Source organism: Pelophylax lessonae (assembly GCF_965119305.1).
Source record: "Pelophylax lessonae genome assembly, chromosome: 2".
In the NCBI taxonomy this organism is placed as follows: domain Eukaryota; kingdom Metazoa; phylum Chordata; class Amphibia; order Anura; family Ranidae; genus Pelophylax; species Pelophylax lessonae.
The window spans coordinates 198950463-199527178 of NC_138769.1; the positions used below are offsets into that span (position 1 = coordinate 198950463).

At 43.4% G+C, this 576716-nt stretch overlaps 3 protein-coding genes across 6 annotated transcripts; 2 read left to right on the forward strand and 1 right to left on the reverse strand.

The window, feature by feature from the left end:
* The first annotated feature begins 47222 nt into the window (after positions 1-47222).
* On the forward strand, positions 47223-420575 carry SHROOM2 (shroom family member 2). Of its 4 annotated transcripts, XM_082245432.1 has the most exons (12): positions 47664-47798; positions 47857-48289; positions 183774-183919; positions 243572-243676; positions 248814-248945; positions 253257-255822; positions 288837-288940; positions 365674-366411; positions 374080-374622; positions 386691-386862; positions 409812-410084; positions 419764-420575. In XM_082245432.1, exons 2-12 carry the CDS (start codon positions 48074-48076, stop codon positions 420028-420030), a joined length of 5262 nt encoding a protein of 1753 aa, XP_082101558.1. In that variant the 5' UTR covers positions 47664-47798; positions 47857-48073; the 3' UTR covers positions 420031-420575. The 4 variants fall into 4 exon arrangements, with proteins under 4 accessions (XP_082101556.1, XP_082101558.1, XP_082101555.1 ...); XM_082245430.1 differs by lacking the exons at positions 47664-47798; positions 243572-243676 and adding an exon at positions 47223-47273 and having other exon boundaries at positions 47875-48289; XM_082245429.1 differs by lacking the exon at positions 243572-243676.
* A 57196-nt stretch (positions 420576-477771) lies between these two features.
* CLDN34 (claudin 34) lies at positions 477772-478583 on the forward strand (the record flags this gene model as incomplete). Its single annotated transcript, XM_082248003.1, has 1 exon — positions 477772-478583. The coding sequence occupies exon 1, from the start codon at positions 477777-477779 to the stop codon at positions 478581-478583; it is 807 nt and encodes a 268-aa protein (XP_082104129.1). The 5' UTR covers positions 477772-477776.
* Positions 478584-490575: 11992 nt separating this feature from the next.
* Positions 490576-491241, reverse strand: LOC309548470 (claudin-22-like). The gene has a single exon (XM_082248415.1). It carries the CDS (start codon positions 491186-491188, stop codon positions 490595-490597), a length of 594 nt encoding a protein of 197 aa, XP_082104541.1. The 5' UTR covers positions 491189-491241; the 3' UTR covers positions 490576-490594.
* Between the last annotated feature and the right edge of the window lie 85475 nt (positions 491242-576716).

Here is a 576716-nt window from a genome sequence, read left to right on the forward strand (position 1 = left end):
CACAAACACAGTGGTGGTGGTGGTGGTGGTGGTGGTGGTGGCAAAGAGCAGAAGAGGCTGCAAAGAAATGTAAAAAAAAAACACATAAGAAAACGCATATGGGTACAAATCACACGAGGCCCTCCAAACACTTACCTAATGGCACAAACACAGTGGTGGTGGTGGCAAAGAGCAGAAGAGGCTGCAAAGAAATGGAAAAAAAAAACACATAAGAAAACGCATAGGGGTACAAATCACACGAGGCCCTCCAAACACTTACCTAATGGCACAAACACAGTGGTGGAGGGGGGGTGGTGTAATCCTTTATAGGCAAAAGGAGGCTGCAAACATTAAACATACATGAGAAATCGCATGACCTACATACGTGCACATAATAAATTACAGTTATCAGGAAAGCAAAAATGGTGTCTTTGGAAGCTGGGAAGGTAAGGGGGCAGGTTTAGATGCCAAATCTAGACTGCACACCTTTAACAAACATGAGAAAACACATGTCCAAACCACATGCACATGGGGCCAACTGCCAATGATTAAAAGACACTTGAGGGGTTCCCAAGCTATTGTGGGTTGGAGGGGATTCACCATAGACAACTTAAGCACACCCAAGATAAGTACAAATTGTCTCCTTCCTTTTTTTTGGGAGAGAGAGATACAATTGTCTTACCTCCAGATAATGTAGGTTGTGGGTCACAGGGTCTTGCTAGCACATAAGAAACATCGATCTATAACATCCAGCAGCCATATTGGCCATGTGCTCCTTTTATAGCTGGCTCACAGGTGTGATAATTAGCGGCCGTTTCTATATATATCTGCGCATTCGCGAATTTGCGCGTTCAAAATGGAGGACGATATCCCAGACGCATTAGATGGTGCAATGCTGGCATTTATCGGTGCCTTGTTTGAGGAGGCCCTGGCACAGGAGGCAGCAGAAGGTGGGGAAGCTGCAGCAGCACCTCCAGCAGCAGCACCTCCAGTCCGTGTGCCCTTACCTCGCCAGCCACGCATTTTTGCTCCAAGGATCTATTTGGACAAGCTGCGGGATTCTGATGTCAGGAGGAAGTTCCGGCTCGAGCGAGGAACTATTCTACACCTCTACCAGCTCATAGCAGAGAAAATTGACCCGGACACACAGCGCGGCCATGCGGTGCCCGGCATGGCCAGATTGCTGGCCACTTTGTATATTTTAGGGCGTGGCAGCTTCCAAGCCACTTCGGGAAGTATCATGGGCATTAGCCAGCCCACAGTTTCAAGGGTGTTCATGTTGGTCATTAATGCCATAGTGGATATAGTGCCCAATTTTATCCACTGGCCACAGAATGAAAATGAGTGGAATGAAGTCAAGTTGGGTTTCTACCGGCGGGCACACATGCCGCAATTCCTAGGGGCAATCGATGGCACCCACATAGCCATTAGGCCCCCAAGGAGCCACGAAAGTGAATACCGGAACCGCAAGCAGTACCACTCCGTGAACGTCCAATTAGTGTGTGACGCCAAACAGCGCATCATGAGTGTCAACACTGGTCACCCAGGGTCGTGCCATGATTCCAGTATGTTAAGAACAAGTACTCTGTACGAGGTGTTTGAAAGTGGACAAATGCCCGAAGGGTGGCTTATTGGTAAAGTATTTTGTCTTAACAACATAAACTGTAAGATTACATAGACATAGGAATAAGCTACATCGGTGTACACCCTGATTTAAGCAAAGCCTACCTAAAATGGATGTGTTAGGAGTTGTCAGGCTGTTCACACACAACCAGATCAGCAGCTTAGCAGCTCACAAAAGAAAGATTTGCAAAGTTGTCTTTGAGTCCAATGAAGGTGGTTAACCAATGTGTAAATGGTGTCCTCTAGCCACCCAAAGAAAACCTACAAATGATTCCAATGGTATTGCCATATCCCCAAAGTACTTTGCATAAGTGAGTCAATATTGGTTTCCTCACTCTAGTTGCAGATATATTCCAGAAGTAAGACCTAGGCTAATGTAATAGGAACAAAATAGGGGCCAAGTTGGAACTTGCAAGAGAAACCCACCACTTTGTGTGTCCTTTTTCCCATTTGTATTAGTGATTTAGGCAGTTAGACAGAGTTGAGATGTTTCATATGATTTTTTGCAAACAGACGAGCAGGTTGTTTAGTAAAATGCCTAATTGTCTCCCATTTTGAGGAGTCATCTAAAGTCACATGATATGAATAACTAATGTATATTTTTCTTATTTTTCAGGGGATGCTGGTTACCCGCAGCTGACGTGGCTGATGGCTCCAATCAGGTACCCCCAGGGCCCAGCAGAGAGGAATTACAACAGGGCCTTGCGGAGAAGCCGGAGTATCATTGAGTTGACCATAGGTCTTCTCAAGTCCCGGTTTCTCTGCTTGGCCCGGCCTGGGGGTGAACTCCTGTACTCTCCTACAAAGGCTTCCAAGATCATCCTGGCGTGCTGCGTGTTGCACAACATGTGCGTTGCCCGGGATGATTCTTGGGAGCTGACGGAGGAGAGGGAGCCAGAGGTCCGTCAGCCGGCGGCCCCCAGGCGGCGGAGCACCGCTGCCGGTATGGCCACCCGGAATACCCTGGTTGCTAGCCACTTTACATGTAAGTACTGTAACCGGTCAAGATAGGGCATGTGTATTAATTAGCTAGTTAGCAGAGGTGCCACTCACAGGGAGACAGAGGGTGATTATCATCTGCCAATGACACTTGCCATTGTAGATAAAGTGTAGTCAACATTGGTAAAATTGTGTTACTTGAGCAAAAACATGCACCTCTAACCATAAACATGTTGGTATTGTGAATAGTGTAAAGGGCTGAGAAGAGCTGGCAGGTGTTTATTTGTGTCTATGCCACCTGTGTAGTTATTGATAACATGAACGGCTGCTTGGTATCTTATGGTGTTGTAATTTTCCAGAACATCAACATCTTGGAATCATGGCACGTACCATGGGAAGCCTGTGGTGATGGGCTGTCTGGCGTCACAGGTGTGTATTCAAATGTTTACATTAATGATTTCTGGTTTGTGTAAGTTGGCATAAAATGTGTTATTTCACTCGTGATGTCGAAATTAAATGAAGTTCAGAATGAAGCAAACAGGCATTAAGATGTGATTTTCATTATGAAATGTCTTATCCTTTGTTTTATTTTTCCAGGAGTGGTACTGCTTGCGGGTGTAGGTGGTAGAAACCCACCTTGATGGACTCCACTCATTTTCTTTTGTGGTCAGTGGATATTTGGTAAGGCACATGGCCAATGACCAACATGAACACCCTGGAACTTCGAAAGTGGCTTGGAAGCTGCCCAGCAACCTTGCCATGCCTGTCCCCTATGAGCTGGTAGAGGTGCAGAATGGATTCTGAACTCTGCCGGAAGTTGTGGAAGACATCAGAATCCCGTAGCCATGGAGCAAAGATCGTGGTCTGGCGCTGTAAAGGCACACGGACTGGAGAGTGACAATATTCTTTTGCTGCATCCCTCCTTCTGCTGTCATTCTCAAATAAATAAATACATTAGAATTGAACATGTGTTTTTTTGTTTTGTGTGGGTGCCTACAGACAAAAGGGCCATCCACACTGTAAGATTTAGAGAAGACTTTATCCTTCAGATTGACATTTTCTATGTAGTGCAAGGGCCTGCCTGATTGCATCCAAATTGAAAGTGTTGAGGTTTGAGCTTCTATTATATGGTTTGGTTAAGTCTACAGGAAAAAGTCTAGACAAATTGTTAGTGTATGGCCCATTAAGCTGCCAAGGCCGGAGTTTTGCACTTTGCATGCTGCTTGTACTGGTGATGTGAGGGGTTGTAATGTAGAGTAGGGATGTGACAGTGTTGTGTTGAGGTGTGAGGCAAATGTAGTGTTGGACTATGAGGGTCTGTGTTGTTGAAATATGGAGAGAGTCCAATATCAGACACCTATGTTTATTGGTCAAGAAATTGTAAGAACCATGGTAAATATGTAAAGAATTGCATCTCGATAAAACTAGGACCACACTCATAAAATCAAAATTGTGTTGTTTCCATTGATGTGCTTGAAATTTGGGTAGGACACCCCCCTCCCCCCCCAAATTCAAGATAGTTTAAAAAAACTGTTTAAAAAAATGAGAGTGAAAAGAGATCCCAAGTGTAGTGATGTGATTTGAACCCATGACGTTGTGAACTGCAGTGAAGTTGCAAAGCACTTAGCTATTGTGCAGAATAAAGCTGTATGGTGGAAAAAAAGGAGTGTGTTAAGGCTAAAAAGCACATATAGCTAAAGAACTAAACATTGTATGGAATGTGGGAAGAAGACCATGGTAAAATTGTGAGGTTTCATCTTGCCCTGAAGTAGGGTAGGGGTTTGGTCACTTGCCTTTGGTACTTTCCTTCATAAGATCGATTCGACACACAGACAAGATCAAAAAAACACTTAAAATGGTGTAAGCTTGCAAGCGCTTCTGAGTGTAACATTATTTAGCAATATATATGATGTAATCCGTTACATTTTAGCAATATAAACAAAAAAAGAAAATAAAAAAAGTAGGTGGAGATGGTAAGCCTCGAACCTACAGCAGAGGGAGATGAATTACAGACATGTGATGTGTGCACTAATCCACTAGCCCACATCACTATGTGAAACTGCTATAAGCACGAAGACATAAGTTTGCGAATTGGCGAAGCCGCGATCGTAAGTGAATCCCGCTGACGGCGGAATTCATTATTGCTGTTTTACTCGCCAATTCGCCGCAGCGCCAGTTAATTGATTTGAACGCGGCGAAACTGAAACACGTCATAGATGTTTGAAGCTGCAGTTTCTTTAAATCCGGCCCTTACTTCTGTATACTGTGTGAATGCCTAATGTACCTTCAGCCACAGAATACTACGTACTTAGCTGTCTGGTAAACCCATGTGGGCTAATGTTTGGGGCCTGGAATGGGCGACACTTAATTCTGTATCCTGTGAATGCCTAATGTACCTTCAGCCACAGAAAACTAGGTTCTTAGCTGTCAGGTAAACGCATGTGGGCTAATTTTTGGGGCCTGGAATGGCCGACACTTTCTTCTTTATCCTGTGAATGCCTAATTTTTCAGACTGGAAATGAAAAACAATGGGTCTGTAAAGGTTCCGCCAAGTTGTGGAATGGATGCGGACCCATTTTACAGATGTGTGAATGGACCCTATATGTATTAGACAATGTATTTACCGGCTGCTGTCAGTGCTGGCTGATTTATGAAAAAAATAAATATATATTATTGCTGTAAAAAAAAAAAAAAAAAATTTAGGGCAACTTTTTCAATTGCAATACTTCTGTTATGACATTGTCCATGTGCTGGGACTATTTGTGCACAGCTAGTACGTCTTTTGTGGCTGCAAATATGACCTAAAGGTTTTTAAAGTTCGCCTGCCTATAAAGTATATGGGGCCCGCCGCGAACTCGCAGTTCGCAGACTTTTGAGAAAATTAGCGGCTGGCGTTTGCGAATTGCTCCGGCCGATGTTCGTCCATCACTACCATAGATAATAAACAAAAGATAAAATGGAAATTTTTATTCAAAAATGTAGTTTTGAAAACAATAGTAACATACATATGCACATAAATGCTGCATAAAAAATTGAACAGTTGTACAAGCACGGTTACAGTTTTAACAATCCAGTGGCGGATTTTCAAACTTCCAGGTGTGTATACCTCGACATGTTTCGTGGTCAAACCACTTCTTCAGGAGGGTATTGTACACACTATGCTTATTCTAATAATAACAAACAATAAATTAATATTCACATAATATAGTACAGATTAGTATATATGCAGAGGGATGGGAGTGGCTATCTTACCCAATGTTCAAGGCTCAAGTGGATCACAAACACGTGGACCCGTGGAAGGTAGAAAGGGGGGGAATTAGAATAGGTAAGAACCAAGCACCAAATAGATAGCCTCGTGGTATCATGAAAATCCCAGGGTTGCAACAAGAATTTGTTCAAAAAGAAAGAAAAAACATACCAAAAATGCTGGTTTATATGTCATATAGTAAAAACAAATCGATAAATTCTCCACCAGGGCACATTCATAAGCAGGAACTTTGGCTGGGGCAGCTGGTGCAGATGGGCCACATATAAGAGAGGCTCAAAAAGAGGTTGCATAAAAGAAAGGAAAAGGAGGCGCAAACACCTAGTGCATTACCCGTGGTACTGTTAAAATAATTTAATAAAATGCTGAATGCATACTCACAAACATGAAGAATTAAAATCGTATTGCAAATTCCCGTCACCCATGTGTTGGACCATGTCCTGGAAATTGCGACCGCTAACGCGTTTCGGGAGTCAAGCTCCCTTCCTCAGAGCTGGTCGTGCCATAGCAGATTGAAGTTTATATAGAGAGTAGCTCAATGTTCCTCCACCTCTTCCCCTCCCTTGCCCCTCCCTCTCCCCGGAAGGAGGGGGCGGGACCATCCAGTGTCAACAAACCTGCTCTTAATGGGCCTATATGTCTTAGTCCTCATATCTATGTGGCTTCTAATATTACATTTCATGCAACACTTCAAGTGGAGACTGTCTTCAAAACCTATAGCCACAACCAGCAAACAACAAAACAAAGGGGTCCCCAAGGCTGGGAATGCGATCCAGGAACAGCATCTGGACAATATGCAGACAAATGTTCCATGCCATTATGAAATCCTGTGCACACTCCAGACATGCCACCTCCAATGCACAGATGGGACCTTGAGTGTATGTGTGACTTACCCCTCCCAGAACTCCTTTGTGATTGCTCGTGTTGCATGAAATGTAATATTAGAGGCCACATAGATATGAGGACTAAGACATATAGGCCCATTAAGAGCAGGTTTGTTGACACTGGATGGTCCCGCCCCCTCCTTCCGGGGGGAGGGAGGGGCAAGGGAGGGGAAGAGGTGGAGGAACATTGAGCTACTCTCTATATAAACTTCAATCTGCTATGGCACGACCAGCTATGAGGAAGGGAGCTTGACTCCCGAAACGCGTTAGCGGTCGCAATTTCCAGGACATGGTCCAACACATGGGTGACGGGAATTTGCAATACGATTTTAATTCTTCATGTTTGTGAGTATGCATTCAGCATTTTATTAAATTATTTTGACAGTACCACGGGTAATGCACTAGGTGTTTGCGCCTCCTTTTCCTTTCTTTTATGCATCCGTTTGGAGTTCCCTGCCTGAGGAGAGCAGCACACCAGTCTTCCCCTTCGGAGTGAGCGCTTGGCTGATATATATTCATTCAAAAAGAGGTTGGCTAGAGGCAGTCCTGGAAGGGTTCAGGACGTTTTAGATAATAATCTATTAAGATATGCAAAGAAAGTATAATGGAAATTTTTGTTATTGACCAGTTGGTTAAAATGATGCACCAAAGCAGAATAAAGAGAAGTTCTTACCCGCCAAGATTATGAATGACGTGAGCCGTTTGGAGATAAGAAGCAATACCAAGCGGCCTACGTCCTGACAACAAAGTTGGGGCACCCCAAAGCACCCTCCCCATTTTGAGGGTAAGCAGCCTAGTATGGTTCAGGAGGGGGGGGCCACTCGCTCGTCCCCCCCCCTATCCTGGGGCTGCCAGGCTGCATGTTCGGATAAGGGTCTGATATGGATTTTGGGGGGGACCCAACACCATTTTGTTTTCAAATTTTGGCATGACCCTACGTTGTTTCTTTTTCATTTTTTTTATCTGTATTGCCAGGAGCCAACAATACATTACAGCCGCGAGCAAGTTTAAATTACATTTTTTCCTTTAGAAATGTCAGTTTTGTTGCAACAGGCTACATACATCGTACTGATGCGCTACTTTACAGGTATTTTAAAGGGACCCCCAGGCATTATATTTAAATTAATTTTTCATTTTTATTGTTTCACCTTAAGCATTATTAAAATCACTGCTCCTGTGAAAATGATTGTTTTAAAACATTTTGTTTGCATTGATACATGTCCCTCAGTGCAGTACCTGGGTCCGCACACACTTTTTATGGCAATGACTTGCATATAAGCCTTTAAGATGAGGACTTTTGATTTTTCATATTTGCATCCCATAGCCTTTAATAGAGTTTGCATGTTTGCTAGAACTTTTCCTTGTTTGAGATGTTCTGGTGCAAACCGAACAGGGGGGTGTTTGGCCCATCACTAAACGTTGGTCTGTGACTGTTTTCAGTCACAGCGGGAGTCGGGCCAGGGGAGGAGCAGCGGCGATCGCCGCCGCTCTTCCCCGATCGTCGGGGAATCGAGTGAGGAGATCCGCCCGCCTGTGTAAACAGAGCGGGCAGATCTCCTAAGTGACAGACAGTGACAGATCGGAGTGTTCAGCATAGCTGAACATCCGATCTGTCCTTCTGTCACATAGTCACCTCCCCCCCCCCCCACACGTCAGTAAGCACCAGGCATACATTAACCCCTCCCTCTCCAATAAAATTAACCCCTTCACTGCCAGTGTCATTTTTACAGTAACAGTGCATATTTATAGCACTGATTACTGCAGTAATGTCACTGATACCCCCAAAAATGTCAGTCAAGGGTCCGATCTGTCCGCCGCAATGTCGCAGTCCCGCAAAAAAAATTGCAGATCGCCGCCATTACGCGTTAAAAAAAAAAAACACCAAAAATGACATAAATCTTTCCCTTAGTTAGTAAACGCAATAACTTTTGCGCAAACCAATCGAAATACGCTTATTGTGATTTTTTTACCAAACATAGGTAGCAGAAAACAAATTGGCCAAAAATTTTAAAAAAATTAGATTTTTACATTTTTGGGGGGGGGGGGGGATTTCATATAAAAAAATGTTAATAATATTGTTATTTTTTCAAAATAAACGCTATTTTTTTGTTTATAGCGCAAAAAGTAAAAAGCACACAGGTGATCAAATACCACCAAAAAAAAAGCTCTATTTGTGGGAAAAAAAGGACGTAAATTTTGTTTGGGTACGGCATCGCACATCCGCGCAATTGTCAGTTAAAGTCGCACAGCGCCGAATCGCAAAAAGTGGCCTGGACGTAAGACAGCAAAATCCTCCGGTGGTAAAGTGGTTAATTTCACTCAAAATATAGTTGGATGGAAAATGTATTTACAAAACTTTGGTCTATCCTTATCCAAGATCCACATCTGACATCATCCACCCCACAAGTACCTAAATTTGCTTACAGACACCTAACTTTAAATGTAAAATCGCCTCGAGCAAATTGCAATCCTCCACTAAATCCACTGATTTGAGACAACGTACCTTGATTTCACTGGTGGGTATGTTCTGGTGTAATAAATCTGTATGTCTAACTTGTGCACACATCCCCCATGGCAAAAAAATCATTATCATTTGCTGCTCAGTGATTGCAGTAGTCTAGTCTGCATCTCCCCAAGGTAATACTTAAAATCTGGCCTGGTAGTGTGCCCTGAGGATCGGAGTTGAGAAACACCGACTTACATGCATCCCTTTAGTAACTTCAGACCAGGCAAAGAGAAAGTTTTAAAAACCTTACTGAAATTTCAGTACATTACAACTTCAAAAAAAGTGGAGGCGGACAGGCATTCCTGCCACGGCCCAAGTGGCCTGACAGCAGCGCAGGGACGACAGGCGCTTGCCACCCGCTAAGTTCGGTGGCAGGATGCACACAGGAATCGGGACTAATGCTTGGTTGGGGCTGGGTTGCTGGGCAGGTGGGGCCCTCCAGGCAAGTGGGGCCCCCGGGCAAATGCCCAGTGTGCCCATTCGGTAAGATGGCCCTGCCTATACGGTTGATGTGACAGCAGGCTGGCTTGCTCTCCGAGGTGGAACTGCTCCCCCTTCTCTCTTCCCTGTAAGCAACTGGAGATTACATGGTGTGACTTGTCTGTGTCTTCTTTCCCATGCAGCAGACAGTATGGGCAGAGCACTCTCCCTTTTTATTATCAGCACAGAGGGAGAGTCAGAGCTCAGCAGAAAAGTGTGGGAAACCAGGTTAACTATTTCCCTCCTGGCTGGGGCGGCAGCTATCTCACTAACCAGCATTTCAACCTGCTAACACGCTGGCCATACATGGATTACAAATTGGCCAGTTCAGCAAGGATCAGATGAATTTAAACCTGTGGGTGGCCACTGCAGTTGAACAGAAGTCGATCTACCAATCAACTTCTGTTCAACCACCCTGTTGGATAAAAGCAACACTGCAGTGCTGCTGATCTGCGTAATCTGACAGCGGAGGACTTTCCCCTCTGTCAGAATACAATTACGCAGCAGGGAGGATTTGCCCATCCACCTCAGTTGTGTGGATGGCATAAGTAGTTCAGTTTTTTTTGTTCAGCCCAAAGGAAGCATTTATAACCAGCTTTACACAACTTTTCATACAGGCATATAGCTAGCTAAAAAAAGTTAGAAATCCCTTCTTTTATGTGCGCTGACAAAAGACCAGGCGCCAGGACACAATATCTAGTCGCCATGGTGACCTGGCACCTAGGATTTGTGGAGCCCTAGCCTGGAAAAGAAAATAGTGGTAGTTCCAATTATTTTATGTCACAAAATATTACCGCATAGGTTTCAATGGTAGTTCCAATTTTTTTATGTCACACGATATTACCGCAAAATGTCAGTAAAAAACACAATAAAGTTGATTTTAGGGGGCAGAAAAACACAAAATGTACCCAATTTTTGGTAAAATATAAAAGCCAAGGTTGTACCCAGTAAATAGATACCCAACATGTTAAACCTTAAATTTGCATGCTCTCGTGAAATGGTGAAAATTTTTAAAGTCCCCTATAGGTCACCAGTTTACGAACAAGATCTGCTAGAATTATTGGCCTCCAGCATGCGCAGCAATATGTAACATGTGTATCGACACAATCAAATTTCTTTGGGCTTAGCCCCCCCACCTCCCCCACACCAATGCATTTAAGTTTGTATGTGCATGTATGTGCTTGGGTGTAACTTGAATTTTTTTACACTTAAAAAAAAAATTCTACCTAACTTTTTTTTAGCACATAGGGGACAAAAGTGTTTTTTTTTTTTTGGTGGCAGGTTCTCTTTAATGAGACATCCAGGGTCTAAAAGACCCTGCATGTCTCCCCTGTTTTCCATTGAATGTAACACAATGCACATGGCACTGCATTGCATTCGTGTCTATGGGTGGCATGGTTCTCTGTTCTTAAAGCACGCTCCCAGCACCAAGCTATCAAAGGCAGCTCTCAGTCTGTACTAATGATCAGGAACTAATGGGTCCGGCTCCCAATCATGTAACCACTGTGACAGCTAATAACAGTGGTCACATGATTAGGCAGACCTTTCTACCCCCCCCCCCCCCCCCCCCGGCATAATAGCTCAGTTAAATTGACACCAGGGCAGACGGGAAGGAGTAAAGATGTAGTTGTTTATTGGGTTATCCTTAAATAAACACCACAAATGTTTATGCCATTAGCTTCACCTTGTGCATGTGTCCCTTATATATTGCTGTTGTTTATTGCTATGTCAGGCTTCTGTGTGCCATTTCATGAATAAGTAGCTGCAAGAAAAAGCTAGGACCCAAAATGAGGTTAAACAATGAGGCCTTGTGTTTTTAATTATTGTTGATCCTTTACAGGTTTGCATTTCAAGCACATGTACAAGACCAATAGGTAACAGCTGTGTTGTTTTTCCAAATGCAGTGGTTATTGCATTATGTCTATAACCTGTATTGAATCTGCGTAACACCAAATGTTGATACCGTTGAAGAGAGAGACTCAAAGAAAAGTGTCCTCCCCAACCTCACCAATACAGGGGCTGGTTATCCAGTTTAGCGCTGGAGGAACACCATTGGTTACCTATTGGTTTTGTTGGTTTGCTCTTAATTACTTGGTCAGCCTGAGCTTTATGGCTAGTCTATTGGAATTTTATGTTTACCTACTGTACGTTTTAGTTGTTTATTTGATTGCCATTAAAGCGGTAGTAAACCGCCACCTTTTTTTTTTTTTTTTTCAAACCTGCGAGGCATGATTATTATGTGCTGGTATGCATACTAACAATTATGTAAAACTTACCTTAAAATTAATCCCTCAAGCACCGCGTTGTCACTGCTGACAGGGATTCCATCTTCACCCGGTCTTCTTTCTGAGTTGGCGGGCTCCAGTCCTTTGATTGGACAAGCCGCAATGATGTAACTCCCACACACGTGCGTGGTAGCCGCTGTTCATGACATAGGACTCTGAAGGAACCATGCATGTTTAGGAGATATTTACTGTACCTATAGGTAAGCCTTATTATTGACTTGCCTATAGGTAAAAATCCACAAAGGGCCGTTACTCCCACTTTAAACATTACAGCCATTTATGCTTTTTAAAGTCAGCTTGGGTATGTATCTTCCCTTGCTGCAATATGATCATTTTGTAATTCTTGGGAAGACACCTAAGAACTACAACCAGATTAACCACTTGATGCCCACGCTATAGCGGAAAGACGGCTACAGTGCAGGCTTCAAATGCTGGGAGGGCCTACATGGACATCCTCCTGTTCTTGTGTTGCCTTTGGACTCGGCTGATCACAGAGCAGGATAAAGGGCCAATCACAGCAGGCCCTTTACCACGTAATCAGCTGTCAGCCAATGACAGCTGATCACGGAAGTAAACAGAAGCCGTTTTCAGGTGTTTTTTTTTCCTCACACTGTCAGAGGTACATCGGCCCCCTCAGTGCCCACCAGTGCTGCTAATCAGTGCCCTCCAGTGCTGCTAATCAATGTCCACCAGTGCCATCTATCAGCGCCCATCAGTACTACTAATCAGTGCCCACCAGTGCCACCTATCAGTGCCCATTAGTGCTGCAATTCAGTGCCCATCATTACCCCCTGATAAGTGCCAACCAGTGCCACCTATCATTGCCCACCAGTGCCGCCTATCAGTGCCCATCAGTGCCACCCATCAGTGCCCATCAGTGCCGCCTATTAGTACCATCTCACCATGCCGCTTATCAGTGCTCATCAGTGCTACCTATCAGTGCCCATTAGTGCCACCCATCAGTGCAGCCTTATCATTTCCTCCTGATCTGTGCCCACCAGTGCCACCTCATCAGTGCCCATCAGTGCCCATAAGTGCCATCGATCAGTGCCGCCTCATCAGTGCCCATCAGTTCAGCCTATCAGTGCCCACCAGTGCCACCTCATCAGTACCCATCAGTGAAGGAGAAAAATTACCTGTTTGCAAAATTTTATAACAAAATATTATTAACCTTTTTTTTTTTCGGTAGTTTTTGTTTGTTTAGCAAAAAATAAAAAACCCAGTGGTGATTAAATATCACTAAAAGAAAGCTCTATTTGTGTGAAAAAAAATGATAAAAATTTAATTTGGGTACAGTGTTGCATAATCGCGCAATTGTCATTCAAAGTGTGAGAGCACTGAAAGCTGAAATTGACCTGGTCAGGAAGCTGGTATAAGTGCTCAATAAGCAAGAGGTAATTAAAGTGGAGTTCCACCCATTTTTAATAACTTGGATTACATAGATGTATGTAATCCCCTTTAAAACTACTTTTACCAATGGAAACTTTTTTTTTTTTTTGCTAGTAAATACCTTATTTTCTTCTTTATTCATCCTCTCCTCACTTCCGGGTCTGGCCGCCGATCGGCGATTACGTCATTCGGCGATTCGCAGGGGGTGCTGCGATGTATCTCAATGCATGAAATCTTGCATTATTACACAGGAGTATTGAGCTGTACTGTTTGTATTGAGGCCGTGCTCTGCTGCGCCTCCGCCCCGCCTCCTCTCAGTGAGCTGTACTGTATGTATTGGATTGAGGCCGTGCTCTGCCCCGCCTCCGCCCCGCCTCCTCTCAGTGAGCTCAGTGAGGATATAATGCTTTCAGTCCTCGCTCACTGAGAGGAGGCGGGGCAGAGGCGAGGCAGAGCACGGCCTCAATACAAACAGTACAGCTCAATACTCCTGTGTAATAAAGCGAGATTTCATGCCATGAGATACATCCCAGCACCCCCTGTGAATCGCCGAATGACGTAATCGCCGATCGGCGGCCAGACCCGGAGGTGAGGAGAGAATGAATAAAGAAGAAAATAAGGTATTTACTAGAAAAAAAAAAAAAAGTTTCCATTGGTAAAAGTAGTTTTAAAGGGGATTACATACATCTAAAGTTACTAAAATGGGTGGAACTCCACTTTAAGTGCATCTGTTAGTATACAGTGCCTTGCGAAAGTATTCGGCCCCCTTGAACTTTTCGACCTTTTGCCACATTTCAGGCTTCAAACATAAAGATATAAAACTGTAATTTTTTGTGAAGAATCAACAAGTGGGACACAATCATGAAGTGGAACGAAATTTATTGGATATTTCAAACTTTTTTAACAAGTAAAAAACTGAAAAATTGGGCGTTTAAGTTAATACTTTGTAGCGCCACCTTTTGCTGCGATTACAGCTGTAAGTCGCTTGGGGAATGTCTCTATCAGTTTTGCACATCGAGAGACTGAAATTTTTGCCCATTCCTGCTTGCAAAACAGCTCGAGCTCAGTGAGGTTGGATGGAGAGCGTTTGTGAACAGCAGTTTTCAGTTCATTCCACAGATTCTCGATTGAATTCAGGTCTGGACTTTGACTTGGCCATTCTAACACCTGGATATGTTTATTTGTGAGCCATTCCATTGTAGATTTTGCTTTATGTTTTGGATCATTGTCTTGTTGGAAGACAAATCTCCGTCCCAGTCTCAGGTCTTTTGCAGACTCCATCAGGTTTTCTTCCAAAATGGTCCTGTATTTGGCTCCATGCATCTTCCCATCAATTTTAACCATCTTCCCTGTCCCTGTTGAAGAAAAGTAGGCCCAAACCATGATGCTGCCACCACCATGTTTGACAGTGGGGATGGTGTGTTCAGGGTGATGAGCTGTGTTGCTTTTACACCAAACATAACGTTTTGCATTGTTGCCAAAAAGTTTGATTTTGGTTTCATATGACCAGAGCACCTTCTTCCACATGTTTGGGTGTCTCCCAGGTGGCTTGTGGCAAACTTTAAACGACACTTTTTATGGATATCTTTAAGAAATGGCTTTCTTCTTTTGCCACTCTTCAATAAAGGCCAGATTTGTGCAGTATACGACTAATTGTTGTCCTATGGACAGAGTCTCCCACCTCAGCTGTAGATCTCTGCAATTCATCCAGAGTGATCATGGGCATCTTGGCTGCATCTCTGATCAGTCTTCTCCTTGTATGAGCTGAAAGTTTAGAGGGACGGCCAGGTCTTCGTAGATTTGCAGTGGTCTGATACTCCTTCCATTTCAATATTATCGCTTGCACAGTGCTCCTTGGGATGTTTAAAGCTTGGGAAATCTTTTTGTATCCAAATCCAGCTTTAAACTTCCCCACAACAGTATCTCGGACCTGCCTGGTGTGTTCCTTGTTCTTCATGATGTTCTCTGCGCTTTAAACGGACCTCTGAGACTATCACAGTGCAGGTGCATTTATACGGAGACTTGATTACACACAGGTGGATTCTATTTATCATCATTAGTCATTTAGGTCAACATTGGATCATTCAGAGATACTCACTGAACTTCTGGAGAGAGTTTGCTGCACTGAAAGTAAAGGGGCTGAATAATTTTGCACGCCCAATTTTTCAGTTTTTTATTTGTTAACAAAGTTTGAAATATCCAATAAATTTCGTTCCACTTCACGATTGTGTCCCACTTGTTGTTGATTCTTCACAAAAAATTACAGTTTTATATCCTTATGTTTGAAGCCTGAAATGTGGCAAAAGGTAGCAAAGTTCAAGGGGGCCGAATACTTTCGCAAGGCACTGTATATGTTTATAGACGGTGCAGATGACCCAGAATCAGCCCTATATAGGAGTGATATTAACAAGAATTCAGGAGAATCCACCACATATTTTGAGTTTGCAAACTAATGTGTCCATAATGAGTAGGGGGATATTTATCAAGAGATTACACAACAAGTTTACATAAAATTAATGCTGCGGTACAATAAGATATCAGGAATCTGTTGGACACTAACAGTTTTTCTAGAATATTAGTTACTAGAGTTGGGCGAGCAAAATTTCGGCCCGAACATTGCCTGTTCTCCCACTCAGCGAACACCTGAATTTGCAGGGCATTCTGCGGGTGTTTGCCTCGCACTGAGCACCGCACTGTGCATTTAAATGCCTAATCAGGATGCAGTGAGTAGCTGCTTGTTAAGGAGTGGGGCAGGAAAGCCACCCACCGTGTCCTTAACAACCAATGAGTCATCAGTCATCAGACAGCTGAATAAAAAAAAACATTGCTGGCAATAAAAAAGTGAAAAAAAATAGTGTGAGGGTGCTTCCCAATCCATCACAGCCCTTTTGGGTCTGGAATGGATTTTAAGGGACCCCCACAACAAAATAAAAAAATAAAATAAAAAAACGGCCCCCTATGGGGGACACAACCGACAACGGAAGCCCCATAGTAAGTCTATGGTTGACGTAATTTTTCATTCATTTCCCAGCTGTTGTCAGCTGTGTCCTCTTCAGAGCTTCCGCCGCTGGAGACCGGATCAGATCGGCTTAAAAAAAGTTATGTATACTGATTTCTTCTTTACAGGGCTAGATAGGTTAGTGTTAGATCGTGAATGTCTGTAGATGCAGAGATTTTATACTTTAATAGGGTTCACAATTCGGATCAGAACTTTTTCTCTGTTCAGGAGTTCTGGTGCGAACTGAACAGGGGGGTGTTCGGCCCATCTCTAATAGTTACTGTTCCTGCCACATTAGGCAAATGTTATGCCTGTGATTAGCCACTGAAGCTGCCAGTCAGGGCTGGTGCAAGGATTTTTGAACCCCTAGGCGAAACCTGATTTTGCCGCCCCCCCCAGCTCCACCCCTGACTCCACCCCCTTTGCCCTGCCCATGAGTGCGGTAAGATTATTGTGGAAGGATTCAAGAGTGCATTTCGTACATAGTGCAAGGCTCAGGGGTGCATTTTATACAGGGTACCAGGTTCAGAAATGCGTTGTACAGGGTGCAAGGTTCAGAAGTGCGTTTCGTACAGGGTACAAGGTTCAGGAGTGTGTTTCGTACAGGGTACAAGGTTCAGAAGTGCGTATGGTACAGGGTGCCAGGTTCAGAAGTGCATTGCACAGAGTGCAAGGTTCAGGAGTGCATTTCATACAGAGTGCAAGGTTCAGGAGTGCGTTGTGCAGGGTGCAAGGTTCAGGAGTGTGTTTCGTACAGAGTGCAAGGTTCAGAAGTGCGTTGTACAGAGTGCAGGTTCAGGAATGCATTGAGCAGAATGCAGGTTCAGGAATGCATTGTACAGAGTGCAGGTTCAGGAATGCATTGTACAGAGTGTAGAGTCAGGAATGCATTGTACAGAGTGTAGGGTCAGGAATGCATTGAACAGAGTGCAGGTTTAGGAATGCATTGTACAGAGTGTAGGGTCAGGAATGCATTGTACAGAGTGCAGGTTTAGGAATGTATTTTACAGAGTGCAAGGTTCAGGAATGCATGTACAGAGTGCCCTGTTCAGGAATTTGTTAAACTGCAAAGACACCAATGAATTAAACATAGCACACTTACATCCTAAAATCTTGATTAGCAGCATACAGGAGCCGAGGGAAGAATATAGGCATCAGATAGATAATAAATGAGAGCAGCCTATAGCAGGACATTCAGCAGTATAAAACTCTATCCAGCACAGCCAGGGATTGGTGGGCAAGCCAGCGGGGCGTACGGCCAATGAGAGTGAGTGTGAGTCCATGAGAGGAGCTGTCAAATTGAAGCTGTGATGTCGGGAAGGGTGTGGCCAAAGTGCGGGCTCCGGCACTTTGTCCCCTGCATAACAAAACAGTCAGCATTTATACACTGGTGGCGGGGAGGAAGGTGGCAGGGGGCAGGACCAACGTCTGCATGTGCACCCACAGCTCTATATAATCAACCTGAATTATACAGAGCTGTGGGTGCACATGCAGTAGTTGGTCCCTCCCCCTGCCACCTTCTTCCCCGCCCATCAATGTGTAAACGCTGGCTGTTTTCGCTACAGATGGAACAAAGGGGGGGAGCCCCACATATCGACCCCGCCCTTCCCCACATCAGAGTTTCAATTTGACAGCTCCACTCATGGACTCACACAGGCTCTCATTGCGGCTGTACGCCCTGCTGGCTTGGGACTGTTGGGACTCAAGGTATGCTACTCCACAACTTGTGGTCTCGTCACAACTCTCTGCGGCTGCCCTCCATACAGCAGTGCTGTGCCACCTGAGGCTTGCTGCAGCGCTCAGGCGGCACACAGCATGAAGAGTGCCGCCCCGGCCGGCGGTTGGTCCATTACTGATTCCGGGTGCAGGATGCCGGCGCCCCCTACTAAGTTGCGCCCTAGGCGGCTGCCTAGGTCACCTTACAGGTAGCGCTGCTTCTGGGTCCCCAAAACTTAAATTAATACTAAAGTCTTGTTTTATTGTTTTATTTTAGTAGTTAAAAATAGCAAACATGTTATACTTACCCGCCCTGTGCAGATCCACCTCTTCTCGGGTCCCTCTTTGGTGCTCCTGGCCGTTCCCTCCTATAGAGTGCCCCCACAGCAAGCAATATGCTATAGGGGCACCCGAGCCGAGTCACAGCTCCCTGTGTCCATTCAGACATCGAGCCGTACTCCTGCAACATTGCTGGATCTAGATGGGCCTCAGGTAAGTATTAGGAGGGCTGAGGGGGGCTGCTGCACACAGAAGGCTTTTTATCTTAATGCATAGAATACATTTAAAAAAAAACCTCTGCCTTTACAAGCACTTTAACTTTGTTCCGGTGGTGTAACATCCCTGAGGTCCCTTGCCATTGTCAGTACTCTCTCATTGTCTGTGTCTTCTGCAATAAATACATGTACTAGAAATAAGCTTAGTGTAGCACTGCCCTTTAGAGGGCTGCTGGATATAGTATCTTCTGCATTCCCTTGGGTTACCCGTAGCAACAGTCTATGGAAATGTATCACTTTAAATGCTTGACTCAGACAATGAACAGTCCAGGGGATGTTGTTTTGCAGTTTATTGTAGAACTGGGATAGGAAAAGGGATGAGTGGGATACTCCAACTGATAACTATTCACAATGTTGAGGACAACTGACTTAGGATGCGGCAAAGCCGCTGCTTCACCTTGCCACTGAAGTTAACATACTTTAGGTGTTTCTGCTTGAATTATCTCTTCAGGGTTCTAAACTTGGCAACCCCCTTTCTCTCTTACTGTGTGTGCTGACACCCGTCCACTGACTCTATTCACTGGATTGGTCCCCTTCCTGGGCAGACCCCCGGCAAGCTTTTCTGTACTCACGGACACTGTCACTCTGTCTTCAACTCCACCAGTCAGCTTTCCTGGACCTCCGGATTCAGCCCCACACTCCTGGCCCACAAGGCCAACCGCCTGTGACCACCATCCACAGCAACAGAAGAAGAGACAGCTGTCACCCTCCTTCCGGGACCTGGCTTCCTGCCCAAAGACCCTGAGCACATGTGTCCCTGGCTTTATATACCCTGCACCATAATGCACTAAGACAGCAGTCTGTGCAAATCTCTGGGGCAGTAACAAAGCTTGTGTGTCACTGGCTGGGTTTCCTCCACTGTCCAGTGTACCTCACTATTGGATACAGTGGGGACACTCCATCAGCCCAGATGACTCACACAGTGGACACATGCAACAGGCCCAACTAGAAATCCTGCTCCCTGATAAGCAGAAAGAGCAACTAGGTTTTGCCTGCTGTTCACCTGATAAGCAGGCAGAACACGATATACTCACTACCTAGCACCTATCTAGGAGGGTGCTACATCATCATAAATAATCTTTCCCCACAGGTTCACATTTCTGTGCATAGTTTACAATAATATATAATAAAGAGGACAGCCATAATAGTTATGCCTAGCTGATCTTTGTATCTGAAAGTCTCCCAGACAGGATCTGTCTGACAGAAATTACCTGCTGCCTCTGATAAAATAAAACAACCGTAATACTCCATACACAAAAAACATACATAATCAACATAAGCTAGGCTACACAGGAATGTTTTTTTTTTTTTTGCCAAGAATGATTTTTTATTCCATTAAATTATTAATTTAATTGGTAATGATGACATAAGCCCTAATGTTTCATGCGAAGTGGGAATTTTAATAAAGGGTACTTTTCAAAGAGAAACTGCCACCTTGGCCATTCCGTGCAAAGTAACAGTGTCTTTGTAGGACCCTCCCTCCCACAATCCCCTGATACCCACTGCACCACTGTTCCTCCATCACAGCCGGAATTGTTATCCCTAGTGGGACACCACTGGCATCCTGATGTAACTCAGTTGACTGCTAAACCAACTGTCATCTGGGGAGGTCCAATGCTCTCCCATACAATGGATGCGCCGGGTATTGTCACCAGCTGTGATGGAGGCAGGAATGGGGTGGGACTATAACTGGGTCACTGTCACTTTGACCTGAATGGGAAAGTTAATGACACCTCTTTAATGTTATTTCGGTAACAATATTAGATAAGGCATCACATTTACAATTCTTTATATTTCGAAAAAAAAACTTTTAACAGTATTAGCAGGGCAAGGCAGTGAGTTATTAGATTATTCAGATAGTTAAAAAGAAAAAAAGATTTATTTGTGCAGAGATTGATTTTAGGTTGCTAAGCAAAGATTATTTTTGACCAAAGTTTGCCATTCTCAGTAAGAAGATATCAATTAACTATTTAAAAGGTCAAAGTTTATTTACATGGAACCTAAAGGAATTTACAGAGAATATACAAAATACCATGGAATCCACCAGATGGAAGACATCTACCAATTCCTTATGCAAGCAGTGAAATTCATGGGAACATAAAGAAAATAAATTATATTGTATAAACTTCGATGACTTGAAATGATGGTTTGAGAATTTATCTTTTAACAAAAGAAACTTAGAACTAGACCTTAAAGACATTTTATTTCAGCTAATCTGTTTTATTTTTTGGACGTGTTGTGTAAAAGCTTATTTTGATTTTAACCACTTCCTGCAAATGGACATACTTGTACGTACTTGGGATTCAGTAGTTCCACCAAAGACATGGCTGCAGCTGCAATTATGACCCTGGTGTCATTTTAGAGCTGACAATGCTCTATAATGTAAAAGCTATACAGCCCTGGATCACTTTTAGATGTGGCAGAAGGTGGTTCCCCTCCTGGCACCTTCTCCCGTACCACCAGGGAGCCTGAGACTGAAAACGGTAGTCGGGGCAGCACACTATAGAGATGAAGGAGGAACTTTAATTCCACATTCATCTCTATAAAGTATAAAACTGGAAGCGACAAGGAGTTTGGCAATTACGGTTTTGTTTTGTTGTTTACAAGCCGTTATCGGCTTGTAAAGCATCTGATCAAACCTACCTCAGTTTGATCAGATGCTTTTGGGGGCAGAGGAGAAATCTCAGATCTCGTAGAAACCAGATCTCTCAGTTAGGAGTACCTGTCACTGCCCATGCTATCAAAAGGGATTTTGTTGATCCCCTGTGATAGCAATAAAGTTGATAAAAAGAAGATTAGAGACAATCGTCAACAAAATAATTTTAAATAAATTTAAAAGAAAAGATTCACATGAATTTTTTCCAACAAATTTGCATTTGCGATATCAAAAATTACATCAACCAACATTTTTTTTTGCTTTCAGATAATATATAATGTTGGGGGTTCTAAGTAATTATCTAATAACAAAAAAATGCAGATGTTTGTGAAAGGTGCCAGAATTGGCTTGGGCAGCAAGTGGTAAAATAATCTATTCACCAAGTTCCATGTTCCAATGCTGATCTGCCCACCTAGCTCATATTTGTGCATAACCTAGGCATTTCTGATAAACACTTTCCAAGGGGCTAAAAGTTAGAAGTCTCTCATCAACACAGAGATAGCTATAAGTTATAATCACTATTCTAGACTGTATTATATACTTCATGTACTTTTTGCAATGATGACCATCATTTTATTTACTGGCACAGCGTGCATTCAATGCATATAGTATCAGATACCACATTGATGTCACACTAATAGGTAGAATACCATTTTAAACATGCAAAGTAGATTGCCTATATTTAGAATAGGCAACAATTAGGCTGAGCTCCAGGCAAACAACTAAATATACATTTGAAAAATTGCATATTTGCATATTTGATTTTTCTTACCTGCCAGAAGATTTGTCAGTTGTTCAGCCAGCTATTGATCCAGCACCCCTGTAAGAAAACATAGTCCAGCTTGGAACCTCCACTGATATTAATCAGTACGTCTTGATCCATGACAAACTTATAGCCGATTGAAAGGGGAATAAATGAACATCAGCACACCAATGAGTCATCACTCAGTCAGCTCTTTCCACTTCAATCACATTCGCTATGTTAGAGCAAAAATACAATCTAACACAACAATCGGCTTTTACTGCCCTACATCCTATTGACCTTTGTACACTGCCTACATCCTTCTGACCTCTGGACACTGCTCTAATTCCTACTGACCTTTGGATACTGCTCTACTTCCTACTGAGCTCTGGACACTGCTCTACTTCCTACTGACCTCTGTATACTGCCCAACATCCTACTGACCTCTGGACACTGCTCTACTTCCTACTGACCTCTGGACACTGCTCTACTTCCTACTTACCTCTGTATACTGCCCCACATCCTACTGACCTCTGGACACTGCTCTACTTTCTACTGACCTCTGGATACTGCTCTACTTCCTACTTACCTCTGTATACTGCCCCACATCCTACTGACCTCTGGACACTGCTCTACTTCCTACTGACCTCTGGACACTGCTCTACTTCCTACTGACCTCTGGACACTGCTCTACTTCCTGATGACCTCTGGACACTGCTCTAATTCCTACTGACCTCTGGACACTGCTCTTATTCCTACTGACCTCTGGACACTGCTCTACTTCCTACTGACCTCTGTATACTGCCCACATCCTACTGACCTCTGGACACTGCTCTACTTCCTACTGAGCTCTGGACACTGCTCTACTTCCTACTGAGCTCTGGACACTGCTCTGCTTCCTACTGAGCTCTGGACACTGCTCTACTTCCTACTGAGCTCTGGACACTGCTCTGCTTCCTACTGAGCTCTGGACACTGCTCTACTTCCTACTGACCTCTGTATACTGCCCCACATCCTACTGACCTCTGGACACTGCTCTACTTCCTACTGGGCTCTGGACACTGCTCTACTTCCTACTGACCTCTGTATACTGCCCCACATCCTACTGACCTCTGGACACTGCTCTACTTCCTACTGACCTCTGGACACTGCTCTACTTCCTACTGACCTCTGTACACTGCTCTACATCCTACTGACCCCCGGCAGTGCCAATAAGCACTGTCCAGACAGAGGGTGAGAGGTCATGCAGCCTCATAGGGCAGTCAGAGGAGAATTAAAACTCCTCCTACAAGCTTTAACCACTGTTCAGCCGAACACTGATGTCACAAGACTGCTATATACTGTTGCTGAGAAAAGGTTTTTAGCAGTTTATATTTACTAAAATAATTGCATTTCCATGTTCTGCGTACTGTGGGAGATCAGCTATAGTGAATGCAGGGTCCTGGGATTAGTAACACATTAATGGGGGTTACTATGTCCATTTGGTTTTTGGCTGGGCTGTAATTAGCTCAGACTGTTTGTATAGCTTTTCACCTGGGTTTTCTCACTTTCATCAGTAGATGTCACTGGTATCACTGGTCATTGTAGGATATTTCACAAGCAAAACTAAGTTATGAATATTTATATATTGTTCAGCCAATCCAGTAGGAGGTTAATGCCACTATTTCATGCGGGGGGGGGGGGGGGGTTGTATAAATATTTGAGACAGGCCAATTGCTCTTTCTCTGGGCTCAGGCTGAGGCCAGAGAAGTTTCTGCTGGATGGAGTTCTGCTATTAGACCCAATAGCCTGATTTGGGGCCCAACATGTTCTGAAGTGGTCCTGAAGCTGTCCTGCCTGTGTAAAGGAGGAGACCCAGGGATGACTCCTGGCTGGAAAGAGCCAGGAAGAAGGCTGGTCTCTCAGAAGGCCCTGTTGACACACTTGGAGGACACACTGAGGTTTGAGATCCTGCTTACAGTGCTGCAGGGTGGGCTTCACCACCCGCAGACCGCTCACCTTACATTTACTGCAGACTTAGTACGTGATCTGACACTTCCGGGTGTGGGGCGCCGCTGGCAGACCGCTGTTCTGTCAGTGATGAACACAGGGATCTTGTGTTCCTGCTATTTAGTAACACAGATCTCTGTGTTCATCCAGTAAATACAATGCCCACACAGTTAGAAAGCATCCCCTAGGCACACATTTAACCCTTTGATCGCCCCTGGTGTTAGCCCCTTCCCTGCCAGTGTCATTAGTAATGTTAAGATATATGACATTTTGTTTATATGCCCTTATACAGCTTATCCATTGATCTACAGTCATGTGAATATGTTGTCTGTTTGTTAACCAGGAAGTGTTTAAATAAAGTTGCACTCACTAAGAAAAAAAAAAGAGAGAAGAGGCAGCAGTGACTGCAGTGTGTGTTCCTGAGGAAACTTAAGCATGGTGCCTGTGTGAGTCTTCCCTCCATCAAAGATCTGCTATAATCCGGTTATCCTATCTCTTAAGTAAAAAATGGCAACAGGTTATGGGCCCAGGAGAGAGTAAACAAGCCGATGGAACAGGCTGCTTTTCGATGGAGATGAGAAAAATTATGAGCTGTGGGAGACAAAATTCCTAGGCCATCTGCGCTTGATGAATCTTAAAGAAACAATCCTGCAAGAACCACCAGACGGAACAGACCCTGTGCAAGATAGGAATAAGAATGAGGAAGCTTATGCTGAGTTAATACAATTCCTGGATGATAAAAGTCTATCTCTTATAATGAGAGAAGCAACTGATAATGGAAGAAAAGCGCTGAAAATCCTGAGAGATCATTATGCTGGCCAAGGTTAGCCACGTATCATAAATTTATACACAGAACTAACATCTCTTCAGAAGTCTGAATGTGAAAGTGTCACAGACTATATCATACGCACAGAAACAGCGATTACAGCACTTAGAAATGCAGGAGAGACCCTCAGTGATGGACTATTAGTGGCTATGATTCTTAAAGGCCTGCCTGAATCATTCAAACCATTTGCAATCCACATAACACAAGGTAAAGAAGATATGACTTTTACTGACTTTAAAACCCAGTTAAGGATTTTTGAGGACACTGAAAAATATCACAGCAGCACAAGCACTGATAATGTAATGAAGATCAGCGCCCCTGTTGTACCAACAAGGGAGAAAGACATCATTGTCTGCTACAGTTGTCATCAGAAAGGTCACAAAGCTAATGCATGTCCATACAGAATGAATAAGAGGAAGACACAGTGGTGTAATTATTGTAAGAGCTCCACTCACAGTGAGACATTGTGCAGACGAAAAGCACGAGACAATGTAAAGCAGGTAGTGGATGATACAGAACAAACATTTGCTTTTAAAATAAGCGAAGACCAGTTAAACAATCCCAAAACAAAAAGCCTGATGGTAGATACAGGAGAAACATCGCATATTATCACAGACATCAAGAAATTTAAAAGATTTGACACCTCGTTTAAGCCAGAGAAACACTACATGGAGTTGGCAGATGGGAAAAGAACTTCCGGAGTAGCACTCAAGAGAGGCGACGCTGAGGTGTACCTAATGGACAGTAAGGGAAGACAAAGGAGGACACTGCTACAGAACGCATTGTTTATCCCCACATATCCACAAGACATTTTCTCTGTTGAAGCAGCAACAAGAAATGGGGCGTCTGTTGAATTCAGACAAGATGACAGTATTCTGATCCATAAGAATGGTACAAAATTTTTTATAAAGAAATACAACAGGCTTTACTATTTGAACACCTATAAGGAATGCGATGACAGTTGTTACGGTTGTTATGATCTTGAAACTACAGAATCTAGTAGATGGAATGAAGATCCAAGGTAAGGTTGATAAGTCCAACCTGAATTGTGAGATTTGTATCCAAGGGAAATTTGCTCAGAGTAGAAACAGGGAGCCTGACACCCGTGCAAAATGCCCACTTGAACTAGTACACACAGATTTAACAGGTCCTATAGAGCCAGTTCTAGCCACAGAGAAGTTTATCGCTGATACTGCCCCCTATGGGATCATCAAGAGAATGAGGTCAGACAATGGTACCGAATTCACATCGAATGCCTTCCAGTCACTACTCATAAAGAAGAGCATAAGACATGAGACTTCAGCACCTTATTCACCACATCAAAATGGAACAGCTGAAAGAAACTGGAGAACACTGATAGAGATGGCAAGATGTATGCTCATAGAGAGCAAAGTACCAAAAGAGTTATGGACATATGCAGTGATGACAGCAGCTATGATTCGAAATAGATGTTTTAACAATCGTTTGAAGCAAACGCAATACAACATACTGACAGGGAAGAAACCAGACTTTTCAAAAATGAAGATTTTTGGGTCAGAATGTTTTGCATACAAACACGATAAGAAAAAGCTGGATCCAAAATGCTCAAAAGGAATTTTTGTAGGATATGACAAAAATAGTCCCTCTTACCTAGTGTATTACCCTGAAACTGGAAAAGTTTTCAAGCACAGACTAGTAAAATTCATTGAAAAGGATGTAATCGAGAAACAAACTCAGACTGAGCTGTTGGACAATAATGATGATTTCTATGAGGAAAGGAGTGTAATTCCTGTATCAGATCCAATGACTAATGAGACCCCAGATTCTTTAGAGGAGATTGTAGAGGACAAAGATGAAGACCATGGTACAAGATACCCTACAAGAAATAGAAAAACTCCTCAGTATTTAAATGACTATGTACTAGAACCTGTTGGTGATGATCAGGTACTGATGAACATAGATTACTGCTATAGAGCACATGATGTACCTCAGACCTTCAGAGAAGCTATGGAAACACCCCAGTCACAAAGTTGGTTAAATGCAATGAAAGATGAGATGGAATCACTAAAGGAGAATGATACCTTCAAATTGACCACACTACCAGAAGGCAAACATTCAGTGGGGGGTAGATGGGTGTATGCAATAAAAAGCAATGCAAATGGAACTGAAACGTACAAAGCCAGATTTGTGGCAAAAGGCTATAATCAAGTAAAGGGAACCGACTACATGGAAACTTTTTCTCCAACTGCGAATTTTACTTAATTACGCATTTTGATGCAAATGGCAGCACAATATGATTTAATCTTGCATCAAATGGATGTGAAGACAGCTTACTTACATGCCCCAATTGATTGCGATATATATATAGACCAACCAGAAGTTTTTGAGATCAAAGATGACACAAATAAAAAGCTAGTTCTCAAACTAAAAAAGTCACTGTATGGTCTTAAGCAATCGGGAAGAAACTGGAACAAGATGCTACATGATTATTTATGTTCAAATGCATTTATACAAAATTCTGTAGACCATTGTGTTTATGTCAAACAGAACAGAGATGAACAAGCAATATTACTAATATGGGTGGATGATCTCATCATTGCTGCAAGCAATGAAAAACTACTCAATGATGTGAAGTCAACTATTTTTTGGGCATTGATTTTAGACAGACTAGTGAAACGGTGAAGATGAATCAGAAGAGATACATTTTGAAAATGATAGAAAGATTTGGTATGTCAGATTGTAAACCGAGACCTACTCCTTGTGAACAAAAATTAGATTTTGACGACAAAAGTGAACTTGCAGATGTAAAAAGCTATCGGGAGATAGTAGGCAGTTTGATTTATGTGGCTACGTGTACAAGACCGGATTTGAGTTGGACTATAAGCAAACTGTCACAACACTTTTCACAACCAAGTGTACAACACATGATCACGGCCAAACACGTACTGAGATATTTGAAAGGAACTGTCAATTTTGAACTATGCTACAGAAAATGTAAAGAGAAGTTAAAACTAGAGGCGTATAGTGATGCCAGTTGGGCCTCAGACCAGATTGATAGGAGAAGCACAACAGGATATTGTTTTAGCCTGACTGAAAATGGACCTCTGATTTCTTGGAAATCAAAGAAACAACCAACAATTGCACTATCTTCATGTGAAGCTGAATATATAGCATTAGCTGCAACCACGCAGGAGAGTCTATATCTTGCACAACTGCTGAGAGAATTGGACAGTGAATGTCAGTTTGAGCCAGTGAAGATTTTTGAAGACAATCAGAGTGCGATAGCTCTCGCAAAGAACCCAGTTTACCATCAAAGATGCAAACATATTGACATTAAATTCCATTTCCTTAGGTCTATTCTGAGTGAAGGCAAGATAGATCTTGAGTATTGTTCTACGGATAAAATGGTAGCTGATGTTATGACTAAACCAATAACAAAGTTTAAGCTTGATAGGTTTGTGAGTTATATTTTTGGAGTATAGAGAGTAAAATGATGTAACTGTACTAAACTATTTTTCATAAGCAGTATAAGAGCAAGTGGGGGTGTTAAGATATATGACATTTTGTTTATATGCCCTTATACAGCTTATCCATTGATCTACAGTCATATGAATATGTTGTCTGTTTGTTAACCAGGAAGTGTTTAAATAAAGTTGCACTCACTAAGAAAAAAAAAAGAGAAAAGAGGCAGCAGTGACTGCAGTGTGTGTTCCTGAGGAAACTAAAGCATGGTGCCTGTGTGAGTCTTTCCTCCATCAAAGATCTGCTATAATCCGGTTATCCTATCTCTTAAGTAAAAAATGGCAGCGAGTAATGCATATTTTTATTTATGTTTTTAAGGGCTGCCAACAGGAAGGCAAGGTGCTGCCAAAAGGAGAGTGGAGGAGGTAACAACATTTCCTATTTTACCCCTTGAAGTCTCAGCCTATGCGGGTGTAAATATCCTTGAGGAGATGTATCCATGCTTAATACTATTTTCCATCTGGTAAGAGGCTTGATTGATTACATGTTTCACCCATGTGCAGTGGAGCACCATATCACTGTCACTACATAGGAGGTCACTTGAGAGGAGCTATTTGCACTCGCCATATCTGTCTGGTAAGAGTATAACTTGGAAGGTGGTGGGATTTATGCACCAGTCACGTGGATAAATGGACTTTTATTTTTGAATTAATATCACGTTCATCCAAATATATGTAGAAGATTTGTATGCACCAGTCACGTGGATAAAAGACTTATATATTTTTGAATTTATATCACGTTCATCCACATTTATTTAGAAGATATATTGAATCATATGGACTTTGGGATTTATCACGTTGTACATTCACTTTGTACACACTTTATCACTTTGTTTGTTTCATAATTATCATGATTTTTAAGCCCCATGCACATTGGGCATTTTGAACTGTAAGAGGAGTGCACGGGTACGCTACCAGCCTGTCAAACTCTATGAGGGGCTGACAGCTTCTGTGGTTGGACAGGACTAGTGGTATGAACGTGCTTTTCCACTGCATGGAACTGAACGGTTCGGCTCGCTTTTGTGCTTTTCCACTGCATGGTACCACATGGTACGGTGTAGGAACGGTTCGGTACGGTACGGCGGCGCTTTTCCACTACATGAAACCGAACGGTACGGCTCTCTAAACAGTACCATAAACAGTACCACCTCAGTTGTGGTTCCAAGAGGGCCGTACCGGTACCATATCCCACAATCCTTTGCATGCAGCCTTGACTGTTGTCACTATTTGCCACTGATTGGTCAGAGAATCGTTGTTATCCCACCCACTTACTTTAGTACTACTTTAGTGGAAAAGCAAACCATACCAAACCGTGCCGAACTGTTCCAACACCGTACCATGCGGTACCATGCAGTGGAAAACCAAACCAGGCCAAGCAGGGCCAAGTGGAGCCGAGCCGGTACTTGCAGTGGAAAAGTGCCATTAAGGGTTCATGTACACTGGCAGCTCCTAACTGCGACCATGGAAGAAGCCAGTAAAAACGCAAACCACGTTTTTTACCACAATCTTTCCGTGATTTGCGTTTTACAATGGCTGGCGGTCAAAACGTTCCTATCCTCAACGCAATTCTTCTGCGTTCAGGTGAAGGAGGTATAACCTCAATGAAACGCCGGAGCTCCTAAACTCTGCTAAAACCTATGTGTACATGGACACCTAGGCTTTTATGATGGAGTTGAGTTTACGAGCTTTGTAAAAAAAAAACACCAAAAGCTCCTGAAAGTTTAGGAGCTGCTAGTGTACATGGAGCCTTGGGGCACAAATGCCCAGAATGAAACCGCCTAGTAAAATTTGGGGCCTAAATTGTGAGGCAAAATGACATTCAGATTGTTAATTCCCAACCCCTATCAAGCTGACAAGCATGATGGTTGCACAAATACAGTAATTGAAAAACAATTAGAAAAACCTGTGTACTTTTAGCACTGCTGCTAGCCATCATTCTGCAGTGATCTAGCAGCTAAATAAGGGAACAGAAGAGGGCAGTATTTCCTCTGTAAGGTATACATATAAAAATGAACCAAGCTGATCCTTTTTACAATCTATATTCTTAAACCAATAATGTGAGAATTATAGGGGCTACCATTGTTGACATACTGTACATCCAAGAATATCCGTCGCTGCTATTTGTCTGCTTTCAGTACTTTCTTAACTACTGGCCAGAAACAAGCACAGAGATTAGGAAGTGAGAGTGAGGTCAGAACTTCCGATCTTCCGTTTTGTACTTGGTCAGCAAATAAAAAATATTAAAGTGATGGTAAACAGAGAAGTGTTAATTACCATAATAAGTATGTTATTACTGCAGAACTCTTGTATGGTCACATGGCCTTCCCCTGTTCTTTGTCATCTACAGGGAAAGATCTCTGGAAGGGGTTTCTAGTACTCTGCTGATAAATGCTTTAATTAAAGTGGAGTTCCGGCCTATTTTGCAACTTTAGTGATTCCTGGAGTGCTCGTTATGCTGATCAACAATTGGGCATTTAAAATTTTTTTCGGGGATCCCTTACCTTATTTTCAGGGCATTTTTGATTGTACTTCCTCCTTCTCCACCCTCTGTGGCACGGCCACCGACATCACTTCCGCCTTTGCATTGCATCCTGGGAGCTGTTTGTCATCACTCCCAGGAGGCTGGAATCAGGAAGAACTCCCAGAACACTCCCTGGAATCAGGAAGAAGGACACAGCAGATTACACTGCGGCTTCAGATGCCCACATCCAAGATGGCCGCGCCCAGACAACGTTTTTAAAAGTAAGATTTTGACTAAAATCCAATATTGTACACCTTGTAAGTATGAGAATAGCGGTTTTGTAAAGGGCGATGGATTAGTATTATAGGGGTATTTTTAGTTAAAAAAGGTATTTGAGGCCGGAACTCCGCTTTTAACAGTGTGAGTCTGTGTCTAGCTAGCCCTGATTGGTGCTGTATCAGCCACATGGCTAAAAAAAATTCAGAAGAGCAATTCAAATTAGATTATAAATATCAAAAAACTGTTTTATGGCTCCCTCTATATCTTAATTGAACATCTAATGCGTATTTTTGTGCATGAATATGGTGAATACGGAGTCAGAGATGATTAACACCAGCTTTCATTTTCATCCAAGGCTCTTTTTTACTTTACGGTATTAGCAATTACATTTGGCATATTTAATACTGACTTTTTTGAAAACTAAGCATTTTGTGAGTTTCCTAGTGAATGTAACAAATCAGTATAGTATATCCTACCTGTTAGGCAATAGGAGGACACAGAGTAGGAGGGAGGGGCATGTAATTTACTACTGTGTATACACCCACATGTGTGACTCTATAGTTAAAGGTTGCGGGAATAAGAAAAAAAGAGGAAATGAAGAGCTTAGAAATGGAATCCGAAAGAGGATACCGGATGCATTGCTCCCAACTGTCCCTGATTTGGAGGTACTGTCCCTCATTCAGGACAAAGTCCCTCTATCCCTCTTTCCTTCTCATTTGGCACAAATTTTGGTCTGATCTAATTAGTTGTATGTAAAATGCTCTACATATCTATCCAACCTTTCATCCAATGTCTAAAATGCTGCATTTGTGAATACCAAAAGCCAATATAAAGGATTAATAGTGGTAAAAAAAGCACTTGTGGCTTTACCCAATCATTTTTTTTTTTGTACAATTCTCATTTAAAGTAGAAGTCCACCCTAACACTAAAATGTCTAAATCTAAGACTAACCTAGCTAGCCCTTTAAAGAAATCACTATACATACCTTTTTTGAACCCGCTCTGGTCCAGTCCCCCGCTGAGCTGTCAGTGGCGACTTCACTGTGGAGGCGAGTACAGAAGAGGCAGCCGACAACAGAAGCCCTTGAGTAACTCTATGGGTGATGTCACTTCCCATTCATTTCCCTGCCGTTGTCGGCTGTCTCTTCTGCAGAGCTTCCGCTGTTGGAGACCGGGCCAGAGCAGCTTCAAAAAATATATGGATACCATTTCCTCCTTTCAGGGCTAGATAGGTTAGTCTTAGATAGTGGATGCTTGTAGATTTAGAGATTTTAGTGTTAGCTTGAACTTCTACTTTAAGGGGGGTGTGGCAGGGGGTGTGTTTTATGCCCAGGCTCTTTTTTTCAGCGGGAACGCGGGGGAACGCAGTTCCGGCACCTCCAGAACTGAATGTATGTAATGGCAAGGGGTACTGGGGTGTGCTGGAGGGTCTATTGTTGCTGGGGAGGTCTTCTGTTGCTCATGGGGATTTATTGTTGCTGGGGTGGGTCTTCTGTTGCTGGTGGATCAGTTGTTGCTGGGAGCGATTTATTGTTGAGGGAGGGATCTTTGTTGCTGGCTGCTGGAGGGTCTATTGATGCTGGATACTGGGGAATCTAGAGTTGCTGGAGGGGATCTATTTGTTGCTGGAGGGGATCTATTTGCGCAGATGGTCTATTGTTGCTGGGGAAGTCTGTTGTTGCTGGTGGGGTATCATGTTGCAGGGAATCAATCATTGCTGGGGGGGAATCTACTGTTGATGGAGGGGTCTAATGCTGCTGGCTGCTGGAGAGTCTATTGATGCTTGATGTTGGAAGTCCATTGTTGCAGGGGTGGATCTATTGTCGCTGGGGTGTCCATTGTTTCTAGATCTATTATATTGCCTTTCTTATTATCGTTAATTCTCTAAAAGGGGTGGTACTGGGAGGTGGGTAGGAGGTGAAACCAAGGAACGGTGCTCGGGGGTGAGTAGGGGACGGAGTCAAGGGGTGACTCAGAAGGGAGGAGTTCTTGCACCTATTCTCTGAGAAAAAAGCCCTGTCTATGCCTACATACTTTTGCTAATGGGTGTCCCTCATTCCCATCTCAGAAATTTGGGAGGTATGCAGCTGGTCTACACAATCTCAGGCTCCATTGGAGACACAGAGAAGATGGGAGGGACAGCTAATGGCAGGATCAACCAGGTATATTTTACTCTACACAAAACAACTGTTCTTTTATATATAGCATTAATAAGGCTCCATTCAGACTACCGCGACTTGTCAGGCGACTTGTCAGCCTGACAAGTCGCGGTCCATTGACTGCTACAGGACCTGTTCTAATAGGAGCGACACAAGTCGCTCCGACTTAGAAAAAGGGTCCTGTACTACTTCGGGGTGGCCTCGGAGCGACTTGCATAGACATTCATTATACGAAGTCTGTGCAAGTCGCGCCGAAGTCGCGGTGCACGGGACTTCACAAGTCGCCCCCGAAGTAGTACAGAGTCGTGCCGCTTCAGTGTGAATGGGCTCTTAATGAGAGTTATTTATAGTCTGGGTTTAATGGCACTTTAAGGACCAGCATCACAGCCAGGCAACTAGCTTTATCAGAAGGAGGCCAGCATTAGAAAGGTACATGCTTCCTTCGCCTTAAGAGTTCTTTTCATATGAGTGGTTGGATCAGATCTGCATGTCAGTTTTTCAGGTGGATCTGAAAGCTTAATGTTAGTCTATGGGCAGAAAGATGTAAACAGACATGCATCCATTTACAGCCAATTAATTTAGAGTCCTTCTAGGTCTTGCTCACTTTTCTGTTTTTTTGTTTTTTTTTTGGACCAAACTGTGACAGATCAGAAGTACATTGCCTACCAATGGACCTTGCATGGTTCCATTTGTCTCTAATCAAAAGCTGAAGGAAAAAAACTGAAAAGACATAAATGTCACAGAAGGCCTCAGGGCCTGGCCAGTGCACCATGCATGGCCACTTATTTATTTATTTTCTCCCACGTTTGTCACCTTTCACTTATGTGTGTGTTTTTTTTCTCCCTAGGATGGAGGGTGTGAGTCATCGGGCTTGCCCTGAAGTCTAGAGGGAGGATGTGTGGCCTTCTGGTTCCTTCCTCCTCTGTCCCTGGGGGGGTCTCTCTTCGGGAGGGCCCTCGACCTAATATGTGGGTGCGGTTTCGGCTGCCCAGAAGAATGGAGTCTGCCAGGCCTTCTAGCTAGGCAGACCATTGGAAACCCTTTGTCCCTGTCAGGAGCCTTGCGCCCCGGGGGATCAGGGTGGAGGTCCTACCCCCTTCGGGGGGTGGACAAAGCACACCCCTAAGTGCGCTTTTTTGTGTGTGTTCACATGCACCTTTTTTGTGTTCACTTACCGGGTTTTTTCGTTGTAGTTTTTGCACCCCTGGGGATAAGAAAAAAATAAATAAAGAAGTGCAATCTGTTCTGTTCAGTAGGGTATATGTTCTGCTGATTGGAATGGAGGATGGCTACCTAAATGGACACTTTAAAGGGAAATAATGTTGTTTTTTTTTTTGCATGTATACATTAATATCTTAACATTGTGCCCTACAAATCTTGTTTCTATCTATGATTTGTAGTTAGTATACTGGGCAGGCACTTTGATCCTCTTATCTCACTGTCAATTGAAAACTGAGTCTGTACACTAATGATGCAGAGGTCAGCAGGAAGAACCATTTACAGCTGCAGGGGACCAAGAGATTGACACTCCCAGAAGCAGTAGTTCCTGCATAGCACACCAGCAGAGAATTTTCCATCATACGGACAACATTCAGGGGCAACGATGGCAAGTTTATGCTTCCTTTGTACAGGCATATCATTTATATGCGTTTTAAAACTCAAGGCAGGTATGCATTAACCCCTATCTCTAAGTCCCAGCCATGGCACAACTCTTACCCTAACCCTTAACATTAAAATACATGTTCATCTTATCAAGGTCTTTCTTGTGCTTAAATTTCAGCAGTGAAAACCACTGATCTGATCATATAACACAGTTCAAAGCCCACTAATACCATGCTAATGAAACCTATATAAAACATTTTCAAAAGCCACATGCAGCACAGGACCCATGCATTCAGATGGCTTTTCAGTTTTGACCTGTCATATAAAAAAATGCCAACAGATATGTCATGCTCGGGCCTACCTAAGCCGTGCATTTATTTGCTTTTAAGACAGGAGGACTATCATATTACAAAGCTGTTAGTAAATTTTGTTAACTTGACAAATCAAATGTCGAAAATGGAAAATTGTATACTCCCCTTTCTGTAATTTTTCTTTCCTGGTGCATGTTCATGGCAGTATACACTGGATTGTGGCTCTGCACCCTCAACCTGATAGAACTGTTTAAATATAAAGTTTTGCAGGATTTGGCCCACAGCATTCTCTGTAACTATCACCACAAGGGCAGGAACCGATATGCTACCAGGATAATGCACCAGGAAAGAAAATTACGGAAAGGTGAGTATACAATTTTCTATTTTCCTGTCGCATCATTGCAGCATATACTGGGAAATAACTCGTCAGACGGGAGGGTGCAACACAAAGAAAAGATTTTAATGATATGTATCAGGACAAGCCTGCACAAAAGATCTTCTGAACTCCACTGCGGTAAGTTGGGCCAGATCTACTTTACAGTAAGAGATGAAAAGTGTTCCGCGAGGACTAACTCACCGCCTCACAGATTGTCTCCAGAGGAACACAACAATACGCTGCCCAAGAGATAGCCACTGCCCTAGTTAAAAGTGCCCTTAAGCCCTCTGGAGCAGTGTTGCCAACCATCAGTATTTTTACTGGCAGCCATTAAAAAATGGGCACTTTTCTCCTGCCAGTAAATGCCAGTGAAAGGAAAAGGTTAAAAATATGGCTGTGACGTTCAGGTCGGAACATGCGCTGTTCTGGTCCAGAGCTGGCCGAGACCATCCAAGTGCCTGCTACAGTGTGTTCAGGCAGCTTCAGGAGGGAGGAAGGTGTGGCAGAGGCAGTCTCTGAGCATGTCATGTTGTGATGTCATGGGGCAAGGGAGCTGAGCTGAGTGGCTGGACCTGCGGGATGGGAGCAAGGAAAGAAGGGAGCTGTTTGGATAGAAGGGATCACCTGGTGTGGAGAGAGACTGTCACTGTAACTCAGGAAGGGACGTGTCATCATGATCTGTGCTCTTGCACACTGCTGTAGTCAATTTTATGTGTGTGCGCGTGCCTTCCAATTCTAATGGGATAGTAGTCAGGATCTTTTGATATTAACCCTTAAATTATATTAAAAACTTATATAACTACCTATATATATAAAAAAAGACAATGACCCAGAAAAAACTTGGCTTAAATTGGCCGCGGCCGAATATTACTGGTTAAAAAATTATCAATAAATAATAAATTCAAAATATTTTATTAAAAACATTACAGACAACCTAGCCATTAGAGCTCAGGCTGCATCAATAAATAAAACAACTTTTTCTTTCAAAAGACAACTCCCATACATTATAAAAACACACTAGTCCCCCTTTGCATAGTTGCAAAAGTGACCTTCCACATAACAAACAGCCGCGACATAAGGGGGGGGGGGGGGTGTTGGGAAACTCCAAGCTTGAAATGCTCTGAGGTGAATGAGCCCTTCAAGTAATGTAAGCTCCTTATATAACCGCCTGGAATGTTCTAGAAAATCCTAACATACCTTCCCACTTTTCCAGCTAAATGAACCTATCACCTGACAGGCTACATAACTCCACCCTTACTAAGCTATCTCCAGGCAGGTTCCCTGAGGTAAATTTTTATGTACCATTTACCCGCCTAATTTTGACTAAAATTTATTTTTTGACCTGCCACTTATCCCATGAGGAAAAGGGGGCATATAATATGCACCTTTTCCTTTCATTTCTTTCCCTCCTGTCCTGTCCCTAAGTTACTTACTTACTATATAGAAAATAAAATAATAATGCTTTTTGCATTAATATCTACCTTAAATCACATTGCTAATTGCATACTGTACTTGTTTATAGCCTAAATACTGAAATTTGCACCTAAAACTGTAGTTTTGTAACTTTTGTAAATGTCAGTAAAAACATTGCCCAGCCAGTAAATTTTGGGTGTAGTGTCAGTAAATTTCAATATGGTAGGTTGGCAACACTGATCTGGAGCGAGAAGCCTCTGCAGGAAGTAGGCTTTCCTAATGGTTTCTACTAGCCCGGAAGCTATACTATTAACTGGTGTCGCCTTTCCTTTCCTTAGATTGCATGGAATCACAAAAAAGTAATCTGCCTTTCTGACTGAGGCAGTTGCAAATAGGTAGGCTTTTAGAGTGAGGCCTACATCCTACGGATGAGGAGAGCCTGAGTCCTTAACCGGTTGCCGACCGCCGCACGACTATATACTGCGGCGGTCAGCCCCGGCCAGGCAAAGTGACATATATATATATACGTCACTTGCCTGTCACTTCCTTGTGAGCCAATAGCGGGCGAGCGCCCGCCCGCCGCGGCTCGTTCACAGGGAAGTCAGTGCGTGTGACCGGCGGACCCGATGTCTGCCGGTCACTCGCCGATCTTCGGTGCAGAGGGAGAAAGTCAGGCGGCTGATGTAAACAAGCCGTCTGTCATTCTCCCCTGTGTAGAAACAGTGATCATACGGTTCTACTATGTAGGACCGTTGATCACTGTTCCTACACTAGTAGCTACAGCCAATCACAGTAAAAAGCACGCCCCTAGGGACACACTTAACCCCTCCTTCCCCAATAAAGTTAACCCCTTCCCTGCCAGTGTCATTTTGCAGTAACAGTGCATATGTATAGCACTGATTACTGCAGTAATGTCACTGGTAAACCCAAAAGTGTCAAAAATGTCAGTCAAGGGTCCGATCTGTCCGCCGCAATGACGCAGTACCGCAAAAAAAAATTGCAGATCGCCGCCATTACGCGTTTAAAAAAAAACACTAAAAATGACAGAAATCTTTCCCTTAGTTAGTAAACGCAATAACTTTTGTGCAAACCAATCAAAATACGCTTTTTGCGATTTTTTTTTACCAAACATAGGTAGCAGAAAACAAATTGGCCAAAAATGTTAAAAAATTTTGATTTTTAAATTTTTTTGGGGGGGGAATTTCATATAAAAAAATGTGAAAAATATTGTTATTTTTGCAAAATTTACGCTCTTTTTTTGTTTATAGCGTAAAAAGTAAAAATCGCACAGGTGATCAAATACCACCAAAAAGAAAGCTCTGTTTGTGGGAAAAAAAGGACGTCAAATTCGTTTAGGTACAGCGTCGCACGACCGTGCAATTGTCAGTTAAAGTCACGCAGTAAAAAAAGTCAGGAAGGGGGTAAAATCTTCCGGGGTTTAAGTGGTTAAGGAATGATGGAAGTATTATTTCTTGATTGAAGTAAAAGGACTTGACAACTTTTGGGATGAATCATTCCAAAGATTTTAGGACCACTCTGTCTGGGTAAAACACTAGATGAGGCTCTTTAAACACCAGGGCTTGCATCTCTGACACTTTCTTGGCTGAAGTTATTACCACTAGGAATGAAGCTTTTAAGGTTAAGTTCCACGAAGACATTGACTCTAAAGAATGGAACAGAGGGTTTGAGAGGACTTCAAGCGTCACCACAAGGTCCTATTTAGGAAAAGTTGGCTTCCTAGGAGGCCTCAACTTTAGATATGTCTTTATGAACTGGTTGACCAGAGAATTGAAGGCCCATTTGACTCTCATCATGCCCGAGAGAGCTGAGATGTGAACCTTTACAACTAGGCCTACAGTATATCCAGACCTAACTGAAGAAACAGAAGGATTTGGGGAGACTCTGGAGATAACGGGTTCCAGAAATTTTCTTCATCGAGCTTGACCAATTTTGCCAGGACGTTTTGATAACAATTATTTTTTTGTAATTTCTTTATTTATTTGTAGAAAATACATGTTGCAGTAACATCATACAAGGTTACAGTAAGGCAACTGAAAAACATCTCAAGCAAGTAATAGTCATGTAACATGTGAGGGTAGGATAACGACAAGTCAACTGTCAACTGTTGCCTTATAGGAAACAACACAAATATAGTTGAAAAGAACCCATAACACATCTCGTATTCATAAACAAAATCGTTCTGAGACAGAATATTCTGGTATGGACGGGGTCGGGGTTGATGATTAATACAAATGATTCTGGCCAAAGTAAACTGTTTTGATTTAAAAGTAAGCTACAAGAAAATAAGGTCAAGCTAGCCGGGGTTGACAGGAAACTCCCGGTGGGCAGAAACTCTACAAAGTGTGAAGAGTGTGTAGGGATTGTTTTACAAGGGAATGGTCTAGTATAGGAGAAAAGTGTAGGGACGAAGTTAGAGAGGAATGAAAGCGAAAATGTAGAGAAAAACAAAGAAAAAAAAAACAATAGGGGGTTAAATAGAAATTTGGGATTAGGGAAAAGGGGCTTAGGGAAAGTGGGAAGAAAAAAGGGTGGCAAGAAGAAGGACAGAAGGAAAGGCAGTAAGAGGTGCGGCAGAGAAGGGTTCCCCCACCAGGGCCACCGCCCAAACCCCTCGAATGGCTTTGTGTCATGAGATCTTCCTGAGATAGGCATCCGTGAAAACAAAATGTTGCCAAGGCCTCCAAGTGTCAGGGAAGGACTCCCCTTGGTTGTAATGAGTGGCCATATGTTACTACTTCTGCTTCTGGCAAAAACAATTGGACAATGTCTTTTCAGGTTTTCCATGTGGGTTCACCACCCCAGAGAGTCCACCATCTCATTGGTGATGCAAATCTGATGCATGAAGGCTCCATCCCACTGCTTGAGGAATGAGATTTGGAATATATGAGTGTGCCATTGAGCCCACTAGACTATTAGGAATGTAGACATCAGAGAACCCAATATGCTCAGGCACCTACTGGCAGGCATCTTTCTCCCAGAGCAGACATCACTCTCCGTAATATTAACTCGGCTAACTTCCTGAGGGAGCTGCACCATATTGCCTTGCTTATCCAATAGCACTCTCAGAAAGACCATTTTCTGTGCCAGACACAGCTGGCTCTTCTTCCAAATGATCAATCAGCCAAAGCTTTGGAGGGTGAGCAATAGCAGTTCTCAATGCTGTATCATCACTTCTTGACTTTCTGCCAAGAGGAGAACATCATCCAGGTAACGTCCAGGCGAATGTTCTGGGGGAGGTGGATAGGCCGAAGGGAAGATTTCAGGACAGAAAGTGGGGGTAGTGGACCTCGAACCACCGTGAGTTTTGATAGGATGGATAGGAACATGTAAATAAGTGTTCAACAAGTCTACGGACAGCATCCACACACCCGAATTTACTGACAGAAGGATCAACTGTAAGCCTTTCCATCTTGGATGATTCAAAGTCTTTTCACCTGTTTAGCTTCTTCAGGTCTAGTATGGTCACAGGTCCCCACTACTGTTTTCTTTCTTACTAGGAATAGAGCCAAGTAAAAGCATTTTCCTCTCTGGGACTCCAGGACCTCTACAATAGCCTCTTTCCGGATAAAGTTTATCACATACTGGATTAGGAATCTCTGCCTGTCCCCAGGAGATGGGCACCTGGTAGTGAAAAAGTGACTGCTTTTGCACTGCCACTTGAACATCCAGAGATGGCCCATAGGTATGGTAGTCACCTCCCAGTTATTCAGTTCAGTCTCATCAGTGCCCGTAAGTGCAGCATATTAGTGTTCATTAGTGTAGCATATCAGGGCCCATCACTGCAGCATATCAGTACCCATCAGTGCCCATCTGTACCACCTTATCAGTGCCTCCTTGTCAGTGATCATCAGTGCAGCTTATCAGTACCAATCGGTGCTGCTTCATCAGTGCAGCCTATCAGTGCCCATCAGTGCAGCCTCATCAGCGCAGTACACGCACTACTACATGCAGTTCCGAGTGTGAATGGGCCCTGAATCGATTCATGCAACCATCAATATCCTCTCCCTAGACTGACAAAGCAGCTGTACAAAGATTTCTTAATTGCATCCATCTCTTATTCAGATCGATCGAAAATATGATCAAATTAATGAATGGTGATGAGCTCAGACATCTTTGGGCTACGATCTGAACCCACATGTGTGAGCCGCCATCTGTAAGGGCCAATAATTTGCTCACAAGGTGTTTCCCACCCATAGCTGCACATATTCAATGGTCATGTTAATAAGCAACTGAGGTTGGCAGTTATCCCTCAGCTGTATCTGCCCACACAGGTGACAGCTTTCTGCTGGACTCACATGTGGGTTCGGATCCAATGCCCAAGCTCATAACTAGTAGGCATGGGCTTTGGCATGTTCGGACACAAGGTTGAACTTGGCAGCGCTATCCTGCTGGGAAAATGTCAAAACCCACAGCCAATTTTTTTTTTTTTATTTGGTTGAGCACACAAGCAAATGTGACAGTTAAGGCCCGTACACACGTACCGATCGTCGGCCGAAAAGCTTCGGCCGACGACCGACCTGCCGATTGTAGGCTTGTTAGTATGATGCCTCCGACAGCCGTCAATGCACATTCTGCCGACAAGAATCTGTCATGCAAGCATTAAAATTTTTGTATGCCGACACCAGAGCGGCCGATTGTTCGCCAGTCAGTACAGAATTCGGCCGACAGACCGCAGATTTGCAAGACTGGGCATGCTCAGAAAAGAAAAAACACAGGGAAGTTAACCATTACATGACATCACTTCTGCAGTCGGCTGTAGTCGGCGGACAAAATTCTTGTGCTGTCTTTGCACTTTTCAACAGACACCGACAGCCCGGGGACAAAAGACGGCCGATCGTTCGCTGACAATCGGTACGTGTGTACGGGGCTTTAGAGTTACCGGTATGCCGGGAATTAAACTATTTTTTTAAACTATGGGTTTACTACCACTTTAAGAGCCCACTCACACTGGGGACTGCATGTGAATCGCACAGGAACACTGTGTGGTTCCTGTGCGATTCACATGCATCTCTGTGCAGCCCATTAATTTTGAATGCACCAACAGTTCAAACAAAAGGCAACCACCCCAACCTATAACTGGCCTTTGCAGCAAGGAGCACATGGAAGGGCGACGTATGTAAAAAAACAACAAATAAAAATTCCCAGCTCACTTACCAGCCAGCCTGTAAAAAACTAAATTGACCTTGTCTAACAGTTCACAGAACTGTTATGCTACATTCACACTTGTCATACGACTTTGGACACTAAAGTTGCATAACAAGTCGCATCCCATGTTTTTCAATGACAACCATTCAAATATATGCAATTTAAAGTCGCAACGACTTTATGAAGGGTCCAGCACTACTTTGGTCAGACTTTCATGTAACTTGAGTGCCATAGACTGCAATGTAAACCCTTAAAAGTCACATTAAAGCTGCACCTGAATGTTATACATGCAACTGTTGTCCATTATCATTGCTCAAAGCATCCCATCTAAAGTTGTGTCAAAGTTGCATCAAAGTTGCACTCCAAAGTCACAGGAGTGTAAATGGAGCCTTACACCCCATTCACACTTGTGCGACTTCTCATGCAACTTTGGACATTAAAGTCACATGACAAGTCATACCAAAATGTTTTCCAATGAGCACCATTAATATATCTGCGACTTAAAGTTGCAGTGAATTCAAAGTAGTTCATGCACTATTTTGATCCAACTTATATGCAACTTGAGGGCCATAGACTTCAATGTTAACCCTTTAAAAAGTGGATGAAAGTCGTACCTGAATATTTTACATGCAACAGTGGGTCCGACTTTGCAGAGGGACAAAAAGAAAAATACTGACTATGACCCGAAGAACACCATCTCTACAGTCAAGCATGGAGGTGGAAACATTATGCTTTGGGGGCTGTTTCTCTGCTAAAGGTACAGGCTGACTTTACCGCATTGAGGACCTTCTTCCCTCAGCCAGAACACTGAAGATGGGTCGTGGATGGGTCTTCCCGCATGAAAATGGCCCAAAACCTACCGCCAAGTCAACAAATGAGTGGCTCAAGAAGAAGGACATTAGGATCATTGAGTGGCCTAGCCAGTCTCCAGACCTAAATCCTATAGAAATTCTATGGAGGGAGCTGAAACTTCGAGTTGCCAAGCGACAGCCAAGAAACCTTCATTTTTAACTGTCAAAGTAGAAAAATATTGTTATTTTTTCAAAATTGTCGCTTTTTTTAATTAATATCGCAAAAAATTAAAATCGCACAGGTGATCAAATACCACCAAAAGAAAGCTCTGTTTGTGGGAAAAAAGGACGTAAATTTTGTTTGGGTATGGCATTGCATGACCGCGCAATTGTCAGTTAAAGTCGCACAGTGCCGAATCGCAAAAAGTGGCCTGGACGTAAGACAGCAAAATCCTCCGGTGGTAAAGTGGTTAAAGGGGAAGTCCACCCTAAAACTAAAATCTCTACATCTACAGACATCCACAATCTAAAGCCCCGTACACACGTACCGATCGTCGGCATACAAACGTTCGTCTTTTCTCCCCGGGATGTCGGTGTCTGTTGAAAAGTGCAAAGACTGCCCAAGAATTTTGTCCGCCGACTACAGCCGACTGCAGAAGTGATGTCATGTAATGGTTAACTTTCCCTGTGTTTTTTCTTTTCTGAGCATGCCCAGTCTTACAAATCTGCTGTCTGTCGGCAGAATTCTGTACTGACTGGCGAACAATCGTCCGTTCTGGTGTCGGCATACAAAAATTTTAATGTTTGCAAGAAAGACTCTTGTCCGCAGAATGTGCGCAGACAGCTGTCGGAGGCACCATACTAACAAGCGTACAATCGGCAGATCTTTCGTCCGCCGACGTTTGTATGCCGACGATCGGTACATGTGTACGGGCCTTTAGACTAACCTATCTAACCCTGTAAGATAGAGAGGGGAGAGAGGGGAATGTCTGGTGACGTAGGTCTACGTCGCCAGACGATAATGAACCACTTTGCCGCAGTACAGTCAACGTGACTGGTCGGCAAGTGGTTAAGGATTTAGAGAAGCTCTGTAAAGAAGAGTGGACCGAAATCCTTCCTGATATGGGTGCAAACCTGGTAACCAACTACAAGAAACCCCTTACCACTGTGCTTGCCAACAAGGGTTTCTCCACCAAGTACTAAGTCAAGTTTTGCTTGGGGATCAAATACTTATTTTACTCACTGAACTGCAACTCAGTTTATAACATTGGTATCATGTGTTTTTGTTTTTGGATTTTTGGTTGATATTCTGGCTCTATCATTTAAAATACACCTATGATAAAAATGATACACCCTTAATTTCTTTGTAAGTGGGAAAACATACAAAATCAACAATGGATCAAATAATTGTTTTCCCCACTGTACATGCAGTAGGGATGAGCTCAGACATATTTGGACACGAGTCTAAACCCACCTGAGCTATCCCGCCAAGGAGCTGTAACTGCAGACCACCAATTCTTATACAGGGGGTGTGGCTGTGGGAGGGGGAAGCCTTTGCTGTATGTGATTGGCTGTTAGCTTTGACAGCTTCCCAGGCAGGTTTGGTCTTGTGTCTGAACACCAACTTGCAGAGAACTACAACAACGTTATTTCCGATGACTGTACACCAGGAATAATTGGAGATTTCGACCACTTGGTGTTTTCACATAACACCGGCAGCCTTTACACTCCGGTAGATGCTATAATTAGTGCAGATTGTTAATCTGCCTGCTAGTAACCAAAAACATGGCCACCTCCACGGCGACAACTAGAGGGCGGACTAACAATCTCCACTAATTATAACATCCACCTGGAGTGTAAAGGCTGCTGGTGTTCTGTGAAAACACCAAGTGGTCCAATAATCTCCAAATATTCCTGGTTTACATTCACTGGAAATAACGTAGTTGGAGCTCTCTGCAAGTTGGAGTTCTCGGCAAGTTGGAGTTTTCGGCAGAACACCGGATCTCACCTCTGCTCATCACTATTTATGAAAAGATTATCTCAGCAGGGGTGGGCAAGAGGGACAGCTGCCTTGGCCACAGCTGAGCAAGGGAACAGAGAATGGACACAGGGTAGTAAACCCTTTCTAGAGCATGTATTAACAGTGGGGGAGGGGTGCAATTCTGTATGCTTGCCTTGGGCACTTGACGAACCTGTCCTGGTACCGGGTGTACCCAGCTAGAAGGTGTCTACAGATAACACAGTCCTGGGAGTACTGATGACCCTGGGCAGAGGAGATACTGTAGGAAGATGGCTGTTGAGGTGCTGCACGCAGGGCCAGGACAAGGGGTGGGCAGGAACTTCCTTGGCCACAGCTGAGTAAGGGAACAGAGAATGGACACAGGGTAGTAAACCCTTTCTAGAGTATGTATTAACAGTGGGGGAGGGGTGCAGTTCTGTATCCTTGCCCTGGGCGCTTGACAAACCTGTCCTGGTACTGGGTGTACCCAGCTAGAAGGTGTCCACAGATAACAAAGTCCTGGAAGTACTGATGACCCTGGGCAGAGGAGAGATTGTGGGAAGATGGCTGTTGAGGTGCTGCACGCAGGGTCGGGACAAGGGGTGGGCAGGAGGGACAGCTGCCCTGGCCACAGTTGAGCAATGGAACAAAGAATGGACACATGGTAGTAAACCCTTTCTAGAGCATGGATTAACAGTGGGGGAGGGGGCGCAGTTCTGTATCCTTGCCCTGGGCGCTTGATGAACCTGTCCTGGTACTGGGTGTACCCAGCTAGAAGGTGTCCACAGATAACACAGTCCTGGAAGTACTGATGACCCTGGGCAGAGGAGAGACTATAGGAAGATGGCTGTTGAGGTGCTTCAGGCCAGGACAAGGGGTGGGCAGGAGCGCCAGCTGCCCTGGCCACATCTGAGCAACGGAACAAAGAATGGACACAGGGTAGTAAACCATTTCTATAGCATATAGTAACAGTGGGGGAAGGGTGTGCAATTCTTGATCATTGCCCTTAGGCACTGGACAACCTTGTCCTGGTACTGCATTTCAGCATGGGGTAATACGATACGATCGATAATTTTCTGCCCTGGCTGATCGACTCCATTTGATTGTCTCGGATCGAAGTCGATTGGAAAGGAATTAAGGATTCATTCGATTTTAAGGATTAATAAAAAAAAGCACTATATTTGTGTTTGTCAGACTTTTGCTGAGCACTGTGATAGGTAAAGTTTGATGGAGAGTTGGTGATGAGTGATGTGGCAGCAGACAATGTAGAGTCCAGAGTGACAGAAGCATTCATTCTCTCTCTCCCAGGGATAATCAGGGAGTGATTGCTAAGCAGGATAGGGGGGAGGGAGGGAGACAAGCAGCAGGGAAGCTTCTCCTGCCAGCCCTTTATTATTAATGTCTGTCCACCCACAACAACAGATCCGATCTCCCATGATCCCGGGCTGACTGCACACAGAGAGCAGGATAGGAAGCAACAGGCTGCAGGAAGAGCCGAGTCCCCGGTGCCAGGCGGTCAGGTAGGGCGGGGAGGGGACAAATAAGGAAATTGTCAGCCGGGGATGCAGGGAAGGTGACGGAGTCCTGTGTGGAGCATAAACAAGGCGAGATCTGTCCTCTCCGGACAGGTGGCTCCATCCGAAGGGACTGAGAAGTGGGAGATCGGCCGGGAGGAGGAGGAGAAGGGGGCTGTGTGCACCGATCCCCGGACATGTGTCACCTGCTCTCCATGTTGGATCGCCAGGAGGGGCGGCCATGGCCATTGTACTTGGACAGATAGGACGGCCCTCCCTGGACTCCTGCAGCCGGAACTCTCCTCATTAGGGACTTATTACCTCCATTCATACCAAAAAAAGTTCCCTCTGCACAAGCCTAACCCTAATCTAATATCTTATGACCTCTGGATCTGATATCTTCACAAGTCTAGACCTGTTCAGAGGACTTTGCCGCCTATCCCTGATCGGAGGTCTTCACTGGATTACCCCTGATCGGAGGTCTTCACTGGATTACCCTTGATCGGAGGTCTTCACAAGATTACCCCTGGTCGGAGGTCTTCACAAGCTTGCCCCTGGTCGGAGGTCTTCACAAGCTTGCCCCTGGTCGGAGGTCTTCACAAGCTTGCCCCTGGTCGGAGGTCTTCACAAGCTTGCTCCTGGTCGGAGGTCTTCACAAGCTTGCCCCTGGTCGGAGGTCTTCACAAGCTTGCCCCTGATCGGAGGTCTTCACAAGCTTGCCCCTGGTCGGAGGTCTTCACAAGCTTGCCCCTGGTCGGAGGTCTTCACAAGCTTGCCCCTGGTCGGAGGTCTTCACAAGCTTGCCCCTGGTCGGAGGTCTTCACAAGCTTGCCCCTGGTCGGAGGTCTTCACAAGCTTGCCCCTGATCAGAGGTCTTCACAAGATTACCCCTGATCGGAGGTCTTCGCAGCCTACCCCTGATCGGAGGTCTTCGCAGCATACCCCTGATCGGAGGTCTTCACAAGATTACCCCTGATCGGAGGTCTTCGCAGCATACCCCTGATCGGAGGTCTTCACAAGATTACCCCTGATCGGAGGTCTTCGCAGCCTTCCCCTGATCGGAGGTCTTCGCAGCATACCCCTGATCGGAGGTCTTCACAAGATTACCCCTGATCGGAGTTCTTCGCAGCCTACCCCTGATCGGAGGTCCTTACCAAGTCTACCCCTGATCTTTACAGCCTAACCTTGATCTGAAGTCTTTACAAGTCTAACCCTAATCATATATATTCAAAAACCTGATCTGAGATATTTAAGAGAAACTACACCCAATTTGAAGTCTTGACAAGCCTACCCCTGATCTGAGGTGTCCACAAACCTACCTGTGATCTGAGGTCTTTACAAACTTACCCCTGAATTGATTTGTCCACAAGTCTGCCCCCGATCGGAGTTCTTCACCAGTCTGCCCCCGATCGGAGTTCTTCGCCAGTCTGCCCCCCGATCGGAGTTCTTCACCAGTCTGCCCCCCGATCGGAGGTCTCCACTTGCAATAGGCAAATGGTTTCTGCTGATTTTATGAGTTATGTACTATTAAGCTCAAGAGTTGCTTATTTGGTATATTCATTTTTATTTGGATTAGCAGCAGTAGGGGGCTCAGTACCTGGGATCAATGTGATGCGGCCTGGACTTTAGTACATCTATAGCACTAGAAGTATCAGGACATCACTGGCAGAGCATGGAGAACCTGGAGACCAGAGGGGGGAGAGAGGGCTTTGTACCTGATGACATGAGGACTCATCCAGGCTTAGTGGACCAAGGACATAACCTGATGATGGAGAGGAAACTAGTTGAGGGCTGCAAGTTTGTGGATGTGTTTCTTAATGGTGGTGCTCCCTGGGGATTTACTCTGAAAGGTGGAAGAGAACATGGGGAACTTCTAATCATCACAAAGGTAAGAATGAACTTGTGGGCACATTCAAGTGAAGTCATTTTTTTATCTGTGAAAAAATCTGTGTTGGCACATACAATGGTATACAGAAACATAAACTTGTGTCAGCTGAATCAGGTAAGGTCCCAACACATTAACAAGGCAAGTTGTATGTCTTTAGTGGGTTGGCAATGCAGCCCAATGTTGCCCTATGTAATAGCATACCAAAAATAGGAAAAAAGGGATTGAAAAAAAGTTTTGGAAATTCCACATAAATGCCCCTGTGAAGTTGGAGCTCCAGCTCAGAAAAATTTGGGTAGCATTGTTCTCTCCAAATTCTTCAACCTATAGGGCATTCATTTGAAATGGAAAACTTGTATTTACCACCTGAATCTTAACATCTGGATTGAACATGGGGCTATAGGTTACACAAACTTTAATATAGAATGAAAGGCAAAACCTTTTCACTTCGGATAGCTTAAGAGTGGGCGTTGGTTGGGTATAACCATGATCATATTTTTTCGTCCTCTGTGTCCTATTGGGGAGATTTCCCTTCACTTCCTGTCCCACTGCCATAATAGCAAGTGAGAGGAAATCCTTTTCAAAGTGAGGGAATCCCTGGTTGTCACTAGAAGTAGTGTCCCCATTGGAAGATTCCTCCTCTATTCTTGTTCTGGGGATTCTCTCTTACTTACACTGTCCATAATAATGGTTAATAGAACAAAAGGTGAAGGTGAATCTCCGTAATGGGGACACAGACAGCAATAAAAACCTGATATGCATTCTAATCAATCTCCAAGCTATCCAAAATTAAAAAAAAAGTTTTGCCTTTTAGTTATACTTTAAGGCTAGGTTTCCACTAGTGCGGCTACGAAGTCGTGCTACTTCTAGCACTACTTCGTAGCGAAAGTAAACTGCGGCTTCAGTGAGACTTGTCCCTCATATATAGAGGGATGTCGCACTGAAGACGGCTCAAAAGTAGTGCACGAACTACTTTTGAAGTCGCCGCAACTGAAGCCGCGGCAGTGGAAATGGGCCACATTGAAAACAATGGCTTTTGACTTGCTGTGCGACTTGACATGTGTCAAGTCGCACCGCAAGTCGCACTAGTGGAAACCGAGCCTAAGGCCTCATACACACTGGGCATTTTTGAAGCTACTTCTAGGGGCATCAAGGCGTTTTTTTTCTCTTGCCTGCTTGTTATCCTAAATGTCAATGCACACCTAGGCTTATAGCAGCATTTTCAGGCAGGAGAGTTTAGTTTAGTGGCCCAGTGCGTCCTAGAGCAGCGTAATTATGGCAGAAAAAACTATTGAAGCTGCTAAAGGCGCCTAAATCATAGACGTGTTTAGCGAATGAGTGTTATTTTATTTTAATGACCAGAATAAATTATTCTGGCCAATGAAATAAAATAATGCCCAAACGTCTGATGAGGGTAAACCCTTTTACAAGGATCAGACTTTTCCTTTGGCCAAAATGCTGCTGCCAGGAAAAGGATTCTGGGTAGTTAAAAAAAAAAAAAAAATGTGCATGAGGCCTAAAGCAGAAATCTACCCAAAATTATAAGCAGCGTTACTTTTAAGTTTAGCAAAAATGATCAATGAAACTTTTTGAACATAAACCAGTCGCAACAACCGGATTTCGTTCTGTTGCTGGGCATTGGTCATGTGATCTCTGACAAAAGAGGTACGTGGGGCAACCAACCAAGAGCTACGCCTGACTATCACTTTTTATAGGTCAAAACCCTACTACCAAGACGTTGGTGCTGGTTACTTGATCAGTTAGGATGCTTTTACATTTTCAGTACTTAATAAAATAGGTCTTTTTTTTTCCTACGGAGAACAACCTTTTCACTTCAGTTTTTTGTCAATCAGTCCTAGTGTTCTGTGATATTTCAGCAGACTGTCAATCGGAGTATGTGCGGTTTTATCTTACAACATTGTATACGCTTTGTGATGGTGTGGATAAGAAAATGCTGTTTCATGGATAATAATTTAATTCGCTACGAAGTACAAGCATGACTTGTTTTATGCATTGTTTGTTTGATTTGCATTTTGTTTATGATCTGTATTTATTTTAATTTTTTTTTATGTTTCACTTTGATGGATGCTACTTATACTGTTTATGCCATACCCTGGTCATTGTTCTAACCCCACATGAATAAGATGAGTAATTCTCATCCTGCCACCAGAACTGCTTGACAGCGCATATTCTCCATGTTATTTTATACTGATATTGACCGCTAAGCTTCTTTGGCTTGCGGGTTTGCAGAAGCTGGTTGGTGTACAGCGCTGAGAACCACTCATTGGGACCATACCGTCATTTTATAATAATTTTCGATTTTTTTTTTTATAGTACATTAGGCATCTCCGGGCCCAATCTTAAAATATATGGTGACTGCCATTTTTCCTGCACCCGATCAGTACCACTCAGTGCAAGGGCACATAGAATACAAGGGGAAATTTTAATAAAGCTGCTGCATAGTGGCTCGGCCGAAAACGGGTCATACAGTGCCTTGCCTTTTGCCACATTTCAGGCTTCAAACATAAAGATATAAAACTGTAATTTTTTTTGAAGAATCAACAAGTGGGACACAATCATGAAGTGGAACGAAATTTATTGGATATTTCAAACTTTTTTAACAAATAAAAAACTGAAAAATTGGGCGTGCAAAATTATTCAGCCCCCTTAAGTTAATACTTTGTAGCGCCACCTTTTGCTGCGATTACAGCTGTAAGTCGCTTGGGGTATGTCTCTATCAGTTTTGCACATCGAGAGACTGAAATTTTTGCCCATTCCTCCTTGCAAACCAGCTCGAGCTCAGTGAGGTTGGATGGAGAGCGTTTGTGAACAGCAGTTTTCAGTTCTTTTTACAGATTTTCGATTGGATTCAGGTCTGGACTTTGACTTGGCCATTCTAACACCTGGATATGTTTATTTGTAAACCATTCCACTGTAGATTTTGCTTTATGTTTTGGATCATTGTCTTGTTGGAAGACAAATCTCCGTCCCAGTCTCAGGTCTTTTGCAGACTCCATCAGGTTTTCTTCCAGAACAGTCCTGTATTTGGCTCCATCCATTTTACCATCAATTTTAACCATCTTCCCTGTACCTGCTGAACAAATGCAGGCCCAAACCATGATGCTGCCACCACCATGTTTGACAGTGGTGATGGTGTGTTCAGGGTTATGAGCTGTGTTGCTTTTACGCCAAACATAACGTTTTGCATTGTTGCCAAAAAGTTCGATTTTGGTTTCATCTGACCAGAGCACCTTCTTCCACATGTTTGGTGTGTCTCCCAGGTGGCTTGTGGCAAACTTTAAACAACACTTTTTATGGATATCTTTAAGAAATGGCTTTCTTCTTGCCACTCTTCCATAAAGGCCAGATTTGTGCAGTATACGACTGATTGTTGTCCTATGGACAGAGTCTCCCACCTCAGCTGTAGATCTCTGCAGTTCATCCAGAGTGATCATGGGCCTCTTGGCTGCATCTCTGATCAGTCTTTTCCTTGTATGAGCTGAAAGTTTAGAGGGACGGCCAGGTCTTCGTAGATTTGCAGTGGTCTGATACTCCTTCCATTCCAATATTATCGCTTGCACAGTGCTCCTTGGGAAGTTTAAAGCTTGGGAAATCTTTTTGTATCCAAATCCGGCTTTAAACTTCTCCACAACAGTATCTCGGACCTGCCTGGTGTGTTCCTTGTTCTTCATGATGCTCTCTGCGATTTAAACGCACCTCTGAGACTATCACAGTGCAGGTGCATTTATACGGAGACTTGATTACACACAGGTGGATTCTATTTATCATCATTAGTCATTTAGGTCAACATTGGATCATTCAGAGATCCTCACTGAACTTCTGGAGAGAGTTTGCTGCACTGAAAGTAAAGGGGCTGAATAATTTTGCATGCCCAATTTTTCAGTTTTTTATTTGTTAACAAAGTTTGAAGTATCCAATAAATTTCGTTCCACTTCATGATTGTGTCCCACTTGTTGTTGATTCTTCACAAAAAATTACAGTTTTATATCTGTATATTTGCCTGAAATATGGCAAAAGGTCGCAAATTTCAAGGGGGCCGAATACTTTCGCAAGGCACTGTATATGCCGAAAATGAATGGCCGCAGCAGCAGCTTTCACTTTGACTTATATGGTGTGTGACCGGCCGCGGCCAGCTCCCGAGACCCGCCGTTTGTACCTCCTCTCCCACCCTGTGCTAGGCTGGTTGCTAGAATTGCCAGCCGCCTGGCGTCTGGCAACCAGTGAAGTCACGGTCCCGAGAGGAAAGCGAGGCAGAGAAGAGGACCCAGCATGCAGAGCGTAGGAGGATCTACCTCGTCCTCCACGCATATTACTGACTCTCTGGCTCCACCCACCTCCTCCCTCCATCTTCTCCTGTATGGCTGCTGCGGATAGGAAGGACGGGAGCAGAGCCAAAGTCAACCTGCTATCTATGGGGAGCAGTGAGTGACAACATATTATGTGTTATGATGTGCATCGTTGTTTCCCTATAGTTAGCTAACCCCTGGCACTATACCTGTATAATACAGCTATGGGACAGGTATATAGTGCCTGGATCACCTATATACAGGCTGTAACTATTTTAAAATCATTTGGGGGGAAAAAGTCAGTTTCGGTTTTTGGCCAAGGGCATCCTGATTTTTCAGTTTCTGTTTCGGCCCAGAATTTTCATTTCAATGCATCCCTACTGCTGCGCCACTTTATTGGCCTTAATCCCTCTTGTTAACGTACTGCAAATTCATGAAGCATTTGCAACCCTTTTGGTTCTGACTGCACCAAATTCAGGTAGTTTTACAAAGCGCCACTTTTACATTGTGGCACAATGAATGTACCAAATTCAAAATAAAATACAGTTTGTAGTTAACGAAACTGGAGCTAAGACCAATTCTCTTTTGGCGTACAGATTTTGCTAAAGTGTCTCTTGTACATGGGCCAGGAGGATGCATCTTATAATCTAACTAAACTAATACTATAAATAAAAACCAACACTAATTAATGTTTTGGCATAAGTAAATGGCTGCGGCACTTTATTGGTTATAAATAAATTAAATAATTATTTATTCAAAATTCCATCAAATTTGATTTCAAATCCAACAAAATTATAAAACATACATCTGTATCGCTCAGTCCCAGAACTCGAGCGAAAATAAAACATATTTAAAACCACCAAAGTCCCCCCTTGATTCAAGGGTGACTCTACCACATAAAGTGCCAGCGACGGGTGGGGGGGAGGGGAGCTCGCCAGGCAGTCACTTCCCAACTGAGGGGCTTACCTCAGGGACCCCCTATATAAAGCCTTGGGTCAGAAGGTTCTAGAGGGGCGCGTGCTGCTGTGAAGCCCACCAAAACTGTGAGGGGCTACCTTATTACATTTAAAGGGCCAGTGTCCTATAAATTAAATACAATTCTGACACTATTTTTTTTTCTTTTAACATCCCCTGTCCCATGTGCGAGGGCACTTATACTTGTGCCCTCTTACCATTCTATAAGTGGCGCAGCATGCACCAAATTAACTACAGGTTCCAGACAGGTACATGAATTTGGAGCATACTGCAACACTTTTAGAATGCATAGGAGACTTTTTCACAAAATCTGTCTGCGTCAGTCTTCATGAATTCCAGGCACAGTTATTTATGTTACAGTGCTGGTGTGATGTGCATTGTGCTGTGGCAAAATGCGAACGTTCTGGTCACGGCAGTACATCGCACTGTACTGCTGTGCAGAGGCTTAAATGGAGTATATTTTTGTACACTCTCAATAAATTTTTTTTAAAAAAAAAAAGTCACACAACTCGGTAAAATGGACACAAGCCCTCATGCTAAAACAGAGCATTTTAGTGTGTGGGTAGTGTGAACAGGCCCTTTCTGTATAGGTCAAAACAGGTGTCCTATAATGGTATGCCTCCATGTTGCAGCATCTATGTGATGCTGCAGCTGTTTCTTGCCGGCTCTAAGACGAGAACTGAAAGGTCACATGACTGCTGACTGCCCAGTTCTCAGTCCGCTCTGAGGGCCGGTTCATACTTGAATCGCATAGAAATGCGTTTCTGTTCGATTCACTGCTGTGCAGTTTTCAGCCCACTGTCAGCTAAATGGATCACAGGAGTACAAAAATAAATGTACTCCTGTGACCCACAATAAAAGTATGGCCAAAAAAACTTTCTCATTGAAGCCTTGACCACCATTAGGGTCCTTAGACACGGGCAGGTGAGCCCTATTAACATGCATTTCTGGCATCTTACCTCCTGTGAGGGATCAACAATTGTTTTCTATACTTGTTTTATGCTTGTTGTAGACTGGGTCTTGTTGATACAGTGTGCATTCAAGGCTGCTCAACCACATGCCTCTCGAATTGGGATGAGTGGTAGTGTCCATGCAGCCACTGTCTCACCATAGATTTAAGTGGGCTACCTGGCGGCTCAATCGGCATATACATACAGTCCATTCAACGACTATGGGTCTCAGGGCCTGTGTGAATGAGACTAACTTTGACATAAAGTTTTTGAAAAAAACAAAAAGCAACACAAGGCACCACACCCCACTCCCCACTATCGGCACAGGATGGACACCAGCCTGTACACTAACATGAATCACTTTAGTGTGCAGGCCTGCGTGAAGGAGGGATATCGCCTCAGTGGGGATACAAACCGCAGTAAAAATGCGACATAGGTTCTAACCTTTCCAGACCTCCAGCCTCATCCAAAATGTCATAAATTTATTTTAGCTTCTATATTTTTCTGTAGAGTCGTTTGTTCTATGCGTGTTGGTGAGTTTTTGCATGTTGTATCATTGTTCTGTGCCATTGGTGTCCAGTGACAAAATTCGTTCATTTTTGTCAAAATTTTCCTCAGCTGCCTTTTTATGTTGACGAAAAGTACACCACATTTTTGTCCAATGATGAAAACTATAATGAAAATCAATTTTGTTTTCATTCACAAACAGAATTGTAAGGCAGGTACATTTTATCCTCATGAACGGCCGGTTTACATGGAGCTCTGTCTGCTTCTGCGCCCAGCAAGCAAATGACTCGAGTCTGTAGCAAGTTTTGCTTAGCAGACTGTGCAACCAGCATTACAGCCCTCCAAGTCCTCAGACGACTGTCCAGAGCAGCACTCTGCATTACAGGCCTCCCGATGAGAGTCCCACTCCCGATGACGACTGTTCAGAGCAGAGAGCACTGTGAGTGTGTACAATACAATTACAGGCCTCCCCTCAGACCACCGTCCATCTAGAGTACTGTGTACATTACAGACCTCCCCTCAGACCACCGTCCAGAGCACTGTGCAGCATTACAGGCCTCCTGAGACCATTGTCCAGAGCACTGTGTAGCATTATAGCTGCTGTCCAGAGCACTGTGCAGCATTACAAGCTTCCTCAGGCCGCTGTCCAGAGCACTGTGCAGCATTACAAGCTTCCTCAGACCGCTGTCCAGAGCACTGTGCAGCATTACAAGCTTCCTCCAGACCGCTGTCCAGAGCACTGTGCAGCATTACAGGCCTCCTCAAACCTCTGTCCAGAGCACTGTGCAGCATTACAGGCCTCCTCAGACCGCTGTCCAGAGCACTATGTGCAATGCATTACAGGCCTCCTCTTTAGACTATGTATGTCCAGAACACTGTGTGCATTACAGGCCTCCTCAGACCACCGTCCAGAGCACTGTGCAGCATTACAGGCCTCCTCAGACCGTCCAGAGTGGCTAAATCTGTATTTGAGTTTGTTCAAACCTTAATACCATAAATAATCACATATTATTTTTTATTTTTTTACTCCAGGAGTGTATAATGAGTTTGGAAATTCTATAGAAATGCTTAAAGCGGAATTCCAGGCACAGAAACATTTTTTTAATAAACATACCCCCGGGACAGTCAGGGCTAGTACATTCCACAATGGCTAGCCTCTGATCTGTCCCGGTTCGCACTTACCTGCAAGAAGAAATACTCACTTATAAAATTTCTTCCACAGCGTTGCCATCTCTCTTGTGGGCAGCTGAAGCCGGCGCGATCCTCTTCGGCGTCTTCTCCCGCTTCTTCTCACCTTGTAATTTTAGATAGAATATACTCACCTATTCTTCACTTCCTCCCTCAGCGCTGCGGCTCCGCCGTCACTTCCTGTCTTGCGATGATTCCTGGGAGCTGAACGTCATCGCTCCCAGGAATCAATGCGCCTGCACCGGCCCCTCTCGTCACTTCCGGTGCGGCGCCGCCCGGAAGTGACGAGCGGGGCCGGTGCCGTCGCATTGATTCCTGGGAGCGATGACATTCAGCTCCCAGGAATCATCGCAAGACAGGAAGTGACGGCGGAGCCGCAGCGCTGAGGGAGGAAGTGAAGAATAGGTGAGTATATTCTATCTAAAATTACAAGGTGAGTGTAAAAAAAAAAAAAAAAAACCTAACTATCCAATTCCTTTTCAGGTTAAGAAGACCAAGTGGACGGGCACAAAAAAAAAAGGTAGTTTTTGTGCCCGGAACTCCGCTTTAAATATTAAATTACAATTTACTAAACACGTTTGTTCGATTTTAGTTGACTAAAATTATTTTATTTGGGTAAAATGTACTGGAGATTTTAGTTGACTAAAACTATTACAGGTGAATAAAATAGGACTAAAACTAAAAACGTTTATTAGTCAAAAGTCTATAACTAAATCGAAAATTTGATGCCAAAATCAACACTGTTGGTGTCTTGGTCCAGATATTCACATTACAGATGCAGCAGTAACCTTTTTGATGTATGACATTATGTACGTAGTGCTTGTATTCAATGTCTTTAAAAGCCTGTTATTTGCTGAATTATTTAATTAAGCTTTCTCCTGTCTGATCTCCAGTCTTCACAATGAAGCCGGTCCCAGACATAATTATCACTTTCTAAAACATCTCTTCTTCAGCACTTTCCGAGCTTATATCCTCAAATAGGGGGGATCCTCTGATTTCTAGGACTTCAAAAGGATGTAATAGTTTTATAAGTGAAATATATGAAAGGAAATGAATGGTCGGGTGGATACAGGTATATGTAATTACCAGCTTGGGAGGCCTGCCAGCTCTACACCCTGCTTTTCCTGCATGTGACTGATGAGGAGTGTTACAATGTTGTGGGAGATACAATAAATTCTGCCCACACTCGGGGCATGCATAAAATGAGTCTATTTTAGGATATGGTACATAGCGCTTGTAGTTATTATATCTTGTATATCTCTAGTCATAAAACTGTCAGCAGATCTTATTGCTATGTGATTTTGCTGTAAAGTGATTGTGGCATAAGCATGCACAATTGGGCAGGCCAAGCAAGTATATTTATGCCTGTTGTACAGGGCAGGCCCAAGACATTGTGCTGCCTGAGTCCAAGAATTAAATGTTTTTTACCCCCCCCCCCCCAAAAAAAATCATGCCCACTAAAAGGCCCCTACATCCATTATTTTATGTAAATATAACATTTTGAAAATAATATATATACTGTTATTTTCTTCCAGTTCCATAGCTCACCACGGGACCGGTCCACTGTCTGTCCTCAGTCCTCCTGTCACCCACTGTCTGTCCTCAGTCCTCCTGTCACTCCTGTGTCTGCTGCGTCCACCTCCCTAGAAGATCAACCCTGCCCTGCGTGAGATAGAGTGCGCTGATGTCTGACGTCATTGCGCACACCACAATCACGTGAGGGATGTTCCCCGGAGGAGACGCTCCGCCTCCTCATACTCATCAGTTTGCACTACGGGTGACCGTATGGAATGGGGAAATATCGCTTGTAATGCGCTACAAACTGATGACACACAAAACTGCTGGAAAAAAAAATCTTGAGGGTCAATTTGCCGTCCCTCTCCAAGTTCTGCCTGGGTCCAATGGACCCAGCGGGACCCATAGTAGGGCCGGCTCTGCTTGTGTATATATGCTGGTATTGGCTTGGCACAAAAATTTATACTGCTCATGGTTGCTTGGGCTCTTAGATACATGTACCACTTGCGATTCTGTCACTGTTAGTTCATCTTTATGATAAAATTTACAGTGCAGCCAAAGGGTCCCAGTAGTTTACAAATCATGGTGCAGCGCGGAGAAATTCAGCTTCCTTACAAGCTGAGTACACAGTATGAGAAAAATTCCATATGAGGCACGATCGTTAAATTTTCATATATTAATTTAAACATCCAATTCAGACTTTCCAAGCGAAAATGTCCGAAAGGACCAACTCCAAAGTTTCTTTCATAAGAGAACAGAACAAACAGTTTTCATGTAATGTGTACTGTTTTCATAGGAGAATAATCAGGTATAAAAGACTGCGCATGATCAGAAACGATCAACCAAGAAAAAGCCTTTGTCATGCAAGAATTTTCGTACATTACTTCCATCTTCTTTTTCCACTTGCTGTGAAACCTTAAGGTAAAAATGGAGGATTGGCCGCCAGATTTATTTATTTTTTTCTTTTCTTTTAGTGCGTACTCACCTTTTACACCCAACCCTGGAACCACTTGCCACAAAATTGCGTACCTGTACGTCATTCTGCTTCAAGTGGTTCTACTGGGGTGATGCCTGCAGCTACCGACGGCCAGCTTTGTGGTAATTACAAGTGATGCAGCTAAGCAACTGCTGGGCTGTTATTACAAGCAGTGTAATAATCCCGCTGCTCTGCCCAGGGTCTCCCGTCCCACCTGGAGACCCAAGCAACCAGCCGCCACGTCCGCCGGCTGGCTGGAGACCCAAACACAGCCGGAATCTGCTTTGATCGGGTCTCCAATGTAGTAACCCAGAAGCAATGTCACGTTAATACAGAAGTTTTCCTGGAGTCTTAAAGGCGCCAGTTTTAAAAATGTGATAAGCGTTTTTTTTTAATACTTTCAAGTAGGGATAGACCGCTTATCGGTGGCCAATATGCACTTTCCCCGATGTATCGACCCTGGAACTGGCTGATATTGCCGATATTTTGTGACGTCATTCTGCCTTCTTAGGCCGCCTCCCTCGCCTTGGACAGCCTCGTCGGGACTAGTCTTGCGGGAGTGTATCACAGCCATACACCCACCCACAGCAGCCCGGTTCCAGCCAGCAACCCACATCCACAGGCACTGAACCAGCGAGCCAGCCAACCACCCACAGGCGCTGTACCAGCCAGCCAACCACCCACAGGCGCTGTACCAGCCAGCCAACCACCCACAGGCGCTGTACCGGCCAGCCAACCACCCACAGGCGCTGTACCAGCCAGCCAACCACCCACAGGCGCTGTACCAGCCAGCCAACCACCCACAGGCGCTGTACCAGCCAGCCAACCACCCACAGCCCCTGTACCAGCCAGCCACCCACAGCCCCTGTGCCAGCCAGCCACCCACCCACCACAGGGTTCCAGCCACCCACCCACCACAGGTTGCCAGCCACCCACCCATCACAGGGTGCCAGCCACCCACCACAGGGTGTCAGACAGCCACCCACAGGCCCTGTACCAGCCAGCCACAGGCCCTGTACCAGCCTGCTAGCCACCCACCACAGGGTGCCAGCCTGCTAGCCACCCACCACAGGGTGCCAGTCTGCTAGCCACCCACCACATCCACCCACCACATCAGTGGCGGCAGCACTCATGCAGCCCCAGACCATGACACACCCACCACCATGCTTGACTGTAGGCAAGACACACTTATCTTTATACTCCTCATCTGGTCAGGGCCGGTGCAAGGATTCTGCTGAGTGAGGGGGGGGGGGGCTGAGAGAGAGGGTGGCAGACAGAGGGTGGGGCTGAGAGAGAGAGAGGGGGGCTCAGAGAGAGGGTGGGGCTCAGAGAGAGGGTGGAGCTGAGAGAGAGGGTGGTGGACAGAGAGGGGGGAGGGCTGACAAAGAGTGTGGGGTTGAAAGAGAGGGTGGGGAGATGAGAGAGAGAGAGAGACCCCCTAGCCCTGCCCTATCCGCAGTTCTTCCTCTGCCCCCCATCCCAGTCTGTGTCTGCAGGTAGGTCTGTGTCAGTGTATGATGCCCAATACCTTCTCGATTTGGGAGGTGCTCTGCTGCTCCTTCCAGCAGCTCCCCGACAGCTTGTGCCTCCCACTCGTCCTCATCCTCCGGGCTTTACTGCTGATGCTGGAGCGGAGAGGAGGTTGGAGGTGACGGAGTCCAGGCTTTGGAACTCCGGGGATGCTTCTGCGCGCCTCTTCTGTGCTCCCAGCTGCCCTCCGGGTATTCCAAGGGGTAGTGGCCTCCTTCCTTCTGCGGGGCTGCACACTCATCATGTGGGGATAGATGCCCACACCCCCAGGATGCCGCCAACCACCTGACATTACAACCAGCTACTGCAGGCTTCAGACTGACTGGGATCGAGTCCGCACACTCGGGACTGTCACTGCCCTTCTGAATTATGCGCGCGGGTCCATAGTATACTCCCAGGTGACCCCCCGATGCTATACCACACCACTGCTGGAATCTGAATCCCCAGCGATTGGCTTGGGATATGGATTTTGCCGCCTCCCCCCCCACCCTGGCGCCCTAGGCAGCTGCCTGACTTGCCTATTGCTTGCGCCGACCCTGCATCTGGTTGCCGCCACACATGCTTGACACCATGGTGAACCAAATACATTTTATCTTGGTCTCATCCGACCACCGGACATGGTTCCAGGAATCCATGTCCTTAGTCTACTTTTCTTCAGCAAACTGTCTAAGGGCTTTCTTGTGAATCCTCTTTAGAAGAGGCTTCCTTCTGGGATGACAGCCACGCAAATCAATTTGATGCAGTGTGCTGCGTTTGTCTGAGCACTGACAGGCTGACCCCCCCCCCCCCCCCCCTTCAACCTCTGCAGCAATGCTGGCAGCACTCATACATCTATTTCCCAAAGACAACCTCTGGATATGACGCTGAGCACGTGCACTCCACTTCTTTGGTCGACCATGTCGAGGCCTGTTCTGAGTGGAACCTGTACTGTTAAACTGCTGTATGGTCTTGGCCACAGTACTGCAGCTCCGTTTCAGGGTCTTGACAATCTTCTTATAGTCTAGGCCATCTTTATGTAGAGCAAAAATTATTTTATCAGATCCTCAGAGTTCTTTGCCATGAGGTGTCATGTTGAACTTCCAGTGACAAGTATGAGAGAGTGAGAGCGATAACACCAAATTTAACACTCCTGCTCCCCATTCACATTGGAGACCTTGTAACACTAACGTTGGGGTGTGAAAATGGCTAATTGGGCCCAATTTGGACATTTTCACTTAGAGGTGTACTCACTTTTGTTGCCAGCGGTTTAGACATTAATGGCTGTGTGTTGAGTTATTTTTAGGTGACAGCAAATTTACACTGTTATACAAGCTGTACACTCACTACTTTACATTGTAGCAAAGTGTCACTGTGCGATCCGATCCTGATGCGGCTGAAAAAAAAGGGTCCTGTGCGTCTTTTGTGCGGGTGCAGTGCGAATTTCAGCCATACAAAGTGTATGGCTAAATTCGCATCCGCACAGGAGATCGCATGTAATGAAGGAGCAGTGCGCTCCGAATTACATGCGATCAGCTCACCCGCAGTAGTGTGAACCGCCACTTAGAGAAATGAATACTGTCCTGCAGATAGTGGTCACTATGACATGAATTTTAGAAAGCTTAATGGGAACTATAAAAACCAAAAGCCCCACACTGCAGAGGTTCTAACTTCACACGATTAAAAAATAAATAAATAAAATATATGGTCAGGTCGCTAAAATGAAAATGCTTTCAATGTCCGCTGCAGTTTTTGAGTATATTGTATTCTCTGGCTCCTGAGAGTACAAAGCAGCATGTGTCTTTCATTTGAAGCATGTTACCCCCATTTTGTTTTTTTTTTTGTTTTTTTTAATCTATGTGTGTTTGTGTTTCTCCATGTAAATGTTTCTCGTAGTATAGTCGTGTTTTTTTTTTTTTTTTTTCCATTTACCCCTTCAAATGACCAAAGCAAGGTTATTTCTTAAGCAGGGTATACATGCACATTTGTTTTTTTTTTTTTTTAATTTTTATTCAACCAGGAGGTTGAATGGAAATAAAAGGCCAATCCCCCCACATCCAGACAAGCAATGTGGATACAGGGATCTTCCCTGCCAGGCTCTTGTTTTTTGACAATGAGGGCTCCCAACACCCCCCCCCCCCCACCAGAATACACAGATCAGCTCTGCAGATATTACTACACAGAGAGGAATACACACCGTCCGCACGTGTACGGGGCTTTATTGGTATGTTGATGATGACTTTCACACCTTAAAGCGAAAATTTACTCCAAAATGTGAAGTCCTGCAGATTCGCTCTCTTCCACCAACCTGTACCTTAGTTACAGGTGTGTTTTTTTTTTTTTTTTTTTATTGGGGGGGGGGGGGTATTATTTTCTATTAGTACCCACTCCTACTTCCGAAATCCTCTCCTAGGCAAGAATGATGTCCCTTGCCGCCGCTCCCCCCCCCCCTCCACAGACTTCGGGACACGTCACACGTCCCAGAAGGCTGCAGGACACTTTACAAAAGTGCAATGCAAGCTTGTGCATGCGCAGTGGGGAGCTGGCTATGGTTTCTCTGGAAACGGCAGATCGCTCCTGTATCCAAGATAGCAATGTCAGGGATCCACAGCAGTAAGAAGAATGACTGCGCTGGACCGCAGGCACTGATAAGCATCTGGTTTTTAAGAGCCCATTCACACTAGCGCGACTTGTGAGGCAACTTGTGTTGCCCCAGGTAGCTTGACATAACAAAAGCAATGTTAATCAATCAGTGCCGTCTTAATTGGCACTACTGAAGTTGCTCCGACTTCAGAAAAGGGTCCTGTACTACTTTGAGGCGACCTGTGATCCGACTGTCCCATATACTTCAATGGGAGTCGCCTCCTTATCTTAATTGACACGACTTGTTTTCAGACTTTCCAGGAAGAAGAAAGAGATTAGCCAGGCATTCCCCACAGACAAAGTCGCCTGTCTCTTCAAAGTAGTGCACAAGTCTCTTCCAAGTCTCTTCCAAGTCTCTTCCAAGTCTCTTCCAAGTCTCTAAACAAGTCTCTTCCGAGTCTCTTCCGAGTCTCTTCCAAGTCTCTTCCGAGTCTCTTCCGAGTCTCTTCCAAGTCTCTTCCGAGTCTCTTCCAAGTCTCTTCCGAGTCTCTTCCAAGTCTCTTCCAAGTCTCTAAACAAGTCTCTTCAAGTCACGGGGCGACTTTCTGGTAGTGGTAGTGTGAACCAGCTCTAAAAGTCAGCAGCTACATTTATTTTAAGATAAATACATCTAAAAAAGCAAAAACAAAAAAATACTAAAGTTCCTCTTCAACCTTCTTTTTTCAGGCTGGGCAAAGCTCCTAAAATGTAGAATAATCTTGAAGTTGGTGCCATTCATGTTGTAGTATTTTTGCTTCGTTGTAGACTCAGTAGGCCCAGTGTTTGAGCTTAGACTATTATGGGAAATGAAGAGTGTTTTAGGCTGGTTACAGAGTGATATGACTATGCAGTCATTGCTTGTAATGATTACCTTTTTGATTATCTATAGCATTTATCACACATTTTTTTCATACATACAATAGTATTTAGTTCCCTTTTTTTGTGGAGAGAAGGAAGCATTCAGTGCTTGTGTGCTGCAATAACCTTTTACTGCTCCGAGGTCTTTGAAGCTTGGATGCAAAGGCCGAATTGTAAGTATAGCTAAGGCCAACGGATTACAGTTTATCAATTTATATGTTGTGGTTGCATTTGTTTTCTTTTTTCCCTTTATTTTTATCAGGTGATTCTGCCAGAAACCTACTTTTGAGCATTGTGATACTAGGACACAATCAGCCTATTGTACCACTAAAACATAAGCAGGACAGGCCACTAGAACCTCCCCCTGTTTACTTGTCTATATCATGGATGAGTGGCATCCTCTAGTCCTCAGAACAATGTTACCTAATAACAGCCTGCAGAGGAAGAGAGCACAGGATGTTATCAGCTGACACTCTGTCAATGATATGTTTATCTTATTTGCTCCCTTTTGGTTTGTTAAAGTCATTGGATTCCCTTTTTTATATAGGCTGACAAATGGACAATCATAAAAAAATAAAAATAAAAACACGATCTGTATGTTTTCCTTTTTTTTTCTACTGTAATTCTATCTGTCAATTACAATATTAAAGAGTGGCAAACTGCCATCTTCAGGCTGCAGGGGCACCTGTTAGCAAAGGCTTACCTTTTGTGACTGAACCTCCAGCCTACATACAATTAGGTTCCTGCTCGTTAGTGAGGGTCAAAGTTGTCAGTAGTATCAGGGGCTCACTGCTTGGAGGTTGCCAAGCTGTGCCCTTCTAATTATGAAACTTAGATTAATGTTCTTTTTGGTGTGAGGCATCATGCCAAGAAAATTGATCTACTTCTTGTAGACCGGAAGGGTTAATCAAATGAGTCAGAAATTGGGTTGTCATGCGTCAAGATGTTTTCCCTGGTGAGTTATTTGCCTGAGTATGGTCAACTTTAGAGGAACCCAATTAACTAGGATGAGTGAATGAGAAAGCTGCTTGTGTAAATCTCTTGGTGTATAGGCATGGGTTTGTGTCGATGCGTTTCCCCGGTATAGTTGTTGGAGTTGGAGCTCTCAAGTTTGCTGTGGGACGTTCATTTGTCGACCAGAATTTTTTGCACTGGAACTGGAAAGCGGTGAGTCATACAACCCCTTAGATTTACATAGTCACTTCATTAGCTTTGTTTACTGGATTTTGCTAAGTTGGTGAAAAAATTATATTGACTGAACAATATAATATAGGAGAAGTATAGCCAAAATAGGGGCCCTGCTCATGGGAGGTTACAATCTAAACGGTAATAACTGTGAGGGGAGTTTTCAGAGATCGCCTAAAGGTGGATAAAGTAGGTGATAGGTCGATTACATTTGGAGTAGGGAGTTCCTGAGGATGGCAGAGGCCATGGAAGAAGTCCTGGAGGCAAGCATGGGAGGAAGTGACAAAGGAGATGGAGAGCAGAGGGGATGGTTTGAATGGTATATTGAGATGAGGTTGTTGTAGCTCAGGGCAAAGTTGTGGATAGCTTAGCATTTGGAATTTTATTTCTTGGATGAGCGGAAGCCTCTAAAAGTGTTAGCAAAGGTAAACTGCAGGCACTGCACGGTTGGTAATGCCGATAAGCATGGTAACAGCATTTCTGATATACTGAAAGGTGGATAGCCTGTGTAAAGGTAGGCCAGTGAGGTGGGATGCTAGAGCGAATAAGTGAGTAAATTGGTAGCTTGGTGGTGTCCAATGGGCGTGTTTTGGATATTTTACAGAGGTGAAGATTGCAAGATTCGGATTAAACCTAGCACTCCGTGATGAGCAGTGGGACTGCGAGTTGTGCTATTTATCTTGATGGAAAAGTTAGGGGGAGGAAATAAACATAAAAAATATATGCTTTTATATCCTGCCTGTCTCTTATTGTCTGAAATTAGATAAAGTGCCAAAAGATGCAGATTACAAGCAAGTTTTTTTTTTTTTTTTTTTATTTATTTATTTTTTAAAATCATTTTGTATATGCCTCCTCCCTGAGGCCTGCTTTATACTTTTTTATGGGGGGTTGTCCTCAAATATTAATGCATGATCTGGTTACTGGAAATAACTCTTGTCACCCAGTGCTTAATTGCCTATGCCTCAGACAGTGGTTGAGGGGTGGGTTTGGAGGCCTCTCAAAGACCATAAAGACACCTCTTCTAATACGGTCGTTACCTCACAGCCCTAAGGAATGGATGGAAAAGTAGACCTTTGCAGAAAAATGGATGCAGATTGGCAACTGTTTGTGCTATATCATTCACCTCCGTTTGTCTCTCTTTCACACGGGCGGAATGATCGGGTCTGCCTGACAGTTTTTTAGGCGGACCCAATCAGACCATCCATTGCCCTGTATGGAGCGGCGGATGTCAATGGACATTTGTCCGTTGGCACCTGCCGACATCCTATCCAGTAAAAACTGACGGATGGGGGATCCCTTCCCTATCCATCTGGCAGGTCGGATGACAGTCAAATGGAAATGGACAGGCGGCCCATTTCCATCCAACCGCCCATAGAGTAAATCGGGCCGTGTCCGCTCTGACCTGTCATCCGCCTTCTCAGCTGGGATCAGCAGAGAGATTCCCAGCTGAGCAGGCAGATCCGCTAGCGGAGTCTGCCCTTCTGAAAGAGGCTTATGTTGGGTGGAAAGGGTTGCCTAAGTTTAGGTCCACTTTAATATTGAATAGTTTGGAAGATAAAATAATGGCTTCAAAATAAGGGTCTCATTCAGTGAATATTATTGTTTTGCACGTGATATTTCTGCACAAAACATCTATCAAATTTGGTAATTACAGTTAATGGCCAGATTGGGTTGCCTACAACCAAAATGTGTTGATGGGCTCAATGTGCTCATATATGGCCAGTTTAGATCTACAATATATGGCTAGTTTAACACCCCTATAAATATTCAGTATAGGTGTTCCAGTGAAGGGCATTAATAAAGCTACAGCATGCAAAGAGCAACAGTTTCGGAACGGTGTCCACATACTCAACCATATAGTATACATAGGAAGTAACTCATAGTATACTGGCCCATCTCTAGGTACTAGCAAAAGCTGATTTGCCTAATCAGTATTTTTAGATAAATACTGGGTAAACATTCAGAAGGTGATCACATACTAACTAGTGCTCTGGTGAGGAACAGACTAGCCAAAGAATAATTTTTCATACCAAGTAGCCAAAGAATAATTTTTCATAACAAGTAGATAGAGTAGCTAGAACAGCTCTATTGTCACAGCAGGAGGGGAAGCTGAAGGAAGAACTCCTTTTAGGAGTTGTTGATTGACCACATTGGTGGGACTGTTTGTCTTTCAAAATAAACCAAAGTGGAACAGTCTTGTATCCTCCGGTTTAAAATTGGTCTATTCTACGAATACAACTGTACAGGCAAGTTGCTTCAGCCTCATCCCTATTGATTTCTTTTTTCCTCTTGTCCAACAATCCAGCGCTGTGTAATTAGCAATGATGACAGGATTATTGCAGAACAATTGTCTAGTGGTCAGCATCAAAATGTTACCATGATGATTCACCAGCTTCACATAGGGTTTCAAAGTGGCACTGCTCCATGATTGACAGTACAGGTTGGTGCTGAACTGCTAATTCATAACTTTTAAAAGAAGTGTCTGTCACTTGGCCGAGTGATTGAGAGTAGAGGTCATCAAATGTCTAATGATAGCGTCCTCACGCTATTTTCCAAAGTTGTTGTGCATACAGCAGTGGGGTGTTGGAATAGACACTGAAAAATCCGGCATCCACTTCTAGAGGCTGTGATTCATGTCTGTTGCAGAAGATTAGTAAAGTGGTGACCAGAGGGATTTTGCTAATGGGGCAACTACCCTCTGTGAATGAACGTGTGTTTAAAAATTCACTAATCCTGCACACTCAAAACATAGCAGCATACCTCCCAACTTTCTGAGATGGGAATAAGGGGCACCTGTTAGCAAAACTATGTAGGCATAGGACATACCCCCTTAAAGAGGAAGTAACCCCCCCCCCAAAAAAAAAAAAAAAACCCTGTAAGACAAAGGCATAATGAGCTAGTAGTATATCGCATACTAGCTCACTATTAAATACCTTCGAACTAAGCCCGCTCTGTGACAGGACGGCCGACATGTTCGGCCATCCTGCTTCCTGGTTCGCGTCCTCCGGCCGTCTAACTGGCTGGAGGCGTGATTACATCACTCCCTCGCATGCGCGCGGGAGCCGCCATTCACGGCACTGGGCTCTGAAGGAATGGTGCGGGTGGCCGTTCCTTCAGCGCGCATACGCCAATGATGTCATCGGCTGCATTAAAAGTAAGAAGGGTATGTGCAAGAAAGTTGGGTTAACGGGAAGTGGGTTGGATGACACCCATTGCCAGCTTGAGGAGGATCAATGCTGGATTATGTTGTAGCCTGCAGAGGACCGTGCAAGTGAATTTTGCAGTAAAGCTGCTATATTTTTTTTTTATTTGTGATGGTGGACTTAAGTGGAACTTCACTCTCCCAAATCAACATTGATTATTTTTAATTCTCGTATTAGCATTAGTATATAGATTGAAAAGTACATCATATTCACTTGTTTTAAACTTAATTTTTACATTTTCTTTAGTTACTTCCTGGTTTCCTGCCTAGGCAAATGATGTTAAACATCCTAGGAGTTTTCTGTAGGTGAGGAGGGGCTTTCTCACCTAAGCACACCCCCTGTCTGCATGCCTGAGCTAATGGCAGATGGATTCCAGGAAGTAAATGCTATGTGAATCATCTGCCCTTACTCAAGGTGGCCACAGCCAAAGATGCTAGGGGGGGGGGGGTGTTTTATTTTTTCCAAAGTAATTTCTCAGCAAAATAAAGCATGGAGACATGGATAGATGGGTGAGTTCGCTTTGAATTGAAAAAAAAAAAAGAATTTTAATTTAATTTCCCCACTTTTTATGTTTGAAATGAACTATAGAGCTTTTCATTATACAGTTGGGAACTATGTAGCAGGCACCGCTGGGTGGCTTTATAACAGTCCCCCCCCCCCCCCCACCACCCGAAGCCCTCAGACTTGAAGGTGGTAAGGGGGGGACTGTTCTCCTTACCACCTGAAGCCTTCAGACTTGAAGGGGGTAAGGGGGGGGACTGTTCTCCTTACCACCTGAAGCCTTCAGACTTGAAGGTGGTAAGGGGGGGGGGGGACTGTTCTCCTTACCACCTGAAGCCTTCAGACTTGAAGGTGGTAAGGGGGGGGACTGTTCTCCTTACCACCTGAAGCCTTCAGACTTGAAGGTGGTAAGGGGGGGGGCACTGTTCTCCTTACCACCTGAAGCCTTCAGACTTGAAGGAGGTAAGGGGCACTGTTCTCCTTACCACCTGAAGCCTTCAGACTTGCAGGTGGTAAGGGGGACTTTTATCCTTTGGTGAAATGGTCACCGTGACCTCAATCGGTGCGTTTTAATTGCTGTACAATGTCAAAACATCGTAATTATGATGCTGACCGTACAGAATATATTTATGTTGTCATTAGTCTGGTGTCCTGAGACGTTACTGCCCTTTTCAACATATTTTTGCTTCACCACCTGGAGTGTAAACCACAGGCATGAATATTTCAGTCTTGCACCCAAGCAGCTGGGTCATGTATTGCATCTATCTAAACTCTTGAGCTCGTGTGGTTTGGAAGAATAAATAAGTAGACATGTTTTTTTTTAAACTGGCAGGAAGAGCCGATAAAGCACCACAACTATCTGCTCACAAAGCCAGTTTATGTGGTGGTTTGTCAGCCTTGAACTCTGTTAAAGTTCTTTTCACATATGTTGTTGACAATGCTGCCGGGGCAGAGGAACTGTGGAAAACTACCAGGCACTTTGCTCCATTGTTCCTGATTTGTTGCTGGGAAACTCAAGGATAAAGTACTGGAGAACTCCCTGATGTGAATCCTAATTGTGCTAATCAGCACTTCGTTACTCGCAAAGTGAGAGTTCAAATAAATATCCCTTAGGGGAAGGGGAACATAGACTTTTACATGCGACTTGCAAATGGCCTGCTTCTGTTTTTTATTATTCATGTTATTTTAGTTTTTTTACTTTACTATCAAGGGGGAATCCCATCTTCGTCCATGTTTTTTGCCTTTATTTTCTAACGTGTTGCCTTTGCATTTACTCAAGTTTTGTGGGGCCCACAGTCAAAAAAGAACATTTGCCCTAACTGGTAATTTACATTCAGTTCAGTGAATGTTTCTGTTTCTACAGGCTACCTATTGGCCAAGTCTGCTCATGATTAGTATTCATTTTCCAGACCTCTAGCTATTTTTTTTTTTTTTTTCCCCAGAGGCAGGGAACTTCTGCAGGGCACCTCCTTCTATAGGCACAAAGTTAATATTCTACAAACTTACTTAAACCACGTACCAAGTAAAAAAAAAAAAAAATCAGTACATCTTGGCAATACATGCATTTTTCACATATTTTATACTTTTGAAAATCATGCAAATACAGAAAAAGAAATAGTTAACATGCTGCTTTGGTAGCAGCCTCCACAGGGACACTCCAAATGGTAACTTCCAGGGGCAACGACTCCACCGTTACAGTCTGATCACCTCTCTCTTAGTTGCATATTAACGGTCACCTATCCAAGAAAGACAAAATATCTCCACACCATAAAACCACAGGACTAATTAATTTTTTTTTTAAATATAAATTCAGAACCCTTCCATTCATTTAATAGTAAAGCGCTTCTCAATACATCCAAAAGGTGAATAACATACGGTATGCAATGGCCCAGACAGGACTCGACCCGGCGTGTTTCGTCTGAATAGACAGTAGATGATGTCTAATATGTGTGTGTGTGTTTTTTAAGTGTAGAAAATTTTGGGCTGTTAGCATGTCATCCTAGCAATTGTGACATGAAAGGACAACTTGCAAGGTTCACTTAGAGACCCCTTACCTTCTATATCACATGTCTGTTGCAATTTTGGTGAAATCCAACCAGTGGCAGAATTGCCAGGAATGATATGAACCTTTTGATGACACTTTTGTCTTCAAAAGGTTGTGTGGGCTGAGAGAAATGCAAGAGCTGTCATCACTGATATCAAGAAAAGTGCAGTGGAATAATAAGTCAAAGTTACAAATTTAGTTATAAAAACTCTAAAAGTCAATACAGAAGGTCAATACAGAGAGTAACCGAAAAGTCCATCAGACACCAAGATATCCCTGTGACATGTATAATATTCAGATGCACCAAGGTGTATCCTCCCACCACTGGCAAACACTGTGGCCGCTCACCTCAAAGGATGACCTCCGAACAAACATGTTGGTCACAACACGCTTTTGCCTTTGAGGGGGTAAACTTAGATGCAGGTGTTGGACTTCTGCAGCATAAAGATTCCCAGGTGGCATATGCAGGGCAAAGAAGAGACTAATGTGCTCTCTGCTTTAAAAACTTTTTTTACTGAGAAGTCATAAAAACAATTACAAACTTAGCACTTGGCTGTTACTAAGCACAAAGCACTTGCTAAGCACAAACTGCTCTGACGAGCCAATCCGAACATAGCGGCGGGTGACATTACGATCATAGCTCCTCCTCCTGTATGTGTTATGCCCAATAAGGGGCCTTGTCAGTGGCGACCTCACTGACCTTACTCAATGGTCATCACTGACCTGCTTCTGAAAATTCTAGCTGCCTCCTCTGTTCTCTGTACTTGATCTGGGACGCGCATGCAGCAAATCCGACCCCAGATCTGCATACATCTTCCGCATCAATTGTTCAGAAGATAGTGTATGACTCAAATAGAAGGAATGATTAAAAAAAAAAGTGTGATGTGCACTGCATTCCATTCGGTGGTGCACAAGGGAGGCATGCATGACCCTGGATGGCTCATTAAAGAGAACCTGTCCCCCCCCCAAAAAAAAATCATCACATAGGGGACTTTGTCCCCTATGTGATGGGGTGAAAAAAAATGTAATTGCAAAAATAAAGTTACACCTAAGAAAAATCCCCCCAAATACGCAAGCACAATCATAAATGCAGGCGGTACACATACATATCGCTGCGCACGTCGGAATGAGAGCAATAATTCTAGCACCAGACCTCCTTCGTGACGCTTAACTGATGACCTTATAGGGGGCTTTTAAAGTGTTTCCTATGAAAAATATATGGTACTGACATTGGGTATCTATTTACTTGGTGCAACCTCTGCTTTTATATTTTATCAAAAAATTGGGTAATGTATTGCATTTTTGTCCCCCCTAAAATTAACTTTTACGTTTTTTTTTTTACTGAAACGTTGTGTTTCCAAGACCTTTTGCTGTAATATCATGTGACACAAAGAATTGGAACTACAGTACCACTATTTTATTCTCTTGGGTGTCTGCTTTTTAGAAAATATAGAATGCTTGGGGGTTTTATGTATTCTTCAGGCCTAAAATGATTTTTTAAACTTGTGCAAAAAAAGACTCTGGCTATGAAAGGGTTAAGGGACAAATCAATCTTCAGGAACATGTTACGTGTTCTACCCGTAACTGTATGGCTATTGCACCGCACAGAGATCGCATGTAATTTAGGAGCAGAGTGCGCTCCGAATTACATGCGATCTCTGTGATCGCACTAATGTGAACTGGTACTAACTGTTTTAGCTGGCTCCTAGATTCAAAGCACATTTGTCAAGCCCTGTGCTGCATTACACCTCCCTTAGAACAATGAAATGTTTAGGGCTGGGAAGGGAAAAACATCTTCTTCTAAAGTTTTGATTTGTATTTTAAATCCCACATAAATGTATGGAATTTTAAAAAGCTTAAAGTGGAAACTCTGCCCAAAAAGGGGAAGTTCCGCTTTAAAGACTCGCGACCCCCGCTCCGCTGGCACTTTAGAGGAGTGGGTAACCGATTTTGACAGGTTCAGTACCTGCTTCCAACTTCTGTTATCCTTCCTCCCTCCCTCCCCCTGCAGTCTTCTGGGACACTGACAGGTCTGCATCCACCACTCATGATGCGCAGCATGACTCACGCGTTGGCAGTTGGCACCCCGTAAGCTGTCACAGTTGGGTGCCCATATTGAAGATGCCGGCGCCGCCGAGGGGGGGGGACAGAGGATGAAGACGGCTGGGCTGAGTGCACTGCTGAATCCTGGGACAGGTGAGTGGCTGTTTTTTAAAAGTCTTTTATTTTTTTGACAGGTTACTGGAAGTCCTCTTTTAAAATGCCCTTTAGTCACATAGAACGAAACTGTGAACTTGAGGAATGAGAGAGCAGCAAAGCGTCTCAGACATTCCCTTTCACCTCCAGATCACATGAGCTCATAGTAGGCCCGTGTGTGTATATTTTATGCTTGCCCTTTGCAGAGGTTTTGTGTGTCAGTTTGGAGATAAAGCACGCTCTCGTCTCTGAATAGTTTCAGACACTTGATCCTTTTTTCCTAGAGGATCATCAAAGCATTACTCTAGATTTGCTTAGAAATCATTCTAACTTAGATATTGAATAATTTAACACACCGTAGTGTTATGAAACAGCTGCATAATCCTTATATTATTTAAACTGCTTTTACGAATAATAAAAAAAAAAAAAGATATGCCATCAAAAGTAAGGAGTTGTGCAAATTTACTTTTAATTGTTTTTAAAAACAAGTGCAGATGTGTTTATTGATGCTTTTATTACTTCCCCACACTTAAAAGGTAACTCCACTTTCGTGGGGAAAAAAGTACCAAATAAAGAAAAAAAAAAAAATTATAGCATATACAATGCCGACACAAATCCTATTGTAATTAAATGTTATTAAAAATTACTTTTCCTTTTCAATCTGCAGCTGTTGTCATTTTCTGAAAACACTGACATTAAGGCTGCATTCACACTTGAGCGTAGCGTTTTACCATGTTTTTTTTACCGCGATTTTTTCCCCCGATTTTCAGGCGTTTTTTTCAGGCATTTTCATTGACCTCTATCAAAAACGCTGGTAATCAGCCCAAAAAGAAGCTCATGTACTTTTTTCAGCTACAGGCGTTTTGCAAAACGCTCAGATGTGAACAGGGGCCATTTAAATGAATGGGGTTTTACTTGTTGGGCGTTTTGGAACGTTTTTTTTTTTTGAGCGTTTTTGGAGCTGAAGAACACTCAAAAACGCCCAGGTGTGAATGGAGCCTAATGGATGTGTGTTGTTATTTTGAGGGGACAGCAAATTTACACTGTTATACAAGCTGTACACTCACTACTTTACATTGTAGCAAAGTGTAATTTGTTCAGCGTTGTCACATGAAAAGATATAATAAAATATTTACAAGGGATGTGAGGGGTGCACTCACTTTTGTGAGATACTGTGTGTGTGTATGTATGTATGTATGTATGTATGTATGTATGTATGTATGTATGTATGTGTGTGTGTGTGTGTGTGTGTGTGTGTGTATATATGTGTGTGTGTGTGTGTGTGTGTATATATATATATATATATATATATATATATATATATATATATATATATATATATATATATATATATATATATATATATATATATATATATATATTATATATAATATATATATATATATGTATATATACAGTTCCTTGCGAAAGTATTCGGCCCCCTTGAACTTTGCGACCTTTTGCCACATTTCAGGCTTCAAACATAAAGATAGAAAACTGTAATTTTTTGTGAAGAATCAACAACAAGTGGGACACAATCATGAAGTGGAACGAAATTTATTGGATATTTCAAACTTTTTTAACAAATTAAAAACGGAAAAATTGGGCGTACAAAATTATTCAGCCCCTTAAGTTAATACTTTGTAGCGCCACCTTTTGCTGGGATTACAGCTGTAAGTCGCTTGGGGTATGTCTCTATCAGTTTTGCACATCGAGAGACTGACATTTTTGTTCATTCCTCCTTGCAAAACAGCTTGAGCTCAGTGAGGTTGGATGGAGAGTGTTTGTGAACAGCAGTTTTCAGTTCTTTCCACAGATTCTCGATTGGATTCAGGTCTGGACTTGGACTTGGTCATTCTAACACCAGGATATGTTTGTTTGTGAACCATTCCATTGTAGATTTTGCTTTATGTTTTGGATCATTGTCTTGTTGGAAGACAAATCTCCGTCCCAGTCTCAGGTCTTTTGCAGACTCCATCAGGTTTTCTTCCAGAATGGTCCTGTATTTGGCTCCATCCATCTTCCCATCAATTTTAACCATCTTCCCTGTCCCTGCTGAAGAAAAGCAGGGCCAAACCATGTTTGACAGTGGGGATGGTGTGTTCAGGGTGATGAGCTGTGTTGCTTTTACGCCAAACATAACGTTTTGCATTGTTTCCAAAAAGTTTGATTTTGGTTTCATCTGACCAGAGCACCTTCTTCCACATGTTTGGTGTGTCTCCCAGGTGGCTTGTGGCAAACTTTAAACGACACTTTTTATGGATATCTTTAAGAAATGGCTTTCTTCTTGCCACACTTCCATAAAGGCCAGATTTGTGCAGTATACGACTGATTGTTGTCCTATGGACAGAGTCTCCCACCTCAGCTGTAGATCTCTGCAGTTCATCCAGAGTGATCATGGGCTTTTTGGCTGCATCTCTGATCAGTCTTCTCCTTGTATGAGCTGAAAGTTTAGAGGGACGGCCAGGTCTTCGTAGATTTGCAGTGGTCTGATACTCCTTCCATTTCAATATTATCGCTTGCACAGTGCTCCTTGGGATGTTTAAAGCTTGGGAAATCTTTTTGTACCCAAATCCGGCTTTAATCAAAAGTATCTCAGACCTGCCTGGTGTGTTCCTTGTTCTTCATGATGCTCTCTGCGCTTTAAACGGACCTCTGAGACTATCACAGTGCAGTTGCATTTATACAGAGACTTGATTACACACAGGTGGATTCTATTTATCATCATTAATCATTTAGGTCAACATTGGCTCATTCAGAGATCCTCACTGAACTTCTGGAGAGAGTTTGCTGCACTGAAAGTAAAGGGGCTGAATAATATTGCACGCCCAATTTTTCAGTTTTTTATTTGTTAACAAAGTTTGAAATATCCAATAAATTTCGTTCCACTTCATGATTGTGTCCCACTTGTTGTTGATTCTTCACAAAAAATTACAGTTTTATATCTTTATGTTTGAAGCCTGAAATGTGGCAAAAGGTCGCAAAGTTCAAGGGGGCCGCATACTTTTGGAAGGCACTGTATGTGTATATGTGTGTGTGTATATATATATATATATATATATATATATATATATGTATGTATATGTATGTATGTATATGTATGTATATGTATGTATGTATGTATATGTATGTATGTGTATATATATGTATATATATATATATGTATGTATATGTATATATATATATATATATATGTATATTCTAAAAAAAAATAATAAATATACATATATAAAATACTTTTTATGCATTCACTATGTGGCAACTGTTTTGCACGCACCTCATTTAGAGTCCCAACTCTCTTCTCCTTTTCAATTAATTGTGTGTACACTAATGCTGCCCATACATTTATACAATTTTCTTGTTCAAATTCCTTTAATTTTTCTTTCGATTATGTATTTCAAGGGCCTTCCTAATTGCATACAGTTTGAAAGTGTTTTAGGTTTGACCTCCCATATTATATGGTTTTGGTAAATGTAAAGGAAAATTGTATCATGTATGACCAGCCATACTTATGTGTATATGTACTGTACTTTCTGAGGGCTAGTTCACACCACATGCAGTCCAGTGCATTTTTTGTTTTCTGCTTTAAAAACGTATAGGAATTAGGTTATATGGTTTTTAATGGCATAGGTTACTCGAGTGCTTTCAGTTCCAGTGCATTCCAGTTCCAGAAAAAAAATGCATCAAAAACTCACTGGAACACATGTCCTTATTTAAGGTTAGAAAAAAAAAAAAATGAGGTAAAAATGCACTGGACTGCATCAAAAACACATTGGAACGCATCAAAAATGTGCATACAAAAAAGGATCTGGACTGCATTTCTAATTTTCTATGGTGTGATCTGGCCCTGAATGCGCGGTCACAGGATTGGGGAAGCAGCATTTAGGTGTGTTTTGCATTTTGGGAGATGCTATAAAATAACAATGACTCTATTATAGTTTAGGGAAGCTTTTCACATCTATTTTCTGTTCTTCCCTATTGTATTGTTGCATAGAGTCATTGTTCTATGACGTTGGATTATTCAGTGTAATAAAAAGTACCGGTAACATTGTCGCACACAAATGAATACGCTTGTTGGCCTGATGTCTCCAATAGAGATAACCTGTTATTTGTACAAGGAGTGACCTTTGACAGCACGTGCTTTTTTGCCCTAAGGAAAACATATCAGCTGTCTCGCACTGCATGCTTTTGTGATGTGCTTTGCGCAAAATTTTCCTGCTAAACCAATATGAACATCACAAGGCTAGCCATCAGGGTGGATTTGATTTAAATCACTAGTAAAAAAGGCTTGATTTAAATCAATTTGATTTTAAATCATAAAGAGCCGCTGTCTCCTCTGTCCCGCAGCAGCTCCTCCTCCGACCCACTGTTGACTCACCGACAGTCCCATTCACTTTAATGGGATGGCTGGTGATGTGCCAGTGACACAACAAGGTGAGGGAAGTGACGGCAGCAGGTGAGTGGATGCCCGGTAACAGGCGCTGCCATGAGAGATCGGAAATGACTGGTGCTCTTTAACTTGCCAACAAGTCGCGTTGACTGTACTGCGGCAAAGTGGCTCGATTCTGTCCAGCGACGTAGACCTATGTCGCTGGACTCCTCCCCCTGTAGGCGGCGCACTCCCGCTGTTTTCAGTCACAGCGGGAGTCGGGCCAGGGGAGGAGCGGCGGCGATCGTCGGGGAATCGAGTTTGGATATCTGCCCGCTTGTGTAAACAGAGCGGGCCGAACTCCTAAGTGACAAGGAGTGACAGATTGCAGTGTTCAGCATAGCTGAACATGCGATCTGTCCCTGTGTCACTCAGTCACCTCCCCCCACACACGTTAGTAAGCACCAGGCATACATTAACCCCTCCCTCTCCAATAAAATAACCCCTTCCCTGCCAGTGTCATTTTTACAGTAACAGTGCATATTTATAGCACTGATTACTATAGAAATGTCACTGGTATCCCCAAAAGTGTCAAAAATGTCAGTCAAGGGTCCGATCTGTCCGCCGCAATGTCGCAGTCCCGCAAAAAAAAATCGCAGATCGCCGCCATTACGCGTTAAAAAAAAAACACCAAAAATGACAGAAATCTTTCCCTTTGTTAGTAAACGCAATAACTTTTGCGCAAACCAATCAAAATACGCTTATTGTAATTTTTTTTTTTTTACCAAACATAGGTAGCAGAAAACAAATTGGCCAAAAATATTTTTAAAAAATTTTGATTTTTTTACATTTTTTGGGGGGGAATTTCATATAAAAAAATGTTAAAAATATTGTTATTTTTTCAAAATAAACGCTATTTTTTTGTTAATAGCACAAAAAGTAAAAATCGCACAGGTGATCAAATACCACCAACAGAAAGCTCTGTTTGTGGGAAAAAAAGGACGTAAATTTAGTTTGGGTACAGCGTCGCACGACCGCGCAATTGTCAGTTGAAGTCGCACAGCGCCGAATCACAAAAAGTGGCCTGGACGTAAGACCGCAAAATCCTCCGGTGGTAAAGTGGTTAAATGTAAGGAATTATTCTTGCTGGTAGTTAGAATCTTTAATATTTGCAAACAAAATGAAAGTTTCCTATTTAGAATAATAAGCTGTCAGGTTAGTAAAACAGCGATATCGGAACCGATTCAATCATACAGTTTGTAGTGTACATAGATTTTCAAAACAATGGGATAAAGGAATATTCCTGAACTGTGTTTTATATCATGGTTACTGTGTTTTATATCATGGTTACTGTGAAATTGTGTGAATGCATCAATGCAGTGAATGTTATCTCAGCTTGTAAATATTTCAGAATATACAGCCTTATGCTACATAACTAAGCTCCATTTCATGCTGAATAAACTAAATTATTAAAGTGGTTGTTAAGCCACTTTATAAATTACACACAATCCCCTCTATTATAAAGCCTCCTATATTGCAGTGTATGTTCTTTGTAAAAAAGATGCCTATTTCTACCTGAATTCACAGCGCTGATTGGCGGTCACGTGATATCTTGGAGGCTTCCTCTCCGATCTGAAAGCTAGAGAGGGAGGGGCCGAGATTCCCCCCCGCTGATGTCAGTCGGGGAGCCTCGAAGAGTCATGTGACTGCCGGCGGTGTGAATTCAGGTAGAATTGTGTGTAGTTTATATGGGTATTTGAGCAGCAGGAAAGGGGGGCGGGATAGGTAAAAGCTGACAGGCAGAGAGGGGTTATAGATTAAAGTGGAGTTCCACCCTAAAATTACTCTTCTGTTCATCTTCATGCCCAGGGTCACCTTAAAAAGAAATGGATAATCGCATTTTTATTTTTATTTTTATTTTTACTTACCTTGGATTAGAAGAAAATATACTCACCTTATTTCCTCTTCCTCTCCTTGGCGGCCACGGCCCGTCGTCACTTCCTGGCTTGCAATGATTCCTGGGAGCTGAACGCCATCGCTCCCAGGAATCAATGCGCCTGCACCGGCCCCGACGTCAGTTCCGGTGCGGGCGCGTCATACCTTGCTAAACAGCTTCTGGGCATGCCCAGAAGCTGTGCAGGGATGACGCTGCAGCCCCGGAAGTGACGGCGGGGCCGGCGCACTGCATCGTGGGACCGAAGAGGACGAAAGAGGACACAGAAGAGGATCGCGCTGTCTTCAAGCTGCCCACACCTGAGATGGCAGCGCTGGAGAAGACATTTTCAAGGTAAGTATTTCTTCTTGCAGGTAAGTGCAACCCGGGACAGTTCCGAGGCTATCCATTGTGGAATGTACTAGCCCTGACTGTCCCAGGGGTATTTTTATGTCTTTTTTTTTTTTTTTTAGGTGGAACTCCGCTTTAAAGCGGATCTGCACTGCATCTGAGCTCCACAAACCCAAAAACACTATTTAATTACTTTTTAATATTCAAAGCAAACTTCCCCATCCATCCATGTCTCCATGCTTTATTTTGGTGAGAAATCTCTTTGAAAACTACCCCTAGGATTTCTGGCCGTAACCATCTTAAAGCGGAGTTATTTTTTTTCACTAAAAATACCCCCGGGACAGTCAGGGCTAGTGCATTCCACAATGGCTAGCCTCTCAACTGTCCCAGGTTGCACTTACCTTTTAGAAGAAATACTTACCTTGAAAATTTCTTCTCCAGAGCTGCCATCTCAGGTGTGGGCAGCTGAAGCCAGCGCGTCCTCTTCCGTGTCTTCTTCGGTCCCACAATGCACTGCACCGGCCCCGCTCGTCAGTTCCGGTGCAGGCGCGTCCTCACTGCACAGCTTCTGGGCATGCCCAGAAGCTGTTTAGCAGGGAATGACACGCCTGCACCGGAACTGACAAGCGGGGCCGGTGCAGGCGCATTGATTCCTGGGTGCGATGACGTTCAGCTCCCAGGAGTCAATGCAAGCAGGAAGTGACGGTGCGGGCCGCGGCCGCAGAGGGAGGAAGTGGAAGAAAGGTAAGTATATTTTCTTCAATAACAAGATAAGTAAACAAAAAAAAATCTGGACTATCCATTTCTTTTACAGGTGACACAGAGCAAGCGGATGGCCCAAAGTCGTTTTTGAGGCCGGAACTCCACTTTAAGAAAGAAAAAATGTAGCATTTACTTCCTAAATAAGCAGGTGAAAATGTTGTTCACAAATTATGAACCCCTATCACACTAGCAGCGCTTAAGTGACCAGATAACCTCCAAATGACTGGAAGAAAAAAAAAGGTATATTGCACATGCACATAGATTCTGTTATTATAAAGTTCAAAAAAAGTTCATAATTCTTCTGATGAAAACAAATTCTTCACCATGGTGCAAACTTGACAATGGCTGGACCACCTTCACCACACCTGAGTGAGTCCCCCGTAGTAATGAACACTCACCAGAACATAGAACCAAGGGAGCCTTTATCAATATAAATAGATGTCCAGCATCAAAGGGAATACGCTCTGTTGGTCAATAGGGAATTCTCCAATATCCACCAAAAAAAATTCTCTAAACGCCCATAAGCTCCATCAAATGTATATGTGCATAGAAGGCAGAGAAAAGGGACCCATAGCGTAATAAAGTTTAAGCCAGGTTTATTTAACATAAAAACTAAAAATCACACCATGTAAAGAAAACCTGCGCCCTGGACGGAAACACCCAACCGGTGCTGGCTCAGCACCTCGAGCGAGCAAGTTCCAGGTGTGACACCAGACGCCGGGTATCCAAGGTGACCGCGTGCTCACGCCCTTACGCGTTTGGTCATCATGGACTTCTACAGAGGGTGCCGGCATCTTAACTAAGGAAAACCAGCGGGAAGCCGCAAGGCACATTGTGAATGGACCCGCAGAACACACTTTTGATGTGTGTGTGAATGGTCCCGCAGAACACACTTTTGATGTGTGTGTGTGTGTGTGTGTGAATGGTCCCACAGAACACACTTTTGATGTGTGTGTGTGTGTGTGTGTGTGAATTGTCCCGCAGAACACACTTTTGATGTGTGTGTGTGTGTGAATGGTCCCGCAGAACACACTTTTGATGTGTGTGTGTGTGTGTGTGTGTGTGTGAATGGTCCCGCAGAACACACTTTTGATGTGTGTGTGTGAATGGTCCCGCAGAACACACTTTTGATGTGTTGTGTGTGTGTGAATGGTCCCGCAGAACACACTTTTGATGTGTGTGTGTGTGTGAATGGTCCTGCAGAACACACTTTTGATGTGTGTGTGTGTGTGTGAATGGTCCCGCAGAACACACTTTTTATGTATGTTTGTGTGAATGGTCCCGCAGAACACACTTTTGATGTGTGTGTGTGTGTGACTGGTCCCGCAGAACACACTTTTGATGTGTGTGTGTGTGTGTGTATGGTCCCGCAGAACACACTTTTGATGTGTGTGTATGGTCCCGCAGAACACACTTTTACACTCCTGATGTGTGTGTGTGTGTGTGTGTGTGAATGGTCCCGCAGAACACACTTTTGATGTGTTGTGTGTGTGTGTGTGTGAATGGTCCCGCAGAACACACTTTTGATGTGTTGTGTTGTGTGTGTTTTTAAACGCTCCTCTTCAATATGCGTGCAATCTATGTCTGCACAGACACACAGGCTAATTTGAAGGTGCTTTACCAGGCCAACGCGTGTTTTTTTTTTTTTTTCTTAAGCCTAGTGCAAGATATTTGCTAGAACATCTTTCCATGGTAAACACGTCAGATACATTTTGTAAAGCATTGAACTACAAATCGATTTAAAGAATGTTACTGAACAGTCTGGGGTCTCATTCAGTTAACTATTTGCCGACCAGCCACCGCACTTTTATTGAGGCAGGTCGGCTCTATTATGCAAAACTAGGTACCAGTCAAGGGCGCGCGCTGATTGGTCAGAGGGGAGGCCAAACAGCGGGTCAGGCGGACGCATTATCCGCCAGCCACCCGCAATCGCTCCCTATAGAGACAGAACAGCTGTCTGCCTTTTGTAAACAAGGCAGACCACCGTTCTGTCAGAGATAAACACGGATCCTGTGTTTCTGCCCATTTATCTCCCACACAGTTAGAAAGCACCCCTTAGGAACACATTTAACCCTTTGATCGCCTCTGGTGTTAACCCCTTTCCTGCCAGTGTCATTAGTACAGTAACAGTGAATTTGTTTTAGCACTGATTACTGTAGTAATGTCACTGGTCCCTTCAAAAGTGTCAGGTGTCCAATCTGTCCGCCGCAATGTCGCAATCCCGCTAAAAATCGCTGATCGCGGCCATTACTAGTAAAAAAAATAAATAAAAATGACATAAATCTTTCCCCTAGTTTGTAGATGTGATTACTTTTGCGCAAACCAATCAATACACTTTTTTTTTTTTTTACCAAAAATATGTAGCAGAATACATTTTGGCCAAAATTGATGAAAAAAAATTTGATTTTTAAATTTTTTTTTATTGGGAATATTTTATAGCAGAAGGGAAAAAAATCGCAAAAAAATGGCCTGTTCATTAAGGGGGTTAAACCTTCCGGTCCAGAAGTGGTTAAAAAGGACATATAAATATCAAATATGTAACCAATGCGTTTGAAAATTTTAGGGCTCCATTAAAACTTGAAACTTGAAACGACTTGTCATGTGCCTTTTGACATCTAAATTGCATGACAAGTCGCACTCTGTTTGCCATTGAGTACCTTTCATATCTATGCGACTACTTTGTTCTGACTTTCTTGCGACTTAAGTGCCGTAGACTTTTTTGTTGACCCTCAAACGTCGCATGAAAGTTGCACGTGAATGTTTTACATGCAACAGTTGTGCAACCATCCCTTATCACAGGTCAAAGCTAAAGTCGCATCCAAGTCTCACCCATCCAAAGTTAAACCAAAGTCGCACTCGCGCAAGTGTTAATGAAGCCTTCTGTTTTATAATGGTTGGGACTTTGGGCCAGTCACATGATGCACAGAATCCTGTCCTGTCCGCCTACCAGTTTTGGGTGCAGAATGATGTGATAATATCGGCACCACTCTGCACCTTTAGGCCCCTTTCACACAAATGGCCCGTTCAGAGCTGCCTGTCCATTTTTCAGGCGGATCTGAACGGATGCCCCATGCATCTCTATGGGGCATCGGATGTCAGCGGAGACATGTCTACTGACATCCGATCCGTCAAATCTGGACGGATGGAACCCTATATTCCATCCGTCTGGCAGATGATTCGTTTCCATCCGATTCCCCCATAGAGAAGAATGGGGACCTGACAGCTCTGTCTCCGCACACAGAGCGGAGTCGGAGCAGCTATCCGTCTGCTCAGCGGGGGATCGGCGGATCGATTCCCCGCTGGGAAAAACGGAGTCCGCTGACAGACTACCGTGTGTGAAAGGGGCCTTACACTGTGTACTTGCAGAAATGGAATTACCGTGACGCACAGTGACAGAATTTCAGTCATAGCTGTGTTTTTTTTTTTTTATTTTATTTTTTTTAAACTGCCTGGGCCTTGTGAAAAAGAAAAGAGAAAAATCTCTAGATTTGGGCCTTAAAATTGAAAAGACCCCTCCTATTCTGAATAGCAATAACAACAATTCGGGGGCATAAAGGCTAAATTGACCTTTTTCAGTTAAATACAATAGGCAGTTAAAAGGCCCCAGTGTTCTCAAAAACACTGCAGCTTTAAAATATTGTGTTTTTTAGCAGCACCCATAAAGCCTTCTGTAAAAATCCCCACTGTAAAGATCAGTCCTATCATGGCTTGGATCCAGTGCATGCCAGACATTGGATGTTTGCTTCCAGCATCACAGGGAAGCGCACTTTCCTCCTCCATAAAGATGGTGCGTGCACAGTGCGCTCCCCCAGTACCTGCAGCAGCATCTGAGCCAATTTATAAAGAGGAATGTGTAGTTGTCCTATACCCATCAGACAATGGTTGCCTTCACACCATACAGGTATACAGGTGCATCTGATAAAATTAGAATATCATCAGTTAATTTATTTCAGTAATTCAATTCAAAAAGTGAAACTCATATTTTATATAGATGCGTTACACACAGAGTGATATATTTCAAGCATTTCTTTCTTTAAATTTTGATGATTATGGGTTACAGCTTGTGAAAACCCAAAATTCATAAGACCAATAAAAAAAAATGATTTTTAATATAGAAATGTCGGCTTACTGAAAAGTATGTCCATATACAGTATAGTATGCACTCAATACTTGGGGCTCCTTTTGCATGAATTACTGCATCAATGCGGGGGGCATGGAGGCGATCAGCCTGTGGCACTGCTGAGGTGTTATGGAAGCCCAGGTTCCCTTGATAGCGGGTTTCAGCTCATCTGCATTGTTCTGTCTGGTGTCTCTTGACAATACCCCACAGATTCTCTATGACAGAGGTCTCCAAACTTTGTAAACAAAGGGCCAGTTTTCTGTCCCTCAGACATTAGGGGGGCCGGACTGTGGCCATCGGGAGTAGAAAAGGACTCTACATCAGTGGGACAAAACAATGCCCCATCTTTGGTGTCAGTGGGAGCAATTGTGCCATGACGGTGGTGTCAGATTTGTGCCCCTTCAATGGTGTTGTTGGGAAAAATTGTGCCCAATAATTGGTGTCATTGGGAGAAATTGTGCCCAATTATTGGTATCATTCGGAGAATATGTGTCCCAGCAATGCTGTCATTTGGAGAAATTGTGACCCTTCATTGGTGTCAATAGGAGAAATCGTGCCACATCGTTGGTGTCATTGGGAGGAATTGTGTCCCATCATTGGTGTCATTTAGACAAATTGTGCGGTTTCATTGGTGTCATTGGGAGGAATTGTGCCCCTTCATTGGGGTCACTGGGAGGAATTGTGTTCTGTCGTGGTGTCATTGGGAGGAATTGTATCCCGTTATGGGGAGGATTTGTGACCCTTCATTGGTGTTTGGGGGAATTATACTATGTTGTTATCAGCCGGTGAAATAGTGCCCCAAGGGCTGGGTAACCGCAAGCAAAGGGCCACATCTGATTCCCGGTCCGCAGTTTGAAGACCACTGCAATATGGGGTTTAGGTCGGGAAAGTTTGCTGGCCAATCAAGCACAGTGATACCATGATCATTAAACCAGGTATTGGTACTTTTGGCAGTGTGGGCAGTGCCAAGTCCTGCTGGAAAATTAAATTAGCATCTCCATAAAGCTGATCAGCAGAGGGAAGCATGAAGTGCTCTAGAATTTCCTAGCAGAGGGCTGCGCTGACTTTGGACTTGATAGTCCACAGTGGACCAACACCAGCAGGTGACATGGCTCCCCAAATCATCACGGACTGTGGAAAGTTCACACTGGACCTCCTGCAACTTGGATTCTGTGCTTCTCCACTCTTCCTCCAGACTGGGACCTTGATTTCCAAATGAAATTCAACATTTTCTACAGTCTGTGATGATTTGGGGAGCCATGTCTAGATTAATTGTGAGAACATTTTGCAGGGCTGATTGCATTCTTTGTGAAGGATGAACTGTGCACTTCATAGGAGTGAAGGGGAGTGGTGGAGACTGGAGATATTTGTGTGGGAGTTCGGAAGGAGCTGTGTCCATTTAATCTCGTTATTTTGAGTGTGTCAGCAGATTATGCAGCCAGCATTACAGGTCTAGAAAGAAATTCAGCTATTTTTTTATTTTTAAGCCCGTGGTGTGTAAAACATACTCAGACAAACACCCGGTGCAAAAAAAGTACACACACACAAAAAGTGAGAACACAAAGTGCACTGGGTGTGCGACTGGTCCACCTCCGAAGAGGATGGACTCTGACCCTTATCCCCCAGGGCACAAGACTCCAGACGGGGATGGAGTTACTCACTGGTCCACCTGGCTAAAACCATACAGACCCTGTTCTCTAGAAGGACTGCCCAAACAGCCCACCCCAAGTACTAGGTGGGGCTCCCCCAAAGGGAGACCCCATGTGAGAGGGCGAACTAAGCCAGAAGGCCATATCCACCCATTCCCAAGACTTTCAGGGTAGGCCCGAGGACTCACACCCTACTAATCATTGTGAGTGAAGTGCACACTTGCAAAGTGACAAACCCGTAAAGAAAAATACACATACACAATAGTGGGGAAGGGAAAGTGTTTAAGAGTGCAATACCCTGGCAGGCCCTTCGCCCAGGAATAAAAAATTCCTCTGGTCCCAGCCAAAAGGCCCGGCCCTAGAGGCAAGTGTGAAAAAAGTGTTTAGGTGCAGTGACCAAAGTGCCGAAAACCTGATGAGCTCTCTCACCTGTGAGAATTAAGGCACCCCTGGCTGATCCGTACCAGGACCACATACACCATGGGCTTCTCTCGCAGCCTGGCCTTCGGCCAGACCAGTGCAGCTCCATCCCTAACAGGAGGTATTGGAATTTAGACAGCTTAGGGAGAGCCTTGCCTATAACTGAGGACAAGCCTTTTACAAGGCCAGATTCAACCCAGGAGAAAAAAAGTCTTCCCACGGCCATCACCATTCCATACCGATTACATCATAGAGAGATACTAACCAGCGCACCCCTGTTCAAAGGAACCGCCGTTCTCCCTCCTGAAGACTGATAAGAACAGATACTACACTTGAGCTTAGCCAAAAGGCCGAGAAGAAATTCAGCTAATGTCTGAGCCAATCAAATTAATATCACACCCTTAAAATGATAAAAAAACGGATTATACACTCAAGGTGCTGGTAAGCCCAATGTTCTTCTGTATGGAAGAGAAAGCTCTAGCATCTCTGTGCAGTACTATTGTTTTAAACCCGCTTGTTTCACCATCTCATTGGGAAGACTTCATAGCAGAGTGATTATCCGTCATTATTCGCTGTCATTTCTGTCTGCTGTTTCGTTCCTCTGCTTTCTGTCACTTCTGATGAGTTTTCCTGACACCAAGAGAAAAATGGTGACAGGGGGAGGGCACAGCCTGTGATTGACAGCATCAACTCTGTTCCTGTGTGCTGTGTGAAGGGAGGTGTGTCCTTTCCCTCCAATCAGCTCTGAGTTCTCCTCACTGATGTAACTTCAGCCCTCCGCCCCCTGCTTTTTAGAGCTGAGAGATCTTGTGTAAACTCTGCACTTTGAATGGATGTAGGGGAAAGATTGCTGCAGTTACACAGGTACAACTTATGTAGGAGGATTTGTTTAATCTCCGTGTATTATCTGAGGCCAGTCACTTCACTGGGTATAGGTAAGGGTTTACAACCACAGGTGATCTGTCTGCCTCAATGTCGCAGTCCCGCTAAAAATCGCTGATCGCTGCCATTACTAGTAAAATAAATAAATAAATAAAAGTGACATAAATGTCTACCCTAGTTTGTAGACGCGATAATGTTCGCACAAACCAAATCAAATTTTATTTAATCAGTACAGTTGTCATTTGAAAACACAATGCAAATACACTACAACACATGACATCACTTCCCAATTTTTTATTCTGTCGTACGAGGATTTTTGTCACTTTAGTGATCTATTCGTTTTCGATATGAGACTAGCAACCAAATAAAACGGACGATCTGTCGTACGATTTTCAGATCGTGTGTACAGGCCACAACCCTCCCCTCCCCCCCGGTTGACAGTGCTGCTGTCCAAAGCTGCCCCCTGTGCTCCTTTGTCCAAAGCGGGGGCACTCTTATACAAGAGGTGTGTTACCAACCAGATCACTAGGTGAAAACAGAGGGAAAAATTTATTTAAAAAGGAAAATGAATACAGCCACCACATCTAATGCAATATATTTACATTACGTATTACATTTTTGGTTTTGGGGTTATTACCACTTGAAATTAACCACTTTCAGACCGCCCCACGCACATATACTGCAGCAAGGTGGCCCTTTAGCATGAAATCACGTACCTGTTCCTTTTTTTTTGTTTCCAGGTCTTGGGTGCACATGTGTGCCGCCAGTGACCCGCTTCCGCTTTGATTGGACACAGCAGGAGCCAATCGGGGTCCAGCAGACCTGATGTTCACCAGCACCTGGCGATCATTTCCGGGAGAGTCAGAACGGTGGTCTGCCTATGTAAACAAGGCAGATTGCCGTTCTGTCAGAGCGGAAGATGGAGATCCTGTGTATTTGTTAAGCAGGAACACGGATCTCTGTCTTTCCCCAGTCAAGCACAGTTAGCAAGCACTCCCAGGGAACACATTTAACCCTGTAATCGCCCCTGATGTTAACACCTTCCCTGCCAATGTCATTAGTACAGTGACTTTTTTTTTTTTTTTTAGCACTGATCGCTGTATTGGCGTCACTGGTCCCCAAAAAGTGTCACTTAGTGTGCGATTTGTCCACCGCAATGTCGCAGTCTACGCCATTACTAGTAAAAAAAAAAAAAAAGTTTAAATCTATCCCGTAGTTTGTAGACAATATTACCTTTGTGCAAACCAATCAATATATGCCTATTGGGATTTTTTTTTACAAAAAACATGTAGCAGAATACATATTGGCGTAAATTGATGAAGAAGTTATATACATATTTTTTTATTGGGTATGTTTTATAGCAGAAAGTAAAAAAATTGGATTTTTATCTTACCTTAAAATCCTTTTCTCTGACGTACATTGATGGACACAGCTCCAGAATCGTCCTGACTATTGGGTTATGCTGCCCCCTACAGGAGTAGGTCACTAGGCAGGAAAAAGCTTTACCACGCCTATGGGGCAGTCCCAGGGGGTATACTCCTACACTTTGCTATAGGCATTCGGTTTTGTTGCAAGCAGTGTCAGAAGAAAAATAACCCAACTCAGTAGAGGGGTGGGTGTTGTGTCCATCAATGAACATCAGAGAAAGGGATTTTACGGTAAGACAAAAATCCAATTTCCTCTTTCGTTCATTGATGGACACAGCTCCAGAATCTTCTTGACCATTGGGACATCCAAAAGCAGTGTCAAACATGAGGGCTGGGAAAAACACAGCAGAAAATTTTTTCCAAAGGTTAAACCTAGCCAACCAGGTAGCTGAAGATAATTGGATCATGCTTTGCTGGGGTTTTTTCGCCCTTCCTCTGGATCAACTGGGGGTATAGGATTGTGTATATGGGATTGTATGGTTAGGTTTTCTTTTAGTGCCGGTTCACACTAGGTCGCTCCGACTTAGTTGGCGACCTGTGAATTTGCGACTTGCACGGACTTTATAAAATGAATGTCAATGCAAGTCGCCTCCAGGTCGCCCGAAGTAGTACTGGACCCTTTTTCTAAGTCGGAGCGACTTGTGTCGCTCCTATTAGAACCGGTCCTGTAATACTCAATGGACCGCGACGGTGCACGATATGCCAGGCTGACCAAGTCGCCTGACAAGTCGTATTAGTTTGAACCGGCACTTACTGTTTGTTTTTGCTTTTTATTGGTTGAGCCAGATGAACTTGTGTCTTTTTTTCAACCTGACTAACTATGTAACTATGAAGCTCCACCAGGAACAACTGTAGCTCACCTGAAAAAACCTACACCCTTAAAGAGGACTAATCCTCTCAAAAAGCGGCCTGCAAAACCTTGTGGCCAAAAGCAGCATCCGCAGATACCAGTACATCTACTTTGTAAAAATTTGTGAAAGTGTGCACAGATGACCAGGTGGCCGCCTTGCAAACCTGCATCACTAATGCCTGATGGTGGAAGGCCCAGGAGGCACTAAGAGCCTGCGTAGAATGCGTCACAGGAACAGAAAACGATAAAAGAATCAGACCAGAGATCCGAGCAAGGAACTAGGTCCTTACTCCTGACTAGGCAGAAAAAAACTGAATGGCTATAGCAGGAAGTGGGAGTATAGCCCCTGGGACTGCCCCATAGGCGTGGTAAAGTTTTGTTCCTCCCTAGTGTCCTACTCCAGTAGGGGGCAGCATAACCCAATGGTCAAGAAGATTCTGGAGCTGTGTCCGTCAATGAACGAAGGAGAAATGTTGTTTTTTTTATTACAAAACTTTTTTTGTTTGGAGCACAAAAAATAAAAACAGCACAGGTGATCAAATACCACCAAGAGAAAGCTTTATTACTGGAAAAAAGAACCTCAATTTTATTTGGGTACAGCGTGGCATGACCGTGCAATTGTCAGTTACAGTACCACAGTGCCATATTGAAAATCATGGCCTGGTCATGAAGGGGGGTAAACCTTCCGGAGCTACTAAAGTGGTTAAAATTGGCATGGCCATCCCTGATTTCCTTGTGCAGAGAATATTTCCTGTCATTGTTGGGCTGATGGTGATCGAGCATTGGCGACTTTCTCTGTTGAATAAAAAGAAAGTGTTCATGGGTAGGCAATGATTAATACAACTTCAAGGGCACCTTTTTTTTTTTTGTGACATCAAAATCGCTATTGTACTGCCTTCCAATAACGCAGAGGTTGACACGGTTTGCCAAAAAGTGAAAACGCCCTATGACAACAGCTCTCGGTTCCTTGTTTATTTAGTCGCTGTCATAATCCTGGGATGACACGGCAATGTGTATGCAGCCGTCTGCCCTGTGGCTTAATACATAGACACTCATTATTTAGGAGTATTTCTTTGAGCACAGTTTAATTGCATGAACAATAAAAAGTGAAGAGCATGTGAGAAGACTCAGCACAGACACGGAATGTCAAAATCTGGAGACACCGCCAAGCTGTTCAACATCATTAAATTTCTTCCTGACATTTATACTGTACACCTGGAGTCACCGCAAAAAATATTTGCAGGTATCCTCATCAGTATTGTCCTAAATTCGAGCTTTTAGAAATCTGCCAATTGGGTTCAATGGTTCTTAGATTTTCTGTCTATACCCACTAAAGGTTTAACCGCGCACACAGTGGAGCCAGCGAATCCTACTACAGTAGTTTGTAAAAAAAAAAAACGCAGATTAAAGTGTACAAAAACCTTAACAAGAACGTCTTATTTGGTCCCCTTTAGTCTGTTAAATGTACTATAAAAAGCAACAAGTGCATAAAAGAAAACAAAGTGCAAAAATACCCGTTGATCCTGACTAAAAAGATTTTGTTGGTATCTAACTTCCTGTGCTGGACCAGATACCTCCAAGCACATCCCATTTATGTTATAGAGAGGGGTGTGAGCGTTGTCATCCTAGGACAGGAAGTACTTACCTCGCAGGATACATACATTTTTCTTCCTGGTGGTAGATACACTTTGTAATAATAATTATTTTTTTAAAGTGGAAATTCACCCAAAAGGGGAGGTTCCACTCTTCGTCTTCCTACTCTCCCCCCATCCGCCTTTAAATTTGGCACATTACATTTTCCTGGGGGTGAGCGGGTAACTGATTTTGACAGATACCTGCTTCCCCACTTCCGGTCAGATTGCCAAGTTATTCTGAGCGCAAGTTCAACCCCCTCGTCTTCCCTCGAAGCCTTCTGGAACACATCACAGGTCCCAGAAGATTTCGGGACCAGTCATAAAGCATGGCTCGCGCATATGCAGTTCGAGTAAAGATGCCGGCGCCTGCACCCGAGGCTGATTGAAGAATCAGCTTGGGTAAGGACATCTCTGGATCCAGGGGCAGGTAAGTTTTGTTATAATAAAAAGCAGCAGCTACAGTATTTGTAGTTCTTGACTTAATTTTTTGGGGGGAGACTGGAGCTTTTCTTTGAACACTTGAATACTGGGCACTTTTACCCTCACAAATAGCAACACAATTGTGTACAATGAATGGCATGATGGGAAGCCATTCATTGTTTACAATTGTCATGTGATCGGTTGTGATTGGTCACAGCAATCATGTGGTACTGGCAGCGGGCCGGTACACTGATTAGTCATCAGCCTGTTCTTGGGAGGATGTCATATGATGTCATCCCAGAACTATAGAATTCCTGTCCGAAAGTCATTTCATAATGCCCGGACAGGAAGCAGTTAAAGTGGTTGTAGAGGCAGAAGGCTTTTTATCTTAATGTATTCTAATATTAAGATAAAAAACCTTCTGTGTGTGGCAGCCCCCCTAATACTTACATGAGCCCCATCTAGATCCAGCAGTGTTGAGCGAGAGACTCGGCTGTCCAGGCCTGTACGCCTCACTGGCTGTCAATCAAAGTCAATGAGCCAATGAGTAGAGAGGGGGGACAGAGGCGGACCACGATTCCGTGTCTGAATAAACACAGGGAGCTGTGGCTTGGCTCTGGTGCCCCATAGCAAGCTGCTTGCTGTGGGGGCACTCAACAGGAGGAAGGGGCCTGGAGAGGGACCAGAGAAGAGGAGGATCTGGGCTGCTCTGTGCAAAACCACTTCACAGGGCAGGTAAGCATAACATGTTTGCTATCTTTAACAAAACAAACAAGACTTTAGTTCATCTTTAACCACTTGCCCACTGGGCACTTAAACCCCCTTCCTAACCAGGCCAATTTTCAGCTTTCAGCGCTCTCACACTTTAAATGACAATTACATGTACCTCATCCGTGCCACATCAGTGCTCATCAGTGCCATATTAATGGATCGGCGGATCGATCCCGGCTGAGCAGAGAACGGTCCGCACCAGACAGCGGACCGTGTGAAAGTAACCTTAACTTTTAAATGTCTACTTTCCAAAAAAGGGGTCATTTGGGGGGTATTTGCACTTTCCTGGCTTGTTAGTGCTAGGCTGGCCATACATGGGTCGAATTTCATAAGAATATTGTTTCGAAAATCAGAAATTTGTGTGTTTTGTGATTTGATGGTGCCACCATTGATTTCGAAATTCGACCAACCAAGCCTTCAATTTCACCTATTGCTACAGAAAAGAATTTACGTGGCTGGGAATCTTCTTCTTTTATTTCCGGGAATTTTCTTTTCTTGCACTCATGCGCATTTCTTTTTCAATTATGTTTCTCTCAGGTTTCTCCAATCGTTGATTAGAAAATTAAGTTTTTCAAAAAATTTCCAACATGTCAAATCACTCAAATTCGATGACTGCTCGAAAATCAGCCCACTAATGGTGCGAAATTCGAACGAAAATTCTTGGATTGAATTTTCGAAAGAAAATTATTTCGAAATTCAGCCCATGTATTGTCAGCCTAAGGAGAGGAAAGAGCTGAACTGGACATGATGCCAATTTGTTGAGTGATCACCTCGATCAGTGATGCGCTGTCATGAACACCCATAGCTGCGCCCCCAGGCGGTGCGCGAGAAGTGCGAGCATGGGGGGGTCGTCAATAGACACCCTCCCAGAACTAGGCGGCCATGCTGTAGCCGTCATTCATCTATAGCAAGTGGTTTATGCCATAAAATCACTCCTGCTGACCATAGATGATTTTTTTTTTTTTTTTTTTCATTCAGCCAGTGGATCGAATAAAAAACAAAAGGAACAGATTTCTCTATCCACACAAACGAGGTAGATGGAGGAATCCGCCCTAAACAGTTCACCCAGCGCCCCCCACCCTACCTCTCTACTGGGCCATTGTATTCTGGCAGTGGGACTCTGCGTCAACTAAAGTTTTCCAACTTGTTCATTCAAAAAAAAATTGCTCAGGGGCAGTCACATACTGATTGAAACATAGGTGGTCTCTGCTGAACCGGTTGAATTTCAATCCATCTATGCCCAGCTTTACAATCTTTGCTGCTCATTGACGTAATAGTTTGTTTCCTGCACATGACCTAGTCTCCTGAGCTCTGGCCCCAATATCTACTTTAAGGCTGGCTCCTTTCCAATGCAGGGTGCCATGAAGCCAATCTTCAGTTGAGCCTTCAGCATAGGCCGAGTTCTGAGATTGGAAATAATTATTGAACGACATTGCATGTATGCGCTAAGCACAGTGGGACGAAAAGAAATTATGTTTTTAGTGTGCACTTTTTGACCGGAAGTTCAAGGAAGTGGCACACCGGAACCTAGACGATGCCAGTGAATAATGGTAAAAAAGTTTGTTTTTACAATGTACGTATCATTTAGCATGCTGTCCTCTCCTAAATACTACTGATGTGTTGGTGGTAAAAATAGAGGCATTAATACTACTTTAAAGTAAACTAAATGGGCCCTCTATCTTGTGAACATGGCACTCTTGCAGTGCTTCCTGGATATCATTAGCTGTTCATTAATTTTCTTTTTTTATTATTGCCTGTAGCTCCTTTTTTAGGATACCTAACAAAGAAGAATGCAGTTTCTTTTGTGATGATTAGCCATCTATGACAAAAATCGTTAATTATTAGTGTCATTTACTGCAAAGTATGGTTTACAGGTTTGTGTAAACAGCTTTAGGATTTTGTTGCTTTAGGGCCGGTTTCACACATATGCGATGCGGGAACCCTGCAAATCCACTGCGGGATCCGGCACCGCAATCAACTTGCGGGCAGTTCACACTGCCATATTCGAATCACTGGTAGTGTCAATGCAAAGTTAAAGACACCTCCAGATCAGTTTGCATATCGCAGTGCGAACTGTCCGGGCATGAATCAGATTGCATAGGTGTGAACACCTATGCATTCTGATTCTGGTGCGGACCAAAAAAGGGTCCTGTGTGACTATGGTCCGAATGCGATGCAAATTCCGCCATACAATCTGTATGGCGGAATTTGCAACGCACAGACATTGCATGTGATTTGCAAAGCAGTGCGCTCCGAATCACATGCAATGTCTGACATCGCATATGTGTGAACCAGGACTTCATGTGATTTGATTTTTGCTGGCTGGAATCGCTTCCAGCGAAAAGATAAAAATCTTAAAGCCTGAAATCGTAGCATGTATGATCTGCGCCATTAAGGCAATGAAAGATATTCTGTTGGCATAGGTTTCTGGTTTCTGTTCTTACACAAATAATGGAATGTGTATTTTTCTATCCGGTTTCATGAATTTCAATTTTTATTGTGAATGTTGCAATCTTCCTGTGCCTTACAGAATATTATCCCCTTCTTCTCTCTCCATGTCTGTACAATAACTCATCCAATTGTGACAGTGCGAGGTCCTGCCACTGTGGAAATGGAGGAGAGAATGGCACAAGATCTGCATTAAGGCTTAATGCGAAGTTCCAGACTATCGTTTCTGAGCAGAGAAAGCTGTGTTTTTTGGCTTTCTCTAGATTCTGTATATCTGGATCAGGGCCTGGAGCTTGAAGGTTCCAAAGTGTTGTGGTTGGGGTGGAACCTTCAATCCTGTGTCTGGATTTTATTGGATGCTTGCGGTCTGAGTGCACAGGTGTGAAGGGTCATTATATATTTAACTCTGAGTATAGCTCAGCACTCCCAGTTTGGAGACAGCTCCCATATTGGAGACAGGAGGTCTCAACCAGGGTTCAGAGGTGCCCTAGACAGGAGATGGGAAGTCTTGTCCCAGGAGTCATGTTGTCTCCTATCGGGGTGTCAGGAGAATCCCTATTTAAAGGCCTGGAGTGGGCCGTGCAGCAGGGGGCTGCAACTAAAGACTTAGGGAGCCAAGAGAACAATACAGTCAAAGGGACTGGTAAGAAGTAGCGGTGCTGCTGATAGCTTACATTTTTTTGGACTATTCATGTTTTTTTTACATTAGGGTCCCTATCATAGCTGCCCTTACACCAAGGTCCCCATCAGAGCTCCCTTACATCAGGGTCCCTGTCAAAGAACCTTACATCATGATCACTATCAAAGCCCCCTCTTAGATCAGTGCCCCCATCAAAGCCCCCTTATATGAGGGTCCTCCCCAGAATCCTTCCCTACATTAGGATTCCCATCAGAGTCCCCATAAGAGAACCCTTACATCAGGGTCCCTATAAAAGCCCCCCTTACATTAGAGTCCACCCAAGAAGTCTGTCCTCACATCAGGGTCCTCACCAAAGCCTCATATATATCTTAGTCCCAATCAAATCATACATTGTTAACAGCCTAGTTGTAGTCAATGTAGCAGTAGGGCTGGTGTCAGGAGGCAGTGCAGGTATGGATAGAGAAAGTTCCATCATTCTGCTGGTTTGTCATCCGTTGCCAGGACGCCAGTGGTTTTAGCCAACTCTCTTTGAGGGAGACAGTGCAGCAGGGTGAGCTTGACCCAAACTGTGGGCTGGGTGCAATCCTATAGCTGGTTGGATTTGGCCCAGAGGCTGTAGTCAGTGATGTTCCTTAGGCATTTCACTCCCTTAGTGTTCCTTCCTGCTGGTATAGCTGAGGATTGCCCACCGACTTCATCGGGACAAAAGGTAGCAAGCATAAACACATTACAAAGCAGGTTGCTGGAGAAGTGTCAAAACAGGCAGTAATGCTAAGCATTCTTTACTTCTTTTTAAAAACACAGATGATCAAACACTTCATAGGAAATCACCATATTTAATCATATTTACTATTAGAAGACAGCTTGTCTGCAGATTATTTTTAGTTTTCATTTTATCATTTATTTTTTGCACCTGACTGCTTTGCAAGCTAATGCATATGTATTTTCCAATATAGTTACCTTCCAAATAAATCTGAGTTTGTTAAAATGTAGACCAGTGTGTTTCATGGTTCCAGTTTGGCCCTTTCTCTGGGTCTACTACTGCAGCTTTTATTATGAAGGGGACGTTCGATCTGGTGCGGCTGGTCACTGACGTTCTTGACAGCTGCTGTCCTAAGGACCGATCTTCCATCCTGCTTTACAGTTGCTGGCTTTGATGGCTTGGCTTTTGAACAACAGGTGCTGAAGGATAGGGGTTTATCTGAGTCAGTGATTCCTACTCTGTTGAAAACTAGGAAATCTACCTCTAGGAAGATCTACCATCATATGTGGAAGACGTACATTGCGTGGTGTGAGTCTCTTGGGGTTCTTCCTCGCTCCTTCTCGGTGGCTCGGATTTTGAACTTCCTTCAACCCGGGGGTTGAACAGAAATTGGCCTTGAATACCATTAAGGGCCAGGTGTCAGCTTTGGCGGTCTTCTTCCAACGACCTTTGGCCACACACTCCCTGGTGCGTACCTTTCTTCAGGGTGTCCGACAGTTGGTTCCTCCAGTGCGGGCTCCATTCCCACCTTGGGATCCTAATTTGGTGCTTTCAGCCGTACAACTGGTTGGATTTGGCCCAGAGGCTGTAGCCAGTGATGTTCCTTTGGCAGTTCACTCCTCGCTGATTGGCTCCCCCTCTGGCTATTGCACGAAGCGACATAAAGGTACGTTTTATGGTGCAATAGAGTCAACCTGCCACATATGTATATGTACTGCTGGTGGTCGGCAAGTGGTTAATAAAAGAAGCGTTTCCATAAATTAAACTATTGTCAGACATGCCAGGGGCCACAGTTGAGTTTCCCTATATTTACCAAGTTGGTTACCACTACCATTGGTTTCGTGGACCAACATGTGTATGTACAGGCAAAAGTACAGGCAAAAGTTTTAGTTTTAAACAATTCAGCCAAGCGCTAACTCCGAAGGGGAAGACCGGCGTGCTGCTCTTCTCAGGCGGGGAACTACATAAGAGAAAGAAAAGGAAGCGCAACACCTAGTGCATTACCCGTGGTCACCGTATAAAATGTTTTATCAAAATGCCGAATGCATACTCACAGACGAGAAGAATATAAAATCGCATTAAAAGATTCCACCACAGATGAAATGGAACACGTCCTTGTAGATGAGACTGCTAACGCGTTTCGGGAGTCAAGCTCCCTTCATCACACTGAGCTCGTGCACTCAACTTCTTTGGTCGACCATGGCGAGGCCTGTTCTGAGTGGAACCTGTCCTGTTAAATCGCTGTATTTTCTTGGCCACCATGCTGCAGATCAGTTTCAGGGTCTTGGCAATCTTCTTATAGCCTAGGCCATCTTTATGTAGAGCAACAGATCCTCAGAGAGTTCTTTGCCATGAGGTGCCATGTTGAACTTCCAGTGACCAGTATGAGAGAGTGAGAGCGATAATGCCACATTTAACACACCTGCTCCCTATTCACACCTGAGACCTTGTAAAATGAATGAGTCACATGACACCGGGAAAATGGCTAATAGGGCCCAATTTGGACATTTTCACTTATTGCTGTACTCACTTTTGTTGTCAGTGGTTTAGACATTAATGGCTATGTGTTGAGTTATTTTGAGGGGACAGCAAATTTACACTGTTATACAAGCTGTATGTACACTCACTACTTTACATTGTGTCATTTCTTCAGTGTTGTCACATGAAAAGATATAAAATATTTACAAAAATGCGAGGGGTGTACTCACTTTTGTGAGATACTGTATGTAAATCTGTTGGCAATCTAACTGGTTTTACGGGAAGGTAAACTGACAATGTATGCAACTGATTACACAAAAGGGGAACTCACAGGTAATATAAACCGTTGTGCACAGACAGGCATTCTGTACTTGTAGCAGGCTCTTGGAAACACAGCAGGGGCCATCTGGCTTAGATACCGGCTTGATTAAGTATACAAAGTCCGGTTTAACAGCTCAGCTGCTATCACAGTTGTCAAAGAGCTGCACTTAGATGTTTCATATTATGCAGCAGTATTACGGTTATCTGCTGTCCATGTAGAGAGGGTTGTTTTTTTTGCCATGGTTCGATATTTCCATTGTTTTCATTGGAATCAATTGGAAGTGGATGTTTCACAATTTAGTGTTTCAGTAACTGTAACTTTAGCTCGTATTGCGTTGTTAGCTATTCAAGCCGGACAAACATGAAAAATTCAAGACAGCAGCTAAAGTGCTTGCTGTTGTTCATGTTGGCATAGTAATAGCTAAAGACCAATACCAGGCATCGCGCCCAATTAAAGTACTGTACATGGACTTCACTTGGGCCATTGGATGGCTTTGCAGTCCTAGGTACTGTGTTGAGTAACTGTTGTATTGAATGTTTCTTTGTCTGCAATAGATTAAAATTTCTTAGAGATGGCTTTCATTACTGGTTAGAGATCAATTTCCGTGCAAAAAGGTTGTCAGATTTCCCAGTTTTATAAAGGAATTTCAGGTTTGACCCTTTGTGGGTTAGATTTTTACAGTGACAGTCATTATGATTATATATCAAGGGTTGACCAGATTCATGTAGGTTTTGGAAGCCAGGTAGAAAAGTCTACTTGCAAGCAAAAACCAAAAACAATTGCCTTGTTACTGATGGAGAGTTGGGATGTGCTTAGGCATGCTTGGATCTTAGTCCAAACCCACAATTGAACCCGCTAGGAGGCTGTCGCCTATACTAGGCCAGTCATCTGTAGTGGGGCTTACCCGCCGCATCTATGCAAGGGTTGTGTATACATGTGTCTACAGGGCTAGGGAATGTCTATGCTGCAGATTAGTGGCCCAGAACAGTGACCGCTTCTTGGCGGGCTCAATCATGTGTGTTTATGACTAGGATCCAAATACATCTGAGCTTATTCTTTATGGTGGGCTCAAAAAAAGGTGGGCTATTATTTTTGGGGGGAATTGGCTACCTAACTTTTCCAGTCCTTTTTTTTTTTTTCTGGTGTTTTTGGTCACTATGACAAGTTCAGGTATTTCCGTTTCCTTCTAAGCGATTTTCAACACTCATAGCATTGTCTGCAGGGTGGTGCATTGCCATTAATTTTGAATGGTAACCTAATGCACAAACGCAATGCACTTCAGTATGCAGTACATGCATTGTAACGCACCACAGCACAAAGATATGAAGTGCCTTATTTTTGGGTTCAATACCGCTTTAAAGCATTTTAATCACCTTAATTTATGTTCATACTTTTCATAGCGGAACTTGCATCATCATGGTTGTAAACATGGCTGTTAGCCAGTGACGTACGGTATGTTTGTCTAAGTATGAAATTATTTCCAAGAATATGTATTTATTTACAGTACTTGGTCTTATTGAATTTGGGAAAAACTGCATGTTGACGTTCTGCCAAGATTTCATTTTAAGCTTATTCCTGTTCACAAAAATGTGAACATAACCATTACTTTTAACCCCCTAAGCCATTCACTACCCTTGCTTTTGATAAAACCATATAGACATTTTAGTTGGTTACATTCATTGATGCTCTTTTGAGTCCTCAGCTACACCTTCGGTAATGACCTTCACTTTCTTCCTGTTACATTTCTTTGAACCCAAGAACAAAAACTTGCCAGTACTTAGTTGTGGTAGCTGCATTCATTTTTATACCAAGCTTTTTTCCTTTGATGTTCATTTAGTACAGTGGTCTCCAAACTGTGGCCCGGGGGGGCCAGATGCGGCCATTTGCTTGCCTTTATCTGGCCCTTGGACACCAACAATAGGACACCATTTCTTCTACTGACACCAGTGATGGGGCACTATTCCTTCCCCTGATATCAATGATTGGCACTATTTCTCCTTCTAATACAAGACACTGACACTAACCATTTAGCACCATTCCCATTCCTCCCATTGACACCAATGATAGGGCACTATTCCTTTCCTTCATACCAACAATTGGCACTATTTTTCCCATGAATACCAATGATGAGGAAGTGTATACTTTCATTGATGCCAAAGCATTTTCTACTCACACTGGCCATAATTCCAGCCCCAAGTGAGGCTAAAGGGCAATAAACTGGCCCTTTGTTTAAAAACTTTGGAGACCCCTGATCTAGTAGTTCTGCCAGTAACACACATCCTGTCCTATAGTTGCAGGGAGGGGTTTTGTGCCTTGCAACAGTGGGGTCCTTGGTTTGAATTCCAACCAGGCACTACTTACATGGAGTTTGCATGTTCTCCCTGTGCCTATGTGGGTTTCCTCCCACAATCTAAAGACATGGTGGTTGGTTACTGAGCTTCTGCCTAAATTGGCCCTAGTGTGTGTATGCATGGAAGGTAGAGAATTTAGATTGCAAGCTCCTTGAGGGCAGGGACTGATGTGAATGTGTATGTTCAGCATTGTTGGCGATATATATATTTATATATGCAGAACAATCAGTTGCAAAAATGTCGGGATCAACAAGTACTTTTGTGCCAATTAAACAGATATAAGAAATGCTTTCAGTAGTATATTTAACCTCTTGCTTACCATGTAATGCAATGAATGCAGCAGCAGGAAAAGTGGGCCTTAATGCATAGCCTCTGTATATATGTAGCCAGGGAGGTCTAAGGTTGTATGCTCAATGTGGCCCAGCAGTGGGTCTCAGTTAAGGCTTCTGATTGGGTGCCATTGAAAGGGACTCCCGATCATGTGACCGCTGTGAGAGTCAATCACAGCGATCACGTGTTTAGGAACCCGCTCTCCCTCCCTGCATCAAAGCCCACTTAAAGGGCTTTGGAGAAGCGGTTAACAAACCTTAGTTGACCAAATAGGAGAAGTTCAATGTTAGGGTTTACATACCCTTTAAGATCACTTGAAACTGAATGTCTACAGCTGTCTCCCACCCGTTGTTGTATACATTCCTGTTCTCGATTGACTAAGGCTTGGTCTCCATTCTCTGCAATGCCTGTCACAGATATGGCAGAATAGAGAACTGATCGCTTCCAAATAACAAAGGGGCTTGAGCCCCTTTTGTTAGTAGCAGCATCTACTCCATGTTCTATGTTTAGAAGAGTGGTGAAAGCTTGTGCTTGCACCACTCTTTTAATTCTCCTTATTGTCTCTCAAGAGTTTCAGTCTGCAACTGCTGTCATTTTCTGTAAAAGTGGATGATGTATGGCAACCTGGAGGCATTTTGTATGCTATTGATGCACAGATCTTCCCCAGAGTTGTAATTTCCTGATTGGCTTACTGATTTTCCCTGAAGTTTGCACTTAGATAAATAATAAACTGTAGGTACTCCCTGAAAAAAAGAATTTCAGTTATAGTGAAAGTTTGGTGAAGGAGTTAAATACTTAGAAAGAGATGCAGACCTTGCAGCTTTCTCTTTAGAACATTAAGAAAGCCCTTGCTGATATTAATGAACCAGACCCTCCCATTCAGAATCGGCCTGCAATAGGTCTAGTGAAACTGACTATTTCTTTAGAACATGGGTCTCCAAACTTTCTAAACAAAGGGCCGGTTTACTGCCCTTCAGACTTTAGGGGGGTCTGAGTGGCCAATGAAAGTAGAAAATGCCCCAGTGGCAGTAGGAGTAAATAAAATTACATAGTGCTCGTTGCCAGTAGAAGAAGCAATAGTCACCCATCATTGGTATTAGTGGGAGAAATTATGCCCTGTTGCTGGGAGTCAGTGGGAGGAATAGTGTCCCATCATTGGTGTCAGTGTAAGGAAAAATGCCCCATTGTTGGTGTCAGTGAGTAACGGTTCCCCACTCCTGGTGTCAGTGAAAGGAATGGTGTCCCCACTCCTGGTTTCAGTGGAAGGAATGGTGTCCCCTTTTTGGTGTTAGTGGAAATAATATTGCCCCGAGGGCTAAATAAAGACAAGCAAAGGACCACATTCAGCCCACGGGCTGCACTTTGGAGACCACTGCTTTAAAGCAACAAAAGTTAGGAATCTGCTAAAAAGCTTGTTTAAAATTCATGCAATATACAATGATCACCCAGTTGGGATTGTTTTTTTTTTTTTTTTTCTCAACAAAAGAGTGTAATCTGTTGATGTGTAGTAGTTTTAGACCCCGTTCACACAGGGGCGACGCTACTTGCTGGGGCGACCTGTGAAGTCGCGGTGCACCCTCGGCGCGACATGCACAGACTTCATATCATTGAAGTCAATGCAGGTCGCCCCAAAGCAGTACAGGACCCTTTTTTCTAAGTCGGAGGGACTTGTGTCGCTCCTATTAGAATGGGTCCTGTGCTAATCAATGGCAGGCGACCCACCGCGACTTGTCAAGCGACCAAGTCGCCTGACAAGTCGAGCTAGTGTGAATGGGGACTTACTTTCATGCTCTTGCCAGCATTACATACATACCCTTTCTTTTCTTCCCCTGCTGTTTCAGCATACAAATCTAAAACAGCCCAGTGTAAGCTCAGTGTCTCTCCAATCAGAGCTTACACAGGGCTAAAGTTTCTTCCTGCCCCCCATTTGAAAGTGAGTTGCATACTCCTCCTGACTTTGTGTTTTGTTCGCTTCTAGGTGGGCACATGCAGAAAATAAATACCCTCCTTCCCAAATGGGTACATGCAGTTAGGGAGTGGCAATAAATCAAAAAAGAAATTGTTTAAAAATGTATTTATTTTTTTAAAAAAAAAACATGTTACACTAAATTGCACAGAGCGATCCTAAAACTATTCTTCTGGGGTCCTTTACTGGTGCTCTAGGCTCCTCCTCTTCTCTGTGTTTCCCTACAGGAAGCCACTTCCTCTGGCTTGCTCCCGAGCCATGCTGTGTGTGTCCGTTGCCACACACAGCGCTGCTTGACCCCTGCTTCGCTCCCTCAAGGGATTTGATTGACAGCAACAGGAACCAATTGCTCCTGCTGCCTCAGCAAAGCCTGTGAGAACTGGGAGAGGGAGAGAGCTGCTACAGATGGGCATAACACTGTAATGAGTAAGGACTTGAGTAAGTATTTTAGGGGGCGAGGCGAGGGGGGCGATATTATTACTAGGACATTTTTTTACCTTAATACAGGGAATGTAATATTCCTTAATGCAGGCCATGTATTAAGGTAAAAAATGTGTAGCCTTTAGAAATATATAAGGTGGCCTCTATCCCCAGACACTTAAAGTGAAATTTCATGCAAAACCTAACTACTCTTAAAAAATCTCCCTTTTCCCTCCTAACCCCTATTCTGACTAACTTGTGTGGCAAAGATCTGCATACTGCCTGTTTTTAAGCCACTGGTCAGCTCATGTGATCTCCCTGTGCCAACCAGTGCCAGCTACAGGGGAGAGGAAAGAGCGCTCAACAATGGCTGGTAATGCCGGAGTGGTGAAGTAACCCCTAGGCTTACTGGGGCACATACTTTGTTGCTCCTTCATCTCCACTGCAGCTGCTGCTGGCTGACCGTGGGGAGCCAGATCACGTGACCAGGCCAGAGCGGACTCAATATGGATAAGTATACTGATCTTTCTTACACAGGTTAGTCGGAATAGGTGTTAGGTGGCGGGAGGAAGAATTTTTAAGAGTAGTTAGGTTTTGACAGGAATTATAATCTAACCTGAAAACGCACAGTAACTAAACCTTAATATTGCGATGCGTGATTATAAATCTGTCATCATTCTGCTAATTTTTGATTACTGAGATGTCATAGTGCCTGCCACCTTGCATCAATATGGCCTTGGAATACCAAGGGGCTTTTGTGCTTACACAGTGCAGTAATTGCTATCAAGACTGCTGGTATTTTATTTGGTAAAGATTCCAGTGATGTCATAGTGTTCCTTTTACCCTTTTTGATTCTTTGACTTCTATGCTGACATGATTCTGTGATTGTTATCAGGGCTGCTGGTCTTTGATTTGGTAGACTTTGGTAGACCACACAGAAAGTTGTCCGCAAAAAACAATCACATCTGTGTGGTCCTTGTCTTTCCATGAAGGATATTAATTTAAGTGAAATCAGTTCTTTGTGTTCTACTAAGAAAAAAAAAATGCTCTAACGAGTTTTTCATGTTGAGGGCTGATTAAATAGCTGCATTCCTGGAAGTTAGCTTAGTCATGAAATAGGATGAAATTAATAGAGTAGCTTGTGTCAGAAACCCAATACACATGGCTCATACAGCCAGTCACTTAAGGCAACCCTGTAGTGAGCATAAGGAAATCAAAGTAATGGCGAAGCTGCATAGCAGGGACTGATCCCCGTCTGTCTTGGTGAAAAGGTATGGTATATGTGGGTGCACTTCCTCATGCCTCCCACAATGCACTGCTCCATGCTTAGGTGGCCAGTTGCAAACTTCTGACACTGTCATGTAAGAGGCTTGCCAAGTTCTATGCAATGAATGCCACATGAAAGTCTGTATCTGCACAGGTATAAAGAAAAATGAAGGCATAAGGGGTTAAAGTGCATCTTAAGTCGAGGCATTTTATACCCTAATGCATTCCCTGCATTAAGGTAAAAAAATGTCCCAGTAGTTGTATGGATCCCCCCGCCCATGCCATAAATGCTTAAATCCTTTCTCGGTCCATTACTGTGCCCATATGCCTCGGCTCTCTCCCTCCTCTTCTACTTACAGGACACAGAGGCAGCACCAGGACTGGTAAGCTGCGCAAGCAAAAGGCTATGGATTTTGCACTCTGTACTTCACCATTGTCCTATGCACATTGAATAGGCACTTGGTTATCTCTTCTCCCCCATGCCATTAATACCTGAATCTTTTCTCCATCCAATGCTATGCCCATCTGCATCCGTTCTCTCCCTCTTCTTCTTACAGGACACAGGCAGCACCAGGACTGGTAAGCTTTCAAAGCAAAAGGCTATAGGTTATTGCACTCTGTACTTAACTACTGTCCATTGCACATTGAATAGGCACTTGGTTATCTCTCCCCCCATGCCATAAATCCTTGAATATTTCTCCATCCAGTGCTGTGCCCATATGCGGTGGCTCTCTCCCCTCTTCTTCTCATAGAACAGAGAGGCAGCACCAGGACTGGTAAGCTATGCAAGCTAAAGGCAATATGCGTGCTATGGGTTATTGCACTCTATACTTCACCATTGTCCTTTGAACATTGAATAGGCATTTGGTTATCTCTCATGAAAGGGCTAATTATTTGGTAAAATATTTGCACAAGTAGAAGAACAAGACTGACCGATTAAACTGATTAATGTGAGAAAGGCCCATTGGTGCTTGTGAAACTGACCATTGAGTACACAAGGTCAATCGCCGCCTCCTTGAGATCATGCCTTTATCTTCCCCCAGAATTCTGCTGTCAGAGTCCTTGAGTTGTGATCATCCATTCACATTGCCAAGGCTTAGGTCTTAGACTAATGTCAAATGATATGTGTGAACTTGTGTAGGATTAGGCATGAGAACTGGTAAAACAGGCTTGCAGAATGTGGTAGAATGTATGTATATTCACTGATTTATACATAGGAATAATATCAAACCATACAAATGCAATTTGTTCAAATAGCCAGAATTTAGATTTTAAGGAGTAACGTCACTCCCTTTCTCCCTTTTTTTTTTTTTGTTACTTCTTTCTTCCTCTCCTACCTGTTGTACAGGGTTGTCCTCAATTCATATTTTTCCTGCATTTCCCCTTTGAGTCATCCACTCCTCAATTTTTGAGCTCCTGCATTTCCCCTTCGAGTCATCCACCCCTCAATTCATATACTCCCCAGCTAATCCAGCATATGTTCAGGTGCGGCAGCCTGGGTCCCACGCTGCCATCTTCCCCACTGATGTCACTGGGAGTCTAGCTGTCTTTTCCAGGTTAATGCAGCAAGCCCTCAATAACACGCTGACAGGAGCCTGCAGGACACCTAGGTGAGAATAGTCCCAGGAGGACAGGATGTATTAAAGAAAATTTTGAAAAAAACAGCCTTTTCCTATTGCTGAGGATGGGGAGATTGTAGGGAGTAAAGGTCTACTTAAAAGAGGAATTTAGGGTCCTTTCACACGGCCGCTCCGTGTGTCCGCAAATCATCCCATCCGTTTGCGGATGATTTGCGGACATAATGTAAGTGAATGGCACTGCGGATGTCAGCGGAATACCATCCGCTGACATCCGATTTTCCTCCTTTCAGTTCTGTTCCGTTTTTACGAATGGAACAGAACCCCATTTTTTCTTCCGTGTAAAAAACGGAAAGGAAGGAAAATCGAATGTCAGCGGTGTCATCCGCTGACATCCGCAGTGCCATATACTTACATTATGTCCGCATATCATCCGCAAACGGATAGGATGATATGCGGGCACACGGAGCGGATGACAGAAATGTCATCCGCTCTGTGGAAAAAAAAAAAAAAGTCCCGCAGCGGACCTTTCACACGGAGCGGCCGTGTGAAAGGACCCTTAATTTTGATTGTTACAGTAGATTACAGCAGTTGCAGACTGAAACCCCTGAGAGAGTCTTGAGTAGAGAGACAATAAGGAGAAGTAAAAAAGAGTAGTGCAAGCAAAAGCTTGCACCACTCTTCTAAACAGAAAAAATGGAGTAAATGCTGCTGCTAATTAACAAAAGGGGCACAAGTTGTTAAAGTGGTAATATACTCAGTTTTACTACTTGTACCTACAGGTAAGCCAATAATAAGGCTTACCTGTAGGTACAGTGAATATTTCCTAAACTTGCCCAGTTTAGGAGATATTCAGAGTGCATGCAGCCGATGGCGTAATCGGCCCATGTGCGCTGAAGGTCCGGATTACCATGCCGGAGCTTCAGAGCCAGTCCCGTAAACAGCAGCTCCCGCGTGCTTGCCACTCACAGGGCCGGAGCCCAGGAAGCTGGAAGAAACATTGTGAAAGATGTCAGCTGTCTCAGCAGTGTGCGGGCCCCGCTGGAGGGCTTTGTTCTAAGGTAAGTATTTCATGATGAGCTAGTATGCGATGCATACTAGCTCATTATGCCTTCGTCTTACAGGTTTTTTTTTTCTCGGGGTGTACAACCTCTTTACCATAGGTCTTCACAAAGGCCTGGTTCACACCTACGTAGTTTGCTTTTGATCTATTTCTGTAGTGCTTTTTTGTGGTGCGTTTTGGCTTTTTTGCACACACGTTTTTGCTTTTTTTTTTTTTTTTAGTTTAGTAAGCATTTTGCGTTTTGGCCAATTTTTTTTTTGGACAAATTAAAATGCAAAACGCGGCAAAAATGCACTACGTGCTTTTCTGAGGCTGCTCCATTGAAGTCCGTTGAACCAAAAATGCACTGTTTTGTGTTTAAAAAAAGTCATTGACCCTTTCCAAAAATGCAGCGGCTGAATAAAGCATACATGTAAACATGTCCCATAAGAAAGCATGTTAAATGGTCTATGGTGCTTTTCTGCAAAAATCACTAAAAAACGCATAGGTGTGAACTGGTCCTAATTTACCTTAGATTGTAAGCCCCTCGAGGGCTGGGACTGATGTGAATGTACAATATATATGCGAAGCGCTCGACAACGCTAATATAATTACCTGTAATAGAAATAAAATATACAGAAGGACGGCATTAAATTTATACACGCTGTTTAATTTACTTTGTCCCTTCTATTTCTATATGTGGATGATGGCACTGTAAATATTTTAATAAAAAAAAAATTCAAGTACCTTTTCCTCATTGATGTACAGCTGTCACATGACCCAGATCTTTCCCAGCCTGTCTGCAGGGAAAATATAAGCAGGAGGAGCTGCTGGTCACATGTTAGAAATAATAAAAAAAACAGCCTTTGGGATACAGAATAAAAGTAAAAAAAAATATATATAAACTGTTTTAAATTGGCATTTATTTATATATATATATATATATATATATGTGTGTGTGTGTATATGTATTTGAAATCATGTCTTTATTATTTTGTGGAAATAAGATGGCGTGGACGGATTTCCGCCAGTCACAGTCTGTGTCACGCCTCTCAAGCCTGTGTTTTAGAATAAGAGGGAGGTGAAGCCACCATTAATACTAAATGTAATAACCCACCCCATTGTGTTTAGCTGGTTAGTGGACATGGAGGAGGAGGAAGGGAGTGGGCTGTAATTTACCACTGTGTATATGCCCACGTGTGAGTCTCTAGTCACATAGGCTGCTCAGATGTGATAGAGAGGGAATGCTCAGCATAGAAACTCACTGAAAACTGAGCATGTGCAGAGCTGCCAACACTGCTCTGCAAAATGCCCAGCAGAATTGGGGACATGAACTGGAGGTGAAGCTAGAGAGCAGCAGGATCAACCAGTTTTTTTGCAGAATACAGAAAATGAATCTCCTAGTGACTGAGTGAGTATGAACAGCATGTAATACAGCATTTATTAATAGTTTAACACTTTAATATTCTTGCTTTTGCCTGTTATTCAAGTGTCAATGGTGCTTGATATTTGGTAATAAAGATTGCCTTTTAAACATTATAAAAAATTAAAAAAAATCACAATGCATGTTTAGTTTGACGTTTCCCAGTTGATAATTGTTTCTTTTAGAGTGCTAGGTGCAGTACAATAATTACAGGTGTCCGTTGCCTATAATCTCCATGATCCTGATGTATTAAGATTCTGGATTCCTGGAAGTGAAGTAAAGGGGATTTCCCCTTGTGAGAACCTACATCAGTGTAATTACGCAGCACACAGCAATCTCACCTACTACATTATCATAAAACCGTGTTCCTTTCTGTAGGTTATTCAACAAGAAGAATTTACATTTTTTTTTTTTACCTGGACTATGCACAGTTTGGTGGATGAAAGGGGGTGGGGATTCTCAGCTGCTAGTGTATATGCTCCGATTGTGGAATCTGCTTTTAGGCAAAGTACTGGTTTGCCTTAACCATTATTTTACAATGACATTTTTTATTTTTTGCACACATATTAAAATTGCATTTTTTTTTCTTTTGCTAGAAAATTACATTAAACCCCCAAACAATCATATATTTCCTGTGTGCTCAGGCAACTGTTTTAGGTCTGCCGAGGTTAGTCCCTGCGCGAGCGTTACTATCTTTGTGTGTACCTTGAAATTTCACAATAAGAGTCGGTTCACACTGGGGCGACACAACTCCTTACTACTTCGAGGGCGACTTGTGCATTACAATGCACCACGACTTCGGATCGACTTGCAGGGACTTCACATAATGGAAGTCTATGCAAGTCGCTCCGAGGTCGCCCCGAAGTAGTACAGGACCCTTTTTCTAAGTCGGAGCGACTTGTGTCGCTCCTATTAGAACGGGTCCTGTAGCGGTCAATGGACCGCGAGGGAGCGCGACTTGTCAGGCTGACAAGTCGCGCTAGTGTGAACCGGCTCTAAAAAAGAATAATAATAAAAGAGAAAAAAAATTATTTGTCTGTGGACCCACTTACATGTTTCAGCCTTACAGCCTAAGGCCTGGTTTGCACCTGTGCAGTTTGCATTTTATCAATTTCTGCGGTGCTTTTTGTGTTTTTCACACGTTCTACAGCACTTACAAAATTGAGGCAATCAATACAAAAGCACGTACAGACTAAATGTCTATTTCTCTATCGTCCATTGACAGATGTAGCTCTTATGCTTCTTCACTAATGGGTTATGCGCCATCTACAGGAGTAGATGGCGCATAACCCAATAGTGAAGAAGCATAAGAGCTGCGTCTGTCAATGGACTTCAGAGAAAAGGATTTTACGGTAAGTTTTTACAAAAATCCTGTTGTTTTCAAAACTGTAAAAGGCCTCTAAAGCTCCATGCACAGTGGCTTAAAAATCGCCGCTACTACAGGAGTTTTGTGTTTTGCCTGTAGATGAAGCTAATATTTTAATGTGTCCATGCAGATTAGAACGTTTACCGGCATATTTTGAGGTCAACGTTTAGAGGCAGGAAAAAAAAAAACCTTCTGGTTTGCGTTTCTGATTGGAGCTTTCTGGCAGAACAAAAATGCAAAACTCTCCTAAATTCGTCTAAACTATGTACAAAAAATGCTCTATATGAATATTTGTTCCTGCCAAAGAAACTGTAATTTTTTTAAGCCCAGCGTACATGGAGCCTTACAAGTAGGTGGAAAATCAAGAAAACGAGAAAAAAAAAAAAAAAAAAAGGAGAGGTAAGGAAGAAAAAAAGAGAATGAAAATATATAATATGTATAAAACATTAGCCTTATATTCAAGAAATCTCAAAACATATGGTAGCTCAACAACCAAATCACAGGTATTTGAGGTCAGTTAACATACGGTAACCGCTAGTAGAGGTGCATGATTATTCGGTAAAAAATCTCATTTCAACCCCCCTCACAATCTTATTCCAGCATTTCCACGATTAATGTAACAAGTGCAGAGCAGTTCTCTGCTCACAGCTGTCAAAAAAACAAAAACAATTATCACATTAGGTAGAGCTGAGAGATAAAAAGAAACATTGTATTATTTGGTTCTTTTAGAGATCAAAGGGATGAACTTTGGTCTGCAACTGAGGTCAGTTTAACCACTTAAAAACTAAGCCTTTTTCAGACAGTTGTTGCTTACAAGTTAAAATCAGTATTTTTGCAAGAAAATTACTTAAAACCCACAGAGACCCTAGAGAATAAAATGGTGGTAGTTGCAATATTCTATGTCACACCTGTATTTTTGGAAAAAATACACTTCAATTAATTATAAACACAAAAAAAAAAACTTAACAGCAAAGTTAGCCCAATTTTTTGTAGAATGTTAAATATGATGTTACGCCAAGAATCGTGAGTGAATGGGGATCTTTATTCTAAGCAAAAAAATAGTGATTCTCATTTTATTCATATTCGTACAGCTCTAACCGCTAGTGACTATTACATTCTTGTTAATCTCAGGAGACCTTTATTAAGTAGACCATGTTGACCATTTACGATGGAATATATGCATGGTATCTATAACTGTATGGTATATCCTCTCTATCAGTTTTATCACCTCCATATGTTGTGTTACTTGAGACCAGTGAACTGAGGGGGATAGCCAACTTAGGGCTATAGCCCAATGAATAGCTCTGAACAAAGTATGAGCCAACCTCTGACACGGGAGCTGAACCTCTGGTAAATCCCTAAAATATGAACCCATAGGGTATGTGAGGGTAATGCTTGCCCATGTGATATGGGCAACTGTAGAAGAAGTTTGTTGCCAAAAAGGTTTAAGAGCTTTACAGCTCCAAAAAATGTGGAGGTGAGTCCCCCTGTCTGGGCAGCCCCAATAGCAGGTATCTGGCACAAGTGGGTACATTTGTCTTAGTCTTAGTCCGTACGGTTCAATATTGAGTTGGTCCACTCTTTGCAGCTATAACAGCTTCAACTCTTCTGGGAAGGCTGTCCACAAGGTTTCGGAGTGTGTCTATGGGAATGCTTGACCATTCTTCCAGAAGCACATTTGCGAGGTCAGGCATTGATGTGAACGAGAAGTTCTGGCTTGCAGTCTCCACTCTAATTCATCCCAAAGGTGTTCTATCAGGATGAGGTCAGGACTCATTCATGTCTTTATGGACTTGGCATTGTGCACTGGTCCAAATCATTTGGTGGATGGGGGATTATAGTGTGGGAATGTCTTCCAGGAGTCGGGCTTGGACCCTTAGTTCCAGTGAAGGGAACTCTTAAGGCATAGGCATACTAGGACATTTTGGAAAATGTCATGCTCCCAACTTTGTGGGAACAGTTTTGGGATGGCCCTTTCCTGTTCCAACATGATCGCACCAGTACACAAAGCAAGGTCCATTAAGACATGGATGAGCGAGTTTGGGGTGGAGGAACTTGACTGACCTCAACCCAATACAACACCTTTGAGATGAATTAGAGCAGAATCTGCAAGCCAGGCCTTCTCGTCCACATCAGTGTCTAATCTCACAAATGTGCTTCTGGAAGAATGGTCAAACATTCCCATAGACACACTCCTAAACCTTGTGGACAGCCTTCCCAGAAGAGTTGAAACTGCTATTGCTGCAATAGATGGGCCAACTCAATATTGAACCCTATGGACTAATACTGGGATGTCATTAAAGTTCATGTGCTTGTAAAGGCAGGCGTCCCAATACTTTTTGTAATATGGTGTATGAGGTTCGCAGCGCAATGTAATGTGATGCGAATAGGTCCAAAAAACCTTTTAAGGTACAGAGAAAACTTTGCTTTCTGCTTTCATTTTTTTCATTTCCCCCTTAAAACCTTTTTATTGATATGCAATATCATATAGACCGGTGCTGCCACTGGCTAGCCACTTTACCACCGGAGGATTTTCCTGCTAAAAGACCAGGGGTTTTTTTGCGATTTTTTACTGCGTGACTTTAATGGACAATTGCGCGGTCGTGCGACGCTGTACCTAAACGAATTTCACGTCCTTTTTTTCCCACAAACAGAGCTTTCTTTTGGTGGTATTTGATCACCTGTGCGATTTTTTTGATCACGCGCTATAAACAAAAAAAGAGCGTAATTTTTGCAAAAATAACAATATTTTTCACTTTTTTTTTATATGAAATTCCCCCCAAAAAAATGTAAAAATCTAAATTTTTTAACATTTTCGGCCAATTTGTTTTACGCTACCTATGTTTGGTAAAAAAATCGCAAAAAGCGTAGTTTGATTGGTTTGCGCAAAAGTTATCGCGTTTACTAACAAAGGGAAAGATTTTTGTCATTTTTGGTGTTTTTTTTTAACGAGTAATGGCGGCGATTTGCAATTTTTTTTGCGCTACTGCGACATTGCGGCGGACAGATCGGACCCTTGACTGACATTTTTGACACTTTTGGGGGTACCAGTGACATTACTGCAGTAATCAGTGCTATATATATGCACTGTTACTGCAAAAATGACACTGGCAGGGAAGGGGTTAACTGTATTGGACAGGGAGGGGTTAAGTGTGTCCTAGGGGCGTGCTTCTAACTGTAGTGGGACAATGCTATTGGTGTAAAAACAAAGATCAACGGTTCTACATAGTAGAACCGTCTGATCTTCATTTTTACACAGGGAGAACTGACAGGCGGCTTGTTTACATAAGCTGCTCTGTCTTTCTCCCGCTGTACCGGCGATCGTTGTGTGACCGGCTGACATCGGGTCCGCCAGTCACACTCCTGCACTCCTCCGTGAACGAGCCTCGGCGGGCGCGCGCCTCGGCGGGCGCGCGCTCGCCCTCTATTGGCTCTAGAAGGAGTGACAGGCGAGCGACGTAGACCTACGTCACTCTGCCTGGCCGGGGCCGACTGCCGCAGTAAATATACTGTGCGCAGTCGGCAAGTGGTTAAGGAGGGGAATGGTTTCTGATCTATCACATGACCTGTGCAGCACAACTCATAATTCACTTCTGATTGACATAGGGCCTTTTTCTAGAGCTGCAATAAGCTTTATCTAACAGATTGGGGAAAGGCTTTGTGCTCCAGAACATTAAGTAGTCTCAACTAGGGTTGCACAGACCCCTAGAGTTTCTCCAGTGCTGTGCTTGTTAGGGATTCCTTGAGCTGTGGCTGATTGACCTTGTACTTGACGGTGCATGCATACCGTGTTTTCCTGAAAATAAGGATCTTCTATTAATTTTGGCTACAAAAATCACACTAGGGCTTATTTTCAGGAGATGTATTATCTGTCACCTGTGTTTTCTCCCCCTTTCAGCTCAGGAGTCATCATTGTAACATCTTTAATCCCAGAAATAAATCTTAGTCATTGCAAAAATAATGAAATCCATTTTGTAAAAAGATTATATAATGTCAAGTTTGTCTCCTTGTGAAACCATATAAAAAGATCATATAATGTGCACTGAGTCTCCTTTTGTAACTTTGTCGAAAATACCTTATTTACAGCGCCGCTGGACGCTCACGTGATCCACCGGAGCTCTTCTTCTCTGCTCCAAGCACTGCAGAGGGAAGGGCCAAAATCCCCGCTGACGTCAGACCGGCTCCAAGCACTGCAGAGGAAGGGGCCACTGATGTCAACCGAGAGGAGAGAAAAAGATCTTTGGTGGGTCACGTGAGCAGAGCGACGTTGTGAAAAAGGTACTTTCGACTATAAAGTTACAAACGGAGACACACTGGACATTAGGTAATCTTTTTACAAAACTGATTATATATTTTTACAAGGACTTTTCTAGGGCTTATTTTCGGGGTAAGGCTTCCTGAAAATCACACTAGGTCTTTTTTCAGGGTAGGGCTTATTTTTGGGAAAACACAGAAGTTCCAGGGCCATGATCATTTGGCAGTGCCAGGAAAAGAATGGAGTAGGGGGGAGGGTCATCTGCCCCCAATGACCATTAATGGAAGGGCATGTTCTCAAAGACCCCCAGATTGTGTTATTTTTTAGTAGTGGTTCCCTTGAGACCTGAGAATTTGTTTTTTTTTTTAACCGGTTGCCAACCGCCCGGCGGCTTTTTACTGCGGCAGAGCGGCCCTCTGGCGCACTACCACCCCCACTTGGCAGCGGGGAAGCCGATGCATGGGGCAGGCGGCTCCGATTGCCGTCTGACACCCGGACCGTTCCCTGCTGAGAGAGAGAAGGACGGTCAGCTGTTATAAACACAGCTGACCGTTCTCCCTGGAATGATCACAGAGCCCCTGTGATTCTTCTATATAGGAACACAAGTCTCTATGATCACTTCACAAGCCACGCCCCCCCCCCCCACAGTTAGAATCACTCCCTAGGCTCACATTTAACCCCTTGATCACCCACAGTGTTAACCCCTTCCCTGTCAGTGTCATTATTACAGTAACAGTGCATATTTTTAGCACTGATTACTGTAGTAATGTCACTGGTCCCCCCAAAAGTGTAAAAAATGTCAGTTAGGGGTCCGATCTGTCCACCGCAATGTCGCAGTCCCGCTAAAAATCGCAGATCGCCGCCATTACTAGTTAAAAAAAAAAAAAAAAAACAATAGAAATGACATAAATCTTTCCCGTAGTTAGTAAACGCGATAACTTTTGCTCAAACCGATCAAAATTCGCCTATTGCGTTTTTTTTTTTTTTTTTACCAAAAATATGTAGCAGAAAACAAATTGGCCTAAAATGTTAAAAAAAATTGGATTTTTACATTTTTTTTTTTTTTGAGTATGTTATATAGCAGAAAGTGAAAAATATTTTTTTTTCTTTCAGAATTGTCGCTCTTTTTTTTGTTTTTATAGCGCATCAAAAATAAAAACCGCAGAGGTGATCAAATACCACCAAAAGAAAGCTCTATTTGTGGGGAAAAAAGGACATAAATTTTATTTGGGCATAGAGTCGCACAACCGCGCAATTGTCCGTTAAATTAACGCAGTGCCGAATCACAAAATATGGCCTGGTCATTAAGGGGGCAAATCCTTCCGGTCCAGAAGGGTTTAAGGGTTCCTCTGGGGTAAAAAGATTGGGGAAGGCTGATTAGTACTATTTGTAAATGTGTCCCTTTTCTTTGGCCATCTGAAACAGTATGGTTGCTCATGCTGTTTTTTTGTTTTTCCAATGAACTTTTCTAATTACCACAGGATGTTTTGTTTTAAAATGAAATTAGGAAGTACAGCATGACCTTCCTTGGATTGCAATGGGAGAGGACTTTTTTTTGCCACCCAGGATCTAACACCCATATATTGTTTTTACGTCCACACCCATAATATACTGGTTGATGGGCCGGTGTAAACCTTTTTATGGTATAGTCCTCACCTGTGACACCCTGCAGAACAGAGATAACTACAAGCAGTGTTATTTTTATATCCCCTAGCAATTGAAGGTACACTAGGTTTTGTTTAGAATTTTTAGACACAAATAGTACATGGTGTAGCTTTTTCTACAAAATTGGTTTCAATTTTTTGTAGCATTGTGCATGACGACTGTTGCGTTTCAGTATAGCGGTGCTGGGGATATAACTAGTACAATTTATTTAGGTTTCAGGTTTCTAGGTTGCTAGGTAACAGGCAATTAATTTAGTATGTTGAATGTACAAGAGCTTGCGAATTCTCATTATAAGTCCTGGGAGTGCTTTCCGGTGAAAAATAAACAAGTGATGCAATTTGATAGCTGGATATGAGAACCAAGACAATTGCTTGTGATATTGGTAAGCTGTCTTAGTTTAAGTATGGGCATCATGCTTTTAATTTCTCTGATGACCTTTTAAAAACCCATATATCATTTTAGTTAGACATTCGGGTACTTTTTTTTTTTAATATGCCATGCCCAGACTGGCAAATACCTTTATTTACAGCGCCACTGGGCGCTCACATGATCCACCGGAGCTCTTCTTAGTTTTGAATTTAAAAAACAAACAAACATGTAAGCCCCCGTTCACACTAAGGCGACCTGTGAGGCGACCTGGTCGCCTCACAGGTCGCTGCAGGTCGCCTCCCATAGGGAAGCTGCGGACCCGTTCTAATAGGAGCGACACAAGTCGCTCCGACTTAGAAAAAGGGTCCGGAGCTTCTTTGGGGCGACCAGGAGGCGACCGCCATAGACTTCAATGTTATGAAGTCCATGGCGGCCGCTCCGAGGTCGCGGCGCGCTGCTCGCACCGCGATCTCGGAGGTCGCCCCGGGAAGTAGCGTCGCGTGTATGTGAACCGGCGCTAAGACTTAGACCCTATTCAGACTGGGGCGACACGACTTGCTGGGACTTCATATAATTGAAGTCAAAGCAAGTCGCCTCCAGGTCGCCCCAAAGTAGTACAGGACCCTTTTTCTAAGTCAGAGCGACTTGTGTCGCTCCTATTAGAACGGGTCCTGTACTACTCTATGGCGAGCGACCGACCGCAACTTGTCAGGCGACCAAGTCGCCTGACAAGTCACGCTGGTGTGAATGGACCCTTACCTGCTATGTGCAGTTGGTTTTAAAAAACCAACTGCACAGTTGAATTTAAAAAACAAACAAACATGTAAGCCCCCGTTCACACTAAGGCGACCTGTGAGGCGACCTGGTCGCCTCACAGGTCGCTGCAGGTCGCCTCCCATAGGGAAGCTGCGGACCCGTTCTAATAGGAGCGACACAAGTCGCTCCGACTTAGAAAAAGGGTCCGGAGCTTCTTTGGGGCGACCAGGAGGCGACCGCCATAGACTTCAATGTTATGAAGTCCATGGCGGCCGCTCCGAGGTCGCGGCGCGCTGCTCGCACCGCGATCTCGGAGGTCGCCCCGGGAAGTAGCGTCGCGTGTATGTGAACCGGCGCTAAGACTTAGACCCTATTCAGACTGGGGCGACACGACTTGCTGGGACTTCATATAATTGAAGTCAAAGCAAGTCGCCTCCAGGTCGCCCCAAAGTAGTACAGGACCCTTTTTCTAAGTCAGAGCGACTTGTGTCGCTCCTATTAGAACGGGTCCTGTACTACTCTATGGCGAGCGACCGACCGCAACTTGTCAGGCGACCAAGTCGCCTGACAAGTCACGCTGGTGTGAATGGACCCTTACCTGCTATGTGCAGTTGGTTTTGCAAAGAGTAGCCATGATCCTCCTCTTCTCGGGTCCCCCGCCAACACTCCTGGCCCCTCCCCTCTGCCGAGTGCCCACCATAGCAAGCCACTTGCTATGGGGGGCACTAGTGCTTGCTCACTCCTGAGCCAGCTCTGTGTCGCCATTAGAATGCATCAAGATAAAGAAAAGTCTGCCTTTAGGCCCCTTTTCACACTTGTGCGACTTGTCCCACGACTTGGGACTGCAAAGTCGCATGACAAGTCCTAACCCCATGATTTCCAGTGAGTACCTTTCATATCTGTGTGACTTCAAACTGGTCCCTGCACTACTTTGGTCTGACTTTGATGCAACTTGAGTTCCATAGACCTCAAGATTACCAGTCAAAGTCATGTAAAAAAATTGCGGCATAGTCGCGCCACTTTCAGGTCACAGAAGTGTAAACGTTTTTCTTTTACTTTCACTCTTAGTGATCATGGTAAACAGGACCAATAGAGCGGGTGAATTTCCCTAACTGGGGAACAGCCAGCAATAAACACAATGTTCTAATCCCCCTCTGCTATGTTGAAAGTGGTTGTAAACCCTTACATTTACCCAGTGAAGTGGCTAGCCTCAGGTGAAGCACAGAGATGAAACAAATCCTCCTACATAAGTTGTACCTTTCTTTCTGCAGTCTTCTCTTTTCTACATCCGTTCAAAGTACAGAATTTTTAAAGCTTTTCCGAGAGTTAAGAAAAAAGGGGTCGTGAGCTGAAGTTACACTCTGTAGAGCTCAGTGAGGGAAGCTCGGAGAGCTGATTGGAGGGAAGAGACACACCCCCCCCCCTTCACACAGCTCACTACAAAAGAACTGGGGCTGTCAATCAGCTGGAGCTCCCTCCCCTGTCACTTTTTTTTCCTCACGGTGTTAGGAAAACTTGTCCGAAGTGATTCATGCTGATAGCAGAGGAATGAAACTGCAGGCAATAGTGACACTTAGTAGTCCTAATTGGGACAAATACACACTATAGAGGGATATGCTTTGTTCATATTTCATTTCTGAGTTTTACAACCACTTTGGAAAAACAAATCCTAAAACTCTGGGCAAAAACAAAATCCACTGTTGAAATCCTCATTTGTTTTCTGTTTTATGTGGCAAAAGATTTCTTATTCCTGATCAGGCAGTCTCGTGATTTACACATATCTTTTACATATACATTGCACAGCCAGAATGTGACTTGCTATATAGCCTGGTTAAGCTTCATGGCTCCTTTATCTGTTCATCTCCAGCCTGATCTTTGGACAATGTAACATGCTGGGAGCTGACCCAGGAATATAGTAATGCTAAACCAGGAAGCAGCAGAGTGATCTTACTGATTAGCAGGGGTGTGTATCATAAGAATGGCTTGCCAAAACTACAAAACCATTAATGTAATAAGCTTATCTGCATAGGTGCATAGAACTGTTGCCTGAAAATCCATTTCTTTATATCAAATTTTACATCAATATCAGGTTGAGGTCAGGACTGTGCAGGCCAGTCAAGTTCCTCCACTCCAAACTCGCTCATCCATGTCTTTATGGACTTTGCTTTGTGCACTGGTGAGCAGTCATGTTGGAACAGGAAGGGGCCATCCCCAAACTGTTCCCACAAAGTCAAGAGCATGAAATTGTCCAAAATGTCTTGATATGCTGACACCTTAAGAGTTCCCTTCACTGAAAGGCCAAGCCCAACTTCTGAAAAACAACTCCAAACCATAATCCCCCCCCCTCCACCAAATGATTTGGACCAGTGCACAGACAAGGTCCATAAAGACATGGATGAGCGAGTTTGGAGGAACTTGACTGGCCTGCACAAAGTCCTGACCTCAGCCCAATAGAACAACTTTGGGATGAATTAGAGCACAGACTGGGAGCTAGGCCTTCTCTCCAACCTGACTTCACAAATGTGCTTCTGGAAGAATGGTCAAACATTCCCATACACACTCCTAAACCTTGTGCACAGCCTTCCCAGAAGAGTTGAAGCTATGGCTGCAAAAGGGGGGCCAAGTTAATATTGAACCCTACAGACTGGGATGCATCAAAGTTCACGTGCGTGTAAAGGCAGGCGTCCCAATACTTTTGGTAATATGGTGTGTATGTGTGTGCGCATATATATATATATATATATATATATATATATATATAATACACACAAACCCGATTCCAAAAAAGTTGGGACACTGTACAAATTGTGAATAAAAACAGAATGCAATGATGTGGAAGTTTCAAATTTCAATATTTTATTCAGAATACAACATAGATGACATATCAAACGTTTAAACTGAGAAAATGTATTATTTTAAGGGAAAAATAAGTTGATTTTAAATTTCATGGCATTAACGCATCTCAAAAAAGTTGGGACAAGGCCATGTTTACCACTGTGTGGCATCCCCTCTTCTTTTTATAACAGTCTGCAAATGTCTGGGGACTGAGGAGACAAGTTGCTTAAGTTTAGGAATAGGAATGTTGTCCCATTCTTGTCTAATACAGGCTTCTAGATGCTCAACTGTCTTAGGTCTTCTTTGTTGCATCTTCATCTTTATGATGTGCCAAATGTTTTCTATGGGTGAAAGATCTGGACTGCAGGCTGGCCATTTCAGTACTCGGATCCTTCTTCTACTCAGCCATGATGTTATAATTGATGCAATATGTGGTCTGGCATTGTCATGTTGGAAAATACAAGGACTTCCCTGCAAGAGACGACGTCTAGATGGGAGCATATGTTGTTCTAGAACTTAGATATATCTTTCAGCATTGATGGTGCCTTTCCAGATGTGTGAGCTGCCCATGCCACACGCACTCATGGGACCCCATACCATCAGAGATGCAGGTTTCTGAACAAAGCGCCTCCTAACAACTTAGGTTGTCCTTGTCCTCTTTAGTCCGGATGACATGGCATCCCAGTTTTCCAAAAAGAACTTCAAATTTTGATTCGTCTGACCACAGAACAGTTTTCCACTTTGTCACAGTCCATTTTAAATGAGTCTTGGCCCAGAGAAAACGCCTGCACTTTTGGATCATGTTGAGATATGGCTTCTTTTTTGGCCTATCGAGTTTTAGATGGCAACGGCGAATGGCACAGTGGATTGTGTTCACCGACAATGTTTTCTGGAAGTATTCCTGAGCCCATGTTGTGATTTCCATTACAGTAGCATTTCTCTATGTGATGCAGTGCCGTCTAAGGGCCCGAAGATCACGGGTATCCAGTATGGTTTTCCAGCCTTGAGCCTTGCGCACAGAGATTGTGCCAGATTCTCTGAATCTTTGGATGATATTATGCACTGTAGATGATGATAACTCCAAACTCTTTCAAATTTTTCTCTTAGAAACTCCTTTCTGATATTGCTCCACTATTTTTCGCCGCAGCATTGAGGAAATTGGTGATCCTCTGCCCATCTTGACTTCTGAGGGACACTGCCACTCTGAGAGGCTCTTTTTACACCCAATGATGTTGCCAATTGACCTAATAAGTTGCAAATTGGTCCTCCAGCTGTTCCTTATATGTACATTTAACTTTTCCGGCCTCTTATTGCTACCTGTCCCAACATTTTGGGAATGTGTAGCTCTCATGAAATCCAAAATGGGCCAATATTTGGCATGACATTTCAAAATGTCTCACTTTCAACATTTGATATGTTATCTAAATTATATTGTGAATACAATATAAGTTTATGAGATTTGTAAATTAGTCCATTCCTTTTTTACAAAAGTGTCCCAACTTTTTTGGATTTGGGTTTGTGTGTGTGTGTATATGTATGTGTGTATATATATATATATATATATATATATATATATATATATATATATATATATATATATATATAATATATTCAGCCATACAGTTTGTATGGCTACATTCGCATCACACAACCATTGCATGTGATCTGCACAGCAATGCGATGCGAATCACATGCGATGTCTGTGATCTCACAAGTGTGAACCCCACGTAATAGTTGACTGTTTTTTGATTTTATTTTTATATTTATATTGTATAAATCTTGTTTTTTTTTTTTCCTCTCTTTTTTCTCTTATCTTTCCTCCCCCCCCACCAGCCTGGTTGCCTTCTTAGGCTGAACCTAATTGTCTCATTCAATTATCATATATTGAGTTGGTAGGGGCAGGGTTTGTATTTGCATATGTATGTATATAAATATGTTGTTCTTCTGAGGATTGGCTATGACTAAGACTACGCGCTGAAACGTGTAAGCCCTGTATTATTTTGTACTTAACCTCTTGCCGACCGCTCCACGTACATTTACTGCGGTGCGGCAGCTCTTGTGTGCAGAATCCCGTACGTGTACGTTATTCTGCACTTCCGGGTCTGGGGCGCGCACCCTGGGACCCACCGATCGTTCGAGGCACAGGCATATCGGCGATATGCCTGTGTAAACAAGGCAGGTCTGTTCTGTGACTATGGAAGACAGTGATTTTGTGTATCTGCTAAGCAAAAACACTGATCTCTGCCTTGCAACAGTACAAGCATCTCCCGCACAGCAAGTGTTTGGTTTCAGTTAGTGTCCAATTTATCCGCCGCAATATCGCCGATCATGGCCACCACTAGTAAAAAAATAAAATAAAAATTCCATAAATATAGCCCAACGTTTTGTAGAACTATAACTTTTGCACAGACCAATCAATATAAACTTATTGGAACTTTATTTACCAAAACATGCAGCAGAATACATATTGGTCTAAGAAAGTTGATTAAGAAATTTGATTCTTTTTTTTTTTTTTTTTTCAGTAAAAAAAAAAAAATATATATATATATAATATAATATAATTTTTTTTTTTTTCAAAATTGTCTGTCTTTTTGTTTATAGTCTTGCATGCTGCATTTGACTTGCTTCTTGCCATTCAAGTCAACTGAAATGAACCACCTCAAAGGAAAAGCCTCTAAATTGCATGTCAACACACGTCCATACAAACCATATTGAAAGCACACTCCATCTTTTAAGACCACATTTCATGTTATAACTACAGTTCCTTGCAAAAGTATTCACCCCTTGACTTGTTACCTCTTTTGTTATATTACAGCCTCATACGAGTTCAATATTTTGTTAATCTGAATTTTATGTGATGGATCAGAACTAAGGCTGCATGATATTGGGCTAAAAAGTACATTGTGATATTTCGTTTTTAACGATATATATCGCGATATTTCTCCCAGACAGTCTCCGGAGGAGGGATCAGTGAGCAGAGCTCAGCTTTCTGCCAGGGGATCCGCCACACTTGTAGAACGTCTCCCGCCCGGACAGCCCAAGCCGGAGTGTAGAGGAAGCGGGCTGAGTGAAGTGTCGGTAGCAGCCTTTGTCCCGCGGTGCTCCTCCGCCATGCTCCGGACGTCTCTCCCCCCTCTCCTGCTGCTTTGCACTGTAGCCTCTCCGCCGCCATGCAATCTGCCCCGCACTCCAGCCCTCCCAGCTCTGCCTCTTTGTCAACAGCCGACCATTACTCCGCCCTGCTCCGCCCATTGTCTCTCCATTGAATCTATTTACAAAACAATACAGCCTGATCCCGCCCCCGATGCAGCCAGGAGAGACAATGGGCGGAGCAGGGCAGAGTAATGGTCGGCTGCATACTAGAGGCAGAGCTGGGAGGGAAGTGTGGGACGGATGTAATCACTGTGAGTCCTCCTCCTCCCCCCGAGTCCCGACTTCTCCCTGCCTAATGCCTGAATATCGTGTCTTCGGCGATGCCCATGCCTGCAGAACGATAGTCGATATCACATCGACTATCGTTCAGCCCTAATCAGAACACAATAGTCTAAGTTGGTGAAGTGAAATGAGAAAAATATATACATAAAACTATTTTTTTAGAAATAGAAAACCGAAAATTGGCATGCGTGTGTATTCACCCCCTGTGTTATGAAGCCCATAAAAAGCTCTGGTGCAACCAATTTCCTTCAGAAGTCACATAATTAGTGAAATGATGTCCACCTGTGTGCAATCTAAGTGTCCCATGATCTGTCATTACATATACACACCTATTTTGAAAGGCCCTAGAGGCTGCAACAAATAAGCAAGAGGCACCACTAACCAAACACTGCCATGAAGACCAAGGAACTCTCCAAACAAGTAAGGCACAATGTTGTTGAGAAGTACATGTCTGGGCCCTGCATTCACTATATTTTGTCTCCCACAGAACATGGAAATGCAGTTATTTTAGTAAATATAAACCGCTAAATACATTTTCTTATCACCAGTATATAGCAGTCTTGTGACTTCTGTGTGTCTGGTTAAAGCTTGTAGTTTTCATTCCCCTCTGACTGTCCTATGGGGCTGCATGACCCCTGACCCTCTGTCTGAACAGTGTTGATTGGCCCTGTGCTGATCACATGCACCTGGCCAAGGAAAAAAAAATTCTCTAGCAATACACCTTAAACTGAGCATGTGCAGAGTGCCCCCCCCCAAGGCTCTGTATTATCAGGAGATGGTTTGGGGACAGTGGAAGAAGAGGAAGATCAGAGAAGACAGGATCAAACAGCCTTTTTACATAATGTGGAGGATTAACCCCTTAGGTTCCACAGTGAGTATTATAATTGTGCTTTACAGCATACACAGACTGATTTTACTGTTGCGGGTTTAGTAACACTTTTTAAAGTGTATGAAGCATCATTTTACAATATTGATTGCAATTTTCAGGCGAGAACATGGTATAGGAATTAAAGTCAAAAAACACTTCTAGTTGCTACTTGCATTTTGTCCCAGAATTCCTTGTGATTTTAAACCTGGGGCTGACAATTTTCCCTCCATTTGTCAGGGAAGAGGTGGCCAACCCTCTGCGGGTTTAGCCTGGTTTAGTTTTGTTATTCTGGTTTCCATACCTGTCTGTGTACTATTTAGAGTAGATCAGGCAGGGGTTAGAAGAAAAAAAAACGCCATCTGACATACAAAATGTATTTTTTACTTTAAAATTGTGCAGACCTCTATCTGTTCATGAGGAAATAGCCCCCCTCGGGGATGCATTAGTTCTTAATAAATGAATTGCCTCCATATGAATGATTATTGCTTTAGACAAGGATTTCTCAACTATTTTTCATATCCATGATCATATGCCAACATTCCTGGAACTAATATAGACCAGATTCAGCATGGGGACAATTTTTACTCTCCAAAGTTGTGAAAGCATGGTAATATTTTAACCACTTGAGTTCCCACACCTTTATACCCCTTATGGATCCAAGTGTTTTTTTTTTTTTTAGCTATGGCCCTATGGATTCAGCAAAAACTTTATCACTTAGGCTACGTTCACATGTGGGCGTAGTGGATCACTGGCAGAATCACCACGATTCTGCCCGCGATCCGGAATCATTGCAAATCGCGGGACGCCTGTGCAATGCCTGTGATTTGCAATGGCACCCCAAACGCTGTGCGATGTTGCCGGGATTTCCGCCTGCCGAAACGCGGTAACATCGGGCAAACAGAATCGCGGGACGCATGACACCCAAAAGAAGCTCTTGTACCTTTTTTGGGTGCCATGCGTCCCATGATTCTGTTTGCGCGATGTTACCGTGATTCGGCAGGCGGAAATCGCGGCAACATCGCACGGCATTTGGGGTGCCATTGCAAATGACGGGCATCGCACAGGGGTCCCGCGATTTGCAATGATTCCGGATTGCGGGCAGAATCGCGGTGATTCTGCCAGTGATCTGCTATGCCCACATGTGAACGTAGCCTTATGATACCAAAGTGTTACATATAGCAAACATATTTTCTAGTTTTACCGGTATTGGTTCTTGTTGATAAAAAAAAGCACAAAGCTTAGTCTGTAATTTATCTTGTTTTAAATACTAAAACTACATTCTGTGATGAAAAGTTAAATTACTAATTCATTTAACAAATTCTTTATCTATTTTTTTTTTTCCATTCCAGATTTTATAGATTGCTATTGACAGATGAAATTTTAGTGTCGGGTCACACTTGTGCGATGCGGGAAGTCTGTGAATTCGCACACTGTTCCCGCATCACAAACACACATCTGGCAGTTCACACTGCCATATGTGATACGCAGTGGGTGTCAATTAAATGTTAACGACACCCCCAGTTTGATCGCATATCGCAGTGCGATCTGACAGTTCGCACAGGATCGGATTGCACAAGTGTGAACTACTGTGTGATCCGATCCTGATGCAGCTGAAAAAATGCCTCATGTGCGACTTTTGTGCGGGTGCAGTGCGAATTTAGCCATAAAAAGTGTATGGCTGAATTCGCACTGCACATCCGATCGCATGTAATGAAGGAGCAGTGCGCTCCGATATTACATGCTATTGCCGCAAACGCGAAAGTGTGAACCTGCACTTAGGCCTTTTGAAATTATCTGTATGTTTTTTTTTTTTTTATACAGTTATATAAAAAAATACTAAAATATTTGAATTAATAAATAAAGGGGGAAAAAGTGATTAATAAAAACAATTTAAAGCGGATTTCCGGCCAATTTCTTTTTTTTTTTTTAGCAAGAAATACCCCTAGAATAGTCAGGGCTAGTGCATTTAAATAAAGATATCCTGTAAACTGTCCCCTGTTTTGTGTACATGCAGCATGAATTACTTACCTTGTGAAATTCTTGTGCAGCGCGGCCATCTGCGGTGTGGGCATCTGAAGCTGAAGTGTCCCTCTTCCTGGATTTTGCGGTTGTAAGCGAGTCCCAGAAGGCTATACCCTCGTCCCTTCCGGGGCAGGCGCATCATCCCACAGCTGGTTCCACGTCATTGCTGTTCTCCATCCATCGGCAGAGAATGACACGCCTGCACCGGAAGTGACGAGTGACACTGGTGCAGGCGCATTGACTCCTGGGATTGATGACACTCATCTCCCAGGAGCAAATGCGAAGCAGGAAATGACGTCGGCGGCCGCGGCCACATAGGGAGGAAGTGAAGTTATTTTTCATTAAAAATAAGGTAAAGGAACCATTGCAGGCGCATTAACTCCTGGGATTGATGACACTCATCTCCCAGGAGCAAATGTAAAGCAGGAAATGACGTCGGCGGCCGCGGCCACATAGGGAGGAAGTGAAGTTATTTTTCATTAAAAATTAGGTAAAGGAACCGAAAAAAAAAAAAAAATAGCCAAATAGTTTTTAACATGTGATAAAGTTATTCATGATGGGAAGTTTAAAATGTGTCCGGAGCTCCGCTTTAAGTGTTAAAGCGTGACTCCACTTTTGTTGAGAAAAAAACATTCCCCTCTGGGTATATCCAAAAAAAACATTCCCCTGATCTGGGTGTACATTACAAGGATTTTAACAAACTTTGTTGCAGATTCCTACCTTTTGTTATTCTGAAGACATTATTGTTTGTTCCTCTGTGCTGAGTGGGTCTAATGGGAGTGGTTTCATAATGCTGGGAATTTGGGAATTGGCAGAAGAACCTCAGCAAACATGGGGAAATGTGCAGAAATGCTGCTGGTTTCTGTCATCTTGAACCTTGTAGAGCCCCATGGAATGTCTACGCATGCCCGAGAATCCTCTGCGCATGCAGACATGCTGTGGTTCTCTGGCAGTTCTTAAATACCTGGCACAGAGCAGCATTGTGTTAGCACATGTAAACAATGTCATGACATGTATGCACCCAATATCAAAACGTTACCGCCTAGGACATATGATGTGGGCATCCCAGGAGGCAGCAGGCAAGTAACTCTCACCTAGGCATTAGAGCGGGAAGTCCTGTGGTTTAACAAAACAAAAGATAAAAAGTTTTTTCCAAAAATTAGGAAATGTTTCCAGTTCTGTAGGAGAAAAGGGAACCAGGAAAGAGTCTAATGGGGAGATTTAGGCTGGGTCCACACTAGTGTGAATTGGATGCAGGTTTCCCCATTCAATTCGCATGACAGGAATGGAGCCGATTCACACATCTCTGTGGCAGCGGTGGAGCGGATTGCACAGAGGTCCTGTGCGTCGTTGGCTCAGTTTTCAGGTCCGAATTCAGGCAAAAATTCGGAAATGGGGGAAACAGGGGCACACCGGACCCCTGCTGTGAGCCACACCTGATTCAAGTGTGAACCCAGCCCAAAGTGTTTCTAAAGAAAAGATAAAAAAAAAATCTTATGCTTACCTGCTCTGTGCAATGGTTTTACACAGAGCATCCTCTTTTTTTTGGGGTTCCCTGCCAGCAGTCCTGGTAATACTGCCCTTCCCAATAGCAAGCATCTTGCTATGGAGACTCTCGATGAGACTCCCTACCCGAGCCATGCTCTGTGTGTCCATTCACACATGGAGTGAGGCTGAGCCCCGCCTTCCTGCTCTCTCATTGGCTCACTGGCTGTGATTGACAGCAGTTGGAACTGCTGTGTGAGCCAATGAGGAGAGGGACCTCGGAGAAACACTGCTCTCATACGCAACGCTGGATCTAGATGAGGCTATGTAAGTACAAGGTGGGGGGGGGGCGCTGCACCAAGAAGGTTTTTTACCTCCGTCCATAGAATGCATTAGTGTAAAATAAAACTTCTGCCTTTACAACCAGTTTGACAACTGTGAACTATGAGATCCACTTGTGCTGGCAAATGTCAATAGAGTTCATGATGGTAATGCCAGTAAGGTGTAGTTGAAGTGAATGGTGAGCTGTGTCAGAGAATAGAGATAAAATGACCAGTGGTTTATAGGAAAAGGCACATTGTTGGTACCATGTAGGTTATGGATTTCGCCTGGCCATTTGGCACTATGGAAAAAAAGTTTACATATACAGTAGAGTGCATGGGGACCCCTTCCACACAGATGGGCTCGATTGAAGTCCCTCCCCCTGCTTAGCGGGAAATCTGTCTGCTGATTCCTTCTAAATAGGTGGATAGCTGGTCCGTGTCCGCTCCGCTTAAACAGAGCGGACACGGACACAGCCCACTCTCCTCTATGGGTGGTCGGATGTAAATGGACCGCCTGTCCGTTTTACAACTGACTGACATCCGATCTGCCAGACAGATGGGGATAGGATCTGGGGCAGGAGGCTCTCTGGTGCCTAACCTGGTCCCAACCCGCTGTATCTCACTTCTGGGGCCTGTAGACCGCCTTGCTGGGGCTGTTCTATTGGAGATGACATCTTCTGTGACAGTCAGACATTTTTGGTAGCTAGATAAATCATGTAATTCTTTGAGGATTAAAATGCCCACATGTAATTCTTCATACCCCTAGCTGATTAATAGTCTCTTTTTTTTTTTTTTTTTTTTTCTTTGCTAAATGTAAAACAAATACTTTGACCTTCCGAATGAATACAAATTGTTTCTAGATAGAGCATCATGAAACCAGTTGAATAAACATTACTTATTTAGTTGAAGCCTATCTTTGATATGTTAAGTATTTTAGGGAGTATTTCTCTAAATTTTCTAACTTGATCTAGGAAAGTCTGTTTTCTGGAAATAAGAACACGTTAAAGTTGTTGTCACTTTCCAGGGATTCAGTACATAATTAAATAGCTCAGTATGGGGCTATTGATCCCGTAACCTTGTGTGTCATGGGGGATTTTTAGGAGGTGGAATGCCGAGGATTGGAATGCTGGTGTGCCTTGCAGTTTGTTCACTGGAGCAGAACAAAGCTAATAAGATATTTTAGTCACTGCAGACTTTCCTTCATTAACATATAGTGGACAAATGTCTTTGTAGCATGTTAAGAATACATTAGATACAGTTTTCTCAACATGGTTATGGAGCATTTCTTGTAGGGTTCCATTTAAAACTTGTTGATTTTCATGTGTATCTTTTAGCATTTTTACATTGTTTTAGGTATAATTTATCAGTGATTTTAACCACTTGTTTACAAGTAACAAATCTGTTTATTTTTGCTTGAAAATTATTTAGCATCCCTAAGCATTCTTTATTTTTTTTTAGCAGAGACCCTAGCCACTTAAGCCCCGGAAGATTTTACCCCCTTCCTGACCAGGGGGTATTTTGCGTTTTTTTTACTGCGTAACTTTAACGGACAATTGCGCGGTCGTGCGACGCTGTACCTAAATGAATTTGACGTCCTTTTTTTCCCACAAACAGAGCTTTCTTTTGGTGGTATTTGATCACCTGTGCAATTTTTTTGATCATGCGCTATAAACAAAAAAAGAGCGTAAATTTTGCAAAAATAACAATATTTTTCACATTTTTTTATATGAAATTCCAAAAAAAATGTAAAAATCAAAATTTTTTTACATTTTCGCACAATTTGTTTTATGCTACCTATGTTTGGTAAAAAAAAAATTGCAAAAAGCGTATTTTGATTGGTTTGCACAAAAGTTATCGCGTTTACTAACAAAGGGAAAGATTTTTGTCATTTTTGGTGTTTTTTTTTTAACGCGTAATGGCGGCGATCTGCGATTTTTTTTTTTTTTTTTTTTTTTTTTTTTTGCAGGATTGTGACATTGCGGCAGACAGATCGGACCCTTGACTGACATTTTTGACACTTTTGGGGTTACCAGTGACCTTACTACAGTAATCAGTGCTATACATATGCACTGTTACTGTAAAAATGACACCAGCAGGGAAGGGGTTAACTGTATTGGAGAGGGAAGGGTTAAGTGTGTCCTAGGGGCGTGTTTCTAACTGTAATGGGACATGTCTACTATTGTAAAAACAGAGATCAACGGTTCTACATAGTAGAACCGTGTGATCTTCATTTTTACACAGGGGAGAATGACAGGCGGCTTGTTTACATAAGCCGCCTGCCTTTCTCCCGCTCTTCCGACGATCGGCGAGTGACCGGCAGACATCGGGTCCGCCAGGCACACGCACGGACTCCTTAGTGAACGAGCTGCGGTGGGCGCGCGCCTCAGCGGGCGTGCGCTCGCCCGCTATTGGCTCACAAGCCAGTGACAGGCTAGTGACGTATATATACGTCACTTTACCTGGCCGGGGCTGACCACCGCAGTATATTTACTTGCGGCGGCCGGCAAGTAGCTAGAGAAAAAACGGTGGTTGTTGCAATTTTTATTCCTTTTTGGGAAAAAAATACACTTTAATGATTGAAAAAAAAAAAAAATATATATATATATATATATATATATATATATATAGGTGTGTGTGTGTGTGTATATATATATATATATATATATATATATATATATATATATATATATATATAATATACCCCAATTTCTGTATAAAAGACGATGTTATGCTGAGTAAATAGATACCGAATATGTCAAGCTTTAAAATTGCGTATGCTCATAGAGTGGAGCCAAACTACGATACTTAAAAAATCTCCATGAGCAACACTTTAAAAATTTCTACAGGTTACTACAAGGGTGTCAAACTCAATTTAATTGCGGGCCGCATCAGCATTATGATTGCCCTCAAAAGGGCCGGTTGTATCTGTAAGACTAGATGTCAAGAGCATCCCCTACCCTTACATAAGACGTCAAGAGCCTCTCCACCATCAAAAGTTGAGTCCCCCACCCTCCCTTACATCACAGTGCACCTCCCTTACCGTGTGGTGCTGCTGGGAAGAAGCTGGAGGCATTGCTAAAAAGCAGTTAGTATAAGGTCTGGAGGAGGACTGGAGCTCTCCTGCAGCTACAGGAGAGGTGCGAGGGCCACATAAAATGGCCTGGAGGGCCGGATTCGGCCCACGGGCCTTGTGTTTGACACCTGTGGGTTACTAGTTTAGAGTTACAGAGGAGGTTGACACCACACTGTTCAAAAGTATCTTCCTATAGAATGTCATATTGTGTATTTTATGCATGTCATTTACCTCTAAGCCCCGGATCACACTTATGCGATGCGGGAAGGCTGCGAATTCGCAGCCTGTTCCCGCATCGCAAATGCACCCCCGGCAGTTCACACTGCCATATGCGATACGCTGGGGGTGTCAATGTAATCTTAACGACACCCCCAGTTTGATCGCATATTGCAGTGCGATCTTGCAGTTCGCACAGGATCGGATTGCACAAGTGTGAACCGCTGTGCGATCCGATCCTGATGTGGCTGCAAAAAAGGGTCCTGTGCGTCTTTGCTGCGGGTGCGGTGCGAATTTAGCCATACAAAGTGTATGGCTAAACTCGCACCGCACAGCCGATCGCATGTAATGAAGGAGCAGTGCGTTCCGACATTACATGTGATCGCCGCAGCCGCATCAGTGTGAACCGGCACTAAAGCAGGGATCTCCAAACTACGGCCCTCCAGCTGTTGCGGAACTACACATCCCATGAGGCATTGTAAAACTCTGACATCCACAGACGTGACTAGACATGGTGGGAATTGTAGTTCCTGAACAACTGGAGGGCCACAGTTGGGAGACCCCTGCTCTAACGCCTGTGTATACATCCAAAAGTGCTGAGACTGCTGTATGCCACCATCTTGGCAGTGATGTCAGTCGTCCCAGCAGACTCCGAAACTGTCACTTAAGTTACACTGTATAGTATTTTCCTTCACCGGCAGCTATATAAAAGGTTATGTAGGGAGGGAGGGAGAAGCTGGGTCAGCACTGACAGTATTAGGATACTCCCAGAAAACGGGAAGGCTATGATATGTAAGATGGGAGAGGACTGCGCTCGGCAGTTAAAGTAATATATATGTATATGTATATATATATATATATTTTTTTATTAATAACAAACATGACTTACCTGCTCTGTGCAGTAGCAGCCCAGATCCTCCTGGTCTTGGGTCCCTCATTGGCACTACTGGCCCCTCCCACCTGCCCCCACAGCAAGCAGCCGGGAATCCAGCGATGTCGGCACCACAGTCGATGTTTGCATCAGCTGTTGGGTGCTGCCGCTGCCATTGCCGGTAAGGGAACCTGACAGTGAAGCCTTGTGGCTTCATGGCCGGGTCCCTACTGCGCATGCGCAAAGCGCTCTGCACTCTCTTACTGGCCTGGCAGCAGAGGAGGGAGGAGGAGTGGGCTGAACTTTTGATGTACCTCGCTGGGGTGAGGTCCGACAGAAGTGGGGACAGTGTACCTGTCAAAAAACGGTACCTGCTCCCCCGTCAAATGGGGCCAAAAGTGGTACTGGAGGGGAGGAGCAGACGGATAAGCGGAAGTTTCACATATGGGTGGAGCTTGGCTTTAATTTATACTAAAATAATTGCATTTCCATGTACGTAGACCTGATATAGCGAATGCAGGATCCTGGGTTTAGTAACACTTTAAAGACCACCAATTATTGATGCTGGAGTAAAAGAGGAAGGACCCCTGATGTCACCAAACTAGCTGCAGAAAAAAAAGGTATGTACAATTTAAATTTTTAAATAAGATAGCAGTATGGGGTGGAGGGGCAGAAATTACTGGAGTTGGCCTTTATTGGCCAGTACCATTGCCTCCATATTTATTTTTGTAGGATTCTGAAAGGCGTTAAGTATGTGAAGTATATCCGGATGTTAGAATTACAATGAAATGAATTGTCCGTGTAATGCTTTTATACATAATATTTAATAAATCTTAACTTCTATTCAATGGAAAAGAATTACTCCATTCCATTATTCCTCTAGTATATGCAAACAACATACCTTTCCTTACTGAAAATTCCTGCGTCCACTTAATCTGTCATCGTTGTCTAAACATAGTAAATTCTGCAGTTTCACTGCACTTAGTGCATAGGCTGAACTATAAAGAATCTTTTTGTCTGTGGCTGATGAAATTCCTTCTTCTTTTTGTGGATTGTCATATGTTAATTGCTTGTCCTCAGGGAGCAAGCTACCGGTTTAATCGCTTTGTAATGACTTATTGTGGTATGTTTTCTCTTATATCTGTAAGTAATTGTTAGATGTTCATCTTTTTCTAAAGGAGTAGTTGTGGAAGTTGCGCTTATCTTAGCTGTCTCAAATTCAAGTTTCATTTTTCCATCATTTTTCCAAAAATAAATAGTGTTTTTAATACTTTTTTTATACACCTATTGTTTCTATGTTCTTTGTTGGCCACGTTTGCCTGTTAATAAGCGATCTATTTATTCTGCTTTCCGATGCTACCCATTGGTTGTGCCTTACAGGCCATATGAATCAACCCATTTTTAAAAGCACCAAATAAATAAAAAAAACTAAATATAAGGGAAGCCATAAACCATCAATTTGTCACCATAAACAGTAGGGATAATGTGCAGCGCTAGTATCACTTTTTGATAGTGCTGCACATTATCCCTACTGTTTATTGGATCGTGTCTATAGATCAGTGTCAGCAGCTTCTTTGTTTTACTAATTCAATTTTCTCACCATTAATTTCGCGCAGACAAATTACCCTTTGTAAATTTGTCACCATAGCAAATTTGAAGCCAGCCATACACTAGTAGAATTTCCTTGGAAATGTTTTATTTTAAGAATGTTAAAAAAATGTTTTAGGTACAAAGAAAACAGAAGGCGCCTCTAAGTTCAGAACACAAAATACTTTTATTGCCGAAGGATAAAAATGCACTTACCAGCATTAAAAGAAACCAGGCTCGTCATAGGATGTGGAAGTGATGTCAAAGGGGCAGTAAGCCTTTTGGAGCGTCGATTGTTCCTTCTTCATGCAGATCGGCATGAAGAAGGAGCCAATCGATGTTCTGAAATGCGTACCACCCCTTTGACATCACTTCGTGGCATTTTTGTTCCACGCTGCTCGTGGCAGCGCGGCCATCCTTCCTGGTTTTCTCCTGCGGCCCCCCCTCTGCTGGTCGGTTGGGGTCTCCACCATCAAGCTGCACATTGCACCACCCATGGGACCACCTGTCACTGGATTCCTTGCCACATCCTTTGATGAGCCTGGTTTTGTTTAATGCTGGTAAGTGCATTTTTATCCTTTTGGCAATAAAAGTCTTTTGTGTTCTGAACTTAGAGGCGCCTTCTGTTTGTTATCTTTTTAACAGAGTTTGCTTCCATCTTGGAGTTGCTGCCCTAGTGCTGTTCAGACACCTGCTTGCCTGTTCTGTATCCAAGCCATTGCGGACATCTCTTCTGGTTAGAATCCACCATCCAGAGCAGCCGCCATCTCCTCACCTGGTTAAATTTTTTTTTAAAGTGCTCCCATTCTTCCGTGCTCACTCGCAGAAGCTCACGCATGCGTAAGTGGCTTACGCATGTATAAACAGTTTTCGCACCACACGTGAGGTATCACCGCGAAAGTTAGAGTGAGAACAATAATTCTAGTGCTAGTACCGAAATTTGTCACTATTCCACGAGCGTGGGCAATATTAAAATGTGGCATGTTGGGTATCTACCTACTCGGCATAATGTTATCTTTCATATTCTACAAAAAATTGGGGTAAACATTGTGTTTTCTTTTTATAATTCATTAAACTGTATCGTAAATCCCGCGTGACATAAAAATTGCCATTTTATTCCATAGCATGTCACCATTCCACGAGCGTGGGCAATAATAAAACATGGCATGTTCGGTATCTACTTACTCAGCATAACATTCTCTTTTATATTATACTAAAAAATTGGGGTAAATATTGTGGGTTTTTTTTTTTTATTTATTAAACTGTATCGCAAATCCCGTGTGACCTAAAAATGTCCATTTTATTCTGTAGAATCTCTGCTAAAAAAAAAAAAAAAAAAAGTATAATGTTTGGGGGTTTTCTAGCAAAAAATACAGATTTAAACTTTTTAAACTAAAGTGGTTTAAGTATGTCTATGTTTCTTAGGAAAACATGCTTTTGGTGCTTACTGTGCCTGACAGTTATCATGGCCCATACATGTTATCTGAAGTTTTTCTGTTAAAATAGTGTACATTGCTTTTGGCAAACATTCCATAATCTCTACTGTGAGTAATATTATTTCAAACATTAAAGGGTTGATTTAAAGGAAAATAGACTGTGCACTTTGCAAGTGTAGTTGCACTCAACAAGGGAATTTGCTACAGATCTTCGTAAATGAGGCAAAACTTCACTTTGGAAAGAATACCCAATCACATGCAAAGGAAAAGAGAAAAACTTGGAACAAAAAAAAAAATGTGCTTGCACTTATTAGAATGGTGGAAGTCAGCAAAGCCCCCCCCCCCCCGATTTACTAAGCTCTGGAGCGATTTCCCTTGAAGAGTGTAACTGCACTTGCAAAGTGCACTGTCTGTTTTCCTTTAGTAAATCGACCCCATAGTGCAAGGACCATTGGTGTTTGTACAAAGGACTAGTGCGTGGCAAAGTGTTGCTTCAGCTCATCAACACTTGTATTCTTACTCAATTGGCATGTGCCCCCAGGATCGCTCCCGCGGACCGCTGTACAGGTACGGCGTTTCACAGGAACTTGCCGACCTACCGCCATATATAGGTGGCTGCTGGTTGGCAAGTGGTTAAAGAGTAACTCCACTTTTGTTGAGGGAAAAAAAACATTCCCCTGTACCCCCTTTCACATAGGGGCGACGCTACTTCGCACCGCGACCTCGGAGTGGCCGCCACGGACTTCATGACATTGAAGTCTATGGCGGTCGCCTCCTGGTCGCCCCAAAGAAGCTCCGAACCCTTTTTCTAAGTCGGAGCAACTTGTGTCGCTCCTATTAGAACGGGTCCGCAGCTTCCCTATGGGAGGCGACCTACGGCGACCTGTGAGGCGACCAGGTCGCCTCACAGGTCGCCTTAGTGTGAACGGGGACTGTGGGTTATCTATGTACATTTCAGGGATTTTAACAAACTTTGTGGCAGATTCCTACCTTTTGTTATTCTGAAGAAATAGCTGTATGTTTTAGGGATGCACCGAATGTTCGGCGGCCGAACATTATTCGGCCGAAAATAGAAAAAAAAGCACTTTTGGTGTTCGGCCGAATAAGTCAAAAGGCCGAATAATTTTGTGCCGAATAATAGGGCTGAACGATAGTCGATATGATATCGACTATCGTTCTGTGGCCGTAGGCGATATTCATATCGCCGAGGTCACGATATTTACAGGGGGAAGGGACTCGGAGGAGGACAGGAGGACTCTCAGACTTCCGTGAAGCCGGGACACTTCAGCGGTGAACATACATTACATTACTCACTCGTGCACTGCAGCCCGCCCCACACATTCAGTGAGTCTTACTCTCCTCCCTAGTTTTTTCAATGGCACATTCAGGAAGCCAATCACGCCGTGATTAGCTGCACAGCGAACCAATCACGCGTGCCTGCACACCTGATTGGTTCCGCTGTGCCGCTACTCACGGCGTGATTGGCCTCCTGAATGTGCCATTGAAAAAACTAGGGAGGAGAGTAAGACTCACTGAATGTGTGGGGCGGGCTGCAGTGCACGAGTGAGTAATGTATGTATGCGGCTGTGCTCCTTTCCAGGCTCCTACTAGTCCACCTCCAGCCTCCTACTACCACCACTATGAGAGACTGTCTGTCACTGTATAATCTGATCGAGTCCACACTGACTGACTGTCACTGAGTAATTGATGTTACCACATTAACCCTGACCTGCCCAGTACCCTGTATCTGCAATTAAAATTTACAAGGCTGCATGCATGCTTCCTGATTTCCATTCCCAGCATCCTTCCCAATCCCTACAGTGTCACTAACATTAACCCTATGGTACAAGGCTGCAGTGTGCACTGAATCCCATTCCCTACAGTAACATTTAGGGAGAGAGAGAGACATGAGAGGACAAGAGAGAGAGAGAGGACAAGAGAGAGAGAGCGAGACATGAGAGGACAAGAGAGAGAGAGAGAGAGACATGAGAGGACAAGAGAGAGAGAGTGAGAGGACAAGAGAGAGAGAGAGAGAGGACAAGAGAGAGGACAAAAAATTGGCAAAATAAATGGAAAAAATGCGAAACACCGCGTTCGGTATTCGGCCTTCGGCCTTCGGCCAAACATTTTATTATTATTCGGCTTCGGCCAAGAATTTCATTTCGGTGCATCCCTAGTATGTTTATCTGTGTCCATGTGTAGAGTAATATTGTAGGGGGTGGTGTTATAATTATCAGTCCACTGCTGCACCTGCAGGGCTCTAATGAGAAAATTGCTAAGGTCTTCATCCCTTTTAGATGTGATTTCTCTTTGGGAGTATATCGCCAAAAATGACATTTTTGTTGCAAAGGAAACCAAAAATCTGACTTGCAGACTTCTGGGAAAATCAGCAAACCAATCGCACAAGCAGGAAATTACATTTTTAGGGGGAGTTCTGTACACCATCTGTATACAGAATGCCTCCAGGTAGCCATATTGCATTTCACTGAAAATTACAGAGCTACAGATTGAAAAGGAAAGGTCATTTTTAATAACGTTCAGTTACAATATGTCTTGAGCCACAATTGTATACGCTGTGTTATTTTTTTGCAATCTTTACGCTATAATATTTTTGGTGTGATGCGTTGTTACAACACATTGCAGTGTGTCCTCTTTTTTTTTTTATCTTTATTGAAGGGTCACAAAATGACACTTTATTAAACTCCATGCCTTGCATTACACTGAGATGCAATGCAGTGACTGGTATAAAAATGTAGGCATGCAGCACTCCCAACACACCTGTATAATTTATTTGGGGCACAAAGAAACCAATTAATTTCTTTCTGCCCATGCATTGAGCCTGTGTCGATCTATGCAGATCAGTGCAGCTCAACAGAGATGGTGTGAATGAGCCCCAAGTAAGAAGACAACCCACAATCTTACTGACTAGCAGTCTGAATGCCAGATAAATCATTTTCCTGTGTCTTTGCATCATAGACATTCTCCTATTTAGACGATCGTTTCTCGCAGTATTCATGTCAGGTTTGTATAGTTTACATTTTCATTGTGTATATAACCTTATGTAAGCGTGAAACGTGATCTGTTCTGTATATCCTGACAGGACTCTCTTCTAATATAATAAAGATTGTGGATGATTACATCCCACATTTTTGTGTCATCAGAATGCCAGCTATGCTGTATTCCAAATCTCCTTTTACAGGGAGTATCAGATGGTAACTAACGCAGCAAAACCGCATAGTCTGCAGTAAGAAGGGAACTAAAATAAACACTTCTATAGCTAGAACACGTTTTGTGTCCATTCCAAAAGAAATAAACTGGATTTGATTACAATCCTTTTCTGCCCGCAGATAGCGCCATATTATTTCATTTTAATTTGCACTTCACCACTGCTTGACTGTCAGACCTTTGTGGAATCTGACAAGAAACAGTTTTTGGGAATGGTTTACACAATGGGGGGAACGTAGGTTGCAAAATATTCTGGTAAATGATCGGTAATAAACAAGGATGGGGATGGTCTATATCTGGGGTATGGAATTAAAATTTACAATGTTGCAGTCAGTAACATTTTCTTCTGGCAGGGGTCCGAGTCTCATATTTGTGCTGTGACCCAGATCTTTAATATCACAGTCCCTCCCTACCCATACATTGCAGTTTCCCCTTTACATCACAGCCTCCCCTTTTATATCACAGCCCTTTTCGCATCACAGTCTCCCCTTTACACCACAGCGTCCCCTTTTTACATTGCAAAACCCCCTTCTTTACATCACAGTGCTCTTTTTTTATATCACAGCCCCCACCCCTTTATAATACAGCCCCCCTTTACATTACAGCACCCCATTTACAATACAGCCCCTTCTTTATAATGCAGCCCCTTTTTTACAATTCAGCCTCCACTTTACATTGCAGTGTCCTCTTTACAATACAGCCCCCCCCTCCTTTTACATTACAGTGCACCATTCACATCACAGCCCCCCTTTGCATCAAATGCCCCCCTTTCTAATACAGCCCTCTTTTTCATTGCCTCCTTTACAATACAGCCCCCTTTACATCACAGCACTCCACTTTACAATACAGCCCCCTTTTACATTACAGCACCCCCCTTACAATACAGCCCCTTCTTTACAATTCGCCCCCCCCCCCACTTTACATTACAGTGTTCTCTTTACAGAACAGCCCCCTCTTTACAACACAGCCCCCCTTTACAATACAGCCCCCTTTACATCAGCCCTCTTTACATCAGTCCCCCTTTACATTACAGTGCACCCTTCCCATCACAGCCCCCTTTACATCAGCACCCCTTTACAATACAGCCCTCTTTACATCAGCCCCCCTTTACATTACAGTGCACCCTTCCCATCACAGCCCCCCCTTTACAATACAGCCCACTTTACATCAGCCCCCTTTACAATACAGCCCTCTTTACATCAGCCCCCCTTTACATTACAGTGCACCCTTCCCATCACAGCCCCCTTTTGCATCAAAGTCCCCCATTTACATCACAGCCTCCCTTTACAATACAGCCACCGTTTACATTACACTGTCTCCTTTCCTTCAGTGTCCCCAGGCCAACCCTTCACATCACAGACCTCCCCCCTTAAATCAGTGTTCTTTGTCACCCCTTCACATCGTAGCCCCCACTATTTACATCTCAGTTCCCTTCACATAACAGCCCTCACTGTAAATCACACCCTCTTCTTGTACACAAATCCCCTTCACAGCTTCCCCCTTTCCTTGAACCCCAGTCCCCTTCACAGCCCTGCCCCATTTTTCTTGCATTCATGTCTGCTTCACAGACCCCCTTTTCTTTTATCCCAGACCCTTTTACAGCCCCTCCTTTCCTTGCGTCACATCACAGAGCCGGTCCTGGCTGGCTAACAATTGCGACCATGTAGTCGGGATTGACCCAGGAGCATGGACCAGCACCTGGCTCAGCCTCTCAGCAGGCTACTTAGAGCCTGAACCAGCTTCTCTCACCCCCTCAACAGCCCAGTGCCCCAGTTTGCTTGGTGGGGGCAGGTTGGGGGGCAGAGTAGACAGCGGTGACTGACAGTAGTGCTCAGGGAGCCCTAAAAACTGAGCGATCAGTGGTGTTTGATTGCTCGGTACTCAGTTTTAGAGCCGGCAAAGGACAGATGCAGTTCCACCTAGGTAAAAAATTCTCTTTTTAAAGTGGTTGTAAAGGCTCAAGTTTTTTCACCTTCCTGTATTCTATGTATGAAGAGTAAAAACCTTCTGCATGCAACCCCTCATCCCCCGAATACTTACCTGGGCCCCATCTAATTCCAACAAAGTGCAGAAGGGCAAAGGCTTTCCTGGGTCTCTTCCTTCTCATTGGCTGAGACGGCAGCAAGAGCCATTGTCATTCAAAGCCAGTGAGCCAATGAGGAGAAAGCTAGGATGAGGCTGAGCCATGCTGTGTGAATGGAGACAGAGAACAGCATGTTGGGAGCAAGCCTGCTCTGGTGCCCCCATAAAAGCTGCTTGATCTGGGGGCACTCGGCAGGAAGGAGGGTGCAGGAAAGCTGGTGGGGGACTGAAGAAGAGGAGGATCAGGGCTGCTTTGTGCAAAACCACTGCACCAAGCAGGTAAGTATAACCTATATTTGTTATTTAAAAATCTGCCTTTTATTATCACTTTAAAACCACTGATTCCCCCCTACTCCTTTCTATACTGGTAAAAATGATCTGTGTAAATAACTTTATTTCAATCCGTTCCATGCCGATCAGGTCAAGTTATGCAGAATCTCTAGTCCCCTTGTGTCCTAGAGCGCTTGCTAACCGTGCTGAATCCTGGGAGCAGTTATGTCACTGGCTTTTATTGCCCATCTGTTGTCGGTGCTTCTTCCTCTCCCCTGCAGCAGTTGCTCCATGACAGTGGAGCTGAATCTGGATCATGTGATCAGAGTGAAGCAAATATAAATTATACAGCTCCTTTTTACTAACACTATACAGCATAGGGAGAAGGAGGGGGGAGCAATGGTTTTAAAGTGGTACTTAACTTAGTTTTTGACTTGTACCTACAGGAAAGCCTATAAAATAAAGCTTACCTGTAGGTACAGTAAATATTTCCAAAACTTGCACTGTTTAGGAGATATTCACACTGCATGCAGCCGGGGACTGCATGCATGGGAGTGATGTTGTTGTTGCCCAAGTCACTCATGTAGCCGGAGGCCGCAAACCTGGAAGGAAGACCGAGTGAAGATGGAAGCCCTGTCTGTGGTGACAACGCGCCACTGGAGGACTTAGTTTCAAGGTAAGTCTCGCATACTGTGCTAGTATGCGATGCATACCAGCACATTATGCATTTGTCTTCCAGGGGAACATTTTTTTTTTTCCCATCGGTTTACTACCACTTTAAGCAGATTTACAGTATATGTGGACTTCACTTTAGTCATACATACAGAAATAGAAGTTTAGTGTCACTTGCAGTCTTCCACCCATAGTTTTACAGAACTTTCCAAGGTTTTACAGCAAGTAATGCTACTGTAATCAGAGCCGCACTATAGTACAGAAGTCAGATTTTTGTTTCTATAGCTCAGCATGTCGTAGCTTTGCTGGTGCTCTGTTAACGTCAGAGCTGCTTATTACAGGATACTAGCGGGGATGAGACGCACTGAAGTTCAGAAGCATCAAGCAGAGCTATTGTGTTAAAAGGGGACTTCGGAGTTCTAGAGTATCACTTGTCCGATTGCATCGCTGTTACACTGGAGAAGCTGGAAAAGGAGAAAATGTCTGCAAGGAAAGACGTTATTTTGAAAAAAAAGGGACTTGTTTTAGGTGTGCCAGGGTGGGTAATTTATTGCTGACATTTTATAGAAAGGCTAGGTCCCTGAAATGGGATAGTTTAATAAAATACTGCCTATTTGAATTCCAGCATTTTTTATCAGAATGAAAAAATATATACAGTGCCTCCAGGAAGTATTCACAGCGCTTCACTTTTTCCACAATTTATGTTCCAGCCCTATTCCAAAATGGATTCAATTCATTATGTTCCTCAAAATTTTACAAACAATACCCAATAATGACAACGTGAAAAAAAGTTTGGATGAAATCTTTTGCAAATTTTATTAAAAATAGAAACTCACATGTACATAAGTATTCACAGCCTTTGCTCAATACTTTGTTGAAGCACCTTTGGCACCAATTACAGCCTCTTTGAGTATGATGCTACAAGCTTGGCACACCTTTTTCCCATTCTTCTTTGCAGGACCTCTGAAGCTTCATCGGGTTGGATGAGGAGGGTTGGTGCACAGCCATTTTCAGATCTCTCCAGAGATGTTCACTCAGGTTTAAGTCTGGAGTCTGGCTGGGCACCTCAAGGACACTCACAGAGTTGTCCCGTAGCGACCCCTTTGTTATCTTGGCTGTGTGCTTAGGGTCGTTATTCTGCTGGAAGATCAATCCTCACTTTAGTCTGAGGTCCAGAGCGCCCTGGAGCAGATTTTCATCAAGGATGTCTCCGTACATTGCTGAATTAATCTTTCCCTAGATCCTGCCACCACCATGCTTCACTGTAGGGATGGTATTGGCCAAGTAATGAGCAGTGCCTGGTTTCCTCCATACATGACGCTTGCCATTCAGGCCAAAGAGTTCAGTCTTTGTTTCATCAAACCAGAGAATTCTATTTCTCATGGTCTGAAAGTCCTTCAGGGGCCTTTTGGTAAACTCCAGGTGGGCTGTCCTGTGCCTTTTACTAAGGAGTGGCTTCCATCTGGCCACTTTATCATATAGGCCTGATTGGTGAAGTGCTGCAGAGATGGTTGTTCTTCTGGGAGGTTCTTCACTCCCCACAGAGAAATGCTGGAGTTCTGTCAGAGTGACCATCGGGTTCTTGGTCACTTCCTGACTAAAGCCTTTCTCTCCCGATCGCTCAGTTTGGTCGGGCGGCCTGCTCTAGGAAGAGTCCTGGTGGTTCCAAACTCCTTCTATTTATGGATAATGGAGGCCACTGTGATCATTGGGGCCTTTAATGCTGCAGAATTGTTTCTGTACTTTTCCCCCTAAATCTGTGCCTTGATACAATCCTGTCTCGGAGGTCTACAGACAATTCCTTGGACATCATGGCTTGGTTTGTGCTCTGACATGCACTTTTAACTGTGGGACCTTTTATATAGACAGGTTTGTGCCTTTCCAAATCATGTCCAATCAACCAAATTTGCCACAGGTGAACTCCAATCAAGTTGTAAAAACATCTCAAGGATGATCAGTGGAAACAGGGTGTACCTGAGCTCAATTTTAAGTGTCATGGCAAAGGCTGTGAATACTTGCGTACATGTGATTTTTTTCCATTTCTATTTTTGATAAATTTGCAAAGATTTCAAACAAACTTCTTTCACATTGTCATTATGGGATATTGTTTGTAGAATTTTGAGGAAAATAATACATTTTATCAAATTTATAAAAAAAGCTGTAACATATTAAAATGTGGAAAAAGTGAAGTGCTGAGAATACTTTCCGGATGCATTGTATATATGCAGTAATAGCCGATGTTCAAAGCTGGTAAAACCCAATAATACCGAACAGCAGTGGAAAAAAAAAAGAATATTAATATTGTGTCCATCGTGTGACTGGCTGGCCTACAAAAATGATGCATTACAGCTGATCTCTGACTGTAAATATACGTTTCTCTATAGCCAGGATATAATTCCCTTTGTTTGCATCAAATGCCTTTACAAACCCAGAAGTTACCTTATAATATACAGTATATATATATATATATTATGAGTTTACCAGATATTGTCTTATAATCTATACACCAATAAGCTATAACTTTGTGACCACCCACCTAATATTAAGTAGGTCCCCCTTTTGCCACCAGAACAGTCCTGACTCATCGAGGCATGGATGCCACTAGACCTCTGAAGGTATGCTGTGGTATCTGGCACCAAGCTGTCAGTTGTACAGCACCAGCTGTAGGTGGAGCCCCCATGGATTGAATTTGTTTTTCCAGCACATCCCACAGATGCTCGATTGGATTAAGATCTGGGAAATTTGGAGGCAACAGCTTAAACTGGTCATGTTCCTCAAACCATTCTTGAACCATTCTTGCAGGGTACCAGGGCACACCATCCTGCTGACAGAGACCACTGCCATCAGGGAATACGGTTTCCAAGGAATGTACTTTTTCACCAAGAATGTTTAGGTAGGTGGTGCATGTCATGCAACATGCACATGAATAGCAGGACCTAAGGTTTACCAGCAGAACATTGCCCCTAGCACTGACTAGGCCGACTTGTCTTCTTTCCATACTACATCCTGGTTCCATCTCTCCTTCAAGTAAGCAATGCACACGCACCTAGCCATCCACATAATATAAACAAAAAGTAATTCATCAGACCAGGCCACCTTCTTCCTTTACTCCAGTTCTGATGGTCACATGCCCACTGTAGGCACTTTTGGCTGTGAACATGGGTCAGCATGGTCACCCTAACCCAGTGATGGCAAACCTTGGCACTCCAGATGTTTTGAAACTCCATTTCACATAATGCTCATGCACTCTGCAGTGTAGTTGAGCATCATGGTTAATGTAGTTCCAAAATCTCTGGGGTGCCAAGGTTTGCCATCACTGGCCTAACCGGTCTGCGGCAACATACACAACTAACTGTGATTGCCATTTTTTCTTCTTTCGACACAACATGTTTACTTGCTGCCTAATATATCCCACCCACTTTTAGATGCCGTTGTAACAAGAAAATTATTGTTATTGACTTTACTTGCTATATATAGCCTGTGCAGAAAGAGCAGGGCTGTGAAAGGGACCCAGAAGGCCCACCTACTACAGGCTTCCTGCAGAAAACTACATAAGGGGGCTGCGACAAGACCAGTCACCCTGCACAAGGAGATGGAGAGCACCAGTGACCGGTCTTTATTACAGGACACTCCTGCACAGAGGCAGTTTCACACTGGATTACTGCATAGACCTGGAAAAAATACACAAAGCACACAGATTTGAGGACTAATGCACATGACTCTTCTATTAAAGGGAAAGTAACCCGCACCTTTTAAGAAAAGAAAAAAAAATCCTGCAGGACAATTATTATACAAGATTATTTATATAGCGCCAACAGTTTACGCAGCGCTTTACAATATAAAAGGGGAGACAAATACAGTTACTATACAATAAAACACAAGAGGGTTAAGAGGGCCCTGCTCAGAAGAGCTTACAATCTAATTGGGTGCGGCAGGTGGTACAAAAGGTTGTACTGTGGGGAATGAGCTGATGGAAGCGGTAAAAGATTAGTTGGAGGTGTGATAGGCTTCCCTAAAGAGAGTTTTCAGGGATCACCTGAAGGCAGTCAGAGTAGGAGATAGCCTGAGAGTTTGTGGTAGAGAGTTCCAGAGCATGGGAGAGGCTCTGGAGCAATCCTGGAGACGAGCATGGGAGGACAATGGCATAATGTGTTAGTATGCATTGCATACTAGCACATTATGTGATCCTTACCTTAGTACGAAGCCCTGCAGCAGCGCTGTCATCGCTAATAGGGCTTTCATCTTCAGCCAGACTTCCTTCCGCGTTTGAGTGCTCCGGCCTTCTGATTGGCCAAGCCACGATGACGTCACTCCCGCGTATGCGCATGGGAGTCCTGGCCGCAGCATGGGGCTCTGAAGGGATGACACGGGTATGCTGCCCCTTCTGAGCAATTGCACGGGTGACGTCACCGGCTGCATGCTGTGTGAATATTGGTTTAGGAGATATTCACTGTACCTACAGGTAAGCCTTAATATAGACTTACCGGTAGGTACAAGTTACAAATAAGACTTTACTACCACTTTAAGACTTTTGCTGATCTTGCGGTTCAGCATTAGGCAGAGATAGGATTCTGCAGGCTGCATACCACAGTAGTACTGCAGTAGAGTGGAAAGCGATATTCACTGCTATAAATTAGCCTCTTAGTATGTAAAGAGCCGCCAGGTGCTATGGTTACAAGGCAGAGACGTTCAACATTTTTTTTTTTTCCTTCTTGAAATAAATTAAGAAAACGGGAGCCGGCTGCAGGTCAACACGGAAAAGCAGTTTTTAAGAACATTAAAATACAAAGTCACTTCTGCAGCAATTTTATGCTACATAATTTTTAATAAAAGTGGTATTTATATGTAAATTTCACATTTTAAAACTGGCAGCAGATTCCGTATAGGCAGGGGCATGTCATTTTGTGGCATATCTGTGGAATGTATACTGTAAATGAATACCGTAGCTCCAGGTGTTAGTGTTTCAGCCATGGAGAAATGATTTTGACATGTTATGAATTAGCTTCTTTGTAGGGAGAACATTTTTAATAAATTCCAGTTGCACTGGCTTTGTGCCGTCTTAAAGGTTGCCTGCCTCTGTAACCTTAATGCATGCAAAGTTTAGGTTTACCAGTAACTACTTTAATTCTTTGAGGATGATATCATAACCTGTTCATTTTTTTACTTGACTTTTTGCATGCATTCTTCATGTTATAGGTAATAGATGTCTGATGCATGTAGAGTTAGTTCTACTGCTTAGGTATTGTGCATTCTTTTTATAAAATGGCTTGATATGAATTCTGTAATTAATATACGTTCATTGTCTGTAACATTATTAGTGGTTAGAATATCTACGGTTATACCACCATAAGCAAAGCTTCACATCAGCCTTGATCAAGAAATTAGATCAAATGTATTAATGACAAATATGAAACCTAGGAACCAGTTGATTATAACGTAGTTAAGCCCAAGAACAAAAATGTAGAATACTTTTGGAGGCTTTTGTGGACTTAAATGGTACTGTCATAAACACCAGTAGATAATTATAAAAACATGTTTTATTACAAAATCAATCATTAAAAGAGAGAGTTTTTTTTGGGAGTTGCTCACCGGCATCCGTTGACTGCTGCCCTTGTCCGGTATGGCAGAAACTGGATGACCGCGCATGTGTCCTTCAGACTTTAGGTGGCCGGACTGTGGCCAGTGGGAGTAGAAATTGTCCTGGCATCAGTGGGCGTAAACAATGCATCTTTGGTCTTAAGAGGAGGAATAGCGCCCCGTTGTTGGTGTCAGTGGGATAAATAATGCCACATCCATGGTATTAGTGGGAGGAATAGTGCCCCGCTATTGGGGTCAGTGGGAGGAACAATGTCCCATCATTGGTATCAGTGGAAGAGATAATATTCTATCATTGGTATAAGTAGGAGGAATAGTGACCTATCATCAGTATCAGCAGGAAGGTATAGTGTCCCATTATTAAAATAGGGGAAAAGTTGAGACTTTAAATGAGACGCATAAGCTTGCCAATATCATAATGAGACACATTTAATGCAGTAGTAAAAACATTGTAAGTTACAAAAATCAAGAAAAGTTTGTTAAATAAAATACAACGTAGAAATGAGCTGGAGTGCATGGATATAGTAATTTTTCACAAGTGGACACACTATGGTATGGTAAAGTAGTCGATGTATGTTGCTGAATAGCATCGAAGTAAGCCCGACGCGTTTCTGTGGGTAATGATCCACTTCATCAGGGGTAAGTATTGTGGTGTGTCTGAAAAAAGTAATATGTATGTATTATATTACACAAGTACCGAAAATATGTGTAATATTGAAAAGAAAAGGTACATCAAAACTGGTCAACTTACAATGCAGCTCAGATCTACTGGTGTGCTCGTATGGATTGCGGGGTATAACCGGAAGTGCAACATCTCTCCCCGGAGCTGAGGGGGTACGTGGAATCCAGACAGGCAGGGCACAGTGTCCCATTATTGGTATGAGTGGATGGAATAGTGCCCCATTCTTGGTGTCAGTGAGAGAAAAAATGCACCATTTTTGGTGTCAGTGGGAGAAATAGTTTTCTGTCGATATCCGTAGCAGGAATTATGCCCCATTGTTGATATGGGAAGAATAGAGTCTGGCATCGGTGGGAGGAAAAATGCCCCAAGGGTGGCATAAAAGCAAGCAAAGTGCTGCAGTTTGGAGACCACTGCTTTACAGCCAAGGAAGCTGCCATCTTAGCCTCTGTTTGATCTGCAGTAGCCATGGTGCCGCATATCAGTTATATTCAGTTATGATTTCAGCCATTTGATGGCTTGACCGTTCAGGTGATGTCTAACCTAAGCACACTAGTAACTGTAACCGTTATTATTCAAGGCATGCCTTTAAAATAATGGTTTTGGCAAATCGTGAAATTGGTGGGTTTAGTTCAGCACTCAACAGACTTTGTAGGACCACTGTTGTACAGCAGACTATAGTTGCCTTTTCTTATTGGATCTAAGGATGGCGCTGCTTTGTCTAAAAAGAAACAACAAAAAAGTGCCCCTTTGTGAAAGGAGAGTTAGAAGCTAAATCAGTAGTAAACTCAGACTCTACCTCTTTTTTTGGTTTGTTTTCTTTGGTTCCCCTGCATGCTCATGTCCTAATGTGCTAGCATGCACCACATACTAGCACTTTATGACAAACTTACCTTTTAAATGGAGCCCTCCAGTGGCATGCTGGCATAAATTCTCTCTTCCTTTGGGGTTCACACTCTGGCCATTTGAATAGACGAGCCATGATGACGTCACTCCCAAGCACGCACATGGGAGTCACGATCGTGAAACGGCTATCTCTGCATTGACAGTACGCTCAGTGTGCCCTTAATGTAGAGCTGGCTGCATATCTTTTAAGCGTTTAGAAGATATTGACAGTACCTACAGGTAAGCCTTACCATAAACTTACCTGTAGGTACAAGTTAATAGTAAAAGTTTGCTTCCACTTTTACTGTGTAAAGGAAATGGATAGTGGTTTTGCATATTATTTTTGTATTTTTTTTTTTTTCAGAAACAAAAATAATATATAGTGTTTTTGAACATAGGTTTGAAATAGTTAAAAAAATTAAATATTGAATTTTAATAACTCATAGTTATTACTTGCAGACAGTGACTGGCTAATGAGCGGCTCCAACCCCAATTTCTCTGGATCCTGATTTATTGCAATGATTGAATAATGGGAGACAGTTACATCAAACACACACATTTTCTTGTCACTTTCAATCCCTTTTTATATAAATATTTTCATAATACAGGTTGTGCATAAAGGTTAAGGCTCCATTCACATGTTGGCGTCTTGGATCTCGTGCATTATCGCCGCGATTCTGCCTGCCATCCTGAATCCTTGCAAATCTCGGGACTCCCGTGCGATTCCTGTGACTTGCAGGGGCGTTTTTGCTGTGATTGTCACCCGACGAATCACTGTAAAATCGCACAAACTGAATCACGCCCCGCAAATCTGTTTGCGCGATTTTACCGCAATTCCCCGGGTGACAGTCACAGCTAAATTGCGCTGCGATTGGGGTGCCGTTGCAAGTCATGGAATCACACGGGCATCCCGCGATTTGCAATGATTTGGGATCACGGGCAGAATCGCGGCTATTCTGCCCATGATCTGACATGCCAATATGTGAATGTAGCCTAATGTAGATATAAGCAAAGTAATACTGGTTTCCAAGACTATTAGGCCTCATGCACACAGGGTGTTAGAAAAAACGAGCAGCAGAGCCACTACCAACGCCAGGAAAAAGCAGCTGTAAAAACTTTGCTTTTAGTAGCTTTTTGCATTGGCGTTAATGGCGCGTTTAGTTGTGTTTAGCTTTTGGCAGCATTTTTCTGCCTCTATTCAAAATCAATGGTTGCCTATGAGCCGTCTTTGATATGGCTTTAAGCCCATTGATTTGAATAGAAGTCGCATCCAAGTCGGATCATGATGATCAACATGTGGTGCGACTTGCGCTCTGAGGATCTTGAAGGGGAACTCCACGCCAAAATGAAAAATAGAAAAAAAATAGCGCAGGCTCCCCCCCCCCCCCCAAAATACATACCAGACCCTTATCCTAGCATGCAGCCCGGCAGGTCAGGAAAGGGGACGAATAAGTGGCCCCATCCCCTCCTGGACCATACCAGGCCACACGCCCTCAACATAGGGAAATGGGGGCTTCGGGTCAGGGGGGGCTCTGCACCCCCCCACCCCAAAGCACCTTGTCCCCATGTTGATGGGGACAAGGGCCTCTTCCCGTAAACCCTGGGCGGTGGTTGTGAGGGTCTGCGGGGAGGGACTTATTGGAATCTGGACACCCCCTGTAACAAGGGGGCCCCCCAGATCCCGCCCCCCCGTGTGAATGGATATTGTACATTGTACCCCTACCCATTCACCCCAAAAAAGGCAGTGTAGAGTAAATAATGACAAGAGACGGTTTTGAGAAGTCCTTTATTAACAATCTTCCTCCGATCTTCTCCCTCCGGTCTTCCTCCCCCCCCCCCCCGGTCTTCCCCCTCCGGTCTTTTTCCTCTGGTCTCCTCTCTCCGGTCTTCTCCCTCTGGCCTTCTTCCTCACTCTTCTCCCTCCGGTCTTCTTTGTTGCGACCCGGTCCTCCTCCGACGATGTCTTCCATGATTATGCCGGCTCCGCTCTTTGCTGCTTCTTATATAGCCATGGGGCGTGGCCACCTGGGGATGTAACCCGGAGACCTCGCCCCCCTGTGTCGTCCCGCATCGTCAGGTGACGAAACAAGGGGGCGAGGTCTCCGGGTGACGTGAACGGGTGGCCATGCCCCATGGCTATATAAAAAGTCGCAAAGAGCGGAGTCGGCATAATCGCGGGAGACATTGTCAAGGGAGGACTGGGTTGGCAGCGGAGAAGATAGGATCGAGAAGACCAGAGGCAGAAGTTCGGAGGAAGATTTTTAATAAAGGACTTCTCTTGTCATTATTTACACTACACTGCCTTTTTTGGGGTGAATGGGTAGTACCCCTACCCATTCACATGGAAGGGGTGTCCGGATCTGGGGGGCCTCCTTGTTACAGGGGGCATTCAGATTCCGATAAGCCCCCTGCCTGTAGACCCCCACAACCACCTCCCAGGGTTGTCGGGAAGAGGCCCTTGTCCCCATCAACATGGGAACAAGGTGCTTTAGGGTGGGGGGTACAGAGCCCCCCCTGACCCAAAGCACCCACCCCCCCATGTTGAGGGCATGTGACACTATTTAGAAAGCAATGGCAAAGTTTTCAGAAGCTACAAGATGCATTGCTTCAGTTTGTGGTTGTTAAACGCTGACCTTGATAGGAAAAAAAAGCTGCTGTAAGGTTGGCCATGCATGGATCGAAATTCGGGCAGGCACTGGCCAAATTTCAATCCATGTGTGGGCAGGCTGGTTGCACAGAAGTTAATAGACTTCTGTACAATCAGCAGCCTATTGGGTTTTTCCCAAAAGATCAGTGCTGATGGCTACAGCCGGCAACACTGGTCAGTGTGTTCTGATGGCAGGGAACGCTCCCTACTGTCAGGACACAACAGCACAGCGGGAATGATTCCCTTATCTACAATGAGTGTTAATAGCATGAACATTTAAAGAATAACTTGTATTTCAAAATCATTATGTTGTATTACTGTTGCAATACCTTGTATTTTTTTTTTTAAATATTGTTATTTAAAGGCAGATGTTACTCAACCTAGGAGGAAGTGTCACACCTATGACCTGTATAGGTGTGTCTGAAGTGTACTGACATGTCAGAATTTTCCACAGAATGACTAAGATTTGCAATTTTCCAAGATTGCCTGCAGTGATCGTATGTAAATAAAGAATGCAGAAGATTAATTTTGTGATTTTATATGTATAAATAATGCCCAAACCAAACCTAAAAGGCTCCTGGTGGTTGATGTGCTACTATGCACATGACCGTGTCTAATTGTTTGCTGTAAACCGTCTGGTGTATGGGTTATGAGAGTTTACTAAATAACAGTGAAATCTAGTGAATTGAACTGTAGTCCTTCCATAAACTGGCTTCAGTACATTCCAATTTCTGGTCAATTCTATTTAAAGTGATATTAAAGTCTTGTTTGCTTGAAAATAATCTACAAACTTGTTATACTTACCTGCTCTGTGCAGTGGTTTTGCACAGAGCAGCCCAGATCCTCCTCTTCTCAGGTCTCTCGTCGGCACTCGTGGCCCCTCCCTCCTGCTGAGTGCCCCCCCACAGTAAGTAGCTTGCTGTGGGGGCACCTGAGCCAAGCCGCTGCTCTGTGTGTCCATTCAGACACTGAGCTGCGGCTTGACCCCCCCCCCCTCTCCTCATTGGCTCAATGACTTTGGGTGACCGCAGTAGGAGCCAATGGCGACTGCTGCTGTGTCTCAGCCAATGAGGAGGGAGTATCCCGAACGGCCGAGACTCTTGTGCAACACTGCGGCATCAAGATAGGGCTCAGGTAGGGATTAGGGGGGCTGCTGCACACAGAATGCATTAGAATAAAAAAAACTTCTGCCTTTAGAATCACTTTAAATTTGTGTTAATTGATTACTATTTATATCACATTTTTTCATGAAAAAGGACTAATGGCGCTTTTCCACTGCATGGAACCGAACGGTTCGGCTCGCTTTTGGGCTTTTCCACTGCTGGTACCGCATGGTATGGTGTAGGAAAGGTTCGGTATTGCGGCGCTTTTCCACTGCATGGAGCCGAACGGTACGGCTCTCAAAAACAGTACCACCTCGATTGTGGTTCCAAGAGGTACCATATCCCACAATCCTTTGCATGCAGTCACTACTAGCCACTGATTGGTCAGAGAATCGTTGTTATCCCACCCACTTAACTTTAGTACTACTTTCGTGGAAAAGCAAACCATACCGAACCGTTCCAACACCGTACCATGCGGTACCAGCAGTGGAAAAGCAAACCGGGCCAATCAGGGCCGAGTAGAGCCGAGCTGGTACTAGCAGTGGAAAAGTGCCATACCCTTTTTTTTTTTTTTTTGTAGACATAAACGGACTCGCATGTTAACAGATGTAAATGGATGTACATTTATTTACATCCACACGCCCATAGAGAAGTACATTTATATACATCCACACGCCCATTAAAATACATTGTGTTTCTGTCTGTAAAACAGAAGGGTCCAGACAGAACGCTCCTGTGACAGGGCTCTTAGATAACAACCTTTTGTTTGGTAATTGGCTGCTTCTAATAATTCATATTGGTCCATATAAACTAGAAAGCGGTAATGGGCTCTGTGGGGTGAAAAAAAAAAAAAGTTTTGAGTACACCGCCTACTGACTATAGTAAGAAAATTTTCAAGTTGTAAAGTGCTGCGTAAACTGTCGGAGCTATATAAATCCTATATAATAATAATAATAATATATACAGTGGGGAAAATAATTATTTGATCCCCTGCAAATTTTGGAAATCTATAATAATAAGGGTCTATAATTTTTATCATAGGTGTATTTTAAGGCCTCATGTGCACTGGACGTTATCAAAATGCCAGTAGAAAGCTGTAGCAGTAGAAGGAGTTTTTCAGTATTTTTGCAGGAGCGCTTTTCAGCGTTTTTTATCTTTTTTTTTTTTTTTAGCAAAACTTTACTCCCACAAAAGCCTATGGCTCAAAAACACTGATAAACATTGAATAACCATGTTTTTCAGCATTTCTCTGCATTTTTAAGCTTTTATTACAGCTGAAAAACTCCTCAAATCCTACTAGTTCTGGGGTTTTTTCCAGCCAGAAAACACCCCTGCCAAAAACTGCTGATAACAGCCTGTGTGTGCATGGACACATAGGATAATATGCTGGGGAGTTTACTGGCTGCAGAAAAAAATCATCTGAAGCCAAATACAGCAGCTGTAAAAACGTCCAGTGTGCATGAGGCCTAAACGATAGCGACAGAATATCAACCAAAAATCCAATAAAGACACAGGATATAAATGTTATAAATTGAGTTACAGTTCAGTGAGTGAAATAAGTATTTGATCCCCAAGCAAAACATGACTTAGTACTTGGTGGAGAAACCCTTTTTGGCAAGTACAGAAGTAAGACATTTCTCGTAGTTGGTTACCAGGTTTGCACACATCTCAGGAGGGATCTTGGTCCACTCTTCTTTACAGATCTTCTCTAAATCCCTAAGGTTTCTTGGCTGTCTCTTGGCAACTCAGTTTCAGCTCTCTCCATACATTTTCAATCTGATTAAGGTCTGGGAACTGGCTAGGCAACTTCACAACCTTAATGTGCTTCTTCTTGAGCCACTCCTTTGTTGCCTTGTTTGTATGTTTTGGGTCATTGTCCTGCTGGAAGACCCATCCGCGACCCATCTTCAGTATTCTGGCTGAGGGAAGAAGGTTCTCATCCAGGACATTACAATACATAGCCCACTCAGACCCGGTTCACACTAATCCGACTTGGGAGACGACTTGTGCGACCTCAAGTCACCTCCCAAGTCGCTTGTCATTACAAATTCAATGTAAATGAATGAGAGCCATCTTAATATGCACTACTGAAGTTGCTCCGACTTCAGAAAAAGTTCCTGTACTACTTCATGGCGACCTCTAACCGACTTGTTCAATGGGAGTCACCTCTAAGTCGGATCCTATCTATTTTCAAGCGACTGTGATCAGACTTTCCAGGAAGAAGAAAAATTACCCAGGCATTCCCCACAGACAAAGTCACCTATCATTTAAGTCTCTTCAAAGTAGCGCTAAAGTCGCGCTAAAAAGTCGCTCCTTCATGGTCGCGGTAGTGTGAACCGGCTCTCAATGTGGCAAAGTCGGCCTGTACTTTTAGCAGAGAAACCACCCCAAAAGATAAACAAGAGAAACCATAAACAACAAAAAAAAAATGAGAATTTTTTATAATTTGTATCATCCTCAGTTTCGACTTGCTGTGAAACATCGAGGAAAACTGGATGATCATTCGTCTGATTTCTTTATTGTGTGTACTGGGTTTTTTTATGGCTTGTACACACTAAGAATATCAGGCGAACATTTCGGAATAATCATACGATTTTCTAACTAAAATATTATGCAGAAATAAGCTTACAAAAGGAGCAAGAAAGAAGCAATAGTTCCTTATCCCACCCACTCATAACTCACAAACATATACAACTAGCCAAACAGCCAGATGTAAGTTCTCATGTGCCAGTATTCCCAATAAAGCAGCCGCTATACTCAGATCATGACATGTAAAAAGGTGCGTATAGGAGCCACAGCCCACATAAACACTAGCAGCGCTAGAAAACATCCTCTAACCGGGTTGAGGGTGTATGGCAAAATGGTGGTTATAATAAAGCCAAAGTTCATAAGTCCTTGGTGTTCTCAGGGTGAAGTCACATGAAAGATAGGGTGCATAGGAAACTTTTTATATAGTGTTGAACAAGACTTCTTTGCTGGTCACTCTGCGACTACCATATCCTTCACCTCACCACTGTGCTCCCCCCCTTGAGAGTGGACACGTACCCTTAACTCTAGGGTCTAGCGCTTTGTTCAACAGATGATCCTCCACTCCCAGATGGCGATCCCCTCAGGACTCCACTCCAACCGGTAGAGATATGAACAGCACCTCCTCCTCTCCTTTCACATAAAGGGAGACAAATAGGGACCCATAGTGTAATATGTACAAACAAGGCTTTATTAAAAAGGTTAAAATCACACTCCCATGAAATCGGATATGGTCAAGCGAAACAAATGTCCAAGGCACAAAACCCGGTCCTCCCGCTGCAAACGTTGTCCCCACTGAGCCACACGGTACAGGTGATCCAGCCACCTGATCGCGACATTGCCCGGACTCAATGGGCGTTATAACTGGGGATCCTCTGGGGTGTCCTTGGTATGCAACTGAATGGCCGCGTGCTCACGCCCTGATGCGTTTCGTCGGCACTGGACTTCTACTGAGGGCGTGAGCACGCGGCCTCTTCTCCTCATATTTATACCCTTTTGGGGAGGGGGGTGTGTGTGCTTGATGCTGGGCGGAGACCTCCACGTGGGCGGCCGGAAACTAATCCGCCACCACTGAGCATGCCACTCACGTTGGCGGCCGGAAGCTACTCCGCCGCTGGTCTCCAAGTCCGCTCAGAAATAAGCTTGTCTCTAAAGTGGGGTATTCACTATGGGAAAATCAGAAGAAAAATTTGGTATGAGAAACGATCGTTCAATTTTTGACAGCTGATTCCGACCTTCTGAATGAAAATTTCCGAAGGGACAAACTCCAAAAAGAGTGCTCATGATCAGAAACCACAAATAAAAAAAAAATAAAAAAAAGCCTTTGTCAGACAAGAATTTTCGTACATTTTCTATCCTCGGTCCTGACTTTGAGGAAATCCGGTTGATCGTTCGCCCGATTTATTTATTTTTTTTCATAGTGTGTACGAGGCTTTAGTGCCGGTTCACACTACCACGGCACGACTTCGGGGGCGACCTGTGAAGTCGCGTGCACCGCGACTTCGGCGCGACTTGCACGGACTTCATATCATGAATGTCAATGCAAGTCGCTCCGATGTCGCCCCGAAGTAGTACAGGAACTATTTTATAAGTCGGAGCGACCTTGAGTTGCTCCTATTAGAACGGTTCCCGTAGCACTGCATGGACCGCGACTTGTCAGGCTGACCAGTCGCCTGACAAGTCGCGGTAGTGTGAATGGGCACTTTAGTCAAAGAGTACATACAATGTTACTTTGTTTGTCTCTATCTTGAGCAGTGTCTATAAATAAATTGTCAGACTGTCCATTTTTTTTACAGCTGCTGTGTTTACACTGCAACTCCTGTCTGTCATTTTGACAGTAGGGAATTGCCAAAAAGGGCAGCAGCAGAGGGGCAGGAGGACAGGGGGCATTGTACATATCCTGTGTATTTTGATAATGGTTTTGGCATTTGTAGTGCTTCCAGTGTCCACAACTGGATAATAGAGAAAATAGAGATAAAGAAAAATATATAAATATATACATGAACGCTATAGATTTATTTTAAGGCAAAACTATTATAATTAGTAACTTGTTAATTCCATGGACCAGTTTTTCCCTTTTACATGCTTATCTGTATTTTAACTGCTGTGTGTTTATGCAGGTGTCAGGGAAAGTGTCCTTTTATCTTTTAAAAATTCATGATAAGCAGTTGTGTTGTTTTTGTATAAATAACTTTTTATGATCGCTGGAATCCTTCCTAAGAACAATCTAGGGGAGGGATCCTCAAACTATGGCCCTCCAGCTGTTGCGGAAGACCCCTGATCTAGGGGAAATGGAATCCTATCTAGCAATCCAACCCATGCAGCTAACAAAATATTTTCTTTTTTTTTCTTTTTTTTATGTGGTACTTTTAACACTATACTACATGCAATTTGCAGATCTAACAGATCCAATAAGGAGAATCATATTATTCTGTATCCATCCTAAATACTATATAAAATAGGGTAAGTGTAGGAATATTTACCTAGAAGGCTCCAGCACCAAGAACCTGCGTTTGAGTTTTTATGCTTTACTTTTTATCCTAGTATTATTAAAGGCTCATTTCTCTTACGTCCTCCGACAGTCGCCGCCACTTCATATTCATCACTAATGGGGTTATTGACCTTTGCTCCGCAGGAGTAGCTTATGAAGTGGCGGCGACTGTCGGAGGACTCAGAGAAAGGAATTTTACAGGTAAGATCTTACAAAAATTCAGTTTCTCTTACGTCCTCCGACAGTCGCCGCCTCTTCATATTCGTCACATATGGGGTATTAGACTTTGCTCCGAAGGAGTAGCTAGGCAACAGAATATGTTAACAATAAAGCTTTAACATATCCCACCCTCAAGGGGTGGTCCCCTCAGTCAATACCCTCCTACTTCCTGCAACCATATCTCAGTTTTAATGTCTAGCTTGTCAGGAGTGGCTGGCTCTCTCTGTGCTGGGACTTTTTGTCCCAGACTCTTTCTTCTTTTTAATATTTTATTTGAGTTTTTTCTCTACCTTTACTTAGCTGTTGTTTTTGTCAGCATTAGTTAGTTCTTCGGACGAAGAGGATCATGCGGACTGGGTCTCGGGCTGATCCCCCTGATCGCAGGTCGTGGGTCAGTGGCTTCCCAGTCTGCCATCGAGCGTTCAGCCAGGTAACGCTCCTGGCACGGTGAACGACCCATCCCTGTTCGGTGCAGGGATGTTTGGTGAGGTGGCTACCTCACCGGACGCTGTGCGGTTTCTTAACCGCCATTGTGTGCGTCTTGAATTGCGACTCTCCCTGCCTCATGTGCAGCGGCTTGTTCGCCTGTGCGGGTTCCCCACGCCATATGAGGTAAGTGTGTCTATGTGGGGACCTGTCTGTCTGGGGGGGGTCTCAGTCTGGGACTGTGTAACCTGCCTTTAAATCACACTGCTTGTCTCCCTATCTCTCGGCTGCATGCTGTGGGCTGCAAGGGGGGGGGGGAGCTGTATGACACTGTGTGTGTCAGGCTGGGCAGTGTGGGAAGCTGTGTGCTGTGGGGCATGTTTTTAATGGCATGTTGGGGCATATACAGCGATCGCTGCGGCGATCTAACATGTATCCATATAATGGGATGAATTTGTGTGTGTTTTTATGCACTGTGGAGCGGCAGTTTCGGCGCCAAACGACGCCATTTTACCGGCGCCCGCTCCGGCCGCATGGTTTACATGCACGGCGGCCATTTTCTTGTAGCCTCCATAGGCTTACATAGAGCGCCCTGGCAGCATCACTTCCTTTTTCCTGGAACACCGGTCGAGGCAGCAGCAGCAGCGGGGTCTCCTCAGGTTTTATCCTTCTATTCCTGTTGTCCATTGCCTGTATTCAGTCTGTATATTCCCTGTGGGGGTCTCATTGTGCCTGAGTGTGTGCGGTGGGCTGCGCTTACCGCGCTTGCTGAAAGGGGGCAGTTAACCCTTGGTTGTCTGGCGTACAGGGGCAATGGATTCTCAGGAGGGCAAGTTTCCCACAGTATTGGTGGAAAGCCAGGGGACCGCTGTTTCCCCCCCAGGGGGGGATTTAGCCACTATTGTGGCTGGCCTTGCTGCCCAGGTGCAAATGCTGGTGGCTGCTCAATCTACTAAACGGCCCAGAGTTACTCTGTCCTCCGATTCTGAGGGTGAAGGTGATGGGGCTGTTCTGGCAGGGACCCCCCTATCGGGGTCCCGCTCCTCTCTTGATCTAGTGGGGTCTGAGGTAGAGGCTGAGGTTGAGGGGGTTGATAATTCTCCCCCTGGCTCGCCTGAAGAGCTTGCAATCATGGATGAGTTGATTGCTTCCATTAAGCAGACGCTACGTTTGCAGGACGAGGTGTGTCCCCCCGCTGCCTTGGCGCCTTATGGGACGCAGAGAAAACGCAGGACGCCGCAGGTTTTTCCCTGCAATGCTGATTTTCAGCGCGCTGTAAAGGATCAATGGCGCGATCTGCGCAAACCTTTTGCGGTACCAAGTAAATTCAAGCTGCGTTATCCTTTCTCCCCTGCCACTGATGAACGGTGGTGTGTGCCTCCACCAGTGGATCATGCAATTGCGGTTTTGAACAAAGCCACTGCGATTCCTGCAGAGGGATCCCCTGTTTTCCGTGATGCCACGGATAGGAGACTGGAGTCTCTTGCCCGTCATACTTATTCTGTTACGGGTTCTATGCTTAAGGCTCTATTTGCTTCTCTCATGGCGGCCCAGGCGATCGCAAGTTGGACGCAGATGCTTAGGCGCGTCCTAGTGGCCGATTCGGCCTCGGCGGCGACCCTGGACATGGTGGATCAGATCCACCAGGGTGTCATGTATCTGTGTGATGCGGACCTGGACCTGATTCCGTTGGCTGCACGTGTGCACAGCGTGGCGGTGTTGTCTCGCCGCCTGGTTGGGTTGAAATGTTGGTCGGTGGACCAATCTTCACGTAAAACCTTAGCCAATCTGCCTTATGATGGGTCTCGCCTTTTTGGGGAGTCCCTGGATGTGTTGATTAAGGGGATCACCGGGGGTAAGAGCACTCTCTTGCCCCATTTCCCCAAGGCTAAGGGGGCTTCTGGGAAGAAGCATGCAAATTTTCGGCCCCCTCAGGGGTCCTTTCGTGCCTTTCGGCCGCACTACAAGGGCTAACCGTTCAAAGGCCAGGGCTCTCAGAAGAAACCCTGGTCTGGGAAACAGAAGTCCGGCCAATCCGGACCTGCGGCCCATAACAGTTCGGCCTGAAGGGGCGCCCTCACCCAGTTTTGGGGTGGGGGGACGCTTGCTCGGTTTTCTTCAGCCCTGGTTGGCCCGTGTGCGGGACAGATGGGTTCTGGAAATCGTTCGATCTGGTTACAAGATCGAGTTTCTCTCTCGGCCAGAGAGCAGATTTTTTCCCTCAAATCTACAACTGTCTCCAGAGCGCCTGCGGGATCTGCACCTGGCGGTGCGGGACCTAAGGGCTCAGGGAGTGGTGGTTCCGGTGCCTCATCGGGACAGATTTCGGGGGTTTTATTCCAATCTGTTCACCGTGCCCAGAAAGGAGGGCAAGGTTCGTCCAATTCTGGACTTGAAAGCTCTGAACCGCTCTGTGCGGGTTCGCAAGTTCCGCATGGAATCCCTGCGGTCGGTGGTGGCTGCCCTGGTTCCGGGGGAATTCATGGCCTCCATCGATTTGAAGGATGCGTATCTTCACATCCCCATATTCGAGGGTCATCAGAGATACCTTCGATTTGCCATTGCGGAGGATCACTACCAGTTCGTGGCGTTGCCCTTTGGGCTCGCCTCGGCTCCGCGGGTCTTCACCAAGGTGCTTGCACCGGTTCTGGCATTATTGAGGGCCCAGGGCATTTCTGTCCTGGGGTATCTGGACGACATTCTGATTCGGTCTGCGACCAGTCAGGGTCTGGAGAAGGACCTGTCTGTCACGATGCAAACTCTGCAGGAGTTCGGTTGGACGATAAATGTTCCAAAGTCGACACTGAGTCCGTCGGTTCGTCTTCCCTATCTGGGAATGATACTGGACTCGGTGCAGGCGAAGGTCTTCCTGCCGGAAGACAAACTCAGGACTCTTCAGGAGGAAGTCAGGTCCCTCAGGGACGTTCCGTACTCGTCTCTGCGGACGTGTATGAGATGTCTGGGATTGATGGTCTCGGCTTTCGAGGCGATTCCTTTCGCGCAGTTTCACACGCGGGGTCTCCAGGCGGAGATCTTGTCCAAGTGGGACGGGCGACCTCAATCTCTGGATCTTCAGATCTCGTTGAGTCATCGCACCAGGGAAAACCTTCTGTGGTGGCTCCAGTCCCCGTTGGTGTCCGGGGGCAAGTCGTTTCGTCCGATCTCGTGGACGATAATCACCACGGATGCCAGCCTGTCGGGCTGGGGTGGTGTTCTGGGCGTTCTGTCCGCCCAGGGGACCTGGTCGGAGGGGGAGTCTTCCCTCCCGATCAACATTCTGGAATTGCGTGCGATAAGGCTCTGTCTTCATCGCTGGACGGACCGGCTGCAGGGCTACCCGGTTCGGGTGCAGACGGACAATGCCACGGCGGTGGCCTACATCAACCACCAAGGGGGCACCAGGAGTGCCCGAGCGGCTCGAGAAGTGGCCGACATTCTGTCTTGGGCCGAGACTCATGTCCCGGCGATAACGGCGGTTCACATTCCGGGAGTGGAGAACTGGCAGGCGGACTATCTGAGTCGCCAGACCCTGGATCAGGGGGAATGGTCTCTCCATCCGGCTGTCTTCCAGATGTTGTGCGCGAAGTGGGGTCTTCCAGATGTGGACCTGTTCGCGTCTCGCCTCAACTACAAGGTGAAGAGGTTCGTGGCAAGGACGCGCGACCCTCGGGCAGACGCGTCGGACGCGTTAGTGGCCCCGTGGCTTCAGTACAGGCTGATGTACGCGTTTCCACCGATTCAGTTGCTGTCCCGGTTCCTTCGCAGGTTACACTCGGAACGCAGCACGGTGATTCTTGTGGCACCGGACTGGCCTCGCCGGTCCTGGTACGCAGACCTCGTGAATCTGGCGGTCGACGCCCCCTGGCGTCTGCCTCTTCGGGACGATCTACTGTCTCAAGGACCGATTTACCATCCTGCTTTACAGTCGCTGGCTTTGACGGCCTGGCTGTTGAGACCGAGGTCCTGAAGGAGAAGGGTCTCTCTCCAGAGGTTGTTCATACCTTGATCAACGCGAGGAAGTCTTCCTCGGGAAAGGTTTATTACCGTACTTGGAAGGCCTATTTTGCCTGGTGTGAGTCCAGGGGGTTTTCACCCCGCACGTACTCGGTTTCCCGTGTGCTGTCTTTCCTTCAGACGGGTGTCGATCAGCGTTTGGCGCTGGCTACGATAAAGGGTCAGGTGTCTGCGCTGGCCGTTCTGTTTCAACGTCCCGTGGCTTCCAACTCCTTGGTTGGCACTTTTATTCAGGGTGTGCGGCATCTGGTTCCTCCTAGGAGGGATCCTTTGCCCCCTTGGGACTTGAATCTAGTCCTATCTGTGTTACAACGTGCTCCTTTTGAACAGATCAGGGAGATCTCGTTGTCTATGTTGTCCAAAAAGGTCGCCTTTTTGGTGGCGATCACTTCGGCTCGCAGAGTGTCGGAACTGGCGGCTTTGTCCTGCAAGTCTCCGTACCTGGTTGTTCATTTGGATAAGGTGGTCTTGCGACCTAATCCTTCTTTTCTGCCAAAACGAGTTTCGGAATTCCATCTTAACGAGGATATTGTTTTGCCTTCGTTGTGCACGAAGCCTAAACATCCAAAGGAGGTGAGATTGCATTCTCTGGATGTTGTTCGGGCGATTAGGGTTTACCTTAAATCGACTGAGTCTTTTCGAAAGACGGACTCCTTGTTTGTTCTTCCAGGGGGTCCTCGGAAGGGCATGGCGGCTTCCGCCTCTACCATTGCCAAATGGATCAGGCAGACCATTGAGCAGGCCTATGCCTTGCAGGGGAAGGTTCCCCCTGTGCCTGTGAAGGCGCACTCTACTAGATCTCTGAGTACGTCTTGGGCCTGTCGTCATGGGGCTTCTGTAGCCCAGGTGTGTAAGGCGGCGACTTGGTCGACCGTACACACTTTCACAAAATTCTACAAAGTAGATGTTCAGGCATCGGCGGATGCTTCCTTTGGCCGCAAGGTTCTTAGTGCGGCTGTTCCCTAGGGTCCCTTGTTGGGGACTCCTGGCTGTTGGGATAAGTTTTGTATCCCCTGGTTTTTTGTCTTTTCCTGGGTTGTTGCTCCTGTTGAGCACTTATTTTTGCTGTTGCCCAGCTGGTTTCCTTCCTTTGGTAAGGTTCCTTTCTTTGATGTGGAGACTGCGTTGCCTTTCGGCGCGGATGCGTTTCCCACCCCTCATGTTTGCACTGCTTTGGGACGTCCCCATATGTGACGAATATGAAGAGGCGGCGACTGTCGGAGGACGTAAGAGAAAACGGAATTTTTGTAAAATCTTACCTGTAAAATTCCTTTCTCTGAGTCCTCCGACAGTCGCCGCCCCCGCCCCTCTTTTGGGGTTTGAATGTATACTCTACTGCTATTCCACTAAAACTGAGATATGGTTGCAGGAAGTAGGAGGGTATTGACTGAGGGGACCACCCCTTGAGGGTGGGATATGTTAAAGCTTTATTGTTAACATATTCTGTTGCCTAGCTACTCCTTCGGAGCAAAGTCTAATACCCCATATGTGACGAATATGAAGAGGCGGCGACTGTCGGAGGACTCAGAGAAAGGAATTTTACAGGTAAGATTTTACAAAAATTCCATTTTTTCTTAAACCTGCTTCCCCCCTCCTTCTAACTTTTCTGCATAGCCTGTATAAAAAATAAATCTATGTACATTTTTTTAAATCCACTCCAGGGTGGTCATGTGATCCAGCAACTTTGGCTTCTCCCCCTAAAACTGGCCATAGGCTGATTGAAATTGATCTGGTTCAGCAAAGATCCACCAAACTTTGATCAGTGTATGGCCACCCCTGCTCCACAGAGTTTGATCTTGTCTCGAAGGGATACTCTGGAAAAATTCTGTTGATCAATGTATTCTAAAAGGGGCAGGTTCCGCAGTCAGATTAGAATGTCCTGGTAGAGGGGGTTGGGGCATGGGGTCTTAGGAGGAGTGGTTTCCTCCATCCACCTCATTTGTGTGGGTGGAATCTGTGTTTTTTTTTTTTTCTCTTTCAGGAGAAAAAAATGAAATGTCTATGGAAAACTTTCGGGAGCGCTTGACAACGGCTGTGAATTCATGAAGCCATGACATAACTCGCCAGGTCCCACTGTAATAAATGTCCTTCCGTTCACATTGTGTGGCTTCCACTCAGGCATGCAAGTTGGATGCTCAGGCCCTGTTCACATATGTTGTTCATTGGTTCAGGTGTGAATGTTTACTTGTAAACGCACCTGAACTGGACTAAAAATGCACAACCCTCTTTATGAAATGGACCATGGCTGCCCTAGACATATGTGAAGTGGCTCTATTGAAAGCCAACTTTGTGGTAACAGTTTGGGGACGACCCCTTCCTATTCCAACATGACTGCGCACCAGTGCAAAAAGCAAGGTCCATAAAGACATGGATAAGGGAGTTGAGCGCGGAGACTGCTAGCCAGGTCTTCTCCTCCAACATCAGTGCCTGACCTCACAAATGCGCTTCAAGAAGAATGGTCAAACATTCCCATAGATAGACTCCTAAACCTTGTGGACAGCCTTCCCAGAAGAGTTGAAGCTATTATAATTGTGAAGGGTGGGCCAACTCCATTTCGAACCCTACGGACTAAGACTGGGATGCCATTCAAGTTCAGGTGCGTTTTAAAGGCAGGTGTCCCAATACTTTTGACAATATAGTGTGTGTGAACCGAACCTTAAAGTAGTTTTAAAGTCAAACATTTTTACCTTTGTGCACTCCCTGCATTAAGGTGAAAAGTATCCCACTACCTGCCCCCCCCCCCCCCCCGTCGCCCCCGTCCTTTCTTTCTCTAAACACTTACCTGATTGCTCTCTTGATCCAGTGCTGTGCTCGTCTCTCTTCCTCTTCTCACAGTACACACTAAGAGCAGCAGGAGCCTATGACTGTCAGTCAAATCCTGTGGGTAGGAAGCAGGGGGTGTGGCCGAGCCACGTTATGTGTCTAAAGATGCACACAGCTCGGCTGGGGAGCACTCCTGCATGGATGCCCCCAGAGCCCATGGCTTGCCGAGGAGGCACGTAGAGAAAGAGGAGCAGAGAGCACCAGTGGGGGACCCCAACAGAGGAGTTAAAGTGGATGTAAACCCATCCATTTACCAGTTTAAAAAAAACAGTTACATTTCTGGCATGTGATGGGAATGTAACACTCCTATTGGTTGTGCTCCCAACCAAACTATCAAACCATCCAATGGATGGTGTCCTAACTGATCACATGTGCAGCTACTTGGCAGTTGTCGATTAAACTACTTGGCTTCCTTGGCTGAAAACGATAGGAGGGTTTACTTCCACTTTAAGGGGCTGCTCTGTGCATTACTACTGCACAGAGCAGGTAAGTATAACATTTTTTATTTTAGGAAAACATAAATTACCTCTACCCCCGTTTTAACTAATTAAAGCACAAATAAACCCATCGACTTAACAGTTTAGCATATGCCAGAAAGACTTTCATGCACCTCTTACAATCCTTCAACCTCGTTTTGTGTTATGCCAGAAATACAACTGTCACATTGGTTGTGCTGTCAACCAAACTGTCATCAAATGGCATGTGTCATAACTTATCACATCTGCAGCATCATGGCAGTTGAAGATCAAATAGACGCCAAGATGGTAGCTTCCTTGGCTGAATTGATAGGAGGATTTATTACCATTTTTAAATGAATTCCTTCAGCATACAGCTGAACACTGCCCTGTTTCAATGTGCAGTGCCATTGATTTAATATTGTAACTGTCAGATACAATTGCAATAATAATAATTCTACATTAAAAAAGGAAAAGCCTGTAAAAAAAATGAGCATTTAATAAAGACTAAGTAAGGTCATTTTTAATAAAACAGTGTACCAAACAAAAGCCAGTGGTTCAGCAATATAGAAATACAAAATACAAAAACAGAAATTTAGAACAAGCTTGTAAAGGAGAAACTTGCAATAATAACGCCAAATATGCGCTCGCTGAAAATACATAAACCTAAAAATCATTGTTTTCCTGTAAAGTATCTAATCCTTCAGCAAGTCCGAACAGCAGCACAGCATATTTCAAATGTAACTCTTTTTTTTTTTTTTTATCAGGTCGAACTGGGATAGGGAGATGGATGAGGGAGGGGATTTTGCTTTATTCTGTGTACTGGTAGAGGGGGCTACTCTTAAGCCTCCAATCTATTGGTTACTGTAGATGTAAGTCTTACATGAAGGACCTTAAAATAACCTAATAAGCGTATTATACTCACCTGCTCTGTGCAGTAGCATTACACAGAACCCCCGAACCTCCTTTTCTAGGGTCCCCCGTCAGCAATCTTGGCTTCTCCTCCTCTTTGTGTGCCCCCATAGCTGATCCTATGGGGGCACACAGTGTGTGTTTGCTCCCATAGACACACAGCGGGGCTTAGCCATGGTTTCCAGGCCTATGCAAATGATGTCATGCACCCCTAAAGTATTCAGATGGGGCGGAGGGGTTTTCTCAGCTATGCACACCTTCCTGCCTGCATGCATGAGCTAAGGGTAGGTGGATTCCAGGAAGTAAATGCTACATGAGTCCTCTGCCCTTACTCAAATGGCCATGACCAAAAAATGCTAGGGAGGTGTATTTCAAAGTAATTTCTCAGCACAATAAAGCATGGAGACATTGATGGGTGGGTGAGTTTGCTTTGAAAATCAAAAACGAATAAAACAGCGTTTTTGGTTTGTGGTGCTTAGATGTAGTTCTGCTTTAAGTATGTTGTTTATATGCACTCTGAACAGTTATTAGTGCTGATAAAAATGTGGGTCAGAGCTGCTGCTACAAGCTTGCTCATGTTAGATTTGCACATATCCTTCTTTATAATCATGGGTTGAAAATGGAATTTGCTTTGAATGTTAATATACAATACATTTACTTACGTAAGACGTTTCAGATTCTTGACAGGGAAGTTTCTTAATGACTTTTGTAGATCATGCCAGTTATTAATCAGCAATGCCCTTGAGCTATCTGACTTTGTTTCAGAAATACTTTCTGCTCCAGCATTCAGTATACATACCAATTTCCTGATCATACAGTACAGAACACGTTTCTTTAAATCAATACGAATAGGTTATATGCCTATATATGCATATACCTTCAGGTGATTGGACACTGGCAAAAAGGTCATAGGATATCCCCCATATAACCCATCCCACCCCCAGCTAGCCTCCGTTATTTTGGCTTCTGATGTAGATCTTGCTGGCCAAGAATCCTAATCCAGCAATCCGCTTCCCTGCACAGATTCAAACAGGAAATTGTTATTTTTGCAAAATTTATGCTCTTTTTTTGTTTATAGCGCATGATCAAAAAATTGCACAGGTGATCAAATATCACCAAAAGAAAGCTCTGTTTGTGAGAAAAGAAGGACGTGAAATTCGTTTAGGTACAGCGTCTCACGACCGCGCAATTGTCCGTTAAAGTCATGCAGTAAAAAATCGCAAAAAACCCACTGGTCAGGAAGGGGGTAAAATCTTCCGGGGCTTAAGTGGTTAAAAATGAGAACCTTGAGTGGACTCAAAATAAGGCTATTTTTCACTTTTTTTTATATGAAACTCCCCCCTAAAAAATTGGAAAAATCAAAATTTTTTAACATTTTCGGCCAATTTGTTTTATGCTACATATGTTTGGTAAAAAAAATCGCAAAAAGCGTATTTTGATTGGTTTGTGCAAAAGTTATCGCGTTTACTAACAAAGGGAAAGATTTTTGTCATTTTTGGTGGGTTTTTTTTTAAACGAGTAATGGCGGCGATCTGCGATTTTTTTTATTTTTTTTTTTTGCGGTACTGCGAGATTGCGGCGGACAGATCGGACCCTTGACTGACATTTTTGACACTTTTGAGGGTACCAGTGACATTACTGCAGTAATCAGTGCTATACATATGCACTGTTACTGTAAAAATGACACTGGCAGGGAAGGGGTTAACTGTATTGGAGAGGGAGGGGTTAAGTGTGTCCTAGGGGCGTGTTTCTAACTGTAGTGGGACAGGTCTCCTATTGTAAAAACAGAGATCAACGGTTCTACATAGTAGAAACGTCTGATCTCCATTTTTACACAGGGGAGAATGACAGGCGGCTTGTTTACATAAGCTGTCCGCCTTTCTCCCGTTCTACCGACGATCATAGTGTGACCGGCGGACATCGGGTCCGCCGGTCACACGCCCGGACTCCTCTGTGAACGAGCCGAGGCGGGCGCGCTCCTCAGCGGGCGCGCGCTCGCCCGCCCGCTATTGGCTCAAAACCCGGTGACAGGCTAGCGACGTAGATCTACGTCACTCTGCCTGGCCGGGGCTGACTGCCGCAGTAAATATACTGTGCGCAGTCAGCAACCGGTTAACCACTTGCCGACCGCCGCACGACTATCTACGTCGGCGGTTAGCCCCTCACAGGCAAAGTGACGTAGGTCTACGTCACTAGCTTGTGAGGGTCTAGGGAGCGAGCGCGCGCCCCCGGAGGCGCGCTCCCGCTCCCGAGTGGTCACGGACCCCCCCGCGCGTGTGACCGGCGGACCCGATGTCCGCCGGCCACTCTGCGATCGGCGGGGGAGAGGGAGAAAGTCAGGCAGCTTGTGTAAACAAACTGCCTGTCATTCTCCTCTCTGTATGAGAGCTGATCATCTGGATCTACTATGTAGATCCGTTGATCACTCTGCATACAGCTGAAGCCCCAGCCAATCACAGTTAGAATCACGCCCCTAGGGACACACACAGCCCCTCCCTCTCAAATAAAGTTAACCCCTTCACTACCAGTGTATTTTTACAGTAACAGTGCATATGTATAGCACTGATTACTGTAGAAATGTCACTGGTAACCCCAAAAGTGTCAAAAATGTCAGTCAAGGGTCCGATCTGTCCGCCGCAATGTCGCAGTACCGCAAAAAAAATCGCAGATCGCCGCCATTATGCGTTAAAAAAAAAAACAACAAAAATGACAAAAATCTTTCCCTTAGTTAGTAAACGCAATAACTTTTCCGCAAACCAATCAAAATACGCTTTTTGCGATTTTTTTTTTACCAAACATAGGTAGCATAAAACAAATTGGCCGAAAATTTTAAAAAATTTTGATTTTTACATTTTTTTGGGGGGGAATTTCATATAAAAAAAAGGGAAAAATATTGCTATTTTTGCATAATGGACGCTCTTTTTTTGTTTATAGCGCGTGATCAAAAAATCGCACAGGTGATCAAATACCGCCAAAAGAAAGCTCTGTTTGTGGGAAAAAAAGGACGCCAAATTCGTTTAGGTACAGCGTCGCACGACCGCGCAATTCTCTGTTAAAGTCACGCAGTGCCGAATCGCAAAATACCCCCTGGTCGGAATGGGGGTAAAATCTTCCGGGGCTTAAGTGGTTAAAGAGGAAGTAAAGCCTGGGAAAAAAATGGTTTTCTTTTTGGTTACCTGCAAAGTAAATTCATAATATGCTAGTATGCAACGCATACTAGCACATTATATGACACCTGCAAATGAAGCCCGCGCCGTCCCCGCTAGAGGCCGCATCAATCTTCACCTGTCTTCCTTCCGGGTCTGTGGACTCCGGCTGTGCTACAGGTTGGAGCCGCATAATGTCACTCCTGCACATGCACGTGGGAGCCGCCGGTCGTGGCACAGGGCTCTGAAGAAACGTCACAAGCGGCTGTTTTTTCCAGAGCGCATACGCCGATGAAGTAATCGGCTGCATGCAATATAAATATCATCCTTACCCTGTCAAAGTCTACCACCGCACCTGGAAAGCCTTTTGTTTGGCACAAGACGAGGAACGTTTATCTTGCAGAGTGTTTGGTTGTACATATTCTCTTCCCACCCGTCCTGGTCTGGACCAAACCTGGCCATGAGTACCATCAAGAAACACATTTCTGCCTTGGCTTATCTATTTCAGAGACCTGTGACCTTTCCCTCACTAGTTAAGGCCTTTGTTGAGGGTGTAAGGCTCCTTTCACACTATCCGTCCGTCGGACGGATTCCGTTTTTCTCAGCGGGGGATCGAGCCGCCGATCCCCCGCTGAGCAGGAGGATGACAGCTGTGTTTCCGCACTGTGCGGAGACACAGCTGTCAGTTCCCCATGCATCTCTATGGGGGAAATCGGATGGGAACGGACTGTCGGTCCGTTCTCATGCGATCCCATTTGAACCGATCCGCTGGACAGATGGAAAATAGGGTTTCCATCCGTCCAGATTTGACGGATCGGATCGGATGTCAGCGGACATGTCTCCGCTAACATCCGATCCCCCATAGAGATGCATGGGGGGACTGTTCAGATCCGCCAAAAAAACGGACAGGCGAAAAAAACGGACAGGCGAATCTGAACGGTCCCCCTGTGTGAAAGGGGCCTAACTCAGATCTCTGCTCTTGTTCGAGCTTCTGTGTCCCCACTGGACCTTAGTCTGGTTTTCCCAGCTCTGCAGAAGCACCTTTTTAGCCTATCAGACATTCCCTTGTCTGACCTTACAAATAGAGTGGCTTTTCTTGTTATTAAATCTACAAGGAGACTCTCAGAATTAGCCGCCTTACACTGTTGTCAAAAGTATTGGGACACCTGCCTTTACACGCGCATGAACATTTAATGGCATCTTAGTCTTAAGTCGTAGGGTTCAATATTGAGTTGGCCCACCCTTTGCAGCTATAACAGCTTCAACTCTTCTGGGAAGGCTGTCCACAAGGTTTAGGAGTGTCTATGGGTATATTTGACCATTCTTCCAGAAGCACATTTGTGAGGTCAGGAATTGATGTTGCAAGAAGGCCTGGCTTGCAGTCTCCGCTCTAATTCAGCCCAAAGATGTTCTATCAGGTTGTGGTCAGGACTCTGTGCAGGCCAGTCCAATTCCTCCACCCCAAATTCGCTCATCCATGTCTTTGTGGACCTTGCTTTGAGCACTGGTCCAAATCATTTGGTAGAGGGGGGGCTTATGGTGTGGCGTTGTTTTTCAGGGGTTGGGCTTGGTCTCTTAGTTCCAGTGAAGGGAACGCTTCAAGCCCCGTACACACGCGTCGAAAATCGGCAGGGAATTTTCGTCCGACGACCGATCTGCCGATTTTCGGCTTGTTAGTATGATGCTTCCGAAAACCGACTCCGACTGGTGTGTGTGCAGGCTATAAAATTTTTGTCCGCCGTCAAAACACGGCTGATTTTCGTGCAGTCAGTACAGATTTCGACAGGGAAAAATCTTATGAGCAAGTCTGGGCATGCTCAGTGAAGAAAGAACACAAAGAAAGCAAACCAACACATGACATCACTTCTGAAGTAGAATTTTGTTGGGCGAGAAAATTCGTGTGCAGTCTAGGCACATTCCAACCAACAAAACACAACTCTGGACAAAAGACGGACGATTGGTCGGCCGATAATCGTTGCGTGTGTACGGGGCTTTAGGCATCAGCATACCATGACATTTTGGAAAATTGTATGCTCCCAACTTTGTGGGAACAGTTTGGGGATGGCCCCTTGCTGTTCCAACATGACTGCGTACCAGTGCACAAAGCAAGGTCCAGAAAGATACGGCCTTGTCATTCATCCACAGAGTACTGTGAATAAATGAACTGCAACTACTGACAGCCTTTGTGGCTGTCGACTTGTAGCTGTGAATGACCTACCTATTCTTCCTGTTAGTGTGAAACTGCCTGCCTGTACGATGTATAAGCTTACACCTACAGTCTTACACCTTACACAGCTTACACCTACAGTCTGCAGGAGACCTCATGGCTCCAGCAATCTGCTGGTTACAGGTGCAATGCTTTCCAAGCTCCTAAAAAAAAAAAAAAAAAAAAATAGCAAATACATTTTTTTTTTTTTTTACCTGCAAAAGGTGAACTTATCCTTTAGGCCTCTTTCACACTTGTGCAATTTGTCCTGCGATTTGGGACTGCAAAGTCGCATGACAAGTCATATTCCATGATTTCCAATGAGTAATGTTCATATCTGTATGACTTCAAGTTGCAACGACTTCAAAGTAGTCCCTGCACTACTTTTGGACGATTTTAATGCGTTTTGAGGTCCAAAGACATAGGCATTGCTTCAAGTTCAGGCAAAATCGTGGCAGTAAAATCACGCGACTTTTAGGTCGCACGAGTGTGAAAGGGGCCTTAAAAAAAAGCCTGTGTACTGTACTGTAGACCAGGAAATATGTTTAACTGGCAAGTCAAAAATGCTATTTTAAAATTTTGAAGGCAGTCCAAGTTCAGCTCTCTGACAACAATAGGTGATCAATTCTAAGAAGGGAACAACCACCATCTTCCTTGTCTATAGATTACTATTTGTAGTTACTGTCAAAACATAAAATGAAAGCTCATGGGCATTCTCCCTACAGGGCAAATATATTTAATATTATTAATATTCATTTATAAAAATGATTCATTGTTACACACAGGCAAATAGGTCAGTAAGTGCCGGTTCACACTAACGCGGCACGACTTCGGGGGCGACCTGTGAAGTCGCGCGCACCGCGACTTTGGCGCGACTTGTGCGGACTTCATATAATGAACGTCTACAGTAGTACAGGAACCTTTTTCTAAGTCGAAGCGACTTGAGTCGCTCCTATTAGAACGGTTCCCGTAGCACACGATGGACCGCGACTTGCCAGGCTGACCAGTCGCCTGAAAAGTCGCGGTAGTGTGAATGGAATCAAAGTCCTTTGAAGCAATATCCAAGAAAAGGCCTACCTGCAAATGGGTATGATATAAAACACATCATGCCAACTGACATGGTGTTTCAGAGCACCTTTCCTAAAGTGGTTGTTAACCCAAAAAAATAAAAGATGCTCCTGTCTTTTTAATGTGCAAGCTGTAGCATAGTGCTTTTGTTTTTAATTACCGCAATGTATCTCCAATACCTGTTTGATCCTGTCTGGTCCTGATCCCCCCCCCCCCCAACTTGAGAGCAGGCCACGTTTATCATGGCTGCTGAGCTATGTGATCGTGGACAGGATATGTGTCTCCATCATCCGCTTTGTCCTGTGTCCTCCTTCGCCCTCTGTTCCCTGCCTGTTAGCTCTGTTTGTGTGTGTGTCAGCTGCCCCTCCCCTCCTGCCGCTATTTAGTATTGATTTAAACATTTAAAAAAACTACTGCCAGACCATCTCTTGTATGTGTATGTGGAAAATTAAGCTTCTAAATACCATTTTTGCAGATAGCTTCAGGCCAGTCGCGTGAATGCTGGCCGCTCTCTGCCTCCGTCAAAGGGCTACAGCGGAAGAAACCGAGCTGCCAGCACATCGGTCACGTGACCTCCCAGCTGACAGCGGGAGATCTCGGCTCCTTCTGCTGTAGCCCTGGATCGGACTAAAAGAGCGACCGGGAATCACGTGACCAGCCTGAAGATATCTGCAAAAATAGTATTTAGAAGCTTCCTTTCCCCTATATACACTTACATAGTGTATTATAACTGAATACAAGAGAGGGGCTGGCAGAATATGCCAACCCAAGGTTACAAACACTTTAAATATGCAGTATATAATATTAGCAGATCTATGCTAGCTTTTCTCATTTACTAGTTGGTCTGTAAAAAAAAAAAAAAAATGCTACCTTTAGAGATACGTAGGTGACTGTTGCTGACCTTCCACTAAATTAGAGAGAAAGTGAGATATAGTATGTCACAAAAGTGAGTACACCCCTCACATTTTTGTAAATATTTTATTAAAACATTTTCATGTGACAACACTGAAAAAAATGACACTTTGCTTCAATATAAAGTAGTGAGTGTACAGCTTGTATAACAGTGTAAATTTGCTGTCCCCTCAAAATAACTAAACACAGCCATTAATGTCTAAACCGCTGGCAACAAATGTGAGTACACCCATAAGGTAAAATGTCCAAATTGGGCCAAAAGTGTCAATATTTTGTGTGGCCACCATTGTTTTCCAGCACAGCCTTAACCCTCTTGGGCATGGAGTTCACCAGAGCTTCACAGGTTGCCACTGGAGTCCTCTTCCACTCCTCCATGAGGACATCGCGGAGCTGGTGGATGTTAGAGACCTTGCACTCCTCCACCTTCCATTTGAGGATGTCTCACAGATGCTCCATAGGGTTTAGGTGTGGAGACATGCTTGACCAGTTCATCAATCTTTACCCTCAGCTTCTTTAGCAAGGCAGTGGTCGTCTCAGTGGTGTGTTTGGGGTCGTTATGTTGGAATACTGCCCTGCAGCCCAGTCTCCACAGGGAGGGGATCATGCTCTGCTTCAGTATGTCACAGTACATGTTGTCATCCATGGTTCCCTCAATAAACTGTAGCTCCCCAGTGACAGCAGCACTCATGCAGCCCTAGACCATGACGCTCCCACCACCATGCGTGACTGTAGGCAAGACACACTTGTCTTTGAACTCCTCACCTGGTTGCCGCCACACATGCTTGACACTATCTGAACTAAATAGGTTTATCTTGGCCTCATCAGACCACAGGACATGGTTCCAGTAATCCATGTCCTTAAACTGCTAACTGTTTGCGGGCTTTCTTGTGCATCATTTTTAGAAGAGGCTTTCTTTTGGGATGACAGCCATGCAGACCAATTTGATGCAGTATGCGGCGTATGGTCTGAGCACTGAAAGGCTGACCCCCCACCCCTTCAACCTCTGCAGCAATGCTGGCAGCACTCTTACGTCTATTTCCCAAAGACAACCTCTGGATATGACGATGAGCACATGCACTCAACTTCATTGGTTGACCATGGCGAGGCCTGTTCTGAGTGGAACCTGTCCTGTTGAACCACTGTATGGTCTTGGCCACCGTGCTGCAGCTCAGTTTTAGGGCCTTGGCAATCTTCTTATAGCCTGGGCCATCTTTATGTAGAGCAACAGTTCCTTTTTTTAGATCCTCAGAGTTCTTTGCCATGAGGTGCCATGTTAAACTTCCAGTGACCAGTATGAGAGAGCGAGAGTGAGAACACCAAATTTACCACACCTTCTCCACATTCACGCCTGAGACCTTGGAACACTAATGAGTCACATGACACCGGGGAAGAAAAATGGCTAATTGGACACAATGGCTGTGTGTTGAGTTGTTTTGAGGGGACAGCAAATGTACACTGTTATACAAGCTGTACACTCACTACTTTACATTGTAGCAAAGTGTAATTTCTTCAGTGTTGTTACATGAAATGATATAATAAAATATTTACAAAAATGTGAGGGGGTGTACTCAATTTTGTGAGATACTGTGGAGACAGAGAGAGAAGAGACACACCACCTTTTGGTCTGTTTTGCACATTTTATTTTAGTCTTGAAACAAAATATTTTAGCATCTGTTTATGTTAAAATCTGTTTATTAAAGCAGAAGTAAACTTCCCTCTCTAAGTTTTATCTATAGGTAAGCCTATAATCAGGCTTGCCTATAGGTAGTGTAAATATCTCCTAAACATGCACCGTTTAGGAGATATTTTCTGACCTAGCAGCCAGTTACATCACTGGCGCATGCGCTCTGATGGAACGGCTGCCTGTGCCGTTTCTTCAGAGCGGTGTGCCGTGATGGCGGCTCCCGCGCGCATGCGTGGGAGTGACATCATCGTGGCTCCAGCAAATCACAGAACCGGAGCCGTGAACCCGGAAGGAAGACCAGGTATAGATGGAAGCTGCCTCCAGCAATGGCATCGCTGGAATGCTTCGTTTCAGGTAAGTTTAATATAATGAGCTAGTATGCTATGCATACTAGCACATTATGCCTTTGCTTTGCAGGTAAGTAAAAGAAAAAAAGTGCAGCGGTTTACAACCACTTTAAAGTAGAACTATACTGCATCTGAGCACCACAAACAAAAAAAACACTATTTAATTAACTTTTAATATTCAAAGCAAAATCTCCATGCTTTGTTTTTTTGAGAAGTCAATTTGAAACCCCCCCTCCCCAGCATTTCTGGCCGTGCCCATCTTGAGTAGGGGCAGATGATTCATGTAGCATTTACTTCCTGGTATCCATGTGTCCTTAGCTTAGGCATGCAGGCAGGAGAATGTGCTTACCTAGGAAAACTCCTCCCACCCTCACGCTCTGATGATTCCTGGGATGTATGACATAATTTGCCTAGGCATGTAAACCAGGAAGTAACTGAAGAAATGTAAAAACAAAAGTTTAAAACAAGTAAATATGACCTACTTTCCTATCTATTTACTAATGTTTACAGCATAAGGAATTAAAATAGTCAATGTTGACGGAGGCTCCATTCACACCTGAGCATATCGTTTTCAGTAGTTTTTTTGGGCTTTTTTCAGGTGTTTGTTGAGGCCTTTTTCAGGCATTTTTGGCAGGTGTTTGGAGGAAGGCATTGACACCTAACAAAAACGCTAGTTATCTGCCAAAAAAGAAGCTCATGTACTTTTTTGAGCTTCAGGCGTTTTGCTTTAGGCGACAAAATGATCATATGTGAACAGGGGCCATTGAAATTAATAGGGTTTTGCTTGTTGGGCGTTTTGAGACTTCAGAGATGAGCGTTTTTACGAGCTGAAAAGCGCTCAGGTGTGAACAGGGCCTGAGAGAATGAAGTTCCACTTTAAATCGGAGTTCCAGCCACTAAAATGTTTTTTCAATAAAAATACCCCCGGGACAGTCAGGGCTAGTACATTCCACAATGGATAGCCTCTGATCTGTCCCAGGTCGCACTTACCTTTTAGAAGAAATACTTACTTTGAAAATTTCTTCTCCAGTGCTGCCATCTCAGGTGTGGGCAGCTGAAGCCAGTGCGTCCTCTTCTGCGTCCTCTTCCGTGTCCTCTTAGGTCCCACAATTCACTGCACCGGGGCAGGGGCGTCATCCCTGCACAGCTTCTGGGCATGCGTCAGGTGTGGGCAGCTGAAGCCAGCGCGTCCTCTTCTGCGTCCTCTTCCGTGTCCTCTTCGGTCCCACAATGCACTGCACCGGCCCCGCCGTCACTTCCGGGGCAGGGGTGTCATCCCTGCACAGTTTCTGGGCATGCCCAGAAGCTGTTTAGCAGGGAATGACGTGCCTGCACCGGAAGTGACGAGCGGGGCCGGTGCAGGCGCATTGATTCCTGGGAGCAATGACGTTCAGCTCCCAGGAATCAATGCAAGCAGGAAGTGACGGCACGGGCCAAGGCCGCAGAGGGAGGAAGTGGAAGAAAGGTAAGTATATTTTTTTCAAAAACAAGGTAAGTAAACAAAAAAAAAAAAAAAAATGACTATCCATTTCTTTTACAGGTGACACTGAGCAAACGGATGGCCCAAAGTGCATTTTGTGGCCGGAACTCCACTTTAAGTATTGTTTAAAAGTTTACAGATCACTCTGTCACGTAAAGTGGCAACATTAATGTGTGCTGTGTTAGTGAAGTCCATTTAAAATACCTACAGACCACAATGCATAAAAAACTGAATTATAGCTTTTTTTCAATGCATCATTACCCATCTGTATGTTGTGGTCCATTTGTAGAGTACGTTAGGACGCATTCAGAATAAATGGCAATATCTCGCTGCATTACTTTGTGTACAGCCAAAAACAATGGTATGGTAAATTAGGGTTTTCTGGCATTGTTAGAGGGAGATGTTGAAATGGTTTAGTGTTAGAAGTCAAATGTAATGATATCACAAAGCAGAATTGGAAACGGCTCCTATCTATGTGCACAAATAGGCCATAACCTAGCTCGGGATCATATTATGATACAAAGATAATCATCACTAAAAACTGTATTGAACATGGTCTGAGCCAGTGGTGACTAGTAATAACATTACGATAAGCTTGTTGTTGTTTTAAACATTTCTTCTTGATCATAAAACACTGCAGGAGGTGAAATTCCCGGTAAAGGGTCTGACTGACTTAGACGTAGTGTGCTAATAGAGATGGATAACAAGATGAAGGCATAGTAGGTGGTGGAGATATGGGAGGTTCCTTCAAGGACATGACAGCTATATAAAAGTTACACAACTGATGTCCATGAGGGCTCATTTTCACTTGAACAAACACTAGGGATGCACCGAATGTTCGGCAACCGAACATTATTCAGCCGAAAATAGCAAAAAAAACACTTTCGGTGTTCGGCCGAATAAGTAAAAAGGCCGAATAAATTTGTGCCGAACAATAGGGCTGAACGATAGTCGATATGATATCGACTATCGTTCTGTGGCCGTAGGCGATATTCATATCGCCGAGGTCACGATATTTACATAGGCAGGGGGAAGGGACTCGGAGGAGGACAGGAGGACTCACAGACTTCCGTGTTAGGCAGGGGAAGCCGGGACACTTCAGCGGTGAGCATACATACATTACTCACTCGTGCATTGCAGCCCGCCCCACACATTCAGTGAGTCTTACTCTCCTCCCTAGTTTGTTCAATGGCACATTCAGGGAGCCAATCACGCCGTGATTAGCTGCACAGCGAACCAATCACGCGTGCCTGCACACCTGATTGGTTCCGCTGTGCCGCTACTCACGGCGTGATTGGCTTCCTGAATGTGCCATTGAAAAAACTAGGGAGGAGAGTAAGACTCACTGAATGTGTGGGGCGGGCTGCAGTGCACGAGTGAGTAATGTATGTATGCGGCTGTGCTCCTTTCCAGGCTCCTACTAGTCCACCTCCAGCCTCCTACTACCACCACTATGAGAGACTGTCTGTCACTGTATAATCTGATCGAGTCCACACTGACACTGACTGACTGTCACTGAGTAATTGATGTTACCATATTAACCCTGACCTGCCCAGTGCCCTGTATCTGCAATTAAAATTTACAAGGCTGCCTGCATGCTTCCTGATTTCCATTCCCAGCATCCTTCCCAATCCCTACAGTGTCACTAACATTAACCCTATGGTACAAGGCTGCAGTGTGCACTGAATCCCATTCCCTACAGTAACATTTAGGGAGAGAGAGACATGAGAGGACAAGAGAGAGAGAGAGACATGAGAGGACAAGAGAGAGAGAGTGAGGGGACGAGAGAGAGAGAGAGAGAGACATGAGAGGACAAGAGAGAGAGACACGAGAGGACAAGAGAGAGAGACACGAGAGGACAAGAGAGAGAGACACGAGAGGACAAGAGAGAGGACAAAAAATTGGCAAAATAAATGGAAAAAATGCGAAACACCGCGTTCGGTATTCGGCCTTCGGCCAAGCATTTCATTATTATTCGGCTTCGGCCAAGAATTTCATTTCGGTGCATCCCTAAGAAACACGGATGTTCTAGCACAGGCATGTCCAAAGTCCGTCCCGCGGGCCAATTGCGGCCCCCAGGCCACTTTAATACGGCCCCACAGGTAATTTGGAAAAATCTATTGTTGTGGCCCCTGTGAATCCCAGTGCGCTGCTCAGGACCACTGTGATCTCTGGATCTTTCAACGCCCATGTTACTTGTGAATACACTATTGTTAACACCCACCGCCCCTCCCCACCAGCTTTATATCCCTTGCTCAATATGGCCTCAGACTTGACCTGATAAGGGAGCGCTAAAAAACACAAATAAATTTGGTGCTAGTATAACAGGACTAGCGCCCTCTCCATGATAACTGGCATAACACCTGTTTAGATTTGTCATCCATGTGACGACATGGCAAAGTATGCGGTTTGCAATAAACTTTGCATAAAATAGTTAATATGCATTTAATTTTAAATTCCAAAGAATGTCTGGCAAAATGGTCGGCCCTCACGCATGTTCACTTCATCAAATCTGGCCCTCTTTAAAAAAAGTTTGGACACCCCTGTTCTAGCATAAATGGTTCAATATGGGGGCATGTGTTGCGTTGCATTTTGCTAAGCTTTTAAGGTGTGTTGCAATTATCTTTTTTTTATCATGCATTTTCTATTTAGGTCACTTGCTGTGACATCAGCTCCCTATGCTTTATGAGCAAGGTAAATAAGTCCACATCGATAATCTATTTCTAATCATCTCCAGGCCTTCAGCACCACACACTCCTACACATGGGTATAAGATGGCTGCTGGAAAGGACATCACATGGCCACCCATTTACTTCTTTCTGCTAGAAATCGAGAACAATACAATGCTCTGTTAGGCATTTTTTCGTTTTTTTTTTTTTTTTGTCGATAAGGCATAAAAATGCATACAGCAGAAACAAGCCGCACCGAAAAAAATGAACCTTGGAAATGTCACCTGGTGGAAATAAGCTCTGAGCATATACTGTTAGGTAGCCATTTAGAGATTCTGCCCACCAGAGTCGACCCATAATTAAATCTTCTGCTTTACATTTCAATTGAATATTCCCATAGTTTTTCTTTTTAGGTTTTTCTAAAATATGCAATTTGTATGTGTAGATTTCGACTATACAGCCCTATGAATTCCTGTTTATTATTTTTACTGCACTGTCTTAAAAGTTGATTATTCCCCATAAGTTTTTATGAGGTATTTCTGTATAAAAGTTCCCATTCATTTCTTTGGTCCCAAAGGAAAGGTATAGTCGGCTCAATCATTTTTAGAGTTTAGTTCTACAGGCACCTCTCCCATACTGAAATTGCTTACTCGATGTTTGGAGGATGTCTGGCATCATCTACTCCTTTGTTCCCCAACATTTCTGTCACAGGTCTGCCCCTTTCATTCATTGTTTTTTGATATATTCAATTATGGAGACTCCGGGTCCCATGTGGAGTGGACATTACCTAGAGCAGCTTGCATGCAAATACAGCGTCCATAGGAATGCCCACTCCTTCAGACTGACATCTGCCCATGAAAGTTTTTTCATTTTTGTGTTAGCCCCTTTCACATGGGTGATCCCATCATGCCTGCCTGTCCATTGTTTAGGTGGACTTGATCAGATGATCCATATATCCCCATGGACTGGCGGGTGTAAATAGTCTTGTGTCTGTTTACACCCTCCTACCTTAAATCCGATCCAGTCTGCCAAAAAAAAAAAAAAAAACACGGCAAAGAGATCTGTTCCCCTTGGTCTAGGTGGATTGGATCGGAAGGCAGACGGATGTAAACAGACAGCTGCCCATAAAGCAGAGCGGGCTCTGCCTGTGTCAGCATGGCAGAAACTGAGCAGACACAGACCTGTCATCTGCCCGCTCTGTTCAGTAGGGGATCAAAGGACAAATCCCCTGCTGATAAAATCTGATTCGGTCTCGTGTGAAAGGGGCCTAACTGCGCTTAAATGCTAGTCCTTGGATTAGAATGAGGGCTCTTGAGTACTGAGACATGGTGCTGTGATGTTTTTAAGATGCTATGTAGAGCACTCTGCTGGACCCTTCCACCAGTCATGATTTGCCTGCATTACATAGAAAATCACAGAAACCTAGTTAATACACCACTGGCTCTAAAAAAAAAAGGTTTGTGAAGAAAACAGGTTTTATTTGAAAATGTTTTTAGACTGTCGATATGGGGGGGGGGGGGGTGGAGCAGGAACCAAAATGGAAGACAAAATAACGAAATAAACTACAGCAAAATCAGCTTGATTTAAATAATTTTAATAATGTTATACATGTGCAAGCTTTTCTTTCAGTGATCTATTTGTAATGATATATGTACATGGGGGCAACCATATTTTCTTGTCTATATGTAGGTTCTGCTTTCTGCTTTGTAGTGCCACATACCGGTTGTCTTTTACCGCTCTGATCAACAATGCGTCTCTGGCTCATTGAAATGAATGCACTCCTTCTGTGGCTGATAAGTCATTAGCACCATTGCAGTAGTTTCCTCTGCCTCTATTGCATAGAAGGTCCCATTTTTTGGTTTGTCACCAGCACAAAAATCGATGGAAAATTTTCCAGAGGGGACACTTGTTCCGTGGACAACTCTAAAAAGGCATTTCCCTCCCTTTTTGAGAGATTTCTTGTCACCTCCTGTCGTTTATAGAGAACAGAAATTAAAGAGAAGCTCTCCAATAGGAACAAAACTGGCAGGGATTTTACCAATTTCTTATTCCAGGGGTCTTGAATTAAAAATTAAGGATGTGTGGTCAGTAAAACTTTCTTCTGGCAAAGGTCCGAATCTCATATTTGCACTAGAACACATTACAGCCCCCCCCCCTTTACATCACAGCCCCCCTTTACATCAGTGTCCACAACCCCCCTTAAAATCATTCTACATAGTCCCCCTTTACATTGGAGTGCCCCTTTACGTTGCAGTGCCCTCCACATCACAGTGCCTCTTTATATCACAGTACCCTTTTAAATCACAGTGCCCCCTACATACAGTGCCTCTGTATATCACAGTGCCCCTTCACATCAGACTATCCCCTTCAATGTATGCCTCCCCTGCACAATTCTACCTTGGGCAGGGCAGAGGCACTTATCAGCATGGGGTTTGCTCTCCAAAATCTCCTGCCCAAGTGCCCCTGTCATCCCCACAGCAGGGGGTGGGAGGTACTGCAGATCTAGACAGAGGATGGGAGCTGCTCAACTCACTATGTTACCAAGCGGGTGATTACCAGCTTGTTAATTTGAAAAGATTTTACGTCCTGATCTGCGGCACCTCCTGCCCTTTGCCCAGCTGTGAGGTTGACAGTGGCGGCTGGGCAAAGGGCAGGAGGTGCTGCAGAGACTTGAAAGGAGACTTGAAAGAGCACACACAGCTGCTAAAATGGTGGCCACGGACCGGATAGGGCCGTCACTCGATCCTGGTCCGTGGTCTGCCATTTAGTGATCCCTGTCTTACTACTATCCTGAATTAAAAAAAAAAAAAAAAAAAAGCTTTTGGTATTTTAAGATAGTAAAAGATTTAAGAGGGAAAGTATATAATAATGAGATGTAATTTCAAAAATTATTTTAATGGTAAATACAGCAAAACTTAACTAAGATATGTGCTCAATATATGTGTTTCGTTTTAAAAGGGATTTCCAATAAAAATAGAATTCTTATCTATAAGACTGGGATCTTGCTTATGACGACGTGAAAAACATAACCTACCATACCATAAAAATAGCGTTAATCTATTTTATGACCCTGCTGAAATACAAGCATAATGTTTGGCATCCTAATTAGTGAAGTTAAACTGGCCAAACACCTGTAAAATAAACCAACAAATTGAATTTTGTTTTTGACCATAGTGACAGGAAAATATTAAGGAACGGGATAGAAAATTTTTCGTGAGCAAACAAAGTTCTAACTCTGAATGAGGTTTTTACTCTTGAAAAAAATGTGCTTTTATGTATTGCACAGGTTTTAGCTACAAAAAAAACAATTTTAACGCCTGGGATTTCATTGCAGCTCTGGGCAAAATGTAGGGGTTTTTAAACTTTTGGGAGTTTTGAAAATGGGGTGATTCAATGATGGCAAAATCAAATGCTCTGAACTTTTTTACAGACTTTCCATATGCATGTGTGAATGAAACTTCATTGGTCTGGGGCCAACTTTACTTTTGAAAAAACTCTGAACTGCAGGGTGAGGTACAAAACATACTTTCTCTGCAAGTCACTGTTAAACACAACACAGATTGGTTGATAAATTTTGTTTTGCTGTATGTGTATAACTAAACAGATCATAAAATGGAGCCAACATTTATTTTCTTTGGGACAAAGTGAGGCTCAGAACATCTATCACGCTTTTATGGATAGCACTGTCCCCATTGGGGAGATTTTCTCATTAATGCCTTAACCAGTCAGCGACAGTGGTCACCAAGATGTGATGATGGAATATCTCACTAATGTGGACACGACTCAGTAGAAAAACTTTTTGTGGATGGAGGGTAAAAACCTCTGGCAACTTTATATTGATGCATGCAGTGAAAACTTGGGTGAGGTTCTAACCCTTACCCTTTTAATCAAAAACGTAAAGAAACCATTTTGGCTGGAGTTATGGTTTCAGTGCATATAAACAGGGATAGCACTCAACTGTATTAATAGATTTCACAACATAATAATTTTAATCACCATTACTATTCCATTTTATGTTTCAGGTTGAAGAAGGGAGTAAAGCTGCCGAGATCTTAATGGCAGGGGATGAAATTGTCAATATAAATGATATACCACTCTCAGGTTATCGCCAAGAGGCAATCTGTCTAGTGAAAGGATCACATAAGACATTAAAAATGGTTATTAAAAGGTAAGCAATCTTTTTTTCACATTTGGTTTGTGTATTATTTGGTACAATACCCTCAGTTTCTGCAATGAATTGCATTTAGGATTTAAAGGAAAAGTGTGGGCATATACAAAATTAACATACATACCAACCAACTGCAGCATCGGTCTGATGCAACAGCTGTTCGCCACTGGCTCTAAGCCCGAGAACTGAGCAATCACATGACCGCTGTTTGCTCAGTTCTGTTGTCCGCTCTGAGCACAAAGTGGTGACTCTCCGTCACTACACTCTGCTCTGCCCCTTAAACGCTCACATGTAGCACCGGGCCCTAGAGGAGGCAGAGCAGCTAATCGCTCAGTTTTTGGGTCCCCTCTGAGCACAGAGCAGGGACTGTCAGCCACTGCTCTCTACTCTTCCCCCTCAGCGCTCACTGGAGCGCCAGGCTGTGCAGTGGCGGTAGCAGCTGGCACAGCCTCGTAGCGGGGCTGAGAGGCTGTGCCAGCTGCCTATAAGGCATCTGGGTGGATCCCAACATTATTCTAGTGTATGTAACAATGTTTACATATTTTTATTTTTTAGGGAGTGTTTCACCAAAAATTTGTCATTGCATTGAATTTTTGACAGATTTAGAAAATTCCATCAGGTTCAGTTTAAAATGGAAAGGTAATCTTTAATAACTTTTAAAATACAAAAAAGCTGATCTGGCATAAGTTCCTCTTTTATGTGCTGACTCAGTTATTGTATTCATTATTAGCTGCCTTGCTGTTGATACTTAAAGCGGCGTTACAGTTGTTTTTAAACTCAGCGGCTCCAAAAAGTGTAGCTGCTGACTTTTAATAACACACACTCACCTGTCACACGATCCAGCGATGTGGCCGCCTGAACCTCGATTCTCTATACCTCGCCTCTTCCCCGTCCCTGCATCACAAGTGCGGGCACCCAGCTGTAACATCTTGCGGCCTCCGGGTGTGCACTGCGCATGCGTGAGTCGCGCTGCACCTCCTCAATGTCTGGGCAATCTTCTGGGACCTGTGACATGTTTCAGAAGTTTGCAGGGAGGGAGGGGGAGAGAAGAACGTATGCTCGAGCCGCCTAGGTGGCCTGAGCAGAAGTGGGAGCTGGGTACCTGTCAAAAGTAGGTACACACTCCCCCTCCCCCCCAAAAAAATGACATGCCAACTGTGGCTTGTAAAGGGGAAGGGGGTGAGGAGCCCTCAAAGTGGAAGTTTCACTTTTGGGTGGAACTCCGCTTTACAGAGGTTGTAAGCCCCCCAGAAAAAAAAATGGGGAAAAAAACCCTGTAAGACCAAGGCATAATGAGCTAGTATGCATCGCATACTAGCTCAATATGAAATACTTACCTTAGAACAGTGTTTCTCAACTTCGGTCCTCAGAACCCAATAACAGGCCAGGTTTGCAAGAAAACTGAAATACATCAGAGGTGATATCATTTGCTGCTCAGTGTAGGTAAGTCCAGGGTAATACTTAAAATCTGGCCTGTTAGTGGGTACTGAGGACCGGGGTTGAGAAACACTGGCTTAGAACAAAGCCCCTGCAGTGCCGCCCGCTTAGTGGTGATGCGGACTACATGTTCGACCGTCCTGCTTCCTGGTTCGTGTCCTCCAGCCATCTGATGACATCACTCCCGCTCATGCGCGCGGGATCTGCCGTTCATGGCACAGGGCTCTGAAAGCTCCTTCAGAGAGCATGCGCCAATGACGTCATCGGCTGCATTAAAAGTAAATTTCTCCTAAATGGTGCAAGTTTAGGAGATATTTACAGTAATTATAGGTAAGCCTTATTAAAGGCTTACCTATAGGTAAAAATTATAAGAGAGGGTTTACAACCTCTTTAAGCAAAGGAAAATGTAGCATGGCCAAAAATTATAGAAAACTGGGTGTGTACGTATGTATGTATATCTGTGTGTATATATGGATGTATGTGTGTGTATGTATATGTATGTGTGTATGTATATATATATATATATATATATATATATATATATATATATATATATATATATATATATATATATATATATATATATAGGAGATATATGGATGGATATAGCTGTTTATATTCTGTTGACTGTACTGAAATTTGTAGCGGTCTCCCCATTTTTTTTTTTTTTTTTCCAGATATGTTCCTGTTGTCTTTATAAAAGGGGTTAATACATTAAAATTTGTGACAGCTCTCAACTGGTTTAGCATTTTCCATCTAGTGTACATAGTTTGAAGATAGATAGCATCCACTGCTTCCTATAGTTTTTTTATCATCATTATCTTACATGACCGTTGCATCCGGGCTTAGTCATTTAGCAGTATTCACTATTTTGAGTAGTAGTCTGCATTGTGTTTTATTTTTAAATCCTCCTTTTTTTTTTAAAAGATTTTTGTTGAAGTTGAAGTGATCCTGTATGCAAATGCTTCCAGATATTATTTTGTGTTCTAAATACTTGTGTATAGATCATCAGTTGACTTTTAATAGTCAGCAGAGCCACCTACAAAATAAAATGAAGCTTGTGGAGGGGAGAAAGGAAGACACTCAGACCTGTATAAATAGTTGTTGTTAACTTGGTAAAATGACATTCAGACCAGCTGGTTTCCTGTTATAAATAATGCTTTTCTTTTTGGGAGGACAGCTTCCTTCTGATAAGATAGGCAGTGCTAAGCAAAATATAGAAATACTGTAAAACACTTCCACGATTCTAAAGAAAGCAAAAATGTGGTCTCTGTACTTAGTCATATCACCTAATACTTATTTAATCCAAAGTTATAGGCATATATAGCATGTGCTTTATGTACGTTTTTGTTGGTGTCCTCGTTTTTAGGTAAACAAAAGGTGCCCATAAGTCCAACAACTAAGGGCAGGCAGAAAATAACTAATATGATCATCCATGCATTCAATCTGGAATTTGTGGAAGAAACGATCAGTGGTTGAAATGTCATTTTTGGCTTTTTTGAGATTTCTAAACAATAAAAACATTAGATCACATGTGTGAAACACAAGGCCCGTGAGACCTGAATCCAGACCTCCAGGCCATTTCATGTTGCCCTAGCAGCTCTTCTGCAGCTGTGGCACCCCCCTCGTCTCCACCACCACCTTGTCCCAGCAGCCAGCAACAGAGAGCTGGACAGAACTCCTACACCAGATCCTGCACTCTTCAGTGCAGCTGTGAAGAGGTTTGTCAATGCCATCCCCCCATCTCCACCCCCACCTTGTCTCAGCCGTCAGCTGCAGAGAGGTCAGAACTCCTCCTGCAGATTCTGCACATCTATGTGCAGCCTCAGCACCCCCTCATTTCTACCTCCCCTGGTCTCCGCATTCAACAGACTTTGGCAGCTGACTCGAGCCTTCCTCTGGTCCTCTTTTAGTCCCTGCAATTTCTACTTCCCAGCTCCACCTCCAGCCTCTTCCCAATTCTGCCTCCAGCTTCTTCCCAGCAGCAGCACATGGTAAGGGGGAGGTGGACTAATGTAGGAGAGGGTGTGGGACTTCTGATGTAAGGGGGGGGGGGTTCTCTGGACATTTAGTCTTAAAGACACAACTGGCCCTTTGAGGGCGACCATAATGCTGTTGGGGCCCGCAATTCATTTGAGTTTGACACCCCTGTATTGTATCTATATTCCAAAAAGTCCCCACAGATGAAGATATTTTACAAACGTCAAAGAATATTAACACGGTGTATTCATTCTCCTAATCTGAATTAATGAAAATGTAGATTGTCAAGTAGAAAATGTAAGTACACCAATATATTTACCACCACTTCAAATCCATGAAAATAAAGAAATTAAAAAAAGAAAAATCCAAGAAAATAAAATCAGTTGTTCCAGATTAGCTGCCAATGTTTGGAACCTGTCTTATCAGACATCTAGGGCATGGTGCTCTCTTTACTATTGGCATGTAAAGTGTAGTCACGCCAAGAATAAAGAGCTGTCCAAGACCCCAAAAAAGGATGTGGATGCCTGTGGGTCTGGCAAAGGATTTAAAAGATTGCAAAATTGTTTGAAATCAATCCTATCACAGCAAGAATAATACCCTACATGTGGCATAGATTTTAAACAACTGCCTATTTGCCCAGGATTGCCAGCTCAACCAGTCTAACCCAAAACCAGACCATTTGATGCTAAAAGAAGTCTCCAAGACTATTAACTTACCAAAACTGACTTTTCAGTGGCGGCAGACGTCCCTCTCCTTCTTAGGGATTCGACTGACCCCAAACATCACCTCTCTATACAAAGCCAATTTTCCAAAACTGTTTGACACACTACTGAAGGATGTACAAACGTGGTCTGAAGCGGGTCTGGCTTGGATGGGCAGAATTGCCTCAGTAAAAATGACAGTACTACCCAAACTGCTCTAGTACTTTCGCACTTTACCTATCCAAGTCCCTACTTTTGCCATGTGACAGTTTCAATCCTAAATTTTCCAATATATTTGGGGCCCCAAGGGCTCCAGAGTAGCTCGAGCCACTATGTATCTCACCCAATTTTAGGAAATACTATGTCGCAGCACAATTTGCCCAATTAAACCAACTCAATAGCCGGCACTATATTTCCCAGAATGGGTTTCCATAGAGGCCTAAGCGTGCTCCACACTTACAATCGATTCTTCTTCCTTCTCCAATAAAGTTAACCCCTTCCCTGCCAGTGTAATTTTTACAGTAACAGTGCTTATGTATAGCACTGATTACTGTAGTAATGTCACTGGTGCCCCCAAAAGTGTCAAATGTCAGTCAAGGGTCTGATCTGTACGCCGCAATGTCGCAGTCCCGCAAAAAAAATCGCAGATCGCCGCCATTACTCGTTAAGAAAAAAAAAACAATAAAAATGACAAAAATCTTTCCCTTAGTAAACGCAAATAACTTTTGCGCAAACCAATCAAAATACGCTTATTGCGATTTTTTTTTTTTTTTTTTACCAAACATTTACCAAACATATGTAGCAGAAAACAAATTGGCCTAAAATGTTAAAAAAATTTGATTTTTACATTTTTTTTTGGGGAATTTCATATAAAAAAATGTGAAAAATATTGTTATTTTTGCAAAATTGTCGCTATTTTTTGTTTATAGCGCATAATCAAAAAATCTCACAGGTGACCAAATACCACCAAAAGAAAGCTCTGTTTGTGGGAAAAAAAGGACATTAATTTAATTTGGGTACAGCATTGCACGACCGCGCAATTGTCCATTAAAGTCACGCAGTGCCGAATCACAAAATACCCCCTGGTCAGGAAGGTGGTAAAATCTTCCGGGGCTTAAGTGGTTAATATATTGCACCTTACCAATAGTTCAATGTGGTGGCTTTATTCGTTTTATATTTTCTGGCTGAAAACCTTTAGGAAATACCTGTTGACTTTGCCAAAAATGCATTGTTCTTGTCACTTCCTTTGAATTGTTCTTAAAGCACAAACTTTCTTACCTTCCTTCTAAGGTATCGTCTATAAGCTATTAGTCCTCTCGCTTCCTATATAATGGAGATGGAGGGAGGGAGGTGTGTTTATAGTCCAAATCAGATGAGCAGTATGGGTGGCAATCATGACTTTCTACATAGCATATTTCCCTTAAAATAAGACCGGGTCTTATATTAATTTTGGTTACAAAAAACACACTAAGGCTTATTTTCAGGGGATGCGTTATCTAAGTCCCCGGTCTTCTTTCCCCTTGTCAGCTCAGGACTCCTCAATATGACATCTTTAATCCCAAAAATAAACCTTAGTTAAAGTCATTTTTAAAATATGTAATCTGTTTTGTAAAAAGATTATATAATGTCCAGTGAGTCTCCTTTTGTAACTTTATTGTCAAAAATACCTTATTTACAGCGCCGCTGGGTGATCATGTGATCTGCTGGTGCTCTTCTTTCCCCCTCTAAGCACTGCCGAGGTAAGGGCCGAGATCCCTGCTGATGTCAGCCCCACCCTGAGCACTGCAGAGGGATTGGCCACTAACGTCAGCTGGGAGGAGAGGAGAAGGTCTCCGGCGGGTCATATGAGCGCCCAGCAGCGCTGTAAATAAGGTATATTTGACAATAAAGTTACAAAAGGAGACACACTGGACATTATGTAATCTTTTTACAAAACGGAATATATATTTTTACAAGGACTTTACTAGGGCTTATTTTCGGGGTAGGACTTATATTGGCAGCCCTTCCTGAAAATCACGCTAGGTCCCTTTTTCGGGGTATGGCTTATTTTCGGGGAAACACGGTAGATACAGTTAAGTGAACATGAGTTTTCCATGTATTTTGCTGTGTTCCAGATGTGTTCCATACAGAAAAGATGCAGCATGTTCTACTTTGGTTGACTGCACTGGAACGCACTGAACTGGTGTTCAGGACTATTGGGATACATAGAAACCACTGTGTGCATATTTGATGCAGATTATAAACTCGCTGGACTGTATCTTGTGCGAACCAGCCCTAAATAAAGTTTGTTTGAACAATTTGCTCTTGATGTAGGTGGAACAACCCTTAAAGCAGTTGGGCAAGTAGGAGTCTCAGAGTTCTTAACCTTGTACAAATTAAAGTATAACTAAAGGCAAAGGTTATATTTTGCCATCTGTGTCCCATTTAAGGAGATTTCTCTTCACTTCCTGTCCCATGGCCGCAAATTCTTCCAAAGTGAGGAAATGTCTTGTTATCACCAGGGTCACTAGAACTAGTGTCCCCACTGGAAGAGTCCCACTCTATCCCTGTTCTGGGTACAACCCAAAATTTAGGACTTTCACTTCCAATGATAATTGCAAACAGGAAGAAGAGGGTGAATCTCCTTAATGGGCACAAAGCGCTATAAAGCAGACAGAAGTTCAAATCACTCTCCATTCTATCCCAAAAAAATAAAATGTTTTGCCTTTATCATATTGGCGCGGCGGCACACAAATATGCGGCCTCTTGGCGGGTGGGCTTTGGCACCGAGTGGCCGCATATTTGCGTACCACATTGCAAACACGGCTGTGCCGAGAGCACACCCAGCGGCTAACGGAAAGCTTTCTGATCATGTGACTGTCGTGACAGCCAGTCATGGTGGTCACATGATAATAAACCCCACCCTGCCTCCCGGCCCTTTAGGGGTTTCAGATTCCGAGATCATGTGATTGGCCGTCACGTCGGTTACATGATCAGAAAGCTCCCGATCCGAAGCAGCAGGGCGTGGGACCGCCAATCATGGGGGTTCACATGATCATAAACCCTGCCCTGCCTCCCAGCATTTGAAACCCCTTAAAGGGTCATGAGGGGCCAAGGGGTTAATTACATTATATAGAGCTGAGTGTTGAGAAGTTAAGATTGTTTAAAATGCACTATTAAGCTTTTACAGAAATGTTGCACTATTTAGTATGGATTATTTTTCTCTTTTCTTTTTATTTTTTGAAACACTATATATTTGCTATTTATACAGGTTTTGCTGCCTGGCATTACATTGTGCGCTAGCATGTATTGCACAACCCCACCAACAGTCGGCGTATATATTTTAGAAGTGGGTACCCGTTTACATTCTGTATTTAGCATAATTCCGGAAATGGTCTAACGTTGCTATTTTGTTCAGTAACTTTCCCAATATGCAGAAACCTTAAATATCTCTGCTTTCTATCATTCACATGCTGATATGGCCAAAGCCCAATATTAATACTCTTGTCAGAGGTTTAGTATTTTCCAATTGAGTAGTCTCTTTGTGTGTAGTTTAAACAGAGACTTCTCCTTAAATGCCGAACACTAATAAATAGCCTGCATTCCTGCACCATCCGGATCTTGATAACCTTGGGAAGGCAGAGGCAGTGCGTCTGTACCTTTATCCACATGCTTGTTTTCATTTTGTCTGGACCCTACAAGTCAGAATTTGAGAGCTTCACACGCCCAGAGCATGGAGGATTTTGTTAATAAGCTTCTATGTCTAGAAAATGAAAAAATGTTTTTGTATTTGTCTGTTCAGGTTTGAGATTTACATAGCTCTGCCACACGGTACAGCCAGCCTAGCGATCTTCATTTTCTTTGCTGCAGTTATGCAACACAGGTTGGGCGAGCCGCACTCTGTGTGTGAATGCTCAGGAGCAAGCCTGATCGAGTGCCGTGCCCTCATAGCAAGAGGCTTGTTATTTGGAATACTCTGCAGGGGCGGGGGGAGCCAGGACCACCAATGGGGGACTTAAAAAGAAGAGGATCGGGGTAAGTATAAGGCCCCTTTTACACCTACTCAGCGGGGGATCTGTTTGCAAATCTCCGCTGAGCAGGCAGATGACAGGTCTGCGTCCACAACGCTATGGGAGGGTCGGATGGAATGGACCGCCTGTCTGTTTCCATCCAACTTTCATCCGATGTGCTAGACCAGGGATCCTCAAACTACGGCCCTCCAGCTGTTGTGGAACTACATGTCCCATGAGGCATTGTAAAACTCTGACATTCACAGACCTGACTAATCATGATGGGAGTTGTAGTTCCTGAACAACTGGAGGGCCATAGTTTGAAGACCCCTGTGCAAGACAGATGTGGAACAAGTACCCATCTGTCTGTTTTTGGCGGACCAGATTGAATCGAATGCAGGGAGGAGTAAACTGACACATGCCCATTTACATCCTCCTCCCCATGGGTAGAGAACCATGGGTGGTCCAATGAAGTATGCAGGCAGTGTTAAGTTTTCCTATTGGAAATCCAATCATGCTTCATAAATTTGGTGTCATTGACGCACCCAGCATCAGTTCAGTATGATAGTGGAGATATTCTGTGACTCCTAAAAGGTGGATATAGTCTTGAGCTGACCATCTTTTGGTAGAGGGAGTGTAGGCTCAACTGTTAGGCCAGCTTTAGGCCAGTGGCCTCCAAACTGCTGCCCTTTACTTGCCTTTATCCGGGCCTTGAGGCATTATTCCTGCCACGGACACCAACAATGGGGCATAATTCCTACCACTGACAACAATGGAGCACACTTCCTTCCACTGACACCAATGATGGGGCATAATTTCTAACACGGACTACAAAAATGGAATAGTAATTCTACTGACACAAACTATTTTTCCCCCTAATGCCAAAGATCGGGCTTTGTTTACTCCCATTGGGCACAGTCCAGTTCCCCTAAAGTCTGAAGGACAGTAAACTGGCACTTTGTTTAAAAAGTTTTGAGACCCCTGGTTTAGGCCATAATGGATGATGTTCAGCATGTGGGTGTATTAGGAAATTCAATTAGACATAACAATGACAATTTTTAGATCACTAGGTTTTTTTTTTGAGTATATGCTATGTTTAGATGAAAATTATACAGTGACAAACGATCTGTATAAATTCATTATGTATTGTACTTGTTGAGAAAAATAGCCAGCCTCACAGGAGTTTTACCCCATGACTGTTGGTAATGCTTTTTTTGTTGTGTTCAAGTACAGCGCCACATTAATAAAGGACCCTAAATAAATGAGTAAACAAAGTCTGTGAAGTCTGTCTGAAACTGGTGCTAAGATGCAGAAATAAATACAAATGAATTTCAACACCGTGAGAGCAGACACAATCCTGACGATCACCACGTACATAAAATGAGGTAGTCTCCTTACCAGATTTTTAGACCCCCTGTTACGGAAGGTCCACCGAGCATGAGGTATAAAAACGATCACCAGTGAAGGGTCCACTCCAAATCAACATCCAGTCCATCACGGAATGTTCATACAGGACAGTACAACCTTGTAAACTGAGCAGCTTTGTCTTTGCCAGAATTTGTTTGTCACTACAAGACCAGGCGGCTCTTATAATTCCCCTTTTCTAGGTTGCTTTTAATTTGGTAAATTTCTGAATTTCTGAACAAAGAAAAATGTGATCTGTGGTCAAAAATGTGACGTAACTGGATCTTTGAAGAGTCGAGGAGAGATCAAGACTTTCTTCCTCACCAGGGTGCCAGCCCGTAAAAAGAGAATGAAGGTCACGTTGATACTTCTGAGTTTTGGTGATGGTAGCGTCTTGTATAACTCCTGAGCTCTCCCTGGAGTTCAGGTTGGATTTCTCCTCTCCTGTGTCCCCTGCAAAGTATCCTGGGACCATAAGACAGGGGGCAGTAAGCAGCTTTTTTTTCGGTCAGAAGGAGGTGGTGGATGGGGGAGGCATGGCCACCTCCTTCCCTCCTTGCACAGGTGGCTGCTCTGGCTGATCTAGCAACTGAAGATGGGGCAGAAGGATGCTTTTTTTGTAAATAAACTGATTTTATGATTTTTTTCTGTGTGGCCTTGAAGAGAATCTTTACTCCCCTATTACAATTTTTTTTTCTCTCTGTTACCCTTGTCCTTGGGTTGTCCATTTGCTCTTGGGCTCTGACTTCTTCATAAACTACTTAGTATTGCATGTGCTCCAGCCCTGGTATATACATGAAAAACCTTACTAACCTACCAGCAAATCAAGCATTGTCTGGTGTAAACCACCGCTTCAATCAGCACTCTGGGTCTCCACAACAACCCCTCTCCTGATGTCATCTCCTGGATTTTTGAGCTGGCTCCCTGATGACGAGTGGATGGTTCATGTTTTGTACAGGGAAGAAAGCCCATGCATGCTCAGGCAGAGGACAACATTATTTTAGGTTAGAAAGAAGTGTGGGGGTTCTGTAGAGGTGAGGCGGCATTTTATGGCAAAGGGAAAAGAGTGAAGGATCGCTTTAATCGTTTTTGGCCAAGGAATTGTTTCTTTGTGATTGTTCTGTTTCTACAGCCATCTATGATTTACAGTCCCTTACCCATCTGTCAGCCAAAAATTACATAACTGTTCCAGGGTTTTGCATATTACACTGATAATTCTACTGAAGATGATATCATAATTGCGTTTCACACATTGATTACTGTTGACTGGGGACTTTTGTGAGCTACAGTGTTCAATTCAGTAGCTGTGGTGACACCTGCATGTGAAAAGACAATGGCATCATTTATAGGAATGGCCGCCCTGGAAATTCCTTTCTCTGTTCACATTCATAATAAACAGTCTACAGGTTGTTACTATTGCTGCCAAGTTAACCTTGTAAAGACCACATAACACATATGTGCAAAAGCAAAAAGAGTGGGCTTTAACGCCCAGCCTCCACACATATGCATCCATGGTGGCCTGAGGTTGTGTGCTCAGAGCAGGCTCACTGTGCGCTCCTAGAACATTGACTGAGCTGTAATACCTGGGAAGAGATATGCAGCCTTCTGATGATGCACCACAACCTATCCTGAGGCCTCCTGGATGAACTTGGGGATCGTTGGCTCATGTGGTAGATGCGTTTTATAGTGAGACGTATCAGTCCAAAGTTCAATTTAAAGAATTGTAGCCCATTTTTATTGAAAATTAAATGAAAGTTCCATACAAAATAGTTACTCCCTCAGGGGTTTCTTCTTCACAAAGCAAGCAACTGAAAAATGCCAAGCCACCTAGCTCCATGGTCAGCAGTAGCGCTGCTCTCTTTGTCTCTCTCTGCTTTCCATCAAATACAAAATGATAAAACTTGGCTATACAGGCTTCTGCCTAGAGATACCCCATCTCTTAGAACCCAGGCTCTGTATCTCTCTCACCGCTTCCTTGGTTCTTTAACTCAAAGCTTGCTGCACAGATCCACACTGACCTCTTGATAAGAGCCCACCTGACTCCTATGCTGAGACCTCCTGTCTCCAAAATGGGAGCCCTTAGCCATCCTCAGGCTTTGTATATAACGAGCATGCACAACTGCAAAAATGGCTACCTGTACCCAAGCATACACCAGTAAACGCATAAACATTCGTATAGCATATGGGCAAATTCCAAGAATATTTTCTGTTCTTGACATAAGCTCAAATCAAAAGCCCGAGCAAAGCTGCACACAGCCATTCATGTCTATGGACGGCTGTGAGCAGCACATGGGCTTCCCAGGTGGGGGAAATACCCTGAAATTACCATTGCACTGACTCCTGTGTGCGAGGGCCCTAAGAGGATCAGCAAAGTGCACATTTTTCATGACTGCCGAGGAGCATAGGCTTGAATCCCAACTTATAAATCAGTAACCTTGCTCACATGAAAAAAGTCACTTGTACAACAGTTTAGTTGAAAAGGGCAAGGCCACAGCTTTATGTAAAAATGTTAAACTCCGACAATTTTCAAGCGTAAACAATTTTAACCAGTGCTAGTCACAATTGTACTGTGAGCACACTTTTACATTAGATTAACCAAGTCTAAAGGGCCTGTCCTTACCAGAAATGCTGAGCAGATATTAACCACTTCCAGCCCAACAAAATTTAAAGCGCTCCTGTCCCCACGTGCTCGCACGTGGAAGTGAACGCACATGTTCGTCGCGCCCACATATGTAAACGGCATTCAAACCACACATGTGAGGTATCGTCACGAACGTTAGAGGGAGAGGAGCAACAATTATAGCCCAAGACCTCCTCTGTAACTCTAAACTGGTAACCTGTAAAAATTTTTAAAGCCTCGCCTATGGAGATTTTTAAGTACCGATGTTTGGCACCACTCCACGAATGTGTGCAATTTTAAAGCGTGACATGTTAGGCGTCAATTTACTTGGCGTAACATTATCTTTCACATTATAAAAAAAAAATTGGGCTAACTTAAGTGTTTTTTTTTTTTTTTTTCCTATTCATGAAATCGTTCCCCCCCCCCCCCCCCCCAAAAAAAACCACATTTGAAAAATTGCTGTGCAAATACTCTGTGGAGAAAAAAAAGTTGCAATGGCCACCATTTTATTCCCTAGAGTCTTTGCGAAAAATATAATTTAATGTTTGGGGGTTCTGAGTAATTTCCTAGCAAAAAATTGATGATTTTTACATGACGGAGAGGTGTGCCAAAGTAGGCCCGGTATGGAAGTGGTTCAACTAATTTCAACTTCCAATCAAGGGAAAAGCTCATTATGGCAACTTTTATCTCTGGCCAGGTGTCTCTCACCTGCTCCATCTCCCACCCACCCGATACCGATCCGTCTCTCACCCACTTGCCGTAAGTGACACCCGGGTGCTGCCGCTCCGTCCAGCATACGATCTCGGAGGTCACCTGCGTGGTCATGCCCGGCATTTACACCTATGCAAGTGCGGCAACATGGACCTGTTTTTGTGTATAGTGTTTGGGGAAGAATATTACCTTGAGCACAACCATTGCACAAAAAAAGTGCAGATACTTTTTTTTTTTAAATGTTATCATACTACAACGCAAATAAGTTACTATACTGTATGTTTTGGCACAATTTAGTGTGAGTGTATTGTAGAGTTAATTTTGATGCCCAGTTCCAATTTTGTTTTAGTCATAGTCTTTTTGACTTAAGTTCCATTAAGTCATCTCAATTGTTTTAGTTTTAGTCATATTTTAGTTGACTAAAACCTCCAGTACATTTTAGTCGGCTAAAATCCAATGGCTTTAGTTAAATTGTAATGCATTATTTAAGCATTTCTCTAGAATTTCCAAACTCATATGCTCTTGGAGTAAAAATCGAATAACATGTTTTTTTATTTTTTATAGTATTCAGGTTTGAACATGAACTACAGGCACTTATTTAGCCATTTTGATATATAACCAGTGTTGAATTTCACATCAAATTTTGATTTAGTTTGTCATAGCCTTTTGACTAAAATGCCTTTTTAGTCCCGGTTCACACTTGTGCGATGCGGGAAGGCTGCAAATTGGCAGCCTGTTCCCGCATCGCAAACGCACATCTGGCAGTTCACACTGCCATATGCGATACGCAGGGGGTGTCAATTAAATGTTAACGACACCCCCAGTTTGATTGCATATCGCAGTGCGATCTGACAGTTCGCACAGGATCGGATCGCACAAGTGTGAACCACTGTGCGATCCGATCCTGATGCGGCTGGAAAGAAGGGTCCTGTGCGTCTTTTGTGCGGGTTCGGTGCGAATTCAGCCATACAAAGTGTATGGCTGAATTCGCACCGCACATCCGATTGCATGTAATGAAGGAGCAGTGCGCTCCGATATTACATGCGATCGCCGCACTCGCAAGAGTGTGAACCGGCCCTCAGACTCCATACACCAATACTTTTTTTTCCATGCTGTTTTTTTAACATGGGTTGCTATGGAACATGTTCACATCAATGCATTTTTGTGCCCCTGCGTTTTTGGAAAGGTTCAGGGACTTTATTTTGCTTTTTTGGTTCAATAGACTTCAATGGAGTCTATTGAACAACAAATTTTTCACAAAGAAAAGCATAAAAAAACGCAAAATCTCTGTAAATTTACAGCCAAATTGCAGTAAAAAAATGTGAAAAGCACAGCAAAAAAGCACTACAGAAAGGCTCAAAAGCAACATGCATAGGTGTGAATCACCCCCACATCATATCTCAGCCCCTAAGTTCCTTAGGGGTCGGTTGGTGGCTGCAACCTATTTACCTCATAGACCTGGTAGTTCTCATCCATAGCGCTGGTTTTCTCCCCCCCTGCACTATAGGTGTGAATCTATTTTAGTTTAGTTTAGTTTAGTCACCTTTCCAAAAAAAAGGCATAAAAAATGAAAATCGCAGTAAAAAACGTGGAAAGCACAGCAAAAAGCACTACAGAAATGCTCAAAAGCAACATGCATAGGTGTGAACCAAGCCTTAATTTTAGTTGTATTTTAGTCATCTGAATTGTTTTAGTTGTCGAAAATAGTGTTCATTTTGTTGATTTAAATTTTTTTTGTCGAAATGAACACTGGTGCATTGGCTGGTGCATTGGCTGGTGCGTTTGGGATGCTGTTAAGAATGATAACAGGAACAAAGTCTATTATTGCTTGCTTTTGCCGTAATTATTTTCCATGACTAAAGAAGCATGACATTTATGATGAGCAGCTCACAGATACATTACAATAGAGCAGATGAATGGTTTCCCCATAACACTGCTGAATAAACACAAAGCAGCTTTTTGTAAGCATCATCCTAATGAAATTCCACATTGTTCAGACTCCCCCTTGTGGCACAAATTGAGTTTAGCGTTCTGTAGTTAAATGGGATTTTATATTGCATTAAAATGAAGTCTGTCATATAAACTGGCTCCTTTTATGTGTGTTCTGGGAATTTGTATACCAAGTAATAGTAAACCTTTCAAAAAAAAAATACAGTTTATATAATAAAACATTTTATTGTATTATACGGCTTTTCATTTTTAGGAGAAGAACCATTAAATACTTAATGCTACTTAATAAAATAAAAATTGCATTTAGGAAAGGTTGGATTTTCCATTATGCTTGAAATGTATGTAATGTGTAAAGTGTATATTTACACTGAATGTCTGTTTTATTTCACCTCCTTGAGCACACATAATTTGACTTGTCAGATCAAAGAGAAGAATGACAGGTCTGTGAGAGCATTGTTCATATCACAGCCCTAATTTGTAGCACTGGAGTATTTAGTGAGGACTCCAAGCAAGTAAAAATCGGCAGCCTTTGTGTAGTGTAGTTCTTTCTTTTCACCCATGTCCAAAATAATAAAAGGTCTATTGTATCTGAAAATTTAGGCAGCGCAGACTAGACTTCTCCAGACTTTTAATGTGGAAGACTTGCCCAATAACAGGCAGGCAGAGGACTGGTCAGCAGTATTACCCATGGTCTAGCTGTAGCTGACCTTTTTCTAGGACTGGCCTACCTTGCTTGCATTTGGAGGCAATCATCTTGGTCGGAGCAGTATAATAAGTGGAGGTGTAGTCAGTAACATTTTTGGGCTATAATCCTAAAAACAATGTAAATATGCCAAATAAACCCCAAGGGGCTTTATCAGCCATGATCAAAAAAACGAAAATATGAAAAAGTGAAATGTAAAATAATTTGTACAAGCTTTATTTTAAGTGGTTGTGAACCCTCGCCTATACTCAGTGAAGTGAATAGCCTCAGATGATACAGAGGGATGAAATAAATTGTCCTACATAAGTTTTATTTGTATATCTTCTGTCTTCAGCTTTCTTGTAAAAGTGCAGATCATGTAAGAAATCTTGCTTCCTCTTTCAGCAGTGGGTGGGGAGCCTACAGTTACACTACGTGAGAGCTGAAGAAAAGGGACCCCCCTCCACATAGGCTGAGAAAATAAGGAACATGTAGAGCTGTATTCTGAATATACAAGCTCCCTGCTTATCTCCCTCTAAGCTCCCTCCCCGACACAAATTTTCATCCCATGTGTTGGAGAAGTTGTCAGAAGTGGCTCATGCTGATAACAGGAACAGAGCACTAGAGAGAAACAGCACTTAGAGCTTTGGAGAGAGGTAAGTAAACACTGCAGATATATGCTTAGGTCACATTTCACGAACGGGGTTTACAACCACTTTGAACAACAATAAGTTATTATTAAAGAGAAGTAATGGCTTAAGCAGTTATATTACACCAAAAATGAATAATAGGATGGTACTCCACAATGCCTGTTGATGATACAATAGTCTCTTATGGACCTATCAAACAGGAATTGCCCATTGCGTTTCAGAAATATATTTCTTTCTTCAGTGGTGTAGAGCAGTGGTCCTCATCTCCGGTCCTCTGGGCCCACTAACAGGCCAGATTTTAAGTATTACCATGGGGAGATGCAGACTAGAATACTGCAATCACTGAGCAGCAAATGAGATCACCTGTAATGTAATTTACTTATCTTGCAAACCTGGCCTGTTAGTGGGCCCCGAGGACCGGAGTTGAGGACAACTGGTGTAGAGTATGCAGAAAAACATCACTAATGTAGTGAAGCACAAACAGCTAGAGGACAATCATCAAACATTAAAACCAGAGATTGAACATCCATGATGCCAGTAGGAGGTCATAACCGTAGTTCCTGCCCACCAAAGTAGGGTCACAAGGGCCACTGGAGAACAACTGCTGAAATAGATCCTCACCAGGGACCCCAAACAGGCCAACTGGATAGGGGCATAAAGGTGACCTGTTGGCCTGTATGGGGTCCCTGGCTAGCATGGTTTTCCATACCTGTGATTTGGTGTCCACAGTTCTGATAATACTCTGACTTCAACTTGCAGCTATTGGATGGCAGATGTCTATGGTTTTGCAGCTCTTAATCAGATCACTCAGTTTGATGAGGTCTCGGGGCAAGGTCATCCAGTGCCTAGGGTGAAGATGACAAATTGGGCCCCCCCCCCCCACATTGGTGGCCAGTGACACTTTTATTTAGCCCCTCTCCCCCCCCCCCCCCCCCACCCAGTGGCAATGCTTTTAACTGCCCACCCCATACTTATGTCGGTGGTTAGGGACAGTGTGGTTAAACCCCCACACACACACATTAGTGGTCAATGGCAATATTAAAGCGGAGTTCCAGCCATTTACTCACCTGTCCAACGGTCCAGCGATGCGGCCGCCGGAAGCCTCGATCCTCTCCCTCGGCGCCGGCATCACTGCTGTGGGCACCCGGCTGTTACAGTTTGCGGCTTCACAGCCGGGTACCCACTGCGCATGCGCGAGTCGCGCTGCGCGCCGTGATTGGCTGGCAATCTTCTGGGACCTCTGACGTGTCCCAGAAGATTGCAGGGAGGGAGGGGGAGAGGAGAACTTCCGCTCAGGGCGCCGCGGCGCTCCGAGCGGAAGTGGGAGCGGGTACCTGTCATAACTAGGTACCCGCTCCCCCCCCCAAAAAATGACATGCCAAATGTGGCATGTCGGGGGGTCAGGACTCCCTAAAGCGGAAGTTCCACTTTTGGGTGGAACTCCGCTTTAAGTAATTCCCACCTGCATTGTTGGTCAGTGGCAGTGCTGTTAACTTCCCTTTCAAACACACATACGTGCGCACACACTGGTGGCCAGTGGCAGTGTTAATTATGGCGCTTTTCCACTGCATGGAACAGTAACAGTTCGGCACGCTTTTGTGCTTTTCCACTGCTGGTACCGCATGGTATAGGGTCAGAACGGTTCGGTACGGTATAGGTTTGCTTTTCCACTGCATGGAACCCGAACAGTACGGTACGGTACGGCTCTGAAAAAACAGTACCTACTCGATTGTGGTTCCAACAGGTACCAAACTGGTACCATATCCCACAATCCTTTGCATGCAGTCACTACTAGCCACTGATTGGTCAGTGAATCCCACCCACCCCGTTGTTATCCCACCCACTTAACTTTAGTACTACTTTCGTGGAAAAGCAAACCTATACCGTACCGTACCGAACCGTTCCGACACTATACCATGCGGTACCAGCAGTGGAAAAGCAAACCGGGCCAAGCAGGGCCGAGTAGAGCCGAGCTGGTACGAGCCGGTACTTGCAGTGGAAAAGTGCCATTAGAACCCCCCGCTGACCTCTCCACATTTGATGGTGCAAATTCAACTAACAGCCTATTTTTGAACAGCATCCGTATAGGGAAATGTTTAATGAATTAGAGTCAAGCACACTGGCATCCACATTTGATGGTTCAAACTCAACTAACAGCCTATTTTTGAACAGCATCCATGTAGGCAAATGTATAAAGAATTGGAGTCAAGCACACTGGCACTTTGCATTTTTTCTATCATGCTACAGTGCTTACTTGTGTTCCCTTGTTCCGTCTTTATGTGCCGCCTCACCCTCCCTGATGATTTCCAATGTCAAGCCAGGACTATACTGTTGGATGAACATTCCTCGCTCTAATGGCCGGAATACACGATAAGAAAATCGGCCGAAAATTTCCGTTCAGCGAAGGATCGGCCGATATTCTACTCGTTAATGCCCAGCCATCAGTGACCGATATCGATATTCTGAAGGAAAAATCCCGTTTAAAAAAAACGAAAAATTCTGTCGTCTCGTTTGCGAACGAACGATATTCTATACATTGGTGTTAAGGTCGTTCATTTAAAATCTGTAGAACATCATCACGGATGCACTGTTTCGATGGTCGGCGGTCAAACGTTCGGGCGATATTCCGCCTGTGTATGTTGGCAACGTTTTCGACCCAGGAAAACTTTTTCATAAGTCGGTGGTTGAATGATCGGGCGATATTCGGCCTGTGTATTCCAGCCATAACAGTAGCTTCATTCTAGTGCTGGGTGTGAGAACACAAAGAGTATACTGGTACCCTGCTGCCATTCTGCAAGGTGCGGGACCCACATGGCCGCCTATTGGGCTTTAGGACAGGTCACGTTAGCAGTTCAAAGGGTAGTAGTTTTAATAAGTGGCGGTCACATTGTGCTTCCTGCCTTTACCCTTTTTGTGTCGTGCGACTTTCGATCCGACTTAACTCTGCAACTTCAGTCTGACTTTGATCGGACTCAGTGTGACTTTTTACACTCTATGGCATTCAAGTCGGACCAAAGTAGTGCAGGAACCTTTTCTAAAGTTTGAGTGACTTGTGTCGGATCAGTTAAGACCGCTCTCATAGGGAAACCTTTAATTTGACATGTCATGTGACTTGTGCTCTCACAAGTCAGATCCCATGTCAAACCAGTGTGAACTGAGCCTTCATTGATCAAGCTGAAGTCAGAAGCTGATTGGCTATCATGCACCGTTGCACTATAATTTGTACTTCCCAGTTTTAGTAAATCAACCCCATAGAAAACAATTGTTTTCTATGTGCTCTTTAGGTGAACCTGCATTAATCTATACAGATCAGAGCAACTCAGCGGATAAATTATGAACCAGCCTTACATTTTAACCAGTATTTGTTTGAGACTTGCGTGCTTTTAGTAGAAAATAATGAGGAAAAAAAATAACTAATGGAGTTAAATGCATCCATCGTGGTGATTTGAGCCTATTATCCTCAAACAACTCTGGTTTTGTTCTGTTTTGTGCTGGTTGGGGGTTGCAGGAGGTCCTGTAGCTGCATATCCTTTATTATGTAAACTAGAACAGTGGTTTTATGAACAGTTCTAAGAAGTTTGATGTGTTGCTCCTCTAGGCTGACACTTCTGGAGGAAATCTAAAACTTACTGGAGCTTATTCAGAGTTTTGTGTTGAAGTGCTAATTTGACCTAAATGAGCCATAAAAACTGTTCTCTACCGAATGTCATCTGCTTTGATGAAAATTGGCAGCTAAATGCAATAACAGTAAATAACACTTAGGCCCCATATGCACAGGCTAGGGATCGACTGATAATCGGTGGGGCCAATTATCACTGGCCGATGTTCACATTTTTTGAAGTATCAGTATCTGTCCCAAACTTGCCGATATTACTGATATTGCTTCAAGTGGTTTACCAAAGTGATGCCTGAAACTGCAGGCATCACCCTGGTACTGTTTTTTTAGAGCGGACGGTCTGCTTTCTTCTAATGACAAATGATGCAGCTAAGCAGCCGCTCAGCTTTTATTACAAGCAGCCCCCCCAGCCGCTCAGCCCGGGTCTCCCGTCCCACCAGGTGGCTCGAGCGACCAGTCGGTACGTCCACTGGCTTGCCGAGGACCCGTACAAAGCCGGAATTGGCTCTGATCGGGTCTCCAATGTAATAACCCAGAAGCAGCGATGTCATGACATCACTTCCAGTTACTAAAGGCTTAAAGGAGCCAGATTTAAAAAAAAAGACCGTATTCAAAACAGCCAAACTTGGCGTTTTGAATTCTTTTAAGTGCAGAGGAGGGGTTTGGAGTCTTATAGACCCCAGATCCCTCTATAAAGAGTACCTGTCACTGCCTATTACTGTCACAAGGGATGTTTACATTCTTTGTGACAGCAATAAAAGTGATAAAAAAAAAAAAAAATTCAAAAGGATAGTGTAAAAATAAAAACTTTAAATGTGCAGAATATCGGCTCCTAATATCGACTATCGGCCTAAGAGTGGCCGGACAATCAGTAAATCTAGCTGCAGTTACACAAATGGGAATTGTGTGCATCCCAGGACTATTTAACCTGTTTTTTCTGCAGAAATGGATCTGGGAAGTATAAAGCATGTACACGAAGCCTAAAGCCTCGTACACACACAACGATTGTTGGCCGTGAATTTTCGGCCAGCGTCCGATCGGCCGATTGTCGGCTTGTTAGTATGATGATTCCGACAACCGACTGCGACTTTTCGGCCGAACAAAATCTGGTGTGCATGCTATAACATTTTTGTTGGCCGTCAACAGAACGGCCGATTGTTCTTCAGTCAGTACAGATTTCGGCAGACAAAAATGTGATGAGCAAGACTCGGCATTGCCAGAGAAGAAAAAACAGACGAAAAGTAAACCAGAACATGACATCACTTTTGAAGTTGGTTTTTGTTGGCCGATTAAAATTCGTGTGCAGTCTAGAGCACATTTCAACCAACACAACAACACTGGACAAAAGACGGCCGATCGGTCGGCCAACAATTGTTGCGTGTCTACGAGACTTTAGACTGGGTTCACATATAGTGGATTTTAAAAGTCTACAGACCCCTGTTAAAATGTCAGGTTTCTGTGGTGTAAAAAAAATGAGACAAAGATAAATCATTTCAGAACTTTTTCTTATGCCAAAAAAAAGCATAAAAATGCAAATCGCGGCAAAACCCCGGTATAATCACGTGTGCAAAAACGCACAGCAAAATGCACTGTAGAGCGCACCCATCGCAAACTACATAGATGTAAACCAAACCTGAGGCCTGGCTCACACCTATGCAGTTTGCTTTTGATCCATATACAGCCTCATGCTACATAACTAAGCTCCAAATAAATTTAATAATGTATCCTAAATAGAAAATTATCTTTAGATAGATATTACTCCAAAAATATTTTATTAAAATAAATTTGATAAAAATCAAAAAAAATCAGATTTTTTTTGATTTTGTTAAAAAAAAAAAAATTACTGATTTTTATCCACCCTCCATAGGTGTGAATCAGGTCTAAGGCTAGAGTTAAGCTGGATACACACTATAAGATTTCCTGAAGACTTTTTCCTTCAGATTTACCTTTTCTATGTAGTGCAAGGGCCTGCAAGATTGCATACAAATTGAAAGTGTTTAGGTTTGACCTCATATTATATGGTTTTGGTAAGTCTAAAGGAAAAAGTCTTCAGAAAATCTTATAGTGTGTATGGCCCTTTAGACATTTACATTTTTTCCCCCTGATATGTTTTCCATTGCTATCAGTGAAATGTGCACATGCCAACGTGTGTCAACGTGAATGGTCGCTCGTTTTTCAGCATGTGTTGTAATGCACTGGTAATTAGGTTTCCTTGCACACCATGGGGAGTTTACATGCATCACGATGCATTGATGCACATGTCCACGTATGCGTTGGGTTGCATTTTGCAACATTGCCATTGGTTTTTAAAGCGTAACTCCACTTTTGTTGAGAAAAAAAACATTGCCCTCTGGGTGATCTCTGTACATTTACATGGATTTTAACAGACTTATTTGCAGGTTCCTACCTTTTTGTTATTCTGAAGAAATCCCTGTTTGTTCCTCTGTGCTGAGTGGGTCAAATGGGAGTAATTTCATAATGATCTATCAGCTGTGGCAGCTGCAGGGCTCTAATGAGGAAAGCTGCTGGGCCTGCATCCCTTTAAGCCCCGTACACACGATAAGAAATTCAGGAGGGAAATTTCGTCCGATGACCGATCTGCCGATTTTCGGATTGTTAGTATGGTGCTTTCGACAGCCGACTCTGACTTTTCGGCTGACAAAATCCTGATGTGGCGGCTATAAAATTTTTGTCGTCCGTAATACAACGTCCGATTTTCGTCTCATTAGTACTGATTTCAACGGAAAAAAATCTTAAGAGCAAGACTAGGCATGCTCAGAGACGAAAGAACACATACAAAGCAATCCAACACATGACATCACTTCTGAAGTAGAATTCTGTCTTACGGGAAAATTCGTATGAAAATAACCTCTTCACTTTCCATATCAGGCTAGCATGCCACAAAAAATGGACGACAGATCGTTCGATAATCTAATTGTGTGTACGGGGCTTTAGGCATGTTCCTTTTGGGAGTATCTCACCAAAAATGACATTTTTGTTGCAGGGGATGCCAGAAATCTGACTTGTATCTTAGGCAGACTTCTGGAAAAATTGGTGAGCCAATCACACAAGCAGGAAATTATGTTTCTGGGGTGTGGTCAGTACACATTCTGTGTACAGAACAGCTCCAGGTAGACATATTGCATTTTCAGAAAATGACAACAGCTGCAAATTGAAAAGGAAAGGTAATTTTTAATAACATTCAATTACAGCATGATTTCTGTTGCAATTGTATACTCTATATTGCTTTTTCTTTATTTGTTGACATTTTTCACCTACGAAAGGGGAGTTTCCCTTTAAGGCTACATTCACACCTGAGTGTAGCGTTTTCGCGCATTTTTAGGCTACATTCACACCTGAGCGTAGCGTTTTCGCGTGTTTTTACAGCGATTTACAGGCGTTTTTACAGGCGTTTTTTGTGCAGGCGTTTTTAGATTGAATAGAGACCAATGGAAAACGCCTGTAATCTGCCCAAAAAGAAGCTCATGTACTTTTTTAAACGTTGGGCGTTTTGCTCACAGCGTCAAAACGCTCAAATGTGAACAGGGGCCATTGAAATGAATAGGATTTGTTTTGTTGGGCGTTTTGAGAGCTGATCCTGAAGCAGAAAAACTCCCCAAAAATGCCCCAAAACGCCTACATGTGAACGGAGCCTTAAATTAAAGATGTGAGTCTAGCCTGATAGTAAAATGCAATATACGGTAATAATAATATACATCATAATAGAAGTAAAAATAATAATAAGCAAAATAATGATAATATAATAATAATAAATAATAATAAAAAAAAAAATATATATATATATATATATATATATATATATATAGTCAAAGGGAAACAACTCCCATGTATGTTTTTCAGCAGTGCTTAGCTGTTTTATGGCATTCATCTCTGAGTTCTCCAAAATTTTGATGTAAAAACCATAGAATGGGAAATCTTTGAATTGGTTAAAGTTTACTCTGTGTGTGTGTGTATATATATTTATATATTTTATATTTGTACTTTTATTTCTTTATATTTTAGTCTGCTCCTTGTCATCATTTGTATGGAGTTTTTTGAATTGGTCAGTAAATTGTTGTGTTGTTTACGGGAATTTCATGCTTTATAATGGCCTTCTCCCCTAATGATTTGTTGAACAGTAACGTTGAGTATTGTGCGGCCTCTCAGGTACAGTTGGTCTGCTTTGTGAAGCTAATTATATCCACTAAGCTTCCACAATGGAGCAGATTAGCACAGGGGATGGGGCTGCTGTGAGTTCAGCAGCCAGCAGGGGTTCATGCTTTGTCATCCTGGGCTCTTACTGGATTTACTAGGTAAACAATGATGTTTCCCTTCTCTGGAGTCACAGTTGTCACAGTCCCACAAATGGTGCTACATTGCTGTGGAGTAAAGCAGTTTCAGTCTTCCAGTGCATTGTTCACATGGGAAATTCACAGGTCCTTATGCTGAGCACCCCCCCTCGTAAAAAGGCACTTGGAATGTTCCATTGTTGAGCTAGGACTGAAGCTGGTCTCGGTGGAACCGGCTAGTTTCATAACAAGCAGCATGAGTTTAGAGATCTGCTCTACCTGCGCTGAGTGTCGTCAGCTGGGGTGGAAGGCAGTGTGAGCAGTACAGTAAGGAGCTGGGCAGGTAATGCATGTTATATGTTGTGTGTTTTTTTATTCTTTTTATAACAAAGGGGTTCTATCAATCTGTGCTCTGTGTTTGTGTTGTCAATTTTTATATGGACCAACCTTTGCAGGTGTAAGAGTTAATACTCCGTCACTAGACTTTCAAGGCATTTTTCTGTATCATTAGCTTAACAATGTAATGTATAGAAAGTATGAGAGCGTGTTGTTAAGGGTCGATTCATACCGATTTGTGCCGTAACAGGTGGTTTTTCTTCTCTCGTGTTAACCATCAACTCTGGGAATGAGACAAAACCTACAGTGCAGTGACGCTCACCTTCATTGTAAGGGTCCAATTCTTGTGTTGTCCAGGGATGCATAGATAATATGTATTACCTACCATATTCTTGGACCCTCAATTTCTGTGACCGGTCCTCCTTAGTGTCCTCTCTAAGCCGCAGTCATAGGCTCTCCTCCTCATGTACAGCGTAGGGTTAATAGCCCTGCACTTGCCTCCAAGATAAGTGGTTCTTGGACCCTAGTGTAAGTGGGTCTTTGATCCTAAATTCCTACAACCGGTCCTCCCCAGCATCCTCTCTAAGTCACAGGCTCTACTCCTCATGTACAATGTAGGGTTAATAGCCCTGCACTTACCTCCAAGATAAGTGGTTATTGGACCCTAGTGTAAGTGGGTCTTTGACCCTAAATTCCTGCAACTGGTCCTCCCCAGCATCCTCTCTAAGCCACAGTCACAGGCTCCCCTCCTCATGTACAATGTAGGGTTATAAGCCCTGCACTTACATTCAAGGTAAGTGGGTCTTGGACCCTAGTGGATAAGTGGGTTTTGGACCCTAAATTCCTGCGACCGGTCCTCCCTACCATCCTCTATAAGCCACAGTTACATGCTCTCCTCCTCATGTACAATGTAGGGTTTGTAGCCCTGCACTTACCTCCAAGGTAAGTGGGTCTTGGACGCTAAATTTCTGCGACTTGTCCTCCTTAGTGTCCTCTCCAAACCGCAAACACAGGCTCTCCTCCTCATGTACAATGTAGGGTTAATAGCCCTGCACTTACCCCCAAAGAAGGTGGGTCTTGGACCCTAGTGTAAGTGGGTCTTGGACCCTGAATTCCTGCGACTGGTCCTCCGCAGCATCCTCTCTAAGCTACAGTCATAGGCTCTCCTCCTCATGTACAATGTAGGGTTAATAGCCCTGCACTTACCTTCAAGGTAAGTGGGTCTTGGACCCTAAATTCCTGCGACCGGTCCTCCCTAGCATCCTCTCTAAGCCACAGTTACATGCTCTCCTCCTCATGTACAATGTAGGGTTAATAGCCCTGCACTTGCCTCCAAGGTAAGTGGGTCTTGGACGCTAAATTTCTGCGACTGGTCCTCCTTAGTGTCCTCTCTAAGCCACAGTCACAGGCTCTCCTCCTCATGTACAATGTAGGGTTAATAGCTCTGCACTTACCTCCAAGGTAAGTGGGTCTTGGACCCTAAATTCCTGCAACCAGTCCTCCTCAGGGTCCTCTCTAAGCCAGAGTCACAGGCTCTCCTCCTTATGTACAATGTACAAAATAGCCCTGCACTTACCTCCAAGGTAAGTGTGTCTTCGACCCTAGTGGGTAAGTGGGTTTTGGACACTAAATTTCTGTGAGGGTCCTCCTCAGGGTCCTCTCTAAGCCGCAGTCACAGGCTCTCCTCCTCTTGTACAATGTAGGGTTAATAGGCCTGCACTTAACCTCCAAGGTAAGTGGGTCTTGGACCCTAGTGGGTAAGTGGGTTTTGGACCTTAAATTCCTGCGACCGGTCCTCCGCAGCGTCCTCTCTAAGCCGCAGTCACAGGCTCTCCTCCTTATGTACAATGTAGGGTTATTAGCCCTGCACTTACCTTCAAGGCATGTATTACACCTTATTCCTAGATTAAACCCACTTCAAGGGTAGATTTGTAATCGTTCATGGACTTCCTTTTTAAAAGCTAACTTGACCTTTAGCCCTCATTCGCATTGAATGCGGCTCTGAAATCGCATGATTTTAAAGCCGCATGTCGGTGCGACTTTGAAGACATCTGTGCGGCTTCATGCACAAATGTCTATGCGCGTCACACCCGAAATCCCCAAAAGTAGTGCACAAACTACTTTTTCAAATCGGTGTTGCACTGCAAATTTGGCATCACACCAATGTGATGTGATAAGTGCCATTGCTGACAACAGGGTGCAACTTGTCATGCGATTTGACTGGTCAAATCGCATGACAAGTCACTCCGATGTGAATAAGGACTTAGACCATGTTACACCTGTATTTAGCGTGTAACATGATGGTCATCGGTGATCACCACACCTAAGGCCCCTTTTACACACTCCTTCCGTCGGACGGACTCCTTTTTTCTCAGTGGGGGATTGATCCGCTGATCCCCTGCTGAGCAGGAGGATGACAGCTGTGTCTCCGCGCTGTGTGCGGAGACACGGCTGTCCGTTCCCCATGCATCTCTACGGGGGAAATTGGATGGGAACGGACCATCAGTCCGTTCTCATCCGATCCGATCTGCTGGACGAATGGAAAATAGGGTTTCCATCCATCCAGATTTGACGGATCGGATGTCAGGGGACATGTCTCCGCTGACATCCGATACCCCATAGGGATGCATGGGGGGACCGTTCAGATCCGCCAAAAAAACTGACAGGCGGATCTGAACGGTCCGCCTGTGTGAAAGAGCCCTAAGTGGGAAATTTACTAAAACTGGTGCACACAGAATCTGGTGCAGCTGTGCATGGTACCCAATCAGCTTCTAATTTCAACTTCTTCAACTAAGCTTTGACAATAAGCCCGTGTTCAGCTGAACTCGCACAATTCAAAGACATCTGTGCAGCTTCACTTTTGGAAATCGGTGCAGGGCCACAAAGTCGGTGTCACACATATTTGGGACAGTGCAGTTGCTGACAAAAGACTTTAATTTGACATGTCAAATGGCGTCTCTGTTAACGGAGGCTAAAAGCTGGAAGCTGATTGGTTACAATGGACAGCTGCACCAGATTCTATGTGCACCTGTTTTAGTGAAGGATCAGTTCACCTTTCTGAACATATTACATATTACACCCATATTTAAGATGTAACATGTTCAGCATCAGACCTCTAGCCCCCCCCCCCCATCCCCCCACCCTCCTTCTTGCAGCGAGCCAGAAATCTTCTCCCTGTACTCGCTGCCACAATTCAAAGAGTGCGGCTGTATGGGGTTCCGTCCATAGGGCCAGATCTTTGATTCACAGATCCTCGGGTATTAATGAACTACAAGTACCAACATCCTTTGCGGCTGTCAGCTTGTAGTTCTCAATGAGCTACCATGGTGCTGTTGCGTGCTCTGGTAGTTCATTGATTCTTGTCATTGTGAAACTGTCTAGCTGTAGGATGTACGGGCAGACTGATTACACTGACAGTCTCCAGGAGACCTGCATGGCATCAGCGATCTGCTGATTGCCGGTACAATGCTTTCCAGACTCCTAAGGCCCCTTTCATACGGGCTTTCCGATCAGGTCCGCCTGTCAGTTTTTCAGGCGGACCCGATCGGACGCTTCATTCACCCCTATGGAGCAGCAGATGTCAGCGGTGACATGTCTGCTAACACCTGCTGCTCTCTATTTTCCATCTGTCTGGAGGATTGGATCAGATGAAAACACACAGACAATCGGTTTTCATCCGATCCCCCCATAGAGGAGAGGGGGGATCTGACAGCTCCGCCTCTGCAAATTAAGCAGAGACGCAGCGGTCATCCTCCTGCTCAGCGGGGATTGGCTGATCGATCCCCGCTAAGCAAAACGGAGTCCACCGGGTGAAAAGTCCATGTGAAAGGACCCTAAGGCTCGGTTCACACTAGGGCTGCAACTAACGATTAATTTGTATGTCGACTAATCTATTGATTATTTTTACGATTAGTCGACTAATCTAACGATTATTTAAATGTTTTCTTTTTTTGCTTAATTGTTTTTTTGATTAGCTAATTAATCCTGTAATTAATACCGACCCCCTCAGTAAGCCCCCCTCCCAGTACAGACCCCACAGTAAGCCCTCCCACCTAGTACAGACCACTTAGTAAGCCCCCCCCTCCCAGTGCAGACCCCTCAGTAAGCCCTCCCACCTAGTACAGACCACTTAGTAAGCCCCCCTCCCAGTACAGACCCCTCAGTAAGCCCTCCCACCTAGTACAGACCACTTAGTAAGCCCCCTCCCATTGCAGACCCCTCAGTAAGCCCTCCCACCTAGTACAGCTGGCAGACCCCATGAACCCCAAAACCAGATCCTATACACCCCCAGCTGGCAGACCCCATGTACCCCAATGACAGATCCCATGTACCACCAGCTAGCAGACCCCATGAACCCCAATGACAGACCCCATGTACCCCAATGACAGATCCCATGTACCACCAGCTAGCAGACCCCATGAACCCCAATCAATGACAGACCCCATGTACCCCAATGACAGATCCCATGTACCACCAGCTAGCAGACCCCATGAACCCCAATGACAGACCCCATGAACCCCAATGACAGATCCTATACACCTCAGCAGGCAGACTCCATGAATCCCCAAAAACAGATCCCACACACCCCCCAGCTGGCAGACCCCCAAGTACCCCCCACTGACAGGTCCAATAGACTCTAATGACAGGTCCCATGTCCCCCCAGTATTAGATCCCATGTCTCCCATGCACCCCAATTCCAATCCCAGCATATGACTCCGGACACTCACTTTGTAAATGCCTCTCCCAGGTCTATGACCACCGCGGTCTTCTCTCCCTGCGGTCTTCTCTCCCCCCGTCCCCAGCCCCTCGTACGGCGGCATCTCCTCCTCCCCGGGCCCGGTGTTCTGCTGCGGCGCACTGATTTTTCCCGGCCGGAAGCGGCGCTGTGGCCGGCCAGGGGGCGTGTGACGTCACACGTTGACGCGTCAACGCCTTTCACGCACGTCGACGATTTTTTGTAGTCGACGCGTCGTGGCAGCCCTAGTTCACACTACGACACTTAGAATGTCTATGCAAGTCGCTCCAGGTCACCCCGAAGTAGTACAGGACCCTTTTTCTAAGTCGGAGCGACTTGTGTCGCTCCTATTAGAATGGCTCCTGTACCGCACAATGTAAGCGTGACAGACCGCGACTTGTCAGGCTGACAAGTCGCGGTCCAAGTTGGACTAGTGTGAATGCGGTCTAAAGCAAAAAATATGTGCAATTATTATTATTTTTTAGTAAAAGGTGAACTTATCCTTCATCCATTGACACTTCCTCCAGCTCTATAACTGAAAGTCTATACATCAGTACAGACCTGGATGAGTCCCAATGCTTTACAGTCCCATAAATAAATAAATTATCTTTTTTGTTTTTGCTGCAATCATTGGTGCATTTATTTTTTGTAAAAGGACTTCACCTTTTAAGGCTAATGGGCAATTTAGCTTTTATTCCACAGTTTATGTAAATCTAAGGGAGATTGTGCAGTTATTTTACAATCAGGATTGTATACTGTATAGCCAGCCTATATATATATATATATATATATATATATATATATATAATATATATATATACATTTTTTTTTTCATTCTTATTAGTAGAATGAAAGCAAAATACTTGGATAGAGTAAGGCTTGATTCACACCTATGCATGTTGCTTTTGAGCATTTCTGTATTGTTTTTTGCTGTGCTTTCCACGTTTTTTTACTGTGAATTTGCCACGATTTGCATTTTTGTGTTTTTTTTTTTTTTTGGAAAATTTGTTGTTGGGCAGATTTAAAAACGTTATACGTGCGTATAGGATGCGGGTCCCTTTGAAGTCTATTACATGCAAAACGCTCCATTTTTTTGCAGAAAAAAATTTCCCTGGTCCTTTCCAGAAACGCAGAGGCTAAAAAAATGCATTGATGTGAACATGTTCCATAGGAACCCATGTTAAAAAAAAAATTAAATGCCATTCTGCAAAAAGCATGAAAAAAACACATTAGTGTGAATGGAGCCTAAGGGAGGGTTATTACCCCTGTTGGTTTTGTTTTGCCATCTGTGTCCAATTGGGGAGATTTCCCTCCACTTCCTGTCCCATAGCCAAAACAGGAAGTGAGAGAAAATCCCTCCAAAGTGAAGGAATCCCTAGCTGTCACCAGAACTAGTGTGCCCATTATCGCTTTCCCCTCTATTACAACTCTTTGGATAGCCCAAAATTTTTGATTTTTCTATCACTTTCACAATGATAAAAGTAAACCTGACTAATGACGACGTCAGTCTCTGACGAAACGCGTAGGAGGAGCCTGCGGTACATCACGCTGAGTCCACGAGGGAGACGCGGTGGCCATTTTCTCGGCAGGAAACGATCTTCAGGGACGCTCCGGTCCATACATGCCTGAAATTTTACAGCCAAATGTGAGTTGCCACTTGAGATTTTGTGTTCAATAAAGCTGGTTATACAGTGTCACACTATGGTAGCTGTTTCCTTCCTTTGCATGTGATACCATCTGTTTGCAAGTGGAAGTGGTCAGTGAGTGTGCTGACACTGGACGAGCAAGTGGAGGTTATAACGGGCTAATTTTGATCTCTGTCATGGGGGTCAAATTATTGCGGTAAGAGGCCAATTTATACCTTGGTGGTGGTTCTCCCTGCACATGGTGATCTGAGTTTTGGAATGTCCTTAGGAGCACCCTGTCCTTTCCTACCTGGAATTTTTACAATTTGCAGATTTGGCATTTGGACTGTCTGTCTATAAGGACTTTGTAGTTCTCCCAACATATACTCATTGCAAGCGCTACACCTATTTGTTTTTAATTTAATAGAGAGGGTGAATCTCCCTTCTTCACCTAACACTTAATAGGTGTTTACTCTGTTCTTCAACCACCCCCTCCATTGACCAGTAGATCCACTTCTGTAAAGCCACAGAGCCCGTAAATGGATCGAAATTCAGCCAGTCCCTGCTGAATTGTCAGAACTACTATCAATTTATGGCCGGCATAAGAGGGGACTGAAAAAAAAAAATATGGAGGGTGTAGTTCCTTTTTAGGAAGTCCACAAACATAAGATGTTAGTTTCCAAATGCAATGATTGTTCTTTAACGGAACGAGTAGTAACGGGACGAGTAGTAACGGGACGAGAAGTACCAGCATCATTGTTTACTCTGTTCTTCATCCAGCCCCTCCATTGACGTAAAGAAGGCTTTCTTCCCTGAGGGTGGTTGGACTGCTAGCATGTCCAAACACCCTCTATACTCAGGGAGAAGGCCTAAAAGTTATTCCTATATTATAACACTTTACAAAAAAAAGGATGACAGTACAGTTGCAATACCAGTTAGGCCATGCTGATCCTGCTCATAAAAGCTTCCAATATAAAATATCAACCAAATGGCACTTCTGCCTTTTTTTTTTCTTGTAGTGGCAGAGCAGCTGACATGCAGTTCCTGACCTATTGCAAAAAAAAAAAAAAAAGTCTCTGCCCAACCTTGTTCACTTCATAATGCTGTAAAGTTCATACACACTTGGAGAAGCTCCTGTTGTATCAACAAACACTTAGGGTCCTTTCAAAGGAGCGATCCAATCAGATCCGCCTGTCAGTTTTTTTAGGCGGATCTGATCCTCCATGCAGCCCTATGGGGCAGCGGATGTCAGCGGAGACGTGACAAACCTCTGAAAGGCAGACAGTTTGAATGGCTGCAAATAAACATGTACAACTTATGTAGGAGGATTTGCTTAATCTTGTGTATCACCTGAGGAAAGTCTCTTCACTGGATATATGGGAGGGTGTACAGCACCTTTAATCAGTGTCACCCTCCTCTTATAATTACATTATACTTACTTGCCCTCCTCACTCAATCCAGTGCTGTGCCCACCTGTAGCTGCTCTTTTCCCGCTCTTACAGGCCTTGCTGAGGCAGCCGTGAGCCTTTGGGTTCTGCTGCTGTCAGTCAAATCCTGTGACGGGGCGGGGCCAAGCTGCGCTGTCAGTGTTTTACGGATGCCGTCAGCACAGCTTGGGAGGTGTGCCACAATAGGTGGACAAGAGAAGAGGAGGAGCCAGGAGTGTTGGCAGGAGACCCCAGAAGTGAAGGATCGGGGCTACTCTGTGCAAAACCATTACACAGAGCAGGTGAGTATAACCAGGGCCATCTTTAATATTGATTGGATCCTGGGCAAACATTTTATTGGGGCCATCTTTAATATTGATTGGATCCTGGGCAAACATTTTATTGGGTCCCCCCCCCCCCCAATCCACTTCTCAACTATTCGCGAGCAGGGTGGGCTGAAGGGACAGGTGCTTTAGGCTCCAAAACAATGACTGGGCCCGGGGCAGCTGCACCTTTTTCCCTATGTTAAAGATAGTCCTGAGTATAACATGTTTTTTAGTTAACCACTTAACGACCACCCGCCGCAGTTTTGCTGAGGTAGGTCGGCTCTGTCCCACGAAACAAGGTAACTGTACGTCGCTTCGCGGGGCCACATGTGCCCGATTGCCACAGGGGAAGCCGATCAGCGGGTCCAGCAGCCGCGATTCCCACTGGGCACCCGTGATCTCTCCCGTGGAGACAGAATGGCGGTCTGCCGTTATAAACACAGCAGGCCGCTGTTCTGTCAGTAATGAACAAAGGGATCCTGTCTTCCTCTTTTTTAGGAACCCATGTCTCTGTGTTCATGCAGAAAGCTCACCCCCCACAGTTAGAAAGCACCCCATAGGGACACATGTAACCCTTTGATAGTCCCTAGTGTTAACCCCTTCCCTGCTGGTGTCATTAGTACAGTAACAATGCATATTTTTAGCTCTGATTACTGTAGTAATGTCACTGGTCCCTCCAAAAATGTCAGTTAGTGGTCCGATCTGTCCACCGCAATGTCGCTGTCCCGCTAAAAATCCCTGATCGCCGCCATTACTAGAAAAAATTTAAAAAATAAATAAAAATTAGATAAATCTTTCCCTTGGCTTGTAGACGCGATAAAATTTGCGCAGACCAATCAATATACACCTATTGGGATTTTTTTTACCAAAAATATGTGGCAATGAAAAAATTAGATTTTTAATTTTTGTTTTATTGGTAATGTTATATAGCAGAACGTAAAACATATATATTTTTTTTTTTTTTCAGAACCGTCACTCTTTTTTTGTTTATAACGCAAAAAATAAAAATTGCAGAGGTGATCAAATACCACCAAAAGAAAGCTCTATTTGTGGGGGAAAATAGGACATCAATTTTATTTGGGTACAGCATCCCACGACCGCACAATTGTCAAGTTAAAGTAACTCAGTGCTTAATCACAAAAAATAGCCTGGTCATTAAGGGGGTAAATCCTTCTGATCCAGAAGAGGTTAAACAAAACAAAAAAAAAAAAATTAAATAATTCCTTTACAATCAAATTTGAAGGTACAGACTATACAACCATAAAACCAGTTCCGGATAATTAAGACACAATGTCCATCCAGACTAAAATAGATTAATAAAAATGGCTGGAACATGTGACATGTTCCCAAAGGTGAATTTATTTAATTTATATGTAAAAAAAAAAAATATGCTGTTAAAATATTTAAGGAATTGTTTTGCTTAGCCAAATAAAATACCCTGGTAATATTGGCCATTTTAGAATCCGCACATTTTAACATTCCTCAGACGTTGTACGGTTATCAATTCTTCACTTTTTCCAGTTGGCTGCCAATGTGTTACTGACAGTATAATTAATGTAAACAAGGCAAGAAAGGCCGGATTAACACTTTGTCCTAGAAAGAATTTACACAAGATAAAGTGCCTGTAAAGCACATGATCTGAGCAGATACAATAACATTTCTGACATACTTTCTACAGATGAATAGGCTTTTCAGGCAAGATCTATTAGCAGCACTTAAAGAAAACCAGTCACAATCGGTCTCAGGCAAGAATTTGAATATTTAATCATAACTGTGTGGTTTTAGGCTGGCTGGGTTCACACTGGTGCAAACAGACATTGCATGTGATTGTCACTGCATTGCTGATCAGATCACATGCGATGTCTGTGTGATGCGAATATGGCTGACCTCACATCGCAGTCGGACCAAAATAGCACAGGACCCTTTTTATTGGTCCGCACTGGAATCTGGTCACACCCGTCTGATCTGATTCCTGTTGCATTTCATAGTTCGCACTACAAACTGATCTGGGGGGGGGGGGGGGGGGTCATCACCTTTACATTGACACCTGCAGAGCTTTGCAGATGTCAGTGTGAAGCGTCTGCGATTCAGGTACGATGCGGGAACCCGCACAGGATTTGCAGGGTTTGCCGCATCGCACCAGTGTAAAGCCAGCCTTCTGAAAGATGTACATAAACCCCTGTATTTACCTTTAGATTGTGTTAGATAACCGTGCCAAAAAGTTCAAAGTTAAAGCCCAACCTCAGGTTTTTGTTTTTATTTCCCCTGGAGGTTAACCTCCCTGGCAGTCTGATTATGTCAGTATTTTTTAATGTCAAAGCGGTACATTGTTTTGCATGGAAATCTGTTGTTTTATATTGTAGGCCTGTAAGGGCTCTTTCACACTTGTAGTCCGTCAAAGCGCTTTTCTCGATCCGCCTATCCCCCGCTGAGCAGGAGGATGACAGCTGTGTCTCTGCGCTGTGTGCGGAGACACAGCTGTCAGGTCCTCATGCATCTCTATTGGGGAAATCGGATGGGAACGGACCGTTGGTCCGTTCTAATCCGATCCCATCAGATCCACTGGACGGATGGAAAATAGGGTTTATATCCGTCCAGATTTGACGGATCGGATCGGGTCGGACATGTCTCCGCTGACATCCGATGCCCCAAAGGAATGCATGGGGGGACCGTTCAGATCCGCCAAGAAAACGAACAGGCGGATCTAAACAGTCCGCCTGTGTGAAAGGGGCCTTATTCTTAAAAAAAAAAAAAAAACAGCAAAAGTGAAACATTTTTAAAATAAATTAACCGCTTACGGACTGCCCACCATGTATTTACGTCGGTCCTTTGACGTTAAATACCAAGGTTATGGTAGTAGGGATAGCTGCCATAACCCCAGTATTTAAACAGTGGGTCCACTTTAAAATAAGGGTGGTCCCAGTGGCGGATTTGCCACAGGATCACCTTTATGGGCGGCGGGAGAGGTGCCCTCACCCTCCAGCCGCCGCTTCCCAGTCATTTTTCCCCACTTACCGGAGCCATCGGCAGTGGGGAAAACGATCCGGTCTACTGTCCTCACTTAACTCTATGGCCTTGGAGGACCGGAGCGATGTCAAACGTCGCTACCTAGCAACGGCCTTAAAAAGCCCATTTTTTTAATAATGAAAAAAAAACTTTTTTTTTTTGTTTTGTTTTTTTTTTTTTGCTTTTTAGTGTAGATGTGAGATCTGAGGTCTTTTGGACCCCAGTTCTCACATTACAGAGGTCCAAATCACAAGGGATGTTTACATTCCTTGTAATAGGAATAAAAATGATCAAAACATTTTTTTTTAAAAGGACAGTGTAAAACTAAAAACTAAAATAAATAGGAAAAAAAAAGAAATGAAAACGCCCCGTCCCCGTTGGCTCACGCTCAGAAGTGAACGCACACGCAAGTCACGCCCACATATGTAAACGGTGGTCAAATTACACATGTGCAGTATTGCTGCGATCATTGGAGCGAGAGCAATAATTCTAGCCCTAGACCTCCTCTGTAACTCTAAACTGGTAACCTGTAGAAATGTTAAAAATAAAAAAATTGTCGTCTAAGGGGATTTTTAAGTACCGCTGTTTGTCGCCATTCCACGAGCAAGTGCAATTTTGAAGCATGAAAATTGGGCTAATGTTACGGTTTTCTTTTCTTAATAAAAAAAAATTGCATTTGTAAGACCGCTGCGCAAATACGGTGTCATAAAAAAATATTCCAGCAATCTCCATTTTATTATCTACAGTCTGGGGTCTGTTTGGGGGTTCTAAGTAATTTTCCAGCAAAAAATCTGATTTTAACTTGTAAACAACAAGTGTCAGAAAAAGGTCCGGTCCTAAAGTGGTTAATAAATTAATTCAAAAATTGTTAATAAAAAGAAAAGGAAAAAAAATGTAAAAGTGCAGGCAGAGCACTGGACAAAGCACAATGTCCGTTTCTCCTCCCATCCGATTGCGGATGAAAAACGGACATAATGTATGTCTATGGGATTGCGGACGTTAGCGGATGACCATCCGCTGACATCCGTTTTGCGTCCATTCCGTTCAGTTCCTTTTTTTGAGACAGACGAGAACCCTATTTTTCTTCCGTTTAAAAAATGGAATGGACGCAAAATCGGATGTCGGCTTTAAAAAAAAAAAGGGACTGAACGGAAAAAAAAAACGGACCGTGCCGTGTGAAAGGACCCTAACAGATTACAATGTATCATATCATGTTTTCTGTACTTTTTTGAATTTCCCGCCCGGTTCCGCCCTCCTGCGTCATTGCGCTTGCAGGAAAGGGAACCCGGAATACAGATTCCGGCATTGGCCGGAGGACAAAGGGGGATCGCAGGGACAAGGTACGTTTAACTACAGGCCAACCTCCGAGTGTGCCTCGGGGTTACCGCTTCTGGTACTGAAAATGAACACCGAGCCACACTCGGGATTACCGCCAGGGGGGTTAAAAGAAAAAAGCAGCTCTGGCTGCAATATTCACTTTTATCATAGGTTCACACTGTGAATTGCTCAGGATTCGCACTGCATTTCTGTGCAATCACATGCGAGTCTGTGGGGTGCGATTTGAGCCCATTCATTTTGCATTGCATCCACATAAAAAAGGTGCAAGCAGCTTTTTTTTTTTTTTTTTTTATTTGCACTGGAAGCGGATCACATGGGTGTTTATCCGATCTGCTTTTGTGGTGGTGTTAACTTTCCATTGACGTCCACAGCATATTGCACAAGGTGCAATTGCTATGCGGTGTAGAAAACACACCGTGAACCGTTGCTGAATCTGAAGCTGTAAAATAAGTACCTCCTGTTCACCACAAGATGTCCTCAGTCTTCTTGGTTTTATGATTCCCAGGGTCAATCAACCTAGAAGACTGTGAGTGCAGGGCATCGTGGCCCTACAACGAGGATCACTGCGTCAAGGAGGAAAGTATTTGAGCTGGTGGGTTGCACTCAGAGGAGGGAATTGAAGTATAACTAAAGAACTAAAGGCATTTTTTTTTTCTTTTTTTTTTTTTTTTAGTTTTGGATAGAGGAGAGAGTTTTTATTGCTTTCTTTGTCCCCGTTTGGGATATTCACTCTGTTTTTGCCATATCATTGAAAGTAAAAGAAAATCCCACATTTTAGGTTGTCCCCAAAAAAGTGATAGAGGGTATATCTTCCAATGAGTACACTAGTTCTGGTGACCTGGGAGTCCCCAAGAGAGTCCCTAATTTTCAAGGCTTTCCTCTTCACTTCCTATTTTGGGTATGGGACAGGAAGTGAGGGTAAATCTCCCCATTGGGACAAAGAGGGCAAAAATAAACCTTACAGGGGCTTATAAGGCTATAACTCTCCCTTACTCTGTCCAAAATGAAGAAAAAAAGGTTTTGCCTTTGGTTCTGCTTTAACCCCTTGGAGCCTAAGCCTTTTTCTGACATATGTTGCTTACAAGGTAAAATCAGTATTTTTTGCTAGAAAATTACTTTGAACCCCCAAACATTATGTATAAATATTTTTCAGCAGAGACCCTAGAGAATAAAATGGTGATTCCTGCAAAATTTATTATCACATGGCGGTCTTTAAATTCAATTTTTTGGGAAGAAATACACTTTCATTAATTAAAAACAAAAACAATAAAGTTAGCCCAATTTTTTTGTATAATGTGAAAGATGATATGCCGAGTAAATAGATACCTAATATGTCACGCTAAAAAATTGCGCAAACTCGTGGAATGGCGACAAACTTCAATACTTGAAAATCTCCATAGGCAAGGCTTTAAAACATTTTAACATGTACCTGTTTAGAGTTACAGAGGAGGAATGTGTTAGAATGTTTGCTCTTGCTCTAACGATCGGGGCGATACCTCACGTGTGGTTTGAACACAGACGCAACTTTCATATGCGTTCGCTTCTGTGTGCGAGCACGGAGGAATGGGGCGCTTTAAACATTTTTTAATTATTTTATTTATTTATTTACTTTTTTACATTGTCCATTTACTTTTTTTTTTAATCACTTTTATTGCTGTCACAAGGAATGTAAACATCCCTTGTGACAGTAATAGCCAGTGACAGGTACTCTTTATGGAGGGATCTGGGGTGTAAAGGATCCCTCCTTTGCACTTAAAAGCATTCAAAACCCCAAGTTTGGCTGTTTTTAAATGCTGTCTTTTTTTTTTTTTTAAATCTGGCGCCTTAAAGGCTCCAGTACCCGGAAGTGATGTCATGACATCGCTTCCGGGTTTTTACTTCAGAGACCCCCATCAAAGCCAAATCTGGCTTTGTTCAGGTCTTCGGCCAGCAGACGTGACGGCTGGCCACTCGGGTCTCCTAGTGGGACAGGAGACCCAGGTGAGCCGTGGAAGGCGGCGGGAGGGGTGTCCCTTCCTGCTCTTTGTAATGACAATCAACCGCCACATCGATTGTCATTACAAGAAAGCCGACCATCGTCTCTGAACAACGGTACTGGGGTAATGCCTCTAGCAGCAGGCATCACAACGGTACAACCCCCTGAAGCCGAGGTCGCATATTTGCGCTTCTTCCGTGTGAAGGGGTTAAAGCACAAATCTATCAAAAGTGCCCATTGTTGTTCAAAGTAATATTTAAAGTGGTCCAAAACCCACAACAGTAAAATCAGTCTGTATATGCAGTACAGCATGCTTGTTATACTCACTGTGTAACCTATGGGGTTAATCCTCTGCATTGTGAAAAAAGGCTGTTTGATCCTGTTTTCTCTTTTCTTCTCCTACTTCCACTGTATACAATATATCTCCTGATATTTAAAGAGCTAGGGGACAAGCTGCACATGCTCAGTTTGGTGTGTATTGCAAGAGAGTTTTTTTTTTTCTTGGGAGAGTGTATGTGATCATCCCAGGGCCAATCAGCACTGTCCAGACAGAGGGTCGGGGGTCCTGCAGCCTCATAGGACCCCTGACCCTGGGAGAATGAAAGTGAAAACTCTTCCTACTAGTTTTACCCAGACACTAATAGAAGTCACAAAACTGCTATATACTACTGATGAGAAAGGGTATTTATCAGTTTATATTTCCTAAAATACTTGCATTTCCATGTTCTGTGTACTGTGGGAGACCAGATATAGTGAATGCAGGGTCCTGAGTTTATCAAAACTTTGTGACTTAATCTTAATCCATATTTTTCTTATTGTAATAAATTCAACTCTCCCTAAAGTAAAATGGCCTATTACTGTGCACTGCACTTCACTGTACCTTTTTGCTGAACACTTTTAAACCACTACACATTGACCCTTACCCACTTGTTCCCACTACCCACACATGAAAAGTTAGTTTTTTAGGATGAGGGTTGGTGTTAGTTTTTCCTATTTTAGCACATGGAATTGTTTACATTTTTTTTTTTTTTTACACTTTGTTGAGAGTTCACAAATGTACACTCCATTCAAGTCTCTGTACATCAGTGTGGTACGGTGCAATGCATATCACCGCAGCATTAAAGTGTATATGGGACAGATAGGAAACAATTGTTTTCTATGTTACCTACAAGTGACCAGCATTGTTGGTGTGCAGAAAACACCAGTCACCACACATAGTGTGAATAGGCCCCATCTATTTATTACATTTGGATTAATGTGATCCTTAACGCACACCATTTAATTTACATTGTCCATTCTATTTCTGTTTGTGGATGATGGCACTGTAACTATTTTTAATTAAAAAAACAAAAAAAATCCTTTTTCCTTATTGATCTAAAGCTGTCACATGACCCAGCTCTTTCCCAGCCTGTCTGCAGGGAAACATAAGCAGGAAGAGGTTCTAATCCTCTGCTGCTGTTCATAAAAAAAAAAGCCTTTGGAATACATAGAAAAATTTAATATCAGTAAGCTGTTTAAAATTGGTATACAAATATATATTTGAAATCAAATCTTTATTATTTTGTGGAAATAACATGATGTGGACAGATTTTTGCCAGTCACGGGCCATGTCACGCCCCTCCAGTCTGTGTATTAGGATTAGAGGGAGGTGAAGCCTCCTTCAATCTACATGTACTATCCTGCCCCCCATTATGTATAGCTGGTTAGTGGGCATGGAAAAGGAAGGAGGAAGTGGGCTGTCATTTACCACTAAGTATACGCCAACATGTGTGACTCTATAGTCACATGGGCTGCTCAGGTGTGATGAGGAAGCGCTCAGCATAGAAACTCAAAGAAAACCAAGCATGTGCAGAGCTGCCAACATTGTGCTGCAAAGTCCCTAGCTGAATTGAGGACATGAACAGAAGGGGGGATAGAGAACAGCAGGATCAGCCATGTTTTATTGCAGAATACAGAAAACAAATTTCATAGTGACTAACAGCATGTCATACAGCATTTATTGATTGGTTATACAAAAATATGACAATCGTCTTCAGTAGTAGGCCATTGGGCAACAGAATAAAAGCACAGCCTAAGGGCAGTGCCTGATGGTGGCAAACCCATTTTTTCTTCAACATTTGAGACCTTCAATTAACAGTTAAGCTGATAGGCAGGATAATATACTGTAGATCCTCGTATTCTCCCTGGCCATTGACTGCATGCAAATTCATAGCTACCTGTGGGTTTTGCTGCGACAACCCCCTATCCTGGACATAAAGGAAACTTGCGAATGTTCCTCATGAGAGCCACGTATAACCAAGGGACCTCATCTTTCTGTCACAATGTTATCCCCAGACAGACAGTGGCCCTGTTACAAGGGAGAGGCTGCCTTTCATAGGGAGGGTACCCCCTGCATCCTATCAAGATTTGATAAGTAGAACAGAAGACCCCCTTTTCCTCTTCCCTTTCCCTGTGGGTGACCTGGCGTGGTTGGTGGGTACACTTTTGTCTTTTTTGTTCTCCTTGCTGGGTGTTTGAATAGCCTTGCTGTGGTGTGCTTGTTACTGTTGCTGCAAGTTTATCTGGTAAACCTCCTGCCTCTACCACCAGACATGATTTCTGTTCCCTATTTGGCTCCAGTGCTGCCCCTCAGTCTGGGTTGTGGAGTGTTTCTGGGGCCCTTCCTCCAGTTCTGGTTGTGGCACTATCCTTGGTACCCTCTGCTGGTTACCCTATATAATCATTGGGGCTTCTGCAAAGTTGCTGGGGGCTGCCTTAGCTACCAGACTTCGAGAATGTATTTCCGTTATATTGCAGGGTATAAAAGGAAAATGGATGGGCCAAGGGGACTTTTAAAGGGATACTGTCATCGAGACAAATAGCAGAGAATCCACATATATGTAAATGTAAAAATACACAAATTTTATTGATACAACACCAAAAATAAAGAAGAAAAACATTAAAAGTAACTATTATCGTGTTGACAAAACACTAATAATATTACAGCATACAGAGCAATTGGGCAGTACATACAATATACAGGCTTTGGGAGAGCCAAATATCCACGGAGGGTGGGTGTAGATCACGCTGTCCACTGCAGACCTTTGCCAGAGATGGTAAGACTGGTGGGTCTGGTGTAATGGACCTGGGTGTCTAAACCCAAACCCAGCCCGACATGTTTCGCGGGTGACCGCTTCCTCAGGGGCAAATAACGTGGGTATGTATATCAACAATGCTACTAGAATTATTAAGAGAAAGCAAGGTCAGTGCATATCTATTTGGGAAACATGTCACATAATAAATCTCATAACGGTAGGTCAAAACAGAGGTAAGCGCCAGCCAACATATAACCCACCTGTGTAGCCGGTTCTAAAAGCAACTGGAGACCTAGGGGATCACGACTGGGACTAGTACCCCCCCGGGCGGACATGGGAGCAGTCCACACCAAATAGGGGTCCAAATCACAACGTTTAAGGTAACTGTATTCTGGATAATGAGAAGTATATAATCAAAATGGGATAGTTGCGTACATGCTTGTATATGTCAGCTCCATGGTAGGAGGAGAACTTACCAAATACAGTGTACTTGTATATGTCCCCTGTAGTGTCTCATGACAGGGCTAAGGGGTGGCTGCTGGAGTAGCCAGGACTGGTGAACGGAAGATTGGGTCGATATCAGGACCAACAAACCTTATATCCATAAGGAGACAGAAAAAACGCAATATTGAAATGTTTGGTTCAAGCCAATGCGTGAACGCTACAGAAAGAAAGTGGAAAGAAGGATAGACCCATCTCAATAACTTGAGAATAGCCTATAGACACCACGTGCTATAGATAAACCAAAACTAAACCAAAGATCCTAAATCAAGTGCACGCATCACCAAAAGTAAGTGAATAGAACCAAAGAGTGAAGGTGAAATGATCGCAAAAAACGTGGAGTGTAACAATAGTGAGCATAAAGGGATGAGGGTGTGAAGAAATCAGGACGGCAGGAAAGACCCATAAAGTGGATGACAAGAGCCCAGGCGTCTCAAAGAGTGATAGTGTTTGAATGATAAGCAGCGGAGAGTCCAATGAGAAGGACAGCATAATAGAGCCATGTGCTATATTTACCTAACGCTCCTCGCAGTCCGGTGTCCCGTAGCCGAGTGAGTGTCTCAGTGGGGATGGCGCCTATATGGGGAACCGCTCCACCCCAAACACAGCTGGGTCGGTAATCAGCCGGCCACATGATAGCTGTGTTCGGGGCAGACGCTCCGAATGCACTTGTACACAAACCGGCTCATCAGGATGCGCCGGATGTGACGTACTGCGCATAGCCAATGGGTGTGTCTGCGGCGCCGACGTAGACGAGTCACCGGAAATCCAGGGACTGTCAGCAGTGTCGGTACCCAGACATTACACCATGGCTCAGGGACACACACTAAGTGTGTGCCCAGACGGGCGTCACATGCCCGCCATGGGGAACATCCAGCAGGATCCTCCCATCCATGGATGGTGATGGAAATGGGTCCGGGTTGCTGAACAAGGGATAATCAGGGGAGATGAATGCCAAATGGCGCTATACCTCTGTGACCATAAACAACAGATAATTGATATACAATAACAAGATTTTACATGTATACATCAAATCATATGGAGAAATATTATTATTGGCAATATATGAACAAAACAACATAGTTATCATAAACATAATTTCAAATGATAGGGGGTTTCAGACAGTTGCATAACCTTCTGGGAGAAGCTGCTTCCCAGGTATGGAGCCTGATATTTCCCATATTGGGAATCAAGCTCATGAATATCATAGGATAATGGATCAGTTGGAAGAACAGGGTGGGGACAGAAAGAAATGGGAAGATAAAAAGGGGGGGGGGAAATAAAGGGAAGAGGGAGGGAAAAGGAAAAAGGAAGGGGAAAAGGAAAGGAGAAGAAAAGAAATAGGAGGGGGGAAGGGAAGGAAGAGGGAAAAGAGGGAAGGAAAAAGAGGGGGGGTAGGGGAGGGGAAGAAAAATGATGGGGAAGCCCTAACGGGGGAGGGGGGAAAAAGAAAGAGAATGTAGCAAGAGAGAGACCAGACAATCAAACTACCAACCATATATCTATAGAAATGACTTGTAGGAATGTGCCTCATTTAAACCAGGATATGAGAGGGCATTGAGCCTCTCAATCCAAAGTGTTTCTCGTTGGAGAATGCGACGATCCCAGTTACCCCCTCTGGGGTCTGGGGGAATTACTTCTAAAACTCTAAAGGATATACATGTGTTATTGTATCTATGTCTGAGGCCAATGTGGCGTGTTACAGGAGTGAGTATCTTGCCACCCTCTGAACAGTAGAGATGGTCCCCTATTCTTTGACCTAGTTCACGGATGGTTTTGCCTACATAGAAAGCAGAGCATTGACATTGCATCAAATAAACTACTCCCCGTGTAGAGCAGTTAGCATATCGATTAAGTCTGTGTGATTGACCGTTAGGTAGTGAGGTGACCATGCCTTCCCTGATCCAGGGGCATCTGGGACAATGCCCACATGCATATGTCCCCGTAATTTGTGGGACTATAGTGGTGTGTTCCCTATAGTGACTGGTGATCAACCGATCACGTAGTGATGTTGCTCTTCGGAATACCAATTCAGGAGAGTCCTTGACATATCTGGAGAGGATAGGATCTTCATCCAGTATATGCCAATTCCTCTCCAAAATTTTCCGTAATTGTAATGAGTTACTAGAGTATTGCGTGATGAATCTCACTGTCTGAGTATTCTCATGTGTTTTTTTAGGATATAGCAAGTCAGCTCTGGATTGAGCTTGCGCTCGGTTGAAGGCTTTTCGTAGAATCTTACGGGAGTATCCTCGCTGTAGGAGTCTATCCCGTAATTTTTTAGACTCTATCAAAAAGTCTGCATCTAATGTACAGTTGCGACGGGTTCGCAGATATTGTGCGTAGGGGATACTATTCTTTAGGGATTCAGGATGTAAACTGGATGCATGCAGTAGCATATTGCCTGCACTTGGCTTCCTATAGAGATTAGTGATGATGTGTCCATCATCTTCTCTTTTGATTTCGACATCAAGAAAGACAATTTGCCTGTCATGTATGTTATGGGTAAATTTGAGGTTGAATTCGTTCACGTTCATGGCAGATAACATAGCGTCTAGTTCGTTGCGTGTACCCGTCCATATAATTAGGAGGTCGTCAATATAACGAAACCAGCACAGTAGGTATTTTAGCCACTGTGCATATTGTTCATTGGCGAAAATGTATCTTTCCCAACTTCCAAGGAATAGATTCGCATACGAGGGGGCGCAACAGGTCCCCATTGCGACCCCTTGAATCTGCAAATAGGTCTTGTCCATGAACGTGAAGAAATTCCTAGTCAAAATAAATCTTAATAAAGATAAAATGAAATCATTGTGGGACCAAGTGGAACGATCTTGCTCATACAAAAAAGACTTGACCGACCGGATGCCCTCCTCGTGCGGTATACTCGACTACAATGCCTCGATATCAACCGCCACGAGGAGGGCATCCGGGGGTGTATAGATGTCCTCAAGGTGGCGTAAGAGATCGGGAGTGTCCTGAATGTAAGATGGTAAACTCTGCACAAAGGGGCGCAAAAAAGCGTCCACATATCGGCTGGCATGCTCTGACATGGATCCAATGCCGGAGACAATGGGTCTCCCCGGAGGCCTAGATAAATTCTTATGGATTTTAGGAAGTGTGTACATAGTTGGGGTTCTGGGGTGTAAAACACGCAGATACTCGTATGTGTCTTTGTCTATAGTGCCTACAAGATAGGCATTCAGACATAAATTCTGTAGTTCGTTTTGAAAAGTATTTGTTAGTTCAGGTTGTATAGGGAGATACCACGACTCATTGTTAAGCACATCTAAGCACATCGTCTGGTATTGTGGATGTGTCATGATTACCACATTTCCCCCTTTGTCAGAGGGTTTAATGATAATATCATGGTTGGATTGTAGTTGTTTTAGAGCTGCTTTTAAATTGGTGGTTAGATTCTGGGGCATTGGTTGCCAACGTTTCCGTTTGAGATCACGGATCACCTGGCAAACAAATGCCCAGATCTTTGGACAAATAGATAGATCAGGAAATTTCGTGGATTTGGATTTAAAAATTGGAGGAACAGATTGTAGGGAAGGTGTAACAATGGATGTAGCACTAGGCTCTCCGGGGTCTGAGGAACCCTCTTCATAGAGGAGCATCAGATCCCGGAGAGCCCGGAACTCATCCATTGAGAAATGTTTGATTTGCTCGGTAAGAGCCAATTCAAGCTTTTTCTTTTGGCGGTCAGCATCGAAAATGTACCTGTAGGTCAAGTTGCGAGCAAACAGGTACAAATCTTTAATAGTGTCATATATATTGATTGATTGTGAAGGACAAAATCCCAAACCTAATTGTAAAACGGTGGTCTGATCCGGGGTGAGGGGTGTATCTGTGAGATTGATAATATTGAAACAATCTTGATTTATTTCTGTGATGGTGGGGTTTGTGTCGGTGTCAATGTGACAAAGTCTTTTAGTTTGGTCTGTTTTTTGGTTTTCGGGATGGCTCCTAGTGAGACATCTAAAAAACCATTCTCATTGGTATTAGATTGTTTGGTATTAGGCAAAATATTAGTGGTAAGGATTTTCTGGAGTGTAGGTGTTAAATCTGAAGTGCTAGCTGTGGGTGTCTGTGGTCGTCTTTTGCCCAAAGGGTCATCAGACGAATATCCACCATTGTGTCTGGTGCGTTTAGTGACTCGTGTGCGCGCAGCCCTTGAATTAGAAGGGCGTGAACTAGCCTGTGAGTGAGGGAGATTGGTATTAGAAGAATCTGATTCAGGATACTCATCAATATGTGATGATCTCTCATTTCTGAGTGTTTGGTTGATGGGAGTGGTCACTCTGGGGGTCCACTTATAAGCGTATCCACCCAGAAAGGCCAATTTATCCCGATTGTATTTAGCCTGTTTCCTGAGTATTATGTCTTGATTAATTTCCTCAAGTTGTTGTTTGATTTCTTGCCATTTGGCTGCAAAGTTTGGGTGATCCATGACATGTCTGTATTGGATGTTTAAAGTGTCAATTTCCGCATCCAATCCCGACATATCCAGATTGTATTGTTGCACAAGGATAGTCATTAATTCCTTGCTACATCTGTCTAGGGCGGACTCCCACGTCTTCCTAAACGTCTCGGTGGGGTTCCGGACGGTCGGGAAGGTGTGTAGTCTCAGACCCCTAGGATTCACATTTTCAGTAATGTACTTTTCAAAAAACTCGATATGCCAATATAAGTGAGATTTACGTTTAAGTAATCCAAATATTTTTTGTAGATAAATTTTGAGCTCTTCCTCATCCCTACGATTAGATGTGAAGGTAGATTGAATATGAGACATAAAACCTGTCCAAGCCTGTCCTAAAAGATCCATGATACACAGTTACTTAATTTTAAAGTATAAAGAGAAATAGGTGTGTAGACTAATTAAGTTTGAAAAAAGAGAGATAAATGGAGCTGTCACAAACAGAGAACAAGGGGCCCCGGGTGTGTTGTCCACCCAAATATACGTAGTATAAACAGAGGGGACAGCTAGCCAACAAGAGGATTAGTAAAAAATACAAGTATCCACGTCCCAATTAAATGTAGAAAAGGAAAATGGATGGGCCAAGGGGACTTTTAAAGGGATACTGTCATCGAGACAAATAGCAGAGAATCCACATATATGTAAATGTAAAAATACACAAATTTTATTGATACAACACCAAAAATAAAGAAGAAAAACATTAAAAGTAACTATTATCGTGTTGACAAAACACTAATAATATTACAGCATACAGAGCAATTGGGCAGTACATACAATATACAGGCTTTGGGAGAGCCAAATATCCACGGAGGGTGGGTGTAGATCACGCTGTCCACTGCAGACCTTTGCCAGAGATGGTAAGACTGGTGGGTCTGGTGTAATGGACCTGGGTGTCTAAACCCAAACCCAGCCCGACATGTTTCGCGGGTGACCGCTTCCTCAGGGGCAAATAACGTGGGTATGTATATCAACAATGCTACTAGAATTATTAAGAGAAAGCAAGGTCAGTGCATATCTATTTGGGAAACATGTCACATAATAAATCTCATAACGGTAGGTCAAAACAGAGGTAAGCGCCAGCCAACATATAACCCACCTGTGTAGCCGGTTCTAAAAGCAACTGGAGACCTAGGGGATCACGACTGGGACTAGTACCCCCCCGGCGGACATGGGAGCAGTCCACACCAAATAGGGGTCCAAATCACAACGTTTAAGGTAACTGTATTCTGGATAATGAGAAGTATATAATCAAAATGGGATAGTTGCGTACATGCTTGTATATGTCAGCTCCATGGTAGGAGGAGAACTTACCAAATACAGTGTACTTGTATATGTCCCCTGTAGTGTCTCATGACAGGGCTAAGGGGTGGCTGCTGGAGTAGCCAGGACGTTTAGGAAGACGTGGGAGTCCGCCCTAGACAGATGTAGCAAGGAATTAATGACTATCCTTGTGCAACAATACAATCTGGATATGTCGGGATTGGATGCGGAAATTGACACTTTAAACATCCAATACAGACATGTCATGGATCACCCAAACTTTGCAGCCAAATGGCAAGAAATCAAACAACAACTTGAGGAAATTAATCAAGACATAATACTCAGGAAACAGGCTAAATACAATCGGGTTAAATTGGCCTTTCTGGGTGGATACGCTTATAAGTGGACCCCCAGAGTGACCACTCCCATCAACCAAACACTCAGAAATGAGAGATCATCACATATTGATGAGTATCCTGAATCAGATTCTTCTAATACCAATCTCCCTCACTCACAGGCTAGTTCACGCCCTTCTAATTCAAGGGCTGCGCGCACACGAGTCACTAAACGCACCAGACACAATGGTGGATATTCGTCTGATGACCCTTTGGGCAAAAGACGACCACAGACACCCACAGCTAGCACTTCAGATTTAACACCTACACTCCAGAAAATCCTTACCACTAATATTTTGCCTAATACCAAACAATCTAATACCAATGAGAATGGTTTTTTAGATGTCTCACTAGGAGCCATCCCGAAAACCAAAAAACAGACCAAACTAAAAGACTTTGTCACATTGACACCGACACAAACCCCACCATCACAGAAATAAATCAAGATTGTTTCAATATTATCAATCTCACAGATACACCCCTCACCCCGGATCAGACCACCGTTTTACAATTAGGTTTGGGATTTTGTCCTTCACAATCAATCAATATATATGACACTATTAAAGATTTGTACCTGTTTGCTCGCAACTTGACCTACAGGTACATTTTCGATGCTGACCGCCAAAAGAAAAAGCTTGAATTGGCTCTTACCGAGCAAATCAAACATTTCTCAATGGATGAGTTCCGGGCTCTCCGGGATCTGATGCTCCTCTATGAAGAGGGTTCCTCAGACCCCGGAGAGCCTAGTGCTACATCCATTGTTACACCTTCCCTACAATCTGTTCCTCCAATTTTTAAATCCAAATCCACGAAATTTCCTGATCTATCTATTTGTCCAAAGATCTGGGCATTTGTTTGCCAGGTGATCCGTGATCTCAAACGGAAACGTTGGCAACCAATGCCCCAGAATCTAACCACCAATTTAAAAGCAGCTCTAAAACAACTACAATCCAACCATGATATTATCATTAAACCCTCTGACAAAGGGGGAAATGTGGTAATCATGACACATCCACAATACCAGACGATGTGCTTAGATGTGCTTAACAATGAGTCGTGGTATCTCCCTATACAACCTGAACTAACAAATACTTTTCAAAACGAACTACAGAATTTATGTCTGAATGCCTATCTTGTAGGCACTATAGACAAAGACACATACGAGTATCTGCGTGTTTTACACCCCAGAACCCCAACTATGTACACACTTCCTAAAATCCATAAGAATTTATCTAGGCCTCCGGGGAGACCCATTGTCTCCGGCATTGGATCCATGTCAGAGCATGCCAGCCGATATGTGGACGCTTTTTTGCGCCCCTTTGTGCAGAGTTTACCATCTTACATTCAGGACACTCCCGATCTCTTACGCCACCTTGAGGACATCTATACACCCCCGGATGCCCTCCTCGTGGCGGTTGATATCGAGGCATTGTACTCGAGTATACCGCACGAGGAGGGCATCCGGTCGGTCAAGTCTTTTTTGTATGAGCAAGATCGTTCCACTTGGTCCCACAATGATTTCATTTTATCTTTATTAAGATTTATTTTGACTAGGAATTTCTTCACGTTCATGGACAAGACCTATTTGCAGATTCAAGGGGTCGCAATGGGGACCTGTTGCGCCCCCTCGTATGCGAATCTATTCCTTGGAAGTTGGGAAAGATACATTTTCGCCAATGAACAATATGCACAGTGGCTAAAATACCTACTGTGCTGGTTTCGTTATATTGACGACCTCCTAATTATATGGACGGGTACACGCAACGAACTAGACGCTATGTTATCTGCCATGAACGTGAACGAATTCAACCTCAAATTTACCCATAACATACATGACAGGCAAATTGTCTTTCTTGATGTCGAAATCAAAAGAGAAGATGATGGACACATCATCACTAATCTCTATAGGAAGCCAAGTGCAGGCAATATGCTACTGCATGCATCCAGTTTACATCCTGAATCCCTAAAGAATAGTATCCCCTACGCACAATATCTGCGAACCCGTCGCAACTGTACATTAGATGCAGACTTTTTGATAGAGTCTAAAAAATTACGGGATAGACTCCTACAGCGAGGATACTCCCGTAAGATTCTACGAAAAGCCTTCAACCGAGCGCAAGCTCAATCCAGAGCTGACTTGCTATATCCTAAAAAAACACATGAGAATACTCAGACAGTGAGATTCATCACGCAATACTCTAGTAACTCATTACAATTACGGAAAATTTTGGAGAGGAATTGGCATATACTGGATGAAGATCCTATCCTCTCCAGATATGTCAAGGACTCTCCTGAATTGGTATTCCGAAGAGCAACATCACTACGTGATCGGTTGATCACCAGTCACTATAGGGAACACACCACTATAGTCCCACAAATTACGGGGACATATGCATGTGGGCATTGTCCCAGATGCCCCTGGATCAGGGAAGGCATGGTCACCTCACTACCTAACGGTCAATCACACAGACTTAATCGATATGCTAACTGCTCTACACGGGGAGTAGTTTATTTGATGCAATGTCAATGCTCTGCTTTCTATGTAGGCAAAACCATCCGTGAACTAGGTCAAAGAATAGGGGACCATCTCTACTGTTCAGAGGGTGGCAAGATACTCACTCCTGTAACACGCCACATTGGCCTCAGACATAGATACAATAACACATGTATATCCTTTAGAGTTTTAGAAGTAATTCCCCCAGACCCCAGAGGGGGTAACTGGGATCGTCGCATTCTCCAACGAGAAACACTTTGGATTGAGAGGCTCAATGCCCTCTCATATCCTGGTTTAAATGAGGCACATTCCTACAAGTCATTTCTATAGATATATGGTTGGTAGTTTGATTGTCTGGTCTCTCTCTTGCTACATTCTCTTTCTTTTTCCCCCCTCCCCCGTTAGGGCTTCCCCATCATTTTTCTTCCCCTCCCCTACCCCCCCTCTTTTTCCTTCCCTCTTTTCCCTCTTCCTTCCCTTCCCCCCTCCTATTTCTTTTCTTCTCCTTTCCTTTTCCCCTTCCTTTTTCCTTTTCCCTCCCTCTTCCCTTTATTTCCCCCCCCCCTTTTTATCTTCCCATTTCTTTCTGTCCCCACCCTGTTCTTCCAACTGATCCATTATCCTATGATATTCATGAGCTTGATTCCCAATATGGGAAATATCAGGCTCCATACCTGGGAAGCAGCTTCTCCCAGAAGGTTATGCAACTGTCTGAAACCCCCTATCATTTGAAATTATGTTTATGATAACTATGTTGTTTTGTTCATATATTGCCAATAATAATATTTCTCCATATGATTTGATGTATACATGTAAAATCTTGTTATTGTATATCAATTATCTGTTGTTTATGGTCACAGAGGTATAGCGCCATTTGGCATTCATCTCCCCTGATTATCCCTTGTTCAGCAACCCGGACCCATTTCCATCACCATCCATGGATGGGAGGATCCTGCTGGATGTTCCCCATGGCGGGCATGTGACGCCCGTCTGGGCACACACTTAGTGTGTGTCCCTGAGCCATGGTGTAATGTCTGGGTACCGACACTGCTGACAGTCCCTGGATTTCCGGTGACTCGTCTACGTCGGCGCCGCAGACACACCCATTGGCTATGCGCAGTACGTCACATCCGGCGCATCCTGATGAGCCGGTTTGTGTACAAGCGCATTCGGAGCGTCTGCCCCGAACACAGCTATCATGTGGCCGGCTGATTACCGACCCAGCTGTGTTTGGGGTGGAGCGGTTCCCCATATAGGCGCCATCCCCACTGAGACACTCACTCGGCTACGGGACACCGGACTGCGAGGAGCGTTAGGTAAATATAGCACATGGCTCTATTATGCTGTCCTTCTCATTGGACTCTCCGCTGCTTATCATTCAAACACTATCACTCTTTGAGACGCCTGGGCTCTTGTCATCCACTTTATGGGTCTTTCCTGCCGTCCTGATTTCTTCACACCCTCATCCCTTTATGCTCACTATTGTTACACTCCACGTTTTTTGCGATCATTTCACCTTCACTCTTTGGTTCTATTCACTTACTTTTGGTGATGCGTGCACTTGATTTAGGATCTTTGGTTTAGTTTTGGTTTATCTATAGCACGTGGTGTCTATAGGCTATTCTCAAGTTATTGAGATGGGTCTATCCTTCTTTCCACTTTCTTTCTGTAGCGTTCACGCATTGGCTTGAACCAAACATTTCAATATTGCGTTTTTTCTGTCTCCTTATGGATATAAGGTTTGTTGGTCCTGATATCGACCCAATCTTCCGTTCACCAGTCCTGGCTACTCCAGCAGCCACCCCTTAGCCCTGTCATGAGACACTACAGGGGACATATACAAGTACACTGTATTTGGTAAGTTCTCCTCCTACCATGGAGCTGACATATACAAGCATGTACGCAACTATCCCATTTTGATTATATACTTCTCATTATCCAGAATACAGTTACCTTAAACGTTGTGATTTGGACCCCTATTTGGTGTGGACTGCTCCCATGTCCGCCGGGGGGGTACTAGTCCCAGTCGTGATCCCCTAGGTCTCCAGTTGCTTTTAGAACCGGCTACACAGGTGGGTTATATGTTGGCTGGCGCTTACCTCTGTTTTGACCTACCGTTATGAGATTTATTATGTGACATGTTTCCCAAATAGATATGCACTGACCTTGCTTTCTCTTAATAATTCTAGTAGCATTGTTGATATACATACCCACGTTATTTGCCCCTGAGGAAGCGGTCACCCGCGAAACATGTCGGGCTGGGTTTGGGTTTAGACACCCAGGTCCATTACACCAGACCCACCAGTCTTACCATCTCTGGCAAAGGTCTGCAGTGGACAGCGTGATCTACACCCACCCTCCGTGGATATTTGGCTCTCCCAAAGCCTGTATATTGTATGTACTGCCCAATTGCTCTGTATGCTGTAATATTATTAGTGTTTTGTCAACACGATAATAGTTACTTTTAATGTTTTTCTTCTTTATTTTTGGTGTTGTATCAATAAAATTTGTGTATTTTTACATTTACATATATGTGGATTCTCTGCTATTTGTCTCGATGACAGTATCCCTTTAAAAGTCCCCTTGGCCCATCCATTTTCCTTTTCTACATTTAATTGGGACGTGGATACTTGTATTTTTTACTAATCCTCTTGTTGGCTAGCTGTCCCCTCTGTTTATACTACATATTGCAGGGTATACCATCTCAAACTGCTACCTGCCTGGGATTCTTAAGAGCCCTAGGACTTCTAAACCCCTTCTGATGCACATGCTACTCTCTAGTGCACCCTATGGACAGTGGGAGATTTAGTTAAGCCTTACTTGCCTACCAGAGTTTCACAGCCCATCTCCCATTTGAGGAGTTCCCCTTATCAGATGTGGACTGTCCCAGTGTTGATCCGGCAGTGTCCTGTCCTAATATGCACACGTTTCCTGTTAGGATTCACTTGTGCATAGGTTTGTACTTCTGTGGGTGGATCCAGCCTGCTAGAGGGCTAATTGTTATCTCCTGTGATCTTATAGGGGCCTGATATCGCTGTACCTGCAAACATTCTCGGTCAAAGTTTGGGCTATGAAATACGCATTTGAGGTGCTACTTTTCAAGTGGGCACAGCCTTTTGGAGCTGCCCTGTATTCCCTTCTGTCACTAGGAGTGGAAGTGTTTGTCTGCCCCAGTCCTGAGACATTGAATGGTTCATTTTGTTATCCCAAGCCTCAACCCCCCAAGGCCAGATCAAGCCAGGATTCTACTTAAATCGTGAATCTTGGGCCTCAACCCCCCCCCCCCCCCCCCAGGCTCCCCTGCCAAAAGAACCTGGGATAGGGGAAATAGGTCCTATGCCAGGAGATGTTCCATGACCTGTGTTGTAGGTAGTGAATGCTGGGCGTGAACCTAATTTCCTCCTTGTTCAGATATGTTTTGGACAGATTTGCTTACAAATATAAAGAATTATCTGTCAGTTGCAGTGGATGCTTTGGTGGCTCTGTGGGACCAGTACAACCTGCTCTATACCCTTTGGCACCTGCAAATCCTTCCTCCTCTGATCTGCATGATTGAGAAGGAGAGCCTTCCGGTGATCCCCTGGCTCCAGCTTTGGCGGATGAGGGCCTCCTGATTTCATCAAACTTTTGGGAAATGTTCCATGGGCTCTTTCAGACCATTTGGCACTTCAAGGAGCAATTTACTATTCTGCTTTGCAGTTGCTGACTTAAACTGCATTGTTGTTGAAGCCAAAGTCTTCTGAGATAGGGGTCTTGTTGAATCCGTGTTTCTTTTACTGTTTAAGTTTGAATTGATGTTTCCTTAGCTGTTTTTTTTACCCTTCTGGTTGTACTCAGAGATGATGTGGTATTTAGACCCAGGACCTTATACCTCTTTCAGGACATTGTTCCGGTTCTCTGTACAACTCTAGTGCCTCTGAAAGAATTCCTTGCTGCGTTTGTTTCTGTTCATAAGTCTGACTTCATCCAAGCTTAGTAGAAGAGACCTCTGGGTCCTCGAGGCCTTTTATATTTTGGCCTAGCCATCAATCAGTTGGGAGCCTCTTATGTTTAGTATTTTGTTTGCAATGTTCTGGTCTCACAAACAGCATTGTTCTGTTGCTCTAGGAGTTTTTTGGTTTTCCTACTACTCGGTAGGCACTGTTTTGGGATACCCAATTGGTCAGAAATTCAAGATCTCTGCTGTGTCCTTCGATGAACCAAAGAGATGATGGCTTTTTGTTGTGACTTTGATATCCTTTTCCCTGCATTAATTGAAGGACACAGCTCCAATACCTCTCATTGCTATGTCTATGACCAGTTGCTGCTTTGTATTGTTTTGTGACTGAGCTGCCTTTTGCAGATAGAGGGTTTTGACACTGTAAGAAGTTTACAGCTGGAGCCTGAGAGATTGAAAGTTAAAAATTTGAAATTTTTAAGGACATTTAAAAAATTTTAAGTTAAAAACTATTTAAAAAAAAAAAAAAGTGTTTGAGCAAAAATATTGCGAAACCTGAGATGTTTATGTTGATCAGTTTTTTTGTAAAAATTGCTAAGATTTTAATACTTCTTTAAAACTCCCCCCTTCAATCCATAATGAATGCTGCTGCAAGATTTATCCACCTTACCAACCGTTCAGTGTTCTCCACCCCTCTCTGCCAATCCCTTCACTGGCTTCCACTCACCCAACAAATAAAATTCAAAGTGCTAACAATAGTTTACAATGCCATCCACAACTCTGCCCCAAGCTACATCACTAACCTGATCTCAAAATATCAACCAAGCCGCTCTCTTCGGTCCTCCCAAGACCTCCTGCTCTCTAGCTCCCTTGTCACCTCTTCCCATGCTCGCCTCCAGGATTTCTCCAGAGCTTCTCCCATTCTTTGGAACTCTCTACCCCAATCTGTCCGACTGTCCCCTAATCTATCCATCTTTAGACGATCCCTGAAAACCCTTCTCTTTAAAGAAGCCTACCTGGCTACTAACTAATAACACTGTTTCACTTTCTCCATCAGCTCATCCCCCACTATTGCCTTTTGTATCAATTGACCCTCCCTTTTAGATTGTAAGCTCTAACGAGCATGGCCCTCTGATTCCTCTTGTTACAAATTGTATTATAACTGTAATGTCTGCCTTCATTTTGTTAAGCGCTGCACAAACTGTTGGCGCTATATAAATCCTGTATAATAATAATAATTAATCCTATCAGATTATTTTCTCTTTTGTGTCCTGAAGATACAACAGGAAATGAGGAGAAATCTTTCAAAGGTGATTGGAATTTCCAATTTCCATCTATACAGATATCTCTCTTTCACCCGATCAATTCCTCCATCCACACTTAACAGCGCAGCTCTAGAATTTCCTTCTGCCGGCTGTGGAGTTCGTGCCAGTACACTTGGGCTTCAAATTTTCTGCACACAGGGCCTCCCACCACTTTAATTTCATCTGATTCAGCAGGAATTTGCTGAAATTCAAACCATGTATGGCCACCTTAAAGTGGAAACTCCACCCAAAGGGAAGTTCCACTTTAAGACCTTCTCCCCCTCTCCTCTTTCAAGAATGGCACTTTTGGGGAGGGGTGTAGCGGGTACCTGATTTTGACAGGTACCTACTCCCACTTCCACCCTGACCATACAGGCGATCAGAGCGGAAGTTGTCCCCCCCCCCCCCCCTCCTTGCAGTCTTCTTGGACACGTCACAGTTCCCAGAAGACTCTGGGACCATTCACAAGGCACAGAGTGGCTCGGGCAGGCGCAGTGGGCATCTGGCTGTGAACCTGCAAGCTGTCACAGCCTGGTGCCCACAGTTAAGATGCCAGCGCCGGAACCCAAAGACTAGTGAAGAACTAGCCAGCGTGAGGATGGCACAGGATTGTGGGACAGGTGAATGGCTGTTTATTAAAAGTCAGTAGCTATGGTTTTTGTAGCTGCTGACTTTTAATATTTACACAGGAGACTGGAGCTCCTCTTTAAGGGAGTTGTCACGGGGAACGGTATCCTTATTGAAGGATTTACCCTCACCTATTGCTCTGTTGGCAACTCTAAATTTTAGGATTTGCACTCACTTTCTGTATATGACAATGGTCACCAGGACAGATAGAGAGGTTGAATCCCCCCAGCAGGGACACAGACCGCTATAAAATCTTGGCAAAAGTTATAACCCCCTTCCAAACTGTCCGAAGCCAAATCTAATTTAAATGCATGGATTTATCAAAATATAACATTTGTTGCACTTTTGATCCTTTAATAGGTGAACCCATGCATTGTACTTTCTTTTACGTTTTAGTTTTAGTTTTATTTTTATTTTGCTGCAGTCTATTCTTGATTCATTGAAATGCTGTTTTCTCAGGCTGTGTAATGGAGCTGAAATACATGTACTGTAAATCTAATACTTGCTGGAAAATATCCTCCTGCTAGTCCTTTGTGTGAACACAAGAGGGCAGGATTTATCTAAAAAATACATAGTCATTGAAACCTGAGCTTGGCTGCTTCCCATTACCACTAAACTTGCTTAGGGGAAGCAGACAAATAGGGTGGTTCACACCAGTTAAACCATCATTTCCAGTACATGTAAATGGACCATATGACAATAGTTTTTCTGTCTTGTTGGGGTGTGTTTTTTTTTTTTTTTATTGCTCTGCAGTCTTAACATCATTATAGTTTAGTAACAGCCTACTCTAGTACCAGATTACTGTCTTCTGAAATTGGTATACCTTATTCGTTTTACCAAACAGAGGCTTGATCTCCAATCGCTGAAATGCTATTGCTAGCCTACTGACAGAATAGTTAAGTAATTATAGGAAACAATTTCCATTTTAATGTATGTGTGAAATGGAGTTAATGCTGTCATTTTCTTTAAATTCTACATTCCAGACATTCATCCCTGAATGCATAGGGCCCTACCTACATGTTAGTACCACAGTGTTCATCCCCATCCAGGATGCAATAGACTTTGACAGGCTGCGAAGCTGGATGCTACCCCTGTGCCTTTCAGGCACACTAAGTAGGGGTCGACCGATTATCAGGGGCTGATATTCGCTTTTTTTTGTGAAGAATCGTTATCTGTCACAAACTTATTGCTGATATTCCCTCAAGGGGTTGTACCGACGGCCTGCTTTCTTGTAATAACAACCGATGTGGCTAAGCAGCCGCTCAGCTGTTATTACAAGCAGCGGGAGAGGACGTCCCCCCTTCCACTGCCGCTGCGCCTGGGTCTCCTGTCCCACTGGGAGGCCTGAGCGATCAGCAAGGCACGTGTGTCGGCTGGGCGAAGACCCGAACAATGCTGGAATCTGCTCTGATTGGGTCTCCGATGTAGTACCCGGAAGCAATGTCATGACATCACTTCCGGTTACTGGAGCCTTAACCACTTAAGCCCCGGAAGATTTTACCCCCTTCCTGACCAGGGCCTATTTTGCGATTCGGCACTGCATGACTTTAACGGACAATTGCGCGGTCGTGCGACGCTGTACCTAAACTAATTTGGCGTCCTTTTTTTCCCACAAACAGAGCTTTCTTTTGGTGGTATTTGATCACCTGTGCGTTTTTTTTGATCATCCGCTATAAACAAAAAAAGAGCGTCAACTTTGCAAAAATAACAATATTTTTCACATTTTTTTATATGAAATTCCCCGAAAAAATGTAAAAAAATTAAAAATTTTTAACATTTTAGGCCATTTTTTTTTTACCATATGTTTTTTAAAAAAAAAATCGCAAAAAGCGTATTTTGATTCTGCGCAAAAGTTATTGCGTTTACTAACAAAGGGAAACATTTTTGTTGTTTTTTTTTAACGCGTAATGGCAGCGATCTGCGATTTTTTTTTTTTTTTTTTTTTTTTTGCGGGACTGCGACATTGGGCGGACAGATCGGACCCTTGACTGACATTTTTGACACTTTTGGGGTTACCAGTGACATTACTACAGTAATCAGTGCTATACGTATGCACTGTTACTGCAAGAATGACACTGGCAGTGAAGGAGTTAAGTGTGTCCTAGGGGCGTGTTTCTAACTGTGATTGGCTGTGGCTTGATGTGTAAGAACAATGATCAACGATCCTACATAGTAGAACCGTTTGATCACCATTCTTACACAGGGAGAACTGACAGGCGGCTTTGTTTACACTAGCCACCTGCCTTTCTCCCGCTGTCACGGACGATCGCGAGTGACCAGCGGACATCGGGTCCGCCGGTCACGCGCACAGAGGTGTCCGTGAACGAGTGGGGGCTAGTGACGTACCCCCTATTGGCTCACAGGCTAGTGACGTACCGGTACGTCACTTTGCCTGCACGGGGCTGACCGCCGCAGTATATGTACTTGCGGCGGTCGGCAAGTGGTTAAGCCCTGATATGGGGGGGGGGGGGGAAGGGTGTGTAACTGTGCAGCCTGTCATTTACCGGAATGGCTGCATACTGCTGTACTCGTGTATACAGCCGTACTATCGTAAATTTGAGTACAGTGTCCAGCATTTACAAAATATAGGACATGTATGTTACTTTATGAGAGCAGAAAGGTCTTATATGACAATGGGCCCAGTTGTTTACATAATTCAATTCACTGGAATGCTTAAAACTGTTCAAAGTCAACATGGAAAAGTGCACTTTCTTCTTTATTTGATTTGGTTGCTTCTGAATTTCCAAATGGTTTGTCCCTTTTCTTACTTGGCTGTCCAGACGGAGGCAAGTGATGGTGAATATTATAACAAAGACCATGCCATCAGAAAAAGATCTTCTTTTGGCCAGGAATTTTCTCATGAACATCTTGAGAAGTTCTATGAGGTACAGTATTGGTACCCTGTGCATTGTCCTTGTAAGATGGTTTTGGTTGATCCATTGTGTGCTTGGTAGAGACCTCATAGCGCCTTGTTTTCCCATTGTGTAATTGTGTGCTTTATGTTGTGACGCCTTTTCAGTGTCTATATGTATTTGAACATCCTTTTAAAACTATATATATATATATATATATATAATGGTGCCTTGTTTAAATCTTCCCTGAAACAGAATTTAGGTCAACACCTTTTAGAAATGAGTATATTAAACCATTTTTGACTTTAAACTGACCACACAATTTTTTTTCCCCCACAAAGAATTTTATAGAAACTCTTTCTATGGAAAAACACATTAGGAATTACATTTTAGAGATAGCGTCTCCAAATCTTTTATGTTGAAATAATATACAGTAAAAACTTGGATTGCGAGCATAATTTGTTCCGGAAATATGCTTGTAATCCAAAGCACTCTAAGGCTCCATGTACACGGGACATTAGAAAAAACGTGCTGCAAAGCTAGTTCTGACGCCGGGAAAAAGCAGCTGTTAAACATGCTTTCAGTAGCTTTTTCCATTTGCGTTATTGCATGTTTGGCCACGTTGCTTTTAGCAGCGTTTTTTCTGCCTCCATTCAAAATCAATGGTTCCCTATGGGAGCCTATTGATTTGAATGGAAGTCACACCGCATCCTGATCCGACTTGCGGCGCGAATTGCACTGTGAGAATCTTGAGGGGGAACTCCACGTCAAAAATGGGGAAAAAAATGCGTGGGGGTCCCCCCCAGGTTCCAAACCAGGCCCTTCGGGTCTGGTATGGAATTTGAGGGTAGCCCCACGTCTCCGGTCTCTGCAGCTTGTTATATAGCCATTGTGGGCGTGGCCCCCGATGACGTCATCGGTAGGCCACACCCCTTCATGTCACAGATGACGTCATCAGGGGCCACGCCCACAATGGCTATATAACAAGCTGCAGAGACCGGAGACCGGCATAATCACCAGAGACCTCGTCGGAGGAGGACCGGAGGAAGAAGAAGAAGAGAAGAGCCGAGGGCAAAAGAGCAGAAGAGCGGACAGCAAAAGAGCAGAAGACCAGAGCAGAGAAGAACAGATGAAGATTTTTTAATAAACTTTCCAAAACGTCTCCTGTCGTTATTTCCATACACTACCTTTTATGGGGTGAATGGGTAGGGGTACAGTGTACCCCATACCCATTCACATAGGGAGGGGTCCGGGATCCGGGGGGCCCCCTTATTAAAGGGGGCTTCCAGATTCCGATGAGCCCCCTGCCCGCAGACCCCCACAACCACCGGCCAGCGTTGTGGGGATGAGGCCCTTGTCCTCATCAACATGGGGGCAAGGTGCTTTGGGGTGGGGGGTGCAGAGCTCCCCCTGCCCCAAAGCACCAACACCCCCACCCATGTTGAGGGCATGTGGCCTGGTATGGTCCGGGGGGGGTGGGATCGCTCGCTCGTCCCCTCCCCCTTCCTGCCCTACCGGGCTGCATGCTCGGATAAGGGTCTGGTATGGATTTTGGGGGGCTACCCTCAAATTCCATACCAGACCCGAAGGGCCTGGGGGGGACCCCCACGCATTTTTTTCCCCATTTTTGGCATGGAGTTCCCCCTCAAGATTCTCACAGTTCAAGCCGCGCCGCGAGTCGGATCATCCTGATCCGACTTGCGGTGCGACTTCCATTCAAATCAATAGGCTCCCATAGGGAACCATTGATTTTGAATGGAAGAAAAAAAACTTATAACGTGGCTGAACGTACGTTCATCACGTTTGGTCACGTTTGGCCGCGTTTCTGCGTTTGAAACGCCGGGAAACGCACGTTCGAACGCAAATAATTGCGTTCCAAAAAACATCCCTGAACTCAACTGCCTGCAAATGACTGTAAACGACCCTGTGTACATGGACAGATAAGATAAAATGTAGATGGGTTCAGGGGCTTCTGAAAAAAATGCCCAACTGCTCCTAAACGGCCATTTACAACATCCCGTGTACATGGAGCCTTATATCAAAGCAAATTTCCCGATAAGAAAAAATGGAAACTCAGATGATTCCTTCCACAACCATTTATTCATAAGGCCTTCAGTTTAGAGTCCATATAAAAAGATTATAGTAATGTAATAGGTTGTATAACCATAAAATGTCCACCCACAAATGGCAGCCTCCCAAGGGGATTAGAAGCAAAATCCAGCAGGAGCTACAGAGTATAAAAGGGAAGAGAGGTGCCTCGAAGTGTAGCAATATGGTTACATTTAGTGAAGGTTAAACATTTAGCAACTCACATGGCTGATGATTAAAAGAGGCACATCTAAGAATGCAAGTATCCAGGGTAAAGCTGTCCACATAGACCATTCTCCGCACCGCCGGCTCTCACCGCTCTCAGCCTGCAATCGTGACCGGGAAGACCACAGAGCAATCTGAAAGCGAGGCTTGAATCGCTCGTGGAACGCAGCATGGAAGGGATGACGTCAATGGCAGTGCTGAGGATGGTCTATGTAGACAGCTTTACCCCGGATGCCTGCATACTTAAATGTGTCTGTTTTAATTCTCAACCATGTGAGTTGCTAAATGTTGTACCTTCATTAAATGTAACCATATTGCTACACTTAGAGGCGCCTCTCTTCGCTTTTGTGATTTGATGCTACTTTTATATCAAGACATTGCTTGTTTATCAAGTCAAAATTTATAAAAAAAATTTTGCTTCTCTTGCAAAACGCTCTCAAACCAAGTTACTCTCAATCCAAGGTTTTACTGTATGTGAGAAAGTACCTTTTAGTTAAAGTGGTAGTAAACTCTGTTTTTTTGTTTTTACCTTCAGGTAAGCCTATAATAAAGCTTACTTGTAGGTAAAATTATTGTCTCCTAAATGTGAACCATTTAGGAGATTAGTCTAGCAAGCAGCAGCCAGAGATGTCAATGGCGTATGCACTCTGAAGGAAGGCATAACCGTGCCGCTGCAAAGTCATTGTTGCTCGGCCAGTCAGACGGCCGAAGTCACCGACCCCAGAAGGAAGACTGGGTGAAGATGGAAGCCTCTGCAGCTGTGACACGGGCTGCTGGAGGGCTTTGTTTTAAGGTAAATCTTTCATCACGTGCTAGTATGAAATACATACTAGCACATTATGATATATTGCCTTGCAGGGTATACCTTTTTATTTTCCTTTTATATAGATTTTACTACCACTTTAAGTCTATTCCTTTTTTCCTTATTTTTTTTTATTCCAGGTCTATTCTTTAGAAAAAATAAAACTCAACTCAGGGACTTTCTGTGTAAGGGTGACAAATCCTGCCTTTCTACACCCTGTACACAGCAGCATTGTCACCCTGAATACTCCCTTCCACTGCTGACTACAAGAATATCTCCCACTGCTACAAGCGCTAATAAGTCTAGTATCTCCCTCTTGAAAATGCTCACAAGTAGTCTGATTGTGAGCAAAATTCGATTAGCACAGAAGCTTGTGACCTTGGTTGGATACTTAGAAGGGAGGTTTTAGGGCTTCTAGATGTTTGGGCATGATGCTGTCTTTTAGTCTGCTGTGGAGTAACAGTTCAAGTTTACAATGCTGTTGCTGGGATATACATCAGCAGCTTTGTCACCCTCACCTACGAAATCCTGGGAGCCAAGTTTTTTTTTATATTTTTTTATTATAATTATGAAAAAAAAACTGCAGGACTAGAATCAAGAATGGAAAGAAAGAAAGAGGCATAACTTAAAGTTAACCACATACTTGTCAGGAACCATGAATCAGACGGAGACAGAAAATGCAGTAAATATCATACCTTTAATGTTACAGTAAAAATAGATTAGATCAGGAACGTAGTCAAAACATAAGCCAGGGTTTGAAAGCCAGAATGGGAAATCAGACAAGCCAGTGATCAGGAGCCAAAAATCAGTGTAGTCGGAAGCAGAACCGTAGGTCAGGATCCGGAACCAGAAGAGACGTAAGGCGGGCAAAGTCTTTAACAGGAACACAGCAGAGAAACTCAGGATATCTTGACAAGGCGAAGGCTGGAAAGGAAAGAACAAGGCAGCTTAAATATACAGAAGGGGCTGGCTGTAGGTGGAATGACGAGCAGATAATAACCAGGTGAGTCACTGAGGAAACAATTCTCTGACAGCTGAGCAGCCTGAGCACAGGGAAGAGAGGTGCTGTGAGCCCATCCCTGACAAAGCCCTCCAGCGACGCACAGTCACCACTGACAGGGCTTCCATCTTCACCCTGTCTTCCTATCGTGTTCGGGGGCTTGGGTCCTCTGAGTGGCAGGGCTGCAATGAGGGCACAGGGCCCTGAAGGAACGGTGCAAGTATGCCGTTCCTTCAGAGCGCATGCGTCGGTGATGTCACTGGCTACAGGGACACTGAATATCTCCTAAATGGTGCAAGTTTAGGAGATATTCCTTGTACCTACAGGTAAGTGTTTTAATGTTAAGAGGGGTTTTATATCAACTTTAGTGCATCTTCTAAGCTATGGTTTATGAAACCACCTTACCTGTCGATCACTATCTTCTTTCATGCCAAGCAAGATAACTACAGGGCAGAAGGATGAGGCTGCATTTCAAAATGTACAGCTCAGGAGGATTTTGTTTTGTTACTCATTAACAAAATGTGATACTAAACTTCAAGCATATTTGCCGCTATAGTAAATGTAAGCACCCTTTTACATTATGCGCTGTCCACTAAAAAAATAAATAAATGGTAATTCATGTTCCATCGTTGCTGACACCATAGTTGTTCTAATGTCAGCATGCCACGGTTTGGGGGGGAGATCCAATAGACATCCACTGTCAGAATATAATAGGACAGTGGGAGAGATCCCTGCATCGGTATTGTTCGAGTTGATCCGGGGATCTGCTTGTGTTTTTTTCCCCTTCAACCCAAATTGAATGTGTATAACCTGCTTCAACTCAACATAACTTTGTCTACCTGTTACAACACTACACTGGCGTGATTCAGCAGAGTGCTGAATAAGTGCGTATTACTGCTTGCAGCAGACTGTGACTAGACCAAGACCAAGCCACTTGCCTGGAATCAAGAAGGAGCTTTTAATTCATACATCTGCTGTGTTTTGTGACATGTCAGGAATTTATCCCAGGTCACTGAATAGGTCTGCTTTAATTTCTTATTGAATTTCTTTTTCAGGAAAAATGATATTTCTTATAGACCCCATTCCTGGCATTCTGCGAAATTTATTGAAAGCCCCATGGAAACATTAACTGCACAACTATCAAATTCTAATTTTAATCCTTCATGGAATTCCCAATACCACTCCAGGTAACATCCTCTCAATTTATCAGTCTAAATAAATGGTTATGTTATTTTAAACCTAATAGATTTATTTGTTTTAGCATTTTCTTTAAAGCTGAAGTTTAGCTAAATCCGCAAACAGAAAAAGCAGCACAAATCCCAAGTTAATATCCCTTGTGTTGATTCTTTTTGGTTTAGGAGAAATCTTCATCTTTTTTAAATGCAGTTTATTTGCCAAACAAGACAAATTAGTTAAGACTATGGACCTTTCTTTTAATGCCCTCAGCCTTATTGTTTTGTGTGCACATTCTAGAGAATGTTTTTCACCAAGTCTCTAAGGTGCTTTATAGGCATGCCTTTTACTAGTGAAAACCTCTATAGGGAATCCCTTGATAAATTTATCAAGGAATTCCCTGGTCCCACTCCACAAGAAAAAGCCCAAGTCTCCCACTTCTACCTCTACTAAGCGACTTTCCACTTCCCCCATACACCAACCTCAAAACCAAGGCTTGGCACTTCCATTTGTCTTAAGCCTTGAACCCCTAAATCCATCAAGGCTGCTCAGAAGCCCTCCTGACAATGAAGAGACACCCCCACTACACAGAGTGGGCGACATCTATTGGCATTTGTGACAGTCTATATTCTCAACATCCCTGACCTATGTGTCTAATCTGTCATTTGAAAGGAGTACAAAAGAGAATTTCTATCTCTGCCCCCTGCTTGCTGCCTTGCCTCCAATATGCAAGCGTTCGTTCAAAAACACTGGCCGTCTTGTGCCTCCTTCAGTCATGAGGAGTGGTTGTACCAACAGGTTTTTTTCAAAACTATTTAAAGTCTCAAAACCAAAGGAAGGCATTCCCCTTTATTGGACTTACAATTTAATATCATAACAGATTTATTTGGGTACCAAAATTCTGTATTAAACCAGCAAAATATGTAATTGCTTCTCTCAAACAAAGGACATTTTTGGCATCAGTAGACATGCAAGATGACTACCGTTGCTATCCCATATTCCCATCACAGCAGCATTTTCTGTATTTTGCTGTGGGAGACAGACACTTCCAGTTTGTATCACTTCAATTCCGGCTCTCCTCTGCTCCCGAATGTTGACAGAAGTGCTCACTCTTCTGCAGACACCGGGCATTCATGTTGCATGGTGCTTAGATGACCACCTGCTGAAGCCTCCTCAGCCATAAACATTCAAATTGGCCCAGAATGATGTGGTTCACAAACATACTCAGATTCCTGACAGATGAACCTTTGCTTTCCAAGGCGCAAGGCCTCATATTCCTGGCTTCTCTGTCACTGTGTGGCTTTTGAAAACCATGTGCTGAAGAATAGAGGTATAGTTGACTTGGCTAACTCAGAGTGAGAAAATCTACCTCCCACAAGATCTACCACATATGGAAGGGTTACTTTACCTGGAGAAAAGACAGACAACAGAGTCCCAGTGGGTAATTAGTTCATATTTTTGATTTTCTTTAAAGCGGAGTTCCACTTTTGGGTGGAACTCCACTTTAATCTTTTGTTAACCAGCATATGGCCCTCTGTACAATTGGGGGACGGGTTTTGCAATCCATGTAGAAACTAAGGGGATTGCTCATTTTGACCCCCTGTGTCACCTTGGGATCTCAACCTGGTGCTCTCTATGCTTCAGCAATAAGATATACCTGTGCTAAGATCTCAATAACTTGTACATGTGTATAATCTGTCGGGTGCAATCTGTCAGGTGCTAAAGTTGGCACATGTTAGCACTAGAAATTCTGGATGAACCCTCTGCACACTGCTATATATCCTTTCTAGCAAACTTTGCAATAAAAAAAAATGTATTTTTAGTTTAAACATATTGCAATACATGTTTAAGCTGGCCAACTTATTTAAAATTAATCCCTTTATGGCCAATACCTAACCTGCTCAGCAAAATGTAAATGCTACATTGGACACAATGCCAACATGGGGCGAATAGACATAAGTTGGATGAGAGCCACCAGGTTTAGATCTAGCCACTGACCTGCTGTGCAACAGAAATAAGATATACCTGTGCTCAAGTCCCAATAGCTTGTACATGTGTATAATCCGCATGTTAACACTAGAAATTCTGGATGAACCCTTGGCACACTGCTGTATATCCTTTCTGGCCAACTTTGCAATAAAAAAAATGGATTTTTACTTCAAACATATCGTAATACATGTTTAAGTAATTCCTCCATAAAGTAACAGAAACAGATTTTTTTCCCCCCATTTTTTTGGTCATTTTGGTTTTTCGTTGAATAGTAAAACAATTTAAAACCCAGTATTTATTAAATACAACCAAGCTTGATCTGTCTAAATATGTATAATGTCAAATTAATTTAGGTACAGTTTTGCATGCAGAGTAATTGCCATTTTAAGTATCACAGTGCTGGAAACTGAATATTGCCTGGTAATGAAAAAGTATTAGACTGATTTTTAAAGGCTTTAAATATTTTTGTTTGAGTAGTAGCATCTAACTGTTTTGTCTGGTCTGACAATCTGGATAGTATAGAGCTCCGAACTTATTTTATAACACGATGTAGGCAACATACTATAACCATGATTAGTCTAAAAATTAACTTTCATTAGCTTAGAGTGGACTTATAGTGGGTAAAGAGAAGAATCACCCCTCCCCCCCTCTTTAAAATAATCACAATTTGTTGCTTTGCAGCCTGAAATGAAAACAGACAGTTTTTGTTTTATCCAACTGTATTTACTCAGTGCAACTTATAACATCCAAGTAAAAGATATAGCACCAACATATCAGAATTATTTTTAAAAAAATTAAAAGACCGAATCACTGAGTTGGAAAAAGCATCACCCCCTCCTAAAAATTACTTGAAAAACGTAATCAGGAGTAGCTACAGCTTCTCAATGGCACACAAAGCTATTTGACTTTCAGCTGTGTTCATTTTCATTAGCTCAGAAAGAAAAGTGCTTTCCTGAACCAATGCAGTCCCTGGTAGTGCAACTGAAGCAATCAACAATGGGTGGCAAGGCACTGTCAAAAGATCTCTGGGATAAAGTTGTGGAGAGGCAAAAGTCAGAAGATGGATACATAAAAAAAGGCTTTATCAATGCCTGGAAGCACATTGAAGTCCCTTATTAAGAAGTGGAAAGTATTTTGTACAACACACATCCTCCCTGGTTCAGGACGTCACTCCAAACTGGGTGAAAGAGCCAGGAGGAAACTTGTCAGAGATGCAACCAAGAGGCCTACAACAACTCTGATGCAGTTGCAGGAATTTTTGACAAAGAGTGGTCATTGTGTGCATGTGACAACAATATCACACATTCTCCACAAATGTGACTTGTATGGGAGGGTTGCTAGAAAAAAGCCACTCCTCAAGAAAGGCCGCACGCAGTCACGACTGAGTTTCGCCAAAACACACCTTGAAGAGTCTGGGGCCAAATGCAAAAAGGTGCTATTGTCAGATGACTAAAATTTAATTATTTATATAACACTATTCCTACAGTAAAGCATGGAGGTGGTAATATCCTGTTATGGAGGTGTTTCTCTGCAGCAGGGACTGAAGCACTTGTTAGGATAGAGGGAAAAATGGATGGAGCAACATACCATCACATTCTTGAGGAAAATGTGCTACCCTCTGCCAGAAAGTTGTCAATGGGAAGAAGTTTTACCTTCCAATATGACAATGACCCAAAGCACACAGTGGTTGAAGGAGAAAAAGGTGAATGTCCTTGAATGACCTATTTAGAGCCCAGACTGAAACCCCATTGAAAATTTGTGGAATGACTTGAAGACTGCAGTCTACAAATGGTCACCATCAAATTTAACTGAACTTGAGCAGTTCTGCAAAGAAGAGTGGGCAAATATTGCAAAGTCTAGATGTGCAAAGTTAGTAGAGACATATCCCAACAGACTAAAGGCTGTAATTAAAGCAGGAGGTGGATTAACCAAATACTGACCCAAGGGGGTGATCCTTTTTCCAACTCTGTGAATCTATTTTTGAATTTTTTTTTATTTTTTTCTGACATGTTGATGTTATTTTTCACTTGGAAGTTATCGGTTGAAAATACAGCTGGATAAAACTGACTGTCTTGATTTCAGACTGCGAAGCAACTAAATGTTGTTATTTTAAAGGGGGCTATTATTTTCTATACCCACTGTAAATTCTGTATTTTTTTTTTTTAATTAAGTGAAAAATGTCCACATGTGGGTGACTCATGTAGTTTGTGTTTGCTTTAAATATTAACATACAGCAAATTATAAGAATCTATATACTGTGTGTTTAGTTTGTATTAAAATTGATTTAATCCTCCTTTTTTCTATACTTCTAAAACCTAATATGTTCATGTTTCTAGTTCTTCATCGCATGACTTGTCAAGCACTTGGGACCAAGCCAACTTGCAGAGGAGTTCTGGGCATTTCAGCTCAGTGGGAAGTATGGACAGTATTGACCAAACCTACCAGTCTGGAAGATTGTCTTCTTCCAAATCCAATAACAGCATAGACTACGTGGGTAACCAGAATAAGAGGGATTCAGCATATGGTTCTTTTTCTACAAGTTTTATCACCCCTGAACACAGTTTATCTAAGAACAATTCTGTTTCCAGTGAAAATATCTTATATCAAATTAATGAATGGGACAATGGCAAACCAACACACAGCAAAGCTGGACAGGTTTTACAGCAGGATCCTAGAAGAGCAGATGATAGGCAGGGATACCAATCTCCACCCATATCCTATGAAAGTAACAAACATCAACGAACAGATGAAAATGCTGAGTCAAGACATTCTGGACGTTCAAACTTTGGGCCTGTATGGCATGTTCCAGATAAAAGAAAAACTCCTTCTTCACCCCCTCCCCCACCTCCTCCACTTCGCAGTGACAGTTATGCTGTTACAAAAAGCCATGAGAAACCTGCACCTACGCATTCCGACTTAACAAGCACACCGCACTTTAATGTTGCAAATAGGTCTCATCCAAGACCTGACTGGAATTCAGAGATTCCAGATTATCAACAAAGACTTTTAAGAGCCCCTGTTGGGAGAATAAGTAATTCTTCTTATCAGTCTGAAATCAATTTAGATCAGATAGCATCTTCTAAAGAAAAATACCAAAATAATGTACCACATTCCAGTAGGTTACAGTCTTCTCAGTCTACAAATGATGTTAGGTTTGCTCAGCCCTCTTATAAATACCATCACCAGCGTCAATACAGCGATGAAAGCACTTTTTCACACAATACAAGAGTGTCACAATCACAACCACAGCAAGTGGCCTTTTCTTCTGGAAGTTATGAGGTGGCTTCAAATCAACCACATGTTTACAGTGCACATCACACTAGAGCTCCCAGTTCTTCTGATTGTAGTACTGGGGATAGGGTAAGAGGGGATAATATTGCATCAAGCCGAATTACCAGTGCAAGTTCAAAACAGCCACCTCAGGTAACCATCTCGCATCATCAGTATAAAGAAGAGTATGGCAAATCCGAAGTCTCTTCTGATACATGGTCCACGCAGCAAGATGTTGGAGACCTAAACACTGGTTACTCTCTACCTCAGCAAAGCAATTCTCTTTCATTAGAAAACTGTGATATGTATAGTTCAAAAGTGGTAGAGAAAAGAGATATTTACTCAAATAGTAATGAAAGGATGAGGCCTAGAAAAAATAGTGACTATCATGAAGGACACTATAGCAATCATAATACATCACAACCAGACCTAACCAACAAGCAAGTGTCACCCAGTAAATTTAGGTCACTTTATCAAGATTATTGCTGGAATGACCAGGACAACAGCAAGATCACACCTCAGATTACACCAATGCTGCATTCTTTAACTCAGGAAGGAAGAAATCGATCAGTTAGCTCTCCAGTCGCCAATGAAAAATACACAACCACCGATCCAGCGAAACAGTCCCGACGAAGTGATCGGTTTGCAACCACTTTGAGAAATGAAATACAACAAAGGAGAGCTCGCCTTCAAAAAAGTAAAAGTACAGCAACTTTAACAGAATCTAATGAGGGGGACAGTTTAGAAAACTGGAGTCAAGATTCTCCAGAAAGTGTGACACCTTCCTCGGATGGCACCTTTTCAAGCACATACAAGAACCATTTAAAGGAGGCCCAGGCAAGAGTTCTTAGAGCTACTTCCTTCCAACGTCGAGATTTAGAGCCTGTGATTGTGGATTCTACGCTCTCTTCAGAGCAAAGAATCCAGGGATATAGCAGGGATATTTCAAAACATGCTTTTTATACTGAGGTCACTTCCTACCCTAGTGAGCAAGTTCAGCCTAAGCAAAATGCACCAGTGAGCAGTTCTCAAAATATAACTCGTATTGGTGCCAGAAAAAGGTTTACAGCACAGCAAAAGCTTAAGTCTTATTCAGAGCCTGAAAAGATTAATGAAGTTGGAATTTATGATGATAGTAAAAAAAGTGATTCTAGTACATCCCAAGCAGCTGTTGGCTCTTTTGCAGACAGACGGAAATTTTTTGAAGAAACTAGCAAGTTTGCACAGTCCAGACCTACTCCAAAACCAACTACCCCTATCGCCACAGAAGATAATCATGAAACATACTATGCTAAAGATTATGAAAATGTACCCAGAGAATCTTGGCTTGAGAAGAGGTCTCGTGCTGCTTCTTTGGGAGCTGAAAAAATAATTGATAGCGAAAGAAACCCTGAAGACCATTACGAGGTTAACTCTAGTAGGTTTGATACTGCACAACAGCCTCAGAGGTTAGGAACTTTTGCAGAATATCAGGCATCATGGAAAGAACAGAAAAAGCCTTTAGAAAGGAAAAATTCTGGCCGATGTCATTCTGCTGACAATATTCTCGATGCTGGACTTGAACAAAATGAAAGATCTCAGTATATTCATGAGAGATCCAGATCATCTCCTACAACCGATTTCTATGCACAGGTAAGCTTTATTCGTTGAATGCTTTTATTTACCTACACACGTCATAATATTGGTATGTATTTGTGTACAGATTGGTTTTCAGTATAATTTTCCACCTGGTAATTTGTAAGACAACATATTTGTTCATCAGCAAATCACATAGCTATTGGACTAATGATATGAACTTCTCTACATTAATTATCTCAAACCCAATAAGTTTGTTTTTATAAAAGTCTATGGACACTGGGAAAAAGTCTATGGACACTGGACCAACACCTATATGCGTTTTCTGTATCATTCATTGACAGACGCAGCTTCATATTTTCTTGACCATTGGGTTATGCTGCCCCCTACACACTCTGCTACAGCCCTCAGTTTTTCTGTAGAGTTTAGGACAAGGACCTAGTTCCCTGCTAGGACTTCGGTCTTAGCTGTTATATTTTTGGGGAACCTTTTTTTGTAATTTATTCTTTTAGTAGAGTTCCTAGAGAACTACAAGCAACATCCGGCTGCGTTTCGGACTGGATGTTCTAGATCTTTAAGGTCTCCCAGCCTGGCCAGCGAGCGTGAGCAGGTTATAGTCCAGAACTAGGCATCGCCACAACAGAGCCCTGTTGGACAGGGATGAGCCCGCGAGTGGGACCGTCTCACTGGGACGCGAACGACCTGTAACGCCCGGAGTCCCAGTGTACCCCTTGACTGGCAGCACCCCCATCCCGGGTGGGAGGTAGTCTGTTCGGAGTGGTTCCCACCTGATATTGTGGTATGGTGAGTAAGTGTCCCCTCAATTCTCTGGCGGTTTCGGGGTGGATGTGGGCCCCCTCCATGAAATAGTCAGACCCTTGGGTATCCCTTGGTTCTCCTGGCCTCTCGGGTATACAAGGCCCCCCTCAGCATTCTCCCCCCTATACAGGTTCCCACCTCTGGGGGCCGGTTATATTGCAGGGGGGGTTGGGTCCCCTCCCGAGGACCATCCGATGCCTCTGTCTGTTGAGACCGCATGGCGCCGCGGGGGGCCACCATTATGCTGTAGACTTGCCCTGCATTAATGCCAGAATCTCTTCATTGTAATCCATGGGCAGCCATTTTCTATTTTTTTTTCCCCCATAGGAATGCATGGGGCGGTCATTTTCTTGTAATCCATGGTGCTGGATAGCATAGGCAGACATTAGACAATCGACACTCTAGGCATGACCCAGGTGCTTTTCATTTCCTGTGTCAGATCGTTCCTGCAAGCCTCCTGTTCGGTTTGATAACGTTTTTTGGGGTCTCTTGTGGGTTTCCTCTCACACACTGCTAACAGACTGTGTTAGGCTGGGACTTGCTGTACCGCCAATTGCGATCACACTTTTGCGACTTTTTTAAAGTGACACTACATCTTTTTAAATTCAGTGTAAATGGAGTCCCAGGACAAAATTGCACCTACAGACCCCCTCAGTGCGGCTGCGGACCCCTCTGGGTCGCAGCCCCTGTCGGATTTTACAGCAGTTTTGGAAAGCCTGGTGTCAAAAGGGGATTTAGTGTTAAAAAGTAACACTAGCCGTAAGCACCCTTTGCCTTCACCAATCTCTGCTTTATCTTTAGATTCTGAGGCAGATATGACCGCCGCAGACGCACCTGACCCTGGTGGCTCTGTGTCATCGCATTCTGATGGCGAACAGGACATGTCCTCATCAGCCACTGCGTGGGAAAGCACATTGGTGGAATCACTTAGAGTTTCAGTGCAAGAAACTTTAAAAATGGCGGATGAGTCCACAATGTCAGGAATCGAGGTGTCTTTTGGCACCCGCAAATCCCAAAAATCGGGCAAAGTGTTCCCCTGTCCAGAACTTTTTGAAAATATTGTCAATGAACAGTGGGGGCATATCAAGCACATGTTAGTGGTGCCCAAGCATTTTAAATTCCATTATCCCTTCACGGATAAAGTTTCCCAAAGGTGGATTTCCTAGTTTCCATACTGAATAAGTCTACTGTGATCCCGGTGGAAGAATCACCGGCCCTTTATGGACCCTGTTTATAGACGGATTGAGTCTGTGTTCTTCCATTTACATGTGTTAGCGGGCTCCATATTGAAACCATTTTTTGTAACCACCCTGGTGTCGCAGACCGTCACTGAATGGGTAAAGTTACTTAAAGGTGTCTTGGAAACAGAACAGCTCTTCCGAGGGTTAATTGAGCTCATGGATCAAATGGCTCAAGCCCTGCTGTATATATGTGATGCGTTGCTGGAGGGAAGAGTACTCTTCTCCATCAATCCTTTAAGGGCAAGGCACCATGTACTAGACGGGGGCCTTCTTTTACTGCTCATAGGTGGCTTTTTCGTACCTCCGGGTTGCAAGAAAAAGGAAAGCCATTTAGGTCTTCTGGGAGTTCCAAGAAGACATGGTCAGGTAACCCGAAGCCAGGCAAATCTGGATCTGTAGACAAATCCTCCTCTGCATGAAGGGGCACCCTCACCTGATTCTGGAGTGGGGGGGACGTCTTCGCTTCTTTCCGGAACCATGGACTTCCTTATTTCAGGACAAATGGGTTCACAAACTGATCCAATCAGGGTACAAGATCGAATTCCGGTCTCGACCGTCCTACAGGTTTTTCCTGTCCAGTCTTTGCCTATCTCCAGAATGTTTAAGGGATCTCCGGGAGGCAGTACTAGATCTGCTGTCGCAAAGGGTGATTTGTGCCGGTTCCTTCTCAGGAACATTTTCAGGGGTTTTATTCAAACCTGTTCACTGTGCCCAGGAAGGAAGGAAGGCAAACTGCATCCAATCCTGGACCTCAAGGCTTTGAACTGCTTTGTGCGGGTACAGAGGTTTCGAAGGGAGTCCATTCGCATGGTAGTGGCGTCCCTACACCAGGGAGGCTTTTTGGCCCCCATAGATATCAAGGACGCATATCTACACATCCCTATCTATGCTGGACACCAGCATTTTCTCCGCTTCGCTGAAGGAGAGGAGCATTATCAATTTGCGCCATTACCCTTTGGTCTCGCCTCCACCCCCAGGGTCTTTTCCAAGGTGCTGGCTTCGGTGTTGGCATTACTGTGCCAACAGGAGATTTCAGTACTCGGGTACCTGGACGATCTCCTTTTGAGGGCGGACTCTCACTTAGCCCTGTTGGGCGACTTAACGATCACTGTCCGAACACTGTAAGAGTTCAGTTGGAACATCGGTTTCTAAGAATCTGACCTGAGACCTTCAATGAGACTGAATTATCTGGGCCTGACTCTGGACTCCGTTTTAGCATGAGTCTTTCTTCCCCCTAACAAATTGGAAAAGTTGCAGGGGGCGATCCGGTTGTTGTTAGCAAACAATCTGTCTTCCCTGCGGACTTGCATGCAGGCCTTGGATCTGATGGTATCAACCTTCAAGGCGGTTCCGTTTGCTCAGTTCCACACGAGACCCTTACAGAGGAGATTCTCATAAAATGGAACAAGGATCCAAAATCCTTGGATACTTTGATTCGGTTTAGTCGCAACAAAAAGTCTGCTCTTCTGTGGTGGCTTCACTCATCAGCACTTCCCCAATGCAAGTCCTTCCTGCCATTGTATTGGATTGTGGTAACCACGGACACCAGTCTGTCAGGTGGGGGAGGAGTGCTGGGGAAACTCTGCTCCCAGGGATCCTCTGACTTTGGAAGAATCCAAGCTGCCAATAAATATCTTGGAGCTCAGAGCGATAAAGCTTTGCCTGAGTCATTGGACGGCTCGCCTGCAAGGTTGCCCGATCCGGATTCAATCAGACAATGCCACAGCCGTGGCGTATATCAATCATCAAGGGGGCACCAAGAGTGTCTTGGCGGCCCGGTAGGTGGCCGAGATTCTGGATTTGGCGGAGATGTTTGTCCCAGCTCTCTCTGCTGTGCACATTCCAGGTGTGTAGAACTGGCAGGTGGATTACCTGAGTGGTCAGGTGTTGGATCAGGGGGAGATGTTTCACCTCCTGTGTGTCCGGTGGGGGACACCCAATGTTGAAATGTTTGTTTCTTGACTCAACAAGAAGGTTCAGAGGTTTTTGGCCAGGTCAAGGGATCCTCTGGCCGACGTCACAGACGCACTGGTGGCTCCTTGGGGTCAGTATCAGCTGATTTATGCGTTCTCTCCGCTGAAACTCCTGCCGAGTTGTGCAGAATAGAGGTGGAAGGAAATCCAGTTATTCTAGTGGCCCCAGACTGGCCTCGCTGGTCTTTGTACTCAGACCTGCTAAGGTTGGTCACCAATGCTCCTTGGAGATTTCCTCTCAGGGAGGATCTGTTGTTTCAAGGGCCGATCTTCCATCCTGCTTTACAGTCGCTGGCTTTAGCGGCGTGGCTGTTGAAAAAGCCAGGTATTGAAGGATAGAGGTCTTTCTGACTCTTTGATTTCTACATTATTGAAGGCTAGGAAGTCTACTTCCAGAAAGATCTATCATCGTACATGGAAATCCTACATTTCATGGTGTGAATTGTTGAAAATGCACCCTCGCTTGTTTTCGGTAGCTAGGGTTTTGACTTTTCTTCAAAATTGGGTTGAACAGCGTTTGGCTTTGTTCATTATCAAAGGCCAAGTGTTGGCTTTGGCTATTTATTTCCAATGTCCTTTAGCTACGCCTGCCCTGGTTCGCACTTTTATTCAGGGGGTGCATCATATGGCGCCCTGAGGCGATCAACTTTGCCTCTGTGGGATCTGAATTTGGTATTATCTGTTCTTCAAAAACCTCCCTTTGAAAACTTTGAGATCCCCCTGCTTTCCTTGTCTCACAAGGTTGCCTTTTTGGTGGCTTTTACTTCTGCCCGCAGAGTATCTGAATTGGCGGCGTTGTCCTGCCGCTCACCTTATCTGGTGGTCCACAGAGATAAAGTTGTACTTCGACCTAATCAGTAATTTCTTCCTTAGGTGGTTTATGATTTCCATTTGAATGAAGACATTGTGCTGCGTTCACACTGTCCTAAGCCCAAGCATCCCAAGGAAATTGTCTTGCATTCTTTGAATGTGGTTCAGGCAATCAGAGTTTACCTGGCGGCCACTGAATCTTTCAGGAAATTGGACTCTCTTTTTGTCCTTACCGAAGAACCTAGTAAAGGAATGGCTGCGTCTGCTGTGACTGTATCCAGATGGATCAGGCAGATGCTAGTTCTGGCTTATTCACTTAAGGGTCAGGTTCCTCCTGCCACGGTGAAGGTGCATTCTACTAGAGCGCTGAGTGCCTCTTGGGCTTTTCACCATCAGGCGTCAGTGATGAAAGTTTGCAAGGCGGCAACTTGGTCGTCGGTGCACACGTTCACAAAATTCTAGAAGGTAGATGTATTGGCACCTACGGATGCCTCTTTTGGCCGCAAAGGTTTTGCAGGCTGCTGTCTAAAGATAACTTTTTTTTACTCTTTGAGGGTGTATGCTTTTTCTAGGTGAGCTCCAGTTGTTCCTGGTTGAGCTCCTTGTTACCTGGTTGGCTACGTTTAGCCTTGAGAAATTGCATTCTTTTTTGAGTTATTTTTTCCCACCCCTCATGCTAATAATGCTTTGGGACGTCTCAATGGTTAAGAAGATATAAAGCTGCATCTGTCATTGAACAATAGAGAAAACTGGATTTTTTTTAACTTACCATAAAATCCTTTTCTCTAAAGTTCATTGACAGACGCAGCAACCGCCCCTCTGATTTTGAGTGGAATACGATTGTTGTCTTCTAAACACTGCTTGCAATGAAACTGAGAGCTATAGCAGAGTGTGTGGAGTTATGCCTGCAGGGACAGCCCCATAGGCGTGGTAAAGCTTTTTCCTGCCTAATGTCCTACTCCTGTAGGGGGCAGCATAGCCCAATGGTCAAGAAGATATGAAGCTGTGTCTGTCAATGAACTTCAGAGAAAAGGATTTTACGGTAAGTTAAAAAATCCAGTTTTTTGATATCCCATTCCAAAACTATTGGCATTAATTTGAAGTCTGTCTGTCCCCCATGCTATCACAACTTCCATTCTCCTGGGAAGGTTCTTCAAAAGTGTTTGTTGGAATTTTTTGCCTGTGGTGCTAAAAGAGCATTTGTAAGCTCAGACAGTATGATAGTGATATGATAACATGTTAGATAAGAATACCTAGTTTGCAATCCGTGTTACATGAACTCCAATAGAATGGAGTTCACGTCAGAGCTGTGTGCAGGCCATTTAAGTTTTTACATCAAAACCAACAACCTTATCTTTATGAACCTAATTTGGGGGCATAGTCATGTTGGAAAAAGGAAGGGCCTTCCCCATAATGTTTGTCACATGGCTTGGAAGCGCACGGTTATCTAAAATGTCTTTGTATCTTGTAGCATTATCCGTTTCCTTTCCTTGAAACATCTGAACTTAGGGTTGTCCACATACTTTTGATCACATAGTGTAGGACAGAGAAGCACATCATGCACCTTTTTAGATTTAAACCATTTCTCAAACTAATGCTTTATAACTTTTCTTCTCAGTTTATACCAACAAAAGTACAATAGTAGGGTGATAACAGGTAAAATCATTTATTTGTGAATAACCCTTTCCAGAGTGTGGTTTATGCACATAAAAATGATTAAAGGCTTGTGCTTGTTCTCATGACATTTTCCTTCCATCTCTCCTCCATTCCTTTATTTAAAAAATATTCGGGGAATCTGTAGGTTAGAGGTATGTATGTTCTTTTTATCTGCCTGATATCCAGTTCAGCCTGACCACTATGGGGATGTATGACCCCCTTCTCCAGAGACTTCAGTTATTTGTTTTCTAGCTTTCTTATATGCGCTCTAAAGCTAATTGGATAGAATGTGTGTATACACACAGGGTTTGATTTACTAAAGGCAAATAGGCTGTTCACTTCACAAGGGAAGTTGCATCTTGCAAGAGAATTTTTCCCAATGCTTAATGAGTGTGATGCAATTTCACTTAGCAAAGAATACCTAATCAAGAAAAAATGAACATGTTTGGATGATAAAAGTTAGGAGAGCTTTACCACATTCACTAATCTCTGGGAAAAATTCCCTTACAAAATGCAACTTCCATTGAAAGTCTATTTGACTTGGTAAATCAACATTTTATTCACCAGATATTTTATTGTCATTACTCTACACGTAGATCAGTGATGGCGAACCTTGGCACCCCAGATGTTTTGGAACTACATTTTCCACAAAGCTAAACTACACTGCAGAGTGCATGAGCATCATGGGAAATGTAGTTCCAAAACATCTGGCGTGCCAAGGTTCCTCATCACTGACATTGATTATTTTGGAATATCTGAGTTTTAAAGTCTCGGTCTCTTTCAGTATAGAGTAATGTAAAGGTAGCCTGTAAAAGATGATGCTGTATACACTTATCTTGCAGGTAGTAGATTCCTGGCTACTGGGGGTAATTGACATTTCCATGTGTAGTGAATACCGACTTCCCCACAGTACACTGCAATTTCTACCAACACCTCCTACATCACTATAGGAAATAGCATATAGGGAAGTGGGAGGAACTACAGCACACGCCAGGGGAGCAGGTAATTATCACACCAAGAAATGTCCATTACCTGCAGTAGGGATCTTCTATGCAGCAGGATAATTGTACAGAATCTCCTTTTGCATCTACTCTCCATAATAACAGTGTAACGTTAAAAAAAAAAAAGGTTCTGAAAAAAAAAGACCTGTCTGTGCAGTCCACAGCAACCAACAAATTTTTACTTTTTGCTTTGTATTCTATCCTAGAGAAATGAAGATTCACAGCTGTGAGTAAAAAAAGTCTTAACTTTTTTTTTTTCTGGAAGTTTTCTCTTCATTTTCTGTGTTCTAGATGCAACAGCAGCAAGGGGGAATCTCTACAAAGTAAAGGGAATTCCCTCTTAGACAGTTGTCATTAACCACTTTACCACCGGAGGATTTTCCTGCTTAACATCCAGGCCACTTTTTGCAACTTGGCACTGTGTGACTTTAACTGACAATTGCGCGGTCATGCAACCCTGTACCCAAACGAAATTGACGTCCTTTTTTTCCCACAAACAGAGCTTTCTTTTGGTTGTATTTGATCACCTCTGCGCTTTTAATTTTTTGCGATATTGCATAGTTACATAGTAGGTGAGGTTGAATAAAGACAATTACCCCTGAATGTTCTGATTCTTGAGATGTACATCTAAGAGTCTTTTGAAAGCCACCATACTTCTCGCAGAAACTACCTCTTGTGGTAGAGAATTCCACAATCTTGTAGCCCTAACAGTAAAGAACCCCCCTCGTTGCCTGAGGTTAAAACGCTTCTTCTCTAATCGTATTGTATGCCCTCTAGTCCTCATGCAATCCTTCCGACTGAATAGCTTTTTTTCTATGCTGAGATCACCATTGAGATATTTATAAATTGCTATCATGTTCCCTCTCAGGCGTCTCTTCTCCAGGGAGCATAAATCAAGGGATTGCAGACGCTCTTCATAATTAAGGTCCTCCAATCCCCTAATTAGTTTAGTTGCCCTTCTCTGGACTTTCTCCAGCTCCAACACATCCCTCCTGAGGACCGGCGACCAGAACTGGACAGAATACTCCAGATGTGGTCGGATCAGTGTTTTATAAAGTGGTAGGATTATAGTTTTATCTCTGGAATACATCCCTTTCTTTATCCATGCTAATATTCTGCCGGCTTTGGCAGCTGCCCCTTGACATTGCATGCTTAGTCTATCCTCTACCAGGACTCCCAGATCTGTCTCCATTTTTGATTCCCCCAAAGGTTCCCCCCCTAAAGTGTATTGTGCTTTTATGCTTTTAGTCCCCAAGTTCAAAACCTTACACTTCTCTACATTAAACCTCATTTGCCATGTCGTTGCCCACTCCGTTATTTTGTCCAGGTCATTCTGTAGGATATCTGCTTCATGCTGTGCAGTTATTGCCCTGCCCAATTTTGTGTCGTCTGCAAAAACTGATATAGAGCTACTGATCCCGTCCTCAATGCTGTTTATGAATAAATTGAACAGGGTTGGTCCCAGGACTGAGCCTTGGGGGACCCCACTTACCACCTCAGACCAGTCTGAGTATGCGCTATTTATTAACACCCTTTGGACACGGCCTTTTAGCCAGTTCCATATCCAAGAGCAGACCTTGCGGTCGATGCCTGCAGACCTCATTTTATAAATTAAGCGCTTGTGGGGAACTGTATCAAACGCCTTAGCGAAATCCAGGTACACCACATCCACTGGTCTGCCCCTATCTAGCTCACAGCTCACCTCCTCGTAGAATGTTAAGAGATTGGTTTGACAAGAATGTCCATTTGTAAACCCGTGCTGATTACTGCTGATGATATTGTTGTCTTTAGCAAACTCTACGATATAGTCCCTTATCATCCCCTCCAGAAGTTTACATACTATCGATGTCAGACTGACAGGCCTATAATTTCTGGGACATGCCTCTGCCCTTTTTTGAATATTGGTATCACGTTCGCTTTCCTCCAATCCCTTGGTACATTTCCTGTCCTATTAATAAAAAAAGAGCGAAAATTTTGCTTTGACAGCTAAAAAATATCCAATATATTCTATTTTTGTCATATATTTAGGCCAAAATGTATTTAGCTACATGTCTTGACAAAAAAATTCTCAATGAGCGTATTTTTAACCGCTTTAAGACCGGAAGATTTTACTCCATTCCTGACCAGGGCATATTTTGCGATTCGGCACTGCGTTACTTTAACAGACAATTGCGTGGTCGTGCGATGCTGTTCCCAAATTAAATGTATGTCCTTTTTTCCCCCACAAATAGAGCTTTCTTTTGGTGGTATTTGATCACCTGTGCGATTTTAAATTTTTGAAAAAAAAAGCGACAATTTTGAAAAAAAAAAAAACAATATTTTTACATTCTGATATATAACATTCCCCAAAAAAATTTTATAAATCAAAATTTTTTAACATTTTAGGCCAATTTGTTTTCTGCTACATATTTTTGGTAAAAAAAAATCACATTAAGCGTATTTTGATTTGTTTTGCGCAAAAGTTATTGCGTTTACTAACTACGGGAAAGATTTGTCATTTTTATTGTATTTTTTTTTTACTAGTAATGGCGGCAATCAGATTTTTTTCGCGCAATTTTTTTTTTCGGGACTGTGACATTGCGGCGGACAGATCGGACCCCTGACTGACATTTTTGACACTTTTGGGCGTACCAGTGACATTACTACAGTAATCAGTGCTATAAATATGCACGGTTACTGTAATAATGACACTGGCAGGGAAGGGGTTAACACTGTTGGTGATCAAGGGGTTAAATGTATGCCTCACGCTTACTGACGTGTGTGGGGGAGGGGATTGTGTGACACAGACACAGATCGCAGGTTCAGCTAAGCTGAATCCTGTAATCTGTCACTGTCTGTCACATAGGAGATCCGCCCGCTTTGTTTACACAAGTGGGCGGATTTCCTCACTAGATCCCCGACAATCGGGGTAAGAGCGGCGGTGATCACCACCTCTCCTCCCCTGGCCCGACTCCCGCTGTGTCTGAATACAGCGTGCGCCGCCAAGAGACGGGAGAGTCTGGTGACATAGGTCTATGTCGCCAGACGGTAACGAGCCACTTCGCCGCAGTAGCAGTCCAGTGAGCGGTCGGCAAGTGTTTAAAACACCCTATATTAGGATGTCCCCATTGTTTCTGTTACAACTTTAAAATTATATTTTAAAGGATATATATATATATATACAGTATGTATATGTGTGTGTGTATGTGTGTGTGTATATATATATATATATATATATATATATATTTCTCTATCGTATATTGACAGACGCAGCCCCATCTTCATGAGCTGTGTGGGTTATGCTGCCACCTGCAGGAGTAGTATAGGCAGTGCATTAGTACAAAGTTTTAGCATATACAAGCCCACGGGCTTTCCCTCCAGACACAACCCTCACAGACACAATCCAGCACATCAGTTTATTTCTGCCTAGAGAAGGAGTAGGACCTAGGTTTCCTGCTGGGATTCCGGTCTCAGTTTTTTTGTTCTTTTCAGAATATTTGCTTTTATTTCTCTTTACTCACTTGCTAGCTAGTGTTCAGGGAAGAATTTTCCTGGTGATCTATAAGCAACGATGCCGGCTGGGGTTTCGCACTGGATAATCTAGATCCTTATGGTCCCCCCAGCCTAGCCTACGAGCGTGAGCAGGTTATAGTCCTGACCTAGGCCTAGCCATGACAGTGCCCCTTTTCCAGATAGGGACGAGCCTGCGAGCAGATGCCTCGACGTGAGGACCTGGAATGCCTTGAATCGCAGTGTACCCCTTGTCTGGCAGCAACTCCACTTTGGGTGGGAAGCAGTCTGCCCGGTGCGGAGCCCATCTGGTCTATGGTATGGGGAGTAAATGTGCCCCCCTTGCCCCTGCTGGCCCTGGGGGATGTGGGCCCTCTCCTGGGGATCGAGGGATTTGTGCCTCCCAAAAGATCCCCCTGGCCTGCCTGTTTGGTGTGTCCTATCCTCCCCCCCCCCCCTTCCCTGTCCCTGCGAATGCGTCTATGGATGCGGAATTGCCTTGAGACGCATGGTTTGGTTGAAGAGCTGGTCGGGTGACCAAGCTTCTAAGGAGGCCCTAGCGGACCCCCCCCCCTTCTGGGAGAGCGTTTGTTTGGCGACTCATTGGATGAGTTTATCAAGGGTTTGACTGGTGGGAAGAGTACTCTTCTTCCTCAATCCTCCAAGGGTAAGACTCCCTTTACTAAGCAGGGTCCTTCTTTTTCTGCTCACAAGCGTTTTTTTCGTGCCTCCGGGGCGCAAGAAAAAGGTAAGCCGTTCAGAGCTTCTGGAGGGGCTAAAAAGAATTGGGGCAAGCCCAAGGCCAGTCAGTCAGGTGCTGCTGACAAGTCCTCTTCAGCATGAAGGGGGGGCCCTCACCCGGCTCAGGGGTGCGGGGACGCCTGCGCTTTTGGGAACCCTGGCCTTCCTTCATTCAGGACGATTGGGTTTGCAAACTGATTTTTTCCGAGTACAAGATCGAATTCTGGTCCCGGCCAGGGGACAGGTTTTTTCAGTCAAATCCTCACCTGTCTCCAGAGCGTTTGAAGGATCTGTGGGAGGCTGTGCAAGATCTCCTGGCTGAAGGGGTGATTGTGCCAGTTCCTCAGCAGGAACGCTCTCAAGGTTTCTATCCAAACCTGTTCACGGTGCCCAGAGAAGAGGGCAAGGGGAACCCAATTCTAGACCTCAAGGCTCTGAACCGCTTTGTGCAGATGCAGAAGTTTCGCATAGTCCATTCGGTCAGTGGTGGCATCTTTGAATCAGGGGGATTTTCTGGGGATTTTCTGGCCTCTATCGATCTCAAAGATGCGTATCTCCAGGTCCTCATTTTCTAGGGAAACCAGCGATTCCTCCGCTTTGCGGTGACCGAGGAGCACTTTCAATTTGTGGCGTTACCCTTTGGTCTCACCTCAGTTCCCAGAGTATTTACCAAGTTCCTGGCCCCAGTGCTGGCCTTGTTACGTCAGCGAGGTATCTCAATTGTGGAATATCTGTTGCGAGCAGTCTCCCACTCAGATCTGCTGGGCAACGTCTTTATTACGCTTCAAACTCTTCAGGAATTCGGGTGGATGATCAATTTCTAAAAATCTGCTCTGACGCCTTCAGTACGGGTCACTTATCTGGGGCTGACTCTCGACTCTGCTCTGGCGAGGGTCTTTCTCCCCCTGGACAAACTTCAGAAGCTGCAAAAAGCAGTCAGGTTGCTGATGGAGACCAATCAGTCCTCCTTGCAGGCTTGCATGCGGGGCCTGGGTCTGATGGTTTCAACCTTCGAAGCAGTCCTGTTTGTTCAGTCTCACTCGATATCCTTGCAAAGGAGATTCTGGCAAAATAGAACAGAGATCCTCGGTCGTTGGACCAGAAGACTTGCTTGAGCCATCTTACAAAGGCAGCTCTTTCACCCAGTTGGCTAGGTTTTAGCCTTTGGAGTTTACGTTCCTTTCTGGTTTCGTTTTCTCACCCCTCATGCCTATACTGCTTTGGGACGTCCCACACAGCTCATGAAGTTGAGGCTGTGTCTGTCAATGGACGATAAAGAAAGTAAGATTTTTGTAAGATCTTACCATAAAATCTTTTTCTCTGATGTTCTTTGACAGAGGCGGCACTCGCCCCTCTGAATTGGGGATGTTTTTTTTTGCTTCACTGCTTGCAACTAAGATGATGTGCTCGGCTGTGTCTGTAAGGGTTATGTCTGGAGAGACAGCCCCGTGGGTGTGTATATGCAAAAGCTTTGTACTATGTACTGCCTAGACTACTCCTGCATATCTAGGCACTCCTTTATCGTAGCTTTCAGTGTTGCCCCTCCACCTACATGCTGCTCATCGGGCATCCTTGCCTCTGCAGTAATCAGGCAGGTGATGTAAGAAGCACTTTAACTGGACCTAGAGGTAGTGAAGCAATCTTCCAGGACATGCAGTGTGGCGTAGCTGTGCAAAGCAGCAGACTGGCTAGACAGCATTACATATTCCTTAGGTGTTAAAACACCTAACATACACTATATTGTCAAAAATGTTGGGATGCTTGCCTTTACACGCACGTGCACTTTAATGGCAACCCAGTCTTACTCTATAAGGTTCAATATTGAGTTGGCCCACCCTTTGGAAGGCTTTCTGCAAGGTTTAAGGGTGTGTCTTTGGGAATGTTTGACTATTTTTCCAGAAGCGCATTTGTGAGGTCAGGTACTGATGTTGAATTAGCAGTCTCCGCTCAAATTTATCGCAAAGGTGTTCTATTGGGTTGAGGTCAGGACTCTGTGCAAGCCAGTCATGTTCCTCCACCCCAAACTCAGTCATCCATGTCTTTATGGACCTTGCTTTGTGCACTGGTGAGCAGTTATGTTGGAACAGGAAGGGGCCATCCCCAAACTGTTTCCATAATGTTGGGAGCATGAAATTGTATAAAATGTCTTGGTATGCTGGCGCCTTAAAAGTTCCCTTCACTGAAACTAAGGGGCCAAGCCCAAACCCTGAAAACAACCCCACACCAGAATCCCCCAAATGATTTGGACCAGTGCACAAAGCAAGGTCCATAAAGACATGGATTTGTGAGTTTGGGGTGGAGGAACTTGACTGGTCTGCACAGAATCCTGACCTCTGATAGAACACCTTTGGGAGGAATTAGAGCGGAGACTGCGAGCCAGGCCTTTCTGTCCAACATCAGTGCCTGACCTCACAAATGCGCTTCTGGAAGAATGGTCAAACATGCCTATAGACACTCTCGGACTCTCCTAAACCTTGTGGGCAGCCGTCCTAGAAGAGTTGACGCTGTTATAGCTGCAAAGGGTGGGCCGACTCCACATATATATATACAGACTAAGACTGGGATGCCATTAAAGTTCATGTGCATGTAAAGGCAGGCATCCCAATAATTTTACCAATATAGTGTATGTACATTCTGTAGAAATGACCTCCAATTTTTAGTTTTCAGTTAGCCATCTATGCCCTGTATATGCAGGTGTCTGAATTAGAGCTAAGCCCACAACTATGTGTGTGTATGTTAGGCCAACACCTTACACACTGCTACACGCCCTTGTTGTACTATGTCTTCAGATGACACACCCCTAGCCATAAAAACAAATCCTTGAAAGTAAACAGAGATTTTCTTTCTTATCTTCATGGTTTTTGAATGGATTATGAAAATGTGTCTGAAATATTTGTGTTTTTGGGTGGAATAATCATCACTACATGGAAACCTAATTCTTTAACATCAACAATGCAAAGGCACTTTTATGACACATGCATGCAGCATGGAGAGCGGTGGGTCACCTTAGGTATCGCCTGCACATCATTTTTTTCGCAGTGTTTGTTGTGCTGATTTATTTATATTACTAAAATGTAGGCTTCTTATACCATATGTACACCAAAGCCAGAAGGACCAGGAGACCAAGGAACTCTGCACACCTCCTGGGGGCACCCTGCATGCATTCCTTGGAGGAAGTGGTTTGTTCCTTTAAACAATAAGGAAAATTTAGCACTGTATGAAATACAGTGTAATATGTTTATAAAAGCCTTATAGATACAATTTTTGGATTTATTTAAATATTTAATTTCTCTATCGTCCATCGACAGATGCAGCCTCATCTCAATGAGCTGAGTGGGTTATGCTGCCACCTGCAGGAGTTGTCTACACAGTACAAAACGTTTAACATGTACACGCCCACGGGACCGTCCCTCCAGGCATAACCCCCATTGCCACAGCCCAGCACATCAGTTTGTTTTTGCCTAGAGAAGGAGTAGGACTTAGGTTTGCTGCTGGGACTTCGGTCTCAGTTTTTTTATTCTTTTCAGAATATTTTCTTTTTATTTCTCTACTCACTTGCTAGCTACTGTTCAGGGAAGAATTTTCCTGGTGATCTACAAGCAACAATGCCAGCTCGGGGTTCACACTGGATAATCTAGATCTTTGGTCCCCCTAGTCTGGCCTACGAGCGTGAGCAGGTTATAGTCCCAACCTAGGCCTAGCTACGACGATGCCCCTTTTCCAGATGGGGGCGAGCCTGCGAGCGGATGCCTTGCCGGGATGCGATAACCTGGAACGCCCTGAGTCGCAGCGTACCCCTCGGCTGGCAGCACCCCCACTTTCGGGTGGGAGGCAGTCTGCCTGGAGGGGAGGCCACCTGGTCCATGGTATGGTGAGTAAATGTGCCCCCCTAGCCCCTGCTGGCCTTGTGGGCATGTGGGCCCTCTCCTGTTTATAATGGGATTTGTGCCTCCCAAAAGATCCCCCTGGCCTGCTCGGTCTGTGTGTCCTACCCTCCCTCCTTCCCTGTCCTTGTGTCGGCTGTGTGCCTGGAGCGCCTGGTGCCCTGGGGGGGGGGGGTGACATGGTACCTTGGGTTTGCTGGTCCCTGTTGTGGTTCCTGAGGCCCTAATTTGTCGGTCCCTAGCCGCATGGTTCGCCATTTCGCCGCCATCTTAAGTGTGGGTAATGTGAATTTTTTCCCCATAGACTTGTATGGGGCAGCCATTTTCCCTGTAGCTTCCTATTGATTTGTATGGGCATCCACCTTTGTGCAGCCCTTGTGCTATGCTGAGCAGTGTGACCTTTCTCAGGTGACATGACTTCCACTCCATTTGTTTTTTGGTACTGGCCGAGGTCACTTCCTGTCTTTCTCTCCATGCTACTGGAAGAATCAGGAGGACGGTTTGAGGTGGTGCAGTACTTGGGGTCCCTGCGGACATGTTGCTGCACTTTCTGCTGTCAGTTTAGTTTAAAGGGGTTCCCTGCAGACTGCTGCGATTGTTGATGGATACCCCGATCGGAGCTCTTAAAGCGACAGTACTCCATTTTTTGCAAATTGCAATATGGAGTCCCAAACTGTGCAATCACCCTCAGACCCACTCTGTGCGACTCCCGGACAGTCCAGATCGCAGTCGCTGGACGCAATTTCAGCAGCCCTGGAAAGCCTGGCGACTAAAGTTGATTTAGTCATGAAAAAGGTTGATAGCCAAAAACTGCCGCTGCCTTCCCCATGTATGGAGGTGTCCTCTGATTCAGAGGCAGATGGGGTCGCCCCGGATGCACCTCTACCTGAGGAGTCGCTGTCCTTGCAGTCAGATGGTGAAGAGGACCTGTCTTCTTCAGCTGCAGCGCGGGAACTCGCATTAGTGGAAGCCCTAATTATTTCAGTACGGGATACTTTAAAAATTGGCTGATGAGCCCACGCCGGCAGGGACACAGGTTGATTTTGGCTCTGTTGTCTCTAAAAGATGACAGGGTTTTCCCTTGTCCGATACTTTTCACAATATTGTGAATGACCAATGGCGGCGGGTATAAGCACGTGTTAGTGGTGCCAAAACACTTTAAACGCCGGCCCTTTTGCTGAAAAGGTCTCCAACCGTTGGACGGTGCCGCCTAAGGTGGACCATCCGGTTTTCTGATTAAACAAATCTACCTTCTGCCTGTGGAGGATTCCCCTGTTTTTTACGGATCCAGTGGACAGGTGGATGGAATCCCTTTCCTGACATCTTCATGTGCTGGCAGGTTCCATTTTAAATCTGTTTTTTGTGTCTGTGTTAGTCTCACAGACGGTGGCGGAATGGATTAGGGGTTTGCGGGAGTCTTTGGACCCCGGGACTGTTCCTCTGGAACAGCTGGAACTGTTGGACCAGGTGATCCAGGCTTTGGTGTTCCTGAATGATACATCTATGGATGCTGCTCCTCTGGTTTGGTTAAAGAGCTGGTTGGCTGACCAAGCTTCTAAGAAAGCCCTGGCTGATCTCCCCTTTCTGGGGGAACGGTTGTTTGGCCACTCATTGGATGAGTTAATCAAGGGCCTGACTGGTGGGAAAAGTACTCTTCTTCCTCAATCCTCCATGTTGGGAAAAGTACTCTTCTTCCTCAATCTTCCAAGGGTAAGACACCCTGTACTAAGCGGGGTCCCTCCTTTCCTGCTCATAAACGTTTTTTTCGTGCCTTCGGGGCGCAAGAAAAAGGTAAGCCGTTAAGAACTTCTGGAGGAACTAAGAAGCCTTTGGGGCAAGCCCAAGGCTGGTCAGTCAGGTGCTGCAGACCAGTCCTCTTTAGCATGAAGGGGAGCCCTCACCCATCTCTGGGGTGGGGGGACGGCTGCGCTTCTTTCAGGAACCCTGGAATTCCTTCATTCAGGACCATTGGGTTCGCAAACTGATTTGCTCCAGGTACAAGATCGAATTCTGGTCCCAGCCAGGGGACAGGTTCTTTCAGTCGAATCTGCACCTGTTTCTGTAACGTTGGAAGGATCTGTGGGAAGCTGTGCGAGATCTCCTGGCTCAAGGGGTGATTGTCCCGGTTCCTCCACAGGAACGCTCTCAAGGTTTCTATTCAAACCTGTTCATGGTGCCCAGAAAGGAGGGCAAAGTGCGTCCAATCCTGGACCTCAAGGCTCTGAAACGCTTTGTGTGGGTGCAGAAGTTTCGAATGGAGTCCATTCGGTCGGTAGTGGCATCTTTGAATCAGGGGGGTTTTATGGCTTTCATCGATCTCAAAGATGCGCATCTCCACGACCCCATATTCGAGGGATACCAGCGATTCCTCCCCTTTGCGGTGGAAGAGGAGCACTTTCAGTTTGTGGCATTACCCTTTGGGCTCGCCTAGGCTCCCAGAGTTTTTACGAAGGTCTTAGCCCCTGTGCTGGCCTTGTTATGTTGATGGGGTATCTCCATTGTGGGATATCTGGACGATCTCCTGTTGCGAGCAGTCTCCCATTCGGATCTGCTGGACAACGTTTCCATCACAATTCAGATCCTTCACGAATTCGGGTGGATGATCAATTTCCATAAATCTGCCCTGACACCATCCGTGCGGGTCACTTAACTGGGGCTGATTCTCGACTCTGCTCTGGCAAGGGTCTTCCTTCCCTTGGAGAAGCTTCAAAAATTGCAAAGGGTGGTCCGATAGCTGCTGGAGACCAATCAATCCTCATTGTGGGCTTGCATGAGGGCCCTGGGTCTGATGGTCTTGACCTTCAAAGCTGTCCCATTTGCTCAGTCTCACAGGAGACAGTTGCCGCAAGAGATTCTGGCAAAATGGAACAGAGATCCTCGATCCTTGGACCTGAAGATTCGGTTCAGCCATCTCATGGAGTCGGCTCTCTCTTGGAGGCTTCAGTCACCTATCCTGTGCCAAGGCAAGTACTTCCTGCCGGTGTTTTGGATGGTGGTCACCACGGACGCCAGCCTGTCGGGCTGGGGTGGAGTACTGGGGAAGCTCTGTGCCCGGGGAACTTAAACGATGGAAGAGTCTTCCTTGCCGATCAATATTCTGGAGCTGAGAGTGATCAAGCTCTGCCTGCTTCACTGGGCGAGTCGGCTAGGCAGCTCTCCGGTTCGGGTTCAGTCAGACAATGCCACGGCCATGGCTTACATCAATCACCAAGGGGGCACCATGAGTGCCCTGGCGGCCAAGGAGGTGGTCAAGATTCTGGTGTGGGTGGAACACAATGTTCCGGCTCTCTCCCCAGTCCACATCCCAGGTGTGGAGAATTGGCAGGCGGATTACCTGAGTCATTAGGTGTTGGATCAAGGGGAATGGTCCCTTCATCTGGAGGTGTTTCATCTCCTGTGTGCCCGGTGGGGGACTCCGGAGGTGGATCTGTTTGCGTCTCGCCTCAACAGGAAAGTTCAGAGGTTTGTGGCCAACAGGTTTGGTCTCAGGATCCTCTGGCCGACGCCACAGATGCTCTGGTGGCTCCTTTTGAGTCAGTATCGCCTGATCTATGCCTTCCCTCTGCTCATTCTTCTGCCGAGGTTTCTTTGCCGGGTGGCGATGGAAGGTATTCCGGTCATTCTGGTGGCACCAGACTGGCCTTGGCGGTCCTGGTACGCAGAACTGGTAAAAATGGTCGTGGATCCTCCATGGCATCTTCCTCTGCTGGAAGATCTACTATCGCAAGGGCCAATCTGCCATCCTGCTTTACGGTCAATGGCTTTAACGGCTTGGATGTTGAAAGCAAGGTGTTGCGGGATAGAGGTCTCTCTGATTCAGTGATTCCTACCCTTTTAAAGGCTAAGAAGTCGACATCTAGGAAGATCTATCATTGTATGTGTAAATCGTACATTGCATGGTGTGAATCGCTGCAGCTGCACCCTCGCTTGTTCTCTATAGATAGGGTTTTGGCTTTTTACAAAAAGGGGTTGAGCAGCGTTTGGCGTTGGGCACTATCAAGGGCCAGATGTCGGCCTTGGCTATTTACTTCCAACGTCCGTTGGCTACTCATAGTTTGATTCTCACTTTCATTCAGGGGGTGCGTCATCTGGCTCCTCCGCAGAGATCCTCGTTACCACAGTGGGATCTTAATCTGGTTTTGTCTGTACTTCAAAAGCCTCCTTTTGAGAATATTAGGGAGATTTCTCTGCTTTCTTTGTCGCAGAAGGTTGCCTTCCTATTAGCTATCACTTCTGCCCGCAGAGGTGGCAGTGCTGTCCTGTTGTTCGCATTATGTGGTGGTCCACAGGGATTAAGTGGTCCTCCGACCTAATCCGTCCTTTCTTCCTAAGGTGATGTCGGATTTTCATCTGAATGAAGACATTGTGTTGCCTTCCTTATGTCCTAAAGGCCCGTACACACGATAAGAAAATCTGAAGGGAAAATTCGTCCGACAACCGATCTGCCGATTTTCGGATTGTTAGTATGGTGCTTTCGACAGCCGACTCCGACTTTTCGGCCGAAAAAGTCCTGATGTGCAGGCTATAAAATTTTTGTCGTCCGTAATACAACGTCCGATTTTCGTCTCATTAGTACAGATTTTGACGGAAAAAAATCTTAAGAGCAAGACTAGGCATGCTCAGAGACAAAAGAACACATACAAAGCAATCCAACACATGACATCACTTCTGAAGTAGAATTCTGTTGTACGGGAAAATTCGTATGAAAGGAACCTCTTCACTTTCCACATCAGACTAGCATGCCACAAAAAATGGACGACAGATTGTTCGATAATCTTATCGTGTGTACGGGGCTTAAGCCTAAACATCATAAAGAGGTTATCTTGCACTCTCTGGATGTGGTTCGGGCAATAAGGGTTTAATCTGACGGTTACTGAGTCTTTCAGGAAGCTGGACTCTTTGTGCTTCCGGACGGTCCTCTCAAAGGTTTGGCTGCGTCCGCTGCGACCGTTTCGAGATGGATCAGGCAGATGGTTGTTCACGCTTATTCAATCAAGGGTCAGGTTCCTCCTTTCCCTGTGAAGGCATATTCTACTAGAGCGCTAAGTGCCTCTTGGGCTTTTCGCCATCAGGCCTCTGTTGTACAAGTTTGTAAGGCAGCGACTTGGTTGTCTGTGCACACCTTTACAAAATTTTACAAGGTGAATTTGTTGGCATCTTCTGATGCCTCTTTTGGCCGCAAGGTTTTGCAGGCTGCTGTTTCATAAGAGAATGTTTTTTTGTTATTCTCATGGGGGTCGTTTACCTGGGTAAGCTCCTGTTTGGTTGAGCTCCATGTTGCCTGGTTGACTAGGTTTAGCCTTTTGGAGTTGACGTTATTGTCTGGTTGTGTTTTTCCCACCCCTCATGCCTATACTGCTTTGGGACGTCCCACTCAGCTCATGGAGATGAGGCTGCGTTTGTTGATGGACATCAGAGAAAAAGATTTTACAGTAAGATCTTACAAAAATCTTATTTTAGAATCTAAGCAACAATGAAGCTCAGAGACCTGAATTTTCAAGTATTGTCAAGTATTGACCATTTTTCAACATAATGCTTTAGCCCCTTAGGTAATGAAAATAACACATTATAATCAACCGAGCACAGAAACCTATAGTAATTTTTTAGCAGAAAATATGGTCATGCCAGGCTCGTATAATAAATTAAAGTGGAAGTTTTTAAATTCTTCTGCCCCCCCCCCCCACCCCCACTGCCTACTATTAAGCACAAATAACAATTTAAATACCTTTCTTTTCTCATTTTTCTTTTTGCTTACATAGCCCTGGCTTCTATTTGTAATGTGCAGGGTGGACAATGGGGCAGAATACCTTAGAACTGTAACATGGCCCACTGCTCTTGGCATTGCCTGAAAGGGAGAGCATTTTCTCCCACTAGTCATTGCTCTCTGTCCACTAGTCCAGTTTCTGTCTGGTAAAACAGCAGCATGACAGGGTAAACCTCTCTAACAGAGCCCCCAATAGCAGTAAAAACCTAGCAGGAGTTTCAGATCTTCCACACACAACCCAAAACTAGTCAGATTTTATATGACTGGACATACATTTTAAAGAAAACTCCAATTTTATCGAGAGCTGATAATTTCCATCATCTAGGACAGTGTTTTGCAACCTTTTTTCAGTCAAGGCACCCCTTAGAATTATGCACAATCCCGGGGCACATCAGTCTCAGGTCTCGTTCACACCAGGAGGTGCATCCGAACTCACCCCCACACAACACAATTTTTAATGAGCTGCTCTATGTGTTGTACATAAATACAATTAAATTAAAAGAAAAAATACAATTACATAACACTTGTTGACAATTTCTGAAAGCGTACCAAAAATGCATGACATATTAGAAGTCTATAAGAAACGGCAGGTAACCTGCACAAAAAACACAGGTATCATGTGCTGCAGCCAGACTGTGACCAAACTGCTGTGAGTCAATGTGAAAACAGAATTCAAAAGAAAAAGTGCAGTGCAACAATTATATGTCCCCAAGACCGGGGTTATCTGACCCTAATGAGAAGAGTGCTCATACTTTAAGCTGGATGCATCTATTAACCACTTGATGACAGTATACCGATGCACCCTCGTTGGGGTCTTCTGGATGTCATTTGTTAAGCCCTACGTTTTTTTTAAGTATATTGGGGCCTGAAATTTGAATACACGGCTGCACCTTGACAGCACATACAGATTTATAATAGGTTTCTTTGTGAACCCATATTGTCTCAGGAGCTCCTCTAATTGGAAGCTATACAACTTACTACCCATGGACAGTAATATATTCATGTGGCTATATAAAGTTGGTTGTCCCCGCTTCTAAGGTCTCTCTCCTGTGGTCCTGGCGCCCGCCCAGGGAGAGTTTTGTGCGTGTGGGGCTGATGCTGGAGATGAGTACTATGTGGTCGCTTATAGCCCTGATGAAGCTATCTGCAAAATGCGTTGGCATTTGAAGACCCCACACTCATAGTGCTTCACTATTGGTTCATTTCCCGCACGCTTTTCCCTATGGGGATTTTATTACAATATAGATGGTTATGTTAAATAGCACATCCATGGTTTAACTGCAAATATTTTTTTTTCTTTTATTACAAATCATGTATGCTCTTCTCACTGGCCTGCAAAGTCCGATATTTTTTTCCCCCCCTTTTTGGCTGTAAATACAATACGGATGGTGGCCATTGTGTTATAGTGTTTTCAATTTATAAAGTAATGAAAACCACATGCCAAAATATGTAAGCTTGTGTGTGTGTGTGTGTATATATATATATATATATATATATATATATATATATATTTATACACACACACAGCTCAAAAAAATTGAAGAAATACTTTGAAAACACATTCAATCTCAATGGGGAAATATCATGCTGGATATCTGTACTGATATGGACTGGGTAATGTGTTAGGAAGGAAAGGATGTCACATCGTTTGATGGAAATGAAAATTCTCAACCTACAGAGGGCTGATTTCAAAGACACCCCGAAAATCAAAGTGAAAAAATGATGCAGCAGGCTAGTCCATTTTTTTAATACAAGGATTGCTTTTTATTAAACATATATATATGGTACAATAATAGCAGGTACAAAGGAAAATCATAGAAGAATTAACAGCATGTGAGAGAGAGCAAATAGCACGTATAAAAGAGAACAGGCAACTAGGCTAGTCCATTTTACTTAAATTTCATTGCGGCAACTAAAAATGGTACCCAGTAGTTTGTATGGCACCCACTTACAAATTGTATGAATGCCTGACAATGTCGGGGATGATCCTAATGAGATGACGGATGATGTCTGGGGTATTTCCTCCCATATCTGGACCAGGGCATCACTGAGCTCCTGAACAGACTGAGGTGCAACCTGGCAGTGTCAGGTGGACCGAAACATAATGTCCCAGAGGTTTTCTTTTGGATTTAGGTCAGACGAGCATGGGGGCCATTCAGTGGTATCAATTAATTCATCCTCCAGGAACTGGTTTCATACACTCGCCATGTGAGGCAGGTCATTGTCATGCACCAGGAGGAACCCAGGACCCACTGCACCAGCGTAGGGTCTGACAATGGGTCTCGGGATTTCATCCTGATACCTAATGGCAGTGAGTGTGTCATTGTAGAGCTTGTAGCGGTCTGTGCGTCCCACCATGGATATGCCTCATGTCACGCAGCTAGTGGCTGAGCCTGACGTGCAGAGGGAAGCCTCACAGGATCCGGTGGTGTGGGAACACAGACAGGTCACCTTTTGGCAGAAGACGCAGGCTAGCCTGAGGTGCAGAGTCTAGTGCCAACTGGTGTTCACCAGAGCTCCTGATGGTGGAGTTGGATTTTTCTGCGTATTTAGCACCAGGTCGCAATCCTCAGGGTCGCCCCACCAGGCGGTGAGCAAGTCTAGATCCGGTAGCAGATAAACGGATAGGTATAAGGCAGTAGAGTAGTCACAGGAACAAGCCAAGGTCAGGGTGGGCAGCAATCATGCGAAGTAGGAGACAAGCCAGGTAGTCAATCAGGATACAACATGTTCAGGAGCACAGGAGAATCTGCAGACAAAACAGCAAAGGACAAGTGTGCCTGCTTCCTTTATATAGGCCACTTGGGTGCCAAACATAATGGCTATTGCGTGCATCTGTGCGTGGCCGCCTCTGCGTGCCTTCGCGCATGCATACTGGCGTACGTTTGTTTGCGGCTAAGCGGGAACAAGTGCGCCTCTGAGGCGTTACATAAGCAGGTCTAATGTGCTCCTAACACCTCCCCAGACCATCCACCACCAAACTAAACAGGAAAGAAAGCAAGCACTCTGGTATAGGCTAGATGGGATGGTGGCTGTAACTATAATAAATACATAGCATAAAGGGTAATGGGGGAAGGGACAATTATATTACTAATAGCTGGCAATAATGGAAAAATAAGAGGTCCATTAAAAGTCCAATAAAGGAGTCCAACAGATGAAAATCAATATGTCAATATGATGATGATGATTGCTGCTTTAAGGGCTAGCTCCGCGAACACAGTGAAGCCGGTGCTGTGGATACATGTAAAGAAGAAGACAGAGCGCCTCTAAGTGCAGCATTTATTAAAGCTTAAACCACAAGTAACAACTCACTAGATGGAGATATAGTAAGGCTTGTAAGCTCCGGTGGGGTGTCAGGAGATGGTAGTAGTCCCAGGGGTCCTGGAGGATGGAACACCTAATCCTGGTCGGGTGGACGCTGTGCCGAGGATCCTCCGTCTTCCGGGTTCCGGAAGCCAATAGATATATCCTATGCCCTATGCGGCAAATTCAAAAAACTGGAAAGACTAATGCATGACACTAATATCCAATGGTGGGATGAATTTTTCCTCTCTAAATACATCTCTGACCACATATCACCCCGAGGTTTGAGAAATTTAAAAACATGCTCTTTCTTGGACCCCTCTCACTCCAAAGAGTGAGAAAATATTGCTGAGTTTTGCACCACCAAATGGATGGGCATACTTGTGGACCAACGAAAGATTAGGTACACCGAGCTGGTGCACAAAGTACACATCTTAGCCCAAGACATCATATCTCATGATTGCTGTCTCCCCATTACCTGGCTAGATACATTGAAACGCAGCACCAAAAGGCAAAAAGACTCCCTCATTAAAACCAAACTTCAAAAATATAGACGTGATATCGAGGACTACCAACAGAATAGAGTCTATTCCTGGAAAGACAAAAAATTGATCCCCCCACCACTTATGTCATTACCATCTTTGGGGCCTCCATCCCATCCATCAGGGTCTGCATTGGGCATGTCCCATCCCCCTCCACCACCTTATCACCATGCTGCCAAATCACATAGGATTAGGCCATCCATTTCTGCCCCCAAAAAAACCCCCAATAAACCTCCCCAGACCGGCAATACCACTAAGTGACCTCTGCCTATTTCCAACCCTATCACCAGGCCACCTGGTAATAGTAATAGTGATCACCCTCCGTCCAATATTTCCATCCCATCTCGGACCGATGCTCTTACCCTGCGAAGTAATAGTCCATCTAGGTCCCCCAATATATCACATGAACCTTTACTTAAAGCCTCCCTTTCTAGGTCGCTGACTGTACCACCTAGACCCTTGGAACCTTCCATTATCATAGGGGATTTCAGCCTAGGTGAGATACCATCAGATACATCTTCCCAGTCTTTTTTAGTGATGGGCTCACTTCCTAAGCAAAGAAAAAGAAAGCTCACAGACGAGGATGCAGGGAGGAAAGAAAAGAACCAAGAAGTCACACGAAACAGCGCAAACTATCAAAATTGTCAACCTCTCCTCCCATGCCCTGACCATTGAGGATACAGCCCTACTTGGCAAAGGTTTATCTTTTTCTCCCACGTATCTACCCAATTCCTTCCTGCTATTTAAAGATTTAAATACATTTTTACGCAACCTTACCCTTAAAAGACATTACCACATCCAATCCTTAAAAAAGCCAGAGCTTCCTCCCATACCACCCAGTAGTCTCCACCTCACTGATAACAGTACCCTACAGTTAGATAGTTTGTCCCTATCAGAGAGTCTCCTTAGCACATATGACGATACACTCTCCATGTGCGACTCTGACGAGGATATGGATTCATTATTACTAACTCCTACGTCCCCTCCCATACAACACACTTCCCTTCAGCCCCCATCAGTTTTTTATCCCTCTAAAGCCTCGTACACACACGTCGAAATTCGGCCGGGAATTTTCGTCCGACGACCAATCTACCGATTTTCAGCTTGTTAGTATGATGCTTCCGACAACCGACTCCGACTTTTCGGCCGAAAAAATTCTGGTGTGCAGGCTATAAAATTTTTTTCCTCCGTCAAAACACGTCCGATTTTCGTGCAGTCAGTACAGATTTCGACAGGGAAAAATCTTATGAGCAAGACTGGGCATGCTCAGAGAAGAAAGAACACAAAGAAAGCAAACCAACACATGACATCACTTCTGAAGTAGAATTTTGTCGTGCGGGAAAATTCGTGTGCAGTCTAGGCACATTCCAACCAACAAAACACAACTCTGGACAAAAGACGGACGACCGGTCGGCGGAAATTCGTTGCGTGTGTACGGGGCTTAAGAGACCCTACTTGGAGGCCTTCTACCGAGTAGTGTTTTCAGAGTTTGCAAGAGGTTCACTGACCGGAGGCTAGAGAGGCACTGTTGGAGCACTGATGAGCTTGATTTCTGTTTATGATAGAGAAAAAGCTATGTGTTGGGGGCAGTGTCTGGAGTGTGGCAAAAGGGATTCCCCCAGGGGTTTTTTAGCAGCAGTGTATTAAATCAAACTAGTATTTTTATAAAAATTGTCTTTTATTAACAATTCATAAAAGGTTATGAATAAAAAGAATAAAAAGTATATTCTGGTTACAACAACAAGAAGTCATCCAACAGTAAGAAAAATGTGTGCATGGTAGCAAAGCAGACAACCAAACACTAAAATACACTGATGCGTTTCGACCCATTTAAAGTCGTGGTCTTCTTCAGGGGTTTTTTTTTCTATGAAATATATGCATATCATTAATAGTAATAAAATATTACATTCTATTTCATTTATGCATGTAAAAACAGGGTAGGTGTGTATATAATTACCGCTAAAGGACTTGCAACCAGAAATGTTGATCAGAAAATTCCCTGAGAGATCCCCCAAATTCCCACGGTGTCCACGGGAAAAAGGCTTGGGAGGGATCACAGTTAAAGCAGGTGGAGAACGGTGAGAAGCATGGCCAGGGAGTACACTCCCCACAGGTTGGCTGACTTATTAAAAAAAATATATATAATGAGTAATAGGTAATTTTCATTAAATTTAAAAAATTAAAGAGAATCATTATATGACATTGATGATAATGATAGTGTCATCATATCACTCATGTTGGATGAACAAAGGGTGTATAGTAAATAATTGATAGGGTAGAAGTGACCCCAAACGAAAAAAAATTAATTAAAAAGATGTACACATTCAAAGAATAATGGGGTAAGTGCCGTGTAACAAGTAAAAAAAGCAAGTGTGATAAAGAATAATATTGTGATGAGATGAGCGTGAAAAAGGAAAATTAAATAAAATAAAACCAATTAAGAAAAAGAAAAATAGTAGGGAAAAGAGAAAAAAAAGGGAAAAATAGAAGCAAAAAGAGAAAAAAAGGGAAAAAAAACAGTCTGTGGATTAATGCGATAGGGATTATATATAGGGAATAAAAAATCCCTGGGGGATTCCTTTTTGCCATTTTCTACTATTTGGGGTGTGCAGCGTCTTCAGCTCCTTATGTGGTTCTTACCTTGTTTGTGTCTGGAGTGCTCCCCCGTCTCTTGTGCTGTCATGGAATGATGCTAGTGCAGGCATCTTGAGTTGTGCGAAAAACTCTCTCATCCACAATGCAAAACTGTTTCTTAAACCCTTGCTTTAAATCTATAACTGACTTGAAGAGGATTGTTTTTATTAACAAAACTAGGGTTTCCGAGGTGCTTATCTGCATCTGTGTTCAGTTAGCCATCACTATCTGATTTTTCATATAGTCATGGTCTGTGGTGATTATTAGTACAGTCCATTTAAATACACTGGGGATGGCTAACTAAACTGTTATTATCTGATGTATATCAACACATGTATGTAGGGTACAATAATATATGGTTGCCATTCGTCGTCCCATGAGCGAGGGATCTGCTCCCAGGAATGGACCGTCCCCAGGAGCCACAGGGTAGAGAAATGTTTGTAGTGCACAGGCTCCAATGCCAACTTGTCACACTGCTGAAGCGCTACTAGAGCTCCCTGCACGTGCGCAGGAATACATGCTGCAGATCATGTTTAGAGTGCTCCAGGTGGGCCATTTAAGAATTTGATTGGCACTTGCAGGGTGAGTTGGAGCCTGCGCGTTGCAACTTTACTCTTCCCAGTGGTTCCTGAGGACAAATCCAGGGATGACGTTGTAACTAACAATTCTGTTCCTGTGGGTGACTAATGCTGTCATTATCGCTGTTACTCCTCTTACAAATATGTTATCTAATTCTGACCCCCTGAACTCTGTGTGTTCAATTACAATTGAATAACACAGAATTCAGAGGTCAGCATTAAGTAACGCACAGTCCAGGGGTCAGGATTAGATAACACACAGTCCAGGGGTCAGGATTAGATAACACACAGTCCAGGGGTCAGGATTAGGTAACGCACAGTCCAGGGGTCAGGATTAGGTAACGCACAGTCCAGGGGTCAGGATTAGGTAACGCACAGTCCAGGGGTCAGGATTAGATAACGCACAGTCCAGGGGTCAGGATTAGATAACACACAGTCCAGGAGTCAGGATTAGGTAAAGCACAGTCCAGGGGTCAGGATTAGGTAACGCACAGTCCAGGGGTCAGGATTAGATAACGCACAGTCCAGGGGTCAGGATTAGGTAACGCACAGTCCAGGGGTCAGGATTAAGTAACGCACAGTCCAGGGGTCAGGATTAGGTAACGCACAGTCCAGGGGTCAGGATTAGGTAACGCACAGTCCAGGGGTCAGGATTAGGTAACGCACAGTCCAGGGGTCAGGATTAGGTAAAGCACAGTCCAGGGGTCAGGATTAGGTAAAGCACAGTCCAGGGGTCAGGATTAGGTAAAGCACAGTCCAGGGGTCAGGATTAGGTAACGCACAGTCCAGGGGTCAGGATTAGGTAACGCACAGTCCGGAGGTCAGGATTAAGTAGCGCACATGGTTCAGGAGTCAGGATTAAGTAGCACACATGGTTCAGGAGTCAGGATTAAGTAGCACACATGGTTCAGGAGTCAGGATTAAGTAGCACACATAGTTCAGGGGTCAGAACTAAGTAACGCACAGAGTTTAGGGGTCAGAATTCTTTGTGTTACTTATTGCCAACCCCTGAACTCTGTGCTTTACTTAATCCTGATTTCCGGAACTTCTAATCGTGAACTCTGTGCGTTACCTTATCCTTACTCCTGAATGCTATGATTTACACTCTCTTGACCCATAGCAGCATAGGTTTGGGTTTATTTATCATACCCTTTTAAGCCCCACCCACTGTTACCGCAGTTTAGTAACACCTAAAATTCACTGCAGCGTGCCATGCACATCACAATTTTCTTGTATTTTTTTTTCTCATTTTAACAAATGGGGCATGGTTTTGTGAGTGTGGCTGATAATGAGGGTGTGGTCAGTAGGGTGTCCCTGGATTTCATTTTCAAAATCTGGTAACCTTAATAGCACATAACATAAATCTAGAAGAGTGATCCCACCAGCAGTTCTTCACCTTTTTATAACCAGAACAAGATCAGAGCTTACTCCAGGTAGCCAAAGAGCGAGAAAGTTCTGCTTAAGAGAACTATTTATACAAGAAAAGTATCATCTATGCTAGTGAACATGTGGTGCCTAAGAGTGCCGTTTATGGGTAGGTCTCATTCAGCAGAGGGCATGCAATTGCTTTAAACTTTTCTCGAATGAGCAGGGCCCTCTTATTCCTACTGTATTACATTATATTGTAATTGAACTGTCTGCAATTGTGTTGTAAAGCGCTGCACAAACTGCGCTAAATAAATAGTGTCCGTTAGTGTCACTGGAGACTGCAGTTAAGGGCCATACACACTATAAGATTTTCTGAAGACTTTTTCCTTCAGACTTACCAAAACCATATAATATGAGGTCAATCCTAAACACGTTCAATTTGTATGCAATCTGGCAGGCCCTTGCACTACATAGAAAAGGTAAGTCTGAAGTAAAAAGTCTTCAGAAAATCTTATAGTGTGTATGGCCCTTTAGTTCCCACAAAATGTCAGTTTCAGATTGCCTGCTGCTATAAGTTGCTGATTGCCACCATTACTAGTTTAAAGTACCGTAAATAAACATTCCAGTGTATATACTAAAATTTCTATCGAATATGTTTTATAGCAGAAAGTAGAAAATATATATTTTTTTCATTTTTGGTCTGTTTTTGTTAAATAAAAAACCCAGTGGTGATCAAATAACCACCAAAAAAAGCTCTATTTGAAAATAAATTATATAAATTTATTTTGCCTACAGTGTTGCATTACCATACAATTGTCAGTTAGTAGTAAGTAGCGTAGTGCCAAATAGTAAAAAATGGCCTAGTCATGAAGGGGGTAAAATCTGCCAGAGCTCATGTGGTTAAAGTGGAGTTCCAGCCTGGAGGAAAAAAATGAAAAAGCCAGCAGCTATAAATACTGTAGCTGTTGACTTTTAATATAAGGACACTTGCCTGTCCAGGGAGCCTGCAATGTCGGCACCCCAAGCCGAGCCGTCCATCTGCTTCGGGTGCAGGCGCTGGCATTGCAAGTAATGGAAACCGGCAGTGAAGCCTTCAGGCTTCACAGCCGGTTTCCTACTGGGCATGCACGAGCCACGCAACACTTTCTGAATGGCCCTGTTGTCTTCTGGGACACACACAGGTTCCAGAAGGCAGTGGGGGGGAGGAGGAGGAGGGCCGGATGCAACCACGGAAGTGACGTACTTTGCCGCAGTGACATAGAACTGAAGTCCCGAAAAAATGCAAAAAGGCACCAAAATGAAAAAAATTATCCAAAAATGAAGGGGGGTTGGTGTGGTCAATTGTTTGAGACTGAGGTGTCTTTTTGCCTGGAACACTGCTTTAAGGGTAGAAATTTTTATGATTTTTAGTTCAAAACAGCTCAAACAAACCATCCGCTAGCAAAAGGCACAAACCTAAACCAAAATCTCTCAAATCTATCATATTTGATAAAAACTATTGGCCTGTCTAATCTAAAATACATATACTAATTGTCACAGTCCTGCTAAAACCAGGAAAGCTAGGAGGTTTTTTTTTTGTCATTATTTAAGGTATGCAAAAATACATTGTAGTCTATTCTCAGTGATAACCAGTCGCAGTAATATAATGGGCATGGTACAAACAAGGGGTTTAACCACTTACCTACCAGCCGCCGCAGGTATACGGCGGCAGGTCAGCAAGTTCCCGCAAATCGATGTGCCTGTACGTCGCTTTGCAGGGACCTAACGTGGGGGCGCGCGCCCATTCACCAAAACGGGAGCTGATCTGTGGGGCAGGTGGCCTGCAATTTCCGCCAGGCACCTGTGATTGCTCCCTGTGGAGACACACAAGGGCGGTCTGCCATTGTAAACACAACAGACCGCTGTTCTGTCAGCAATGAACACGGGGCTCCTGTTTTCTCCTATTTAGGAACACAGGTTCCTGTGCTTATTCCATAGGTCCATCCCCCACACAGTTAGAAAGCACCCCCTAGGGACACATGTTAACCCTTTGATTGCCCCCTATTGTTAACCCCTTCCCTGCCAGTGTCAATAGTACAGTAACAGTGCATATTTTTAGCACTGATTACTGTAGTAGTGTCACTGGTCCCCCCAAAAGGGTCAAAAATGTCAGGTGTCCGATCTGTCCGCCACAATGTAGCAGTCCCGCTAAAAATCGCTGATCGCCGTCATAACTAGTAGAAGAAAAAAAAGATAAAAATGACAAATCTTTCCCCTAGTTTGTAGACGCGATTAATTTTGCGCAAACCAATCAATATACACTTAATGCGACTTTTTTTTTTTTTTCGTCAAAAAATATGTGGCAGAATGCAAATTGGCCTAAAAAAGTGAAAAAATTTGATTTTTAATTATTTTTTATTGGGAATGTTCTATAGCAGAAAGTGAAAAGTATTTTTTTTTTTTTTCAGAATTGTCGCTCTTTTTTTTTTTATAGCGCAAAAAAATAGAAATGGCAGAGGTGGATCAAATTATTATACAGGATTTATATAGCGCTGACAGTTTGCGCAGCGCTTTACAATATAAGGGAAGACAATACAGTTACAATACAATTTAATACAGGAGGATTTAGAGGGCCCTGCTCCTTAGAGCTTACAATCTAGAAATACCACCAAAAGAAAGCTCTATTTGTGGGAAAAAAAGGACATCCATTTTATTTGGGTACAACGTCGCACGAACACGCAGTTGTCCATCAAATTAACGCAGTGCCGCATCGCGAAAAATGGCCTGGGGGGCAAATCTTGCGTTCCAGGAGGCGGTTAAAGACAGCATTATAGTAATAGATCAAGTCCCTTCCAATAGAAAGCTAGGGGTTTTCGATTGATCTAAAGCTACCAGCCGTACGTTACAATGAGCAGTTGTTGCTAAAGGGCTGTTTTTATTTTTTATTTTTGCATCTAATTTGCTAGTATTCTGTGCGTTTTAAAACAAGTGGCTGCAAGCGTTTGAAGTTTTCTTGGCCCTGAATTGTGTGCTGTTTACATTTTCCTTGAAGATAAGCGCATGATGAATAATAGCAAAGTCCCAGCAAATCTGGTCGTTCACAGCGAGTCATGTGGTACAGTGCTGCACTTTCAGCCAAACCAGGGTGATAAGAGAGCGTACCGTTGGCTTCATGTTCTGTCAAGCAGACCAAAGCCACAAATACAGGGTTCCATAATAACAGATTTTTCTCCATCCTGAAACTTGATGACTGGGTGTCTGACTGCAGGCTTTGAAATCCTTTCTGCAGGGAGCAATTGTCGACTCGAAGAAGCAGACAGCCGAGGAGAGGGAAAATGCTGAGGACGCTCGCTTGTCACACTGCAGCAGTAGCAGAGGGAGCTCTTCAGTAAGGTAAGGTGCTATTCCTGCTCCACTTACTACACAGACATGCCTGGTCTAAAGAAATGTATTGATGACTGTCATCGCTCTGCTCAGAGCCTGAACTGATATAGATCTATAGTTATGCATGCTAGAAAATGTATTTTCTTTTTTATATTGTGATTTTTATTATATGATATTTAAGCTATACCTTTCTGAGTATAGCAGTTTTTTTTTAATAAGCTGTGATGTTGTTGAATATTGATGTATCAAAAAAAAAAAATTATTAATTGGTCCATTTTAAAATCTTAAAACCTACACATGCTATTGTTAGTCTGGGCTGTCTGAGTGTTTAAACCAAATATATTTTATATATATATTGTATTTGTAGCCAATGTCCAGTTCTGTCTGCCTTGCTTTGAGCTTTAAGCACAGTAAAGGGCACTGAAAATTGGGCACATTATAGATACTGATTTGGTCATTTATTGTGCATTGCGCTAAAGCGTTATTATGTTGTGTAAATGGTGCTGAAATGTTGCACCCGGGTATAGCTCAGGCTATCTGATCAAACCTGTGTGAGACTGAAGCCCACGCAAAAATATCAAAAAACATTTATTTATTACAGATACTTAAATAGCGTTGTCCATTTCCGCAGTGCCTTACATATATATTGTACTTTCACATCAGTCTCTGCACTCAAGGAGCTTACAATCTAAGGTCCCAAACTCACATACATACATACACATAGCTCTAACAAGCAGGGCCCTCTGATTCCTGCTGTATTGAATTGTATTGCTGTATTGAATTGTATTGTAACTGTACTATCTGCCCCTATGTTGTAAAGTGCTGCGCAAACTCTTAGTCCCCGTTCACACTGGGGCGACCTGTCAGGCGACCTGGTCGCCTGACAGGTCGCCGTAGGTCGCCTTCCATAGAGAAGCTGCGGACCCGTTCTAATAGGAGCGACACAAGTCGCTCCGACTAAGAAAAAGGGTCCGGAGCTTCTTTGGGGCGACCTGCATAGACTTCAATGTTATGAAGTCCGTGCCGGCCGCTCCAAGGTTGCGGTGCGAGCAGCGCGCTGCGACCTATGAGGTCGCCCCGGCAAGTAGCGTCGCCCCAGTGTGAACGGGGCCTTAGCGCTATATAAATGCTGTATAATAATAATAATAATACACATACTAGGGCCAATTTAGACAGGAGACAGGCTACCAACATGTCTTTGTAATGTGGGAGGAAACCGGAGTACCCGGAGGAAACCCACACAGGCACAGGGGGAACATGCAAACTCCTGCAATTATAAGAGATCATTTATTTTATTTTTTATTTTTTTAAGCAACTGTTGTAAATAATGATTACTTAATTTAAGCCTATTGTGATCACTTGTACAGGGTAACCTAAACTGGCCAAAGATGGATCAAAATTTGCCTGGTTCAGCAGGGAGCGGCTGAATTTCGATCCATCTATGGCCATTCCCGTGCCAGAAAAGTCAATCTAACAATCAGCTTCTCTTGAAAGAGACTGTTGGAAAATTTTGACTCGATCAACGCATTCAGCTAAACTGTGTATTCTGACAGCAGAAGAGTCCCCGCTGTTGAAATGCAATAGCGCAGCAGGGAGGTTTCCCCCATTTATAGTGGGGATGAGGGAATCCACTACTTGTTTTTTTCCATCAGCTGGCTGATCAAAAAAAACCCATCTATGGCCATCTTTAGACTGGGAGAGAAAATGGCAGCACAAGGGGCAAATAAGGTAACCTCCATACACATTTAATAACAATGAACATGCTGATAGCAGGAGAGAGCAAAGAGTTGAGCTTTCGGTCAGGGACGTGACCAAGCTGTGCTGCTTAAAGTGATATTAAAGGCTTATGTTTTTTTTTTTTTAATAAACATGTTATACTTGCCTTCTCTGTGCAATGGTTTTGCACAGAGCAGCCTCAATCCTCTTCTTCTTGGGCCCCCTGCCAGCGCTCTTGGCCCCTTCCCTAGTAAGTCGCTTGCTATGGGGGCATTGTGCATGCTTGCTCCTGAGCTGCCTCAGTGTGTCCGAAAGACACACTGAGCACGGGTCAGCCCCGCCCCCCCTCCCTCCTCATTTGCTGTAATTGACAGCAGTAGGAGCAAATGTCTCCCGCTGCTGTGCTGCAATGGGGATGGAGATAGCCAGGAGAGCTGCTGCTCTTATGCATATAACTGGATTGAGATGGGGCTCAGGTAAGTATTAAGGTGCTGGGGGGGGGGGGGAATGTTGCAAACAGAAGGTTTTTTACCTTCTGCCTTTAAAACCACTTTAAATGCAAAAGAGAAAAATCAGGTCAGTTGTATTAACTTGGATAGACCTACAAATCTGTTGGTTGTTAAAACTGCACCCATATGTATTGCTGTTTACCTGGAGTTCCGCCTTAACATGAATTTTCCTGTGCCACCTTACTTCAGATTCTTAAACATTTGCCCCCAAGATCTACACAGAATTCATTAATCTCGTGTGTATTTTTTTGGAACAGTTTTATTATGAAAACAAAAACAATTCTTTCCATTTCTCAGGGTAATTATAACATGTTCCACATTACTAATTTATAATATTGTATTCTAACCAGTATGCTGTTTTTCACATTTACCTAGATAATCCTAACTGCTTTGCTGAAAAAAAAAATCCTTTTTAGGCTTCATTTACATGACATGTAACACAAGTGTAAAATTTTACTGATCCTTAAGGCAAACAACAAAAGCTCATGCGTAAAGATCAATAAATAGATCAATTAAATGCGTGAAAATCATCCTATTCTTTTTTTTTTTTTTTTCAATGGTATGCGTGTATACCTATGTGCTCAGATGCAGATTTTTGTTTTGGATCTGTTATGAATTTTAAAGCGCTGCATTGTCATGCACCTGTGTGAATGCCGCCATTGAAAACAATGCAGATCCGTAAATAAAAAATAGTTGTCAATGCATCTTTTTTATGGCTGTGTGAACAAGGCCTTACATTGCTCATTGTTTGAAACTCAGATTAAGCATACAGCTAAGTAGGTCCAAAAAATACCCCATATACTCAGCAAGACTCTCTAAAGAAATTCAGTTTAAGATTGACAGAAAACAATGTATGCTGTGCTCTCTGTTTAGAAAACCCCTAATTGAAAGCAGTTAGAGGGGTATAAATGACTATTTAGATATTGTATGTATATGTGCAATGTGTGTGTGTATATGTATATGGCTATCCTATTGGATAGTTACTGCATGTGCCCAAAGAATGAGGTCAGCTGACTACCTGAAAATACTGAATGACCAGGTTATTACATCAATGGATTTTTTCTTCCCTGATGGCACGGGCATATTTCAAGATGACAATGCCAGGATTCATCAGGCTCAAATTGTAAAAGAGTGGTTCAGGGAGCATGAGACATCATTTTCACACATGGATTGGCCACCACAGAGTCCAGAACTTAACCCCATTGAGAATCTTTGGGATGTGCTGGGGAAGGCTTTGTGCAGTGGTCCGACTCTCCCATCATCAATACAAGATCTTGGTGAAAAATGAATGCAACACTGGACGGAAATAAATCTTGTGACATTGCAGAACCTTATCGAAACAATGCCACAGCGAGTGCATGCCGTAATCAAAGCCAACAAAAAATATTAGGGTGACCGTTTTTTTGGTCAGGCTGTGTGTGTGTATGTGTGATGTGTGTGTGTGTGTGTGTGTGTATATATGTATATATATATATATATATATATATATATATATATATATATAGGCCTTTTTTTCTCAGAGAATAGGTGCAGGAACTCCCCTTTCCGAGTCACCCCTTGTCTCCGCCCCCTTCCCACCTCCTGCACCATTCCTTGGTTCCACCCACCTCCCAAGTACCGCTCCTTTTAGAGAATACAGAACCATATAAAAATTGTGGTACTACATCATTTGTATGGAATTTGTTATTAATAAGAAGAAAAACAGTAAGCTACAACACATACAGCCAGCAACAATAGACTCCCCCCAGCAACAATGAACCACCCGGAATGAAATACCCCCTCCCCCAGCAACAAAAGATCCCCAGCAGCAACAATGTATCACTGGAAACAAAATACCCCCTCCCCTAGCAACAATAGACCCCCAGCAGCAACAACAGATTTTCCTGCAGCCAGCATCACTAGATCCCTTCCAGCAACAACTGACCCCCAGCAACATAGGCCCCCCCCCAGCAACAGTAGATCCACCTCCAACAACAATAGACCTCCTAAACAACACTACACCCTCCCCACCCACAAAAGTATATCCCCTCCAGCAACAATAGATCCCCCAGCAGATAGCATCATTAGACTTGAACCCCTTACCATTACATACAGTCAGTGCTGGAGGTGCCGGAACTGCGTTCCCCGCGTTCCCGCTGAAAAAAAGCCCTATATATATATATATATATATATATATATATATATACGGTATCTGACAAAAGTGAGTACACCCCTTCTATTTTCGTAAATTCTATCTTTTCATGTGACAACACTGAAGAAATGACACTTTGCTACAATGTAAAGTAGTGAGTGTACAGCTTGTATAACAGTGTAAATTTGCCGTCCCTTCAAAATAACTCAACACACAACCGTTAATGTCTAAACCGCTGGCAACAAAAGTGAGTACACCCCTAAGTGAAAGTGTCCAAATTGGGCCCAATTAGCCATTTTCCCTCCCCAGTGTCATGTGGCTCATTAGTGTTACAAGATCTCGGGTGTGAATGGGGAACAGGTGTGTTAAATTTGGTGTTATCGCTCCAACTCTCTTATACTGGTCACTGGAAGTTCAACATGGCCCTCATGGCAAAGAGCTCTCTGAGGATCGGAAAAAAAGAATTGTTGCACTACATGAGGATGGCCTAGGCGATAAGAAGATTGCCAAGACCCTGAAACTTAGCTGCAGCACGGTGCCCAAGATCATACAGTGGTTTAACAGGACAGGTTCCACTCAGAACAGGCCTCGCCATGGTCGACCAAAGAAGTTGAGTGCACATGCTCAGCGTCTTATCCAGAGGTTGTCTTTAGGAAATAGACATAGGAGGTGCTGCCAGCATTGCTGCAGAGGTTGAAGGGGTGGGGGGTCAGCCTGCCAGTGCTCAGACCATACGCTGCACACTGCATCAAATTGGTCTGCATGGCTGTCGTCCCAGAAGGAAGCCTCTTCTAAAGATGATGCACAAGAAAGCCTGCAAACAGTTTGCTGAAGACAAGCAGACTAAGGACATGGATTACTGGAACCATGTCCTGTGCTCTAATGACACCAAGATAAACTTACTTGGTTCAGATGGTGTCATGCGTGTGTGGCGGCAACCAGGTGAGGAGTACAAAGACAAGTGTGTCTTGCCTACAGTCAAGCATGGTGGTGGGAGTGTCATGGTCTGGGGCTGCATGAGTGCTGCCGACACTGGGGAGCTACAGTTCATTTGAGGTAACCATGAATGCCAACATGTACTGTGACATTCTGAAGCAGAGCATGATCCCCCTCCCTTCAGAAACTGGGTCACAGGACAGTATTCCAACATAACAACCCCAACACACACCTCCAAGATGACCACTGCCTTGTTATAGAAGCCGAGTGTAAAAGTGATTAAGTGGCCAAGCATGTCTCCACACCTAAACCCTACTGAGCATCTGTGGGGCATCCTCAAATGGAAGGTGGAGCAGGTCAAGGTTTCTAACATCCACCAGCTCAGTGATGTCGTCATGGAGGAGTGGAAGAGGACTCCAGTGGCAACCTGTAAAGGCTCTGGTGAACTCCATGCCCAAGAGGGTATAAGATAGTGCTGGAAAATAATGGTGACCACACAAAATATTGACACTTTGGGCCCACGTTGGACATTTTCACTTAGGGGTGTACTCATTTGTGTTGCCAGCGGTTTAGACATTGTTTGTGTGTTGAGTTATTTTTAGGGGGGGACCACAAATTAACACTGTTATACAAGCTGTACACTCACTACTTTACATTGTAGCAAAGTGTAATTTCTTCAGTGTTGTCACATGTAAAGATATAAAAATATTTACAAATATATGAGGGGTGTACTCACTTTTGTGACATACTGTGTGTGTATATGTATATATATATATATATATATATATATATATATTTGTGTTTTTTAACCGAGAACACGCATAGGGAATCCTAATGAAAGATCATTCGATTGAACATCCTGTATGTCTTACAATGAGCCCTTGTTTATGACGGAAGCCTTCTTCTCCTGTATGTGAAGACGTGATCTCCCTGCTCTCTGCTGGGTTCTGAGTCTGTAGGGAAAGCTAAAATCAGCCTGACATAAGCCTACAGAGAATTGTTGGTTGCTGCATAACCAAGGCATTAAAATGTGCATTCCACCCACAGGATGAACCCGTTATAGCAGAGATTCCTTCTGTTCCCCTAAAAGTAAATGGTGTGATTTTAATTGAAGGAACAATTTGTGGAATGCAGTGTTCTGAACAATGTACTTGTGTGCTAGTACTGCAGCTTTCATTTCATTATATATTTTATTAGGTTTTCAGAAATGAGAGATGAATATTAGATTATTAACTGTTTGAGACAGCTTGCAGCAAGCACACGCTTGGATTTACTTTGCGATTTTTCAATCCTGTAAAGTTTTTTTTTTTTTTGCAATGTATAACAATAAGAGTTTGTAGCAATGTCAAAGGAAAAGATCCTTAAGCCCCACATCATGAAGCAGACCCATGTGCTTGAAGTGAGATGAATGGCAGCCTCAGCCCAGACTCCAGCCAGGCTACACCCCCAACATGTTTCACGCCACCCCTTGGAGCTTAATCCCCATGACCTGGCTGGAGTCCGGGCTGAGGCTGCCATTCATCTCACTTCATGCACATGGGGCTGCTTCATGATGTGCGACTTATGGATCTTTTCCTTTGACATTGCTGCAGCTTGGAGCTAGGACAAACTCCCTGTCCCTGCCTGCACTCAAAGCGGTCCAATTGGACTTTACCTCTCTACCTAAGTGACACCTAAATTTTGTCTTTTTGGATCACAATAACAGCCCATTCAGACTGGCACGACATGACTTTGTGGGGCGACCTGTGAAGTCGCGGTGCACATATAATTGAAGTCAATGCAAGTCGCCTCCAGGTCGCCCCAAAGTAGTACAGGACCCTTTTTCTAAGTCGGAGCGACTTGTGTCGCTCCTATTAGAATGGGTCCTGTACTACTCAATGGCGAGCGACCGACCGCGACTTGTCAGGCGACCAAGTCGTCTGACAAGTCGTGCTAGTCTGAATGGACTCTAAGAGTTTGCACATTTACGCTGAACGTCAGGCAGATACAAAACACTAATTAGCACATTCAATCAATTTATTTTCAATTTCAAAGAGTGCAAAAATCCGGAGGTGCGGGGAGTCTGATTGCACGTTGACATGTAACAAGGGAAGTATATATGTTTTGTAGTGATATAAAGTTTAGCAGACAGAACCAGTTAGGGCTCATTTACACGTGCATCAATACCATGTGTTTGTTCAGCATTTTTAAAGCCACATACCTGCCCTTCAGCGCCTGCCAATAATATTACAGTGGACACCATACAGTGCGGTACACTTAGGAAAAGTAGTGTTGTGTTAAAAATTAGGCATCATGTCGCTTTCAAGGGACATCAACACTTTTTAGCCACCTCCATTGGTTTCAGTGGTAATGCCCTGTAACTGCACATTAACATCTAGAGCATTCCTAATGAAGCATTTATAAATTGTTAGCTGGATATTGGGGGAGAGGCAGTGGAGGTTCCTGTATCCCATAATTCACTGGGAAGTAATAGAGAACTAGGACAGAGCAGCTCCAGCCTCTTCCTGTTTGTATAGGGCAGCTGTGTGGTAACACCATTTGCTTCTGTGCAAGCAAAAGCATCAAGCCAGCCAGCAATACCAACATAGCCACCCAGGAGCAGAGGCATTGAGCATTATTGCCAGTGGCAAAGCTTTTTGTTTCAGCTAAGTTGAGCTGGACCAAGCCAAATGTCAGAGAGATAAGTTTATGAATCTATTTTTCAGAGAATTCTCAAAAACACCTGCTTTCACACCACAACTTAACCACACCTCAAAGCAGATAATTTCCTCTACATCACTTCCCTTTTAGGCACCCCCCTAGAAAAGCAACACTTTTATGGGCACTTTTAACACTTCAGAACACAACAAAAGCATGTCATAAATGCTGTAGGTGCATTACCGAGCGCTGCTTCAATCTGCGAGTTGCAGGGCACCAAGATAATCGACACTCCCAGAAGTGTCATATTAGAAAATGGATGACGGCACTCAGATGCATGGAAAATCCCAAAGATTTTATTAGTAATAATCAATCAATACAAATATATCACAGCTCCTACAGGCAGGGATCAGCTTGTTTAAGGGGCTATGATGTATTTGTATTGATTGATTTATACAAAATGACTCTTTGGGATTACTAAAAACCTGTCATTGACAGGTACCAATTTCACCCCCCTCCAAAAGACACTCCAAACTTGGGAGAAGTAAAAAAAAAAAAACTTCTACCTTTGGAACCACTTTAAAGCTCGGTTCCCATATATGCAAATTGGATGCTTTTTTTAAATGCATTTTCATAATATGTGAATCAGACCGGCTTTCTATGGAGCTGGTTAACACATGTCCAGGGTGGCCGCGGTCCATTTCTGAAAAGCGTCCTGTGCAATTTTTGGTTTGGTTCAGGTGCAAATTTAACAAAACCACTCTGGGCTGCAAACCGCAGCTGGAGATGTGTGAGCCCAGCCTAAAGGGTATATGTTCTATGCTGCTATGTAAGTATCCATTTTGGAGCTGCAGTCAACAAAATAGGGATGTAACATTTGTCTGGTTGGAACAATTATAAACTTAGATGGCTTTAAATCACATTCTAAGTGCCGGTTCACATTTGTGCGATTGCGGAGATCGCATGTAATTTAGGAGCATACACTTTGTATGGCTGAATTAGCACCGCGTCTGCAATAAACAACACGCACATGAGGCTTTTTTTTTTATCTGCAGCAGAATCGGATCGCATAGTGGTTCACACTAGTGCGATCCGATTCTGTGCGAACTTGCAGATCGCACTACAATATGCGATCGCAACTGGGGGTGTCGTTAACTTTTAATTTACACTCCCTGCGTATCGCATATGGCAGTGTGAACTGCCAGAGGTGCGGATGCGATGCGAGATCACGCTGCATATTCGCAGCGTTCCTGCATCGCACAAATGTGAACTGGGACTAAATTAACAAAAATGCAAACGTTTATTGTTAAATATTACTATTATTAATTGTGTTTGCCCAATTACAGTAGAATGAGGTACAGAAGAGTTTAAAGTCTCCCATGTTTAGGAAACTTTCTTAGGGCTCTTTCACACGGGCGATCCAATCAGATCCGCCTGTCAGTTTTTTAGGCGGATCTGATCGGATCCTCCATGCAGCTCTATGGGGCAGCGGATGTCAACTATTTTTATTATTGGTTAGTTGGCATGCATACAGAAAGCATTATTTCGTTACATATCAGGAAATACACACCTGCAGCCCAGTGAATCGTTTATACATGGCAGTATGCACAATGCAGCACTTATGTGAGGAGCAATGCCTCATGGGACATGGGCAGGAGAAGGAAGAGATTTACCGGATATACTCGAGTATAAGCCGACCAGAATATAAGCCGAGGCCCCTAATTTTACCACAAAAAAATGGGAAAAATGATTGACTCGAGTATAAGCCTAGGGTGGGAAATACAGCAGCTACTGGACCCAACTGGACCACCATGAGACCCAAAACAGGGGCTGCGGGCATGGTACAGGAGAATGCAGGGCTGTGGGCATGGCACAGGAGAATGCAGTGCTGCGGGCATGGCACAGGAGAATGCAGTGCTGCAGGCATGGCACAGGAGAATGTAGGGCTGCAGGCATGGTACAGGAGAATGTAGGGCTGTGGGCATGGTACAGGAGAATGTAGGGCTGTGGGCATGGTACAGGAGATGCAGGGCTGCGGGCATTCTACAGGAGAATGCAGTGCTGCGGGCATGGTACAGGAGAATGCAGTGCTGCAGGCATGGTACAGGAGAATGCAGTGCTGCAGGCATGGTACAGGAGATGCAGGGCTGTGGGCATGGTACAGGAGATGCAGGGCTGTGGGCATGGTACAGGAGATGCAGGGCTGCGGGCATGGCACAGGAGAATGTAGGGCTGCAGGCATGGTACAGGAGAATGTAGGGCGGCAGACATGGTACAGGAAAATGCAGGGCTGTAGGCATGGTACAGGAGAATGCAGGGCTGCGGGCATGGTACAGGAGAATGCAGGGCTGCGGGCATGGTACAGGTGTACCGTGCCCGCAGCCCTGCATCTCTTGTAGTATGCCCGCAGCCCCGCATAATGGCAGGTATTGCGGCTGTGGAGGAGTCTCATTTCCCTGCTCCTGAGGACCCTTAGATTTAAAAATGGCGCCGCCTGGTGCCAACACATCATTGAGCATGCGCCGCCGACGCTCGGGAAAGCTCGTATACGTTTGGCTATTCCCAGGAAATCAGACTCACTATTTGTGCTTATGGATGGGCCTCGGAAAGGTTTGTCCGCTTCCTCTGTGACCATTTCCAGATGGATCAAACAGACGGTGATTCAGGCTTATTCCATAAAGGGTCAGGTTCCTCCTTTCCCTGTCAAGGCGCACTCTTCTCGGGTGCTCAGTGCCTCCTGGGCCTTCTGTCAGGTGTCAGTGACGCAGGTTTGCAAGGTGGCCACCTGGTCATCAGTGCACACTTTCACAAAGTTCTATAAAGTGGATGTGTTTGCATCTGCGAATACTTCCTTTGGCCGCAAGGTTTTGCAGGCTGCTGTTTAGAGGAACTGGTCCTCTTTTGAGGGTGTATTGTTTTTTTCAGGTGAGCTCCAGTTGTTTTGGTTGAGCTCCTGTTTACCTGGTTGGCTATAGTTAGCCTTGGGAATTTATTTTTCGCTGTTCCCACCCCTCATGTTTAACACTGCTTTGGGACATCCCAAAGGTTAAGAAGATCAGGAGCTGTGTTCGTCAATGAAAGAAAGAGAAAATGGGATTTTTGACTTACCGTAAAATCCATTTCTCTGATGTTCATTGACAGACACAGCACCCACAAAGGGGTGGGTGCAATTCTTCTGACACTGCTTGTAACAAAACTGAGTACCTATAGCAGAGATGGGGAGTATACCCCTTGGGACTGCCCATAGGTGTAGTCAGACTTTTTTTCTGCCTAGTGTCCTGCCCCTTTAGGGGGCACTATAACCAAATGGTTAAGAAGATCAGGAGCTGTGTCAGTCAATGAGCATCAGAGAAATTAATTTTACGATAAGGCAAAAATCCAATTTTATTTTATTTTTTTATTTGCCTGGAGTTCAGCTTTATTGAATACATAACTGCATTAATTGGTGTTTTATAGCTAGCTGGAATGCAGTTTTATAGTTGAAAAGCAGACAGCATAATAACAATTACCATAGCATAACCCATTTATTAGTGAATATGGTGCTTTGTCTGCAGAAAAATGGGAACACCTTCCTCTCACTAACTGGCATAACCATAGTTAGTAGTTTAATTACTGTAATAAATTCCATTGTTGTTCTTGCAGTATGGAAGATATGTCTTCTTACTGTAAGCTTATTTTTGCCACTTTTATGACCAGCTACCTTATACAGTAAAATACTGCAAGAAACAAAGTGCTAAACCCATAGAAACTGATCAAAAACCATCTTGAACTAGTCTGGCTTTAGTTTGGCGATCTTTAGATTGGTTGCTATAATTACCTGCACTGTGCACTTAGCATTTATTTATTTTATTTTTTTCAGTAAATCTAAAAAGAAATGAGAGGCTACCATTTCTAATTTTTCATTCTGTAAATGCGAATTGCCTGGCAGTCATACATAGGCGTCAATTCACTAAGCTTTACCGAATGCGATAAAGGTATCATGTTACTCATTTGCATAAATTATCGCATGTGGTAAATTAAGCCCAATTCACACAAAAAAAAAAGCGTTGGTAAATATTGCATAAAAAGTTCTTAGGTCCAATTCACAAACCAATCAGAGAGTAAAAAAGCATACAATAATTACCACCAGGGTTTTGCTTGGCTATGTTACATGCTGTATTTGTCAAAAAACATCCTGGGGGTCTGGTTGCTAAGCAGCAGTCCGGGAAGCCAGCTGACGCATCCTTACCAACTAATGACTCATCGGCTGTCAGCAGGCTCCCCCACTAACAGCTGATTTGTAAAAAAAAAAAAAAAAAGCCCTCTCAGGAAATGGGGGGGGGGGGGTGCAAGTGCCCCTCCTTTCCTTACCTGCCGGGCTGCATGCAAATTGCTTTTGGGTTAAATACCCGAAGGGCCTGGTATCGACTGGGGGGGGGGGGCACACCCCCTTGCTGTTTTCTTCTCATACTTTTTGTCTGCTTTTTTTATTTAATTATTTATTTTTGCAGTCAGCTGTTAGCGGGCAAGCCTGCGGACAACTAAAGAGTCATCGGTTGTTAGGAACGTGGCAGACGGCTTCCTGGCCCGCTGCGTACCAACCAGCTATTTGTCAAATACAGCCTGGGGGTCCCCCAACCTCCAGGCTGTTTTTTGACAAATCTCGGTCTTCCTTAGCAACCAGCTCATTGCGGTAAATTATATAATGCGGTAATTACTGTTAAACTGAACAAATACAGCTTTCTGTATTTAATGGTAAATTCTTAGTGAATTGAATTATAACAACTGATTTACCGCGTGCAGTATTTTACCTGATTTTATTTGCAGTTATTTAACTCTTAGTGAATCGACCCCCTAGTGCTCACTCGCCCAAAAAAAGTATACATGTAAGACTTAAATGATGCCAGAGAGTCAGTATAGAAAAGTCAGGAAACTGACAATTTTCTTTTATTCATTGACAGACACAGATCCTGATCTGCTTAACCATTGGGTTATACTGCCCCCTACAGGAGGAGGACACTAGGCAGAAAAAAGTCTGGCTATGCCTTTGGGCAGTCCCAGTGGGTATACTCCCTCTCTCTGCTATAGGTACTCAGTTTTTTTTTTCTGCCTAGTCAGGAGTAATGACCTAGTTCCTTGCTGGGATCTCTGGTCCTGCGAAATTTTTCCTTTTTTAGATACATTTTTTTCTCCTGTGAGATTTGCAATTAACTGCCAGACTGGACAATGGGCTAGATAATCTAAATCAGTGTTTTTCAACCTTTTTTCAACCAAGGTACCCTTTAAAATCTGGCAGAATCTCCAGGCACACCAACCAAAAGTTTCAAAAAAATTTAATTGTTACTTACATCACTGGGATTCAGGAGTGCGTTGTACGGGGTGCAAGGTTCAGGAACGCTTTGTATGGGGTGCAAGGTTCAGGAACCCTTTGTATGGGGTGCAAGGTTCAAGAATGCGTTTTTACGGGGTGCAAGGTTCAGGAATGCGATTTAAAAGGATATACTGTATGTTTTCTTTCTTTAGTAAATCTTAAAGTAAAAAACAGAAACACTTATTTAGATATGTAAAATTTAAAGAAGTGTTAAAACCAAAAATGTAATATATTGCAGATGATCAATCATTAGATGTGATGGCTGCATCCATTTTCTATTTGTAGGCTTTTTCCCTCGGTTTTCACCTGGTGATCTGGTCAGTAACACACCTCCTGTATTAGGGTGCCTCCACTTCGGATGAAGCAGTACAGGGGTGTTAGATGTAGTAGCAGATTTAAATACACTAACAAATGAAGCCAAACCCCAGCTCACATTGCAGTTTCACCAAACATTTTTTTTGGGATCAAGGTTTCACATGAATAAATGAAAGCTGTTCATTGTAAACACCCCTTTCAGTGGTAAACTGTTTGTATCAACACTCTTAACTGCTGCATTTGCAGGAGAGCTAGTTCTGTTAAAAAACAACAGACTTACTAGCCAGATCTCCAGAAGAAAATAAAGGAAAGACATTTAAGAATTGGTAAGCTGCAATATAATGTTTGCTTTTGGGTTAAATACCACTTTAACCGCTTGCCGACCGCCGCACGACTATATACTGCGGCGGTCAGCCCCTCACAGGCAGAGTGACGTATCGGTACGTCACTAGCCTGGGAGGGTCTGGGGAGCGAGTGCGCGCCGCCGGCGGCGCGCTCCCGCGCGGTCACGGACCCCCCCGCGCGCGTGTGACCGGCGGACCCGATGTCCGCTGGTCACTCGGCGATCGGCGGGGGAGAGGGAGAAAGGCAGGCAGCTTGTGTAAACAAGCTGCCTGTCAGTTCTCCCTGTGTAGAAACACTTATCATATGGTTCTACTATGTAGAACCGTTGATCAGTGTAACTACAGCTCAAGCCACAGCCAATCACAGTTAGAATCACGCCCCTAGGGACACACACAGCCCCTCCCTCTCAAATAAAGTTAACCCCTTCACTGCCAGTGTATTTTTACAGTAACAGTGCATATATATAGCACTGATTACTGTAGAAATGTCACTGGTAACCCCAAAAGTGTCAAAAATGTCAGTCAAGGGTCCGATCTGTCCGCCGCAATGTCGCAGTACCGCAAAAAAAATCGCAGATCGCCGCCATTACGCGTTAAAAAAAAAACAACAAAAATTACAAAAATCTTTCCCTTTGTTAGTAAACGCGATAACTTTTGCGCAAACCAATCAAAATACGCTTTTTGCAATTTTTTTTACCAAACATATGTAGCATAAAACAAATTGGCTGAAAATTTTAAAAAATTTTGATTTTTACTTTTTTTTGGGGGGGAATTTCATATAAAAAAATGTGAAAAATATTGTTATTTTTGCAAAATTGACGCTCTTTTTTTGTTTATAGCGCGTGATCAAAAAATCGCACAGGTGATCAAATACCGCCAAAAGAAAGCTGTTTGTGGGAAAAAAAGGACGTCAAATTCGTTTAGGTACAGCGTCGCACGACCGCGCAATTGTCCGTTAAAGTCACGCAGTGCCGAATCACAAAATACCCCCTGGTCAGGAAGGGGGTAAAATCTTCCGGGGCTTAAGTGGTTAAGGATGAGGTGTTCTAGGAGCAATACAGTAAAACATGACCATACAGTATTACCAAAATCTTGCTCTGTGTAACCACTGTCCTTGATGAAAAAGTAGGTTTTACAGAACAGTGTAGGATTATAAAGAATCATGGACACTGAGCCACATAAAGCAATATATCTTACAAAACTGTTGTCTATGCATCTGCAAAGTAGGCACGTGGGGGGTGTTTCAGTACAGCATTTGCATCCTTTTTCTGGCGGTATGATCGCTTTAAAAAGTCTTGCACTTTGTTCATGAAAGCCCATCAACAGTTTTATTAAGAGTTAGAATGTATGAAACAGATTCCAGTAGTTCTTATTTGCACCATTTTCACATTGGGTTGCTACTGCTGCAACAAATTCAAAAATAATTGCTGCCAGTTCATACATAGGGAAACTAGAAAGGGTTATGACCAACCCTATGTTGGTGTACAGGGACAGGCCAGAGTGTTTTAAGTGGGACTGCAGTATGTATACATCTTTGCATGCATCGCCCCATACAGTCCACCACCACCTAGCACTAGAATGCTGTCAGCTGCACAGAATCACTGGTTGCTAAGACACCTTCGGCTAAATAGCCAACAGCGTCCAAGCAACCAGTGACACTGCTAACAGGTGTTGAACATGCATTGAGGATGGAATGTCCGCAATATGGACTCGCCGACCCCCGTGCTACCTCACCTTTAACTGTACGGTACTTTATTGTTGTGTCAATATGCCTAAAGCCAAGTTGAAGACATTCCATGATAGAATAAAAAAACATAAAGCCATCTCATCATATCAAGATGAAATCCAGAGTCCAAATTGGTTAACATCTATATACAAACTTTAATCACATTCCATTGTACAAAACAAGCGCAGAATGCAAAGGAACATACAGTTTTGTTCCAGCCTTTAATGATGACCACATAGGTCTAAAAGGTAAGGGAGGAAAAAGAAAAGCAGAGAGGATAAAGAAAGACTTAGATCTCCAATAGTCCAGCAATGCAAAAAAAAAAAAATCCACATGTCCATGTTTTCAATTTTTTTATAATTTATTTGGAACATATCACTGCACAAACATGTCAGACTTTAATACATATCATATTAAGTTGAGAGTAATACAATGATCAAAGTTATTCTCATACAGGAAGCCATGATGATCAGATCAAGTACATAGATTTTACCTGCAGCAGAGTGGTGTCCTTTACATTCTCAACTTGTAGTTTACTGCCCATGCTTGCCTGCCATATAAGAGCCCAAACTGTGAAGTCCATTGGGCTGTGTCTGTGAAGTCCATTATTTTCAGACTTATAATTGTAAGGAACAGTTGGGGGTGACAAAGAAGGAACAGAACTGAGGGAAGGAGCAAGGAACCAAGGAGTACTACAGAAAAGAGTTGGCTGGGAAAGAAGGTGGGATGGGGTATTGGGCAAAAGGGGAGTGGGAGTATTGGAAGCAATGGGTAAAAGAAAAAACGTTTTCAAAGAGAATCCGTTACCAAATTCTTAAGTGAGTTTGTAATTTACCATGATCCAGTTTAATGTATGTTTGACAAGGTCAAGAGGTACAGTCAACTGTTTCAAATAGTTTGCAATTGCTATTTTGGCAGCTAGGAATGTGTATGACACTAGTCATTTTAATGTTTGAAAAATAAGGCTGTTTTAACTGATTTAGGTACAGTCATCCTAGTAACAGAATAGATCAAATTATATAGTTTGCTTCAGAATTTGTATATTTTGGGGCATTGCCTCCATGTAAGAAACATAGTGCTGAATTGGCCACAGCCCTTGTAACAAGTAGGTGAGGGTGTAACTTGGCAATCCTAATGAGAACTAGATACCATCTTGGTTTTGTTTTCTTGTTGGATTATATTAGGACTGTGTTAATGGATATCTGAAACAAATCGCTAGCAATTTCCTGCCAGTCCTGGAGATATAATGTTTTATGAAGGTCCTGTTCCCACTAGGACATGTATGGGATTTTTGTGTGTACTTGGAAGGCATTGTATAAATTGTTGAAATGTGCCCATTTGATGCCTCTATGAACCTACAGGTCAGTTCAAATAGTAATAGATTGAGCAGCAAGTCAAAGTTTAGAATTAAAGGAAATTTGTGATCACAGCATACGTGTTCATTCTATAACTTTGGCATTGTATGAGCTTACTTGTAAAAATATCCTTACATGTTTTGAGTGCTGCCATTGCTGGCCATCTCCTTCCATAACTTCCTGGATTTTCTGCTTGCTTTGCAGCTTCTCCTCTGTTTTATTTTATTATCTATGAACTACATATCCCATGGTACCTTGCTGCCTGTAAGCAGAGATTCAGGAGGCAGTCAATACAGTAAACTCTTTATCTCAGCCCCTCTAAAGTTCAGAAGGCAGTTTGTGTGAAATGTGCGACACAACAGTGCCTATTTCCAAGCGGACTCCGTTTTTCTCAGCAAGGGAACGATCCGCCGATCTCCCGCTGAGCAGGTGGATGACAGCTGTCAGGTCCCAATGCATCTCTATGGGGGAATCGGATGGGAAAGAACCGTCTGTCCGTTCTCATTCGATCCGCCAGACAGATGGAAAATAGGGTTTCCATCCGTCCGGTTTTGACATGTCTCCGCTGACATCCGATGCCCCATAGAGATGCATGGGGCGTCCGTTCAGATCCGCCAAAAAAACTGACAGGGGGATCTGAACGGACTCCGTGTGTGAAATGGCCTAAGGGCTCTTTCACACGGTCCGCCTCCGTAGGCGGATTCGTGTTGCTCAGCGGGGATCGATCCGCGATCCCCGCTGAGCCGGCGGATGACAGCTCCGTCTCCGCTCTCAGAGCGGAGAGGGAGGTGTCTCAGCACCCGCTGCCCTCTATAGGGGATCGGATGAGAGCGGACCGCTTGTCCGCTCTCATCAGATCCGCTCCGCACCGATTACTGAACGGATGGAAAAATAGGGTTTCCATCCGTCCAGATTTCAGCACAGGATCGGATGCGGATGGCAGCGGGTGTCAGCGGAGGTGTCTCCGCTGACACCCGCTGCCCCATAGAGCTGCATGGAGGATCCGATCAGATCCGCCTAAAAAACTGACAGGCGGATCTGATCGGACCGCCCGTGTGAAAGAGCCCTAAGTGTTTTAAGAAATGAGATAGGCCATCAGTACATCAGGTGTGATCAATTTTCAATGATTGGCAGCATAGCTTGTAGACTATAACCTTCACAAAGACCAAATAAAATACACTGATTTGGGTTATTTTTAACAAAGATCTGTAGCATTATAACTTTTGGCCAAAATGAGGAAAGATTACTAATTTGCTTAATTTTATAACACCGAAAAGAAGAAAAATGCTTTTTTTTTTTTTTTTTTTTTTACAAAATGTTCATTTTTTTTTTATTTATAGTACAACAAATGAAAAACCTAGTGGTGAATAAAATACCACCAAAAGAAAGCCCTATTTGTGCGAAAAAAAAAGGACAAACTTTTTCATATGGGTACAGTGTTGCATGACTAATTGTCTTTGAAAATGTAAGAGCACTAAAAGCTTAAAATTGGGTTTGTCAGGAAGGGGGGTATAAGTGCCCAGTAGGCAAGTGGTTAATATGTCACAGAAATCAGGGAGGTACATGTGTGTGAGGATCTTAATAAAGTTTACAAACTTCAAGATCATGCAGGAGTACTAGGAGTGGGCTAGAAATTGAAATACAATGCAGAAATGAATATATGATATTACATTTTTTTCAGGTTTTCAATAAAGGATATTACCTGAATGTAATGGTAGATCTCAGGTGGGGGTAAATTTAATTCCTTTTTATAACAATCCAGACTATATACAATATGTTGTCGTCTGACAAAAAATACGCAATACGAATCAGGCCTTTGTTTTCCCACTGCTGGAAAGTATGTGTTTTTTATTTAAAACTGGGAGCTATCGGTGATGGGTGCTAAGGGGGGGTATGAGCTGAATGTAAGGTTCTTCTAGCTCGGTCCCATGCCAAAAGGGAGCAAGAAAGGGTTGGAGGTCACTTGTTTGGGATGCACATTAATGTTTTGATTGACAGGAGGATCAAGAAAGCGCTTTAGTGGAAACCAAGGGAAATGGCAAGTCTGCTGATCGTAGTCTGCACTAACTGATTATATGCATGCAGATTAGGGACTCCTACGTCTCCCCTGGCTTTAGAGATAAGTATTGTTCTGCTAATCTGTTTTGTTTTTTTGCCCCAGTAAAAGCATAAGGGGGCATTCATTCACACCTGCAAATTTCACAAGCACTTAGATGTGAAACTCCAGCGGAGGTTCCTACGATTAGCTGCAGGAGGCAACCCCATTGAAAGCTATGGGAGGCTGCCAGCTCCTGCATGTAATGACTCTTTGCGAGTGCCCCCAATTAGCTGAGGGAGCCTGCAGCCCCCCCCCCCCCCCATTGATTTCAATGAGGCTGCCTTCTGCAGCTAATCGTGGGAACCCCCACTGGGGTTCTTGCATCTAATCGGAATGCAGATCAGGGGTGGTTAGGGATTCACTTAAATACTTGGGGGACCCTATGGTTGGCATGGCATGCTGGATTATTTTTTCTTTGTTGATAGCCTATTGCTTTGAACTGTGATACGGAGCAACACTAGGCATAGTGTGGCCAGAAGCACCCCAGCTTTCACCCACAACCCCCAGATAAACCCCACTATTTTCAAACAAATTACCGTGAGCAAATGGCCAACATCCCAATTATGAGCAACAAACAAAATCCTAAAGAACAGCAGGATTTTCAGAGCCAATGTGGGAGGGATGATCACAAATAGAGCAAAAATACCTTTTTATATAAAAACATATTTATTGAGTCCTAAAGATAAAAAGGAGAAAACTGCATATGCATACATATACATATAAAAGAACATGTTCCCTATGGGAACACTGATACAAGATACCAAATTTGCAACAGTGTAGTCTCTGTTAAGCAAAGTCTATAGAGCCTCAAAAAGCCCCCCCTAATTATGACTGATTTTGACATGCAGTATATGTAAATAGTGCAGGATCGCGCTTGTTTTTTTAACTGACCCGCCAGTGCCCTTTTCAACAAATCTTATGATGATGGCATTCTTCTTTTCTAACTACTGCATGCAGGAATTAGTCATATCCAGCTTAGTCTGCACTGTATTCTCTGCTGTAATGAAAGGGGATGTGTGGTTTGAGAACATTGCATATGTCTTGGAATATAGGTTTTCTGTTCATACACTGTATGTTTTCTTTTAGCATACGAATGTGTAGACTAAGATTTCTTTTTAACCTCTCGTTTTAATTTGAACAAATTGTATGTTTCTGTGTAGCACTCTTTTGCACACACGTTTAGAACACATAATCTAATTTTCTCACTGATGTTAATGCCGAGTTCCAGCCTGTATAAAAAAAAAAAAAAAATTAAACATCAGCAGCTACAAATACTGTAGCTGCTAACTTTTAATAAAAGGGCACTTACCTCTGCAGGGATGCCGCGATGTCGGCACCCCAACCAGATTCACCAATCAGCTTCGGGTGCAGGCGCCAGCATTGCAAGTAAGGGAAACCGAAAGTGAAGCTAAATGGCTTAAACAGAAATACGCCTTCTGAAGTGGCCCAGTCATAGTCCTGACCTCAACCCGATTGAGATGCTGTGGCATGACCTCAAGAAGGCGATTCACACCAGACACCCCAAGAATATTGCTGAACTGAAACAGTTCTGTAAAGAGGAATGGTCAAGAATTACTCCTGACCATTGTGCACGTCTGATCTGCAACTACAGGAAACGTTTGGTTGAAGTTATTGCTGCCAAAGGAGGTTCAACCAGTTATTAAATCCAAGGGTTCACATACTTTTTCCACCTGCACTGTGAATGTTTACATGGTGTGTTCAATAAAAACATGGCAACATTCCATTCTTTGTGTGTTATTAGTTTAAGCAGACTGTGATTGTCTATTGTTGTGACTTAGATGATGATCAGATCATATTTTATGACCAATTTGTGCAGAAATCCATATCATTCCAAAGGGTTCACATACTTTTTCTTGCAGCTGTATGTCCTTTGCACATAAACCTTGTAACTCATTTCCTCCCTTCCAGGCAGAGTTGTATAAAGTACTCGAAACCCATACTTGAGTAAAAGTACAAGTGCTCGATCAAAAAGTGACTTGAGTAGAAGTACTAAAGTATTCAACATTTTTTGTACTTGTATTGCAAGTAGTTTTTTAAAAATGATTTTGCTACTCAAGTACTGAAAGTAAAAGTACCAGTACTTTTGAAAAAAAAATTGCTACTCAAGTACTGAAAGTAAAAGTACAGGTACTGTGTTATGTAGTTATTAAAGAAAGAAGTCAAAAGTTTGAACATCATATTGTTTTTTTATTATTTCAAATGCAGCTTTTATTTATACATACAGTAGCTTTTATTTTCGTATGCGCTGATAATACACATGTTTTGAGCTTCATGAAACCTGCCATCTACTGTTCTGGCAGTGGTAATTTTTATAATTGTAACGAGTAACTATGCAGCACAAAAAAAAAATATCGGAGTAGAAGTATTGAAATCATTGAAAAAATGTAGTGAAGTAAAAGTGGAAGTAGGAGAAAAAAATTCTACTCTTGGAAAGTACAGATACCGCCTTTCGGTACTTAAATACAGTAGTGAAGTAGTTCTACTTAGTTACTATACATTTCTGCTTCCAGGTGAGAGTGTTAGGCTCCTCCTGATTGGCCCAGACCTGTCAGACAGGGCCAGGGAAAAAAATGCAAAGCCCTATGTGAACCTTACACAAGATTTTATTTCTCCAGTGGCTAAATGAGGGCAAGGAAGGAAGAGTTTGGATGGGCAAAAAGAAAAGTTCCTTTTTAATGAGCACTAGTCATATACAATCACAATTCATTCGTCAGCAGCAATGGTTTGTATTGTAATTCCATATTTTTTTACATTCTCTTTTGCTCTGAACCAGCAATAGAGCAAATGAAACTCTGATAAACTTTAATGGGCCCCGAGGTGGATTATGGCATAATGTGCTAGACTTCTCTGTCAAATGAAGCCCGCCAGTGCTGCAATGTCAACACTTCAGCTAAACTCAGGCGCTTCAATTTTTTTTTTGGAAAATTCTTTTTATTGGTTTCCACATTAAATAAGTACAAAGTGAACATTTAGTGACAGCCTGACAACCAGGCGACATCTGACAGACATAAAAAACAAGACCTCAGCGCTAGGCCATCAGTGTAACTCCAAAGCTTGTACATAACAATGCTAACCATAATCCAACTGTAAATGTGTATCCAAGATAAATCCTTACATTTTATATATACCAGCTCCCATACCTTAGGACATATAGAATAACACCAAGAAAAGTCAACAGACCCTCGCAACAGTCTACATATACAGGTCCTTCTCAAAAAATTAGCATATTGTGATAAAGTTCATTATTTTCTGTAATGTACTGATAAACATTAGACTTTCATATATTTTAGATTCACTACACACAACTGAAGTAGTGCAAGCCTTTTATTGTTTTAATTTTGATGATTTTGGCATACAGCTCATGAAAACCCAAAATTCCTATCTCAAAAAATTAGCATATTTCATCCGACCAATAAAAGAAAAATGTTTTTAATACAAAAAAAGTCAACCTTCAAAAAATTATGTTCAGTTATGCACTCAATACTTGGTCGGGAATCCTTTTGCAGAAAGGACTGCTTCAATGCGGCGTGGCATGGAGGCAATCAGCCTGTGGCACTGCTGAGGTGTTATGGAGGCCCAGGATGCTTCGATAGCGGCCTTGAGCTCATCCAGTGTTGGGTCTTGCGTCTCTCAACTTTCAATTCACAACATCCCACAGATTCTCTATGGGGTTCAGGTCAGGAGAGTGGGCAGGCCAATTGAGCACAGTAATACCATGATCAGTAAACCATTTACCAGTGGTTTTGGCACTGTGAGCAGGTGCCAGGTCGTGCTGAAAAATGAAATCTTCATCTCCATAAAGCTTTTCAGCAGATGGAAGCATGAAGTGCTCCAAAATCTCCTGATAGCTAGCTGCATTTTGCCCTGCCCTTGATAAAACACAGTGGACCAACACCAGCAGCTGACATGGCACCCCAGACCATCACTGACTGTGGGTACTTGACACTGGACTTCAGGCATTTTGGCATTTCCCTCTCCCCAGTCTTCCTCCAGACTCTGGCACCTTGATTTCCGAATGACATGCAAAATTTGCTTTCATCCGAAAAAAGTACTTTGGACCACTGAGCAACAGTCCAGTGCTGCTTCTCTGTAGCCCAGGTCAGGCGCTTCTGCCGCTGTTTCTGGTTCAAAAGTGGCTTGACCTGGGGAATGCGGCACCTGTAGCCCATTTCCTGCACACGTCTGTACACGGTGGCTCTAGATGTTTCTACTCCAGACTCAGTCCACAATCTTCCTCAGGGTCCGGTCACCTCTTCTCGTTGTGCAGCGTTTTCTGCCACACTTTTTCCTTCCCATAGACTTCCCACTGAGGTGCCTTGATACAGCACTCTGGGAACAGCCTATTCGTTCAGAAATTTCTTTCTGCGTCTTACCCTCTTGCTTGAGGGTGTCAATGATGGCCTTCTGGACAGCAGTCAGGTCGGCAGTCTTACCCATGATTGCGGTTTTGTGTAATGAACCAGGCTGGGAGTTTTTAAAAGCCTCAGGAATCTTTTGAAGGTGTTTAGAGTTATTTAATTGATTCAGATGATTAGGTTAATACCTCGTTTAGAGAACTTTTTCATGATATGCTAATTTTTGGAGATAGGAATTTTGGTTTTTCATGAGCTGTATGCCAAAATCATCAATATTAAAACAATAAAAGGCTTGCACTACTTCAGTTGTGTGTAATGAATCTAAAATATATGAAAGTCTAATGTTTATCAGTACATTACAGAAAATAATGAACTTTATCACAATATGCTAATTTTTTGAGAAGGACCTGTATACAGCCCTTATCCAGGATACCTCCATAATCAGTCCCAGAACATCTGTGTATAACACTACATAGGAAAGGTATTGCAATTTCCATGAACATCGAAATAGGTCAGTTTAGTCAAATATTATGGAAATACTGTTTGTCCACCCACCTCACACCTTATGGAACTTGTTGGGTATTCCTCTGCTGGTATATGTGGCTTTGTAATAGGGAAGGGCTTTATTAATGAGTATTTCCAGGCAGGAGCAGCAGGAGGTTTAGGTTTTTTCCATGAGAGAACTAACTATTTTCTAGCATAATAAAACAAAAGTATCAATGGGGTGTGAACCACTTTCTCAGAGGCCAGGGCATCTACCAATCCCAGGAGACGCACTTCAAAAGATGGCTGTAACTTCTTCTATGCATTTAGTAACTTCTAACCAAAACTGTTGTATGGACATCCAATCCCAAAAGATGTGCATAAAATCTGCTCTGCATGAAGTACACCACCAGCAAACAGGGTGATTGAGTGGGAAATATCCTAGCCAGTCTCGCTGGAGTGAGGTATATCCGCTGTAAAAATTTGTACAAAATGAGATGGTCTCTAGCCAACACCAGTATGGAAAAGGTAATCTCCCAGAGATCATTCCAATTATACCCATCCAACTGAGGAAAGACAGCCACCCAGGCATCTCTGCAAGGTGCAAGGACCCGACTGGTATATAATGGTTTTTATATGGTGGACAGTGCCTTAGCTAAGGACTCATTCTGAAACAAAAGCTCTAAATCCCCCACTTTATTAGCAATTACAGCAGATCCAAATTGGAAAGTGTAGGCATGGGGCAGTTGCAAATAGCGAAATAAGTGAGTGTCATGTAATTGACATTTAGATTTCATATCATCAAATTGAAGGATTGTTCCATTCCCCACAATGCCTTTTTAATACCAAATTTGGTCCATGTAACAGGGTCTGAGTATGTATAAAAATGAGGTAACTGGGGGTTCTTCTACAATGACGTACAGGGAGAAATTTCTTGACAGTCCCCCAATTCTGCCTTACTAGCCAACCCCCATGCTACTAGGCACTTCCATCTTTACCTGGTCTTCCTCCTGGGTTCGCTCTGTTCGGCCACCTAAAATGTTCGGGCCACAGTGACGCCATCATGGTAAAGAGCAGTGCCATAAATGTTCCTCTGAGCTGCGAAGCAAGGTTCAATGTACATTAGCGCTGACAGACTGGGGTAAACATTTGAGAGAAGAAACTGTTCTGCTTTAAGAAAGCTATGCCTTAAAATGGATGCAGAATTTTTCTTTAAATATTACTTCAGATCTACTCAGTTGGCCTGTTTTTTTTTTTTTTTTCTTCTCTTGATGGATCACATGTAGTCCTTAATAAAAAAGATATACATTTGTCCATCACAGCAGACTCTTTATTTGTGAAAATGAATAAAACAGCCAGTCTACTTGAGGTTAAAGCACATAGGCAAAACATCTGGTTGCAAACCATTATTTGTGAATACATTAAGTGCCCAGACACAAACGCTGTGTTCAGCCTCATGACTCAGTGTTGTGCTTTTTGCTGGTTAAGGAGATGTATAATTTAGAGCATATGTAAATTATGCTGACATTGTCCTTTCCAGGAAAGTTTCTAAAGTTTAACAACCTTTAAGAAAAAAATGCAATCCTTCGTATTTACCATAAGTAGTTAATGATTTGCCAATTGGGGAAGCATGTGGCCTGTTAATTACTTGGTGGTTAAAGTGGACCTGTAATCACAAAAGAACAAATTCAGTTACCGGTAAACATCATGTATTCATATTTTCTTGGCAAAATAAAAACCGCATCTTCAGTATATTGTTGCAATACATGCATGTTTCTCTTGGTTTTATTCCTTTAAAATAATGTAAGCACAGAAAAATGCCTGTTAATCTGCCACAAAAAAAATCTGTGCGCTCCTAAATAGGGATAAGCTTGTGTTCAGTAAAAACCGCAAGGAAGCTGTCAGTGCTGGACCAATCAGCTGCTGTAGCAGGGGAGACCTCGCCCTGTAGCTGCAATACACAATAGGGACAGGGATGTTTTGTCACATCATTGACCTACATGACCATATTAAATTCACTATATTTGGGGAATTCTCCTCCTGCAGCTGATTGGCCCAGCACTGACGGCTTCCTTACAGTTTCAAACTAACATGGGTTCTGACTGAACCCAAGCTCATCCCTACTCCTGATCTTCTATTTGGGCAGAACACATAGTTTGGTGCCACACTATGCTTAGCTTGGTTTCCCCAATGTTTTCTAGTTTAAGGTTCGGCTGCCTACACGGAGAGTTGGCATGACATTTTCGACTAGCCTAGTACTTGCCACATTTGTTGTCTGTTCTTGCAGAAAACACCGTGCCTCTGCTTAAGTAAACTGCCAACCAGCATTGTCAACCCTGCCTGTTGCACTACAGAACTGTACCTACCCCTGACCCTTTCTGTCCCCCTCCACATGCATACTTTGATTTATTTCCCAGTAAAGCAATCCCTTGACTATCAGTAGCCTGCCCCACACTGTGAGTAGATAGAGGTCTCTTGGGAGATGTAGTTCTGGGGGCTTGCCTACATCAATTTGCACTAAGGCCCCAGCAGCTGATACTGAAATGATTTTTCAAGCCTGGTTATATGTCACAGGGAGTAATAAAATGGTTTCTTGCTACAGGAACAAAGGTAAAAGAAACATGTAATGCTGGGAAATGCTCTAGGGAAGGGGAGGGATTTTTGTGGTTGAATCTGGTTAATTCCTGGACATACCCTTTAAAACCATACAAGAGAAGTCCATTTTAAATTATACAACAATGCTGCCAACTGTGGTCTCTGGCTTGGGCTCCTTTCTTCTACCCTCACAGGTGACTGTCTCAGCACTTTGACATTATCAGAGGCATATCCTAGAACAGAAAAGGTTGCCTGGTGATAGATTGACCTTCAATAATATTATGGGGGCTACCTTGCAGCCGCTTGATGCTGTTATTGATTAAATTATAAAAAGTCAACCCAAGCAAAAGCGTAGTCAGGTGGGTTGTTGGCAGATAGACTTCTGACAACATAGGTATGGCACCTGGCCTACAAAACAAAGAAGCATAATTATGCAGTTAAAATGGTATGTGTATTGTTATGTATTTTTCATAGTTTTGTATAGAGTGGAGAAGGGTTAAGCATGCGATATGCGGCTCTAATTATGAACAGTTTTGACTAAATCTGCCAAATCCAACCAAGACAACGAACTTCGACTGCAAAATCAAACAAGCTGGAGAATTGCCAACCAATCTGTGACTGCATTCAATCAAATGCAGTCACTGTTCATATAATCACACAGCCACTGAGGCCTGGGTCCATAAAAACATGGATGAGCGAGTTTGGGGTGAAGGAACTTGACTGGCTTGCAGAGTCCTGATCTCAACCCGGTAGAACACCTTTGATATGAATTAGAGAGGAGACTGCGAGCCAGGCCTTTTCGCCCTACATCAGTGTCTGACTGTGCTTGTGGAAGAATGGTCAAACATTCCCATAAACACAATCCTAAACCTTGTGGACTGCCTTCCCTGAAGAGTTGACACTGTTAAAGCTGCAAAGGGTGGGCCAACTCAATATTGAACCCTACAGACTTAGACTGGGATGCCATTAAAGTTCATGTGTGTGTAAAGGCAGGTGTCCCAATACTTTTGACAATCTATTGTAGATTCAGCTCTCTCTTTCTCATAGTGACATTTGTCACTGAGACAGAAAGTGATGGAAAATCAAAAAGGCTAGAGTTGTCACTAAACGGAGGGAAAAATCCTTCAGTTGAGACACCGGTTCCTTTGACAAATATGTGGAATGGAAATTCTGTTTAGTTTGGAGAAATTTCCTCTCATTTCCTGTTGTGTCTTCGTGACCGAGAGTTAAGGAAAATCTACCAAGTAGAACACCGCAAAAAATATACTGGCAGGGGCATTTTAGGGCGTCTGGTTATGCTTGGCTGTCTGGTGGCTGAAACAATGCCTGCTGTACTCTCCAGAACCTGAAACCTATGCCATTTTCCATTCATTGTATAAACAGTTCATATATAGGGGAATTACGTTATTGGGACAAGATAAAGCAAGTCTTGCTATGTTATGCAGTTTGGGAAGCAAAGAAAGCCTCACAAAATATTGTGAATTAAATATCTACATTACATTGTTTCATGCTAAAACATGTTTTTTGTAACCAGAACAAGATATAAAACCGTGCACAATATATTCATCATTTTTATAGAACAGTTTTGATCTTTCTTTTAAAAGTAAATATTTACACGATAGAACGTACTTTTACCAAATTGGCTGAGATGCAATTTTAATCCTAGTTCCTCAACTCCGCTAAGATAATAACATAATACTGTAGTAACAGACAGTGCATGCCTTATTGCCCTCTGTTCATGCTGGGCTGTCAGGACTGCGGGCGGTGTGGAGTGCGGAGGAGGAGGGCTTGGATGATGAGGACTGGGAGGACATCTGGGACGATTCATTCCGGCCGCTCATAGCGACCAGGGATGTGTTGATTCAATTTAAAATTCTGCACAGAATATATTATGCTCCTCACAGGCTGCATCGTATTTATCCTAGTGTCTCAGCTTCTTGCTGGAAATGCTCTTGTGCCTCTGCAGGCTTTTCTCACATTTTTTGGGAATGTCCGCAGATTGCTTCCTATTGGTTGGAGGTGACTCAATTCATATCCTGTCTGACTTCTATATCAATTCCTTTAACGGTGGGGGTCTGTCTCCTTGGCCTGGTAGACCAGTTGGCGACGGCCAGGGTGACACGTACCCTTATTGGTATCCTACTGTTCTATGCCAGGAAGGCAATAGTTCTTAAATGGAAATCTCATTACCATCCAACCTTGAGCTTCTGGAAGGGGCTGGTTAAAGCGGTAGTATAAGGCGACATATATCTCCAGGAACTGCCCTAGAAATATGAAAAAGTTTGGCAGGTCTGGGTTGCTTCCAGATCTACAGTAGATGAGCGGACCTCGGATTCCGACACTGAGTTTCACGGTTCACGGTGGTGGACCATAGGGAGAGAGAACGGAGATCAGTGTTTTTGACTTGGGCTTGTATTACGTTTTTCATGATAACAGTTTCTGACGGGTACTGAGCAGTTCTGTTGGGCGAGGTTTAGGGCGGGTGTTATTTCTGTTTTTCTTTTTATGTTTCATGTCTGTTGGCCAGGGTATACCCCCTAAGGCCTTGTTTTACTTGTACTAAACTTAATAAACAGAAATAAAAAAGAAAAAAAACAGACAGTGCATGAGATACACAGAATTTATGCCACCTTTTAGATCTCATCACCGCTGTCTGAACCAGGGGCGCTCCAAGATCTGTGTGTCACTCTAAATTTGATTTAGATTCCAACTGTTCTATTATAAATTTTTGCACCTCCCAGGTACACGTGACCTAGCTATTTTTATCTTTGTTCCCACGTACACCTAACCTAGCTCTTTTTAACCTTGTTCCCAAGTACACCGAACCTACAGTGGTACTTCTTAACCTAGTTCCCATGTACACCTAACCTAGTTCTTATTTGAGTTCCTAGGTATACCTAACCTAGGCCTTTTTAACCTAGTTCCCAGGTTTACCTAACCTATCTCTTAACCAAGTTTCCAAGTGCACCTAACCTATCTTTTCTTAACCTAGTTTCCAAGTGCACCTAACCTATCTCTTCTTAACCTAGTTTCCATGTGTGCCTAACCTAGATCTTCTTAACCTAGTTTGCAAGTGCACCTAACCTATCAATTCTTTACCTAGTTTCCAAGTGCACCTAACCTATCTCTTCTTAACCTAGTTTCCATGTGTGCCTAACCTAGATCTTCTTAACCTAGTTTGCAAGTGCACCTAACCTATCAATTCTTTACCTAGTTTCCATGTGCACCTAACCTAGTTTGCAAGTGCACCTAACCTATCGCTTCTTAACCTAGTTTCCATGTGCACCTAACCTGGATCTTCTTAACCTATTTCCCAGGTACACCTAACCTGGATCCTAACCTAGTTCCCAGGTACACATAACCTAGTTTTTCCCAACCTAGTTCCCTAAATCCGCTCCTCTTAATCTAGTTCCAAGGTATTAGATATGGGCTCAGGCGTGTTCGAGATCCTAGTCCAGTGATGGTAAACCTTGGCACCCCAGATGTTTTGGAACTATGTTTCCCATGATGCTCAACTACACTGCAGAGTACAGGAGCTTTATGGGAAATGTAGTGCCAAGACATCTGGGATGCCAAGGTTCGCCATCACTGACCTAGTCCCAACCACACGGAAGCCGACACTACACACCGCTAATCACAGACAGCGAGTTATTTCCCAGTCCACAGCTGCACAGACCAGAGAAATATCTCAATACCTGTGATTAGCAGTGTTGGCTTCCTGGTGGGATCTGGCAGGTGGGTTGGGACTAGAATCCTGAACACACCTGAGCCCATCTCTATAAGGAAGTTAAACCTTCTAATGCTTTTTTGTGTCATTCCTTAGGCGTTGTTTTTTTTTAAAGGCGTTTTTCTGGCATTTTTGTACATCTGCCAAAAAGGAAGCTCATGGCACGGGTGTTTTGTTTAGGGCAACAGAACACTGTGAACAGGGGCTATTGAAATGAATGGGATTTGTCTTTTTGGACTTTTTTAGAGCTGAGGCTTAGAGCAGAAAATCGCCCCAAAAACACCTAAATGGGAACAGACCCTTAACGTTCCATATCCCATGAGGCAATTTGAGGGACCTGGAAGCTTCATTCTCATCTAGGTGAGGATTTAGCAAGGACATTTTTTTTTTTTTTAATCATAAAAAAATATATAAAAGGGGAGGGGGGGGGCAGGAGAGAGGACCTTGCTAGGATTGTTGAAGGTCCACTTTAAGTGAACAAATATCTTCTTTGTTTCTTCTAATTTAATGCTTGATAAAAAAAGTGCAAAGACCCTTTTCATTACGTACATACAGTATTTGTATATTGTGTGTGTGTGTGTGTGTGTGTGTGTATATATATATATATATATATATATATATATACATATACATACAGTATATTCAAAGGATGGGCAGCACAGACAGGTAAGGATAGCTATCTAGCTATCAATGCATGCAACCAGACGTGTCTCAAAATAAACAAAATGCAACGGGTTACAACACAGAGTATGTATAATATAATATTTATGTATATATTATTATGGTGATTATGTTCTGATGGTGTATCATTTTATAATACAATATTAATGAAACTATTGTTTAACACTAGATCCTCTGCTTAAAAAAAAAAAAAACATAGTTTTGGGTAAACTGTTTTGGTTGGGTGAGCTTTAAAATTGGAAGTAACTCGTTGCAGCGAAAGGATTCATAGTCAGGAGATCAAAGTTATATTTACACAGTACATAACCAGAGCCGCAAGGTGACCTGAGACATGACATTGGAACTTGTAATTTTCCCAAAAGGGAAATGCATTACGGTGAGGGAACGCTATATTATTTTTATTTCAGGTCTTTACTTTTTAAATGTGAATGTGCTGTGCAATGGAAATAAAATCTGCTGCTACAGCCTTTGTTACACATTTTTAGTATGTCAGCAATATATACCTGTATTGGGAAGGTTTATGATATCTCTCAAGTTTGCTACAAGGCAGAAAGTCTGCCCTTTAGATACTTTTTCTCTTCATTACTGTAACATTATACATATGACTCAGGAACTGACAGATCAGATATGTTTAATTAGAGAAAGCTAAGCACCTTTTACCTGCGGATATGTAAGTGGGGGGAAAAAAGTGAACGATCAAATTTAAATTTTGGGGATTTTCGTTCAAATATACAGTATTCAATGTCACATTCGGTGTGGCAATTGGGCAGTTTTGGTATGTATCAAAAATACCCTTCTGTCTGAAAAAAATATTTGAACTGGTCTCAAATCTGCTTGGTTCAAATGAAAAATATTGCAACTATCTATACATTTTCTGCCCAAACCCCACAATGGGTGGACTGTTTTTATTTTATTATATGCAGGTCTTCTTTTTACTCCTAGATTGTGGTTGCATTTTACAGAGTATTATTTAAATTGTTCTAAATTTCTACAAATTGCATGTATAAACTGAAGACCTCGGATGGACAGTTGAAAGTTTAGAAATTATCTGATCACCTTCAAGCATCTTGGTTTACTATCTTAAAGTTTTACTAAAATAACAAACCTGTTCTACTCACCTGTAGGGATGGACTTAGGCGTGTTCAGATCCTAGTCCCAACCCACGTGAGCAATCCCGCCAGGAAGCGGTCACTGCACACCACCAAGCATGAGCAGCGTGTGTATGTGCAGCTGTGGGATGGGAAATGCCTCACCGCCTATGATTGGTAAAGTGCAGTGACGACTTTCTGATGGGTTTGCTCAGGTAAATTGGGACTAGGATCCGAACACACCTGAGCCTATCCCTACTTACCTGCTCTGTGCAGTTGAAAAACTTTTGCTGATCAGCTGACTGCAACCAATATGGACTCCCCTGTTCTCAGAACACAATAGCTCATATGGAGAATTCCTCCATCTACCTCAGATCCGCTTTTACTCACATCTTCTTGTTTATTTGTGAAGCTTGAAAAAACAAGAAGTATTTATGGCCAGCCTTAGGGCTCTTTCACACGGAGCGGACCGCATTGCGATCCGCTCCGGCACTTTTTTTTATTTTTTATTCATGGAGCGGATGACACTTGTGTCATCCGCTCCGTATGTCCACATATCATCCCATCCGTTTGCGAATGATATACGGACATAATGTATGTCTATGGGCATTGCGGAGGTCAGCAGATGACACCGCTGACATCCGATTTTGCATCCGTTCTGTTTTTTAAATGGAACTAAAATAGGGTTCTGTTCCGTTCCAAAAAATGGAACAGAACTGAAAGGACGAAAATCGGATGTCAGCAGTGTCATCCACTGACATCCGCAATCCCATAGACATACATTATGTCCGTATATCATCCGCAAAAAATTAGGATGATATACGGACATGCGTCACCTTGACATTGTCACCTTGCTCATGAAGGCTGCTGACCCAGGGGAACTTCCCAGTCACTTCCATGGTCATATGACAAAGCTTCGGCCTTGCAATTGGTTACTAGGGCCAAGCACTATCACGAGGGAGACAGGTCACATGTACCCCCAACTACCGGGAAACACTGAGAAGTTTAGCTAACTGTGGCAGAAAGTGCAAGCAATGTGAATTTAAGGGGGAAAGTGGGGTGGGAGGTCCCTTTGCAGAAATACTGTCACTTTGCCCTGTGTAGCAAAGGTGACAATGTCTCTTTAAGACAGGTTTTCTATTCCACCAAGTCAGTGTTCTCTTAGGTCTGTATCTGCGTGACTCTGTAAACATCGGTTTACTGTCCTCTCATACATTATATTAACAAAAGTATTGGGAAGACTGCCTTTATACGCATATGAACTTTAATGGCATCTTAGTCTGTATTGTGTTGAGTTGGCCCACCCTTTGCAGCTATAACAGTTTCATATCTTCTGGGAAGGCTGTCCACAAGGTTTAGGAGTGTGTCTATGGGAATGTTTGACCATTCTTCCACAAGTGCATTTGTGAGGTCAGTCACTTATGTGGACGAGAAGGCCTGGCTCACAGTCTTCACTCTAATTCATCCCAAACGTGTTCTATCGGGTTGAAGTCAGGACGGTTGTGCAGCCAGTCAAGTTCTTCCACCCCAAACTCGCTCATCCATGTCTTTATGGACCTTGCTTTGTGCACTAGTCCAAATTATTTGGTGGTGGGGGGATTATGGTGTGGGGTTTTTTCAGGGCTTGGGCTTGGCCCGTTAGTTCCAGTATAGGGAACTGTTAAGGCAGGGGTGTCAACCTCCAATTTAATCCCGGGCCGTATCAGCATTATTATTGCCCTCAAAAGGGCCAGTAAGGCTAGATGTCCAGAGCATCCCCTACCCTTACATAAGACGTCAAGAGCCTCCCCACCATCAGAAATTGAGTCCTCCACCCTCCCTTACATCACAGCGCACCCCCTTATCTTGTGCTGCTGCTGGGAAGAAGCTGTAGGCATTGCTGAAAAGCAAAAAGTACAGGGTCTGGAGGAGGACCAGAAGAGGGCTGGAGCTCTCCTGCAGCTGCAGGAGAGGTGCAAGGGCCACATGAAATGGCCTTGAAGGCCTGATTCGGCCCGCGGGCCTTGTGTTTGACACCTGTGTGTTAAGGTGTTAGCATACCAACACATTTTGGACAATTTCATGCTCCCAACTTTGTGGAAACAGTTTAGGTATGGCCCCTTCTTATTCCAATATGACTGTGCACCAGTGTGTTTTTTTTGCTCCCGACTTTGTGGAAACAGTTTAGGTATGGCCCCCTTTCTTATTCCAACATGACTGTGCTCCAGTGTGTTTTTTTTAGGTGCCCTTTTTGGTTACCAATTCCATGGGGCAGCTTGTGTGACCTCACACATGCGCAGAGGCACCACAGGGTCTATGCCAGGGACCTGGCAGAGATCAGCTGCCTGTGTGCTCATGCTCAGAGGCACATTCTCATTTGACTTACTGGGTAGGCTATATGTCTCTTAGATACTATGTTACATATTCATGTTTTTGAAATGGGTCACACAGGATCCCTGCATCAAGCAGGTTGTCACATGCCTAACGAAGGGGCCCTGCTTGGCCCTGAAATGTTGCACCTTTACTGCTGTGATGTGATCACTGTAATAAACATTTGGGTTTTATCTTTAAGAGCCTTGGTGTGGTAGCGATATGTGCTTACTTACCCCTTGCTATTTCAAGGAACAAGTGCGATGGGAATAATATATGTAGTGTGTTGGAAAAAAAGCGCACATTTGCTTTTTTTTTTTCTAAAAACTAAAATGTATCTAAAATGACCTCATGCTTGCTTACTGAGGTTCCCTTTCCTCATACAGACCATAGCTATTAGCTTGTATTTGAACTCAGAACTATCATTTCCACATTTCACCTGCATAGCCATCTGCTGGTGGGATCTGGTATTGCGTATGACTGCTAAAGGTAGTGCAATACCAATGACACAGTTCAGTGCTATCAATGATACTTTTTTATTTGCACTGACAGTCAGGATAGGCTTTTGGGGGTTACCCCCCTTTTTCTAAAGTCCAAGCTAAAGCTTTGTGTATCAGAACTGCTTGGACCTTAGAAGTAGGTTATCACCGAAAGCTTGTCCAGAAAATGTAACTGTTCGTGCATAGAAAATCACAGTCATGTTGTTGCCTATGACTATAAGGGCTCATTCACACAGCCGTTCATGGCCACACATACTGCCCAGATTAGTATTTCTGTAGCTGGTACGACCTGGTGTTTACATTCAGCTATGGCCGATCAGCCTGTAGAAGTCAATGACTCATTGCAAAAAGTGGAACTTTACCCAAAAGAGGACGTTCGGCTGGTCCTCCTCCTACCCCCTTCCTCTGCCGATATTTGGCATATTTTTTGTTGGGAGGGGAAGCAGGTACCTGGATTTGACAGGTACCAGCTCCCACTTCCGTTCGGATCACCTAGGAAATCCAAGCGGAAGTTCATCACCCCCCTTTCCTTTCCCGCAGTCTTCTAGTACATGTCACCATTCACAAAGAACGCCGCTCACGTATACACAGTGGGCAGCAGGCTGTGAAACCGCAAGCTGTCACAACTAGGTGCCCACAGTTAAGATGCTGGGGACCGGAGGAGGGTGGAAAAAACAGCTTGGGTGTGCACAGCACTGGATTCGGGGACAAGTGAGTGTCTGTTTATTAGAAGTCAGCAGCTACAGTTTTTGTAGCAGCTGACTTTTTATTTGCAGAAATATGACTAACGCTCTCCTTTAAAGCTGAACTCTAGACAAATAAAAAAAAAAGAAAATACATTAATGCAGCTCTGTAATCATTAGTACATCAATAAATGTTTTCTTTTATATGCAAGCATTGCAGTTACCTGACTGTCACCTGGTATCAGCCTCTATGTTGATAGAAACTGAAAGCAGGCTGACAGATAGATGGGCTCATTACTGTGCTGCTTCTCCTTTCACTGGCCAATCACTGGCTTGGATGGGTTCAGGACAACCTGGGCTCAGAAGACAAAGAACAGTTACTGGCAGCATAAAATATTTTTAATTCTCTGAAGCTGGTTTTAGTTTAGATTTGAATTAACTATTAATTTGAATCTTGTTGTTTTTGGATGTATACAGCGAGGCATGATGCCAAACATACTACAAAATTAAATTTAAATCTATGTAAAAAGTTTACATACAGCACACATTGATGCACTAAACACTACACCACACAGCAAGACCAGTTCTGCTCTCTTTTAAAGAGTAGCTGTGGTATTGAAGACCCCTATATTTTAAAGAGTTGCTGTGGTATTAAGGACCCCTATCTTTTAAAGAGTTGCTGTGATATTCAAGTCCCCTATCTTTTAAAGAGTAGTTGTGGTATTAAAGACCCCTATCTTTTTAAGAGTAGCTATGGTATTGAAGACCCCTGTCTTTTAAAGAGTAGCTGTGCTATTTAAGACCCCCTATCTTTTAAAAGTAGCTGTGGTATTGACGACCCCTATTTTTTAAAATGTAGCTGTGGTATTGAAGACCCTTATCTTTTAAAAACGTAGCTGTGGTATTGAAGACCCCTCTCTTTTAAAAAGTAGCTGTGCTATTGAAGACCCCTCTCTTTTAAAGAGTAGCTGTGGTATTAAAGATCCCCATCTTTTAAAGAGTAGCTGTGGTATTAAAGATCCCCATCTTTTAAAGAGTAGCTGTGATATTAAAGATCCCCATCTTTTAAAGAGTAGCTGTGGTATTGAAGATCCCCATCTTTTAAAGAGTAGCTGTGGTATTGAAGATCCCCCATCTTTTAAAGAGTAGCTGTGGTATTGAAGGCCCCCATTTTTAAAGAGTAGCTGTGGTATTGAAGATCCCCATCTTTTAGAGTAGCTGTGGTTTTGAAGATCCTCATCTTTTAAAGAGTAGCTTTGGTATTATTGAAGACCCCTAACTTTTTAAGAGTAGCTGTGGTTTTGAAGACCCCCGTGAATATTACAGAGGGATTCAATTTTTCCTGGGAATCCAATTAATAGCAAAGGTTTCACAGACAAAATCTTGTGTCAAGACAGACCATCCCTTTAAAACATGCAATTGGCTGCAGTGTTGGATTCTGCTGATGACATGACACCGTGTGCAAGCTCCTGTCAACAAGGTTAAAGTGGACAGCGCTTGCATGGACCATCGGTCAGGAGACAGCTATAAAAGAAGTATACTCCGTTTCCCCAGTATTTGAGTTCTAGAAATACAGCGGTTGCTTTCTTCTTTCTTTTCTGTGCTCCCTGGGTGTATTGGCTGAACAATCCTGATATGCAGTCTGCTGTACTAGCTGGCAGCACACTGCTTAGGTGTGTGTGTATGTATCTCTTACACAGCGTGACTAAACCTCATAGGTTGCTCTGCACCAAGGGTTTGGCTTGAGGTTATTTAGTAGTGCCAAGTAGGTGGATGTTGTAATCCGTTCAGGGTCTTTTGTTGCAACAAATCTTGTTTAAACATAAAGCGAACTTGCCCAGCCCAATCCAGCAGGCAACAGTAGCAGCTCTCAAATAACACGACGTGGAGGGATTTCTAAGTGCCTTTTAAAGAATTACCATACTCTCGCTTCTTCAAGGCCACAGCCGGTAGGAAATGGATGATTCTCCTTTCTGCATTTTGCTGGGATTTTGACAGCAGCTACATCTGACAGCCTAGACATCACACCGAATGCCGAATGTTTGTTTTCTGGGTAGCTTTGGACTATTAGGAGAACTCGATGACCTGCGCATGATCTAGAGAAGGAAGTCGTACAGTCTGAGCAATAACATATGGAGATCAGAGTTTGTAGCTGTTTTATGGAATGTAAATGACATCTGTTTTCTTGTCTGAAGCTTGTATGCTGTCATCTCTTGGATAATAGTAAATCAGAGAAATAGTAAGTCAGTGACAGGAGTCCCATAAGTGCCAATTTTGTGTGTGTGTATAGTTCGATAATAGCTGGGGGCTGTTGGTTACCTGTTAACAGTTTCAAAGTGTAGTTCTTCTTTTAGCATAAGGTTTCTTTATTTAATATACAACAGAGGGTAAAGTGTTTTGTTTTTTAGGAAGCATTTTCTGAAATATGGTTATAGGAATTGCTAAAAAGCAGCAAATTGTTGTTTGATATTCTAGATGTTAGATTGATCTATATTGGTTTATTAGTGTACATGTGTGTACGGTAGAATCACAAAGTGAAGCTTCATTTGGTTTATTAGTGTACATGTGTGTACGGTAGAATCACAAAGTGAAGCTTCATTTGGTTTATTAGTGTACATGTGTGTACAGTAGAATCACAAAGTGAAGCTTCATTTGGTTTATTAGTGTACATGTGTGTACGGTAGAATCACAAAGTGAAGCTTCATTTGGTTTATTAGTGTACATGTGTGTACGGTAGAATCACAAAGTGAAGGTACATTTGGTTTATTAGTGTACATGTGTGTACGGTAGAATCACAAAGTGAAGGTACATTTGGTTTATTAGTGTACATGTGTGTACGGTAGAATCACAAAGTGAAGGTTCATTTGGTTTATTAGTGTACATGTGTGTACGGTAGAATCACAAAGTGAAGGTTCATTTGGTTTATTAGTGTACATGTGTGTACAGTAGAATCACAAAGCGAAGGTTCATTTGTTTTTTTAGTGTACATGTGTGTACTGTAGAATCACAAAGTGAAGGTTCATTTAAACTATTGCCTGGTGCTTTGGTAAAGAAACAATTATGGCACTTTTCCACTGCAAGTACCGACTCAGCTCTACTCGGCCCTGCTTGGCCCGGTTTGCTTTTCCACTGCTGGTACCGCATGGTACGGTGTTGGTAGGGTACAGTATAGTTTGCTTTTCCACTAAAGTAGTACTAAAGTGGGTGGGATAACAACGGGGTGGGTGGGATTCTCTGACCAATCAGTGGCTAGTAGTGACTGCATGCAAAGGATTGTGGGATATGGTACCAGGTATGGTACCTCTTGGAACTACAATCGAGGTGGTACTGTTTTTGAGAGCCGTACCGTTCGGTTCCATGCAGTGGAAAAGCGCCGCTGTACCATACCGTACCATTCCTACACCATACCATGCGGTACCAGCAGTGGAAAAGCACAAAAGCGAGCCGAACCGTTCGGTTCCATGCAGTGGAAAAGCGCCATAAGGCACTGTTCATTCCAAATGCAATGGAGCACACATGTGTTTTTGCACCTTTCGGAGAGACTATTCATTTCAGTGGGCTTCTCTATGCACTAAAGAAGTGCATGACCCTTTTGAAAAATTGGGCCGCAACAAAATGCATGATACTTTGTGAACCGGCATGAATAGCTTTGGCTGCCAACAGCCTGTCATTCCAGTGTACGGGCCCGCTGCTATCCACACATAGCTGTCAAAACTCAGCAGCATGATTCAGTTGATTTTTACCCGTGGGATTCGAAGCATGGCAAAATGCCCATGCTGATAGTGCCTTACACTGGCCATACACTGATAGAACAGATTGCTCTATGCACGTTAACAGCTCAAGAGGATGAATCCCCCCCCCCCCCCCCCCAGAACTTTTCAGAATACCTGAACAGAGGCGCTGCATCTGTGTGGCCTTCAGTTTTCCACCTGACTCCTTCAATTTTTCAATCAAAGCATCTCAGACTGGAGGGTGCCAAGAGGGCCACCTGCAAAGCAAATTTTGGCTAGTTCGTTAGGAAAAGCCTGACATTTACTCATTGTAAATCCTGCTTAAGGGTTTGCATTTTTACTCCTAGGCTGGAGCAAAAACAAAACTATTTCTAATGCATTTTTAACTCCTTTAGATCAGTTATTTTCTTGTTATAATACCATTTTATCATACAAAGTTGTATGTTTATTCTGATAACTGGGTGCAGCTAATGCCTACAATCGTCGCATTCATTTTATTAATTCCTTTGTTTTGCATGCTTCTTTTCCTTACAGTAATGTATTAACTAAGCCGTCCAGCAAATACAGTGACAGGGGTTGGGCCAAACTATAGCATTGTCAGGTGTGCTTACAATGCTTAACTTTTATTCAGATTTTGAAACTTTTGCTGCAACTGCTCAAGCCCCCCTAAATCCTAGTACAGTACAGTCATCCATTTTTTTTTCTTTTGCATGCTAGTCCCCATATCGAAAATGAATAGGTAACTAAAGTACGGAAATTCTCGTAGGACAGAATAAAAATTTGGAAGTGATGTAATGTATTTGTATTGTATTGTCGGGCTGTGCTGATTAAATGAAAATAATACGATCTGGTATTTTTTGGAAAATTTCAGATAAAAGCTGTGTACCAACGATCAGATAATTGTACGATTGCATCAAAAGCGGTATTTTTTGTACAATATTCTGATCGCGTGTACTAGGCTTAAATGTTCTACTGTGTCTTCCCTGTCACTGTCTTCTTTTTTGTACAGTTTGGCCTACATGTAAGGCTTGATTTCAGATGGACGACTCCGCCATCAGCAATCCTGCTGGTGCCAGTTTTAATTGATCACTAAGGATCACTAAAGCCTCCTACGCTCAATAAGAATATCGGATGAATGATCATTCGTTTTTTTTTTTTTTTAATGCTTGTCTCATCAAAAACCCATAGGTTGCTAAAGTTATGAAAATTCTCGTACGACAGAATACATCGGAAGTGATGTAATGTGTTGTATTGTATTATAATGTATTCTTTCATTTCCGAGCATGCACGGCCTTTTTTTACTGATGAATCCTGTACTGATTATATGAAACATTTTCGTTATTGTCCCTTCGGATATTTTCACATGAACTGTCGTGATTGGCTCTCAAAAGCTGTGTACTAACGATTAGATTATCGAATGATCACCCCGAAAGCGGTATTTCTCTTCCGATTTTCTCATGTGTACTAGGCATAAAAAGCTGCCTGCTTGTCTCTATGGAATTTCTCCCTCTGTAGCTGAAGCGATGAAATGTTGCTCCTATTGCTAGCGCCAGAGTGACATCAGTGCATCTGGCTACAGAAGGAGCAATTCCCTAGGGACAGACAGGCAGCCTGTGTAGCGACCCTGCTGCTGTCAAATAATGACAGAATCGCCTGTCTGACATCAGCCTTATTGCAGAGGAAAATATAAAATGTGAAATTGGGCCTTTAAAGGATAAGTTGACCTATTGGAACATGTTACATGTTATACCCGTATTCATGTATCATAATACAAATGTACAGGCTCCCGCATCCCCCCCCCCCAGCCCCCTTTTTCCCCCTGCTTGCTGCCACAACCTAAAGAAAACGCGCCGTGTGGGGCACCCCCCACCCGGACGCATCATTCTGTCACAGTGTTCTGTGAATGAATGGAGTACAACTAACAACAGGTTTTAATAAAATGCATACTCACAAACATGAAGAAATAAAATTGTGTTACAAAGTCCCGTCACACGTGTACTGGAACATGTCTTTGAAGATGCGACCGCTAGCGCGTTTCGGGAGTCAAGCTCCCTTCTTCAGATCTTAAAATTTTATACAGTACCATGGGTAATGCACTAGGTGTTTGCGCCTCCTTTTCCTTTCTTTTATGTACCCGTTTTGGAGTTCCCTGCCTGATAGAGCAGCACACCAGTCTTCCCCTTTGGAGTGAGCGCTTGGCTGAATTATTTGTTTGGAGTACAACTAACAACAGCCTTTGCGGCTGTTGGCTTGTAGTTCCAAATTAACTACTACACCGCTGTTGAGCGGGCAGACAGCTTACACTGACAAGTCTGCAGGAGACCTGCATGGCATTAGCAATCTGCTGATCATGGGTGCAATGCTTTCCTGGCTCCTAAAACCAAAAAACAGTAAATGCACATTTTTTTTACCCGCAAAAGGTGAACTTATCCTTAAAGTGAATGTAAACTCCATTCATGAAATTTGACACGGGAACATATATCTATAGTGTTTATTTATCTGTCTCCAAAGTCCCGTGTCTTTCTGCTGCTCCGTTCCTCTGTAAGCAGCTTGATAACCTCTGACAAGTTCTCTGACACAGGAGATAAAAGCAGCTGGAAATTTGTGTCGGGGTGGTGCATAGAGCTAGAATAGCAGCGATATGGTCTATTCGCAGCACAGCTCTGCATGTTTCTTCCTTCCTCTGCCTATATGGAGGTGGGGTGTGTGCCTTTCCTCCAGTCAGCTGTCACACAGTGTATGCCAAGACACCGCACCCAGTGCTGGAGCAGGAAGAACAATTTCTAACATGAATTTCACTTTCTAAACAAAGAAAGCTGAAGACAGCAGATATACAAATAAAACTTATGTAGGGAGATTTGTTTCATCTCTGTGTATCATCTGAGGCTGTTCACATCACTGGGTATATGTGAGAGTTTACATCCACTTTAGGGCTTGGTTTACATTTGTCTAGGGACAGTTTCATTGCGATTTTTTAAAGGAGTCTGGTGCGGTTTCATCTAACGATTCAGGTGCAAATTTGTTGTTTGACACTTGAAACCGCACCTGAACCTACCCTAAAATCGTAAATGACTCTTTTGAGGAATGCACTGTTGCCAGCCCACAGATATGTGACCTGGCTTCATAGAAAGCCAGTTTTGTTCAGATGTCATGCGAATCGAATGTGGTTCAAAACGCATCCAATTTGCATATATGTGAACCGAGGCTTAAACCATACTTGCTTTTTAATTTCTTTTTTCATTATGTTTTCTCCTGTCTTTCTAGATGTATTTTTCTGATTACCAGAATGAGATAAAACCTGTTCTTGTGCACATTAAATAGTTTTATTCAAAAAATTAGGTAATAGTAGTACAATGTTCAAACAGTCTCCATAAGTATGCTGTAGGTATTTTTTATGACCTAATCACTAGACTTTGACGTATATGACGTGTTTAGATAATGCAGCCAGTGTTTTGATATGCATTTCTGCGAGGTAACAAGGATTGCGATTTCTTTATTTCTCTGTAGTTGTGTCTAAAACATCCTTATTGCTTGGCAACAGAGAAATGCCCATCTCTTTACCAGATACAAATATACAGTATTTGTGGGTTGCTAGATCACCTCTTTATTTTCTAAGCAGTGATTGATATTTCAGACTTGATTGTATTAGCCGAATTTACATTTTCTATCAATCTACCGGATTCTGCCCATATGTGTCATCTTTACCAAATAAAAGCTGTGCAAAAATTGGGTGCAAGCTAAAATGTGAATTCAAATTCTACTAATTCATACTAATTTTTTTATTTATTTTAATTTTTTGTGAAATTAAGACATAGGGAGACATTTATTGTAGGATAAGGCAGTGCTTTGTGTCTTATTGTCCACATAATTTACATTTCTCTTTAAAAACAATGTACAACCAAAACCAATATTTAGTTGTGGGTGGATGATTAAGGGTTTCGTTACTTGCACAATTTTCACATGGTCCCCAGTGGAGAGATGTATATTGTTTAGTTTTATGCAGAGCAGCATCAGTCCTATACTGGGTTCTTTATATATCCCTATGGAAAATCAGCCATGCAGCAAGTAACAACACTACTTACTGTAAAGCTAAAATAGATCATGCCTTTAATGGGGGCAAAGCTTCCTTTTTAGGGGTAGATCTCCCCCACTAGGCTTCCTTAAGCTACAGGTTAATTGAACCCAGACTGTTAGTTAACTATTTAGATGTATAGTTCAGCATACATGTTAAACTAGCCTTCCATGCATAGGTTTCTCCATCAATGGCATCTTTCCTGCTAGCTATTGTATTCTGACAGCCCCAGCAACTGTGGCTTTATGAAAACCTAGTCACAGATCAGCAAAAAGGGCAAAAGAACCGCTCCAGTAATAATGTAATCCCAACCATGAAAATAAGGTGCAGCAAGGATCCGCAGTCAAGGCAACTGTAATGTATAGAGAGAAATAGCCGCACTCCAACTTGAAGGTGAAAAATATAAAATCTGTTTTATTCGTATCCAAAAGATAAAATCAATTCAAAGTGTATCCATAATATAGTCAGAGACAAGAGATGAACGCATAGTAGTTGACGCGTTTCACGAATAAACGTCCGCTTAGTCGTAACCGTATCCGCTATTTCTCTCTATACATTTATGAAAACCTAAAAAGTGATTCCATTTGACAATTTGTCACTCAGCTCATTCAATTTAGTCAATGTAATGGGACTGCTTTGTAAAGGGGGCACTGCAATGTAATGGGACTGCTCTGTAAAGGGGGCACTGCAATGTAAAGGGGGCCTGTGATGTAAAGGGGACAGTGCTATGTAAAAGGGACTGCACTGTAAAGGGGGCACTGCTATGTAAAAGAGACTGCACTGTAATGTAAAGGGGGCCTGTGAAGTAAAGGGGACTGCATCGTAAAGGGGGCACTGTAAAGGGGACGCTGAAATATAAAGGGGCACTGTGATATAAAGGAGACTGCACTGTATAGGAGGCACTGTGATGTAAAGGGGGCTGTGATGTAAAGGGCGCACTGGGATATAAAAGGGACTGCACTGTAAAAATGCTCCTTTCTAGTGCAGTCCGTTTTATCTCACAGCCCCCCTTTACATTACAATGCCCCTGCAGTCTGCCCCCTCCCCTCCTTTCCTCTCTAACATCAATCTCTGCCTCCCCTGCTTAGGACTCCTAGCTGCAGGGCAGAGGCTGTTAACAGTCGGTGTGTCCTCTCCCGGCCCGGCTGACAATGTCACCCTATGAGCAGGATAGGGGGGCATTCCGATCTGCAGCTCCTCTCACCCCCTGCTCTGCTGATAAGATTACATTGTCGGCTAGGAGGGCGAAGGAGCTGGGAGAGGACACACAGGCAGGGCCACACAGCACGAGGTGAGCGCCGACAGTGGTCTGTGATAGCCCTGTGCTGACCTTGGTTGCCACTCATCTCCTGCTGTGTGGCCCGGTCAGTAACAGGCCACAGACGAACACCGGTCCGGGGATTTGGGACCCCTGGTCTAAACTACAAGTCCCCTCATCTGCACAGTAGTTTCTTTCTTATTGTATTTACAGATATTTTAAAGTCTAGTTTGAACCAAATCGTTTTTAAAGCCCGGTAAACGCGGGCTGAATATCGGGCGGTTTCACCTGGTTCAATGAATAACCGGCCGATTTGTGGCTCATATGTATGGTAGCCAGGCTGACAGAAGACTGCCTAGCTTCCAGCTTCTGACCACAGGTTGAATTAGATGGACTGTTGTCTTTTCAGCCTTACCAACTATGTAACTATGAAGGGGCATTATTGAAAAAGGTCTGCTGATTGGCATCCAATCAGCCAATTGCTGAGAGCACTGACCGGTGTGTTCTGGCGGTTGGGGGGGGGGGCGTCCCCCTGTCAGAACACAATAGCTCGACGGGGAGATCGCTGTATTAACATTGGATAGTTAGCACAGGATCTCCACCTGAGATCTTAAGATTTTTTTCATTTAGCCCGCTGGGTTGAACCTAAAAAAAAAACTGATAGTATGTGCCAGGCTTTAGTTTTTAATGCAGTGAGCAAAGGTTGATTTTTTATCAGATTTACATTGCTTTCTGTGACTTCTGTTCCAATGAAAACCGAGAAAGGAAAAAAGGGAATGGTTGTGGTTGTCATGGGGCCATGAAGACCAACAGCAATGTAAAAGTGACAAATACCAACCTGGTCTACTGAAAAAAGTGTTTCTATTCTACCTCTGAGACATTTTCCCAAAGCTTTACTACAGCCACTCTTTGCCCTTTTATCAAAACCCAGCCATCAAATCTTGGATTATCTTAAAAAAAAAAAAAAAAAACCCAGACAGGAACAAAATAGTAGACCTAACATTTAAAGTTTGGATTTGATTAGACATTTGTATGACTGGTACAGTAACACAGGAAAAATGTAAATTAGGAGACAGGAAGCCACAACATTCTCCACTGATCATTTTTTGGATGTGAGCTGGAAAAAAAATATCAGCTACATTATTAGTAATGTTGAACAAAAACAGCAGCCTTACACTTCACAGAACACCCATAATTCGATGCAGATTTTTTAAATTCTGTGCTAAAAACCTTTATATCATGGAAAGACTCTGTACCTTCTGGTCCCATGTATATAGAATCAGTTGTCTTCCAATCTGTTTGTGGATACTGGCAGATGACTCCAGACACTAACAGCCAACCAGTGTTTGGTGGGGGGGGGATAGCGATCCAAGGTATTTGATGAATCACTTTTTCAACTAACCATGTCCAGTTGAAGTCTTACAAATAGCTATTCAGTCAGATACAAAGTGTATGTAAACCCAAAATCCATTTTCTCTTACGTCCTCCGACAGTCGCCGCCTCTTCATATTCGTCACATATGGGGTATTAGACTTTGCTCCGAAGGAGTAGCTAGGCAACAGAATATGTTAACAATAAAGCTTTTAACATATCCCACCCTCAAGAGGTGGTCCCCTCAGTCAATACCCTCCTACTTCCTGCAACCATATCTCAGTTTTAATGTCTAGCTTGTCAGGAGTGGCTGGCTCTCTCTGTGCTGGGACTTTCTGTCCCAGACTCTTTCTTCTTTTTAAAATTTTGTTTGAGTTTTCTCTCTACCTTTACTTAGCTGTTATTTTGTCAGCGTTAGTTAGTTCTTCGGATGAAGAGGATCATGCGGACTGGGTCTCGGGCTGATCCCCCTGGTCGCAGGTCGTGGGTCAGTGGCTTCCCAGTCTGCCATCGAGCGTTCAGCCAGGTAACGCTCCTGGCACAGTGAACGACCCATCCCTGTTCGGTGCAGGGATGATTGGTGAGGTGGCTACCTCACTGGACGCTGTGCGGTTTCTTAACCCCCATTGTGTGCGTCTTGAATGCGACTCTCCCTGCCTCATGTGCAGCGGTTTGTTCGCCTGTGCGGGTCCCCCACGCCATGTGAGGTAAGTGTATTTATGTGGGGACCTGTCTGTCTGGGGGGGTGTCAGTCTGGGACTGTGTAACCTGCCTCTATTCACACTGCTTGTCTCCCTATCTCTCGGCTGCATGCTGTGGGCTGCAAGGGGGGGGGAGCTGTATGACACTGTGTGTGTCAGACTGGTCAGTGTGAGAAGCTGTGTGCTGTGGGGCATGTTTTTTTGGCATGTTTGGGCATATACAGCGATCGCTGCGGCGATCTGACATGTATTCTGATTTTGGAATGTAATGTGTGTTTTAATGCACTGTGGAGCGGCGGTTTCGGCGCCAAACGACGCCATTTTGCCTACACTCGCTCCGGCCGCATGTTTTACATGCATGGCGGCCATTTTCTTGTAGCCTCCATAGGCTTACATAGAGCGCCCTGGCAGCATCACTTCCTCTTTCCAGGAACACCGATCGAGGCAGCAGCAGCGGCGAGGGTCTCCTCAGGTTTTATCCTTCTGTTTCTTGCTATCCATTGCCTGTGTTCAGTTTGCATATTCCCTGTGGGGGTCTTATTGTGCTTGAGTGTGGTGCGGTGGGCTGCGCTTGCCGCGCTTGCTTAAAAGGGGCAGTTAACCCTTTGTTGTCTGGCATTACAGGGGCAATGGATTCTCAGGAGGGCAAATTTCCTACAGCTTTGGTGGAAAGCCAGGGGACCGCTGTTTCCCCCCCAGGGGGGGATTTAGCCACTATTGTGGCTGGCCTTGCTGCTCAGGTGCAGATGCTGGTGGCTGCTCAATCTACTAAAAGGCCCAGAGTTGCTCTTTCCTCTGATTCTGAGGGTGAAGGTGATGGGGCTGTTATGGCGGGGGCCTCCTTATCGGGGTCCCGCTCCTCTCTTGATCTAGTGGGGTCTGAGGTGGAGGCTGAAGTTGAGGGGGTTGACAATTCTCCCCCTGGCTCGCCTGAAGAGCTTGCAATCATGGATGAGTTGATTGCTTCCATTAAGCAAACGCTGCGTTTGCAGGACGAAGTGTGTCCCCCCGCTGCCTTGGCGGCTTATGGGACGCAGAGAAAACGCAGGACGCCGCAGGTTTTTCCCTGCAATGATGATTTTCAGCGCGCTGTTAAGGATCAATGGCGCAATCTGCGCAAACCTTTTGCGGTACCAAGTAGATTCAAGCTGCGTTATCCTTTTTCGCCTTCCACTGATGAAAGGTGGTGTGTGCCTCCCCCAGTGGATCACACAATTGCGGTTTTGAACAAAGCCACTGCGATTCCTGCAGAGGATTCCCCTGTGTTCCGTGATGCCACGGATAGGAGACTGGAGTCTCTTGCCCGTCATACTTATTCTGTTACGGGTTCTATGCTTAAGGCTCTGTTTGCTTCTCTCATGGCGGCCCAGGCGATCGCAAGTTGGACGCAGATGCTTAGGCGCGTCTTAGTGGCCGACTCGGCCTCGCCGGCGACCCTGGATATGGTGGATCAAATCCACCAGGGTGTCATGTATCTGTGTGATGCGGACCTGGACCTGGTTCCGTTGGCTGCACGTGTGCACAGCGTGGCGGTGTTGTCTCGCCGCCTGGTTTGGTTAAAATGTTGGTCGGTGGACCAATCTTCACGTAAGACCTTAGCCAATCTACCTTATGATGGGTCTCGCCTTTTTGGGGAGTCCCTGGATGTGTTGATTAAGGGGATCACCGGGGGTAAGAGCACTCTCTTGCCCCATTTCCCCAAGGCTAAGGGGGCTTCTGGGAAGAAGCATGCTAATTTTCGGCCCCCTCAGGGGTCCTTTCGTGCTTTTCGGCCGCACTACAAGGGCAAACCGTTCAAAGGTCAAGGCTCTCAGAAGAAGCCCTGGTCTGGTAAACAGAAGTCCGGCCAATCCGGATCTGCATCCCATAACAGTTCGGCCTGAAGGGGCGCCCTCACCCAGTTTTGGGGTGGGGGGACGCTTGCTCGGTTTTCTTCAGCCCTGGTTGGCCCGTGTGCGGGACAGATGGGTTCAGGAAATCGTTCGATCTGGTTACAAGATCGAGTTTCTCTCTCGGCCGGAGAGCAGATTTTTTCCCTCAAATCTGCAGCTGTCTCCAGAGCGCTTGCGGGACCTGCACCTGGCGGTGCGGGACCTGAGGGCTCAGGGAGTGGTGGTTCCGGTGCCTCATCGGGACAGGTTTCGGGGGTTTTATTCCAATCTGTTCACCGTGCCCAGAAAGGAGGGCAAGGTTCGTCCAATTCTGGACTTGAAGGCTCTGAACCGCTCTGTGCGGGTTCGCAAGTTCCGCATGGAATCCCTGCGGTCGGTGGTGGCTGCCCTGGTTTCGGGGGAATTCATGGCCTCCATCGATTTGAAGGATGCGTATCTTCACATCCCCATTTTCGAGGGTCACCAGAGATACCTTCGATTTGCCATTGCGGAGGATCACTACCAGTTCGTGGCGTTGCCCTTTGGTCTCGCCTCGGCTCCGCGGGTCTTCACCAAGGTGCTTGCACCGGTTCTGGCATTATTGAGGGCCCAGGGCGTTTCTGTCCTGGGCTATCTGGACGACATTCTGGTTCGGTCTGCGACCAGCCAGGGTCTGGAGAAGGACCTGTCTGTCACGATGCGAACTCTGCAGGAGTTTGGTTGGACGATAAATTTTCCAAAGTCGACACTGAGTCCGTCTGTTCGTCTTCCCTATCTGGGAATGATTCTGGACTCGGTGCAGGCGAAGGTCTTCCTGCCGGAAGACAAACTCAGGACTCTCCAGGAGGAAGTCAGGTCCCTCAGGGACGTTCCGCACTCGTCTCTGCGGACGTGTATGAGATGTCTGGGATTGATGGTCTCGGCCTTCGAGGCGATTCCATTCGCCCAGTTTCACACGCAGGGTCTCCAAGCGGAGATCCTGTCCAGGTGGGACGGGCGACCTCAATCTCTGGATCTTCAAATCTCGTTGAGTCATCGCACCAGAGGAAACCTTCTGTGGTGGCTCCAGTCCCCGTTGGTGTCCGGGGGCAAGTCGTTTCGTCCGATCTCGTGGATGGTAATCACCACGGATGCCAGCCTGTCGGGCTGGGGTGGAGTTCTGGGCGTTCTGTCCGCCCAGGGGACTTGGTCGGAGGGGGAGTCTTCCCTTCCGATCAACATTCTGGAATTGCGTGCGATAAGTCTCTGTCTTCATCGCTGGACGGACCGGCTGCAGGGCTGCCCGGTTCGGGTGCAGACGGACAATGCCACGGCGGTGGCCTACATCAACCACCAAGGGGGCACCAGGAGTGCCCGAGCGGCTCGAGAAGTGGCCGACATTCTGTCTTGGGCCGAGACTCATGTCCCGGCGATAACGGCGGTTCACATTCCGGGGGTGGAGAACTGGCAGGCGGACTATCTGAGTCGCCAGACCCTGGATCAGGGGGAATGGTCTCTCCACCCGGCTGTCTTCCAGATGTTGTGCGCGAAGTGGGGTCTTCCAGATGTGGACCTGTTCGCGTCTCGTCTCAACAACAAGGTGAAGAGGTTCGTGGCAAGGACGCGCGACCCTCGGGCAGACGCGTCGGACGCGTTAGTGGCCCCGTGGCATCAGTACAGGCTGATGTACGCGTTTCCACCGATTCAGTTGCTGTCCAGGTTCCTTCGCAGGTTACACTCGGAACGCAGCACGGTGATTCTTGTGGCACCGGACTGGCCTCGCCGGTCCTGGTACGCAGACCTCGTGAATCTGGCGGTCGACGCCCCGTGGCGTCTGCCTCTTCGAGACGATCTACTGTCTCAAGGACCGATATACCATCCTGCTTTACAGTCGCTGGCTTTGACGGCCTGGCTGTTGAGACCGAGGTCCTGAAGGAGAGGGGTCTCTCTCCAGAGGTCGTTCATACTTTAATCAATGCGAGGAAGTCTTCCTCAGGGAAGGTTTATTACTGTACTTGGAAGGCCTATTTTGCCTGGTGTGAGTCCAGGGGGTTTTCACCCCGCACGTACTCGGTTTCCCGTGTGCTGTCTTTCCTTCAAACGGGTGTTGATCAGCGTTTGGCGCTGGCTACGATAAAGGGTCAGGTGTCTGCACTGGCCGTTCTGTTTCAACGTCCCGTGGCTTCCAACTCCTTGGTTGGCACCTTTGTTCAGGGTGTGCGGCATCTGGTCCCCCCTAGGCGGGATCCTCTGCCCCCTTGGGACTTGAATCTCGTTCTATCTGTGTTACAACGTGCTCCTTTTGAACGGATCAGGGAGATCTCGTTGTCTATGTTGTCCAAAAAGGTCGCCTTTTTGGTGGCGATCACTTCGGCTCGCAGAGTGTCGGAGCTGGCGGCTTTGTCCTGCAAGTCTCCGTACCTGGTTATTCATTTGGATGAGGTGGTCTTGCGACCTAATCCTTTGTTTCTTCCGAAACGAGTTTCGGCATTCCATCTAAATGAGGATATTGTCTTGCCTTCGTTGTGCGCGAAGCCTAAACATCCGAAGGAGGTGAGATTGCATTCTCTGGATGTTGTTCGGGCGATAAGGGTTTACCTTAAATCGACTGAGTCTTTTCGAAAGACGGACTCCTTGTTTGTTCTTCCAGAGGGTCCTCGGAAGGGCATGGCGGTTTCGGCCTCTACCATCGCCAAATGGATCAGGCAGACCATTGAACAGGCCTATGCTTTGCAGGGGAAGGTTCCCCCTGTGCCTGTGAAGGCGCACTCTACTAGATCTCTGAGTACGTCTTGGGCCTGTCGTCATGGGGCTTCTGTAGCCCAGGTGTGTAAGGCGGCGACTTGGTCGACCGTGCACACTTTCACAAAATTCTACAAAGTAGATGTTCAGGCATCGGCGGATGCTTCCTTTGGCCGCAAGGTTCTTAGTGCGGCTGTTCCCTAGGGTCCCTTGTTGGGGACTCCTGGCTGTTGGGATAAGTTTTTTATCCCCTGGTTTTTTGTCTTTTCCTGGGTTGTTGCTCCTGTTGAGCACTTGTTTTTTTGCTGTTGCCCAGCTGGTTTCCTTCCTTTGGTAAGGTTCCTTTCTTTGATGCGGAGACTGCGTTGCCTTTCGGCGCGGATGCGTTTCCCACCCCTCATGTTTGCACTGCTTTGGGACGTCCCCATATGTGACGAATATGAAGAGGCGGCGACTGTCGGAGGACGTAAGAGAAAACGGAATTTTTGTAAAATCTTACCTGTAAAATTCCTTTCTCTGAGTCCTCCGACAGTCGCCGCCCCCGCCCCTCTTTTGGGGTTTGGTTGTATACTCTACTGCTATTCCACTAAAACTGAGATATGGTTGCAGGAAGTAGGAGGGTATTGACTGAGGGGACCACCCCTTGAGGGTGGGATATGTTAAAAGCTTTATTGTTAACATATTCTGTTGCCTAGCTACTCCTTCGGAGCAAAGTCTAATACCCCATATGTGACGAATATGAAGAGGCGTCGACTGTCGGAGGACTCAGAGAAAGGAATTTTACAGGTAAGATTTTACAAAAATTCAGTTTTTTACTATGTTTGGCATTGTCTCATCTTATAAAATTATTATTTTTTTTTTTGTGAATCTATTTTGTACCTGGAGATATCGCCATTTGGTGGAGTGGGGGGATTATAGTGTGGGGTTGCTTTTCAGGGGTTGGGCTTGGCCCTTCAGTTCCAGTGAAAATAACTCTTTCATTTAATTTTGCACAATTTCATGCTTCCAACTTTGTGGGAACAGTTTGGGGATGGCTCCTTCCTGTTCCAACATGACTGCGCACCAGTGCACAAAGCAAGGCCCATAAAGATGAGCGACTTTGGGGTGAAGGAACTTGAGTGGCCTACACAGAGTCCTGACCTCAACCTGATAGAGCACCTTTGGGATGAATTGGAGTGGAGACTACCAGCCAGGCTTTCTCTCCAACATCAGTGTCTGACCTTACAAATGCACTTCTGGAAGAATAGTCAAACCTTCCCATAGACACGCTCCTAAATCTTGTGAACAGCCTTCCCTGAAGAGTTAAAGCTGTTATAGCTGCAAAGGGTGGGCCAACTCAGTATTGAACCCTACGGACTAAGACTGGGATGCCAGTAAAGTTCATGTGCATGTAAAGGCACGTGTCCAAATACTTTTGGTAATATAGTGTATTTTAACCGCTTGCTTACTGGGCACCTATATCCCCCTCTCTGCCCAGGCCAATTTTCAGCTTTTAGTGCTGTCTTACTTTGACAATTGTGCAGTCATGCAACACTGTGCTCATATGAAATTTTTATTAGGCTCCTTTCACATGGTCTGCATTCCGTTGCGGACCGTTCTCTGCTTAGCTGGGATCGATCCGCCAATCCCTGCTGAGCAGGCAGATGACAGCTCCGCCTCTGCACTGTGTACGGAGAGGGAGGTGTCAGAGCCCCGCTGCTCTCTATGGGGAATCGGATGAGAGCGGACCGCCTGTCTGCTCTCATCCAATCCCATCCGATCTGATCCCCTGGATGGATGGAAAATAGCGTTTCCATCCGTCTGGATTTCACGGACAGGATCAGATGCAGATGGCAGCGGGTGTCAGCGGACATGTCTCCGCTGACATCCGCTGCCCCATAGGGATGCATGGAGGATCCGATCAGATCCGCCTAAAAAAGTGGATCTGATTGGATCGTTCGTGTGAAAGGACCTGGGATTTTTATTTTTTGCTAAACAAACAAAAAAAGATGGAACGTTTTGAAAAAAAAGCTTTTATGTTTGTAAATGTTAGCAAATGAGTCATTTTTTTCCTTCTCTGATGTGCACTAATGAGGTGGCACTGATATGCGGCACTGATGAGAAGGCACTGAAGGGCACTGATGTAGCTGCACTGATGTACAGTGCCCTGATTATCTGTGTACATGTCCCCTGTCAGGATTGACAGTTACCGGTTCTCCTTTCCTCACGCTGAGACAGGGCGTGGGGAAAGTTCTGCTGATAGCTGTCAAGTCTGTTTAACACATGATCAGCTGTGTCCGATCACAGCTGATCACAGTGTAAAGGGCCACTGTGGTTGCCCCTTTACCACTATTTGTGATTGGCTGTGTACGAAGGTCAGTGCGCGGAGGCGTGATTCCAGGAGGATGTCCATGGATGCCCTCCCAAAACAAGAGAGCCGCGCCGTAGCTGTTTTTCGGAAATTCAGCAAGTTTAAGCCTGGCGATAGACAATTTATTTTTTTCATCCAGCCAGGGAGCTGAGTGATAAAAAAATGAGGTGGCTGGGGGAATAGAAGCGTATATGGTTAAAGTCAATAAGGATTCTTCGATAACACAATGGTGGACTATATAAGTGAACTTATTTACTTATAAATCCAACCATCATCTTACAAATACAGTGCCTGTATGCAGAGCCCTAGATGACGAGTGTGGCCTCTTACACAGTTCCCACCTGACCACCCTTGAAAGTTGCTGGGGCGATGGAAGGGCACATGTGCCAAGTTCAGTTAGAAGTAGAGTTGAGTCACAAGCCAGGTCCACTAACAGCTGAGCAAGAAGGCACTGAATCATAGGCAGGATCAGAGTCAGGAATAGACAGAGATCAGCAGTGTGCAGGCAGCCAGATACATAGTTGATGGGCAGAATCTTGGTCAGAAGTCCACGACAAGGTTAGTAACAGAGATGGACAGAAAACATAGGCAGACGGGTAATCCAAAAGCAGGTCAGGGGGCAATTGGGTCAATAGCATGGTCAGTAAAGTTTCAAGATTAGGAACAAAGGAGCATGAAATTGAAAAGCAAGGGAGGATTATAAAAGCCGGTCCCTAGTTTGATATACTTAACCCACCAGTCTGCTAATAAACCGAATATACCTGTCTAACAAATTAGGTTAAAAACAGGGGTTTAGTTAACAAACATTTGCAAACGCATATATAAGCTGCAAGGCCAACAACAAGGAACAAAGGAGCAAAGACTGAATTTAGGAATGACTCGGGTGTAAATAGCCCGCTTGAAGCCAGTGGTGGTGTTCGTGTGTACGCTGTGATGTGTGGATACATGTAGTTAGCTTCTATACCCTAAACATGTGCACAACCCTTAGTCTGTTGGTTGACACAATGTTCTGACATGAACTCCTTCCTGTGCCAGTTGGTACTGTTTGCTTCTTCGGATGTTGCTGCAGAGAACCCTTTAGTATGCAGATCTCAACTTTCAGAAAATCGGTGGCTGCGAATGTCCACCCTGCATTATACAATGCTTTTTTGGGTGCCTCTAACTAGGTTTCTACACCTTGTGTTGCATTGTGGGATGTGGTGGGTGATTTCCATAATGCTGACATTTCCTTAGTACTGATATTACCTGCAGCATCATTTTGACAAGCAGAATGAACTAATCACTGCTTGGCAATGCCTATTCTGCCAAAACAGAGGGCAAAGACAGAAATGTGAATTCCAGCATATAACTAAAACTGATAATTTTAAAGTAAAACTAAACACACACTGTTTAGTTTACATTTTGCTTCTCTTTCAGTATATGAATGACACTGTTATTATTTTAATTTAAAAAACATCTAAGTACCTTTTTTCTAATCGATATACAGCTGCCACGTGACCCAGCTCTTTCTCAGCCTGTCTGCAGGGAAGAATAAGCAGGGGGAGCTTCTAGTCGTCTGCTGATGGTCACATGTTCAAAATAGAAAAAACAGCCTTTGGAATACAGAATAAAAATAAATAATATCAATAAACTGTTATAAATTGTCATACATATATATTTGAAATAAAAGCTTTATTATTTTTTGGCAATAACATGGTGTAGGTGGATTTGTGCCAGTCACAGGCTGTGCCACATCCCTCCATCCCATGTCTTAGAGTAAGAGGGAGATGAAGCATCCATCAATCTACATGTAATATCTCACCCCACATTGTGTTCCGCTGGTTAGTGGGCCTGGAGGAGGAGGGAGGGTGTGGGCTGTCATTTACCACTGTGTATACACCCACATGTGTGATGCTATAGCCTCATGGGCTTCTCAGATGTGATAGGGAGGAAATGCTCAGCATAGAAACTCACTAAAAACTGAGCATGTGCAGAGCTGCCAACACTGCTCTGAAAAATCCCTAGCTGCGTTGGGGAGTTTGACAGAAGGGGGAGATAACAGCAGAATACAGAAAAATAATCTCACAGTGAATGAGTGAGTATATACAGCATGTAATACAGCATTTATTGGTATTTTTTTTTTATGATGTGGGTTTAGTGATACTTTAAAGTAGCTGTTTCCAACCAGGGTTCTGTAAAACCCTATGATTCTTCCAGAGGTTCCTAGGGGTTCCTCGAGCGATAGCAGATCTCCTACCTGTTTTGTAGGACCAGTGGAGTCTCTCTCCTCATCTTTCAGGTAAGTAACCACTGAGGCCAGGGAAGTTTCTTGTGAACTGTCTGTAAGGGAGGTATGGATCACACCCATATACTGTGAGCTGTAGAGGAAATCATTTTTAGTGAAGTTTCCTGAGATCTATAAACTATTTTGGAGTATTTCCAAGGTAAAAGGTTGAGAAAGGCTGCTTTAAAGATTAGGAACGTGTTCTGATTTCTACGAGTTCATTTCTTGCAAGCCACCATTGTGTCACATTATATTAATAGTTCCTTTTTGATAACCACATTGCTTTGTGTATGGTTTAGAATTTAGCCTGTTGACTTTGTACAGCATAGTCCTTGTGTACTCTTTAAGTACCCAACAAAACATTTTAATACTCTCTCAACACACTTTTCTATTATTTTCTGATTTCAGGCAGGTCCTTTTGTCAGCTCTTTGTACACATATTCTTAGCTGCATGGGTCACCTAAGTTCTTTGGAAGCTTTCACAAGCTGTTAATAATTTTCATCATATCTGCTTTTATAGTATTTTGTATAATAAAATGCATAGTACAGACTGACAGATAGGAAATACTAGGACAATGTTATTGCTTTTGGCAAAGGTTGTTCTTGGCTCAGAAAATGCCACTTGGTTGTGTTAGTTTAAAGCAAGCAAAGACAGGTCCCCAATTTTGTACAGTGTATTACATGAATTCCGGTTTAACCCAGAAGCAACATGTTTTTGGTTGACTAATTTAGGTATTACTTCATGTATGTGTGATACGTGTAGAAATATAGACAGAAACAAGTGCTGGGATTTTATATCCATTTTAAGCTTTCCTAAAATTGTGTAAAAATCAGTAGCACTCGCACCATGTAGCAACATTCAAAGACGCAGTCCCCCCAAAGGTGATATTTTAGTTAGGGCTCTTTCACATGGGCGCTCCGTATGTCCGTGTATCACCCCATCCGTTTGCGGGTGATATACGGACATAATGAATGTCTATGGGATTGCGGATGAGAGTGGATGACCATCCGCTGACATCCAATTTTCGTCCTTTCAGTTCTGTTCTGTTTTTTGGAACGGAACAGAACCCTATTTTTCTCTGTCGCTCATTGACAGACGTAGTCCTCGTTGATTCAACACACTCGGGTTATGCTGCCCTCTACAGGAGTAGGACTAGACAGGAAATAAAACGTTCCGGCCACACCCTAGGGGCAGTCCCAGAGGGTATATCCTCTCACTTCCTGCTCTAGCAAATCAGTTTTTTTCTGTCTAGTTAGGAGTAAGGACCTAGATACCTTGCTGGGATCTTCGGGTCCTGGCAGGATTTTTTTTCTTAGAAAAATTTTTTAGACAGCTTTTTTCTCCAGTGTTCCTGTGAGATCTTCAAGCAAGAAAGCTGAACTGGGCGGCGGTCTGGATGTTGAGATCCAGTGGTCACCCCAGTTCAGCCTATGAGCACGTGCAGGCCATAGCTGGGTTGGCCGCGACATAGTCCCACTGAACGGGGACTGACCCTGCGAGTTAAACGTCTCGCTGAAACGCCAAAGACCATGAGTCACGGCGTCCGGATTGGTCGACAGCCCTCCCACCTCGGTGGAGAGGGGTACTGTCAGGAGTTGGCGCCCGCCTGGTTCCGGTATGGTGAGTAGTATGTTCCCCCTTTCCCCCTGACGGGTCTTGTGGTGAACGCGGGCCCCTCTCTGTAATGGTAAGGATGGGTCTTCCCTCTATCCTATAACATGTCACAGATCCCCCTGTTTGAGTGTGATTTTTGTAAACAAGAAGCCAGGAGGTTTGGGAGCTGACAATCTAATTGCAAAGATGTTAAAATGATTGAAGTCAGGGGCAGTACTAGAACTTTACTGTGATAGTGTAAGGTATCCTACCTGTCAGAAGCCACAGGGCGATGTCTATACATGTATACTGCATTCCAGATCATTCCTCCAGCTAAGCAGATGCCTCCCGACGGTCACGGACCGCATACGGCCCGCCAGGGTCCGGTACCGCCGACCATGCTGACCACCATGAGGGTGAAGGGTTGTGAGGCCGAGATCCTTCTGCGGACATGCCGCTATTCTGTGCAGGCTGCCGCCATTGTCTGGTAGTTCGCACGAGGCCGCCATTTTGGCGTAGCCTCGTGTCTCCAGCATGGGGGCGGCCATGTTTGAGGTGACTCAAACACCTCGTGGAGCTAGGGGAGGCGCCGGTAGGCGTGCAGAGGGGCGGAGCCGCCTCCTTTCTTCCCGGGAAGCCAGCCAAAAGACTTCCTGTCTGTTCTAGACAATGCTGAAACAAGTTGCATTTTGAAACTCTGAGCAGTAAGTGGTGAGCTTTGGGGTCTATCTCTCTCTCTCTCACTCTATAGGGGTCCCTAAGCAGGCAACACTGAGGGGCTTTGTGGCACTGGGGGTCTGGAAAAAAAAAGAGTTTTATTTCTTTTTGGCAAATTGATTTTTCCGGGCAGTATCTGGAATTATCATGGACCCTGCCACACAGGTACCCCCACCGGTTTCCCTCGGGGGGGCCGTGGGACCCGCCAGTGCACAGAGTATGGATGCATTCACAGCAGTTTTGAAGTCTTTGGTGGCTCGGGTGGAGATGGCCTGTTAGGAACGGGGGTCAAGAAAGCGACCCCCGCCTACCCCTATATCGTCTGAGACTTCAGATTCAGATACTGAGATGGTTATTGCAGCTGCAGGCCCCTCTGCAGGGGCTGTTATCTCAGGTAAGGTTCCCTCAGACAGTGAGGAGAACATTCATGCTTCCGCCATAAATCAGGAAGAAGCATTGGTGTACGCACTAGTTGTGCTGTTCGGGAAACCTTAAGACTTGAGGTTTTTCCGGCAGAGGCAAATAAAAAGGAATTTCCCTTTGGTACTAGCAGACCCACCAGGACGGTGAAGGTTTTTTCTTTACCCAAGTGTTTGGGTAAAAAGATTAAAGAGGTATGGGATCATTCTAAGCGTACCTTTACTAGCTCCAAGCGCATTTCTAGACGCTATCCGTTTGAGGAATCCCTCATTAAGAAATGGATAGTATCACCAGTGGTGGATCCACCTATTTCCAGACTGAATAAAGCCACGTTTTTTTTCAGTGGAGGACGCTTCGTCCTTTAAGAATTCGGTGGATCGGAAGGTAGAAGCGGAGTCCCGGATAGGATCAGCCTTTAGACCAGTTATTGTCATTTGATCTAGTTCTCAGGCATTTACGGAATGGGCGAGATTGGTGCGCCAGGACCTGAAGGGGAAAGGTATCCCCCAGGCAACATCTGTTTTGATGGAACAGATTATATAAGGACTACAGGTTGTCTGTGACGCAGACTTGGATGCCACCCCCCTATTAGGGCATGCATCTATGTCAGCGGTAATCCTCAGACGTGTGCTGTGGTTAAAATGCTGGGTCAGCGTAAGTACTACAGGGAGCGGTAGTTACCGTTCCCTGAACAGATCATTTTCTTTACCTTTTCCAAAGATTAGCATCAGTTCCCCACAAGAATCGGATCCGGTTGAACGGACAGACCAAGGAGCCTCTAGCCGGGTGACTTCAGTCTCTAATGTTTAACCAGGAGAAATCACCACTCGTGATAGGAATCAGGTCTCTAAATAATGTGTGGGAACAGAGAACGTTCAGACTTTGTCGGATTGCCAGGGCCAGATAGCTCTAGGGCAGCCTGGTTCGGATCCAGTCAGGCAATATCAGGGTGATGACGTAGTCATTCGCCAAGGATTTCACCATCTGTGCCTTCTTCACAGCATCCCGAAGGCGCGGAGATTGGTAACGCGTGCCCACGATGCTCCAGTGGAGGCAGCAGACGCGCTGAACGGCCTGTAAAGGCAGTGTCAGCTATTAAAGGGATTCCCTCATCTCAGATTGCTGCTGAGATTTCTCCGCAGGATGGAGATGGAGGGAACTCCAGTTGTCCTGGAAATTCTAGGCTAGCCTCGTCAAGCCGGTCCGGCCGACTTGGACATGCTAGTCGCGAACGTTCCTTGGGAACTTCTTCTCAGGGAGTGTCTGCGGTCTCAAGGACCGATCTTCCATTGTGCTTTACAATCGCTGGGTTTAATGGCCTGGCCATTGAGACCCAGGTACTGAAGGACAGAGGGTTGTCAGCTTCAGTTATTCCTACGCTAATTAAAGCAGGGAAAGCGACTTCCAGCAAGGTCTATTATCGCACATGGAAGACGTATATCGCGTGGTGCGAATCTTTAGAAATTCCTCCACGTACCTATTCGGTGACCCGAATATTGGCCTTTCTGCGAAAGGGGGTTGAGCAGAAACTAGCCTTGAGCACCATCAAGGGTCAGGTTTCAGCATTAGCAATCTTCTTTCAGAAGCCTTTGGCTATTAAGTCCTTGGTGCGGAATTTCATCCAGGGGATGCGGCACCTGGCTCCACCAGTCCGCGCGCCCTTATCGCCCTGGGATTTTAATTTGGTTGTCGGTTCTGAAGAAACCTCCTTTTGAAAGCATCAGGGAGATTCCCTTGTTTACTTTATTCCAGAAGGTGGCCTTCTTGGTGGCTATTACTTCTGCACGCAGGGTGTCAGAACTGGCTGCATTGTCAGACCAGTCCCCATATTTAGTGATTCAGAGGGATAAGGTAGTTCTTCATCCTAAGCCATCCTTTCTTCCAAAGGTGGTTTCAGGCTTCATCTGAATGAAGATATTGTACTACCTTCCTTGTGTCCTCAGCCCAATCATCATCAGGAACATGCGTTGCATTCCTTGGATGTGGCTCGGACAATCAGGGTATACCTGAAGGCTATGGAATCATTCCGTAAGACGGATTCACTTTTTGTGTGATCACGGATGGCCCCAGAAAGGGGTTGCCTGCATCTGCCGCGAATATCTCCAAATGGATTAGACAGACGGTGGTACAGGCTTATTCTAGTAAGGGTCGGAATTCTCCGTTCCCTGTTAGGGCGCACTTCACTCGAGCGCTCAGTACTCCTGGGCTTTCCGCCATCAGGCATCAGTGGTCCAGGTATGTAAGGCGGCCACCTGGTCGTCGGTACATACCTTTACAAAATTTTATAAGATTTATGTGATGGCATCGATGGATGCCTCATTTGGCCGCAAGGTTTGCAGACCGCAATTTGAGGAGACCGGTGGTCTACCTCGAGGGTTGTTTTCTGTTGGAATTTTCTGTTGAATCTCATCTTTAATTGATGAGCATTGGAAACTTCTAGTTGGCACCGGTTGGGCCTTCTAGATTGGATTTGTTTTCCATTTTCCCACCCCTCATTTGTGGTACTGCTTTGGGACGTCCCGAGTGTGTTGAATCAACGAGGACTATGTCTGTCAATGAGCAACAGAGAAAAATGGATTTTTGTAAGATCTTACCGTAAAATCCTTTTCTCTTAAGCTTATTGACAGACGTAGTACCCGCCCCTCTGTTTTTGAGTTGGGTTGGGTTAAATTCTCTAAACACTGCTTTGTGACATAACTGATTTGCTAGAGCAGGAAGTGAGAGGATATACCCTCTGGGACTGCCCCTAGAGTGTGGCCGGAACGTTTTCTTTCCCCCTCAAAAGTGGAAACAGACGGGCACAAAAATTCTCAGTTTTACTCTCGTCTGCTCAATCCTGAACTAAAATGTTTTGGTTGGAATCCCACTTTAGGTTAAAGATTATAGAAAAAACTGGGTGCACACACAATGTTATAGTAAAGATTACTACAGTGCCTTGAAAAAGTATTCCTACCCCTTGAAATTTTCCACATTTTGTCACGTTACAACCAAAAACGTAAATGTATTTTATTGGGCTTTAAGAGCCGGTTCACACTACCGCGACCTGAAAGTCGCCCCATGAAGGAGCGACTTTTTAGCGTCACTTTGAAGCGACTTGTAAGAGACTTGTGCACTACTTTGAAGAGACTTAAATGATAGGCGACTTTGTCTGTAGGGAATGCCTGGTTAATCTTTTTCTTCTTCCTGGAAAGTCTGATAACAAGTCGCTTGAAATAAGATAAGGATCCGACTTAGAGACGACTCCCATTGAAGTCGGATAGAGGTCGCCTTGAAGTAGTACAGGAACCTTTTCTAAAGTCGGAGCGACTTCAGTAGTGCATATTAAGACGGCTCTCATTCATTTACATTGAATTTGTGATGACAAGAGACTTGGGGCAACTTGAGGGCACACAAGTCGTGTCCCAAGTCGGAGTAGTGTGAACCGTCTCTTATGTGATAAACCAACACAAAGTGGCACATAATTGTGAAGTGGAAGGAAATTGATAAATGTTTTTCCAAATTGTTTACAAATAAATATAGTATATATAGTATAAAAAGTGTCGCATGCATTTGTGTTCATCCCCCCTCTGGAGTCAATACTTTGTAGAACCACCTTTCGCTGCAATTTACAGCTGCAAGTCTTTTTGGGGATGTCTCTACCAGATTTGCACATCTAGAGAGTGACATTTTTGCCCATTCTTCTTTGCAAAATAGCTCAAGCTCTGTCAGATTGAATGGAGAGCGTCTGTGAACAGCAATTTTCAAGTCTTGCCACAGATTCTCAATTGGATTTAGGTCTGGACTTTGACTGGGCCATTCTAACACATGAATATGCTTTGATCGAAACCATTCCATTGTAGCTCTGGGGGTATGTTTAGAGCCGTTGTCCTGCTGGAAGGGGAACCTCCGCCCCAGTCTCAGGTCTTTTGCAGACTCTAACGGGTTTTCTTCTAAGATTGCCCTGTATTTGGCTCCATCCATTTTCCCAGCAACTCTGATCATGTTCCCTGTTCCTTCTGAAGAAAAGCATCCCCACAACATGATGCTGCCACCACCATGTTTCACGGTGGGGCTGGTGTGTTCAGAGTGGTACGCAGTGTTTGTTTTCTGCCACACATGCCATTTTGCTTTTAGGCCAAAAAGTTTAATTTTGGTCTCGTCTGACCAGAGCACCTTCTTCCACATGTTTGCTGTGTCCCCCACATGGCTTCTCACAAACTGCAAACAGGACTTCTTATGGCTTTCTTTTAACAATAGTTTCTTCTTGCCACTCTTCCCTACAGGCCAGATTTGTGGAGTGCATGACTAATAGTTGTCCTGTGGACAGATGCTCCCACCTGGGCTGTAGATCTCTGCAGCTCCTCCAGAGTTACCATGGGCCTCTTGGCTGCTTCTCTGATTAATGCTCTCCTTGCCCGGCCTGTCAGTTTAGGTGGACGGCCATGTCTTGATAGGTTTGCAGTTGTGCCATACTCTTTCCATTTCCGGATGATGGATTGAACAGTGCTCCGTGAGATGTTCAAAGCCTGGGAGATTTTATTATAACCTAAACCCTCTTTAAACTTCTCCACAACTTTATCCCTGACCTATTTGGTGTGTCCTTTGGCCTTCATAGTGCTGTTTGTTCAAGAAGGTTCTCTAACAAACCTCTGAGGGCTGCACAGAACAGCTGTATTTACACTGAGATTAAATTACACACAGGTGGATTCTATTTACTAATTAGGTGACTTCTGAAGGCAATTGGTTCCTCTAAATTTTTGTTGGGGGTATCAGAGCAAAGGGGGCTGAATACAAATGCACGCCATACTTTTCACATATTTATTTGTAAAAAATGTTGAAAACCATTTATCATTTTCCTTCCACTTGACAATCACAAGAAATCCCAATAAAATAAATTTACGTTTTGGGTTGTAACATGACAAAATGTGGAAAATTTCAAGGGGTGTGAATACTTTTTCAAAGCACTGTATAAAGAGAAAATGTTACCATCTGATCTGATTGGTTTGCCTAATATAATTGTTCAATTATTGACTGTATTCTCAGATAAAGCATATGTAAATTATCCACTTTTCTTTGAATATATAGAGTTGTGGCAAGCAGTAAGGGAGCATTACCTGTTAAATCGCAATGTAAGAAATGCTGCAAATTGTTTTTTTTTTTGTTTTTTTTTTTTTTTTGCCTGGAAAGCTTATTGATTTCCCGCCACGTGATTCGATGTTTGGCCATTTGTCTTCTCGAATAGTGTAATAAGTAGGGATGCACCGATCCGACTTTTTTGGAGCTGATACCGATATCTGGCGTTGTGAAATCGCCGATACCGATACGGAACCGATACGGAGCTACACACAAAGCAAGCGGCTGCAGTACAGAGCAAAGCCGCTGCTTCATGTGTGTGGCTCCTCCATTCACAGGCGGAGTGCATCTGATATCACTCCGCCTGTGAGCCGGATCTATACAGGAAGTAGCGGCTCCCATCCCATAATACTACTGCACCTAGTAAGGGATGGCTGAGCCGTTACTCAGCAAAAACCGGATCGGCCCCTGGGACAGCTAAATTTTACCGATCTCCGATCCAGCTATTTTGTCCGGATCGGGGCCGATTTACGATCCGAATATCGGATCAGTGCATCCTTAGTAATAAGTGACCATTGAATGTATACATAATAACCAAATACCTGCTTAATTTTTAAAGGGGTTACTGAATATAATTTTAATAAAATATTAGGTAGTACGTAACCAACAATACTAGGCCTAGCTTTAGCAATGTGTACCATATACACTTATTCCACTCATCTCCAAGCTGACTAGCCATCACCTTCTTAATAAAACCGCAACAGTAAATTACATTAAAAAATTAGGATGGGAGAAAGGGAGGCTGGAAGATGCTCTTATTCCTACAGCCGATGGGAATATGTTATCAAACCATTAAAGGGTAATCAACGTGCTGTCTGTAAAGCAAGAATCCAGTGGGTTGGATGTTTCTTTGCACAATTCTAACCAAATAAACCAGGCTGCAGTAAAATAAAAGGCATGTGGTTATTAAAGTGGAGTTCCACCCTATTTTTATACTTACCTCCATCTTCTCGCTCCGGGTCACCTGAAAAAGAAATGGATAATCGCATATTTTTTTTTTTTTTTACTTACCTCGTAGCGAAGAAAATATACTTACCTTACTTCCTTCTTCCTCCTTCCTCGGCCGCGGCCCGTCGTCACTTCCTGGCTCTGCAATGATTCCTGGGAGCTGGACGTCATAGCTCCCAGGAATCATTGCGCCTGCACCGGCCCCGACGTCAGTTCCGGGTCGCGCGCGTCATCCCCTTCTAAACAGCTTCTGGGCATGCCCAGATGCTGTGGAGGGATGACGCGCGCGACCCGGAAGTGACGTCGGGGCCGGCGCAGAGCATCGTGGGACCAAAGAAGGCGGAAGAAGACGCCGAAGAGGACGCGCTGGCTTCAAGCTGCCCACATCTGAGATGGCAGCGCTGGACAAGACGTTTGCAAGGTAAGTATTTGTCCTAACAGGTAAGTGCAACCCGGGACAGATCAGAGGCTAGCCATTGTGGAATGCACTAGCCCTGACTGTCCCGGGGGTATTAAAAAAAAAAAAAAAAAAAATCCAGGGTGGAACTCCGCTTTAATCCCCCCCTATCGCCAAACCATATTAATTGTATCCAATATATTCAATGAATATTTGTTTATTTTTTAAATTAATATTTTTCCTTCGTTCCTGTGTACCATGCTATGCGGTTACTTTGCAAACCGCTACCCTTAATTCACATACTTGATGTAGTGTTTACTGGAAGATTTAAAGTGGACATAGGGCACTAAAAAGATATCTATGAGAGATGCTGAAACAACAGCATAACACATTTTAATATTTCGATTGTGAAGAAAGAAGTAAATGGCTGTGTTCTTGGAAGTAGTTTGACTCGGAGACTAATGTAAGGTGATGTGTACATTCTCAGTTATCATAGAAATGTCTCATGAGATTACCAGTCATGGCTATGTTTAGACATATCATGTCTGCTGCTTTGGTACTGAAGACCAATCAAGTATATTGTGTCGACATTTTCACAAATAGTGTTTTCTCTGTCGCTCATTGACAGACGTAGTCTTCTTGATTCACAAGAACTGGGTTATGTTGTCTCCGCAGGAGTAGGACTAGGCAGAAAAGAAAAAACGTTCTGGCTCCACCCTAGGGGCAGTCCCAGAGGGTATATCCTCCCTCTCTCTGCTACAAGGCATCAGTTTTTTTCTGTCTAGTCAGGAGTAAGGACCTAAGTTCCTTGCTGGGATCTCTGGTCCTGGCAAGATTTTTTTTTTAGAAAAAATATTTTTTAGGTAGTTTTTTCTCCAGTGTTTTTTCCTGTGAGATCTTCAAGCATGGCACTGCTTCTGGATGTCCCAGTTCTTGTGAATCAAGAAGACTACGTCTGTCAATGAGCGACAGAGAAAATCGGATTTTTGTAAGATCTTACCGTAAAATCCTTTTCTCTTAGCTCATTGACAGACGTAGTACCCGCCCCTCTATCATTGAGTTTGGTTGGGTTAAATTCTCTGTTGCTGCTTTGTGACAGAACTGATGCCTTGTAGCAGAGAGAGGGAGGATATACCCTCTGGGACTGCCCCTAGGGTGGAGCCAGAACGTTTTTTCTTTTCTGCCTAGTCCTACTCCTGCGGAGACAACATAACCCAGTTCTTGTGAATCAAGAAGACTACGTCTGTCAATGAGCTAAGAGAAAAGGATTTTACGGTAAGATCTTACAAAAATCCGATTTTTTTTTTTTTTTTGTTTCCATTAGCCAAAAGTAACTGATATCTTTCAAGTTTTCGATGTTAAAAAAGCAACTGTTTATACTACTTCTGCTGGTTTGGGGATTATGGCGGTAGATGTATAAATTCTTTGCAATAAATAAAAAGCGTCATATTTGCATTTTTTGTTATTGATCGGTGCATGTTGCTTTTAAGTGAAGAACCAAAGGGTACAACGTACTGTAGTTATTTGGCTCAGGTCCTAAATCGGGCTGTTGAGCAATTGGAATTGGTTGCCAAACGAAAGAATGAAAACATTTGAAAGTCCCTGCAGATTACCTTTTTTATATTTTATGAACTCCTGAGGGCAGATGGTTAGGCTGGCATACTAGTGAAGACATTTGGTTACATGCAGCTGCTTTTCCCACACTAGACCCTGCATGTTCTTTAAAGCAGGAATGACACCTACCCAATAAGGCCTTGCATGTCTTGACCCTATGTCATCTTGTTTGAAAGAAGCCACTATTGGATGTTAAAGCCAAATTATTTTAACCGAGAAAAGCTTAGAACCTCAGCCAGGTTTTAAATTATTCAGACCTGGCATGGGATGGTCACAATCCCAAAGGTGGGTTGAGTCTTTATTATTGGTGTGTGTGTGTGTGTGTGTGTGTGTGTGTGTGTGTGTGTGTCTAGTATACACACCCTTGGGAAAGGGGACATGTGGGTTTCTGAAACATCGGTGTTGTGATGTTTTTTTGTACTTTCAATATGTCTTTGCAACTATGACTTCAGTAAAACCAGCCAAGGTAATGAGCCAGCCATTAGTAAATGGCTTCAAACATGCTTGGGACAAACCTAAATCTATACACAAAAGAGAAAAGTTAACGGGACAAAAAAGAAAAGTTAACGGGAAAAAAATAAACGGCACTCGACCACTCGTCCTTTTTTATTCTGTTACTTTTCTATGTTAAAACGTTGAGGTCCTAAAACTTGAATATGCTGGCTTTTTTTGTCCCACGGTTTTAAATGCTGCTTATGTCTTTGTTAAAGAGATTATCCTTCTTTTTCTGACACCCATGACCTGGACATGAACTGAGTAGAAAGCTTTCTAACACGAATACAAACAATCTGGACAGAGGTTCTAAACCACAGGTGTCAAACTGGCGGCTCTCCAGCTGTTGCGGATCTACAAGTCCCAGGAGGCATTGCATGGCTCACAGTTACAAGCATGACTCCCATAGGCAGAGGTATTATGGGACTAGTAGTTCTGCAACAGCTGGAGGGCCACCAGTTTGACACCCCTGTATCTAAACCTTTTCCACTCTATTAGAAATTGGGTTTTTATTGTTATCTGTGTGTCCTCTGCTCCTGCAGCCTCCTCTATGCTGCTAGGCCGGTCCTGGTAGCCACTTCTTCCATGCACTGCAGAGGTTGAAGGCCCTCTGACAACATAAAGACTAATGCAGGGCCTGTAGCCAAGAAACAGTCTACCGCTGGAGCATGGGAAGTGCTGTCTGCAGAAGCAGGGGTCAGGTAGGTAAAACTGCTTTTCCCATCCCCTAGACCTAAACAAGCATTTAAACCTGAAATATAATAACGAGGAAAGGTTGGGACTTTATGAGACCTTGCAGTGTGGATTCAGCCCCACTGCAAGGGAGGGTTTTTACATTTATTGGAGTTGGGCTTTAACTAAGGGTATAACTCTTCTCCACTCACTTTCGCATCCAGTCCTGTTTTGCTTGCATATGGTGGACCCAGCATGCCAATGATTTCCCTATTGGAGGGGGTATGGGACTTAACCTCCTTAGAGGGACTTAATTTTTAGCTTCATCTCAGCATATTATACTATAGTTGTGCAAGGGACATTTTTGTTCAATCCAAAAATTTGAAGTGAGCACACAGTTAAAACCTTTCAAAAGATATGTGGAAGAAAATTTACAGCTGTGTAATTTACTTCTTTCCAATACACATCTATAGCGATTTTTTTTTTTTATATTAGGCAAGGTCATATTTTATGTGGATGGCTTTGTAAATCTCCCCCTCAGTAGGCACACTGCAGCTGTTTACAAACACATGAGATGAGAGATTATATGAGGTGACAGCAATTTTATGTCTAGGAGTATTGTATTTGCTTGCTTTAATTTTTCGGGGCGGTGTATGCAGCGTTCATTAGCATATTGGATATGCACGCAGCTGCAGTATGCTAATGAAACCATTCATTTTGTAGCAGATTGTGCTGAACTCTTGCAATGGTTTCTACTGCCTCATGAATTTACATCTGGCAAGTATCAACACCTGCTTGATTTCATTATTCATAATTCTGAAAAAAAGTGCCTAAGAAAAATTTCAAATTACTCTTCTTTCAGCACTTTCTACATAACTCTTCCCTTTGCTGTTTTTCCAGTTAATCTTCAATGGCTTCATTATACAATGAAGTATATAATTTAATAGTTTACTGGCAACACAAATATGGTGAAAGTAATAGGCTACAAATCCTTTCACAAGGAAACAAGATACTGTAAAGCACTGATTTTATCCAAATAATTAAATACTTTGAGAAGTTTGGTGGGTAACTGATAATGAAACTTGGGCACTTGGCCAAAGCCCAAAAAAGCCAGTCAGAGACAGAATATGTCATCAGTTATCTAAAGAAAAAAGAAATGTAGTATTTTTAGGAACAGAACAATGTGTGTGTATGTTTGTGTGTATGTGTGTGTATATATATATATATATATATATAATATTTTCTATAAAGTGGGTATAGTAAAGAATCAGGAAAAATATGGAGGTAAATGGCACTGCCAAATATATGTATAAGGAAGGAGGGAAAACCTTTTGGGTGTATATATCTATATATAGGTCAGAAATGGAAGGGCCTAATGTGGGTAAGATATATATATATATAGATATATATATATATATATATATAATATATTGGCTCTAAAACACAATATGATATAAAATACAAAACTGTGCGTAGATGAACAAAAAATTATATATAAATATATGCAAAATTGTGACTGGTGGTGATAAAGGGAAAGATACCCTTATAGGAATAAAGTGCATAAATGAAGTGACTGAGTATCTCAGTGGAATATTACCAATTAAAATAAGTGCAAATTAGCCATCAAGGTACAAGTGTAAAGTGCTAACGTGCCTATATATATATATATATATACAGTTTATTTTCATGACTATGAAAATTGTAGAGTCACACTTCAAGAGGTAGTTACCTGAAATGGTCTTCCAACTGTCTTGAAGGAGTTCCCAGAGATGCTTAGCACTTGTTGGCCCTTTTGCCTTCACTCTGCGGTCCAGCTCACCCCAAACCATCGCGATTAGGTTCAGGTACGGTGACTGTGGAGGCCAGGCCATCTGGCGCAGCACCCCATCACTCTCCTTCTTGGTCAAATGGCCCTTACACAGCCTGGAGGTGTTTTTGGGGTCATTTTCCTGTTGAAAAATAAATGATGGTCCAACTAAACTCAAACCGTATGGAATAGCATGCCGCTGAAAGATGCTGTGGTAGCCATGCTGGTTCAGTATGCCTTCAATTTTGAATAAATCCCCAACAGTGTCACCAGCAAAGCATCCCCACACCATCACACCTCCTCCTCCATGCTTCACGGTGGGAACCAGGCATGTAGAGTCCATCCGTTCACCTTTTCTGTGTCGCACAAAGACATGGTGGTTGGAACTATAAGATCTCAAATTTGGACTCATCAGACCAAAGCACAGATTTCCACTGGTCTAATGTCCATTCCTTGTGTTCTTTAGCCCAAACAAGTCTCTTCTACTTGTTGCCTTTCTTTAGCAGTGGTTTCCTAGCAGATATTCTACCATGAAGGCCTGATTCACACAGTCTCCTCTTAACAGTTGTTCTAGAGATGAGTCTGCTGCTAGAACTCCGTGTGCCATTGACCTGGTTTCTAATCTGAGCTGCTGTTAACCTGCGATTTCTGAGGCTGGTGACTCCAGTGAACTTATCTGCAGCAGAGGTGACTCTTGGTCTTCCTTTCCTGGGGCGGTCCGCATGTGAGCCAGTTTCTTTGTAGCGCTTGATGGTTTTTGTGACTGCACTTGGGGACAATATCAAATTTTTCCCAATTTTTCAGACTGAATGACCTTCATTTCTTAAAGTAATGATGGCCACTCGTTTTCCTGTACTTAGCTGTTTTTTTTCTTGCCATAATACAAATTCTAACAGTCTATTCAGTAGGACTATCAGCTGTGTATCCACCTGACTAATGCACAACACAACTGATGGTCCCAACCCCATTTATAAGGCAAGAAATCACACTTCTTAACCCTGGTAGGGCACACCTGTGAAGTGAAAACCATTTCAGGTGACTACCTCTTGAAGTGTGACTCTACAATTTTCATAGTCATGAATATAAAGAAAACACTTTGAATGAGAAGGTGTGTCCAAACTTTTGGTCTGTACTGTGTGTGTGTGTGTGTGTGTGTGTATATATATATATATATATATATAAGATTCACTTGAAAGGTGGATATAGGTGACCAAAAGATTGGTATCCAAACTGACGTGACAAATAATTTAAATATTAGAGTGATAATCTATAATGAGATGCAATGCGATTCCGAATTGCAGAAAGTGGAGAGGAAAACAATGGGAAGAAAGTGAGGTATACAAAATTCCAAAATCTATATATTAGTCCAAATCGTACAACAAAACAATATTCCAGTGCAGGGTTATGTGCGATTATAATTCCAATATAATAGTCCCAAATCGCATGAAGAAAAAGAGTGCTTCAGTGCAGATATTTGATAGTGCAAATTCACAGCAGGGGTGACTCATGCATCTCCAGTGCCTCTTTGAGTGTGGCCAGTGTGGTGGGTCAAGGTGCTCCCCACTCTCCCAGGACTGCACTTACCAGATATGGGAACCCCTACAGGGGCAATGCGCCTGTATTACAAACTTAATATGGCTCCAATATCCCTAAATGGTCATTAGGCGGTTCCTCTGGTTAATGGCATCAGTAGGGGTCCTATCACCCTAGGGTAGGTGTGGGCAATACTGGGGGTCCTGTGCTGTGTGTTCTCAATGGCCAAGTATGGTCCGGATAAACATATGAGGAAAGAAACTCGTATAGTGCAGTACTGTATTAAAAACCTTAAAGTTTAATGGTAAAATGTACTCCCTTATACAACAAATCAGTCAGGCATTCAAAATCGGTTAGAACCGGGAGGTCTGCCGCGCTGTAATAGTTCTGGAACGCTGTGCGCTCGACGCGGTCCGGAAGTGCGTTCCAAAGGGCGGAAGTGATGCTCTACGCGTTTCGTCATAAAGACGTCATCAGGAGTAGCGTCACTGTGTCAACTCCCGCCTATAAATACCGTGGAGCAACCAAGAAACTAAGGACCGGCCAATCAGATAATTAAGGGCCGCGGCCAATTATATGTGACGGATTTTGTTGCCGGATAGAAAAAGTCAGAAAAGACAAAACACGGACACTCTATTAACCGATCAACATACATCTAATATATGAGGTAATTGGTTGCCGGGTTCAATGGGGTTTAAGTATAGGCTCTGACTAGACCATACAAGGACAGGTACCTTTTTTTTCCTTCAACCACTGTGTGGTCATTTTTGCTGTGTGCTTTGGGTCATTGTCATGTTGGAAGGTAAACCACCTTCCCATTGACAACTTTCTGGCAGAAGGCAGCAGATTTTCCTGAAGAATTTGTCTGTATTTTGCCCCATCCATTTTTCCTTCTATCCTGACAAGTGCTCCAGTCTCTGCTGTAGAGAAACAACCCCATAACAGGATATTACCACCCCCAATGTTTTACTGCAGGAATGGTGTTATTTGGATGGTGAGCTGTATTTGATTTTTGCCAGACATTTTGTTTGGTGTTGAGGTCAAATAATTCAATTTTAGTCTCATCTGACCATAAGGCCCTGTTAACACCTGAACGTATTTCAGCTCGTAAAACGCTCATCTCTTAAGTCTCAAAACGGCCAACAAGCAAAATCCTATTAATTTCAATGACCCCTGTTCACATCTGAGCATTTTGTCTCCTGAAGCAAAATGCCTGAAGCTCAAGAAAGTACACAAGCTTCTCTTTTGGCAGATTACAAGAGTTTTTGTTAGACGTCAATGCCTGCCTCCAAACACCTGCAAAAAATGCCTGAAAAAAGCCCAAAGAAACTCCAGAAAACGATATGCTCAGGTGTGAATGGAGCCGGACACCTTTTTTTTGGATGTTATAGGATAAAACAAAATATGTGTCTCTCTTCGTTTCAGGCTGCAAAGCAACAAAATGTGATTATTTAAAAGGGGAAGGATTATTTTCTATACCCACCCATATATATATATATATATATATATATATATATATATATATATATGCATATATATATATATATATATATATATATATATATATATATATATATATGTATATGTATGTGTGTGTGTTTTTATATATATATATATATATATATATATATATATATATATATGTATGTGTGTGTATATGTATTTATATATTACAGGTACCTATATAGCGCTGTCAATTTATGCAGATATATATATATATATATATATAAACAATATATTACCAAAAGTATTGGTACGCCTGCCTTTACACGCACATGAACTTTGTCATCCTAGTCTTAGGCCATACGATTCAATTTTGAGTTGGCCCATCCTTTGCAGCTATAACAGCTTCAACTGTTCTGGGAAGGCTGTCCACAAGGTTTAGGGAATGGGAATGTTTGACCATTCTTCCAGAAGTGCATTTGTAAGGTTAGGCACTTATGTGGACGAGAAGGCCTGGCTTGCAGTCTCCTCTAATTCATCCTAAAAGTATGGCATAGTTAACCCCCTCCCACCTGGCCAATGCAAATGGCCATACGGGAGCCTCCTTGTTCCGGGGGGACGTGCCTGTACATTACCTCATTGTGGGCATTGGTGAGGGGCCACCGGACACAGCGGATCCCAGCTCAGAGTATAGGGCTTCTGTGATTGGCCCTGTACCATGTGATCACTGATATGATTTAGCAAATCTAATTCATGAAACGCTTCAACTGCTTCCTCCTGTCGTCTGTTTTGTCCATGATGTCTGCAATGTTTGGATATATTTTTACTCAATAAAGCCCAGTGTTTACCTTCTATGTTGGAGTGCAGTCAAAACTTATTTTGTACAATGTGATCACTGTGTTCAATCACAACGGATCACATGTAAACACAAGCTTCCAGCTGCAGCCTGTGAAATGTCCCCCAACCAGCTGTGAGAGGGGAGATAGAGAGTGTAGTGCTGTGCACTGTACTACACACTGAAAAAATCTGACACGGATTACTGTCATCAGAGCAGTGCAGTGTCACTATGGTGACAGTGTACTGTTCTAGTTAGTGATCAGTGACACTGCATGCCATTGCAGCATACAGTGTTTCTGATCATTGATCAGAGAGGTATAATGTCATCATAGTGTTTTTATTTTTTATCATAGTGACACTGCATTGCTCTGGTGACGGCGATTTTTTGTTTTCTTTTTTAAATGTAAAAAAAAAAAAACTAAAAACTAATTGGAAAAAAAAGATCAATTACAGGCTTATTCACACTTGTGAATGCTCTTTGAAAAACGATCTGAATGTGGATCCTTCTACAAAGAGCGATAAACAGTTTTGACCCCCTTAATGCTTGACTACTCCACTGCAACCGTGCCCATTGTGCCGGATTTGCAGGGCAGTAACAGCGAGCCCCTGGGTACAACCTAATGTCCTACAACGGAAACGGGAAGAATAATTCCTGCTGTGGCTTGTGTACACCCCCAGCTGCTACCTTCCCATCTAAAGCAAGACTAGGTAAGGGGCGGGGAAAAATACAGCTAAGCTACGTGAAGTTACTGCTCCTTAACCACAAGTCAAGTGTAAACCAGCCCTTACACAATCACCACACTAGAATAGCCTCACCAGTCTCAGTGTTACCATAAGACTTCATTTACATGGGGAATATCGATATGTACCCGTGCAGGGAAATAAATGTATTTACATTCATCATTTTCCAAAGAATTTTCCAAGAAATTGTGGGATAAAATTACAACTTAAAACAATTCACCATGCCCTTTAATAAATACATTGGACTGTCTACTTTCCAAAAAGGGGTAATTTGAAGGTGTTTGTACTATTCTGGCATGTTGGGGCCTCAAGAAATTAGATTGGTAGTCAGTACATCAGGACTGATCAATTTTCAAATATAGATGCCATAGTTTTTAGACTCTATACCAGGGGTCTTCAAACTTTTTAAACAAAGGGCCAGTTTACTGTCCTTCAGGGTTTAGTGGGGCCAGACTGTGTTCAGTGTGAGTAGAATTTTCCCGGCATCACTGAGAGTAAACACTGCCCCATCATTGGTTTTAGCAGGAAGAATGGTGCCCCATTGTTGGTTTTACCATTTGGAATAGTGCCCTATTGTTGGTATTAGCTGGAGAAATAGTGCCCATGGTATCAATGGGGAGAAATAGTGCCCCATCTATGGTGTCAGTGGAAGGAAGGGTGCCGTATTAATGGTGTCAGTGGGAGGAATGGTGCCTCATCATTGGTGTCAGTTGGAGGAAAAGTGTCCCAAGGGCCGGATAGAGGCAAATGAAGGGCTGCCTCTGGCCCCTGGGCCGCAGTTTGGAGACCACTGCTCTATACCTTTCACACAAACAAAATAATATACACTTATCTGGGTTTATATTTACCAAAGAAATGTAGTACTATACATTTTGGCCTAAATTTATGAAAAAAAGATTTATTTGCAAAATTTTATAACCGAAACTAAGAAAAAGTTTTTTTTTTCTCGTGGTGAATAAATACCAGATGACAGTGCCAGTAATCAGGTGATTAAGGAGAAAAATGATGGACTCTTGAAAGTCACAGTGTGAAATCTTTAGTATCATTAGCAACTAAATAAAATGTATGGTTCTTACTGAGAGTGAGTGCATGTGGGGAGAGGTGTAATTCCACAACCTGGATTCAAATAGTGTGACCCAAAGTCCTAACTTTTTTCATGGACAAAATCCACATGATAGAAACAGAGATGAGTGAAGGCCTAAAAAGTGGCCCATCAAACCTTCCCTATTTTTATTTTTTTAACTAACTGACTCACTACCGCTGCTGAAAATATATTGTGTTGAATTACACCTGTTGGTGCTTATAAAGTGCTAGGCTCAAGTTCTGGAATGCGAGCTCCATAAAATGCCTGTTTATAAGTTTTTTGCAACCCAGATGCCCAAAATGACAGAATGCTAACACTGGCAGATTACAACTCTTCCTAGTATTGTTGCATGCTTACCTTGCATATCTCACTTACTACATGTTTCTTTCGGTCCATCGCTATCAAATAAACACTCTAGATGGTATGGGGGTGATAACAGGATGTATAGAGATTTGCCAGTTAAATTCATCTGAGACTTGAAGTATTTCTAAAGGCAAAAGGTTTAATACCTTATGTATTCTCTGCATTAAGATAAAAAAATTCTAATGTCTGTGCCTCTCCCTCCAAACACCTGTCACCACTATCAATCCAGCCCTGTCCTGGTGCCTTCTGCTGTCAGTCAAATCCTTTTAGGGGGGAGCAGTGTTCAGGGCCAAGCTGCGCTGTGTGTGTCCATGGATGTGCACAGCCTGGCTCAGGAGAGAGCCTGCATGAGTGCCCCCATAGCACACAGCTTGCTTTGGGGACACTCTGAAGAGAGAAGGAGCTGAGAGCGCCTTCAGGGGACCTCAGAAGAACAGGGTTGGGACCACTCTGTGCAATACTATTGCACGGAGCAAGTATGTATAATGTGTTTTATTATTTAAAAAAATACTGAAGGTTTACAATCACTTTAGGGGGCCTGAGCTGTAGGAGAATACTTTTTAAAGTATGTGCTGCTTACATTTGGTGCAAATATTATAGTGTTGGTGCTGCTGAGTACCACTTGGGTCCTGATAGCAGGGGAGGACTGGGGCAGGGGGGTCTATATATATATATATATATATATATATATATATATATATATATATGTCGGTATGTATTTATATGCAGAGTGTAAATATATAATAAATGCTTTTTAATCTTTCTAATGCTGAATGTTCTTTTATGCAAACCTTAAATGTGTGCAGGGCAAGCTGTTCGTTCAGTTGCTGTTTTATTATTAGTAATGTAAAATTGTCAACCTCCTTTACTTCTGGGACATTTACAGTGTGTTTTAATAGACCAGCGGCTGAACTTTACAGATGGTTGCATGCACATTTTATGTGGATAAACATGCATAGTAAGAAACAGTAGATTCTCTGCTATATTGTCACAAATATGAAACCTTAAAATACTTCCTGTTTTCTTTGCAGGATTACAAAGACAGAGGACAGAGGATACCCATCAGCAGAAAGAGAGGATCGTTTATGTGACAACAAACACAAGCCGACAAGTAAATCCTCCGAGATCTCAGACACAGCGAATGTACCCCAAGAAAGCAGGGCAAGATCTGGGACCCTCCCCAGTGATTACAGATTTGTGAATGAAAATGTGAGGTATAGAAGCAAAGACTTCGGCTATTCAGCTTCTCCTATTTTGGAAAATCAGTCTGACAGCAAGAATTTTCCACAAACTAGTGAAGGAAACCAGTGGCAAGATGCGTTGCCTGTGAACAAGAAACGGGGACCAGCACCTCAAAGACCTCCTCCACCCAAGCTTGACAAATACTGGAGGCAGAGCGGTTCTTCATCTTCTCTTGCCACTTCCACCGAATCCTTACTGACAACAGCACAAGGGAAAAGTGTTCCTCCTTATTCTCCTGCAAGCCTAGATGCCGTTAAGCCTGAGACGACGCCTGGCCACAGTCCGGGGGTGCCTTCGGATAAACACTTAAGTGTCCCTTTGCACAACCCCCAACTCTCTGGGTCACTGGAGAATGTTGGGCAGCACCTAGAGAAAAAAAACAGCAATTCTGAGCCTGAAAGGTCTTCAAAGCCTTGCTATCTGCAAAAACCTGGGATGGATCCTTCACGATCACCTTCACCTCAGTTTGCTCCACAAAAGCTTACAGATAAACCTCCACTCATGGTTCAGGATGAAAACCAGGCCAGGTAGATATTTTAAAACCTAACCGTAACCCGTCAACAACATTTTTAACAGTCTGTGTTTCCCAAAGCTACCAAAAAGGTTTAAACTTAAAGTAAAATTCCAGTCTAACATTAACTATGCCTAAAAATGTTCCTTCCCCCTTCTGGTACTGATCCTGCCTAAACTGTGTAAAAAGAGGTGTATAATTACAAGTCTGGTCACATGATCCTTCTACTCTGCTTTGGTGAGTGGGAGTGCCAACAACGGCTGGGAGATGGGAGCCTATGAGTGACGTCAAAGCTCCCAGAACTCCCAGATGTTGTCAACCGCTCCCTCCTCTCCCCTGCAGCTGCTACTCACTAACACAGGGGATCATGTGACCGGAGCGGACTATAAATGGGTAAGTATACAAATTTTTTAACACCGGTTAGGCAAGATAGGTAGCGTGAGGGGTGGGGGTGGGGAACATTTTTAAGCATAGTAAAAGTTAGTTTTGAATTCCACTTTAAACATAAAGTTAAAGTCTAAGCTTATTGGGAGCAACATTTATCCTAGAGTTGGGCTACTGTATAAGCAATAAATGAACATGTGATATTGCTGAACAAATATTTACTATACACTGTATTTAAAGCACAATTTCACTTTTGTTGAGAGGAAAAAAAAAACATAAATATATATAGACACAGTATCTCACAAGTACACCCCTCACATTTTTTTAAATATTTTATTATATCTTTTCATGTGACAACACTGAAGAAATTACACTTTGCTACAATGTAAAGTAGTGAGTGTACAGCTTGTCTAACAGTGTAAATTTGCTGTCCCCTCAAAATAACTCAACACACAGCCGTTAATATCCAAACCGCTGGCAACAAAAGTGAGTACACCACTAAGTGAAAATGTCCAAATTGGGCCCAAAGTGTCAATATTTTGTGTGGCCACCATTATTTTCCAGCACTGCCTTAACCCTCTTGGGATTGGAGTTCACTAGAGCTTCACAGGTTGCCACTGGAGTTCTCTTCCACTCCTCTATGACGACATCACTGAGCTGGTGGATGTTAGAGACCTTGTGCTCCTCCACCTTCCATTTGAGGATGCCCCACAGATGCTCAATAGGGTTTAGGTCTGGAGAAATGCTTGGCCAGTATATCACCTTTACCCCCAGCTTCTTTAGCGAGGCAGTGGTCGTCTTGGAGGTGTGTTTGTGGTCATCAGCATGTTGGAATACTGTCCTGCGGCCCAGTCTCCGAAGGGAGGGGCTCATGCTGTACATGGTTCCCTCAATGAATGAACTATAACTCCCCAGTGCCGGCAGCACTCATGCATCCCTAAAACCTTGACACTTGCACTACCATACTTGATTGTAGGCAACATACACTTGTCTTTGTACTCCTCACCCGGTTGCCGTTACACTCGCTTGACACCATCTAAATCAAATACGTTTATATTGGTCTCATCAGATCACAGGATATGGTTCCAGTAATCCATATCCTTAGTCTGCTTGTCTTCAGCAAACTGTTTGGGGGCCTTCTTGTGCATCATCTTTAGAAGAGGCTTTCTTCTGGGACGACAGCCATACAGACCAATTTGATGCAGTGTGTGGCGTATGGTCTGAGCACTCACATACTGACCCCCCACCCCTTTACAGCAATGTTGGAAGCACTCAGATGTCTATTTCCCAAAAACGACCTCTGGATATGATGCTGAGCATGTGCTCGCATCTTCTTTGGTTGACAATGGCGATGCCTGTTTTGAGTGGAACCTGTCCTGTTAAACTGCTGTATGGTCTTGGCCACCATGCTGTAGCTCAGTTTCAGGGTCTTGGCAATCTTCTTATAGCCTAGGCCATCTTTATGTAGAACAACCATTCTTTTTTTCAGATCCTCAGAGAGTTCTTTGCCATGAGGTGCCATGTTGAAGTTCCAGTGACCAGTATGAGAGAGTGAGAGCAATTAACACCAAATTTAACACACCTCCGCATTCACACCGGAGACCTTGTAACACTAATGAGTCACATGACGCCGGAAAGGGAAAATTGCTATTTGGGCCTTATTTGGACATTTTCACTTAGGGGTGTACTCACTTTTATTGCCAGGGGTTTAGACATTAATGGCTATGTGTTTTTATTTTGAGGTGGCAGCAAATTTACACGGTGTGTGTGTGTGTGTAAATACATTTGTATGTATATATACAGTGGGTACGGAAAGTATTCAGACCCCCTTAAATTTTTCACTCTTTGTTATATTGCAGCCATTTGCTAAAATCATTTAGGTTCATTCTTCTTCCTCATGAATGTACACACAGCTCCCCATACTGACAGAAAAACACAGAATTGTTGACATTGTTGCAGATTTATTAAAAAAGAAAAACTGAAATATCACATGGTCCTAAGTATTCAGACCCTTTGCTGTGACACTCATATATTTAACTCAGGTGCTTTCCATTTCTTCTGATCATCCTTGAGATGGTTCTACACCTTCATTTGAGTCCAGCTGTGTTTGATTATACTGATTGGACTTGATTAGGAAAGACACACACCTGTCTATATAAGACCTTCCAGATCACAATGCATGTCAGAGCAAATGAGAATCATGAGGTCAAAGGAACTTCCTGAAGAGCTCAGAGACAGAATTGTGGCAAGGCACAGATCTGGCCAAGGTTACAAAAAGATTTCTGCTGCACTTAAGGTTCCTAAGAGCACAGTGGCCTCCATAATCCTCAAATGGAAGACGTTTGGGACGACCAGAACCCTTCTTACTGCTGGCCGTCCGGCCAAACTGAGCTATCGGGGGAGAAGAGCCTTGGTGAGAGAGGTAAAGAAGAACCCAAAGATCACTGTGGCTGAGCTCCAGAGATGCAGTCAGGAGATGGGAGGAAGTTGTAGAAAGTCAACCATCACTGCAGCCCTCCACCAGTCGGGGCTTTATGGCAGAGTGGCCCGACGGAAGCCTCTCCTCAGTGTAAGACACATGAAAGCCCGCATGGAGTTTGCTAAAAAAAACACCTGAAGGACTCCAAGATGGTGAGAAATAAGATTCTCTGGTCTGATGAGACCAAAATAGAACTTTTTGGCCTTAATTCTAAGCGGTATGTGTGGAGAAAACCAGGCACTGCTCATCACCTGTCCAATACAGTCCCAACAGTGAAGCATGGTGGTGGCAGCATCATGCTGTGGGGGTGTTTTTCAGCTGCAGGGACAGGACGACTGATTGCAATCGAGGGAAAGATGAATGCGGCCAAGTACAGGGATATCCTGGACAAAAACCTTCTCCAGAGTGCTCTGGACCTCAGACTGGGCCGAAGGTTTACCTTCCAACAAGACAATGACCCTAAGCACACAGCTAAAATAACGAAGGAGTGGCTTCACAACAACTCCGTGACTGTTCTTGAATGGCCCAGCCAGAGCCCTGACTTAAACCCAATTGAGCATCTCTGGAGAGACCTAAAAATGGCTGTCCACCAACGTTTACCATCCAACCTGACAGAACTGGAGAGGATCTGCAAGGAGGAATGGCAGAGGATCCCCAAATCCAGGTGTGAAAGAATTGTTGCATCTTTCCCAAAAAGACTCCTGGCTGTATTAGATCAAAAGGGGGCTTCTACTAAATACTGAGCAAAGGGTATGAATACTTAGGACCATGTGATATTTCAGTTTTTCTTTTTTAATAAATCTGCAACAATGTCAACAATTCTGTGTTTTTCTGTCAGTATGGGGTGCTATGTGTACATTCACGAGGAAGAAGAATGAACCTAAATGATTTTAGCAAATGGCTGCAATGTAACAAAGAGTGAAAAATTTAAGGGGGTCTGAATACTTTCCGTACTCGCTGTGTATATATGTATATATGTATATATATATATATAATATTTATTAAATACATTTAGTAAATTGAAATGCACATTCTTGCCTGATTTGTTTTTTTTTTTTTTTTGGGATGAAATGTGATGGGGACACATATAGCAATAAAAATACAGACAATGGTTCTAACCCCTCTCCATTATTATAAGAACATTTTACTGCTGTCAGTTTTTCCTCGCTGCCTTTCCTAACTCCCTGCATACAGGCAAGTGAGGAGGAATCTCAGTAAGGACACAGATGGGAAAAATAAGCAACAGAGTGTCTAACATTTCCCTATTCTGTCCAAAATTAAAACCTTTGGCTTGAGTTGGGCTTTAGTAACTAGATTAGTATGCTGATATTTTAACCATAATTGTGACTAAGGATTTCGCAATACAGAATCCAATTTCAAAATTGATGGCTATGGAAAATGTAGGCTTAGTTTAGTGCATTATTTATTAATACTTATCTAGTCTGCATATTGTACATATTTTTATGCTTACAGTGGAAAGGTGATCATATTTTACACCACTGTAAGTAATTGATAATGGGAAGCCAGTGCTGACACAGGATGCCTTCTGTTTCAAACTATTGGAAAAAATGAGTCAGGAAAATGATTATTTTTCCATCTGAAGGCAGACGCTATACAGAATGCTTCACACTTCCTTATTGACAATAAGTAGGTACCCATCGCTTTCATTGCAGTCTTTGACTTTCAAGAAATATGATTGACCGGTGTGTTCATGAGTACTTAGTATTACTGTTTCTGGAACCTCCTCTGTATGTGTGTGTATATATATGTATGTAAATTTATATATGTTTGTGTGTGTGTGTATGTATATATATAACACACACACACACACACATATATACATTTACATATATATATATATATATACACACACCACACACACACACACACACACACACACAGTGGATATAAAAAGTCTACACACCCCTGTTAAAATGTCAGGTTTCTGTGATGTAAAAAAATGAGACAAAGATAAATAATTTCATAACTTTTTTCACCTTTAATGTGACCTAAAAACTATACAACTAAATTAAAAACCACCTGAAATCTTCTTTGTGGTTGCATAAGTGTGCACACCCTGTTATAACTGGGGATGTAGCTGTGTTCAGAATCAAGCAATCACTTTCAAACTCATGTTAAATACTGTAGGAGTCATTACACACATGCCATCATTTAAGGTGCCTCTGATCAAACCCAAATAATGTTCAGCTGTTCTAGTAGGTCTTTCCTGACACTTTCCTAGTAGCATCCTACAGCAAAAGCCATGGTCTGCAGAAAGCTTCCAAAGCATCAGAGGGATCTTATTTTTAAAAGGTATCAGTCAAGAGAAGGGTAAAAAAATAATATCCAAGGCATTAGATATACCATGGAACACAGTGAAGACAGTCCTCTTTAAGTGGGGAAAATATGGCACAACGGTGACATTACCACGAACTGGACATCCCTCCAAAATTGATAAAAAGCCAAGAAGAGAACTGATCAGGGAGGCTGCCAAGAGGCCTACAGCAACTTTAAAGGAGCTGCAGGAATATCTGGCAAGTACTGGCTGTGTGGTACATATGACAACAATCTCCCGTATTCTTCATACGTCTGGGCTATGGGGTAGAGTGGCAAGGCGGAAGCCTTTTCTTACGAAGAAAAATATCCAAGCCTGGCTAAGTTTAGCAAAAACACATCTGAAGTCTCCCAAAAGCATGCGGGAAATGTGTAATGGTCTGATGAAACCGAGGTTGAACTTTCTGGCCATAATTCCAAAAGATTTGTTTGGCGCAAAAACAACACTGCACATCGCCAAAAGAACACCATACACACAGTGAAGCATGGAGGTGGCAGCATCATGCTTTGGGGCTGTTTTTCTTCAGCTGGAACACAGGCCTTAGCCAATGTAGAGGGAATTATGAACAGTTCCAAATACCGGTCAATATTGGAACAAAACCTTCAGGCTTCTGCTAGAAAGCTGAACATGAAGAGGAACTTCATCTTTCAGCATGACAACGACCTAAAGCATACATCCAAATACACAAAGGAATGGCTTCACCAGAAGAAGATTAAAGGTTTGGAATGGCCCAGCCAAAGCCCAGACCTGAATTTGATTGAAAATCTGTGGGGTGATCTGAAGAGGGCTGCGCACAGGAGATGCCCTCACAATCTGACAGATTTGGAGAGTTTATGCAAAGAAGAGTAGGCAAATATTGCCAAGTCAAGATGTGCCATGCTGATGGACTCATACCCAAAAAGACTGAGTGCTGTAATAAAATCAAAAGGTTCTTCAACAAAGTACTAGTTTAAGGGTGTGCACACTTATGCAACCATATCATTTCAGTTTTTTATTTTTACTTCCCTCCACCTAAAAGATTTCAGTTTGTTTTGTAAACAGTTGTACAGTTTATAGGTCCCATTAAAGACGTTGTTTATTTTGCAACCTGAAAGAGAAACACATAATGAGCTAGTATGCATTGCATACTAGCTAATTATGAAATACTTACCTTAGAACGAGCCCCCGCCGTGCCGCCCGCTTACCTGTATGACGGGCGACATGTCCAGTCGCCCGTCTTCCGGGATCGCGGCATCCGGCCATCTAAATGGCCGGAGCCGCAGTGACGTCACTCCCACGCACACACGCGGGAGCCGACGGTCACGGCACGGGGCTCTGAAGAAACGGCACCAGCGGCCGTTCAATCAGAGCGCATGCGCCAGTGACGTCACTGGCTGCATGTAAGGTAAATATCTCCTAAACGGTACATGTTTAGGAGATATTTACAGTACCTATAGGTGAGCCTTAATATAGGCTTACCTATAGGTACAAGTTGCAGAGGACAGTTTACTTCCTCTTTAAAGGTGGAAAACGGTTTGAAATTATTTATCTTTGTCTCATTTTTTACATCACAGAAACCTGACGTAGACTTTTTATATTCACTGTATATATATTATGTTTTAAAGTATAGTAAACTTTAAGACTTTTAACTTTTTTTTTTTTTAAGTATACCAATATGATTTTGAGAGGCAGCACTAGGCAAATGACAGGTTTTTGCACAAGCAATAAATGGCGTGAGTCCAGCAATGCTTCATTGCCCAGCTTGTACATTAGCTGAAGATGACTCCGTGACATTGCAAAAAATGTGGTCACTGGAAAATATTGTGGTGGAGCTCAGGTCTGCCTCTACCCGTGTGCTAGGCTCCCCACTACAACAGTCCCACTCTCTGGTTTGAAATTCTTTTGGGTTTAGGGGAGCACCTGACACTCCCATAATGCTGTGTGTGGTGTCTGAGCAGCCGATGTCTGGGTCAAGACACATGGGGCATCCGTACTGCCCATATCAGTATGTTCTTTAATTGCAATGATCTTTTTTGAGGGAATCCAAGAGGTTCACAGCAGTGGCCAGGAGCAATTAGATTCAAGCACCCATTGTTTCTGTCAAACGGGGCCCAGTTTCAATAACTGGTTAGCTTTAAAAGATTAGTCTTCGATTTTACATTTACAGTATTGTCATTGTGCTGTGAATAATGGCAGAGCTGTACTTTGGTTGACCCTTTTTTTTTTTTTTACCGTAGCGGTTTTTGCTATGTATATGTTCAGAAGGAAAGTTGAGCTGGAAACATGGTGCCTTATATTTTTGCTATCGTTCCATGTAATTTTATAAAACAAAACCTAGCATTTAGATCTTGTGACATTTTAACTGTAGTTTATGTGATATTGTGGATGCCTTTCTAAATCCAGTTTGTTTGCATGGCAATTGCAAAATGTTTGTTAGTTCTTTTTATAAATACCTCATCCGGTATTGTAAAGTAAGGCAAAAAAATAATTTATTTTTTATTTTTTAGGATTGAACGAGTGATCGACAACACTACAGTGAAGATGGTCCCCATCAAGATTGTTCATTCTGAAAGTCATGCAGAGAAGGAAAGCAGGAATAACTTGCTGAGTGCAATTGAGCCTTCTGCCTTACACACTTCTGTTGGTAAAGATCAACTTAAGACTCTCAGCATCTCTGAACAATCCTATTCTCGCTTTTGTGCTTACACAAGGCAAGGGCAGGATCCAGAAGAACAGTCCAAAATAACAGATGGTCAAGCAGTCATGGAACCCTCAGAAAACATAAGAGATGGAGCAGTCTCTTCTCTTCTAAGTAATAACTCCAAGAGCAAGGATTTGATTTATGCAGACTTGAAATCAGAAGAATTGGTAAGAGAAATAGTAGGTAAAGACAAGTCTCTTGCAGACATTTTAGACCCTAACACCAAAATGATGACAACAATGGACCTCATGGAAGGAATATTCACAAAGGATGAAAATCTCCTAGAAGAAGCCCAACAACGCAGAAAGCTACATCCAAAGGTTCCTTCTCCAAGACCTCCAGATGAAAAGTATGTACATTAAAAAGCTTCCACTGTGTGATGCATTTAAACATGCTTGTTTGGTTAAATGTCAATGGTCATGTAGTAAAAACAATTGGCTTTTTTTTTTTAACTTTTGGCATTCACTAAGGCTCCGTTCACATTATAGCGTATGGATCACGGGCAGAACCGCCGCGCTTCCGCCCGCGATCCGGAGATTATTGCAAATCTCGGGACGCCTGTGCGTTGCTCGTTGATTTGCAATAGACCCCCAAACGCTGAGCAATGTTGCCGCGATTTCCTCCTGCCGAATCGCGGTAACATCGCGCAAAAAAAATCGCGGGACGCAATACGATCCAAAGAAGCTCTTGTACTTTTTTGGTCGTAATGCGTCCCGCGATTTTTTTTTTGCGCGATGTTACCGCGATTCAGCAGGCGGAAATCGCGGCAACATCGCTCAGCGTTTGGGGGTCTATTGCAAATCAACGGGCAACGCACAGGCGTCCCGCGATTTGCAATAATCTCCGGATCGCGGGCGGAACCGCGGCGGTTCTGCCCGTGAGCCATACGCTATAATGTGAACGGAGCCTAATGAAATAATAATAAGGTTACATATCTATATGTATCATTTTATGTGCACACAGATAACCCAGATTGTTACACTTTATATACAATCTTCCAAGATACACTAAATGAGCAAGAGTATCTGGACACCCCTCTGAACTGAGTTAAAGGAGAAGTATAGCCAAAGCTATAGGTCACAGGAGTGTAGTCCAAGCTAAAGTCCGCTGTCGGCTGACGTCACTCAGCCGGTCAAGGCTTTGAAATGATCCTGACCATATGGTTGGGTTACATCCAGAACCCTGGAACGGATTCTGACTCAGCCTCTCGGCAATCCTCTGAGAGCCTAAGCCAGTCCCTCCACAACTCTCTGCTCAGAGCGAAGGGGAGGACTGAAGGATCAGCAGTGTTTGATCGCTCAATTCAAACAGCAGAGGACTGTTCCTGCATCCACCTAGGTGAGTATACTTTTCCATACTTGTCTTTTAATATGTTTCTATTAAAAGTAGCTGGTAATTCTACAGCATACAGACATGCCCTTTTCTCTTCCACCAAGACTATGCCTCTGTGCACTAATACAGATCCATTCTGTCTGTCTAGTCTTAGGGCTCTTTCACATAGGCAGTAAGCTTACTGCCCTCTGAAAAGCAGTTCAGTTGGTGGCACTACTGCCTCTTGACATGTTTTTTTGGCATCCAATGTATGTCCACTGTCACTAAAGAGCTTTGTGCCTTCTTAATGTGACACAACTACATACTTCAATGTAACTCCCTCAGAGAGATGGGCTAGCTGAAAAGTTAAAAAAAAAAACATTGAGACAGGTGTTGAAGAAGGTGGTGAATAAAAACAGAAATAATTGTGATTGTCTAATACCTAGATGATTGCTAATCCCCAATAATCCACAGGGTTCTCTTCCTTTAACCACTTTACCACCGGAGGATTTTGCTGTCTTACGTCCAGGCCACTTTTTGCGATTCGGCACTGTGCGACTTTAACTGACAATTGCACGGTCGTGCGACTCTGTACCCAAAACGAAATTTACGACCTTTTTTTCCCACAAACAGAGCTTTCTTTTGGTGATATTTTGGTGATATTTGATCACCTGTGCAGTTTTTACTTTTTGCGCTACAAACAAAAAAAGAGCGTAAATTTTGAAAAAATAACAATATTTTTCACATTTTTTTATATGAAATTCCCCCCCAAAAAAATGTAAAAATCAAAATTTTTTTACATTTTTGGCCAATTTGTTTTCTGCTACCTATGTTTGGTAAAAAAAAATCACAATAAGCGTATTTTGATTGGTTTGCGCAAAAGTTATTGCGTTTACTAACTAAGGGAAAGATTTCTGTCATTTTTGGTGTTTTTTAACGAGTAATGGCGGCGATCTGCGATTTTTTTTTGCGGGACTGCGACATTGCGGCGGACAGATCGGACCCTTGACTGACATTTTTGACACTTTTGGGGGTACCAGTGACATTACTACAGTAATTAGTGCTATAAATATGCACTGTTACTGTAAAAATTACACTGGCAAGGAAGGGGTTAATTTTTTTGGAGAAGGAGGGGTTAATGTATGCCTGGTGCTTACTAACGTGTGTGGGGGGAGGTGACTGAATGACACAGGGACAGATCGCAGGTTCAGCTATGCTGAACCCTGCAATCTGTCACTGTCTGTCACTTAGGAGATCCGCCCGCTTTGTTTACACAAGCGGGCGGATCTCCACCCTCGATTCCCCGACGATCGGGGAAGAGCGGCGGTGATCACCGCCGCTCCTCCCCTGGCCCGACTCCCGCTGTGACTGAATACAGCGGGAGCGAGCCTCCGGCGGCGCGCGTGCGCCGCCCACAAGGGGAGGAGTCCAGCGACGTAGGTCTACGTCGCTGGACGGTAACTAACCACTTTGCCGCAGTAGAGCTCGAGTGAGCGATCGGCAAGTGGTTAATTCACTGTATGGGAGGCACCCACGCTGACTTTTGAACATTGGCAGAGAAAATAGGAAAGTGTGAGTTCCCCTCATAGAAGTGTAAGTGAGCATGTGGTGCAAATGCAAGACAGAATTGTGCAAATAGTGCCTATTGTAAAGGAACATTTGGCCCAAGCCCCGTTGGCTCAGGAGATTTCTAATCATTGGCTCAGGTGAAGTGATTGAAAAAATGGGTGAAGTAAATTACAAGATTAGCTAAATGGGAGGATGGAAACCGGAGCAGATATATCATGTGAATCTGCTAAAACCTTGGAAGGATAAGGAATCCTCAGTCGCTGGGACGACCCCAATTCCCTCTAAATCTAATTTGGTATATCCTGAAGCTGGGATAGCAGAAACCTTGTCAAAAGATAAAGCTGCTTACCTAGACAATGTTAACATCCATAGTGAAGATTGGGACACACATTTACCAAAGTTTCAGGCCATGTTAAACTCTATCCAGAAAGCAGGGGTTACAGACAATCCAAAAAAGTGCACCTTAAGGCTAGAGGAGGCAAAGTATGTAGTTTATACCCATGGGAGGGAGATACTAAAACCCCAGGTAAACCATGTAGACTCCATTCAAAATGACCTATCACCCACCAACAAGAAGCAGGTTTAAGCATTATTAAGCCGGCCATAGACTGATTGACATTAAGCTGGTTCAGTAGGATCTGGACAAATTTTGATCCTTCTACAGGTAGGCTGGCTGTACTAAAGTCAGTTCAACGATCGACCTCAGTACAACTAGCCTGTTTGTTTGTTTTTTGTGTGCGATTACTGCTACCAGCTATAGCCAGCAATATTAACCATTGTATTCTGGTGGAGGGGAAACCTTCCGCTTTCAGAATACAATAGTGCAGTGGGTGGGGGGTGGGTGGTTGAAGGAAAGAAAAACGCTTATGCAATTGAAAAGATGTTTCAAAAGATTGCAAACATGTTCTACTTACCGACTCTGTGCAGTTGGTTTTGCACAGAGCAGCCCAGGTCCTCCTCTTCTCGGGTCCCTCTTCGGCTCTCCTGGTCCCTCGCTGCCTTTGAGTGCACCCGCAGCAAGCAGCTGTGTATCCATTCAGACACGAAGCTGTGGTTCGGCCCTGCCCCTTCTCTCTCCTCATTGGCGGACTGACTTTGACAGCAGCAGGAGCCAATGACACCACTGCTGTGTCTTTGCCAATGAAGGGAATCCTGGACGACTGAGACAATCGTGGACATCGCTGGATCGAGATGGGGCTCAGGTAAGCATTAAGGTGGGCTGATGGGGGCTCCTGAACACAGAAGGTTTTTTTTTATCTTAATGCATAGAATGAAAAAAGTTAAATCTTCTGACTTTACAATCCCTTTAATGTATGGCCAGCCATAGGGATTGCTGGATATTACTGGTGTTTTATTCCCCATTGCTCCTTTGATAAGTTTGACAAAAAGTAAGGGGTGTGTCAGAATTAAGTGGTCCCCTGGTGTGGCAAAAGCTTTCAAGCCATTAAACATGCCTTGTGGTAAGCCAGTGTTGAACCCTTCTGACTTCTCGAGGAACTTTGTGGTCCAGACAAATGCATCAGATGTTGGGTTGGGATCTGTACTGTCTCAGGTATGGAGGGGGGGGGGGGGCAAAAATATTGTCCTTCTCCTCAGCAGGAAACTAAAAGTGGTCCTAAAGCCCTAAGGTTTTTTTCAGCTAATACATTCTCTGCATGAAGGCAAACTTTTTTTTTTGCATGTAGCTCCCTCAGTCCCCCCTTATACTTACCTGAGCTCAAACTCAATCCAGCAATGTGCACAAGAGCAGCAGCTCTCTCGGTTCACTCCCTCCTCAAAGGCTCAGAGTCAATCACAGCCTGTGAGGAGGGGGTGGGGCCAAACCACGCTCTGTGTGTCCGTGGACACACACAGCTGGCTCAGAAGCGAGCCTGCACAAGTGCCCCTATAGCAAGTGGCATGCTATGGTGGGTACTCAGCGGGGGGAACCAGTAGCCCTGGCAGAAGCCCCGAGAAGAGGAGTATCAGGGCTGCTCTGTGCAAAACTTTTACTACTATACCATGTTTGTTGTTTACTTATGAAGTAATTTTTGCAACCACTGAAAAACAATGCTTGGCAGTAAAGTGGGCTTTAGATTGCCTTTGATGCTAACGTTTGGGTTGACACTCTGAGATAATTACAGATCATGCTCCATTTAAAGTGGATGGCCCAAAAAAAGACCATTGGGAGTGCTTTGTGGTGGGTTTGTAGTGCAGGTAAACCACATTACGGCGCAGTTAATAATAAATGCTAACACACCATAACATACATAGACGGTGTGTTAACAAGATGCATTATAATGAATGTTGTAATTTAAACAAGCTCTAAATAACAATTTTTTTTTTTAGCACAGCTGAAATAGCTGAATACTTGAATAAGGAGATTAGAACACCATCTGCAGGCCGAATAAAAAACTGCATATTGTTAATAAAATGTAATATTGAGCAGGCTAAAAATAATCTTAAACACTATACATTCCCTTTTGTTTTAATTTTGTAAGAACAAAGAACAGTTCCTTCATTTTCCTTATATGCAGTGCATACCTTAACACCCTAATTTTAGCAGACAGAGTAATTGTCGGATCATTTCAAATGCTCATATATTTCCATCCATGTTGCTACAATTTCAGAAACCAGCTTAGTACTGCAATTAGAAAACAGTTTAACTAAACTCATGGGACACTACATTGTTGTGTTGGGTTAGAAAAATAATTTAGCTGTTGGATCATTAGCTAATATTCAGCTATCATTTCATGTTTATGGGATTATATTATTTCGAATAGCAGCACACCGCACACACAGAACATTTGAATGTATGGTTTAATTGTTGTTCTGTGCCAGAATTGTGGGTAAAGATGATAGCAAGCTATCAGAGCGACACCGAACCCTTTGTTGGCGAGACTGGTATAGTAAGTTTGTCAGTTTAATCAGCCACATTGTGGTATTTATATCAATTTATATAAACTTAATTGCCAGGCATTTTAATAATTGAGTTGAAAATCTGGTTTGTCTAGGCGAGTCCCTACATGGGAATCTACGTGATTCTGTACCCTTTATAAAAATAACAATAACCACCAATTATATTTACTGTACATATTACTCATATTACTGTTGTAAGCAATAAAATAGATGTATTGCGACTTTTAGTTTATCTAATACCGATACTAACTGCTGATAAAATTGCTACATTTGATACTGTCATAGCCTTTGGTAACTAGGACTATCACTATTTATAAATGCATGGCAGCATATACTTTAGGCTCGGTTCACACTACTGCGACCTACAGTGTGACTTCCTGACGATTTGTTGGTGACTTGAGTACTACTTTGCTGCGACTTTCAGGGAATACCTGGGTAATCCCCCTGCAATGTCAGATCCAAGTCACATAAATATAGATGAGGTGACTTCCATTAAAGTTAGATAAAAGTCACCTTGATATAGTACAGGAACCTTTTCTTAAAGTGACTTCAGTAGTGCTAATTAAGACTTCTCTCATTGACTGCACATGTCACGCGACTTGGGGTCTAACAAGTCGGATTCCTAAGTCGCAGCAGTGTGAACCGAGCCTTAAATTCCAACTGGACTTTCAGTTTACATCACCTAAATACATTTCAGGTGCATCAAAACAGCAGGGGTACAGTAGTATCAAGGGCCTATTAACACACACATTATTGCAATGAGCGGTAAGGAACTATACATGTGTTGGTGTGTTGTGGTGCAATTCATTTTAACTAGCACCCCAAATGCACATTTATCACAACGCACCACAATGAAAAAAATGCAGCAATCACTAAGTTTTTGTTTGTTCAGATGCTTTGCAGTCCAATTATTTTAAATGGGCTGCTTCATATACATGCATTGCTGTGCATGGCGCCACACTGTTAAGGAGCCTGTTCATATCGCATGAGTGTGGTATGAATAGGCCTTTAATTTTGCTCAAAAAGCTTCCACAGGCAAAATTATTTAAAACTGTTTTTCCCATGACCGCATGCTGCAGAAAGGGACCCTTGCTCTCTGTGGAGAAGCTCAGAGAGGTCTGATTTGCCCCCTGCTACTGATTGCAGAGTTCCAGCTCTGACTCAGCACGGACATGGGGGGACTGATGGCAGACCTTTGCAGACAGACCACTGCTTTCACATAGAGAGCAAGGGTACTTGTTTGCATCATGCTAACTATAGCTGCCCCAGGTGCACAGTCTCTGCATGATTGGTTTGCACCCATCCGCTGTCAAACTGGGACATGTAGATGAGTCATATAGCCACTGGGTCTCAGTTCACTTATATAGGCTGCCTGCACACAGCTCCCCTCTAGTCCTAAAAGGCTGTTCACCCGACTCTTCCGCCTGTGTGAATGAGCCCTTAAACTGACAGTTCAGTTGGGATATAAAGTGAGTGCAAAGGCAAAACATTTTTTAGTTTATGATAGAATACTGAAATGTTGGGGCCCTTGTCAAGTTTTGTTTTCCCTGTATGTGTCCTCACTGAGGAGATTCATCTCTCCATCCTGAGGGGAACTCCAAAAAAGGTGTCATCAGAGCAAAAAGTGAGGAAAAATCATCCAATGGGAACAGAGATTCCTATGACAACTCTCTAAGGTGGGAACTCCATTCACTTTAGAGACATTTTCTCTTATCTCCCCCGTTGCATCTTCCAGACAGGAAGTGAAGAGGCATTTCCCCAGTCGGACACAAGCTGCATAAAGTAAGCTGATAGTGGTTTTAAAGTGGTTTTAAAGCTAAAACATATTTTTTTTTTACCTTATATCTTAGGTCAAACTGAATCTGACTTTGAAATAGCCGCACAACTTTAAAATCACACGTTAGCTGACTTGGAAGATATCTGTGCAATTTCATGCCACAAGCCGCACCTCAACTTGCAAAAAGTAGTGCAGGTACAACTTTCGAAATCGGTGTCACTCCGATGGAGTCAAAGTTGCACCGATTTGACCACTTCCATTGCAGACAATAGGGTGGGACTTGTCAGATGGCATGACAAGTGACACTGGTGTGACCGAGGACTAAAGTGGAACTAAAGTCCCGCTGTAAAAAACCCATGAGGCAGGCTTTCATTTCAGAAAATACACACACTGTCTCTTCTGCAAAAAAAAAATATCCCTACCTGCCGCTCGCCATCTCCTCCGGCACTGTAAACTGAGCTGCACAGCTTAGCTTACAGTACCAGGCCAATCTTTGAGTGCTGGGATGACAGCCTCGTGCGCAGTGGCATCATTACCCACTGGCCAATGAAGAGACCAGAGGACCGGCACACAAGAAGATGCTGGGTAGTACGCTGGACAGGCAAGTATGGAGACTTTTTATTTTAATGCATTACCTGCATTAAGGTAAAAAAAAGTCACTTGTTGTGCCCCATCCCTCCAAACACTTACCTGAGTCCTGTATTGATCCAGCGCTGTGCCCATCGGCAGTTCCTCTCCCCTTTCTTTCCCTTCTCTTGCAGCAATGGGAGTCATTGGCACCTGCTGCTGTCAGTCAAATTGTTTGAGTAGGGGACGGGGCCAAGCCAGGCTTTAGACACTGTCTTTAGACACTACACGATTCGGGATCATGCTTGCAGATCTGCCCCCATAGCAAGCAGTGCTATGGATGCTGACGCAGAAGAGGAGCAGTGGAGAGCAGGGACATGGGGGGACAGATGGCAGACCTTTGCAGACAGACCACTGCTTTCACATAGAGAGCAAGGGTACTTGTTTGCATCATGCTAACTATAGCTGCCCCAGGTGCACAGTCTCTGCATGATTGGTTTGCACCCATCCGCTGTCAAACTGGGACATGTAGATGAGTCATATAGCCACTGGGTCTCAGTTCACTTATATAGGCTGCCTGCACACAGCTCCCCTCTAGTCCTAAAAGGCTGTTCACCCGACTCTTCCGCCTGTGTGAATGAGCCCTTAAACTGACAGTTCAGTTGGGATATAAAGTGAGTGCAAAGGCAAAACATTTTTTAGTTTATGATAGAATACTGAAATGTTGGGGCCCTTGTCAAGTTTTGTTTTCCCTGTATGTGTCCTCACTGAGGAGATTCATCTCTCCATCCTGAGGGGAACTCCAAAAAAGGTGTCATCAGAGCAAAAAGTGAGGAAAAATCATCCAATGGGAACAGAGATTCCTATGACAACTCTCTAAGGTGGGAACTCCATTCACTTTAGAGACATTTTCTCTTATCTCCCCCGTTGCATCTTCCAGACAGGAAGTGAAGAGGCATTTCCCCAGTCGGACACAAGCTGCATAAAGTAAGCTGATAGTGGTTTTAAAGTGGTTCTAAAGCTAAAACATATTTTTTTTTTACCTTATATCTTAGGTCAAACTGAATCTGACTTTGAAATAGCCGCACAACTTTAAAATCACACGTTAGCTGACTTGGAAGATATCTGTGCAATTTCATGCCACAAGCCGCACCTCAACTTGCAAAAAGTAGTGCAGGTACAACTTTCGAAATCGGTGTCACTCCGATGGAGTCAAAGTTGCACCGATTTGACCACTTCCATTGCAGACAATAGGGTGGGACTTGTCAGATGGCATGACAAGTGACACTGGTGTGACCGAGGACTAAAGTGGAACTAAAGTCCCGCTGTAAAAAACCCATGAGGCAGGCTTTCATTTCAGAAAATACACACACTGTCTCTTCTGCAAAAAAAAAATATCCCTACCTGCCGCTCGCCATCTCCTCCGGCACTGTAAACTGAGCTGCACAGCTTAGCTTACAGTACCAGGCCAATCTTTGAGTGCTGGGATGACAGCCTCGTGCGCAGTGGCATCATTACCCACTGGCCAATGAAGAGACCAGAGGACCGGCACACAAGAAGATGCTGGGTAGTACGCTGGACAGGCAAGTATGGAGACTTTTTATTTTAATGCATTACCTGCATTAAGGTAAAAAAAAGTCACTTGTTGTGCCCCATCCCTCCAAACACTTACCTGAGTCCTGTATTGATCCAGCGCTGTGCCCATCGGCAGTTCCTCTCCCCTTTCTTTCCCTTCTCTTGCAGCAATGGGAGTCATTGGCACCTGCTGCTGTCAGTCAAATTGTTTGAGTAGGGGACGGGGCCAAGCCAGGCTTTAGACACTGTCTTTAGACACTACACGATTCGGGATCATGCTTGCAGATCTGCCCCCATAGCAAGCAGTGCTATGGATGCTGACGCAGAAGAGGAGCAGTGGAGAGCAGGGACATGGGGGGACAGATGGCAGACCTTTGCAGACAGACCACTGCTTTCACATAGAGAGCAAGGGTACTTGTTTGCATCATGCTAACTATAGCTGCCCCAGGTGCACAGTCTCTGCATGATTGGTTTGCACCCATCCGCTGTCAAACTGGGACATGTAGATGAGTCATATAGCCACTGGGTCTCAGTTCACTTATATAGGCTGCCTGCACACAGCTCCCCTCTAGTCCTAAAAGGCTGTTCACCCGACTCTTCCGCCTGTGTGAATGAGCCCTTAAACTGACAGTTCAGTTGGGATATAAAGTGAGTGCAAAGGCAAAACATTTTTTAGTTTATGATAGAATACTGAAATGTTGGGGCCCTTGTCAAGTTTTGTTTTCCCTGTATGTGTCCTCACTGAGGAGATTCATCTCTCCATCCTGAGGGGAACTCCAAAAAAGGTGTCATCAGAGCAAAAAGTGAGGAAAAATCATCCAATGGGAACAGAGATTCCTATGACAACTCTCTAAGGTGGGAACTCCATTCACTTTAGAGACATTTTCTCTTATCTCCCCCGTTGCATCTTCCAGACAGGAAGTGAAGAGGCATTTCCCCAGTCGGACACAAGCTGCATAAAGTAAGCTGATAGTGGTTTTAAAGTGGTTCTAAAGCTAAAACATATTTTTTTTTTACCTTATATCTTAGGTCAAACTGAATCTGACTTTGAAATAGCCGCACAACTTTAAAATCACACGTTAGCTGACTTGGAAGATATCTGTGCAATTTCATGCCGCAAGCCGCACCTCAACTTGCAAAAAGTAGTGCAGGTACAACTTTCGAAATCGGTGTCACTCCGATGGAGTCAAAGTTGCACCGATTTGACCACTTCCATTGCAGACAATAGGGTGGGACTTGTCAGATGGCATGACAAGTGACACTGGTGTGACCGAGGACTAAAGTGGAACTAAAGTCCCGCTGTAAAAAACCCATGAGGCAGGCTTTCATTTCAGAAAATACACACACTGTCTCTTCTGCAAAAAAAAAATATCCCTACCTGCCGCTCGCCATCTCCTCCGGCACTGTAAACTGAGCTGCACATCTTAGCTTACAGTGCCAGGCCAATCTTTGAGTGCTGGGATGACAGCCTCGTGCGCAGTGGCATCATTACCCACTGGCCAATGAAGAGACCAGAGGACCGGCACACAAGAAGATGCTGGGTAGTACGCTGGACAGGCAAGTATGGAGACTTTTTATTTTAATGCATTACCTGCATTAAGGTAAAAAAAAGTCACTTGTTGTGCCCCATCCCTCCAAACACTTACCTGAGTCCTGTATTGATCCAGCGCTGTGCCCATCGGCAGTTCCTCTCCCCTTTCTTTCCCTTCTCTTGCAGCAATGGGAGTCATTGGCACCTGCTGCTGTCAGTCAAATTGTTTGAGTAGGGGACGGGGCCAAGCCAGGCTTTAGACACTGTCTTTAGACACTACACGATTCGGGATCATGCTTGCAGATCTGCCCCCATAGCAAGCAGTGCTATGGATGCTGACGCAGAAGAGGAGCAGTGGAGAGCACCAACAGGGGACTCTAGAAGAGGAGGAAGGGGGCTGCTCTGTGCAAAACCATTCTACAGAGCAGGGGAGTGTATCATGTTTATTTAAAATTTTAACAAAATGGGAATTTAGAAATGCTTTGAAGGGATTGTAAAGGCAGACGGTTTTTCTATCCTAATGCATTCTATGCATTAAGATAACAAACCACCTGTGTGCAGCAGCCCCCCTAATACATACCTGAGCCCCTCTCTATCCAGCGATGTTGCAGGAGTGTCTCAGCTGCCTGGGACTCCCCTCCTCATTGACTGAGACAGCATGGCTCCCGCTGGTGTCAATCAAAGTCAGTGAGCCAATCAGGAGAGAGAGGGGAGGGGGCCATGTCACAGCTCCGTGCCTGAATTGATACACGGAGCTGCAGCTCGGCTCAGGTGCCCCCATAGCAAGCTGCTTGCTGTGGGGGCACTCAGCAGAAGGGAGGGGCCAGGAGCACAGAAGAGGGACCTGAGAAGAGATGGATTCGGGCTGCTCTGTGCAAACCTACTGCGCAGAGCAGGTAAGTATAACATGTTTATTAAAAAAAAAAGAGACCTTACAATCACTTTACCCTTCTTCATTCTTATCTAAAATGTAAATAAAAGATTTTTGGATTACATGCTTGTTAAAAGTATCCCTCAATCCTCTGTAAATCTCAGCAGATGTTTGCCACAGAAATCAGGCAGGGGTAGGTTTTGATTCCAGCTTATAGTGACTTTTAATTGTCTTAGTTACAGCTGATCCTTACCTAATCATCAGAAATGGTGCCAATCCATTATCTATTTTATAATGGTGTATTATTTTATTCTACAGAAAAGAGGACCAGAATATGGCTGCAGCAAACTCATTGACGACCAGTTCTTCATACTACAGCACTTCCGCACCTAAAGCCGAGCTTCTCATCAAAATGAAAGATATGCAAGAGCAGCAGCCCATTGAGGAGAGTTCTGAGGAAGAGATGGACCACAACTTATGTGAAAAAAAGGTAACCAAGCTTATTTTCCATCATTGTAACCTTTAGAGAGTTGTCAGATAAGCAGATCATGTCATCATGGGGACAAGATTAATACCAGTTCACAACTGAATAACACTGTTGGTCTGGCTCCATATCAAACCCTAATGCAGTGTCCAAAAAATCCATAATGTTTTTTTTTCTTTTAAATAGATTACGGTTAGTAGGGTCCTAATTCATTCATCACAAGGAGGGCCTAAGGACATTAAAACCTCTAAGTCAATGTCTTCCATCTCAGATTGACTTCCTAAAGGAAATATGAACTGGGAAAATAAATCTTCTGCCATTTTACAACAGTGACTATCAGCCGTTGCAAATTACTGTAGGTGTGGGATTAGATAAAAATGATTTAAGGTTTTAGGTACTTAGCTACATACTACCTGCCCTTTCATTGCAATAAAAGCGAGTAAAAACAGCCATTGACCGTAGCTAGAGTCCTTTCACGTGATCGGATCTGGCAGTTTTTTAGGCAGATCTGATTGAATACTCAGTGTTAAGATGGCCATATATTATACCATTTTCTTGTTCAATTTCCTTTAGATTTACCTTCAGCTATGTGGTGCAAGGGCCTGCTTGACTGCATGCAAATTGAAACCGTTTAGGTTTGACAGTGGTGTAGTGGGGGGCACAGTGGTGTAGTGGGTAGATCTTTCACCTAGCGGCAAGAGGGTCACTGGTTCGAATCCCAACACGACACTACCTGCCTGGAGTTTGCATGTTCTCCCTGTGCCTGCGTGGGTTTCCTCCGGGTACTCCGGTTTCCTCTCACGCTCCAAAGACATGCTGGTAGGTTAATTGGATCCTGTATAAAAAAAATTGGCCCTACTGTGTATGTATGTGAGTTAGGGACCTTTAGATTGTAAGCTCCTTGAGGGCAGGCACTGATGTGAATGTACAATGTATATGTAAAGCGCTGTGTAAATTGACAGCGCTATATAAGTACCTGAAATAATAATAATATTATATGGTTTTGGGAAATCTAAGGGAAAATTGTACAAGACAGTTGTATAATATATGGCCGGCCTAAGTCTGTGGTGGGTCTAAGTTGACGTGTGTCCATTTACATCCATTTACTGCTGTGTCCATCTAGGTCCAAAAAAAAAAAAAAACTGAAAAGGGTTGCATCTTTTTCTGTTTTTGTGGAGAAAGGATATAATTGGATTGATGTCTGTTTTAAATCCTCCTGCCCATAAACTTAAAGGAGTTGTAAAGTCAGGAAGTTTTTTGTCAATGCATTCTATGCATTAAGATAAAAAGCCTTCTGTGTGTAGCAGCCTCCTCAGCACCCCCTAATACTTAGCTGTGCCCATCTCTATCTAACGATGTTCACAAGTCCCTCTGCCTTCCTGGGACTCTCCCTCCTGATTGGCTGAGATACAGCCGCAGCGCCATTGGCTGTTGTGTCTATCAGTCGAAGTCAGTGTGTGAATCAGGAGAGAGGGGGCGGGGCCGAACGGCAGCGCCCTGTCTGAATAGACACACAGAGCTGCAGCTCGGCTTGGGTGCCCCCATAGCAAGCTGCTTGCTGTGGGGGCACTTGATAGGAGGAAGGGGCCAGGAGCAGCAACGAGGGACCCGGAAAGAGGAGGATCTGGGCTTCTCTGTGCAAAACCAACTGCACAGAGGGGGTAAATATAACATGTTGTTATTTAAAAAAAAAAAAGAGACTTTACAATCACTTTAATGTGTGTCTGTTTGCTTCCAATCACATACAGGAGGAAAAGTACTAAACGGACAACACAAAAGTGACCTCTATTCTGTTTAGCTCCAGTTCAGCAGAGAATTAGTTCACTCATCCCCTGCTGATCAGAACAGAGGAAAACCCTTATGGTACATTTACACCAACCCCTGCATTACAATGCAACTGCTGTTGTGCAGTGTGATCAGTGCAGTGCCGATAACGGCGCATCACACTGTTCAATTTTTTTTTTTTTTTTTTTTTTTTACTACTTTTTTTTTCTTTATTACTATAAATTAACTTTATTTAAATGTCACCAGTGACATTTCATTAACGTGATTGTATACAATCACCTTGTAAAACAAGCCATTCAGTTTAAAATAGAATTGAAAGGCAAAATGTTTTTGAATAGATATTTTAAAAAAAAAACATTAAGTACCGGTTTTCCTTTGTTATAAGTGATCGCACACCCTCTGTTCTCAGCTGCATAAGAGCGGGGGGGAGGAGAAGCTTACAGTACACTAGGATTCCCAGTGACAGGCTGTGCAGGAGGGGTGTGTCAGGACAAGTCTGATGATTGGAGGAGAGCAGGCTGATTTCACAGCATAGAGAACTGGCCACGGTGTGCTCTCCTGTTTAGTGTGGTCAGTTTTTAATTGGAAAGCAGAGGAACTAACAGGAACACCAGGTATTTCACACAAAGGAAGCAATACAAAGAGAACAGAATACCTTTTCACTCACATGTAGTGTAATAATTCACAGTATTAATAACCAGAGTGCCATGCAATTAATAGTGCTTGTATAGAATCCTCATATGTGCAGTCCATTATAATTCTTGTGGCCATACGCCAGACGAAAATCATTTGAAAATCTGTCACTGCCTTAACCCTCTTTGACATGGAGTTCACCAGAGCATCACAGGTTGCACTGGAGTCCTCTTCCACTCCTCCACGACGGAGCGGAGCTGGTGGATGTTAGAGACTTTGCGCTCCTCCGCCTTCCCATTGAGGGTGCCCCACAGATGCTCAAAAGGGTTTAGGTCTAGAGACATGCTTGTCCAGTCCTTCACCTTTACCCTCAGCTTCTTTAGCAAGGCAGTGGTCATCTTGGAGGTGGGTTTGGGGTCGTTATCATGTTGGAATACTGCCCTGCGGCCCAGTCTCGGAGGGGAGGGGATCATGCTCTGCTTCAGTATGTCATAGTACATGTTGGCATTCATGGTTCCCTCAATGGACTGTAGCTCTCCAGTGACGGCAGCACTCATGCAGCCCAAGACAGTGACACTCCCACCACCATGCTTGACAGTAGGCAAGACACACTTGTCTTTGTACTCCTCACCTGGTTGCCGCCACACACGCTTGACACCATCTGAACCAAATAAGTTTATCTTGGTCTCATCAGGCCACAGGACATGGTTCCAGTAATCCATGTCCTTAGTCTGCTTGTCTTCAGCAAACTGTTTGCGGGCTTTCTTGTGCATCATCTTTAGAAGAGGCTTCCTTCTGGGACGACAGCTATGCAGACCGATTTGATGCAGTGTGCGGCGTATGGTCTGAGCACTGACAGGCTGATCCCAACCCCTTCAACCTCTGTAGCAATGCTGGCAGCACTCTTACATCTATTTCCCAAAGACAACCTCTGGATGTGACTCTGAGCACGTGCACTAAACTGCTTTGGTCAACTATGTCGAGGCCTGTTCTGAGTGGAACTTCTCCTGTTAAACTGCTGTATGGTCTTGGCCACCATGCTGCAGCTCAGTTTCAGGGTCTTAGCAGTCTTCTTATAGCCAAGGCCATCTTTATGTAGAGCAACAAATCCTTTTTTTAGATCCTCAGAGAGTTCTTTGCCATGAGGTGCCATGTTGAACTTCCAGTGACCAGTATAAGATAACACCAAATTTAACCACTTGCCGACCAGTCACATTGACTGTACTGCGGCAAAGTGGCTCGTTATCATCTGGCGACGTAGACCTACGTCACCAGACATTCCCCTCTGTCAGTTACAGCGGTAGTCGGGCCAGGGGAGGAGCGGCGGTGATCACCGCTGCTCTTCCCCCGATCGTCGGGGATCTAGTGTGGAAATCTGCCCGCTTGTGTAAACAAAGCGGGCGGATCTCCTAAGTGACAGGAAGGGTCAGATTGCAGGGTTCAGCATAGCTGAACCTGTGATCTGTCCCTGTGTCACTCAGTCACCTCCCCCCACACACGTTAGTAAGCACAAGGCATACATTAACCCCTCCCTCTCCAATAAAAATTAACCCCTTCCCTGCCAGTGTCATTTTTACAGTAACAGTGCATATGTATAGCACTGATTACTGTAGTAATGTCACTGGTACCCCCCAAAAGTGTCAAAAATGTCAGTCCGATCTGTCCGCCGCAATGTCGCAGTCCCACAAAAAAATCACAGATCGCCGCCATTACTAGTTAAAAAAAAAAACACCAAAAATGACAGAAATCTTTCCCTTAGTTAGTAAACACAATAACTTTTGTACAAACCAATCAAAATACGCTTATTGAGATTTTTTTTACCAAAAATATGTAGCAGAAAACAAATTGGCCTAAAATGATAAAAAATTTTGATTTTTACATTTTTTGGGGGCGGAATTTCATATAAAAAAATTAGAAAAATATTGTTATTTTTTCAAAATTGTCGCTATTTTTTGTTTATAGTGCAAATAGTAAAAATCGTACAGGTAAACAAATAACATCAAAAGAAAGCTCTATTTGTGGGGAAAAAAAATGATATAAATTTAATTTGGGTACAGCATTGCATGACTGCGCAGTTGTCCGTTAAAATAACGCAGTGCCGAATCGCAAAATATGGCCTGGTCAGGAATGGGGTAAAACCGTCCGGTCATAAAGCGGTTAAAAATACGCTCATTTAGAATTTTTTTGTCAAAGACATGTAGCGAAATACATTTTGGCCTAAATATATGACAAAAATTGAATATATTGAATATTTTTTAACTGTCAAAGTAGAAAAATATTGTTATTTTTTAAAAATTGTCGCTTTTTTTAATTTATATCACAAAAAATTTAAATCGCACAGGTGATCAAATACCACCAAAAGAAAGCTCTGTTTGTGAAAAAAAAAGGACGTAAATTTCGTTTGGGTACGGCGTTGCATGACCACGCAATTGTCAGTTAAAATCGCACAGTGCCGAATCGCAAAAAGTGGCCTGGACATAAGACAGCAAAATCCTCCGGTGGTAAAATGATTAACACACCTGCTCCCCATTTACACCTGAGACCTTGTATCACTAATGAGTCACATGACACCGGGGAGGGAAAGAGGATAACTGTGCCCAATTTGGACATTTTCACTTGGGTGTACTTACTTTTGTTGCCAGCGGTTTAGACAATAAAGCGGAGTTCCGGGCACAAAATCGTTCTTTTTTTTTTTTGTGCCCGTCCGCTTGTTCTCCTTCACCTGAAACAGAATTGGATAGTTAGGTTTTTTTTTTTTTGTACTCACCTTGTAATTGCAGATCGAATATACTCCCCTATTCTTCACTTCCTCCCTCTGCGCCGTGGCTCCGCCGTCACTTCCTGGCTTGCAATGATTCCTGGGAGCTGAACGTCATCGCTCCCAGGAATCAATGCGACGGCACCGGCCCCGCTCGTCACTTCCGGGGCGACGCCGCATTCCCTGCTAAACAGCTTCTGTGGAGGAATGCGACGCCGCACCGGAAGTGACGAGAGGGGCCGGTGCAGGCGCATTCTGGGAGAAGAAGACGCAGAAGAGGATCGCTCCGGCTTCAGCTGCCCACAAGAGAGATGGCAACGCTCTGGAAGAAATTTTATAAGTGAGTATTTCTTCTTGCAGGTAAGTGCGAACCGGGACAGATCAGAGGCTAGCCATTGTGGAATGTACTAGCCCTGACTGTCCCGGGGGTATGTTCACTGAAATTTTTTTTCTGTGCCCAGGACTCCGCTTTAATGGCTTTGTGTTGAGTTATTTTGAGGGGACAGCACATTTACTCTGTTATACAAGCTGTACACTCACTACTTTACATTGTAGCAAAGTGTCATTTCTTCAGTGTTGTCACATGACAAGATATAATAAAATATTTACTAAAATGTGAGGGGTGTACTCACTTTTGTGAGATACTGTAAATCAAGCCTTTTTACTAGTGATTTAAATCAAATCCACCCTGCTCCCAACACAGTCCCACCACACCTGGTGCAAATTTGACCCTCAGTGATTTGCTAAGCTTCTAATTTTAAAACAAATTGTCTTTTTATAGACTAGACATCTATTTTGAAACTATAAATGCTGAAATGTTTTCTGCAAAGCCTACTGCATATTCTTACCTGCTTCTGTTTTGTTGAGAAAACTTGATGGAAGCCATTGCAGAGCTCTTGCCGTGAAAAGTGGGAGAATCGACAGTACCTTGATTAATCACATGATCAGTACCAGTATAAAAGAAAACATAGCACCTTTGCATCACTGTTTGCTTTCATGAATCTGCTTGAATACGGATGCCTGTAATTTGGCTTTAAAGCCCTAAGCACTCTTCTGGGAAAAGCAGTGCAAACATTCAACTGAGTAAGATACCTTTCTACACACACTTGTACAGTCATACAACTAAAGCATGCCAACATAAATATTTTTTTCCCAAAATGTTGTTACCAGTGGTACCAGGCATGATTTGGTAACTAAGGGAGAAGTGTGTAAAACACAATTAATGCTATTACAACACTGTAGTTACTTTGTTTTTAGGTCGAGCCATAACAGCCCAAGTTTGCCCTAATCTGAGTAAGAATAAGACCCTTTGGGTTTTTATAACAAGCACATCTGATATCAGGGTGATCCTTTCTGCTTTTTACTGAGTAGAGGGTAGGAAGGTATTAAAGCCCAATTAAAAAAAGAGTTGAAATCTGATAAATACGTTCTGGGTGTATGTAAAACAAAAGGGCTCAATTCACAAAATGTTTAAACAACTCTAAGAGCTCATTCACACAGGTGGCTTGGGTGCAATAAAAACAGGCAGTTGAGCTTCTGTTTTACCACCCCCTGACTGCCCACATTAACACAGCTACGCACCTGCACATGGCTGTACCCATACCTCGGCAAAAATGAAATGACATTTTGCGTACGGTGCATCGAGTTGAGGTGCAATGGGATTTTAAAGGTTAAAGCAGACTGTGAGGAGGGGATATATCACCTCTTTACCACCTTGTCAAATGCCTTTAAAATGTGATCTTCAGTGGATCGAGGGAGGAAAGAACTGCCACACATGTGAATGAGCCCTAAGGCACTCTATTTTCAGCCTTGTGTCTGCAACTTTCAAATCTTATTGGACTCCCCTAAAGTTAACTGTTACTTTTTTAAAAAGTATCCTCATCCTGGTGTGTGAGTCTATCGCATATGATTTGCACCGCATTGCTGTTGCATGTTGATAACATGCGATGTCTGTGCGATGCCAATTCAGCCATACAAACTGTAAGGCTGAAATCACATCGCATTTGCAGCAAAATAAAAAATGTTTTTTTGGTCCACACTGGAATTGGATCACATGGATGTCCGCACCTCTGTGATCCAATTCCTGCAGCATTTCACAGTTTCCACTGCAATCTGTGAACCAACCTGGGGGTGTCATTAACTTTACATTGACACCCCCAGCCGTTCACAGATCTCAGTGTGAGCCGCCGGCAATTCATGTGTGATGTTGGGAACCCGCACAGGAATCCCCCTGGTTCCTGCATTGCCCAAGTGTGAATGCAGCCCTAAAGTATAAATCACCTGACAATTTAAACCCCCTTTGAAGTGTTGCAGAAACAGGCATACTAACAGGGTCTGGGTATAAAGATAAAAGTAGAGGTAACTAACTTGTTAAAGTGACCAGTAGATACAGAGATATGAGGAGCCAAAGTCCTATATAAATTTTACATATGATTAGACTTGCATTTGAAACTTCATATGTAAATCTATCTTCAAACCAACCAGCAGATGGAGCTCCAGTCTTCTTTTTCAAGTATTCAGCTATTTCAGCTTTTCAGGTGTGCTAAAAAAAAGGTCATTGTTTACAGACCTGAAAGTTCCCACAGCATACAGCACAGTTGGGGAGTTCAGACCTTGAAAGCAAACTTCCTTTGCTGTGACGTCTCATTAAATACCCCAATACAATGCAACAGATTAGCCTTTTATTTTTAATATTGAAGCTGCTGTTCAATATCCGATGGGTCAAAATTTGAGAAAGTAATTAAACAACATGATTACACTGTAGATAATGTATTGCAGCCCACTTTTTCTGTTTCTGCGATTTTTTTTTTTTTTTTTTTTTTTTTTGTTTTTTTTGTTTTTATTTGTTTTTAGCCAGAATCTGGAAAATCTTTAAAGTACTGGCAGTGTGGTTTGTGAAGTGCATGTAATGCCCAGCACCGCTATCTATACATTAAAAATATAGAAGATATTTACCTTTTGTGGATGGGAGGTTTCCTGCGGTCATGCCCAAGCACTTGGCCTAAGCTTTGATGTCTTTATGTAACGGTGCTGGGCAGAGATACTTGATGGCACACCCATCCCTTGGAGGAGCTAGTTTGTATTTGAGGCTTGTGGGAGACGTGAACCACTGGTATGGCTACACCAACCAACTGACATATGTGGACTTGTGGCAGTAATAGGATGACAAGGATGATGTGAATTGAGAAGCTCTTCTGCAGTAATGTCAGTTCTCTAAGGGCGGTAGTGAAAAAGGGACAATGGGATAAAAATTTAGGAATGTAAGAGAAACAAAGTACTAGCAGTTTTATAAAAGTAATGTGGAGATATGTAGTATTGAAAAGAAAAAGTGAATTTGCCTGGACTTACACTTTAAGGCATACATAAAAAAATAACTAACGTACATTCTGAGGATGTTGCAAGTGCTGTTGAGGAAGCCAAGGGAGATATTTGATATCAGTTAAAATATTTAACCTAATTTGTGGCAAACGAGAAGGAGAACTTTTCAAGATGTTTTCATTTTTCTTAAAATTCCTTCCCAAACTTTTCCAGACTTTTATATTAAGTATAGTAGGTTTCACATCCATGTTTGAATACTGGGTATTCAGCAGCAATAAATTTCTATTAAATTACGGGATCACATTTTATGTGTTGTGCTAAAAATATACTGAGCTAGATGAGAGATGAAGCTCTAGCTTTAATACAGATCACACGCTTGACTTTCCATGGCTCCAATTTTAGATAAATTAGGTGTTTTTTACATTTCCAAAAGTTCATTTTTAATTAATGGCAAAATGTTGGCTTAACTTTTTCATTAGGGAGGGATAATTCATTTACTTTTTCAGTTTGATGAAATTCTGAGTTTTCCAGTCACCCTGGGCCCAGCACATGTATCTGCCTTTGGTGGGCCAATATCGACAATAATTTGGAAAATGTCACCAAACATGAGAGAATGGGCTCAGTGGTGTAGCTACATGGCATCAGCCATAGTTAGCAGTAAGGAGGTCCTGAAATTGCTTGTTTCAGGATTAATTTATGTGTTTAAGGAGATACTGGTGGGGGTGGGGGGAACTGCTTTTGAAAGAGAATGCAAGGTAAAAAACAATAAAATGGCTTTAGAATTATTTTAATGTGCCTGTATTCTATTTTTCATGAAATTATTTCTCATTGTTCTGTCTCCTTGTAATGTCCTCTTCTTTACCCCCTCTTCTATTTATTTGAAACAGTGCACATTAGTTGCAGTCATGTGCACTGCTCTATGTACATTACAGATCCCATAGTCCATAGTTCATAGTCCATCTCAGGAGTGAACATGAGAGGGTGGCTACATACAGTGGGACTATGGAAAATAAACATAGCCACCTCTAACAGGAAGTTAGATCACAGCAGAAAAGGATTTGGAGGAGACTGAGAACAATAGGAGGCACTTTTTGAATTAAAGGGTAACATTTTCTTGGGGGGAAAAAAATAGCAAATAAAGAAAAATAATATAGCGTATACAATTGTGACACAAGTCATATTGTAATTGAATGCTCTTAAAAATGACCTTTCCTTTTCAGTCTGCAGCCGCTGTAAATTTCTGAAAATGCAATATGGCTACCTGGAGTTGTTCTGTGCACAGAATGTGTACTGATCACACCCCAGAAACACCATTTCTCTTTCATTCATTGATGGACACCGCTCCTGACCATCTTAACCATTGGAGTAGGACACTAGGCAGAAAAACAGTCTGGGTATGCCTACGGGCGGTCCCAGGGGGTATACTCCCTCTCTCGGCTATAGGTACTAGGTTTTTTTTTTCTGCCTAGTCAGGAATAAGGACCTTGTTCCTTGCTGAGATCTCTGGTCCTGGCTATTTTTATTTCATTTTTTTTAGATATACATTTTTTCTCCTGGATTTTTTCCTGTGAGATCTACAGTCAACTGCCGGACTGGGCAACGGGCTGGATAATCTAGATTCAGTGGTCACCCCAGTCTGTCCAGTGAGCGCGCGCCGTGCTAGGTCCGCCGTGACATAGCCCCACCGGACAGGGCCCGGAGTCCGAGTTAAATATCTCGCGAGGTCACATACGACTGAGTCTCGGAATGAGTCGCAGCGTTTCTCCGTGCCGACAGCCCCCCATTTCGATGGAGAGGTAGTTTTGTCTGGAGCAGTGCTGCCTGGTTCCTGGTATGGTAAGTGACTGTCCCCCTCTCCCCCTAGAGGGTTTTGGGGTGGAGGTGGGCCCCTTCATGGAACAGTCGGACCCCTGGGTTTCCCTTCTTCCCATTAAGCACACCCTTTATCGGTCTAGTGGTCCCTGTGGGCCATATCACCTCCCACACACTTCACCGACGCTGGGGCTGTGGGGTGGCCTGGTCCACCGCCTACGAAGGGGGCAGGGTGCTGTGCTGGCGATAGGAGGGTGGTGCGCTGTCGGCAACCGTGCGATCGGCTGTGGAGGGGGCTGTACCTAGCATTTTCTTGTAGCCTATGTGCTTAATGCACGGCGGCCATGTTTGTGTAGTCCAGCGGCCATTTTGTGGCCATGACAGTGGAGCCCTCTGGGCGGCAATTTCAGTGGTGGGAGCCCCTCCTCATCCCCTGGTGCTGATTCCTTGATCCTTTCCTGATCGCCATTCATGCAATGCAGATTCTCCTGGTGGCCACAGTGCCTGGTTTCTGCGGGGTGGTGAGTCTGGTGGGGTCCTCTCCCTCTCTACTGAGGATCGATTGGTGCTCTGTGGCTGGCAATGGGGTAGGGCTGCCAGTGCGGTGGGGGTTGTCCCTTAACAGTGTGTTACACTTTTTTGTGGGGTCCCCCTGGTGACTTATGGAGTCTTTGGAGCACATCTCCCCACCTAATCCCCTCTCTGAGTGAAGGGTCCCATCCATCCATCCACTGGTGGCGGTCTTGGTGTCCTGGGTGAAGGTGTTTTTTTTGGGTGACAGGCTGGCAAAAAGTGCCCCCGCCTTCCCCTGCCTCATCTTTCTCATCAGATCCTGAATCTGATTTGGTCGCCACTGACGTGGGTCACCCTACTGGGTCTGCGACCACGCGCCCTGAATCCTCAGATAGTGAGGAGGATTCCTCCACTTCTGCAACTGTGTACGAAAAGGCATTGGTGGACTGATTGTAGCTGTGCCTGAGACCTTAAAGAAGGAGGACGCAGCTGAAGGCGCAGGTTCCCTTTGGCATTCACAAGCCATCCAGAGCAGAAAAGTTGTTCCCTTTCCCCTCCTATTTTGACAGAATTGTCACTAAATAGTGGGGACAACCAAAGCGTCCCCTTGGGATCCCTAAGCGATTTTGCTAGGCGATACCACTATGAGGAGTCACTTCTTAAGAAGTGGACTGTTCCACTGGTGGTGGACCCTCCGGTTTCCAGATTGAACAAGGCAACCATGATGCCTGTGGCGCACAATATGTACACCCTGGCTGGTTTGGCACTGAGGCAGATATTCACCAATGCCCTGGTGTCGCAGACTCTGACTGAATGGGCTAGGCTTTTGCGCCGTGACCTAGGGGTGGGGGGGGTAGCTCCCCCCTGTATTTGCTGAGCTGTTGGTCCAGCCCCTCTCTGTAATGGTAAGGATGGGTTCCCCTCTATCCTATAACATAGCACAGATCCCCCTATATTGAGTGTGATTTGTGTGTACAAAAAGCCAGCAGGCTTGGTTTGGGAGCTGACAATCTAATTACAAAGTATGTTTAAATGATTGTAATATGTGGCAGCACTGGAATCTTACTGTGTTACTAGAAGTATCCTACCTGTCAGAAGCCACAGGACAGGTATGCGGCTTGCCAGGTCATTCCTCCAGCTGAAGCAGGTCTCCCGACGGCCACGCGGTACCGCCAGGGTTCGGTACCGCCGGTCAAGCTGATCTCCATGAGAGAGAGATTTTGCGATGCCTAGTTACTCTGCAGGACGCCGCTATGCTGTAACAGACCGCCGTAGATCGCACGAGGCCGCCATTTTGGCGTAGCCTCGTGTCTGCAGCATGGGGGCGGCCATGTTTGAGGTGACTCAAACACCTCGTGGAGCTAGGGGAGGCGCCGGAAGGCGTGCAGAGGGGCGGAGCCGCCTCCTTTCTTCCCGGGCAGCCAGCCAAAAGACTTCCTGTTTGTGGACACAGCGCTGTAACCTGTTGCAGTGAACTCTGAGCATCAAGTGGTGAGCCTGGGGGTCTATCTCTCTCTCTCTCGATCGATAGGGATCCCTAGCAGGTAACACTGAGGGGCTTTTGTGGCGCTGGGGGTCTGAAAAAAAAAAAAAAAAAAGTTTTTTATTTAAGTTTGGATTGAATTTTCCGGGTAGTTACTGGAATAATCATGGACCCTGCCACACAAGTACCCCCACCTGTTTCCCTCGAGGGGGCCACGGGACCCGCCGGTGCACAGAGTATGGATGCATTTACAGGAGGAGGACGTTCATTCTTCCGCCATAATTCAGGAAGAAGCATTGGTGGATGCACTAGTTGTGGCGGTGCGGGAAACCTTAAGACTTGAGGTTTTACCGGCAGAGGCAACTGAAACAGAGATTCCCTTTGGTACTAACAAGCCCATCAAAACGGTGAAGGTTTTTTCTGTACCCAAGTGTTTTGGTAATAAAATTAAAGGAGAATGGGAGCATTCTAAGCTTACCTTTACTATTTCCAAGCGTATTGCTAGACGCTATCCGTTTGAGGAATCCCTCATTAAGAAATGGACGGTACCACCAGTGGTGGATCCACCTATTTCCAGGCTGAATAAAGCCACGGTTATCCCAGTGGAGGACACTTCGTCCTTTAAGGATCCGGTGGATCGAAAGATGGAAGCGGAGTCCCGCACTATCTTCTCCCTGATAGGGTCAGCATTTAGACCAGTAATTGTTATTGGTCTAGTTTCCCAGACACTAACGGAATGGGCGAGATTGGTACGCCAAGACCTTAGGGGAAAAGATATTCCCCAGGGAACATCTGATTTGATGGAACAGATTATACAAGGGCTACAGTTTGTCTGTGACGCAGCCTTGGATGCTACCCCCCTATTAGGGCATGCATCTATGTCAGTGGTAATCCTCAGACGTGTGCTGTGGTTAAAATGCTGGTCAGCTGACCTAGGTTCCAAAAAGACCTTGACGAATCTCCCTTTTCAGGGGAATCGCCTATTTGGGGCCACCCTAGATGAAATCATTAAGGATGCCACTGGGGGCAAGAGCACTTTCTTGCCACAGGCTGCTAAAGCTAAGGGACCTCGAAACAAGCGAGGACCTTTCTTTACCTCACGCCCGGCTGGAACAAGCGGGAAAGGCAAGACTCCTCCAGGAGGGTTCAAGAAAGGCTGGTCGGACAAACAGAGGACCGAATCAGCCAAACCCGAAGCAAAGGATTACACAGCCTGAAGGTGCGTCCCCACCCGGGTTGAGGGTGGGGGGACGTTTTCACCGGTATTCAGGACATTAGATCGAGTATCGACTACTACTACCGGTGCGATTCTTCCCTTCCAACATTTAAGTACTACAGGGAGCGGTAGTCACCGTTCCCTGAACAGATCTTTTTCTTTACCTTTTCCTAAGATTAGTCTCAATTCCCCACAGGAATCGGATCTGGTTGACCAGACAGACCAAGAAGCCTCTAGCCGGGTGACTTCGGTCCCTGAGATTCAACCAGGAGAGATCACCGTTCCTGATAGGAATCAGGTGTCGGATAAATGTGTGGGAACAGAAAACGACCAGACTTTCTCGGATGGTCGGGGCCAGATAGCTCTAGGGACGCCTGGTTCAAATCCCGTCAGTGCCAGTGGTCCTAGAAATTCTAGGCTGGCCTCGTCAAGCCGGCCTGGCCGACTTGGACTTGCTAGTCGCGGACGTTCCGTGGGAACTGCGTCTCAGGGAGTATCTGCGGTCTCGAGGACCAATCTACCATTGTGCTTTACAGTCGCTGGTTTTAATGGCCTGGCCATTGAGACCCAAGTACTGAAGGACAGAGGGTTGTCAGCTTCAGTCATTCCTACCCTTATTAAAGCAAGGAAAGCGACTTCCAGCAGAGTCTATTATCACACAAGGAAGACTTATATCGCGTGGTGCGAATCTTTAGGATTTCCTCCACGTACCTATTCGGTGACTCGAATATTGGCCTTTTTGCAAAAAGGGGTTGAGCAGAAACTAGCCTTGAGCACCATCAAGGGTCAAGTTTCAGCATTAGCAATCTTCTTTCAGAAACCTTTAACTACCAAGTCCTTGGTGCGGAATTTCATCCAGGCGGTGCGGCACCTGGCTCCACTCTTACCGCCCTGGGATCTTAATTTGGTTTTGTCGGTTCTACAGAAACCTCCTTTTGAAAACATCAGGGAGATTCCCTTGCTTACTTTATCCCAGAAGGTGGCCTTCTTGGTGGCTATCACTTCTGCACGCAGGGTGTCAGAACTGGCTGCTTTATCATGCCAGTCCCCATACTTGGTGATTCATAGGGATAAGGTAGTACTGCATCCTAAGCCATCCTTTCTTCCAAAGGTGGTTTCAGATTTTCATCTGAATGAAGATATTGTACTACCTTCCTTGTGTCCTCAGCCCAATCATCATCGGGAACATGCGTTGCATTCCTTGGATGTGGTTCGGGCAATCAGGGTATACCTGAAGGCTACGGAATCGTTCCGTAAGACGGATTCACTTTTTGTGATCACGGATGGCCCCAGAAAGGGGTTGCCTGCATCTGCCGCGACTATTGCCAAATGGATTACACAGACGGTGGTACAGGCTTATTCTATTAAGGGTCGGAGTCCTCTGTTCCCTGTTAGGGCGCACTCCACTCGAGCGCTCAGTACTTCCTGGGCCTTTCGCCATCAGGCGTCAGTGGTCCAGGTATGTAAGGCGGCCACCTGGTCGTCGGTACATACCTTTACAAAATTTTATAAAATTGCTGTGATGGCATCGGCGGATGCCTCATTTGGCCGCAAGGTTTTGCAGGCCGCAATTTGAGGAGACCGGTGGTCTACCTCGAGGGTTTTTTTCTGTTTGAAAATTTTTTTTTGTTGAGTCTCATCATTAAGGATGAGCATTGGAAACTTCTAGTTGGCACCGGTTGGGCCTTCTAGATTTGGATTTGATTTCCATTTTTCCCACCCCTCATTTGTGATACTGCTCTGGGACTTCCCGAAGGTGCTGTATCACCGAGGACTACGTCTGTCAATGAGCGATAGAGAAAAATGGATTTTTGTAAAATCTTACCGTAAAATCCTTTTCTCTTAGCTCATTGACAGACGTAGTACCCGCCCCTCTGTTTTTGAGTTGGGTTGGGTTAAATTCTCTAAACACTGCTTTTGTGATATAACTGATTTGCTGTGGCGGAGAGAGAGAGGATATACCCTCGGGGACTGCCCCTAGGGTGTGGCCAGAGCATTTTATTTCCTGTCTAGTCCTACTCCTGTGGAGGCGACATAACCCGAAGGTGCTGTATCACCGAGGACTACGTCTGTCAATGAGCTAAGAGAAAAGGATTTTACGGTAAGATTTTACAAAAATCCATTTTTTTTTTTTTTATTAATTGGTCTTATGTGATATTCTAATTTTATGAGATAATGAATTTTGGATTTTCACTAGCTGTAAGCCATAATCCTCAAAATTAAAAGAAAGAAATGCTTAAAATATATCACTCTGTTTGTAACGCATCTATATAAAATATGAGTTTCGCTTTTTGAATTGAATTACTGAAATAAATTAACTTTTTGATGATATTCAAATTTTATGGGATGCACCTGTACATTTTTCAGTTTAGGTGCATGCACACCAAGTCATCATTCAGACTTGCAGGTATTTCTTGTGACTCACAGAAATCCACCTTCTCCTTAAGGAGACAAGACTGAAGGCCATCCCTAGTCCTTCTCAGGAGTGAGCAAAAGAAGATGGCTAAGTTCCTACGTACATGGAATTTGAAGGAGGCCAAGAGCAATAGAGGGCACTTTTTCGTTAAGAATACATACTTGAATAGTTCAGTGTCACTTTAAAAATTTTACCAACATACCCTTTGCTAGATGACGAGCCTCTAATTCTTTAGCAAGTCAACCCCACTGTGAATAATAAAGCACATTATTTTTTGCCTTTTATTAGTGGACAACCGGTAACCTAGTATTTTCTCTTCTTTAAAATAAAGTAGATATTTAAAAGAAAGGCATACACATATGAAAAGGCATTTATGAGTTCCTTTCTGGGGTGTAAATGTAGAATTTCCCTTCAGTAAGTTCAATGTATGGTACTGAGATGAATTGTGTGTTAATAAAGATGCCAACGTGCCAGTGCCAAGGTAAATATCTGTGAAGAGCAGTGTGCCATAAGCAACAAGATAGGTAAGCAACAGGTTGTCCATAGAAAAATATTAATGTTCAGTGTGGTTAACCAAATGTTTGCTTTTCTATTTTTGGATATGTGTGTCCATTAAACACCCTGCTCCTTTAAATAGTGCACAGATATGGAAAATCGTTACAAAGAACAATGAGATGGAAATGCCTTCTGCAGTGCTGCATGCCAGTAGTATATTTCCATCAAACTGTGTCACTCCAGGCAGCCCATCTAATACTGAACACAATGTGTTAGATGAGCTGCTCTGGCCAGTACTTTATTCCTAGGATAATAACTACGACGGAGCATTGATTATGTATGAAGGAAAGGGGCCTACACATGCAAAGCAACCTAGATTTTATCGGTTTCACAGGATGAGTTTCCCAGTTTTTTTTTCAATTTAATTCAAGAATGACTATCTACTGCATACACATTTACAATATTAGCCTAATAAAATGCCAAATAGTACACAGGCGCACAAGTTCATCAAAAGACTGTCTGTATGTCATCTGATCCTAAATAATTTCAATGGCTCCCTTTGTTTCTTCTGTCCATACACAAGCAGTGTATTTCTCAACCCACCACCAAGCTTCCATCAACACTATGAAATGATCTTAAAGCATACAGTATCTCACAAAAGTGAGTACACGTCTCACATTTTTGTAAATATTTTATTATATCTTTTCATGTGACAACACTGAAGAAATTACACTTTGCTACAATGTAAAGTAGTGAGTGTACAGCTTGTATAACAGTGTAAAGTTGCTGTCCCCTCAAAAAAACTTAACACACAGCCAATAATGTCTAAACCACTGGCAACAAAATTGAGTACACCCCTAAGTAAAAAAAAATGTCCAAATTGAGCCCAATTAGCCATTTTCCTTCCCCGGTGTCATGTGACTCGTTAGTGTTACAAGGTCTCAGGTGTGAATGGGGAGCAGGTGTGTTAAATTTGGTGTTATCACTCTCACTCTCTAATACTGGTCACATTGCACCTCATGGCAAAGAACTCTCTAAGGATCTGAAAAAAAGAATTGTTGCTCTACATATAGCTGGCCTAGGCTATAAGAAGATTGCCAAGACCCTGAAACTGAGCTGCAGCATGGTGGCAAAGACCATATAGATATAGAATGTGGTTACTCCTGTATATTTATCATTGGCATGCCTGTCAAACCGTACAGTGTTTTTCTATGCAAATATATATATATATATATATATATATATATTTTTTTTTATATATATATATATATATATATATATATATATATGTATATATATATGTATTTTTTGTCTGTACATGAATAAAGCATACTGTTAATATTTTTTTTTTAAATACCTGGTATTTATGCCCTAAAAATGCCATCAGAGGGTTCTTTGCACATTCCGTTTTGAAGTACGTTATCGGTTTAGCCCAAAACTGTCAACCGTTTTTTCATTAAATATTTCTTGTGCAGCAATCCCATCATTTTTTTCTATATAAACACTAATCAAAAAAATTAAAGGAACACATTTTAATCAGAGTATGGCATGAAGTCAATTAAACTTCTGCTATATTGATCTGGACAGTAGAGCAGAGGGGGTTGGTAATCAGTTTCAGCTGCTTTGGTGTTAATTAAATTAATAACAGGTGCACTAGATGGGCAATGATACAACCTCAAAAATAGGAATGGTCTTACAGGTGGAGGAAACTAACATTTTTTTTCCCCTACTCCCCTTTTTTGGCTGTTTTTCACAAATTTTGCATTTGGCTAGGTTCGGTGTCACTGCTGGTAGCATGAGGTGATACCTAGACCCAATAGAGGTTGCACAGGCAGTCCAAATCCTCCAAGATGGCACATCAATATGTGCCATTGACAGAAGGTTTGCTGTGTCTCCCTGCACAGTCTCAAAAGCATGGAGGAGATTCCAGGAGACAAACCGTTACTCTAGGAGAGCTAGACAGGACTGTAGAAGGTCCCTAACCCATCAGCAGGACTGGTATCTGCTCCTTTGTGCACAGAGGAATGGGATGAGCGCTGCCAGAGCCCTACAAAATCCCTCCCTCCGCCTTCCGCAGCTCTGCCCGGGTCTCCGTCCCACCGGGAGACCCGAGCAACAAGCCGACGCGTCCACCGGCTGGATGGAGTCCCGATCAAAGCCGTATGCGGCTTTGATCGGGTCTCCGATAACGTAACCCGGAGGTGGCGTCCATGACATCACATCCAGGTTACTCGGCTGCTAAAGGCGCCAAATTTAAAAAGTGAGTGTATTCAAAAATGCCGTTTTCGGCGTTTTGAATACATGGAAGTGTAGTGGAGGGGTTTGGGGTCTTTTAGACCCCCAATCCCTCCATAAAGAGTACCTGTCACTGCCTATTGCTGTCACAAGGCATGTTTACATTGCTTGTGACAGCAATAAAACTGATCAGATTTTTTTTTAAATTAAAAACCTGTGGAAAAATTAAAAAAATAAAAAACAATTTTTTAGCCGCCCCGTCGCGGTGAGCTCACGCACGAAAAAAACATATACAGAAGTCGCGCCCGCAAATAAAATCACTGTTCAAACCACACACGTGAGGTATCGCCGCGATCGCCAGAGCGTGAGCAATACGATTAAAAAAAGAGCTACTGTCTAACTCTAAACTGGTAACCGTTAAAAATTTTTAAAGCGCCGCCTATGGAAATTTTTATTGACCGTAGTATGTCGCCATTCCGCGGCTGTACGCAATTTTAAACCATAACATGTTGGGTATCTATTTACTCGACGTGACATCATCTTTCGCAATATATAAAAAGTTTAGTTTTTTTTAAATGCAGTGAAATGAAATGTTTCGTACTTTTTCCAAAAAAATGGCGTTTGAAAGACCGCTGCGCAAATACCATGTAAAAAATATATTGCAATGACCACTATTTTATTTTCCAGAGTCTTTGCTAAAAAAATATATATAATGTTTGGGGGTTCTAAGTAGTTTTCTAGCAAAAAATACTGATTTTAACTTGTGAACAAAATGTGTCAAAAATAGGCTCGGTCCTTAAGTGGTTAAAGAAACCTAAACAACAGAATTTGGTCCATCAAATTGATCTGCATTTATGTTTGTTGACCCTTAGGGGTCTATAATGGAGATAAGCTTGCACTTCACCTGGTGAAAGACGCACGAGTGGAAAATTGTTGTTACACTGTGGTGTCATCTCTATGAAGCACCTTATCAAATAGAATTTTGATTGCACAATTTATAAGAAGCTTTATTATTTATTGCATTGGCCTTTTTTGCATTATATGTTTGCTTATGGATTTAATTTGCACTTGCTCTTTATATATATGAAACACTTAACCTAGTTAGTCATTTTTTGTTTCTTTCTAGTTATTTTTACCTTGATTTAAAGGCCGCGAGATCACACATTTGAGTATTGATTCCTTGTATACACCTGTTATTTCACTTTTTGCTCTGCAGAGACCAAAGACCACAATGAATTTACGCAGCCTGATTGGGCTACTATATGTATCACACTCGTAGTACTACGAATTTGAGAGATGTAACCCAATAATTGTGGCACCACAGCCATAAAAAGAGCAAAAAAAACAGAGGTATTGGACTTTAACGTTTGCCAACTGTAATTCCAATTAGGAAAAAGAAGAGTACCTAATTTTTTACAAATATATAAATTTATTAAACAACACAATTAAAATCACAAGGTAAAACGTGTCAAAAAGCATGTGCAATCTATTATATGTAACATTCCCCCAATGGCTGAATGGCTGAGATATATATATATATATATATATATACAGTAAGACCTCTCTGGTTGGCACACTTCACAAGTATTAAAACAATATACATGCAGCGCTAGTGCTCTTAAAAACAGGATGTAAAAGTCCACAGTATGTGATCAGTCCAGGTCAGTTAGCACCTAGGTGTACGGAGATGAAAACAATAGTGGGCAATCAAGGCAGCCTACACCTCCTTCACATGCACCGATAAGCCTCTTACCAGATCCAATTGATCACTGCTCTCACGGTGATCAAGATGGCCTTAGAATCCCAAAAGCATATCCTACTGGGGGACACTTAGTTGGACTCGATGCTCCAAGAAACAGTGAATACTAATCCCTGTGGGCAATTCTTAGATGTGATGGCTGCATTTGTGTTCTTTTTTAGGCTTCCTTCTCTTTATTTTCACCTGATGATCCAGCCAGTAAGTCTGTTGTTCTTCAACAGAACAAGCTCTCCATTTCAAGGAATGATGGGGGGTGATAGGGGGCTGTGAGGAGGGTTATACCATGGGAGGGGGAGATGGGTAATTGGGGCTGTGAAGGGGGTTTTACCATACCATATCAGATACCACTTCATAAGTATCTGATAGTTGGATGGCAGAATTCTTCCTTATATCGGGCCAGACACAGGGGTCAATGTACCATCACTAGTAGGAATCGCTACGCGTTTCGCCAAAGGCTTCCTCAGGGAATCCTAAAGGTATTAAATAAGTAAAGCCAAAATGAGAGCCTTGGAAGCATGTAGACCACAACAGCAGAGTAGAGAGAGGAGGCAGAGGAGTGGGAGAGGAAAGTGCATCAGGGTCAATGCAGCTTAAAAAAAGAGTCTCACTATGGCATAGCCGCTTCTTCAAGAAAAGGCTGTAGACAGTAGGCTCTAGGTTCACAGCTCCATATATAGTCCCGTGTATGCACAATGTCCCGCCATGTGGTATATCTCTTTAGTATTTTTAAATTAAATTCTCTCAGTCTGGTCCCAAATGCTATTTCCATTGCCTCCAAGGGGGTAATGCATCACAATCGTTACTAAATCTGGAGAGGACTGGGATGAAATGCCCTTTTTATAGCAGGATCCGGCTTATCTACCTGTACACATGCCAAAGCAACTAAAATAAATCACTTGTCATACCTGGGAACTTTTTGAATCCATTGATTTGAAGGGGAGGTGGATGGCAGCATGCCAAGCAAAGCTAGCACAGTACATGTATACAAAAAGAGTTTATTTAAGCAGGGTACATAGTGCACTACAGTAAATTGACAATGTGATCAAAATATTGTTGCTTCAAGGGCTTTGGCTTATTAGCAACAGGCCTTTATAGGAGCAGTTAGGGCAGCTGTTGCAATCCAGCAGTTCTGGAATCTACACAGGCAGCAGTAATATTACATGGGCAGCATTGACAATATGCTAGCAAATAAAGCACTGTGGTTAGCTATGGCAAAATTTGGCACAGCATGGGCAGCTATAAAAATTTACGAGTAGCTGTGGCACAACATAGCCAGCTATGACAAAACACTGTGGTATCAGCAAGGTCCATAAACATCTGATCATTCGTTATCTCCCCTCTGAAATTCTCGTAATCCAGAGCATAGCAGCAAGTACATGGCTTTCGCTGTATATCAACATTTTGTGTTTCTCCTCCAACAGTGACAAGCTGTCAAAAGCTTCTGCATTCCCACACTAACTGGAGCAGTGATGATGATATCATTCCTCCACTTATCCACTTGGTAGGTGGGCAGGGATTTATAGAAGGTACCAAAGGGGCACAGTCCCTCCATGACCCCAGTACTCAGCAGAAGCTGGATGAAATCTGTAGGACCAAGTAATTTATTATTATTTATTACAGGTACATATATAGCGCTGTCAATTTACGCAGCACTTTATATATATATATACATTGTACATTCACATTAGTCCCTGCTCTCAATTTGCTTACAATCTAAGGTTTCTAAGTCACATTCATACATACACATACTACCAATAAACCCACCAGCATGTCTTTGGATTGTGGGAGGAAACTAGAGTACCCGGAGGAAACCCACGTAGGCACAGAGAGAACATGCAAACTCCATACAAAGGAAAGAGATACACTGCTCAAGGTAATGGGAAGCTTGATGGCCAACAGCGGTGCTCGCCCCGGCTCGCCTCCATGGACAGTCAATAATGAAAAGAAATAGCTGCACTCAGATGGGGTCAAAATCCAGGTTTATTGGACATCCCAATGTGGCAAAAAATTGCCAAGGTAGACGCGTTTCACACACTAATATGTGTGCTTAATCATTACAATTGTACAATTCATGATTAAGCACACATATTAGTGTATGCAAACTCCAGGTAGTGCCGTGGTTGGGATTCAAACCAACGACCCCAGTGCTGCTAGGTGGAAGAGCTAGGTAGAAAAGGATGTGAGTGAACATTAGCACAGTAAATGTGCTTGTTGGATAGCATTTCTCCTGTTTTGGAAGAATTCCCCTTGTTGCTAGGAGTTGCTCTATATTATTATGGAGTGTTACAGGCAATACCGCCAGGTGGTTTATTGTGGAATTGACAGAGGAATAAGGAAATTGTCTTTTCCCTTTTTTCTCCCGCAGTGAGTTATTGTAATTACTTATGAATGTATTACCATATTGTAAAATAGATTGATTTAGTCTGTACTTTTTCATGATGTGTTCATACCTATAATTAAATCCATATCATATAACAGCTTTATTTAATAAACTGAATTCGTAATATGCTGCTTGTCTGTCTTCCCCCACAGCAAGAACTTATAGACAGTATAAGCAGAAAGCTGCAAGTCTTGCGGGATGCTCGGGAAACCCTCTTGGAGGATATCCAGTGTAACAATGCTTTAGGTGAGGAGGTTGAGATCATCGTCAAAGAGGTCTGTAAACCAAATGAGTTTGACAAGTTCCGGATGTTCATCGGGGATCTGGAGAAGATCGTCAATCTTCTACTGTCTCTATCTGGAAGGCTTGCTCGAGTGGAAAATGCCCTAAATAATTTGGATGAAACTGCCTCGCAAGAAGAACGGGTAAGCTACAAGTGAAAATGTTGTGATTGCAGAGAAAGCTTGAGGCTGGGTTCACATCTAATTCGGATATGGCTCACAGTAGGGGTTTGTGCATCCCTGTTCTCCAATTCAGGGACGAATAAGGCCAGAATTTTTGCCTAAAAGTGAGCCAAAGACGCAGAGGACCTCTGTGCAATGCGTTCTGCGGCCGCCCCAAAGATGTGTGAACTGGCTCCATTAAAAACCGGTCACGAGGAAACCCACTTCCAATTCGCATAAGGGGGAACCCAACCTTAAGGTTTATGTATAAAATCTATGTATTATTATTAGTGATGCCGCTTTAATAAACAAAGTAAAAGAGATTTGCTACTCTTAGTGACCAATTATATTTTATCCTTTTATTATTTATTTATTTATTTTACTCAAGCAGTCTAATTGGTCCTTATGTGCAACAGATCTTCCAAAATTTGATGGGCTTCTCATCAAAGTAAGGTTATTCTGTAGCTTTGATCTTTTGAAAAACAATGTAAAGCCCTGTCAACACTGTACGTTCAAACGTCTACAAACACCTAACCATCACACTTCTATGAGCCTGTCCGACATCCCGCTCCAAAACCACGAGCGTCAATGTTGCATTGGCCCCTTTTTGTAGTTATAACAGCATTCTACAAGATTTTAGTGCGTCTGTGGGAATTTGTGCCCATTCAGTCAAAAGAACAGTTGTGAGATTGGGTGTTGATGTTGGACAAGAAGACATGGGGGCTGATTTACTAAAACTGGAGAGGGCAAAATTTGGTGCCGCTGACTGGAAAAATCTGGAAGCTGATTGGTTTGTATGCAGAGCTGTGCCAGATTTTGCACTCTCAAGTTTTAGTAAATCTGCCCCATGGTATTCCAATTCAATCCAGACATGTTCAATAAAGGTGGGGTGGGGGCTCTTTGCAGGCCAATCTAATTCCAACAAACCCAAGCAAATGCTGTACCATTAACAGTACTCTTTATTGGAAACCTTAATAATGTGGAGGGGTTTCCACTTAAATATGGTCATACAGTGTAGGTGTGATGGTCAGATGCCCACAAATGTTTGACTATATAGTGTGTGTAAAAAAAAAAAAAAAAAAAACTCACTCTAAAATCCATTGTTTATAGACACATTTACCAAATGCATCCAGATGTATTTGTAGCACACATCATGCAATTCTCTTCTACTACCAAAGGTTATTTGAATAATGTCATGGACCCATATTTCACAAACTTCTCCTAAAGGGTCTCCATTAGTTCCTGTTTCCATTTAGGAACCTAAACAGAAATGCTCGATCTGTAGATGGGGGATGACCTGCAAAACATGCACTTTACAGTAGACTTGAGGGCAGGTAATAAAAAAAGCACTGCCTGGTTTGCAGGAGAAGAGCCTCCCTCCCGGTGATGGCATGTAAATCTTGGGGACGTGGCTTTTTTTGCAGTTTTTATTTCTCAGTATTATCCCCTAATTTCGGACTTATGACATTTTGGTTAGCGCAACTGTGATCTTTATTTCTCATGTGTAACATTTACCCATTTGTTAGCCCTTGTGTGGGAAATTTACATTTTGTAATCTTGTGTTTATTCCTAAAACCAATAAACATATTGAAACAGAAAAAAGCACTTCCATGGACTGCACTGACCATTAAGACTCTTCAGTATGATGCTTGATCATCTAAATGCACTTATCTTAGCTCCGTGATAAAAATACATTTTAGGCCCCTTTCACACTAATGCGACGCAATTTTACCGCGATTTTGCCGCGATTTCGCGGCGCGATTTTTGCCGCGATTTTGCCGCGATTTTGAGAGCAATGGCAAGTCTATATGCCTCAAAACGCATTAAAATCATGGAAAAGTAGTGCAGGAACTACTTTGAAGTCGGTGCGACTTCAAAACGCACTAATATGAATGGGGCTCATTGAAAATAATGGGAAACGACTTGTCATGCGATTTTGCGGTCCAAAATCGCGGGACAAGTCGCACTAGTGTGAATGGGGCCTTAAATAAAGTTTAGGCTGGGTTCAAACTGACTGGCTGAAATCGTATCGCATTCACACTAAAATGGTGCAGAACCCTTTTTTTAGTCCGCACTGGAATGGGATTGCATGGGTGTTCACACCTATGCAATCTGATTCCTGTACCATTTGACAGTTCACACTGCGATCTGCGAACCGATCTGATTAACTTTACATTAACAACCCCAGCGGTTCGCAGATTTCAGTGTGAAGCAGTGTGCAATTTTAATGTGTGCGATTTAATGCTACAGGGTGGCTGCGCTGAGCAGGGTCATGTGTGTATATATATATATATATATATATATATATATATACGTGATCCTGCATTTCCGGGTATCGGGCAGGAGTGCGCACCAGTGGCGGCTCACTCCTGCTGTGATTTTACACAGCAGAAGCTGATAAGCGGGTCCTGCGGACTCTGTTTCCTGGCACCCGCTGATCATTCAGTAAACAGACCGAACGTCAGTCTGCCTATGTAAACAAGGTGCCGTACAGAAGGCATGGATCCTGTGTTCCTGTAAAGCAGGAAGACCGATCCATGCCTTCCACTAGTAAAAGCACCTCCCCCACTACATTGAAACATCAGCTAGACACACAGTTAACCCTTTGATCACCCCTGATGTTAACCCCTTCCCAGCCAGTGTCATTGACAGTGCATATTTTTGGTACTGATCATTGTATTATGGCACTTTTCCACTGCAAGTACCGGCTCGGCTCTACTCGGCCCTGCTTGGCATGGTTTGCTTTTCCACTGCTGGTACAGCATGGTACGGTGTTGGAACAGTTTGGTATGGTTTGCTTTTCCACTAAAGTAGTGCTAAATTTAAGTGGGTGGGATAACAACGATTCTCTGACCAATCAGTGGCTAGTAGTGACTGCATGCAAAGGATTGTGGGATATGGTACCGGTATGGTACCTCTTGGAACCACAATCGAGGTGGTACTCTTTTAGAGAGCCGTACCGTTCTGTTCCATGCAGTGGAAAAGCGCCGCTGTACCGTACCGTACCGAACCGTTCCTACACCGTACCATGCGGTACCAGCAGTGGAAAAGCACAATAGCGAGCCGAACCATTCGGTTCCATGCAGTGGAAAAACGCCATTAGTGTCACTGGTTCCCAAAAAAGTGTCAAAAGTGTTTGGTGTCTTATTTGTCCACCGCATTATCGCAGTCCCGCTATAAGTCACTGATTGCCACCATTACTAGTAAAAAAATTAATCAATATTCCTTAAATATATCACATAGTTTAGAGATGCTATAACTTTTGCACAAACCAATCAATATACGCTTATTGGTGTTTTTTTTTTTTTTTTTTCAAAGAATATGTAGCAGAATACAAGGCCTAAATTTATGAAGAAATTCAATTTTTTTTAAATTTTTTTTATTGGATAGGTTTTATAACAGACAGTAAAAAATATTGTTTGTTTGTTTTTTTGTTTTTCAAAATTGCTGGGGTTTTTTTTCTTTACAATGCAAAAAAATTAAATATGCAGAGATGGTCAGACAACACCAAAAGAAAGCTCTATTTGTGGGAAAAAAAGGACACCAATTTCTTTTGGGGTACAGTGTTGCACAATCGTGCAATTGTCAGTTAAAGTAAAGCAGTGTCGTATCTCAAAAAAATGGCCTGGCCAGGAAGGGGGATAAATCTTCCGGAGGTCAAGTGCTTAATAATACAGTATATTACAAGGGAACAGTGGAGTTTAATAGTTCTGAAATTGCATATTGGACTTGTATAATTACTGTATGGTGTTGAATAGATCTGATGGGCTTCCATGGGATACAGTACATCACCATGTCCTAAACTGTTTGTTCGGCAGGTTTGGCAAAGTGCAGTAACTCAAAGCTGTCCCTCAGATTTTGCTTTACTGAAAACTGCCTCCAGATTGCACAGAACTCTGCTGCATAAATAAATCCATATGTTCCTCAAAACAGCTATATTTTGGAACTTAAGATGGTTACTAACAAAGCTAAAACAAATGGAATTTTTTTTATTTTTTTTGTGGGCTCCCATTTGTTGGAAGAACAAATAAAAAAAGAAGACCCCCTCATTATTTGCTTCTTGTGTATTACACATTTATTTAGTAATACTACATAATCTGTTACTTGTAAATTATTATTGTTTTTTTTATAGTTCTGTAAAATTCTGTTCTTTTTTTTTTTGGCATGATGCTGGTTCCCTGCTTTGGCCTTTACTTAATGTATTTTAAATTCACACATTTGCAGTGCCTGAAGGCTTCTTGTAAAGACATGTTCATAGATTGCTTATGTTCAAGATAAATATTTTATAGTTTTCATAATGGATTCTGTATAAATGACATGCCTGCAGGAGACAGTATGACTAGCACCCACTACTTTATATAAGTTCTAACACCATGTATAACCTTACCAAGATGAGCAAATTGCTTGTTCTACCGAGCCTGCTTGTCGTTGCATTAATACAAACTGTCAAGCTAACAGGCTTGTCAAGAACATTTCAGCTAGAATATGAGGATTTCAGACATGTGAGGGCATTTGCCATCATTTAGATACATTGCTGAATAGGGGATCAGTGTGGGAATTCTTTATATGCGTTTATGAAAACTGGAGAGACTTCTGTTGTGTATATTCTCCTAAATGGCTCTTGTTTACAGCTGTTGTAAGGTGCTACCAGGAATTGTGTCCCCTTAATAGACATTGACATTTACATAAAGCAACTGACTGGCAACAGTTTTACATTGAGAGGGCAAGAGAGGGAGACAGGGTGGCCACTCTGGTGTAGTAAGTTCTAAGAAGGTTTAATTACAAAGAAAAGTTAAAAAAAAATAAAACTCACAAAAGTATAAAAATCACATATATAATATGGGATTCTACGGGAGAGTGTGAGCCAGTGGTAAAGACACAGTCCTCAAAGGGTGCAGCTGGATGGATGGATGATGAGCTGCTACAGACACAAAGTCCGGATCTCTGTGCCACTGGCTGTTTTTAGGAAAATGGCTCTGACAGCCCAGTGGGCATGCGTAGTGCCGCGGCTTCCTGCTGTCACTGGCTGAAGGATGGTAATGTCCACCTGGTGTCCAGGGTCATAGGATGCGTTTCCAGGGACATTCCTCTTCCTCAGCAGACCCCCAAGGAGCTACCCACTCTGTTTAAACCCCTCCCCCAAGGAAACAACCCAGGACCTTAGTCTTATATTCACCAACTATAGCGGGCACGTATAGGAGCTCCACTATGGTTATAGCTAATCAAGACACTGCTGTCGGACTTCATAGTAGGGTGGGGGATTAGGCTTCGCTACATAAGTTGTTCCTATCTAACGCTGAAGTTTATGCATGGCAAGTTTTACATAGTTACATTGGTCCAGCCTGGACTAGTGTACGTATGTATCTGCCATAATTATGTGGAAGCTGCTCTAGTGATCCCCACGATCTTACGGGTCCTGTGACAAGCAACTGAACAGGTGCCACAACAGGCACCATTTAGAGAAAACTTAGCAAAGTGTTCTGATTGGACAAGGGGGAGAGGCAGCGCACCACAATCTCCAACTCATCCAATCAAAGATCACTTTGATTCACTGAAAATCCAAATTGTTCTCTGAATAATGCAGAGTAAGGGACCTCCTGTATTCAATAAACAGCAGAGCGGCTGCACGGCACGGGACCCGGAACTAATGGAGATCAGTGCAGTAGTGGAGCCTACAACAGTAATTACCAACTTCCATGGGGATCCCACACGCCCATACATACTTATATTGGTCCAAGCTGAACCAATGCAGCTATGTAAAATCTGCCATATCTATACTTCAGCATTAAGATTGAGGAACTGGAGGACCAGACACATATTTCGTGTGGTGTCCTGTTATTTGGTGTTAAAGCTCTGGTCACATATGTCAGAATAGATATTTCTCATTCTGAGCTAGGTTTTTAGGGATTTAAAGGCCTCATGCACACAGGGCGTTTGGAAAAATGAGCTGCAAAGCCAGTTCTGATGGAAGGAAAAAGCAGCTGTAAAAACGTGCTTTTAGAAGTGTTTTGTAGTGGTGTTAATGCACATTTTAGACACGTTTAGCAGCCTTTCCTTGCCCTCTTCTATTTTCCAACCTCAAATCCAACTACTACGGCTTAAAAATGTCTGGCGTGGCCTAACGATGTATGCGTTAAGCAGCCTTTAGCAGCGTCAGGCGTTTTTACAGCTTAAGGGCTCTTTCACACGGCGGCTCCGTGTGTCCGCAAATCATCCTATTTTTTTGCGGATGATTTGCGGACATAATGTAAGTCAATGGCATTGCGGATGTCAGCGGAATACCATCCGCTGACATCCGATTTTCTTCCTTTCAGTTCTGTTCCGTTTTTTGGAGTCCCACAGTGGAGCTTTCACACGGAGCGGCCGTGTGAATGAGCCCTAATGCTGCTGCTCCAGAACGCACTGGCTCTGGGTTTTTTTTTACAGCTTAAAAACGCCTAGGCTACTTACAACTCCTAAAAGCCTGTGTGCATGAGGCCATAGAATAACATGGAGGGGTGTTTTTAGGCTGCAAAAAAAATGCCTGACGCTCCTAAAAGCAGCTATAAAAACGCCCTGTGTGCATGAGGCCTACAGGATAAGTTTGCCTTACCTCCCTGATCTAACAGCTAACCGGGGATTTTCTGTCACAATTTAAAAAAAACGTGGCCACCTCACACATTCACAGTGTCCTGTGAATGGAAAACTACAGGGTCCAGCAGCCTTTCCAACTGTCAGCTTGAAGTTTTCAATGAACTACTACAGCGCTGTGGACCACTGTGGTAGTTCATTCTCTCTTCCTGTCAGATTGGATCCTCTTGCCTATACGGATGTACAGACACACAGATACACTGGCAGATCTGCATGGCACCAGCGATCTAAAAAGTGAACTTATCCTTTAAAGCGGAGTTCCACCCAAATGTGGAACGTCCGCTCATTTGCATTCTCCGCCCCTCCATTGCCACATTTGGCACCTTTCAGGGGGGGGGGGGGGAACGGGTACCTGTTTTTGACAGGTACCCTTCCCCACTAACAGGAACGGCGCCGCGACGAAGTGAGGTCCCCTCCGCCCCCGAGCCATTCCAAATGCGCAGCGCGCTTCGCGCATGCGCAGTAGAGACCTGCCCGTGAAGCTGCAAGGCTTCACTGCCAGGTTCCCTGACCGGCAATGGCGGTGGGAGCCCCCGACAGCAACATCGGCTGCGGTGCTGACATCACTGGACTCCAGGACAGGTAAGTGTCCTAATATTAAAAGTCAGCAGCTACAGTATGTGTAGTTGCTGACTTTTAATTTTCGGAGGGGAGGCTGGTACACCGCTTTAACTTTAAATGGAATGTCATCCAGGGCCTCTAGGTTGGGCATCAAAGAAATCTTTGCAAAACACTATATCGTTTTATTGACAAGATTGTTGATACACATTTTAAAATCTAGCTCAGAAACTTACTTAAATTAAGTTCATTTAAAAAAAAAAACAAAAGCTACTATTTAGCTGGTCTGGAAATAAAGGAGCAGCTGTGCTCTAAAACAAAGAATTAATTTAAGGAGAAGTATAGCCAAAGCTCTTTTGGCTGTACATCTATGGATCACAGGTGTGCAATTTGTTTGTTTGTGACCCGTTTTCAGCCTGAAGTCCACTCTCTGCTGACATCATAGAAGTCAGTCCAGGCACCACGTCATCATGACAATGGAAATCAGGTTTACAAGGTGCCTGAACTGACACCTGGCTCAGCCTCTAAGCGAGCCGCTGAGAGCCTGAACCGGCCGCCCCCACCCCCTCCACAGCCCAACGCTCCAGTGAGTGAGGAGGGGGCAGAGCAGGGAGCTACTGACTGACAGAGCAGCAGCTCTCTGCTCGTGGAGCTGTCAGAACCGAGCGATCGGCAGTGCTTGATCCCTTAATTCTCAGTTCAGAGGCGCCAGGGGACAGATGCAGCATCAGAACAATGCTGCATTCACCTAGGTAGGTATAATTGGGGGAAAAAAAAGCAATACTTCTCTTTTAACCACTTTACGACCGCCCGCTGCAGATGTACTGCGGCAGGCAGCCGCTCCTGGGCAAATCGCCATATGTGTAATGCTGTGGTTCTGCTAAACATAGCTGTGCTATAGCAGTACAGTAAAACCTTGGATTGAGAGTAACTTGGTTTGAGAGCATTTTGCAAGACAAAAACATTTTTCTTTTTATTTTAACTTGATAAACAAGCGATGTCTTAAGAGTAAGAGTAGGTCCTGTCACAGCTGATTATAAAAGAGAAAAGAGGCGCCTTTAAGTGTAGCAAGATGATTACATTTAATGAAGGTACAACATTTAGCAACTCACATGGTTGAGGATTTAAACTGGCACATTTAAGTATGCAGGCATCTGGGGTAAAGCTGTCCACATAGACCATCCTCCGCAGCGCCATCTACGTCATCCCTTCCACACTGTGCTCCACGAGCACTTCAAGCCTCGCTTTCAGATCATTCTACTGCAGGGTAGTCTTCCCGGTCCCGATTGCAGGATGACGGTGTTGAGAGCCGGCGGTGCGGAGGATGGTCTATGTGGACAGCTTTACTCTGGATGCCTGCATACCTAGATGTGCCTGTTTAAATCCTCAACCATGTGAGTTGCTAAATGTTAAACCTTCATTAAATGTAGCCATATTGCTACACTAGGAGGCGCCTCTCCTCTCTTTTTTTACTCCTGCTGGATTTTGCTTCTAATCCCCTTGTGGAGGCGCCATTTGTGGTCGGACATTTTATAGTTACACAACCTTTCACATTGCTATAATAATTTTATATGGACTATAAACTGAAAAACTTATGAATAAATGGTTGTGGAATGAATCATCTGAGTTTCCATTATTTATTTTGAGGAAATTCACTTTGACATACGAGTGCTTTGTATTACAAGTATGTTTCCGGAACTAATTATGCTCACATTCCTAGATTTTACTGTACTTTATCCAGTAAGCACTGTATTCTAGTGCCATCAGTTTGAGTCCATTTATTTTCATGTAAAGTAAAGAAAAAAAAAAAAAAAAACTTGAAATATTTACATTTTGAGAACAACCTGTAAGCCATTGGAGGTGCTAAATGCTGTCTTTATTTTTATGAATAGAGTGGGGAAAGAATAGGATCTCTGTCAGGTTTTTATTGCTGTCTGTGACTCCATTGTGGAGCTTGTCCCCTCACCGTGTGTCTGTGACATTTTTGTGACACCAGGACAAGATGTGAGAAGGAAAGTGGTGGCTGGAAAAGAAAGGCATGGAGCATTAAATATATGACAAGGTGCTATCCTTTCCCCAAAGTACTTTAAAATGTGTTTTTGCTGCTGTCTCTATACCCAGTTGGGAAATTGTCATTTACTTCCCGTTCCTGATTTCTTGTCATAAATGGATAGGAAATCAAAGCAAACTCCCCTTTGGAAACACAAAATGCAATAAAAACCCAAGAAGCTTTGACACTTTCTTGATTTTAGCAAAAAGGAAAATTTTTGTCTGACTGCTTTAAGCTGTTTTTGCTACAGAAAACAGCGTTATCGGTGTGGCTAATGGCATCTTAGCTATCGCTTTGCTCCTCGTTTGTTATAAGCAGAAGCTAAAAACAATCAGAATGTTTTATTAGATAATGTGCTTATTATATTTCTTGGCCTGCATTGCTGTGACGCTAATCAGTTTGAACGTATGTGTCTCTTTACAGCGGACGCTAGTCGAGAAGAGGAAGCTGCTGACAAGACAACATGAAGACGCAAAGGAACTGAAAGAGAACTTAGACCGCCGAGAGCGCACCGTTTATGAAATTTTGGCAAACTACCTTAATGAGGAAAACCTTGCAGACTATGAGCACTTTGTGAAGATGAAATCCGCCCTCATCCTGGAACAACGAGAACTGGAAGACAAAATAAAGTTGGGAGAAGAACAACTCAAATGCCTAACTGATAGTCTCACAATAGAGCGTGTTAAATAGTAAATGGCAGCGCCAAAGCTGGACTTCTGGCCGGCCTATACCGCACATTTCCTCATTTCCATATGTGACTATGTTACAAAAATGAAAACACACCTTTCTAGCAATAATGTTTGAGCTGATTGGAAAACGTATATTTAATTTTTTTTTTTTTTTATGTTGGACTGTACATGGACTATTTTAGATCCTAGGTGTTTCTATTAGAAATGCAGATTAAAATGTACAATTTTAAATTCTCCGTATAGTAAATTCTGTTACAGAATCCTGCATGTAGCCAGCATCCTTGTTTGTGTCACATATAATGTACGATTACCGATAGAGTGTCCTAAAGCACATCGATGAATCAAGTGACCACAGATTTAACCTTCTGGAAATGTGTTCTCTATAACCCTGGCAGACTGAATAGCTATGACAACCTTTTTATTTTGCTATCTCATTTTTCTTTTCTGATCTCATCCCACCACAGTTATGAAGAAATTTTATCATGTTGAAAATCTGCTGTTGTCTCAGTTTCTTCTGGAAAAAAATAATAAACAGCATAAAACATATGCAGTCGGCATCAATTTGATTTCATGGAATGAGAGAAAAAGAAAACCATAAAAAGTTTAAAGGAATTCTCAAGGCACCAAGATTTAAAGCACAACAAAAACATTACATTCCTAAATGTCAGATATTTTGAAGTAAAAATACTCGTCAGTTATTTGGTTTTGGCAGTTTTTCATTTAAAAAAAACCTCTTGAGGGCTTGTTCATACCAGAATGCTCTTCTCTTTGTTTTAGTGCAGTGATAAGCAGATTTTCTAAAAAAAAAAAAAAAATCAATTAATACCGGGCTTTAAAATGTCTACTGCATGTTAGCATATCACATTTTAAGAGTCCATGCACACTAGGGGGCAGAAAAAATGCCAGAACCTCTGTCAGAAAAAGCAACGTAAAAAAATGCCCAAAGTGGGTCGTATTGATCAAGCATTTGAGAGTTTATGGGCGTTTCCTTTATATACGTTTTTTCCATTCCCCTCTGCTCATCTTTAACTATAAGGCTGCATTCACACCTGAGTGTAGCATTTTTGAGTGTTTTTAATTATTTATTTTTTTCAAGTGTTTTGTCGCAAGTTTTTATGCGTGTTTTTGAGTGGTTTTGCATGTTTTTGTACAATGTTTTTAAAATGTTTCTGAGTTTTGACGTTTTAAGGAGCCGGGACCCGCTGGCTTCCTAACCAGTGACTCATCGCTGTCAGCAACAGGGATAAGTGATCAGTTGTTTGGAGTGTCGGTGTCCCAGCAACGATGAGTCATCTTTAAATGATAAAGAATGTAAACAAAAGAGCCCACAAAAAAACAGCATGGGGGTCCCCCACCCCAAACTATACCAGGCCCTTCAGTTTAGTATAGATCCTAAAGGGAATCGCACTCAAAAATGTCAAAATACATGCCAGACCCTTATCTGAGCATGCAAACCAACAGTCCAAGAAGAAAGGGAACGAGCAAGTGCCCCAACACACCCCCCCCCCTCCCCCCTGACCTATACCAGGCCACATGTACCCGAGGGTGCGGTATCTGTCAATGAACTCAGTGAAAGGGATTTTTTACTAAGTAACAAAAATCCTGTTCTTTACTTGCAGCTGCTGCTACCATTATGTGTACAGTGCCGGGACCTTCTCTGTTTTAAGAGGAAGGGGTGGGCTCTCTTTGCCAATCACAGCAATCCCCAGGTACAGAGACACTCAGATCGGCACTATACATATTGTCTGTAAACCAGGTCGCCTGAGGATTTTTTTTTTTTTTACAAGCATTAATGGGTACAGAACTACCCCACAGTGCTTTATCCTGTGCCACTTGAAATTAAATAATCATCCACTACTTTTTCACTTTGGGCATATGGTTCTACAAAAACAATTAAAATATACACTGCTCAAAAAAGTTAAAGGAACAATTTGAAAACACATCAGATCTTAATGGGGGAAAATATCATGCTGGATATCTATACTGAAATAGACTGGGTAATGTTTTAGGAATGAAAGGATGCCACATCATTTGATGGAAATGAAAATTATCAACCTACAGAGGGCTGAATTCAAAGACACCCCGAAAATCGAAGTAAAAAAAATTATGCAGGTTAGTCCATTTTGGTAAAATTTAATTGCAGCAACTTAAAATGATACTCAGTAGTTTTTATGGCCCCCATGTGCTTTAATGCATGGCTGACAACGTTGGGACATGGTACTAATGAGGCGACTGATGGTGTCCTGGGGTATTTCCACCCAGATCTGGACCAGGGCATCACTGAGCTCCTGGACAGACTGAGATGCAACCTGGCAGTGTCAGATGGACCGAAATATATTGTCCCAGAGGTGTTCTATTGGATTTAGGTCAGGCAAGTGTGGGGGCCATTCAATGGTATCAATTCCTTCATCCTCCAGGAATTGGCTGCATACTCTCACCACATGGGGCCAGGTGTTGTCGTGCACCAGAAGGAACCCAGGACCCACTGCACCAGCGTAGTGTCTGACAATAGGTCCAAGGATTTCAACCCGATATCTAATGCAGTCAGGGTGCCATTGTCTAGCCTGTAGAGTTCTTTGTGTCCCTCCATGGATATGTCTCCCCAGACCATCACTGACCCACCACCAAATCGGTTATACTGTACAGGCAGCCAACGGTTCTCCACAGCTTCTCCAGACCCTTTCATGTCTGTCATACGTGCTCAGGGTGAACCTGCTCTCATCTGTGAAAAGCACAGGGCGCCTCTAGTGGATCTGCCAATTCTGGTGTTCAATTAAAAATGCCATCCAAGCTCCACGGTGCCGGGCAATGAACACAGGGCCCACTAGAGCATGTCAGGACCTTGTCCTGTGAAGTCTGTTTCTGATTGTTTGGTCATTTTGTAGGGCTCTGGCAGTGCTCATCTTAATCCTCCTTACAGAAAGGAGCATATACTGGTCCTGCTAATGGGTTAAAGATTTTCTACAGCCCTATCTAGCTCTCCTAGAGTAACTGCCTGTCTCCTGGAGTATCCTCCATGCTCCTGGGACTGTGCTGGGAGACACAGCAAACCTTCTGGCAATGGCACGTATTGATGTGGTGTTGGACTGCCTGTGCAACCTCTTTAGGGGCCAGGTATCGCCTCATTGCTACCAGTGGTAACACTGACTCTAACCAAATGCAAAACTAGTGAAAAACAGAAAAGATGAGTACGGAAAAAAATGTTAGTGGCCTCCACATGTAAAACCATTCCTGTTTTGAAGGTCATCTTATTGTTGCCCATCTAATGCACCTGTTGTTAATTTAATTAACACAAAGCAGCTTAAACTGATTAACAACCCCCTCAGCTACTTCACTGACCAGATCAAAATCCCAGGGGTTTAATTGACTAGATGTTATATTCTGATTAAAAAGTGGATGTGTATATGTGTGTATATATATATATATATATATATATATATATATACCAGCCTTGGGAGAAAACATCCCGTAACCACTTCTGGAGGTTTTACCCCCTTAACCACCTAACGTCTGGCCACGTAGACCTACGTCGGCTGACATTGCGTGGTTGTGACGCGGTATTTGCGCAGCGGTCTTTCAAATGCCATTTTTTTGGGAAAAATTACAAAAAATCACATTTCACTGCATTTAAAAAAAAATAAACAGTAAAGTTAGCCCATTTATTTTGTATATTGTGAAAGATGATGTCATGCCAAATAAATAGATACCCAACATGTTATGCCTCTAGCTAGAGGCATCAACCCGGTACCGTTTTTAGAGCCGGCGGTCGGCTTTCCGGCGGTAACGACTGACGCTCGGGAGCCACTCGATCGTTACCCCGGCGAGCCGCAGGGGACGTCCCCCCTCCCGTCGCCTTATGCGGCTTTGCCCAGGTCTCCCGTCCCACCGGGAGACCCGAGCACCCAGCCGTCACATCCGCCAGCTGGATGGAGTCCCGATCAAAGCCGGAAGCGGCTTCGATCGGGTCTCCGATGACGTAACCCTGAGGCGGCGTCCATGACGTCACGTCCGGGTTACTCTGCTGCTAAAAGCGGCAGATTCAAAAAGTGACAGTTTTCAGCGTTTTGAATACATGGAAGTGTAGTGGAGGGGTCTAGGGTCTTTTAGACCCTCGATCCCTCCATAAAGAGTACCTGTCACTGCATATTGCTGTCACAAGGGATGTTTACATTGCCTGTGACAGCAATAAAAGTGATCAGATTTTTTATTTTTTTTTTTAAACAGTGTTAAAATTAAAAAAAAAAATAAAATAAATAGGGGGAAAAAAAATTTAGCCGCCCCTGTCGCCGTTAGCTCACGCACTAAAGAAAATGTATATGGAAGTCGCGCCGCAAATGAAATCGCTGTTCAAACCACACATGTGAGGTATCGCAATAATTAAAAAAAAAAGATCTACACTCTAACTCTAAACTGGTAACCGATAAAAAAATTTAAAGCGTCGCCTATGGAGATTTTTATTGACCATAGTTTGTCGCCATTCCACGGATGTGCGCAATTTTAAACCATAACATGTTGGGTATCTATTTATTTGGCATGACATCATCTTTCACAATATACAAAAAAAATGGGCTAACTTTACTGTTTATTTTTTTTTTAAATGCAGTGAAATGTGATTTTTTTGTAATTTTTCCAAAAAAAATGGCATTTGAAAGACCGCTGCGCAAATACCGCGTGACAAAAAATATTGCAATGACCGCCATTTTATTCTCCAGAATCTTTGCTAAAAAAATATATATATATATAATGTTTGGGGGTTTTAAGTAGTTTTCTAGCAAAAAATACTGATTTAAACTTGTAAACAAAAAGTGTCAAAAATAGGCTTAGTGGTAAAGTGGTTAATGACCAGGCCATTTTTTGTGATTTGGCACTGTGTTACTTTAACGGACAATTGCGTGGTCGTGCAAGGCTGTACCTAAAAAATATTGATGTCCTTTTTTCCCACAAATTGAGCTTTCTTTTGGTGGTATTTTATCACGTGTGCAATTTTAATTTTTTGCACTATAAACAAAAAGACCGACAATTCTGAAAAAAAAAACAATATTTTTCACTTTCTAGTAAAGTATATGCTATATAACATTCCAAAAAAAATGTTTAAATCAAAATGTTTCATCATTTTAGGCCAATTTGTAGTCTGCTACATATTTTTGGTAAAAAAAAAATCCCAATAAGCGTATTTTGATTGGTTTGCGCAAAAGTTATCGTGTCTACAAACTAGGGGAAAGATTTGTCATTTTTATTTTTTATTTTTTACTAGTAATGGCGGCAATCAGATTTTTAGCGGGACTGCGACATTGCGGCGGATAGATAGGACCCCTAACTGACATTTCTCTAGCGCTCATTGACAGACGTAGTCCTCTGTGATACACCACCTTCGGGTTATGTTGCCTCCACAGGAGCAGGACTAGACAGGAAATTAAAAAGCTCTGGCCACACCCTAGGGGCAGTCCCAGAGGGTATATCCTCTCTCTCTCTGCCTCAGCAAATCAGTTATTTTCTGTCTAGTTAGGAGTAAGGACCTAGATACCTTGCTGGGATCTTAGGTCCTGGCAAGATTTTTTTCTTAAAGGATTTTTTAGACAGCTTTTTTTCTCCAGTGTTTCTGTGAGATCTTCAAGCAAGAAAGCTGAACTGGGCGACGGGCTGGATGTTGAGATCCGGTGGTCACCCCAGTTCAGCCTACGAGCGCGTGCAGGCCATAGCTCCGCGCTGGGTCGGCCGCGACAAAGTCCCATTAAAGGACTGACCCCGTGAGTTAAACGTCTCGCTGAAACGCCAAAGACCATGAGTCACGGCGTCCATATCGTTCGACAGCCCTCCCGCCCCGGTGGAGAGGGGTACTGTCAGGAGTTGGTGCCCGCCTGGTTCCGGTATGGTGAGTAGTATGTTCCCCCTTTTCCCCTGACGGGTCTTGTGGTGAACGCGGGCCCCTCTCTGTATGGTAAGATAGAGTCCCTCTCTATCCTATAAATGACACAGATCCTCCTACTTTGAGTGTGATTTTATGTGCAAAAAGCCAGGAGGCTTGGTTTGGGAGCTAACAATCTAATTGTATACATGTTAAAAAGATTGAAATCTGTGGCATTCTGGGAATCTTACGGTGATAAGAATAAGCTACCTACCAGTCAGAAGCCACGGACATGTAGACTGCCTTCCTAATCAGATCTCCAGCTATTAGCAGGCCTCCCGAATGGCCATGCGGTCCGCCAGGGCCGGTACCGCCAACCACGCCAAATCCCCATGCAGAGAGAGTGTTGTGTGCCCTGCAGCACACCGCTAATCAGTACAGGCCGCCGCCATTTTTTTTGCTGGATCGCACGAGCCGCCATTTTGGCGTAGCCTCGTGTCTCCAGCATGAGGGCGGCCATGTTTGAGGTGATCCAAACACCTCGTGGAGCTAGGGGAGGCGCCGGAAGGCGTGCAGAGGGGCGGAGCCGCCTCCTTTCTTCCTGGGCAGCCAGCCAAAAGACTTCCTGTTTGTCAAGACAGTGCTGTAACCTGTTGCAGTTAAACTCTGAGCATCAAGTGGTGAGACTGGGGGTCTATCTCTCTCTCTCGATCGATCGATAGGGATCCCTAGCAGGTAACACTAAGGGGCTTTTTGTGGCGCTGGGGGTCTGGAAAAAAAAAAAAAAGTTTTTTATTTTTGAATTATATTATCCAGGAAGTGACTGGAATTATCATGGACCCTGCCACACATATTCCCCCACCTGTTTCCCTCGAGGGGGCCACGGGACCCGCCGGTGCACAGAGTGTAGAGTCATTTACAGCAATTTTGGAGTCTATGGTGGCTCGGGTGGAGGCGGCCTGTCAGGGACGGGGGTCAAGGAAGCGACCCCCGCCTACCCCTATACTATCTGACACCTCTGACTCAGATTCAGAGATGGTCACTGCAGTTGCAGGTTCCTCTGCAAGGGCTGTTATCCCAGGTAAAGCCCCCTCAGACAGTGAGGAGGACGCTTCTTCTCCTGCTATAATTCAGGAAGAAGCATTGGTGGACGCACTAGTTGTGGCAGTGCAGGAAACCTTAAAACTTGAGGCTTTACCGGCAGAGGCAACTGAAACAGAGATTCCTTTTGGTACTAATAAGCCCATCAAAACGGTGAAGGTTTTTCCTGTACCCAAATGTTTCGGTAATCAGATTAAAGGAGAATGGGAGCATTCTAAACGTACCTTTACTATTTCCAAGCGTATTGCTAGACGCTATCCGTTTGAGGAATCCATCATTAAGAAATGGACGGTACCACCAGTGGTGGATCCACCTATTTCCAGGCTGAATAAAGCCACGGTTATCCCAGTGGAGGACACTTCGTCCTTTAAGGATCCGGTGGATCGAAAGATGGAAGCAGAGTCCCGCACCATCTTCTCTCTGATAGGGTCAGCATTTAGACCAGTAATTGTTATTGGTCTAGTTTCCCAGACACTTACGGAATGGGCGAAAATGATACGCCAAGACCTTAGGGGAAAAGATATTCCCCAGGAGACATCTGATTTGATGGAACAGATTATACAAGGGCTACAGTTTATCTGTGACGCAGCCTTGGACACTACTCCCTTATTAGGGCATGCATCTATGTCAGCGGTGATCCTCAGACGTGTGCTGTGGTTAAAATGCTGGTCAGCTGACCTAGGTTCCAAAAAGACCTTGACAAATCTCCCTTTTCAGGGGAATCGTCTATTTGGGGCCAACCTAGATGAAATCATTAAGGATGCCACTGGGGGCAAGAGCACTTTTTTGCCACAGGCTGCTAAAGCTAAGGGACCTCGCAACAAGAGAGGACCTTTCTTTACCGCCCATAAAGGGCGCCCGGCTGGTACTAGCGGGAAAGGCAAGACTCCTCCAGGAGGGTTCAAGAAGGGCTGTTCGGACAAGCAGAGGACCAACCCAGCCAAACCCGAAGCAAAGGAGTACACAGCCTGAAGGTGCGCCCCCACCCGGTTTCAGGGTGGGGGGACGTTTTCACCGGTATTCAGGACATTAGATCGAGCTTCAACCACTACTACCGGTGTGATTCTTCCCTTCCAACATTTAAGTACTACAGGAAGCGGTAGTTACCGTTCCCTGAATAGATCTTTTCCTTTACCTTTTCCTAAGATTAGTCCCTATACCTCACAGGAATCGGATCTGGTTGACCAGATAGGCCAAGTAGCCTCTAGTCGGGTGACTTCGGTCCCTGAGGTTCAACCAGAAAAGATCACCCTTCCTGATAACAATCAGGTATCTGATAAATGTGTGGGAACAGAAAACGACCAGACTTTCTCGGATGGTCGGGGCCAGATACCTCTAGGGACGCCTGGTTCAGATTCTATCAGCGCCAGTGGTCCTAGAAATTCTAGGCTGGCCTCCTCAAGCCGGCCTGGCTGACTTGGACATGCTAGTCGCAGACGTTCCGTGGGAACTTCGTCTCAGGGAGTGTCTGTGGTCTCAAGGACCAATTTACCATCATGCTTTACAGTCGCTGGGTTTAATGGCCTGGCCATTGAGACCCAAGTACTGAAGGACAGAGGTTTGTCTACTTCAGTCATTCCTACCCTTATTAAAGCAAGGAAAGCGACTTCCAGCAAGGTCTATTATCACACATGGAAGACTTATATTGCGTGGTGCGAATCTTTAGGATTTCCTCCACGTACCTATTCGGTGACTCGAATATTGGCCTTTTTGCAACAAGGGGTTGAGCAGAAGCTAGCCTTGAGCACCATCAAGGGTCAAGTTTCAGCATTAGCAATCTTCTTTCAGAAACCTTTAGCTACCAAGTCCTTGGTGCGGAATTTCATCCAGGGGGTGCGGCACCTGGCTCCTCCAGTCCGCGCGCCCTTACCGCCCTGGGATCTTAATTTGGTTTTGTCGGTTCTACAGAAACCTCCCTTTGAAAACATCAGGGAGATTCCCTTGCTTACTTTATCCCAGAAGGTGGCCTTCTTGGTGGCTATTACTTCTGCTCGCAGGGTGTCAGAACTGGCTGCATTATCATGCCAGTCCCCATACCTAGTGATTCATAGGGATAAGGTAGTACTTCATCCTAAGCCATCTTTTCTTCCTAAGGTGGTTTCAGATTTTCATCTGAATGAAGATATTGTACTACCTTCCTTGTGTCCTCAGCCCAAGCATCATCGGGAACATGCGTTGCATTCCTTAGATGTGGTTCGGGCAATCAGGGTATACCTGAAAGCTACGGAATCATTCCGTGAGACGGATTCACTTTTTGTGATCACGGATGGCCCCAGAAAGGGTTTGCCTGCATCTGCCGCGACCATTGCCAAATGGATTAGACAAACGGTGGTACAGGCTTATTCTATTAAGGGTCAGAGTCCTCCGTTCCCTGTTAGGGCGCACTCCACTCGAGCGCTCAGTACTTCCTGGGCCTTTCGCCATCAGGCGTCAGTGGTCCAGGTATGTAAGGCGGCCACCTGGTCGTCGGTACATACCTTTACAAAATTCTATAAAATTGATGTGACGGCATCGGCGGATGCCTCATTTGGCCGCAAGGTTTTGCAGGCCGCAATTTGAGGAGACCGGTGGTCTACCTCGAGGGTTTTTTTTTTCTGTTTGAAAAAAAAAAAAAAAAAATTTTCTCTTTTTTGTTGAGTCTCATCATTAAGGATGAGCATTGTAAACTTCTAGTTGGCACCGGTTGGGCCTTCTAGATTGGGATTTGATTTCATTTTCCCACCCCTCATTTGTGATACTGCTCTGGGACGTCCCGAAGGTGGTGTATCACCGAGGACTACGTCTGTCAATGAGCGCTAGAGAAAAATGGATTTTTGTAAAATCTTACCGTAAAATCCTTTTCTCTTAGCTCATTGACAGACGTAGTCCCCGCCCCTCTGTTTTTTGAGTTGGGTTGGGTTAAAATCTCTAAAGACTGCTTTTTCACATAACTGATTTGCTGAGGCAGAGAGAGAGAGGATATACCCTCTGGGACTGCCCCTAGGGTGTGGCCAGAGCTTTTTAATTTCCTGTCTAGTCCTGCTCCTGTGGAGGCAACATAACCCGAAGGTGGTGTATCACCGAGGACTACGTCTGTCAATGAGCTAAGAGAAAAGGATTTTACGGTAAGATTTTACAAAAATCCATTTTTCTGACACTTTTGGGGGGACCAGTGACATTACTACAGTAATCAGAGCTAAAAAATATGCACTGTTACTGTAATAATGACACTGGCAGGGAAGGGGTTAACCCAGAGTAGGGCTGCATGATATTGGAAAAAAAGTACATTGCGATATTTTTTTTTCAACAATATATATTGCGATATTGAGAGGAAATCATGGAAGTATTGCAGCAGCGCAGCCTTCTTCTGATTGTAATTGCAGATTGCACCATACAGCCAGGGCAGGCCAGGGTTAATGTTATTGTAGGGATTGACAGTGACAGTCAGTGTGGATTAGGCACAGTCGGGACTCAGTGGTGGCAGGAGGTAGAAGAACACAGCCTGACATGACATTCGTCCAGTCCCACACGTACTGACTCGACTCTTCACTCTGAACTGTTACAATACAAGCTTGTTTCCAGTTCTTCAGTGTGCTGAGAGCCGCTGATTGGTTACAGGGAGAAGCTGAACTCCTCACTCTAGGATCATATTACCATCAGCTGGAGAACTGGCTAGCTGCTGGCAGGCAGACTGAACGTGTGGGACGGATGTCGGCTCTGTTCTGCTACAAACACTGTGAGTCATCCCGACTTCTCCCTGCCTAATGCCTATGCCTTACATCGTATCTTCGGCGATGCGACTATCGCACATGCCCACAGCACAATAGTCGATATCACATTGACTATCGTTCAGCCCTAACCCAGGGTGATCAAAGAGTTAAATGTGAGCCTAGGGGGTATTTTCTAACTGTGAGGGGTATGCTGAACTGGATCTGGCATGTCGAGAGCGGGCTTTTCCAGACCCGAGGACAAGGCCACTTCAGCTTGAAGGTGCGCCCTCACACGTATCTTGGGTTGGGGGACATCTTAGCTGGTTCCCGGACCCGTAGACTTCCCCAGTACAAGACAAGAGTCCACGGAGTCATAAGGTCCGGCTACAAGATCGAGTTTCGTTCTTACCCTCCGGAAAGGTTTTCTTCCTGCCAACGTGTGACTATCCCCGGTCCGCTTACAGGCTCTCTTTGCGGCGGTGCAAGACCTTTTACTTAAAGGGGTGATTGTCTAGATTCTGACTTGTGAGCGTTTTCAGGGGTTTTACTCAACCTCTTCACAGTTCCCAGAAAGGTAGGCAAGACGCGTCCAATCCTGGACGTCAAGGGCTGAACTGCTTGTGCAGGTGCAGAAGTTCAGAATGGAGTCTGTTCGCATGGTGATGGCTTCCCTGCATCAGGGATTTTCTTGCCTCCATGGACATCAAGGACCCTTACCTTCACATTCCAAATGTGTCGGTTACCAGAGCTTCCTCCACTTTGCCGTGGAAGAGGAGCATTATCAGTTTGAAGCGTTACCCTTTGATCTCGCCTCTGCTCCTTGGGTCTTCACGAAAGTGTTGGCCCTGGTGCTAGCATTATTACATCAGCAGGTGAATGCGGTCCTGGGCTACTTGGACGACCTTCTTCTGCCAGCAGAGTCTCCTACTGCGCTGGTGGGGAACCTGGAGCTCTCCATACTAAACCTGAGGAAGTTCAGCTGGATTCTGAATCTTCAGAAGTCTGCCTTGGTTCCTTCCACGAAACTGGACTATCTAGGTCTGACTCCGGGTTAGTACTCCTTCCTCTGGACAAACTCCAGAAACTGCAGGCTGCAATTCGCCTCCTGCTTTTCAGCAGATGGTCATTCCTCCGGACTTGCATGCTAGTGCTGGGCCTAATGGTGTCTACCTTTGAGGCCGTCCCGCTTGCACGGTTCCATCATACTTGGTCCCTGTAAGGGAGATTCTGATCAAATGGGACAAGAACAAGACTATGCAGGGTGCAAAAAGGTCCCTGATCTGGTGGCTTTGTTCTCCAGCGCTTCGGTAGGGCAAATCTTTCCTCCCCTTGTATTGGTTGGTGGTCACCACGGGTGCCAGCCTGTCGGGGTGGGGAGGCATTCTCGACAGAAATTCCGCTCAGGGGTCTAAACCCTGGAAGGGTCCAGACTACCGATCAATATCCTAGCACTCTGAGCAATCAGACTGTGCCTGCAACATTGGATGGATCCTCTCTAAGGATGTCCAGTGCACATTCAATCAGACAATGTCACAGCCGTGGCTTATGTCAATCACCAAGGGGCACAAGAAGTGTCCTGGCGGCTCTGGAGGTAGCCAGCATTCTCAGGTGGGCAAAACGTTCCAGCCCTTTCCGCCATACACATTCCCAGAGTGAAAAATTGGCATGCGGATTACCTCAGTCGACAGACATTGGACCAGGGGGAATGGTCTCTTCATCCAGAGGCACCCCCAAGGTGGATCTGTTGGTGTCTCAGCTCAACAGAAAGGTGCAGAGGTTCATGGCATTGTCACGCGATTCTCTGGCGGATGCCACAGACGCGCTGGTGGCCCCATGGGGTCAGTATTGTCTGATATACGTCTTCCCTCCTCTCAAGCTTCTGCCAAGCCTTCTACGCAGGATCGAGGCAGAAGGGATTCTGGTCATCTTAGTGGCCCTTGACTGACCTCGCCAGGCTTGGTACGCCGATCTGGTGTGGCTGATCACTGACGATCCTTGGAAGTTTCCTCTCAGGGAGGATCTGCTTTTCCAAGGGTCAATCTCCCACCCTGCTTTACAGTCGCTGGCTTTGACAGCTTGGCTGTTGAACGCCAGGTGCTGATGTATAGAGGTTGGTCTGAATCAGTGATTTCAATGCTGTTAAAAGCTAGGAAATAAACTTCTAGGAACATCTACCATCCTACATGGAAGACGTACATCGCGTGGTGTGAGACCCTTGGCGTTCATCCTCACTCCTTCTTAGTGGCTCGGATCTTGACCTTCCTTCACAGGGGTTGAACAGAAATTGGTCTTGTGTACCTTTTAAAGGCCAGGTGTCTGCTTTGGCTGTCTTCTTTCAATGACTCTTGGCCACGCCTAATGCGTACCTTTCTTCAAGGTGTTTGCCATTTGGTTTCTCCAGTGCAGTCTCCTTTGCTGCATTGGGACCTCAATTTGGCGCTTTCGTTCCTCCAGAAGTTTATCTTTGAGATTCTTCAGGAGATTCCCTTGTTTACGTTGTCTCAGAAGGTGGGAATGAAGACATTGTGTTGACTGGGGGCGTTTTTCCTTTTGTTCACCTTACTTGGCGGTTCACAGAGATAAGGTGGTTCTTCGCCCCTGTCCGTTAATTCTGCCAAAGGTTGTCTCTGATTTCCATTTGAATGAAGACATTGTGTTGACTTCCCTGTGTCCCAGGCCAAAACATCCTAAGGAAATTGCCTTGCATGCCTTTGTGGATGTGTTTCGGGTAATTAGGGTGTACCTTGCAGCTATGTAGTCTTTTAGGAAGTCAGACTCGCTGTTTTTGCTTACGGATGGGTCTCGGACAGGGTTGCTTCCTCTGCGACCATTCCCAGATGGATCAGACAGATGGTGATTCAAGCATATTCCATCAGGGGTCAGGTTCCACCTTTCTCTATCAAGGCGCACTCTACTTGGCCACTCAGTGCCTCCTGGGTTTTCCGTCATCAGGCATCAGTAATGCAGGTTTGCAAGGCAGCCATCTGGTCATCAGTGCACTCTTTCACAAAGTTCTATAAAGTGGATGTGTTGACATCTGCGGATGCTTCTTTTGGCCGCAAGGTTTTGCAGGCTGCTGTTTAGAGGACTTGGTTCTCCTTGAGGGTGTATTGTTTTTTTCAGGTGGGCTCCAGTTGTTTTGGTTGAGCCCCTGTTGCCTGGTTGGCTACTGTTTTTAGCCTTGGGAATTTTTTGCCGTTCCCACCCCTCATGTTTAACACTGCTTTGGGACGTCCCAATGGTTAAGAATATCAGGAGCTGTCCATCAATGAACGAAAGAGAAAATGGGATTTTTGACTTACCGTAAAATATATTTCTCTGATGTTCGTTGACAGACACAGCACCCACCCCTCTGTGGAGTTGTATTTTCGCTGACACTGCTTGTAACAAAACTGAGCACCTATAGCAGAGAGAGGAAGCATACCCCCTGGGACTGCCCATAGGGGTAGCCAGACTTTTTTTCTGCCTAATATCCTACTCCTGTAGGGGGCAGTATAACCCAATGGTGGTTAATGTCAAAACTTCTGTCAAATTTTTATTGCTGTGGTCATTTTAAAAAATTTCAGTGGCACCAGGTTAACAGAGGATGTGGGTGTCACTGGGACAGAATGAGGCAGAGCAGTAAAAACCTGACACAAGGTCTTCCCTTTCCCCACTTGGATATCCCATCACTTTCCTATCCGGCCCTTGCCACATTGACATTAAGAGTAATTCTTCCCAACAGAAACAGGACAGGAATAAAGCCTGACAGAGGTTTTAACTCTTCCCACTCTTATACAATGCTGAAAAAGATTTAAACCATATGCTTGCTGCCATAGAAGCCGCAATTTATTGCCCTTTTAGGTGGCCTGTGTCTTCTATTTTCTCTATGTCAAGCCTTTTTGAGAGTGTTGATTGCCTGTGTCCCTGGTCATGCACTGTCCTTTTCTTCTATAACACCTTCACTACAGGACTCAGCAGGGATGTAGGGATTAGAAAAAGAAAAGCAAGACCAGAGAAATTATAAATAAGCTGCGCTAAGTGAGTGAAGACATATGTGATTAGTCAAAAATAATAATGCATATACTGAATAACAAATGCAAATATAATTACATTTAAATGCAGCAATAATATGTGTAAACAAACAAATATAAGTCAGTAGATACTCATTTAATATTGACCAAGTGCCTCTAATATAGTCCAAATAATCCCAAAACTCCAGTGAAAAAAGCGTGAATCCAAATTATACACCAGAAGTGCTGTATCCACCACCAGTAAGTATTCTGCTTACCAGATAGTGATATTAATAAGCCTGTAATCAGTGGCGTCTCTCAGCTCAGATATCCCACTGGAATCAACCGAAATAGGCTCAGGAACCCCAAACGCTGAAGGATGTATGCCTCCAAGCCAATGACGTAATCAAATACCCCAATGGAGACAACCGAGGCCAGCCCTTAATAGCCACCATAAGTCATTGTCACCATGTAGAAAAGAATAAAAGGCTCCATAGCGTAAAACCGCAAACCTTGTTTATTATAAAATAAAGAATAACACTCACATTCATGCAGAGTATAAGCGCAATATGTAAAAGCAAGCCGTCGACTCTTCCGCCCGTCCCCGCCCATGCTTTATTATTATTATTAAGGATTTCTATATCGCCAGCAGTTTATGCAGCGCTTTACAATATTAGAGGGAGACAGTACATATACAATACAATAAAATACAAGAGGATTAAGAGGGCCCTGCTCAGAAGAGCTTACAATCTAATGGGGTGGGGCAGGTGTTACAAGAGGTTGTAAGAGTAGGGAATGAGCTGATGGCAGATTAGTTGGCGGTGTGATAGGCTTCCCTGAAGAGATGAGTTTTCAGGGATCGCCTGAAAGCAGCTAGAGTAGGAGATAGCCGTACAGGTTGCGGTAGAGCGTTCCAGAGGATGGGAGAGGCCCTGGCGAAATCCTGGAGACGAGCATGAGAGGAGGAGACAAGGGAGCTTGAGAGTAGGAGGTCTTGAGAGGAGCGGAGAGGACGGTTTGGGTGATATTTGGAGACAAGATTGGTGATGTAGCTCGGGGCAGAGTTGTGAATGGCTTTGTATGTTGTGGTAAGTATTTTGAATTTAATTTGCTGGGGAATCGGGAGCCAGTGTAGGGATTGGCAGAGAGGGGAGGCAGACGCTGAGCGGTTGGTAAGGTGGATAAGCCTGGCAGCAGCGTTCATGATAGACTGAAGAGGGGATAGCCTATGAAGTGGTAGGCCTATGAGAAGGGAGTTGCAATAGTCGAGGCGAGAAATAACAAGGGAGTGAATGAGTAGCTTGGTGGTTTCAGTTGTTAAAAAGGGGCGAATTTTAGAGATGTTGCGGAGGTGAAGTCTACAAGCTTTTAACAATGATTGGATTTGGGGCTGAAAGGACAGGTCAGAGTCCAGGATTACACCTAGTACCCTGGCATGAGGGGAGGGATTGATGGTTGCATAACTAATTTTGATAGAAAAGTCATGGAGGGGGGCACAGGCTTGAGGGAATATTACCAGCTCAGTTTTAGAGAGATTTAGTTTGAGGAAGTGGTGCGACATCCATGTTGATATGTCAGTAAGTAAAGCCCCGTACACACGCACCGATTGTTGGCCGACCGATCGTCCGTCTTTTGTCCAGTGTTGTTGTGTTGGTTGAAATGTGCTCTAGACTGCACACGAATTTTGTCGGCCAACAACAACCAACTGCAGAAGTGATGTCATGTTCTGGTCTACTTTTCGTGTGTTTTTTCTTCTCTGAGCATGCCCAGTCTTGCTCAACTGATTTTTGTCGGCCGAAATCTGTACTGACTGAGGAACAATCGGCCGATCTGCTGACGGCCAACAAAAATTTTATAGCATGCACACCAGATTTTGTTCGGCCGAAAAGTCGCAGTCGGTTGTCGGAATCATCATACTAACAAGCCGATAATCGGCCGATCGGGCGGCGGCCGAAAATTCACGGCCAACAATCGGTACGTGTGTACGGGGCTTTGAGAGAAGCCACTGATTACAGGCTTATTAATACCACTATCTGGTAAGCAGAATACTTACTGGTGGTGGATACAGCACTTCTGGTGTATAATTTGGATTCACGCTTTTTTTACTGGAGTTTTGGGATTATTTGGACTATATTAGAGACTGTCATTTCAGCACTTGGTCAATATTAATTCAGTATCTACTGACTTATATTTGTTTGTTTACACATATTATTGCTGCATTTAAATGTAATTCTATTTGCATTTATTATTCAGTATATACATGTATTATTATTTTTGACTAATCAAATATGTCTTTACTCACTTAGCGCAGCTTGTTTATACTTTATTTGATTGTTGGTGGTATCACACTGGAAGCTGCAGCTTTTTTATGTATATTTTTACATCAGCGCGGTTATACTTTTTGATAAGACCGGAGAAATTCCCTGCTCAACTTACCGATCAGTCTGCAACCAACCAAATTATCCTGTTTAACAGTAGGAGTTAAAAACAAGCGTTTAGTCTGCACACATTTGCAAATACATGGGTAAGCTACAGAGCCCCGTCAAGACACCCCAGTATTTTCTGATGATGATTTTTTGCATGTGCCCTTCCATGTGGTCCTTGCTACAAAAGCCAGTTAACAGTGGCCAGTTGTTTGTATCAGAGAAAGGAACCATGACATGTAGTGAGGAACACAGACACCTGACACTCCCAGGACAAATGGCCAAGAGCCTAAAAAGGGCTGCAGTGCTGAAATGGAAGGGAGGGGGGTATACTATATCTTATATTGCAGGGAGCTTACAGTTTTAGCTATCTGGAGACCAGACAGGGTGGCAGCACCTGCATAGCTTTGAAGATGTCAACACTTTCACCAGCAACTAATGTATTTAACATTTTTACATCCTTTTTCTTTTTGTGATTATTGCACAAAGTACATGACATGCAACCTGAATGATGAAGTAAAACAGCCAATCACAAATCATCTCTCATTGCTCCTACTGCAGTATGTAAAAATATGATTGACTGCTATGGAACATTGCTTTTTGTACATTCTTAGAACTCTATTTCTCTAGCGCTCATTGACAGACGTAGTCCTCGGTGATACACCACCTTCGGGTTATGTTGCCTCCACAGGAGCAGGACTAGACAGGAAATTAAAAAGCTCTGGCCACACCCTAGGGGCAGTCCCAGAGGGTATATCCTCTCTCTCTCTGCCTCAGCAAATCAGTTATTTTCTGTCTAGTTAGGAGTAAGGACCTAGACACCTTGCTGGGATCTTAGGTCCTGGCAAGAATTTTTTCTTAAAGGATTTTTTTAGACAGCTTTTTTCTCCAGTGTTCCTGTGAGATCTTCAAGCAAGAAAGCTGAACTGGGCGACGGGCTGGATGTTGAGATCCGGTGGTCACCCCAGTTCAGCCTACGAGCGCGTGCAGGCCATAGCTCCGCGCTGGGTCGGCCGCGACAAAGTCCCATTAAAGGACTGTCCACGCGAGTTAAACGTCTCGCTGAAACGCCAAAGACCATGAGTCACGGCGTCCGTATCGGTCGACAGCCCTCCCGCCCCGGTGGAGAGGGGTACTGTCAGGAGTTGGTGCCCGCCTGGTTCCGGTATGGTGAGTAGTATGTTCCCCCTTTCCCCCTGACGGGTTTTGTGGTGAATGCGGGCCCCTCTCTGTATGGTAAGATAGAGTCCCTTTCTATCCTACAACATGACACAGATCCTCCTACTTTGAGTGTGAATTTATGTGTGCAAAAAGCCAGGAGGCTTGGTTTGGGAGCTAACAATCTAATTGTATACATGTTTTAAAGATGTAATCTGTGGCATTCTGGGAATCTTATGGGTTAAGAATAAGCTACCTACCAGTCAGAAGCCACGGACATGTAGACTGCCTTCCTAATCAGATCTCCAGCTATTAGCAGGCCTCCCGAACGGCCATGCGGTCCGCCAGGGCCGGTACCGCCAACCACGCCATATCCCCATGCAGTGAGAGTGTTGTGTGCCCTGCAGCACACCGCTAAGCAGTACGGGCCGCCGCCATTTTTTTTTGCTGGATCGCACGAGCCGCCATTTTGGCGTAGCCTCGTGTCTCCAGCATGGGGGCGGCCATGTTTGAGGTGATCCAAACACCTCGTGGAGCTTGGGGGAGGCGCCGGAAGGCGCACAGAGGGGCGGAGCCGCCTCCTTTCTTCCTGGGCAGCCAGCCAAAAGACTTCCTGTTTGTTAAGACAGCGCTGTAACCTGTTGCAGTTAAACTCTGAGCATCAAGTGGTGAGCCTGGAGGTCTATCTCTCTCTCTCTCGATCGATAGGGATCCCTAGCAGGTAACACTAAGGGGCTTTTGTGGCGCTGGGGGTCGAAAAAAAAAAAAAAAAAAGGTTTTATTTTTGAATTATATTATCCAGGAAGTAACTGGAGTTATCATGGACCCTGCCACACATATTCCCCCACCTGTTTCCCTCGAGGGGGCCACGGGACCCGCCGGTGCACAGAGTATAGAGTCATTTACAGCAATTTTGGAGTCTATGGTGGCTCGGGTGGAGGCGGCCTGTCAGGGACGGGGGTCAAGGAAGCGACCCCCGCCTACCCCTATACCATCTGACACCTCTGACTCAGATTCAGAGGTGGTCACTGCAGTTGCAGGTTCCTCTGCAAGGGCTGTTATCCCAGGTAAAGCCCCCTCAGACAGTGAGGAGGACGCTTCTTCTCCTGCTATTATTCAGGAAGAAGCATTGGTGGACGCACTAGTTGTGGCAGTGCAGGAAACCTTAAAACTTGAGGCTTTACCGGCAGAGGCAACTGAAACAGAGATTCCTTTTGGGACTAATAAGCCCATCAAGACGATGAAGGCTTTTCCTATACCTAAATGTTTCGGTAATCAGATTAAAGGAGAATGGGAGCATTCTAAACGTACCTTTACTATTTCCAAGCGTATTGCTAGACGCTATCCGTTTGAGGAATCCATCATTAAGAAATGGACGGTACCACCAGTCGTGGATCCGCCTATTTCCAGGCTGAATAAAGCCACGGTTATTCCAGTAGAGGACACTTCGTCCTTTAAGGATCCGGTGGATCGAAAGATGGAAGCAGAGTCCTGCACCATCTTCTCTCTGATAGGGTCAGCTTTTAGACCAGTAATTGTTATTGGGCTAGTTTCCCAGACACTTACGGAATGGGCGAAAATGGTACGCCAAGATCTTAGGGGAAAAGATATTCCCCAGGAGACATCTGATTTGATGGAACAGATTATACAAGGGCTACAGTTTATCTGTGACGCAGCCTTGGACACTACTCCCTTATTAGGGCATGCATCTAAGACAGCGGTGATCCTCAGACGTGTGCTGTGGTTAAAATGCTGGTCAGCTGACCTAGGTTCCAAGAAGACCTTGACAAATCTCCCCTTTCAGGGGAATCGTCTATTTGGGGCCAACCTAGATGAAATCATTAAGGATGCCACTGGGGGCAAGAGCACTTTTTTGCCACAGGCTGCTAAAGCTAAGGGACCTCGCAACAAGCGAGGACCTTTCTTTACCGCCCATAAAGGGCGCCCGGCTGGTACTAGCGGGAAAGGCAAGACTCCTCCAGGAGGGTTCAAGAAGGGCTGGTCGGACAAGCTAAGGACCAACCCAGCCAAACCCGAAGCAAAGGAGTACACAGCCTGAAGGTGCGCCCCCACCCGGTTTCAGGGTGGGGGGACATTTTCACCGGTATTCAGGACATTAGATCGAGCATCAACCACTACTACCGGTGCGATTCTTCCCTTCCAACATTTAAGTACTACAGGAAGCGGTAATTACCGTTCCCTGAATAGATCTTTTCCTTTACCTTTTCCTAAGATTAGTCCCGATACCTCACAGGAATCGGATCTGGTTGACCAGATAGGCCAAGTAGCCTCTAGTCGGGTGACTTCGGTCCCTGAGGTTCAACCAGAAAAGATCACCTTTCCTGATAACTATCAGGTATCTGATAAATGTGTGGGAACAGAAAACGACCAGACTTTCTCGGATGGTCGGGGCCAGGTACCTCTAGGGACGCCTGGTTCAGATCCAATCAGCGCCAGTGGTCCTAGAAATTCTAGGCTGGCCTCCTCAAGCCGGCCTGGCCGACTTGGACATGTTAGTCGTAGACGTTCCGTGGGAACTTCGTCTCAGGGAGTGTCTGTGGTCTCAAGGACCAATTTACCATCATGCTTTACAGTCGCTGGTTTTAATGGCCTGGCCATTGAGACCCAAGTACTGAAGGACAGAGGTTTGTCAGCTTCAGTCATTCCTACCCTTATTAAAGCAAGGAAAGCGACTTCCAGCAAAGTCTATTATCACACATGGAAAACTTATATTGCGTGGTGCGAATCTTTAGGATTTCCTCCACGTACCTATTCGGTGTCTCGAATATTGGCCTTTTTGCAACAGGGGGTTGAGCAGAAGCTAGCCTTGAGCACCATCAAGGGTCAAGTTTCAGCATTAGCAATCTTCTTTCAGAAGCCTTTAGCTACCAAATCCTTGGTGCGGAATTTCATCCAGGGGGTGCGGCACCTGGCTCCTCCAGTCCGCGCGCCCTTACCGCCTTGGGATCTTAATTTGGTTTTGTCGGTTCTACAGAAACCTCCCTTTGAAAACATCAGGGAGATTCCCTTGCTTACTTTATCCCAGAAGGTGGCCTTCTTGGTGGCTATTACTTCTGCTCGCAGGGTGTCAGAACTGGCTGCATTATCATGCCAGTCCCCATACCTAGTGATTCATAGGGATAAGGTAGTACTTCATCCTAAGCCATCTTTTCTTCCCAAGGTGGTTTCAGATTTTCATCTGAATGAAGATATTGTACTACCTTCCTTGTGTCCGCAGCCCAAGCATCATCGGGAACATGCGTTGCATTCCTTAGATGTGGTTCGGGCAATCAGGGTATACCTGAAAGCTACGGAATCATTCCGTAAGACGGATTCACTTTTTGTGATCACGGATGGCCCCAGAAAGGGTTTGCCTGCATCTGCCGCGACCATTGCCAAATGGATTAGACAAACGGTGGTACAGGCTTATTCTATTAAGGGTCAGAGTCCTCCGTTCCCTGTTAGGGCGCACTCCACTCGAGCGCTTAGTACTTCCTGGGCCTTTCCCCACAGGCGTCAGTGGTCCAGGTATGTAAGGCGGCCACCTGGTCGTCGGTACATACCTTTACAAAATTCTATAAAATTGATGTGACGGCATCGGCGGATGCCTCATTTGGCCGCAAGGTTTTGCAGGCCGCAATTTGAGGAGACCGGTGGTCTACCTCGAGGGTTTTTTTCTGTTTGAAAAAAAAAAAAAAAAAATTTGTTTTCTCTTTTTTTGTTGAGTCTCATCATTAAGGATGTGCATTGTAAACTTCTAGTTGGCACCGGTTGGGCCTTCTAGATTGGGATTTGATTTCCATTTTCCCACCCCTCAGTTGTGATACTGCTCTGGGACGTCCCGAAGGTGGTGTATCACCGAGGACTACGTCTGTCAATGAGCGCTAGAGAAAAATGGATTTTTGTAAAATCTTACCGTAAAATCCTTTTCTCTTAGCTCATTGACAGACGTAGTCCCCGCCCCTCTGTTTTTTTGAGTTGGGTTAAAATCTCTAAAGACTGCTTTTTCACATAACTGATTTGCTGAGGCAGAGAGAGAGAGGATATACCCTCTGGGACTGCCCCTAGGGTGTGGCCAGAGCTTTTTAATTTCCTGTCTATTCCTGCTCCTGTGGAGGCAACATAACCCGAAGGTGGTGTATCACCGAGGACTACGTCTGTCAATGAGCTAAGAGAAAAGGATTTTACGGTAAGATTTTACAAAAATCCATTTTTCCCTACACTTCTGTTACTAATTATCACCTTTACTACTTTCTATTTATTTACCTTAATTGCCGGCATTTCTCCGTTCCGCCACATCCAGATCTATGCAAGGCCTTGGAAGCAACGCACTTAGACCCAAACCTCGTGAGTCACAAAAGCATTACTGGTTTATTTCCAGGTATCCTACAGTATTATATGGTATACAAAACAGTATATGACACAAGACTCTCTGCCCATGGTTTACTACCATACAAGGACAGGCTCCCTTTTACCTAGGGTGTATTTAGTGACCACAAGAGCATATTCTCCAACTTATATATATATGTCCTCTTTAGTTATACAAAATCAACTCACTTTTACAGTTAAGTAAATGTTCTGAGCGGCAATATTGTGGTAAGTGCTAAGCTTACTACCTCATTTTCTATGTAAGTCCAACTGTAAGATAATATTCAGTCGTAAAAAGGTTCTCCAGACTGAGTTTCACAAAGCATTGTAAATAATTCAAGGGGTAATTACAAGATAGATTCCTTCATACATCATGACAGTTCTTTGCGCAGTTTGTTTAAAGAAGTAAAACCAAAGCTTTTTTGGCTATACTTCTCCTGGGGGCGCGCAGAGCGGCGATCGGTGAGTCGAGGTGTTAGTCTGACACCCTGCATCTCCGATCTCGGTAAAGAGCCTCTGACGGAGGCTCCTTACCATGTGATCAGCCGTGTCCAATCACGGCTGGTCACATAGTAAATAGGATCGGCTTTCCTTAGTTTGTGCCTGACAGGCACGAGTAAAGAAGCGCCGATCGGCGGCTCCCCTGACAGGGGGGGGGGGGTCGGCACTGGTAATCAGATCATTGATTACCAGTGCAGACCCTCGGGGGGGGGGGGATGCCACTAGATCCACCAGGGATGCCCACTATGACCCCAGGGATGCCCAATATGACCCCAGGGATGCCCACTATGGCCACCAGGGATGGCAATCAGGGCTCAGGGAGCCCCCCATTGCCCTCCCCATCAGTGATGCCCACCAGTGTCCTCCCTATCAGTGCTGCCCACGAATGCCCATCATTGCCATCCTTTAGTGTCGCCCACCAGTGCCCATTATTGCCCACCAGTGCCGCCTATCAGTGCCCATTAGTGCCCGTCAGTGCCACCTATCAGTGCCCATCAGTGCCACCTATCAGTGTCCATCAATGCCGCCTATCAGTGCCCAGCAGTGTCTCCTATCAGTGCCCACCAATGCTGCATATCTGTGCTACCTATCAGTGCCACATATCAGTGCCTATCAGTGCCGCCCATCAGTGCCACCCCATCAGTGCCTCCTCATCAGTGCCTGTCAGTGCAGTCTCATCAGTGGAGGAAAAAACTTATTTATTTACAAAATTGTATAACATAAACAAAAAAACTTTTTTTTTTTTCAAACTTTTCAGTCTTTTTTTATTTGTTTAGCAAAAAGTAAAAATCGCACAGGTGATCAATTACCACCAAAAGAAAGCTCTATTTGTGGGGGGAAAATGACATAAATTTGGTGTAGGTACAGTGTTGCATGACTGCGCAATTGTCATTCAAATTGCAACAGCGCTAAAAGGGGAAAATTGGCCTGGGCAGGAAGGGAGGGAAGTGCCCTGTATTAAAGTGGTTAAAGTTGAGATCCACCCAGACCCACCCGGCACCTGAGTCAGCATCTCAACGAGCCTCCGAGAGCCTGAACCAGCCACTTCCGCCCCCTCCACAGCCCAGCGCTCCAGTGACAGTTACTGTTCTCTGCTCAGAGCGGAGGGGAGAACTGAGTGATCAGTGTTGTTTGATTGCTCTCAGTGCAGAAGCCAGCAGGGGTCAGCTGCATCATCGGATCGATGCTGCATTCACCTAGGTGAGTATAAATCTTTCTTTTTTTTTAAAAGCCATACTTCTTTTTGAAATATGCTTGTTGAGTACTTAGAACTCTGATTTTTCTAACCAATATAATAATCAATCACTGTTGAGGTTTTGTAAAGCTCACTGTAAAATGTTTACCACCTTCTAACAAAGGGCGAGGTCCATTTTCATGATTGATTAAACATTTCTAAAACCAGGAAATTAGTGTTTACAAAGAATGATTTATAACTTCACAGATCTGTATTTTATTACATGATTTGTCATGTTGGCGGCAACATTTTATAAAGGCTTAAAAGACGTGTTATTGAAGAAAAATCATTATTGCACATTTAAACTATTTTGTAAAAGTAGATCCGCCACTTCAACCTGGTACATATTAATTAGGTATGCAATTAGATTTATTGTTAAAAGAGCAACTGCTGTTTCATTCACCTTCGCAGAATATTGAATATATTTGGGCATGTTTTGAATAAAGTAATGCTTCGAGCACAGAAATCTTTACAAATTCACAAGAGGAAATACAATTTCTCTTACGTCCTCTGACAGTCGCCGCCCATTCATACAGTTTTCACGATTGGGTATTGGCCTTCTCCACAGGAGCAAGCTAGGCAGTAATTTTGTTAATACAACAAACATTAACATATAGACACACCCACAGGGGGCCGTCCCTCTGGCCTATATCCTCCAGCCAGTACAACTCTAATCCAATTCTTTGCTGCCTAGCGTCAGGAGTAGGCTAGGTTTTCCCTGCTGGGACCTAGTGTCTCAGTTTCTTGTTTTATTTCTGAAAAGTGTTTTTTTCTTTTAAGAATAGCTTTTTATTTTTTCTCACCTACGCTAGTTGGTCAGAATTTGGAGGACTACAAGAGTCAGCAGAACTGGGCCACGTACTGGTTAATATAGAACCTTATGGAGTCCCAGTCTGCCATCGAACGTCGCAGGCTTTTAGTATGCCCAGGCCTCGCAACGACCGTGTCTTACCTTCCCTGTCCCTGTGGGGGCGCTCCTGCGGTGCAGTCCGCCATACGGAAGGGCATGGGGGCTTCCTTCTCCCCGAGGGATGCCCTGTGCAGATCCCAGTGGGGGCCAGTGCGGGCGTTTTCTGTGGCGTTTGGCGCTGTTTCGCCCGGCCGCCATGTTTGGTAAGGGCTGGCTGTTTGGCCTCAGAGTGAGGGCAGCGGCCATTTTCCATCATCATTGCCAGCGCTGATCGGGTGCCATCTGAGTGGGCGGATGTCCTGTTTGGGCAGTGGCCATTTTCTAAGTGCTTTTCCTCCATTTGACTCTATCAGGCACCATTTTTTTTGTGGCTCAGGGCTGGCTTTTGCCTCTAGGGGCGTGAGGTCACTTCCTCTTTATAATAAGCCTTCTCAAAAGCAGCGTGGCAAGTATAGGGACACTGTGGGGGGTTTTACTGGTTTTCTCTGGCTATATTTCTGCTAGCACTCTTTTGTCAGTTTAGCTTTAGTTAAGAGAAGGGTCTCCACCTGTAGTGCAGCTTGCGATAGGGGTCCGCGGGAACCGCCGTTTTAAAGGACCAGTGTCATTTTTTTGCACTTTGATAATATGGAGTCCCAGGATTGCAAATTCCCCACAGATACTCCTGATCCCACTTCCTTAGCCTCTTTATCTGCTGAACTTGCGACTTTAGCATCAAAAGTTGATCTGCTGATGTCTGACCGAGTTACAAAGAAACGGCCTATGCCCTCTCAGTCTTCTGACTCAGAGGCTGAATTGGTTGCCACGGGCAACGTCCCCCTTGAGGGGTCTCCGTCTTCTCAGTCGGATAGGGAGGAGGAGGATCCTTTCTCTGGGATAGCACGTGACTGCGCTGCGGTAGACACACTTATTAGACTTTAAATCTTGATGATGAGCCCACCATGGCAGGTAAGCGGGTTTCCTTCGGGACCCGTAAGGCCATGAAGTCGGGTCAGGTTTTTCCTTGCCCCGAGGAGTTTCAGGAAAGGTAAATGACCAATGGCGTTGCATTAAGCAGACGCTGGTAGTACCTAAGAGATTTAAGTACCGTTATCCCTTTGCGGATTCGGTTGATACTCGCTGGACTGTGGTTCCTAAAGTGGACCACACTGTTTCCAGACTGAATAAATCCACCTTGATGCCCGTGGAAGACTCCCCGGTGTTTAAGGACTCAGCGGATAGACGGGTGGAAACGCTTTCCAGCCACATGTATATGGTGGCGGGTTCCCTGCGTAAACCGGTGTTCGCCTCAGTGATGGTCTCTCAGACTATTGCAAAATGGGCCAAGGTGCTTAGGCGCACTCTGGTAGCAGAGTCAATTTCTGCTGCTGCGCTGGACATGTTGGATCAAATGGCACAGGCCTTGATGTACCTGTGTGACGCGGCTTTGGATGAGGCTCCTTTGGTCGCACGTCTATCTGTGGTCGGGATTGCAATCCGCCGCATTATTTGGCTGAAAATCTGGTCGGCCGACCACGCTTCTAAGAAGACAGTGTCTGACATCGCTTATGCGGGGGATCGTCTTTTTTGGTGCACGCCCGGAGTGAGAGCAATGAAGCTAGCACAAGACTTCCCCACTAACACTAAACAAATGACCTATAGAGGGCTTTTAAATCGTCATCTATAGAATATATAACATATTGAAGTTTGTCGCCATTTTACGGGAGCACACAAATTTATGTTTTTTTTAAATATAAAAGATGAGGTTTCACCGAGTAAATAGATACTTAATGTATATCTATTTACTTGGTGCAACCTCGTCTTTTATATTTTACCAAAAATGTTGGTAGTTTGTTGTGTTTGTTTGCCCTAAAATTCACTTTAGTGTGTTTTTTACTGAAATTTTGAATTTCCTAGACTTTTGCAGTAATGTCAAGTGACATAAAAAATTAAAACTACCACTATTTTATTCTCAGCAAATATACAATGTTTGAGGGTTTTATGTAATCATCAGGCCAAAAATTATTTTTAAGATCCGGTTCACACTGAGGCGATCCGACTTTGGGGGGCGACCTGTGAAGTCGCGTGCACCGCGACTTTGGCGCAACATGCAGAGACTTCACATAATGGAAGTCTATGCAAGTCACTCCCAGGTCGCCCCAAAGTAGTATAGGACCCTTTTTCTAAGTCGGAGCGACTTGTGTCGCTCCTATTAGAACGGGTCCTGTACTACTCAATGGACCGCGACCTACTGCGACTTGTCAGGCTGACAAGTCGCGCTAGTCTGAATCGGCTCTCAATGTGTGCAAAAAACTGCAAAAACAGCTCTGGCAGCGAAAGGGTTAAGCTGCCTGAAAAGACCCTCCCTCCACTTAACAAAAAATGGAAAAAAATGTTTCCTTATAATTTCTAGTAGCAGCATCTGACAATTGGATTTTTTGTCTCTGTGGAACTACAACCCATAGCCTGGGTGCTGAGTAACATGTGGATGTTTAGTGGCATGCAGACTTGGATTTTATTTTTCCTGCCTACGCTGTCAACACTGAAAAACAGCAAATACCGCAGTCTGCTGACCAGCAGTATTTCACAGTCTGGCTCTCCTCACACACATATCATCAAGAGGAAAAATTGTCATGTGCTAAGGCAGCACAAATGCTGCAAATCTATACATTAAGCTAAGATACCATTTTACCCAAATGTGGGCAAGTTCTTTTGTGCACTGTATGTGAAAACAGATCTTACCTTTAAGGGAAAACAATAATTATTTACTGGGCAGGGATTTTAAGTAGTTTTTTAAGAAAAAAAAAAACAGAATAAATAACCCCAATTCACTATATGCTTCATACACATATGTGCAGAAACACATTCTGCAGTGTTGGGTCTTTGGGGGATCAATAAAATGGGTAAATAATGCACTATTAAAGGGAGAAAGATGTTGTAATCCATGATCCCATTTAAATATGGGTGTGTATGGCATTGCTGGATGGTTTTCTGATCTTGGTTAGGCTCAAGTCTTGGAGATCTAGTTCTTTGGTGCTTGTATTCGGTGGGACTACATTTGCTTCCTGGGTTGCTCAACTCCTGGAGGTGCTCTCCATGGTGCTGGGTCCTCAAGTAAATCTATTATGTTTGGGTGCTGGATATACAAAATGGTGGTTTAGTTTAAGACTTTATTTGTAAATGGTAAAAATAATATATCCAGTAAATGTTTCAGTCTATTAGGGTCCCTCTTCTTCAAGGTCTGTGTTCATTTGTCTGGTTGGAGCAGTTGGGTCACTTTTGAAAAAGTTTCAGGCATACTAGACCATTATCAAAGATAAAGATCTGATATGGATCTTGAGATTGATCCCACACTGTTTTTTTTTTTTTCTTTAAAGGGACAGCAAGCTTTTTTTCTAAATGTCACCTTTATGTAAGTATATTGTACAAGTGTGCAGCTTTATGTGGCAGAATAAAGCATCCCCCAAGCATTTATTTAACCACTTAAGGACCACCCGCCGCAGATTTACTGTGGCAGGCAGCCCCTCCTGCCTGAACTGACGTAACTGTACATCGGTCGCGTGCCTGCAGCTAGGGGGCGCACGCGCCGTCGGCGGCGCGCTCCCGTCCCCACACAGCAGGGACTCCTATGCACGGGGGCCAGCGGCTCAAATTGCTGCCGGGCACCCGCGATCGTTCCCCGTTGAGAGAGAAGGATGGTCAGGTGTTGTAAACACAGCTGACCGCTCTCTCTGGAATGATCACAGAGCCCCTGTGATCCTCCATAGAAGTCTCTGTGATGATTTTAAAAGCCCAACCCTCATACAGTTAGAAACACTACCCTAGGCTTACATTTAACCCCTTTATCACCCACTGTGTTAACCCCTTCCCTGCCAGTGTCATTATTACAATAACAGTGTATATTTTTAGCACTGATTACTGTAGTAATGTCACTGGTCCCCCCAAAAGTGTCAAAAATGTCAGTTAGGGGTCCAATCTGGCCGCCGCAATGTTGCAGTCCCACTAAAAATCGCAGATCGCTGCCATTACTAGTACAAAAAAACAATAAAAATGACATAAATCTTTACTGTAGTTAGTAGACGCGATAACTTTTGCGCAAACCAATCAAAATACGCTTATTGCAATTTTTTTTCCCAAAAATTTATAGCAGAAAACAAATTGGCCGAAAAATGTTAAAAAATATTGATTTTTACTTTTTTTTTTTTTTTGGGAATGTTAATTTATTTATAAAATTTAATTTATAAAATAAGGTCTGCAGGTATCGAAAGCAGGGTTTGCTCTTGGATACGGAATTGGCTTAAAGGGCGTGTCCAAAGGGTGGTAATAAACAGCGCATACTCAGACTGGTCTGAGGTTGTAAGCGGGGTGCCCCAGGGCTCAGTCCTGGGACCAACCTTGTTCAATTTATTCATAAACAGCATTGAGGACGGGATCAGTTGTGCGTTATCAGTTTTTGCAGATGACACAAAATTGGCCAGGGCAATAACTGCACAGCATGAAGCAGATATCCTACAGAATGACCTGGACAAAATTACAGAGTGGGCAACGACATGGCAAATGAGGTTTAACGTGGAGAAGTGTGAGGTTTTGCACTTGGGGACTAAAAACATAAAAACACAATACACGTTAGGAGGGGAACCCTTGGGGGAATCAAAAATGGAGAAGGATCTGGGAGTCTTGGTTGATGATAGATTAGGCAACAGCATGCAATGTCAAGCGGCAGCTGCCAAAGCCGGCAGAATATTAGCATGCATAAAGAAAGGGATGTATTCCAGAGATAAGACTATAATCCTTCCACTTTATAAAACTCTGGTCCGACCGCATCTGGAGTATTCTGTCCAGTTCTGGTCGCCAGTCCTCAGGAGGGATGTGTTGGAGCTGGAGAGAGTCCAGAGAAGGGCAACTAAACTAATTAGGGGATTGGAGGACCTTGACTATGAAGAGCGTCTACAATCGCTTGATTTATTCTCCCTGGAGAAGAGACGTCTGAGGGGGGACATGATAGCAATTTATAAATATCTTAATGGGGATCCCAGCTTAGAAAAAAAGCTGTTCATTCGAAGGGATTGCATGAGGACTCGAGGGCATACAATGCGATTAGAGGAGAAGCGTTTTAACCACAGGCAACGTGGGGGGTTCTTTACTGTTAGGGCTACAAGATTGTGGAATTCTCTACCACAAGAGGTGGTTTCTGCGGGTAGTATGGTGGCTTTCAAAAGACTCTTAGACTTACATCTCAAGGATCAGAACATTCAGGGGTATGTGAGATGAGTACAGCCACACACACCTACACAGGTTGAACTGGATGGACTATTGTCTTTATTCAACCTCACCTACTATGTAACTATGTAACTATATAGCAGAATGTGAAAATTATTGGGGTTTTTTTTCAGAATTGTTGCTTTTTTTTCGTTTATAGTCCAAAAAATAAAAATTGCACAGGTGATTAAATACCACCAAAAGAAAGCTCTATTTGTGGGAAAAATTATTATTATTTAAGTACAGCGTCGCACGACCGCACAATTGTCCGTTAAAGTAATGCAGTGCCGAATCGCAAAAAAATGGCCTGGTCATTAATGGGGCAAATCCTTCCAGTCCATAAGTGGTTAATGGAATTGTGTATTTTTATTGTTGCTCAAGTTGTCCTCAAAGTTTTTACATTGACCAAGTTCTGGGCATCCCATAACTTCCTATCCAGTTACTGTCCTTAAATAATATAATAAAACAAAGCCCTGAGTACATGTGCCTGCCTAAAATGCGTGACAAAGGGGGACCCAAAATCCAGTGGCTCCAGAGGAGGTAGCACTACATATTTATTTATTTTTGCATTGGTGCATGTCCCCCACTGCAGTGCCCAGCTACACATGCACTATTTTTTACCAAAGTTTGGCTCTCATTGACTTCAATTGGGTTCAGACACTATGTTCAAGATTCGCAGAGTTCCTGCTAGGTTTGTCAAATGTGAACTGAGCTTGGTGTGCTAATCACTATCGATGATTATAATTATTCTTTGTGAGGTCAGGCACTCATGTTGGACGAGAAGGCCTGGCTCCCAGTCTCTGCTCTAATTCATCCCAAAGGTGTTCTGTCAGTTTGAGGTCAGGACTGTGCAGGCCAGTGCAGACCACTCAAGTTCCTTCGCCCCAAAATCGCTCATTAATGTCTTTATGGACCTTGCTTTGTGCACTGGTCCAAATGATTTGGTGGAGGGGGGATTATGGTGTGGAGTTGTTTTTCAGGTGTTGGGCTTGGCCCCTTAGTTCCAGTGAAGGGAACTTTTAAGGCGTCAGCATACCAAGACATTTTGGACAATTGCATGCTCTCAACTTTGTGGGAACAGTTTGGGGATGGCCCCTTCCTGTTCCAACATGACTGTGCACCAGTGTACAAAGCAAGGTCCATATAGACATGGATGAGCCTGCACAGAATCCTGACCTCAACCCTGACCTTTATCATCTTTGGGATAATTAGATAGAGAATGTGAGCCAATTCTTTCGGGTCCCCCTTTGTCACACATAGTCGGAAAACCATAGACACATTCCTAAACCTTGTGGACAGCCTTCCCACAAGAGTTGAAGCTGTTATAGCTGCAAATTGTGGGCCAACTCAATATTAAACTCTACGGACTAAGACTGGGATGCCATTAAAGTTCATGTGTGTATAAAGGCAGGTGTCCCAATACTTTTAACACTATAGTGTATATACAGCCTTCAAAATTTCCACTCGCCTGTTCACATTTGGCAAGTGGAAATTAGCTGAGGGCGAGTGTGGAGTGAGGGCAGACTAGGCCACACCACTTCTACCAGAAGCAATCAGCCAGGAAACTGTCAGGAAGAGAGATAGCCAGATTACACAGAGCCGGAATCTCCCGCTGTGACACAGTTTGGATATAAAATGTAGGCCACTGTCAAGCAAAAGTCCCCACCTCCTGGACTGGCTCCTGTAATAGACAGCACACTGGTATAATGCTGGTCCAGGAGGTGGGACTTTGGCATTTCATCTCCAAGCTGTGTTACAGTGGGAGATCCCTGATCTGTTGATCTGGCTTGCAATCCTCCAAATTCCTCCCTGGGAATCCGGCTGCACTTGTGGGCACTGATAGTCTGCATTGATGGGCACTGATGAGGCTGCACTTATGAGCACTGATAGGCTGAACTGATGGGCACTGATAGACTGCATTAATAAGTACCGATAAGCAGTGATGAGGCTGCATTAATGGGCTCTGATAAGGCTGCATTGATGAGGCTGCACTTATGGGCATTGATAAGGCTGCTCTGATGGGCATTTGGCACTGATAAGGCTTCACTGATGGGCACTGATAGCCTGCACTGATTGGCACTGATGACGCTGTACTGATGTCTATTGAATTGCTTTATGTTAATAGTGTTTACGTTTTTGTTGTTAATATTTATTTTTGCAACTTAATTCTGCATAAAACATTTAACAGTGTCATTTTATATGATAATTTTTGAGGGCCTGTTTAGGGGCGGAATTGGGGATGGGGCAGGGTAAGGGTTGGGTGGGGCAAATGGTGGCAAGTAACTCTTAAGGCCTGGCTAGTAGCTTAGGACTTGAAATTTTGGGCTATATATATATATATATATATACTGTATATATTGGTTTTGGGCTATATATATATATATATATATATATATATATATACTGTATATATTGTTTTTAAGTAATTAAATAATTGCTTTCTATCTCAATACACAGAGATATCCAAACATCAGACGAATATGACTTTATCAATTGTTTTATTATCAAACGATTTGTCGAACAAAAGAAAATATATAGCTTATCTTGGTCACACCTCTCTATCCTGTTTCTTGAAAACATATGTGAACAAAGAATTGTAAAAATGACTGTATTCTATATCTTGTTAATTATTAAACTTTATTTCATCTACGTTGTATGTTGACTTTGTGAGAGAGTGTCAGGAATCATTGCACACACTAGGTACCGGTACTGTACTCCCTGCAGGAAAACTGACCGATACATCATGATGCATTTTCACATTCAGCAATATTTATTAATGGAAGACTTTAGGATACTGTGGAGTTCACACACCAAAGGGTAAGTTATTTATGTAGTATGTCTGCTTGTTTCCAATCCTTTTACTGTAGCTGAATCTGCTCTGTACGTGTTTATGGGATCTTTAACCATAGTGTATAGCCCTGAAACTGAATAGGTTAAACTGACATTTAATACATTCTCTGCAATCCAGTATTCTGAAAATGAAGTTTCATCTTAAGTCATTCAACAGAATTGTATTTAATGCACCATATAAGTGTATTTTTTTTTTTTTTTATTATTGGATATTGGATGTCATTTGTACTCAATACTCTTGATTCATTAAACCATGGTAACCATTATCCTTTACGTTTTCTACCAAATTTCAGGTTGGATTACTGTGCATTATTTTTATTACTTAATTACAGATCATAGAAAGTTTTTCCTTTAAATGTGTGCAGCCACATCATTGAACACATGTGGCATGTTTTGCCTATTGATGTTTGTGTACGGATCTCATTTTTAAAAAACTGGTTTTAGTGCTTCCTATGTCCCTGCTGGGTTTATTTATCCCCTCTAGTTGTCCTGAGGACCACCGTCACTTACACAGAAATTACTGTAATGTGAACTTTCTGAAATGGGATTCTCCCCACTTTGTGGATATTTCCTCCCACTCTCTGGGACTGTAAGTGAAGCTAAAATGTTCTTAATATGGACAGAAAAATTAACAAAATTAAAAAATAAATACAATTTTGGCTATAGATATATTTAAATGTCCTATAGGTCATATATACACATAGTGCTACCTCCAAAGGAGCCACTGAAAATGTAACGGGTACTTCCTATGTAGTACAGTGTCTGCCACAAGCAACAGTCCATTCACTCAGGCTCCAGCTCTGGAAGATTTACCCCCCTTCATGACCAGGCCATTTTTTGCGATACTTAAACTGACAATTGCACGATCATGCAACGCTGTAGCCAAATAAAATTGATGTCCTTTTTTCCCCACAAATAGAGCTTTCTTCTAAGGTGGTACTTGATCACCTCTGCATTTTTTATTTTTTGTGCTATAAACAAAAAACGACCGACAATTTAAAAAAAAAATAACAATATTTTTTACTTTCTGCTTTAAAACATATCCAATAAAAAAATTGTAACAAATCTAATTTCTTCATCAATTTAGGCCAATATTTAGTCTACTACATATGTTTGGTGAAAAAAAATCCTAATAAGCGTACATTGGTTGGTTTGTGCAAAAGTTATAGCGTCTACAAACTATGGGATTTATTTATAGAATGTGTATTTATTTATTTACTAGTAATGGCAGCTATCAGTGACTTATAGCGAGACTGTGATGTTACAGCAGACAACTCAGACACCTAACTGACATTTTTGCCACTTTGTTGGGAACCAGTGACACTAATCAGTGATCAATGCTCAAAATATGCACTGTCACTGTACTAATGACACTGGCTAGGAAGGGGTTAATATCAGGGGCGATCAAAGGGTTAACTGTGTGCCTAGCTGGTGCTTTTACTAGTGGAAGGCATGGATTGGTGTTCCTGCTTTACAGGAACACAGGATCCATGCCTTCTGTACTGACAGAACGGCAATCTGCCTTGTTTACATAGGCAGATCGCCGTTCTGCTTGTGTACAGAACAATCAGCGGGTGCTAGCGGACATCAGGTCCGGGGGACCCGTTGATCAGCTCCCGCTGGGTAGAATCACTGCAAGAGGGAGCCGCCAGAGCGCACCCACGCCCAATACCCGTAAGTGCAGGGTCACGTATATATATGTGATCCTACACAGCTCAGCTGCTCTGTAGCAGTAAATGTGCTATAGGGCAGTCGGCAAGTGGTTAAACAGCCTAGGGGATGTCTTTTAATGTTTTATTGCTGAAGAAGAGGGGTGGGGGTGGGAATATGGGATACTCCAAAATGCTTAAGATCAATTGGCAGAGGACACTTTTCCTTTGGTAAAAATAGCACAGTTTATCTTTCACTACTGGGAACCAAGGATGAGCTTCGAGTTTGAGACGAGGCTACGTTAGACTCGAACATCGGTCGTTCGATCGTTCGTCGAATGATGAACAAATGTGCTTCTTCGCTGGAAATTCAAGTTTCCTATAGTGCACTATGTGCACCCTGACCACATGCTTTGGCCAATCAAATGATCTCTGCCATGAATGGACTAAAGGCAGGCTGCCTTTAGCCAATCATGGCTCAGGGGCCAAGTACACGCCCCACACTACATAAAAGCTGCTCGCGCAGCCGCAGCATGTAGTGTCATTGTGCGGGCGAGGAGACAGGGACAGGCACGCAATTCAGGCAAGGAGAGAGTCATTTTTTTTGTCAGACAGTGCAGAGAGACATTCCTAGCAGTGTAGAGAGGGTCAAGTTCCTGTGTGAGGTAGGGAGAGATTAATTTCTGTACATCATATCAGACAGTATAGCTTTCTTTCTTTACATCAGATACCAGTCAGAGTATTGTTTATCGGTCAGTTTCTTCAAAATTCTATAATATTCACAGACCTTTAGGAATAGAGATCACTTCAGATATCAGCCAGAGTAATAATTGCTCAGTTGTAGATCATTCTATAGGCATCACAGACCTATAGGAATAGAGATCACTTTAGATATCAGCCAGAGTAATCATTGCTCAGTTGTAGAACATTCTATAGGCATCACAGACCTCTAGGAATAGAGATCACTTCAAATATCAGCCAGAATAATCATTGCTCAGTTGTGGAATATTCTATAGGCATCACAGACCTGTAGGAATAGAGATCACTTCAGATATCAGCCAGAGTATTTATTGCTCAGTTGTGGAACATTCTATAAGCATCACAGATCATCCATCTATAGGATTATAGATTACATCAGATATCAGTAAGAGTATTGATAATCGGCCACTTGCGTACATCTATAACCACCACAGCTCATCTATAGTGCTATCAATTACATCATATCAGGTCATTGAGTATCTATTGGTCAGTTGCGTATACCCTATATTGATCTGTATCAACATCATGTCCGAAAGGCCAACAAGGAGAGGCCGACGCTCATAGGTTCACAGGACGCTCACAGGCAGCCTCTGTGTCCATTGTGAAAAGTGGTGTTCACAGTCGACATAGTGCATCCTCTGCAGCCGGGGCACGCCCGTCCTTTATTTCCGGTGCTGCCTGTGCTATTCAGCCACAACATGTGGAAGAGTTGGTGGAGTGGATCAATAAGCCGTCCTCATCCTCCTCTTCCTCAGACACCCATGCTCCCAGTAGTTTGCCTTCCACTACAGCTGCCAAAACGGCCCGTTCCACTGACTCCTTCTCCACAGCTACTCTTTCAGTCGCCCCACCATCATGCATGGAGGAGTCACCTGAACTATTCGATCATAGTGTCAGTGACATGCTCCTGGAGGAATGACAGCAATTTGAAAGCTGTGATGTTGTTTACCAGGTTGATGAAGGGAATAACGTGAGCCTAGAGAGAGGGGGTGACAATGACGGACAAGAGACCAGCAGTCATGTTGCCACAGCTGAAGCATATTGCCAAGTTTGCTCCAGTGACGAGGAGGGAGGGGATGATGAGGTCACTGACTGTACTTGGGTCCCTGAAAGGATAGAGGAGGAGAAGGGGGAGGAGGGGGAGGATGAGGAGGACGCACAACTCCAATAAGGCAGGATGTGCCCCAGGGGCCGCCATAGCAGTAGCTAACCTATTGCATCACAGCACAGAGCTCCACAGGTGCGACGTGCTGCAAAATCCCCGCAGACTCCAAAAAGTTCATTAGTGTGGGCTTTTTTCAGCACCTGTGCAGTAGACTGCAGCATTGCTGTTTGCAAAATCTGTCTAAAGCAGATAAAGCGTGGTCAGAACACCAGCCACTTGGGCACCACATGCTTGACAAGGCATATGACGACCTGCCATGCAGTCCGTTGGCAACAGCACCTGAAAGAGGCACCAGATCAAAACAAGCATACATCGCCTTGCTCCTCATCTGCAATTTTTTAACCCTACTATACCTCATGCCTTCTCAAATAGCAGCATTTAGAGGGATGATGGTATAGCAATGAGTGGCACAGAGACTTGCACCCAATCTGCTAGCAGTACACCACCACTTGATTTGAGCAGCAGGCAAATTTCACTACCCCAGTTGCTGAACCGTAGAAAGAAATACTGTCCCAACCATCCATATGCTCAGCGTCTTAATGCTAGCTTGGCCAAATTGCTAGCATTATAGTTGCTGCCTTTTCAGCTGGTAGACTCGGCTCCCTTTCGCAAATTTGTGGAATGTGCTGCACCACAGTGGCAGGTCCCAAAAAGCCATTTCTTTTCGCGTAAGGCTATTCCGGCTCTCTACGGTCATGTGGAAGGTAGTGTTTTGGCCTCGTTGGACAAAGCGGTCAGCAGTAAGGTGCACATTACTGCTGACTCTTGGTCCAGAAGGCAGGGACATTACATTTCACAGCGCACTGGGTGACTCTGCTGGCAGCTGGGTAGGATGCAGGACAGGGTTCGGTGCTGGAGCTTGTTTTGCCACCACGCCTCCTCTGCCACATCTGACTACTCCACCACCTCTTCCTCTTCCTCCATGTCCTCTTCTGCGCAATTCTCCTCTGCAGCAGCAGTGCTCCCTAAGCGTTCAAGGGACAGCGCAAGCAGTCAGGCTAAAAGATGCCATGATGTACTTCAGTTGCTCTGTCTAGGGGATAGGAGTCACACCAGTGCAGAGATTCTGTCAGCTCTGCAAGGGCAGGCTCAGAGATTATTGATGCTACAACAGCTTGAGCCAGGAATGGTTGTATGCGATAATGGTACCAACCTTCTTTCTGCCCTCAGACAGGGACACTTGACCCATGTTCCATGGTTGGCACATGTTCGGAATCTGGTGGTGCAGCATTTCTTGAGCAGATACCCGGGCTTCCAAGAACTCTTGAGACAGGCCAGGAAAGTCTGTGGCCATTTCCGCCATTCGTTCAATGCCAGTGCTCGCTTATCTGACATTTAATGGGAATTCAACCTGCCCACCAACCGCCTCATTTGTGACATGCCCACCATTTGGAACTCAATGTTGGCAATGCTGCAGTGGCTGCACACGCAGCAAAGGGCCATCAATCAGTACCTGTGTGAGTATGGCACAAGGACAGGGTCAGGGGAGCTTGGCTTTTTTTCGCCACGCCAGTGGCTTTTGATTAATGATGCATGCATTGTCCTGTCACCATTTGAGGAGGCCACAAGGATGGTGAGCCAGGACGATACATGCATCAGTGACACTATCCCGCTAGTCTACCTGCTGGAGCACACGGTGTGTGGAATCATGGACAGGGACCAGCGGCAGGAAGAGGAGGACTTCCTTTCCTCACATGGCCCCCTTTAAGCAGATATCATTCCTGCAGGGCCACAAAACACAGAGGAGGAAGAGGAGGATGAGGATTTCAGCAGCATGGATGTAGAGGAAGAGGATAGCATACAGCAGTCTTCAAGGGATGGTTTTGATTCCCCAGAAACCACAGAAGTTGTACGTGGTTGGGGAGAGGTTGCTCCTGCTGACAATGTCATCCTTAGTGACCCAGAGGACTCAGAAGCTCATGCCTCCTCTAACTTACGTTGCATGGGCTCCCTGATTCTGCAAAGCCTGCAAAAGGACCCGAGGATTCATGCTATCAAGGAGAGGGATAATTACTGGTTGGCAACCCTTCTTGATCCACGTTACAAGGGTAAAGTTGCAAAGTTCATCCTGCCTTCGCAGAGGGAGCAGAGGATGAAACATCTTGAGGAGGCCTTAAAAAAAAATTGTGTACCGCCTTTCCAGACACTGGGAGGTCAACATTCTCCAGACGTGTTTCTGAGGCATCGTTCAGCCAAAGGAGGAGCGGTGGAAAAGGCGGCCGGCTGACCGATGCCTTTAAATAGTTCTTTTGTCCTCAGCAGCACCCAGGGCTGTTAGGTTTAAGCAACCATTGCCAGCGTCTCCATCATATAGTGCATGATTATCTAGGCGCAAGAGCAGACTTGGAGACCTTTCCAACTGCGCATCCACTGTCTTACTGGGTCTTGAGGATGGACCACTGGCCAGAACTTGCTCAATATGCAATGGAGCTACTGGCATGTCCTGCTTCCAGCATGCTTTCCAAACTGATGTTCAGTGCTGCTGGAGATTTTGTGACGGACAAAAGAGTGCTTCTGTCCACAGATTCTATTAACAAGCTGACTATTATCAAAATGAACCAGTCCTGGATCAACAAGAGCTATCAGGCCCCTGATGCTGATGTAACTGATTGAACTTGCTAGGTGTCTGCCATCCCTTGAAGACTGCATATGCTGCCTATCCTATTCCTCTACCTTTATTCTGCTAGCTTCCAACAATGTTTTTGGTTTAGGTCACTACCAACCCCCAAGGCCTAATTTTTCTGCACTTGCATGACAGGTGCATACAATTGAAATGTCATATGTCATTTTTAACAGCAGGTCCTGTCCCTGTGCCCTGCTAACTGTGAGGGGTTACGGTGTTCAGGCACCACCTACCGCAAAGGCCCAATTTTTGGCACCTGTATAGCACATGTGATTTCAAATTTGCATGGAATTCTTACCAGCAGGTCCCGTTCCTGCACCCAGCAAGAGTAACTGCGAGGCCTTGGTTAGGGTGTTCAGGCACCACCTACCGCAAAGGTCCAATTTTTGGCACTTGTATAGCACATGCGATTTCAAATTTGCATGGAATTCTTACCACCAGGTCCCGTTCCTGCACCCAGCAAGAGTAACTGCGAGGCCTTGGTTACGGTGTTCACCACCAACAGCAAACAAGGCCTAATTTTTCTGCACCCGTATGAGAAGTACATGTGATTTGAAATTTGTATGTATATTAGCACATGACATTTTTTGCTTTAGAAATGTCAGTATTGCTGCAGCAGGCTACATTTGAAGGAATTTTTAATTTTTATAGTTTTACTTTAAGCCTCATTAAAATCAGTAAATCACTGCTCCTTTAAAAACTATCGTTTTTAAAAACTTTTTGCATTGCCACATGTTCGCCAGGTCAGTACCCGGACCCCCATACACTTTTCTGGGGCAATAACTTGCATTTAAGCCTTCAAAATTAGGCCTTTTTATTTCTCGAGGTCCCATGGACTTCAATGGGGTTCGTTTGTTCCAACAAACTTATCCTCTGTTCGCGGTGTTCTGGTGCCAACCGAACTGGGTGTTCGGCTCATCACTACTGGGAACCATGAGGTAGTTTGCAGAACAGTCTATTTTCCCATAGCTGGGAACCATGAGATAGCTCCAAATTAGTTAAAGACTCATAGCTGGGAACCCCGAGATAGCTCCATAATGGTTAAAGTCTCAAAGCTTGGGACCATGAGATAGCTCCAAATTAGTTAAAGACTTATATCTGGGAACCATGAGATAGCTCCAGAATAGTAGTCTCATAGCTGGGGACCATGACTTATGTCCTTGCAGGGAAGTTAGCCAGGTTCTCTACTGGCAAGTCCTAAAGCGGCCAGCTCCTTAGACTCAAACCCTTGATAGAGAGGTCCAGCATTAAGTCTGGAAGTGCTTCAAGGGCAAGCAGCCCCCTGAATCTCACAGATCCATCCCTCATAGGAAAAAAGACAGTCTCCTCAAGGCTTCAGGCTGTTTACCACTTGCCAGACCACCTTCTGGGTGTACCTCCCCAGGGATTGGCCAGGGAATGGTAAATATTCAAAAAAAGCAAAATTTACCTAGCATCCTATACTAGGAGGGTGCTATATCCAGGATAAAGCACCTGATGTCAGCTTGTTCAGTGAATAGGGAGTTAAAAGCAAAATATGCTGGTTTTTCATCAATTTAATTTTTCAGTTTTAAACATTACACAATTTTAAACCAATTGTTTTTAATATACAGTAACTAAAATGCAATTAAAATTATTACAAGGTGTTTTTTTTTTCATATTACTGAACATCATAAGTTAAAAAAAAAAATATTTTACAGAAAGTGGTCAATCATTCTAACAGGAAGCTTCAAATAAAACTGTATGTTGTTTTAGATTTTACTATTATACTGCATATAAATATCACTTTGATACCTTCATTTTTTATTATAATATTAATATTATAACATAAAGAATGTGTCATTATATTTTACATTTTCATGTTTACATTTTATTGGCTACCTTCTGTCCTGTGTACTTGTACCTTCAACCTCATACCTCTCACTAGTGTGTACCAACTGTACGAAAATAATTACTCTTTTTACAGATGCGATACAATTTTTTTATTATTAAATATGGCATTTATATCAAAAAGGACTTTTTGATTATTTTATTGAAACATTTCACAGGTGTTAATTTGCTTTTGGAAATATTACTTAGCATTTTATGTCAAGCTGTCTTTAAAACTGTTGACACACATACTTTATAAAAGCCGATGCCTTCTCCCCCTCTCTATAAAAGCAAGTAATCCCCAAATATGTCCCTTTCATGCACCAATTAGGAATAACTCCCACTTTTTTCTGACAAGTTTTGTCATAAATTGACATTAGAGGTGTAAACTGCTGTCTGTTCTGTCATACATGTGTTACCTAATACCTATATTGCATTGTATCACACTGAAAGCTCTGTATGCAAATACTATGATAACTTCAACTAAGTATAATGTTTTTTCACCTTTTGCCCTTAAATAAAGAATTTACAAAAAAAAGGCTTATGCAATTAAAGACAACAATCCCTATCGCTAATTTTAAGCATAATAAAATTTAAACTGATTGTAAAGCTTCTTTTTTTTAAATTAAGTTAATAACCATTTTGTACATATCTTGCACTGTGCAATAGTTTTACATGGAGCAGCCCTGATTATCCTCTTCTCGGGTCCCCCCCCCGGCGCTTCTGGCTCTAATATTCCCATATCCCCCCCCCCCATTGAGTGCCGCCATAGCAAGCTATTCACTATGGGGGCACTCGTGCGTGCTTGCTTCTGAGCCCCTCCCCCTGCTCCCTTGTTGCTGGCTGTGATTGACAGGAGTGAGAGCCACTGGCTCCTGCTGCTGTATCTGAGCAAATGAGGAGCGAGAAAGCCGGGAGATCCTCGGCTTTCATACACATTGCGGGATCGAGATTAGGCTCAAGTATGTATTTAAGTGGGCTGGGGGGAGCTCCATGCAGAAGGTTTTTTACCTTACTGCAAAGAATGCTGTAAAGTAAAAAAAACCTTATGCCTTTACAACTACTTTAAAAGAAAATATCAGCGATCCATGTCCTGTGAAATTGGAAACTGTTGTGTATTTTATCAAATTTTTTGCTTTTTGTTTCTTATATAATTTTTTTCTTTTAAAATAAAAGTTTTATATTATTTAAAACTAGTGAACAAGATACAGCGATGACCAACATTCGTCGAATTCAAGTGTAACATGCTTCTTGGTACATAAAATTCGAATTCTTATATAATTTTGCTATTCTTACAGATTTATTGCATTTTGATCACTATAAATCTTGGGAAAGTTTAGCACCATTAACAGAAAACAGTTTATCTTTGAATTTTCTTTTACGAGTAGACCCAAACCGATTGGTGAATTGTTATATGCAGATCACAATTCATGTCATTCATCGAATAGCTGAGTTCCAGCATGTGTGATCTGACACGATTTTCACAATTTATGTTTCCCAGTGCAGTGTTACATTACGTTGATTGTTTCATTGCTTCATTCTTGGAAAAAGAAAAACTGCAGGACAGATCAAACTATCATCATGTATGAGATAATGCATTACTTGAAATATATTCAGTTAATATACAAAGCAATTCCCTGTTTTGCTATGTGTCTGGATCATTAACCGTAGCTGCTGCCGTGTCTCAGTTCTCTAGTACACTTCACAGAATGATAGCTAGTAGCTGAGTACTTTAGATAGCTAGTAGCTGAGTACTTTAGATAGCATATCTTTATGTTGCGTAATACATGAGGTGATCCTTTATCCTTTAGTTGCACAATAAGGAAGGTGATCTTTAAAGCAGAGCGTAGAAACTTCGCTTGTTCGCCAACCTCCCCCCCTCCACTGCTCCATTTTGCACTTTTGGGGGGGGGGGGGAGGGGGGAGCAGGTACCTGTCAAAACCAGGTACAGACTATTACTTCCGGGTAGGATTGAAGCACAGTGATCTACGAAATTTTCAGACCGCTCCTCCTTTCCCCCGCTGACTTCTGGGAGACACACCGGTCCATTCAGAAAGCGTAGCGTGACTCGCGCATGCACATTGGGAACCAGGCTGTGAAGCCGCAAGGCTTTACTTCCTGTTTCCCTTAACCACTTAAGCCCCGGAAGATTTTACCCCCATTCCGACCAGGGGGTATTTTGCGATTCGGCACTGCGTGACTTTAACGGACAATTGCGCGGTCGTGCGACGCTGTACCTAAACGAATTTGGCGTCCTTTTTTTCCCACAAACAGAGCTTTCTTTTGGTGGTATTTGATCACCTGTGCGATTTTTTCATCACGCGCTATAAACAAAAAAAGAGCGTCAATTTTGCAAAAATAACAATATTTTTCACATTTTTTTATATGAAATTCCCCCCCAAAAAAATGTAAAAATCAAAATTTTTTAACATTTTCGGCCAATTTGTTTTATGCTACCTATGTTTGGTAAAAAAAATCGCAAAAAGCGTATTTTGATTGGTTTGCGCAAAAGTTATCGCGTTTACTAACAAAGGGAAAGATTTTTGTCATTTTTGTTGTTTTTTTTTTTAACGCGTAATGGCGGTGATCTGCGATTTTTTTTGCGGTACTGCGACATTGCGGCGGACAGATCGGACCCTTGACTGACATTTTTGACACTTTTGGGGTTACCAGTGACATTTCTACAGTAATCAGTGCTATATATATGCACTGTTACTGTAAAAATACACTGGTAGTGAAGGGGTTAACTTTATTTGGGAGGGAGGGGCTGTGTGTGTCCCTAGGGGCGTGCTTTCTACTGTGATTGGCTGTGGCTTCAGCTGTAAGGACACTGATAAACGGATCTACATAGTAGATCCATGTGATCAGTGTCTTTGCAGCGAGGAGAATGACAGGCAGATTGTTTACACAAGCTGCCTGACATTCTCCCTCTCCCCCGCCGATCGCCAAGTGGCCGGCGGACATCGGGTCCGCTGGTCACACGCGTGGGGGGGTCCGTGACCACGCGGGAGCGGGAGCGCGCCTCCGGGGGCGCGCGCTCGCTCCCTAGACCCTCACAAGCAAGTAACGTAGCCCTACGTTAGTTTGCCTGTGAGGGGCTGACCGCCGACGTAGATAGTCGTGCAGGGGTCGGCAAGTGGTTAGTGAAGATGCTGGCGCCTGCACCCAGAGCCGAAAAAACGAATCGGCTTGGGGTGCTAACATCGTGGGATCCCTGGACAGGTAGGTGTCATTAAAAGTTAGCAGCTACTGTATTTGTAGCTGCTGACTTGATTTTTTTTTTCGTTTACAGGCTGTAACTCTACTTTAAAGAAAGTGTATACCAAGTAACTTTGGTTCGAGTCACCTTTTATATCGTTAGTTTAGGTAAGTATAGGCAGGGAACACAGGGGAACACAGTTTCGGCACCTCCAACGCTGAATGCATGTCATGGCAAGGGGTGATTGGGTGTGCGAGAGGGTCTAATGATGCTCTATTTTTGCTGGGGAGGTCTATTGTTGCTAGTGGGGTATCAATTGTTGTTGAGGGGGTTCTTATGTTGCTGCGGGGGTCAAATGTTACTGGAAGGGATATACTGTTGAGGGAAGAGTCTTTCATTGCTTGGGGGGGTCAGTTGTTGCTGGCTGCAGGGGATCTACTTTACTACTTTTATAGGTATTATTAACAAATTCTATATAAATTGCTTAGCACCACTAAAATGATACATCATTTTGTATTCTCTAACTACAGGGAGGTGGGTAGGACTGGAACCAAGGGATGGTACTTAGAGGTGAGTAGGGGGTGGAGATAAGTGGTGATAAGCAATGAGTACCTGCACCTATTCTCTGAGTAAAAAAAGCCCTAAATATAGGTGATCTGAAAATGTGTTAGTGCTCTAAGTTTTTGGGACCTAACACATTCCTTTTATGGTAACATATGCATGAACTGCATGTATACAAATGGGTGGGTTATTGTTTAAGGATTTCCTAAAGTAGACCAAGATTCAGGCAACCCTATTCTTCAAACAGTACAAGAAAAGTCAGTTGTGGATGATATGGCTTACAGCAGGCGTTCTGTTCTTCTTTTTTGCTTAGGAGCGCTTGTTCATCCGTTCCAGAGTTCTGCATGTCTGTAAAACAGCTGCCATGTTGGTGAAGGTATAAGCTGTCCTCAGACGTAGGTCTTCCTATTCCTAAATTCCCTCCTTTGATGACACCATTAATGTAAACCAGTACTAAGAAGCAGGAGTGAATAGGATATGCCCCTGATATTGCCTGATAGGCTGCTGCACATAATGTAGAATGCCTAGGTACAATCCCATGTGTCAAAATACTCCAAAAAAAGTGGCCTGGTCATGGAGGGGTAAAATCTTCTGGAGCTCAAGTGGTTAATCCAACATTCAGGACAAAGATTTTCAGTAAAGGTCCCCTTTAACATTTCTCTTTCATAATACATCTAAACTTTCATAATGACAAACAAGGGAAGCATTTTTCCTCTCAACCCTCCCATGGACTATATGATTTGCTAAAAAACGTTTGGCTCATTTTAAGGATTCCTAAACCATAACACGGCAGTTGGGTAAAGGAATGATGCCTGTAGGATTTGGATTTGCTTTCTGCCTTCCAATAAATATAGTAAGCAAGAAAATAAATGGATTTGAATAGACAGTGATCCATTATAGCTTACCACAATGTCTCTGGAATGACAAAATGTGGAGATTAAAATACAGTTATTGTGCAAGGAGTGGTGACCATAATCACAGTATATCACATAAGCTGATTCTTAATACATAGTTACACTAGATATGCAAGCGAAAGAGGTTGAGGTTTTGGTTTATTTAACTTTGACACGAGTTTGTCTTTACTATAATTATAGCATTGACTATGCTTTACTAAACTGGAAATATAGACATTGGGCATGGTTTCTCAAATTTGGTATTCAGAGTTTTCTAGCAGTATAGTTTTCCAAACTCTTTCACATTGGAAAGAACTACTGTATTTTTAAAATATTTTATGAACAAATGTAGGTGTCTAATTAATTCTAAAAAAAAAGCCAATCATTCTCAAAAATAGTTAAAAGAACATTATTCGTTATTATTAAGGTGTATATTAGAATTATTTTTGTATTTTTGTAATGTTGTAATTTTATATTTTGTTTATTGGTTATGTTCTGTAGATCTAGGCTGACCTACTTCTTCTTCTGACCAACTTCAGATACGCCCAGCTAAATGATCAGAGGAGGGACATCCTCCCTTCCTAGTAGAGGCAGCCTGCAGGAACAGTCAACAAGTGCATAACTAGTGCTGGGCTTTCTCGTGTTTCCATTTCCAGTGATTGTGCCTGAACCTGGATACTGGGATAATAGCATCATCACACTTCTGCTGACAGTAAAAATAATTTTCTCAGTCTTTGCAGTGATCATTCACAGGACTTGATGTCACAATAACTTTCGGGCTGCTCAAGGTGAGCAGCAGGAGCTGAGTTGTGTGAGACAATGTGTACATAAAGCCAAGAACATAAACACATTGGTAGTGGGATGCAGGCATTGGGGTTTACACAATGTCTTCATCTCTAAACTACCCTCTTGATCTAGGAAATAGATCCTGATCGTGAATGATTCCTGAACAAAGATGGCAATGACCATACCTTGGAACTTTTGTAAATCAGTGGCCCTGAGAACTGGGATGGGACAGGGGCAGGGAGAGGGGTGGGGCTAATAACCACTTTTAATGGTTGCAGCATGAGCCACAAAAGTGTGAATGATTGTGGCTCACTACAGTAAATGCAAGAGTTTAATAGTGGTTCAAAAAATGGGGTTAGCAGTGGGATTGTTATTGGGAGGAAATAAATTATGATGCATTGGTATCAGTGGCAGGAAAAATGCTGCTGCATTGGTGTCACTGGTAGAAAAAAAATGCTGCTGCATCAGTGGGATGAAGAAAGTGAGCTGGGAGGCTGGGGTGCGGGACTCTTTAGAGTACACTGAACTAAAGGACCTTAAGTGGCTCTAGTGGGGCTGAAGTGCTCACGGCAATTGGGACTAATGCTTGGCTGGGTCGCTGGGCAGGTGGGGCCCACTAGGCAAGTGGAGCCCCTGGGCAACTTCCCAGCGTGCCCATTCGGTAAGATGGCCCTGCAAGTACTTCTTTGTGCAGTGCCTGCTCAGGAATGAAGGCAAATTCTCATTCTTCCCATCTCTGGACACATGACATGTCACAAGGGTAAACTGGAAGAAGGACATTCCACCCTCACTACCCAGCAAGGACCTGTCCTGAGGAGGTCTGTTCTCAGCAGACTTCCCCTCCTTGATCTCTTTTGCCCACAGTATTCTACTGGAGGGAGGAAAGTGCAGACTCCTTCCTACAACCCCTAATGCAGCTCCTGCTCTACCTGACAGAAGAGATTTTGCAGTTACTCCTGTCAAAAACCACCAGAAAGCCAGAGAACGGAGCCTGACCGGTAACAAATCTGTAACATAAGTGAAAAGCCGGCATTGCCGGTCATGATTCAGCAAGTTTCTAGTTAGGGCAATAACCAGCTTCTTTGTTCAAACAAGATAAAGGCATTACTTAAAGTGTTACTAAACCCACAACAGTAAAATCAGTCTGTTTATGCAGTAAAGCATGATTGGTATACTCACTGTGGAACCTAAGGGGTTAATCCTCTGCATTGTGTAAAAAGGCTGTTTGATCCTGTATGGACAGATCCTCCTCATCTAGCATTGTCCCCATAACCTGTCCGGATAAGACAGAGCTAGTGGAGTCAGGCTGCACATGCTCAATTTGGTGTGTATTGCTAGAGAGTTTTTTTTCTTGGGAGAGTGCATGTGATCAGCACAGGGCCAATCAGCACTGTCCAGACAGAGGGTCAGGGTTCCTACATCCTGATAGGACAGTCAGTGCAGTATGAAAACTCCTCCTATAAGCTTTAATTAGGCACTGATAGAAGTCACAAGACTGCTATTTACTACTTATGAGAAACGGTATTTAGCAGTTTATATTTACTAAAATAATTGCATTTCCATATTCTGTGTACTGTGGGAGACCAGAAATAGTAAATACAGGGTCCTGGGTTTAGTAACACTTTAAGGTGGTGTGACAGGAAGTCAGGTAAATCTGTGGGTGTTGTCACAGACGGGAGATACATTTCTGCCTTGTTTAGACAATTCACCAATTACTATCAGGTGTCGGCTGCAGAGGTAGCCAGAAAGGTTTAAGGACGTTGGAAAGCTTCAGCTATTCAGAATGAGGCAATTAAGGCCTCTATAAGTTATCCAGAGGATGACTACTGATTGCTGCATCCTGAGGCTTTGTGCGTTAAGGAGAGCAGTGAGCTGAGAGACTTCTGAAGGTGAGGTGGTGTTGACTTTTTCTGTGTGAAAAGAAAACAAATAGACTATTGGTCTTCTGCTGTATGACCAGCAGTGTCTGCCCAGCAGTAGGTTGGGACAGACACCATAGGTAGGTTCCTGGGTTGTGAAGGTAGACGCCCCAAGTGGCCAGGGTTTATTTTATGTTTGTTTGATTTATGCTATTTGGATGCTTGCACTTGTTTCCAGCAAATTGGAAGAATAAACCATAGACCGTTGTTTTCAACCTCTCCTCGGCTGTCTCTCTGTGTAACGAACCCACCCAAGGGGTCATCCACACCCGCTACCGAGCCAACCCCTTACAGTGGCCAAACATGGATAGAAATCTGGCCGGTTATAGGTATCGAGGAGCATGTGACTTACACTATGTGACATACCTGGGCCAATTCCTGTCACACAAGAAGTCCATGGCCCTGTGTAAGCTATGACTCCAGTGGCTCCCATGGCTGGAGAAGGGTATGGTAAAGTGAGCCTGTTGCTTTGCTCTACGTGGGCAACTAACTTAAAAGCAATTCTTCCTTTGCAGGAGGTGAAAAACATGCATATTGTTTCAAACACAATTTATTTTTGTTATTAGTTAGTAAACTTAGGGAATAAAAAGTATGGTTTAGGGCCCATTCACAATTGTGCACTGCGTAAGTGTGCAGTTTTCTTTTATTAAGGCAAGTTTCTTTTCGGCAGCCTATTCCTTTTGAACGAGCTGTAAACATGCCTTTAGCACACATAATCTACCTAAAATGAGGAAGCAAAGCCCTGTTACACTACCTTACTGGCTGCCTTCACAAAGAGTCCAGAACAAACCATGGTAAGTCAGTAATGGGGGAAAAAAAAATCAACTGCAGGTACACTACAGGCAATACAAGTAACTAGCCCTTAGTCTATCTTTTTGGCATATTTTCCATAGTTCAGGTATCCTTTCGTGCCAGTTCCCACTATACCAATGCCAGGCATCGCATGTGATTCGCACTGCACTGCTATGCGAATCACATGTGATGTCTGTGCAATGCAAATTCAGCCATACAGATTGTATAGCTGAACTTGCATCGCATTCGGACCAAAGTCACGCAGGACCCTTTTTTTGGTCCGCACCAGAATATGATCGCATCAGTATTCACACCTATGCGATTCGATTCCTGTCCGAATTGACAGTTCGCACTGCGATATGCAAACTTATCTGTGGGTGTCATTATCTTTGTAATGACACTCCCAGCAGTTTGCATATGGCAGTGTGAACTGACCTGCGAGTAGGGTGCGATGCGTTTTTTTGCACCAATGTGAACCAACCCTTAAACAAAAAATGAGATTTTATTGTGGCTTTGTCTGGAGCATTGCATACTTTCAGTCATGGTCAATTTATTTACATCTGAATCAGGCATATTAATGGTGCCATCTGATTTTTTTCTCCTAAACTTCTGCAGTATTACCTATTCTGGTGGCATTGTCATCATGACACACCATAATCCTGGAGCTGCTTGTCTATATCTATATCACAAAATATTGTGAAAGGGAGAGATGGCCTATATTTAAAAAAAGATTAAAACCTTAATTTAATTATATTTTGTTTGCTAAAGCACTGTATGAGTATAAATTTCATGTTTTTTTTTTCATACTTTCAAACTTTGTTGCATCTCAGTGCTTCTGATTTCCTGCAGCCTCTTTGCAGCCACTTCATGCATATATGCATGCATGACAGTGTTGGTTGCATGGCATTTTTTAAGCTGGGGTTCCTGATGGTGATAACAGTGGATCAAGTATGTGGTACCCAATAGTTTCTAATCTGACATGCAACTGGACCTCTAAGCTAATTAACCTGATGTAGCCACTGGATGCCCAACCTGGCTCTAGCCTATGCTGGTTATCAAGCCCTAAGATAAATATAGCTGTAGAATCCCAGACCAGAATGAACAGGGTTATCTAGAATAACAGATGCTACATATAAACTATATTGCAATAAACAGGATAACCTATTAATATAATAGAGGGTGACCACTATACATACACAGGCAAAAACTTAGCTATCTGGCACTGTGCATGTGAAATAATAACAAGTACAGGGCAGAGACACTCTGTCTGCCACAAGGATTTAAATACACTCAGGGGCTGCAGTTAAACTATTATATCATAGGAATACTTGCATAATAGTCCCTTGTGACTTGGAGTTTAGCAGCAAGGATAGGACATGTGGCTGAGACTTTCTCTCTCTTTCCACTTCCTCCTTCCAGGGTTCCAAAGCAAACAACCCAGGGACTGGAAGTGCATATGTAATGTATTTACATGTGTTTACAAATTCAGACAGTAGAGAGCAGCAGATCTACACACGTTTGATGGATCATACTTTATTGTGTCCACATCCATAAATCAGATTCACTGATAACTGGAGCAGGACAGCTTATATCTGAGAGGTGGCAACATGGATTGTTATATTCAGAAGATCGCTTAAGCCTAGGTTGACACACTGTATTACCAAGAGTATTTGGACGCCTGCCTTTACACACACATAAACTTTAATGGCATCTCAGTCTTAGTCTTTAGGGTTCAATATTGGTCAGTCAAGTTCCCTTACCCCAAGCTCACTCATCTATGTCTTTATGAACCTTGCTTTGTGCACTGGGCCAAATCATTTGGTGGAGGGGGGATTATGGTGTGGGGATTTTGTTTAGGGGTTGGGCTTGGCCCCTTAGCTCCAGTGAAGGGAACTCTTAAGGCGTCAGCATACCAAGACATTTTTGACATTTCATGCTCCCAGCTTTGTGGGAACAGTTTGGGGACGGCCCCTTCCTATTCCAACATGACTGTGCACCAGTGCACGAACAAGGTCCATATAGACATAGGTAAGCAAGTTTGGGGTGGAGGAACTTGACTGCCCCCAACCTGACCTCAACCTGATAGAACACCTTTGGAATGAATTAGAGCAGAGACTGCGAGCCAGGCCTTCTCGTCCACATCAATGCCTGACCTCGCAAATGCGCTTCTGTAAGAATGGTGATGGTCAAACATTCTCATTGACACACTCCTAAACCTTGTGGACAGCCTTCCCAGAAGTGTTGAAGCTGTTTTAGCTGCAAAGGGTGGGCCAACTCAATATTGAACCCTAGGGACTAAGACTGGGATGCCATTAAAGTTCATGTGCGTGTAAAGACAGGTGTCCCAATACTTTTGGTAATTTAGTGTATGTGCTGGTCTGGAACGCCTGCATATTCTAGCTGGTTCCCAACCTGCAGGCAAATTCACTTCCCTTTAGCAGATGCACCGGTGTCTCAATAATTCTTAATGGCACCCCCACGCATTGACAAAAGGCCCACATTTTTGCAAGCATGAAACTGCACGGTGCTGCAAAGGTCAGACACCTTTTTTCATATGTTTCTTGTGGGTGCAGCAGCCTATTCAACTATGGAGTACCTGTGATGTGCTTGCGCAAACTCACACTCACAAGTGTGAACATAGGCTTAAAATGATTTTGAAGCCGTTATACTTACTCTGTGCAATGGAGCAACCCCGATCCTCCTCTTCTGGGGTCCCCCGCCAGTGCTCCTGGTTCCTCCTCCCTTCCGAGTGCCCCATAGCAAGCGGCTTGATCCCGAGCCGACTGTGTGCATCTATTGACACACACAGTGCCACTCGGCCCCACCCCCACTCCCTCCTCACAGGATTTGATTGACAGCAGCAGAAGCCTATGGTGGGTATGAGAGAGAACTGGGATGCTGCAGACAGGCACAGCACTAGATTGAGATCGGGCTAAGGTAAGTATTTGGGGGGGGGGGGGTCTGATCACAGAAAATGTTTTACCCAAATGCAGAGAATACATTAAAGTATAACTAAAGGAAACATTTTTATTATTTTGGATAGAGTAGAGATGGATTAGAACACATGTAAGTTTTTTTTATCCTGACTGTGCCCCCATTAAGGAGACTCACCCTCTCTATTTGACCATTATCATTGAAACTGAAATTAAAAGAAAACCTAAATTTTGGGTTAATGTGTAGTGAAGTAAGATCGGCGCTAATTCAAAGTGGTCAAATAAAAAAAAAAAACTAATAATCTGTGAATCACTGTGAATGATAGTATATCTCCAAATAATAATGTTCTTCAAAAATTGATGAATATAATAGTGTTGTGTGCAGTGAAAGTGATCCGCACTATTATAAAGATGATCTTATTGTAGAAATTCCTCAAAAAACATTCTATGTGTTATCAAACATAAATAACCCCAAATACGATAGGTAAAATTGTACTGTGTATGGTATAAATGATCGGTGCTATTCCAAGATGATCTAATGATAAAATCTGTGGATCACTGTAAACAAGATGTATAACTCCAAATGTGAATGAATTCACAAAAACAATAAAACCATAAACCGTGAAATGAAATAATCTCTAATAAATGTCCAAGAAAAATGTCCAAAAAAATTGTGTACTATAAAACAAGTTCCAAAAAAGTCAATGATGCAATCAATAGAATGGAAAAAACAACTGGAATGGGACTATGTGAACAAAAACGAAACAAAATCTCAAAATGTGCAATCCTGAAACCGTGGATCCTATTGCTGTCAATGAATCTTCAAACAAATATGTAAATCAATCAATCGTGGAGTGTGCCGTTTAACAGTCTAAATGCCGATCCAATCTCAAACGAAAAAGGTGTGTAGTGGCCGCTTACCTCTAGCACACACTACATGCACATGTGTGTAATCTCAAAATGAAGATTCTTTTCTCCCCAGCAGGTTTCAGACTATGATCCTCTCTGGCAGACCTGTGATGATAGATGACCGCAAACAGGCTGGTCTCCCTTGTAGTATGGATCCTCCGGTGTGTGGTACGATCATCCAAAGCAGTTCAGCCTCATGGGGGTATAAAATGAAACGCTCATGGTGCAGTAACTTCAATACCAGTTTAATTGAAAAAAAGGGTGCACTTACATCAGAATAAAATAAAGCAAACACACAGAACGCTGAAAGCGATACAATGTAGACCTTCTGGTTCCGGTCGTGAACACAGAAGTGACGTCACCCGGCTCCTCCCGAAGCGTTGCGTCACTACGCACGTGACTTTATCAAGGGATGTGAGCGTGGGTGGGTGACTCGCTGCCGGTATTTGTAGCATAGCTGTGGTCATGGAAACTCAGCTGATTTTCATTCACCATTTCGCTGCCGATGTTTAACACTGTGTTGTATAGAGTATGCGTCCACCCTACAAATGGATACACCTCTGAGATATCTTTAAGCATCTATGGATATCGTCCGATGTAATCGGCTGAATGAATGAGGTTGTAGTTAAAATATCATATCTCACAATTTAAAAATAATTAAATATATGCCCAATATATAATCAGTATTTTTGCTGATGATATTTTATCCATTTAATTATTTATTATATATCTATGCTATGTTTATTTATCACGATTCCCCTGCTGATTATATATTGGGCATATATTTAATTATTTTTAAATTGTGAGATATGATATTTTAACTACAACCTCATTCATTCAGCCGATTACATCGGACGATATCCATAGATGTTTAAAGGTATCTCAGAGGTGTATCCATTTGTAGGGTGGACGCATACTCTATACAACACAGTGTTAAACATCGGCAGCGAAATGGTGAATGAAAATCAGCTGAAACGTTTCCATGACCACAGCTATGCTACAAATACCGGCAGCGAGTCACCCACGCTCACATCCCTTGATAAAGTCACGTGCATAGTGACGCAACGCGTCGGGAGGAGCCGGGTGACGTCACTTCTGTGTTCACGGCCGGAACCAGAAGGTCTACATTGTATCGCTTTCAGCGTTCTGTGTGTTTGCTTTATTTTATTCTGATGTAAGTGCATCCTTTTTTTCAATTAAACTGGTATTGAAGTTACTGTACCATGAGCGTTTCATTTTATACTCCCATGAGGCTGAACTGCTTTGAATGATCGTACCACACACCGGAGGATCCATACTACAAGGGAGACCAGCCTGTTTGCGGTCATCTATCATCACAGGTCTGCCGGAGAGGATCATAGTCTGAAACTTGCTGGGGAGCAAAGAATCTTCATTTTGAGATTACACACATGTGCATGTAGTGTGTGCTAGAGGTAAGCGGCCACTACACATCTTTTTCGTTTGAGATTGGATCGGCATTTAGACTGTTAAACGGCACACTCCACGATTGATTGATTTACATATTTGTTTGAAGATTCATTCACAGCAATAGGATCCACAGTTTCAGGATTGCACATTTTGAGATTTTGTTTTGTTTTTGTTCACATAGTCCCATTCCAGTTGTTTTTTCCATTCTATTGATTGCATCATTGACTTTTTTGGAACTTGTTTTATACTACACAATTTTTTTGGACATTTTTCTTGGACATTTATTAGAGATTATTTCATTTCACGGTTTATGGTTTTATTGTTTTTGTGAATTCATTCACATTTGGAGTTATACATCTTGTTTACAGTGATCCACAGATTTTATCATTAGATCATCTTGGAATAGCGCCGATCATTTATACCATACACAGTACAATTTTACCTATCGTATTTGGGGTTATTTATGTTTGATAACACATAGATTTTTTTTTGAGGAATTTCTACAATAAGATCATCTTTATAATAGTGCGGATCACTTTCACTGCACACAACACTATTATATTCATCAATTTTTGAAGAACATCATTATTTGGAGATATACTATCATTCACAGTGATTCACAGATTATTAGTTTGTTTTTTTTATTTGACCACTTTGAATTAGCGCCAATCTTACTTCACTACACATTATACCATTCACGGTGGGGACACCGATTTGGATTGGCTGCTTTTTCGCTTTATATTTTGTAAACACAATTTTTCACATTTATACTTTCTTGTCGGCTTAAAATTGAACTCCTCAGGTAGCGAATTGATCCTCGTTTTGTATAAATTTTGGGTTGTCCCCAGAAAAGTAATAGAGGGGAAATCCTCCAATGGGGACACTAGCTCTGGTGACCTGGGGGTCCCCAAAAAATTCCCTTAATTTTCAAGGATTTCCTCTCACTTCCTGTTTGGCTATGGAACAGGAAGTGAAGGGAAATCTCTGCAATAGAACACAGATGGTGAAAAAATTCTTACAGGGGTTATAACCCTCCGTTACTCTATCCAAAATAAAAAAAAAAAAAAGTTTTGCCCATAGTTCTACTTTAACCACTTGCCGTCGGCTCACTGTATATTTACGTCGGCAAAGTGGCTCTCCCAGGTAAAATCACGTTAATATGCATCATCTGCCTGGGAAGAGCTAGGGGGCGAGCGCGCGCCCTCGATCGTCAGCGAGGAAGCCAGTGCGGGTGTCAGGCGGCTCCAATTGCCACCTGACACTCGCGATCTCTCCCTGCTGACAGAGAAGAATGGACGGCTGATGTAAACACAGCTGTCCGTTCTTCTCCCTGCAATGATCACAGAGACCATGTGATCCTGCTATATAGGATTGCATGTCTCTGTGATCATTTCAAAAACCCAAACCCCCCCCCCCCCACAGTTAGAATCACTCTCCTAGGCTTACATTTAACCCCTTGATCACCAATAGTATTAACCACTTCCCTGCCAGTGTCATTATTACAGTAACAGTGCATATTTTTAGCACTGATTGCTGCAGTAATGTCACTGGTACCCCCAAAAGTGTCAAAAATGTCAGTCAGGGGTCCGATCTGTCCGCCGCAATGTCGCAGTCCCACAAAAAATCGCAGATCGCCACCATTACTAGTAAAAAAAAATAATAAAAATGACATAAATCTTACCGTAGTTGGTAGACGCAATAACTTTTGTGCTAACCAATCAAAATATGCTTATTGCGATTTTTTTTACCAAAAGTATGTAGCAGAAAACAAATTGGCCTAAAATGTTAAAAAATTTAGATTTTTACGTTTTTTTTTGGGAATGTCACATAGCAGAATGTGAAAAACATTGTTTTTTTTTTTTTTCAAAATTGTCGCTCTTTTTTTGTTTATAGCGCAAAAAATAAAAATCGCACAGGTGATCAAATACCACCAAAAGAAAACTCTATTTGTGGGAAAAAAAGGACATCAATTTTATTTGGGTACACTGTCGCACAACCACGCAATTGTCCGTTAAAATCACGCAGTGCCGAATCGCAAAATAGGGCCTGGTTATTAAGCAGGAAAATCTTCCGGTCCAGAAGTGTTTAAGGTAAAAAAAAATAAAAGAAACCTTCTGCCTTTAAAAACCACTTTAATATACAGTATGTTTAAAATTATTATTTGTTGGTGTTTTGTTTTTCATGGCATTGATCGTTTTCCTACCCCTTTCCAAATTGTTGAAAAAAATGATTTTGATGATTTCGATGTCCTGCAGTTTAATGTCATTGGGGTTGCACTCTGTCTGACCACGTGCAAATCAGACCCAGAGCTTAGAGCCAGGGCCAGCTGCGAATGACCAAATATTTTACAAACTGTAAATGCGGTAAAACATTTTTGCAAAAAAAAAAAAATATTATTAATAATAATAATAATAATAATATAATATAATAAGCAAACTAATCAGTTATTTTACATGACACAATTTTTTTTTTCTTATGGGATTTCCCATATTGAATACAACAATGGAAATAGGAGTAGAGTGTATTATTAAAACATGAGATACATGTTCAGGACACTGACAGAAGGCGTGAAGCGTGCACAGTTGCCATGTTATTGACAACATAAGTAATCTTGTATCTAAATGCTGCAGGGTGACAAGGGTGACTGTATACTGTGCAGGTTCCAGTTTCTTAGCAACTAGGGTGTCAGTCTGCTTTACAGATTTGTGTATATTGTGGTAAAAGAATTCACAGACCTTAGTATTTAACAGAGCAGCCGGCACAGGAGAAGAGGTTACTTCACATGAATTATCTTTTATCTCTTAGATATATTATTGGTGCTTTTATATCCTTTATATGACCTTTTATGACCTTTTATATCCTATTGCTTGTATCTATTCATTCATTTGTTCTTTATTTTACTCCTCTTTTAGTGATCACCGATAGATGACTGTGATGAGGTGGCCATAGAATAGCGGTGACAATTGCTGGGTCATGTCATACCTGGCTAACACGGCTCATCTTCAGCTTGGAGCATTTGCTTTTGCTACGGTAGGCTGGATTTTGAGCTCCATCGCCACAGGACTTATACAATGGAGGGTGTGGTATGTGGCCAACAACACTGTTATTACCTCTGGCATTGCTTGGGTTGGCATCTGGCGGACATGTTTCTTCAGTCACATCTTGGTGTCATCAAACCAAAAAGACATGTACTGTCAAGAATACAACGTGACGGACTCTTTTGTACCACGTGAAATATTTGTGGCGCAGGGTTTGATGTTGACGGCTACAATCCTTGGAGCATTGGGAAAAGCCGTTTCTGTCTTTGGACTTAAACATATCTATCATGGGACGAGCCAAATCGACATGATTCTTCATTGGTTTACATTGGGTGGAATTTTGTACATATTTACCAGTATTGTCATCCTTATTCCGGTGGCTTGGAATATGCACTCCATCGTGAGCAATTTTAGTATTAATTTCCCCAGCACATATTATATGCCTTCCAGTCCTCAGAAACAGGAAGTCGGTGCTGCCATTTGCTTGGGGATTGTATCTGCCATCTTGTATTTCTTGAGCGGGATCTTTTTCCTTGCACATAAGCTACCTCAGCTTTCTCACAATATTGTTTATCCAAAAAGTTCAAATGATTCTGTATTTTCTGACTATAACAGTATGACTTCCAGAGAGGTGGAAAGGTCTGCAAGCTTTTCCTCCTTAAGTAGTTTTGGAAGTGTACCTGTGACCTGTGATGGAATTAAGAACGAGGCATTTGAATGGGATGCGGATGAACTAATATGAATACAGGGAATATTTGGACAGTAGAAAGAATTCATATACTATGGAAATAATGTAAGATTTTTTTTTTTTTGTTACAAAAAGTGTCATTAAACTTAATTCAGTGTTAATGATTAGGCATACTTAAATGTTTAACACTTATAAGGAATGTATTCTGTATAATACAGTTATGTTTCCATACACACAAGAGTACAGTGCATATTGTTAGTCACATTTCCATTCTAGTCTCATCTGTTTCTCTATGCAGGGGATTCCTACAATATTATTTCTGACATTTTGTTATTTAAAATCTACTTGTTCTTGGATAATTGTCTTCTAACAATATCTAATATATTATATTAGCACAACTATCCAAGATGAAATGGGGGGCTGACAAGATGTATGTGGTTTTTGCAATCACTGTACAATAGGGCTCTTGTCATGCCTATAATGATGCTTGTTAGACTCATAGAAAAATTACATGGAATTCAAATGAGGTTTCCAAAAGCAGTCTTCTGTAACTTTCTAATATTAGGAAGTTGGATTTTGATTAATTGCTATGGGCTTGACTGACACTCCATTTAGTCCAGTCACTGTAATTGTCCATCATGAACTCAGTGAGCTGAATTGTGATAATGCTCATAAGGTTACCCAGAAATAAAGTTGATTACCTTAGATGCAATTTGTGGTTTCTGGACGTCTAATAACAATTTATATTGCATGGATATTAGTTATGTACCTTCTCCTTTTAAAAATCCAAACAGATGATTTCTCTCCTATATGCATCTCAGCACCACATCCCAGACTTACACGATATTACCAAAAGTATTGGGACACCTGCCTTCACACACACATGAACTTTATTGGCATCCCAGTCTTAGTCCGTATGATTAAATTTTGAGTTGGCCCACGCTTTGCAGCTATAACAGCTTCAACTCTTCTGGGAGGGCTGTCAACAAGGTTTAGGAGTGTGTCTATGGGAATGTTTGACCATTCTTCCAGAAGCGCGTTTATGAGGTCAGGCACTGATGTGGTCAAGAAGGCCTGGCTCGCAGTCTGCGCTCTAATTCATCCCAAAGTTGTTCTATCGGGTTGAGGTCAGGACTCTGTGCAAGCCAGTCAAGTTTCCCCACCCCAATTATGGTTAAGATTATGGTGTGTTTTTTTTATTTTTCAGAGGTTGAGCTTGGCCCCTTAGTTCCAGTGAAGGAAACTCTTAAGGCATCAGCATACCAAGACATTTTGGACAATTTCACGCTCCTAAGTTTGTGGAAACAGTTTGGGGATGGTCCCATCCTGTTCCAAAATGACTGCGCACTAGCGCACAAAGCAAGGTTCATAAAGACATGTACGAGCAAGTTTTGGGTGGTGGAACTTGACTGGCCTGCACAGAGTCCTGACCTCAACCCAATACAATAATACAATTGCGCGGTCGTGCGACGCTGTACCTAAACGAATTTCACGTCCTTTTTTTCCCACAAACAGAGCTTTCTTTTGGTGGTATTTGATCACCTGTGCGATTTTTTGATCACGCCCTATAAACAAAAAAAGAGTGTAATTTTTCAAAAATAACAATATTTTTCACTTTTTTTTGTATGAAATTCCCCCCCAAAAAAATGTAAAAATCAAAATTTTTTAACATTTTCGGCCAATTTGTTTTACGCTACATATGTTTGGTAAAAAAAATCGCAAAAAGCGTATTTTGATTGGTTTGCGCAAAAGTTATCGCGTTTACTAACAAAGGGAAAGATTTTTGTCATTTTTGGTGTTTTTTTTTTAACGAGTAATGGCGGCGATCTGCGATTTTTTTTGCGGTACTGCGACATTGCGGCGAACAGATCGGACCCTTGACTGACATTTTTGACACTTTTGGGGGTACCAGTAACATTACTGCAGTAATCAGTGCTATATATATGCACTGTTACTGCAAAAATGACACTGGCAGGGAAGGGGTTAACTGTATTGGACAGGGAGGGGTTAAGTGTGTCCTAGGGGCGTGCTTCTAACTGTAGTGGGACATTCCTATTGGTGTAAAAAAAAAGATCAACGGTTCTACATAGTAGAACCGTCTGATCTTAATTTTTACACAGGGAGAACTGACAGGCGGCTTGTTTACATAAGCCGCTCTGTCTTTCTCCCGCTGTACCGGCGATCGTAGTGTGACCGGCGGACATCGGGTCTGCCAGTCACACTCCCGCACTCCTCCGTGAACGAGCCGAGGCGGGCGCGCGCTCGCCCGCTATTGGCTCTAGAAGGAGTGACAGGCGAGCGATGTAGACCTACGTCACTCTGCCTGGCCGGGGCCGACTGCCGCAGTAAATATACTGTGCGCAGTCGGCAAGTGGTTAATGAAATACATACAGTACTAAAAATCAATCTTAAAGTGTCACTAAACCCACATTATAAAAAAACTATCAATAAATGCTGTATTACATCTTGTTCATACTCACTCAGGCACTATGAGATTCAGTTTCTGTATTCTGCAAAAAAACGAGTTGATCATGCTACTCTCTATCTCCACCTTCTGTTCATGTCCCCAATAAAGCTAAGGATATTGCAGCTGTGATGGCAACTCTGCACATGCTCAGTTTTCAGGGAGTTTCTATGCTGAGCATTTCCTCCGTATAACATCTGAGCAGCCCATGTGACTATAGAGTCACACATGTGGTCGTATACACAGTGGTAAATGATAGCCCACTCCCTCTCTCCTACTCCCATGCCCACTAACCAGTTAAACACAATGGGGTGGGATACTACATTATTATACAGGATTTATATAGCGTCAACAGTTTGCGCAGCGCTTTACAGTGTGGGGGAAGACAATACAGTTACAGTACAATTCAATATAGGAGGAATCTTCCTTAGTTTGTACAGTAAGCGTTTTTGGGGAACGGTGTCAAAGGCCTTTGCGAAGTCCAGATACACCACATCCACAGGCTTACCTTTATCTAGGTGGCAGCTCACTTCATCATAGAAGGTTAATAGATTGGTTTGGCAAGAACGATTGTATGGTGCACAGGAAGGGTGAGCAGCTGAAAGCTGGCAGGAGGGAGACAAGAAGAAGCCAGCTTTCAGCTGCTGCAGGGAGAGCCATGCAAGTGATCGGTTCCAGTAATTGACCCCACCAGCTGTCCTGATCACCCTCCCTGTCCATATCTGATTCAGACTGGGCCCCCTACAGGAGGACCGGTGGTACCCCCGTATCCACAGCCCTGCCTGGAGGGCCAGATTTATGTGTTTGACATATGTGTTTGACTTATGTATCCTAGATGTAAACAAGCAGCCCCATTGCAATGGAGGATTTTTACTTTCCCCAGAGTTTAGCTTTCAGAAATTCTGAACCATGAAAATTATCGTGTCTTAGCTTTCCTCCTTTTAAAATGTTAGTTGCCCAGCTGTCTCTAGTTTCTATACTTTCTGTGATACTGACCTAGAACAAGCATGCAGCAAGTAAAATCAGTCAGATCAGAGAACCTGATCTGCATACTTGCTACCAATCAGTGTTAACAAAGCCCAGAATTTAGAGGGACAACATGACAGACACAAAATTAGCATTTTTAGGAGAGGTCAACAATAGCAATCTAGATGTTATTTTTACAGTACAGAGTCTCTTTAAAGCTGTAGTAAGGTCTGAATTTAAATTTGTACCTACAACTAAGTTTATAATCAATTTTATGTGAATGTACTGCGAAGATCTACTAAACTTGCGTCATTTATTAGATATTCCCATTGGACCCAGCCAACGACGTCACTGCGCATCTGCAGTACACTCTGCCGCGGAGTTGACTCCCATGCGCATGCACAAGAGTGATGTCATTGTGGCCCGGCCAATCAAACAGCCAGAGAACAAATCCGGAGGGAAGACCTGGCAAAGATGGAAGCTCTGGGAGCCGTAACAGCTCAGCACTGAAGGGCTCCGTTTGAAAAGTAAGGCTGTCATAATGTGTTTGAGACAAGGCCAGATGGGAAAAAAAAAGACCATTCTAAAAAATTGGGGAGGAGGGCACACACCATTCAAGCACTAATAAAGTTTTTCTGCACTAGGCCCCTGTTCACATATCGCATTGTGGGAATGAGCATTTCTGCTTAGAATTTTTTGTGCATGATTTTCATGCACTTCCACGTGCAAATTCCAGGGCAGCCCTTTCACTTAAATGTTGCACAAAAGAAGCTCATGCACCTTTTTGAGTGATGAGCTTTGTGTGATTTTGAAATGTGTGTTTTGGCATGCAATTCTGTCACGCAACAATGTCGGCAAAATTGTACCACATTTGGGATGTCGTTTGGAATTCGGATTTAGAGGCAAAATCGCAGGTGTGAATGCAGAATTAACCTTCATCCTGTCTCTGAATTATTATGTTTGCTATTTTGAAAAGCCAGCATAAGTAAAAGCAATGGTGGAAAAAAAACAAATTCTGGGTATATGCAGTTATTTTTGGCACATGCACGATCTTAAAGTGGTTGTATATCCCCCTGTACTGTTTGTACCTATAGGTAAGCCATTTAGGAGATATTTACATTGCATGCAGCCGAAAACGTCATAGGCGCATGCGCTCTGAAGGAACATCCGCCAGTGTGGGTTCTTCAGAGCCCTGTGCGGTGACTGGCGGCTCCCGCACGCATGCCAGTAGCCAGTTCGCGGACTCGGAAGAAAGAAGGGCGAAGATGGATGTGACCTACAGCGGGGGCAATGCAGGCTTCAATTGCAGGTGTAGCACCCTACAGGTAGGTGCTAGGCAAATGTATAGTGGGCCTTGTCTGCTTAACAGCAGGGCTGTGATTTATTTAGTTAGTGTCTCAGGGCTTCCAGATGTGCCTGCTGAGGGCAGAAGTATCCCCACTGGCTCCTGTGAGAGGCTTCTCATAGGGCAGTGTGGGAAGCCCAATCAGGGGACACATCCCAGCTTGTAACTACCCCAGAAGGCAGATTAGGCTGCAAAGGATTCTGGGAGTGGGTATAAGTTTTGGGGGGAAGTGCGTGGCACGGTGTCTTTGGCAGGAGAAGAGTCCCAGGATGGAGAGTACTGCTATCTCTCCTCCTGTCTGAGGAAGTGGATGTCTCGGGGAGTCGCCTGAGAATCCAGAGAGTGCTGAGCTGAGGGGATCCGGTGTGCTGAGAGCCTGCAGAGCGTGAGAGGGGTCCAGTCCCAGGAAAGCCTACACAGGTTGTGAGTACTGCGGATTGCCCCTGGGGGTCTGCCAGAGTCAGAGGGGACCACTCCGGAAAAAGTTCTGGGATCCAGTGCCAGCTAGCTGAAAGGGGGTACCTAGGTTGAGGACCCTGAGGTTACAGAGGGGGGTACATAGTCAGTGAACCCTGAAGAATTCAAGGTTAAAGGGGGCACCTGCAGTTGAGCCCTGAATTGTACAGAGTCAGTTAACAGTTGCAGCTTTACAGAAATCTACAACGTATTACCTCAAGCCAGTGCAAGGCGGGAGGGGAGTATTCAGTAACTTTGCAGTACAGCAGTATCAGTAATTCTACAATTCACAGTCTTGGGTCTTCTGGACTTATTGTCGAGGATCCAGCACTTCTATCAAGCTACAGTGTATTCTAAGTGAGCATTGGCTGGCGTCGGCTGGCGTCAAGGAAGCGCCAACGAGCATTTTTCCTGGATTAAGTCCCAAGTGTATTTAGTTGAGCCAAAGGAATATCCCACTTATTCCCTTCTCCCATCCCCTTTATCTACAATAAAACAAAGATGCCGGAATGTCAATGTCTCAGTTCTCACACCCAGGGTCGCAGCTCACATGGACTGGAGAGGTAAGCGGTAACAACGGCAGACCCACATCAGACCACAGGCCTGGAAAACCTGCTACACACGTAAGTGTCGTAATGTGCTAGTATGCGTTGCATACTAATACATTATGCATTTAGTTTGCAGGTAAACAAAAATATTTTTTTTTTCAAGAATTTACTTTAATGGTCTGCATAACTGAGGGCATGGCAGGAGAATATCCATTGCCTAAATACATTTTGCTAGAAGGTGTCCCTTTTTCTCATCTCAGAAAGTTGGAAAGTATGCATCTACAAACTACATGGATACAAGAAGAAAAATCATTTGTAGTAAAAATGTATATACATTTTAGATTAGTTAAAAACATTGATTGGAATTGCCATTTTATTTGTAATACCATCTTTTCTTCACCCTGTGGCAGACTTGTATTATTTATGTAGTAACCAAGTGTTGTAATATACATGTAGAAACCAAGTGTTGTGTTTACAGTGGGAATTCCCATCATTTACATTTGTTATCATGTAAGGCAGTAACAGGCTGTAATGTTGACACTAAATATTTGCAGCAACAGTTTGTTCTGAAGATTTAGGCTTCATTTACACGTTTTTGTGTGTGATTATGAGCATTAACTTATGGTACTACAATAAGCTGGGTGTGCACATTGCACTGTGTTGCTCTTCATTTTAAACAGTACCCCAGTGCACATGCATAGTTTAAACAAAGACATCTGCACATCAGTGTGCGTAATAAAAAAAGCATTTTTTGCCTTGCAATACACAATAAAGCAGGTATAGTTTTTTGTCTTTGGATGCAGGTTGGGACCCCAAATGAGTGGGCAATGTGTGCCAATGCACAAAAAAACACACATCAAGAAGCACACAAGTATGAATACACCCTTGAACTGTTTAAATAAACTGTAAAAATAAATAATGGCATATGGACTTAAAAAAAATGTTCTACTTACTATCTATGCATGCATTACCTGGATACGGTTATCAGGATACAATATTTATTACAATATTGTTTATTTAAGGTTGCTGCTTTTCTAAAAGTTCATTGCTACAAACTCCATTCTCACTGTGTATGGCATATTCTGTATTTTTTTATTTACGATAGATAGATAGATAGATAGATAGATAGATAGATAGATAGATAGATAGATAGATAGACAGACAGACAGACAGACAGACAGACAGACAGACAGACAGACAGACAGACAGACAGAAAGAAAGAATCTTTAGGTAAAAGACTCACTCAATGCAAATTTTTAAGATTTGTACCCAAATACTTAGTGCAGCACTATGTATATATATATATATATATATATATATATATATATATATCTCAAGAGGCTCAAAGGTCAAAAGAAAAAACAGAACTGGACCACCTTGCACTGGCTTGAGGTAGTATGTTGTAGTAACAAGTTAAATTATTTATTTATTTGCTTTCAAATCGCAATGTTCTCTAAGTGAATGCCTTGGGGACAGTTTAAACAAGCAGAGAGGACCCATACCGTCTGATCCCTTGTTCTGGCAGGTATTGTATTGGTATTGTATTGGTAAATTCTATTCCCTTGTATCTTGGAGACATGTTGTGTTGCCCTCATCCTATGACTGACAGCTAGTCCTTAAGCCATTGTTCTGGATGTACTACATACTCTGAAAACAAGCTGCTTAACAATACCTAACAGAACAAGATATAGTGGAAATATGAGTCACACGGAGCCATAAATCCAACTCCAAAAATGTTTGTTCTGTATTTCATTACGGAAATCTTATACACGTGTTTATTTAATCGCTTGGTTTTGCTCTAATTTACGTTTTACCAAAAGGGTGCACTCTACTGATGGAATCTGAAATGTGTCTACAGTTATGTTCAGGGGACACTCCAACAGCCCATACAGGCATCACATCACACACAATAAATACCATATGCATATACATTACATGTCACCACCAGATTAGACATCGTTTCCTGGGCTAGCATATAGAAAAATAATATTTCACCAGCTTTCCTTATATGATTTTACATTTGTTGAGCTGCTAATTACCACTGTTAAAACACAGTGAAAAAAACCCCCAAATAATTCACTCCACTATACAGTACATCTTTTGTAAGCATCTTACTGCCACTACTGTATTGTAAAGGGTGAGTTGCATGGAGTTTGATTGCCCTCCATGTCCTTGCATGGGTTTCCTGGCCTTTCCCTTTGTTTTTTTTCTATAAACTAAACACCTAACCTAGTAACTTTTCTAACCAACTTTTAAAATGTATGCTTGTGCTTATATGGTAGGACTATAAGCTCCTTTAGGGTCAAGGGGTGGGTGAATGGTTTTCCACAAGCTATAGAGCCTTGCAGTGATGGAAAAGACTTCAGTGCATACAAATTAAAAAGTCAATAGCTAAATGTTATGTGTACTCAGACGCCCACCACCACGTCCTATATCAGCAGCAACAATGTATCCATTGATTCTTAGCTATCCTGTCTACGATAAACCCCTATTGTAAATGTAATTATGCCACTGGTGTGGGTACTCACTGGCATGTATGTGTCTCAAAGCTGCAAAATAAATTCCTCTGCCTGGGTTTTAATTGAGAAAACATGTGAGAAAATCATTTCCACAAAGTCTCCTTTCAACATTTTTATTGTCGAATATTAAACACATGTGAGAAATAAGAAATCCATTATTTGTGACTTTTTATGGGTTATACTTATGCTTCCACAGATAACACCAAGAGAATTGTAGTTAGTTACAGGACATAATTTACTGAGGACTAACAGAAAATCTGCAACCATTAAGTAACCCATAAAACATTTTTATGTTAAATATTATTACTAACATTCTGACATTACTTTGAAATATCTTTATAATAAGCATAAAAAATAATAACAGGTCTTAATAGCTGCTTCAAGCAAAACATTAAACAGCTACAGATTGAGTAAAAGATGAGTTGGAATGTTTAGTCATTGTTACACATATCTTTTATGAGAAATTCTTATTCATTCTTCCATTCTTTCTTTCATCCTTTTCCTTTGTGAAATGATGTAGAAAGAGCTTCTACGGTATACCCCATGTGACCATTCTGAGCCAGTCAGGAGCCTGTGGTGCATGCTAGGAAATTTCTCCTTGATATCTTCTAAGAGGCACACTCAGAATTAGCATATACAGTTGTGTTCAAAATTATTCAACCCCCACTGAAATTGATTTTTTTGGCCAGTTTGACATTGATTTTAATCATTCAGTCATCCTGCTTACAATTAAATCAAAGAGGCACGTGTAGGTCAGACAAATATAACATAACATTTATAATGAAATAACCACAAATGTCTTTTCTGTGCTCACATCATTATCAGTTTAATTCAACCCCCAAGTGACATTCAATCTTAGTACAGCATCCTTTTACAGTTATAACAGCTTTTAAACGTGAAGCATAGCTTGACACAAGTGTCTTGCAGCGATCTACGGGTATCTTCGCCCATTCGTCATGGGCAAAAGCCTCCAGTTCAGTCACATTCTTAGGCTTGTGCACTGCAACTGCTTTCTTTAAGTGCCACCAGAGGTTCTCAATCGGATTTAAGTCTGGTGACTGTGATGGCCACTCCAAAATGTTCCAGCCTTTAATCTGCAACCATGCTCTAGTGGACTTGGAGGTATGCTTGGGATCATTGTCCTGTTGAAAGGTCCAACGTCTCCCAAGCCTCAGGTTTGTGACGGACTGCATCACATTGTCATCCAATATCTCCTGGTACTGAGGAGAATTCATGGTACCTTGCACACGCTGAAGCTTCCCTGTACCTGCAGAAGCAAAACAGCCCCAAAGCATGATTGGCCCCCCGCCATGCTTCACAGTAGGCAAGGTGTTCTTTTCTTCATAGGCCTTGTTCTTCCTCCTCCAAACATAGCGTTGATCCATGGGCCCAAACAGTTCTAATTTTGTTTCATCAGTCCACAAAACACTATCCCAAAACTTCTGTGGTTTGTCCACATGACTTTTGACATACTGCAGTCGACTCTTCTTATTCTTTGGAGACAGCAAAGGGGTGCACCTGGGAGTTCTGGCATGGAGGCCTTCATTACGAAGTGTGCGCCGTATTGTCTGAGCAGAAACTTCAGTACCCACATCTGACAAATCTTTTCTCAGTTCCTCAGCCATCACACGGGGACTTTTCTCCACTCTACAATTCAGGTAGCGCACAGTAGTCGAAGTCAGCATCTTCTTTCTGCCACGACCAGGTAGCGTTTCAACAGTGCCCTTTGCCTTGAAATTGCGAATGATGCTTCCTATGGTGTCTCTCGGTATGTTTAACATCTTCTTATAGCCATTGCCCTTCCTGTGAAGAGTAATCACCTCTTCTCTTGTCTTCCTGGACCATTCTCTTGACTTCACCATGTTTGTAACCACACCAGTAAATGTCTAGAAGGAGCTGAGTATCACAGTCATTTTAAAGCTGCCTAATTGGTGCTTATTAGGCTTTATTGCTGCTCCCTGACATCCACAGGTGTTTTCAATACCTGATCGATGAACCTCTGTTCTTCAGAGTGGTAGTCTTTAAGGGGTTGAATAATTGTGTCAATGAAGAATTCACAAAAGAAACATTTACTACTGTATTACAAGACCAATTGATGTCATTTTAGTTGCATATGGTTCTTTAAGAAGTCCTTGTAGGATTCCATTTTGAATACAATTACAAATGTACACTAAATTCCCTAAAACCCTTTACAGCATTGGGGGTTGAATAATTTTTAACACAACTGTACATTTAGCGCAGAGGTAGGTAAACTGTGGCCCTCCAGCTGTTGCAAAACTACAAGTCCCATGATGCCTTTGCCTCTGGGAGTCATGCTTGTGGCTGTCAGAGTCCTGCAATGGCTTACCTACCCCTGATTCAGCGGTTGATTTACTGAAACTGGAGAGTGCAGAATCTGGTGCAGCTCTGCATAGAAACCAATCAGCTTCCAGGTTTTTCTGTCAAAGCTTAAATGAACAAGCTGAAGTTGAAAGCTGATTGGCTACCATGCATGGCTTCACCAGATTTTGCACTCTCTAGTTTTAGTAAATCAACCCCTTAAAGTGTATGTAAGGATAAAACAGTTTTTTTTTTTTTTTTAAAGGATTTAAATAAAGTAGGTAACAGTTAGGAACCTTAGCAATTTTTTCTATCTGTGTCAAATTGAGACGATTTTGCCTTCAACTTTGCACCAGGAACAAATCAGGAAGCATGAGGAGATCTTTCCAAAAAGAGGCAATATCCCCTATTAGTTGTCATAAGAACTTTCCCCATTATATAAATTCACCTCAACTCCCACTCCCCTGGCAAGTCAAAAAATGTTGTATTTAACCATCGCACTTTTTGTCTCAGAGACAATGGTCACCAGGACAAATAGGAAGGAGGAATATTCCCAACTGGAACACAGACAGCAATAAAAACTTGACAGATGTTTTAACTTTACATTCTATTTAAAACCTAAACCTACATTCACTTTAAATCAAGCTGGTAATTTCAATGACTTCTCATGAAATTTTTATCAACTTGGAAATGAGCTTAGTGGTAATACCATTTATTGGCTAACTTGAGTTAAAAAAGATGCAAGTTTTCTGAATAACTTAGGGCCCTTTCATACGGGCGTTCCGCATGTCCGTATATCATCCTATTTTTTTGCGGATGATATACGGACATCATGTATGTCAACGGCATTGCGGATGTCAGCGGATGACCATCCGCTGACATCCGATTTTCGTCCTTTCAGTTCTGTTCCGTTTTTTGGAACGGAACAGAACCCTATTTTTGTTCCGTTTAAAAAACGGAACGGATGCAAAATCGGATGTCAGCGGTGTCATCCGCTGACATCCGCAATGCCCATAGACATACATTTTGTCCGTATATCATCCGCAAATGGATGAGATGATATGCGGACATACGGAGCGGATGACACAAGTGTCATGCGCTCAGTGAAAAAAAAAAAAGTGTCGGAGCGGATCGCAATGCGGTCTACTCCGTGTGAAAGAGCCCTTAGATCCCTTCGTTAAATGATGAAGGCATCTGAGCTATCCCAAAAGCTTGCATCTTTACAACATGGATTTAGCCGATAAAGGGTATCGCTTAAACTCCAATCTTTTTGCATTAATTGATGGCCAACATGGTGCAACAGTCTACTACTATTAGCTTGTTAGATGTACTGAGTAGAACCCAGCAGAAAGTATTCAATTGTCATATCCAATAGCCCATTTAGTTAAATGCTTCTACAGGTTGTGCCAAAAACAGTTTTACATATGCCATTAAAGTCCACTTTAAGGTCATTTTAATTCAGAACCTTGAGAAGCACGGAACTGTGAGAAAATCAGTACAATACCTCCTAATATCATAGAAAAACCACCTGTCCAGCCAGCATACATTGCATCTCCAAATTCCCAGCGGGGAATGTCTTTAGGAATCTTATCATCCCAAAATTTGACCAATGTGTCATAAGCAAAGAAGGACACTGAGCCAAAAGTCAGGGCACCTGACACTGCAAAAAGGATTCCTCCAAGAAATGCTAGGGTCTTTTTCACATGGCTTTCTGTGTCTTCAAGGCATTTCACCCAAGTCAAAGTAGGCGCTGAAGCTATAAATCCTAGGGCTCCAAGGAACACTGAGAGGCACACCAGGACACGACCCATTCGGATTTGAGGAGTAAGGTGCAGTGGAGTCTGGTATTCTTGACATACACTTAGTCCCATATCCTGAACAACACATGTTTTCCACAAGCCGAGCTGGTAATATTCACTGACGAGAAGGCCTGGAGAAGAAGTCAACCACTGAGGAATAAATAAGGCTACCAGGCAACACACATAGCCAGACAGTGACAGGAACAGGCCTGCTAATTCGGTGATACACGCCACTGCCTCCATTTTGTTTCCTTTCCCCTCTAGTTTGCACTGTCAGTCTGCTGAGGGAGATTTTGGAAAAATATCAGCTTTCTTATAAGAAACGAGCTTTCAAATACCCATGGTCTGAATAAATCAATGTCTTTTTTTTTTTACATTGCATGTGAGAGCCTATTGTTCTTTTTAAGTCAACTCTATTTTTAGATCTGTGGTATCATGTGTTACAAAAAAACAAGCAGTCAAAAAAAACGTGCTGTATTCTTCTGTAAAAGCTTATAGAATCAGATTAAATGACCTTCCCACTTGGCTTAATCCAGAAAGAAACAATCAGGGATTCAGAATGTTTTTTGAAGAATAATCCTTCAGCAGACAGTGTCCATTATGTTATGGGAACACTGTACAACTCAGCCAGAGAAAATGTCTTAACTTTTTTTTATTCCGAAATATTTAATGTCCCTAAATATTAAATCTCAAGCTTTCAATACACTATTTTTGCTAGTTGTGAGCTTTCCGTCAAAGACAATGGCACTGGAAGTGCCTCAAATCATCAAAAATACCTTTGTATATAATGGCACATTTCTCATTGTGAATTATGTGTGCAGTTTCACATTATTTAAAGAGTACCAGTGCTCAATCCATAAGATTGGAGCAAACCATATTCTCTGCTATAGCATCATTAGGGCTTACAAAAAAGGTTTTATTCTCCAATGCCCCACGACTCTTACTTTTCAGTTTGGGCAAAGTCAAAAGTAAAAGTGGTTGTAAACCCCAACAAGGAACTTCTCTTAATTGCTCCCTTATGGTTTGTTTAATGTATACCATTGGAAGGGTTTTGTTATATCTGTTCTATAAGTGCAAACAAAAAAAAACTGTTGATCCTTAAAGAAATCTTGTGAGCTGACAACTGTCTGTGCTCTCTGCTTGTGTGGACTGTTCACAGTTAGCATTGTTCTCAGCTATCTTTGTGGCCTACAGAACACCTCCCACATGTTAGAGGAAAGTGTTCTCTAGTCCTAAAACACTTTCTGTGCTAGGGTGACAAAGCTACTTCTCCTACTTCAGGTGAAAATAAAAGGAAAAACATGTTTCTTTGTGCCAATACTCCTGCTGCTCTAGTACCACTCATTATCTAAAATGTACCTTTTTTTAGGTACAAAATCTTCTTTATAAGCTATGGGTTTTATTAAAGTGATTCTAAAGGTAAAAAATGCTTCTGCGTGTATCTCTCCCCCTCCAGTCCCCTTTAAACTTACCTGAGACCAATCTTGATGTGCACAAGACCAGAAGCAGTCTTGGCTCTCTCTCTCTCCCCTCACTGGAGAGAGAGGCAGCAGCGGGAGCCCTTAGCTCCATTTGCTTTGAATGACAGGCAGTGAGGAGGGAAATGGGTCCAAGCCATGCTCTGTGTGTCAGCGGACACACAAAGCTGGCTCTGGAGCAAGCACGAGTGCACCCAGAGCAATCGATTTTCTATTGGGGCATTTAGCATTGGGGAGGAACCAGAAGCGCCAGAGGGGGCCCAAGAAGAAGAAGATCGGGGCAGCTCTCTGCAAAACCATTGGTAAGTACATATAATGCTACCCCTGAAGGTTCAGCTGATGAATAAAATATCTCCCACCCTGCACAGCCAGACACACAGAAGTTTCCACTACACACTGGAGACAAGAATCAATCCTTGCAGCTTTGTTTTTGTATTTTATTAGGGGTAATGAACTTGGATAGGGTCGAGGATATTATGGGATACCCACTTGATTAAAGTAATAGCAGAACTCTTTAGGGACACAACTATATACAGCCTGTATATACTCTTCTACATCTTCCTCCAGCACAGTCTTGCTTGTAGAACGACACCTCCCAGGAACAGCTGGCACAGTTTGGATAATCTAATAAGGCCTGGTTAGATCTGTAGCAATCTGTAGATCTTTAGCAAAAAGTCCCAGTGCCCAGCTGTCCTCCCCTTGTGGCTACTGATCCCAGCCCCACCTTTTCAGGCACTGCCAGCCAACCTGGCTGCAGCTGCCACTTTCACTAGCCCTCCTGGCTAAGACTCCACAGTCCTCCCAAACTGACTCTGCATCCATTCCAGACTGCTCTTACCTAGTCCTCTCAGGTATGCCTCTCAGCCCTCTTGACTGCAACACTCACCAGCCCACCTGGCTGTCTTCATTCCTGGGCATTTGTCTGGCAGCATTCTCCTGCTGTCTTGCAATTGCTTCCATGCCTCTGGAAAGGGCACCTCTGTGTGTCATGAAGAAGGTCCCTTTTACACCCAACCCCCTCTCAATGGCCACCGACAGCCCAACACTCCATCTCTTCCACCCGAACTCCACTCTGCCACAACTGGGCTGGCCCTAAATACTTGAGGAGGCCTGTCCCTTGCCAACCCATCTGTTGGGGATTGGTTAGGGACCTCATGAATACTCTAAGTAGCCCCTCATCACCTCCACTCTCATCCTTCTAGAATCTTCTACCAGCTTCCAGAAGTAGGGGGAGGTCTTAAAGATGCTGCCTGTGAGTCATACAAGCATCCCTGAGTCACTCACCTGACCCAGATAATTCAAAACAACACAGGCTTGGCTGCTAGCCTGACAATTTACCTACACTTAAAGCGGAGTTCCACCCAAAAGTGGAACTTCCCCTCATTTGCTTCCTCTCCCCCTCCAGTGCCACATTTGGCACCTTTCAGGGGGGGAGGGGGCAAACGGGTACCTGTTTTTGACAGGTACCTTTCCCCACTTCCGGGAGACGGCGCCCCAGCGCCATCCCTCTGAAGTTTGGCCCCCTCCTCCTCCCCCCGCCACCGAGCCAATCCGAATGCGCAGCGGGAGCAGAACGTGAAGCCACAAGGCTTCACTGCCGGGTTCCCTGACCGGAAATGGCGGCGGCAGCACCCGACAGCCGATGGAAACATCGGCTGCGGTGCAAACCTCACTGGACTCCAGGTCAGGTAAGTGTCCTAATATTAAATGTCAGCAGCTACAGTATGTGTAGCTGCTGACTTTTTATTTTTTGGGGGGGAGGGCGTAACTCCGCGGAACTCCGCTTTAACAAAAAAACAATTCTACTTCTAATTCTACTAGAACAGTAGAGGGTGCTTCATACAACATATATGTTATTTAAAAACAAAACAAATAACCTTTAGATTCACTTATTAATTCATTTACACTACTAGCGCAGGAGCTGGCTTATCAACCATGGCTAGGATATTACAGTTTGGTGCCGTTGACAGGATATGCCACTACACAGTTTGAGACTGCAGTGAGAGGCAGTTCCATTCTGGAACTGATGTTAATGAGGGGGTTCCTTTCCTCTTCAAGATCCTCTCTGCTGGACTATGAAAAGTCTCTTCACCCTCTATATAAGAAACACCCTTGGGGGACCCAATGGAAGTAAAGGAACAACCGCTGGACTGAGCAGCTTCAGCAGAGGACTTGGAATGGACTGACTTTAGAGAAAGTATCTGAACGGGGTTGTAAATGGGATCATTCTTCATTATGGAGCAGCTGGACACTGTGGAATAGGAGCAGATAAAGGCCTGCAATCCTAAAGAATAATGTTGGCGGATAAGTGGGAGTTTTCCTACTAAAGTGACAGAAACTTCAAAGCCAGTACTTGTGGCTGGGGGTGTGGTCAAGGTATCTTCTTCAGAGGGTGTGGCAGTGTTCCCTTAGGGATCACAACCCCCTCAGTATGAGGGAACATCCGGTCAAAACACTTCTCTGGTTGATGGGTGTATGCTGGATCCCCAAGTATTACATTTGAGACTTGTACAACTGCTTATTCCCTATGATATGCATTGTGATGTTATAATAATTATTAGCATTTTTGTAGTAGCTGTGATCATTTTTGCCAAATGTTTATTCAGGCTTCCAAGAAACATTATTACTTCTTTTCAGTCTTTACCCACCGTTAGTTGTCCTGAGGGTAAGCCAAGGAATAGAGAGAGTGTGTGGGGGGGTTGTAGGTTGACACCCGTAAATGTTCTCCTAGTTCTTTAGAGTTTTAGTTTAGTGTTGTCTTGGAAAGAGTGTTGACTAGAAGATTTCGGGCGATTCTGCCTGCCACTGTAAATTGTTAACCCAGGGGGTAAGTCTACATGGGGGTAAAGCCTGTTGTCTTGGTCAGAGTTGTGAGAAGAGAGAGAAACTAGTATTGCTGAGAAAAAACACCTAGGACCTTGTGGGAGTTCCAGAACCCGCACAGAACTGACAATGCAGACTGTCTGTGGAGCAGCCTTCCCTTTTAGGAGAATGCAAATTGTTCTTTGCCGATATACCAAGCAGCTAGAGCACTCTGTTGAGAGGATACTCAGATGTTGGCAGAGGGATCTTAACCATCTCTATGTAGAACTCTAAACTATGCAGGAATAGACTGATATCAACTATGTTGTAATGCACTGTTATGACCATATTGAAATGAACTGTCATGATACCTGTTGCACGAGTAAAAGAAAATTTCCAGCAAAAAGAAGACAAAAACTCACTTATCTGCTGGTGTGAATGGTGGCCTATACCTGGAGAACATATAGTTAGTGTAAATAATGCCTTGGTCAAGGAACTTGGGGTGGTTGGGTGAAAGTCAGTGGCCTGCAGGATGATGGTCATGGGTCTTCTGTCTCGACCATGCCCTGGAAACCTGTGTCCCTATGTATTCGAGCAAGGTGTGTGGCAAGGCCCTGACAGACCTGACCTTTAACTACAGAAACAGAGCCCCTACAAGTAGGTTGTGAAAAAAGTGTTAACCCACTGATAAAGGCCTAATAGGCAAAAGGAACTTAGGGAAGGTGGAATCTTGGACCAAATTGGTAACCCATGCCAAGCATAAAAGCACCGGATCAAGCTGGACTAGAGTGGCAGGCCTCAGATGAGACTGAAATGGTGTATCAGACATGGGGTCAGGCTGGACTGGAGCAGCAGACATCGGGTCAGGCTAGATTGCAGTAGCAGACATTAGGTCAGGTTGGACTGGAGTAGCGGACATTGGGTCCAATATTGTTTCTGGGCTTCTATTATGTATACTGGAAGATTTATTGATGCTGCTGGAGCATTTTTGGTTGCTGCTGAGGAATTTTTTTAAAGCTGCTGGGGCAGGACTTAAAAGTTCAAGTCCTGAGCCACTAGCCAGACCTTAAGAGCTATTTGCCACCAGTTGCCCCATCCAACCCCTACCTAGCCCTGCTTATGCTGATGATGTGCTATTCCACCTTACATACCCCCTGATCTCAATGCTGGAAGTGGCTTCGATCGGGTCTCCGATGACGTAACCCGGAGGTGGCGTCCATGACGTCACGTCCGGGTTACTTTGCTGCAAAAGGCGGCAGATTTAAAAAACTACTGTATGCAAAAATGCAGTTTTTGGCATTTTGCACACATGAAAGTGTAGTGGAGGGGTCTAGGGTCTTTTAGACCCTCGATCCCTCCATAAACAGTACCTGTCACTGCATATTGGTGTCACAAGGGATGTTTACATTGCTTGTGACAGCAATAAAAGTTATCAGATTTTTTTTTTTTTATAAACCTGTGATAAAGTTAAAAAAAAAAAAAATTTTAGCTGCCCCCGTCACCGTTAGCTCACGCACGAAGCATAATGTATATGGAAGTCGAGCCGCAAATTAAATCGCTTTCAAACCCCACATGTGAGGTATCGCTGCGATCGCCAGAGCGTGAGAAATAGTTAAAAAAAAAGAGCTACACTCTAAACTGGTAACCGTTAAAAAATCTCCTATATTCGGTGGTGGCAGGCTTGACGTGGATGACGACATCATTTGCGAGAATTCATGTATGTTCCTGATCCTTTCCCCCTCTTTTCTTTCTTACTAACTCTTTTTTCTCTTCAAATTTGTTACTATTGTTGAAATTTGGTTTATATGTTTTTTACGTGTGCATTAACCGCCAAGTGGTACCAATGTCTTGCCACTACAGGGGAGACCACCTCTCATGAAGATGGCGCTGCTTTTTTTTTGTGCTTTCATTTGATCCTGACCTGGGTGGTGTGTTGGGGGAGGTTAGCTTGAGGCTATCATAGCCCCCCTCCCCTGATGTTTGGCCCAGGGAGGACCATCTTGCAGTTAATTTTGTTTTTTCACTGGCCTCGACTAGTCTAGGACTGGTCATATGTTCCCTTGCTGAGACTTTCTTTCCATACTAGTCGGTGATAACATGGCAGAAGTCACCCTGAGCCCTCAAAGGGGTGAACACCTGAGCTATGTATGACATATAACTGTTTAATTTCCTTTATTTCATTTGTGCTCTACTTCCTACCGCTGAGTATATAAATGTACATGTTACTTTAAGCTGATGTACTTGAAATTGTTGTGACATATGACACTGTTCTAAATAAAGATTATATATATAAAAAAAAATGTTTTTAATTATTAAAAAAAAAAAAACACTTTTCATTCACTACAGCTACTTGCCCTGCTGATGATGCAGATTTTTCCATTCACTTCATGTCCCACAGCCACAACAGGAAGTTAGGGGAAATCCCTTCAAAGCAATGGAGATTCCTGATAGTCTCCAATGTCACTAGAAAAATTGCTTTTCTTGTTCCCCTAAAACTAAACATGCATTTAACCTTTGAAGTGCATGCATTTTTACCTGGAGTTCAGCTTTAGGTAGATACCTGTGTAAAATAAACCTGTGGCCAGGCTATGCATATGGTGTCCCCATTGGAAGATTTCCTCTCTACTTCTGTTCTTATGACCATTTAAAATGTGGGATTTTCTTTTACTTTTATTTCGGTGATAGCAGTCACCAGGACAAATAGAAAGGCTGAATCAATCTAACGGGGACCCATACAGCAATACAAATCTGACAGGCGTTCTCTCCACTCTATCAAAAACTAAAAAGGCTGGCCTTCAGTTATACTTTACAAAAAAAAAATCACATTGGTGGTGCCTATACTAGGTTTTGAAAATGTCTATCTACAGACAATAACACAATACAAGCAATGATTGAGAGGATATATGCAATCTATTGGGAACCTGAACCCCAAATCCAGCTTTTCTACGAGAAGAATATAGAGGCACACCTAGCTATTGAACTTTAATTCTCTCAAAAGACTCAAAAAATGTTACCACTGGAAGAAATGAGTCCAGTTTAATGTGTACTTCTTCCCACCCACCTCCCTACTCCTTGTAGCTCTCAATGCTCTCCAACTCCCTCATTTTTTTGGGATCTTTTTAACAAAAATGCCCTCCCTTGCTGCAGCAGGGATCTTTTTGAATCTTCATTTAGTTTAGTAAATTAGGTGAACCTGTGCTGTCTTCAATCACCCAACCATGCACACAAAAAGACTGTTTCTTAAATTTTTCTTGCACATGACTGGGTATTTTTTGCAACGTGAATTTTCCTAGTGATTCACCTCATTCACTAACTGAGTGCAAATTCACTTTGAAAACTGCACATGCACTACTTCTTTTGTTAACCAACCCCAGTGTACCAATATACCTAATTTGTCACCACACATTTTAAAACAAACCAGCATTGTATAGTTTTTCTTTTAGGAAGTATTTTGTTAGTCACAAGGAAGTCTGGTATTTTAATTAAGTGAATGCTATCGATGTGTTTTTACAAGTGTAAGTATGCCATAAAGTGTACAGTGTGGTTGTACATATTTTCTACCTTTATTTATGGTTCATAGGTTCATATGAAATATTGCTTATGAATATTATGCAATATTCTATTTGACCTGCAGATGTAGACTCATTTACACATATTCAGCAATTTCTGTTTTCAGCCATGCTCAATGAAGTTTGTTGTTAAAAAATTGAATAAGTCATTACAGCCATACCTCATGCCAGAGGACCCAGAATAAAGTTTTATTCACACAAGAGGGTAAATTATTAGGCATTTGCAATTTGTTTAGTTCCGAATGTGCCGACGTTCGGGAGTTTGGAAGTGCTGAACCAAACCGAATTGCCGAAGTTTCGAAGTTCGGTAGTTCGGAAGTGCCGAACCGAATTGCCAAAGTTTTGAAGTGCCGAAGTCCTGAAGTGCCGAAGTCCTGAAGTGCCGAAGTCCTGAAGTGCTGAAGTGCCGAAGTCCTAAAGTGCTTCGGAATTCCAGAAAAGTGGCAAAACAAGAGTGAGGGAGGGAAAATTTTGTGAATGATGACAGGAATATTAACCAATAAGCTAATTCTTCTTGTGCAATGTAATGCTTGCTTGCCCAATCCAGTTTCACTATTCCCTGTCCAATGAAATGAGCAAATTTTTGTGATTGATGTTAGAGGACAGCCAATCATGGTGATTTTGTCACTGACACTTGGCCAATGAAGGCACACAGAGTCATTGAGGTGGGATAGTATTAAATCAGGCTGTCAGGGTGTTGGCCAGAGGGCAGACTAGTTGTGGTAGCACAAAGAGACAGAGAGGTAAACAACATTCCATTTACTTTACTTATTGCAGACTTGGGGAGCCACATTGCTTTTAAGTGTGTGTTCTAGGGAGAGAGAGAGAGAGATAAGGGGGAGAGAGAATGAGATTTGCCTTTTTTTTTTCTTCTGCAATCTGCATTCCTTTTTGCTTTTCTTTTTTTTGAAGAGAGGGGTGAGAGAGTGTCTGGCTGTGCAAGCCAGCCTGATTGCCAGGGTGTTTCTCTGCTGCACAGTGACTTTGCTACAGTGATTAATTTTGTGTTTTTTATTTTTCTGTTGTTTTATTTAAATAAAAATTTCATCCCAAAGTCCCGAATCGCTGAAGTCCTGAAACGCCGAAATGCCGAAGTCCCAGAAGTGTCTAAATCCCGAAGCGCCCGAAGTCTCAAAGTGAAACGAATGCCATTGGTCCAAATTGCCGAAGCAGACAAATTTTTTTACGTACACGAATTTCCGAACCAAAGCGAACCAAATTTTTGGCCCATGCTTTAGGAACATATTAAACAAATGCATCTCGCAGTGCATTCCTATGGGAAATACATTTAGAAGAGACAAAGCAAAACCTGGCTGGCTGAACCGTAATGTTAAAAAACTTATTAGGGAAAAAAAATGGCCTTCAAGAAATAAGGGCACATTATTAGCTTTCCAGCAATACAAGGAGGCAAATAAGAAAAGTAAATACAAAATCAAAATGGCTAAAATCAACTTCAAGAGACAAATAGCAGAGGATAGTAAAAAGAACCCTAAGAAATTCTTTAAATATATCAACAGCAAAAAAACAAGGGCAGAGCATGTTGCCCACATAATTAACGATGGGGGGGAGGATGGTTACAGAGGACACTGAAAAGGCAACTGTGCTTAAAGCGGAGTTCCAGCCATTCACTCACCTGTCCAACGGTCCAGCGATGCGGCCGCCCAAAGCCTCGATCCTCTCCCTCGGCGCCGGCATCACTGCTGTGGGCACCCGGCTGTTACAGTTTGCGGCTTCACAGCCGGATACCCACTGCGCATGCGCGAGTCGCGCTGCGGGCCGTGATTGGCCGGCAATCTTCTGGGACCTCTGACGTGTCCCAGAAGATTGCAGGGAGGGAGGGGGAGAGGAGAACTTCCGTTCAGGGCGCCGCGGCGCTCCGAGCGGAAGTGGGAGCGGGTACCTGTCAAAACTAGGTACCCGCTCCCCCCCCCAAACAAATGACATGCCAAATGTGGCATGTCAGGGGGTCAGGACTCCCTAAAGCGGAAGTTCCACTTTTGGGTGGAACTCCGCTTTAATGCTTTTTTCTCCTCAGTCTTTATACAGGAAAAGGAGGGGTACGCTGACCATGACTGTATGGTTAGCAGTAATTCACAGGACTTGCCGCTATGGCTAACAGAGGGTGAAATCAGGGAAAAGAATGGATAAAATGAACACAAATAAATCTCCAGGCCCGGATGACTGCATCCGAGAGTACTCAAAGAACTTAGTAAAACTATATCTAGACCACTGTTCCTGATCTTTGCTGACTGTATTATGACAGGAAATGTACCGGGGGGATTGGAGGAAAGCTAACGTGATACCGATATTCAAAAAAGGCAGAGGCATGTCCCGGGAAATTATAGGCCGGTCAGCCTGACATCGATAGTATGTAAACTTCTGGAGGGGATGATAAGGGACTATATCGTAGAGTTTGCTAAAGACAACAACATCATCAGCAGTAATCAGCACGGGTTTACTAAAGGGCGTACTTGTCAAACCAATATCTTAACATTCTACGAGGAGGTGAGCTGTGAGCTAGACAGGGAGAGACCAGTGGATGTGGTGTACCTGGATTTTGCTAAGGCATTTGATACAGTTCTCCACAAGCGCTTAATTTATAAAATAAGGTCTGCAGGCATCGACCACAAGGTTTGCTCTTGGATACTGAACTGGCTAAAAGGGCGTGTCCAAAGGGTGGTAATAAATAGTGCATACTCAGACTGGTCTGGGGTGGTAAGTGGGGTCCCCCAAGGCTCAGTCCTGGGACCAACCCTGTTCAATTTATTCATAAACAGAATTGAGGACGGGATCAGTTGTTCCATATAAGTTTTTGCAGATGACACAAAATTGGGCAGGGCAATAACTGCACAGCATGAGGCAGATATCCTGCAGAATGACCTGAACAAAATAACAGAGTGGGCAATGACATGGCAAATGAGGTTTAATGTGGAGAAGTGTAAGGTTTTGCACTTGGGGACTAAAAACATAAAAGCACAATACACTTTAGGGGGGGAACCTTTGGGGGAGTCAAGAATGGAGAAAGATCTGGGAGTCTTGGTAGAGGATAGACTAAGCAACAGCATGCAATGTCAAGGGGCAGCTGCCAAAGCCGGCAGAATATTAGCATGCATAAAGAAAGGGATGTATTCCAGAGATAAAACTATAATCCTACCACTTTATAAAACTCTGGTCTGACCGCATCTGGAGTATTCTGTCCAGTTCTGGTCGCCAGTCCTCAGGAGGGATGTGTTGGAGCTGGAGAGAGTGCAGAGAAGGGCAACTAAACTAATTAGGAGATTGGAGGACCTTAATTATGAAGAGCGTCTACAATCGCTTAATTTATTCTCCCTATAGAAGAGATGCTTGAGAAGGGACATGATAGCAATTTATAAATACCTCAATGGTGATCTCAGCATAGAAAAAAAGTCGCAAGGATTGTATGAGAACTCGAGGACATACAATGCGATTAGAGGAGAAGCCTTTTGACCTCAGGCAACGCAGGTTTTTTTTTACTGTTATGGCTACAAGATTGTGGAGTTCTCTACCACAAGAGGTAGTTTCTGTGGGAAGTATGGCTACTTTCAAAAGACTCTTGGACGTACATATCAAGGATCAGAACATTAAGGGGTATGAGAGATGATTATGGCCACGCGCGCCTACACAGGTTGAACTGGATGGACTATTGTCTTTATTTAACCTCAACTACTATGTAACTATGTAACATCCCTACAAATTATTAGCCAGATGATAACTCTTGTAGACTTGCAAGACTGTGGAGGGTTAAGATAAGCTTGAGAAACTCCTGAGTTTCCCAAGTGACTTCACAGGTCTAGACAGTCCTTACAAATGAGAGACAGTTGGGAGCTATGAAGATCTAACTTTAGTTGTTTTATGACAACAGAATTTACTTTCAGCTCACACACACATTTTTTATAGGGAATTTGACTTAAAGTATAACTGAAGGCAAAACTTTTTTTTTTTTCTAGATTTGGACAGAGTGGAAAGGGATTAGAAGCCCTGTCAGTTTTTATTGATATATCGTAAAGCACTGCGTATATTATAAAGTGCTGTGTAAACTGCTGGCGCTATATAAATCCTGAATAATAATAATAATTGCTGTCTGTGCCCCCGTTAGGGAGATTCGCCCTCTCTATTTTTCCTGTTAACCATTATCATTGAAAGTGAAAAGAAAAGAAAATCCCAAATTTTGGGTTGTACCCAGAAAAGTAATAGAGGGGGAATCTTCCAATGGGGGACACTACTTCTGTTCACCTGAGGGTCCCCAAGAAATGCCTTCAATTTGCAGGGATTTTTTCTCACTTCTTGTTTGGCTATGGGACAGAAAGTGAAGGAATACCTCCGCAATAGAACACATTTTGCAAAAAAAAAATAAAAATCTGACAGGGTTTATAATCCTGCCATACTCTATCCGAAATGAAAAAAAAAAAAAGTGTTGCCTATAGTTTTACTTTAAAGTGTTAAGAAACCCTTAAAAAGAAAAAACAAGAAGAAACTTGACACATGGAAGACACATAAACCTTCAGTGATGTGACCGGTGAGCACTGGGGTTGAAAGGCCTAAAAAAAATTAGGTGCATGTAGTTAGTCTTCAGTAATATGACTATAATTTACTGTGTTTATTATGGTATATAAATTAGTGTATATTTAATTTTGAGCATGGCACAAGGATTTTTTATTACTTATTGATATTGTATGTATCCAATGATGATTCATTAGTAAGCAGCTTCCAACATTAGAAAGGATTGGTGTGGAATAAGGTTCATCTATCATTTAACAGTCAACCTGAGAGTTTTTTGATTGGCTATTTTTGATTATTTGTGATACTTATAACCACTAAAACTTATAATTTTTATGAGGACAGTTATAACATAATAACAAAAAACAATATTATTGCATCAGGATAGGATTCTGGATCTCTCACAGGACAAAGAACACTGACGTATATTGTTAACACTCCAGAGAAAACCAGTTTAAATTTTGTAGAAATTCCATATTGATGATGATAGTAACACATACAGGGCTCTGCAAAGTTTTTAATAGTTGAATAGTCAAGTGATGCAATTACTACTCTATGAACTATGATTGTAAAATGCTTAAAGCTCCATTCACACTTGTGTGACTTGCCATGCAACTTTGGACTTCAAAGTTGCATGACAAGTCGTTCCCCCATGTTTTCCAATGATAACCATTAATATATGTTCGACTTAAATTGCAGCAACCTCAAAGTAGTTCATGCACTACTTTGGTCTGACCTTCATGCAACTTGAAGGCCATAGACTTCAATGGTAACCCTCTGAAGTTGCATGAAAGTTTTACCTGAATGTTATACAATGCAACTTATATGCAACAGTTGTCCGTTACCATTGGTCAAAGCCAAAGTCGTATCCAAGTTGCACCCATCAAAGTGGCACCAAAGTTGCACTTCAAAGTCGGGGCAACTTTAGAGTCATACAAGTGTGAATGGAGCCTAAGTCAATGCTTTTGGGACATTACAGCTCAATTAAAGTAACTCTAAACAATATTCTTAGTCTCCAAAAATAATTCATATGCATCCACTACCTAATGGCCCTATAATCTATGTTTAATTAATTTGTTTCTTATTGTGGTTCCTGCTTCCTTGTTAAGTCCTTTGTGACCTCCTGAACCTATTTCCCCCCTCCCTTCCATTTGTTTGGGAGGAGCAGTGCACCTTAGGTGCAGTCATGTGCCTGCGCTATGCCAGAGTTGTATAAAGTACCCATACTTGAGTAAAAGTACAAGTGCTCGATCAAAAAGTGACTTGAGTAGAAGTGGAAGTGCTCGATCAAAAAGTGACTTTAGTAGAAGTACTAGAGTATTCAACATTTTTTGTACTTAAGTATTGCAAGTAGTTTTTTTTTAAATTTTGCTACTCAAGTACTGAAAGTAAAAGTACCAGTAGTTTTGAAAAAAAATTGCTACTCAAGTACTGAAAGTAAAAGTACAAGTACTGTGTTATGTAGTTATTAAAGAAAGAAGTCAAAAGTTTGAACATCATATTGTTTTTTATTATTTCAAATGCAGCTTTTATTTATACATACAGTAGCATTTATTTTCGTATGCGCTGATAATACACATGTTTTGAGCTTCATGAAACCTGCCATCTACTGTTCTGGCAGTGGTAATTTTTATAATTGTAACGAGTAACTATGCAGCACAAAAAAAAAAAATTTTGGAGTAGAAGTATTTAAATCATTGAAAAAATGTAGTGAAGTAAAAGTGGAAGTAGGAGAAAAAAATTCTACTCTAGGAAAGTACAGATACCGCCTTTCGGTACTTAAGTACAGTAGTGAAGTAGTTCTACTTAGTTACTATACATCTCTGCGCTATGCACATAGCTCCCACAAGTCCTTGATTTCCAGGGACTGTCCCTGATTTGGAACAAAGTCCATCTTGTCCCTCTTTCTTCCTCATTTGTCCCTTATTTTGGTCTCATCTTTATACAGTAGCTGCAAATAAAATGTACTTTTTATCTTTCAAAATGTGTTTCCCAGTGCTAAACCTTTCATCCAATTGCTGCATTTGTAAATTCCAAAAGCCAGTATACGGTAAAGGAATAGTAAAGGTAAAAAAAAAAAAAAAAGAAAGCACTTGTGGGTTTATCTAATATTTCTTTTGTACAACTTTCCTTTAAGGGGGTGTGTCCTATGCTTACATACTTTTACTAATAGGTGATCCTCGTTCCCATCTCAGAAAGTTGGGAGATATGTACAGTATGCACACCTAAAATCCCATAGTCTTTCGTGGAAATGTGCAAGAGAGGGTGGCTACATTCCTACATACAATGGGACCATAGAGAGCTAAATGCAGCCACCCTCTAACAGGAAGTCGGAAGCACTTTTTTTAGTTCAAAATATACAGTACACTGGAGTGGAATATAAGGACAGCTGTGTTGGCGACCTATCATTGATGTACAGGGCTCGGTGGCTGCAGCTAGCCGCTCACAGGTGGCAAAAACAGCTACAGGAATTAGCAGATATCTAACGCTGGTATTCACACTGGGCTAGTTGTCCGTGCAATTTTTTTTTTTTTTTTTATAAAGCTTAAAATTTACCTAAATAGAAGCCTTCATATAAAAAATACATTACAAAATGCTTGCTGATCTTACAAAAATATGAATACACAGTAAAAGGCTATTAGCAGTGAATGCAACATAGTGATTATCTGACTAAGATTCCTTCATGGAAATTCACAACGCGTGATATACGTATGGGATGTAGAATCTGAAAGTACTACAGCACACCCTAGTGTACAAACAACAATTAGCATCTGAAAATACAGTTACATTTTTCCCATGCAAAACATACAGAACAATAAAATACAATAGCATGCATTGTTAGTTTTAACATTCTATATTTCTTTATGTTTTCATATTTTTTCATTCAGGAGGGCTCAAGAATACAAATATGTTTATGTCAAGTAGTGTTAATTTTTACTGTTATCTGCATTTACTCGCTAACCAAAGACATTGAGCAACTCGTATGAGCTGACATGTAAGTTTAAAGTCAGCCCATCTAAAATTAGTATTTCAGTTATGAGTGAAGGCTGAAATCCAATACACCAGTATCTGTATGTAATATTTTTGACCCCAACATAATCTGATCAGTTTGATAGCAGACCTTGTTGCAATCACAACTGCAGTGACATTGCTGAAGGAATTATAGGAATCTACTGCACAGTTACAGACTAAACTTGAAGGTGCTCTGTGCATTGGCATATCAGTCTGTAGTTCTTGGGAGCACACAGCACAGGATGACAGTGATACTTCTGTAATGAGATACTACAATAGCAGCACTGTCACCCTATGACAGTGATGGCAAAACTTGGCACTCCAGATGTTTTGGAACTACATTTCCCATGATGCCCATGCACTCTGCAGTGTAGCTGAGGATCATGGGAAATGTAGTTCTAATACATCTGGGGTGCCAAGGTTCGCCATCACTGCCCTATGACATCAAGGATCTGTAGTTAAAGGAAAACCAGGTAAAACTAGACAAAAGAAATAAAAAAATGCACATGTTATTTTAAAGGTACATTAGCTATCATATAATAGGCAATGCCATTTGTTGGTCACCTATTCCAGCTTGAGCCTGCTGTAAAATTCATGCAACTATTATGTAATACACTGCATTGTTACTGCTTGCAGATTATAAAATGGCCACAAGATGGCAGTGATCTGCAGTTTAGTTGACAAAGGAACTAGTACAGCCATGCTAAGAATGTTGAAACTTGTATGCTGCAGGCAGGATTTCTTCATTCAGATAAGCTGGAAGAGAACGACATATCCCACGTATGTGAGCAAAAGGGGCAGATGCATATACAAAGGAAACCTTAGGGGGAGGAGAGGAGAAGACGGGGAAGGAGGCTGATCAAGGAGACCACAGGCCGGAACTGATTGAGATGGAGAGCAGAGAAGAGGATTTCCAGAACGCTAATCATACTGAGAGGCAGGATTGTCAATCCTGTAGGCAGACAGATCAGTCATCACCATGACATCTGTGGGAAGATATCGAGAAACGGGCCCCCCCAGCAGCAAGGCCATCGCTTCTCACCGCTACCATAAAAGACTGGGTGAGAGGGTTCCTAACCTATATCACACTGCCACATGTTTTAAGCTCATTTTTATTTTTTGCCAGTTACTCGAATTCAAGATTCTTATAACACAGACTGCCACATAGAGACACAGACTCTGTTGCCAAATCATTGCTGCAGCCTATCTGTACTAGCTACCCATTGAAGTACTGAATGCGGGATATTTTTAATGCTTTCTGTTTGCTTGATTAGGCAGGAACTGTAAAAGTATATTACCTCAGGCCTACTCTATCCAAGGAAGCCATAGGTTCCACCAGCCAAGTTCCACAATTAAAGGGACACATTACTGCTAAATTCTGCCCCTACCATCCCACAGCTTGAATAACCTTTAGAACCTCCTGATGTCTTTTGAAGTAAATTCCAGACTTGTTCTATTCATTAAAAGGTAACTCTATGTTATCCTCTCTGGGGAGTTTCACCTCCATTGTGCAACAACATAAAGAGCCGGCAGAAGAGTTTCTCCCACATTGTATGATAGGTTCTATATGGGACATTTTGCTTACCATAACCCTCAGCGAGTTAAGCCATGGCTCTGGTTACTGGGAGCCCATAAGTGAGTTAGACCAACATTCCTTGCTCTCTTCCTTTTGCTCACTTGGTAAAACTTCTCTCAGTCGGAGGGCTACTCAGAGTCCTGCATGCCAAATTGAGTCTATTTAACCACCTGCCGACCGGCCATTGCATATTTACTACGGCAATGTGGCGCTATTGCGCAAAACGATGTAACTGTACCTTGTTTGCGTTAAATAGCCACTAGATGGCGCCATCGCGCCGCCAGAGGTGCAATTGCGCCATAATTGGCTAGCAGGGATGTCAGTCAATGGGTCCTGATGTCCACCAGCCCCCCGCGATCATATCCCCGGGAGAGGTAGGAATTCGAACTGGAATGTAAACAAGGCAGATCGCCATTCTGCAAGGAGACAAAATGGAGATCTTGTGTTCCTGCTACACAGGATCACAGAACCTGTGTAATTAATGTGTGTCCTGGTGTAAAGGGATGAGGTGGCAACCCTATAGTGCAGTGCCGTAGCGCAAAAAATGGCCTGGTCATTAAGGGGTAAAACCTTCTGGTCCAGAAGTGGTTAAAGTGGCACTGTTATATGTTTTATTACTTGATTTGTTATATGTACATTTTGTTATATGTACAATTATTTGTGTACAATCAGACGTTGATTTGTGCTGATATTACTGCCTATCTAAATCTTTCATAAGCTAAATATTTTCTTTATCGATAGTGGTGGGTTTATCCTTCGCATGATATCCCAGGTGACATTTGGTTACAGTTTTACAGCGGTGTCAACAGGGGTCATGCTTCACCCAGGGCTCAGAAGTTAACAGGGGTCCCATTATACTCAGCGGCTCCTGAGGGGGCAGCGCTACACATAATACCAATGGGCAGGACAGATAGGTCACTAGGACATATAAAGTAGGCCTCTTGTGCACTGCTGCCTAAAGACACTCAGTTTTCAAGCATATTGCATTTTTTTTTTTTTACTGATCTAAATGCAACCCATTGTTTTCAATGTGTCTGTATACACAGGTGTGCAAATCATGTGCTGTGCATTGATCAGTGAAAAAATACACAAATCTGAGTTGCCGGTCAGTATTTTTGAGTGCACAAATACTCACAAATATTCACAAATACAGTATGTGCAAATGCCACTCTTCCTTCTTGTGTGTGCATACTCGTACATATGTGCAAATACTCATAATTTATATACAGCTCATCCTGGCATTTTTCCTGCCAGGAATGTCTGATTCTCATAAATCAGTACATTGTGCAAGGGACCATCAGGTGAATTTATCCAAACAAAAAAGCTAATAGTATACTACTACTATCAAACAGAGTATAAACCCAAAAGGGTACCATACTATAATATTTTACATGCTTATAAGGAGACAGGCCAAGAAGAAGACGATACAGTACAAATGTCTGTAGCACCCTACAGGTAGGTGCTAGGTAAAAGTATAGTGGGCCTTGGCTGCCGAACAGCAGGGCCATGATTTCAGCTGGGCTGTCATGTCTCCCAGGTGTGTCTGCTGAGAGGGGAGTCTCCCCACTGGCTCCATGAGAGGATTCTCATTGGACAGTGGAGAAAACCCAATCAGAGACACACTCAGGCCAGAATCTACCCCAGAAGGCAGATTCTGCCACAGAGGATTCTGGGAGTGGGTATAAGTTCTGAAGGAACACATGACACAGCGTCTTTGGCATGAAACAGAGTCCCAAGAGGAAGAGTACGGCTGTCTCTCCTCCTGTCAGAGGAAGCGGGTGTCTCGGGTGGCGGCCTGGGAATCCAAAGAGTGCTGAGCTGAGCTGCAGAGGGGATCCGGTGTGCCGAGAACAAGAGGAGGAGAGAGAGAGGGGTCCAGTTCCAGGAAAGCCTACAAAGGTCATGAGTACTAGTGTCCTGCTCCAGAGAAGGTTCTAGGGATCCAGGAGTCAGCTAGTGTAAGGGTGCCTAGTCAGAGGACCCTGAAGTGTAAAGGGGGTACCCGTGGTTGGGCCCTGAAGTGTACAGTGTAGAGTGTACAGAGTTAAGAGTTGCAGCAGCACAAGTAGTGACAAGGAGCTACCTCAATCAGTGAAGAGTTGGAGGGAGCTGTTCAGTGACTTTTGAGCTAAATCGAGTATCAGGAGTTAAGAGTTCTACAGTCCTGGAGCTTCTGAGCTAACAAACAAGTTAAAGTTGAGGTTCCAGCACTAATTCAGTCAAGCAGTATTTGAAGCATCAGGAAGTGCTGGTCGGCATTCAGCTAGCGCCAAGACAGCGCTAGTGAGCATTTTTGTACAAAGTCCCAGTTAAGCCTAGAAGAGCCACAGGAGCGTCTCACTCATTCCCTTCTCCCATCCCCAAACTACAATAAACAAAACAAACCAAAGATGCCAGAATGGCCATTGTCTCAGTTCTCACACCTGGGTTCACAACTTAAATGTGTTCGAAGTGTTACCGGTACTCATGGCAGACCCACCTTAGGCCCTAGGCCTGGAAATATTGCTACATGTCTAACGTACGTAACTTTTCGAAGGATGTTATATTGCAATTGCTAATGGCTACAGTACTAGTATTGATTGCATAAGCAATCAGCAGGTCGGGAACCAGTGACTTGGCAAAAGTGACAGAATGCCCTGGTAGAGAAGGAGCTTGAGAGCTTGGGCTCCTTCCCTAGTGATCTAAGCCTCAATACTGGGTCCAACTAGTGACATGGGGTATCCTAGGGACCCAGCTTGAAAGTCATTGAAGACAGAGGGAGGCCTCAGGGGTAATAAGCTCAGGATATATATAAGAGTTCAACTTCTTAGTATTCAAAGTGTAACACACAGATCGATGTGACTGGGAGTGAGGTGACTGGTAACTGGGCTGGTAGAATGCAGTACAGGTTCAGTGGTACCGGCTCAGAAATGCTTTGCTAAAAAGAGAAGTGTAACATGAACTGTTTTCTATAGTGTACAAAGCATAAAGAGTTCATGAATTGTGCCACGGATTACAAGAATTCCCTATTGGTGTCTGTGTGGAGAAGTGTTGCTTTTAAGATGGAGTGCTGCCTTAAATGTGACATGTGTGTTAAGTTACAGCTTCAGCCGGCCTCGGGGGGCTCTAGTGAGCACTCTCTTTGGGTCCCCACATGGGCGCAGTAAGCCCTTCTCACAAGCATGTCTGTTATCACATAGGAATACTGCTGCTTTGCAACATTTTGAACTGTCAGCCCGGAGTTGGATACTGAGTGCATTTGAATAGATGTCATACAAGGGAAACAGGCATAATTGCTAGTTTTAAAAGTATGAGAGTATGATGTTACATTACAACACAATATGGCGTATATTATAAGAAACAATGCTTGTTTTATGTTTGTATTTACTCATTAAAAAAAAAACCTTCTGTTTGCAGTAGCACCCCCAGTCCCCCCCCCCAAAACCTGTCTGAGCCCCATCTCAATCCAGCAATGTGCACGAGAGTCTCGGCTCTTCCAGGTCTCTCCCTCCTCATTGGCTCAATCACAGCCAGTGAGCCAATGAGTAGAGAGTGGGGGCGGAGCTGAGTCGTGCTCCGTGTATGAATGAACGGAGAAGCCGCTAGGGAGCAAGCCTGTTCTGGTGCCTTCATAGACCACTGCTTGTTATGGGGGCACTAGGCAGAAGGGAGGGGCCTGGAGCACCCATGGTGAACCTGAAAAGAGGAGGGTCGGGACTGTTCTGTCCAAAACCACTGCACAGAGCAGGTAAGTAAAAAAACCTTTAACCACTTGGCACCCGCACTATAGCTGAAAGACGGCTACAATGCCGGGAGGGCTTCCATAGACATCCTCCTGTTCTCACACTGCCGCGCACCCCCTGAGGCACGCGGGCAGCGCGCTCTGTGTTTGCAGAGTCCTTGGGACTCGGCTGATCACAGATAGGGGTAAAGGCTCAATTACACCGGACCTTTACCACATGATCAGCTGTCAGCCAATGACAGCTTTTTTTGGAAGGAAATAGAAGCCGTTTATCAGATTTTTTTTCCTCTTGCTTTTTTCCTCTCTTCTCTTACAGGGACATCAGTCCCCTCAGTGCCCACCGGTGCTGCTAATCAGTTCCCACCAGTGCTGCTGATCAGTGCCTACCAGTGCCATCTATTAGTGCCATCAGTACTTATCAGTGCCTCATCATTAGTGTTGCTTATCAGTGCCGTCTACCAGTGCCGCCTATCAGTGCTGCCTATCAGTGCCACCCATCAATGCCACCCAGCAGTGCAGCCTCATCACTGCCTCCTGATCAGGGCCAACCAGTGCTGCCTCATCAGTGCAGCCTATCAGTGCCCATCAGTGTAGCCTCATCAGTGCACATCAGTGAAGGAGAAAATTACATGTTTGCAACATTTTATAACAAACTACAAAAAAGTTTTGTTTTATTTTCTCAAAATTTTTGGTCTTTTTTTGTTTGTTTTTTTTTTTTAGCAATTTTTGGTCTTTTTTTGTTTTTTTTTTAGCAAAAAAAAAAAAACCCCAGTGGTGATTAAATACCACCAAAAGAAAGCTCTATTTGTGTGAAAAATAACAAACAAAATTTCATATGGGTACACAGTGTTGCATGACTGCGCAATTGTCATTTAAAGTGTAACAGCGCTGAAAGCTGAAAATTGGCCTTGGCAGGAAGGAGGTATAAGTGCCCAGTAAACAAATGGTTACTGTCACATTAAGCTGCATTTTTAGGGACATACTGTATATGCATCTATGATTCTGATATCATCACTTATCACTTTTCTAAGGGATGGTATCCAGTTCATGTTTTATTGACATTTCTGGACACACCTACCTGCCTAATGTTTTGAGCAATATATAGTATCTGACAAAAATGAGTACACCCCACACATTTTTATAAATATTTCATTATATCTTTTCATGTGACAACACTGAAGAAATGACACTTTGCTACAATGTAAAGTAGTGAGTGTACAGCTTGTATAACAGTGTAAATTTGCTATCCCATCAAAATAACTCAACACACAAACATTAATGTCTAATTTCTGTTATACAAGCTGTACACTCACTAATTTACATTGTAGCAAAATGTATTTTCTTCAGTGTTGTCACATGAAAAGATCTAATAAAATATTTACATAAATGTGAGGGGTGTACTCACTTTTGGGAGATACTGTATATGTATGTGGAGCTATTGATCTTTACAGATACGCATAGGTGTGCAATATAATATCGAATTTACATTCAAGACAGTTTTTGCTATAAGCTCTTCTTTCATCAGTATTCGTCAATTTATATCCAGTGGATAAGTTCCTGTAGTGTTGGGATATGTTTACTAATGTGTTTCTTAGTCTTGGAAACAGGTTATCAGTTGATGTATGTTTCCTTTAGGTGACCATAGTAAGCAAGCCTATTCTATTAGTTGATTGATTTTAATGGCCAGACTCAAGGCTATCCACCCAATTTTTTTCCAGTTGGTCCTGTCCGACAAGTAATGTGGTTTTCGTGAACATACTGTATACTGTAAATTATTGGTGCTCTTGAAAGTTTAATGTGTAAGCAGTTCAAAGGATGCATTTAATCTTTTAAAATGGGAAAACAGCCACAATTATTAAAGATTGAGATTTATATAGACCAAATATGACAAGTTAATTCTTGTTTGTATTTTAAAAGTAGGCGATTGCAAATACTTAGTGTATGTATACACTTTCCTTTTCTAGGTTTTTTTTTCATGCGTGTATGGAAAATATTATAGTAAGATACCCTTCTGGGTTATTTTAAGGTGTCACAATAAAGTGTTATTTTTTATACTCTATACCAGTTCCCAAACTGTGGGTCGGGACCCACTGGTGGGTCGCGAGCTGTGTTTGAGTGGGTCGCGCTGAGCCGGAAATCACTGAGAGCCGACCCTCTTAAATTGTGCTGTGCGAACCCATGTAAATTACAGAGAGCCAGAGCAGTCAAATCGCAATGTGTTCAGGACCCCGCCCACGCAGTTTACGGAGGCTGGTCTGCATTTTCCGCGAGGAGGATACTTGCATCAGTGAGTACGTATGTGGGCTGTTATGTAGGATATGTTCATGGGGTACAGAGCCAGCTCCTCCTTCCTGCCGGCGGCAGTGGTGGTGGCTAGACTAGCGGCGGGATTCTATCAGCTATAGCGGGCAGAGACGGCAGCCTCAGTGTTATAGGAGGAGGCGGCGGAATTCTATCAGCTATAGCGGGCAGAGACGGCAGCCTTGGTGTTATAGGAGGAGGTGGCGGGATTCTATCAGCTATAGCGGGCAGAGACGGCAGCCTTGGTGTTATAGGAGGAGGCGGCGGGATTCTATCAGCTATATAACGGGCAGAGACGGCAGCCTCGGTGTTATAGGAGGAGGCGGCGGGATTCGATCAGCTATAGCGGGCAGAGACGGCAGCCTTTGTGTTATAGGAGGACCAGGTGCCCCAGCGGTGTCAGGAGTTCATGGCAGCTTCTAGGAGTTCATGGCAGCTTCTGTGACCCCAGTAGAGGATCCAAACGAGAAGAGCCAGGACACCAAGACCAGCATAGAGCTCCTCATCATGGAGACTCTGGGTGCGGTGTGCTGGGCCCTGGAGAGGGCAAACAGAGGCTTCACCTTCACTGTGGACCGCTGGGAGAGGAAGGAGGGTGAGTGCCATATAGTCTACTGATCACTGTCCTGGGATGGTTGATTTCTGTCCTCTGCCTGCCTTATACTGTCTATGAGGGTGCTGATTACTTACAACTCCACTTATATGCCACAGGTTTCTGACCCCTCACTTAGAACATCTGGCAAGTGTATTCAATAATAAATTGAAAAGCAGTAAATTAATATTTTTAATTTAACATCCCCCTCTGCATTATTATAATTATTATTATTTGCATTTATATAGCGCCAACAAATTCCATAGCGCTTTACAATATTCAATTACAAGCAAGTGGGTCCCGAAAAATAACTATTCAGAAGTGGGTCTCGGCACAAAAAAAGTTTGGGAAGCCCTGCTCTATACTATTGGACTATTTGTTTGATTTTTTTTTCAACACTTTTAGAAGTGTTGGTCTCCAAACATATTTCATAAGGTGATTTCACTACAGTATTATAGACCAGCACTTAGCTGTGTGGGCAACATGAAAGGTAATAATTATTATAATTTTTAAATATGTCAGATATGATATCTAAAAAACGACTGGTTGGGACTTTGATGGCACACAATCATTATATTAAAATAAAACAAGCTTATTGTAAATACATTAAAAAACCACAAATAAAAAAAAAAAACAGGTGGGGGTACAAAAAATTATATAATCCCATCAACATCATGGTATATAGAGTGTGAGGGGCTTGCGCTTAGGAAACCTCGGTTCGGTGAATATAAATAAAATTAAAAACAATAACTAAGTAATAAATCAATAAATTAAATACATAAGCTGCTGCTAGGTAGAAAAGGTGATACCTTTCAAACAATACTGAAAAACTAAGTACCTGCGCTGCTTAAACCGAAACCATAAACATAAATATCAGTTGTGCTAATAAATAAATAACATCATAAAGTGCTCGTGCGAATAACTGTGCAACTGTGTATATAAATATAGTGTTACACTAAATATAACAGCATAAATATTATAAATAAACTATCATATATCAAAAGTAATTATAAATAATTAAAATTTATTATAATATATAATATATAATATATATTTATTATATATATTTATTATATTTATAATTACTTTTGATATATGATAGTTTATTTATAATATTTATGCTGTTATATTTAGTGTAACACTATATTTATATACACAGTTGCACAGTTATTCGCACGAGCACTTTATGATGTTATTTATTTATTAGCACAACTGATATTTATGTTTATGGTTTCGGTTTAAGCAGCGCAGGTACTTAGTTTTTCATCATGGTATATAATCAAGGCAAAAGACCATTGGAACATACAGTATATTTGAACCCCAACACGTTTCAATTCATCCAGAATCATCAGGGACTATAAATATCCAGGCCTAGATATAAATCATAACAGATCATGAGTATATAACATGTAAATATGGGGATCATCCTATTAATGATATATCAGCAGATATTCAAATGAACACTCACTTTTAACTATAGTGCACAGTGCTCAATATAAAATACAGTATATATGGTCAATCCCAACACAAAGGTCTCAGGAGACTGTAGTAGTGGGGGCACAAAGGGCACTAGATACCAAAGGCAATCAGTCTGAAACTCTTCCCAGTTGGTCAATCAATTAAGACCAACCAATTAGTGCCAACATCCAAATGAGTGGCAATAGCCCATCAATCAAGTAGGGGCTCATGGAGTGGGGAGAGACAGGCCAGTTCCACCTGCCCTTTATATATATATATATATATATATATATATATATATATATATATATAAAGAAAATTAATTAGGTGTAGGGAATTATATGGCTTTGAGGGTGTATAGTCATTGCTTTTTCTTTTGGAGGAGAAGCTTGTTTCGATCTCCTCCTCTGGGATCTGGATGTATTCTATTAAGAGCCCAAACCATAACATCCTGCATTTTTCTGTTATAAGCGTAGCACCCCCTTAGTCAGATGCTAGGTAGCAGGTATAGTTTTGGCTTTCTCTGCTCAACAGGAAAGCAGTATGCAAAGCATTTGTGCTCTCTGCTTATCAGGGAGCTGGATCTGCTAGTTAGACCTTTTCCATGTGCTCAGTGTGTGATGCATTTGGGCTGAGGGAGTGTCCTACTGTGTCCAATGGGGAGGAACGTTGGATAGTGGAGGAAACCCAACCAATGACAAACAGGCTTTAATACAATCCCATGGGTTTGGCATCGAGAGTGATGCAATATGGGATAGGGTATAAAAGCCAGGAACACATGAAGCAGGGGGTCTTTGGGTGGGAAGCCAGGTCCCAGAAGGAGGATGACGGCTGTTTCCTCTTCTGCAGCAGTGGATGGTGGTCACAGGCGGTCGGCGGTGAACCAGAGTGTGTGGCTGAATCCAGAGGTCCAGGAGAAGCTGACTGATGGAGTAGAGGGCAACGGTGACTCTGGAAAAACAGTGTCCGTGAGTACAGAGGAACTTGCCTGGGGGTCTGCCCAGGAAGGGGACTACTCCCGAGTCAGTGGACGGGTATCAGCACACAGTGAGAGAGAAAGGGGGTGCCAAGTTAGAACCCTGAAGATAATTACAAGCAGGAAAATTTATTCTATCTTCATTCCAGTGGCAGGGTGAAGCCTTGCCGCATTCTCAAGTCAATTGTCCTCAATACTGTGAATAGTTAGTAGTTGGAGTGTCCCACTCCTCCCTTCTCCTATCCCAGTTCCAAATAAAACCACAAAACAACATCCCCTGGACTGATCATTGACTGAGCCAAGTACTTAAAGTGATAAGTTGCTATGGGTAACCCAGGGGAATCCTTAAAGTATAATACTCAGCAGTCCTCTAGGGAGCAGTGCTACATAAGTAGCACAACATACTTAACAATATGTCTGCCCATTGGGGACTCAATACCAAATGTCTCTGCTGCATGTATCTAAACATACTTCCTGTGCCAAAACTCTCTTTTGGTTTTGCCTATGTAGAATGCTCCACAAGGGCAGGTCAATATACATCATCTTCCCTTCCTATTTTTTTTCTTCACTCTCACATTTTCCCTTATTCAACATAGGTTTGTCTCTATAGGAAAAAGTATCCCAGTATAGTTGCCATCATCCCTAATATGATGATATCACAATTGTGTTGGATCCTCAACCAAAAAAAAGATGGGATTGTGTAGGCCAAAGTATATTTGTGAATAAAATATAATTTTATTGAAGTAAATTTAAAATTAAAATATCAAGAGGTTGCAAAAAGTATAATAAGTATAATGAACATTCCTCATAAGGTTTAGCACATGATTAACCGCTTTAGCACTAGCCACTGTGCTGCTACTGCGGCACAGTGGCTCGTTATCGTCTAGCGACGTAGACCTACGTCGCTAGACTCCTCTCCTGTAGGCAGCGCTCGTGCGCCCCCGGAGGCGCGCTCCCGCTGTTTTCATTCACAGCGGGAGTCGGGCCAGGGGAGGAGCGGCGGCCTTTTTCAAGGTAATCACCAATTCTACAAAAATAATGTGAATGACAAAAAGTTATTTTTTTTTAAATCTTCCTTAAATATTTGCAAACATAATACATAATATCTGTACTATAGCATACCATTCTGTGTAGCGATGCCAAGTTTGAAGACTGGGGAGTGCCTTCACCTTCCCTCCAACCCATGACCTGCAGCGAGATCCCAAAACACAGGTGGGGAGCAGCTGGCCCTACTAGAATAAAAAAGGGGGCATAAGGTCCTGTTTGTGTGTGAGGATTATAACAACCCAGATCTATAAGGTCCCTGTTAGTCACTTGGGGGGGGAGGGGTGTTTTGACAATTGTATGTGTTTGCAAGTAGGGCTCTTGCTTGCAGAGGTCAGTCTCTGCTTGTGTGCCACAATTTCTAAACACAGAAGTGGATCTGGGTAAGACATATATCAAAGAGCATCACTTCCAGCTAATTTTATTAAATCATTGTGAAGTGGTGATGTGTCCCAGAATAAATTAACTGGGAGACTTACATTCCTGTTGCTTCACCCTTATCTAAGGAAAAGGCTCTTGCTTGCCGAGATGATCCTCTGCTTAGGATGCCACAGTCTCTGGACAAATAAAATAATAAGTCCAAATGAGATGTATATTAGGATTGTAACTCCCATCAATGGACCAGATAAAAGTATAGAGACTTACATTGCTGTAACTGCACACTTGTAGCAATAGGGGGGAGGGGTTTTATCTTATTTGCTTCCTAGGTTTTTTTACCCCCCTGTAGTCCTCCTTTTTTGTGCCCTGGCTCTGAATCGGGCCACCTATCAGCTCCCGGAACAGAGTCCCCTCCATTCTGGTTCCCTTTCCCTTTGCTCCATGACAGCCTTATCTTGCTGTTGTGTGCATTGATTTTTTCACTCTTATGTACTGTATATGTAAGTATGACCATTTGGCAGGTGATTTACATATGAATCATGTTACTTTATATCATATATTTATATCTATGTATATCACATGGTATTTCCACAGATGCAAAAATGTTATGGCTCCACTCCATGAGCACACGCCGCTATGGTATAATGCTCTGCTCCCCGAGTTTGCCTCCATCCCGGATGCGCATGCATGGGCCCAATATGGAATCTGTTTCCTCTCTCACATACTCACAAACGGCACACTCAAGACCTTTTATACCCTGAAACATCAATTCGGGCTACCTAACCACATGTTTTTTCGCTATTTGCAGATTCGACACGCTTTTTCTTCCCAATTCCCTCAACCTGTGCAATATTGGAGGTGGTCCGGGGCTCTGACCCTAAACATCTCATCTCAAATCTTTGTAACACACTGCATTTGCCAGCTTCTACGGTCCTTGCGTATACCCCCAAGACCAACTGGGAGGGGGATGTGGGAGCTCTAGAGGACAAGGAGTGGGGCGACGTGCTTGATGCATGTAAACTAGTATCCCCGAAGCTGTCTGACCGCTTCACCCAACTGTACGTCCTTCACCGAATCTATCTCACTCCTATCATGATGGCCAAGTACAGTAGTGACGCCTCTGAACTCTGCCCCATGTGCAGGTCGGAACGGCGCACCTTTTATCACCTCCTTTGGAGTTGCCCAGACTTAATGGGATTTTGGACGCAAGTGGTCAGATTACATAACACTATGGGCTCCCCTCTGACGTTGGCCCCCAAACCGTGCTTGCTAGGGATATTCCCTGACACCAGTGTAGACAAATCCACTACCCTCTTCTTACATGAGACGTTATTTCTAGCTAGGAAATGCATTGCACGACGATGGATGTGTTATAAACTCCCCCACCCTTCATGACTGGCTCTGAGAGGCTAATATTACGCTACCCTATAAAAAGCTGATATACGCCCATCGCGGGTGCCCCTTCAAGTTCAATAAGATATGGGATAGATGGGTACAGGCTTCGGAGACGTGTATTTAAATTTTGCACTTCTGTTTATGCTTAACCACTTGCCTACTGTGCACTTAAACACCCTTCCCATCCAGGCCAATTTTCAGCTTTCAGTGCTGTCACAATTTGACTGACAATTGCGCAGTCATGCCACACTGTACCCATATGACATTTTTATCATTTTTTTCACACAAATAGAGCTTTCTTTTGGTGGTATTTAATCATCTCTGGGTTTTTTATTTTTTACAAAAAAAAAGAATAAAGACAGAAAATTTTTCTCCTTCACTGATGTGCGCTGATGAGGCGGCACTGATGGGCACTGATAGGCGGCACTGATGGGCACTGATAAGGTGGCACTTATGGGCACTGATGAGGTGGCACTTATGGGCACTGATGAGGAGGTACTAATATGCCGCACTGATGAGCACTGATAGACGGCATTGATAGGCGGCACTGATAGGCGGCACTGATAGGCGGCACTCATGAGCACTGATAGGCGGCACTGCTGGGCACTGAGAGGTGGCACTGCTGGGCACTGAGAGGTGGCACTGAGAGGTGGCACTGCTGGGCACTCAGAGGCGGCACTGACGGGCGGCAGTGATGGGCACTGAGAGGCTGCACTGATGGGCACTGGCGGATGGCACTGATGGACACTGACGGGTGGCACTGATGAGCACTGATGGGTGGCACTGATAAGCACTGATGGGCAGCACCATCAGTGCCCACACTCAGTGCCCATAGTGCTGCCAGTCAGTGCTCATCAGTGCCTAGATGAGCAGGCACTGATGGGCACTGACTGGCAGCACTATGGGCAGTGATTGTGGGCATTGATGGGGGACACTGATAGCGGGCACTGTGGGCACTGTTGGGGGCAATTTGTATGTTTTTTTACCTTTTAGTAATCAGGGCACTGGTGATCAGTGCACTGATTACATGTCTCTGTGTCCCCGGCGGCTGACGGCTCCCCCTCCTTCCTCACACTGCAGGCTCCGTGTGAGGAAGGAGCGCCGGCGATGAGAGATGATCTCATATGTTTACATATGAGATCATCTCTCATTGGATGGTCCGATCACGTGGTGAATGGCCGCTGTGATTGGCCATTCACCACGATCTGTGATCGGCTGTGTCCAAGGGACACGGCCGACACAGATTCTCCCCGATGCGCGCTCGCGGGAGCGCGCGGGGAGCCTGCTTCTGGGAGGCCGTTTAAAAACGGCCTCCCGAAAATTTGAGTCCGCGCTGCAGCCGTATATAGGCTGTAGCGCGGATGGGAGGAAGTTAATTTTCTATTCGCTACACCTCTTGCCTTTATTTAATGTTGGGGACATAGAGCTATTACAGATACAGGTTTGGCAATTTTCACATCCCATATATGTTCTTGATGTACCTAGGTATTCCCCTCATTTTTGACGATTTTTGTTTTGCTGTATTCCCATTGTGATTTCCTGATATGTACTTGTATTCTCTGTAACTGAATTTTTTTTATCAATAAAGACCTTGTTTAACCAAAAAAAAAAAAAATGTTATGGCTGGCTCCTGATGAAGTGGACACTGTTCCACGAAATGCGTAGAGACTCAAGTTCATTAATTTTTTTCAACTCTAATGTATATTGTATATATACTACCCTTAGTAGTGCATGTATAGTGTGTTTGTTTTTATGACACATATTGTGTCTACCCTTGTTGGATTTTAAATTTTATGTGAAATAAAATTGTATATTTTTCTACTATTATTTTGGCACAACTCATCAAGGTCCCACAGGCAATAGTTTCCTTCTGTGATGCAGGTCAATAAATAGACCACTGTGTATGGCAATTGGCAAAATGTTTAGGATGAAAGGGACTCCCAATAGGTAATAATTGAATTTTTTGAGAGCAGATAAAACAACAATATCTACATGAGCCACAGGAAAAAGCTTTACAGGGATCTTGTTTTTCTTCAGTTCGAAAGACGCTCGAGACTAACTTAACCCTAAGAGAGGGGGCTCACTTGTATGTAATAAGCAGTTTAGGGGGAATCCATTTAGCTCTTTTCAGATCTGTGGCTAAAAGATGCCAGAAACCTTTCTGTAATAGAACCTCAAACTAATTCATGCTGATTTGTGAACGTGGTAATAATGCATAGGGGTACAGGAGTTGCATTGGTAATGTTCCTGTTATTATTAGAGAACAGGAGTTCAGTACGGGATTTTTTACAAGCCCTAGCATAAGCTTTTTTAAACAGGATTTCATATATATCCATGTTCTTGCACCTGAGAGTGAAGCTCATCGGCTGTTTTTTTGAACTTTAAATCACCATGACAATTTCATCTGAGCCAAAAGTATTGAAAATATGGGATCGAATTCAACAGAGGACAAGAATGGAAAATATTTGCTTTTAAGATGGTGTTACCAGCAGTGTGTTTTCTATAGAGATCGCTGAGTAAAATTCTATTGGGTGCAAGCATCCAGAAACATTATTTTTTTGCAGTCATATGACATAGTAAAGAAGAGATTATAAGAATTGTTAATGAATTTCAAGAAGTCATGAAGTAACTCAACTGGTCCATCCCTGATCATAAAAATGTCATCAATATAACGTGACCAAGTTAAATTGTGGTTTGAGTATTTGGATAAGTCATCAGACAGCAATAATCAACGTTACCTTTCACTCTGGTACAAATTGGCATAGGGTGGGGCACAACAAGTCCCCATCGCTACGCCTTTTACCTAGAGGAAATGGGAACAATCAAAAAAAAATACAATACAAAACAATATTTGTTTTGTTTTTTAGTTTTTCTTCCTGGTCTGGGATGGTCTAATTAACAACTATTGGCCTTTGGATCTTTATATTGCTTTTTAGACTGACAATTTTGACTGATTGTTCCTTTTTTTGTTGCATGAGTATTGGCTTGCAGTCAGCCACTTTTGATTACACCTTACTCAAGTATTAGGTAACTTGTATTTGCTAGTCCCTTATATATTATATATATATTTTTTTCTTTTGTTTTTTTAAATTCAGCAATTCAATTTTTTCCACACCTTATACCTTGGTGTTGGCTTTTCTTATCCCGCTGAGACCTGTGCTATGTCAGTAAGTCACCTGTCCATTTATTCTTTGCTTTATTGGAAATACTTTGTAATATATACTCTATTACCATTATTATGCCTTTTTTCACAGAGATCCAGGTTAATTGACTTGCGTATCTTGTGCCCTTTGTGTCCCACTACTACAGTCTCCTGAGACCTTTGTGTTGGGATGGACCATATCTATATATTATAGTTGAAAATGAATGTTCATTTGAATTCTTGCCAATGTATCAATAATGGGATGATCCCCATATTTACATGGTATATACTCATGATCTGTTATGATATATATCTAGGCCTGGATATTTATAGCCCTTGATCAATCCTCTGGGTGAATTGAAACACGTTGGGGTTCAAATATATGTTTCAGCGGTCCTTTGCCGTGATTAATTACCATGTTGATGGGATTATGTCATTTTATGTACCACACCTGTGTTTTGTTGTGGTTTTTAATTTATTTACAATAAACTTTTTACATTTCAATATACTGTAATTGTTTTCTGCCATCAAAGTCCCAACCAGTCGTTAAACAATTTTTTAGAATAAAGGAAAACAAGGGTGCCAGGTCAGAGTTGTGTTAAAGTAAAAACAAATTTATTACAATGCACTTACATATAAGAAGACCAGCATTCAGGTGCTAAGACGTGGGTCCCCAAAGGTTTGGTGACGAGGGGTGGTGTGGATCGCATGCACCCAGCCACAGGTGTGTTCTCAGGGTCCAGGGATGGAGGATGGGAGATAGATGGTCCGGAGATCCCGGGAGGGGAAGAACTCACAACACCTCCTCTTCCTAAGGACATCAGCGGCGCACAGCCGCGAGCCGGATGCAGCGTCACAAGACACTGCCGGTTTCTCCACGGAAGCCAGCAGGAGACAGTCGTAGCAGAGTATCAACCTCCTTCGTCAGGCTGGCCCGCCCCTCCACTTGGGATGCTTATTTCACGCTTAAAAGGAGTAACAGGAGTAGAATAATTTCGCTGATGAGTACTACAAAAGAAACACTGGAAAAGGGGGAAGGTGTGTAAACCTAAGGACAAAGAACGATAAGGGGCTATGGGCAATATCTGAATGTAAAAATCGTAAAGTACACCTACCAACACAATGGTGTGCGCACCTACATACATAAGAAATTGACCATGTCTAGATAAGAATGAGAGCATTAAAATTAAGTAGTTCAAATGTCAAAATTACAACGTACATATTAAAAAATATACATGTTAAAAATCACTAAAAACGCTGAAAGACCAGAATGAAGGGGAGAGAAGAAGGGGAGAAGGGGGGGGAGGGGGGGTTGGGGAGGAAAGGAGAAGAGGATAATCCTCCAGGCCATCTCTTGAAAAATTATCAAAAAATATATATATATGTAATGTTCCGGTACCTTTGGTACCCTAAATTACACTTTCCACAAGTGTATGCGCCCCACCATTTACTTTTGGAAAGGTGCGCATACACCTTTAAGACTGGAGCTGTCATCACCCAGCGCCGGACTAGATGGCTATTTAAAGCGCCGGTTCTCACTCACATGTGTTCGTTCAAACACCCTTACCTGGATGCTAACCTTGCTTGAAGCTTCCATGCTTGCAAGCTTACCTCGCTGACGGAACCTCGCCGCGCTGATCCCTGTATCCCGCTACTGGATCATCCGCCTCTCCTGAACCACCCTTCGGCTGTATCGCTAATAGTGCTAAGTACCCCGCAGGGGAATTCTCTATAAACTTATACTAAGCTTACACTATCTAGCTCTGCATAGTAAAGACTGTTTATCACATCTGCATAACTAGATTGCTAGCTCTTGAGACTACTGCTACTTTTCTGCACTGGGTTGATCTCTTTTGTATGTCCACCTGCTATTCTGTCATCTGCTACCATACAACATTGCTAAACCTTCCTGCATCCATCTGCTACTGTCTCACCTTCAAGTGTCTATCACCTACCACCTCCACTCAACCTATCCCTCAACCTTCATCATTGTGTTACCACATACATAAAGTCATTCTAGGAACCAGCTTGCTAATTGTGTGTATTTACTGGCTGAAATAAGACCTTCCACACATGATGAGTCATTGAGGTTGGGAATGGTATCTCAGCATATCTCTTACATGACTACTGACGTGGAACTATTTCTGCAGCTGAAAATCCACACCATATAAGAAACGCAGGAGCGTTACAGATTGAACGAACCAAAAAATGGATTCAGCAGAAATAACCACTCAGGTGACACAATTAAAACAGCAAGTATCTGCGTTAATACACGCACTTGCTGAATTAAAAGAAGACAATCAGGCTCTGTCGCAGCAGGTAATTAGACTGACACAACTTACCTCTGCTCAGTCCCCTGAACCCAAGATAAATCCCCCTTTGGTATTTACAGGCGATCGCAAAAAATTTTGCGAATTTAAAAACGCATGTGAGTTACTTTTTTTGCTAAAACCTCGTACCTACCTTACTGATCACATTAAGGTTTGTACTATTATTTCTTACCTATCAAGCGATCCTCGAGCCTGGGCAGATTCTCTTTTTGAGAAAAACGACCAGCTTCTCAACTCCTATGCCTTGTTCCTGGCAGAGCTCACTAGCCTATATGATGACCCCAATAGGCAGAGTACTGCTGATCTTCAGTTAAGATCCTTGAAACAAGGAAGGAGGCCTGTAGAAGACTTTGTTGCAGAGTTCAAGAGATGGACCCTTGATTCAGAATGGAATGATGCATCTCTGAAAACCCAATTTAGGCTTGGCCTATCAGAAGCCGTTAAGGACGAGCTCGCCCGAGCGGATCTGCCAAAAACCCTGGATGCATTAATACAACTCAGTATTACCATAGATAGAAGACTACGAGAAAGAAAGGCTGAAAAGATGGGAATGCCATTATCCGTTTCCTCTCGGAGTCTGGCCGTTCCTATGGAGGTAGGAACCATACGCCCACCGCTATCAACTATGGAAAAAGCCAAAAGACGAAATGAAAATCTCTGCTTGTACTGTGCATCCCCGGATCACAAGATAAACGTCTGTCCCCTAGTCAACAAAAAGAAGGGTGAGTGTTCACATGTCTCCCTAGGAGGATTGACAACTTCATTCACTAACCCCTACATTTCTGTTTTTTTGACATTACAGTGGGACCAGAACAGGATTACTACTAAGGCCATGATTGACACAGGATCTTGTGGAAATTATATGGATATATGTTTTGCTGCTTTAAATAAAATTCCTATTATTTCTAAACTCAAACCTGTCTCAGTAAGTCTTATTACCGGTGTTCCGTTATCCTCTGGTCCGATCACCGATCAGACACAAGCACTTCTAGTCACTATTAACGAGTCTCATAGGGAGACTTCTACCTTCGATTTAATACCATCACCCCACTTTCCCATTGTGTTGGGACTTCCCTGGTTGCACACACACCAACCAACCATAGATTGGAAGAAACGGTCCTTGACCTTCCCTTCTTGTTGTTGCGAGGAAACGTGTAACCTCCCGTTTTCCGGGAAGATTCTGTCTGTGGTGACAGATGAGATTGCACCACTATGTTATCAGGATCTTTCTGAGGTTTTTCTTGAGAAAAATGCTCAAGCATTACCTCCTCATCGAGACTATGATTGTAGCATTGATCTACTCCCAAATAGCAAATTGCCGTTCGGTCATGTTTATCCTCTTTCACAGGATGAACTTGCCATTCTCAAAACCTATTTGGATGAGAACTTGGAAAAAGGTTTTATTAGACCTTCCACTTCTTCCACAGCAGCAGGACTCTTTTTTGTTCGCAATAAAGATTCAAGTCTCAGACCTATCATCGACTACAGGAAATTAAATGCTATCACAATAAAAGATCGCTATCCCCTACCGCTTATCCCTGAGCTCATTGAGCAGGTGCGTGGAGCTACCTATTTTTCAAAATTAGACCTGAAAGGAGCATACAATCTCATTCGAATCCGTGATGGACACGAGTGGAAGACTGCATTCAGAACTAGATACGGATTGTTCGAATATCTTGTGATGCCATTCGGCCTATGCAATGCCCCTGCAGTTTTCCAACGATTTATAAACGATATTTTTAAAGACTTACTAGATGTCTGTGTTGTGGTATATCTGGACGATATACTTATATATTCACGGACCCTGTCTGAACACATAAGACATGTAAGACTTGTATTATCGAGATTGCTTGCACATAATCTTTATGTGAAGCTGAAGAAATGCTTGTTCCATAAAGATGAGGTACTCTTTCTAGGCTACATCATATCCAAAACAGGAATCGAGATGGACATGAGTAAAATATCCTGCATTCAGGATTGGCCTACAGCAACTACACGCAAGGCGCTACAGCGATTCCTGGGATTTTCAAATTTCTACAGGAAGTTCATAAAAAACTTTTCTGCTATTGTGAGACCCCTCACACAGCTCACTAGCATAAAAATACCATTTAAATGGTCAGAAGAAGCAAATAAGGCTTTCCACTTGTTAAAGACAAGATTTACTTCCGCTCCCATATTACGCCATCCAGACCCATCCCTCCAATACATTCTGGAGGTAGATGCGTCAAACATGGCAGTAGGAGCAATACTCTCCCAACGACCTACCCACACTTCACCACTTCATCCAGTCGCTTTTTTTTTCTAAATCCCTGAGCAGTCCCGAGATAAATTACCCCGTGGGTGGAAAGGAACTGCTTGCTATAAAATTGGCTCTGGAGAATTGGCGACATTTACTCGAAGGCACCCAACTACCAATAATTATATACACGGACCATAAAAACCTCCAATATCTTCAGACTAGCAAAACTCTCTCGCATCGACAGGTACGATGGTCACTATTCTTTCTAAGGTTTAACTTCCTAGTGACCTACACACCTGCAGATAAGAACAAAAAGGCGGATGCACTATCACGACTAACTGAAGAAAACTACTTTGAAATCCCTTCCGTTCCTATAATACCTCACAAACGCATTATTGGAGTTGTCCGTTCCTTAAAGGAAGAGGTTCTGCATGGTATAAGTTTGGATTCACCCCCACCACAACTAAATACTGATGCAGAAGGCTTCCTCTACTACAACGACAAACTTTACATACCACCTACCCTACGCACCAAGATCTTGGAATTATCGCATGATGTGCCTATGGCAGGACAAATGGGTATGACAAAGACTTTCAATTTGATTTCTCGACAATTCTGGTGGCCTGACATGAAAACATCTATACAAAAATTCGTCTCTTCATGCAATGTCTGTGCCAGGTCCAAAATTGACACTACGAGACCATCCGGTCTACTATGCAGTCTACCAATACCCCAAACTCAATGGGAGGTGTTGTCATTGGACTTCATCGTAGAATTGCCTCCTTCCAAAGGATTTAATACCATCTTGGTGTCAGTGGACCATCTGACAAAGATGGCACATTTCATTGCTATTCGCAGACTACCTTCGTCCAAACAAACGGCAGAACTCCTGATGAAACATGTCTTCAGATTACATGGTATCCCAAAAACTCTTCTGTCTGACCGTGGATCCCAATTTATTTCTAAATTCTGGCAAGAACTATGTCACATACTACGGATTGAGCGGAAGCTCACTTCTCCTTACCATCCGCAGACCAACGGACAGACTGAAAGAGTCAACCAATGCATCGAGCAGTATTTACGTTGTTACACTTCTTACCAACAGGATGATTGGTTGGATCTTCTCCCCCTGGCAGAATTTGCCTACAACAACGCAACTCACAGTACAACCAAGCAGAGTCCGTTCTACTTGAACTATGGGTTCCATCCCTCTATTCTCCCTCCACGCATCCTTCCTTCAAATAACCCAGTAGCCTCAGACTATCTTACCCAAATAAAGGATTCTCTGGGTTTACTAAATACTACCATTGCACACGCTCAAAGTCAACAAAAGAAGTACTATGATCTTCGTAGAAGACCTTCTCCACAGTATACTATCGGGGACCTCGTTTGGCTCTCAACAAAAAACTTGAGACTGAAGATCCCTAGCAAAAAGCTTGGACCTCTGTTCTTGGGACCTTTCCCAATCAAGAAACGTATTGGAAAAGCTGCAGTGCAGCTTACATTGCCAATGGACCTAAAAATCCATCCCATTTTCCATGTGTCGCTACTAAAACCCCATGTTCCGGACCAAGGAATAAGGCCTAATATTTCACCTCCCCCTCCTGTACAAGTTGAAGGTGGAGAAGAATACGAGATAAAAGAGATTCTGGATTCTCGTATCTACAGAAGAAGACTTCAGTACTTGGTTAGATGGAAGAACTATGGGCCCCAAGACGACACCTGGCTAAACACCTCTGACATACATGCCCCTAGATTAATCCGCAATTTTCATGCGAGATACCCAGACAAACCAGCTCCAGAGGCCTTCAGGAGCAGGCCTTAAGGGGGGGGGTATTGTAATGTTCCGGTACCTTTGGTACCCTAAATTACACTTTCCACAAGTGTATGCGCCCCACCATTTACTTTTGGAAAGGTGTGCATACACCTTTAAGACTGGAGCTGTCATCACCCAGCGCCGGACTAGATGGCTATTTAAAGCGCCGGTTCTCACTCACATGTGTTCGTTCAAACACCCTTACCTGGATGCTAACCTTGCTTGAAGCTTCCATGCTTGCAAGCTTACCTCGCTGACGGAACCTCGCCGCGCTGATCCCTGTATCCCGCTACTGGATCATCCGCCTCTCCTGAACCACCCTTCGGCTGTATCACTAATAGTGCTAAGTACCCCGCAGGGGAATTCTCTATAAACTTATACTAAGCTTACACTATCTAGCTCTGCATAGTAAAGACTGTTTATCACATCTGCATAACTAGATTGCTAGCTCTTGAGACTACTGCTACTTTTCTGCACTGGGTTGATCTCTTTTGTATGTCCACCTGCTATTCTGTCATCTGCTACCATACAACATTGCTAAACCTTCCTGCATCCATCTGCTACTGTCTCACCTTCAAGTGTCTATCACCTACCACCTCCACTCAACCTATCCCTCAACCTTCATCATTGTGTTACCACATACATAAAGTCATTCTAGGAACCAGCTTGCTAATTGTGTGTATTTACTGGCTGAAATAAGACCTTCCACACATGATGAGTCATTGAGGTTGGGAATGGTATCTCAGCATATCTCTTACATGACTACTGACGTGGAACTATTTCTGCAGCTGAAAATCCACACCATATAAGAAACGCAGGAGCGTTACAATATATCAACAAAATATACACATCAAAAAGTATATATATCAAAAAAAAATATATAATAATAATAATGGCAAATATGTAAAATAACTCCTTATCGCAGCTGATGTAGGCTTCAGGGAGGCTGTTACACGGCATGCAGCTCTCCCAGTTATTATTCTCCCCTTGAGGTGATTAAATAAAAGTGAGCAGATGGATGACCCTACCTTTCCAATCAGAAGGATAGAGAGATCCAACATCCTTGATCAAGCTGTCATGACGGAGGTTGAGTTTTTGTGATGTTTAATATTACAAAACCTACTGTATGAAATTAAAAGTTCTTTGACAGGTAAACATCTCCCATGTGTTTTAATTGTATAGTTTGCTACTTTCTGGAATTAGGTTTCAGCTAAATTTAAGATCTGGCCTTATGTTCCTCACACCATTAAAAATAAGGGTAGCAAATTATTATTTTACTTTTAAAATAGCCTGCCATGTCTGGCTATGTTAAACTATAAAAGGTTTTTTTTTTATGGTTTAACATCAGCAGAATGGCATCAGTGGAGAAATTTTACTATGGCTAAAAAAAAAAAGGCTTCATACTTCCTTTAAAAATTAAATAAATTATGCAAAGGAAAAAAATATATACATGCAAGAATTACTTAAAGTTTATGTTTGTATCCGAATATCATTTTGCATTGAATCTCTGTTTCAAATCTAAAAAGGAACCAAGTAATCTAATTACTCTCGCGTTTTCTTGGACTTCAGTCATTCTGACTCCAGCATTATCTCCTAAACTATTTTTAATGTTTGTTCTATACTTACTGCCCTATTCTTCTGATCAGTTCAAAGTCTTGGGATATTTTAAACATCAACAGTGTGACAGCAAATATGAAATAGTTCAGGCTATGATTATTCATAACAAACTTTAAATAGAAGGTCCATTCCAATGCTGCTATTTTGGGTCATTGTTACTAGAGGGATAATTGACATCTTGAAGGAGTGAGCAGTAAGTTATTTATTACATTTATGGTGTGTCTGATTTGGAACTCATATTATATTTACACTTTCATGGGGGAACAGCAGATCTTAGTACAACTGTTCCACATTTTTTAAAGATGTCACAAAATTAAAGTGGTAGTAACAATTCATTGTTTCAGAAAAAAGGAAAATGAAGTAACACCCTACACACACCCAATGACACAAGCCCCCCCCCCCCCCCCCCCGTCCTGCTGCAATCACCTCTGTGGGTGATGAGCTGTTAGTGCACAAGCAACTGGTGTAGCAGTCCAGGGATTTTAAATCCCTCCTCTTCTTCCCCTTCTTTCTGCAGGGTTTCCAGGACAGAGCAGAGCAATTCACTGTGCCAGCAAGATTTGCTCAGGATCCCTGCTGGATGCAGAAAGAAGTGGAAGAGAGGAGATTTCAAATAACTGGATTGCTGTACTGTGCGCTGGCAGGTCATCAACCATCCATTTGAGTGTGCGTAGGGTGGGTGGTAGTTAACCTTTAAATTTATTTCTGAAAAGGTGAACTAACCCTGTAAACTATAAATAATCAGAGTAGTAATCAACTGTTACTGCAAAATGTTACAGCAAAAATTTGAATTTACAGAAGGATTCATGTCATCAGGGGGCCTACGTTTTTGGGCTTTACGACAAAACTGGTTTTCTCCCCATACCAGTCAAAGAAATGCAAGGTTTTTACAGCTTAGAAGGAAAATAGCAAAGTCAATGAAGTGTAGATGATAGAAAACTATCAAACTGATGTCAAATGCATGTGGAATGCACCTAAAATTAAGCCACATTTGCCCATTAGCACTCGCCTTTATGGAGGTCATCCTGCCTTTTTTTCCATTTGGCTAAAGTCGGGAAGAAGGAAAGGGTCAGAACCACTTTTAAGTTTTTATTGTTGCCTGTATCCCCATTGAGAGAATACACCTAAAAAAGCCTTTTTTTTTTTTTTTGGAGGTAAGCTGGCGGGGTCTTGTGGTATGTCATTAGGAATTGTGTGCAGGGTCTCAATAATGGATGTTATGGAAGGGAGGTTTGGTGAGACAGGTTGCAGTGCTACCCACTGTCATACCCCTCACACTCCACACTGCTTTCCTACACATATCAACATACACTCTCATATATACCACACTTCTCTCCTGCACAAACTATCCACCATCATACACTTTGCACCACTCCTGTACAGCCGTGGCCAAAAGTTTGGAGAATGACACAATTATTAATTTTCACAAAGTCTGCTGCTTCTGGGTTTTTAGATCTTTTTGTTAGATGTTACTATGGTATACTGAAGTATAATTACAAGCATTTCATAAGTGTCAAAGGCTTTTAGTGACAATTACATTAAGTTTATGCAAAGAGTCAATATTTGCAGTGTTGACCCTTCTTTTTCAAGACCTCTGCAATTGGCCCTGGCATGCAGTCAATCAATTTCTGGGCCACATTCTTACTGATGGCAGGTCATTCTTGCAAAATCAATGCTTTAAGTTTATCAGAATTTGTGGGTTTTTTTTTTTGTTCACCTGCCTCTTGAAGATTGACCACAAGTTCTCAATGGGAATAAGTTCTGGGGAGTTCCCCCAGCTGAATCAACTGTAGGAGACTGCCCTGGTGCTTAGTGGACTTTCTTGGGCTCCCTGAAGCCTTCTTCACGAATGTAGTGGAAACGTTTTTTTTTTATGGAATCAAGTTCATTTTCATGGCAAAGATGCACTTTGAATTGGAATTCATCTGATTACTCTTCATAACATTCTGGAGTATATGCAAATTGTCATTATACAAACTGAGAGAAAAAAAACAGACGCCTCTGAGTAAAGACTGCAGTATTTAATTGGCAAACAATATTAAAAACTTACATCAAGGTAAGTAATTGTGAGTGAGGTGGGTCCTTCCGGTGTCCATGTGAAGGCTTGAGGCTTGGGGTCACCGCTGGGGGTCTGTATACCTGACTTGAAAAAGGAGCGCGCGCTGGTATCCCATCGCAGTGCGCATGCTTGGAAACGCGTCGTCATCACGCCGGAAGATCCTGTGGACGGTCAGTACGGCTCTCCCTGCGTTCCATCCTGCGGTCTCAGCCTCAGTTTCATGCTAGTGACACCACTCCACTTCCTGCCAGACAGGAACAGGAAGAACTGAGATGAATACAGACCCCCAGCGGTGACCCCGAGCCTCAAGCCTTCACATGGACAACGAAAGGACTCACCTCACTCACAATTACTTACCTTGATGTAAGTTTTTAATATTGTTTGCCAAATAAATACTGCAGTCTTTACTCAGAGGTGCCTGTTTTTCTCTCTTTGTTTTTGTTTCATGTTTGGAGATTGCTTCCGCTCCCCAATAGGCTGGCCCTGAGCGCATGGACTGTTTCCTGTTTTATTCAAAGACTTTTATGATAGCCCCATTGGCTATCTCATGGACTACCTTTTAGTTCAGTGCTATTAGCTTTGCGCTACTTTGCAATTTTCTTTCTCATTTAAAAACTTAGGCTGCAAACTTTGTGAAAATGATTATGTGTCATTCTCAAAACCTTTGGACACGGCTGTATATACTAACCAGTGCTACACTTTCCTCACTACTGTTTGGAAATATTATCTACCATCAAACCCTCTGCACTCATTTCCTGCATATAATATCTTACACTTTGCACTAATTTCCTACACATATGGTCATGCACTTCACACACAGTTTTCTCTCACATACCGTTCTACACCCCGCACTCCATTTCTGCACATACTGTAATATCCTCTGCACCTAAATGAATACCCCACACATAATGTACAAAACCCGATTCCAAAAAAGTTGGGACACTGTACAAACTGTGAATAAAAACAGAATGCAATGATGTGGACATTTCAAATTTCAATATTTTATTCAGAATACAACATAGATGACATATCAAATGTTTAAACTGAGAAAATGTATAATTTTAAGGGAAAAATCAGTTGATTTTAAATTTCATGGCATCAACACATCTCAAAAAAGTTGGGGCAAGGCCATGATTACCACTGTGTGGCATCCCCTCTTCTTTTTATAACAGTTTGCAAATGTCTGGGGACTGAGGAGACAAGTTGCACACGTTTAGGAATAGGAATGTTGTCCCATTCTTGTCTAATACAGGCTTCTAGTTGCTCAACTGTCTTAGGTCTTCTTTGTCGCATCTTCCTCTTTATGATGCGCCAAATGTTTTCTATGGGTGAAAGATCTGGACTGCAGGGTGGCCATTTCAGTACCCAGATCCTTCTTTTACGCAGCCATGACGTTGTAATTGATGCAGTATGTGGCCTGGCATTTGTCATGTTGGAAAATGCAAGGTCTTCCCTGAAAGAGACGATGTCAGGATGGGAGCATATGTTCTTCTAGAACTTGGATATACCTTTCAGCATTGATGGTGCCTTTCCAGATGTGTAATCTGCCCATGCCACACGCACTCATGCAACCCCATACCATCAGAGATGCAGACTTCTGAACTGAGCGCTGATAACAACTTTGGTTGTCCTTGTCCTCTTTAGTCCGGATGACATGGCGTCCCAGGTTTCCAAAAAGAACTTCAAATTTTCATTCGTCTGACCACAGAACAGTTTTCCACTTTGCCACAGTCCATTTTAAATGAGTCTTGGCCCAGAGAAAATCCCTGCGGTTTTGGATCATGTTTAGATATGGCTTCTTTTTTTGGCCTATAGAGTTTTAGCCGGCAACGGCGAATGACACGATGGATTGTGTTCACGACAATATTTTCTGGAAGTATTCCTGAGCCCATGTTGTGATTTCCATTACAGTAGCATTCCTGTATGTGATGCAATGCCGTCTAAGGGCCCGAAGATCACGGGCATCCAGTATGGTTTTCCAGCCTTGACCCTTACGCACAGAGATTGTTCCAGATTCTCTGAATCTTTGGATGATATTATGCACTGTAGATGATGATAACTTCAAACTCTTTACAATTTTTCTCTGAAAAACTCCTTTCAGATATTGCTCCGCTATTTTTGGCCGCAGCATTGGGGGAATTGGTGATCCTCTGCCCATCTTGACTTCTGAGAGACACTGCCACTCTTTTTACACCCAATGATGTTGCCAATTGACCTAATAAGTTGCAAATTGGTCCTCCAGCTGTTCCTTATATGTACATTTAACTTTTCCGGCCTCTTATTGCTACCTGTCCCAACTTTTTTGGAATGTGTAGCTCTCATGAAATCCAAAATGGGCCAATATTTGGCATGACATTTAAAAATGTCTCACTTTCAACTTTTGATATGTTATCTATATTATATTGTGAATAAAATATAAGTTTATGAGATTTGTAAATTAGTCCATTCCTTTTTTACTCACAATTTGTACAGTGTCCCAACTTTTTTGGAATTGGGTTTGTACATTCTACAATGGCTTGCTGAAAGCACAGCAAAAAAAGGCATCACTGAAACCATTTAAAATATCAGTTTTCAGTGGACTAACCCAAATAAGTAAATAAACGCATTAATTTGCTACAAGAATCACACAAATTCACTCCTTGCTGAATGCAAATCAGATATACCTATTTATTTGGAATGCACAAGTTTCTATTTCAAGCAAAGCTGATAGCCTGAGGGGATCCTTTGAGACCACATTCATTTTTTCTTTGCTGACAGTAAGGAATCTGATCATTAAACATTTTTTTGATAAATTAGTTGATAAAATCTTAGGCTCTATTTACACTTAGCGATTTTGAATTGCCAGCAGAATCAGCGCAGTTTTTTGCGTGATTCCAAATCTTGCTAGAATCCCAGCAAAATGTGCACCCCATATTTGGGTGCCATTCATCTTTAACAGCACCCCAAATGCTGTATGACGAAATGTGGGGGAAATGTGGCAGAACGTGGGTAAAAATGTGCCTGGCTCAGGGCCAAAGATTGGTCCCTGAGCTTCTTTTTTGCAACAAACATTCATAGGACAACCCATTCGAATTAATGGGCTGCTGTATATGTGACAGTGTGTATTTTGCTAAAAAAAAAGTCACGAACAGGATCGCATGTTTCCGCTACGCAAAATATAAAAAGGGCCTTACTCCGTTGTTAACAAACAAAAAATGTGCCACTTCAGGTCAGAAAAATACATTGCAAGGATTTTACAAAATGTCATTAGAACCTGACCTATTGGTGTTCGTGGTTCTTAGCATTTGGTGGTGCTGCTCCAAAACTCATCCAGTGAGCAATGAATATTTAAACATAAAACCGCCTCTCACCATATTCGATCCTATTGTGGATGTATACATTTGAAAGCTTTGGTTAATGTCGCTCCTCGGGCATTGCCCCCTGACATGTTTTGCCCCGCCCACTGGGGGCTTAATCATAGGTGACCCCTATGATTAAACCTCGGTTGGTGAAGCAAAACCTGTCCGGGGATGTGGCCCAAATAGCAGCATTGACTGAGGCTTACATGTATACATCCACACTAGAATATGCTATAGTGAGCTGTGGTTTTATGTTTAAATCTTGGTGTTCTGGTGATACATAGATCATTCAATATAAGTCCTAAACGGTAAATGCTAAGCAGTCTATTTACAAAAAATTTGTTGGACGAATTTGACAAGCATTTGCCCATCCTTAACCACTTTAAGACCGGAACGATTTGCCCCCTTCCTGACCAGGCCCTATTTTGCGATTCAGCACTGCGTTACTTTAACGGACAATTGCGTGGTCGTGTGACGCTGTACCCAAACGAAATTTATGTCCTTTTTTTCTCACAAATAGAGCTTTCTTTTGGTGGTATTTGATCACCTGTGCAATTTTTATTTTTTGCTCTATAAACAAAAAAATAGCGACAATTTTGAAAAAAAAAACAATATTTTTCACATTCTGCTATATGACATCCCCCCCCCCCCCCAAAAAAAATTAAAATATATTTTTTTAACATTTTAAGCCAATTTGTTTTCTGCTACTTATTTTTGGTAAAAAAAAATATGCAATAAGCGTATTTTGATTGGTTTGCGCAAAAGTTATCGTGCCTACTAACTACGGGAAAGATTTAAGTCATTTTTATTGTTTTTTTTTTTTTTACTAGTAATGGCAGCGATCTGTGATTTTTTGCGGGACTGCGACATTGCAGTGGACAGATCGGACCCTTAACTGACATTTTTGACACTTTTGGGGGTACCAGTGACATTACTACAGTAATCAGTGCTAAAAATATGCACTGTTACTGTAATAATGCCATTGGCAGGGAAGGGGTGTGGGTGATCAAGGGGTTAGGGGCTAGACTCCCGAGAGCGAGCGCCGTACATGGCGATTCACTCAGGAGCGGCTACCTGGCGAGCGGTCGTAAAGTGGTTAAAGAGGAAGCAAACTTCCCTCTATTGATTGTACCTATAGGTAAGCCTATAATAAGGCTTACCTATAGATACTGTAAATATCTCCTAAACTTGCACCGTTTAGGAGATATTTATTGTATACTCCACAGATGACGTCATCGGCACATGCGCTCTGAAGGAACGCCTGCCTGTGCCGTTTCATCAGAGCCCTGTGCCCTGACCGGTGGCTCCTGCGCACATGTGCGGGACTGACAATGCGCGGCTCCGGCCAGTCACACAGCTGGAGTCCGTGGACCCGGAAGGTAGACAGGTGAAGATGGACGCGGCCTCCAGCGGGGACGTCGAGGGCTTCGTTTGCAGTTAAGTTTCACATATGGTGTTAGTATGCTATGCACCATAAAAAAATATGCATTGTTTGCTGCCTCTTTAAAGCAAAACTAAAGGCAAAACTATTTTTTGGTGTGAGTGGAGATGGAACAAAACACCTATAAAGTTTTTATTGCTGTCTGTGGCCCCTTTAGCAAGATTCACCCTCAATATTTGTGCTGTTTATGGCTATCATTAAAATTGATAATTAAAAGAAAATTCCAAATTTTAAATTGTTCCCAGGAAAGTAATAGATGAAAATATTCTACCTGGGATTCTAGTTCTGGTGACCTAGGGGCCCCCAATTCAAAAGGATTTCCTCTCACTTCCTCTTTTGACTATGGGACTGCAAGTGAAGGTAAATCTCCCCAATGGGAAACAGATGGCATAAAAAAATCTGACAGCGGTTATAACCATCCCTTACTCTATCCAAAATAAAAGAAAAGTTTTGCCTATCGTTCATATTTTGCTTAATACAATTGTTTCCTGTGATCTTCAGCTTCATCTAGAGGCCATAATGTGATATGTTTCCTGAAATACCTGGATCAGAAAAAATACTGCATTATGGCCACTAGATGGAGCTGACGATCATATGAAAATTTAATTTGTCAAAGATGGGTGAATGTTTGTTACACTCATCCAATACATTTTTTTTTTTTAAATATACCGTCTAGTGTTGTATTATGAAATACTATTACCCCACACATTTTGAATAGAGTCTGGCATCCTAGTTAATGTTCTTCAGTGTACTGCACCAAATGCTTAATCTCATAAGCCAAAGAGGACATTTTCAGAGAAGTTAAGGATGTTTCCTAGGATACCCTACACCATACAACAAACTTCCAACTTTATGCAGACGTTTGGCAGATGAATTGAGCCAATGTGGGAACAATGGAAAGATTTTTTTTTTTTTTTTCCAAAGTGACATTTTTTTTTTTGTTTTTTTTTTAAAGAATCCGTCATGGCAGAATTACATAAGCTGATATCACTGACCTCTTTCTGAAAATATTACATTCCTATCTGGCATTCCTATACATTGTACTCTTGCTTCTGAACAAATCTGCAAAAACAGAAGATCTAACTTTTCCCTGGCTTTATTTGCTATATAAAGTACCTCACAAAAGTGTGTGAGTATGTGTAAATGTGTGTATTTTTGTAAATATTTTATTATATCTTTTCATGTGAAAACAGTGAAGAAATTACACTTTGCTACAATGTAAAGTAGTGAGTGTACAGCTTGTATAACAGTGTAAATTTGATGTCCCCTCAAAATAACTTATCACACAGTCATTAATGTCTAAACCACTGGCAACATAAGTGAGTACACCCCTAACTCAAAAATGTCCAAATTGGGCCCAAAGTGTCAATATTTTGTGTGGCCACTATTATTTTCCAGTTCTGGCTTAACCCTCTTGGGCATGGCTTAACCCCCTTGGGCATGGAGTTCACCAGAGCTTCACAGGCTGCCACTGGATTCCAATTCCACTCCTCCATGACGACATCACGGAGCTGGTGGATGCTAGAGACCTTGCGCTCCTCCACCTTCCGTTTGAGGATGCCCCACAGATGCTCAATAGGGTTTGGGTCTGGAGACATGCTTGGCCAGTCCATCACCTTTACCCTCAGCTTCTTTAGCAAGGCACTGGTTCTCTTGGAGGTGTGTTTGGGGTCGTTATCAGGTTGGAATACTGCCCTGGCACCCAGTCTCCAAATGGAGGGATCATGCTCTGTTTCAGTATGTCAGAGTACATGTTGGCATTCATGGTTCCCTTAATGAACTGTAGATTCCCAGTGTCGGCAGCACTCATGCAGCCCCAGACCATGAGACTCCCACCACCATGCTTGACTGTAGGCAAGACACCCTCATCTTTGTAGTCCTCGCCTGGTTGCCACCACACACGCTTGACATCATCTAAACTAAATAAGTTTATCTTGATCTCGTCAAACCACAGGACATGATTTCAGTAATCCATGTTTTTAATCTGCTTGTCTTCAGCCAACTGTTTGTGGGCTTTCTTGTACATCATCTTTAAAGAGGCTTCTTTCTGGGACAACAGCCATGCAGACCAATTTGATGCAGTGTGCAGCGTATGGTCTGAGCACTGACAGGCTGACCCACAACCCCTTCAACCTCTTCAACAATGCTGGCAGCACTTATACATCTATTTCCCAAAGACAACCTCTGGATATAACGCTAAGCACTTGCACTCAACTTCTTTGGTTGACCATGGTGAGGCTTGTTCTGAATGGAACCTGTCCTTTTAAACCGCTGTATGGTCTTGACCACCATGCTGCAGCTCAGTTTCAGGATCTTGGCAATCTTCTTATAGCCTAGGCCATCTTTATGTAGAGCAACAATTCTTTTTTCAGATCCTCAGAGAGTTCTTTGCCACGAGGTGCCATGTTGAACTTCCAGTGACCAGTATGAGAAAATGAGAGCGATAACACCAAATTTAACACACCCGTTCCCCATTCACACCTGAGACCTTGTAACACTAACGAGTCACATGACACGGGGGGGGGGGGGTAGGCTAATTGGGCCCAATTTGGACATTGTCTCTTAAGGGTGTACTCACTTTGTTGCCAGCGGTTAAGACATTAATGGCGGTGTGTTGAGTTATTTTGAGAGGACAGCAAATTTACACTGTTATACAAGCTGTACACTTACTACTTTACATTGTAGCAAAGTGTAATTTCTTCAGTGTTATCACATGAATAGATATAATAAAATATTTACATAAATGTGAGGGGTGTACTCACTTTTTGAGATACTGTATATGTTCAAGGTTACAGATTTAGGAGAACTGAAGCATATCACAGCCAATGACACCAATGCTGGAGGTTTTTTCTGTGGCCACTGACCTCAATTCTGGGGGCTATTACTATTATGGTTACTGACACTAATGCTGAAGTTACTATTGCACCCACTGACACCAATGCTGGGGGTTATTACTGGCCCACTGACACATGTTGTTATTATTGTTGCCACTGATATCAATGTTAAGAGATACCAATGTTAAGAGTTATTATTGTGGCCAGTAACATCAATGTTGGGGGTATTATTGCTTTCACTGACACCAATCCTGGGGGGTTACTATTGAGCCCACTGACCCATTCTTGGGGTATTATTGTAGCCATTGACATGAACGTTGGGGGTTACTATTGCTGTCGCTCACACTAATGCTGGGGTTTATTAATGTGGCTACTGACACCAATGCTGTGAGTTATTGTTGCAGACACTGACATCAATGTTCTAGGTTATTATTGCGGTCACTAACACTGATGCTGTGTGTTATTACTGCAACTTACACCAGTGTTATTGGTTATTTTTGCGGCCACTGACACCAATATTGGACGCTATTGTAGCACCCTCCTAGGTAGGTGGTAGGAAAAAGCATTTATGTGGCCCTGTCTGCTTATCAGGGGGGCCTGATCATTCAGCTAGGCTGTCATGTGTTTCCAGGGGTATCTGTTGAGTCTGGGGAGTCTCTTTGGGTGTCCAATGAGGGATATTATTGGGCAGTGGAGGAAACCTGGCCAATAGCACCCTGGGGCTCATATCTATCTCAGTGGGCAGAGTCTGCCGCAAAGCATCCTGGGATGGGGTAAAAGTCTGAGGGGAGCACATGACAGAGCATCTTTGGGGGGAAGCAGAGTCCCAGGAGGAGGCTGACGGCTGTCTCTCCACCTGTCAGAGCTAGAGAAGGTGTCCTGGGCGGTCGGCCTAGAGGACGAAGGTTGAGCTGGGCTGCAGAGAGGGATCCAGAGTGCTGTGGACCGAGTAGAGCTGCTGGGTAGAAGTTTCCAGGAAAAACAGTGTTGTGAGCTCTCAAAATTGCCCGGGGGTCTGCCTAGGAGAGGGGACCACTCCAGAAGGTCAAAATGGATCCTGGAGCCTGCTAACCAGTAGAGAAAGAGGGTGCCAGAGTCTAAGCCCTGAAGATAAGAGAGTAAAAGGTGGCACCCTTGCGGGCCCTGAAGTGTTCAGCAGTGCAGCAGTGTATACAAGTAAGTAAAAGATCAGGTGTGACCAGCGCTATGGTGTGCTAGGACACGGGGCGGCTATATAAGAACCGGGAATACGCAGAGACGGCATCGCTCCAGATGACGGCTATGTGGTGAAATGCGTAGGGCGGAGATCCTAGCATCATACATCACTTCCGGTTAGGGGAGCTCGGACCGTGGAATGCGGAAGTGTTCCGTCGTTCCCCGCTGATAAATGGTCATCCAATTGTGAGTTTTTCTGCACTCGTCTTTTCTAAATCGTTACATACTACACCATGGGGTATTCTTTGTCTGTTCTTTGAGCCTACTAGACCCGGCGGACCTCCTGGAGGGGAACCATAGCCCACCCAGCTATGGACACCCAGGACACATGCAAATAAACCGACTAGGACTAATACGCTTAAGCCAGTACCCTGTTGAAAGGGGAATTCGGAGGGGGTGAGTGCAATACCCAGTGAGGGGCCACGGGTATAGGCACTACAAGCACCCGCACCAAAACCGGTTGATCATCACCGGAAGCAATTGGTATTTCACTGCTTGACACACAGCACTGGGAGAGATCTCCCTATTATTAATTTAAAAAAAAAAAAACACTTTATAAAAGAATATTATTTGTTTAGCACTTTTAATACTGTAACTATACCCCCAGGGTAGGGGGCATCACTGAACACACCGGTGGTAGATTCATATATATCTACACCACAGTGAGCACATTCAATAGTCAATAAAGTTTTAAATAGCACATCATTGAGCACTATTCATTTTTCCGTTATCAGCTGTATAACTGCACTTGCACCAGCACTCAGCACTTTGTAAGGGTATTATTATATGCCCACCAAGTATTTCACTTGGCACGGTGCACTTTCATAAATTAATTAATTTTATTTTATGTTATTATGATTATCGATTGATGTTATCACCCTTGATTTTTTGGGATCATTTTGGATTATTAATTAAGGCCACACTTCTATATACACTGCACAATTTGGCACCATATCCCCATTTCCCTTGAGCAAGTAGCGCCATATACCAACATTGGTTTTTATTTTAGTGTATACAAGTAGCTATCTCAGCAAGGAGTGCTTAAGGGAGCTTAAAGTGGACTTTATCCAGGAAAGCAGTCAGAAGTCAGTTCAGCGTCAACAGGCAGCAGGCCAGTGTTAACCAGCGTTAATCAGCGTTGACCGGCATCCAGTCAGCGTCAAGTCAGCGCCAATCGGCATTTTTCATTTGTCCCTAGCAATTTGTGCATAGTTGAGCCAAAGGAGTATCCCACTCATCCCTTCTCCCATCCAAGTTACAAAATAAATACAAAAACCCAAAGATACTGGACTGGTCATTGTCTCAGTGCTCACACTTGGAGAACATGCTTAAATATGCTGTTGTTGCTAGCGGTAACCAAGGCGGACCCATATCCAGCAAAATGGGTTGGAATTGTGCTACATTATTATTGCAACTACTTACACCAGTAGTTTGAGGTTATTATTGTGGCCACTGACACCAATGCTGGGAGTTACTACTATTGCCGCTGACACCAAAGGTAGGGCTTATTTTACTCCTAGTTTCTCTTCAGTGTGTGCTGCAGTAGTTTGCAAAAAAAATGAAATTTTTAGTGTGTTACATTATTTTGAATGGATGGTCTACTTGGACCAAGTGCACCTAGACTCATGAAAGCATGCTGCTAGTGTGCGGCTCTCTGGAAGTGTTGGGGGCCGCACCTGAAGCTCTCTATAATTATTAGAATTAGATTATAGAGGATCTTCACCCTGGAAACAAAAAATTAAAAAAGTCAGCAGCTACAAATAATGTTGCTGCTGACTTTGAATTAATGGACACTTACTTGTCTAAGGATCTAGCACCATTCTCACCCAGGCCGGTTCCTCGCTGACCTTCAGGTCCCATGCTTTTGGGAAGCCAGCTGTGACTTCTTGCAGCTTCACAGCTGGCTTCCCGCTGAGCATGTTCAAGCCCCGCTATATTATGTCAATGGTCCAGCAGCCTTCTGGGACCTGTGATGTGTCCCAAGTGGCTCCAAGCAGGGGAGGGGGGGGGGGAGGTTGGATTGCCTAGGCCAAGGGTGCTCAACCTTTTGAAGAGTGAGGGCCACCTAATTGATTTGGTAATGTGGGCTACAATGAACTGTGGGCTCTTACAGTGCCACCTTCAGGTTGTAGTAATTTACTGCAGCCTACACCTGCCTACGTACAGATAATGGACAAATTATGTCAGATGAATATCTCAGATGAGTGAATTTACAGGTAAGTAACACCTATTATGAATATGATGTGAAAGAATAGGAAGGTAGAAAAGGATATATGCCCTAAAAGCCTATTTATGCTTTAATAATAAAGCAACGTTAATTGGCTATATTGAAAGAGTAGTATCATACAGCACCTAATGCATAGAAAAAAGGGCACTCAACGATGTCTACTCCCCTCTAATATGATCCATAATAATGTCCCTAATCATTTATCAAGGGATAAAACATACTGCACATGTGTCAAACACAAGACCCGGGGGCTGAATCTGTTGCCCCCACCTTGAAAGCAGTCAGCAACAGAGAGGAGGACCAAACTCCTCCACCAGATTATGTGCTTCTCCATGCAGCCACAGAAAGGCTTGTCTCTGCCCAACCCTCCTATCTTCCCTATCTCAGCAGTCAGCAGCAGATAGAAAGACAGAACTCCTCCTACAGATCCTGTGTCTCTGTGCACCCTCCACCTCCCTTGGTCTCAACATTCAGCAGATTCTGGTCCTCCTCCTGACCCTGCATTTTCTGCTTTCCAATCCCGCCCCAGCATATTTTCAGCAGCAGCACCAGTTAAGGGGATAAATTGTGATGTAAGAGAGGGTGAGGGACTCTTGACTTCTTAAGGTGGGGGGTCTCTCTTGACACCTGATGTAAGGAGGGTGGAGTGTTCTGGACATCTAGTCTTACAGATACAACTGGCCCTTTGAGGGCAACCATAATGCTAATGCAGCCCGCGACTAAATTGAGTTTGGCACCCCGTACATACTGTACATTTAGATCTTCAAAATGTACACCTAATACGAGCCTACAGGTTCCGTTAACATTATCCTATCATTATGTTTGTATGCTTTATGATCTACATTGACCATTTCTGAAATGTTACCATTATCCCCTTTTTTACTGAGAGTAATGTTCATACTCTGTATCTAACCTACCATTTGTATGTCTAAATGTTTTAGGTAGACTTCCTTTATCTCCATGTTAAAGAGGTTGTAAACCTTTGAATTTTTTTTTAAAAAAACAAACACCTGAAAGAAAAACACATAATGAGCTAGTATGCATCACATACTAGCTCATTATGAAATACTTACCTAAGAATGAAGCCCCGCAGTGCCGACCACTTACCTGTCTCATGGGCGGCATGTTCTGTCGCCCTTCTTCCGGGTTTGCTGCATCCGGCCATCTGATTGGCTGGAGCCGCAATGACGTCACTCCCGCGCATGCGCGCTGGAGCCGACGGTAACGGCATGGGGCTCTGAAGGAACGGCACGAGCGGCCGTTCCTTCAGAGCGCATGCGCCAGTGATGTCACTAGCTGCATGCAAGATAAATATCTCCTAAACGGTGCAGGTTTAGGAGATATTTACAGTACCTATAGTTAAGTCTTAATATAGGCTTACCTATAGGTACAAGTTGCAGAGGAGGGTTTACTTCCTCTTTAACCGGAAGATTTTACCCCCATTCCGACCAGGGGGTATTTTGCGATTCGGCACTGCGTGACTTTAACGGACAATTGCACGGTCGTGCGACGCTGTACCTAAACGAATTTGGCGTCCTTTTTTTCCAACAAACAGAGCTTTCTTTTGGTGGTATTTGATCACCTGTGCGATTTTTTGATCACGCGCTATAAACAAAAAAAGAGCGTCAATTTTGCAAAAATAACAATATTTTTCACATTTTTTTATATGAAATTCCCCCCCAAAAAAATGTAAAAATCAAAATTTTTTAACATTTTCGGCCAATTTGTTTTATGCTACCTATGTTTGGTAAAAAAAAATCGTATTTTGATTGGTTTGCGCAAAAGTTATCGCGTTTACTAACAAAGGGAAAGATTTTTGTCATTTTTGTTGTTTTTTTTTAACGCGTAATGGCGGCGATCTGCGATTTTTTTTGCGGTACTGCGACATTGCGGCGGACAGATCGGACCCTTGACTGACATTTTTGACACTTTTGGGGTCACCAGTGACATTTCTACAGTAATCAGTGCTATATATATGCACTGTTACTGTAAAAATACACTGGTAGTGAAGGGGTTAACTTTATTTGGGAGGGAGGGGCTGTGTGTGTCCCTAGGGGCATGCTTTCTACTGTGATTGGCTGTGGCTTCAGCTGTAAGGACACTGATCAACGGATCTACATAGTAGATCCATGTGATCAGTGTCTTTGCAGTGAGGAGAATGACAGGCAGCTTGTTTACACAAGCTGCCTGACATTCTCCCTCTCCCCCGCCGATCGGCGAGTGGCTGGCGGACATCGGGTCCGCTGGTCACACGCGCGGGGGGGTCCGTGACCACGCGGGAGCGGGAGCGCGCCTCCGGGGGCGCGCGCTCGCTCCCTAGACCCTCACAAGCAAGCAACGTAGCCCTACGTTAGTTTGCCTGTGAGGGGCTGACCGCCGACGTAGATAGTCGTGCGGCGGTCGGCAAGTGGTTAAAATATTGTCCCATCGCTGAGCTCAAAGGAAAAAAGGAGAGACTCCATAGACCACCTGTTTGTTTTCTACTGTCAGTCTTCTAGGTTTCTAGATCAAATGCTGCTTTATTTTCTTATTTTATATTAAATATATGTATTGCATATTGAGAACAACAATTTTAACAAAAGGGAACCTTCTTCCATAAAAGCTGAGCATTTTCTGCTCTCTGTAGATTTAGCATTTCTGTCACTGTCAACAAGGAACTGTCAGCTGAAATGGAACTGACAACAATAGTTGTTGTCAAAGTGCACCTCAAATGAAAAATGGTGAATTCCTGACACAGTGTTCTAGCAGATAACATACTGGCATTGTAAAGGACAAAAAGGACTGCAATACACAAATTCTTCTGCTATCTCTGTGCACATTTCCTCTGCTGTAAATGTGACAAATAAAAACCTTTTCCTTGCTCCAAAATATATTTGCAATAACCATTTTTATCAAATCAGTTCATTTTGATCGCTTTCCCTCGATCACTGAGGATCGAGGCAAAGCGATCAAAAGATTTCTGCCCTGGCCAATCAACTCAGTTTGATCAAATCCAATCTAAATTGAGCTTAAATCAATTACAGGGGAAGTGTTGGCTATTCTATTGTTTGCGGATCTGATCATTTTGACCGAATCGCACATCACTTGGATTAAAAAAGAAATAAAAGCATGTATGGCCCCCATCAAAATGAGTAGGCAGAAAGTGTGTAATGGGCAAACAGCGACTTAGTGGTTAGTCCTTCTGCCTTGAGGCACTGGGATCGTCAATTTAATTCCCAACCAAAGCACTACATGCATGGTCTTTGCATTTTTTCCCTGTGCTTGTGTGGGTTTCCTCCCACACTCCAAAGACTTGCTGGCAGGTAAGTTGGCCCTAGTATGTGTACAGTATGTACAATATTCATGTACTGTAGGTTGATGATGGGAATGTACATATTGTAATGTGCTGCATGAATTGTTGGCACTGTATATAATATAATTATATTTAATATTATATATTTTATATAGATATATATATATATATATATATATATATATATATATATATATATATACCTGCAATAATGATGACATTGTTGATTTGGCACATGAGAAATGTACAGATATTTACTCTAGAAACATTTTGCATTTCCCTTTGTTAACCCTTATCTAAAGCTGACCATACACCGTTAGCTTTTTTTTTTTTTTTTTTTTTTTGCGTCCAGCCAGCGAGTTGAACAAAAAAACTGTTTCTCGATCTACGCAAATTAGATGCAATAAGGAAAAATACTACCCCCCCCCCCCTCTCATCACTGGGACAAGGTATTCTGACAGCAGTTCCCACCACCACCAAAACACACTGATCAGCAACTGCTGCTGATTGGCTACCTCCACTAATGGAAAATTTTCCAACATGTCCCTTCAACAGAGGTCGATCAAACAATTGACTTCTGTTGAACGGGGATGGCTATACAATGATTGAGATTCTATCCTTAAATGTAGGGCAGCACAGGGGCTAAGTTGTTAGCACTTACGCCTAGCAGCACTAGGGTTTTTGGTTTGAATCCCAACCTTGGCACTACCGGCATGGCCTTTGCATGTTCTCCCTGTGCCTGTGTGGGTTTCATCTGGGTACTTCAGTTTCATTCCACACTACAAAGATGTGCTGGTAGGTTTTTTGGGCTACTGTCTAAATAGGCCCTATTATACTGTACAGTATGTATGAATGTGAGTTAGGGACCTTAGATTGTAAGCTCCTTGAGGGCAGGGACTGATGCAGTGGCGTACCAATAGGGGGGGTGGGGGGGCGGTCCGCCCCGGGTGCCACACATTAGGGGGTGTCAGCGAGCACCGGGGTGTCACCCGGGGTCGGCCGCCAGACTGCCTTCGCCGCTCGCTGACACAGGAGCGCAGAGGAGGAGCAACTGTATAAATCAGAGAATGGGAGAGAGACTCACTTCGCTCACGAGCCCTGCATACACAGCGGGAAATGCCGAAGTTAACTGTGCTAGATAATGAGATGGCGATTGGTTGCTAGGACCGCCTAGCAACCAATCACTGGCTCATTAACTAGCACAGTTAACTTCGGCATTTCCCGCTGACCGCTGTGTATGCAGGGCTCGTGAGCCTCTCTCCCATTCTCTGCTTTGAATAGTTCCTCCCTCTCTCTCCTCCTCCTAATAAGGTAGGAGGGGGGGTCTGCATTGTAAAGGGGTTTTATTGGGGGGGGGTCTGCATTTTAGAGGGGTTCTATGGGGGGGGTTTGTATTGTAAAGGGGTACTATTGGGGGGGTTTGTATTGTAAAGGGATTCTATGGGGGGGGGGTCTGCATTGTAAAGGGGTTCTATTGGGGGGTTTGCATTGTAGAGGGGTTCTATTGGGGGGGTTTGTATTGTAAAGGGGTACTATTGGGGGGGTTTGTATTGTAAAGGGATTCTATTGGGGGGGTCTGCATTGTAAAGGGGTTCTATTGGGGGGTTTGCATTGTAGAGGGGTTCTATTGGGGGGGGGGTTTGCATTGTAAAGGGGTTCTATTGGGGGGGGATGTATAATGTAAAGGGTTCTATTGAGGGGGGGCGAGGGCTATGTCATGTAAAGGGTTCTATTGGGGGGTGCGGAAACTGTGTAATGTAAAGGGTTCTATGGGAGGGTGGGGGCTGTGTAATGTAAGGGGTTCTTTTGGGGGGCAGGGGCTGTGTAATGTGAAGGGTTCCATGGGGGGTGGGGGCCTGTGTAATGTAAGGGGTTCTATTGGGGGACAGGGTCTGTATAATGGGAAAAGGTTCTATGTGGGGCGGGAGCTGTGTAACATAAAGGTTTCCATGAGGGGGGTGTGGGCTGTGTAATGTAAAGGGTTCCATGAGGGGGGTGTGGGCTGTGTAATGTAAAGGGTTCCATGAGGGGGGTGTGGGCTGTGTAATGTAAAGGGTTCCATGAGGGGGGTGGGGCTGTGTAATGTAAAGGGTTCCAATGGGGGGGGGGGACTGTGTAATGTAAAGGGTTCCAATGGGGGGGCTGTGTAATGTAAAGGGGTCCAGGGGTACGGGGGCTGTGCAATGTTAAGGGGGTCTTCCTACATTTTACTCACAGTTATTACTGCAGTCCTATAGATTTTTTACTGCATTTTCTGAAAGCCCACCAAAAGTCTTGCATGCTGCATCTTTGGCACGCTTTCAGAAAACAGGAAAATAATTTTTTGGGGGGGAGTGACACCATGGTTTACTGCACCAGGTGACACCAACCCTAGTGACACCACTGGCAGTAGCACACAGTAAGTATGCCACTGCCAGTTACATGTATTTCTGTCTGGCGCCTCAGGTCAATCGGCACCGTTTTTGCAGAGGAGGAGGGGCCTGGTCGCCGGGTCAATGTGCGGTTCGTCGCCTGCACGCCGGGGGGGTGCCAGATATAGGATCCGCCCCGGGTGCCAAATGCTCTAGGTACGCCCCTGGACTGATGTGAATGTACAATATACTGTGTATGTAAAGCACTGCATAAATTGATAGCGCTATATAAGCATCTGTATTTAATATATAGCCAGCCTAATGCCTCATTCACACTTAGCAGGGACTCATATTCCTGCGATTTTTTTGTAGCTTATTTTGACACGATTTCACATGTCCTGCATAGAACAGCTCATTCACATCAGTGGGCTACCCTGTGCGCGTTTGTCGTCCAAAAGAGGCTCCTGGTCCTGTTTGGGTGACAGATTTCACATGATTTTTAAAAGCACATTTTGCAGCGATTGCCACGCAATTTGGGATCACAGGCAGAATTGCAGCGATTATGCCCACAATTCCAAATCCCTAAGTGGGGCCTCAGTCTCTGTCCACAGGATTGCAAATTATGCAGCTTAATATGTGAAGTAGTGAATACACCTAAAGTGACTAAATTAGTACTGAGAGTAGGTATGCATGATCATATGTTCAGCCAATGAATCTGTACAATCAAAATCTTTCTCCTAGGGGTACTCCTAAGTTGGTTCATTGTAGGTACATGATCTTGCTACAAATATTGGGTATATAGTATCCATTGTTTTAAATACTGTGTGATCAGAGTATTTCAAAATGGAACCTAGGGAAAAGGATTGATGTCTGAGGGTAGCAAATGGTTTGTGTCAATCTGGATATCAGAGGTGGTTAAAATGCCAACGTGTGGCTTTTTTTATAGGACCTTTTTTATACTATGAATTAAAATTTGGCTTTGTTCTCCTAATCAGAATTTTATGTCAGTACCAAACCTTTTTCAATATTTGTTTAACTCTGAAAAAGTCTTCAAAGTATCAGGAGAGGAGCTGGTTTCCGGGCTCCTGATGTGAAAGGGCAGATTCTTAGCTAACATAGAGGACCACCTCCCCCCTCCTTCTCCTTCCCCCCCTCTGCAACAGGATGTGCAGGCGCAGTTTTCTTACAGTACCGTAACAATTATGCTTCAGGAATTGGAGGGGTGGAGGAAGGAATTTCCTCTAACGTGCTTTAATTCTTGAAGATTTTTTTTTTTCATTCTCCTTAGTCGTTTGCCTTTACATATAGGTACTCTATGTACAGCAATGTTTAATGTAATCATTTAGATACCCAGTAACATATTCCATTTATTTTTTCTATATTGTATATTGGTAATGTGTACAATGAATGTCGTGTTGAAAAGAGGTATTTGTATGCCAGTAGACATACTGTACATGCAAGGGGAGGGGGATTACACATGAAAAAATACTTATTGATTAACCACTTAAGCCCCGGAAGATTTTACCCCCTTCCTGACCAGGGCCTATTTTGCGATTCGGCACTGCGTGACTTTAACGAACAATTGCGCGGTCGTGCGACGCTATACCTAAACGAATTTGACGTCCTTTTTTTCCCACAAACAGAGCTTTCTTTTGGTGGTATTTGATGACCTGTGCGATTTTTTGATCACGCGCTATAAACAAAAAAATTGCGTCAATTTTGCAAAAATAACAATATTTTTCACATTTTTTTATATGAAATTCCCCCCCAAAAAAATGTAAAAATCAAAATTTTTTAACATTTTTGGCCAATTTGTTTTATGCTACATATACGTTTGGTAAAAAAAAATCGCAAAAAGCGTATTTTGATTGGTTTGCGCAAAAGTTATCGCGTTTACTAATAAAGGGAAAGATTTTTGTCATTTTTGTTGTTTTTTTTTTTAACGAGTAATGGCGGCGATCTGTGATTTTTTTTGCGGTACTGCGACATTGCGGCGGACAGCTCGGACCCTTGACTGACATTTTTGACACTTTTGGGGTTACCAGTGACATTTCTACAGTAATCAGTGCTATACATATGCACTGTTACTGTAAAATTACACTGGCAGTGAAGGGGTTAACTTTTTTGAGAGGGAGGGGCTATGTGTGTCCCTAGGGGCGTGATTCTAACTGTGATTGACTGTGGCTTGAGGTGTAGGAACAGTGATCAACGGTCCTACATAGTAGAACCGTATGATCACTATTCCTACACAGGGGAGAATGACAGGCGGCGGCTTGTTTACATCAGCCACCTGCCTTTCTCCCTCTGCACCGACGATCGCCAAGTGACCGGCGGACATCGGGTCCGCCAGTCACACGCGCGGGGGGGTCTGTGACTGCGCGGGAGCGCGCCTCCGGCGGCGCGTGCTCGCTCCCCAGAGCCTCACAGGCTAGTGACGTATATATACGTCACTTTGCCTGTGAGGGGCTGACCACCGCAGTATATGTACTTGCGGCGGTCGGCAAGTGGTTACAGGACATATGCTCGGGCCAGTCCACTCTTTCTCAGAGTTCTCCTAGGTGCACATCCAGTTCATCACTGAAGCATGCTAGTACCATCTACATTAGGATACTTACCTTATTCCTGTCTCTGGCTTTCTGGCTCCATCCATGTGACTTGTCCAACGCAGAGTCCTTTCTATAGCTGGCTCTACACTGATCAAAATTCGGTTGGTTTAGCAGGGCCTGCTGAATTTCAGTGTGTGCCCATGATCACTCTACAGAAGCCCCTTGTTTGATTGTCTTCTGTTGAAGAGACATGCTGGAAAACTTTTGTCGATCAGTGGCTGCAGCCAATCTAGCCACTCAGTGTATTCTAGCAATGGCAGGTTTGCAAACTTTCCTTCTCACATACAATGCAGGATAATTAGCTCCATTAGAGATGAGCTTAGGCTTCCTCTAAAATCACCTCTAGTCCAAATTCCAAACTCCAGCTTTTCCAGCTTTTTTGCACTCCAGTGAGCTACAGCTAGGGTCATTCCTCACCACCCAACTCATAGAGTTTAGTTTAGAGATGAGTTTGCAGGACACCCAATCACATCTCTAAGCACTGTATGTGATGCCAAGGTATTGTCCACAGCCCAGAGCTTTGGATGGAAGAAAACAAAGCTGGAGCCTGCTAGAGCAAGGAGTGGAGTTAGTATTACACTTTATCCCTGCACCCCTAGACCAAACAATCATTGAACCCTTGCAATGCACTGGGAAGCTACAGTGTAGAATGTGTCAAATTTCTAGAGTTAAGCTTTAACCACTTGGCCACTGCTCACTGTGCTGCTACTGCGGCACAGTGGCTCGTTATCGTCTGGCGACGTAGACCTACATCACCAGACATTCCCCTCTCTCGGCGACGTGCGCACGCCGCTGGAGGCTCGCTCCCGCTGTATTCAGTTACAGCGGGAGTCGGGCCAGGGGAGGATTGGCGGCGATCGCCGCTGCTCTTCCCCGATCGCTGGGGATCTAGTGTGGATCTCCTAAGTGACAGGCAGGGTCAGATTGCAGGGTTCAGCATAGCTGAACCTGTGATCTGTCCCTGTGTCACTCAGTCACCTCCCCCCACACACGTCAGTAAGCACCAGGCATATATTAACCCCTCCCTCTCCAATAAAAATTAACCCCTTCCCTGCCAGTGTCATTTTTACAGTAAAAGTGCATATGTATAGCACTGATTACTGTAGTAATGTCACTGGTACCCCCAAAAGTGTCAAAAATGTCAGTCAAGGGTCCGATCTGTCCGCCGCAATGTCGCAGTCCCGCAAAAAAAATCACAGATCGCTGCCATTACTCGTTAAAAAAAAAAAAAAAAATGACAGAAATATTTCCCTTAGTTAGTAAACGCAAAAACTTTTGCGCAAACCAATCAAAATATGCTTATTGCGATTTTTTTTACCAAAAATATCTAGCAGAAAACAAATTGGCCTAAAATGATAAAAAATTTTGATTTTTACATTTTTTGGGGGGGGAATTTCATATAAAAAATGTGAAAAATATTGTTATTTTTTCAAAATTGTCGCTCTTTTTTTGTTTATAGCGCAAAAAGTAAAAATCGCACAGGTGATCAAATACCACCAAAAGAAAGCTCTATTTGCGGGGAAAAAAAAGAACATCAATTTAATTTGGGTACACTGTCGCACGACCGCGCAATTGTCTGTTAAAATAACGCAGTACCGAATCGCAAAATATGGCCTGGTCAGGAATGGGGTAAAATCTTCCGGTCTTAAAGCGGTTAAAAATACACTCATTGAGAATTTTTCCGTCAAAGACATGTAGCTAAATACATTTTGGCCTAAATATATGATAAAAATTGAATATATTGGATATTTTTTAACTGTCAAAGTAGAAAAATATTGTTATTTTTTCAAAATTGTCACATTTTTTTATTACTATCGCAAAAAATAAAAATCACAGAGATGATCAAATACCACCAAAAGAAAGCTCTGTTTGTGGGGAAAAAAGGACATAAATTTTGTTTTGGTACGGCTTTGCATGACCACGCAATTGTCAGTTAAAGTCTCACAGTGCCGAATCGCAAAAAGTGGCCCAGACGTAAGACAGCAAATTCCTCCGGTGGTAAAGTGGTTAAAGTAGAACTATAGATAACACTTTTTTTTTTCACTTTGGATAGAGTAAGAGAGGATTATGTAAGGTTTATTTTTGCTATCTTTGTCCTATTGGGGGAATTTACCTTCACTTCCTCTGCCATAGCCAAATAGGAGGTGAGAGGTAAAACCTTCAAATTGAGAGAATCTCTTGGGGACCTCCAGGTCATCTGAACTAGTGTTCCAATTAGAAGGTTTCCCCTCGATTACTTTTCTGGGCACAACCCAAAATATGGGATTTTCTCCTACTTTTACTTTCAATGATAATGGTAAATAGGACAAATAGAGAGGGTGAATCAGGGACAGGACAGCAATAAAAACTGACATGTGTTCTAATCCCTCTCCACTCTATCTAAAACTAAAAAAATAAAAGGTTGGCCTTTAGTTATACTTTAAGTGCAGCTGTGTGAAATATATTTGAAATCCTACCCAATTGTTGTACCCATTTTAACCCCATTATAATAAAGTGATTTGCATCATTCTTTAGTGTGCTACCATCTTAGTGTTCATTGTACTATGACTGAATCAAAGACCAGTTGAGATCAAATCTAAGTGACAGGTTATTGCCACTACTTCATCTACAGTCCTGGTCAGCCGAATGCAAACATCAATAGCCATTAGGAAATGTCAAGGGTATGTTTTATATTGGCACATTACTACTACAGAGCAGAGCAAATCTATACAATATTATAGCACATTCACCCCAATTTTTTACTTTTGGTGAATTACACTGCTAAGGGTATATACTGGATGCTAATAACCGGTGCACGGAGAACTTCCACAGTGTTTTGCATGCTCATAGTGCCAGCTGCAGCAAAAGTGCAATGTGGCCAACTGGTCCAGACCTACATGTGAAGAGGAGGTAGGTGGTGGAAAAGTAAGTGGGTCAGCCGAATGCAAACATCAATAGCCATTAGGAAATGTCAAGGGTATGTTTTATATTGGCACATTACTACTACAGAGCAGAGCAAAGCTATACAATATTATAGCACATTCATCTCTTAATATGTTATCACCCCAATTTTTTACTTTTGGTGAATCACACTGCTAAGGGTATATACTGGATGCTAATAGCAGGTGCATGGAGAATTTACACAGCCTTTTGCGTGCAAGCAAAAGTGCGATGTGGGCGACAGGTCCAGACCTACATGTAAAGAGTAGGTAGGTGGTGGAAATGTAAGTGGGACATCATTTATTTGGTGCATAAATAGATAACCTCGAGAATATGGCCAACCAGCCTGCAACAGCCATATGGTCTTTGAAGTGCATGGTTCTATCATATCAACTAGTATCTGTGCTATAAATTAGCTCTGGATTCCAAGTGGCATAAATGAACTGTTTGCATGGTTCTGCCCACTGCTGTGAGTCCCTTATATTTGTATTTCTGAAGGAAGCAATGACATGTAAATACATTTTGTTTCAGCCTATTTCCACACTAGTGCTGCTGCATAATCGTGTGTTTTTTATTTCAATTTTGTAGCAAGATTTGCACATTTATACATGCTTTCTATGCATTTTCATACTTCATGCATTTTTTTTAGAGGAAGAGACTGGTTGTCAAACACAAAACCCTACCAAAGAAGCACCAAAAACACATGCACACTCCCACTAAAGTCTACGAGGCCAAATATGCACCACGTTACATCAAAAGAAGCACTTGTACCTTTTCAAAAATTGCACTCCACCATGTTGCAGTTATGTGAATGGGCACCATAGAAAATAATGTTATTTCGATTTTTGTGCACTGCAGTACAATGGCAGACAGAGGAGAAATCACAATAGTGTGAACCGGGCCTCAAGAAGGCTCTGCTGTGCATCACCTATAAATGAAAAGATAAACATAGTACATCAGCAACGAAATGCCATGAGTCCTGTGATGTTGTGGTGATTATGCTCATGTGGTAGATGCATTTTCCAATGAGTTGTGGCAGTCCAAGCTGCATTTTAGGGCATGGCATCCTACATTTATTAAAGAGAACAGTTCAGACAGAAATCAGTTGCCCACCCAGGGATGTCCACCATCAACATGAGCATTCAAATAAAGATGCCAAGCTACCTGGCTCCCATGTCAGCAACATCGCTGCTCCTCCTACCAGTCCCTTCAACTGTATCATGCAGCTTTACTGGTTCTCTTGGCCCTTTAGGCTCCATTAACATCTGGCGTTTTGGGATCAGTGATTCTGCCTGCAATCCCAAATTGCACTGCAATAGTGGCAAAAAGCAGCATGTGTGTTCGGGTGCCTTTCATTTTCAATAGCACCTACATGTAAACCGCATTGCGAGAAGCTTGTTGCTCAAAAAAGAGCAGGAGATTCTTTTGGGCATCAAGCTTTGAATGCGATTTATCACACAATAAAACCACACCACAGTTAGGTGCCATTAAAAATTAATTGCACCGCATCAAACGTGGTGCGCTTTGCCAATCATGCAGTGCGATCTGGGACCACAGGCAGAATCGCATTGATTTTGGCCCAAATCCCAAAATGCCAGATGTGAATGGGGCCTTAGTAACAGCACCCTGCTGAACAGGCCCCCTCCTGGCCCCTGGATAGGGGTCCTTCTGACACCCCAGTTCTCTTGCAGCTCCCTGTTGCTCTGTCACCAACTGCACCTGCAGTGTTCATACAAACACTCTGGATGGCCTGTGCAGCCTCACTGACTCCTAGGGAGGGTAGGAGTCCTGCTGTCTCTCAGGTGGAGCCTTGAGCTATATCCAAGCCCTAATTATAAGAGCTGTGTGCACCTGGACATACATCTTTAACAAGGCTGGGACACTGGGTTGGCACGGCACTTTGAAGTCTCCAAGCTCCAGATCCTTACATAGTTACAAAGTTACATAGTATAGTACATAGGTGAGGTTGAATAAAGACAATACTCCATCCAGTTCAACCTGTGTAGGTGTATGTGGCTGTAATCATCTCACATAGCCCTTAATGTCCTGATCCTTGAGATGTAAGTCTAAGAGTCTTTTGAAAGCCACCATACTTCCCGCAGAAACCACCTCTTGTGGTAGAGAATTCCACAATCTTGTAGCCCTAACAGTAAAGAACCCCCCTCGTTGCCTGAGGTTAAAACGCTTCTCCTCTAATCGCATTGTATGTCCTCGAGTCCTCATGCAATCCCTTCGAATGAACAGCTTTTTTTTCTAAGCTGAGATCCCCATTAAGATATTTATAAATTGCTATCATGTCCCCCCTCAGACGTCTCTTCTCCAGGGAGAATAAATCGAGGGATTGCAGACGCTCTTCATAGTTAAGGTCCTCCAATCCCTTAATCAGTTTAGTTGCCCTTCTCTGGACTCTCTCCAGCTCCAACACATCCCTCCTGAGGACTGGCGACCAGAACTGGACAGAATACTCCAGATGCGGTCGGACCAGAGTTTTATAAAGTGGAAGGATTATAGTCTTATCTCTGGAATACATCCCTTTTTTTATGCATGCTAATAATCTGCTGGCTTTGGCAGCTGCCGCTTGACATTGCATGCTGTTGCCTAATCTATTATCAACCAAGACTCCCAGATCCTTCTCCATTTTTGATTCCCCCAAGGGTTCCCCTCCTAACGTGTATTGTGTTTTTATGTTTTTAGTCCCCAAGTGCAAAACCTTACACTTCTCCGCGTTAAACCTCATTTGCCATGTCGTTGCCCACTCCGTTATTTTGTCCAGGTCATTCTGTAGGATATCTGCTTCATGCTGTGCAGTTATTGCCCTGGCCAATTTTGTGTCATCTGCAAAAACTGATAACGAACTACTGATCCCGTCCTCAATGCTGTTTATGAATAAATTGAACAAGGTTGGTCCCAGGACTGAGCCCTGGGGGACCCCGCTTACTACCTCAGACCAGTCTGAGTATGCGCTGTTTATTACCACCCTTTGGACACGGCCTTTTAGCCAGTTCCGTATCCAAGAGCAAACCCTGCTGTCGATACCTGCAGACCTTATTTTATAAATTAAGCGCTTTTGGGGAACTGTATCAAACGCCTTAGCGAAATCCAAGTACACCACATCCACTGGTCTGCCCCTATCTAGCTCACAGCTCACCTCCTCGTAGAATGCTAAGAGATTGGTTTGACAAGAACGCCCATTTGTAAACCTCGTGCTGATTACCGCTGATGATGTTGTTGTCTTTAGCAAACTCTACGATATAGTCCCTTATCATCCCCTCCAGAAGTTTACATACTACTGATGTCAAACTGACAGGCCTATAATTTCCCGGGATATGCCTCTGGCCCTTTTTGAATATCGGAATCACGTTAGCTTTCTTCCAATCCCCTGGTACATCTCCTGTCCTAATACTGTCAGCAAAGATCAGGAACAGTGGTCTAGATATAACTTTATTGAGTTCCTTGAGTACTCTCGGATGTACGCCATCTGGGCCTGGTGATTTGTTTGTGTTAAGTTTATCCAGCCTTTCCCTGATTTCACCCACTGTTAGCCAGAGTGGCAAGTCCTGTGTATTACTACTAACCAAACAGTCATGGTCAGTGTACCCCTCCGTTTCCTGCGTAAAGACTGACGAGAAAAAAGCATTCAGCAGGGTTGCTTTTTCAGTGTCCTCTGTAACCATCCTCCCATCATTGTTAATTATGTGTGCAATATGCTCTGCCTTAGATTTTTTGCTGTTGATATATTTAAATAATTTCTTTGGGTTTTTTTTACTATCCTCCGCTATTTGTCTCTCAAAGTTGATTTTAGCCATCTTGATTTCTTGTTTACTTTTCTTATTTGCCTCCTTGTATTGCTCGAAAGCCTATACTGTGCCCTCTGATTTATATTTCTTGAAGGCCAATTTTTTTCCCCTAATAAGTTTTTTGACGCTACAGTTTAGCCAGCCAGGTTTGGCTTTGTCTCTTCTAGATTTATTTCCCATAGGAATGCACTGCAAGATGTATTTGCTTAATATGTTCCTAAAGCATTCCCATTTATCCTCTGTGGTCAGTGATCCCAGGGTTTGGTCCCAGTTTACCCTTTCCATCAAGGAGTATAATTTTGGAAAGTTTGCCCTTCTGAAGTTAAGGGTTCTTATGTTCCCCACTTGCCTTGTTATATTGTTATTTATACTAAATGTGATCATCCTGTGATCGCTAGAGCCCAGGTAGTCCTGAACTCCTACCTCCGAGATTATGTCTGGGTCATTAGTGATCAATAGATCCAGGACTGCATTTTCTCTGGTAGGGGAATCCACCAACTGTGACATGTAATTATCCAGTAAGGTTTCCGTGAATAGACGGGCCTTCTGTGAGTGTGTAATCCCCTCATCCCAGTCAATGTCGGGATAATTGAAGTCCCCCAATATGATGACTGATCCCAATTTTGCCACTTTACCCATTAGTGCTAAAAATTCCAGCTCTACCTCCTCCCCTAGATCCTGAATTAGAAAACCTGGAGAAAGATGAAAAAAAACACCTTTCTCTGCTCAGAACTGACATTCTGGAATCCCGCACTCTGCTTATGCCCCATTCACATCGGCATTATTTGACATGTCAAATTGCATGTCAAATCACAGCCTTTTGCTGGCAATGTCCCAATCGGTGTGACACCCACTTTGCAAAAGTAGATCCTGCACTACTTTTGGCGACTTTGGGGGCGTTTTCAATGGACATCTGTGCATAAACCCGCACAGATGTCTTTCAAATCACACCCAAACTCGCACTGAATTGCGGGTTTGAAATCGAGTCCAGCTGAACTCACACGATTAGAAACCCGCATTTAATGTGAACGAGGGCTTAGTGTGAACCCTGTGTCACTTTCTCCTATCAGGGATCCTCAAACTACAGCCCTCCAGCTGTTGCGGAACTACACATCCCATGAGGCATTGTAAAACTCTGACATTCACAGACATGACTAGGCATGATGGGAATTGTAGTTCCTCAACAACTGGAGGGCCATAGTTTGAAGACCCCTGTCTACATTTTCACAGTGGCAGGGCGTCACACCGTCACAGTTTCTTGCAGCAGTCTAAAACTTCACAAATAAGGTCTTGATCTACGCCCTCTATCACTTACAGATACAAACTGTGTGTTTATGTGAAAGGTGGTTTTGCTCCTAAATTATTGCCTTGAAAAGTCTTGCGCTTGCTATGTATACAGCGACATGCAAGACAGAGAAAACTTGTTTAGCTTTGTCATACTGTATTTTTAATTGTAGCAGCAATGGTATCTGCAGAAACATGCAGACGCTTTGAAGAGATATTAAATACTTTGAAGTGTATTTGAAAGCAAAGCTCAGATTGATGAGCATATAGGCACGCTGGAAATCCAGACATTCTAATATAAAAAAAATACTCTTGACTCAAATTATATAAGTTTAGAAACACAAGATGTATTTACAGTGTTCTAAAGCTGGCCATAAACTAGCATATGTTGAAACAAATGTCCGTACGAATATTCTCATCTGTACATTTGATGACTTGACAAATGTCATTTGAAAGTACTTCAAAATTGTATTTGCTTTTAACATTCAATTTTGGAAGGGATATAATTTCACCCAAGGAAAACCACATACACTGTTAGAAATTTGTTTCTTTAAGAAAAAATTTCTATCCTAGTCCTTCAAATTTTCTCATCTCTATGGTTAAAAACAAATGTCGATTTTACCCCAAAATATTTAAAAAATCAAACAGGCATTCTGAAAAAAAAAAAAATATTTGAAATTCTACTAGTGTATGGCCAGCTTTACAACTGCCTGAAGATTTTCTTTTTATTATTCTCTTATTATTCTCTTACTATGCCTTTCATAGCAAAAACTCTATGGTTGAAGTTATTCTGTGAGCCATATAGTCTTTGGCACTGTGCTGTTGGTCTTAGGTGTTTTCAGGCACTGGGAGCTGTAGGGCGATTTAGGAAAACCGTTGGAGGAACAGAGCAGCAGTAGAATCACAGAAGCCTGGTCTTGCATTTAGGTAATCGAGGAAGCTGGAACTAAAATAAGTGGAGTGTAAAGCCTGATACAAGCAGAAAGTTTTATTTTTTGTTCAGCCCAACTATTTGATGTTTCTTCAGCAATCTCCCCGCTGTGCTATTGTGTTCTGACAGGGGAGGTCCCCCCCTCCAAAACACGCTGGTCAGCACTTGCAGCCATTGGCTGAGGGCGCTGATCGGCTGCTGGCTTTTCAGCATGCCCGTTCAACAGAAGCTGGTCGTGAGGTTGACTTCTGTCAAAGAAGGACATGTACACGTTGGCCGGTATCTACTGTAAAAGCTGATTTTGGCAAATATTTTGCCTGTGTGTACAGGGCTTAGGTCACAGGGTTTGCTAGAGAAAATGAAAGCAGACCTTCCATGAAAATAGAAGGTCCACTTTACTAAAAACGCCCCACCTCCCAATGAGTAAATTTGTTTTTGCATTCCCCTATCCATCCCTCAAAAATGTAATATGAACCTGTTCACGCCCTGCAAGATTCATGATTTGTGGCTGATAAGGAATCACACATACTGTATACCCCTGCAAACTCTCTGGCAAACTTGCATCTTCTGTGTATGCCCTGAAAATGTACATTTCAGTAGAGAGGCCGTCTGTAATGAGTCCCAATGATAGATGACCTCCCCATAGTCATGAATGGTAGAGTTTGCAGCGGTGAATCTTCATCTTCCCATTTATTGCGCAGCTTGGATTTTGCAATAGCATGGACAGGTGAGTATAAAAGTGAGTTAGGGTTCACTAATTTAGTTATCCTTTAAATGTATTTCTTGGGCTCGGTTCACACTTGGGTGATTTGAATCGAGGGAGGAATCCTTACAATTCTGCCCACGATTCCAAATCGCGGCACACGTGTGTAATGCTATTACTTCTTAATGGGACCCCAATCATGCTGTGGTAAATTGCACTGCAATCGATGCAAATCAAGGGGAGAAAAAAATTCCTGCGCTAAGTTAAATAAATGACAGTGTATTCGATATGAATTATGTGAGCAGCTAGCACCAAAATCAACTAACAGTGATCAATAACCAAAATCTTTACAAAAAGTGCAGCGCTAAAGTAATTTGAATAATAATGTGGCAAGTGGAAAAACCACAAAAAAAACATATACAATATAAGCAAATTAGTGTCCAAAATACTGAATAAAGTCCCAAAACAGAAATGCAAATGAAAATGAATCCGCATGCAAGGTGTTGAGGAGAACAATCCTTTTCAGTGACACCCAGGGAAAAGTGAAGGATGGGGACACCTCTGTGCACAAGTATCACAAGCAGCTTACCAGAACTCCTTGGCTACTCAATTTAATGAGACAGCCTCTCCCAGCAAGATGTTATACCAATGTCACCAGCGGTTGTCAAGCTCCAATGCTTCATAATCACTCCATCATATATGCATGAGTATATAAAAAGAATAAAAGCCCATAGCGTAATTCCGTAACATATAAAATCCAATTTATTAAAAGAATACTACTCACAATGAGAAGGTAAAAAACAGGTACATAGAACAGTGCGGCGTCCCGCAAATGTCCAAAGCAGCATCAAGCAATGTAAAGCAGCCGGCTCCGTAAGGGGGCGTGTGGACTTTGCGTCTGGAGTCGCCAACGTTTCGTCATCAAAAGACGAAGTTTTGCGGATATGGAATTTTTTTTCTGACCTTCCTGATCTGCATAATTGTTCCAAGTAGGTGACTCAAAAGGATTATGGGATAGCAGGTAAAAATAACTTTAAGTGCCAGTTCACACTGGTGCGATGGAAGACATTGCATGTGATTCGCACTGCACTGCCATGCAAATCACCTGCGATGTCTATGCGATGCCAATTCAGCCATACGGATTGTATGGCTAAATTTGCATCACATTCGGACCAAAGTTGTGCAGGACCCTTTTTGGATGCGATGCGGGAACCAACAGTGGATTCGCAGGGTTCCCACAGTGTGAACCGGCACTCAAACCAACAGAATTTACAGTCAACAGAAATCAGTCCAGTCCACACCATGTAGAATTCACAGAAATCAGTCCAGTTCACACCATGTAGAATCCACAAAAATCAGTCCAGTCCACACCATGTAGAATCCACAAAAATCAGTCCAGTCCACACCATGTAGAATCCACAAAAATCAGTCCAGTCCACACCATGTAGAATCCACAGAAATCAGTCCAGTCCACACCATGTAGAATCCACCGAAATTGGTCCAGTCCACTCCATGTAGAATCCACAGAAATCAGTCCAGTCCACACCATGTAGAATCCACAGAAATCAGTCCAGTCCACACTATAAAGAATCCACAGAAATCGGTCCAGTCCACACCATGTACACTACCCCCTTGGGGGTTGCTGGTTAATGAGTGTTCTTCAGCACTACTGTGACCCTGTAAACAGTCCAGTCCACCTGACACTCTAGGTTCAGACATTGTGTATACACCTTTAAGAATTACACTGACACAGTACAAATGAGTTTTGACTTTTACTCTGTGAGTAAGCAAGGGAAATTATGTCAGTCAGCTGAACCTCTGCTTAAACCATCAAGGTTCAACCAAACTGACACAGAAAACTACAGAAAACAGTATATAATATAATATCATATAATATATATAGTTATAATATCAGGGAACAGTATTGTAAATAATGTTCTGTATCCTAGAAGTGTAATGAATACTTCCTAACACAAGTGGATATTGAAGCAATACTCAAGTTGAAAAATAACTCTAGGCTAATTTACAGTATACTGTCAGTCCCCTTTTAGCAATATTGTAATAAAATAGAATGTGTCCCCTTTAAGAACTACTGTGCATCAATGTCCCTCCCTTTAGCAAGGCCTTGCTGTGTTCTTCACCGGCAGTTGGAGCTCATAGATAATTTCCACTGTGGTTTAAAATAGCAAGAGGATCAGATGTTATACTGTAATCTTAAGAGAGTTGATGTCTGTTGCAATGTCTGAAGTCAGTGTAAAGATGAGATGTTATACTTGCGGTCTGAGCGAAACATAGGCACCCTCTCTCCAACTTGGATGTCCATCCGTGAGGGCCCGCTGGAACAGACGATGTGATTTCCCACGCTCCGGCATCTGGAAACAGGCTGCCCTCTGCCACCTCAGGATGTCGGACCGACTTCCTCCCTCTCTCTCCTTCAGCGATACTGCATAAGTATCCACAGTACAATGACCAGCATGCGCTCCGCTGAGACTGAGTTCTGTGAGCCGGTCAGGTCTCGAGCACTAGGCCGCAGGCTGTCAGTCACACACTCAGTAGGCTGATGTGCATGCGATGGATCCCAGGAGCAAGAGAGTTTTCAGGCTGTGGAGCAAATAGTTTTATAACTTCTCCCATTATGCCCCGCTCCCCCTTTAGCCTCCTGGGAAGATAGTTTCCTCGGTTATCCAAACAATGATCAGCTCTCTGCCAGAAACTACAGCCCCCACAATCCCAATATTCCACTTCCTGCCAGAGGACGATTCCATTTGAAATCAGCATTAAAGGGGCACAAGAACAATTCCAACAACAACGATAAATCTGTATATTTATAATAATAGTCCGATCCCGGCTACGTGTAGAATCCACAGAAATCAGTTTGGTCCACACCATGTAGAATCCACAGAAATCGGTCTGGTGCGTACCATGTAGAACCCACAGCATTCATTCTAGTGCACACCATGTATAACCCATGGCAATTAGTCCAGTCAGTCCACACCATGTAGACTCTCTGCAGAAATTAGTCTGCTCCACTGAACGATCAAACTTTATTGCTTCACTTTTCTTAGATTTTTTTAAATTTTTTGTTTGCAAAAAAGCAAATGCTGATGAATAATGCCCTGTTCGTTTGTTCTTTGTTCATATTTTTGTTCATATCAGATGAGAGAACGAAAGACTAGCGCATGCTCTCTATATCTATTCCTGAAAGCTAAAAATGGAGTTCTGATACAAAAGCTAAGTTGAAGGATAATGGGGTTGTTCCTTTTAGGATTGGAATTAGATGCCAGCTGTCATTTATCTGCTCAGAAACAGAAAGGGATATTTACGTTCTACATGGTTGCTGGCAAGCTGAATCGGGTGCTGGATTCTTATATCAAGTGGCTAAACATTTCAAGCTCTGCCCAATTGCCATGGCGGTTGCAAAACTAAATGATAGCTTTGCATTCTTTTTGATGAACTCAAAATATTGTAAAATAAAATCCTGGAAGGCTTTTCTTTTACAGTTTCTTAGATTTCAATCCTAATACAACTCTAATCATTGCTTTCAAATCTGTTGTTTCAGGTAAAAAAAAAAAACTATTTGGCTTGATGGCACCATAATCTCCAGGCAATATGTGATATTAATCTATGAACTGTCAATTCTATCCTGGAAGAAATACAATGTTGCTTATGTAGCACCCTCCTAGGTAGGTGCTAGGAAAACCATAAGGGAGGCCCTGTCTGCTTATCAGGGGGACCTGATTGTTCAGCTAGGCTGTCATGTGTTTCCAGGTTTGCCTGTTGAGCTTGGGGAGTCTCCCCACTATGTCCAATGAGGGCTCTTATTGGACAGTGGAGGAAACCTGACCAATAGCACACCAGGGCTTGTATCTATCCCAGAAGGCAGAATCTGACACAATGCATCCTGGGAAGGGATATAAGTCTGAGGGGAGCACATGACAGGGTGTCTTTGGCGGGAAGCAGAGTCCCAGGAGGGGGGTGACGGCTGTCTCTCCTCCTGTCAGTGTGAGGAAAGTGTCCTGGGCAGTCAGCCTAGAGGACGGAAGGTTAAGCTGAGCTGCAGAGAGGGATCCAGTGTGCTGTGGACCGAGTGGAGCTGCTGGGCAGAGGTTTCCAGGAAAGCAGTGTCATGAGTACTGTAAACTGCCCAGGGGTCTGCCTAGGATAGGGGACCACTCCGGAAGGTCAGAGGGATCCGGGAGCCAGCTAACCAGTAGAGAGGGCTTAGAAAAGGGAGTGCCAGTGTCTAAGCACTGAAGATAAGTGTGTGAGAGAGGGTGCCGGTGCCGGCCCTGAAGCATATAAGTGTTCAGCAGTGCAGCAGTGATAAAGTAGCTACCTCAGCAAGGAGCGCTAAAGGGAGCTTCAAAAGGACTTTGAGTCACAAGGAGGTCATCGGAAGTCAGTTCAGTGTTAACAGGCAGCAGGCCAGCGTTAACTAGCGTTGACCGGTGATGACTGGCATCAAGCCAGCATCAAATCATAGCCAACAAGCATTTTTCCGTTGTCCCTAGCAAATTGTGCATAGTTGAGCCAAAGGAGTATCCCATTCATCCTTTCTCCTATCCAAGTTCTCAATAAATATAAAAACTCAAAGATACTAGACTGGTCATTGTCTCAGTGCTCACACTTGGAGAACATGCTTAAATGTGCTGTTGTTGTTAGCGGTAACCCAGGCAGACCCACATCCAGCACAATGGCTGGGAATTCTGCTACACTTATATCAGATTGTCCATTCTGGAATATAACTACTAAGAATTCCATCATTACCAGACTAGGCATACACATATGCTGCTAATGCCCCGTACACACGTACCGATTGTCGGCCATAAATATTCGGCCGACGACCGATCAGCCAATTGTAGGCTTGTGAGTATGATGCTTCCGACAGCCGACATCGCATTTTTGGCCGAACAGAATCTGTCGTGGAGAATCTGTCGTGGAATTCTGGAGTTGGCCAACAAAAATTTTTGTTGGCCAACTCCAGAACGGCCGATTGTTCGCCAGTCAGTACAGATTTCGGCCGACAGACAGCAGATTTGCAAGACTGGGCATGCTCAGAAAAGAAAAAAGACAAGGAAAGTTAACCATCACATGACATCACTTCTGCAGTCGGCTGTTGTTGGCCGACAAAATTCGTGTGCAGTCTTTTGCAGTTTTCAACAGACAGGACAGCCCTGGACAAAAGACGGCCGATCGTTCGGCCAACGATCGGTACGTGTGTACGAGGCATTAGTAATTGTTTCCACAAATAAAAATTTCAAACGTGCCCCCATACTCCCTCAGCAATCTCCTTCTAATTTTTTTAGGTGTTCCAACACCTGGAATGATGTATACTATGGCAGCAGCCTACTGGTATATCTACAGTATCTCACAAAAGTGAGTATATCCCTCACATTTTTGTAAATATTTTATTATATCTTTTCATGTGACAACACTGAAGAAATTACACTTTGCTACAATGTAAAGTAGTGAGTGTACAGCTTGTATAATATTGTAAATTTGCTGTCCCCTCACATTAATTCAACACACAGCCATTAATGTCTAAACCACTGGAAACAAAAGTGAGTACTATTACTCACTATATACTATTTTTTATATATACTAGTAATGGCAGTGATCAGTGGGACTGTGATGGTGTGGTGGGCAATATGACACCAGCTGACGCTGGCTGGGGGTACACTTAAGGCCCGTACACACGTACCGATCGTCGGCATACAAACGTCGGTGGACGAAGGATCTGCCGATTGTACGCGTGTTAGTATGGTGCCTCCGACAGATGTCTGCGCACAATCCGCGGACAAAAGTCTTTCGTGCAAACATGAAAATATTTGTATGCCGACACCAGAACGGACGATTGTTCGCCTGTCAGTACACAATTCGGCCGACAGACCGCAGATTTGCAAGACTGGGCATGCTCAGAAAATAGAAAACACAGGGAAAGTTAACCATTACATGACATCACTTCTGCAGTCGGCGGACAAAATTCTTGTGCTGTCCTTGTGCTGTCTTTGCACTTTTCAGCAGACACCGACATCCCGGGGAGAAAAGAGGAACATTTGTAAGCCGACCATCGGTACGTGTGTACGGGGCTTGACTGACACTGGCATCAATAGTGACACGAATACAGTGATCAGTGCTAATACTATCCATTGTCACTGTACTAATGACACGGATTGGGTTAACATCTAGGGGCGATCAAGGGTTAAAATGTGTGCCTAACAATGGTTACTCTGTGTGTTATATGCTGCTTTTACTAAGCGATCTTGCTGTTTTTTCTCTGTTTTGCAGGGAATAAAAAAACAGCATGATCACCTGTCAGTGTTCAGAGTTCTGTGTTGTTTACAACACAGAGCTCCTTTCCCTGAATGACAGAGCCGATTAGTGGGTCCTGGCGATCAATGATTGGCCAGGTTGGCTGAACGACTTGTGCTGTAACAAACCACAGCACACTGGGACGGCAGGTATGCGCGAGCATGAGCGCTATCCCTACCCGGAAGCGCTGATTATGTATCAGATATATGATCCAGGGCAGAGCGGCCACCCTGCAGCAGTATATCTGCATGGGGTACCAAGCGGTAAATGCCTCTAAACGTGCATAAGCACTAGGTGCATTTAGTGCTTGAATGTTGATTTGTTCCAATGCCCGGAATCTGGCTAATAGAATGAATGAACATCCAAGCACTTGACAAGCCCAAATGTCCAGTGTGCATGAAGCCTTACTGTTAAACAACAATTTGTTAATTTCTTAAAATATAGTGTGCTTTGTCCATCCATACACATCCAGCCTATGTTAAATAGAATACAGTGGCTGTACGGACACAGCCGCACATTCTGATTTGACAGAGGTGAAGTGGCCGGCAGATGTGCAGTCAGGTCTCTAATGCCCCTGCAGACCTGTGATATTAGGATGTGTGGATGTGTCTGTACAGCTGCTGAACCCCTATTAAATAACATAAGCTTCATACAGCTCCAAAATAAACAAAATAAAAACCTTCCTCGGCTCTGAGCACTCTATGAGGCAGCCAGAGGTGGCGTTGCAATGCACATAAAACAGGCACCTGCAGCATGATGCAACACACACAAAAAAAACATTGTTGGGAAGCAGGGATTTTTTTCTCAGAGAATAGGTGCAGGAACCCCCCCCCTTTTTTTTTTTAGTCACCCCCTTGTCTCTGCCCCCTACCTACCTTTGAGTACCTTCCCTTGGTTCCACCCCCTACCCACCTCCCAGTACCACCCCTTTTAGAGAATACAGAGCCAAGTATCATTTTGTAAGTAATTAAGTAATTTGTATGCAATGTATTAATGATAACAGAAAAAGCAGTAAAAATAATCCCGGCCACACTAGATCCCACCAGCATCAATAGATCCCACCACAGCAACAATATATCCCCCTAGCCACAAAAGTCGCCACCCCAGCAACAATCGATCCCCCAACAACAATAATAGATCCCTCCCACAATGGGCCCGTTACAAAATACCACCTCCGCTCCAGCACCCCTTGCCATTACATACATTCAGTGCTGGAGGTGCCGGAACTGCGTTCCCCCGCGTTCCCACTGAAAAAAAGCCCTGTCAGGAAGTAACTGAATAATCGCCATGCATTTCCTCTGCATTTTTCAGGTAGCTCACCTTATGAAGGCTCTCAGCTACACTGAACGCTATAGAAGTCTCCCTCTCTGCTGCCCACACCTCTACCCACTTCCTTAACACCGGATGTTGCTCTACACTCAACCTGCCCTGTCACCCTGCACTGCATCCCATAACTGTTCACTAACACAAAGCATCAGGGGTGTAACTACAGGGGTTGCAATTGCAACCAGGCCCCATGATCCAGGGGGCCTGTGCAGCTCTCTGTACACCTGGATAGGAGGGGTGGCGGGGCAGCATGTAGAAAAATCACTGTCCTCCTTTATCCTCCTGTAGCTGCAGGACGAAAATGGAGGAGATTGGTTCCTCTGTATGCTGCCCCCGCCACTCCTCCTATCCAGTTCACTTGTGTTCGGCTGTCTCTGGGCCCCTGTGTGCTCCCCTGGTCCCCCCCCCCCCCCCACTGCGCTCCCTCCCCTCTCCTGCTGGCTGTTGCAGGATATGTGTCACAATAGAGAACCAGGAAGGGGTCGATAAATATGTAATTTACCAGCTCCTTCCTTTTCTGAATGAACAGAGCCATAGTCAGTGACATTTTGAAATGTCACACTTGCAACCAGGCCCTGGCACCACCGTGGGGAGGCCCCAAGATGGCAGGAAGGGGGCCCACTGCAAAACTTGTGAAAGGGTCCCGCTGCGGGACCATAATAAAGGGCCCCGCGACGAGAGTAAAGGGCCCCAGGATCAGTGGGAAGAGCCCCAGGCTTGAAGGGAAGGCCCCCGGCCAGGGGTCCGGGGGGCCATTCATGATTTCTTGCACCGGGGCCCTGAAGTTTCTAGTTACGCCTTTGCAAAGCATTATGGGAATTGTAGTCAATCCCTCGTCACAGCGCCCTATCTTGTCTGCAGGAAAAGACTACAACTCCCAGCCGGCCTGGTCCCTCTGAGTTTACTTTTCCCCAGTTACACAGTGTGACAGAGAATTATGTGACAGGGGCCTCCAGAGCAGGGACAGGTTAGCAGTTGCGACCTCTGTAGCTACGCCAGTGGGTGTCACTCCTCTGGCAGGTGTCACCTGTGTACGGTCGGCACCCCCGCATCCCCATAGCAACACCACTGCATCCAAACACACCCAGCCTATGTTACTGAATGGGAATGGATCGCCTGTATGAACACAGCCACACATCCTACTTTGACAGAAGTGCAGAGGTAGGTACATAGCCCCAAACACACAGTATCTGCCCACCGCTGCATGCTTGTCAAATTAGGATGCGCCTATCCAGATGCGCAACATTCAGCAACATAGGCTGCCTGCATGCAACTCCAAACATTTAAACAAACGCATTAATTACATGGAGCACCCTCTTTTGCTAGAATAGGTGTAGGAAAATTGACTTGACTCATGGTAGTTGCATGAGTCTGATTTTTTTGGGTCAGGGTTCAGATTCAGGTCAGGCTGAAAGGCTCTGCAGGCCAGGCCTCCATCACTTCCCCCTGGTTCTGGAGGTTTCATGGAAACTTCAAGAAGTTAGTAGGCGGGGGTATAGGGACAGGGATCTGAATATTTATGGGAATCTGGCCAATCCCCAGGCAAGAGTACTGGCAGGGTGGCTGAACCAGCCCATAACTATTGTGGAGCGATGGAGTGAGAAACCTGTACCGTTTAACCTGGGAGGGGACCCTGGGGCTGAGAGGGCTCTGCCTCCAGGCTGAGAGCCAAGGGCTGAGGACAGAGGAAACATCACTATTCTGCCACCTCCTCTGAGATACCCTGGCTTGCATAGAAGGACCTGGACAACAGGAAGACTGTACAGTAATCTATTCTAAAGCAGCAGGATTTCCAGGGACATTGTGAGTACCTCTATACCCCCAGGGCCTATAAGGGAGAAGTCTGCTAGATGCAAGTTCTTTGCAAGTCTTCAGGGAACAGTTTATTGCTTGCCCAAGCCCTTGCCTTGGGATCAGATGCCATAGCAAGGTGGGTTGGTATTTTCCACTAAAGGGGACCTAGAGCTCCTACAAATTGGGACTTTGTTAAAAATCCACCCAGGGAGCTCCTAGAAGGGGATTACACTTGCTAAAGGCTGTTGCTCTTCCGAAGGGAATACAATCGAGTGTCGTCATTTACAGTGTTTTAGAGAAGGAAGTTGTCCTCATTTTGTTGTTCTTTGCGTCAAGTTGGGCATCCCATAATCCCTTACCCTATCCAAGTTAAATAATAAATAATAATAGTTAATTCATCTTAAAAACCAAACCCATGTACTGTTTCTTTTCTCTGCCTGAGAGGGAAAAATGCATGTTGCCTGGTTGTGTAGGGATAAGGGGACCTGAAAATTCAGCGGTCCTTTAAGAGGGTAGCGCTACATACACAGTGTGCAAAAAGAATAATCAGCGCAATTATATAAATTAAATAAATATAAAGTGATAAGGTGCTTAGACCCAATAAAATTGGGACGACAAATCAATCAATAGTGTACTATTATACAGCAGCTATATTGAAACTCCCTCACTAACGGGAGTAGGAAAGTATAATAATAAATAAATAAATACAGCGCTATATAAAAAGAATACTGAATAAAACAACCAATAAAGTGACAATGTGCATCATAAAAAAGTAATACATCTCATAAAGTGCAATATATCAAGTGTCCATAAGGTGCATTCAAAAATTGGGTGCATAAGACAGTCCAATCAACAAATAGGTCAAGCCGTGAAGGAAGACAAAAGTAAGGTGCTTGATAGGTGTTTCAATATATTAAAGTGCTCGTAACACCACCACCATCTAGCCACAAGATGGACTCTCACCTCACTGGAATGATATACAGGCAATTAATCCTCTATCGGGATGAGCTCAATTCATTGGATGCCACTTCCTGGACCAATATCTCTTATGGACTCATGGATTATATATGCAGATAAAAAATAACAGGATCTAAGTGCTCACTGCTACAATCCTTTTATTAAAGATGAAATAAAAAATACACTCACGTAAGGGGCACAATAGGGTTTGTGCAGACCGTACACGCGGAACAATAATAGCTGTAGGGAGCCGTGCTGGAAGGTCGCCGCTTGTCCGTCCGAGGCTCCGCCCCCTATACGCGTGGCGTCTTACGCTTTCACGTCACGACTTCCTCAGTGTGTTAGAAAAGAAGTTGTCCTCATTTGTTGTTCTTTGCGTCAAGTTGGGCATCCCATAATCCCTTACCCTATCCAAGTTAAATAATAAATAATAATAGTTAATAAATCTTAAAAACCAAACCCATGAACTGTTTCTTTTCTCTGCCTGAGAGGGAAAAATGCATGTTGCCTGGTTGTGTAGGGATAAGGGGACCTGAAAATTCAGCGGCCCTTTAAGAGGGTAGCGCTACATACACAGTACCGACCTCAGCGTTGGAGTAAATGAAGTGTTTTATGCGCCAAATAAATAAGTGTCGAACAACAATCTAACTTGTTGTCTGATGGTGTTGTGCTGTCCATCCATACTCATCCAGCCTATGTTACTGAAAGGAGATGGTGCGGCTCTACAAACACAGCCTAATGTGACATGTGTGCATTGGTGGGTGTGCAGCCATGTACACACAATGTTCCTGCCACTGCACGCCTGTCAAAGTAGTCTGTACAGCCACTGCGCCCCTATTCAGTAACATAGGCTGTCTGCCGGCAGATCCGGGCAGCTCCAAACATCTAAACAAATGCCTCTTACACTTTACAGACCTCAGCGCCTGTGTGAATTAGGCATTTAAAACTTTATAACCACAAAAAAACAAACCAATAATTATTTTGCAATAAGGTCACATTTAGATGTGCGGATGGGGGCACTGTTGAACGTGTTTTTGTCACCCGATTAGCCACCCCCCCTTAAGCTTCCAGCCTGCAGCAATGTTTACCCGATTTGTAGTACTACACATTCAAGTCAATGGGTAAAAAAATTGTGTTAAAACAGGCAGTGAAGAGGCGTCTCATCGCTTCACCACCCATTAGTAGCCTCTGAAGCGCAATCCAAACAATGGGAAAAAAGCAGAAGAGGAAAACACCACTAAGTGTAGCAGGACAGGTACGTTTTATTTACCCTACTCAAGGCTACTCACATAGTTAGGTTAACCACTTCCGGACCGGAAGGTTTTATCCCTTAATGACCAGGCCATTTTTTGCAATTTGGCACTACGTAATTTTAACTGGTAATTGCGCAGTCATGCAATGCTGTACCCAAACAAAATGTATGTCCTTTTTCCCCCCAGAAATAGAGCTTTCGGTATTTGATCACCTCTACGGTTTTTATTTTTTGAGATATAAATGTAAAAAGGCCGAAAATCTTTTACATGTCTTTGATAAAAAAATCTCAATAAGCGTATATTTATTGTTTTGCGCAAAAGTTATATTGTCTACAACTACGGTGTACATACTGGAATTTATGCAGCATTAACTTTCTGACTGCCTTTCTCAATTCTTGAAGTGCTAAAATGGCAGGGCAGTACAACCCTCCCCCAAATTACCCCTTTTTGGAAAGTAGACATGTTGAGTATTTTACAGATCTCGCTTTTTGTCACAAAGTTTGGAAAATTGAATAAACTAAAAAATACCTTGGGGTGTCTACCTTCCGAAAAGGGGTCATTTGGGGGGGGGTTGTGCTATCTTGGCATTTCACGGCTTTCAAAACTGTGATAGGTAGTGAGGAGTGAAATCAACAATTTACGCCCTTAGAAAGCCTGAGAAGCATGAGAAGAGGTTGAAGATGTTGAGGGCTTGATCTGGCGCCCCGTGCTTACCGGTGAGTGGTCAGAGAGTGTGGGGCAGCTGGTCAGCAGCTGGTCAGAAAGATGGAAACAGTTTTTTATTTTTATCTAATAAAATTAACTTTTTATTATTTTTTCATTCTCTCCCAGTCATGCCACAAGGCCCCTTTTACACAGGCTGTCTGATCAGGTCCGCCTGTCAGTTTTTCGGGGACCCTCCAGTCTCCTCTATATAGCGACGGACATTCTGACAACCGCCGCCATCCGATCCTGTCCGCTAAAAACAGACAGATAGTGGTCCTACTTTCCATCCACCCGACGGATTGAATCAGATGGCATCGGATGGAAATGGACAGGCAGTTTATTTTCATCCGCCTGCCCTATAGAGAAGGGCAGGACTGTGTCCATGTTCGCTCTGCATAGCCAAGCGGACAGAATCTGTCATCCGCCTGCTCATATCCCTGCTGAGTAAGCAGATTCTGCTTAGTGGAGGTGCCCATGTGAAAGGGGCCTAAAGTGACATGAGTTACTGGATCACTGGATCTCCTATCACCTCCATCTTGCTGCACTGTCTTTCCCTAGTGAGCCACTGCCAATCACACCATCAAGCCAAGTACACATGACCGGAATGCCAAGCAACATCAGCCAGTTCATTAAAAGCTGGCCGCCATTTAGCCCATGTGTATGGCAGCCGGTCTGACAGAAGCCGGTCATTCGGCATGCGTGGAAAAAAAATTGCTCCTAACTTTTTTAGTTGTCTCCTAGATTCCAAGCAAATTTGTCAAGCCCTGGCACTTCCTCTAGTATACACTAAGTCAGTGTGGTCCCTGCAGCATACCATAGGTTAGTGCGGTCCCTGCAGTATACACTAAGTCTGTGCACTCCCTGCAGCATACACTAAGTTAGTGCGCTCCCTCCATTATACACTAAGTCAGTGCGGTCCCTGCAGCATACCATAAGTCAGTGGGGTCCCTGCAGTATACACTAAGTCTGTGCGCTCCCTGCAGCATACACTAAGTTAGTGCGCTCCCTCCATTATACACTAAGTCAGTGCGGTCCCTGCAGCATACCATAAGTCAGTGGGGTCCCTGCAGTATACACTAAGTCTGTGTGATCCCTGCAGCATACACTAAGTTAATGCGCTCCCTCCATTATACACTAAGTCAGTGCGGTCCCTGCAGCATACACTAAGGGGAGCTGCTTTCACAGGACACCCGTGGTGTATCAAAAACAAGGCGGCCACCCTGCCGCAGTATAACTGCGTGGGGCGGTCCTTAAGTGCTAAACTCATGCATTTTAATTATTTATTTCCTTTAGTGCATTGACTTTAACACCGTGTTATGAGGTATTTCCTGATTGTTTTTTGCTTTTTGAGGTAAATACCTCATTGGTGCTTTAGTGAACTGACATTTTCAGCATTGCATGAGATTATTGGAAAAAATGTGTCACGTGATTCAATTATCTCCTGTGATATTCTTTAGTGAATTCAGCACAGTAATCTGTCTGCCACTGGGTGCCTGTCAAATTAAACGATGTGGCTGTGTCAGTACCAGTGTTGTAAAGTGTGAATATTTTTTTTTTACTCCTGCCAGTAAATGCCAGTGACAGGAGAAGTTTGCCAGTAAAAAATATGGCTGTGATGCTCGGCTCAGGGGTGCGCATGTGCAGTTCCGGTCTGGAGCTGGCCAAGACCATCTGAGTGCCTGCTACAGTGCGCTTGGGCGGTGCCGGCGGGGGGGGGGGGGGGGTGGGGCTCTGGCAGAGGCGATCCCTGAGCGTGTCGTCTAATGTCATAGTGCAAGGGAACCAAGCAGAGTTATCGGAGCCTCAAATGCAGGTCTGTGGGATGGGAGCAAGGCAAGCCAGGAGCGGGACTGTCAGTGCTGTTGAAACTGGAGTTGCCTGAATGGACCACCTGGCATGGGGAGAGACTGTCACTGTGACTTAGGAGGGGACATGTCATGTTGGTAAGGTGTCATCATCATCTGTATGCTACACACTGCTGTGTGTGTGTGCCTGCCCATTCTCAAATCTTGCCCTCCTGTCCTGAGTCCTGTCCCTGAGCTACTAACCTACTATATCAAAAATAAAATAAGAAATATGTTTTTTGCCTAAATATCTGCCCTAAAGTGGAGCTCCACTCGAAAGGGGAAGCTCTGCTTGTTTGCTTCCTCCCCTCCCCCCTTCACTGCTACATTTGCCACCTTTCGGGGGGAAGGGAGGAGCAGATGGATACCTGTCAAAACCCAGGTACCTGATTCCACTTCCGGTTAAGCTTGCCACAATCATTGCGTGGCGATCTACGAAATTTCCAGACAATTGCGCGGTCCTGTGATGCTGTACCCAAATAAAATTGATGTCCTCTTTTCTCACAAATAGAGCTTTCTTTTGATGGTATTTGATCACCTCTGCGATTTTTATTTTTTGCGCTATAAGCAAAAAAAGACCAACAATTTTGAAAAAAAAAAAAAACATATTTTTTACTTT

Bases quoted from the DNA above. Each gene is read 5' to 3' on its own strand.
- LOC309548470 (XM_082248415.1), bottom strand. From the start codon at position 491,188: ATGGAGGCAGTGGCGTGTATCACCGAATTAGCAGGCCTGTTCCTGTCA.
- SHROOM2 (XM_082245432.1), top strand. From the start codon at position 48,074: ATGGAGAACCTGGAGACCAGAGGGGGGAGAGAGGGCTTTGTACCTGAT. The intron at 243,677-248,813 runs GTACAGTATTGG...TTTCTTTTTCAG, and splicing joins ATCTTGAGAAGTTCTATGAG to GAAAAATGATATTTCTTATA. The intron at 374,623-386,690 runs GTATGTACATTA...TTTATTCTACAG, and splicing joins CCAAGACCTCCAGATGAAAA to AAAAGAGGACCAGAATATGG.